Source organism: Ammospiza nelsoni, chromosome 2 (genome assembly GCF_027579445.1).
Source record: "Ammospiza nelsoni isolate bAmmNel1 chromosome 2, bAmmNel1.pri, whole genome shotgun sequence".
NCBI classification, from domain to species: domain Eukaryota; kingdom Metazoa; phylum Chordata; class Aves; order Passeriformes; family Passerellidae; genus Ammospiza; species Ammospiza nelsoni.
Genome location: NC_080634.1, coordinates 38,430,084 through 38,939,119, shown reverse-complemented (window position 1 = coordinate 38,939,119; position 509,036 = coordinate 38,430,084). Strand labels below are relative to the sequence as shown.

Sequence of the window (509,036 nt, the reverse complement as noted above, 5' to 3'; positions counted from 1 at the left end):
TCCAGTGTCTAATCACCCTATCTGTAAAGAAACTTCTTTTAATGTCCTCACTGAACCTCCTCAGACACAGCTTGAGGTTATGTCCTCTTGTTCTGTTCTTGGTAGCCTGGGAGAAGAGGCTGATCCCCACCTAGCTTCAGCCTCCTTTCAGGGAGTTGTAGAGAGTGATAAGGTCACCCCTGTGCCTCCTTTTCTCCAGGCTGAACCCCCAGCTCCCTCAGCTGTTCCTCATAGGACATGCACTCCAGAGTCTTCACTAACTTCATTGCCCTGCTCTGGATACTGGAATGTCCTTCTTGAATTGAGTGGCACAGAAGTGGACAAAGGATTCAAGGTTTGATCTTCCAGGTTTGAGTACAGGGAGATGATCACTTCCCTCTCCTGCTGGCCACGCTATTACTGATACAGGCCAGGGTGCCATTGGCTTTTTTAGCCACCTGGACACACAGTTCTTTTAATTTACTACAAAGGGCAGTGAGAACGCAGAGCGATGGCTTCCACGCTCAGTTTGCCATGGATTTCTCACACTGTGCCGTGCCATGCCATCCTCCACAACCCACACACCAGAGCTGGGAACACCAGCAGGGCAAAGCTGAGGGAGAAGAAATGTAAAAGCCAATGTTTTTAAAGATACATTTTAAGAAACATTTTTCTCCAATACCTAACACACTCTGACAGGCTTCAGAGAGATGTTTGCCCCTGTGAAGGTGGGTTGATTACCATGTATCTCCATGCCCTGTGTTTCCTTCCATTTTACGGAGGCACAGCCCCAAAGAGAGTGGGTGCACCCAGCTGCCACTTTGAGGACAGGGCTGAAACTTTGTCTACTTTTGATTTTGCTGGTGTCTTTTTTTCCACCTCTTAAAATTACCACCGTATGATGTTGGAAAAACCTCTTTCATTCAGTTCAGTCATTGCATTTGGGATCAGACTGTACCTTTAGGGATGTGAACAGAGTGGAACTTTGCCTGCAGAGGTGACTTCACCAGCTCTGCATGGATTTTCATCCTCAACACCCTTACTCGTGTGCCTGCTAGGGACACAATTGATGTTTAACACAAGAAGTCTGAAGTTGTGTTGCACCCATGTCCACATACAGTACAGGCAGTCTGTACTCAGCAGCAGCACAAGGACTGTGCACTCGACAGGACTGCTCCTATTGAGCCATGCTACCTGCTGATGCAGATAAAACCTGAACCTAGGATGAATTCCAGACTTTGGACTTTCTCTTGCCTCATCTGCAGAACCTATCCTGCCAGGAAATCTTGATACAAGAACACTAGAGGGCTACTGTGGAAAGGAGAAGTGTTGCCTTCAAAAAGCAATACACCAATAATACAACTTTGACACTTTCTAAGAGACAAAAAAACCTTGCAAATTACCAGCCAGAAGAAAAAAAAATAAAAAAGCCTATATTTGTGATACTGGTCCTGTCTCCTACTTTTTATTACTGTATGCAGTCTGACCCTGCTGTGCAGAAGCCCTGCTTATGATACTCTCAGCAATGTGACTCCATCACATTGTCAAGTCAAACTCGGATTTATAACAAGTTGCCATCAGCTTATTGACAGTTGTATAAACCATTCTGGAAACCTCAGATTTCCTCTATAGTATATAAGGAACATGAATTTGGAAATGCTCAGGGTGGAAGGTTTTACTTCTGCCCTGCAGTTTACTTCCCTTCTTCATCCTGTACCTGTGCATTGTGCCTGTATTTGTTACTCCTCCACTGGTCACCTGTGGATGATGAAACCAATGCAGTGTTAATTAAGCTGAAGAATGAACATATCTTCTGGTATTCTTAGAAAGATTAATTTGGCCAAGGCACCTTTGGGCATAAGGTATCTTTGGGAGAGCCCTTGGATCAGTTAATTAGTTTTTGAAGCACTTGAAAATTAGGTTAATGAAGCACCATGGGACTAGGCACTGAACAAAAACATACCTTAACTCTTGATTAATATTCTAGAGGGATTTAATCAATCCCAGTGGTTTATGGCCACACTTTTTCAAGTGAAACAAGATGGAAAGAAGCAGTGAGGAAATTTGACATGAGAATATTGTTGAAAGTTTGGTGTTGTTTAGTACTCTAAAAATAACTGACCTACCCACACCACTTAGAAGTTCTGAATTACTGCTTTGACATGTTTTATATATATTTTTTTCAGTGTGCCTGCAGCTTGGGCAGCACATTATGGACTTTGAATAGACAATAGCAGCAGCCAAAGGTCATAGAAAAAAATTATTCAAGAGTAAATGGCAATTGTGATAAATGTTATACTTGTTCTGTAAGATCATATAGGTCACTTTTTAGGCAAAGAGATTTCACTTAACCAAATTTAGGAAAAGTTAATGTTTCTCCTGTTTCTGTGAAAAATCTACTAATGAAAGTACTAGAAATAATTTTTCTTATCTCTGAGATTCAAGGAATGTATGAAAATTTTTGTGTTTCAATATATCTGCCTGAAGAAACAAACTGGGTTTTGTGATGCAAATTTTAGGCAATGTTTTGGTTAGGATTATTAACTTTTTTATATTGACACAGTTTTCTTTAGGACCAGTTGCAACCAATGGTAGAATCTTTACTTGAAAGTGTTAAGGAGCCTGCTTGAATGAGAGGTGTTGTTCAAACACAGATACAGGAAGTTCAATTTGTGTGTTACTTTCCTTTTATATTCCTACCAAATAACTATTCTTTGCTAGCCCTTCAGCACGTGAAAATGTTGTCACAGTAATTTACTGCACATAACACTTGGAAATATTTGTGGGGAGGGTTCTTCATATACCTACTAAATGTACGGTCTGAGTACACTCAGATTTGGGACATAGGAAAGGATGGGGACAAGATGTCCCTGTGATGGTTTTTGCAGTAGCCTTTCATTACTTTGAGTTACAAAGATATTTACAAAGATTATTGAGTTAGGAGGTTCCAAATTCTTTTGTTTAGGGCAGAAAACAAAAAAGGTGGAGGTGGCAGTGTCATTTACAACCCACTGGAGAAAGAGCCAGTTTAGTGTGGTGGTAACACTACCATGGTGTCTGAGGCCAGCCTTTATAACTTGCCAAATAAAGGTGTATTTGCTTGTAGCTGCCAGTCTTTGTTACAGTTTTAACTGTGAGAGAGTGGATGAAAAGAAGATGCTTAAATGCATGGAGTTCTTCTGTGGAATTATGTTGGGGCTCAAGAGGAGGCCAGCAAGGAGACATTGTGGGGATCACCTGCTACTGACTGCTCTATAAAGCTGAGAAATGGGTCAAGACTTTTTTAAACAGCTAGAAGAAGTTTCATGATTGCAGAGCCTTCAGCCTGGGAGCTCTCAAACAGGCTGCCCAAAAATGTGGCATAAAAAATTCTTGGAACTTCTCCAAACACCTGAACAAAGCCCTGTGCCACCTGATCTAACTTGGATCATAGCTCTCTTTTGACCAGGAGTTGGTCTGAATTGACTTTCTGGGGTCCCTTCTAATATTTTCCTATGACTCTGTAATTCTAATACAGAGTTGCTTGTAAATTAATATGTGGTCTGCTTTGTAAATGTTAAATTCTGTGTTCCTCTGTTTGTTTTTCTGTTAAAAATTTGAGGAACAGATAGTAAAACACTTTCCTCTTTCCCAGGGGCTCTATAGGATTAAATAATTTCCTTTAAAAAAAAAAAAAGAAAGAAAAGCAAAAAACCTGAATTTATGAGTTTCAAGTCTCTATAGGAACAATCACTAATTAAATTTCAAGTGGTTTGGATAGAAGTTATTGTTATATACTTCATGAGTGAAATAAATTGCATATATTGTTGTAAAATGTCAATAGAAGAGCATGAAATGAAACCTAGAAGACTTTTCACATAGAAACCTTTTCTTAAACTTTATTCTAGCTTCATATTTTCAAACAATTCAAAATATTAGTTTCACACTTTTTATTCACATAGGGCATGCAAATAATAAGTAGGTTTATAACTCATGTTTTCATTTCCCATACTATATACTCTTCTCATTGTACTTGCATTAGAAAGTACATAGATAAAACTTTGAAGGTGCCTAGAAACCATGCTGCTTTTGATTTTCACAAGTCACTACAGTGCTTCTGAAACATCCCATTCTGCAAGGTGCCACATATGGCTGTGTTCTAGAAGGAAAATGTAAGCTTGTGTAGTATTTTTCTCCTGACAGGTCCTTTTATGAAGAAGTCAGAATGCTGCTTCTGTGCCTACTTAAAGCATGAAGTAATCCTAGAATCATAGGTTCACAGAGTAGTTTGGACTGGAGGAGACCTTTGAAGTGCACCTTATCCAACCCCCCTTGCCATGGGCAGTGACATCTTCAACTAGACCAGGTTGCTCAGAGCACTTTCCAACCTGTCTTTAATCTATTCAGGCATGGGAGATCCACAATGTTTCTTAAGCAACCTCTTCCACTGTTTTACCATCCTCATCATAAGGAAATTCTTCCTTATATCTAGTCTGAATCTACCCTCATTTAGTTTAAAATAATTTCCTTTTGTCCTATCAAAACAGACGCTACTAAAAAGCCTGTCCTTATTTCTCTTACCTCCTTGATTTGAATTCAAGTAGTAGTAGTCACCTTTATTACCTGATGTGTTGGATTTGTACCTTGACCCTATGCCATGAACTTGGAGATCTGTGAAGTATTTGCTGTGATAAGATTACTTCTGCGGTGACTCTGGTGACTGTCATAAAGAGCAGCAGAGCAGGGCTGCTTTTCTACTGTAATGGCTCACTGATTTTGTCCTCCTTTCCTCTTCTGGGTTCCTTTTGTATCCTGTTTTTCTCCTCTCCCAGCTCTTGAAGGTCTCCAAGGGAATAAGTTTTTACAACCTAAGGGAAAGGGTAATTAATTTGCAATAGTAACTACCTGTCCAGGTGCACTCTTTTGTTGGCTCCTTTCTGTCTTGAATGGTGATACTTGTTACTGTGTCTGAAATCATTGTGCTCCATCTTCTGGGGCTTCCTAATGAAATGCTGGAACACTAACTTCTACAGAGGTCATGGAAGTAAATATCCATCTATTTGCAGAAGGGAATGTGGTTTTTTAAATAGTACAACATTTTGAGGTAGTACACTGTGAAAAGAAGATGATGAAGGTATTGTGAGCTAGAGTAAAGGTCCATAAGGATCTGTGCCACACATGGAAAGAGGCGACGAAATTCACAATTGTAACCAGTTGTAAGAGGAACCCCAGTGCTGCAAGATGCAGGAATATAAAGCCAAGGGAAGGTGCTGTGCTGATTTAAAAGCTTTTCATATTGAATGGAGAGCTTTTGCTGTTACTACTGCTCTTGGCTTCACAATTCAGCTCTCTTCCGATTGTTGTACTTACTAGACTGCTTTTGAATGAATTCTTTAGGTTTCATCACTATGGCACAGAAGAGTATTTATTGCTATCAACTTCACTTTACTGCTGGATTTTGGTGTTGTCAGACAAGTTTCATATGTGACCAAATGTGAAGCAGGGAGTATCTGCCCCTTTTCTGGCATCAGAATGTTAAATCAGCTCAAGGAGCCCTGTGTTAATGGCATAATGAGAAGAGAAATGGCCTGTTGTTACTGCAGAGTTAACTCCACCATGGCTGAATTGCCTTGAATCATTTGAAAGCTTCAGAACAAGTTTTTGCAGAAACATACAGAAATTCTTCTGTGTCTGTGTTCAGTTTTTGTCTTCCCAGGACACTGATCTTTCCCATATTGGAAGAATGGCAAACACATTTTCTTGTTGTTCTTGTGCTGAAGACTAGGGTGCTAATGTGGAAAACAAGGAAGATGAAGCAGAATAATGGATATATGGAAATTCTCTCAGATGTTAGAGCATTGCTAATAACAAAATAAGTGCCTCTCTGAGAAATCAATAAACTGCAGTTTAGTCATGTTGCAGCTGCCTTAAGATGAGCATCCTGACCATTTTTGGTTTCCTCAAAACTGCACCGGAATGCTCTGAAGCCTACAAATACTCCAGCTTTTTCATGATACAGGAGCAAAAGAAAAGAGGGCTTTTTCCTGTTTTTTTTTTTTTTTTTTTTTTTTTTTTTTTTTTTTTGTTTTTGTTTTTGTTTTTGTTTTTGTTTTTGTTTTTTTCCTGTTTCTGCTTATTTGCACAGACTTAAATTGTAGTGCCTATTAAATAACCCTCCTTACTTATGGTGAGCCACGGTTAGCCAGCATGAATTCTTGGAATTTTACAGAAGAGTTTTGTTGCTGTGGTTATCACTGTTGTATGCATTTTAGCTATTTGTCTGCTTCTAGCTGCTTATTCTTTAAGATTTTCTATTGCAGCTGGAAGAGATTTACTATATGTAGACAGAAGCAGGAAACCATTTCAGTTCTGTTGATGAACAAGACATAGTGACTTTAACTTTTAAAAACAAGTTAAAAATAGGCACTGCTGTTATGGACATTTGTGTTTGTTGTGTGATTACATCGTAATGCAAAATATGAAGCTTATTTTTTTAACAGTTTCCTGTTGTGAATTTTATTTTCTCAGAAATGAGAGGCTAATAATTCTCAGTGGAATTTTTGTGGCCAGATGTAAGAAATAAGTACTTGCTCAAGAAGTTTACAGAGTCTATTTCGATTTTTGTCCTATTTGGGATAATTCTGTGGTTTAAGGTTTCATGCTCCTTTATTTCTTTTTATTCCTTTTATTATACAGAAAAATTAGAATTCTTGGCCTTAGTACCATTTTTCCTGCATTGTTTGAAAAACTTTATGCACGATACTTCTTTTAATCCTTACAGAGCCTGAAGTGCACAGTCTTTCTGACATATCTGAGGTCATTGTAGTAGATACAAAGTTCTCTGATTTCTTAGCCCTGTGTCCTGGCCACAAGACTGCAATATTCCAAATCCAGACTGAAGTATTCCTAATGTCTACATTCTTCTTTCACATGATGAGTTAACTAATTCTTTGTATGGGCAACTGCTGCTATTGCAAAGGCAAATTGTTTTGACAAAGATAGTCATTCACTGTGTGCATGTAGAAAAATAAAATGCTACCAGAGAAAGTTCCACTTACTGTATCATAATTTCCACTGTCAGTAAAAATTGGGGAGGACTTTCCTCCCCTCCATTTGTCTGCATATTTCAAGCAATGTCTTTCCTTGAGGAATATCCCAGTGGCTTGGGAACTGTACCCCAAACACGCCTAGGTATTTGAATGATTTTCAGTACTGCATACAAATCTGTAGTGTTGGCCTGAACCACAGCAGTTTTACTCGCTGGTATTTTTAAAAAGAAACTGCACTGGCATGAAATTGGAATGATACTCAAGTAAGTCAGACTCCTGAACTTTTGTGATCACCATGCTAAGGACAAATTGAAGTGCACTCAACCTCCTGATAAAAAAAGCAACTGGGAGAGCAATAAAAGGATATGCAGCTGTAGAAAAAAATGTGAGCAAAGGACAGAGTTCAGATTAAAGACAGAAGCTGAAGAAAGGCAAGGCAAGAAATAAACAACGTTTTAAAAAACCTCTTGTGAAAGTCCTGCAGTGTAAGGGGAAAAATGCATTCTCCTGCCCTGACCTCTAAAGAGAAGTCATCAGTTCTCTGAAACTCTATGTGAAAAGGAAGTGCTAACATCTGTTTTTCCATGTTCAGTCAGTGAATTTGATATTGTTTGAAGAAAGAAATTCACTTTAAGAATTCAGTCACATTGGCTGTCCTACACACCAGTGTAAGGAAAACCCTCTTCTGCACAGCCTTTTTATGTTGAAAATGCATCCAGTAGATCTTGAAACAAGCATTAAACTAAATTGACTGAAATGAGATTCTGGCAGCATTCAGGGTGAATGAAATTGGTTCTATGGGGTCCACTCCATCCCTCACTCACTACAAGATTACTTACTTCAGTTGTAAATACATTTTCTTCTTGTCTTGTTAAGAGATAACATAATAATTCCTACACCTTTGTGTTCAGTTAAAATTAGATCTACCTCTAAACCGGCAAGTATGAGGTAAATGAAAACAGTGACTCTGCAGAGACCTGCCATGTCTATCTTTTTGTTTCTTTCTGTGTGAATGGCAGGCACTAGAGATCAGGTCCCATTCATGTCTTAGTCTGTTTTAGGTGCTGAATATCATTATCATGAAAAAAGATCTCTTCACAAATGTGAGAAATGCAAACCAAGAACATTTCCTGCACCTCCATGGAAGACTGAAGTGAAAAGATGTATGGCAGTAGGCACATATGGTGATCAGTTCAGTATGTCCCATCAGAAGCTGATTATGGTCAGTGAAATTGATGGAGACTTTAGGTTTTGCTGCTAAAAAACTACTAAAATATGCAAGTTCATGAGAACTTACTGGGTATTTTTGGATGCTGAGAAGGAGCTGTGAAGGTTCGCTACATTTAGCATCCCATTCTATAAATGTGGTCATTGGAATAAAATTGCATTAGTTGTCCTATGTGGAACATGTGAAACATATGAAACGTGCTGTATTATTCATTTGTGTTATAGAGGCACACCTGCATCCTCAGGTGGGACCAGTGCTATGTGTATGTAGGGATCCCTGTGAAATATGGCATGTAACCATACATATTTCACTGAAGGCTTTACGTAAGTATTTTATCAAAATGTGTAAGCATTTCTCCCTCACCTGAAGAGTTTTAATAAAGACAATCAGACTTACGATATTTCACTGATTTTTTGGAGAAATTGTGTTCTACATTCTGAACCCCAGGGTGAATCCTTCAGACAGTCCTACAGAAGGGGGTTAAGAAGAAATGTTTCCAATAGCAACTTATTCTTCTGTTGGAACAAACCAAAGTTATTGAAAAGACCAGCATAGAAATAGGGAAGCTGGGGAGAATGAATGCTATTTTGAAAACATAAATGGAACAGCCCTAAATTGAAAGAGCTTTGATGGGGAAGTGAAAGCCAGCAATCTATCCTACATAAATTTATAGAATTGCATACTGAGTTTTACAGAATTGCATCCTATATCAAACCTCAGTCATTCCTCACAATGTGCATGTCTTCCCCTCTTCTGGTGCTCTTGGTCTCTTCAGTATGAGCCTCCTGGACATCACAACCAATCAACACCATCTGTTATTGTCTGGCAATACTGTTTAGATTCTATAGTATCTAGGGGTGTGAGCTGGTGTTCTGCTAGACAAAGGATGAGGACCATAGGAGAATCTCTTGCTCTTCTATATGCAACTACTTTTTAGAGCTTTTTATAGCAAGTCTTTTTAGAGCTAGACTTCAGGGCATAAGTTACATGAGGGATAGGGAGGGAAAACTCAATAATTGATGATTTATGGAAGCAAAAGGTATAATAGGATAATAATCCTGGGTATAATAGGTATAATAATACTGACAACTTGCATATGTAAATAATAACTCTTGGAGCACCTCGTACAAACCACTAAATGTTACTAACCCCTAATGTTACTAACCCATAAAAAAAGAAACTGATAATACACACATATTCTTTAAAAATTCTTAAAAAGCATGATTGAGAGATGGAAGTATTCCATTTTCCTTATGTAATTTTTACATTTACCCACCAGATGGCAGCCACAGACTGCCCACTGATTGGCACATACTCACCTCCTATTCATGTAACATCACTGATCTGAGACCATAGTCTGACAAGAGCTGCTTTGCTTTCAAGGAAGTCAGCAAAAAAAATACAACTCTAAATTGAGCAGTTGAATTCTTCTGATTTTCAGTTATGCTTGCTTTATATAATTGCAGCTACAGCATTTACCATTTGGGAAAGTGAGGAATCTGGCCTTACATGTATGCAAAGGTGTGCCTATGTAATGCATTTAAATCAATGGAATAAATTCATTTTTTGAAGGTTACATTCTCCTTACCGCTCTTTTTCTGGCTTGGTCAGGTCAGGTCAGGTCCTCAGCTTGTGGAGAGAGACAATGATACACATTCAATCTATTTACACTGGCCTAAGCTCATGAAATAATAGCCCCAGTTTGACAGCATCTGGTGACATGCAGCCTACTGACTGCACTGACACTTGATAAAACTCATGCATTCAATGTGAGAGGCTCTGATCAGACTTTTTGATACTCATGCATTCTTTCCTGCTTTTTATGCCTTCTTTCATTCCCTGCCATGCCTGCTGTGTGGGAGATATGGCAGTACACTGGAGCTTGCTTGGAGTATTCCTCCTGTGAGGAACCTGCTAGGATCTCATCTCCTTGTTTCAGCCCAGTCTTCCACTCTTTTATACCACTGTTAAAAAATACCTTAGTTCTCCCACTCCCACATCATCAGGAGCAAAAAAGTTGAAGTCTGACTTAGGTGCTTTGAAAGCAGATGTCTAATTTTTTCAGAGATTATTGCCAACATTTTGCAGAGATGTAACTCTGCTGGACTGGACCCTGTGCAAACTTGTCATGGGATGGGACTTTGTTAGAAGGATTGCTGACTAAATAGTGTGGAAGAGCTATCACCAGAATGAGTAGGGACATGTAGACAAGCTCACAGAGCTGATCTAGACAGAGAGATCCCAGGTATTCTGGGTCCCTGGCACTAGAGCACTCACTCTATAAGCAATATCTCTTAAGCCTATTGTTTTCCATAGCTCTTAGAATTGTTTTTAATTTTATGTAGTGGCTACTTAATTAGAAACTACTGTCCAAGGAGGACACAAGAATAGCAACAGGGGAAACTGATTTTTCCTGAGAGCTGACAGATGTGTGCTTTGTACTTGGTTTTTATTTTGCCTGTGTGCAGAGAGGTTTTCTAAGCTGGCAGAGCTTGGGGGACATAGAAAACCCCAGAATTTTAATACTCTTCCTGCTCCACTGGATAAGCTGCTCCACTGGATAATTTAAGTGAGCAGCCAGGAAGGGATCATACAGAACAGAGATGAGCACTAAACAAAATGAGGCCTGGTGACTAAATGACGTGTGTGTCTTTCCAGAGAAAATCTCTCCATATTAGTATAGTTTCTCTGGATTCAAGGAAGGGCAGTAAATGGCTCTCTATCTAATTGGACTTTGGCTAGCCTTGACAGTTGTTTTCTAAGAGGATTTTTGTATTTTTATGTATCTTTCAATGTGTTTTATCCTTAAAATTAAAAAAAGAAGCCAACACTCAAACGAAGCTTAAATCCAAAAGGAAAAATTGCATAGCTGAGTGGATGACAATAAATAATGTTCTTCTAAAGAACTTCCTCAAAACTGCCTTTTAATCTAGAATGGTGCAGGGTAGGAGGAGTATGTCTTTTAACTATGGAAAAGAAAAAAATGAAACTTTTTGCATGGTTGGGATGTGATAATAACTGGGGAATCTTGCACTTGTGTAGGCTGAGGAAGCAAGAAGCCAAGTAAAATAATTTTTCTTTCTTCAGTCCCCAAGTAATGTGGATGAATAAAGGGAAGGTTTCCTCCCTTCTGCAAAACTACTTTTTCACAGAAAAACCTAATCACTCTCCAGCATCACATCCTGGTCCCCAGCAAGCTCCTGGCTCAGCAGGCTCTAGTGCAACTCCAGGCTGATGGAAATCAAGGCATGTACAAGCTCAAACAGAAAAGTGTATTAGAATATTGGGATCAGAATGTCTCATAGTACCAGTGTGCTTTTTTACAGGATCCTGTTGGACTGTAAATCTGTGGGTGAAGTGCAATGCCATAGGCTCTTCTCTTGCTCTGTTGACCTGATAGAGAGGAGCAGCACGGTGGTGGGATGTGGCTCAGGCCAGCCAGCTGCAGCCAACACACTCAGTCCATGAGCAGGAAGGAAGCTGTAATGCCACACCTTGATGTACCTGGGAGGGAGCACAAAGTGAGGGCCACTGGCATGGGTCCCTTGTGCCCTCTCTTTTTCATGGTGACTGAAAGACAAAAGGCTGAGGCAAGGTGCGTCTTGGTTCTGTGAGCAGCTATTCCAGTTTTCTCATCCTTGGTTTTGATCTGAGTGCTGGTCTTCAGAAGGAACATAGCTATGACGTTGATCTCTAACTTGCTGTTGGTCTCAGTTCTACCTTAAACAGCAGCCTACACATTTGAAAGGCTGAACGGATGAGAAATCACAAGCCCCCTTCTTTCCTTCCCACACATTTCATTTCAGCTTTTCTGAAAGGCTTTGCCATTGACTTCTTCCTGACCTACTTTATTTCACATGTGTAGACTGGGAAGGTTTTCAGCAGCTACTGATCATCCACTTCTTGAAAGTAAAACTGGTAATACTATTTTTATTTTCATCTTAGGAAAAAAGAGTGTTACTCATGCCCTAAGGCAAGGTCATCATTTGCCTTCAGTTTAGGTGATGTGAAAGAACATGCCTTTTAGAGCTTTTGCTTTGGATATTAACTGCCGGTTCTTCACAAAACAAAAGATGACACATCCATCTTCAGGGTGTTTTGAGACCAGCAGGGACACCCCAACCTGTTGGTGCCTTTTTGTTTCCAGACTTGGAGGTCAGGTAATGGGTCTTGCATAGCTACGCTACTGTACATCTCTCTTAGAGCTTTTGAGACTTCCTTTAAAAAAAAAAATAAATCAACAAACAAACACAAAATCAATTTTATTCAGCTAAAAGTATAAAACTTATACTTGTTGCTGTGAAACAATATAATTATTCTTAATTAAAAATTGGGTTTATTTAACTTAGTATTGGGCTAGAGTAATGGCAAAATCTGCCATCCTAGAATATATATTGTATAATTTATAGATCTTTAATAGCTGCTATATTACAGATTTCTTCACTTTCAGAACACAGATACACAGAAAAAAACCCAGACACATTACATTCCTATTACTTAAGAACAACACAGACTGTAGAGCACTGCAGAAACTTTAAATTATTTGCCAGTAAGTCCTCTTGCTGCAAAATCAGAGTAATGTTATTTTTTAAAATGCATTTGAAATTATGGAATACTGTGGAATACTTATATTATAAAAATCCTTGAAGTTGCCAACTCCTTTGGCTGGGGGTGGAAGATTTTGTTTTGTTTTGTTTTGTTTTGTTAGATACAAACCTTACAAACCTCTTTATCTGTATTTTACTGGGATGTTGGGATACTTCTTCCATTTGTAAATGGAGTCATCAGTAAAGAATTATGCTGTGGTGCTTTTCCAGCCAGTGACTTTTAACAGCAAAAATGTTTGTGGAGCTCAGTTTGACTGTTGGCCCTTCACCCTGCTGCTTCAGGAACTGGTTGTGCAGGAGACTCAGCTCTTGGACCTTTTTGAGAAGTTCATGCTGCATGGCTACAGAAGAGCTGGGTGATCATTTCTAACAGATGTTACACATGAAGAAATTGCATCTTGCATATTTGTTTTTTTTTTTTAATAGAAACATCTTGAAATTTTATTATTATTACCGAAGTTATCTGTTTATATGGCAGCAAGCAATGTTGGTACTGCTCCTGAGATGGGATGAAAATACCTGTGTCTTTTCAGCCCCATCCACTGTATCTGTTACAATATATGCCCTTGTCCTTGCCTGTTTCTCATATGCCACACTGGAATTCATGTTGGGGAAGAGTGTTATTTAACAACTGCAATAGAAATCTATGTTAAGACTTTTAAAAATGCCCAGTCATTGCAATATTTTAATTTGAGGGAAATCAAATCACTTTACCTTGCTGTTGTTCATTTGATTTTGCAGACAGGCATTGGAGTCTGCTTTTGAAAAATCATTCTTTCTGAGGTGTGTGAAGGTTCACATCTGAGAGCCTGAGATGTCTGGCTCTGACTTGCTATGTCAACTGGAAAATGATCCCTTCTGTTATTTTTATTTTCTATAAAATAAACAGAACACACTCATTCAGATTTCAATTTCATTCACATAAAGAGCAGTCCTTAAAAATATTACAGTGAAACAGGTCTTGTTTTTCCTTCATTTGTACTCCTATTATTATGTAGGAGACTGTAAAGCAAAGAGAGAAAGCGATCAAGCTGGAAAAAACTGCTTGGAACAAAGGGAGGAGGCAGAAAATGAGATGGGCATAGCTGAAAGAATTGAAACTGTTGAACAGCCTAGATCAACATGAGGTTAGGTAGTAAGATTCACTGCCTTGAATTTCTCCCCAAAATAATTTGGAAGGTATTTTTGTTAAAAGACGGCAGTATTTTCTCTGTGTGATTACTCAAAGCATTGCAGTGTTTCAGACCAATGGACTCTGTGCCATTCTGTATGTCCCTGTGGAGTACCTGGCATGGACCTAAATACTCATGATGCTCAGAAACCCTAAACAGACCAGTGCTCTGAAGGGTGTGAATGGGGCTATGAAGATAAAGATCAGTGCTTCAGGGATGTCGTGCTGTTGTGTATGTCTGTCTTCACACTTACTCATGATAAGGTTTTTGGACATACCCTAGGGTACTATGACCCGGAAATTCGTCTGTGTATGAAATAAAAGAGAATTAAGTGGAAGGCAAAGAGTTCTCAAACCAGAATATCATCTGTTATGCTGTGGCATTGCATTTTTTCCTTCTAGTGCACCATGGGCCACCATATCCCATCTCCATCCCTGCCTCAGGCAACAAAGCTCCCCCTACCTATACCCTATTTATTCTTCTTCTAGCCATCATTCAGCAACACACAGCAGCGTGACTTAGTTGTCTCTGCACATTGCTGACAGCTACTCAGACAGCACTTTATTTTATAAATGACATCCCTTTCTATTTTAGGTCAGCAGATCTGCCTAGGTTGTGACAATTGCTTTTGATTGCTCTGTGCTCCTGCAAAAGTCACTGCCATAAAACTGTATCAGGAGATGAGAAATTACTTCCTTCCTGGCCAAAATATGTGTCATAAAACTTATGAAAGCTTTGAAAATTCTTATTAATTTTTCAAATTATTCAGGAAAAATCTCGACAACATTTGGGTTTTAATTCTCTGTATATTCACGTGCCTTCCTTGTCCTGATAGTGTGAACTCCTTTGTGAGTCAACAAAACTCCATTTTCTCTCCATGCAGGAATTTCCAGTTTTGTATCCTACCCACTGAACCATCAGGGCTGCAATACTATTGCTGAATTTAATGATGAATTTAATCTTTCTTTGCACACTGCCTTGTTAATGTGTAGTAATATTGTAGTATCGTTGCAATTTTTTTTTTTTAATTTTGGGGATTTTTGCTAGCATTCTGGTCTGTATTCCTTTATGTTTAATAGACAGCTATTAAATGTTAAGCCTGTCCTTATTTCTGTGGACTTTCAGACATGTATTCTGATGTCATGCTTTCAGAATATTTCATTATGATATCTAGAGTAGTGATATTTGGATAAAACTCCTTCAAATTGCATTATTTTCAAGAAAGGGTGTGAAGACAGATGATGATTACTTTCTAAATCATATACCATTTATTTGAGATGAGTCAGCTGCATGGTTAGATGTCTGCCTTCTCTCATTGTGTTTGACTACTGTTTATAGATTTGAGTCCTGCTTTTATTAAAGTCATTGACAAATCTCAAACTGTATTGAAAGTAAAGCTACTTCGCTTTGTTTAGGACTTATTTTAAGGTAACTGCAAGATCCCTTAGATGATATGAAGAAATTTTAAGATGGTTTATTCAGGTTTTAAATTTTGTTATGTATATGACATGCATACATTTTCTTGGGCAAGTTTTAAGTAATAGTGGCTTATTTCATTTAGAATTTAAACTTCCCACAGCATTTTATGTAACATATTATGGAAATTGCAATTCTGTGTTAGGATGAGGACCAAAAGGTGAAACCACTAAGGAAGAAATAAGCAATTCATTTGTAACAGCAACATTGCTTCAAATGTAAAATTGCATAATAGGAGTGAAATCACTGCTCTTGACAGAGAAACTGGAAATTTTTTGTGGGATTAGAACTCTACGTTAGGAAATTCACATTTTCTTGTAAATCATGGTCTGAGTTATCCTTCCCATTGTTAGGGTTCACTAGGATGCTTTTTTCTAAGATAGATAAGAGTTTGGTCAAATTTGAAAGCTTTTTTGAAAAGCAGGACTAATAGCCTTTATTCTCCAGGATTAATGTGTGTGTCTCATGAGCAGTTAAAGTTTGAAGACTCTGTCACAAAGCCTCCATTATGATTAAAGCTGTCACTAACTGAAAGCCAGGTCAATTTCAAAAAGATTTTCAAATATAATATTTCAGGCTGCCATCCTTTTCTCACAGGACATTTGTACTTGTCATTATAGTAGCTGTCTGAAATTAATAGCAGTAGGGATACCAGTTCTTTGTAAAATTTGCAAAATGTGGTATATCCCTCTCTTTACAAAGGGTAGCAGAAGCAGAAAGAAGTTGTTATTGCCCTGACTTAGTTTTTTAATTAACATGTTTTCTTCTCTGGGCAGTCAGGCACACTAACTGGTAAGAAGTTAGGGACAGTGGAGTGCCAGTGTTGCCCTGCATAATGAGAGAAACGTTTTCTTGCCAAAAGAAGGGTGAAAAATATCCATGAGATTCCCTAAGAGGGCCAGACTTTGGATTTACCTGTTGTCTGTATTTCTGCTTTCTTCTGTAATTTTCCTTTCTTTATATGCCTCTTTGAAGTAATTTCACCATTCAGCAAAATTTCCATAAAAATTAAATAGAAATGAAGTGTTGACTCAGTGTTTTAATCTTAGGAATTTCCACCAGTATCTTCCCTCTGTAGGTTTTCATTCTGAGTGGTCTAATTAAATGTATTGTTTTCTGGTTACAACTTTTTTAAGCCCGCCTTGGTATTAGATGGTTGGGTAACATTTCTCTAACCCTGATGAAGTGCCATAATCTGTCCTTGTGCATCTCTAGCACTCAGCTATGCACATTGATTCAGCTTTGCCAGGGGACTATAAATGATGATGGTTTTGTTCATGAGAGACCAAGCATCTGAAATCTGTTTTCACTCACAGTTTGAAATGGGCGCAGTCCTTTCTGCAGCAATGTCTGTCGCTGAAGGGCATGTTCAGAACTTTACTGCCAGCTTATTTGAAGTAAACTGTATAATTTGAAGCAGAATCCTGAGGCCTGGCCGTCCCTTGCTGGGTTTAAAATGAGTGTAAAGGAAAGACTTGTCTCTGTTGTCCGTTTGATGGATGGCTTCAGACAGAGTGGATAGAAAAACAGTGCCAGTATGAAGTGACGAGCTTATAGAAGTGCAGAGAGCAGAACTGGTGATGAACTTAGATAAACCCAAGATATGCTTATTGGACTTGAGTGATACACTGTGTGCTCTTTCTGTTGCTGGAATGCCAAGGATGCTGTCTCAGTCTCTGTTCTTGGGGGAGAGGTAAGCCCCTTTTTTCTCTCAATGTGGCAAATGTAGCAGATATCATATCCTTAGTGCATATATATGTGGATGAATCTGCCTCTGCAATGACAAACAGGTGATGGGGCCAACAGTGTCAGGGAGGATCATGGTGCTTTTGGAGCCTGGTGCAGAAATCTTGCATGCACAGAAAGTCATCACACTTGCTGCACATCCACTGTCCCCTCAGAAGTATTTTCACAACTGCTGTTAGGGCTATTTCATACTGGTCCCCATCTGCATGATTGGTCTAGGACTGACATGATCCATAACTGAAAACAGCACTGACAAATTTCCTACCTCTTGTACCCCAAAGCCTTCAAACAGCTCCACAGTCTCTGAGGCTTGCAGGTTCTCATCCCAGGTATCTGCTGCAAAATGGCAAACTTGTAAAAAATGCATGAAGTAGATGTTTTTCTATTTACATTTCTCTTAGAAACTCTTAGAAACCTTTCATACTCTTCCAAGCTTTCCTTGGAGGAGGATCCCAGTTTTCCCTTCAGTGTACCCATAAAATGGGCACACCACTGTCATTAGACTGTCTTTTTCTCCTCTAAGGTTTATATGGTGTTTTCACAGTGTTTTAGGCATCTTGTGAATGCACAACTTAAAATGCTTGTTGGTTTAGCTGACAGCGCTTCCACAAACTGTGTGTGTGCAAACTGTGTATTTCCTTATCTGGTTTTCAAAATAAATCTTGGATTTGTCAGCATATCCTTCTGCATTTTTACAGAAAGCCAATTAACCCCTCTGCACCCCTTTAAAAGCAGCCAGAAACCATGTGCCAAAGCTCACTGAGGTGCAACTGCTTTATTTCTGTATCTTAAAATAGAATTTTAAACTCCTGTAGTTAATAGCTTCCTTAGAAAGAAACCTTCCTCTAATCAAAGCAGCTGAAGCTTTGCAAAGACATGTGACTTTTATTTCCTCTCTGGTGCCCTAAAAATGTACATTTTTTTTCCTCTTGACATACCACCTTAAAGTTAAATAAGTTCTTGGGTATTCCAGGACTGCAAAACGAAGAAGATTTGCATTCTAAAGCTGCTCCTTATAGCTCTAGGTAAACATAGTATCTCAGTCCTTTTTAAGCAACTAAAATTATAATTTCCTTATTCTTTGATATTTTATCTTTTTTTCCTGAAAGTCTAAAATCACAGCTTGTTAACTGAAGCCATCCAAGGGAAGCCATGCTAGGAGAGGAAGAAACAGAAGACACAGAATAACTGCTGAAACTGCCTCATAACTTGGCTTGGTTACCAGCTCTCAGCCCAGAGCATTTCAAAATTTGCTCAGGTGCTTCATTCACTTGGATATTTTACAAAATGGGCAACTTTAGTATTTTTTTTTTTTTAATTTGTCTTTTGGCAGTGTAAGTAAACTGGTAATTTATGCAATGACCTCTCTGAACATTGTCTCCATTCAGAGGTCTTCAGACATCCTAAATGCATATCTGAAAATGAATGAATATCTATGATATCTCAACTGCATCTAAAATTTTTTCCATCAAGGAAATACGTCAAATACATTAACAACAGGCCAATTGTACTAGATAGATTATTCCATGTTAATGTCCCCTAAGTTGCTTCAGCTGTCTATCCAGTAGCTAACAAGCAAAACTCTGCGATATCATTTTAATATCTTCAGAGTATGGTGTAGAGATGCTCCAAAATCCTTATATTGAAGGTACAGAAAGTACTGGTCTGCTGCATCATCTAATCCATTGGATATATTCCTACCTTCTTATTCATGGCAGAACTCAGCCATCTAATGTGGTTAATTTTTACACAAGGCAGAGACTAATCAGGCAAATCAAAATAAAGAAGGAAATGGCAAATATGCATCTGCAAAATGAAGTGTTTAAGTCAATGTTAATTAAAAGAATTATTTTTTTAGAAGCAGAAAAGCAGTAATTTAAAAAAGTATATGTTTTTTTCTTACTTTTAACACCTGTTATATTTGTGTATAATTATTTCATTAACATTCTTGTCATCTTACATATGGAAAACAACGTTGGCTTTTTATGTCTGCATATTGTTTGAATTAGAAAGCAATATATGAAAGAAATCTGGACAGGAAGAAGAAAATGTTTTAAAATGCTTTTCTTCCAAGAGATTGAAAAAGAACACGCAATTTTTGCAAGAGTTTGTTTTTTGAAAAAATGATTTTCCAATTTAAATTTTTTTTACAAAATAGTTTTTGTCCAATTGAAAATGAAAAGCAAAGTCACCTAAAGCAAAGTCACCAAGTTTAGACAAGCATTTTGGAAAAGAGAAGAATGCATGCTTTTTTAAGTAGTGGAAGGAAGGAAATCCTACTCTAAAATACTCTTAATTAAATCTTTGATTTACTCCTGGCAGCAATTCCCAAAAGTTACAACTTGAATGTTTTCCTGAGCCCAATTCAGAGTATACTGAAGTTTATTAAGAGCCACAGCAGCAAAGTGATGGTAGTGGAGACAGGTGCAATGGGATACAAAATCTGAACCTTAATTGAACACCTTTGAAGCATTTCAAGTGATAATCATTACAATATAAACTGCAACACTGAATCTTGAATTAGCTCTGAGGCTGTTTCAATAACTTCAGTAGACTTTTGGTTTTCTGCACAGAATCTACACTCATGCAACCGAGTCTTAGGTCGTATATTACCAAAAAAAACCTCCAAACCATTAAGCAGCTCTGGCTCAGTGATTTCCTAAGCCAAAATTCTTTACAGTCAGGGAGTGTAGTCTAAAGTACTTCAGTACTACAATGTGTTTGTCTTGTTATTACACTCTAGTGTTTATAGCTGTTGGAGATAAAATTCTGGACTAAAAGGACCTTTGAGTTGACCTAAAATAGTTGTTCTTAGCCTAATTAGTTCACTCTTGCATGAAAAACAGGAATAGACTCCTCACACTCTAAGCATCATCTCTTTCTTTGGGGGCTTTTAAGGGCAGCCAACCTAACTTTGTGGCTTCTGAGCGGAAAGAAAATTACTAGGTGGAGACATGAGCTTTTCCTTCAGTTCTGCTTCATGATTGCAATGTCAGAAGTCAGGGAAATGTGCAAGAAAAAGGGAAGAAGAGAGTGCTCTTAGTAAAGAGCATATCCTGAAGTATCTTTTCAGTCCCTTGTGACAGTGACATACAGGAATATTCCAGCCACCAAGGAGAATATGATAATGGCATTGCCGCTGTGGATTGTGTTTGGGTCACAAATATCCATTGCTCATGACCCTTCTCTGTGTTAGGAAGCAGGGAAGTTAATGCTCTATGAAGCAGCCAAGGTTCATCACTTACTGAATAAGCAATAATATATTGAACATTCAGGAAACGTGTCCTGTAGAGCTGCTTGCCCTGGAAAATCAATCCTTGGCTAATCTAAGCATTCTTTTAGCAGAAGAATATACAATAACTCTTATATTGCTTGCATATAATGTTATGTACTTGGAGCTGGGTATCGTGTGGGGTTTTTTATAATGTGGGGCTCTTAGATGTCTATTCCAAGTTCATTGTTTAGTGTTAAAAATTGTGCTAATGCCCTTTTCTTATATCTTCTAAGTTTCTCAAATATTCTGAAGAGGTGGGAAAAGAATTGAGGTTAAGTAGGTTAAAATTTCTCTGAGCTTCCACCATACCATGAAGAGCAGAAAATTGTACATGGCTTCCAGTGGTAAAAAAAGAGGCTAAGCATAAGAAAAAATTTTGAAAGGTATATAGACTGAAAGATTTTAAAAAGTTATGTAAGGTACTGCAGAAAAATTTCTCTTCTGAAATGGAGCATTCTTCTGCCCTTAGTGAAGAGAGAGCTGCTGGCTGTGCTGATTTTGGCTGAAATAGGGTTTGATTTTCTTCATAGTAGTTGGTATGAAGCTTGTGTTTTGGATTTGTGCTGCAAACAGCATTGATGACACCGGAGTGTTTTAGTTTTAGTTTGCTGAGCAGCACATTAAAGTCTTTTCTGCTCCTCAGCCCACCCCACATGATGTGGACAAGGAGCCAGCTGGGACAGGTAACTCCAACTAACCCAATGGATGTTCCATACCAGAAGGTGTCATGCTCACAGATAAAGCTGGGGAGAGAAGAAGGAAGAGGGGGGTGCTTGGATTGATGGTGTTTGTCTTCCCAAGTCGCCGTTACTGTGATGGAGCCCTGATGTCCTGGACATGGCTGAACACCTGCCTGCCCATGGGGAGTGGGGAATGAATTCTTGTTTTGCTTGGCTTTTGTGTGATTTTATTTCACCTGTTAAACTGTTTTTATCTCAACCCATGAGTTTTCTCACTTTGTCTCTCTGGATTTTCTCCTCCATCTCACTTGGGGCAGGTGAAGGAGCAGAGTGGCACTTAGCTGCTGACTGGTATTAAACCATGACAGTGGCTGATTGTACTTTGCAGTCATCATTCCAGGGTCTAGAGCAAATTGTTTTGCTAATGAGATAAATCATCAAGTGAACTAGAAAAATATTATATTATTGCAGTCTTGCCCTTTTCCCAGAACTGATTCAAATGAATCTTGGCAGCTTGGGATTTTCATATCAGAAAAGTCCATGAACTGTTATTTAATTTTCTATCAGTATTCTCTCTCATAAGACTTTCAGTAGAGATATATTTGAATCTTGTGCAGCAAAAAATCTGGCAAGGAAGATAAGAAATAAAACAGGCATAATCAAAACTCTGTGGCCTGACACCAAGAAAGAGTGCTAAAATCCACTTATCACATAATCCCTCCTAGATTTTGTATCTATGTAGCAAAATAGAGTCATTAGCTGCAACTCCAAAGCTATCTTTTTCTACACAATCAATGGAAATGTCGAGAGAGAATAAATGGCATATATTGAAGAGGCTGCAATTGCATTTCAGAGCCATAGAAAAATCCATAACTTAAACATCAAACAATGAATCTTCAACTGAAATGCTTTTTTGCATTATCTGAAAATTTTAAAGTTGGAAGTGCATCAAAAGTCATAGACAGATATCTAAGTGCCTTCTGGACTAGATTGGGCTGCCTGAAAAATATTCTCAGAACCTGACTTACAGGGAGTGTTTGATCATAGAAAATATGGTGAAACAGAACGCAGATCAAGGACAGTATACATAAATATGTACATGAAAACATAAAGTAGGTGTACATGAAATGGATTTCATTACTGAAAGGTACCTATCAATAAATGGTTAAAATCTTAGATGAAGGTTCTGACTTTGTTTGACAGCACTTCTGTTCTTCCTTGTTCTTGTCACAAGAAAGCTTTTATTTTCCAATGCTGGACAATGTTCTTAGTAGAGGTAACAAAGCTCTACTGCTATAATTGAAAACACTAATATTGTTGTTACTCATGATAGGCATAGAAGGTGTTTATCTCCTTCATCATCACATGGCTACCTCTTAAATATTTGAAAAGAGCAATAAGCTTCTCACTAGTCATCATTCTCTAAAGAAAACAATTCCATCCTTTTCTTTCTTCTAGTAAATGTTGATTGTCTTTTACTAGCCCTGTTCTCTGACCTTCTCCATCTAATCCACATCCTTTCTAGACTGCCCTGGGAAAAATTCAGTGACTATACATACCAGATATATAAAGAGGTATATTCCAAGAGATACAGAGGATAGATGATAGTTTTTATTCCATGAATCTGGGAATGTTCCCAGATTCATGCATATGAAAAGCTGAAATGCAGGCAGAGGTGAAGCTGAGCTTGCTCAGTCAAACCAACTGTCATTGAACTTCATCAAAATCTGAAGCTCCAGATAAAGCTGACAGACACTCTCAGATGATATATCAATCACACTGTGAATTCAATCTATTCAGAGTCAGGTTCTGCTGCACCACACCCTTGTGAAGCTGAGACTTCCATGCTTTAGAAGGTATGAAGTGTGAAGTAGCTGTCATTTCTTTTGAACACGATGTTAGCATCAATCAACTGGATTACTGCACTTTGGGCTGCTTCATTGAAGTAGTCATTCTAACAGACAAATACCCTAGGTGGAATGACTGATAATGTGCCAATTTTATCACTGGGCTCCTTACAGTCATTGCTTCTCTCATATTTGATATTTTGTGTGAAGTACAACACCTATTTCCTTCAACAGCATAGGCTTCTGCTGAGAAGTGAAAGCTTCGTTTGATACCTCCTGGGAACACCTGGCATTTTGCTTGTAAGTTTATGGGGTAAAAAAGATTTCAGATTATAATTTTGTGCTTGAGAAATATCATTCAATCAATAAACAATGCTTATTTGAAAAGACAAAGGAATTAGGACTGTGTCTGTTAAATTTTCTGCATTAGTGTTTTGCTGTATGAACAATGAAATGCATAAGATAATAAGACTAAGACACACATTACTAAATCATTGCTTTTCATGTAAAATTACTATGGAAGAAAGTTCACCACATACTTTGCCCAAAAGAGTAGAAGGTGTAATGGCATTCAGTAGTTAGCATAATCATTGTGAATGATATTCAGTGTGTGTGATACACACTGTGAAAAGGACAGATTGCAGCTGAGGCTGGAAGATAGAATTAGTCTAAATTTAGAAATATGGAGAATGAGTTAGAAGACTGCTGGAAAGAGGCTTGCTGTAGGCCAGGAAGCCATCTTCTTCTCTAATGTTTAGTGTAATTTGGATGGTCATGAACAATCAGCAGCATCAAACATATACTGTCTCCTAGCTTCTTTGAAATTTGATTCTATGTGATTTTTAAAAGGCAATTTAGCTTTTCTTTCTGGTCAGAATAGTAACCTGAAAAATCAAGAAGATATACTATGAGCCAGTACCCATCTATTATAATGCAGAACAAATAGTGGAAGAGCTTCATACAATCCAAATATTCTTGTATTTTTTATTACCATAAAGAGAAGTAAAAAAAAAATTGGCATATAGTTGAATTATTTTGTTAGAACAATAAATGCAAAATGTCTGGGCAGGCTGAAACACAGTGTTACAAAAATATTTTCTGTAATATTAAGAAAGCTTAGATAGATTTTCATTTGGCCAGATGTCACAACATCCCAATTTACGTAAAAATGCATAAGGACAGCTTATTTTCTTAGTAGCACAAATAAATGACAAGGTGTGAAGTCATATATTAATGACCAAAGAAAGCCATCCAAGCCTAATAAAGCTGAAGACATTGCTCTTAGATTGGTCTAGAAATGGTCTGGAAATTATGCAAGTCCTGGGATGCAGTAGAAAGTGGACTAGCTCAGGTCACCTAGACAGTGAACTATCAGGGTCACATTGACCTGGTTACCCAGGACCAAGACCAAAGAGTTTTTGAATGCCTCCAAGGAGACTCCATAACCTCAGTGGGCAACCTGTTTCAGTGCTGAGTCCCCCTCACAGTAAAAATGTGGCTCCTGATGTTCAGAGGGAACCTCCTATATTTTAGTTTGTATCCAGATCTCTTGGACCAGATGATCTCCAGAGATCCCTTCCAACTTCACCCAGTCTGTGATTCTATGGCACATCATTTACTATGGTGCCAAACATGAGAAGGACCGAAATTAAAAGCTGATCCATGTATGATGCATGAATAGCATTATGTTCAGGGAAGAGTAGATTTTATCCCAGGTCATACCATTATTGAACTATTCAAACATGAAGGAAATTGACAATAATGTCAATAGTTCTGCTAAGAAAAAAGGACAGAAGCACCAGACTCTGCCGACAATTAAATGAAGTAATTTTAAACACATCTTGACAGTAAAAATAGATTATACCCTGGGAGATGTAGCAGATTTTGGTGTCTGACTGTCACTGCTAAAATTGAACATGAGGAAATATGAGAAGTTGTCAAATTCATTGGACAATTGTGTTAACAGCAGACAATCTCAGGATCAGTTTGGAGCTGTACTCCTGCCACAGCTGAGGTTTAGTAGGATCACCCTGCAGTGGGCTGTTGGCCTCTTCCAGATCCACCAACACTGGTTGGTCTGACTTAATCTCCTGTGCATTCACAATTTTATGGCAAGCCCTTGAGAAGACAGAGGAAAACCCTTATGCCCTTTGACTCAACCCAGCAGAGATCCCTGAAGCTGGTACTTCACTAGCAAAAGTGGAAAGGTTAATCCATGTGCCATGTTCTCCGAGACATTTATCCTAGAAGTGTCAGACTTTTGGGAACAGGGAACAACAGGAAAAAAAAAAAAAAAAAAGAAGAAAGAAAGAAGAACTGAGCTGGAACTAGAAGCAAAAAAAAATACAATTGGGTCCAGAGCTAGGAAGAAGAAGGAAGACACTTTTGATAACAAAGAGCTTTAAGGGTGCATGGTGTACAGCTTTCCATAAGCTTACAATATTGGAATTCCACAACTCTCCTTTCAAGGACATTTAGATATTTTCGTGGTTGTTTTTGGGGTTGAGGGTTTTTTGGCAGCTTTATTGTTTTTCCTTCGTCACGTGGACTAGGCAAATCACAGCAGCAACTGACATGATGTTATGTAGCATTTTCAGGTTTGAGGTCTGTGCCCACTGTTTCTGTTCTGGGCACCTGTGTTTTAAAAGCATTTTCTTGTTAGTCAGTGCAAGCGCTGTTAATTCAGGGGGCAAGTCTTGATGAAGGAATATAAATTACTTGCAGCATTGAAAGTCTAAATTCCTTTGAGAGGGAAAATTGAACCAGAGTGATGAATTCCTGGAGAGAATTTACAATTAGAAATTAACTCTTCAGTCCTCAGTTGTACGGGAAGAGCCTTGTGAGTGAGGTCCCCATAGCAAAGCCTTAGAATTTTGCAGACTAATGTCCCAAATGATTGAAGTAACTGTAAAGCTTCTCTTTCAGTGAAAAGCAAGTGTAGGCACAAATGTGGTAACTATTATGCCTTCTTAAAGGATTAAGTAGAAAGGAAAATGATTAATTGTTCAAACACATGATCATAGTCAACTTGAGATTTGTCTCCTGTTTTTTGCCCATACTTTGCAGAGGTGGAAGAGGGCTGGCCTAATTGCAAGGGTGTCAGAATAGACTGCAGGAATAAAGTACATGCATATCCCAAATCTGTGATAATGTAGATGATTCTATAATGCTGTTTGTGGAACTTTATTTGCTAAAATATATATAATATTATATATAATAATAATTTTGCATATTTTCATATCAGTTCACAGTTGATGTTAAAATTCATTAAATGTATTTATGGTTTTACCTGCCTCTTCCTTATTTCCAACAATTGTTTTTCCATTTACTTATTTATGTTCGTTTTATGTTGTTCATGTCCATGCCTTATTTCTCCTCCTTTAAATTCTGCTTACATATTGTGATTTCTCTGTAATCTAAGGAAATATGATCAGCCTTCACAGTCACCCCTAGATCAGTCTGTTAGAAAGCATATTGGTGAGGAATAGCTGCTGAATTCCCAGCACCAGATGTTCTGTCAGACTGCTCACAGTTAAATGAGAGCTGTGCAAAAGTATATTGCTCAGTCATCTTCATGATCTAACAACATCTGGTTCATGTGCAGGTGACCTCTGTCCCAGCAGCATTATATTAAATTCTGTGTACTGCATTGTAAAGGGAACTGATTTATTTTGTATCAGGCTGTGAGGAAAAACAGCTACTTTTGTCAGTAAATCTACTACTAGCTGTTGAAGGAAAAGGACTATAAATAAATGAGTTTATTTGCTACTGTTGGAATTCCTAACTTTCAGATAATCCAGAAATTTCAATAGCTGTTTTCTGTCTAACCAAAGTATTTCCCCTGCATAAATGTTAAAAAAACAAACAAAGGCAACCAAGTAAGCAAAAAAAACCCCACCTCCTACAAAAAGAAAAAAAAAAAAGGCAAAAATTCCCCCAGAAATAAGATGCACGAGTTTGCTTTCCTTAATTTATTACTTCTGGAAATGCAGTTACAAGCTGTTAATCTCTTGATTGTAAAATTTCATAGTGCAGGAATTTAGAAGGTTATGTTTTTGGAAGATCAGATAGCGGAATGCCAAGCTGGGACAAAATTTATCTGCAGTGCAGTACTTTGAGTGATATGATACTGCCTTGTCCTACACAATATTGTTAAAGGCAAAGCAGCATTGCTGCTAAATCCGTGCTTCACTGGGATATGCACAGATGATTTCCACTGCTGGAAATCTGAGGCACCTTAAAATTCCAAACTTTGTGGTGCAGAATGGAGAGTGGAGTGAAGATCCCCAGGTCAGTCCTGTTCTCAGCGTCATGTCTTCTCAGATATGAATTTTGTTCATCAGTTAATTGCTTCGTAGCTCCCTAGGCCCCATAGCTGATGTTCTCTCTCATGTATCATTAAAGAAGGGAGCTTTCTTGCCATTGCTCATGTGGCTGCCACCTCAGACCCAGGCAGTGCAATTTCTTCTTGGTCTGCAAATCGGTGGGTAGAGCAGGGGGAGCTGCAAGGCCCTGGAATTGTCATGAGGAAGCTGTCTGGCTCCAGTGGGATGTGCATTCCTGCATGTGTGGAAAAAAATGGTGCTGTGAAGTCCGATAGAAGATGTTATAACCTCAACATCTGCTGAGAATGGAGTAAACTATAACATCCTGTGGCAGGCAATCTATAATATCATCAAAATCCTATAACCTTACATTGTCCTTTCTTTGACAACAGCTGAAAAAATCTAAAATTTGCATACAAAATTGGTTTTTTTATCAAGGATATGTGGCTCATCCAATTTTTTTTTTCTTTCCTTGCCTTCTCTTGTGTTTATCATGATATAAAGGCTTTATCCAGAGATCTGGAGATACAGATCAAGAGATTTGATGGGAACACAATGAAATTTAATTTTTGCTTGTTCATCTGAAGACTGACTCTGATTTAATTTGATTTGCCTAATCAAAATGTACTAATCTTATAGCTTAGTAGAACACAAAGTAGCTGTATGAAAGGACATGCTGCTGCTTGATGTTGAAACAGAATTTCAGCAGTCTGTTTATTATAGAGCTTACTGTGGTACCCTTCCTATTTCTTTTAATAGGTCTGTTCAAACACGCAGAACTACCAGAGGTACCACAGTCTCATCAACTAAGCACTGCCAAAACAATCCAGTGAAATCTTGCATTGGAAATCATATTCTATAAGTGGTTACATTGGTGCAATTATACAGATGAGGTTTCCATTAACTGCAGTGAGAGCTGCATCCGTGAGACCAGTTCCAACTTGGATATATAAGCCCTATTGAAATACAAGTCCTATGGAAATATAAGCAATAATATCCTCTTTTCCTGGCAGAAATCTGGTGTAAATATAAGCTGCACTTGGCCAGCAGGTTAGTCACTGTTGACACAGGTATCTGTCTCCTTGTTGGTCATCTGGGTTAACAGGGAAAGAAATCCTCAGCTTAGTCCTGCTCCTCATTGTGCATCTGTAAGAACATTTTGTTGATACTGTCTTTCTATTAGCCCAGTCTGTAATGGTGTGGTTGGAACAACTCTGATAGATGTTTTTTCTTCAGTTCAAACACAAAATACAATCAGCTTCTGTGTAATTAAGCCTTTCAACTCTGCAGTGAATATTGACTGCAGAGCAGTGCTTGACATTGTTGCTTCACATACAGAACCTAATATGAGATGCATCGTTTAGGCCTCATTTAAAGCACTCTCAGATCAGTGTTGTTAAAGAAATTCCTCCCAAACAATCAATCTAAAATACTCTCAAAGTCTTTATGGACATCTTCACAGTAACATGATGCACCTACTGCAAATGAATTCACAAACAACACAATGAAAATATTTGTTTTTCTTCTCTGCTTCCTAGAATTGGTATCAATTATATCAAAACCCCTTTTTACATGAAAAGAGAGAGAAGAATTTGGATGTCTGTAGTGCTGAATGCCTGTGGTTAATAACTTTAGAAAAAGCTGAGGTATCTAGATACATATGCCAGCATAGACCTTGGCAAAAGAGTAGGCTTTAATTCTTAGTAATAGACAAAGGGCACACTGAAACAATGTGTTAGAAAAATCTCTGAGATATTATTTGGCATATTTTAGACAAAGAACTTGGTTTAAGTCAAGACCAAGTCTAGAAATGCTCTCCAGTGGACATAATGTATGTATGTCCCCATTTAGGTACATTTTTTTCCTATCATTTCCAGTTGTTTTGGCATGGTTAGGGCCATAGATGGGATTTTTTTTTTTTTTTTTTTTTTTTTTGTTAGTGATAGTGTGTCTGAGTCCTGTAATCTGTTTCCAGGCTTAGTTTCACATTCTGCAATAAAGTAGTTTGTCAATCCCTCAGCCAGGGCTATCACTTATTCCCCATCAGCCACCAACCCCTTAAAATAGGATGTTATGTGCAGGATCCCTGCTATATCCTACTCCCCTGAGAAAGAAGCTTCACAGAAAGCATAGAGATGTATTTGTGTTCAGCACAGTTAAATTCCCATCTAGACACACGTTTTTGGTGAAATTGGGCGGTATTCTTTTCTGCATTCCACCCCATGCACCTCACCTTGTAGCAGAGAGGAGCTGGGCACCTTGTATGTGAGAAGATAAATATGAGCACTATTGACTTTTGCAGCAGATGAATTGCACTGTTGTTGGTAGTGCTTTTTCAGTCTTGAGTAAGACCAGCTGTGGATAAGCATGCCTTTGTTTTGAGGCTGTTCATAACTCTGGTTCCTGTGTGCTTCGATTGCTCTGAAGAAATTTGCTCTACTGGGTTATATATCTAAGCTGGGATACTTGACTTGTGTTTATCTCTTCTCAATGGAATATTAGGAGGAGAGTTATCCTGTGAATTTTACTGAGAGCAATGCATGCGCATAAGTAAAGGCATCCTTGTAAGACTGTTTTCATCTCTTTCCTCTAGGTTCATTTTTATATTTTTAGTTCATTCCCAAGAAGTGTGTTTGTTCAATTTCTGCTTGATTTCTTTTTATCTTTATCCTTTCTGATATTGCTATGTTCTTTGATAAGGATAGGCCGCTCATCTGCCTTTTGCATGAGAGCATTCCTTCTAAGTTTTTTTCCCAACAAAATAGTTTTTATCCCCTAGAAGCTGCTAGTGACTGCAACTAGATTTCTTTTTGACAACATTTTTCTGAATTTTTTTTTCAGTTTTCTTTTAACATTGCCCTATTTTTTGTCTAATGTTAGACTTTATAGTTCATTGGAATATATTGCTATCATTGAATTTCTTTGTTTTCCTGAGGATTTAATAATTCTAGGAACTCATGCTCTTTCACTAGCTCTTCTGGCTATATTCCTTTCTCTTTAAAAATTCTGCTGTTGTGTTCTTTAAGTGGCTCCTCAGTCAAGAATAATCTAGATATATTTCCTCATTACTGACCTATCTGTTTTGAAAAGCAAGAGATTTATTTTAATTACTCCTTTTTCCTAAGTAGTTATTCATAATTTCTTTGCATTTTTTTGGGGCAACCCAATCACTATCTCCTCTACTGTCCTGAAATACTTTTTCCTATGTAGGTTTGTTATTTCAGTGGCAAGGAAGGTTGCAGAACAGAAAACAATACTTTAGAGTTCTCCAGTCTTCTGCTGAGATTTATGTTTCTTTTACACAAAATACTGCTGCAGTCATTAATTCATTTTTACTTTGCTGTTCTGCTTTGCTTTTCTATTTGATAATGTGCTTAGTGATTCAGAGTAAGGATACTCAAGTTTGAAAACAAAACCTAAATACACACACGCAAGCACATTGTTTCTTCAGTCTTAACTCTCTTCTCCAGAGGGCAAAACATCTGATTTGAGATGCTACAGTCTTTCTGAGCTGAAGAAAACACATATTAATAGTTCAGCAAAGCCAGTAGTTCCTAGCATTGTGTAGGTGTTTCTGAGGGGAAAGCACACAGACAATCGTGGAATGCTCTGGTTCAGCAGAAGCTGGGGACACATTCCCTGCACATCTCTTCTGAGCACATGTGTGCTTTGAAATCTGGGCAGCAGTCTGGGGCTATCTCTGCTTTGCTTCTTGTGTGTGTGTCTGAGTTATTGAAGTGGACATGAAAGCATTTCAAGGTGTGTAGGTGTGATTTGGAAGTTCTCTTACTGATAAATTTGATACCTTGCTCTTGAAAAGCAGCTGCTTTCATTGAAACTTTTTTTTTGGCTTTTGCTTTTGAAGCACAGCTCTAAATACTCTACTTAAATATTCTCAGTAAAATGGTTGTTTAAAAACTGCTTCAGAATGGAATCAAACTCTTCCAGGTGTCTTTGACTGCTTTGAGTGTTTTTTTAGTGTTGTTTTACTGAAGGCAATAAGTACTTTACTTATTGGTATCTGCCTGAGTGGCCTTCTCAGAATACCCATTTTCCCTTGTCATTGTTAGAAATTGCTCTCTTGCTCTTGCTATAGAATGGGATAAGGTTTGTTGGGATTTCTTTACTTGTTTTGAGTGTAAAAGTAATGAAAGAGTGAAAAAGGCATAGAGTGAAAAATACTTGTTTTCTGAAACCAGTATCTTTCCTAAAATAATAGTTTCAATGAAACTCACTTTACCAATTTCTAGAATTAAATTTAAATAATAATAATATGAGAAAAGCTGTTCATCTGGAGATTAGACAAGTTGTCTGAGCTGTGTGGAAATCCAGGACTGTATAAGTGCATTGTCTGACTTAAAATATGTATTTCCCATCTACAAAGAGAGTGCATTTATTTCTTGGAAATGCTTCCTAACTGAAAACATTGGTCTTATTTGTATGACATTTTTAACTTTCAGCTTCCAAAGAACTTCAATGCCAGACAAGTTTCACAATTCCTGTTGTTTTGGGAGAGACAATTGAAATACCAAGTAGACAGCATGCCTTGCTACACAGTACAGGACATAGTACTGAAGCCAATGTCTCTTAGATATCCACTCATCTCCCTAAATATCCTCAATTCTCTCAGTTCTTTCTATAGATACTAATATTAAAAGGTTATTCAGCTAGAAATCAACTCATTATTCAGTGATATTATTCATGAGCAGTCATGTTAGTAGGGCATGTCTTGCTTTGGATGGTTTCTGTTACATCTCATGGAAAGCAGGATGCTTGAGCTGAAAATAAAGTGTATGTATGGAAGGCAAGATTCCTGGGATGTGATTCTGACTGTTGTACTGCTTCAGTTTTGTGTGTACCTTGGTGTCTTGGTTTTAACAGTTCTGATGAATAAACTGTAAACAAGGTCTGGCTCAATCGGTGCTGTGGGGCTGAAAGCAAAATAGCTGTCTAATGTGAAAAACTGTTCTTGCAAAAAAATTACTATGACAGAGCAAACAATTCCAGAGTTCTGTTCCTAGACTTGTTGTGAGACATTGGGAAACTCAGATGTAATCACTGCCCTGCCTCAAAGGGATAACTATGTGAGGATAAATATATTAAGGCTTAAACGGTCTGTGATGGTAGAAATAGTTGGCCGTGGAAAGTCCACATGGAATTTGATACTAACCCTTTTGTCAGCTGTTGAATTTGATTAAACAAATATAATTTTGCTCAGGGTAAAAAAATCCCAATTCTAATGTATCTTTCCATAAAAAAAATAGTGACTGTACCTCATGTTTATAGATTAAATCTCAAAAACATGCTCAAAGTAGCTTAGATGTTTAAATGTAAATATATGCGGGTTTTAATCACTTTCCCCGCCCCTGCTGCATTCTTTGGAGCTAACTCACAGGTATACTTTACTGCTTGAGTTTGGCAATCTTCTACTAGCTGTGTTGTCATCCAAAGGTAAAATCAAAATATTTTTATAACCCTTAAACCAGGAAAAGAACATTTTATACAACAAAGCAAGGTTAAAACTGATCTGTTGCTAAATAAGATAGAAATAATTGAATGTCAGTAATTTCTGAAATTTCTTGGCAGAGTTTGAGAACACTTTTGGCATGGTTGTATGTTAACTACTGTGGAATTAGTCCCTGGTGCAAACCTAGACTCTTCCAATATCTGACAAAAGAGAGAGAATTAGTTTTATTTACCTCATTTATCTCAACAGTTCTCCAGTCTGAAAACCATCCCAAGGATAGCTCTTAGATTTAAACATTTTCTTATTAGAAAGCTTGAATTAACAAGAAAAACTGGAGAGCTACTTAATTTCTGGATGCTAAAACTAGCTCTGAAGTTCAGGTTATAGCATATGCTCTTGAAGGCCAGATTTTCTCTTTTGGGGGCTGATTTTACTATTTGGGATATTTAGACTCTTATTCTCCTTGGTTGGGTGATATTCTTGGAAAAATGATACAAGAAGCCATCTGTGTGCAACAAAGGACAAGACATGGCAAAGTTCCCTGCTTCCTCCTCTAGCAGCCACACTTCCATTGCTAGATGTGCTACTGATGTCTGGGGTTTTGCATGAAGCACCTCCTCACCCTCAGGGCTGTCACCTCTTCAGAGAGTAACAGCTGCCAGGGGTGACTGTGCTTAGGACAGAGCCTAAGTGGAAGTAAAGTTAGGTTAAAGAGGAGCTAAAGGGAAGGGTGAAGTTTCTTTTCCTTCTAAGACAGCTAAACTGGAGACTGAGGAATTATTGGTTTGAAATGAATGCTCATTAAAAGAAATGGAGCCATAGCTTCCCTCCAACTTTCTGGTTTCTGAAGATACCTATGGATTACTCTTCTCATAAATTATTGGAATGTGAGGGCAATGAACTACAGGAAAACAAACTAACAACTTTGTACTTGAAAGTGGCTGAGATTGTGGAGCTTGGACTCCTGGAAGGCATTCACTGTATCTCCCTCCCTTGCAGTAAGGGAGTCCAGCAAAAGGAATAAAACACAGAACATCATCTCTTGGTGTTTGCCTTCAATGTAGTTATTTCGACTCTATGTTGTGGACATGCAAACAGTTCCAAGGTGAATTATTAAAATAAAAAGTAATATTTACCAAATTATAATTTTAAGAAGCTAGGCATAATAGAGAAGCTGGATGACTATTCAATTTAAAGACAATAGATGCAGCTACATGAACTTGGCAATGCTGACTGTAGGTGATGTCCCCTGATCTTACAGCTGGGTCTTAGAAGACATCTGTTTTCTATTATGTTGAGTGTATTTTAGCTACCTAACTCTTTCTACTCTTTCCAGTGGTAAAAGTGTTGCTTTTACAAACAAACCAGTTTTGATAGGCATGTCTCTACTGAGCAATGAATGTTGATCTCCAGGGAACTGGAAACGAGCTTTACCAACACTAACAGTGCTTTGTCTGTCTGCTGAGCGCTGAAGATAATTGCCTCCTTTCTCTGGACAAGGACGGCTTTCTTTAGTCCTAGATCACTTTTTTGCTGTCTTCTGCACCTGCTGTGTTTTCCTCTGATTTACTCCTTAAACTATGTCCTTGATTTATGGCAGTGTAACACAGTGATCCTTCTGCAAAGGGCAGGGGAGTGTATAATAGTCTAGTCATTATTATATTTCATAACAAGAAAATTTTGTAAGGAAGTCAAATCAGGACCACATCATATTATTGGATAAATACATAGAGTTCTTGCACATTCAGCCCAATTATTACACACTGATGGTATCTTTTCAGGTTATCCTGTCTCATGTCCTCAGGTGAGTTCTTGATCCGTAGGGAGCAGTGACAATTTTCTTATTTTTATAATTTTTTGACAGGATGTTTTTATGAAGAGATCTTATGGAGCACTTTGAAAATGCCTAACACATCCCATGTGTGGTATTAATTTTTGCACCATGTGTATAAAGCAAACAAGCATGCTTCCCAGTAATTCTAGATATTTCTAACCTGCCTGGGTATGGGTAAACATTGTAGAAATTTTCTGTCTGTATAAATGTATTTGTATATAGGGAGAGAAGAATAAGGCTCTTGAGTAAACTTAGATAAGGTAATAGAAATCCATTTAAATTAGAATGTACCCTCTGTTGCCAGTAGTCTGCTGAACATTCTGGTATCATTCCTCAGTCATTAAGTCATATTTAAGCAAGGTGCTGAATCACTTTGATGTCACTGCTTCTTTTTGGCACTTTAACTCACTGAGAAAACCAAATAAGTTAATTATAAGTTCCTCCGCAGTAGAGATGGAACAAAATTAAACATCACAAACCTCATAACTCTTTCCAGTATCCATTGTGCCTCCACACTGTAATTGCTGAGCTAAGGCTCTGTGTCCCATACCAGAAAGAATCTGCATGAGATCAGTCTAACACATTCCTACATATTTTTAAATTAAAAACCTTAAAGTATGTTTGTTTGGAATCTCTATTTGTACAGTGTGAAGAGGGCTGAACTCTGCACATCCCACACAGTACTCAACATAAATTCTATCAATTTAAAACTCATAATAAAGGAAAGAAGCCTACAACAGCTGACCAAAATGCTTATAGTTGCCTTGAAAATTCCTGGGTTTTCCCCACTCTACCATGTTGGGGTTACAGAGGAGGAAAGGCAGATGTGAACAGTTTATCCGCCACAGATTGCTTTAACACAGTGGGTTCTTTCCAGCAGAGAGATGTTTGCCATGCGAAGGGCTCATACCACAGTGGGAAACCTGCTCTGCTTGAGGACTTTCAGAGCCTTCACAACTCACTCAAATTCTCACATCCCCTCCAGAGCCTTCTAGAGGGGCTGGCCTCCTCTGTTTGAGTCAAGCTGGGCATCACCCTTTTCCCCATGGCATGGAGAGTGAGTTTCTCACTTGCAAGTGTGTGAGGAATTCAAGGATGAAAGAGATACCACTTATGCTGGGTTTGACCCCTGTCTGCTCTCAGTGCTGAGCATCTTCCTCTTTTAAAGCAGCAGAGTGTCAGAGCAGAAACAAGAGAAGCTGGCTGAAAGGAGGTGAGGAGGTGATGTAGCTAAATGTGTGTCCTAATCTATGGGTTCTTTGGCTATAGAATTCACATCTGTGATGGAACATAGTGGAATGCAACTGCTGGACAGGCTTGTTTTCTTTATGTCTCATAACACGTGGCCTGAGGCAGTATTGCTGTCACTTGCTATGCAAGAATCACTGCCATAAATCACTGTCAAAACAAAAATGAATAAGCAGACATGCTTAGAGAGGTTAGCTGTTAACACTTGGGCCCTTCTTAACTTATCTTCTCTGAGTTAATTAAACAGCTACTAGAGGCCTATTCTCTTTGGCCCTAACTTCATTTTCCATGACACTGATTGCCATGATACGCATTGACATTCCCAGAGACTGAACCAAGGATGTTCTATTCAAAAGCATTAAATAATTGCAGCTAGAACTAAGGAACCAGTGTTACCAAGTTTCTCCTAGAAATAATGTCTGTGTTTGCAGATTCTGGTCCCACACATAGTGATCTGCAGTATGCTCAAGAGGTGAAATTAGAATTCTCTGCAAATTTAGGGGAAAGCATGGATCTTTGCAGGCTAAATACTTCCATGAATTAAGCTGAACTACTTAGTTCCTATTTGGTTTTAGATCTTAGATATTTGGTTTGGATCCATCTTATTTAAACTGGAACTGTATCAGCAACTATTCTTTTTTTTTTTTTGCACATTTGAGTAGTTAAAAGAGATTGTTTCACTAGGTTCTGTCCAGCAGAGTTTATGAAAGCCTCATGAATCAAAATTTTTGTTGTGAATCTGTCAAAACTCCATGGTGCTCTGAGTTGCATCAAAGAATGACTTTGATCAATTAAAAAAAAGACAAATAAATAATTGATCATTATTTTTGTATATGATCTTTTTCATTAATTCAAGATTCAGTGCCAATACCATGTCTCCAAGGAAACTGAAATTACTTACATGATTATATGTTGGATTTATTCTTTCTGATATGCTTAGGAAGCTATCCATTAAAAGACATTTCCAAAATAAAAAGTTTAAAAGGCTAAGTGACTGGATATAATGACACCCTGTTATTATATTTAGAAATATTTTTAGTCCATATAAAAACCTTTTTTGACTTATAAATATATATTTATATTTTATATCCCAATTTAAAAGTAATTTATATATTTGACATATATAAATTATATAATAATATATATTTTCTGATATATCATAAGTAATATATCATGTAATCTATATATTTTATAGTGTATATGTGTATATATATATACATATACATATGTGCATATATATATTTATATTTATATTTGACATTTATGTATTTAATTTCTAACATTTACTTTATCCAAAGCTGATACCCTAACAAAAGCAGCAGGATAGTCTCTATGTCTTAAATTCTACTTCTTTGTAATCATTATATCTTTTTTACGAAACAGCCCAGAAAAGACTGGACAAATCTGAAGAGCTCAAGTCATCAGTCACACAGATGGGCTAAGAATATTATGCAGACAAATTACATGCTGTCTGCTTAGGTCGGGCACCAGATTGCACATTAAGGATAGACAATCTGATAATGATTTAGGATGCATTTATGGGCAAACAGGAGCAGAAGTTCTGGCCAAAGTTGTTCACACTGAGTTGAAATAGTACCAGTGGATGGTAATTTATCACCTAAAACACAGAACTGAGCTGCAGCTGGACAAGCTACCCAGCCTACCACACCAGAAGTGGGCAGCTGTATAAAAGCCATATAAAAATGCTGAAATATACTCTGAGGATGCTTTGTGTTGGCTCTTCTCCATAGTGAGAAGAGGCATGTATTTGTGAAGGACATGCAGTAAGTGTGCCACATCACCCCATAGTTTATATTTGTATTTCTTGTCACTTTTCACTTTTATCTCTATTTCTTTTTCTGTAAAGTAAACACTAGCACTGATGCTGATGCTTGCATTCTAAGCCAGGGGGACAATTTTTTGTTGTTTGCTTTTACATCAAAGGAAAATACTGCCTCTTAAACACAGATGGCAAAAAAATGGGGGAGCATACCACTATCAAGCCTTAAATACAGCTCTAGTTCTTATACCAACTCTGGAGCACTCAATATATAGCACTTGAGAAGGTTTGCAATGCAGACTGCAATGAAATAAGTAATTTAGTTAAGCAAGAACTGTTCTTCAGCTCACTTACTTTAAATTAGTAAATACCCTTATTTCTGTTTTCTTTGGTTATTTCATTGTTATCCCAACTGAGAAACAAAGATATGGTATTTTATGATGTGTATTTCTAAAGCTTATAAGACCTTCACACTATATGTCCTGATTTATGCATCACTATTAAATGTGAATAGTTATTAAAGTCCTTTTCTGTGTTGAAACCAAAGTAATTAATTAAGTCATTATCTCAGAATGTTTCACACTGCTAATTTTTCCACCATCATCTATTAGCTTTTGCTGGCAGCATGCATTTAAAAAGACTGCTCAAAATGAATTCTGAAGGTATTTCCCAAGCATGTACTCTGTACTGGGGACAGAAGACAGCTTTGGAACTGCATTTCCTTTTTACAAGATCTCTTCAAAAAGAAACATGAAACTGCTAGAAAAATTTTGATTTATGTACTGTGACATAAATGGGAGGCCTTTTAACAGTTGTGACCTGCAATAGGAATGCTGAGGTACTGAACTCTGCCAGGGTCTGTAATGGATCTATGGTTGTGTTCTTCTATTTACGAATGACACCAAAATAAATGTGTTAGTTTGGTCTTCTAAGACTTTTACTATACAAAATAACTAATAGTCAGCAATTCCAGAATTTCAAAGAGATTCAGACATTATTTATACAGCAACAAGGCATACAAACCTCTGAGTAACTTAGGATCCCTATGGTAATATACTTTCTTCTTCCCTGTTCAGCTGGCAACCTAAATAAGCATAAACATACAATTTCCCCCCCCCTTTCATATTGCCTCATTGGTTTAATTGCAAATATTTTAAAATACTTTATAGGCAAAGACATTTAAAAATCCCTATACATCAAAGGCATTGACATCATAGTCAGGCTGGGAGAATTAAAACAGTAAAATAATGAAAGTAAAAAACCCAAAAACTTGTTGTCCAGGGGGTTGTGACTATCCTATGTAAAGATTCACTTTTCTAGACCTATTGTGTCTGTCTGAATTTTCAAAGCATCCAGTGTTATTTAGATAAGAGATTTGAACTAACACTGCTTCTTTTGTTTCTAAGGCTGTATTCAGGTTCTCCACTGGAGAAGTCACCCCTTGTCACGCTCTGAGTTACTGTGACGAGGCTGCCTCTTTCAGGCAAGTTAGTTGTTTTCTACACAACCGGTGGAATGTAGGTGTGATGCTGAGACCACAGGAATCCTTGCCCCTGTATTTGTGCCAAGATTCTTTCAAGTCTGGTCATACGATTAAAAATGATTAGTCCTGTTGTGGTTTCTACCTGCCTGCTGAAGGATGGTGATAACCAGTGTTAGATGTCTTCAGCTGAGAAGTAAATTGCCTCAGTTTCACGACTATCAAGCACTAAACTGTTACAGTGACAGAAAAAAAAATCTCTTTTGTATATATAGCTTTATCCAAGCTCTTCTTTTTCCACATTTTTTTTTTATCATTTGACACAATATGTTTAAGCAGACCACAAAATAACTACTTATTTTTCAAAGTAGAAGATCCTTCTCAGGTTTTTTTAAAGCACTGATAGATTTATTTTTAAATATTAAAGGTAACAATTGCAGAGTTCCCTCTAATGCATAACATAAACCAGAAAAGCTGTAAAAAAGCCAGGAGACACTCTTGGTAGCTTTGGGACTGGGAATTTAGAACACTAAGTGTCATATGAATTGCTTCTCTAAAAAAATCCTATCTTTATGGATAAGGCAAACAGAAGGCGACATTTAGGCTGACCTTCCAAGAAAACCAATTTTGGTTTTATTAATTTAACAACAGTTATGGATGTTTATCAGAGCATCTGCTAAATTTATCCTGGTTTTGAATTTTGATACAACAAATTAATGCTCAGTCCATGAATATGAATTATTAATATCTTTTTAAAATAAAAAGGAAATTTTGACCTGTCATAGGTGGGCAAAGGTTGTAAATCTCTGACCTATGCTTCATCATACTCTGTATCCAAGAAAGTATTATTGTAAGTCTAATGGCATTAACTCAGTTTAGAGTTGGTGATTTGGTCACTTTATTTCATATGTGTGTAAAATTTGCAGATTATGACAGCTCTCAAAGCTGCATAAAAATTAATCAGTGCTCTGGAGATTCACACAGCTACTTGTACACTTCTGAGTCATAGTAACTAAGCCTGTTAATAAATTAATGATAAACATTTTTTTCCAAAATGTGTCTGTTTAGAAAAGAAGAAGCTTTTCCGATGGCAATAATAACATCCTAGTCACCTTATAAACAAAATCACAGTCTAACACTGTAAAGCTTCCCATATTTTATATAGAGCCATGTGTGAGCTAAATCCACTTAGTTCTGCAACTCTGTGAATTGTTTTATTTACAGCAAATGTATTCATGAGATTCAAGTATCTGAAACATTTCTCTGTGTATGTTCTCTTGGCTGTCTGTGGACCTCCTGAAAATCACGTGGATCCTAAAGGGAGTAAGTATAATAAAATAGTTTGGGCTGGAAGGGACTGTAAAAATCATCTTTTTCTAACTCCCTGCCATGGGCAGGGACACCTTCCACTAGACCAGGTTGCTCAGAGCCCCATCCAACCTGGCCTTGAACTCTTCCAGGGATGGGGCATCCACAGCTTCTCTGACCAACACGTGCCAGTGCCTCACCACCCTCACAGCGTAGAGTTTCTTTCTAATATCAAATATAAACATACCCTCTTTCACATCAAAGCCATTCCCCTTTGTCTTGTTATACAGCCTCTCCAGCTTTCTTGTAGGACCCTTCATGTGCTGGAAGGATCCTAGAATGTCTCCCTGGAGCCTTCCCTTCTCCAGGCTGAACAACCCCAGCGCTCTCAGCCTCTCTTCACAGGAGAGCTACTCCAGACCTCTGAGCATCTTTGTGGCCTCCTCTGGACTTGCTCAAACAGATCCGTGTCCTTCTTATGATGGAGACCCCAGAGCTGAATGCAGTATGGGAAAGCTTGAGACAGCTAAATAAGTTACTGTCTGGAGTTTTCCTGTCCCTTCTGCGCTGAGGATGGAGCTCTTAATAAATTATTTGACACTCCAAGTACATTAGAGTTACATTCCCTTCTTAATGCATGAGGCTAATGAGTCAATGGGCCACCTCACTGATGGAAGGGACAATGCAGCTGGATGCACTGATCTGGTCAGTGCAGTTCTGTTGTTCCTGCTTTCACTTATTAAGCTGGAACACAAAGAGAAATTCACCAGGGTAGTATAGGGTTTATCATTGCAAGAACACACAGTCTCAGTATTTGTCTTGTTTCATCCTTGGGACTGTAACCTTGTTAATCCCACAATCATCATAGCCCAGTGAATCTGATAACCTGAGTGATTAAAATTCAAAAAACAATTCCCATATCCTTTAGAAAATTTCATCATCCTATATTGAAAACTGCATCCTAATAGGCTCAGTTTTGATTTTATGCTTGCTTGTTGGGTTTTTTTAAACTTTATTTTACCACTGTTGGTTTAGACAGTCTAGAAGAAAAAAAAGAGAAAAGGGGTGGAGAGAAGGGGGAAGAAAAAAATACACATATTCCTAAAAATTCTGTAGGTTACACAGAAAGGAACTGAAATTCAAGATTGCAGTCATTATTGCTGCTTGATTTATTCATTAAGAGTAACAGCCTTCTCTTTAATTGTGTCCTGAGTGAATTCTGTCTTGAAAAATGTCAAGATTACAGAAACATCTGCAATAAGGAGAAAAAGACCATGACAAGAGTAGAGAAAATAATGAGGACAGTTGATTAGTTGATTTATTTCTGCTGAGCATCTGCTGCAGAAAATTATCAACACCTACTCCCTTTTCCTATGAGAAAGGCCTCTGCTGATTCCTAAGTGAACAGTAATTCCTACAGTACTTTTCCTGGGTAAGGACTGCTTTATTTGCTTCTGGTTTTCCCCAGTTCAGAGCAGGACTTTACAGCAGCTGAAAAATTGTAGAGAACCATCTTGGCTGGCGTGGGTGCAGAGCATGAAAAGAAAACACACCTGCTGCACCAGAAACACATCCTTGCGCTCCCTGAAGGGCAACTGGTCAGCTTCCAGTGGAGCCAAGCCACTGCACACCTAATGGGATAACACACTGCCTTTGTAACTGAAGAAACACAGTTATTCATATGGGTCAGAAAGCATCTGCCCTGACTCTCTGCTAAAATTCCAAAGCACCTGGTCTGGGATGTGTTTGCTAGCTTCTCCTTTGCAAGAGGTTCATGAAGGATTTAGTGGTATGCTGAATGTTTTTATTTATCCTTTGGGATTAACTAAAATTTATCTCAAACACAAGTTTGAACATAACAGGCCAGATCTCTGAAGGATACTTGCCTTCTGTTACCCCAATAAATGTGAATGCATGCTAATCAATGTTTTGGTAGTATGTCCCAGTTCTCCAATTTTAAGGTGAAGCACAGAGTTATCTTTGCAATGCTGCCTGACAGGCCCTTTCAGCTGATCAACTCAATCTGTCTATTCTGGAGTGAGAGCCTTGTGTTTTTTTATGGCCCTTAGTGGTTGAACCTTAAAAATAAGGACTAAGGGTGGTAAAAATGGAAGATTATGCAATTATTATATAACAAATATGATGAGTTCCAACTTCAGAGGGCTTCAAAAGAGGGTGGGAGCAAGCAGAACAAAAAAAAAATTCAAGGAAATACAGTTTGGTTCTCATCAGTCTTCTAAAAGCAAGGAGGATCATAAGAGCAACTTTGGATTTTAACTGATTTTAACTACCACAGGATAACTAATAATAACTCTTAATTAGAGCCAAACAAAGGGAATCATGTGTTAATATGTCTGTGCACTGTAGGTATATTATTCTGATTCATCTGTAGTTTTAGGATCTAGTTTGAATTTCATGTTACAAGTAAGCACAAGGAAGCTTTTTTTTTCTCCTTTACTGGTAAATTTTTACTTTACAAACATTAAAACAGAGTATGAATATGTATTGGACCAGAACAACTGCTGGCACAATTTTTCTTTTTAGGCCCTTCTACTAGAGGCAATAGTACTGATTTTGCAATATCAACAACATCCAGCTTTAACTGAAATAATTTTAATTAAATAAAAAAAATAAATCCAGCTTTTGAAGTCATGTTCTTCCACTAGGCCAAACAAAGGCTTAATGACCAGGAGATGGATGATTGTTTTAGAGTGAACTGGAAATTTTTTCTTCCCTTTACTTTGTCCTCTCTTGTTTGTTGCAAAAGGATTGAACAGTATTGAAAAAAATGGGAAAATGATCAGTGGAGAAAACTAGCCAGATGAAATACTATCTTAAAAGAGAAAGCAATTCTTTTCTCCACTTTATATTTTCTTTAGCAGTCATGACTGGGAAGAAACACAGAGTTGAAAATGTGAACTTTTTTCCCTCTGAAGCTCTTCACTGCATTCCTCCCTTCCCTTTTGCCCTTCATCTGCTGCAGTTAACATGCAATCTTTCTTGATGCTGTAGTATGATTATGATGAAATAGTCTAAATATTTATTGGAGACTTTAAATTTATTCTTATAGTTTCCTGTGCAACAGCTCCAGGCTCACTTATCAGCTGTCTATCTCTCTGGAAAGAGCTCTGAAAGAAGTAAACAGAGGAAAGCAGGAGGACTGGCTTCCAGGACCATGGGGTGCCAAGCAGGCATAGGTGAGCCTGTTTTTAAAATTGTATTTTATTTATAAGGCCTCTTACCATCTAAAGGTTCCCCCTGGCTTGTTGAGGAGAGTCATATTTACTGGTCTTGGGCTCCTTATCTGAAAAATGAATAAATTTGTGGAGATGTCTGCTTGGACAGAGGGGAAGTTTCATGGATAAGATTTAGGACACGGGAAGCTCACAGCCACAAGGGTGGAGCTGCCATTCCCTGTTCCACCCCACCAAGGTCCCTGGGACTGTGTTCCTGCTGTACCCCTTCTCAGGATCTCAGCTGACCTGACTGAGACAAGTCTGCTTTCTGATTCCATGTTTTTGTGTGGGGAGATGCATTTTTTCCTGCCTTTGGTGAGCACTACCAGCTCATGAAGCACTCAGGAAAGCATGAGCACAAGGCAGCACTGGCCCAGAGAGGAGGTGGGAATCCTGACTGCTTCTTTCAGTAAGCTCCTGGACTTGACTTGATTCGCTGTAGCATAACTCTTACTTTTTAAATTAATGTATTTAAATACCAGCTTTTTTTTCTTTAAATCTGAGGCAATTTTGGAATCTGATCAATAGGAGCAAGAGATGTGTCAACCAGTCCAAATGGGAACGTAATAATGACAAAACTGTGCTTTTCCTACAGTCCCCTTCATGTTTCTCCCATGTTAATTAAGACTTCAACACTCTTGCCAGCTAACTGTGGCATGAGAATATGACGAATCTTGCCCAAGGTCACATAGGAAGTAACTAGCAGCTCCCAGGAGTCTCTGCCTTGCAACAGCAAACTTCCCTGCTGGAGTCAGAGGAAACAGTGCTGCTTAATTGAATTGGCATTCTGTGCCCCATTCTGTTCACTGGAAGCTGCAGAAGTCTTGTATCAGTAAAGAAAAAATATTCCTGCTCTCTGATCCACTATTTGATTTGAACCAGATGCCCTTTTTGTTCCCTAATAAAGGCTCATTCCCTTTGGGAATAAGTCCTTGGCTTATAAAAAAATTCTTCTGGAGGAAATGCTACTGGGCTTGGCAGATCTCAAGAGAAAGCTAAATAAAGATTGAGCGAGTGAGGGGTGACATTTCAGAGCAGGGCAAGATTGTTTTGGAAACCTTTTCTACCCTGCAGCTGAAGCCTCTGCCATCTGAAATTTGGCATCCTTGGATGCTGCTGGTGGTGCTTATTTATTTTTGAGTCAGATTTTATGCTTTAAGTTTCAGAAATGGGCATAACTTTGCAGATCACCTGTGAGAAATTGTCTCTTTTTCCAGGCACTGCCCAAAAAGCAGGACGGTTGTTTTGGTTTCTTTTTCAATGTGGCTGTTGGTTGTCACAGTTTATCTTTCAGTGGCAACCTTTCAGTCCCAGTACTCCCTCCAATCTGCAGTTAGTTAGCTGCAAATATATTTAATTAATGCTGCCTCTTACAGCAGGGGAAGTATTAGCAGTCTGTATGTCATTGGGGGTTTTTTGTTTTTATTACTCTTACAGTGTTTTAGGATCCTCACTATGAAAACATCATGACATCCCCATCTGCTTTCTCTTGACAGAAGCTGTAGCCAGCTACAAAATGTAGACTGTGCCATCTGCAAGAAGAGAGAAAACAGCTCCCTAATCAACCATGTCTTAATTGTAAAGCACTATGACTGCAGTTGTGCTTTAGGTTGTTGTCCCAGGATTTTGTACTTCCTCATGTAAAAAACTCCAGCGATAAAAGTTAATAGCAACACCTGTCATTGACTTGTGTCAATGCAGTCAACAGAAAATGGGAAAGAGGGAATATGAGAGAGAAAAAAACCCACATACAGATTTAGAGGCTCCATCCAAAATCATCCATCCATGAATCCACCATCCACCAATCTTACTGTATAGGGAAATAAGGGGGGGAATATTTGTTTTTTTTTGGAGGTGTAATTATGTCCTGGTTCCAGCCAGGCTAGTGTTAACTTTTGCAGTGGCCAGGAGGGGCCATGTCCTGGACCTGGAGATTGCTCTATACCACCTCACGTCATTGCTGAGGGCAGGGAGAAGAGTCCCTTCCAAGGAGGAGGGGTTCCTCCCCGTCCAGAGGGAGTGGTTGTGTGGCCCTGCTTCTGAGCCGGACAGAGAGGCTGGGCAGCCCCAGCTCTGAGCTGGAGGGACCAGTCAGGGTGACATGGCTGTGAGGGGGCCGGGGCAAGCTTCACAGTGAGCGTTTTGCACATGAATCACTGTGTCTATTGTACACATTTGTTATTAATATTATTACTGTTACTGTTTATCTCATTGCTGTTTCTGGTAAATTGTTCTTATCTCAACCTCATTCCTTTGGTGCCTCCAATTCTCCTCTCCGGCCCAGCGCAGAGGAGTGAGCACAGTGTGGTTTGGAGAATCTCAGCAGGAGCACTAAACTGGAGACTACCATTCCTAAACCATGACAAATTACCTGACAGAAGTTTATTTATTTCCTGTTTCTCTGCCCCACTCTCTCAAAGACGTTGAAGCAGTTGCCATTGGTGTTCCCTGGCTAGGGGTTGAACACCTTCTTGCTGCTTCGGGCCATGCAATTCCACCTGTAAATCCCAGAATCCTTCAAAATCCAAATATGTATTACCTGTCATTACAGCCTCAGTCTATCTTCTGCAACATTGTAGCAATATTTTCACCTTGTACTACCTTTGGTAAGATTCTTTTGACAGTAAAAACCAAATCCAGCCTCTACAATTACTGGGAATCTAAAAATTATATCAAATGTGCCTGCAGCTTTAAAAAGAGAAAGTGGCAGAAGGCTGAGGTGAATGCTACAAATTGTTATTGATTTTGGTGGTTTAAGACTTTAATTTTTTTTTAGATAAATTGTTAAGCACAAGGTCTCTACTAGGAGATCACTATTAATATAATGAGACAAGTAGCCTTCTTTACAGGTTGTATCTAGGCATGATGAAAAGTCAAAATAGTGCACAGATGAAGGAAATCCTGCACAAATCACTGCTTTGCTCTGTTTGGTGGGAGGGGAGCTATATCCGAATGAAAATAATGAACTCTGATTGTAGGTTTGGCATCATAATTTTACAAATTATTGTCATGATATTTCCATAGTGAGAGTCCTAAAATGCTGTAAGATTAAAATAATAGTGAAGGGGGTCTTTTGCCTGTTGGATGCCTGAAGAAGTGGGCGGCAATGAAGGAGTCAAGTATCAAGGACTTATTCACTTGAATATGCTATTTCTAGGTCCTTTCTCAGGTTTATATAGTTTATCCTTTCCCTTTCTAGGTCTGCTTTTTGTCAAATCCGTGCAGTGATTGGGAGTAGGGTAGGGCACAGCAGGCCCTAATGTCCTGACTGACCTTCCACTGGGACCTTCACTCCCTGTCCACTGTCCTTTTCTCCCAGAGCTCTGCTGGGACTGTTGTTGTGCCTTGCCTGGATAAGCTGGGGCTGGTTTTTTGCCTTGCCTAAGCTAGATTGTATGCATTTCTAGTCCTGTCTCTTCTCTTGGTCGCTTGTCTCTGGTCTTGCCTTCAGCCTGTCTTTTGCCTCTCTGGACCCCTTAGATACATGTTTTACTGGATTCATCACCTTCCTTCATCTGGGATTTCCAGCAAAACAGGTGTTATCAATATCCTGGTGTGCTCACATACCTGGGTCTTGCAGCAAGCCTCTGCTGTGATCATCTGCAACTCCCAGCTCAGTGCAACAGCCTTGCTCTTGCTGCTCTCTAACACAAGAAACATTTGTTTTCCTTTTTGCAGAAATTCCAAGTAGGAGCTTAGGTATTATCTTGCAAATGGCCAGATCTGAAGTTCTATTCAATCAATATCTTGATTAAAAATTACCAGAACTGAAGTGGAAACTGATCTCAAGATTCTTACAATCCAAGGGAGAAAGTGTGTATATGGGGAGAGTGAGATAGATTTAATTCCAGAATGCTGATATTCTGATAGCTTTAAACATGAGTGTGTTGGCGAGATTTATAGCCAAATGGTGGGGAATGAAGGGTAGAGAGAACAGAAGTTAAGTGCAACTTGTAGAGAGGATAAAACAGAATTTGATTATGTTACACTGAGTTGATTGTATGAAAGACTTTGCAATGTAATCTGAAGAAGAAAATCCTCTATCCATGAACTGTGTTTGAGAAATGGAGAAAAGGCAACATGCACTTCCCAAGAACAAACAACCAGTAACCCAAACATTTTCTCTGATAAGAGTTCTGGGTTTTGCTAAAAAAAGAGACACAGTAAATTTCCCTTATCTTGGCTTCAGTAAAGAATTTCAAAACAACAAACAAAGTGCTGCGATATATTGAACAACATGTTTCTACCAGAGAGGAGGAACTATCAATGTTATTGACCAAGGCTCTGGAAAGTTCTCTGTGATTGCAGCCTCTTTCCAGGAAAGAGTCATAACTCAGCCTTGGTACACATGTGGAATGCAAGATTTCAGACCACCCCAGGAAATATCCTTGTTCTATATTTGGCTTATCAAAGCAGAGTTTGAGTGGATAGGTCATAGAGTTGAAAAGGAATAACTAGAAAAACAGGAATTCAACTGAAAGAGAATATTGGAAAAAAATCAGGATAGATTTCAGGGAGTGTAATACATTTAAGCTGGACAGCAGAAGAAAGTATCTAGATTCTGAAGAATGAAGCTGTATGATGATCACTCAATAGCAACAAGAAGAGCAGAACTGAAATTAGAATTAATTTTAAGAAATAATCAGTTTATGAGAGGTTCCTCAAATGTCTGAATACACTGATTGAAGAGGCTCCTTCCAGTCAGGTTGTTTATTTCAGTGGACTGAGAATGGATTGATTTTGACAGAGCACAAGACTATTTGGCAACTCTGACAATTGTCATTTCCCCTTCACACTTGTATATGGTCTATTCTTTATTACGGCATTGTTCAATTTTCCACACATTTCAGACTGTTTTACCTTCACATGAATAATGAGAAATATTTAACTTCAGCTGAACGAGCTGGGCCTGTGTTGTTGGTTAATGGATGACTTATGGAGATAATTTTCCATTATTGGGCAGTGGCAAGACTGTGCCCACTGTAATATAAAGTCAATTCAATACAAAATTATATTTTCTGCTCCAAATAGATGATCGTGACTTTTTTCACAGATATATATCTTAAAAATTTTGTCTACCAGCCTTCTAGAAAGTTACAATTTTCCTCCCATAATTGAGAAAGTTCAGCTTGAGCTCCCCTTTTAAGAGCAACTTAGAGTTAATAGTACATTTCAGGAAGAAGAGTTCTATTCGGGTCAGTGTAAAAAGCTCCTTTGGTTTGTGTGTAAGAATGTCTGAGATTTAAAACAAGAGCATTACTGGACACAGGATCTGCCTGGTGGCAGGGGAGCAGTGGGGGGAAGGCAAATTAACATCCTGCCCTGAGCACTGAAATACCTCAATACAGCACTGCAGCCACTATGCTGAGACATGACACCTGCTCCTGTGAGGTGAAGAGAGGTGGAAATGATTCCATGTCCACTCTTAACACCTTTGCAAGATTAAGGGGAGAGGATAGCATCTCTGTGAAGCAACTGAACTGCTTATAGCACAGAAATTCCTGTGACTGTGTATCAAGGTGCCTGGTACTCTACTGCTCAGGAGTGTTTAGGAAGCAACAATCTCCCTCCCTTGTATATAATTAATTATGCTTCTCAATAAAATAATTATCTCTAAAATTATTTCACTCATATTCACAATTCTTGTGTCACTATATGCTAGCTCTGATTTTCCTCTTTTACAGTTTGAATTAGAGTCATCTAAATCTGCTCATTTTTACACTTCTGAATACTTCTCATCCATCCCTTCATGTCTTTGGCACAGGTGCTATTTCTGAAGCAAAGGCAAAAAGAAAATAAAACATTTCCCTTCCTACTAGGATTTCTCAGACCTGTTTGATTGCCCTACTAGGAAAAAACCATTTCAACAAGGCTGCACATTTTGCATAAGTTGTTGTCTGCTTTATTTGGAGGAAGCCATCATGCTTTCTACAGTCTAGTGGGTGATTCATGTGTTATGAACTGTCAGGAAAAAATAATTTGTAGGCCATACAATGTTGTCTTGATTTAAAAAAAAAATCCCACAACACCAAATAAATGCCTCCATGAATAGGAGTAATTTTCATTTGTTTCTTTAACAGAAAAGATGAGTTGCAAAAAGCTATGTAGTTTGGGAAAATAAGTTTCATTGCTCTGTTCTTTCAAAACATTGGAGAGAGGTTAACTCTGTGTCTATGTGCACTCACACCTCTCTGCAATGAGAAAGAAGACATAGACTTGTTGCAGTTTGAAGTCCCAGTGTTTCTAATTTCCTACAGAAAAGAAGAAAATTGACATCCAAGATTGATGGGGAAATAGATTTGTGTTCTGGAGTCAATGTGTGTAAGTGGATGACATAATTTTGGATGTGCCTAACTACAACTAAGAAGTTTGCTTCCTCTAGTGCCACATATCATCTTCTCCCAGTTTGCTAGAAATGTAGTCCTGGTTATTCTGATAAGGTTTTTGTTGGTAAGCCCGTGAGGAACGCAGCTTGTTTCCTGGAGCTTAAGAAAAAACTAAGAGAAAAACAGACTGAGATGCTCAGATTTTGACTAATGTGACAAGCTTTATTTTACTGAGAGAGATAAAATAACTGAATAATGTGTGCAGCTTTGTGGGTTTGGAAAACTCATTGAAGCATGCTGGAGGAGAGAAAACAGAAATATGAACAGCATGAGATGAACTTGCAGAGATAGTCTCACTTGAAAATAGCTTTTAGATTAGATAATTTTCATTTCAGTTTCAGTTTTTATGTGAAAGCAGCTTTTTCCTTAGTTTTTCTTAGAAGAGAGATTAAAAGCCATGGTTAAATGGTGCCATAACAAGAGTACAAGCATTCAGGAGTGTTTATTTGCTCTAATTTGTTCAGCATTTTCCCTAAAGCAAAACAATATCTTGAATAATTTCTCTTACTGCTTACAGTGCATGTTGTGATATATTCTTTTTTGATGTTAATCATAATACCTCCTTAGTATTTCTTTGGGAGAACTAACCTTATAGTTTCCTTTTTTTTTTTTTTTTTATTTTTGCATTTTAAACTTTCAAAATATCCCCTGTATTACTGTGGATGAAGAGGAATGGCATTATGCCTCTTAATGTTGAATTTCAGTTCCCCAAAGAATTGTTGGAACACATTAATGGAGAGCTCACTTCTTAGAGCTAGTCAACTCAGGCAAAATAGGATGAGGTCATCCCTATCCAGTGTCTGAACATTTTATGCTGTGCTACTGTTTTGAGTACATCTTCTGTTCCCTTAGGTTCATGTGCAGAACTCTTCAGACAGGAAAATATAAAAAAAATTTAAAAAATCAACAAGTTGGTCTAACAAATTAAAAACAGAATATCTTGCCAGGAAAAAAAAGTGAACTTCACTGAAGTGAAGTTATTCAGTCTCTGTTTATCTCAGTTGGAATGACTGATGGCTGTTTTTCTTCTGCTCTTTGGCTATTTCCTCTTCTCCAATTTGAGTTTAAAATCTTCATAAAAACATTTAAACTTCAAGTAATTGTAATATCTAAACACCCTAAATCTTGAGGCACAAATACTCAAGATACTTAGTCCTCAAAATTACTCTGTGGGCAAGTTTATTAACTAAGACTGCCTCCAGGAAAGCAATGATACCAGTGTATATTTATAAATTTTAATAGCTTGAAACTACACTCATGCTTGTAAGTGCAGCATATATGTGATTTGTATTTTCCTTAAACAAATCAGCAAGAATCTCACTTTTCTTTGTGTTAGTCTTGGTCAGTGTTTCTGATCTGGCTAATATGGCTCAGAAGAAAACAAAAATCAACACATGTAGTTTTCAAACAACATGAAAATTGAAGGACAGAGAAATTGTATCAACAGGTTTCTACTGCTGCATTTGGAATGTACCTATGAATAATTTGTTTCTTAATAAAGTTAGATGGAAAGTCAAGGAAAATGGCCATATGCATATGATAAAAAAACTATCTCTTGGAAAAATTATTCTGAGATAGGAGCTGGGACATGATCTATAGCAAATCAAGTGCAAACTTATGTGTGGTGTGGTGCTGTAGCTGAAGCTAACCAGAGTACTTGGGTCTACCATCACAGGAACTCCAGCTAGAAAAAGGAAGTGATGTTACAGTCATGTGCAGAACAGAGAGGATTCCACTACTGGAATAATTTTACTAGATCTGTTTAATTTCTTCAAAAAGAAGTATCAAGTAATTCCTAAGCATTCTGAAAAGAAGTGAGAGATTTGGAGTTTGCTTTCAGACATGATAACTAAGCCTAATTTGCTTGCAAATAGAAATATTACAATGCTGTGCCTTTTGAATATACTGACAGAAGACAATAAATCTGTCAGTACCTGCCCTTTGACCTAAGAGTACAGGGTATGTGTGCCAATCTCTAGAAACTGATGAAAAATCAATTCAGATTGAGAATTGAGTAAAACATTTGAACAGTTAATAAACTACTAAGAACTATGGCAGTGGAAGATTTTTAACTTATCATTTGAGTGTTTAAATGAGAGTGGATATATTTAAGAAACACCATCAAGCATAAAGTACTTCTTCTGCACTGTAGGAATTGCTGGATAAAGTCCTTTGACATGTAATACTCCAAAAGTTAGGCAGGATGACCTTAATTGCACATTGCTTCTAAAGCACTGACTGCTTTTTTGAGAAGTAGTGGCTGTTGAAATCCCCAACCTGTCATTCTCAGGTTTGACAGGACTTCTAAATTGGATCTCTGTAAATTATCATTAGGCATCTTTGGAAGCTGTGATTTAAGCACTCTTTCCTTCCAATCAAAGGCAAATAATTCCAATACTTCGCTGCAAGTCATAAAATAATGGAGCTAGCTGTGGAAACAGAGTAGGAAAAGATCACTGAAACTCATTTTTTGAAAAATGTGAAGGTATAAATAATGATAGAAAAAGTGTTTCCTGAGAAGCCTGCTGTTGGGAAAAAAATTAGGCATAATGATTTGTAGGAATCTCTGTTGACACTGAGGGTACTGATATGTAGCCACTATTAATACCTGCCAAGTTTTTCTGCATGTAAAGTGCTTTACAACACCTTAAGGGTAGCATCAGGGGCACAGTAAATTATGATTCTTTTATGAGGAGTGAAGGAGGGAACAACTTGCTCTCTTCTTCCTGCTCGGTCTCTCTTGATACATTCTGTTTTTAAAAAGCTGTCACTTGCCTTCTGCCACATCATGGTACGTTCCTAACACTTGCACCATGATCATTTCCTCTGTCACTGCAATAAAGATTTGGCATGCAGTGGGGATTACATTAAGCTGAAGGACACACCTATAGTAACATTTTACTGCAATTGAATGCCCCCCAAAAAGTAAAATGTCTTTTGCACATAAGCTTCACCTAAGCTCACTTTAAATACAGATCAAAATGCAAACAGTACGTTTGATTTGTAGAAAAGCAAGGAATCCAGTTATTGGTTTTGAAATTAGATATTTTTTTCTTAAAAAAACCCCCACAAACCAGAAGTAAGAAGACATAAGTCACAGAAATATTTTGCTGATGTTATGTCCCAGATGACACTTGGTGCAGACTCAGACTTGCAGGTTTCCATCTCCAAGCCTCTGAAAGCTGCTCTCACTCCTTTTCCCACCTGCGCATACGGATTAGGAGATGACACTGAATGCAAATGAGATTCAGAGAAGTTCCAAGGAACTCTCAGCTCTTCCTTCATAACAATGGAGATCTTTTTATACAATGACTTCTGTTAACTTTATTATTTCTGAGGACAAACCCACTCTTTTTTCTGGATCTGAACTGCATTTTGAAATTCAATGAGACTTCGTGGTGTTGTTTTCTCCCCTAGGATGACCTCCCTGTTATGAAGTTAATTGCATTAGGGTCTGATCTAAATTTTTTCCCAGTGTGATTTGCCCTGTAAAACTTTGTATGGCTTCACAGCAAATGATAGTAGCATAAATATTATTTGTGGACTTTCAAAGTTTTACAAACCTTGACAAATTTCTGGCTTTGCAAGAAGAACCCTCATGCCAAGGGGCTGACAGAGAAGTCCAAGGAATTCCTTAAGCCAGTTTCACTGAAGCTTTTAAAAGTTTTCTCCTCCTGCTTGCAACTTTTGGTCAGTCTTAGGAGTCAGGCCGGATGAATGACTCCCCAAACTTCTGCAGCAGCCTGATCCTTGTTTTTATGCTTTTGGCAGATTGTTTGTTATGTTTGAATGTTTTACAGAATTAAACTCAACAAAATTCTGTTTAATAAGGATAAGGACTGGGAGTTCTTCCTCTCCTTATTCCCATTTCTCATTATTTGAAAAGTTGTTTTACATTTTCCTTTGTTTCTTAGCAGCTTCACATTCTTTCAGATCACCTTTCTGATTTGTGTTCAGATGTGCCTAAGACCAGCTCTGTTGAGGCAATTAAAGCTTATCCATTTTCCTCTCTTTGCCAGTCTGTGGTTAGTTATTTTTCTTTGATTCAACTGTAATTGGAGGCTGTCACACTGCAGCTTCTTCCCAGCTGATAGTAACATTTCTCTCCTCACTATCTTTTCACAAATTCATTTCTCAGCTTCTTACAGGAGATCACCAAGTACCACCCAGATTTAATAATGTCTCTTTGCACAGTTTGTTTCTACTTTCAAATGCCTTAGGACATTAATCATTATTTCTAGGTTTTCCTTTTCTTTGTAATTTCTTTTCTTCTGTTAGGTCACATGAACCATCACTTAGTAAGCAGGATTCTTGATGGGATTTAGCTAAGTGGCTTATTACCATCCAAAAGGCCAACTTAGGTCACTGCATCTTTGAACAATCCCAAACCAACTTTGTTTTGTCACTTGCAGATTTAATATTACTTAAACATTGATGCATATCTTCTTAGTCTACTCAACATTAGAAAACAAATAAAAAAACCTCAGCAAAACACAAAACCCTAAGCTATTCATTTTTTTATTCATATTGTTCATTTTGTTTCATAACTTTGATCTACAGTGTGGTAATTTTTCTCTGCCTTTTCAGTGCAGCCTTTACACACATTACAGTATTTTTTCTTGGGATTATTCATCAAGCTGTTTATTTTTCTGGTTAAGTCTGACTAAAACTGACAATTGTCAGATGATTATAAAAATATGCTTCATTCAGTTCTAAAATTCTCCATTTCTTTTATGCAAAACTTTGTTCCTTACATATATTTGAGTTACAGAGTCTAGAAGCAATGTCAGGGGTCTTTTGAACCAGCGCTCCACAGCATCCATCCTATCCAAAAGGTTATAGTATAGCTGGGAGAGGAACAGAGAAGACAACCAGTTTGAGACAGAGCTAATGGCAGAACTGGGGGTGTCACCCAGGAGGAAATATGTATTAAAATATACATACAGGTCTTCAAAATCTTAAGTACTTTGGTGAAAATTAGTACATAACAATTGTACTTCTAAAACAATAAGTAGGAGACATCAGATGAAACTGGTGAGTGATCTTATGTGGGAGAAGAAACTATTTGTTAATCCATAGTTCAGCTTCTTACCCATGGAGGTAGTACACACTGAAAGCCTACATAGTTCTTACAGTGATGAACAACCCATGGAAGGAAAAACCCCTGAAGTATTAAAAAAAAGCCTGACTGATTCTCAGGGACTCTCTGAACCACAAATAGTGAAATGCTGGAAGATGATTATGCAGAGGCATCCCTAAGACTCTCGCTGTTTTCTTATGTTTTTTGCTGTCTGCCCTACGACACAGGACAATGTACGAGGCCATTTGTGTGATACTGGAATGGATATTGCACACAAAAGCATTTTTTCAGACTTTTATAATATGAACTTGCATGCTTGGAATTCAATAAATAATAATATAAATTGCATGTTGTCTTCTGGCATTTTGGGTCACTTAACATTGCACAGAGACTGGAGCCTCTGGGACAGTCAACTCTGAAAACTGCAAAGGCTCTGCGAGCGCTAGGGAGACATATCTGTTATGTTTAGTCTAGAGAAGTACATGCACTTCTGGGCTGGAGAGAATACATACTCCCTGAAGCAATTCCCTTGTAAGCTGAATAATCTGCCTGTATGTTGCATAGGCTAGAGAACCAATTTGAAAAAGTGGAGGTAAAGAAAATGTACTAGGAGCCCAAATTTTTCTCTTCCACAAACAGTTGTTTAACTAACCAATACTTGACATGTGTCTGGCAAGATGGCCAAAACCGCAAATTCTTTCTTGATCTGTGTGGGAAAAAAAAATCTTCTATCATCCCACATTGTTTATTCAGCACTGACAAGGCAAAAAGATGAGGAGGGCTATTGATCTTGTAAAGCTTGTAATGTAACAAGTGGAAAGGCAACACAATTGGAGAGCAGAAAAAGGAAAAATTGAAGGATTTAGAACTAAAGAACTTCACCCATTCTGAATCAGGAAGCATTTTAGGGACAAATTGCTCTACTTTAGTTTCTTATGTGTAAAATAAGGATATCTCACTAGGCTGCATATAAAACTTGTGGAAGTTGCAGGTGTTTATTTTCTGCAGTAAGGCACACAATAAAAAAGCTCCTAAGGAAACAGAATGTTCTGTGTGCAATGCAATACAAAACAGTGTGAGGCCAAATGCTGGATAAAGAGGAAAAGAAAAAAAGAAACAAAGAAATAATAGATAAATAAAACATAGAAACAAAGACAATTCTGAATAGCAAGATGGTTCACTTGCTGAGCACTCTCCATCAAAGGATCTAATAAAAAAAGGAAAAAAAATCCAAGCCACAAGAGCATACAGAGACAGTCTTCTGAGGAAAAAAGAAAGTCTGAGTAACACTTTTTGTCTCTCAGCAGATCTGGGTTAATATGAAAGGATGGCATGTCATGTTTTTATTTTATTTTTCCTCTGAGAGGTTAGGATTTTTCTCCTTATTTTCCCCTTTTTAAACTTTCCTAACTAGTCAATCTTCTACGTATGCTACCATATTTTTTCTGAATATTTATCTTCTCACAGCCTTGTGAAGTTTCTGAAGTTTTTCTGGACCTTGTCATACAAGCATCTGTTCCTTGGAGCTGTCCCCAGACCCCTCATTTTTTTTGTACCATGTCAGTTTGCTCAGTGTTTGTGATTATGGTTCTGGATGCCAAAGCTATGCTCATGATCCTAATAACCATAGTTCCAACTCTCCTTCCCTGCACAGGGAGATGATATCTCCATTTTATCCAGACCCAAGCACTACTTCATTTTTTTTGAGATGCATCATTTTAACTGTGGCAATTCTCAAGCATCTTAAAGGTTGTGTTTCCTCTCAGGCCCTAGGCATCTCTTCCCAGAAGGTAACAGGCTGCCCATGACTTGCTTTCATGAAAGTCATGTTCTCATCTGAAAATTTTAATGACAGCTCAGCTACATCAAACAGGTCTTCTCAAAACTCTTACCAAACTGGGAACTTTGCTAAGTACTACTGGATTATTTTTCTTCCAGCTAGAGAATAAGATGATAACTGGTCTGATTCAGTACCCTGACAGGGAGAGCATATAGGCAAGATGCTGGAAGATTCATGATGAGGTATTTCTCAAGCTCAGGGACTAAAACTCACCCTAGGCGCTTTGTGGGAGGGTGTCTTTACCACCAGCCTGTCTGACAGGCTGGGCTGGAGCAGTGTCCTCCCTCTGGTGATGGTATGACACTGCTCTTTTTCACAGTGATTGTAGCATTTTGTAGGGCAGAAGACAGCTCTGAGCAGAGGAGGAAAAGCCAGAAATCTCATTTTCAGTCTGATCCAATGTCTTTCATGTCTAAAGCATCTGACTCCAAAAATTGAATTAAAGATTTGGGAACAAAAAAGAAAAAAAATGTCATGTCTTACAGTCAAAATAGTTTTGAACTTTATTTCACTGCCACATTAGTAAGAAAAAGTATTGGAGTATTAATCTTCCAGAAACAAGCAAATAGTCAAAAAAAAAAAAAACAAACCTTGCTTGTTTATCAAGTTTTCTATGGATTTGATTATATTAGAGTTACTAAAACCAGCAATGCTTCTCTGCATTACGTGAATACTCAAAGATTAGAGCTCTATTACTGTTCTTTTACAATGGGATGTGAAGATACTGAAGCTTCTCCCTGCTACCAATACTGAAGTTTTTGACCCTGATTTGTGAACTGCCCTTCTTCATATGGAAAATTTCTTAGTATTTTTATCAATCTCCATGGTCAATTGCTCCTTTTCACTGACATATCAAACATAAAATACTTAGATTATGAAGTACCTTGGTGGTTATTACCTCTCATTTACTATCACAATATCAATCACCAACCTCTGTCAGCCAGTACTGCTGACTTTCTTGGTCCACTTACTAAATCCATCAGTTAACACAAACTGGGCTTTTTCCCATTTTGGCACTCTGGCTAAAAGCAGTTTGCTGTGAAAATATTGAAAACCCTTAAATGGCCTGCTTCAAGTCCTTCAGTATCATTCTTACAAAAACCTTGGCCATGCTGGTGGGCTTGCACTAATTTTTCTATTAGTATCCTTGATATTGATTGCTTTGGCTTTAGTTCATCTTCCTGTGCCCCCTATCTTTGGAAAATATGGAAAGTCACAGTGAAGGATGATGTTAGTCAGTAGTGATGAAGCTCTTAACAAGAGTAGTTACTTTGATATATAAAATGGACTTCTGCCATTCTATGAGAATGTTTCCTATAAGCGTGTCTTTTATAAACTTAAGCACAAGACTCTTGCTGTAAACCAGTGATGCATTTTAGATAGAATATTGCCATACTGTTTCTGTATTAAGTTGGCTTTATTTCTTCTGGAATGAAATCAATGCAAAAGCAAACTTTCCAGCCCCTAGGCTAGGCTACCCCAAGGAACTGACATTTCAAGGAAGTCTGTTGCACTGTTCATTATTACTTCAATTTAGTTCATTGAAATAACAAGCAGACAATGTTCAATGTGATAACAAACTCTTAACGTTATATTACATTTTTTTTTCTTTTTTTCTCATATAGCATGATAAAAGTCCTTGTTATACATCAGTTTATGACTCTCATTTGTTTCTTTCATTTATATAGTTGCATAATCAAAGCATGAGAAAAGTCCAGCTAAATTAGAATTGCACTGATCACACTTCAGTACATGTCTGACACTCCTTTGAAACATCATTGTCTAGGCCAGCTTAAAATACTGGAAGTGACAGAGGGTAACAGCTGAGATTTAGAAAAATGGCACTAATATTTTGTCAATGATTCTTGGTTTCAGAAAGTAAAATGCTCTGTTAGTTGTGTAAACTAATGTGGAGCAGTGCTGAAAATCTCAGAATGTTCTGCTTTTTGTTGTTTTTGTTTTATTTAATTTCTGCAACTCTGCCCAGTTAACTCATTCTTGCTGTCTTTGTTCCTGCTGCAGGAAGGTTATGAGAGCAACCCTTTCCTTAAAATACATGGTTATTTACTTTTTTTGAATAATAGAGATTTTAAATACCAATTCTTAACTTCTACAGAAGTTAAGACAATGACAAAGAATAAGGGTCAATGAGAAACCTAAAGTCAAATTTTATCTTGGCATTCAGCAGAAAAATGCGAATTCTAGAATTAGAAATTACAAACAACAACAGGTAAACCATCAAAGCATTCTTCAGCAAGAACATTGGTTTCTCTGTGGTAGGTTCAGATTCTTTGTTGAATTAGAACAATTTTATGCCAAACAACAGGGAGTTCTTTATTTAAAAAGATGAAGTTTATAAATAAACTGTAACAATGCTACAGCAATCATAGCAAAGGAAATGGATGTAAAAAGTTTTCCTATTGGCATTTACATTTGCAATAATTATACTTAGAAATATTGTGGGATATAAAATAAATGAATAAAACTATAATATGCTATCAGGATCTTTAAAGATGCATTTTCTTATTTAGCATCACAGTGGTTTCTCTGGTTGTGCCTACAACAAACAGATGTTACTCTGAGTAAATATACATGTCTTTGTAGACACATAAACATATGTGTTGTGGATTTTTGCTAAAAGAGATTAAGTTTAGTGTTGTGTCTATAGACAAACAGCACTCATGTGATGCACGGATTTGCCTGGAAGATGTGAAAAACTGTTGCAGCACTTCTCAGGGAATGATGTTTATTTTTGTGTCCTGGGGAATGTGGTGACCAGCCAGGTGCTCAGCATTCCCATCCAGGCATGACTATTGTATCTGACCCCACACCTGTTGATTGGTGCATAGAAGATGATGACTGCAAAATGCTACAGGAATTACTTTCTGCTGAAAGGGTAAATATTTCTATTAGAACAACAGATGATTATGTTCTGACTCCTACAAAATGCCCACCTATTTATGTTTTTACTAATCCTACTAAACCTCTTAGAAACAGTTCAATAGGTTTTAAAGTGACTCCAGCTGCAAGCATCATTTCCCTTCTTCCTTCCCTGCCCAATCTTGCTGAGACACCAAAGTGTTTCTTGAGAACTTTATCTCAAAGCAAGGGCTGCAAAACCTGTTTCTCATACACTCTCTTATGCAAGAGTATCAAGATATGCAAGTCTCTGTCTTCTCCACTCACCTGAGACTGCTAATCCCAAATGGTCAAAAGCATTGTCCTGAGGAATGTTATCCCTCAGGGAGACAGAAGGCATGTGTGGCTTGCTTTTAGTGTCATCTATTTCCAGCATCAGGGTAAGGAACCATATACAGATGACAGAGAGGATTGAGAGGAGACACAGATATAGCAAGAGCAGCTTGGTACAGTAGTAGAACAAGCTGGAAGTCATGGATTCTGCAGTAGACTTGAAAGAGAGCTCTCTTGGTAGAACATCTACTACAGTAGCAGGATGCTCTGCCCAAGTGGAGGTAAAATAGCTTGAGCAATACCCTATTTTAAAAAGTTATCACTGGCGGAAGGAGAATGGGAGTCACTGTGATTTTGGTGCTGGAGGATGCTGAGACTCACCAGCCAAAGTTAAACACTGAGGAAGTGCAATGTTTCCTGACAGAAACTGGCACTGGTGATGATGTGAGAGACAAAGTTCCTGATAAAGCAATCAACAAGTGATAGTACTGATAACTTAGCTAAGGCTGTTGAGCTGACACTGGTGGTGACACTGAGGTGACACTGCTGGCCTGTAGACACATTACTGACAGCCCAGTTCCACTTTTTAATGGGAGGATCTTCTAACATATCCTTTCTCAAAGTGTGTGAGATTTTCTCCCTTGAAGAGGACACTCCTAAAGGTTTCCCCTTGAGTCTGAACAAAATTTGCCCACAACTGGGTATGGGTGAATAAAATCAACCTCTACTCAATAATTATCTTTCTACTTTTAACATCATTGCTTCAACATTGCTTCCATTAAGAGGGCGCTACACTAGTAGTTGTAGCTATCTGTGTAGTAAATAATTTTTATTAAGGTTTTTAGTCTAGTCATCACCACCATCCATTTACACAGATAATTTATTTAGTCATATAAATACATTTTTTTTGCCATCCTTAATCCTGTGGGACAAAATCTTATAAAGGATCAATTACACATGTTGTAATCCTTTAGACATAAGCCTTTGACTAAGTCTGGGGCTAAGATTGGATCCAGCTGCACCTAGGCTTCTTTCTGGCAAGGAGTTTAGAAAGCAAGGGTGTCCCTTCTGCACCTTGTGACACAAGAGAAGGATCTCCCTGATGAACTTTGAAGCTTCCACTCTGCCCATGGCAACTTCCACTTCTACAGTATTCCTTTACTGCCCATCGCTGAGTTTCTTGAGAAGCTAGTAAAGGAAAGGTCTTTTTCACAGAAGACATTGGTATTTTGAATCACAATGAAAACTATCTACCAAAGCCTTGCTTGAGAAAAACATAAAAGTGCCTTTAATTTTTGTAGTTGCATTTTTTAATGCCATGCAAATGTTTATTATATCATCTTGAAATTTATCACAGCATGTCAGAAGATACACTGTGAAATTCTGTATCTCAAATTAAAAGATTCATTGAATACTAATGAAAATACATGATTTTCTGACTCTACTGACTTCTACTGAAATAGTGTGACACAAAGGAAGAAGGTTAAACATCTGATGAACTAATTTAAGAAGCACCTGGTTTTGACAAGTTGTGTTAGCTGGTTAATGTTCTACTCAGCAGCAATGTGAGAAGCTGGGACTGCAGGTGCAAATTCATACTTTTTATTTATGCTTTTCCATTGTAGCAGAGTAAAAACATTACTTGTGATCGTCTTCCTTTTTGCTGCCTGAATTTGACATCATTTAGTGCATTGGATGAGAGTTTCAGTGGCATGTCCACATTCCAGCCTACCCTGGAAGCTGGTGGTAGGGAAAAAAATAAAGGACTAAATCTCCTTGGACTGAGGACTAAAAACATAGGTTCAATACTGGATGCCACTCAATGATAAACTTTAGATCTAATGGTCATCCTCAGTGAGCTGAGATTCCTTCTGTAGTTTTCTTATTTGTTCCACTACCACCATGGACTATGTTTTGGTTTCTCGTAGAGAAATGATCATGTCTCAAAAAAACCTAAAAACAACAATAACCCCACAAAAAACAGCACCAAAACCTCAACCAATCAACCAAAAAATAAACAATTCCCCCTCACAAAAACCCCACAAAAACCCTCCATGCAGGGCATAGTTCCAAAAAAGAGTTTAAAACTCACCATTATAAATTGATCAAATTTCTGTATGTCTGGAAATTTTAGATAGGTAGCTAAGGTCCTCAGGTTACTCAAGAAAGCATGTCTTGGATGTGCTAGGACAATCTTGGTGACATGTAGCTCTACCTGCAGAGAAATATGATGAGAATGTGTCCGTGAATTCCTTCACCAATGTGTAGCAAGGCAAGGAAAGAAGACAAATATGGAGGAAAAAATGAACAGCAACGAGCTCATACAAATAATTTTATGCTGAACTAGCTTTTTCCTATTGAAGCATTCATTTCTGTCAAATAAAATCTTATAGATTTACATACTTAAAAATGCTAGTATCTTAAGTGTTTCAGCACTCTCTTTGTAGATGCTGGGGAATGTTAGTTGATGGAAGACTGTGGCATTGAACTGAAAAATTTATTTCCTCTGGGAAGCAATTTAATTACAGAAAAATGTTTTTCATTTTCACAGAAAATTGACTATATCTTGTTTGTTTATTTCTTTTTGCTTCTGATGTCAGTCCATTACCATAACTGGAAGGAAAATGTAAATGCATTTCATTCCTGGCAAGTGTATTTCACCTTCCCCTTGTGTTTCTTAATCAAATAGCAAAATTAGCTTGGCATTAAAATATTGAAAAATTATGCTGTTTATTGACCTTTGGATTTTAAACATCTCTGTAAATATTTCCACTCTAAATTCTTGAAACATAATTAATATTAACTGTTTATTTGATACCATAATTCACATTTTAGCCTTCCAAAGCAGGCAATAACAGATAAAATTCCACTGAGGGTACAGGGCAATAAAAGAACATTCAAACAATCTGCTCAAGAATACTCAAGCATATAATTCACTATTTAAATGATTTAATGTACTTCAAATTGAATTTGTAAGAGAAAAAACTTTTGCTTTTTAATAACACTTAAAGACTGAATCTGCTTTCAGGCAATAAATGACCAAGTAAGGAGGAGTTGCTGATGTAATTCCAAAAGCCCAGTGTAGCTGAAAGCAAATGTTATTCATCTATTCTAGTTTATAAAGTGTTCATAACACTTCATGCAAAAAATAAATGAATAATGATAAGAAAAATTCTTTTTTGGTGGAATGAGAGCATTTCTTTCAAGTTATATATTTTCCTTAAGATGGAAATTGGAATTACTAAACAATCAATTTTGTATGTAAATGAATTGAAGAAAACATTTCATTAATATCTATACTATTCTTTTATTAATCAGTGGAGCTAGACTTGCAGAAAGCAAAAATGTTAGAAGAAAACATGCATGAAGAAACTAAGTGCTTGCTCCTAGAGTATTTGCAAAAAGTGTTTCTTCATAAAGAATATATATTTTCCTGTCAAGACATCCAGTAACAAACAATATTATCTTCTAATGCATTCCATGTTTTTTTCATCAGCTACAAATCTTGACACTCTTGTTGAAGGTGTCACACCTTTTCTATTTCTTCCTTTTTTTTTTTTTTTTTTTTTTTTTACCCTGGAACACATTCACATGCAAATGTAAATTTTCCTCTGCTTAATATGCAGCAAACTCTGCCCTGCAATAAATTCAGCTTTTTCAGACTTGTCTTTTAGAGAGCAGTAATGTGCCTCATATCTGGTGATATTTATTTTCAACAACTTTTTCATTGCTGGACCTCAGTGACTTCCTATGCTTCTTTCAGTGGAGGGAATGGAAGCTGGTTACAGCCCTTAGTTTCAGTGAGGCTCAACATAATCCACAGTGCCACTGTTCCCAGGGGGAAGCCTTTGGTCAACATTTTTGACCTTCAATACAGCAAGGTGAGTGCAGCAAAGACAACAGTGCTGTCATATAAAGGGTTGGGGTGATACTAAATGGTTATGGAAATAGGCTACTCTCTGCATAGCTGAGGGTGCAACTACCATACAAGAATTTTAATTTCTCAGTTGCGGAATTGGTCTCACACAAACTCCAGACCCACCTTTCATTAGCTTGTGGGTAGGTTCAGTTCAGGTAGCCTCACCAGAAACAATGCTTCATTAATTTGCAAGGGTTTGCATGGTGCTTGTGACTCCAGAGGAATAAGGAACATTAACTCTAATATAAGAAAGACCTGTTATACAGTGAGGAGACTTTCAGCTTCTCCCAGAAGACTGTCCAGTACAAAAGCACAGAAAAGGTAAGTTAAAACTTGTCTCAGTTTCCTACCTAGATACTTTTCAAACAAAAGGCACATTCTGACAAAAAAAAAGTATCAAGAGCAAATCATAAGCCTCTAGATATTCAATAACTCCTAAATGTGTTATTAAACTCGAAATGCATTTAACATTGTCCCAGTTTAAGGCAAATTTGGGACTCACTCCAGGACACTCATAAAGGTTCTCAAGCCAGCAGCATTTTGTGTCAAGGTTTTTCATAATGGCTTTCTCTAATAGAACTGGCTCTATTACTCAGAATACTGAGAACAAGGAGAAATACAAGCCACATTATGTTCCCAGCCTAACTGACTTAATTCCATGCACCTCAGCAATGTTGCTTCCCATTAACTCCTGTGCAAGACTTTGGTTCAACAAAGAGGTTACATATGTGCTGAAAGCCCTCACTGAGCAAAGAAATCCCTTTACTTAACCGTAGGCAAAATTAGACTGGATCTAACTGTGCTTGTTTTGGGGTTTTTTCTGGTTTGCTTTTTTTTTTAAAGGTAAATGTGTGCCTAAGACCTGTATTGGATGAGAGCCTAATTGAATAAAACAGCATATTTGAGTCTATCCCCTATAATCTTCTCCATAATATTCACAATCTTTCTTCTCTAAACTATCTTTCCTGATACTGTTTACCTTGTCTTAGCACTAAATGCAACATGATCCCCTGAAATTTCCATATGGCACTGGGCTTCATAAAACTGAGCAAGGGGTGGAGATCCTCTGACATTATGAGATTGCCTTTGTCGGTCATACTAAGCAAGAAATATGAGTTGAATTTGCAGTGCAATTAATTACCAAGCAGGAAAATTAAGTATTGCTATTACAAAGATAGTCGAATTCTGGTGTAAGGCTATTAGTTCAGAAAATAAGAAGCACATTCTCAAGAAATTTAACGAGAATTTTAATATAAAGAAAGAAGAGAAATGTTGTTTTCAATATTAAATCAAAAGTAAAACATCAGAATTAAATTAGCAATTCCAACCCAAAACCCTGCTACGGAAACTGGAAGGAATAGTGAATCATTGTGATCATTGTGGTGACTTCTGGAAGATGTGTTTGGAGTGGAAGGCCTTTTCTGAAACTGAATCATTTATTAGTCTTCCACTTACTCTGAGGGATATATACAGTCATTTTCATAAAACAATAGAGCTCTAACACCTAACAAGTTCTTTTTTCTTTCTTCACTACTCTCACTGGATAGCTGTTCCAGCACACTGCTGCACCTTGTATAATTTCTGGACTAAATTTAACCATGACCAAAGTATAAATATTTATTCACATATTGGTGTTCCCCTTTATTTAAAGGCTGGTAGAGAGCTTTGCCTCATTAGTGTTTACACTTTTACCTCCAAGCACAGCTGCTTTGTCTGACGGAATCCCGTATTTCTCTCCAAGCCAAGCCGCTCTTGCTCTTTCACTGCAACTGCATTAGTCGCCACCTGCCCAGCAAGTGCAGGTGTATGGCATAGTCAACTGTTATGCCTGAAGTCTGCTCTAATATCATGAAGGTTCCAGTCTTTGCTTACGTGCTTTTGGGTTGGTTTTTTGGTTGGGTCGTTTGCTTTTGGTTTTGTTTTCTTTTTTTCCCTGTTTTGTTTGCTTGGTTTTGTGTTGGTTTTTTTTTTTTTTTTTTTTTTTTGTTTGTTTGTTTGTTTTTTTTTTTTTTTTTTTTGTTTTTCTTTGTTTTTTTTTTTTTTTTTCTGGTGCTGTTTCAGGCCTTCACCTTTATGTGGGCATTTAGAGAATTTTGTATCTCTGGCCATGGCAAGTATTACACTTCAGATTGCCTATCTGTACTGGCAGCAAGACACATCTTGAAGGAAAGCAAAAGGCCTCTTTCAAAATGCAAATTTGAAAGGCAGAGTAATTAGGAGAGATACATCTGAGCAACTATTCCTTGCATCTCCATGTGAACTTCTCTCTCAAATGTGCAGACAGCAGTGAACTTCCACAGAATTAATGTATAGGACTCATTCAAGCAGGTTTTACGAAGACAAATGTAATCCCGAAGTAAATAAGAGTAATAAAGTTGTGCATGGAACCTAATTATAGAGAATTGAGATGTGTGCCAATGTGAATAGACAAATAATGAACTCTCCCTCAGGTAGGAATTTGTAATATCTGGAATATCTCACTAAAATTTGGTCACTCTTTATCTTGTTATGTCAAAACTGCTTTTCTGATTTTACTTTTTATTGTAATCGTAGATAGAAGTCAACTTTATTTCTCAGACATCCTTTGTTAGCTTCATGCCCTCCTTTGCCTTGCCTTTCTGATTTCTTTTTTCCTGCTCCACTAACTTTGTAGTAAAAGTGCAAACATCAGTTTGGCAGAGCTAATGAAGAATAACGTGCTAGCCTCTCAGATCTGCAGTCTTGACACTTTTAAATTTAGACTCTTCCAAGCAAAAATGTTTTTTCTAAGAGTTGAGGAAGTATGAGTGTTTACTCAATGTTGATACTTATGAGGTTTGCATAAGCAAGTTTTTGGATATTGTGTTGTAGACTTTAAGAGTTTCTGTAAACTATGCTCTGTAAACTATGAGAGTTGTAGTTTGTACTATAATTGTTTAATTTTTTTTCCAGTCAACTGAGACTGATGTTTTCTTGACGAGTGCCCTGGGGAACTTGGATACTGCAGATTATTTGGCATTGACTTTAATATCCTGGCACCGAATGATCCCCCTGACATAATGTTAGCATGCACTACGTCACCTTGGGATGTGAGCTATGAGAAATGTTTTATTTCTTGTCTGAAATTACAGCTGCACACTTTTAACCAGTTCTCCCTTTCCACCTGAGTCATGACTGTGCTGATATGAAGCCTTTCTTGACCAGTTTTTTTCTTAGTTTATGGATTGTTCAAAGACTATTAATGATTCCACAAAAACTGTGGTCTCTGTGGGATTATCACCTTTTTATTAAATACTGAAAAGGGATTGATATTCACTATTAGTGTGTTAATGCAACTGCTCAGTGACTTTTTTTTTTCCACACCAGCTCTGTCCAATAACTTTTATTCATGGTCTGGAAGCATTAATAATATTCAGTCCAGTGCTGTAGTTAAAATGGCTAACGCAGTAACTTTGCTGTAGTCTTCACCAACAGGTGCTCCAGACACACCATCCAAATCAAGGAAGACAAAGGCAGGGACTGGGAGGATGCAGACACACCTAACTGTAGGAAAAGATCAAGTTCAAGACCACCTGAGGAACATAAAGATGCACAAGTCCATAGGGCAGGGTGAGATGCATCCAGAGATCCTGAGACAACTGATGAATGAAGTGGCTAAGCCCCTTTCCATTCTATTTGAGAAGTTGTGGCAGGCCAGTGAAGTTCCCACTGGCTGGAAGAGGGGACACATAACACCCATTTTTATAAAGGGAAAAAAGGAAGACACAGGGAATTATAGGCCAGTCAGCAGCATCTCTGTTCCCATCAAGATCATGGAGCAGATCCCCCTGCAAACGATGCTAAGGTACATGGAAAACAAGGAGGTGGTTGCTGACAGCCCTTGACTAAGGGCACATTTTGTCTGACAAATCTGTTTGCCTTCTATGACAGAGTAACAGTGTTGGTGCATAAGGGAAGAGCAACCCATGTCATCTGCCTGGACTTGCACAAAGCATTTGACACTGCCTCACATAACATCCTTGTTTCTAAACTGGGGAGACATGGATGGATGGACCACTTGGTGGATAAGGAATTGGATGGATGGTCCCACTCCAAGAGCTGCAGTTAACAGCTTGGTGAATTTTTTTCAAAGAAATTCCAAATAGAGTTGATTGGCCAAATACAGGAATAATTGGCTGAAAACCTCTGGAATACCATCCTGAGGGACTCTAATGGCCTCTAAAATAAAAGCAATATACATTTGAATCCCTGTAGTATTCTCAGACCTCGTTCCCACCAAAAAAAATAAGGAAAAGGCCCATAAATTCAGTAGAAGGTAGACAGGACCTAAAAGCTTTTAAAAGGAACAAGGTGCAGTGTGTTAATGATCTGTAGATTAGTGGTTCAATTCTGAAATAAGTGCTCAAGAAAATTTTGCAAATAGCTGGAAAAATAAACATAACTGACATTTCTCTCAAATTGTCATGGAATGCACTCCAGCTGTATTTATTATACACATTTTCCCCATGTGCCATGTGCTTGCATTCTTTTGTGATGAATGATGTTGCCGTGTGTTGGAGTCTTCGTGCTATCTTTCTTTGAATCAGGAATGTGGAGGAGGTTATTTGAGAACAAAATACTGAAGGACCTCCTCTAATATTGTTGAATTTGTAGAATGGAGCTGAGCAGTGGCTGAATGGCTTTGTTTAGGAGAGTTCTCTGGAAGCAGAACACAGCCTGCAAATGCTACAGAGGACTCACACCTTGCTGCCCATTTTACCATGTCTACAAGAACTGAGGATCAGAACTCCATCTGTTGTTGTTTGATTTTTCACTGGAAGCCTTTGGACATAAATGTTACCTTTCTGATAAGGCAAACTGTGGGCCTGGGCCATGCCTAATACTCCTATACCCTACAGCAGCAGTAAATAATGCATTACTATGAATCACTTCAGCTTCATGGAAATTAATAAACTTGGCTACTACCCAAACCTGGAGAAGAATTTCACCTTAGGGAGGCCTCCAAATCCATCACAGAGCATACTAGAAAGCAAGCTGATCTTGTGGCATGCAGCAAATGTAAAGATTCAGTTTCAAAAAGGGAAAGAAATGATACAACATGTAATGCCATAAAAGCCATATGCCATTGCACAGGATATTACTCACATGGCACAGATCCTCACAGTGACATGTACTTTGATTGCTATTTTACCCTTATGTTGTGACTGAATGCTAGAATTAAAGGAAAAATTATAAAGGTAAACAGCATGCGGCTTAAGTTAAAAGAGAAAGTTTCCAAGAAACACAAGTTCATTTGTGGGAAAAGCTTTCTACTTCTGGATTTTCTTCTGATTTCAGTTTTCTCATAAACATGTTGAATTTTGAAACTGGTTCTGCATTTTTTTTTCCAATGGAAAAAATAAATGAACTGGCATCCCAAGTCTCTTCTTCCTAGATGATCTTCTCTCTTCCTTAGTGTGCTGTTGCCACTTGGCCAGCATCGCTTTCTGATTTTCTCTCTGACCTCCTTCTCTTGCCTTCCTGGCAGCACAGTGGCTCACTTGGGGATTGTTTCCTTCTCTGACCCCAGTGAAAAGCAGTGGTTGGAAAACTTTCCTAGGATGTGAATGCAATGGCTTCAGCTCTTTGAGAAAGATCCAGCTCTCCCACTACTGGGCAAACACTGTAATCACTCAGCTGTTATGCAGAAGCTGCATTTTTCCTGTTCTCTGTAATAAAGTCAGTGCCAACATTTTCTTCCCCTCCCATGTTCTCAGCGCTAAGGGTAAATATTCTGAGAAGGCGTAGGGGACAAATGCCCTTAGGGATGCATGTAGAATTTAAGGGCCTGTCTGCCTAAATCCAGACTGCAACAGAGCAGAAGATGAGGTGCCTGGATCGCTCCCCAGACTGGAAGGACAGAGTGCTGTGCTCATAACAACACATGCCATCACTGCAGGCACTTGCAGGATGGTCATGACATGCTGACAGATGGAGACACCTAGGAGCTTAGGTGATTTGACTCTCAGTTACACAAGCAGAATTCCAGCACAAGAAAACTTACAAGCCATGTCTGTAACACTGACTACAACATTCAGCGAAGTGTTTGTTATAAAGTACTCAAATACACTTTAGGAGAGTAGATTTGAGTGTAGAGGATGTTGATGGGAAGTAGGCCTGGAAGATGACTTTGCTGATGCAGTAGAAGAAATATTATCAGAGACCCTGTATGTTCAGTCTCTGGGATGGTGCAGTGGGTTGTCCTTGGCTGGATCCCAGGCACCCATCAAAGCCTCTCTATCATTCCTCTCTGTAGCTGGACAGGGCAGAGAAAATAAAACAAAGGTTTATGGGTAGAGATAACAACTGGGAGAGATCACTCACCAAATACTGCCATAGGTAAAACAGGCTGGAATAGGGGTGATTAAATGAATTTATTACTAACAAAATCGGAATAGGATAATGAAAAGCAAAACAAGTTTTAAAAAATATCTTCCCTCATCCCTCCCTCCTTCCCAGTTTTATCTCCAGCGGTGCAGGGAGATGGGGAAAGGAGGTTAAGGTCATTATGTCCCTGTTCAGGGAGAGGAGTCCTTCACCTGCTCCAGCATGGGGTCCCTCCCATGGCAGACAGTTCTCCATGAACTTTTCCAATGAGAAGCAACCATTCCATGAGCAGAACTCCACAAACTGCTACAATGTGGGTCGCTCTTTCTTGCCGTGCACTCCTTCAAAGGACAGGCTGCTCCAGTACGGGCCGTCCATGAAGTCACCAGCCCTACCAGGAAACCTGCTCCAGAACGGGCATCTCTCTCCATGGGTATGCCTCTCTCCCTGCCAGGAGCCTGCTCCATCACAGGTCTTCTATGGGTTCACAGCCTCCTCTCTGGCATTTACCTGCTCCAGCATGGGTCTCCTCCATGGGCTGCAGGGGTACAGATGCCTCACCATGACCTGCACCATGGCCTGCAGGGGAATCCCAGCTCTGGCACCTGGAGCACCTCCTGCCCTCCTTCTGCACTGACCTCGGGGGCTGCAGGGCTGCTCCACTCACACATTCTCACCCTGCTCTTCTCTGGCCCCAGTTACATCTGCACAATAACATTTTTTTTCTTCTTCCTCAATATGTTATCACAGAGTCGTTACATCCATTTCTGACTGGCCTATCCTTGGCCAGTGGCACATCTGTCTTGTAGCCTCTTGGAACATAAAGGAAGCTTCCAGCAGCTTCTCACAGAAGACACCCCTGTAGGCCTCCTCCCTAGCAACACCTGGCCACACAAACCCAGCACAGAGGGCTGTCTACCTTGGCACTGCTCTGTCCAGTTACTTGGACAAAGCACAGAGACCATTATAATCAGAGGATGAATGCCCACAAAACAGAGATGAGCTCAAATGGTTTGAGTCATACTATAACTTTTCTAATTGTTTGGATTATAACTAGTGTCTGTGGTCATTTCTGAGTGCTCTTAAGTTTAAAATACACACTCATATACATCTGGAATGGCTTAAAATTGAAAATTAACTGAGCCTTTTCTGTGGAGGAAGAACGTACATGTATTAGTGTGGCACTGGTCTTTGACAGACTCTTTTTGGGCTAATGATTCAAAGCCCTTGGCTGTTTCCAGGGAGAAGGAAAATAGGGGTGTTTTCTACAAAAACACATTCCTTGCCCTGTACCTAGATATGATGTAGGATCCAATGTGGATGAACATGAGTCATGTGCTCCACATGCCTTATGGCACTTTGTAAGTAGGCAGTGAAGTGCTGCCTCATGAGTCATCAGCTTCAAGTGAGTGGGCAGTCAGATCCTGCATAAGCTGATTTTTCAGAGCCATTTCTAATGTGCAAATATAGCAGGGACAATTATTTTGGTTTTGTTTTTGTCTCCTCGGCTTCTGTTTCAGCCAAAGCCCCATGTTGTTAGGCCTGACATATCCTTCAAGTTTTATTTTGTGCCATCCCATCTTTGACATGCTTGTCCAGAGAAGAGTCATCATCTGCTTCTCTGTAAGCAGTTTCCATTTTCCTTAGCATTACAACAGAAGCAAAAAAGTGAATGGAAATAGCAAAAAAGATAAATAAACTGTACTATTTCTTCTGCTGTTAGGGCTGCTTTGGCATCAAACAATGGTTCTGTTGAGTCTTAAATTCAAAATATGTATTTTTTCCTTTCACTAGTTCTCCTTTTAGTGTCATTAGATGATATAAAATGGATGTAATCCTACTACTTCAGAACTTCACCTAAAACTTCATACAGCCACAGAAATCCTGCCACTTGTTGAGACAGAGCTCCTGCTGCAGCAAAAACACTCTCAACTGAGTTTCAAAGGCGCCTGACTTGTACTCTTTATTCCCAGGACCACACAGGGGTCAGACATGCCCTCCACCTTGATACAAACTGCAGAAAGATGGCACTTTGCCCTCTTCCATTCTTCTGGATCCTCGGTGTGTGGCACATAAGGAACTCAAAAAATGGCAACTTGCCAGATAATAAGACAGCCAGCCAGTCAAACTGGACTGGACAAGACAAGACTATTCAGCACCACTCCTCGGACTTGGCGTCTCCCAGAACACCATCCTTACTCTGCTGTCAGCTGCCACTGCTATCTCAAGGAGCAACCTGTGCACCACAACACCTGGTGGAACTGTTCCGCTGTCTCACAAGGCTGTCCTGTTGGAAAGCTGCTAGCAACAAGCATTGTTTTCAAAAGATTTTTCTTAATATAAAAATCAGTATCCAATGCAACTTTGCTTCAAACCCCACCCTCCCCAAACCCAAACTAAACACGAAGGCCACCAGTAAAAGCAGACTGCCGGCAAAGCACAGCAACCCATACTCTGGACACTGGATGTGGAATTGCCCACAGCCCCTTTTTCTTGGCTGCTGTTTGACTGCACACCGCTGTGCCGGCACACAGGAGGCAGCTTCTTCCAGTGTCCTCCAGGGACACCTGATGGAGCAGGATCAGACTTCAAATCAATAACACATCCTGTCCCTTCCCGGCTTTCCAGGGCCTCACGTGCTGCCCGAACAGTAGTTTCTTGGACAGCCTCTTTGTTTCACGCGAACTGCAGAGCAGTTGCATGCACGGCTGCTCCCCCGCTCCCTCCTGCTTTCTGGATCACATTTCATCCCGGCCGGGGATGGGGGGTCGGGCAAGTGGGATCCCCACGGACGGGATTCTCTGCGGGGAAACGCTCTTCCCAAGGTGGGGGACGCGAGGAAGGGGCCGCACGGCCCCGCAGCGCGGCGGAGCAGGGCAGGGCAGGGCAGGCTGCCCTCCGGAGACCCCGCTCCGTGCCGGGCAGGGCAGGGCAGGCTGCCCTCCGGAGACCCCGCTCCGTGCCGGGCGGCTGCGCTGCGGCTCCCGGGGCGCTGGGCCGCGGACAAAGGGGCAGCGCCGGCGGCACGGAGCCGGGGCCCGGCCGGCGGCGCGGCGGGGCCGGAGCGCTACGCCCCGGCGGCCGGAAGCCAGGGCGGGGGGTGAGGGGTGGGGAGAGGGGAGGGCGGCTCGGCCCGGCTGAAAAGGAGGGCTCGCCCGGCGCCCCCCACCCTCCGTCCTGCCCCGCGGGCGTCCCGCACCATGGCGCTGTCCTGGAGGAGCTGGCTGGCCAACGAGGGGAGCAAGCACCTCTTCCTGGTAGGGGCGGCCCCGGCGGCTCCCCTCAGAGGGGCTGACCCGCGGGGGAGGCTCAGGAGGGGCCGGTGGGTGCTGGCAGGCGGCGGGGGCTGCCCCGAGAGTCGGGAAGCCTGGGCACCGCGTCCTGCCGTGAGGGGCACCGCGTCCCGGCGTGCGGGACAGGGCTCCCAGCGTGCGGGACAGGACGCCGTGCGGGTGCCCCGGCTCGGACGGGTGGGCGGGATGTGCTCCGAGCGCGTCCCGGTGCGCGGCTGGCCGGGATGGGTGCAGGAGGGTGCCATGGCCCGGGACAGTGCCCGCCTCCGTGCCCTGCCCGGCTGGCACACGCTGTGCGTGTGCTTGCTCTTTGTTAGGCTCTGTTTGGGAAAGTTTGGGGGAGAAGGTGCAGCTTCTTGGAGGTCATGTTCTTTACCTTCCTTTGTCTCTTTGTTGTTGTTTTTTTATTCTTTGAGTCTCTTAAATGCAACGTCCAGCTAAAGATTTGGGATAGCGTCTTGTATGGGAGTGCTTTGCCAGCTCTCGGTTGTCGTGAGACAGAAAAAAGTTTTGTGAAGTTCAATGAAAGTGAAAGTTTCCCACATAGGGGCACTTCCTTTTAATGCTTTAAAGCATAATATGTGCATGAAGTTTGCTTTTCCATTCCATTTACGTATGTTTATGAAGCTACAGACCTACCTATGAGTTTTATGAATGAAATGAAATGAACACTGGGAAGTTTGCACTCGTAACTTTCACTTACAATCTCTTGTTTCTGTTTCATTTCAGTTTTTCTGGCTCTCCCTCAATGTATGGCTCTTCGGGAAAACCTTCCTGCTTTATAATCAAGGGCTACAGTATTATTATTTGCATCAGATGTTAGGGGTGAGTGACCTGGACATTACTTTTTGCCCTGGAAATTGGGATGTTCGAGGATGGGATAAGGGGCAGAATGAATTTGCTAATCAAAAATGACACAATCTACCTGTTAACTTTTCAAAGTGGGGAAAGATCAGGTAAGAGTTTACTGGGATACTTCTGACAGTCTTTTAGGAGTAGAAAGCGAACGCTGTTAAGAAGAAAAAGAGCCAGTCAAGTGTGGGACTGCTATTCTTTTCCCTCTTCTCTACCCTCCCGGTGTTCCCAGCAGCAGACAAGCTCACAGGAACACAGACATGCTCAACAAATGACTGGAGCTCCACTTTTCGTCATCAGCGCATTTAGCAAGCTATGGACTCTTGTTGGCAAATTCTTTCCAATCCAGTTATTGTAATATACATGGTTGCTGAGGGACTTCTTTCAATAAGTCTTAGTTCTTTTCAGCCTTTGTCATTCTCATGGATCCTCTGTTCTGTGTGAATTCACTGTAATGCATGTAACTTCACTTTTGTTTTCTAATAGTAAGTGCTTTGATTCTGGGTGGTTTAATGAAGATTCAGATGTTTTGGTTTAGCAAGGGCAGATGAACAGAAAAAAGCAGATGAATACAAAAAGATACTTTGCAGACCAGCCTGCCTTGGGAAATTACCCATTGTAGTAATTTCAAAAAAAACCTTATGTCTAAAAAGGCATAAAGTAAGGGTTAACATCTTTCTGGAAAATGCCCATGGGTTGCTCAGAATTTGACAATCCGGGAAAAAGTGTCTGAATAACATGATGCTTTGTAACACTATGTCATACTCAGGAATGCATTTCAACACAAAGTTGACATGGGATTAAACATAGATGATACACATCCTAATCTGCTGTAGAGCCTCTGGGGTTTATTTTTGGTAAATACAGGGTATATAGTTTCACGTGGCTGATATTGTCATAACTAGTCAGTACCATAAAGTTTTGTGATCTTGCTTGGAAATAAGTTGAGTTTATATGTTTTTCTCCTTTTTTTTTCCTTCTTATGGTTGATTCAGATGTGTTCAAGAGTGAATCTTAGCAAAGATAGTGCAAAAAAGAAGGGAATGACAATAATTAAATCCTTCGTGGTGGTGACCTTCTTGACAGAAAAAGCATGAAAATGTGTTTAATTTTACCTTGATTTCTAGTGGCTTTGCATCCCAGTGTATCCATTTGAAAACTGTGTTTGTTCCTGGTGGAGCAAATGGGTTGTTGTAAAGCAAATGTTTTTGGGTAACGTGTTGGACTGGGTTTTCAGCTGGTATCAATCAGCAAGTTTCTCTCAATTCAGATTATTCATATGCCTCATACCAGCTCATCATCTGGTTGGGATTTTTTTTTGTTTTCTTATACTTTAAAGTGGAAGACACTTGCAAAATAACCTCATGTGTGTTCAGAACCTGTGAGGTGACTCAGGCAACAGATTGGTCAGGAGATGAGGATTAGGAGGTCACCCTTTTAAGTTTGTATAATTGTGTCTGCCACTGTGGGAAAAAGTAGTACAGAATTTAGGGACTTCTAAATTAAGGTTAAAAATGAAGAGCTAAGCCTAAAAGATACTTTTGATCAAAGTTATAAAACTAATTTTAACATTCTGAAAATACTAAAGACTGTAAAATGTACTTGCAATTCACTTTTTACAGCTCATCTAAATATCTTCAAAGTTAGGGTTTCGACTCTAAAATTTGTGTTGGACTTGATGATCTTTAAGGTCTCTTCCAACCGAGTAATTCTTTTAATTAAGCTTTTTCCCTTCTCTTCATTATATCTGTGTATGTGTATTAATCATAGAGATTGTTTTGCAAGGGCTGGGAAAACTGAACCCAATTTGGTTTCTTCAGGAGATGGCACAAGCAATACTACAGCTGCACAGGGATTTTTACCCCTCTTCTTTTTCTCTATTGGTTTATATAGTCACTGACCCATGGCCCATCTGTATAACCAGTATCCTCTCTGTTCTATGCCTGTGTAAGTGGTTTGCAGAGCCTTTGTGCCATTTCTTGGTGTCTGAAGATTTTGAGATTTAAATTAAATTCTTCGTTTTTAATTCAACAGTTGATATTTTTTGTGTGAACAGATTCAACTCTTTAATGGATACTTCCATGACAACTGGTTCCTTTTTCCAGAGAGCTAACAAAGTTGCCCAAAAGGAGTGGCACTTTTTGATTTAAAAAAGTTTCTGTTTTTTTCAGTGAGGTTTCCTAAGGAGTTGGCTTTCTTTCTTTCTTAGTATGCTACAATATGCTATAATCGCCTTAAGAACTTCTGCACTTGCAGCATGGAAAAATTTACTGCAGGTAATTTTGTTGTTTACCAAGTAATGGAGAACAAGAAGAGTTACTGGAGGAAATCAGAGTGTGATATGAAATGAGATCTTGGACTGAATATTCTGAGTATATTCAACTGTGCCATGTTTTTATGCCATCTCTGAGGTGAAGAAAGAGAAAGAATGGTGTTGGTCTTTTGTTCAGTGGTCCCTGAAGTGATTTACTTCCCTTCAGCTGTCTACTGAAGAATAAGGCTCAGGTTTATTCTTTTCCAATTGCCTTTTCTGTGATGTTGAGCAAGATACTTTAGGACAGGATTTCAAATTTTTTAGTACTTTACTCTCACTCAGTCTTTCAATAACAATCTTCCTGATCCTTAATTCTACACCTGTGAAAAGGCACCAAGAGCATGGTGGTGTCCTGCAAGTGCCAAGAGAACAGATAAGTAGAAGGCAGTAACATGGTAGGAGGAAGTTGATCAATCTTTATGTACCAGGAAACTTAGTGTTATTTTGTGTCAAACATCTCTGCTTTGCTCAGTTTGACTTCTGTTGATGAAATCATGAACTCTTCACTGTGCAGTCTCTATCCCTGGGAGTTTTCAAAACCTAATTGGGCAAAAACCCCTGAGGAAATTTAAGCTGAGTTTGGTGTTGAACATGCTTAGAACAGGGGGTTTGAGCAGAGACATCCTGAGGTCCCTTCCAACCAGAATAATTCTGTGGTTACATAATACTTGCAGTGAAAGTTCACCAGAGCCTAGTGGATGTAAATCCCTTTCTAGTACTTTTTGCTTTGATGAAGCATCCCTTTGAATACTGAATTGCTTGTAACCCTGCAGGTCATAGTCTTACTGTATGAATGCATTCATTCACACTGGTTTGAAAACACCGATTTTCAGATAAATTTCAGATAAAGAACCTAATTTTTTAATGATTTCATAGGTGTTGACTTGTGGTCTTACATTGCTTAAGGAAGAGAAGCCCGTGTACAAATCCCCCGCAGACATGAATTTCTTATAAAAGAGTTTGGCGGAGAGGAAGGGAATATTCTATCTTTGTGTTCATGATAGGTGCTATAATGTGTAGTAGGCATGAGTTACAGAAGGGGGAGAGTCTTAAATTACTTGACTCCAAAATCTTTGTTCTTGGAGATTTTGGTCCACTCAGTCAGTGAAATTGTCAAGACCGACTTCTTCACAGACTTCAGGATTTCTCTCTTCAAGCTAGCTGGGCTGTATTTTTGTCTAACAAGTTTGATTGTACCTGGTCAAAAAAAAACAGCCATAAATTTGGTACTGGCCTTATAGAACTTAAGTCTTGCTTTAACAGTATTGAATGAAATGCTTGTTTCCTGTTGCTTGAGTTCCCTGTGAGCAGAAAGAGCTTTGAGCTCGTTTTGTCATGGCATGAAGGGTCTCTCTTTCCCCATTCCCTCTCTTGTCCCTGCTCAATTAGCTGTAATGCAGTCAAATGTTAATGCAAGAGATAAGCTTCTGGGTTTCAGACCAAAGTGAAGAAAATGCATTGTCGGAAGGATCTCTTTGGGAAAAGACTGAATAACTGAAAATGGGGCTGAAAAGTGCTGCCTCGTTTTTTTATCTGTACAGTTGCTGCCTTTTTATTGTGCAGTATTGTGCATAACATTAGTCACCTTTACTCACTGCTTGGAATATGTTCCAGTAACTTTTATGTCTCTCCTTGCTGGTTTATCATAATGACAGAGATTTCACTAATTGAGACCAAATTCCACTTTCATTGGTCATTGTGCAGCCACACTGGAATCTGCTTACCCCCCACATTTTAGCATTGGGGAGAGTTGTGTATCTTGATCCTTTGCTTGGAGATTATCAGAGAAGTTGGAAGCTCTTACTGCACTCAAGATTAAGTTACTTATTTTCTTCAGTTTGAATGACTGATTTAAGCAGAAGAAGGAGTACATCCTACACAAAGGCACTGCTTATAAAAACATGACCTAAACTTGTAGACAAGAAGAGATGGAAAACCTTCAAAGAATGCCTGTGTGATGAGTTACAAGTGAACAGGGAGAAGACTGATTCACAGCAGTGCAGGGAAGGTACCCCATACATATTAAAAATATTCCACCACTTAAAATAATTTTTAAAGAGTTGCAGTACATGAGATTGGGATTTACAGAGTCCTTCTTTGAAATGTTCTTCAGGAGCAAAACTAGGTCAAACTTTCGTAGACGTTTTCACATGTTCTAGTAGGTTTCCCCTACACTCACATTTCCCTTCTTTTCTGCTGTTTCATGTTTTTATTGCTAGATCTCCGGCCAGATTTGACAGGCCTAAGGGGAATAATTGCTGAACATACAGTTCAGTTCTGTCCTTCATGTTAGGTTATCAGTGCTCTGTTACTCAAGAGAAGGAGTAGTCTGTGAAGAAAAGGAAGCTGGGTCGAAAGGAGTCGTGTTGTGCAGCACAGTTTGTTCCACCTAGGAAAATTACCAACTTTATCTGCGCTAGTACTGATCTGGGGAGGTGGTCTGTCACCTGTGTCTACAGAGCAGCATGTGGCTTGTGAGTCTTGCCAGAACCTTTCAGGGTGCCCTGAACCAAAGAAGATTGAAAAATTTCAAAGAAAGGCTCTAAGAGACAGCATCAAGTGTGGTGTCTCTATTGCACCATGACCTGTTCAGGGTGGTTGCTTGTAGGTGGTGAAGTCTTGAGAAACAGAATCGCATCACTCTCAGCTGTGGAAGAGTTTGCATTATTCTAACTTTTTTTTGATAAAAGATTGAGTTAAAAGGTGAGATAGGACAATATTGTTGAAATCTTAATTTTACAACTGTGTATAAAATATCAGATTTCTGTTCATGGCAGTTGCAGGTAACATAAATCTCTGTATTTATAAATTATGAACTTTGGGGAATTCTGGGGTACACAGTAAGGTACTTCAGCCCTCAATCTAATACTGAAATCATTTGCCTAACAGAGAAAGCTCCTTTTCCTAGCAGAGGAAGCTAATTTTCTCATTTTCAGTCTTGCTGGCAGCAAGATACAATGAGAACTGACTCTTCACTTTTCTGTCCTATTTTGTATGTTGTATGAGCACAGCCAGGAGTCTATCTGGATTTCTGTGGACTGTACATCAGACAGGGATAACTAGAGAATTTACATTCTGGAGCTCTTTTATGCTGCTTTGGAGAAGGTGGCAATTCCTTTGTGCTTGTCTGGAGGAAAAATCTAACCTAGTTTTTTGGATTTGAGTTTGTGGATGGTCTGGTTCCCTACTATTTTTGCCACAGATTTAGTCTGTAAATTGGAGTAATCCTTTAGTTTCTTTATGATTCTTTGCCCCTCCATGAAATCAGATATCAGTATACCAGAGATTTTGTGTGTGGTTTTTTTTTTTTTTCTTTTTGGTCCTGCAGAAATTTCACATGCTAGTAACATGCAATAACATTTTTTTTTAAGACAGTTAAAACTTCAGGAAGAAAATAGGATTATATTTTTCTCGTTTCTTAACTACTTAATAAGGGTATATATTCCCTTCTAGACCCAGTGAGTTGCCTTGGAGCAAAAATCATCGTTTATTCTACTATTGTTTAAAAATCCAACAATGTACTGTGTTAATTTGTTACTATGCCTCCCAGGCAATGCAAAGGAAGTTAAGAAAGAGATCTCTTGGAAACCATTTGGAAAGAATTAGTTTCATGGTAATATTTTTAGCTTTTGGCTAGATATCAAGAGCGAACTTAAACTCTTTTTCTTCTTGCCTGAATTTTGATTTTAAGAATTTCTAAATGTATTTCCCATTGTTTGCAAATCAGTCATGGGCTTGTTGCAGGAAATATTGCTGAACTTTTTTTCTTCAGAATAAAACCTTAGATGAACCATTGGTAACAATATTTTAATATTTGAATCATACTTCTTTGAAAATGCTGTAAGTAGTTGCTTGCTGGTCTCTCTTTTCTTATTTTCTTTTTTTTTTTCTTGTATGTACAGGTGTTGATAGCATTGAATTATAATGAATGTAAGGACATTCTTCCATAGTGAATGCATTATGAATGAATATTTGCTCTTTATTAAATACTGGAGAAAAACAAAGGAGGGTTAGTAGGATAGCCTTTTCTGCACATCATTTGTGATTGATACTTGTTAAATTGTTTGGCATTTTACTTATAATCCCAGACTCTGCTGAGAGTGTTGTCCAAATGCTTCTTGAACTCTGACAGGAGTTATTTCATTTATTTAACACTATTCAGTGTAGGATTGATTCTCTTCGAGACCAAACTATTATTTTGTTAAAGCTTTGTTAGAAAAATTGTTGTGCTTGGTAAAGAAAGTCTTGGATAATGGATGTCATGCCTGGTTTATATTTAAACTCAAAGACAACATAAATTCTTGGGAAAGTAGTGATGTATCATGTAGGCCATACAACAGAAGTTATTAAAATTTTCAAACTGCTCATTAATGGTATTGCAACTTTTTCATATTTTGTGTATTAATCAACAGCTACAAAAATGATTCAGTTTGCTTCTGAAGTTTGCATTACATTATTTCTAACATAATTCTTGAGTTTTTCAAGTCATGCCCATTTAATCACTCCACTACTGTAGCACATCAGTAAGCCCCAATAAAAATTCCTATATGTTTTAATGACCATGTTTCTGAAGTTATTGCTTCAATGAGGTGTATAGCTCATTTTTAGCTTCACTTTAGAGGATTTAAATAAAATAGAGACAGTGTTGTATATGCAAACAGTGCATTATGGAGACATTTTTCTTTTCATTGAGTCCAGTCTGTTCAAGGGTTATTTCCAGTTGGGAGTCTAGAGTGGCGAGGAGAGGATGGCCTAAGGTCTGAAGAACATGGCTTATGAGGAAGGAGTAGCAGGAAAAAAAAGTCTCATTGTGCAAGTGATCAGAGAGTGAAGCAACAGATAAAATTGAAGGTTTTACGTAAGTAAAAAGAGGACTAAGTACATTGGAAGAAATAGTGGAGGACATCTGGAGAGTGGGAAAGAACTAAGTGACATGGCTCATTTTAGTCTTATTTCTTATCATTCAGTAGGTTGGAGATGATCTGTTTCTGGGATTTTTTTTTCTGGAAATCCCACATTTACGTGGTAGAGAGCAAGGTAGAGCACATTTTGTGGGGTAATTTCTCCTACTTCTCATGGGCAGCTTTTTTGAGAGAGGGTCCCCTTGTGACTGCTCTGTTCTCTGAGAGCTGGTAGGGTCTGGTGAGGAGGTCCCTAGCACTCAGGTCTAATAATGTAAAGTAGCTGGAAGAGAAAAAGGATTTAGGTGCAGAGCTTTGTTCTTCAGGTAGATTGAACATCTTTACCTTCTGTTTGCTTCCTGGTGCTGTGCCCAGGTGTGCTGCAGAGCAGGTGAGGTACATGGATGTTGCTAACTGGGAGAGCAGGAAGTTGTAATGCTTTATGGTACTGGTGTTTAGAAACCCTTTGATGCTGTTGTGCTTCAGATCTTGCAAGATATTCTGAAATGCAGTTATTCTGGTTTTTTTTGCTAGTATATATATTCATCCATTTCTGTGACACAAACATAAGTCTGTAAATTTTGTTTCTTCTTGATAACAAAGATAAGAATATAATAGATGTTACACAGATTATTTTTTTTTTGTCGGAGAAAGTAAAACATGCTTATTGTTTTACGTAGTTTAATTTTGAAAAAGGTAGTAAACCTTAAGTAATTTTTGTTAGATAATTTTAACCTGTTCACTTCATTCACATGCTCCTGCAGCATTTGAGTTATCTTTAATATTATAATATTTTTTTACTAATTTATTCAGGAGTTGGAATACTTGGGGTTTTGAGAACAGTATAAGAAATATCCTTCCAGAAATCTGTTGACAGTCTAAAAGCATCTTTTATATAAGCTAGTAAAATGGTAATTCAACCTAGTAACTAGGAGAACAATGGCATTTTGCTAACTTTTTAAAATCATAAATGAATGAGATAATATAATAAGATTAAAAATACAGGTTTATGACATGAATGTGTGCTTTGTTCATTTATTTGACAAGTGTTTTTGTTCTAATTATGTAAGTTCCAAATATATCAGTGAAAGCATTAGTGCAATTAGATTTCATTACAGTTCCCAGCTATTGAGCAGTTAAACTGAAGAAAACCTACTTTCTTAATGTGCAAATATGGCATTGCATAATGTGAATGCATGAGGAGTTTTGTGGCAATTCTACAGCAGTCCTTGAAGCATTATGACCATTTCAGTTTGACTGAATCAATATTTTTTTACATCTTTTTTTGTGGCTTAACAGAAAAATCATTACACTCAAGTGGCTGTCTACTGTCATCATAGTATTTATCACTCTTTTTGTTTAGTTGTGTCTGTTGAAGCTTTCAGGTCATTTCTCAGTGGACGCTTACTGTTGTCTCAAATGTTTTGTTCCATGTGACTTTGAGCATTGATGAGAATATTGGATCTTCCAGTAGAAAATTGTAATTTATTGTTGACAAAGTTAATTTTTAATAACTTCTTGATGCAAAGATGAGAGCTGTTTCCTTCCCTGTGAGGACAGGATAGCATGCTGTGTGTGCAGTGGTTTCTCCAGCACATCATGAAACCTCACTATTTTGATGAGTCAGGGAGCATGGGAACCATTTGGTTTCACAGCAGAGTAAAAGAGAGACAAGACTGATGCACATACCATTCCTTTCTGCCCATAATCTAACTCTTACAATGTTTGTTCAGCTAGGATTGTGTATTAGCAGAGCTTCAGCGTCTGTCCTCAATCTCAACTGCTGCCTGGTCCTGCTCCCCATGTGCCGTGTTCTCTTGGCCTTCCTGCGGGGGTCCCAGAAGGTGAGTGCTGTCCTTGGAATGCAGTGCTTGAGAAGAGGGCCTTGGGCTCTGGTATAAAAACAATAGAAAAAGAATCTGTTACATTCCTGTTTGTTCTACGCTATGTGCTTGCTTGGTGCAAGGACCAGACATCATGACTCCTTTGAAGACAGGCTTTGTCTGGTTTGATTTCACCTGTCTAGAGGGTGGTTTCTTCAGTGCATATTTGAAGGATGGGGAGTTACTGTGGAGCTGTAGCCAGATAAATTCTCCTCTGTCTTTCCAAACTCTTATATTAGAGATATATGTGTCCTCTCAAGTGCTTCCTGATAGAATTCAATGGAGTAAACCCAACTTTGTCTCTGCATGACCACAAGTGTCCTACTGGATGTTCTATAAAAATACCCAACCTGATACATTTGTTCATGGGAGAGACAATGTTTAACTTCTTTGTGATTCACCAGTTGCTTTTACAGAAGTACAAATAATGCTTTTGAGGAACATTTGTGTTTGCTAGATGGTTGCAAATTAAACCTGTGACTTCTGTTAATCATGTGACAATATCTATAAGATTTGATGCCTGTAGATACACATATGTATGCAAATAGACCATTCCTTTTGATCTTGCTTATAAAAGAGTCAGTGATGCTTTCACAAGTAATGCTAGAATTCCTAAATATTAAGGCCAGGAGGTACATTATGTACTCTTGATATCTGTATGATTTCCTCATTAAGTCCTCAAAACTGTCTCTTTGGCATAATCCAGTAGTTTTTAAATTTAGGTACTAAGCTTGCAAAGGTGTTAAAACTAATGAAGTTGCTATTATGTCACCACAGTTGCTGTTAGTATTTTTTTATTTTCTTTGTTTTGGAAGAGAGTACTTGAATTCTTCTCCTTCTAGGTTGCCAGCAAGAAAACCAGAAGGCTGCTAGATAAAAGCAAAACTTTCCATGTGACATGTGGTGTTACTATATGCATCTTTTCAGGTGAGATCTCACTGTGCTGAGGATCAGCATCTTTTGGAAGCATGTTGATGCAGCACTTTGTGGTTTTTCTGCTGCAGTACATTTGGGGGTAGTCTTGCTCTGTGCTTGCTCATCTTAAATTGTAAATGCTTTCTCAAATGTGTGTGGGTTTTGGTTCATTTTTTGCTTTAAACACATAGGCGTACATTCTAATGTCAAGCCTTTCCTTAAAATGCCAGTTTCTTAGAAGGTAGGTATGTGAGGCCAGGTCAAAATCTGCCCTTGCAAGTGAACCCTCATTGTACCTAAGGAATTTGAGTGAAAAAATCAGGGTACTACAGACTTACCTGCAGAGGAGGGAGCAGTGGAGGCAGCTACCCTGTTTTCTCTTTGGTGAAGAGGAAATATTCTTGGCTGGACACCTTTGAATGTTGTCTCTCAGCTGAAGCATTGCAGTACAGAAATCATCACTGTAGTATTAAAAAAAAAACCCTAAAATATGTACTGCCTTCTGTCATTAATATTTATAAGCTGATTTACTCTTGAAGAATAATTAAGAATTTCTGAGTCCCTGGTATATCTCATGCAGGTGATGTGATTATATCTTGGCATCTGGGTGGCCACAGGGAGCATCCAGCACTTGTTTACAGATTTACTCAGTTTTTTTGTTTTTTTAGTCTTACATGTTGCTGCTCATCTGGTGAATGCTCTTAACTTCTCTGAGAATTACAATGAAGAATTTGTGACCCTAAATGCGGCAAACTATCGTGGTGAGGTGAGCCAGCTCTCCTTTCATATTTTGGTTTTAAGAATATCATTTAAATATGTGAATATTTGCATATATAATGCCATTGTGTGATCTGTACAGTGCTCCTGTTTCATGCACTGAAAAGTCAACCCTTGTGTAGATTCCTGTGGATTTTATTTCTTTGTCTGGACAAAGCATGTATTAAAGCCAGCAAGGTTCTGTCTTGTTTGATTATTAGATGGAGAATGCAATCATCTAAACTTTTCACCTTGCACCTTGTTCTCTTGCTGCTCTTTTGCTTCTCTCTGTTCCTTGGGTGGGCCTGGTTAAGACATTTCTGCTGCTTTTTGGGCTAATTTGTTCTGTATTTCCATTGTTTAGAATACAGTGAGATTTGAAATTGATTTTGCATTTTTCAGCTGCAGTGAATGCATGTATGAGTATATATGCTAAGCATGGAGTTAGTTATCTACATGAACTGATTTCTGCTTGCGAAATACTTGATTTTGTGTGCCTTGTCTGACTGAGGTGCAGATGTCTTGCAGGAATATCAGATTTGTAGTCCCTTGGTCAGGTATATTGTATATGCTTGTGTATTTGGCAATGGAGAGATATTTGCTGATTTTAGAAGCAAGACCAGAGTCCAGCACCCTTTCTTCTTGGGCTACAGTCAAGTTCTCTCTTGTTTGTGTTCATTCTAGTCCCTGGTCTGCATTTCTTTTTATCCAGTTTCATTAGGAAATACTTAGAATGACCCTATCCCAGCTGCATCATTTCCTGGAAAAACAGAGCTTGACTCAGTCCAGGCTCCTAAGGACCAGCAACCAAGGTCTTCCATTCCCTGGGTGAATGATCTAATCACCCGGCTATTCAATGGCAGATAGACATGCCAACACCAACTATTGTGCTGAGCTTCTGGGTTGACTGTGTGTCTGCTTGTGTTAGGAGTGGTCTGATAGCCTTCCCTTCATCAGAAACATCAGCAGGAGCTTACCTCAGGCAAGAAGATGCCAGGGTTCTAAGCCTCTACTAAGCAGCCCTAGGAATTTTGCAATAGAAAATGGAGATGACAGCAAGTTTTTTAGGAACTCTAGGATCAAAACTCCTGAATTCTAGGTACTTTAGTATCTCTTGCATCTTTGTATTTGAACCCCACTTATATCCCTTTTTAAACCGTGGTGGACAGTCTAGATGCTGCTCTTGTCCTCTCTACCTTGGTATACACATCTGGATGCAGACCAGGTCAGAAAAAGGGTCACTTCATTTTTCCTGTGCTGTATGAAAACTTCTCATCTCCCCTCACTACATCTATCTGCAAGTTTAAATAAAAGTCTTCCAAGCAGTGAAGACAAAACCTCTTGAAGTAGAGGTTTTGTCTTCACTGCTTTTATCAGGGGAAGTGAGGCAGTTTCCCTGATGTTGAAATATTCCCTCTTCCTTTCACATGTGGTGAAGGACACAGGAACATCTGTCAGATCCTTTGTGTTCAGTCTTGCTTCACTAGGGTCCACTGCAAATGTCTTGGTGATGTAGCTGGCAATAAAATGCTTGCCTCTTGTCTTACATTTAAATTCAAAACATTTGCCTCTTCTGCTTCACTCTGTTCTCCCAAAGTTCTAAAAACAATTGTCTGTAAAATTATCTGAATCCAGATTATAGATCTGAATTATCTTTGCTGGGGGAATGCAAAGACTAAAGGTTTAGTTTTTGTTGAATTGCAGTCAATTTAAACTGTTACCAAATCCATTCCTGCTTCCAGATTTAGGGACTGCATATGTCTTAAAATGTGTGAGCTTCATGGGCTACTTATTATTGTAAAATTATTCGTATTATAGATATAAAATACCATATGTTGATATTATTTGGTTTTACTTGTCTGTTTTTCAGGACCCGAGGAAACTACTTTTTGCAACTAGTAAGTCCTGCAAAACTGAGTGAGAAAACTTTGTTGCTCTGCAGACAAAACTTCTTCTGATACTGTATTGGCATGCTCCATTTGTTGTATCTCAGCTGCATGGGGTTGTGTGATTTGTGTTAGTATAACCTGGATTTGCTTCTCCACTAGTCAGGAGGCAGGAGTTACATAAGCCCAGTAGTAGGATGAGCAGCATTTTCAAATCTGTTGTTGTACAGATGAGTCAGCAGAAATCCATTAGTTTCAAACAGAGATTCTCCCTTATATTGAAACCAAATTCCTGAATGATCCAATTTCTAGATAAAGAAACATAATAGAAAACCAGTCTTTTATGCTTCAGCTGGTTTATTTAAGGCCTGGTTGGGTTTCTGAGCAATCTAAACTGTTACATGGGAATCAGGCTTCAGCACTCATACAGAATAAATAGATGAAGACATTTTTGGTGCAGGAATTTAGAAGTGAGCAATGTTTGGGTGTGGAGGGGCAGGCTGAGCTGTAGCGCTTCATAAGCAGATAAAGTTCCTTCCTGATGCCGTTGCACTTTCTCCCTTATTTGGATCAAACACAAAATCCTGACTTGGTAGCATTTAGGGCACAGTCAAATCAAATCTATGATCAGACAGCAGTTTTTCTAGGTTTGTCAATCCCAATAGGTGTGCTGGAATTAGTAGCTGGTGTGCCAGTGTTTCCCAAAAACCCTAGGAAAGGTTTAGATCAGTTGAGAGAAGAAGAAGGGAGAATATGAACTGACAGAAACTGAGATCAGAGTTATCCTAAATTTAAAATTACTCTGTTCACACCCTGTCCTAATGACTGGCAATGAACATGTACTATTTGTGCTGGAGGAGTGCTCAAGAATTTGCTGCACTGGGAGCTGTGCAAATAAGCAAAAAAACCTTGGTTTCTTCCCAGACAGTTCAGAACCGCAAACAGAAGGAATAAGGAATCAGAAGGATTTATAGAGTGATGATGGCTTTTCAGATTAGCCCAGGAAACAACCTCCTTGTATAAGGGTGTGAGGCAGACTGTGGGAGGAACAAGTATTAAAGATTATACTTAGTAGAGGAAAGGAGAGTCAGGGACAGGGCAGAAATGAAACACTAAAAATGAACTGATAAACTGGGGCAAGACTGAGTGATTTCAGACTGATGGAGAAGATAATTGAAAAACTGGACATAAAAGGTGACCTCTGGCTTGTGTGACAGTGTAGGAAGCTAAATCAGGTGGTGTACTGCAATTGCATTGGAGGTATTAGTTCAGAGTTGAGATTTATTGCATGCTACACATCAAATCAGATTGAGAAAAAAGAAATTAGGAAGGAGGCAGTGGACAGAATGCATATTTTTTATTGCAGCTGCTTTTAACTGCAGTCTTTCCATGAAGGAGGGAAATCAAGTCTTTTTTATGCAGTCCATGACAAAGCTTCCATTGAATGTAGGTCTGTAAAAACTGAGGAGTGAGTTGTGGTGTGTCAGATTTTGGGTATCAGACTTTTCAGTGAATGAGTATTGAGAAGTTTATAAAAAGGTAAGATTTGAGATTCTCTCCTTTGACTTAAAAAAGACCTGAGGATAAACTAGTTCTGATAGAAGTCTTCACTTGAGCAGATGAGTCAAATCATTAATATTTTTAACCTTTCTTTCCCAAGTGCTGGCTGCTGATCACTCTCACAGGCCTTGCTCTATGGGCAACAATTTCAAGTGTGATACAATGCCATGGAGAGTAATTTCAGGCTCTTCCCCATTCCAGAATGAAATGGCCTGGCAAAAAATTGTAGTGACAGCTTGCATAGAAATTGATTTGCTTGAAATTCTGTCCCTGAACAGGTTTTTAATTGTCATGATCAACAGAGTGTGGTGTTTGGAATAAAAAAGAGACAGAAGCTTGTACAGTCAGTCTTGCACGTAAACAGTGTTTGTTCTTAGTTACCTGCTTAGACACAGATGTCACCAGCAAAAGATGACAGGAGCAAAGACAAATAGGAAATTTTGATGCATGGTGAAAGGCAAGGAAAAGGGGTATTTTTCTTTGGGAAGGTGTGAAATTAGACAAGAACTCTTCTTTCCTGTCTGGTTTGACAAGAGTTGTGCTCAAGAGGTAAGTTATTCAAGAGTTTAAATGAATCATGATTTGTACGTCTAATTCCACTTTCTTAAAAGGTCATAGTAGACAAGTATTCCTCTTCACAGTTCAAATATAAGTTATGTCCCTTTTAGTTCCAGGTCTGACTGGAGTCATTATGGTGTTAGTATTATTCCTAATGTGTACAGCGTCCACATATGCCATCAGGTAAGATGTAATATGATTGTTATGCTAAAAAATCCCATTTCTGTAATCATATTCTCCTACTGACTAGAGTGTTAAGAATACCAGTTTTCTTGTCCATTTTTTCCCCTAACTTGCAGTAAAATTAGCGCAAGGAACTTTGTGTGAAAACAATTACAAGACCTGATTGAATTGCCTTCTGAAAAAGTACTATTTAATGAGTGTGCAGAGCTAAAAATGTGGACCTTTAAAAATTTAAATAGTTCTTTTATTCCTGGTTGTAGGGGAGGCAGTGAACTCAGCAAATGGGAAGTTCTGTGCAGTGCATAAATTAAGTCCAGTGGAAGAGAAATAAGATGTTATTGTTATCTTCATTATTTTCACCAATTAATTGTAACAACAAATTGTAACAAAAAAATAAAAACAAAAAAGCCAAACCAAAATAAAACCCCAAAATCCCAAACTATCAGCAATGAAATAAACTGACATAAAACTATGCTACTGAAGTTGAGCATTGCTTTTAAGAGCTCTGCTTCTGGTTGTCAGGTATATTCTTTTTAATGTGAATTCTAATATACCAAGCAGCAATGCAGTATTGGCTCGGAGCAGCTGCTGGGTTTTCTAGTGGTCTGGTCCTCTGGTGGGTTGGCGTTCTGTACCAATGTAAATGAGCACATATGATAGTACCTGTGAGTGACTGATACCTGGGGGGCCTAGCCCAATGTTGTAGTCAATTTGAGACTTGGATTCTGCAATTGAACATGTAAAAATAACCCCTTAGTTTTTACAGAGGTTGAATTCCCTATGTAAGTGCATCACCTCAGTTCAGCAAACATGGAAGGATGTATTAATTATGTATCTTCAAACGTTAATGGTGCTCCACTGATGTTAAATATGTGCTTATGAACTTTGTTGAACTAATCTGTCTTTCCTGAGTAGCTGTGTTACCTGGCACTGTTATCCTGTGATTTGAGAAAGTAGTTCAGCAAATACTTGTGCATTTTCAGTAGACAAGGCTTCTTCCAGGGCTGAGACTTTTGTGAGGCACTGCAGGCTACTGAAGTGCAGGATTAGACTGCTGCACATTACATGGTCCACACAGATGGCTGTCCTGCAAAAGAAAGACAGTTTTTGGAACATGGAAAAATAAAACTATTACTTTATTCTGCAACATTGAGCCAGAACAAAGTCCTGGCTGTCTTCTTCAAGCCCAAATTAAATTAGAAAAACATCATGTATTAGTGATTGGGAAACTTAGAAAAATATATGTAGTTGTAAATATTCTTATGATGGCTGAGCACACAGTACCGTTTTAGGAAAGCTAATTGTAAATGTTCACTGTCTATCAGAAACTGAGCTTTTTAAAAAGTATTTCAGAGGCTGTTATAGTCTTGGATTTCAGCCCTAATCTGCTCTTGCACACTGGCCTGCTTAGTGATTTTTTCCTTTGTATGTTCTTCCTGAAATTGTTCTGTGTATGACTATGCCTCTATTTTCCTGCCTTTTCAGTAAACTGTCAAAATAAGTATTAGAAGGACTGAATTAGCTGCTAATATTTTAAGAGGATAAAGTGATTATATTTGAAAGTGATTATTAGTTGAAAAATTTTCTAAATTTTTTGCAACGTTTTACCTGAGAATTAGACCAACATTTTTTGTTCAGTAGTTGTTTTCAGTAGGATTATGAAGTTATCAGAAAACATAATAAATCCTCTCAATAAATGTTTACATTCCTGACAACTTTAAAATTAACGATATTCACTATTTGGAAGTTAGGTATTTAAAATAACATTAAAAAATAAGGTGCTGCAGTGCCATCTGTTTTTGTAACCAAATATTCTAGTCTTCAATTTCATCTTCAAAACTACTGCATATATCTTCCTTTTCAAAACTGTCTCTAACAGGATTAAAAATATTTTTCTAGAACTGTGCTGCTTTTAGTGTGTCCCTTTAAAGCATGATAAATTCCTAGTACATTTCTCAGTAAACTAACTCTTTCTGCTCTTCATCTGCAAAATTCTAAAGTAGGTTAACCAAAATTAAATATTCAATTTACCTCAAATTTTCAGGACTTTGCATTCCTAAGAAATGCATCTATTCTGTGAATGTCTATTTTAAGCCCTAGGAAGGTAAAAAAAGTAAATATTCTGAAGAGCTGTGAAAATTCATGTGTATCAATAGGAAGATTATTGACTATATTAGAATACTAATGTATGTATCTGTAGTTTAAGGATACAAGTAAGAAATACATAATTATTACAGTGTTGGAAAACACGCTTCATGGTAAGAGGTTCAAGGATTTACATACTTGTATAATTTAAGGAGGTGAAGTTCAGAGGGTCTGCTCACATTTAGGGCAACTTGATACATGTGAGGAAGCAGGATTTTATACTAGAGATATCTGTAGGAGTGCTGAAAGAAAAATAAAATGCTGAGCGAGCTGGAAGCTGACATTTAGACACATTCAGGAAAGAAGTGTACAGTAATTTTAATCAATAGCAATAATTAGCTGTTGAAAGCAACATGTCAGAAGCAGTCCAGGGATTGACTTTTCATCACTGAAATTTTGAAAAATTGATACATTCTGAAAAAGGTGCTAAAGAGCCAATAAAACATTCAGTGTGCAGCTTTTGGTATTATAGCATGGAACCAAATTAAACCAAAGCTCCAAGACCTGTCCTTGACCCTTCTTATGGTATGGGGGTTTAACCTAGACCATCTTTAAGGTCCCGTTCTAGGATTCTATGACCTGTTTTGAGATAGAAAGTCTGTTTTACCCTCTTTGTGCTTTCCATTTGTGCTTCCACTCTGCACACCATTCTTCTTTTTTTCCTCTTACTGATGATTACTCCCACAACTCCTCATATATATTGATGAGTGACTGCATGAAAATGCCTCCCAGGATGTAGGGAGTTAGAAAAGGCTTGAGCAGCTTCAAGGAGGAAAAAAGTGTTAACATTGAGCTGACTAGGGGAAGAATGGTAGGGTGGAGGGGGGATTTCAGAGCCCCTTGCTGTATTCCTTCCTTTGCCTCCTTTTTCTCGTCCTTTGCTTCCTTCCTTGTTATTTTGCTGGCTTGGATTTTATTTTGGTAGCTCTTGGACTGTCAAGGTTATTTTTCCTCTCTTGAGAAAGAAAACAAATAAGTCCTGTAACAACAGAACCAAATGCAGTATATGTTTCAGTAGTATTGAAGGAAGAGCAGTTAGCTGGTTGAGTAGAAGACCATAGGAGGGAAAAAGCTCTGGAAAAAAAAAGAAGTTAGCTGTGTCAGAGGAATAGCTTCTTAAACCATGTTCTCAGAGCAAAAGATATTTTTATTTAATAATTGTTTCAGTTTATGAATGGGGGTAGGTTCTTTGGTTTTAGAAGGAACTCTCCTACCATGCTGTGTAGTATGAGAGGTGTGTTTGTGTGCTGTGAAGTAGTGTATTTTCTTAGCCATTTGATTGTTGTTTATTGGTAACTATTTTACTCAAAAAACCACCCGAACAAGCTTAACAGAAAACAGTTCTGGATGGGTATTTGCTTTGGTCTGGGTTCTTTTTATATTGTCTAACAAATTACTGATAAAAGGAAGTCACCTTCACCTCTCCTGATCTCACAATGTTCTTCTTGTTCCTCCCAAGACCATCAGTCCTGGAGCAGTAATGTATGTGGCTTCCTGCCCTGAAAATTCTTTTACTGTGCTCTTGTTGTTTCCTTGCTCTAGGTCCTATTCTTCCTGTACCTTCTTCCTACCACTCCATACCCTCACAAGGTTTTTACCCTTCCCACTGGCCCTTCTGCTGCTGTCCATGCTACCTGTTTGTGTGCTGCAGCCTCAGTGACACGTTAAACTGTATTGTGCTGGGAGAATGTAAGGTGACGCTCACAGTAAGGAGGTTGAGTTTTGAGACTGCAGCTGTAAGGATCTCGTGGGGACTAACTAGGACCTGTGAAAGCAGTCAAGTCTCCCAGTTTCAGAAGAGTTCTCCATCTGGCTCTGTACTTCTACACCCTTACCTCTCCTTCTCAGCTTGTTACTTCTGTGCCCGTCACTTGTTCTTCTCAACACTTAATTGTGTGCAAATACAGTGTGCCTGTGGGAAAACATTCTGGGGTTTGACTATTTTGCATAACTGTGCAGTGTATAATGATGTCCTGTGTGCACAGGTCTGCTTTTAATTAGCAGTGATTCCATCTGAGTTGAAACAGCATTGAACCATGGTTTATTCTTTTCAGGGTTTCAAACTATGACATCTTCTGGTATACACACAACCTTTTCTTTGTCTTCTATATGCTGCTGATGCTGCATGTTTCTGGGTAAGTAAATGGAAAATACCCTTCCTTGTCCTGAAGCACAACCAGAAAGAGCAGTTCTTGATTACTGCCTTTCCTAAGCTTGCTTGAGCACAGTGGGCCAACTCTGGGACAAGACGTTGTCCTCTGGTGTGTGTTTAAATAAAGACCAGGCTGTAGCTTGGAGATTTGTGTGTGCTATAGCCAACTTGAACAAAGTTTTTCACTTTCAAGATTATTCCTTTTCCATTCAGTGTCTAGTGAGAAATCAAGAAAACAGTTTTTTTCTGCCCTCTCTTACCTGTTTGCTGAGACAAGAATATGAAGGAAAGTTGCTCATCCCTTGCATTTTCCTTTCTGCCTTCCTTTTTGACTCCAAAGGAGAGGGAAGGAACGGCGTCTCCCTAATTACCTCTTTCTCTTTGCTTACAAAATTTCCTAGTTTTTCTTCTTTTCACAAACATCAGACCAGTGTTTATGTGCCATGAAGCTGATGGTGAGGTCTGTATCAGGCACAAACAAACTGAGCTCTGTTGCAAGGTAAAGCATCTTCCAGAAGTTACGACATATGTCTGCGTGGGTTGGGGATTGGACCAAGTGACCTTTAAAAGTTCCTTCCAACTCAAGCTATTCTATCATTCTGTGAAAATCTGTTCCATTAACATCTCTGAAGTTTTATTTGTAGATGTAGATGCAGAGTGTAGAGAAGGGAAGGTTTATTTCTTTGAATGTCATCAAATGAATGGGGTTTATTTCTTCATGTCATCAAATATCTACTGAAACACAGGGTGCTTGAGTGTGTGACAGTACGCCCTTCTGCTTAAAGTAAACTTGGAGAGGCAATTGGCCTAGCATGATCATTGTAGGAATAAGTTGTTGAATAAAATGTGCTGTTGAAGAAATCATGAGTTCAAAGCAATTGAAACTTCTAGACACAATTCCAGTTCTCTGAGTTTGTTGGTTTTTTTGAGTTATTGTTTGTTTTGGGGGCTTGTTTGGGTTTTTTGGTTTTGTTGGTTTTTTGTTGTTTTTTTTTTTTTTTTTTTTCAAGGGCATAGAGCTTGTTTATGGCTAGGGAAAATGGATCTAACCTGTTCTCCCCATCCGAGGCCAAGATGAATTTTTTCGAAATTATTCTTGACAGATGTTTGTCAAATTCTTTAAAACATCTGGTGACTGAGATCCTGTAACCTCCCTAGGCAGTCTGTTCCAGTGATTGCCTTAGGGGTATTTTTCATGTCCAGTTTAATTAATCTCCTTCATGGTGTTATCCTTTGCCCATTGTTTTCCTAACCATGTTCCATTTACCAAGTTTGCAAACCAAGGCTGCAGTAGTACAGCAAGTATTGAACAGGCATATTTCTGGCACACAGCCCCCTTAGTATTAAATTACAAAGGTATTCAGTGCAAATCTGAAAGAACTGAGTGTCAGAAGTGGGAGAGGAATGAGTCATGGAGAGTGGGAGTCAGTTCAACTTTAAGATGCCTAAATGTAGGTCTCTACATGTTTTCTCAGTGTCTTTCCCATTATGGTCTAATGAGTTCTGATAAATACAGCCAATGGAGCCTGAAGGATGCTTCATGTAATTTGCTGTTTCAGAGATCTACATTCAGGTGAGCTGGACTGATTCCTGGCTCCATTAGTGATATTAACAAGATAATAGGATGTGGCCAAAAGTTGCATGAGGGGTGATTTTACATTAGGAAAAATTTCTTCACCAAAGGGTTGCCAGGCACTGGAACAAGCTGTCCAGGGAACCAATGAAGTCACCATCCCTGGGAGTATTGAAGAGATGTGTAGATGTGGTGCTTAGAGACATAGTTTAGTGGTGAACATGGTAGTGGGTTAATGGTTGAACTTCATGATCTTACGGGTCTTTTCCAACCTAAACAATTCTGTAATCTCTTTTGAGAATAAAGGAAGCTTAGATATCCATGCTTAGATTCCCAGCTTACTCCTGTGTGGGACGTCTTTGAGATTTGCAAATGCATAGCCATTACTGTACAGAGCAAGGCATTTCCCATGGCTGAACTGCATAGGCAGGTTGATTAAGGTTTTACCTCTTAGGAGTAAAGTATTGCTGGATTCTTGCTTTGTTTCAAACTGTTGCAGGTATGTTCTTACAGTATCTTTCAGGCAGCCAACCACTTCTCAGCATATATAAAGTGATGTGATTCATCTGTCATATGTTTGTTCAGTGCAGAACTCAACCTTTCTGGGCACTGATCTTGGGTATGTAAGACTTACTTTTCCTTGGCAGCTTCAGAATTGGGAGTTATTGAGCTGCTGTTAACAGGCAGCTTTGTGATCCCTGTCTGCCTCTCAGTTAGTGTGTTTATAATAGGTTAAATAAACTAGAGATCACTGGAGGGGATACTCATATTTGCAGCTACTCTCAAGGTAATCCTCTTTGGGGGTGTGCTGACAAGAGAGAAGCTGTGGGAGTTGCTGGCAGGCATGCAAACAAGGTTCACTGGAAAAATACTGCACGGGCTTTGACTTCTAGCTAAATCCATGAAGCACCATAATATTTATGGAGCAGGGAACTAGCATAGTGCTGGGGGTATCTTTCACTTTGCTAATATGCGGTGACCAGCAGTGATACCAGATGCAAGTGATAGGCATGATTGAGCAATAAATGCAAGCAGAAGCATGGGTGTAGGTGCAAGGACACTTCCCAAATGATTCTCCCAGGGTCAGATGGAATTTAAGAGTGAGCAGGCTTAACTTCCAAGCTGACATGATTCACTAGACCATGTAGGAAGCTTGTTACTAGCTGTCAGGACTGCATTTTTGTAGGGAAGATTGCCAGTAGCCTGTCAGAGCCCATTTAGGTTGGGAATATTGCAGATGTCCTGGTTCTCTTTCTTCTGAGTTAAACTCTGCTGCTGCTGCTGCTGTGTGTATATTGAGGAGAGGAGGGGGGAGCACCTGTCCTTATGTTTGATTGTATGCTTGAGCTGAGCCTTCATAACAAGGCTTAGCACTCAGAGAGCATTGTCTCAGTATGCCTCATTTCCCACCCAGCACCATCCTCTACAGGTGTCATTTAGCTTTTATTTTTTTCAATATATTCTTCCTTGTGGTTTTACTATAACCAAATCTAGATTTGGACACAAGTAGTACTTCTGAGGAATTTTATTAGTATTATCTGTTCTTCCCTGTTTTCAGTGATTTGTTCATGTACTGGCAGAGTGTCTGAGGCTCCCAATTCTTTCTTCAAGGTTTTTAACTACAGCTTCAAAGTTCTCACTTCATTTTACTGTAAATATAACTTAGCTTGAGAAAAACTAAAATAAGGATGGATCTCATAAAATAATTTCCAAGGAAGGTTCCTAGGCTACCATGCAGGACTTTCTTTTTTCCTTCATTTGTATGCAAACATGATAAACACCAAGTAGTGGGAACATTCCTGCAGTTTATGATTTGGCAATTAGGCTACTTCTGCTACAAGACTGCCTTAAAAACAGGGCTTGCTGACTGTAGGGAGGATGAGTGAAAACAGCCTGTGTGTGATTGAATTGGAAATGCGATTATTAAATTTTTTTTTCAAGGCCCCCACAATATTTTCTCCATTTCAAGCAGTATTAAATTTGAGGCTGTTCAGTGGGGGAGTGCCAAGTGAGCTGAAAAAGTTAAACCTTGACTCAAGTGACAGAAGGCTCTATTGTTGCAAAGTTTCAATCTCATAGAAAGTCCTGAAGGCAAACAGAATAAAATTTCTAACAGAAGATGAGGCTTGTGACTGCTTTCTGAAGTCCTCTCTGAATGAAGATAAGTTGTTTGTTATTTTCTGTTACTTCAGAGTCTTTATTTTTTTTATTTTCCTGTAGGGGAGTGCTCAAGTACCAGACCAACTTAGAAGAACACCCTCCTGGTTGCTTTAATCCTAACAAAACGCTCCGACAGAATCTGACTGTGCCAAAGGCTTTTGGAGAGCTGTTTCCAGACTATACTACTGAGCCTTTCCCAGAGGACCCACCAGTACCAGAACCCTTTGTACAAAATAGCTTTACGAGAGTTTGTTCCAAGGAACCCAAGTTCCAGTCGCACTTCCCAGAGGTCTGTATGATCCGACATTTCAGGTATTAAAAGCCATGCCAAGCCTTTCAGTCAGCCATAACCACTAATTATTGCTTTTCCAGACCAGATGTTTTAATACTGGAAAATATTATTAAAACCTTTTGAGGCATTCAAAGATTTGGTGGGGAAAAAACAATCTGTATTTAACCCTGAAGTACATTACAATGTGGTGCATGGAACAGGGAGGGTGGAAAAATGTCAAGAGATTGGCTGTAATGTTCTTTTTTGAACAACACCATAAGGGATGTATTGATCCTGCTAAAAATGTGATTTTACAGCATAGCATTTCAGAGCAAACATTTATATAACATTTTGTAAGGTCCTTTTGTAAGCATTGTGTGGCAGTAGTTAATTGAAATAATCAAGCTCCATTTGTTCTCTTTTTTACCATGCGGATGCAAGTCCTAATACGCATTTCTGGGTTGCAGTTGGTTGTGGTTTGGCTTTTATAGTCTGTTATTTGCAGACAGGCTTGTTTTATATGTGGCATGGACAAATAAGTATGATGACAGTGGGGACAGAAAAGCCTATTCTTTTTTCAGTTTTCCGTTTTCCTTTTGTTTCTTTATGTTTTGTGGCAGCAGCTTTTTCTGTAGAGAAATTTTTTCTTTTCTTTTGAGAAAAGATGAGCTGAGTTGTATTGGCAAGTAGCCTGAGGAAGCTTGCAAATATGGAGTTCATGAGTCCAAGGCCCACCATTCAAAATGGTCCCATAACAGACCCCACAAGAGTTTCTCTTTGTTATTATCATTGTTGTTTTCTGTTGAACATGTGTCCCCCTTACTAGCTGCACTGGGAACTCATTTTTCTATGGAGTATGTAATCCTAATGAGAAGCAGTTAATTCTACCTTGAATTCCTCCAACAAAGCTCTTTGGATTGCTATTTTGTTGTGGTAATATTCCTGAAGTATAACCATCGGTGTGTATCTGGCTCCACATGACCCACAGGGCAGCAAGGAGTCTTCTTAGGGGCTTAAGATGCTTGCTTTAGAGCCATTAATGAGAAAGGAGTCATGAAAAGAAATGGCCACTCAGTGTTCTCCTGACAGCTTTGAAACACTATTTAGGACTTTTTTGGATTTAGAATTTCTGTGATATCAAGTTGAAAAAAAAAAACAAAACTGAGCTACTGAAACTTGTAAGGCTTTTTTTTGTTGAAAATAAATGCTCTGCTAGTTGCAAGAGATGCTGATGTGTAATGTCAGAAATTGGGAAGGGAGGGAAGATGGATGAGGGTTGAGGGGCACTTCAGTGCCACAGCTTGAATGACTGAGCAGATGTGGAATTAGTAGATAAGTCTGCCATAAGCTATTGGTAATTGACTCTTAGGATGGGGTTTAGCTGAGCAGCTGCAAATGTCTTTATCTGGAGCATTCACCCAGGACTCCCCATATAATCAGTGTAGAGAAATGGGTATTTCCAGGGCGTTTTCTGTCTAGCGTACACATCTTCCTTGGGAGGAAATGGATTGTGATTGAGAAGTGCACATTCTCTGTTGTCTATGATTTTGCACTAGTTTAATATCAACATAATTTCTATAGCACAAGAATGAAGTTTTCTTAGGTTTTTACTTGAATCTGAGATGGCTATAAGAAGGTAATAGTTAAATAATATTGGAAGTCAGGCAGCGTTTTTCCAGAAATGTTAACCAATTGTATAGTACTCTGGTCTGTGTAGGTACTGTTTCTCTTTTTGCTGAAACCAGCTGCAATCTAACTACATCAAACCAGAATAACATGGTAGCAAATGAGGTCATTAGCATTTTTTTCCTGATGAGTTTTATGATTGAAATTGCTGATGCTTGTGGGTGATGCTGCTGGTTAGACTGATTAAGGCTTTGGAACATTCTTGGGTTTCTGCATGTAGAGAGAGAATGAATGTTAGATGTGAAGTGAGATCTTGAAAGAGCTCATGTTGTTGTGAAAATTGAAGACAGAAAGTTAAAAGTCTATGAGATAAGATATTTTTGTTCTGCCTTAGACCTGGTTCTGGATTTCTGGACCGCTGTGCCTGTACTGTGTGGAGCGGCTGTACCGCTACATCCGCAGCAACAAGCCAGTCACAATCACCTCAGTGATAAGCCACCCCTCCAACGTCCTTGAAGTCAGGATGGTGAAAGATGACTTTGAAGCAAGGCCTGGTCAGGTGAGCTAATGTGGCCCTAAAGAACCACTTTGCTTTCATGTAACATTATCTGTGGGGATAACCATCACTTTGTAAGTGCTACCCCATCGCTGAATGTTTTGAATGTATCCTTTCTACCATTTTATTTCAGTATGTTATTCTCCACTGTCCAAGAGTGTCTGCCCTGGAAAGCCATCCATTCACTCTTACAATGGTAAGAAATAGTGTTCTTTTCTGTACTTTCTCTTTTATTTATATTTGGTAAGCAAATGGTCTTTTTGCTCATGTTTCATTTATGAGGGTACCAGTGAATATGAAATGGCATGATTATTATGTGTGACAGTATTCAGTACATATTTAATTTTCTCCACTGTTGAGAAAAAGATAATGGGAACTTTTTTCAAAGTCTTCTATAAGTGAAAACCAATAATAAATAAATCCATTAAAAAATTCAAAAATAAATCAATAAAATCCATGTGATTTTTGGAAATTCTTTTATAAAAGAAGTTTCAGCCGGATTTCTAGACCTTAATACAGAAGGGGCACAAATTGTAATGAACTTTTGCCACCTCTCTTTTTCAATGAGAACACGTTTCTGTGACTGCCTTTTTCAAAGTTAGAAAAAATCAAGTTAAAAAAAAGTTTCTAAAATTTCTTCTTTTTTTTTTTTTTATATTAAGAGATATATTGATGACTTGATGTGATATACCAGTGAGGTGATACAATTATAGGATTGCTACTTAAGTTGGTCTAGAATGGGAACTGAAACCTGTAGAGACAGACTGGAATAACATACAGTTGGGTTCTCTGGGAGTACATAGTGCAGATTCAGCTAAAAAATCACTGTACTGGCTGGCTGTATTGTTACAAAAGCAGAGTATTAGGTTGAATATTAGTGGCAGCCTTTTTCTTCCAATGGGAGTAAATGCTTTTGGATTGCCTGAATTGGACATTCTTCTTCAAGATGTGGAGATAAATGTTCATGTGTGATTGCTTTCTTTGGACTGATAACTGATACTTTATTCCTTCTGAGTTATAGTGAGTGCTGTGGAGCAATTGAGATGTTTTTATGCTAGCTGACTTTCTGAGGGCACAGTCAGGTCCAGTTCTTTAGGTTTGTGGGGTGTTTTATTTTGGTTTTTTAATTTACTTTATCTATGCTGAGCTAGGATTCACAGGGGAACCGACACTAAATTACTTCCAAAATCAATTTTGTGCTGTAAATCTAGGAATGAATCTCACTTAAAGGAAGCTGCCTCTGTATAGCTTGGTGAAGCATTCATTGCACTTTTGCAAAGTTTTCATGGGTACTCACTTTACCAGTACAAACCAGAGAAATATGTTATGTGTTATTTATAACACATTATTTATATATAATGTGTTAATGGAAGTAGTACTTTTAAGACTGTCCTCTGTATAGTGCACAAAGATAACTTGGTATGGAATGCTGAAAAATTACATGCATATATGAATTTATGCAGAATGGTTTAGTCAGAACTTATTTACGTTTTCTTATGACATTAGTAATCGGACCATAAATTTCAAGAACTATTTTAAGTCTTGGGTAGCTCTTTCCACTCCTTTTGCCCAAGTATAGCTACAGAGCTGGTCTGTACCAATGGGCATATCTTATTTAAACATTAATCTTAAAGCATTACGTTCCTAATTTTTCACTGTCCATCTCAGTCAAAATTAATATGATGGTAATAATTTGATCATTATTAGTAAATGCACAGTTTGGAAACTAGAACTCTTATTGTAAAGATTTATTTTTCTTGTATTAGGACACCACTAAAACAATGGATTTTGTGGTTTTAATTTTTAGAAATAATGTCATCAAAAATATTTGGCCTGGTTCAGATGAGAGTTTTTGTCAGAGAAGAGACTGCTGACACAGACCTACTGGGTGAGGTCATAAGATGAAGTTGAATTGGATGTCAGATTTCTTGCATGAATTGAGAATTTCATCCAGTATTTAAAATGGCATAGTATGACAATACATTTTATGTAAAATTATTTTTGCAGATGAACTTCTAGAGCCAGGAACTATGGAAAATCTCTTGTGAATTTGAGTTTTCTTAGTGAACATAAATAAGTGATAATGTGCAGTATATTTTCGATATGCTGCTGTAGTTGATAAATTACAGTCTGTGCAAGTTTTACAACCACGTATTAAATATCTAACATTAAAATTAGCAATTTCCACTCATGCACAATGCATTGTATTTTAGGTAAGTAATACTAGACCAGGCAATTTCTGTTCATGCTCAATGTTTTCTACTTTTAAGTGTGGTCATATCCTTCAGCATAACAGCATATCCTTCAAGATCACATATATATTCTATTACAAGATATGAAGTTATCACTGAGTTGATGCACAAGTGTATTTTGCTACATTAACTCTGCTGGAGAAAGGCTGTCATTGGGTAAATGACTTTTACAGCATAATGAGGATTCTAAGTGTCTAGATCTATGACAATCTTTTTACCCAGCCTAAGCCAGGGGTACATTTCCACGTGTCCTTCTAGGTCAGAGAATATGGTGTGGGCTGATGTCCTGCCTAGAATGCTTTTTTGTTGTTTAATATGATGCTAGCCATAGGACAATGCTTGTAGAATGTGTATGCAAAAGCTTAACTCAGTCGTTTTAGGCAATTACTCTAAATGTAATTGTTTAACTCCATCATTTTTCCACTCCCATCTAACCTACTTGTAGTTCCCAAGCAAGCTGGAACACTACTGCTGCTTCTTTTGTGGAATGATCATAATCATTCTGGGTTATTTTTCTAGGTTGGTGATGAGGTGAGTGGCTTAGATCCACAGTAAGAAATTCATGAGAGGTCAGTGTGGCTTCAGGTACTGGAAGTGCACTGCTGCAATGACTTCAGCAATGACTGCAACAGAGCTGTGGGGGAAGACTGCATTCTTCTTCCTGGCACTGTTGTCAGGAACAGTGTCATGGAGTCATGACACTGTTTAGAGTCATGGACTACTTTGGTTGGAAGGGACCTCTAAAGGCCACCTAGCTCAACCTCCCTCTGCACTAAGCAGAGACATTTTCAACTAGATCACGTTGCTCAGAACCCCATCCAAATCAGGGAATGTTTTCCAGAATAGGGCATCTGCCAGCTCTCTGGGCAACCTGTTCCAGTGTGTCACCATCCTCATTGCAAAACATTTCTTCCTTATCTCTAGACTAAATCTACTCTCTTTCAGTTTAAAACCACAACCCTATTGCTACAGGTCATACTAAAAAGTCTTGTCTCCAGACCCTGTGTAATATTCTGCTCACAGTGGTGAAATATCTCACTGTGTCTAGAACATGCTTAAAAGACAAGAAATGACCATTGCAGGCATTGTACTCCTAAATGTGGGTAATAACCTTAAGTGGAAAGGAAGAGGTGAGTCAGCGTGAAGGAGTTGTGGACATATTTTACTAGTCCCTTCCCATTTTGAGGTTGTGTAATATTTAAAGTTTAGCTCAGTTTTTTACATAACAGCTGGGTGGGGGAACACACAGGGAGGCTGTGTAAAGGCACTGAACTCCCATTCCACTCTGGCAAATCTCCCATGTGTTTTGCACAGAGCCAGAGGGAGCTCTGAACTGCAACCAAGTGAGCATAAAGAGGCTTTATTCTTCTTGCACCCTGCCTTTGGGTGCTTTGCTTTGATAAGGTCCCCTTGAGCCTTCTCCAGAAGTGAGAGCTGAAATGTCACAGCTCTCTCAAACTTTCTTTGTGGGAGATATGTTCTAGTCCCATCATTATCTTCATGGCCTTTGTCTGGACTCTCTGCAGTATGTTCTTGTCTTTCTTGTAGTGAAGAACCCAGCACTGGACACAGGTCTCGAAGTGTGGCTGAATAAAGGAGGATCACCTACCTCAACCCTCTGGTAGTGTCACTTGTACATTCTGAAATTCAGACACTTAAAAACACCAGTTTTCTCTCATGAGCAGCGTGATTTCCATTTCTGAAGTGTATTTCTACTGCTTCTTGTTCACTAGTGACTTCCTACTCTCTAGTGCAATTCCTTGTCTTTGGGAAATATGGGAAAGGTAATGAAGAGCTGGCCCAACATTTGGGATTCCTGCAAGTGACTTGCTGGACAGTTCTAGGTAGTGCTTAGTAGGCCATTCACTTCATAGTGTCTTCATTGCTCCATTTTTCTGATTTAATTTCCACAAAAAAGCTTTCTTTTTATCATGTTTTATGATGCTTTTTTAACTGATTTTTTACACAACTATACATATCTGTTACTGTGATGTGTAAGACAGTGTGAGTCACATCCTCAGTCCTATACACCCTCATGTCCAATTTAATTATTTTTAGGTAAGTTATTATTGCATCTTAGAATTGAATTTGAGCAGAACAGTCAGTTCCAAGATATGTTCATCTGTAGTGACTAGAATTACGTTCTGTATATGATTACTTTAGTTGAGTGTTTGTAAAATGCACAAATTATTTTTGTGTGTTTTCCCCTGGATGAATTCTTTTAAAGAGATTTGTCTTTCAGATCAAGTGCAAGATATGGTCTGGAGATCAGACCATGCAGAGAAATCATGCTCTGCTTCCTGAGACTGCAATTTCTTTACCCTTTTTGGAGCTAAGTGTGGAACTTGTCTGCTGTGGAATGCAATTTCAATGTAATTGTCTAAATCAGTCTTTAGAGACCTTGAAGTCTTTTTTTTGGTCTTTTTTTATGTTTTGGAGAGTGTTCCTTTCCTTCAATAGCATTCTCGTTGCTCTTTGTTTTACCCTGTAGGAAGAAAGAGACTAAGGCTTGCAGTTTACCTTGGTTTTTTTTTCCATCTGTATCAAACATTTCCCCCTTTCTGCTGAGTTCCCTCAATTTGCAGCACCATGAATCCATGACTGCATACTTCCTTTATCATTATTTTTTTTTTTACTAATGAATGGCTTTGGAAGCAGATTCCTATTTAGACTATATAAGTTAGTGTCCTAAGTCGCTTTTTCTACTGTGTTTCTGGAATTTCTTGCACTAGCAAGCAGTAAGTTTCGTGGAAACAGCCTTGTGTTTTGCAGATTTTAAGTGCTTCAGAAGATGTCCTGAGTTCTGTCATGAGGTCTCTGCTGAATCCACTACAGCACTACAGAGTCAAAGCACAAACTCTCATAAGCTCCAGTTTAGACCACTTGGCTATCAAAAGACCGGTGTCTACTCCCAGCAGCTCAAAAGCTTGGTGACCTTGTTATTTCAGTAGTGTTGATTTTCTTGTGCCAGAGGAAGGTAGGAAACAACTACATCACTTCATTTAGAATTTAGACTGTAACAGACCTTGAAATAAGGACAAGAATAAGACATGAATACTTCTAAACTTGGAGATGGCTCAGATCTGAGGTTTCGTTTGGGAAAATTCTGTTTTGCAACAAACATCCATAATTGCAGCATCAAATAATCTGTTATTCCAAAGTTTTGATATTTTTGGCTGTCACTGGCAGCTGTCATGCCCCTGTTTCTTCCTTGGAGCTAAAGTCTGAATATCCTGAAGCTTCCTTTGTTGCCTTTTCTTTTCTTCAGTTGACATATACATGTATCTAAAGATACTGCTGTTGATATTTAAGTATAGGTAGCTTGCATAAACACTTGCTGAGCTTTCCCTGTGTCTGTATAAGACATTCTCTGCATATCCACTGATTAGTAGCTTTATGAGATAGAGTTAAAAGAGACTGGTGGCTCAGAAATGGCACATAAAAAGCAAAAAATCAAAACAAGCCAACCCAAAGATCCCAGCCTTGAGACTCCAGGGCTTTATGAAATATGTGCCTTAATAATAAGGTAGGAGATTGCTTCTTCAAACCCTCTAAAGAGTTTTGGCTCTTCCTTCAATGTCTAGATCCTAGTTCTGGTAACAGCTAATCAGTGATCAACTACTGGCAACAAGAGGTTTGAAACATTATTTGAAACTAGAAATTTTGTTCCATGTCAGAGCGTGCTCTGACGTCCCCTACTTTCATGCTGCATTTAATCTGCTTTTAGATCCCATTGAAGTAACTGAAAACTGGAAGAGTCTGGTAATAAAAAACTCCAAGAAGTTCTGCCCTTTTTCTGGTTCTCCATACTTTTGAGCAGATGGTTAATTTGAAACAGATCACATCAGGAGGATTTGCAGTGCAACATCTTCATTCCTTTCCTTCCACATACATACAGGTCTGTTTGAGTAAGAAAACTCCAGAGGGAGGATGGTATGTGTGCATTTTTTAACAAGTCAAAACTGAGTTTTTAGGAGAGGATAAGTTTGCATATGCAGATACTCAGATCCACTTAGATCCAAATGTATATTATTAAAGAAGAATACTCACTTAATATCCAAATAGTAGAGTAATATTATCACAGACAGAGAAACTATTAAATCCATTAACCATCTCAGGGTAAACAGAAGAATTACCTGGGAGGTTTCTGAATGTACATGACAAGTTATATACTGTACCTAAAATCTCAGAGCTATTACTTAATCATAGATTCTCCACCTTTAAGGGTTTTGTTTAGGTTTGATTTTTTAAATTTTTTTGGTAGATTGAGTTTTCCTTGTTACCTCTGCATCTCCGTTAAAGTCCATTCGGTATCTGGATTTAGATGTGATGGGATTACAAGGTGGTGGCCCTGATCTGTACATTTTATGTTTTTGGACCTGATTCCTTGTCAGAAAAATCTTAGCAAGTATTACATTCATTATAAACAGCATCAAAAGTAGCACATTTGCTTTTGTAAAATAAAACCAGTGTTTTGTAAACCCAGAGTTGTCTTTATCCTTGGATAATCCAGGGTTCATTTAAAATTAGTGAAGATCTTAAAAATCTAGCAGTGAAGTTTTAGCTCTAAGCTTCTTTAAGCCAGAAATTGTGTACTGCATAAGGAGATGATGGAGAAACATGTGCCCTGCACTGTAAACTTAAGAAATAAAGTATCCACAACAGGAAAAGCCTAGGGGCCAGATTCTGAAATACTTCATTAAAAAAAATGGAAAAATTGTTGGAAGGTTGCCTGAGTAAAAAGTACGTAAGGACATCAAGAGCTAAGTTCATACTGTCAGATAAATACAATAAAAACAAAATCTGACATGATGACATTCTAATAAGATTTGTTAAATATCTTGTGCAAATAGTTATGAAACTTGTCTTTATGAGATGATTTGCAGAGTGTTTAGGGAAATTGTGAAGTATTTTGCTGGCAAGCTAAAGAAATCCCTAGAGCTTGTCTACTCTTCATAGAAGTAGAATATCTAGCAGCTGTTTGATGAAGAATTTAAGTAAAACAAAAATAGAATAGATTAATATTGCAGATGTCTTTAGTGCTTCCTTAGACTTGGTTGTTTGGTTTGGGGATTAATAGTTGTGAGGTCTGTATAAAAACCCTACGTAAACCCTGACTTTTATTTTAACTTTCAAATCTGACTCTTTCAGTGAGAAGGGAACACAGAAATTGTTACGCTCAAGTTCACTAAAGCCCAAGTTCTCCTTCAGCAGATACTTTAAAGAGACAGTGGCAGATCCCTCTAATGAGCAGGGTTTGGGTTTTTTTTGATTCAGTGAAAGTGAACTTACAATACATAATAAGCATGTACTGACTTCAGCAGAGAAATGTGTTTTCTCCCATCAGAGATAGTGCTTTTAGTTTGACTGCTAAATCAGGTGAGAGCCAGGTCTAGGAAGTGCAGGAGAATATCAAAATAAAACAAACAAAAAAGACCAATGACCTTCCCCCCCAAACAAACAAACAACAAAAACAAAACCTGAGCGCAAGCTTGAAGCATGAATACAGTTAACATGTGGACAAAATATTAGAGGAAATTAAGTGCCTTGCCTCTTGCTGTCCTAAAATTAAGACCATCTGGCTGGTGGGGCTCTCTGCTTTAGCCTGGCAAAATACAGTGTGTGCTGGTAGGGGAGTTCAGAGGGACACAGCAGTTCCTCAAGGTGGTGGTGATCTGACTGGAAAACCTGTTGATCCTTTGGTTGTTCTTTCCATGAGTGTCTCACACCCCTGAAAGCGAGTTATCATGTGCCTGGAGGTGGCCCATTGTTTTGCTTGGGGATGATTGGATCTTCTTGTGCTGTTGAGTTTCCTTGTGCTATGTTTGTTAGCTCTGTGCATTGTTACTTGGCAATGTGTCCATGTACCCTTGGAAGACTTGGAGAAGCAGCCATGGGCAGAAGCATTGTTCTTCTGCTTTTTGTTCCTTCAGGGACAAAGGCTTGCATCCTGAGCATCTTGAAATGTTGGGATTTGGTTTCTTTTCCCCCAAGCCAGCAACTTGAGAGGTATAAATTATACAGGCTGAATACTGCTAGGATTGAAACACTTTTAGTTTCTCTCTTATATAGAATTGGACTTGATGATCCCTATGGGTTCCTTCCAGCTTGAGCATTTTATGAGTCTGTGATGTGTAGCGTGTCTGCTGGGGTGAAAGGGTAGTCAGCAAGTTTTTTGCCTTGGTTGAGCTGCAGAGGAAAAGAAATGCTGATTAGTGTCTAAAAGTGTACCTTTGTAGTGAGTGCATCTGTAGCAGCAATAGAGTAGCAGTTGCACTGTTACAGACCTGCTATAAAACAAATGAAGACATTTCATATTATATATTCAAAATTTTATTTTATGCCATATTGTGAGTATTTTACAAGTATTGGTCTATTTGCAATCCTGAGACTACACTACATTAAACATTTGCATTTTCTTGTAGTGCAAGAGTAAAATCCAGGAACAAGTAGATTTTATAGATAGGAATCTCATAGACTGAGACCTAAAGAAAACAAAGATAATTTCTAACACTGAGACTAATTTAACAACTGAGATTGCAGGGAGTGAATTAGCAAATGCTGAGCTACAGACTCACGGGAATTAGTGGGTGTGGGTTTGTGGTTTGTGTTACAGAGGAATTTAGACCCCAGATGACCACAATGATCCTTCTTGGAGCTGCAGCTGCCCAGTGATGCATCCTGCAGTTTGTTATGGTGTGTTTTTTCCACTAGCTTGACTGCAGGTGTCTGAGGTTGTACAGCAAGGAGTATATGGCAATGGAAAGTGAAAAATATTTGGGATATGTTGCTGCAGCTGCTTGCTGGGCTGCTTGCTGGGAGTTGGTTCTGCCATGGCAGGGCTCTGCCTGAAGCCATGGGTATTTGAGGCATGGTGGTCTTGCCTTGGTCATCCTGGCCCTGCTGATACTTAAATCATGCTCCATGGTCAGGAATTCCTCACATTCAAAATGTTATGATGTCTGCCAGTTCAGTTAGGATAGCTGTAAGGCCGTCTTTAAAAGGAAAAGCTTTTAACCAAAATCCAATCTGTGAAATAACATGATGCAGAAACAGAGACATTTTAAAAAATCTCCAAGTGTTTGAGGAAGAGATGTGTTTAAAAGAATACCTCCACATAGTAACTTTTTTTTCCTCTGAAATTTGCTTCTTACAGGATTAATTAGTTAAAGCAGGGATAGCCCAGTGTTACATAGTTCACCTCTTATGAGTCAGACTGAAGTCTAGCTACTATTTCTTGGCTACCTTTATATAGCATGCCTGTGTTTGTCATCACTCCTCTCCATTTTCTAATGTCAGAATGAATCATTTTAGGAATGTTTGTATCAGTTCTGTATGAAACCAGACAAGCTGCAGCTTACTGAGCTTCCAAGGTTCATATTTTCTTGTCAGTTGGCAAAGCTGAAAACTTTTTATTTTTTTTTCTCTTTTTTATTTTTTCCCTTTTACAGAAGGAAAAATACATTGGTTGTGTTTAGTTCTTCTTTTTTTCTCCTCACTTCTGCCTCTTTTCAAAACCTGTCAAGTCTCTAATGTGTTTGTCTTGGTCTGGGTAAGGGTTCATGGAGTCTGCAGCAAGGATGGACTGATGAATCAGGGCTTGCAGTGCAGCTGGCTCACCCTGGCAGGCAGGAGCATGGGAACAGGGTCTCTGCACTGTTTGCAGTCCCTGCCAGGATATCTGCAAATCCATATTAGGATCATATCATGGGTTTTTACTCAAAGTGAAAGACTTCTTTGAAGGAGTTTCCTTTTATGTAAACAAATCCCACAACAAGCTTTTTAATTCCCCCAATCAGACACTTTGTTCTTCCAGCTGTAGCACAGATCTTCTTTGTAATTTTGGTCATGGTTCAGGCCACCTACTGCAGTGCCAAACACAGAGATGGTGTTTACTGTGGTGCAGTTTACTTGAGAGCAGTATCTCCACTGGAACTTGTAAGGAACTTTATTTGCAGAGCCACTGGGGGTTTGTAACTTGGGCGTCCTTTTCATCTCCTTTCTTCTGATAACAGATATTCCTTGGTGTTATCCTGGTGCATGCATTAGCATTTCTGTGATAGTAAGTAATTAGAACTTAGCACCTCTCTAAAGAGACTTCACAGTTCTTATGGTAGAGGTGCAGAGAAGAACTGGAAACATCCATGAATTAACTTTCTATTTGCTTGCTAGTTTGCTGTTGTCTCACCCCATTCCCTGCACCCTAACACCTAAAAAGATTATTTTAAAATACTGAATAGCATTTAATAACATAAAATACCTACAGTAAGGTTTGTCTCATTTCTTGTTCTGGACAGTAGATAAGCAGTGGTGTTAACCATTCAGGGTAGTCTAAGCTAGAAGCACAATGTTCATAGCACAGCTTTCAGTTGCTTTGTGCTGGACTCTCATGCACAGATTTCTCCACTGCTCATTGCCATGAGCAGGTTTTTGTACTGGTGAAGAATCACAGATCCTTAACCCAGCCCTGCCATGTCCACCCCTAACCCATGTCCCTAAGCACCACATCTGCATGTCCTTTGAGCATTTCCAGGGATGGTGACTCCACCACTTCCTCAGACAGCCTGTTCCCATGCTCGACCACGGTTTTGGGAAAGAAATTTTTCCTAATACCCCATCTAAATCTCTCCAGGACAACCTGGAGCTGTTATACAGTGAGTGTAAAGTGAAACTGCTATGATCTAACAGTAATTAGTTTGCTCACATTCATATAAAAGCAAGGTAGAGGACAACAGAGAACTGTGATCACAATATAAAATTGTTAAATAAAATTTATTTCAAATATGTGTTAATCTAGTAGTGTATTATAAATAAGGTAATTTATTCACTTGGCATAGAGATACATAGTAGAGCTTAGGTTACTGGTGAATGTAATTAATTTAGTGGTTTATAAGAATAAAGTTCTCCAGGGATTGTTGTACAATCTCTGTGCGATAACTTGCATTTGTATTCCAAGTTAGCTTGAAGAAAAAAAACGAAAAAAAATATGGAAAGTTGTTTTTTTTTATCGGGATGTAGAACAACCTGTATTCTCTAAATTTTGTCTATATATAAAAACCTGTAGTTTTATTGAATGTGAAAATATATACAAAAATAGGCATTTAAACTGAGGAAAGGATTCCGTCTTAATGCTAAGAACACAGTTTGGTTTCTCTGAGGGTGTAAAATTGTACAGGTGTATTAAATGTAACAGAATTTCTTTGTCTTCCAGTTTTTTCTCAGGAAGGGCCAAATGCTGGAAGATAACCTGATGAATGTAGACATTCATAGCTTTTTTCACTTTTTAAAGGTATAGATCACCTAAGGTTAGAATAAGATGAACATTACTTCATGTTATTACAGTATCTGCAAGAGTTAATTTGTCTATCATAGCATTTTAATCAAATGGGTGCAGCAAGCGAGTTCAAAATGTGAAAAGAATTACTGAAAAGCATTTCTGACCTTTAGTTTAATATTGTGTACTCTCCCTTCTCATTACAGGCTATTCAAGTTAGTGATTTCCCTTTTTGAAAAACAAGGTTGATTTAAGGAAAAAGTCTGTTTGTTTTTTGTTTTTTAAGATTGACTAATCTTTATAATTTTCCACTGGACAGTGTACTGGGTGATAAAGGAAGAGTAGGGAGTTTCAGCATAGTACAGTGGATTGTTTCTTAGAGTTCCTAGGTTAAAAGCAGCAGGGGGAAATTGAAATGTTATTTGCCAAAACACAGTTTCAAAATAATTTTAATTGGTTTTGTTCACAGCTTCAGAGAGGGCATGATGCATTTCTGAGGCTGCTTTGGCACACCTTCATTAAGCCAAGGCAATAACCCCAGGTACTAGTACATGATTGGAATTGTCTGGCTGGAAAGGACTCAGCACAGAGTGGCTATGGGGTCGTGGTAACCACCAAGTTGACCATGAACCCACAATGTGCCCTTGCAGCAGAGAAAGCCAACAGCTTCCTGAGCTGTATTAGGCAGACGGACAGAGGTGACCCTTCTCCCATCAGCGATATATCTGAAGCTCTGTGCCAAATTCCAGACTTCCCAGCACAAGAGAGACATGGATGTATTTAATCACAAAGACTTATGAGGATGAGTAAGGGTCTGGAGGTTCTCTGGATATGAGGAAATACTGAGAAAGCTGTACTGAGTGACAAGAGAAGAAAATAGAATTAGTCCCCTCAGAGGCACCCGGTGACAAGACAACACAAACTGGTATACAGGAGGTTTCATCTGGACAGGTGCATTCCAGTCTCAGCTATCATACAATTCTGTGGTTTTGTGAAGGTTAAATATATAAGAGAATATTTTCATTGCACTTCAGTACTCATTGCCAGTAGTCTGTTAATGAATAACACAGGAAAATCTACCCATTTTCATGATTAAACTTCTGAAAAACTGTCTTTGATTAGTTTTAAGCTGCTGGAATGTATTCTCCAACAGTCGGGAAAAAGACATTGTTTAGAGTCTTAATTGTGTTTACAGAGATAAAAGAGGTAAAATAAGTGTTCTGTGCAGTAAAAATATGTAAATACAAATTTCAGAGTTAAAATTATAGGCATGTAGGAAAGTCTGAAAGTCAGAAGAGGCCTGTGGAGATCATGTGGTTTGACCTTCTGGTGCCAGGGCTGTGGATGGGGTTATTTAGTATTGTGTGAAGGTGAAGTAGCAGGAGAAATTGTACCATTTCTCTGGCTGCCATGATGCAAAACACTTTTCTTATATCCAGATGAAATTTCCCCTGAAACAACTTGTACTCCTGGGTCTGGTGTCTTGTTGCCATGCATAGTTCTGAAGAGAGTGAGCACCTTCATCTTCTCTTTAGCTGTTTTTTAGTTATTGGTAGACAGACATCTCCCCAAGGCTTTTCTTGTATGTGTTACATGGGCACATTCCCTTACTAACCCCTCTTTGAATGTCAAGTTATCCAGTCCTCTCACTGCTTTGGTGGTCCTTTGCTGGATCACCCGCATTCTTTCTCTCTTTTAAACTGGAGGAAATTCACTCCATGTAGCCCAGATAGGCATGTTTCTTCTGGTAAGATTTAGCAGCCCAAGGAGATTTTTCCAGAACTCTATGAGGATGTCTCATAGCTAGTTATAAGTATCAAAATAGGTTTCCTAAAGTCTAAAGAGAAATAAATCTCACTTTTATTGGATAATTTTTCAGGGTAGTGCAGAAAAGAGTTAGTCATAAGAGTGATGACTTAGTATAACAGATTTGAAGCTATTCTGGCAGGAGACAAGGGGTATTCTGCCATTAACTTTGTGGAAGCAGGGAATAACAATTTTGTAGAAGATGTGCTGAACTGGGACTGTGGATAGTTGGACTAAGAAAATCAGTCCACCTCCTGTGAAATACAGAGAGCCCTGGGGCAGCCCACAGTGCAAAACTCTACAGAAGCCTCCAGAACAGACTTTTTTGCTGCCAGTATACACCTTCCCACCTAAGAGACTACTTGCTTGCTTTTATATGGAGAACTAGTCTTGAAATTTTTGTTGAAAGATGCTGCAATGACACATAGCAAACACTGGCCTCGTTGTGTGTTTGTCTGCATCCCTCTCTTGATGCTGTTTTTCTTTGGAGACTAAGACTTGCTAAAATAATTGGGACTCTGGGTTTCTGTACCTCATTTTTGTAGGAAAACTTGGAATATAATAAGGAGTTACATAAAAGTGTATCTAGTAATCAGTTGTTGTAAAAGGAGTGCTCTTCCCCCTCAGGAAAACAGAGTGATGAGCTGGGACTTTGTATTCCCCATTTAGTTTTTCCAAGATGTAGATAATACTAACCTTTTGCCTGTGTCTGCTGCTAAATACAGAACTGACAGGAGCTGATTCTCAGCTCTGGGGTCAGTGGCTTCACAGTACACAGAAAATATTATCTTGGGGGCACTGATGGCAAAGGTCCAGAACAGAGCCAGGAAATATCTTCATAAGCATGGTGCATGAGTATTTGGTGTATGGATTCTCTTCCTGCCCCTTCTTATTTATAATATGGATGCGTTCTTTGCATTTAAGCCCTCCCCTCAAAACTGCTGTTTGTCTTTAGTAGTAGAAAAAAAAATAGGGACAGAACATCATCTGTTGGTGTTGGTTTCATGATAGAGCTTGGATTGATCATTGACAGGTTCTAAGAAAGTCATCAAAACTCAGGAATAATATCTCTTATCAAAAAGAAATCAATGGTTTTGGTTTATAGAAGGAAAGTGAAGTTTTCTTGATGCTGCTTTTCCTGTTTATGTGTGCATCATTTGAATTACCTGCAAAAGCTGTCCAAATAGTGCATTTGAAATGTCCCTCTAGCAAGGAATGAAAGTTGGGGGGGGGGTCCTTAGCCCTTGACTGGAGGTTTTCAAATAACATGGTGTAGATAAGATTTTAAGTGATAACATTCCTGTGTTGATAGTCACAATCAATAGCCTTGAAGTGGGGACACATGTGTGGAGTGAGAGAATGGTGGCTGCAATGTGATTTTTATGACATGCTATGGAATCTGGTGCTTTTCCTTTGCAAACTGAAAGGTCTTGTGAATTGCTTACAGTTTCCATTTAGAAGAAAGCATCAGTTGTATGAGAATGGTCAGCTTGAAAACGTGGGCCTTGACATTCAAGAATCAAAAGTCTCTTAAATGCCTTAAGAATGATGGGGCAGTTCCTAATTTGGAATGGTGTGTCAATAGTAGAGGAATACTTCCATTGTATTGTTGTTATCCTTGGCTGAGTACTGCTTAGTGAGGTGTCTGTTTCAAATCACATCAGCAAGCAAGCATCCAGACTCCTCTGTGACCAGAAGAAAAGGTTAAGTCTGAAGGGATACTTGGCATTCTTGGCTTCCCCAGCTGTGTTGATAATAGACTTGCTTCTTTGAGGGTACAGCTGCTGGTGTGGCTGCTTAGGAACAACCTATTAACACCAGGTTCTGTCTTAACAACTGTACTTTGAATGCATTTTTTTTTTCTGTTTCTCAGAAGTGGTGCTTAATATATTTAATATTTTTAGTGCCCTACAGATACCAAAGCAACGTTTGGGGTCCACCTAAAAGTAGTAGGAGACTGGACAGGTATGTAGAAAACCAATTCCTTTTCAGAGACAAATGCCTTTACTTGAACTGTTCTCCCTTTCTGGCTTCTGCACAATTGTTCCTTGACTGTGGTGCATTCTCACCAGAGATTGTTCATACTTGTTTTCCCAAAGTTGTTTTTATTGCATTCTTGATGCAATCCCTGCTTTATTCAGATGTACTATTTCTTCAAGTAACATGTTTTTTCCGCTACTAACTGATCTTCTGATTGCACTGTAATAATTTTCAGCATTTTCCTCCATTTCTGCCTCTTTCTCTTGTTTTTGGGTAGCCTGCTACCCCTGTGCAGTGCAGTGCCTCTGTACATAGTAGTGTCTGCAGAAATGCTGAAATGTGCAACTCCCAGATAAGCGGATTTTGGTTCCAGCAATTTGGATGGCAGCCAGGTTAATTAACGCCTGTGGTACACTGAGATTACAGGTTTGCTTTCATGTTCTTCCATGCTCTTCCATTGCTCTTTGAATGTCCTCCAGACCAGGGGTGTAAGCCAGGATTCCCTGCAGAGGAGTAGGGCAATTTGGTGCTCTCTGTGACAGTTGTATACTCTAGTGATAGTTGTCCTTATTCCATAGTGTCTGACTTTGTTCTTGCTCAGCATAGCATTTCCTTGTAAGGAAGACAGATACACTGCAGGGTCTGGTTCATTTCTTATGAAGAAATGTTCTCCATGTTAATTTGTATCAGCTTGTGTGTTTGTGGAATTGAGTCAAATGAGCTTGTCACCCTAAAAGGGATTAGACCAATGCAGAGATAATAAGTCTGTGCATATTTGTTGAACTTTCTAGTCTGGCTACATACTTGCCTCTGCAAGACTTCAATAGGCAAAGGCTGGGAGAGCAATGCCATATGCACATGTGTTCCATAGTCCCCCTGATTTTCTCTCCTTGCTTGAAATGTTGGCCAGATAGGGGCAGATTAGCCTCTGGTCTGCCTCAGAATGATGGCTCTTTTGTTGGTAAGTATCATTCTTACATGGGAGGTGACAGTAGGCTATTTGGGAAAGTGGGATGGAGAAGTACTAGCTAAATGATTTTTCCAAAAGAAGTGGCATCTTTACAGTTTTCTGATTACCTTTACAGTTTTCTGATTCACACCTCTGTGGTGTGAATTGCTCTCTTTAGGCATTTATGTATCATTCTCCCAAGTCAGCATCTATAGTCTCCACTGAAAGGAGGATCTGTCTAGGTTGGGCTGTGTGATATTCAGGAACTGTCACATTACAGAGACCATTTCTTGTAGCAGTTTTGCTAAACAGAGATATCTCTCCCAGTGTCAGATGTGCTGTCAAGAAGCAGACAGTTTACCCAGCCCTTGGTGCTGCATCAGTATCATGGAGCCCTGTTCTCACTCATTCCCTTAAGCCTTGTGACAATTAATAGTCTCTAATCTGCTGAATGTTTGAGGAAGGATTATTATATTTGCCACGTTCCTTATTATCTTTCTTAAGCATGCTCTAAAGGCTGCTTCTGCAGACAGGATATTAGACTGGAGGAGTTTTTATGAGACATACTGTCATTTGAGCTCTTTTCATGACCTATTCTCTCAGACTTTATCCTATTTATTAAAATTCTCTTTTGTATCACCATCTCCCATTCCTGACAGTTTATACCTGACACCAAAGAGACTTTACAATTTATTTCAGAGAACTCAATTACAAGCTTAAATTAAAAGAATGCAAGAGAGGTGCAAATATTCCATGAAATGCAGAGAAGATCTGATTAGTTGAGGTATTTCTCCTCTGGATAACTTTAGCTTCTTTAGCTGCCTGCACCTGGGAGATGTGGTGAAGGAACATTTCCTGCCACTAGCTGTAAGGACAGGAGAGGGAGTACAGAATAGTGGCAAACCAATTCTGCAAGTTGTTTCGGGTCAAGTCTCTTAACAGTGTCCCTGACTGATATCTTGAAAATGCAATAGAATACCTTGTGCTGTAGGTTGGGAAGGCAACTCAATGTCAAGAGAAAAGGGGCAATAGTATTTTCAACTCCAAATGAGAAGCTGCTGTTGATAGTAAGTCATTTATTGCCCATATCCCAGTGCGTATAATTTTAGATTTCAAATGAAATAAGCTGAAAGAAGCAGCTTTAGGAAAAGCCAGTCATTCCAGAAACAATGCTTTGCATAAGAGCCAATACTTAGTAGATTTTCAGGCAGTACTGTTATTTGCTTTTTAAAACCAATTATTTAAATAATGGAAAGTGTAGGACAGAAAAAGTAGGTAAGAGAGGAAAAAGCTACAAAACCAGTAGCTCTGAGACCTCTGCAAACCAACTGCCAATCTAGACCCCCTGTTTCATGCTCCATTCAAACAAAGTGGTGCTGTCTGAGCTTAGAACAGCTGAGAATCTGACCCCCCTCAGAAGCTGATTTGGATAAAACCATAAATTTCCTTTCCATTATATAAGCACCCATATCCTTTTCCAGTACAAATCTGAGATATCCTATTTCTCACTCATGTTGTGGTGGTATTAATAACTGTATAGTGATTAACTTTCATGTTCATTCACAGAAAACAGACGCACAATCACTGGTATTGCTGTAATGTGCCCTCAGATGCCTTTGGAGCACATATTTTCCCCTGAAATGATTCCCCTAGCTCCCTTTGTAGACCTCTGACCTGTTTATATGTCTAGTTTAGGATAAGACAAGCCAGGCTCCAAGCATGCCTTTTTCTCTTCTTTCATTGTAAAGAGTATGTCTATATATCTCTATATCTACATCTATCTCACTGCCTCAGAGGTAGGTAGTTTAGTTCATTGGCATTTAGTTCATTGGTTGTGATTTTTCCGATGTAAACATTTCTAATTTGATTTTTCATTCCATATTTTGCCATGGCTATTGTGAACAGGGGAACAGCTATCATAAACCTTCCTAAAAATGGGTTTGTGATTATGCAATTGCTGTCCTTGTGCTGACTTGTGAGCTGCTTAAGTCACCACCTGATGTATTAACAGAACATTCCGTGGCACTTTGAAAACTGTGGCCATGGAACACAGTTGGACAGTCAGGACTTGGCTGCCCAAGTTAGGATGTGTTTACAGTGGCTGATCATGTATGGTGATTGCACACATTCAGGTTGGTTTAGCCCCGTGGTGCAGAGCTGAATCAGCCTGTATTCCTCTGTGGCTTCCTCAAGCTGAGCTGGTTGGGTGTTTATACCCTGCAGTAACATTGAGGGTCCTGCAGTGTCTCATGCATGGGTCATAGCTGTGAGATGAATGGATGAGCTAAAAACCTGATCTTGTTACTGGCTATCCCCTCTACATACCCATTTTGTTCTGCTTCTCTTGGTACCTGTGACCATCTATTTTTTCTTTAGCTTTGAAGTAATTGTTGGCTTAGTATTTACAACACAATTTTTTTCAAGGTTTTTTGTTGTCCCACTTACTGTTTAGTTTGTCCTCAGCATTGTCATCTATCAGCCTTATGTCTCTTCTGTCCTTGCTGCTGCCTCAAGTACTACTGCTTGTTTAGTTTTAAAGTTGACATTTCATCTGGCACCTCTGGAGGGAAAAAGAGAGGCCATGGGCCATGCCTCGCATCCAACAACTTGACAGCAGTGGAAAAAGACATGGCAGTGTATCAAGAAAATGTGTCTCATTCACTAGACAAACTTGAGGGTGTGAGACAGAAAGTGATATTGATGATGCAGGAATAACAGGCTTCAGAAGCCATGCAGCATGTTTTTCTGGAAAACAAATACACCGCACTCAGAGGTATTGAGGTGAGCTGCATGCCTTAAGGCAGTGAAATAGTGCTGTTATGTTGCAGTGTGTTGCTGGAACAAATTGATGTGGCACCATGTTTAGAGCACTGATGCTGTTCTATGCTCCACAGTAATTTGTATAATTTTTACCTAGTAGTGACACCATCCCGCTGTGCAGTTGTGTATGTTCCTGGAGACTTTTTCAAGGCTTGTTCTGAGCACCGTGATATTTATTGTGGGTATGCTATAAGAGCACTTGAGTACCACCCGTTAAATCTGAGAGTTCTGTCCCATAGACATGTTGTGGCACCAGGAGGTGGTGATGTGTACAGGAACTGTCCAGGTAGAGCCAGAACAGACAGATTATGGAGTACTGATGGGCTTCACCCTAATAAACTCCAGATCTCATCTGAAAATATTTATCTTTGCTTCATTTTTTTTGTTACAGATGAGGTTATGCCTGGTAACTGGCTCATTCAGGTATAGGTGACCTTATTTTACAGGGGACATGGCATAATGGGAATTTTTGTCACATATTGTCACAGTCCTTTTTCTGGAAGGTCCAGCTTTGAAGCAGGAACTTTAATGAGGGAAGAACAAACAAACCATTTTTCAGTTGAAAACAACAATTTTTCAGAGCATGGCAAATGTATGAAAGCATCTTGTTTAATTCCCTGTGAATTAAAAAAAGAATCTTGTTTAATTCCCTATGGAGTAAGACCTGAGACAGCAAACAGTACACACCCCAAATTACTTGTTTTTAAGCAGAAAAACAAACAAAAAAGTAGGGCAGTTCTTAGGGATTTTGGAGCCTGATTAAGGATTTTTCTCACATTGACCAGAAGAAGAAGAAAAGACACACCTTTTAACTGCCTCTGAAGGAAGAATGATCTGAACATTCTGGTCTGGGAGAGTTTGTCAGGAGTATCTGCATGACCATGTTAGGCTCTTGCAGCTCCTGATTTATGGGATGTCTGAAGCATCCCAAGGTTATGCATTCCTGTGCTACCTGGAACATCTCATCAAATGTAGGATCTAGCAAAGAGGCAATATTTTAGGTTCAGTAACCCTGAGAACAGTTTGAGATGTATAGAAGCAATGGCTCACTCAGTCAGCATCTCCTGTATTGTTAGTGTACCTTGATTCTGACTGAAGTCATGTGTGGAACAGAAGATGACAAGAAGGAATAATCAGACTATAAAGTCTGTCCACAGGAAATGACAAGGTTGTCCCAGGTTCACTGTAACTGCTACTGAGTTTCTTTAAAAATATCTACTCACTGGGGATGAACATTTGGTCAACTCTTTTGCTATTACCTCAAGCTCTGTTTGATTTGGGCCTTTTCCACTCCATAGTAACATTTTTTTTTGTGTTTAGTTATTCCATCAGATTCCTGGCAGGGTGTAAAGGTGTTAATGACGTGGTGCTGTCAGCTGTTCCAGCAAAATCTGTGTGTGGTTTTGGAAGAACAGGACAGAGATGAGATAGGTGTTATTTTCCACTGATAGATTTTTATGACTAACAAGTTTTAGTTAGGGAATCTTGTCAGGGAATCTTACTTACACTTCTGAGGAGGATAGCAGAATTGAGTGATAAAAAGGTTTAATTGTGTTTCCTTGTAATATAATTTGACATTAGTAATAAAATAATTCAGCTGCATTATTGGGAAGTTAATATGCCTTAACAATATGATTAGCCGTAGTGTACTGTAAGGAATACTAATTTTATTGTTCATTGCCAATGATGTTCATTATTTATTTTATTTATTCCTTTTAAAAGCTCAATAAAAGGCAGGATTAAGAGACTGAAGAAAAAGGATAACAGATTTAGTTTACTGACTAAAAGGGGTTGAAAGCCCTTTTCCTCTGACTAAACAACTAATGCTGAAGGTGAACACATCTGAATTTTTGGCTCCAGAGCTGGATTGTTTTACATTAGTTGAACTCCAGCTGACTTAGTACCAAAAACAGTGTAACTTGAGTCAAATCCAATTTGAACAGTTAATGAGTTTTTTGTCTAGAGGGGGAAAAAGATATTTGGTTAAGAAAGTTGCATTGAAGGAAATTTTCTGCTACACAGAAGTCCTTTCTTGGTGCATCCTGTTATTTGTAAACTTCCACCTTTTTGCATATCCCAGGCACTTTTTAATCATGTAATGATTATAGAAAATGACATGACTTAATGATGTAAATTTCTTTTTATCCTTGGAAACATTATGCACTGGATGTGTGGATGTAGGATTTCTTGTCATGCCTCAGACATTTTCAGCACTGTTAGGAGCTACAGGAGTGAAGCCTGTGGAGTACATTTGCATGTACCAGCTGATAAAATCAGAATGAATGTAGGGGAAAAAAAGCAAAAACTCTCTACTTTGAAAATAGAATTATTCAAGTGAAAAGCTCTAGGATATGTATTTGAGTGGACTGCCAGGCATATTTCTGGTTTTGTAATCACTGTGTGCTGTGTTTGCCTACTTAAGGAGGCAAAGTTGCTGTTCTGAAGTTGCCTTTGTTTCACCATTTTTCTATTAATGTCTGCTTAGGGAAGACTCATTCTTATATAGTTTCTGTGCAGAGGTACACAGCTGCTTCAAGCACTGAATATACAAAGTTTGGCTGGATTTTCAGGGTCCTTTGTGTGAGCATGGTTTCTAGAGAAATACAAGAGTTTACATCAAAATACCAGCTCTTCATGCATATCTGCACTTCCCTGGGGCAATAGATTCTCTTAGATGCCATCCAAATTCTGCTGAAGAACCGCTGCCAAATGTCTAGCTTTGTTCCCAGTTTATTGTTACTTCTCCCTTGGGGACAGAAGAAAAAAATAGACACATTTCAGATTTGGAATTTTGACTTACCACATTTTAACTAAAAATTGTTGGTTAAAATATCTTAAAAGTAGATTTGAAATGGGTCTTTTTGGGATCCTTTTCTAACAGATTGTAAAAATTGCCATAGTTAATGAGGGAAAATCTATTTCAGCTTTAGAACATTAAAAAAATGGAAAAACTTGTGTAGGAACTGTAGATATTTATAAATTTTATAATCAGAAGGAGCATTTATCTTTACATGCTCCCAACTCCTGCATGATGCTTTATCGTTCCTCTGAATAATTTCTATACAGAAGTTATATTACAACCTTGGGGTTTTAATATTCTGCAGAGTTTTCAGCTTCAACCTTTCATGGGCTCTTTTTGTACTCCTTGTGAAAATGAAGCTCAACTTTGTGATGATTACGTAAGTTAGTAGGTTTTGTCCCAAATTTTCCATTTTTTCCTTTTCTCTTTTTGCTGTTTTCCTCATTTCAGCACAATAACCATTACTAGGAAATGTGTCTTCAATTTAGTTGTTGCCCATTTGTGTGCAAATATGTACAGAAAATGAACATGGCACCTTTGAACCTTCAGTTTGGCTACCTGTTGTATTAAATCTGAGTTTTGAGACCTTGTATTTGTCTGGTTCTTTGCTTCCTGCACCCCCTCCACTTCTGGCATTCCCTCGAGATACAGAAGCGGGATTGCTTTTCAATGGCACTCTTGTTGGTTTGGGCTCTGGTGTGATTGAAAGTGTAGCTCTCTTTTGCATGAAGACCACCAGTAATGGTAGTAGTTGAGCTGTCACTGTATTGCACTTCATTCCTTGATCTCTTCTACCTGTCTGTTTATTCCTGCTGGTGCTTGGATTGGAGGGGAGAGACGGGCCATCGCTTGCTCAGAATTTGTGCTGTGTTAGCACTTCATTCTGTGGGAGTTGATTAAAACTCCCACAACCTTGCAAATGTCATTGTGATCAAATAACATAGTCAAATGAGGTTTCCTGTTTTCACAACAAACATTATATAACTGCTTATTGGCATAATATTAGCTTTGAAGTTCTAGTTAGGATATCCCATCTCCTTTATCGCAGTATTTTTTCTTTAAGTATATTTACTCCACTTTTTGCCAGCTGAATGTCCTTACCCTGAGTTTCAGTCATCCTTGAAACAGCAGTTAGCTGTTCCAAAATGCCTTTCCATTCCAAAATGCATTAAAATCAATGTTGCTCTTGTATGTGGGAGGCAAATCCTACACCCCAAATTTTATCAACGGTTCCCTACGGTCCCTTGCAACTCAGCTTTTCATGTGCCACCCCATCCTGTTGCTCAGTCCTGTCCTTTTGTACATGCATAATTTCTCAGATGCATCAAATACAAGCCAAAAATTTGTGTTTCACCATAAGGAAATAGTTTGTGATCCAAGAATTTTTAAGGGCATCTTGAAACCACAGCTCTCATTTGTCCAAGTCCTCCCCTGGAGAGGGATCCCTTTAAATCATAAATATTAATAATAAAAATCTGCCACCAACCACTTGTATCTAGTGCAAAAATAGGTGTATGTGGTAGCCTCAAAAAAGTTGACCTTCTTAAAAGAAAGAAGTCAACCCAAACCTCAGAACTGAAAGCATCATGTCATGAGAACTGGCCAGCAGCAAGTTTCCACAGCTTCTCCAAACAGATATTTTTGTATGTGCTGTGAACAGAAGAGCTTGGTTTAAAATATTTATGGCTACTCATTTTATATAAGCCACACACAAAAATACATGCTAATTCCACCTCTAAACTCAACTTTGAACCTTGTGGTCTTATGCCTCAAAGTTGGGTACTCCAGTGCAGAATACAGAGGTGGAGGCAAGTTCCTGGTGGGAATGGAATCAGACTGCCAGTCCAGTCCATGTTTTAATACAAAGGTATCCCTTTATGAGTGTCAGTTCACTAAATGATTTTTGTAATTAAAACTCTTTTTTTTTTTCTTTCATCAGGTCCTTAAATTGCAAAAGGCAGTGAGGCAGAAATGCTTTAAATATAATATACTATAAAGTTTAAGATACGGCAAAGTAAATTAATTGCTAGTGCATCCCAGTTTGGAGGGAGACTTGAAATGGTGGCTGCTACATGCTGAATGTGGCATTTCTTTGAGACAAAGGACTCAATTATCTCAGTATTAACTAAAGTGCTGTGAGGAGAAACTGTAAGGGGTAATTTGTAGCCTGGAAATCACTCTCCAAAATGCGAAGGAGATTGCATAGTGGTACAGGGAGTAGACTGTGCTGTGACAGCAATAAATAGCCCTTTGGCATGTAGTGCAGCAGCTGATGGGCAGGGTGCACTGTGTATTTTGTTTCACTGATATTATAACCCACATTTCTGCAGCTCTGGCATGTTCCTGTTCTTCCTCTTTCTCTTTCTTTAAAGCTTTTTTTCCTCAAAGTGGGGACAAAGTGTCAAAGCTTCTTTCAAGAAGGATACCGTGACTCTTATTAATATAGCTTGTAACATTTGTAGCAGATAAAACCAAAGTACGTTACAATGACATAATCTTTCATGAGAGGGAGGTATTCTAGGAAGGAGTAATACCTTTCATTAGATCAGCTGAAACAGCTGGAAAAAAACAGGTTGTCTTCCAGGTGTGCAGTGCCTTCAGCAGGTTTGACAAAGAAGCAGGGAAGTCAAAGCAAAGAGAAGAAATAACATTCCTGGCTACTTTTTAAATCAAGCTTTCCCTTTAGAAATGTGAACAATAAAATTGCTTAGTAAATGAATAAAATATAAAATGTAACACCTATTTTTTAAAATATAAATTTTTAAAATAAAAACTTTTTAATAGAAAAATACTAATTGATTTTAAAAGAATTCATATGGTCAAGAATACTGTCCGAACGCCAAAAATATCACTTGTAAATGCTCTCCCAACCTCTTCTTAGGATTTGTATGTCTCCAGCTTTCTTTATCTACTCTTGGCTGTGTTCCCAGCTTAGGGTATATTTGCTGTAACATGCCATGGTCTCACTCTGTCCTGTGTAGACACACACTCACATCTTGGCAGAGTGCAGTTTCTGACAGGGAAACTGGGAAAAGAGATGGACATGTGAGAAAACATAACTATGACTTGCCTGAAGTACTGCATTTGATTTACATATACATGCCCACACATATCCCTAAACTTTCAGCCTTTGGGTGTGGTTTTTAAATTTTAAATTTTGTTCTCTTATAATCTCAATGTCCTTGATAAACCACAGTTTGATTGGAAATATTTGACCATCTACAAAGAGTAAAATTTGGACAATGGTTTACATCACTGTGTTCTTAGTAATTTGAAGGTAAATTCTTCTGTTCTGCATATAGAAGCTGATAATGAGTGGTTGACTGCTTAGTATTGTGACTTACCTGGAATCAGAAATTTTTTAAGAAAAACTATTAATAAAACCTAAAATTCTGTAGGGAACACCATGATCATGAATAAGAGAGAATGCTTCTCTGCTGGGAAGAGAGCCTGGAAAGTCTGTGGATCCAAATAAAAATATTAGTGGTTTTATATGTATTGGAGAAATAGGCACTCAGTGGAGATGACAACAACTTCTTTCAGTGTTGAAGGAGGATTTGGGGGAGAGGAGGAGTTTCAGAGCTTATTCGATATTTTGGGTATTGCTCAAGTGTCTGCTCTGAGGATTTTACTGTACTGTCAGTGTTAACAAGTACACCTACAGCCTCCAAAAAGCCTCCTCATATTATATGAAATTAAAATAAATCAGTAGGCAGTTTGTGCTCTTGACTGCAACAAGCACCTTTAAGGACTATCTCCTGTCATAAATTTAACATATTGCCTTATTCATTAAACGCACTGTAAGTGCCATTTCCTGAAGGAAAATGCCACAGACACCCACGCACATTTCAGAGTCAAAGCTGTGGTGCTTGGCTGTGCTTTACCAAGTGACTGGTGCCAGCCTGACAGCACAGGGCTTTCCCTCAAGGATTTCACTTACACTATGTCAGCTGAGTGTCTCCTCAGCTTAGCTGTGACTGGTTTGAAAAAAGCAAAATATTTAATTAAAGACATTTTTACAATTTCTCTTATTTGATGTTTTCCTTTTTTTAATGGGTTGAGGAGATTATGCTAATTGTGCCCTGTTATTAACGAGCATGGCAAATGAAATTTTCTCAGCACAATTTCCAAAAAAAGCAGTAATTCCTTAATCCAAAAATTTGTTAAGGAAGAGTATTTCTTTAGAAGTGTCCCATACTTCCCAGCATATATGCACCAGCATGTGCCATGTCTGCTTGAAGAGGATTTTATCTTTTCTGTGCTGTTATGTATTGCTGAGTTTGTGATGGTGCATTGATGTGCAGTTATATGCCAGGTCATGACTGGTAACTGATATCTAGTGATAGTTTATACTCACAGGAATTGGCAAAATCACTTTTTCAAATAAGGATGTGCCAAGTCATTTCCTTACAGTGATGTGATGAACTGTTTGATCCAAATCATGTTAAACCACTTGTTTAGTGGTTATTCTCTGTTCTAGGGAATAGTTATCAGTTTTAGTATTGCATTATAAAATTTTTCAACTTTACTCTCCTGTTCAAGGCTGGGTATACTTTTTCTGTTGACTTGAGTAATAACAGACTTTCTGTCATGTAAAAACATTTCTATTTAATATTTCATTACATTCATAACATTAGTTGAAGGATGGAGGTGACACCCTCATAGGAAATCCCACAACATATTTTAACAAAAGTCAACACAAGGGCTAGTGCTAAGTCAATAAATAAAGGTATTCGTAAGTAATTATGAATTAAGAATAAATGAAAACTACCCAGACAAGGTTGTATGTAATAATTTATATTCCGGCAGTTGTCTGGCTTAAGTTCTCAAGAATGACTTGTCTAATTCAAATGTAAGAAGAAATAACAGAATTGCTCACATCAGGGTGAAATGAAACCATGCTTTGGATACATTTTCTGATACACTTGTGTGCATTACATTTTATCACCCATAAAAAAAAAAGGAGATAAACAGTATTTAATGGCTCATTTCATTTGTCAGTCATTCAAATGATTTCCTGCTAAGGTTTTGATATTGCCCTTTGAGAGATGTTATAAGAAATGGAGCCTCAGATGTGATTAGATCTTCGGAAAAAATGTACAGTTTTTCCCAGTGGATCATCCCCAGCTGACTAGCAAAATTTATACAGGAAATAGAATCCAGCTGAGCTCTGCTCACGTTATCCTATGTAATGCTTCAGTGTAGCTGGTGCTTTCAGGGAAGAAGTTGTGTGTGTTCTCTGAAAGAGACAGGCAGCTGACAACACAGGGGAAATGATTTTTAGATATCGATGGAGTCCCTTAGCACCCTGTTTCTGCTTTTGTTTCTTACTTGCAGCCCCACTGTTATTTCTAGCTGTTGAGTTCAGCTAAGTGTTTGGCTGGACAGGCATTTCCCACCCGGGGTGCCTGTCAGCGCTGCTCACTCCCAGGGCTGTATCCAGCACAGTGCAGCTTCCCCTCTGGGAACAACTTAGCACCTTCCATGTGGGTATTCACACAGCCTGGCTGTGAGCAGGGCCAAGTTAGGCCTGATGATCCCCCTCTAAGGTCAGCTAAGCCTTGGTGATTAGCAGCATCACAGGGCTGAAGGCTGCTGTTGGAGGGATGAGGGTTGGGCCATCTCTACTTCATATTCCAAGGATGTGAGTGAAGGTGAATTAGCAAGGAAACTCCCATTCTCTTTCACAAACTCCTTTTTTCTTTGGCATTCTCATTCTCCTCCCATCCCTGCCCCAGGTAAGAGAAGGCAGTATTTCACCTGCCCAGTCTGTCTGAAGCTTATTGCAGGGCAGTGTCTTGCCCCTCATGTCTATCAGCTGTGCAGGCAGTTGGCTCCTAACCAGCTGTGGCCGTCTTGTCAAACTGACATGGGTTTGCAGTTTTGTCCAAAGGCAAAATTGAATGGGAATGGCAATGAATGGGAACAGCACAAAATATTGCTATTTATATTTTTTTCACAAGCAGACCTCCTGATTATGTCCTAGAGTCTTGGAATGGTTTGGGCTGGAAGGGACCTTAAAGATCATCCAGTTCCAGCCTTGGAGATGCATAAAACCCAACTGAATATGGCTATGAGCAGCCTGTTCTTTCTAACCATGCTTAAAGCAGGAGATTTCTTCTGCCCTCAACAATTCTGTGGTCCTCTACAGTTATTACATAGTAATTTATTTTCATATTTGAGAGTAATGATGAAGTTATGTCTGTATAAGTCAGAGGGTTAAATGGTCCCATGCTTAAGTTTAAATTGTCACCAAATAGGAATAGGTAAAAGCCCAAGAATGTGTTCACAGTTACTGGTAGTGGTTTTGTTATGGTACAAAATTTCAGTCTTGGATAGAAATTAATTCCATTATTTTTTGACTGCCATATTAATCTGTCTATTGAAAAGTTCTTGTCACTTGTTCAAATGTGTAAAATATGTGACACTTGCAAACATATTTTTAGACTTGGCTAAAAATACCGGTGGATGTATGCATGTGGGTATGTGCTGGTGTTTAATATATTTGGTGACAAGCTAATACACATGGCTGGCAATGATGAGACCATGGCGGCCCAAGAATAACACTTTGGAGTCACAATAACTATTTCCATGAAGACATCAGCTTAGTGCTCAGCAGCACTAAAGAGAAAAATTATTAGGAGCCGAGTAGAGAATAAAGCCAAGGAGATGACTGTGCAGCTGGTGGGTGTTTCTGTGGTGCTACCAGGACTTCAGTCCTGTGTGCAGATCTGGTCTTCATCACTCAGACATGACACTGGCCAGGGCTCAGGAAGGAATGGCAAAGATGATCAAAAGCGTGGAGAGGCTTCCAAACGTGGGATAACTGACTATGCAGTCACTCTTTAGCCTGAAAAAGATCTAATTCAGGGGAATATAGCCATAGTCTGCAAAATCATGCATAATGCTGAAAGAGTGGGTGGGTGGAGCCTCACTGTTCACAGTTTCTGCCAGTATCAGAGTTTTTGGCCATCATATACAGTCAGTAAGATTTCAGAGCAAACTTAAGGTGATGAATCTTCATGTAATAGGTGAGAAACACATGGAACTCCTTGTCAAAGAGTGTGGAGTGGATTAGGTTTACATGGGGACTGGGCAAGTATACATTAAAAAGGAATCTAAGATTTTCTTATTAGACAAACCACGTTAGACTCAGGAGAAGCACTGGCATAGAAAAGCTCAAAAGCAGAGGGGTCTTACCCTGTGATCATTCTTCCATAGATGTATCCAGAAATGAATCCAGATATTAGAGTAGGGGGGCCTTGGTGTGAATCAGTACAGCCTGATTTATTGCGCCTTTGCTCAGCCTTTTAGAGGCAAACCCTTTGGAGATGTGCAGAGCTGGATAGTATTGCAATAATTGCACATCTGGATAGTAGCTCCATTTCAGTGTTAAAAAGTTCTATGTAGCTTTTGGAAGGTTTGGCTTTCTCCAGTTTCTGTAGCAGATTACAAGTTACAAAGAGAGAACCAGTTAAATCCTCCTGCTTTGCGTAGTTTGAGTGTATTTTTTTCCTTTTTCTATGAAATAAGGACTTTCTAGAACAAGTGTCACTACATTATCTTAAAGCCCAAAAGGCTATACTGGTGCCTAATCATTTCTTCTGTCTTGTTGTGAAAGAGGAAGCTACAGCACTAGTGAAGGAAATAGTAGTGATCCTCCCTACATTTGCTCATGGGGAATTCAAAAAGCAAAGTATCGCCCTTCATGGCTACAGGAAGCAACTGTAGAATGCAGTGCTATAAAAAAAATCTGCATAAATAAGTTTTCCTTCAGAGCATATATTTATAAAGTATTTTTTAAAGTAGAGGTTCTGTGTTGTTTAGAAACTGTTTTACTGTGGTACTTTGTAAGAGCTGAGCTGTGGAATGAGCTTTACTGTCATGACAGAAATAGTCTTCATATATAGTAAGTATCTATCTCTAAGGCAAAAATTCTTCCTTGACTAAAGTTCCTTGATTATTTTGAACTCCAGCAGTCAGCTAAGTACCAGCTCCACTAGGGAATTGCTGTGTAATCTTTACAAGGATTTCTAACTCAGAAGCATTTTCTAACTTAGTAGTGAGCATCAAGACTGCTTGACTTTGGTGTTGTGTTCTCTTCTCTTCCCTGGCTGTCTGGGAAACCCAGGTCGTGCAGTGTAGCTAGCAGGCATTCTGGGTCACTCAGTGATGTCTTGTCAGGTCAGTCGTACAAAATGCAGCCTAAATAAGGTCCTCCACATCTCTCCTCCCTGTTTTGAAACAAAACAAGGGATGCTTTTTCCTTCCCATCATTCATCTCCTTACCTTTTAAGGTTCCTGGGACAAGAACTGCCTTTTTCTCTTTTTCTTCATTGGCTGATACAGGGCCATATATACCTAAATTATGCAAGATGTGTGATTATAGTGTAAGTGAGGGAGATCTAGTTAGAAATAAATCCATCCAAGCTAATTTTGATGTAGCAGTTGTGACAAATTTAAGGACACAAGAAAGCACCTAGAATTCCATCAGGGAAAGGATTTGCCAATTCTGAAATCAGGGAGGGAGAATGCTTTTGAACTGGTAGGCACACAGCTAGAGAAAAGAGAAGGAGCTTTTTAGGGTGCAAAGGCAGGTTAGGAGAGAAAGCAGGGCATACAGAGTCTTTCTTTAAAGAAAGGAGGACTATTCCACAGGTCTAGAGTGACTGGGAGTTCACTGCAGATCTGTGTTATAATTAGTCAAATTCCTATTCCCCCCCCTCACGCTCTGCTTATAAACTAAAGTCCTGTAAAAGAAAATGTTGAAAGGAAGGATGATCATTTTATTCATCTACCTTGGATCCACTTGCCTTTCTGTAAAGGCTTCTCTATTTCCCTTAAATGAATATAAAGAGCAAAGGGTTTATATATAGTTTTCAACTTCTTGAGTTTTCACTAGTTTTCAGGGTTTTTCAGTAACTCTGTAAATAATGACACTAATTAGTCTTTCAGACAACTGATCAGGAGGGAAGGAAATGGTGATGAAAAATAGGAGAATTAAACTCTGTGAGGCTTAATGGACTGAGAATCATGGAAGTTCAGTCTGGTCAAAAAGCCTGTCTCTATCAGCAAAATATGTATGTTTCAGGGAAATTCTGAGGCTGATGATGTAATAATTTTGGAACCTTTTGATCATCAGCATTAACTCATCATCTTTTTTTTCCTCCCCTTTTAATCTGATGGAGGATATTTGTAGCACTGACTCTTCAAGAGGAGAGAAGTGATAACTCCTTAATTTCAGGAACTTCGGCCATTAATAAGCCACAGGTCAAACTGAAATATCAGACATTTCATTTTTATGCCATCTTGTTGCTCATCATTGTTTTATAGCCCTTAACTGGCAAAGACTTCTTCCTAATTGCCTTTTATTTTTACAACGCACTGCAGAACTACTTATGACAGCTTTTCCAAATTTACGGAGCTTGAAAACAAGTCATATTAGTGGATTTCAAATCCTATTAAATTATCATCAACAGTTTTAAGAAAGCTGACTTATTTTTAAATTTATTTTGTTTTAATTACTGCAACTTGGTATTCATGACATGGAAGGTGTACAAGCCACTGTGAATTTTGCATAAAACTGGGTAGTTTTTTTAGTTTGAAATTGCAGGACCTACAAGTGTCCTTGTGGTGAAAGGTGGAACTGATATTTGTTTCTCAGAACGCAGAAGAGGTAATTACAGAAACATGACTACAAAATATCCAAATGTAGAAGAGTGTCACTATGGATAGATCATTTGGTGGTCTGATGAAGCTGTTCTGTTCTCCCACTCTCTGGTTGCTTTCTCATCACCTTTCTTTTTATGCTTATTAACTTCATTTAAAAAAAATCCATAAAACTAGTATTAATGAAATCCTTATCCTGTTAAGCCAATTGCCATTGGTGTTACAGTGTTCTGAACTGAGTTGATTGTATGCAATTTGACCTTTCTTTATTAGTGGTTCAGAAAATGGTCCAAAGGTGTTGGGTAAAGGTAGTTGGGATAAACAAACCAGTAATGGCTCAGACTTCAGGTATATAGTGCAGTGACCTCATAGCTTCATACCCATCAAACTCTGAAGGAGCAGGGATTTGATTTTCCAAGACCCTTGGAATTCAGCAGAGTGAAATTACAGTGAAAGTGATTTTGCTGTTATTTTCCGTAAGATATTTTGTAACAAGAAGGAGTGACAAAAGACTACCGCAAGACCTAACTTTTAAAGTCAAACCTTACACAACTGCAGTGTGTGACTTTTGGTATAATTTTTGAAGTGCTAAAGCAGTAAGACCTTCAGGGACGTGACAGCTTTGAAAAGGAAAGCCAGTGCTCATTGTGCCACAGCGTGTTTCTGTCTACAGAATGTGAATAATAATGTGTTTTAACTCACAGGGACCGTCTATAGAAATTATTTTTCTCCACTGTGAGAAGCCCCAGATATTAAAATACTGCAGAAATTTCCTTTGTGTCTCTTTCCACTTCTGTAATATATATCCTGGCAGAAGGAAACTTGACTGTGTAACCAGTTTGAGTGACCTTCAGACCATATGCCCATCTTGCTCTCATTTTTCTGACATTACTGTCAACTCACCATACTGAGCACAACTCCATTCTGTTTGAGAACAAATATGGCATTAATCTAAATATTTTAAAGGGAAAATTTCTCTTGAAATGCATCCTTCTGTCCTTGTAGATTAACTGGCTTGGCATTAACATGTATTACCATAAAGATGGTAAGGGTATTTATAACTGAGGTTCCAGTAGCTGACTTGTGAATATGTTATGCTGGGAGGGAGAGGAGGAGCAAAAGGTAGAACAGAGAGAAGAAAACTTAGATAAAAGACAGGGAAGAAATAAATATATAGGATAGGTTAAATTCATAAAGATTCCAATGGCAAACTTTCTTTTCTTTAGAGTATGCAGTCTTCCTGATTTAGGAGGACGGGGCATAAGACTGTGTTATTGCAACCAGTCTGCAGTCATCACAGGTAACTAATTATGCTACATATTTAGCTAAACATGTATAGTCTCAATGAGACTGCCTAAATTTAACTGAGGACTTCTCACTGATAAAGAATTTGGAAAGAACTGTACACTCAAAATGAAAGCCAGGAGGAAGTTGAGGCACTCATCATATTGAAAACATAACATAAATTTGAGCAGAAGATGTGACTGTGCAACCCTTCGTGATGTCTCTGAGAACTTTGTCCTGTAGGCAGACTTATGGGAGCATCAGTGAGACAGGCTGCAGTGTCACACACAGCAGAGCAACAAACCAGTCGGTGGTATAGCTGATCTCAGAACAATGTGAACAGTCCTGTTGCTAGTACAGACTTTAACTTATGCAAATTGTATGAATGAAATGAGGAACAGAGGAGGTAATTGCCAGTTTTCAGAAGTAAGCAACCTTGGCTAAGTAAATGTTATTCTTTTTTATTTTAGTGAATCAGACCAACACCTAGACAAAAGCATCACAGGAAAAAGGACTCAATTTTGGAAGATACCTCTCTAAATTTATCCAAGTAATAAAAAGACTGTGACTTGTTTTAGTTCTATTGGTCAACTACTGATTGCAAACCAAAATAATGTAAAAATGTTCTAATTATTGGTTTCATTAGTTCTCAAGTCTTTCATTTGTTGTTGTAGCATGAATTAGAACAATGTCTTAGGTTTCTTAAAAAATTCTTCCCCCTTTGGGAAGATATTGTTTTGACTTTTTTTCTTGTGAATTTAAAAGCCTTCTCTTGTAAAGCATCAGTCTTCTATTTCCTTTTGTAAGAGCACCAAAAGTACCTGTGCTGTAAGTGGCTACCCAGGCTCTTGTCACCTCCTCATCACCTTGTTGGATGGTCTTAAAGGCAATAGTGTCATTTGTCCAGAGTGACTTTGGTACTAGGCACATATTGGTGTAATAGGAGCATGTCATAGAGCTGAAAAATGACATGTGTGCACAATGGTCCCATGGGACAATTCAGTCCTAAAGACTCCTGCATGAACAGGACATAGAGGTTAATGTGCTGGGAGAAGCTGTAGAATAGATTTGAGATGAGGGGCAACACTACCATGTAGTGTAAGTGTTTCTGTGGTGTTCTGGTTTCAGCTTGAACAGAGTAAATTTTCATACTAATAGTTGGTACAGTGCTGTGTTTTGGATTTAGGATGAGAATAATGTTGATCACACATTGGTGTTTTAGTTGTTGCCAAGTAGTCTTTATGCTAAGACAGGGACTTTTCCTCTTTACATGCCCTGCCAGTGAGAAGGTTGGAAGGCATAAGGAGTTGGGAGTGACACAGCCAGATCAGCTGACCCCAACTGATCATGGGGATATTCTGTAAAATATGGCATCGTGTTCAGTGCATAAACTGTGAGGAAAGCTGGCCAGGAGCCACTGCTCAGGAACTAGCTGCACATTGGATGGCAAGTGTGAGCCAATTGCATTGTACATCACTTGTTTTGTATATTCTAATTATTTTTCTTATTATCACCATGATTATAATTTCTTCCCTTGTCTGTCCTAATAAACTGTCTTTGTCTCAACCTATGAGTTTTCTTCCTTTTACTCCTCTAATTCTCTCCCCCATCCCACCATGGGGGGAGTGAGCAAGCAGCTGTGTGGGGCTTGGTTGCTGTCTGAGGTTAAACCACGCCACATGGAAAAATGAGTAAAGTCATATGGTGAAAAGAATATACATCTGCCTGGGAAATTTGCCATAGCGTGGGGGGAATAAAAAAGTTGACTTTAGCTAAAACAAGATCTAGTAGGAAAACTGTTCAGGCCAATTTCAGATGCCATAACTTGGCCGCTTTTGCTCCCGTACTGGCCAGCCCTGTCACATTACTATTCAAAATATTTTCAAGATCACTACTTGCTGAATTGAGTCCTGGAGTGCAGCCAGGTGGCCTTGATCAATGTGAAAGGGCAGCAGCACAAGAATAGGTCACAGAGTAGGAGATAGAGATGGAATATGGCACTCTGCCTGGGTGATATCCATCTGAGACAGAACAATGGGTGCGACATATCTGCACACTCACTGAGATGTGTTTTGTCTCTCCCAGAGCGTCACAGATCCTTACCAAGATCTGACAAATCAGCTTCACTCACCTACCTGTAATGTGGTGTTGCGCAGCATTGAATTGAGTAGGAGCATGTCTCTCTGTGCTTGACATTGCTGTCACACCTGGTTACAGGCCCTCAGAAGTAAATCAGCGGTGCCACCACAAAGAGAGATCCTTAATCGTGGTGTCTCACACCGTGTTCTAGAGATCAAAATCCTCAAGTCATGGAAAGAAGTGCTGTCACTCAGTGTTTGCCATGGTAAACTTCCTCCCATTCCTCCACCAGGCACGCACAAAGGCTGTTGTTTGAATGGAGGCTTTTGTAAAGGACACCTGGAAATGCATCAATAGCTTGGGTTGTGTGGGGAGATTACTGAAGCAGGGGTGGAAGTTAATGTGCTGGCTCTGAAACATGAGGGGATATTTTGCATTGGTGAAAACTTTCTGTAGCCTTTCAGTTCTTGTCCATTGGCTTTTGAAGATGGTTAATGTGTCATCTTTAAGGATGATAGGGCATGTGTGTGTACAGCCTATTGCCATGTACCAGAAGACTGAAAGAAAAGCAAATTTCTCCATCTTCCTAAAATTTCAAGCAGAGGTCAAGAAGTAGTGTAGTGGCAAGCTTTTCCTCAATACAGTGAGCAGTCTGTTTCCTGAAAGTACTCATTGGAGTTAACTTTCATCTTTACAGTATTGCATTTATTGAATTTGTTTTGTTGGCCACATCTGCTCTTTGTCCTAGTTAGGCACAGGAAGACTGATTTACATTTTAAAGATTTGAGAAGAATTTTGGAGGTAGGAGTGCTTGTTTCTTTCAGAATTGAATATGAAGAGGTGTACAAATAAAGGAACAAAGATAAGCCCTTCTTTCTTCACTGGCAGATCCTGGTATCTTATCCAAGATGTTTGCAATATGTCTTAGCCAGCTGAGAAAAGACTCAGGTGTGAGATAGCTGACCTTTAAAACTGAGGCCTTAACAAGAGAGTTTTCCTTCTGAATTAACTGTGCTTTTTTCAAGGTATTACAACTTTATGGAGTATGATTCATATGGGTTTCTTTCCACTTTAGAGGCTACATAGCAGAATTGTATCCAAATTAATGGAGCTTAGTTTTGATACAGAATATTGCATAAATCTAAATGGTTTTTGTCTTGTAATTTTCTTATTCATAAACTTGGTGTTAGAGAATGTTTTAAGATACATAGGAATCTGGGAGGAGGAGGACTACACTTACCCTCAGGTTCAGTTTCCAGAATGAAAACTTTCATGGAAGAGAGCCAGTTTGGAGAAATCCATGGTACAGCTGCCACACACACCAAAGGCTACAAACTACGGTTTAGCAAAGGAAGGATAATACTGTAGCTGAAGACTTTCAGCCACAGTTATAAAGTATTGAAGGAAGGGTAGGAGGTGGAAAGGGCATCAGTTCTGTGCCACCGTAGGACAGATTAAACTTGCAGGTGACAGAAGGAAAGAAGGAAACAGAGCACATCCCATGCTATGGAGAGCTACTAAAGGAATTTGATCTGGGTGGGAAATCCCATTCTATCCCTGAATCTTAATATAATGTGAATTTTAAGGAGGTTTCTGTCTTTCTTGACTGAGAAATCTGGACTGATAGAACGTCCTACAGATCCCACTTGACTTACTGTGTCTAACCACCTCTAGAGAAAAGCATAAGAGAAAGGCAGCTACGCTAATTACAACCACCCTTTCATTTGGTGGTCAGTGAAATTAAGTTACAAAAGCTTTAGCTCCTGCAGAAAACCCAATAATGCAGTTTTTGAAATAGATAATTATGACAAAAAAGAAATCCAGTCTTCCAACCATCCTTTAAAACATTGAGCCCATTACCAACTTTTGTACTGCAGTTTAATTTATATGAATTAATTAATCTGTGTTTGTTTTGACTACTGTGTTCCTTAATGTGAATTCTTAGGGGCTCCTCCTTTCTGTTTAGACTAGGCTCTTCAAGGCAGAGACTTTTTACGGCTGGCTGTGCATGATAGTCAGAAGACCTCTGTGCAGACCTTAGAAACTTATAGGCACTACTAGAATTTAGTACTGAATGAAAAAAAAAGGCATTTTAAAATATTACGTTTTACAGGAAACAGTGATTTTTAGTCCCTCCATGCTTAGTTTTGTCCTCTGCTAAATATTTCTGGAGAAGAGAATTCACTGATATTACTGCTTGCTTGCTCGTGGCCTGAACGTATAATGCAGAGTCACAGTCTGGGTTTGTTTTTTTTTTTTTTTTCCTTCTTTTTTTTTTTCTTTGTCCTGACAGAAAGATTTCGGGATTTACTGCTTCTGCATTCAAATCAAGATACAGAGATTCTGCCCATCTTTCAGCAGAGACGCTATCCCAAGTAAGTAAGATTGTCTTCTTGGGAGAAATAAAATCTTTATCTATTTGCAGCGAGGGAGAGTAAAGCATTTATAGCATTGTACATGCTTTTGGTGCAGAATCCTTAGACAGAGCTGTCAGGGAGCCACACTAGCAGTGATCTCTGCAGTCTTTTGACTGGTGTTGAGGAGAAGCAGACACGCATTGCAAGCACGCTCAGCTGTCACTGGGGGAGGTGGTGGTGGTGGTGGTGGTGGTGATGGTTGTGGTGGAGCACAGATGTTGAGTTGCCTGGATCAGTGTCTGATGGAGCTTTGTTTCTCTATTGACACAGGTAGATGTTTTATCAGGCTAATCCCCATTCTTGTCTTCTGAGATTCCATCATTGATGGTGACAGATTCCCTTGAATTTTAACAGGCTTTCCTCTGAAAGCCTGCAAGTACTAGGAAACATTTTTTTTTCTGCCTTTTTTAGGAGTATATGTTTGCCTATATCCCTAAAGGGATTTAAAGAGTAGTGTTGAGTGTTAAGGAGGTCTTGAATGTATTGTGTATCCTGGACAATAGCTCTTCTTTTTCCAAGTGACATACCTGAGTGAAGCAATAAAAGCTCTTTGCTGTTTTATCAGCTGGAAGAAACAGTCACTTTCAGCTTGAACTGAGGCAGTGAAGGGGAAAGAAGAAGAAATAGTACTCACATTAACCCTGACCAGAATGAGCAATGAAAGAATGCTAGTGCAGGGTGGACAGAGGGGGGAGATGGAAGAAAGAATGTATGTAGACAGTCCTTCAATGATGGTGAAAACAAGCACAGTTATTTATTTTAGTTATTATTGTTAGGAGGTTTCTGAAATAGATTAGAAGTCAGTGAAGCTAGGTTTCAAATCTCTTTAAATCTGATAATACAATTTTTTTTAAGAACAGACAGTTAGAGAGGCTGAGTGCTGAAAGCCAGTCACCTCCTTGCTGTGAATACTTGAAAATAAAACCACTCAAGGATAAAATCCTGATTCTGAAAATGACAAAATTTTGCTTTGACTTCAAGGGAGACACAGTTTTATCACCCTAAATTTCTTGTTTGCATTGTCCATTGTCACTATATTACTGGAATACTGTGGAGGTACAATATATGAAATAGTGGAAGGCGCCTTATGTGTATGGATTGATCTGCTTGTTTCATTAGGACTTCCATGAATTATTACTTTTCTCCGTCCTTTGGAACCCTGGCAGTATTATGCTTTACTTGGCTTAGATTATTTCATTTTTGATATGGACACTGTCAGACTGGTCTGAGAAACCAGTTTGTTGTCCTTCCTCAAAGAACAGACTTATCTTTATATAAATCATTCCTAAGATGTTTGACTTTCCATTTCATTACATTCAATTTATTGCTAGCATTCTTGGCAAAAAGTCTACTAACAATATTACACAATGTCAGATTCATGGGCGAATGAGTTGTCTGTTGTCTCCTGACAGAGGATGTGTTCAACTCTTCAAAGATCACAGAGCAAATATCTTGTATGGAGCTCTGCTGCTCTTTGAAGTTATAGTGGCCTTGCATTCTCAAAAAGGGTACATGTTTTCAGCCATGTTACTTGGGAAGATTGACTGCTTCCTCTAATATACAAAAGTTGGCCAAATTTTGGCACCTAAGCAAAAAGAAGTTTGCATATGTTCTTCAAAGCAATAGATTCTTGTTTATAGCATCATTAATTGGTGCAAATTTGCTCACTTGTTACAGAAATTTATCATATATTACAACCCGTTTAGAAACTGGTTGAACGCTATTGACTTATCCAAATTTCCCCAGGGGTTGACTTTTGAGCAAGGTACTTGAGTTCAGCAAAGTAGAAAACCTGTTTATCTTAATAATATATTTTGTCTTATTCCCATATCATTTTTTCACCTTTCCTATTCTCATTTTCTCCAAAGTGTCAGTTAACAGAAATTAAGGCAGTGAAGAGACAAATCTCCTAAATCAGTGTCCCTTCATGACTTCAGCTGAGCAGTGGCTGGTTGTACTACATTAGGATCTGAGTAGAAAAGCCATTTTAATGAGATGTTGTCACAGGGAACAAACTGGAGCTTGTACTGATTAAAGAAATCCAAAGAATATCGAAGGTTAAAAATAGAAGAGAATTTTTAGTAGTGACTTAGCTGAATAACTTGACTAAGCAGGGCTTAGTAGGTAGAAAGGATAAAAGTTTTCACATATTTAAGAGACAAATGTCCAAAGGAAGGAGATTGGATAGGAGGATGTTCAGCACCACTCAGGATACTCAGAATCATTGCAATAAATATTAAAGGCTAAATGCGCAAACTATAATCCATCAACGTTTGGAAGAAGTAGAAACCTTGGTGTTCTTGCCTGAATTATGTTCTTGTTCCTTTATTACATTAGGACCTGAACTCTTTCCCAGGTAACAGCCGGATAATTTTGGGTGCATCTTGTTCTCAGAGATGTCCATGCACTGGAATGTCTGGAAGAAGTTTTCTGGAATAAGCATGGACATTAAATTTTCTAGAATTTCTGGATTTTCTGGGGTAGATGTGTCAAAGAAACTTGCTTTGCCCTCCTAATTGATGGAAAAATGTGTGATATTTTTATTGTCCTTGTGTTTGCCTGAGTTTATTTGGACAGCTTTGGCTTAGCCAAGGAGCCAATACCTGCTCTGGCAAGCAGCGGATCTTACAAATATCAAGTCTTATAAAGTCACACAGCCCATCAGCTTGACTTCTTGATGTACCACTGTGTGCCCACACGGCATCATGAGCACCAGTTCTCACTGTGGCCTGTGGGCTGGGACACAGCACTCTGCCAGCTGGTGGGACAGCACGGGGTTGCAGAGCAGAAGGAACTTGGCTGTATCCTATGCTTCAGTCCCATGCCTAGAGTTTTTAAGAGTTTTTAATGAAAACACACTGTGCTGCATGTAGTTACATGTTACAGAACTAGCAAGAGCAATCTAATCCAGGCAAGTCATTTTGATACCTCAAGTGAATAATGTGGTTCAGGAATCAGATGTGACCAAATACCCTTATCCACTTAATCTGGAAACTGACCTGTCCACAAAGAGAACTATTTTGAGGGGAAAACCTGTCTCCTTGCTGACACGAAGCCATTACCATGTCCACAAGGATTCACATTCCTGAAACTAAGAATAAACCTGCAGCTGTGGGCAGCCAAATGGATTGGAGCGCAGAGCTGCCTGGGAAAACCCTCTGCATGCAAAACAAATGACAGACATATCTGCAGCTCCGTCCTGCTCTCCCTCACTCCACAAGCCTGCTGAACTCACTGAGGGGAGTTAGGCCGACACAACCAGGTCTGTCAGCAAACCAAACTTTTTCCAACAAATCTTATCCCGACTCCTTACTTTTCAAATGAGCATTACAGCCACTGTATATCATAAAAAACCTTTAAGGGTTTCACATTTAGCACATTTCTGCAGGAGCTTCTTTCATTTTGGTATCCACTTCATGCTTTCCTTTCTTGTCCACTTTGCTGATGTCATTCCTACATGTTTTGTCCACAGTTTCACTCATAAAATACTAGAACTGCTAGAGTGCAGCAAAGACTACACAGGATTGCTCCTGAAGAAGGCACTATGCTCATTAATTTGGCTGCAGGTTCCAGCATGTGATAGGGTGATTGGTGGTAGCAGGGGCTTAGGTTGCTCCATCCCTGCTGACTCCACTCTGCTCCTGACTGCCTGTGCTGTGTGCACAGAGGAAGGATATGCAATTGCCTTGAAGTGCCAGGGAGAAGTGCCACTGGTAGCTGGGCCTGATAGTGTCAAAAGAAAAAAGCAAACCCTAAAGAACAGAATGATAAGAAAAGTGATAAAAGAAGTGCAGGAGTGAGAAATTAGGTTGATGGGTGAATAAGGCAGGAGAGAGGCTGACATGGCACAAAGCAGCACTTAAAGAGAGATGTGCCAGAAATGCTACTGGCATTACAGGTTTTTAGCAGGTTTTTTTCTGTCTAGAAGTAACTTGACAGTTCAGCCATACTTTATATTTTCAAGTTAGTGCTGAAATCCTCATATAAATATGTGAGGTTTTTTAGAGGGATTATTTGCTTCTTTTTTTCCCCCTTCAGAAATATTTGCAGTCTTCACTCTTATCTTCTGTGGGTTTGACAAAAAAGTTTTTGGGTGATTCACAGATTTTCAGAACAGAAGGAGTGGTTATGTTCCAGCTAATTTGAGTCCCTTCTTAACATAAGCCATAGAGAATTACTGATAATCCCTGCAGCAAATTTTTCACTCAGCCAGAGCAGGAATTTAGAATCAAATTGAGATGTTAAAATCTGGAAAACTCACAAGCCTTTAGATCAGCTTCACCTGTGATAAATTTTTTAACTTCAGTTTCCAGTTTCTGCCATCTCACTGTACCATTTTCTTCTGAAGAAGAAAGTCCTGTACCATCTTAAATGTCACCTCCATACGAAAGGGTGGAGATCAGTTTAAAACTTACCCTTATCTTGAACAAAATAAATAATAATTTCTTGCAGGGTAAGGCTTGCTAAAGAGGTCTCTCTCCCAAAATCTTAAAACCTTTCAAAAGTTTTCCCACTTACTTTTAAAATGAAGTGAAATAAACAAAAGCAAAAAGCGCAAAAGGAAAAAAAGGCAGGAATGAAGAAAAACAACATTTTGGTGACTGTTTCCATAATGTGCACCAAGAGAAATAACAGCACTTCTTTATAGAATAGGGAGACAATCTAAACTCATAAATTTGGCTTTATAAGAAATAAATCTTTATTATTTAAATAGAATGACAAAGTCTTGAATTTTGGAGAAACAAATTAACTTAAAACCTATCATATATGATGAAATAATATTCCAAATGCATTTACTTTTCATCAGTCATAAAGTTACAAACCATTCTTTTGCATATGTTCACAGTAAATTAAGGTAGTCTTCTTGTGTATGCACAAAAATGCTGGTAATTTTCACATCATGAAAAATCCCAGAAAATACAGTTTTTTGATATATATTTATATGTATGTATCTTCAAATACATATTTCTGAAGGTCATCTTTGAAAAGCTGTGGTGAAATTTCAGCTCAAACAAAACTAAATGGTGTTATTCAATTCTCATCATGGAGAAGTCTAGACAAATAGACGGCAGAAAGTTAGTGCCCTCCCTAAACCATTGTGTCTTCTGGTTCACAATTGTTTATTTTAATGATAATGGATCTGTGGCAATTTTCTACAGCTTGAGATCTGAGCCAAGAAAGAGATAAAATTTCATAAATAATACCCCAGGAATAAAGCTTATGTCTTATTTGCAGCTGTCTTGAGAACATTTTTCTTTTTAGAGGAAAATAATTTGTGTCTAACACAAGACAGTAGTGAGATATGGCTGCTGGAAGTGATGCTTCTCAGGCAGTGGATCCACTGAGATTCCCTTGAATCACAGATTGAAATGAGCATGAGAGCAGCTAGCAGAGCATGGCCTAGAAACCCAGTTCAGTTTGCATTAGAAACAAAGGCAACATCTTCCCTGGTGTTCTTCAAGAGGAAAAATCGTGACCTATGTGTTCGTCACTGAGTCTTTATTGCAAAGGCAAAGAGATTTTTAATTTTAAAAAGAGGTGGAGAACTTTTAGGGAGTGGTTTTCTATTAAAGGCTTCCTGTGAAGTGCTTTACAAAAGATGTCCTCTTGTTATAGAGGAAAAACTGAGGCATGGCACTCTGATGTGAGGTACCAGCATCATCCAGGAACAATGCTCCTTGGGATGAGACCAGAAATAGAAATCAGGTCTTCCACAGTCCTCTCAGTTGTGTGCAGTTGGCTCTCTCATCTGAAATAACATCTATCCTCTTTTCTGCTGCAAAAACACGTGGCCTGCCCATATTGCTGAAATCAGATGGGAAGGTGCCAAATGAAGGAGCCTTTCAGAAGTACCCACACAAGCACTTTAAATGCTTTGTGTGGCATTGTACATGAAGCATGAAAATTACTGGTTTTGAAATGCTCCAAGATTTATTTCAAAATGCAGGCTAGAAGCAAACTATCTCCTCGTCTGTCTGTGTCCTCAGAAACCTGAGCTTCAGAGAATTTTGATGACTTGATTAAAAAAGAGACTTTGATGACTTGATTAAAAAAGAGACCTGCTTAAGGAGGAATGACCTTTAAAAGAAATTCAAGATGTTTGAGAAGAATATTTTTATGAGATTAGGATTTTGTCTCTTTTTTCTTTTTTTTTTAATTTTTTTTTTAGTGTGGCTTTTTGCAGAGATAACACCTTTTTCTGTAGAGTATACAAACCAGTGCAAGGCTGAGCTCCATGATAATAAAACCTTCATTCTAATTAAAGTCCATTTTCCTGTCATTAGAGGTTTTTACAAAATGGAAAGAACAGTATCAATGGGGTAGCTGGTAGCTGTTCATTAAAAAGAGCAGTCATGTTACAGGAGTAAAAATGCAACTATTGGATCTAAATTTTTTTGGAAGTGAAATGAAAACAGAAAGAAAGAGGACGGTAATTCATAGTGTGCATTACATATTTGAGCTCAGATTCTACAAAGAATTCGTGTGGACCCATCCAGATAATATCAAATGGGACCAAATCAGTATCTTGAAATATTAGGACTACACATTAAACTAAGATATGGCTCATAAATTCCTCGAGACATAGTCTATATTTTTTCAGAGTACCAGTACAGTACTGCAGTAACTTGCAAAACAAAGAGACTTTTGTTCTGTTTCCAGTAGCCTTGAGTTCATGTAAGAGCAGCATAGAGTGAACCAGTCCCCTTAATGTCAAGGGGAATTTTGCTCCTAACTTCAACGGGGCTCAGATATGAAATCTAAGGTGCAAGTATAAATCTTTCTAGGTAGAAAGATGTGAGGGAAAACAAAGAGATTTGTGCAGCAACATGCATGCAAAAGGGAAGCTCCGTGTGCATATATATTCTCTTTTAAGTAGCAAGCATTCTAGATGCTACTTGAACTTACCTGTTAGTTAGTTAGTTAGTTGTGGCTCATTAATAGGCATGAACTGTTCCATGAAAAACATTGTGGTAATCCTAGTTGAAAATGGGAAATGCCTGACTGAGAATAAAAGATGATTAAACCTTTCACAACTTTTGGGAGATGAAATCATTGCTTTGTTCAAAGTGAATGGGGTAAGACAAATCATTAGAGCTGGTTTTCATTTGGCTATCTGGGAGTATGAGCATGGTTTTTGATAAAGCTTGCTGATTAATTGATACATACATATCTACTACTCAACAACATCATGAGATTGTAAGGAGTTATCTGCCACCGGATATCTCGAGGGATGTTTTTTTAAAACAACTCAAACACAAGTTATAGTAGTTTGACACTGAAAGTATTAATGAGGTTCTTTGATTCATTATGTAAGAGAGTTAAAATGATCCCTTCCGCCCTTATATCCAATTTTATCATAGCTTTAAAAATAATGGCTTATATTAGTTTAAAAAAAGTAGTTTCACAATTACCATAGTTACAGAAATCCAAGCACTAGGCTCTGGAAAAGAAGAGAAATAAGTGCTAAGAAGTTTTGGTTGTTGACAGTAGTAATTTCCTCCTGGATGCATCAGTCCTGTGCAACCTACTCCAGGCAGGGGTTGAACTTGATCACCTCCAGAGGTACATTCCAACTCCATCACTCTGTGGTTCTGTGGTTCCATGTGACTGCGGGTAAAAGGGGACAGCATCATTCATTCACTCCTATACGCCTACCTGCACATTAGCATTTTTATTTTTGGCACCATTCTTTCAGTGAGGGACCCCAAGGCTGTTTTCTTTCATATAAACTGTTAAAGGAGGCAGTTAGTAAGTCTTGGTGGAAAAGGGAGAAAAGAAAGATTCCAGCTGTAATAAGGGCCAAAATAGACTATGTTACGCCGCTAAGCATTTGGAGGAAAAAGAAAAAGCTACCTGCCATGTTGTCCTTTTTGTTTCATGTTAGACATAAGACATAAATGTACTTCCTGGTCTTTAACAATGGTAGCGATTTATCAACACTCTTTGCAGTTCTGGCCATTTGCCAAATAGGTTTGAAGGTGCAGGTAAAGTGTGAGATAAGCATTTCATGTGTATCACAAGTGTCTCTATGCTTTAATACTGCAGAGGAGAGGAAAGCACAAACATTCAAGACAAAGGACACTGTTAGTATTCTAGTTTTGCATAAAATGGGCAAAGATGGTTTGTTCTTTTCAGGACACGAGCCTGGTTTTAAGTTTTAGCAGCATTTTGGTGCAAGGCACTGGTGAAGTGGTTTAATTCTGAGTGCCAGGCTCTTTAATGTATACATGAGGGAGACACTTCACATTTCTTTTTCGTGAAAGTTGTTGGCCTGTAAACTCTTGGTGATAATCAGAGGCAGCAGCAGGCCCATGTTGATCCAACAGCCATTCCCTGTCTCTTCAGAGAAATATATAGGAGACCTGGGCTGTGGGATGCCAAGAGGACCACCCTGAATTGAGCATCCCCAAATATACACGTCAGCCCTATTTCATGGAGGGAGCTGTCTCAACTATGAAGTTGTAAAAATTGGCAGTGGTAGAAAAGCTGTCTCAACCTATAGTATGTTATTATAGATGTTAATTATCCTCAGTCATGAGGATAGGAGTTGGCTGCTGGTTGATAGTGCCCAGTGGGCCAAGCCTAGCCCCAAGGAAACTTCTTCTGTGACCTTGTCAAGTGGTTTGAAAGAATCATAAGTGCTTTTGAACGGCCAGACAGCTAGCAGCTGGAAAACATTGCTAGCAGCTGCAGGACTGCAGCAGTCGTGATATTAGCTGCCAAATCCTTTCTGATTGTTGCCTAATCAGCTGGCTGAGGCTGCTCACAAACAGAGTTGGAGATTAAAGCAGATAAGTCCAAACACAAAAGCTGTTTGAGTAAAAAATATGTACTGGTTTGTTGGATGTTGAAGATAAATTTGGTGATATTCAGAGTTTCTGTTTTTTTTCTTTTAATAGAAGAATCTTGTGGGTTACACATTTGCAGAAAATTATTACTCTAAGCATCTGCACCTAACATGAGGCATCAGGTGTGTCAAGTGAGGTGATTAATGATGCATTTCTGTTGTAACAACAATGTGGTGACATTTTTTCTTCCCTTAAAGCAATGAGAGAAGGTGTATTATAGACACCAACCAGAAAGAAAAGATGTGAAAATCATTTGCTTTAGAGCCTAATAACTTTAATATAATACTTTGCTTTATGTCTTAATTATCCATTGCTGTCAAGGTATCTTTATAAAACAAGGTTTAAATTAAATTTGTGTGGGGTTGAAAGTCATGTAGAATCAAACTCTCATTTAAAATCAAACATTTAAAACTTTCTCATTCCCCCAGGAGCTTCTATAAAGCAAAATTGCTGCCTACTCCAAAAACCCCCACAGCATCAGGGTCAGTCCTCTTACCTCAGGTCTGCACACCAGTATGAAAATGATAACCTATATTACAAATGTTCTCTGTATTCTCTCTAGTTTCAACAAATACTCAATAGTGGCTTATGAAAGCAAAATGCCTGAGAGTTTCCAAGGTCTTGTTTTCCCTCTGCATGGTGCATCATGATGTTACATAAGGATATTATAGCTTTGTATTTCCACTCACTGTATACTGTGTCTTCAAGATTAAAATAGGTTTTGTAGGTACATTAGTGTTGGTGATTTGTAATACTCTTCAGGTTTAATTAGTTCCTCTTTTAGACAAATCACCTGAACAGATTGAATATTTTTATTATATTGAACCAGTTCTGAAACTCTTACAATATATTAATTTTTTCTTTTACTTGTATGGATAGCTGAAGTTTCCTAAATAATATTTGAAATGCAGACATGCATTCACAGTGGTTTCTTCAAAATGAAGGTATTTGCATCCCTTCTCAAAAGACTTTTGAAAGCTATTTTTATTTTTTTTTACTTGTGCCTTATTTCCTAATGTTGTTAGGGAAAATACAGCAATGGAAGTGGCTGTTAGCAATTTTCCATCATGTGGTACTCTTCTACCACAACTAGCAAAGAAATAGTGGCAGAACTGAGCCATCCATTTTCTTGTGCTTCAACTTGGACAAGGTAAATCATGTAGGTGTAATGTTATCTTGTGAAGGAGTCACAAACCTGATGTTCTGGCTGTTTGGGCATCATGAAGATGAAACTCTGTGATCTTAATAATACACCAAGAGTATCTCCTGCCACTGCAGTTTTCAAGGAAACCATCTCTAGGATTTTAGCACGTCACTCCATGAGTAAGAGTTCGAAGTGCATTGGAGAGATCCCACTCACTTTCCTCAAATCTAGGAAACTGGCACTTCATTCAAGCTGGTATAAGGTAAACTCTGGAGTTGTGAACTGAACCCGGGCTTTCCATAATTTTTTTAGTATAAGCTGAAAGAAAGATTAGAAAGTACCAAAATCTATTTATTAGGGTGATGTAGTGAGCAATTCAGTGTCAGCAGTTTAGTGCCAGTGTTTCTGAGTGCTGCTGTCCTGAAGGATCACTGCTGGTCTGTAACCAGTGTAATAGTCATTGGTTACATATTTAAGTTATGCCAGAGTGAAATGCTGTGCTGCTTTCTATCCAGAAAGAGCAGACTTTCTGTGAAGGGCAATTGTTACATGCCAGCCCCTTTGTCACCCCTGTTTTGTTCCAAGGAGACAACATGAAATTCTGCATCAAAGCATGTGTCAGACATGGCTGCTGAACTGAAGCAAAAGGAAAAAAACTCTACTATAATTCATTTTCTGAATTATGGGAAGGGAAGGGAAGGGAAGGGAAGGGAAGGGAAGGGAAGGGAAGGGAAGGGAAGGGAAGGGAAGGGAAGGGAAGGGAAGGGAAGGGAAGGGAAGGGAAGGGAAGGGAAGGGAAGGGAAGGGAAGGGAAGGGAAGGGAAGGGAAGGGAAGGGAAGGTCAGATGTAACTTTCTGTTTTGTGCACAGTCCATACATTACATGGAGAAAGATTCCTTAGTTCAAAAGAGCAGGTTTACCCTGTGGGATCAGCAGAGCTAAATGTAATGAGCTTGTTCAGTGACACAGGCTCTAATGGGCACTGCTCTTCTGACTGGCAGGCCATGTTGGTATTGATGGACAACCTCATCTCCCTCTATTTTGTACTAGGAAGGAGAGTTGAGGGGGAATGTCTTGTTCATTTATTTGCGAATTGCTGTGTCCTGATGAGAAAACAGGCTGAGTTCAACAAGTCTTCTTTTACACATGGTTCCATTAGCATTTGAACATCTTAATTCCAAAATCCAAGTGCAGCAGAATGGTTGTCCCTGGAGCTCAGCCCCTGCTTCCCTCTTTTCAGAGTCAGCAGAAGCTGAGATGGGAAACTTTCCTAGCTTTCACTGCTCCATCTGTAGCCATGCCTCGCTGTCTGAGAGCATAGTTAGTGTGCATCTGTATACATTTTGTCTTTCTGTTGTTAGATGGCAGTACCTGGATATGTAATGGTTGATGGTTAACTTTTTTATAGGTGCATATTTGCACAACAGCGAAGGAATCCACTTTAAAGAAGCCATGCAAACAGGAGCTATCAAAATCTGATATATCTCTCTCAGTAATTTTATAGCAAAATAGAGCAGGTTGCCTGCAGGCAGCTCTTAAGAGCATCACTTGAATTTAAGAAATCCATTTATGTCTGCAATGGCTATTTCAGCTGTTTGTGGTCATAGGCATCCCCCCACCAATTTAACTTTGTTTTTAGTTATTTGGCCCTGCACTCAGAGTCTGGCACCAGTGAATAGCATGTGCACCATGTAGAAATGTTTTGGCAATTATGATCCAATTAAGTTTAGCTTGTTCCCTTGTTCTATCCTTCTTGTGATATCCAGCAAGAAGACTCATGGCTGAGATATTTAGCATCTATTTAACAAACCAAAAATATCTCAATTTTGCAGAGTCTGGGGTTTGTTTATCTCTGTACTGAAGGTTCCTTGAAGAATGAAACTTCAAGGGAAATTATCATTAAAACTGCTTCACAGAAAAATATATATTAAAAGTAATTCTAAGTCATATATGGTTTTATTGTCATTGGGCCACTTGTGTTAAAAACCCCCCTGGGCACTCAGGTATTTGAACACTGTCATCTAAGGTTAGCTAAACTGATGAAACAGGATTAACAAGGAGATAACAAGGATGATGGCTTTATCCACAGTCATCTTTGCCCTTTCTTTAATTTGTTTGCCTTGGCAAGGCTTCTCCAGTGAGACATGAAGCTATTGCTTATCCTTTTTTAAACTGTCAGGTCACATCTGAAGATAAAAGCCATCAGTTGGGCAGATGGAAACCATAAAACAAATATCTAGAAACATTCCTTTGTGTAATGTTATACTCCTTTCCTTTTACTTGCTCATTAAAGATTGTGATCCATTTATTGATGAAATTTATGACCACCATTACAGGATATTAATGGACCTCACAAACTTTTAATGAAGTCATTTTTGCAATACTCGTCTCTGTCTGAGAAATACAACTATTTCTGTCTAACAGGTAGATACTGTCACAGTGTCAAGCTGGCTTGCCCAGGTTCTCCTAAGAAAGGTATGACAGAGACTGGGTCAACCCCAGCACAGCACCTATGCTGCTGCATTCCTCCTATCCCTTTTTGCTCTTTGTAAAGTTCCTACACCAAGGGGGAAGTCGATTAGGGATCTTTAGGCATTTTCACAGTAGTTGAAGTGATGTCAAAAACATTCACTGGTGGGCTAGTGAATGGTTGATATATGCAGCCATCAGGAAAAACAGTAATGCAGTTTTCAGAATCTCAGAGAGGATTCAGAACCAGACAACCAGACAGTATATTCTGGACAACCAGAAAGTATTCACTTGTCTGTCCAATTTTACCTTTACAATTTGTTTAAAATACAGGTGTTAAGGGAATCCCTAAACAGAAGCAAACTAAGTGATATGGTGGAACACCAAATCACTGATCACAGCTGATGGATAAAGAGAAGTCTTACAAAGATGAGGTTTAGTAGATAAAAAGAACCTAGAGGGCTGGAATTTCATCCAGTCTGTGCTACCCATGTCCTATGGCAAAAAAGCTCTTCCACTAAAGCTAATTTACTTTTATAGTGTATTTCTGCCTGATAATACACCTTTTACTCCTGCAGAACTAAATTCTGATATCACGAAGTTCAGTGGCATTTTTGCCATTTGTTTTGTACTGGAATCAGATTTTTTTTCTATAGAGAATTCAGCAAACTATTATCTAGATAAGAATATAGCACAGTGTATTAAATGAAGAAAAAGTCAATGTTGACAGGTGGGAAGCAGCAAATAGTTCTTAAGCAGAGAGCTTTAAAATGAGTAAGGTATCAAATAGGGAGCAATTCATCTTGGGATGTGTTCTTTCAATATATCAAATAATGAATGATAAGGAGGGAAATGTAAACACCAAGTTAATTAAATCCTCGGATGATATTGGACCAGGGAGGATAGTGTATATCAGAGCAGATGGAATGAAATTTCTGAATCATCTGGCAAATTTTAGGAGATGGATGGAAGAAAAGGAAGATGAGTTCCAATAGAATGTCAGACAGTTCATCAAAAGAGAAATTGTTGAATAAGAAAGACTGAAAAGGGGAAACTGTTAGGCTCATACTTTATAACAGCCTTTTGTCTGTGTGTATTAAAGTGAAATATTAGAATCATATAATCATTAAGGTTGGAACAAAACCTCCAAGATTTTAGAGTCCAACCTGTGACCAAACATCACTAAGTCAACTAAACTATTCCACTTATTTAGCACCTTGTACATTCATTTTTTGAACACTTCCAGCAATGGTGACTGGATGTCACCAAAGTTTAACCATCCTTTCAGTGAAAAAATTCTTCCTTATGTCCAACCTGAACTTCCCCTGGCACAGCTTGAGTCCATGTCCTTTTGTTCTGTCACTGGTTTCCTGGGAGCAGACTCTGGCTACAGCCTCCTTTCAGGCAGTTGTAGAAAGTGATATGGTCCCTCCTGTGCTTCCTTTTTTCCAGGCTAAACACCCCCAGCTCCCTCAGTCACTCCTCATAGGACTTACTCCAGACCCTTCATCAGCTTCATTGCCCTTGTCAGTCTGGACTCATTCCAGCAGCTCAATGTCTTTCTTGCAATGAGGGAAAAACAAAACTGAACACAGGATTTGAGGTGCAGCGTCAAGTAAAGTTAAGCATTAAGCTAATTAAATTTAAACTAAACCCTATCTCCTGGAGGAGAGTTCTGAGAATGTGTTGCTTTCTGGTTTCACCAAAACAAAGAGCATTAACTGAAGATGTAAGTGACATTCTGGAAATTACAGTGGATAAGCATGAGAGAGATGGGATTAGAAGTGTGAATTTCTCCTCCTCTGTGGCTGGTCATCACTGTCATTTGAGATTAAACCTGAGACACAGTCTTGGGATCTCCATCTCACAATGATGACAAATATGGTGGGGATTAGTGTGGAGGTGCAAGACACTGATTTTGTGGAAGAAGTCTCACGTGTCATTAGTTGTTGTGTATAATGACAAGACCAGTCACACCCAATGGTGTTTCTTTGTATATATGCACATCAGCTTCGGGGGTCCTGGTCAATAGGAGCTGATATTGAACCTGCAGGAGAGACCCCTTTGGCTTAGACCCTGACTCTGTGCCAGAGGTGTTAATTCTGCTGTGATGGCCAGCCTCTGTTGTGTTCAGTCACCTTGTCTTGCAGCAGTGTCTCACACCCAGTGCATTGTAGATCTCAGCATATTTATGATAAGTGAGGGTGGGAAGGGTTAGGAAAAGCATGATGTATTTGCAGTAATTAAACACTAGTCCTGTATCTCTCTGTCTCTTACCAAATCACTCACCTGTTTTGTTTGGGATCACCTGTTCTCTGTAAGCTTCTTAAATGTGACTCAAAGAGAAATGCTAAAAGGTAAGGCTCTGTTAATATGAGCACATAAAAAGGTAAGAGCTTGAAGGAATTTAAAAATTCAAGGGATAAAAATTTCTTTATTTTGAATAACCTACGGCAGCTGCACAGAGGCATCTTTGTATGGCTAGAAAGGTAATAGCAATGACACTGCTACCTGTGAATAATAATGTCATTATACAGGGCCTTGGCAGGACTGAAACTGGAACACTGCAGACAATAATAGTCCATTCACTCTGAAAAACAGAACTGGAAATAAGAAGCTGGAGCATAGTCAGAGAAAAACAAAGAGGAGGTCAAGATAGTCAGGACTGCATTGAGCTCATCTGTGATGTAATGCAGTATATTTTCTGGTAGATGATAAGCTTCTGCCAATGAATCTATGTACAGACTCAGCTGTAGGCTTTTGTTGACTTCAGAAATTCCTGCTCTAAGTTGGGTGATTTCATCCTTACTCTGCCATTTTATTCCAACTGTATATGGTTCAATCTATTGCTGGGCAGGTGTTCTTTCTTTACATTTTGGCCTTGCCAGTTGTCTGTATCCCCTTCCAGATAAGAGACTCTCTGCCTGAGGAAATGAGCATGTCTGACCATCAATGAACATCTGGAAGCCATCTGAAGTTGCATTATCACTATCTTGCAGACCTCTCCAACTGTCAGAGGCATATTTAGAGAATTTCTTTCTAGGCTTTCTGGCAGCTAAATTCAAGCAAAGATACTTTACAGACCCCAAGCCAATAATGACTTGCTTCATGATGCTGCCCCGAAGAAAACCTAGTTCTATAGGCACAATCACTGGTCTGTAGAGGATGTGAAGCTCATGGAGAACATCAACATCTTTCCTTAAAGGAAGTATAGCCAAGAGAGGCATTGTTTTAAAAAGAGAGTTTTCCAGATAAAAGATTGGCTTGTGACTGGACAAAGGCACTTTGTTTACCCAATGTAAAGCCCTAAGACAGGAAAGAGTTTGCAGGAGACATGGCAGATTTTTCTAGGGATTATATTACATTTTAGATAGAATATTTGTGTTTAGGTTTAATATGTATTGAGGATTCCATTTTATTACAGGAGTAACTGCTTCATTCCAACTGCAGAATTTGTTGTGAGATTTGCCTTTCTGTGTTTTTTTTTCTTATATTGTCTTAATTTTGAATTCTTTGTCTCTACTTAATCCAGTCCAGAGAGCCTGAGTGGGCTGACTTTGGAGAGAACTGTGATATGCCCGTCCTTGTCTTCAGATTGATCTGCTGGCAGCTGTATCTGCCAGCACTTCAGTCAGCTGCTGCTCTCCTCCCCTTTTGTTTCTGCAGATACCTAGCTAGGATTTTAAATCCTGTGCTTTGTCATCCTTGTGATTTGCCAGCTTTTCTTTCCCCATCCCTAAGGTGTACGGGAGCTTGACTGGGAAAGCCTATGGCAGTGTGGATGTTAAACTAGAGTGGTCTTTTTTCCCCAGGCCACTCTATCCAAATAAGTATTTTGCCCTTTGGTATAATATGTCCCCTGAGCATATTTGTAAATAGAAAGGAGCTGCCAGGGGTGTGAAACTCACGTATGTACTGTCTGGCTTTCCTGAGTCCTCATCCCATGCAGTTCTCCCGTTCTTACTTCAATGGAAAATACCCAAACCCTGGCTTGAGGAAACTGCATTAGACTTCCAGTGCTGGTTAATATGTAATAATTAGAGATGCAAAAAACTTGAAACAGCATCTGAAATCTGCAATGTGGTTGCATCAATATGCATCAGTATGGAAAGGGGTCTGAGGTCTTTGGTGATCTTGATACCCCTGTACATTCCATTCCTGCTTTTTGACCTCACTCCTGCACTTGTGCTGTACTGTGTTGTGCTCTTCTCCAGGAGGCAGAATGAGGATATTTGTCCCAGGAGAGTGCTGCCCTACATCTGTATGGCCCCTTCTCCAGCCACATCCTGCTCTTTCTCACAGTGTGTTAATGCAAACAATGCTTGGCTGTTGCTACCAACAATCCTTGTTTGGCTCCACAGCTGTCCATCCAGCTGTTGCTGTTTACAACATGAATATTAGCCACCTTGCCTTCCAGGCTTCTACAGAAACTGATGCTGCAGGTATTTACACTGGTGTGGAGACAAGGGATATCCTGTCTCAGTGAGTAGCATTTACCAAGTGAGGAAGAGGACCAATATTTGCACTGCTTCCATGCCATCTGTCACCTCTCTGAGATGACCACCAAAGGCAGCAGTATAAGCAACAGAAAGCTTCCTATAAATATTGAAACAGACCAAAGATAAGTATTGAAGTGTGTTACTCTAAAGCAGAAATACAGTTTGCAGTGAGATAAGCAGATAACTACTCTGTCAGTGAGTGCATGAATGTGGAGAAATATGTCCAGCACACTCTACCTCATCGGGGTTGCTGTTCTGCAGCATTTTATCACTTAATGATGTAACAATAAAATTTCAAAAAGCAGAATGCAATAGGTGGTACAGTCATTACAAATGCTCTACTTTAATTTTTTTTGATTACTTTTTGATTACTTCAGGCAAAATTGGTAGGACATGAGTTTATAGAGAGGAAAGGCACTTTACAAAATAGAAATTGAAATTGGTAAGGAAAAAGGTGTACAACGGGATTTCTTGTTATAATAAAATGAATTGTGTGTTCTTTAATCAAAGGAATACATTTTGAGAACATTTTGTAGAAATGACCTTAAAAAGGTTGTCATGGAGAAGAATTAATGCAACATTAATTAAGAATATTGACCCAAAAATTTGGTACAGAAAGTACATGTACTTTCAGAGAACAAAGTTGCCTCAGTTTATAATTATAGTTGAATGTAGCTCTCATAGTGATTTTATAGACCTTTTTAATGGAGTAAGTGAATGGTGTAAGCTGTTGCTTCTCTCCTGTAATAGTCAGCAATGAGTAGTCAGAAATATGGGTTCTCCATAAATACTTCAGGCAATATTTAGATAATTTTATTCAGTTTGGAGGGAATCTCACTTGGTCTGAGAGGTTGCTTTCAGATTGCTGTGGGAGTCATGAACAAGGAAGAACCGTGTTTATAAGGGTGTCCATCAGAGGTGCAAGTCTGTTCTCTGTTGCCACCAGTGGTATTTCAATCTCCATGTATTTTTGAACTTCTCGTTCATAGTTAGGTTCTTTTCTTCTCTCCTCTTCCTCAGTCCTCTGTTACAAGTCCAGCTCCCAAAAGGTAATTGGACAACTTTTGCTACTTTAGTGTTCCAGCCCACTCCAGTGGAATCTTCCTGAACCTGCACTGTGTGTCATAGAAATGCACAAATCTCGGTTTGTGATTTACAGGAAGAACATTATCCATATGGGTGCCTGTTCAGCTGTCCCACTTTCTTACCCCTATCATCATGCCTTCAACATACTTCCTCTTGTTAAGGATGTTGTAGACCTGGAAATGCTTCTTTAGTCACATCTGGGCCCTTGAGAGTATAAAAAGCTGAAAAAGGGTGATTTCATTTTCTCTTGCCCAGTCAGAGAGAATTAAATGGAACTGAGATATACTAAAACTAATGGTTCTTATAGGATTCTAAAAATAATAATGATTTAGCAGGTTTCTATTTGAAGAAAATTTGGTGCTAATTAATTCCATAGTTTTTTGAGTCATCCATGTTGTTACACTAGCGAATCAAGGACTCAGCTTCTGTAAAAAAGAGAAGGAAACTTTTGCAAGCTCTAGTATATACTGTAAGAATATGTTTGAAGTTGGAAGGAAAAAAATGTGAATAAACAACCAGAAATTAAACTTGATCAGTTTAAAAAAACCAGGAGAGAATGGCTAATGAAATTAGAATCATAACCCTTTGCAGTCCTGCACAAAACAGTATATAAATTTAATTGGACCCACTGGGTTTTGCAAGCTTACTCGTCTAAGGGGCTGATCATTGCTTTAATGGAAACATCATCCTTCACAGTGTCAGGAGAGCACATGGGAATCTCTGATCACACATGCCAGATGTCACATTTTGTGACACTTTTAAACCTTGAAAAGTTGTTGTAGTTTTGGAAATCCATAAAAGCAAAGGATAGCATGCTTTGTTCAGTAGTGGTTCTTTTATAAAAGGCTATTGGTACTGAAATGCTGTCAATAATCAACTCCTCTGGTAAAATGGTGTCAAAGTGTATACATATAAATTAAGGCTTAAATAATGTTGTGAAGTATTGTATGTTGACCTCATAAAATGAAGTGACTATCTTGATTTTTGCTGCAGAAAATATTTTAAAATCTTTGATAGTAGTAAATGCAGCTTCTTTGAACAATCGCACCATTTGTTGTAGCTAGGCTTTTACTGAAAAAATGTGAATTGAGCCTTGGACTCCAAAATGTTCTAGAACAGTGCAGTAGTCCATTTTGCTTTCTGCAGACTATGAAAGATGGTCTCTGATACAAGTTTCAGATTTGGATGGCTTCCAGCAATCCTTCTCTGATCTCTGTTCTGCTGGTGCTCTGAAGAAGGAGTCATGCATCAGGAAGCCATTGTGATAGACAGAGCCACACTGCAGAGAGACAAGCCAACTAAAACTGGAGAAACAGCAGATAACCGATGGATACAATCAGCAAAATTCAGGGAAACAGTGGGACAGTACTGATCCAGAATATGACTGAGATACAGGGAGCACAGCAGGAGCCTGTTTTCTTACATATCAGAGGAAAGAGGAGTCTTAAGAAGGAATTTGAAGGGAGATAATGAGATAGCTCTGCAGATGTTTACTGTGATTCCCTCCTAGGCATGAAGGAAAGTGTGGGAGGAACATGGAGGCGCTTGTTTGAATATTTGTCATGTGGGGGTGGAAGCTGATAGTGTGGGTTATCAGAGAGAGATTATTGCATCTCTGGTGCAGCAGAGTTGGAGCAGCAGAAGAACATAAGGAAACTGCTTCAGCCATCAGACAGTCAGTTCCTTGGAGTTCATCAGTACTGAGATGTGGTTTTGGTAGGACAAGTAAAAGAGAAGAACAAGCATGTGAGAAGAGTTGTTTAGTTGATCTCATTATGATTCTGGAGAATGTCAGTGATGTTTTTCTAAGGAATCAGGAATTCAGCTCCATTAGCTTTATTGACTGTGTCTTATGACTGTATCCAGAACTTAGTGTGCTCACACAAAGATACCTAAATGTGGATCCTAGTAAGAACTGAATATCAAGGACATAACATCTCATGCTGCTGGTTTAAATCCTTCTTCAGCTGACATTGGTAAGAGCTTTGCCTGAAACCTCAGACTAGGATTTCACTTTTTGTGCTCTATGCAGTACTTTGTATCCAAGCATTTTGTTCAGCTTGCTGATGATGATTCTTTAATTAAAATTTCCTATGAGCTCTTGATTTAACTCCCCTATCCATCTGTTATTGTACTAATATCCCAGATAATGTCTTACAGTAGCTCCCAGAGAGCCTAGTAAAAAAAACCGATAACATCATTTACTGTTGGGTTGTGAAATGCAATCAAAGCATTATCTTTTCTAAGGGCTCCTACAACCTGAAGTAAAGCATGGCACTGAGAGCCAGGTCCAAGAGGTGTGAGCGGGTATCTCCACACATCACTATGCAGTTCCTTATGGAAAATAATGAATTGGATCTCAAAAGTAGTACAGCTGCCTGTGTTCTTGAGACAGTTTAAGGGCAGCCCCGTGTTATTGCAGTACCATTGCCCAGCATTGGAACAAGCTGGTTTAGTGCTTGTTGGGCTATTTTGGTACCACTGCACTGTAGAATGGAAGTGTGCTTTAAATAGAAAATGTCTGTAAGATGCTTTTTAATAATGTGCTCTGCTATTTTTTCTGATGTATTCTATTTTGAAGAGCTTTTTTTTCTCTATCTAAGCTGAAAAATTGTGCCACAATAATAACTAAGAGCACTCCTAAGACTGGCAGTAAATATATGTGAAAAGAACAACTTGTTATTTGAATAAGTTTGCCTGAAGGGGCAATTTCTAAACTTCTAGTAAAATTCCATTCCCTTCCTTCATGTTAATTAAATAAAAGCTGGGAGGATATGAGAGCATAGCATGGTAGTGTGATATATCTGGGCCACAGCTCAAGAAGTAAAAAGTCATCTTACCCCCCTTGTCTTTTTATTGAGCGCTGTGATATTTAATTTTCAATAAGGAACTGCATTTATGCAAAAGTTTTCTGTCCTACCAAATGAAAGGAGGAACATGCTGACAGGAAACAAAAATTGCATAATCTCTGCAGAAGTCTATGACTGAATCACTGCTCTGTTCAACCCTGTGCCATTTCATATGGCATCAGAAGGTTTCTTGCTTCCACTGGCCTGAATAAGAAAAGGATAAATGACCACTGCCATTCAGGCATCAGGGCCACATTTGTCTCAGTTATAAATTACCCCCCCGTAGTAAAATGGGATTAAATAGTGCATGTTTATAACCTCCAACGAAATCTTCTAGGGAGATCATGTTATGCTTGGAATCAGTCTTTTCAGGCACTCTGAGTGGTGGAGTGGGTTAACACAGTAGCAATGTTTCTCCAGGTTTTCCCCCATTTCTCTTTTTCACACTTGGAAGCAGTGACTTCTGGCTGCGATGTGCTGGACCACATGCAGACACAGCAGGAGGCCCTTGGCTTCTCTGACTGCATCTGCTGTCCAAGCAACTGCTCCTCACTCCCTCAGAGGAAGACACAGTGGGCAAATAGAAATATTTTGCAGGCCAGATGGGGCTAATGGACCACAAACTGGATCATTCTGACCAAAATGCATATTTAATTGCAGGTTGTTTCTTGAATTTCTGGCAGGCACTGTGCTTGACTGGTTTCTGGTGACCAGATCTAGTTTTGCATTTTTCCACTCCTGATCATGTCAGTATTATTCAGAAGCACTCAGACTTTCCAGGAATTTCTAAATCCCTCTGAGATCAGACACACATACATACATCCAGGTAGTCCTCAAGCAGTGCAGTTATGTTAAGTGGCACTCCTACAATAAATAAATGTTGTCACATCCACTGCGGTAATTTCTGGAAAAACGTGCTCTGATTGTTTTTGTTTCATTAGGTTGTGTTTTTCATTCAAAATGTTGGCTTTAGGTTTGTGTTTCCAAAGGAAAGTTAATGCTGCTTGTCCAGAATGTAAGGAATTTCCCTCAGGCCTGCGCTTTTGCTCTTCATATCTTTAGGAGCAATTCTCTAGATTTCACCAGGTGGGGCTGATTAGGGTAACATGTATATGAAGCTGGCTAGGAATGGCAGGGTTGCTGGTCTTTGTTATCCAGTTATTTTGGGGTTTTTTTTGTTTGTTTGTTCATTTGTTTTTGACATACTCTGAAATCCCCAAATTAAATCTCCGTTACATCTGTTACATATACATCTGAGATCCATAACATTTGTGGACTTCTTTCAGAATATCCCTTGGACCAGGTTATTTCAGTGTTACAACCTGCTTCTCAGCATTTCCCATGTTGCTTATTTAAATAAGAGCTGCTCCTTTACATCCTCTGTCAAACAGTGCAACTTTTAGATCTCTTAAAGCAGCTGCTGCTGCACTCTGCACCAGCAGTGGTATCATGTCATTAGTGGAAAATAAAGCCTGGTTAAAGTGTTATGTAACAGGAAACATTTAATGAGCAGATACTTAAAGTTCTGTTTACTTTGTTTGCACATGACCAGTGAAGTTTTTCTTGGCTGTATTGTGTAAAACAATATGTCCGTCCTAAGTAAGGAGTGAATTTGTTTTTCTAATATTCCCATCATGGTGGAACTAACATATATGACATTGCAAAGCTTTGAGATTCTCCAAGAGAATGTAGAATACTATAGACAGTATAAATGCAGAAATAAGAGTGTTGAAGTGAGGGGGAGAACGACCATCCTATAATGCATCGAACTCCAACTTTATTGATCGATCAGTCACTTTAAATAACAGTGTTAATTAACTTCATGCATATTCCAAAATCCAGGTTTACGATAGGCTAACAGAGAAAACTCTAACCACTCCTTTTGTTTTACAATACCGTTGATTGTTTACATCAAACAAAATCAGTGTTCTCACTGTGATACGAACGGTTCTCAAAACTTCCATAACTGTTCCCAGGGTGCCATCTTTTCCCAGAGAGGATGTTACCTTTGTTATGGGAAGACTGCCTGAGAACTTTGTTGTTTATGCAAGGATGCCTGAGAGAGACTAATTGTTTATAGAAGTCAGGCTGGAAACTGCTTTGAAACTGCTTCACAGCTACCTGTTACTTTTCTCTCAGCTGCATGGCTTCGTGGCCTTTTTCTTTAAGCCATGCTTGAACTAAACTCCCGACATAAGAGTAAGCATATTTAGGTTGAAGATGGTTTAGTTATAAAATGTGGTTGCTTAAAAACATTTCTAATGCCTTCTGATGATGTCTTTGGCTGGGCCAGTGTCTTCTCCCTTTCTTTCCAGATAGGACATCAAGTATGGAGTTGGTAAGACAGGACTTAGTTAAAAATCAGCCTTCAGATCCATCAGAAAGTTTGTAGTTATCTGTATTCAATTAAGGCATCCAGAAGAAGAAGCCTAACATATGAGGCATATCAAGCAACAATAGGAAAGGGCTGGAAAAAATTTCCTAAAAAGGACCATATTGGCCAAAGTCACCCAGACAAGACATTGTCTTGACTGGTAAGATGATGCCAAGGGTCAGACTACAAAACAAAAAGAAATGAGATCAGACTGAGAACTTAAGTTATGGCTAAAGTCCAGCCCTCCAAAGGAATTAATCAGATGAGGTTTGGATGGCTTTGTCTGGGAAAGATGTCTTCTCTGCCTTTAATTCTCTGGCTGTTGTTATAAAGGAGACTCTTAGGCCCTTTCATAAGACATGCAGTATGTGCAGTTTGGTTGTGCAATAAGTACCAGTGTGTGTGCATGAAACTGATGTGTGTTGGAGCTCCTTAGTGGACTCAGGCCAAAGCTTGCTCTTGGTCAGCAGACCTGTGGGCAAGTACTGTTCCCTTAGCTGCTGCACACAGTGCTGGTCCCACCATACTTGGCTGTGTTCAGCAGTTACCTCCATAAAACTGATCCAGTGAGTCAGTCATACACAGAACAGGCCTTGAGTAAATGTCCTGTTCAAGTTCTCTTTGTAGCAGTTTCTAAAGATGAATCTGTTACTGAGGTAAGATATGCAGTTGGTTTTCCATAGAAAATGAACAGAGTGGTAGAGTGTATGAAATCTTACAGCCCATAAATTTTGAGCTGTCTATGGGTGACCTTCCTCAGATTGTCAGCAGTGTAGGAAAGATCTTGTAGGAGGCCAAACTTTTGAAAATACCTAAAGCTGACTTTTAAATTATAATCAATGTACTATCCAGTACTACCTGAAGTGTTAAAAATGGGTTGGGAATGGGACACAATCTCCTAAATAATCTTTAAGATCAAGTGGACAGAATAGTTATAATAATGATAGGTATGAGTCAAAGGGGAAAAAAATCAGCAGTTTTTCTCCCTCTTCAGAAAATGTGTATAAGATGAACCTCCTAGGCAAGCCTAGCCAAACTACTTCATTTCTTAGTATGACCCTCCAAGTCATGGTTTCTAGTGCCATTTCTTTGTCCTCTAACACCAGACAAAATAGGAAGCCATAATTTAGTCACCTCCACTTGTTGAATTAAAAAATAACTTGTCTAATCATGGAACATGCCAAAAGATTTTAGGTAACAGTTTTTCTTACCACCTGTACATTCATTTCTGCCCACATAAAGTTTTCCAGGAAAAGGATTTTTACGTTCTGCATCTGAAAACTAATACAAATTTTAAAACAAATTCCTTGTAGGGTTTTAATTCCAGCTTGTTTTTCTTTACCTTTGTCTGATCTTAACAGCTTCCTCTAAAAGTGTGATTTTTGCTCTTTATGCAGACTGTATGTGGATGGACCTTTTGGAAGTCCCTTTGAGGAATCTCTGAACTACGAGGTCAGCCTCTGCGTGGCTGGAGGAATTGGGGTTACACCATTTGCATCTGTGCTCAACACATTGCTGTAAGTGAGCTTAAGCCTTTAAAGCCATTTTGCCCCAGTTTACAGCAACAATGAATGTCAGAAAGGCTTTGAGTGTCTTAAAAAACTTCCACGGGCATAAGTGAATGATTCCTTGAAAAGAGGTAGAGGACTGAGATGTCCCTAAAGGGTATAAATCCTCTCATACCTCTCTGTAACCCAAAGTGTTGTGGCAGGGATGCACCTGAACTGGGACAGTGTCACCAGCCTCTGTATCCTGCCACCAGTCAAGCCTGTGATTAATCTAGTCACAGCCCTTGGCAGGACTTGTTCCCCCAGTCCCAGCTTAGATGAGACTGCATACTGCAACAGTTTTTGGGAGTCAGACAATTGTGATAATCCTTCTGCTGGAAATGCAGGACCAACTCTCCTGGTTAGACTTTTTAAATGTCTAAGCTTGAGGTTTTAATATAAGGGGATCAGTCTGAATTCAGATAGTATGCAGATGTTTAACTTCATTTGAAAAGTTTAAATTTTAGATATGCATTTTTCTATTTTTCCTTTCTTGTTCCTCTCTCTATTTTAAAATTTCATTTTAATGTAAAGCCTTTGATATTCTATGCAGATTAAACCTTCCACCTCTTGTTTTTCTGTCACATTGACAGCATGGTCCCCACTAAATCTTATGCTATGTGAAATAAACTTCCTTTTATGATTGCTATTGATTTTATTTATATTTGCTAGAGTAATTGATTAAGGGCTCCAGTCACAGGTTAAGTGAGTGTATCACATGGCCAGTATAAACAGTCAGCCAAAGCAGCAAACCTTCCCTGAGATGCCATCTGGCTTTGGGAGGGCTTTACAATGCACAGTTAAAGCATTTCTTGCAAGATGAGCATGCCATGGTCAGCTCTAACTCTAAAGTGAAGTGTGGAATTTAGGTGCTGTACACATTCTTCTGTCCTTAACCTGGGCTGGACCTGACAGTGCCAAGTGCTGCTGAAAGTTATTAGCCTTGTGTATCTCATGGTGCTGCGGCCCCCAAAGACCATTTTGAGCTCCCTCATTTTCTTTCTGTGAGAGCATACAGATCACCTCAAAACCAGGGTGCATTTTTGCTGAAAGCCTGGGGCTCAGGTGGATAAAATGACTGTTTTCCTTGTGATGGATTATCCCTGACAGTGTTTAGCAAAAATGTCATGGAACACAAAGATGGGCCAGCAGCAGGTAATTAGATGTTTCTCTCTAATATGTGTTAGCCAAGGCTGTAGGAATTCTCACAGACATTGCAAGAAAATGGTAGCTTCCAAAGGATTTTGCAATGTCCATTTATCTGCATAAAGCCATAAATTGACTTCCAAGGAGCTAATTCCATAGCCTGGCTTTTTAGCTGCTCTTCCCTTGTGCACTGTACAATGTACAAGGGAATCATTCTGGAGAAAAGTAACAGTCTGCTTCCCTCCTCAGTATTTAAACATCAACAAGACACTAGTTTAGTGGCTGATCTGTGTGTGTCTTTGCCCTGGCTTGGAAGCAGATATTGGCAGGTATGAAGATGCAAACTGCCTGATGGTGCCAGCTCTGCAGAGCAGCCAGGCCAGTCCTGTTGTGTCAAGGACACTCAGGTCTAGGAGAGATCCAAAGTCTGTCCTTGAAATCTTGTTTCCTGCTCCGTTGTTTTTCTGTTGTATGTACATAATTTGATTCATGCCCCTGCCCTTCCCTCCACTTAGCTGTTGAACCCTGTGCCCTGTTTTAAGAAATTATGATGTACTTTAGGGAAAGCTAGAGGCTTTTTAGGGAAAGCTAGAGGCACAAGAGTCTGTAAATAATGGCTGTTATGGGGAGTGTAACACAGAAACACACAAGAAATGGGGGTTGTAATGGGGGATTGCACCTCTCCTGCACAATATATCCTGCTGGAGGTTCACACAGGCATATGTGTCTGGGGTGCTATTTTAAATCTATGCTGGACTTGTTTGATGAAGTCTGGCAGTCCAGCCTCTTTATCCTGATGCAGTGTTTCATCACCCAGAGTGGTGTTTGTTACTGAACTGGGGCATTTCAATACAAAATGCCTTGCATTTTTATCTTTTATTCCTTTTTTAATGAAAAGCACTTATTTTCCTTGCTACTGCTTACAGTTCTCTTGTCATATCTGATCAGATTGTGACTCTTTCTAAGTGCTTGTCTTAGTCAGGCAGTCAGAAAGAGATGGAGGAAATCGTGATTGGAAAGTCTGCAGTTAACAAATAGAAAATTGGAAATCAGGACTTGAAAGACACTGTACTCCCCAGTCTGAAAGCACTTTTTAAACTCTCTCTGGGGAGTTTACACAAAAGGTGAGTTCTAGGTTCTATGTGCTGCTGAGGTGCTGCTGATGTTTCCATCCTTGCTCCTCAGGGCAGAGGTGTGGGGAGGCAGGGCACTGGTTGGAGCCATCACTTATATAGATCTATTAACCCTATATCCTGGCTGGATATGCCAGCAACTCTACAGTTTGGAATAAAGTACAGTGACTATGGAGAGATGTGTCATGAAACTTTTCGACCAGGTCTGGCTCCTAGGACTGGAATTTTAATTTTAATTTTAAGTGAACAGGCTATGGCCTTCTCTATCTGAAAATCATTCTAGGAGGAAAAGGAGGAAACTGTGCACTGACCATTTCAGTGATTAGAACAGCAAAAACCACATCGTTGGCTAACTAAGAAAATGCTTCCTGAATACTTTTGCTTTATTTGAACTCATTATTCATCAGGATATTTTTATTTCTATTTTCTTTACTAGTTAATTCAAGTCCTTCCTTTGTACTTATTTGTGTTTTAATTGAATTAGAAATCTGACACGAGAGTCCTGTTTTTCTAAGTGCAATGCCAGAATTTACCCATGGTTGCACTTTATGCACCAACATTTTCTGAGGTCTGTAATGTGTCACACAGTTCCCTAACACAATGGAGCTCTGATTTCATTTGGTCTTTGTGATTTTGCTACTGTACTAATTATAATCAACCAAAGCCTTTCATACAGAAAGGCAAAATTAAGTCCTGACATGATTACATTTGTCAATATTTTCCACTTACAGGCTTCTTTATAAACCTAATAAAGCATTGACATAATACACTTGAACTTAGAATGTCCCCTTTGCTTTGAAATAAAAGTTTGATGATGATATATGAGTCCATATTTGCTGCCCAAATCGTCTGTATAGCTGACAATTTCCAAGTGTGGAAGCACTGTCTGTGATGGCTGCTAGCTCTGTGCTAGATATTTAATATTCTCAGGATCATCTGAATAGGCTGCTTTGGTCAATTCAGCGTCTGATGTGTCATAGCTTGAAGAACAACTTAGCAGTTAGCTTCTAAAGGAAATTCATGTTTCCATTAATAAATATACAGCATCCTAATTAATGTTTCCATTTAAAATTACAATTTTTAACTACCCACACATTTTATTTTCAAGTGATGGTTGGAAATGCTACAAGCTCAGAAGACTCTACTTCATCTGGGTGTGCAGGGACATTGAGTCTTTCCGCTGGTTTGCAGATCTGCTCTGTATGTTGCATAACAAGGTAATGGGTGTTGCTTGGAGGGATCCTGACAACTTAAATGCAAGGTATGCCCACACCACACACCTGGCATTCTGTACAGGATGGCAGCCTTGCTCAAAATGAGTGAGCTCCAGCAGTAGCTTGGGCTTTCTGATCCAGGCTTCATTTGTTCTTGGTTCAAAACCAGTTTGAGTGTCCATCACCAATGTTTCATTGCAGTGTTGCCATGTTCCAGTAGTCTGGACACTTGCCTGTGTCCAGACTACTTTATGAGAAGGAAGAAGAAGCACATGCAGTCTGGGAAGCCTTGAGTGGCCTTTAGTCATTTAGTCATTTGGCTAGTAGGCAGATTGAAAAGGGAGTGGGATTTATAATTTCAAGTATATTTTAAGAGCCATGTAGCTTCCTAAAATAATATTTTTTACACAGCACGATGTGCTATACAAGCACATCCTCTTCAATGAAAAGCTTACTTCATTGATGCTGAAACCCATGTGCCTCAGCATAGTAGGCACAAGTGACTTCATGCTTGCATTAAGAAAAAGAACATTATTTCACTAGCTGTTTTTATCATCCTCCCAGCTTTGGCAGGAGAATCGGCCAGACTATATAAATATCCAGCTGTACCTCAGTCAAACAGATGGAATACAGGTATGTGGCCAAATGTTGTTTGTAAACTAAACTAGACCTTGGAGTAATAGGCAATGCAAACTGTCAGTCAAAGGCAGAAGGGGATTACTGCAGATGGTAAAAACAGGAGTTGAGGCCATAAACTCGGGTGACTGATTCATTAATAGAGCAAGACAGCCAGTTCATCCCCACAGCATTAAGAGAGTCTCATGCCATACCCTTAACTTGATTAGGTGTAGGCAGAAATCCATATCTCCCTTTTCTAGGAACAAGGTCCTTCCAGGCCAGGCCACAGACCAGACAGTTGGCCGTGTTCGATGGTAAATCTGCATCGTTCCTGGGCTAAGAACCAAACCAGAATAATTCTAGGAACCTGCAAGCTCAAATCTTCTTTTCCATATCTGTTTTCGAAGAATCTAGCTATTTTTAAAAACTTTTTATTTCATTATCTCATATATAGATGAAAGGTAGAAATTTCTTGATGTGAAAGACTGGAAATTATACAGAACTGTCAGTTGACATGTATTGCCAACGCTAACGCCAGGCTAATTCCCCAACTCTTGTCATCTCCTGTAACTATTTATGCTTACAATCCTCATTTTACATGATGTAGCATATAAGCCTAGGTACAAGTCTTTACTGTGCCACATCAGGAAGCTTTCCATTGACTACAGGGGGCCCAGAGCCAAGCCTAACAATTACTGGAAAACATGAAATGCAGTGAAAAACCATTTCACTGCAGGATTTTGATCTGCCTGCCATCAGGTGGAGATAGCATAACATTCACTGCTCTGGTAGGAACACAATCCTGTAGTTAAAATGATGTAGTAGCTACAGTAATGACTATGACAAATGCAATGCCTGGACAGCATATGTTGATGGAAATGGAGTGCTTGAAAATACCTAATTGATGAACCTGCTATGTAATTTTTAGATTAAAATTAAAACCTGAAGCTGGACTGCAATGAAATATGATAGGGAAAGTGAAATAATAATCAATTCAAAGGAAGTTTTCTGATACTATATAGTATACAAATACTGCATAGTGATGCTAATTAAGCAGCTGCTGAATTTATTCAAGTCAGCTTTTTGATTGAAGTCCTACTTTAGAGTCACTTTTTTTGTGGCTGTTGAACAAAACTGCCATGAAGCATAGTGCTGCTCATCATTGCTCAAGGAGGAGTTAAGTCTCCATGGCCATACAGGTGGTGTGTTCACTGATGTTAGTCCAAAGTGCTGAGTGCTGCCAGAATTTGGGCAGTTACATTTCTTGCTCCCTTTGTGAGAAGCCCTTGTGCCTGTGTGGTAAGAGCTCACCCTGCAGCAAGTGCCTCTTGTCTATGAAAGCCCAAAGGAGGCTGAGTTGGCCAGGACTGTGTTTGCATTGGTGTGAGCAGTGTTTTGGGTTGTTCAGCAAGGGAGGGAATGTGGGAGCCTAGATAATGTGTAGCTCTCTGCCTCTTGCTGCTGTGTTAGGACAGCAAACCCAGGGTTGTGCCCTGCAGTGGGAGGGCATTTCACCTTATCAAAATGCTGGTGAGTTAGCATTCTGGAATGGAGTGGGTTCCATCTGGGGAGCAGTTTTGGCTGCTTTCTGCTGTTGCAGCAGCTCAAAACAGCTGGCAAACTACTCTCAGGGAGAAAAGTAAGATTTCCCTGGTTGCTTTTACAGACCTAGTCATCTTAATAGTTACTTGTACAAAGTTTAAAAAAAGACTTCAGACAAAAATATGATTTTTGCATCATCAGCATTTCTTCCAGCTTAGCATTAAAAGCCAGTGTGGGAATGAGTAACAGGAGCATGGTTATTGTTTTATGGATTAAATAAATTGATTTAAAAGTAATGTAGGAATTAATGAGCAGCTGCATGAGGGGACAATGTATATAACTAACACCAAGGAGAGCCATTGAAAAGATACTGAGCAGAGGTATTGGCGCATAAAATGGCTGCAGCTCCCATCACAGCTGTTTGGTACTTGTGCTCAGGTTTTACACCTCAGCACTCCGGCAAGTCAGCCAATAGCAGAAATGGGAGCCCTGGGTGATATGAGGCAATTTGCAAATCAGGCAGAATGGATTTTTTTGTTTCTTGCAGAAAATAATTGGTGAAAAATATCAAGCTTTAAACTCCAGGCTTTTGATTGGACGACCCCAGTGGAAGCTCCTGTTTGATGACATAGCAAAGTGCAATAGGAGGTAAGTGCTCATCCATGTGAAGGGTGCCACAGTTGGATGGCTGGGCATATCTGTTCCTAGCTATGTTTGTATGAAAATATTTCTAGGATTTATCTTGCTGAGAGATAGCCTATACAAACTGAAACACGGTGGTTTTTTTATGTTCAGAGCAGTTCAGCTTCTCATGCAGTTGAGATGTTCAGTGGCTCAGAAAATAAAAGTAGCAGATTTCCATCTCACTGCACAGTGATTACATGTGTTCTTGTCTGTGGCAATGTCAGCTTTCAACATATGCTGGTTCTTTATATAAAGTTACATTTCTTAAAATTGTTGATTCATGATTTGTAATGCTAGTATTCACAGAATTCACAAGGAAGAATTTGAATTACCTGTATTGTTTTTATTCAGAAGATTTATTGTCTTTTGGGTATTTCTGGCTATGTTTTATTCTCTGTTAAAACCTGGCAATGCCTTTTTACTGTGCTGGGAAAGCATATTATGATCTGAAGGACAAGAGAAGACATGCATATAGAATGTCTTTGTCCAGATCCAACTTTGTTGGTTGAGTATTTTTCCTGCTGCTGGCAGTTCATTGCCTCAAAAGCTGATCTGGAAGAAGGGACTGTGTGGATCTTCCCTAATTCACTTCTGGCAAAGTCAGTGGTGTGGGAGCAAACCCCCCTGAGCAGCTATTGACAGTAATCTGGGCACATTGGGTTTGAGAGGTGCTCTGCAGAACTTTCCCTCAAGAAATTTTTGTCCTCTCTTGCACTTGCAAAGTGAAATCTACCCTTGGCTTGTTGACTCGTCTCTTCTAAGGCTAGGTATGACCAGGGGACACAGAGCCCTGGCTCTTGAGAAATACTGAGTGCCAAATGTATCACTGTGGGCAGTGTGAGCTGCTGACAGTACTTGTCTTGGATTCAGGTCATAGAGGATGCTGTGAGCAGGGCACCCCATAGGCTGCTACATCTCTAGTAAAATTTTCATACTTAGAGAAGGGGTTTAGAGCAAAGAACCTTGGGAAAGAAAAGGAAATAGAGAGTTCAGAGGGCCAAGCTGACTGGGCCCAAAGATCTCTGCGTAGTGGGCTGTTGACCTTTTATGCTCCATTCTAGTGTCTTTGTTTAACTGACTGCAGTTTTAAAAGATGAAAATTATGAGGTTCCTGCCACTTCCCTCTGAGGATGTAAGAGCACATAATATAGATGAAGCCATTAGTAGTAGTAATCATACTTGATTTTTCTTTTTTGCTTTCCATTGCATTACTCCTAATTTGACTTCGAGTACCATTTCCTCTGCATTTTCACATCAGGTCTTAAATTGGGCTGCCATTTTCAAGCAAGGTATCTTTAATACAAGAATATAATGTTATCTTTTGATTACCTTGCTAAGATGTAGGCTTTGTCTCTCTTTGTCATCTCTTTATCAAGGTTTATATAGATCTGTACCTATAGATGTAGTTACTGGTAATGGTGCCCAGTAGCGAAGCCTTTGACAACCTCAGCTGTCCTGCAAAAATTTACCTTTTGTAGCTAATTATTCTCTATATTTCCTTGAATGAGATGGGAACTTGAGTTTTTCCCTCTAGTCCACTTTCCAGGTCTGCTACTACCTTTATTTCAATTCTTATTTCTCTGTAACTTTCCACCTAAATGTCCCTGCTGCTATACAGAGACCAAAAAAACCAAACTAAATCAAAACAGGTCAATCAAGTTGTTTGCAACATCTGGTGCCAGTGTTCAGACTTTCACATTTGCAATCATCCCCTTGGGCTTGTTTATGGGCAGCCAAGATATTTTCCAGTTTTTATCTTGTGATTTTAGGAAAAGCTGCATATAAATAAACAGGCAGCTGGCAAAGCTGTCTGTGTCTCTGTGTAGCCGTCTGATTGCTGTGTGCTTTGTGAATTGTTGCTGTTGCTGCTGTATGGGTCCCAAATAAGTAAAGTGCATTTGTAAGTGTCTGAGCTTTGCCAGACCTTCAGAGCGTGACATGGGACAGCCCAGCATCAGGTTCCTGCTCCTTTTGGGTTTTCGGGAAAAGAGGAGCGGATGTATGCCATCTACTGTTCGTATTTCATATGACACTTGCAGGCCCAGCAATCTGAACTGGAACAGTTACGTAATAAATTGCTGGTTTTGTTTTTTCATGCTTTTTGTGGGGGAATGGAGCAACAGCCTTGTTCCTGTTCAGTTGTGTCCTGGATGAAAGGCTTGCACCATGCTCAGTTTGCTTAGGTCAAAAAGGCATGTGCTTTTTTCCAGGTAGAGAATGACCCAGAAAAAGACATGAATACCTGTAGGAGGAAAAAGCATGGAACACCATGATACATTTCTCGTGTGTTCTAAAGGAGAAACCTCTCTCTAGGAACAAATGTGGGACTTAAAAGAGGAACATTTCAAGTCCTGACTCTGTCCTCTCAATGTAGCAAAATATTTAATCTCTCTCTCAACTCCTGCTGTTCATAAAATGGATGTAAGAGTATGTGCTGACCTACTCATCCCATAGGATCCCTGAGGAATTACTTGCTTAGTGCTCTGAAGGAGCAAATTCTATATTGAAGTTTATAGTTATTACAAAGAATGGCCTATAACATAGTTTCCTTAACTGTAAGCATGTTAATGGCATTTATGAAGATATTCAGACATAGGACTGTACAGCTGCCTGTTTTCATCTAATACACAAAGGGAGCCTTTGTCCCAGACAAATGATAGATAAACAGTCAGGGTAGTAATATGCTGTTCCATGTAGTAGCTTTCCTCAGCCACCTTTCTGTTTGTGTTCCAGCAGCCAGGCAGGATCTGGGGGAGGAGGGGCAGAGGCATCTGCAGGCAGGGATGGACACAGGGGAGGAAGGTAGATAGTGCACGAAGGGGTGTCCAGACTGGATGCTGGTGGTGGGTAACCCAGGAAGGCAATCTGAGAGCCTGTGGCTCACTGCACAGAGCAGTGACTCAGTTGGGTTTCAGGGGACATTAGCCATGGGTCTCTTGTGTGACTTCAGGCAAATCATTTAACCCTCCTGTGATTCTAATCACTAGCGAAAAAATCTGTATACCTTGGAAGAATGTTCTGGGATACTGGGATGAGAATACATTGGCACTATGTATTCACTTTGTTGGCCGTTTATACATAATGAAAGAGAGAGGGGCAGCTGAACTCTTTGGGGTTTATTTTATCAGTTCACTGTACTAATTCAACTAAAGAATAAGAAAAACAAACAAAAAACCCCAAACCCAACAACAACATTCATTCTTTCAATTAAATACACAGTAGAAGACAGAGTCTTGCTGGCAGCTCATGAATCCTTTTTCTCCAGTGTGCACAGATTAGAGGGATTTCAGAGTCTGCAAGTGCTGAGGATTCTTATTTGAGAGCAACAAGCAGCAGCTCTCTCATTATTGCAGCAAATTCAGCCACCAGCACAGAACCCATTGCCAATAAAAGGAGTATTGCCAGAACATGAAAGCTTAATAGATAAACATAAGGGTGAGAAAAGTATAAATTATGACTTTGCCTGATTGATATGAGAGATGAAGTCATTGAAGGCAATTGCAATCTGTGTTGTAAGGTGCCTGCACAAGGACACCACTGCAGTTACCTGCATAACTTTTGGGTGATTTTTGATGTTTGAGTGCTCAGTTGTACCATGCCAGTGTTGCTGTGCACTGGTGCAGTGTGCATTTGCCATGCTATTCCAGCAGCTGTCTGACACCTGACATGTACACATAGCAGTATGCACCAAAGATTTATTCTTAAATCAGTTCCCTCCTCTCATCAAACACATGCACAGGGAGCTTTAAACTGAATTTGATTATTTAGCATATGCTAAAATACTATATATTGAATAGTTATTGCGTAAAATATCGAAACAGTCCTGAAGGCAAAACCCAGGATTCAAATCTCCATCCGCTTGTTGAGTGCTGTAGATCACAATAGTGAGCGCCATGTTCCCTCTTGTATGCTTTTTCTTCATCCTAGTAAATCTTTTAGATCTTTTTCTGTAGTGGCACAATTTCAGCAGGAAGAAGATGATTTTTTTTTTCATGATACAGAAAATGCAGCACTGCATTGTATTTCCCTGCTTTCTTTCCCTCTCCTCATCTTTTAAAAAAAGGGCGATAGTGAATATTGTGAATGGCTCAGTCCTGCTGTTTTTTGTTCTGAATTTGGCTAAAGTTCCGAGCCCTGAAATGTTGTATGACTGTAAGTCTGACTTGCAGCCTGATTTTAAGGTGACCAGAGAGCAAAGAGCTGTTGTCAGTAGAACAGTGTGAAAAAGTCAGGTTGACTAAAGGCCCAAGATCTATGGGTGATGAGCAAGGACCATACTCTGTGTTTGACTTCTTGTAAGATTTCCAATATAGATGATAAAGGAAAACCTACATGCTAATGTGAAAGTAAAGCAGTAAAATTATTCTGTTGCTGCCAGAAATAATCATGGGTTAGTAGTTCTCTGTTTTCATTAGTGTAACAAATCACTGTTAGGGATTAGATATGCTTGTGTAATCCATGAGTTACACTAAGGAAGTCTTTACAGTGAGACATATTTTTAACAAATAAAGTGATTTATCATGGGGAAAAAAATAGAGTGAGAAATAGTAATATTTTATCATTTGGTATCTTGAGACTAAGATGAAGCACTTCTTCCTTAGAGTTGTCTTAGTCAGATAAATAATAGGGTTTGTTGTAGAGATACTTAGGAGAGATGTGGTGGCTTCAGTAAAATTAACTGCGTCATCTAGTGAACTGTTCTCACCTTAAAATCTGTATGTAGGTGCCTTATGTATAACACCATGAGGCCAGGATCCACTTTTGTCTCTTATTGGAAATTACTGTTTATTCACAATATCATAACTTCCCCTCCCCTCCCCTCCCCTCTTTTTTTTTTTTTTTTTTTAACAGGAAGACCATTGGAGTTTTCTGCTGTGGACCAAACAAAATCTCTAAGGTACTTCATAAACTGAGCAACAGCAGCAACTCCTATGGGACAAGGTTTGAATACAATAAAGAATCCTTCAGCTGAAAATCTCTTGGAGCAAGACTCTCTAGAAGATAAAAGTGCAATTTTTTGTTTGTACAACATAAATGTTCAGCTGTGGTTTAAACAGAAAGAAACGTACCAAAGAATAGCACAAATGTTTTTATTTATGATTATTTAAGACTGATGGATGCAGCAGTATACCAACAAATAATCAGTGTTTTTACTCAAATAGGCTCACACAATATTTGTGGTGGGAGGGATTCTTTGGATTTGTTTCTGTTAATTAAAAAGTACAGAATCTGGGGAAAGACACAATTGCTTTATAAGCTGATGGAAGAAGAATCTGTGGAGTGTTTGAACTTCTTCCACTTCAGTCCTCTTAAGCTGGATCAGTAAAAGATACCCCAGGTTAATCCAAATGGCAAAACATAGTCTATTACAAAGACTCTTGCACTCTTGCTTTTGTTGGTATACAAATCTTAAGGCTTTGGGGTGAAAATACTCCATGTTAAAGATTTTATTATACATTGCAGAACTGGGATTCTGTATTTAAAATATAGAGTGTTACTCTTGCTAGTCTACTTCTGTAATGAAGTTAACCTAAGAAAAAGTGAGCACAATTGTGTAGCGCCAGTGGGCAGCCTCTGCTGTGATGTTAGTCACAGCCTTTTGGCAAGCACGCATCTGTACGTGGAGAACTCTGTATCTTGCATCAGTTCAGTATTCAGTGAGTTTGCAAAATAATTATGATTTATGCAGTCATAAAGATGGAGCAAGAAAAGCAATGAACAGGAGCAGACAGGACCTGAAGTTTTATTATACCACGCACTCAACATGGAAGTTGCACTCACTCTGCACTCACATGCCCTGAATGTTAAACACTTCAAGCTTTCAGATGCTCTGACTGATTATTTTACAGCACAGCAGGTTGAAATCCATTTTTAGGGGTTCCAGTATGTTTGGTTGACTCTGATCCTCTAAGTGTCTTCCCTGGAGCCCCCTTTGTTTGCCTTGGTGCTGCTGAAAGCGGGATGAGACCAGATCCACAGCAGAGTGAGAATGAACCCTTCAGCTCTGTGGCTCCTTGGCTGATGTGTGCAGATAAAAACCTTGCAGGAGCTGCAGTATGCTTTCAGTTTGTGCCATAGAGGAGGATCTCAAAGCATCCCAATTTTAAGCTCTCCTTCCCTTCTCCTCCCCTCAGCTGTCTTCTGCCCATAATTGCCATGGGAGAGCTAAAGGTTGAAACTGGTACTTCATAAATTTTTGGTTCTGAGGAGCACCTTTTTTTTGTCCATCCAAATAGCCAATCCAATTCCCCTTATTTCTTATTTTCTCCTTTTTCCTTACTTTGCTGAGATGAGGGCATTTAAACAGGGATCAGACACTTAGCTGGCATAAATAGGCACCACTCTAGTGTCTCTTAATAGATCAGCATGACTTTACCATGGTGAAAACCTTCCCCTTTATCTCCAGCAGAAGCTTGGGAGTAGTACAGTGTAGTGTTTACAGCATACACAGGCAGAGGCTTGCTTGAGAACTTGTGCCTGTGGTTCACCTGTATTTAGGGCAGTGCATTTGCTTTCATTTACATCTATCCAATGGATACCTTTTGTATGTTAGTGGGAAAGGCACTAAATTTCTGCTTGGGACACAGACTCTGTACCAGAGTCTGCAAGTATCAGTGTGAGTGTTCAGGGGGAAGCATTTTTCTAGTAGGTGGTGTATGGGCATCCTGCATGTGTAACTGGTGAGAATAAGTTTGCTCTTTGTCTTGGCAGCTTCTGCTCAGGAGTTGCACTCAGTGAGCAACAGGGAGGAGGTGCATCAGTGAAAGCACGTGGGAATGTGTTCCTCAGTGTCTAGACTTGGCACTGAAGTCTTTACCTCTGGCTCTGCCCAATTTGAAATCCAGGCAGGAAGCAAAGAACCAGAGATAGACGAATTCCTACTGATGAAAGTTCTCAAAGTAGCCCCGATGAGAAAAGCCAAAATAGAAATGCAGTGTGAGATGAGAGCCTACATTGCAGCTACTGCTTTTAATTTTTTTCTCTTTGAGGCAGAAAGGACCATTATTTTCCTACTGGATCTCATTCATCCATCACTGTAAAACTGGAGGTGTGCAGCAAAGGATTAGATTCTTTTTAATCAGTAAGATTTATTTCTAATATTGCCTGCATAGATTTTATAATAAACATAAAACTGTTGGCAAGATGCATAGATACTGGATATTGTAGGTCCTGCATACTTTTTTATTTTCTGGATGTCAGTTTAAAGCATGATTGAAATCATGCCTGCATCTGTTACCCACAACTAGAAAGTGAACTTTTCCTCTAGTTTTGGGATCTAGTATCACATGCTTTTAAAATACAGTTTAGAGTAATCTGATCACTATGTTGTTTGTGGTTTTACATCTCCTCTGACAGATATTGGCTCCATTACCATATAATGAGCAGCTAGTTTAGCAGTTAGCACTGTGCTAAAGCAGACTATGTTTTCTGGCTCAGCTTCTGCATAGGTAACACTTTATAATTAAAATCGTTATACTAGTACTGTGCTGTTATTCTGCATTGTTGCAGGAGTTGATGCTGTTTGTAGGCATGTTAAACACATGTTGTTACATTAAGCAGTGCTGTCATAGCAAGATCAAAGCAGATCCAGGCTGTTCTCTTTTCTGTCTTCGTGCTGTATCTGACTCAGCTGACCCACTTGTAAAACAAGCTCTGGACTGTCTGCCTTTCTGGAGTGTTTTGAGCCTTAATTAATGTTTTGGGATCACTTCGGTGCACAAGCAGTAGAAAGAGCTATCTAATTGCTATGCAAATGTGCTTATGTTTTATTTTGGGAAAACCATTCTGTTGCTGATTTGAGTAATTGCTAGGCCAGGTGAGGAAGAGTTTGGGAAAGTCTAAAAGCTTCAGTTGTTTCTTTCCTTTTCCTTTTGCTATTCTTCTGTAAGAGAGGCAGAAAGCTTAAGGGTTGTTGAGTGACTATGCCTTGGCTTCAGGAGTGACAGATATTATGATAAACACAATCTTTCTACAGGCTGTGTTGTCATTGCTCTGAGTGTATCTCCAGCTTGCAAAACAGAGTCAAGCCCTCTTTTAAACTCCATTGCTTTTAAATCTGTAAGCCAAATGTATGTAAAAATATAACTCAGTGCCAGACAAGTAAGTGAAGGCTGACAGCACTCAATTCCACATTTGCAGATCAACTGGATTTATGTAATTGAGCATCACTTTGCACTTTAAACTGTGTCCTGTGAGTCTGTCATAAGTGTCCTGCTGGCAGGGGAAGGATCCTGCCCTGTATTCTCCCAGTTTTCACTCAGTCTTTCACAGAGCTGCAGACTTCTCAGTGTTTGTTCAGCAGGGTCTGTGTGTTTTATTAATCAGAATTTTTTCAGGACTCTTTTTTTAGACCAGGAATGTTTCCATACTGTGATGAAAATCAAGCTCTTTCCCTGCAACAAGAATCCAGCCCTTGTGCAGCAGCGTGGGACTCAGGGCTTTACACAGCTAACAGCAGGATAAATCAGATGTACCCAAGACCTATTCCCATATCACTGAGGTTGCTTGTGTGAGTAAATGTCCACTGCCACAGCAGAGAACAGCAGAGGTGAGCCCTGATGTGTGTGGGAAGGCCTAGTGGGGACTGACCTTCACCACCAAAGTCTGCAGAGCAGTCTGTCCCTCCACAGTGATTATTCCAGCCCATTGTTTGGAGCAACACTTCCCTGTTTCAGTATGTAGTACTACTGCTGGCATGTGAGCTCTTCCTTGTCTTTTTCTCCTCTTCTAGCCTCTAGCACATAGGTGGCAAAGAGATTTGAAGCTGGCTGAGAGAGGGCAGATAATGCATTAAGTGGCAGAACAGCTGTGTTGGGAGCAGTAATTCAGCTGTAACAGCCCAACAGAGCAGAGAAGTAATGATTTAGTAGGACTTAGAGAACAGCAGCCCTAAGAGGAAAACATCTACTCAACGTTTAATACACCAGGTTATAGTTTCAAACCACAAGACATGGCTTAGGGAAAGCAGACATGAGGCTAAAGAGTTCCCTGCCTATAGCAGTTCAAGGCCCTAAGTCAGAGAAGAGGCAAAGTTATTAAAATGCAATGTTTACTCTTTTGAAAAATAAAAGTACTTCTAGGGAGATTAATTTTCACTTCAACCTGGCAATCATTTCATAAACTCACCAGGTTGATCTAATGCAAGGTGGATCTCCTTCTCTGGATTATGCATCCAATTTTTCTGCCTATTTTCCATGCCTCACAATCTCAAACAGTTTTTATTGTTTTAGCCAAGTGGATTTAACAAGAAGGTTTAATCAAATGCCTGTGCTGAGCTGAGATTTTCTGCTATGAATATACATTTTTCAGGGATATATATATGTATGTAATATAGCTGATGACTCAACTGTGAGCAGTGATTTGGGATTTGCATTGTTTCTGATGCTGGTGTGTTTCATTAAGGCCACTATGGTGATGCACTGGCAAAATGTATGGAGCTGAAATGAGACTCTTCATTCCCATAAAGAGCCTTTGTAGGCACAGGAGATTAGTTAACATCTTTTAAGGTTAAAAAACCTGAGTCCTCTGCTGGTCTGACATGCATAATGAATGTTCTGACACAAAGGTTTTGAGCAACAAATGCTTCTCCTTAAAGGGCTGGATGAGGATATCTAAAGGTTATTATCTGAAGGTTATTATCTGAAGGTTTAGTATCCTGCTAATTGTATCACCCATGTTGTAAGAGGCATGAGATCCATTTTGGTACCAAGGAATGCTGGGTACTTCCTCTGATGTTATGAATATCTCTAAACTTGCAGTGTATCCTCACGGTTTACCATGCCTGAAGTGTTATATTCTCTAGAGGGATCCTATTTCTAAGAGACAGGTGCTGGATCTGTACTAAGAGCAGTGGATCTCTCCCATTATTTCATAGGCACAGAGAGAAAGCTGGAAAAAGCCACAGGTCCCAGTTGCAGATTGCTTCCTAACAGAGCCCTTGGATGAGAGGCTGTTCCTGGAGCTCCAGGTAAACTGCTGTCTGTCAACTGAGGAGCAACCCAAGGAGGGCAGGAGAGGATGATGAATGCCAGCAATAAACAGGGTGAAATATTTGGTACCTGGGAGCCACGAGGAGGGAGGAGACATTCTTCTCAGCTTCACAATGTTAGAAATGAAAACCAAACCCCATTTTCTAGATGTGCATACCGAGTCTCCCTGGGGGTTGAGAGTTAATGTATGCAAATGCATTGTGTTTCTGTGCACAACTCAGTGCTAAAGCCCAGAAGAAAGCTAGTATATTATAGCAAACACCCTGGAAATAAAAAATTCCTTTGAAATAAAACCTTTACACTTTCAAGTTAACTTACTTCTGAAAAACATCTATTCTGCAGCTGTGAAATTGGGAAAAAGCTTTACCTGTTAACTCCTTTTCACCAAAATACTGGAGTGTAGAGTTCTCTGTGTCAGCTGTAAGTAGGTTTGACAGTTTGATAAATAAATTTTGTGTTTGTTGCTGCTGACCCTAGGAAAGGACAGCCTTGAGGATCAGAAGCAGTGTTACATAAATGTCTAGTGTACATAGCAACGCTGAGCAGGGAGACGCTGCTGCATCGCTTTTGGTGCACCAGCCACTCATTAAAATTCTGTCATTGCAAGGTCACGTTGCTCATCTCATACTCTGCAACCCTGGGGAAGAAATTTGGATGAGAGATGGGGGAGGAAAAGCGAAAACTTCCTCCTTGTGCTGTAACCAAGAATACATTCATCGACAGCGGGGCACTTGTTTTGAATTCAAAAGAGCATGCTATTTCTTTTTCAGGGCTAACGGGTTCCCTCCTGTGTCGTGGTGTTTGCATGTTAGAAGTGTAACAAAGTGATAACGGGTTCCTTCCGAATGGAATAAATAAAGCCTCGAGCTTTTGCTTCTCCCTTGAATAGTCTGAGAGAAATGCAAAATACCAGAGAGTACATAGAGTGGACTGTGTCCCAAGCTGCACTCAGCACAGCCTGGTTAGGAATGCTGCACAGCAGCTCTGCAAGCTGCTGGGAAGAGGCAAGGCTGAGGTTGTGGGTTTGGTCCCCTGGCAGACCATTCACTTAAATGATGATCCTTGTGGGTCCTTTCCAGCTCACATTATTCTGTGATTCTGTGTAAATGGTTTAAGGAGAACATGTCAGTGATACCTGATCTGTGCTCAGAAGCAGGCCAGGTCACCATGCTACCTGTCACTTCTCTGAGCTATGATGAGCCTGAGCTAGTCCTAGGTGTGCTTTGGCAAAGGTGGAGTCAGGGGCTCTTGGACTGTCTGCAGAGTGAGATGAACAGTGTTTTAGACAGAGCTGGATGAGCCTCCTGTGTGCATTTTCAAGCCTGGAGCTCAGAGCTGTCATACCTGAGGGTGAATTGTGTAAGCAATGAGGTTTTCTGACCTTTGGATACAGTCACATTTCCATGGTTAGCCAAAGGTATGAACGTACCCTGTGTATTTCTCTAGCTTTGTAGAGGCATGTTGTTCAGGGCCAGGGAAGCACGTTATGTTATTGTACCTCATTAGGTGTTAGATGCTTGAAAGCATGTACTGTTTAGAACAGATGAGGATAGTGAATGTCAGCTTCCACCCACAACTGAATACATCCTGCCCATTTTCCAGTAGTGTTCTTGAGGAATAAATGGCAAAATCTCTGCAGAGAAGACACAAGTGCTGCATTTTTCTTATATTGTATCAGAGCAACATAATTAACTATTAAAAAATATTTGCTATGAATATGAAGATTCACTTTGACAATATTCTTTCTGACTGTTTAAGCCCTAGTAACAGTTTGATACACACTTTTTGAACAAAACACAATGCCCCAAAGCTTTAAAATACAGCTTAGATGGAACTTGGCAAGGGATCTCCACCTGACAGTGAAATATCATTGTCTTTTGGAGCTGGATGCATTTGTGCTTCATTCATCTTGGTCTGCTCCATCACCATGAAAGACTGGAGGGAGCTGGGCTTTCAGATCCTTGTCTTCCTCTCTGCATATAATCTCAGCCTTCATCTAGAGGTGTGTTTGAACCTTTAGATACATCATCACCCATGTCCTTCACATAGTCCCGTCACATAGTCCTTCTTTTGTGCTCTTCCTCCCTCCATAGCACAAGTTGTATTAGGAGGCTTTTTCCACTCTTTGTTTCCCATGACTCAGGAAAATGCTATTCTGGGAAATGCAGAGGGCCTCCATTTCATTTGCAGCATGCACCAACCTGTGTAATGCTCCTGCTGTGCACAATCCAATAGGGCTCTTGTAGTCTCTTTGATTAGCTTCAGGAAAATGAGGGGTGCAGCATCCCAGTGCTGGAGATGCTTCTGGCAATCACAGGTGGGGCAACGCTACAAGGACAGACGTGTAAAAATGGGAAAACTCATAAGAGCAAAGATCACATCATCTTCTGAATGAGAACTGGGGATTTGGTTTTGAAAAAGTCAGATCACTCACTTGTGGCTGCCATTGAAATTAAGTCATGCTTCTGCTTTCACATGCAGACATTTCAGGACACTGGACAGTGATGGAAAGGGTTTCTTCTTTCAATTACATTTGGTATTTCCACACAGCCCATACTTTATCAGCTGCATATAATTTCATTCTTTCACTGATTAAATATTTCCTCGCCTGGTTTCTTTGCTTCTGGGAGCTTGAGAGCTCATTGTTTATAAAGGGAAAGAAGAAGTATTGTGCTGTTAAGCAGACAACTCCCAACACATATGTTCAGCTCTGCATCTTTGACAGGGAGGCCCTGATGCTGCTGAGGGTGCAGAAGGGCAGAGCTTTCACTGAGATTCAGGTGTGACCAGGACCCTCTTCCAGGCTTCATATATGGATGAAGCTCAGAGCTTATTAATTAGCTTTTTCTGAAACAATTACCCTTAGTCCAAATGTGCCAGGTTGTGAGACCCTTGCTCACACTGAGTTTTCCTCTCTCTGTGTTCCTTCTGATTATTTGCAGGAGCAAATTTGATGAAACATGTTTGGGCAAGAAATGGTTCTCTTGGTCTGTGGTAGTTGAGAAGAACATTCATAATTGTGGTATCTCCCCTCAAACTCATGTCCAAAAATGTATTTTGAAGGGTCCAGCTATTATATAGTTCCATAATGTGTATATGGGCAGTTTCTTTAAAGATCTGTAATTTTACATTTTTTATCTGAATCTAATTTCATTTTCAGAACCAAACAAAAAAATCCAAAGCGTCTTTTTTACATTGAAAATGCTCATATGTCCAAAACATATATATTTTAACAGAATTCCTCCAAGATGCTTAGAAGAAGAGTGGAAACCAGCTTGTAAAAACCCTTCTTTTCTAATAGCAAAGTATTCTTTGGTTTTGATTTTTTTTTCCTTTCCAACCTTCATTAGTGAAAAAGTACAGTTCAAACTAAGCAATAGTACCACAGTCTGAACTTCAGCAATTCAGTGTCTTCCTTTTGAAGCAAGGCATCTCTCTAGGATCATGTTCATTGTCATCTGAACCTTCCAGGCAATGTCTGTAGCAGGTCTAGACTTGGGTTTCTTGAGCAAGAAGACATGATCAATTTTGTCTTATTTTGGGTGTGTATTTGGGACTCAAAGGCCATGTGAGATTTTGATGTGGTAAACAGGCAGGAACTGGAGTCCTTGCTACAAGTGTGAGTATGCTGAAAAGACCTTAGGCTTTTATCCCACTGGTCAAATTAATTAAAATCCAGTCTCAGGAAGGAAGATGTGGGCCACAAAGGAAATTCTTGCCATCCCTAAAATTTGGAAAAATCATTAACCTAAGGTTGGCTTTCCAATTTTTCTTTTAAGAAATGAGCCATGAAAGTAGTTATTTACAGTTAACATGTATAATGAGACTGAAAAATTAATGTCTTGTCTTTTCTGTAGCTGCGGGTCTTAACTTTCTCATTTTTGACCACATTCTTCTCTCACTCTTTCCTGTCCCAACAGGAAGTGACCAGAAAATTCTTTCTGAATTTCCAGTTCTGTAATTAAATATCTTTGCCACTAGAGGTGAAATAAAAATAATTTATTAAAAAGGAAAACGACATTTACTTTTTATATCTCTTTACAATGTGCAAGATAACTATTGTAGAAAGTATTCACATAAATGTCCACAATTTAGAGTACTCAATGTTCTTTTCTGTGGTGCCTGTTTATATTAATGTAATTTCAATCTGTTCTTATGTTTTTATAGATCAGGTTGTGGTACAGTTCTTTGAAGAGAAATGTCTGCTTAGTTTCCAAGTAGAACAGAAAGCAAAATTTGGCCCTGAGCTTTCATTTGTGTAAGTTTTTCACCCAAGCCTGGCTTTAAGGAAAAGAATACTGGGTTCATGTCTATAACAAGTCATACTCTTGCTGTGTGAAACAGCCCATTTTGTAACTTCAGCTTGCTGCCCTCCAACACAGAGGAGGAACTGTGTTTCACTGACTGGAAAGACTTAAATACGTCACTGTTGTACCTGCATGCCTCATAAACCTTCAAGGAGTAAGCAATAGGCTTTCTGAGTCTGTTAGTTCCACTAAGACGAAGGAAAATTTTTACCAGTTGTCTATATAATGAGGCAGAACTAGAAAACTGATCATTAAAAAAGCCTTGGGTTTTTATTTTCCTATTTTTTGGGGTTTATTTATTCTTCTCTTTTTTATGAGTCAGGATCAGAACTCTTTTCCTCAGTGTGCCTTCCTTAGTTACACAGTGTTGTGAGGGTAGATGAAATCTATTGGCTAAAAGAAGGACTCAGACAGGGCTCCTGATCTTTATCCCATGTTGTTACAGAGTTCCCCTACAAACCAGTCACTCTGTGCAGGATTTCCAGAGTAACAAGAAGAATTCGAATTCACTGAGATTTTTATACCCAACTGCATTAGGTTTCTTTCTAAAATCCTGTCTTCTTTTTGCCTACCAGTAAAATGGGGACAGCCACACCGGAAAAGAGTTTTGATGTGCCTGGCAAATAGTCCTTTATTTAAAATTTGTTTTGTTAAAATACAAAATCCTGGTTGCAGTATGAAAAGCAGGCTTCTTGCCCAAAATACTCATCTGAATTAGCCATTTTATCTTAATGGCAGACCTGACAACTAAACTATTTGGCTGCTGAGTTCTTTTGCTGTTCAGATGTTACTTTTACATTCTGTTATATTAGCAGATCATCTTAATGTGATTTTATGTCTTTTATTGTATTTGACAAAGCACCATATGTTTATACATCATGTAATTATGGCACTGTACTCTAAAAGTATTTACTTTACAGGAAGCTTAATGACTTTGGAATAAACAACCATTCCAAGACTGAGCAAAACATGGTTGAGTTACTGTTTGTGACCTGATTTCAATTAATGACATACTGCCTTAATCATGGAAGCATTGTGTATGTGCATGTGTGCGTGTGTATTACTGCTGGTAGGGAAGGCTGGGATTTCACTCCTTAGCAGAGGCTCTGATACTGTTTGTGGTGCCCTAAATTTGCTGAAACATCCACACAGGGTTCACAGATATGCTGCAGGAGACCCAGGATCCTCTGGCATGATGGAAGTTGGGTAGGATACCCAAAGTACCAGAATTGTACTAGGCACCCTTGTTTTGTCACCCAGAGTAATTTTCTGCCTTGGTACATGAGGCACGTGCTTATTCCATGTATATCTGTGGCTGTGAGACCACCTTAGAAGCAGAATACATTATCTCATCCTCATCATCACACACACTGGAATTCAGCAGAATGTCACTCCACTACACCCTGTCTTTGTTTAGAGCACAGTGGAAGGAGAAAGAAGCATCTGCCTGATTCTGACCCATCAAAATCAGTGATGAGAAAAGTTCCTTCCCATATCAGAATCATGTAGAAATCCTCTCCACCTGTGCCAAACACTTGAGTGCCTGACATTGAAACATGCTCTGGGCATTTTCTTTATTCTGCTTGCTCTGGTAAAGTATTTCACAGTGTTCTCAGACCATGCTGCTTTTGATAGATATTAATCTGAGAGCTGCAATTTTATTATGATCTCCAAGACACTGCAGATGCTACAGCAAATCTGCAACTACTGGTTTAAAACTCATAAATCACTTCCCAGTGATGTGTTTAGGGGTCTGTTGGGTGCACTGCAAGCTAAAGCACCCACTTCCTGCAAGATGTTGAATGTTATGGGAGCTGTCTGCCTAATCATGCCTGCATTTGGCAGGGTTGTGGGTTTTTATAGGAAATCTGCACATCAAACAAAGATTAATACAAGTATGCAGAGTTCTCTGAGATTTTTCAGAATTCTTAAAAGTTCTGGGTAATTTATTTTTTAGTAGTAGGGATATGTAGTTAAACTGCATGTATTGATCTCAGAGTTGTGTTTTCTACTTTCTCATTACAGAGTGGTGGTAATACAATGATGGAAAAATGTACCATCCCTCTAGAATAAGGAGTTTAACAGCAGCAATATTAAAAAAAAATCCCAACGAATCCCTGTATATTCCTTCTCATTTAATTTTAGTCATTAAATTAAAAATTTACAGGGAAAGGTGACAGCTGCAATTTAGAGAAGTTCCTGATCTGTGCAACTACAAAAGGTGTTTACTTATACTAAATGCAGGGTCAGTGGCAGGCAGGGAAGAGTTATCAGAGGAAAAAATTTATATTTTCAAAAATTATGATGGTGTTTTTCATTAAGAGAAATGTCCTTTCCCACTCACCTTCCCTATGCCAAGTAATGAGGTTTGGCAAAATGTGTTTTGGCTCTTGAGCTTTGATCTTCTGTCTGATATTTGGAGAGTTTTTATGGGAAACTATATATTTCACAAATGCATTTGGTCAAAAGAGAAATCTCAATGTTCATGCAAGAAGATTATGGAAAAGGGAACACAATTTATTTTTTTAGCAAAACCTGGCTGAAAATGCTGATGCGAATAATAAACTCTCCTTACAGCGGACAACTAAGTAAGTATTGCAGTCTGCTGTTTTCCGGATGGCAGAGAAAAACTTCTTCCTTCTCCCCACTTCAACACTATATGGGCACCATGGACCATGACAAATTCCTGATATGAAGGCAAGCAGAATAGTAGGCAAAGACTGCTCCCAGTAACCTGTGAGCTTTTCTAGAGAGAAAACAAGCAGCCGTGGGCTCAGCAGCTTCTCTCTGCCTGACCTGAGCACCAAATCACATAAATCTAAGTAATTTAATGGACCAAATCTCCTCAGGTAAATGAACACCTTCTCACATTGTCAGGGGGCAGATATGAAAACCTTTGAAGACCCTCCAGGGCAATCTGATAGACCTGACTTAAGATTTTTTTGCCTTTCAGGTTACAAAGTCATTTCAAAAGTGATTTTTTGTCCTCTGCATTGATGTTACAGGGAACATATTCATTTATTTGGAGAATACAGCAGGGGTGCTGGTTAGATATGAACTGGTGCCCCTGTCCTAAATTATCTCAGCTGAAGAGCCATTTGAAAATACTATTTGAACATTTGAAAAATTGAAACCATCTGAGGAGTACACACAGGTGATTCCTCACCTGTTCCTGAGTCTAATAATAAAATCTAATAAAAAGAATAATACCCACTTGCTGGTCCCACCAGCCTCTGAAAGCTGGGGAGCAGCTCTGCAATCCAGCCACAGCCTTGTTCGCTGCAGGGAACCTGGTGCTTTGCCTTAAATGTGCCCAAAAGCGCATGGCAGGCATGTGGATGTTACAGGAGGGCTGAAGAGTGGCACACAGGAATAATTTATAATCAATGTAACAACTTGGATTGTTTCTCCCGAAAACCAAACAGCATTTTTTGTAAGTAAGATGACTTCAAATAATCTGCATTTCTTATCCATCTTCTGACTCCTCCCAAATTTAATTCCTATTAATTTAATGGCTCCATAATTTATAATTTTCCTTTATGGTTTCTAGTTAGGAAATGCATAAGCATTAGACTGACCTTAATAACACTGTGCTTTCTAATCTGAAATTGTGCATTGTGAATTGGTGACTGATGGTCTGAGTAACCAGCAGCTTGTCTTCCTCCCCAAAACTGTTTTCTGATTTACCTGAAACTTAATTTTGTTAGACCACAGTTTCTGATCTCTCTACAGATTAATTTTGCAAACAAGCTTTCCTGTAACTTTTTACAATAGTATGTCTTTTTGTAGGAGAATGTCACCTTAATTAGGATGACTGCAGAGTTTTCACAATCTGTCTGTGCCCAGACTGCTAAACGCAATTTCTGAAGTGACAGCCTCCCTGCAGACATCCCTGCTTGGTGCTTTAGAGTGCCATGGCTCCTAGGATGAGACAAAAGGCCACCACTTTTAAGACCCAGTGTCTAGACTTTTAGATTTAAGCATATTTGTTTCACTAAAAGGGAAGAGTCTTTCTGATTAGAAGTGAACTGATTTTCTGAAGTAGCTGTGAGGAAGACAGAAAAGCCTGGTTTTCATTTTTGCTCTCAAATGAGAGTTGTTAAGAGTCTGATTCTTCCTGAATATTAATAAGAGGTTGATGCTTTGAAAGTCAGCCCTCTGGGTTAAATAATTGAGATCACAGACTATAGAATTAAAAGACTAAAATTAATTTTAAAGTAGCATCTCAAGTCCATGATGGTGTGAAAGAGGACATGGAACCTAAATTCTCTAGTGATCTGTATCTTCAGTGGTCACTGGTATTAACTGGCAAGATGAAATTTAAAGCAAAATGCCTCTGTTTTGACTTGAGAAATCTTACATTCCCTTGCTTTTGTTATAAATGACTGTAACATCATTCAGATGAAAGGGGAGCTGGAAAAATCTTTAAAGTGCCTGTCCACAAACATGTTGCACTACTCTTACGATTCTAGTAAGTGTACAGTTATTTCAGTATTTGTATTTTTGCTATGAGTATATGTATTTTGCTATCTGCTAATGAATGTGGTAGCTCTGTTACTCTGGGATGTGTGCAGTGCTTCAGTTTTTTAAAAAATCACATTTTCTCATAATTGCACCATTAAGTATTTCTGTGTACAAATACTGTCATTTTGATAATTTGGTATTTTTCAAGCTGTTTAACCATGTGTTTATTTCATACAGATCATCTGACAATGTAGTCAGTCTATGTAAATTTAGCAGAGCATCACCTTGCCAATCTGCCATAAATTTATGAGAAAATGGTCCAGGCCTTCAAGCTTTTAATACACCTTCATAGACAGGGGGTTTTTTGGATTTTTTCTTTTTTTTTTTTTTTTTTTTTTTTTTTTTTATGTTATTGCCTTTGCATGAAGGGGTCATATGCAAAGAACTTAAGCTTTAGCACTTCTTCCAAAAATATGGATTTTTTTTTTTTGTGGTGTGTATAGAATATTTATTTTTAATAGGTTGCACAAAGGAATGAAGGCGAGTGAAGACATTAATGTTGTAGATAATTTCCTATGATTAGTCACTGGTGGGGAAAAACAGAACCTGATTACAAGGAAAGTTGTACTTGCATGCAAGGCAAAGAAAAGCCTTGTTCATGGCCCTGCCCTAAGAGGCTCTGCAGACTCTTTATATTTGTGGCATTGCTGCCAAAAGTGCTTGGGAAGATGTACACCAGTTTGAAAATGTAGCACATTGAAAGGTTTGTGCTTAAGTTTTCCAAGAAACCAGAAGCAAATTCAAGCCAGAAACATTTTAACATTGTTTTGATTATGTGGAAAATGTGTGAAAATTTGTTGACAATATGTAATTGACCTGAAAATTCCTTTTTTCCTTATTATTGCCTGAAAATGTTTATTTTCCTAGAAAACAGTGAAGAAAAGCAGGGGGTCGCTTTTGTATACCCAAGTTCCTTTAAAATCCGTGTATACATTACTGTACATACACCACCATGTCTGTATCATCACCACTACTACACCAACCTCAAAACTGTGGGACAGTCCCGCCACTGAGCCCCCAGGGATCCCTTTTCTGGTCAGCTAAGACAGGGCAGTCTGGGAGGAAAGGAGAGGGAATCAGGTTTCATGAAGGGACATTATTGGAAGTGCTCAGCCACAGCGAGGGTCCAGAATTACTGTTTGCTGCCAAATTCTTGTTTCAAAGAGGATATTTTATCCTGTATATGGGGGAAGTGCTTGTTTTTCTACAAATTTTATTAATCTATCAGATTTCTAGAACTTTTTGGCATCATGTGAATACGGCATAACTGATGCTCTCAAGAGAGGAAGATAATGGACAGAACTCTGGGGAAATGTCCATTTATGAAATGGGATATCAGAAAGCCCTAATGGGTGGAAGATGAATATGCAGAAATAAGTTGATTTTGTAGTTATAAGAGTTATTTCATATCTAATTCAAAGCTTATTACAAAAATTACAGTTAGAGGCCATTTTTAATGGCAAGGTCTCATTGCTGCCAATTTTCAGCTCACTATGGAGACTGATTCAAAATTTACATCCATACACATGCGGGTACACAGATGGTGAATTACAGATTTAACTCAATGGAGGCCAGGTGCTAAAAATACAAATTTGGGTAAAATGTGGAAGGGAGAACTGAATGAAAAAAACTGACAGCTGTTTATTGTCTTGCCTTGACTAAATGTAAACTTTAACAGTCTGAGGAAGTAAGAGACCAGGCTAGGAAATTAAAAACTTGACAGAGGTAACAGTCTCTTGCAAAGGGCAGAGACATGCAAAGCTGAGTGCCTTATAACGAAGCTGTCAGGTATGCTCTAGGTTTCTTAATTTTTTTAGTGTGAAACATGTTGATGGTGCTGCAAATACTTCCCTGGACATTTAAACTGGTGGACTCCTCATTTGACAGGTACTTTTGTACAAGCCTGACCTCAGTGCCCACTGGGTGAAGGTTTATGTGGTTGCCTGGTGTACATACACTGGATCTAGATTTTCAAGCACCAAGTACTGTAATGCCTGGGTTTTGGCATTGATCCTGTCAGGATAAACTCCCCAAGCCTGATCCAGCTGCCTAATGGCAATGGGAAGTATCTTGTTCCAAGATGCCTTGGCCAGACAGAGGAAAAGGTAAAGGCAGGGTTTTGTTTAAACTCTGATCATTCTGATTCAGTGAGATCACATTGCAAGTGCAGCCTTGTGGAATTACCTCATTCCCAATTTAAAAATAAAATGCAGTTCCAGCTTCTCAGGGAAGCATTTATGAAGAAAAGAGGTCCTTTGACATTTAATTCAACGTGTATCTTAGCACAGAAGTAAACACAGCCCTAAGCATGACCCTGAGAAGAAAAAGAGTTTGTCATTGCATTTGTAGCTTGCAGACAAGAAAGTACAGTGTCTCCTGGCACTGCTGGTGGCCAAGAAAACATTTAGTGCCATGGTGATGAATGAGGCCTCTCCTTTCTGACCCATTCAAAAACGTAGGTGGCTGGTCCAAGCTAAGATGCAAGCTCCCCAAAAAGCCAAAGGGAAGGCATGTCCACAGGACAATTTCTCCTGTCCCAGAACAGTTGCCTTAAGGTCGGTGCTGTCAGTCCACAGCTGGCACAGCAGTGTTTGCTTCCCATGCCAAAGGAACCTAAACAGCTTTGCTCAGAGAAGGGAAGCAGCTGGGGTTCCATGTGCTCAGAGTCAGATACCTCTCTGAAGGGGTTTGGCTCCCAGCTGGCATCAGGCCACTGGTCTGAGCAGAAACACCACAATGATGGAGAGAACCCGCAGGTGTTGCTTGTGTAAATTCTGTCCTAGTTACTAAGATGAATATACACTGTGCTGTCTATTCCTGGCCACAGACCACGTTGACTGTTGGAAGCAGGCCTGTGTTCTTTGTTCCCTCTTAAAGCAGGTGTGGTCTCCAGGTCATATGGTGAGTGGGAAAATTGCTTGGGGGTATGCCTGCAAATATGAAAGGGATAAAAATTCTCTTTCAGCAGTTAGAGCTAGTTTGAATTCTCTGTGATGAAACTTCCATGGGAAGAAAACAGACTGTTAGATCCTTCAGTGAAGACAAGGGAAAGGAAGAAGCCTGCCTGGGAATTGGTAAAAAATCTGGGCAGAGCATAAGCAGACTTTCACTAATAGGTCATGAGTTTGGTCACGACTACAAATTATACACTCCATGGCTTTGAGGAAGAAGAGCTGCCAAAAAGTAGGATTTAGAAAACCTGATGAGCCAAAGCTTCACTTTGATCCTTTCACACATGGTGATTTGCCATGGCCAGAGGGGGGAGGCCCAGGGAACACTCATGATCTGTGGAGAAGACATGAGGAGTTGAATCAGAAATGACTTGTTGACCATGTCTTTTGCAAGTGGGTGACATCTGGTAAAAATTAACTTGATCAGTGTGAAAGTGAAATACTATCACCATGGAATACTGAAAAGACCGAAACAAACTTGCTTGATTGCTTAATACAAGTTAGGATTTTTCTATCAGAACAACTTTTCAAAGGATGACATTGCTTTACTGACACTGAAATATTTTGCAAAATGGCACTTTTTTCACCAAGCATCTAATGAAACACAGGAATGGCATTTCTGTTAGGGCAAGCACCGAAGCAGGGGTCACAGCTCTGCCAGTCAGTCCCAGACTGCCACAGCCATTCAGACTGTCTCAAAGCTGGACATTTGGGACTTTTAAGGTACACAATTCCAACATATTCTGGTCATGTTCTAACTCCAGGACTGGGGACCCGAGAAGCATACAAGCTCCAGACTGCAATAGGAGACTCTCCCTGGGAAGCCTCTGATAATTTGCAGGATTTTCATTCTCCCTCCCTTTGAAGACCTGAATGGGTCTTTAGATCTTAGATATAACAGCCCCCAATTCCCCATCCCCCTGTGCTGCTGGCATGGAGAATGTAGAAAAATCTGGATTTGAGCCTGGGAAGAAGGGAGGAGTTGGGGAAGGTGTATTTTTTTACTATTATTATTATTTCTCATTATCCTATTCTGACTTTTAGTTGGCAGGAAATTAAAATTAAACTAATTTTCCCAAATGAAGTCTGTTTTACTCATAACAGTATTTGGTGAATGATTTCTCCCTGTCCTTATCTTGTCATGTGAACTTCTCCATGTATTATCTGTGCCATGCAGAATGAGGAGGGCAGTGATAGAGCAGCTTTGGTGGGCACCTGCTGTCCAGCCAGGATCAACCCGCCACACTTTGTTTTGTTACAAGTGGGTCACATTGTGGAATCGGTGCATACTGAGCAACCAATAGTCAGCCATAACGTGAGCAATCATTAGGTCAAGTGGAACAGAGCTGGGCATGGTGAGACCAGGTTTCCTCTCCTAAAAATCACTCAGCTCTCCAGAAAAATGCAAGGCATTGTAGAAGACAGCAACTAATAAGTATTTAAAGCGAGAAGTGGTTTCTGAGCTTCCTTTCTTCTGCTAATGGCATTCAGTCAAGGACAAACATTATGGGACATTATAGGAGCTGGAGGGAAAACTCCTATACCAGAAGAAAATTTGCCTATGGGACAGTCAGTCTGCTCAATCACTCTATATTTTGCTAACTGAACTAAAGGGTTCTTTTTGCTCTTACATTCAAACACGGAGTGAATGTAGCACCAATTATGCAGTCAGGCACCTGTGACTGTATCCATGTGCCAAACACATGGACTGGACAGCAGAATTAGAACCAATTTACAGTTGTTAAAAAGCAAATAAAATAGAATTATACATTAAATCCACCACACAAGCCAGTCTGGTTTCATAGGAGCATTATTTAATCAAGCATAGGAAATACACAGTGTTCTTTGGGTGGCATCATAGCTTATGTTGAATCTGGGAGATTTTTTTAGGAGTGGATCTGATAAGTTGCTACAACATTGGAGATTAAAAGAGACTTGAGACGGCCCATCCTGCTTCTGCAGCACACCTCAACAAGGTATTTGTAAACATCAATCAAGCACTGCAAGCTTGATTAGCACCTTAGTAACATGACTGAGTTACTGGAGGCCTCTAGAAATTGGACTGATAACTTATATTGTTGTAATCTTCACTTTCTATGAGCAAGGGTTGTATCTCCGAAGAAGTTCCTCCTTTTTTCTTCCGGCAGGCCCTGACAAGCCCTGTGAGCATGGCAGTAACAATGCCTCCAAACACAGCTGCTCCGACCAGCCAGGCCCAGATCTGACGGGCTTCCTGAAGATAGGGTGTCAGAAAGTCTTGGAAAGACTGAAGGGCTTGAAAAATCAAACAGAAAAAGAAAGATCATTTTACTTGATGCAATGCACTGTCAGTTTACGAAAGTTCTATGATAGATAATACTGGAAGGCTGAATATAAAGAGACAAGAGTGGTAGAAATTATCTGAGAGCCACAAATAGTTTTAAACAAATCTCTTCAGCTCTGATAGTCTCAATCTTCATGTCCAAACTGCTCCTCACGGTTTTGTCAAAACTTCAGACTGTAACCCAATAGTTTGATACTGTGTGACCAAAGGTCCTGCTAGCTCAGCATCCTCTGGCAGCAATAACTGAGGCAGAACACTGGGGAGAGTTTAAGGAAAGGTCAAGTTATTACAATGCCTACAAAATACTTACCCAGCCTCCAAAATTTGCAGGTCAGGAATTTCCTGAACCAGATGTTGTGTTGTTGTGTGTAATAGTCACTGGAGGATTTTTTTTTCTCCTTCCATCATCTTTTCAAGCTGCTCTTTGAACTTTTATCACAACTTTTAGCAGCAAAAGCATCCCTGCCTTAACTAATTCATTAACTACATATTGGGTGGGGAAAAATCTTCCTTTTACTGATTGTAAACCTGCATTCCACTTGCTTTGACAGTTCCTGTGTGGGGAGAGGCAGTAGACAACTATTCTGTGGTCATTCTGCACAACAAATCCTCTTTCTTTGGTGAATCCAGGGAAGCTTCTCGCTGGTAGATGTCCAGCTGCCTTCTGGCTTTGTGATATGAACTGTGTGTGTTTGTTTTTTATGCTATGGTTTAATGAGCTATGAAAACCCTGCCATACAGGGCTCTCACTTCTCAGCAGATGCTGGGAAGAAACCTGTTCAAAATGCATCCAACAACGTGCTGGCTTGAATTTGAAAAATAATGATACTTGTCCACTTGGGCCAAGGAAGATTTGGAATCCACATTTCCCAGTTATTAGCTCTAAGACCATTATTAGCAGTAATTACTAGCTAGTAGGGAAAAAAAAGAGCACCTCTATGGGCACCTTCTCTGGGAACTCCTATGGTGGTTTATTTCTGAATGTTCTTTATGCATCTGGACTGATTTAGATGTACTCAACCATATTTAGAATGCTGTACCCCCAAAAAGGCTGTAAATGTCTTCCTGTTATCTTGCATTTTCACTGGTGCCCAGAAAAACAATCCACATATCCTCTTGGGTCATGGTACTTCTAAAAGCATGCTGTTACATGCATTGTGCTCTGAAAAGATGCTGCCCCCCAGGGCCTGGGTAAGGGGTGTAGCCAGGAAGATGCCTGACTTGTGTGGCCCTCTGACTACCCTCTATTAGTGTTCCAGGTGGATAGGGGGGAGACTGAAGGAGGAAGTCCCAGGGTAATCTAAAGGGACTTCAGGGCAGTTAAAGGACTAGGTGTTCAGGTAGTATTCTCCTGATTGATTCCTTCAGTGCTAGGGGAAAATACTGAAAGGAGTAGGAAAACTCAACAGATCAATACATAGCCAAGAGACTGGTGCCGTAGGTGGAATTTTGGGGTTTCTGTCCACAGGGTGGCTTACACAGCACCAGGCCTGCTCATGTTGGATGGGGTATACCTGAGTCAGAGGGAAAAAAGGATCATGGCCCAGGAATTAGCAGGGTTGACAGAGAAGTCTTTAGGCATGAAGGGGGAGTGGGATAATTGGTTTCTGCCATTTCTTGTGTGTTTGTTGTTCACTATATACTTCTGGATGTTCACAAAAAGTACCCGTGAGACTTCCAAAATCAAAACTAAAAGGATGAGCTAGGAGAGATTCCAGTTATGGAGTCCCTCATCTTTAAGGCATGGTTAGTTTTCTTTGCAGTGTTGAAAAGTTCCCAGCTCCTACAGATTTTATCCGTTTCCTCACTATTAGAGCCTGGAAAATCTTTTTTAATGGGAAGATTGCCAAGCACTGGAATAGCTGGCTGAGGGAATTAGTAGAATCATCATCCCTGGAAGTGTTCAAAAATCATTTGGATGTGCTGCTAGGGTATGGTTTGGTGGGCTTGGCAGTACTGATTTTATGCTTGGACTTCATGTTCATAAAAGTCTTTTCCAATCTTAATGATTCTGTGATTCTATATAACTCTTCCCAGTGTGAGAGAGAGATTTTCTGGGCAAAAGACAAGACTGCATCTGTAAATTTATCTGTTTTCATTTCTGAAAGAAGGAAAAAAATACAGAAAAATCTTAATCCAGGTGCTGAAATATAACTCTTGAAACAGCTCTTAACAGACTTCTTTGGACAGCTATTGTTAGGTGGTGCCATTAATCTTCCAAATCTGTTATTGATGCTAACTCTTGTTTGTTTTGCTCAGAGCAGCTCCCCTACACTGTGACATGTGCCCTGGAGTCCTGAGAGATGGATTTCCACACACACTGACACCACTTCTGCTTCAGCACTGTCATACATATAAAAATAAATGCAGCTGCAATTAAAACTATGTACTCTTACACACTGATTTGCTTTGCAGTGGAAAGCAGAGCTACAGGCATCAGTTTTTCCTCAGGGACACAACAGCAATATAATTTAGCATTAAAAAGCCATTTTGTCATTGGATTCTTTCCAAGTTTTATTTCTCATCTTCTTTTTTAACCAGCCTCACCATGCTCAGTTTAGTCCTACTTCCTCTCTTCTAAGTTGCTGGTACTGTAACTCAGAACTGCTGCTCTTCACAGAGTCACAGAATCACCAACATTGGAAGAGACGCCCATGGCCATCTAGTCCACCTGTCAACCCAGAACCACCAAAATCTCCCCCAAGCACCCACTTTGTTTAAGAGCAAACAAGACAGGTTTTGAGAATAGGGTTGGGCCAGATCTTGTGTGTCCCTTCCTCATTCTGTCTTGTTCTCTTCCTCTGCCTTAGCACTTCTTCCTCATCTGGAAGATCTGCAGAAATGCTGCCTTTTCTTGATGACCGAGATCTTTTCTACTGACTTTTTTTTTTCTTTCATAAATGTTTCCTACTTGTCCAGTACTTCCTGTTTGCCAATCACAGACTTTCTCTTCTCCTAAAGAAAAGTCTGTATTCATACACTGGAGTGAGAAAATCTGTGTCTGTAATTTGAGAGTCCAGCCATTTTCCATTTGTAACCAGTTCTTCCCTTCAGATAAGAAAGAGTTTAAGCTTGCTTCTTCTCAGTGAGATTACCAAGGGGTTGAACGACATCTGAGGATTATCTGGGCTTTCTGAACAAGGTTGAATTTCATTCATTGTGTTGATGTTTCAGAATAATTGAGGAACTACTTTCCTTACCCCTGTTAAAAACATAGGCAGAATTTAATAGGATTTCCTTTTTCTGAGGACTATGTGCTCCCCTGGGTAAAGGCAAGAGTCCAAGAGAGAGCAAAAATTAAGTATTGGATGGTAAGTATTTTACCATTTCCTTCCTCTTGCAGTAAAATTTCAGGATTCAGAATTCCTGAAAGTCATGGTATTTGCTACTTTGTCTGAGTTGTACAATTCTAGCAATAAGAGGAGTTTAAGAAACTAATGTCTGATTAAGAAATATGAGAAATATGTATATGTATTTCTGGTCTTGATCTGGCTGTTTCATCAGCTTATATTCCAGCACCTGGACTAAGTATTTTCTGCATCTTATTCCCCAATCTGTCCATACATCCAGGATTGCCCCATCTCAGGTGCAGAATCTTACACTTCCCCTTTCTTGAACCTTATACAATTAGTGATTGCCCAGTCTTTTAATGTTTCTGAAAAAATCTGGAATTAGAGGGATTTTTTATCTTCTCATAAAACAGACATATTCCAGGTTATAGGCAACAAATTTTACATTTCCCCTTTTACCCAAAATTATGACATTACCTGGCTCTTGCAGATATTCATAGTCATACCCCAGCTCTCTTGAGGATTTAAAAAATTCTCCATTTCTGTAAAGAGGGATGAAGGGGACCATGTAATTTTCTCGATTGTGCCCAATTGGTGCATTAGCTGCTGGGTACACTTCTAGCATGGGCCTGTGTCTTCTTAACCATCGTTCAAAAATGCTGTGGAAGAGAAAGTATGTTAATTAATGATAGGAATTATCAGAATTTTTCTTCTTGAAGATCAAAAGAAACTGATGGCTTTTTAAAAAATGCTGGAGACAGAGTTGCATGCAATGTCTTGTGTTTGTGTGTGTAATGCTTTCCAAATTTCCGAATTTGGGGCTATCCACTTCAGTGCTGAGCTCCTATGCAAACCTACAGAAAGCAATGCCTGTGCTGCTGCAAAGAGTCTGAATGTGCTTTGAAATCCCATAAATGTAAATCACTCTCTTTCTGTGCTCAGCAATTTATGTGGTTTTGAGTAATAGAGAGAAATTGATTAAAGGCCTCAGTCCTTCTTCCTCACTCTCTGAAACATTTGTAGCTAGTTTTGAATGGTCTTTTTCTAGCTGCTCTGTCCTGTTCCTGTTCCTCTAATTTCTTAGCAAGGGTTTTCAATGAAGTATGAGTTACATCATGATCCTATGGATATCACCAGAGGAGTGGAAACATGTGAGGAAGAAGTGATAAGCTGACAAAGCAGGTCAGCTGTCAGTAAAGTGTCTTCTCCAGCCAGAGCTTCTTCACTGACCTTGTCTGTTGTTTACCACATTCCTCTCTCCCAGCTGCTGTGCAGCTTTATTTTACCTCCTCTTAAATATGTTATCCAGAGGCACTGCCACTGTCAAGCTCTGGCCAGTGTCAGGTCTATCTTGCAGCCAGCTGGAACAAGCTCCATCTGGCATGGGGACATTTTCTGTCACCTGCGGGCAGAAGCCAACCCTGTAGCCCCCTAATTGCCAGAACCTTGCCATGCAAACCCAATAGAAGCTGTTCCCCATGCCTCCAGCCTCAGCTGCTCCATTCCATACTTCTGCTCCAAAATTTCTTCCATTAGCTGTCTGTCACCACAGGGCTGTGTGTCTTCTCTTCAACTTGGATGCAGAAAGCTTAAAGGCTGCAGTAGGGGAAGCGTATAGTGGCATTTTCAGCTTAACTACTGAATGTGTTTGGAAAGCAAAACTAAGAACCTTCCAAAACATTCTCAGTTCTCCTCCTTTGAGCTTTTGTTTTTGGTCAACTCTTCACTTTCAATCCTCAAACCCTTTCTCTGATCCCTTTGTGTTTATTCACCTGAATGTTCCAGGTTGCAATAGAGAAGGTGGGAAAATGCTACAGGGCAAGCAGATGCAGGTGTCTTCTGCATGAGGAAAGAGGACTCCATACTAAATCCAAAGATACCGGTGAGAGGTAATTATCAACATTAGGCTCAGGGAGGCATTTCTGGATTAATTTATTATAAGGGATAGAAATGGTCTAAAGAGACCTGTAAATTGTGCTTTAATGGAGATCTTAGCTCAACAGTTGCTCCTCCCCAACACTGGCCACTGACCAAAGGACATGGACTTCCCTCCCCTGTTCCACCCCTAGCTGTTGAAGGACTCAGGTTATCTCAGAAATACAGTTCCTAAATGCAAGTGCTCAGGGGTGTGAGGATCTCTGCAAGTTATCAAGGAATTCTTCCAGCAGATTTCTACCTCTTATTTTTGGGCAGAAATATCGATATGCACACTGTGCATAGTCTACCAAATTAAAGCCCTCTCATACTCATCAAAATAGAGGTAGGGCCAAAATCTTTGTTCTCTTTTTAGGATCAAAAACTCTAATAAATGAAAACATGACTGTGATCATATATCTTGTCTACCCTATGCAATGCAGGTATTAATTTTGAATAAAATCTTCATTTGTGTCTCTCTTCTTCAGTTAATTTCATCAATCCTGTCTGGAAAAACTCTTACCTGAATAATAATGTTTAGTTGAAGCTTTCAGATGGATAAGTTTAAGCAATATGAAGGCCTCAGCTGGTGCTATCTCAAGAAAGTTTGAACAGAAACTCTGTAATCTTTGGAGAACAGCATGAAGAAAATCACTAATCAATAAAAAAGATATAGAATATAAGGGAATAATTAAGCTTGAGGAGGGGTGGGATGTGGAAAAGTGTTTCACTCCAGTCTTTTCCCTGCCTGGCTTTTACTCATGCCTTGGATAAAGTACCCTGACTATCAAAGTTTTATTTCCCTAGCAGTTTGGATGGGATCTGAGATAGCTCTTCTCTGCAGTACAAGGTTGTTAGGGGTGCAGAGATACTCTGGTTGTGGGAACATGGTAATATTTTAAGGCAGAGGTGGGTCTTGGATGAAGCTTTTAATGTCTGGTGATGATCCGTACCCTAACTTTGGAATGCTCAATCTGAGGTACTTCCTGGGGCCTGATTTTTAGAAAATGCTGAGCAGTCACAATCTGAAAATTCAGAGGGCTGATGTGCACAACTTTCAGAGCTAAAACTCATCATTTGCCTGAAATAGCTTTGCAAGAAATGCCCTGAAATGCATCATTATTGCTGCATGTGTTAAGTGTTGCTGTTGCATAAGAGCTTTTAATAAGAATCCTTAAGCCAGTAATCCTTCAAGCAGAGTGCAAATGCAAAGCATTTCCATGGAAATGAACATACGTACTTTTGGATTCCTTCTTTTGGGTTCCTCTGCAGTGTGGTTCCCACATGAGGTACCAAACTTTGCTTAGCAGTAGCAGGAGTATTGAATTGCCTGCCCTTGCAGCTGATCTTTAGATTCAGATGTGATCATATGCCTCTAAATCCTGATGTGATGAGTTTTGCTGAGGCACATGATGTGTTGCACAATTCATTGGGTTGTTTGGGAACAGTTCTCTCCATCTGCTGGCACAAGATCTTATCACCCAGGCTGAAATCTCTTTCATTGAACATATCTGTATGTCACCACAGGAATCTCAGAAACATTCCTTAAAGCTTTAAGAGTCACATTTTCTTCTACTCCCTTCAGAATAGCTAGTCATGTGTGTTCATCTCGTAGTAGACTTTGGTTTTTTGCTTTGGGTTTTATATGACACTTTGAAAGATTAGTATCATATTCTGCTTGCTAATAAAATGATTGGGTGAACTTGCATTTATTATTTAATTTAGAGGCTCCTTCCCAGCTTGTTCAGTAAGATGGACTCAAACCACTATTTTTTTCCTGGCCAGATAATTCATGGTGATATGTGTTTTCAAGAGTGTTCATGGGATTTTTTAATTTTGCATGAGAAAATTGACAGATGTAGTATATCAGTAATATTTTTTACATGTACTTCATCTGTTTGTATTCCTCCTTTTAAGGGGGCACTTCCAAGGGCATTGCCGTTTCCCTTCCCTCATATTTTGTGAGTTAGGGAAGAAGAACCTTATTCTTGCTTTTCATTAACAGTTTCCCAGCTTAATGGAAAAAGAAACTCCCAATGGCATCCAGTTGGGGAGAAAAATCCATGGACAGGGTACACCTTCAGCTGTATTTCTATTGGTAAAGCACAAATGGTTCTCCTTGGGCACCATAAGCCATTTCATATCAGAGAGTTACATTTTATGACTCCCCAGCCAAGTCCATTAAGTCCATTAATCCATTTTTAAGGAAAACTGAAATCCTGAAGTAGCCTATGGCTTTTGCTGTCAGCCAGGTAGTGACACTGGCACAGTGTACCTGTCCTTGGGGACTTAATTGAAAAGATTTGGGAAAAAAAAAAGTGTATTTGGAGAAAGTAATCACACTCTCTTTTGTTTCAGAGTACTGTGACCAGTGAATCAAACATTGTAGAATACCCTTTTTCTTCAAATAAGGTGCTTTCTCCAGCCCTGGCTACATTTAAGGCAGTTAGCATCAAAGTTTTTCTCTGTCATGCAGGGCTGTCCTTTCCTGAAGGCAAAGAACACATCTGAACAGCTGTGATGGATCACTGCAATTCTTCCATGTGCCTTGATCTATAGAGAGTTGTTTAATCCAATAACAGGCGTGTGGTTTCCACGACAGAAAGAAATCAGTGTTCCCATCATCAGATGTTGATCTGCTTACAGTAGGCAGAAGTTTTTCTTTTCTTCCCCAATGCAGTCATGTAAGTTATTTCCCTTTAGCATCTTGAACATGTGTGGTTATTTCCTGTTCTTTTCTCAGGAGCTGCAGCCTTGGAGGAGCCTAGGTCTGCAGAATTAATGCTACATGCAGAGAGACAAAATGCTGAGGTAATTAGCTGGTGCCTTCATGGAGTGACAAAGCTCCTGGTAGAATACCCAGGTTTGTGGCAAAGCAGCAGACCGTAACTCCCTCAAATTGTTCATTATCTTGGCAAACCACTGCTTTTATGTTCTCTTCGTATGAACCTCTGCATCCTTCCCTGGACCTGAGAGCCTAACAAAGCAGGACCATGAGGTAAGGGCAACTTCAGGGCCATTTTATTCCATATTGCCTCCCTTTCTTGCCATAATTTAACTAAAGGTAACAAAAAGGACATCTAAAGTTCACATCAAGCTCTGCCATATCCAATCTCCATACTAATTCTGTGCCAAAAAAAAAAAAAAAAAAAAAAAAAAAAAAAGAGCACTGGACTTAAGTTTAGTGGAAAGGAGAGAAATCTCTGGCTCCTGCAGAAGTCTCGTTGGTTACTTTTTCTTCCTCAACATCTAGACAAAGGGAGCAAACAGATCAGTAGCTATTTGTATAGCTGGAAGTGATATTTTCCAGAGGCTTTTTTAGCATTGAAATTCCAGCTAGACTAGCATCACTTGGGAGATGTTGGCAGTGCTATGGGAGCAGATGGGATGTGAGCATGGTGGGAAGACAAGGAGGGATATAGGGAAGTAGAGAAGAGCTAACCAAAAGTTTTTGGGAATTTTATTCAGAGAATGGAAATGGAGAGAATTCAGCCTGGGATAAGCAGCAGTAAACCATAAATCCATGAGGATGATAGGTCTACCTAGAAGGGTCCCAGGCAATCAAAGCTTAAGAAAGAGAAATTTAAAATGTGGGAAATAACTAAATTAAATAGAGGTTAGTCTCCTGATAGCCCCTAATATTCTTTGTATTTCCTCAGCAGCAAGCAAAATTGACTTGGAAAGGGTAGTTTTTATTTAAAGGCATTGGGCAGATAAAAAAAAAAAATTCTGTGTAGATTAGAGAAAAATTTGTTTGCATTTGGAAGACTTCATTCTCTGGAAGAAATCAAAGTGCCCAAACTGAATGTCCTAAATAAGAGGCCCGAAAACTGAAAGAGATTGGAGACCAATTTGAATTTTGGAAGATGCCCTGTCACACATTTAGTGCTCAGAGAGGCTCAGTCTCTCTAAAGTGCATTTCCAAAGTAGAAATAATTTTCTAGTTGGTGTAATATCAAAGTAATTACTAGATTATGATGATCAGCACTCTGTGCAAAGATTATCTTTGTGGTAGGAAACAGAATTTTAATATTGCAGAATGGGTTGGTTTTAGACACCTGAAGATAAGGCTCAGGTTTGTATTTAAACCTTGGAAAAATTGATCATGGGACATGATAAATTCACTGCCACTTAAGCTCTGATTCAGTCATAGGCCATGTTTGATGCAGAAACAGCTAAGGAAAGTAATCGGGTCAGAAGGATTCCCAAAAAGCCATAAAGGCAAAGAATATTTTTTCTGCATATTGGAAAATTCTTTGAGACTCTTGCAGGACTCATTTTACTCTACACAAAACAGGCAGGGAGTAAAAATAACTTCCCTAAATTCACACCAGCCACACTGTAGGGGAATGGGACCTCAGCTCTGCGGCCAGTTTGTATCAAACTGTGGCACCCCTAAGAGTTAGGTTACACCACTGCAAAGCATGGAGTCTCAATTTTACTTAAATTTTTTCTGTATATCTGTATATGGGTCACTGTAACTGCTGATAAGCTTAATACTTGTGTGTACCAGCTTTAATAGGTTCCAAGTATTGGTGTGTGGGAAAAGGTAATAATAACGCCCACCTGGTATGTAGATGCTTTGTCAGTTTAAATTTTTCATTCAGGGAAAATATACTTTGCTTTTGCAAAAAATTTTAGTGTGATATGGTGAAAATTAAAGCCATCTATAAAAGACATGGATATATCACTTCTATTTAATTGTGTATAAATAGACTCAAGTGTTTTCTTTGTTCTGCTCCACACATACCAGGTTATACAAAATGAAATTAAATGAGCCATAGCAGAAAATTAATTAAAAAACCCAAACAAACAAACCCACTTTGGTTTAATGAGTGGTGGGAAAATAGGATTGATTTGAGGATGATTAAAGAAAGGCCACCAATATATATTTTCTTACTGAAAGTATGAATTAATATTATTTTATGAATAATATATGCAATGGGATTATAACTAATGAAAGGATGAGCCAAGAAATAACTGGGTTTATGCTGCCAGTGGGAAATTCCAGGCAGAGTATAAAAGCATTGCTGTGTGTAGGCTGGGTTCCTTCCTACTGTTCCAGATAGTGTTGTGCACTCTGAAATAGATGCTGCTCACAGGAAGGAAATCTTAAAATCTAGAAAAAGCAAGTAAAAAATAAGAGTTGGCATTTTTCTTTATCATTTTGCAAACTGTCCTTATAAGGGCCACACATTCCTAAGTGTGCTACAACAGTCATGGGCAGAGGTACTCTTGAGTGACTGAGTGTAAGAGGGGAAACCAGACTTTAAATATCCATTTCTAACATTGAGGCATTGACTCAAAGTGTAAATTCACTTTCCCTTCAGGAAAATATAACAGAAAAATTAAATCCTGTGTGTTTTACCTCGCAATGAAGGTCAGCTGGAGACAGATGAAGGGGGAAGAAGAGGGTGCAGTTTCTCTGTATGAATTTCTGTCACACAGCAAGGAGCAAGAGTGGCATTGCAGGTATGCCCAGTGGAGGACTGCAGTCACCTCATGATCCCTCTGGGTCCTTTGCACTGGAGGGCACACAGTACAGATTTCCTCCTGCCTCCTTGCCCTCACTTTCCTTGTAAGCATTTGCACAACGATGCCATAAGCAGGATTAAGGAACTGGTTTGCTTTAAAACCAAACTTCCCCTTTATTTTCATTTGTTCTGGGATAGTTTAGCTGAGATAAAGCTGTGGATCTGATTCATTATTCTTTCGTGTGATGTCCAGTACCAGCACAAGGGATAAACTGAGGTGAGCATCTCTGGGCAGCACTAACTGCCGAGTAGGACTTTTCTCCTTCCTAACCTATGTGCTAGGTCAAACTGACTTAGAGCAACATTGAAATTGTGCCCTCTGTTTCTCAATAGCCTGAAAAAACTTTGCCTCAGCTGAGCCTGCACTCTGTATTAATTACTCAGCTGCTAGACATCTGCTTTGCAATCCACTTATAAATTTGTCAGGTTCAAATCCAAAGCCATGTACTTGGTTGTGCCAGGTTTGACACAGAGACTTTCATTCCTCATCTCCAGTTGTGAGACTGAGGCAAGGTCAGACTGACTATGTCAGAAGGAATACAGAACATTGTTGCTTAGAGCTCATTTATACAATTTATTTCAGTATCATGAGATCTGACATGATGTAGAAGAAATCTGGCAAGCAACATGTATTTGCATTTGGAAAGAAAAGAAAAAGGAAATAAATTAAAGAAAGCTGAAATGCCAGCCCAAGGACTGTGATTACACAGTAGTCATCACTTTAAAAGTTGGCACTAGTCAGCTAGGATTGCAAAGTCACCTCAGGTAATTCCCATCCCAAGCATTTGGGAGAAAGATCAGTGCTTCAGTCCTGGAAGAGGTGCTGAGGCTGAGGCTGTACAGTCAAGGCACTGTACTGTTTGCCAATGTGTGCAGTTATATTGCAGTATTCTTTTTTGTTCTTTTTGTTTTAAGTTGGCTAAAGACACTACAGGGACTCTCAGGAAGGTTTTAAACAAGTTACACTGTCTGATTAAAAATTAAGATGCTGCCCTCAATTATTGTGAAAACCCATCCAAAGTGTTTGAGGCTGTGTCTCCCACTGGTGAATCACTGCTGAGGATTGCCCTGGGTTACAGTGCTTATTCTGTCTAGTCCCAGCTCCTGGAGAACATCCAGGGGCTTCCATCATCAATTCCAAGCTGCAGCATGCAGCAAGGAACTTTGGACATCTTTGCCTCTTCCCCAAACCCTCGCAGCACCTCTGTGAAGCTACTCCTGTGCCAGTCCCTGGGCCAGCCACCAGAGACACCTGGGCATGTATGTATCTCTATATGTATGGATATTTTCCCATAACAGGCCTTCATCATGGTCAGCCAAACAGGTGAAGAGGATGAGACTGTTGGTGCCATTGGAATTTTGTGTGAGTGTTGTGTGTGTGAGGTTGGGAATACATGCTCAACCTCAGTACTGGCTGCATCTAAGAACATGAATGGATATTAATTTTCAGGAAAGGTCTAGCCTACTTCATTTTTTTCTCTTTTCCCCATCTTCTGAACAAAAAGTGGAGATTTTTTTGCAGACTTGAGTGGAATATATCACCTGAAACATGGAGGCACAATGTGCAGCTGACATAAAGCCCCTTCCTTTTTCAGCAAGGTTGCAGGCTATCTCAAGTAATCAAGTAATATTCTCTGAGTGAGATATAATAACAAACAGTATGCTGACACCTTCCCACCCACTACAAAGTACCACCAGAGCTGGGCAGCCATGTGACACCTGAGGATCTTGGCACTGCTCTGCTTCGCAGATCTCACCACAACCATTTCATCTTCTTTGTTCTTACTGCACAAACTGGATATTTGTTCTCACTGCACAAACTGGATATTTAGATATTTAGATAGCACAAACAGATAAAGGAAACAAGAGGGAGGGAATTGAGAAGGGGTAGTCTCATACAACCAATCCCACCTAAAAGAAAACCAATCCTCTTTTGCCTATGTCCCAGTTTCTTGAAAACCTCGAGGTTACTGCCGCTGCTGCATTCATAGAATCGTATAATATCCTGAGTTGGAAGGGACCCACAAGAATCACTGAGTCCAAGTCCTGGCCCTGCACAGGACATCCCCACCAGGTGCCTGAGAGCATTGTCCAAAGGCTTCTTGAACTCTGTCAGGCTGGTGCTGTGACCACTGCCCTGGGGAGCCTGCTCAATGCCCAATCACCCTCTGGGGAAAGAACATTTCCCTAAACTAGGGACCCATTTCCTGAGCTTCTCCTTTTTGAACCTAGATCTTGCCTGACACAGTTCCATGCCATTTATGAGATATTTTTTAATATTTGCCCTACCAATGTGTTTTAGAATTTTTTTCCCTAATCTATCAAACACCCTCAACATGTTTGTAAGACTAAGTGAAGAGAAGGGTCTTCATACTTTCCATCTGACACTTTTCCTCCTTATGTCAAACGACTTGAGCTTCCACAGCTATTTGGAGAAAATTCAATTGGATCTCCCATTGCTGCTTTGCATGTTTATTTGGCTGCAGAGGGCAATATAGCTTCCCCTCATTGCTCCAATAATCATGCAGTCCTCCAAATGTTTCTCTCCTAGAATAAAAAATGTCACCAACTCCTTAAGCCTCTCTTGTGAAAAGAAGCTGCTCAAGCACCAGAGTCCTGCAGACAATTCAGATAGAATGATCCTGGGCAGAGATGACTGCTCTCTGTTCCTCTCCCAGAGAGGGCTGCTGAAGTCCTGCAGTTCTATTCCCCATTTGCTATCACAATATCCTTTGGTTACATTGCAAACTGCTTAACCTTCCCAAGAAAGTCATGTAGCTACCTGAGGCTTCAATTCCACTGCATATAAGTCTGGGCTCCCCTGCCACAGAGCCTAACGAGCTGAGCAGTCCTGTAGCCTACTTTCCCAGTAAAGAAACCTTTCTGAAATATTACTGGTTTTGCCTTCTCAGAAAACTGGATAGAATGAAACAAGTGCTGAGCCCAACTTTGCTGCTATATTACCATGTAAAGAGCTTTATTTCAATTAAAGAGGAAGATAATGGATAAACTAAGCTTCACACTAAAGACAAGAGCTGAGTATCTGAGTGAGCTGACTGGAAAAAGTCTGTAGGAATCTGTGCAGAGGAATGTCCATATACTCTAGCATAGGACTAGGTAGTGCCTTAGCCTAACCCAGTTATTGGCAAAATAATCTAATTCCTGTGAGAGCTTGTTCTGTACCTCTGCGGGAAAGAAATGAGATTAAATGAGGATTAGCTACACTGAGATTTTGTCAGATATCTGATCTAAACTCTGTTGCTTTTCTTAAACTCTCTTGGCTTTTCTTAGTCAAGTCAGCCTTTGTTTAGCACAATGTTGTAAATAACTTTTCTGAGGTACAGGAAATAAATTATTTTCCTTAAATGGCTGTCATCATGTGTGTTGTTTCACCCCTTACTGACAAACCAGAGTAATGTTTGGCTAGAGAAATTTGTTTTCCATTCAGATTTAGGTCTCCAGTACTGTCCAACGCTGCAAACCCCAGGTTATAGATGAGACATTATGGGGTGTCCTGTGTGCTTTGTAAATAAGGAAATAGAAATGCAACCCACCATGTGCTGTATTGGAAACAGAAGTTAGCATTTGATTGGATGTATATCCTGTATTAAATTTCTCAGATTCATTTTTGCCATGATTTGATGCTAACACAAAAACATCACTTGAAGTCAGAGAGAGTAAAAAAGCCAGCTGCTCCAAAGTTTAATAACTACTTTTCCCTGAAGACAAAGATAACAAGCAGATTAAAATGGATAGCTGTGGAGGTAGCTGGACTGACACCATGGAACCCACTTTTGTTCTCTGCAATTCAGTTCTTTTGAGACTTAAATATTATCATTATTGAGGTTCACAAGGGCATATAATACATAAATCACATCTATGGAAGTGAAGTGATAATTTCTTTTGATGAATAGGAGGTAGCTACATGTGGGTGAGAAAAGTACCATGTTTTCTTGTGATTTTTTACAATTTGAACAATTACATCAGCTGTTATTGCAGAAGTGCTGCAGGAAGGAAATGCTAGCTGTCTGCATCAGAGTTCATTTTGATTGCTGTGCCGCAGGGAGCTTCCTCCTCCTCCTGCATTAAGAGAATAGGTGAAGACTAACCCTGCAGCTCTAGTGAAGTTTCAGGGTGGTGTAACCTTTCCTTTTAAAAACCAGTAATTGTTTGCAAAATATGTGGTGTATGGGGTGATCCATTCAGTAATTGTGTTGGGTGAACTAAAATCTTGCAGTAAGATTGATATGAAACCTGCACTTTAAATGGGACTCTTTGAACTGAACCTGCTATATAATAGACTTTTATGAACAGAATGGATCATTACAAACATCTAGCCTGAATAATGGCATGGCAGGTGAGATTGCCAACTGCTGTATTTCACATATGATGCAGAAAATGTCTGTTTAAGCTTTCTCTGGTCATTCCCCTAAAGCAAGGTGGAGCAGCAGCACTGTAGGTTATATGTATGCTTAATCAATATACGCTTAATCAATAAAAAGAATATTTATCTCCAGAGCCTGATCCTTGTCATTATTTCTCTGTGTGTCTGCCTCTGTATGGCGTATCTTTGGATATCCAGAGGACTTACTTCATGTTACTTTAAATGCAGGTGCACCCTCAAATGTACTACACATACTCAGTCCCCCTTTGTCCACTGGAGCAGGGATGCTCTAAACCTCTACTCCTTCACTTCAGAATCTAGCCGTGGTCTGTGTTAGATGGCAGGTGATGTGACCCTCCAAGGCTGTTCCTGCATCCCTTTGGGTGCTTTGCAATTGCAACTGCTCAGGCTTGCTCAAGCAGATGCCCAGCTCAGTATCTTGGTGTATGATTTGCCTTTCAGCCCCAGACACCGCGATATCAAAGCAGAGATACTGGGGATCTGTTTCTCAGCAACACCCCATCCTTCCCACTTACACTCTGCTTTCCATGGATAGATTTATGTGGTATTTCACAGGAGATGTGAACTCACTCTGCCCACACACTGAGCCCACTTTGAGTGAGTCAGCTCCATTAAACAAGCTGAGTAGCTCTGGATAACATGCTACAAAGCCTGAGAGGTTAGGAGGGAAAGGTTAGCAGCTCTTCTCGGTCCAGAAGAGGGCTTGTGGTAAAAGAGGGAGCGTGTGTCCTCCTGCACATTTGCAGATATCCCCAAGGGGAAACAAAATCAAAAATGTAGAAATTTTCTTTCTAAAATCTTCCATGCTCGAGTTTACCCCCACCTTCTGTACTTACCTGCTCTGTATCTCATACTTGTTGTAGGAGTTTGTGTGTGCCAATAAAGCTTGTGACCCAGAGTCATTCCTGGCCCACCCTCATCCCAGAGATTCTGCTGGAGAACAGTTTTCTTCCTCAAGGTCCCTTTTGATAGAACAGATCTGCTTTCTGTGTGCAGGGGCTGCTGTAACAAGGTGAATTTTTAAATACCAGGGAAGGATGAGAGCTGGGCTACCTTGCTGCTGTGCCACAGAACCTGCTGGTGGGATCTAGCTGTGCACGCTGATCAGAGCTCTCTTCCCAGGATATTGCTAATGGCAACCTCTTGACCTGCCTTTGTCTAATAGATTTCAAGTGGCTCCAAGCCGTAGCTCATCCAGCTCCACAAAAATGTGACTTCTAGGCTGTGTCATTTGCAAATGTAACCTCAAAAAGCACTAACAGCCTTGCTGTGCCCTTATCAAGGAATAAAATTAATCATATAATTTGTGTTTATAATGTGATTTTTCTATTTTTAGACTGCTGTATTGTTAGCTGATATATTATTGTACTACAATTCCCATATCAGCTGCATCTTAGTCAAAATTTCTGGTGTTTGTAAGTTTTTGAATACCAAAGGGAGAAAATAATTCCTTAGCCCCATGGTTTATCTGTGCTGTCTTCCACTGGAGACATTTCAGAGTAAAGAATCACTCTTATTTCATGTATTAAACAAGTCTGGAAACATAACATTGTCTTACAAGAATTTTGATGATTCTTTTTGAATGCATTTTCTCCAAATGTTCCAAATCCTTGAAGCAAATAGTTTTTTAATTTCTAAAATAAGTTTTGTTTCCTGTCAACATTTCAAAACAAGAGAACAACTTGGTTTTTTCTTGTGCCATTTTTTGGTTTAAAAACCCTGAGATGACATTCAAGAGAAAACGAAAATATTCTCTGTTTTACTCTGCTTCGAAAACAGAATAAAAATAAGTAACTTTTATTTTGACATCTCCTGGGAGTGAAAATCAAATTTTCTCTTGTTAAAGCATTTTTTGTGACAAAATCACTTTTTTCCATTTTTGCCATAGTGATGCTTATTATTATTTTAAGTGGAAGAATTTGCTGGCATTATGGTGTATATATTGGATCCAGGGGATTGAAAACAGGGACTGAAAATGTCCACAAAGTGATTTGGGGTTGAGCAGTGAAGGGCCTTCTCAACAGAAACCAGCTGATCTGATGTGAAGAGAGCAAGGAAGCAGCAGAAGGCTATGAACAGAGAAGAGCTCTTGGAGTGAAGAAGAGCATTGAGTTAATGTGATGGTGGTTGCAGCAGCATTCTGAGCTGTGCAGCTACTTATGTTAGCTGGAGAAAACAGGTCTTGTAATGATGGCATCACTAGAACTGGCAATTTGGACCTAGCTCTAGACTAATATGCATATAGTCTAACAAATACTTGGCTTTAGAGAGGTGAGAGACTGATATCCTACACATCTGCTGTGTGTCTTCAGCAAATTATCTCCAAATTGCTTGTTCTAAAACCAGAGCCTTTGGAAGCCATCCCCATTATTGTAATAAACCCTGACCATTGCTGCAGAACTTAGGAACAAGAGGAGGATTGAGGCCCAATTGCATTAGCTGCTGCATGGGCATAAAGCTGTAAGGAGATATTTAATGACCACTTCTATTCCCTGTTGCTTTTTAGCTTTTCTTAGGGAAATTGTTGGGTTGTGGAGTGGAAATCCAGAGTTATTGAGGTATGAAATAAATGAGAAGAAAGCTGATATATTCAAAGTATAGAAGTGCCGGGCTAACAGATGAAGATACTACATGCCTCTAGAGATGAAATGTCTAAAAGATCCAGCAGAGAGGAAGGAGTTCCTTCTCTGAGCACAGAAAACACCCCAGAGATCTCAAGTGGGAATGTGGGCTCGTGCTTTCATGGCCTGTGCAGCTGCTCCTTACAGCTTGTGTGGGTTGACTCCTCCCTTGTTATTCCCTTGTGCTGACTGTAGAGCATATCTGAATAGTAAAGAGATTTGCAATTAAGAGAAATGCTTCAGTGAGCTAAAAAAGCTCTTGTTTTTGCTGAATGTATATTTTGTTGCATCTTCTTTTCTTTTTATTTTTTAAGCCATTAAATTAATAATTAATAATTTTTAGGGTGGTCACCTTCTTTTACCAAACACTGAGATTTGATCCCTACATCTTCTGGCAAATAAGAAGGGAAGGAGCCTGATTAATCACTGCTAATAAAGCTGTTGCCTGAGTACCTTCATACCTCTGCACTACTGAGAGGGAACGACCTAAAAAAAAGGGAAGTGTTTACAAGCCAATGCTTTTTCCTTTCACCTGCATGATCTCAGCTGCACCTCTGCTTCATCTATCCTTCCCTCCTTTCGTGCATCAGGCCTGAGCAGGGCAGGTGAGGCACAGCAGATGGTAGGCTGCCTGTTGCTCAGTTTAGAAAGCAGCTCCTAACATTTGGCTCACACCTGTCAGCAGGCTCCGTATACACTTGTTTATCCTCCTCCGTACCATATGTTTCCATGCAAAATCAGTTCCAATGATCTATTGCCTTATTGCTATCACTCCTATTATGGATGTAACTGAGCATTTCACAGTCATTAATACATTTAGCCCGACAGCATCCCTGCTGCGTAGGCATCTAATATCTCCCACTGTACAGATGAATTAGCTCAAGCTCAGATCCACAGCTCCTCAAAACCTTCATTGAAATCGATGGGAAGGAAACACATCTCCAGGGGATGAAAGTTTGGGAGAGTTTGCATGTTGGGTTTCACCCAAGGAAATTTGCAGTGGAGTGAGGAAATTCTTCTCTGGGATCCTACTTGGATGCTCAAAGTGTGTGACCATTCTTGATTTCCTGTCACAGAGCTGCTCCTTGCTTCTGCAAACCCAGCAGAACTGTGGTTGCTGTTGTCATTAGAAGATACAGTTGAAAAGTTTTTTAAAAGCCCATTGGCCCAATATAATCTTAGCAGTCAGCTCAAAAATATTCTGCCCTAATGAGAAAAGTTGATAAGGACCAAAAAATGTGCTTCTGCTGCTCGGGAGACTGTCTCCCACTTCCTCTATTCTTTACATTCTTGCTTGCCTCTCAGAAAAGAATTTCTTTGCTGCCCTTCAAGTCTATGTAGGAGAGGAACAGGATTTTCTAAAATGCACTGTATGTACCTATCAGTCACCTACTTCTTAATTATAACTGAAAGCATGATTAATATGTCACAGATAGAGATGCTAAGTAACCCAACTCAGGCTAATGCAATCCTGTCACCTACACAAAAGGCAGCATTATTCTCAGATTTTACATCTGTGTGTACTAAGGGCCATATTCACAGCAGCTGCAGAGCACTGGAGATGCCTTTCTGCCAGATGGGATGAGGTTGCACCATGCATATCTCTATTGCCCCTACAGAGGCTGTGCAGTGGTTTATTTTCTCAATTATAAAATAATTATAAAATAAAAAAATAAACTTGTACAGTTTAATGAGGTAATCTTTTGCAAATAATTTTTCCTTTTAAAATTGATAACAACTACAGTTATGAGAATCATTTCCAGGGACTCATAATGACCATGACTGAAATTCCTCAGAGGAAAGATTCGGCATGAAGACCAAGGTGGTATTTAAGCCTGCAACAAGTAGGAGCTAAGAGGTGCACAGGTCTCCTGCAAGTGTCAATGTCTAAAGAAAACAATTCTTTTGATATGGCACAACATTTTTTTTTTCTCTTCTGTGTTCCTTTTCTCTGAATATTCAATTGATCCTTTTTTTTTAATAGCCTAGATGCTGGAAAGTTAATTTCCAGGCACCAACTTGAGATTAGTAATCACACTTGAAAACCTCATCCACCCATCCTGTGAAGCAGTCAATGTATGGATATGCTAAATCATAGCTAAGCTACGCTGTGTAAGGTTTAAAATGTCCTCAAGAAAAACTTTTCACATAGAAGATTTTCAAAACTGACACCTCCAGAAGGCTAATTATACCCTACAATATGAGGAGCAGAAATCATGTAAGTCAGCCATTGAAGGAACAATTCCACTGATGCCTGGGTGGCCTGCTAAGATGCCTTATTTCTGGATGGGCAATATAACTGTTAGGCTCATTAAACATATAATCTATTTTATATATATATATATATATAATATTTTATTGGATGTAAATGGTATTATTTTTTTCAGTCCTCTTATATTTTAAATATATATAAGAAGCAAAAGACCAACTTCAATTTTTCCTTTTTATACCTACTAGCTTTTTAGTTAAATAGGATAAAGTTTTATATAAGAGTTTTGATGTGCCTGAGACTGCAAGATGATCCTTGCAAGCTGTAATCTGCATCCCTCCTATGCTGCATGCCTCAGTGGCCCAAAGGAAGAAACCAATTTGGTCTTCATCTCAATAGACACCTTACTGCATGCAAGCTGAGTCTCAGATAGTAGGTTTCTGAGCATGCAGATTTATGGAAGTTTGTATATTGTTTGTTTTTTGCACTAAGCAATGCAGTAGTCAAGTAACATTCAGTGGAGAAAAATTATAAGATAGATAAGCAAATATAAACTGCTCCAGAACAAGAGTTGTTTGTGCAGCTTTTACAGTTCTTTGATTAGCTTTTTTTGTTTTTTGTTTTTTTGGGTTTTTTAAATAGCTCTTTAGTCATCACAATTTGGTGTAAATGCAGTCCAGAGAGTAAAGTGTTTGTTGCCATTCACATGTGACACAGAAGTGCACAGAAATGTTCAGTAGTGACACAGAAATGAAATCTTGGAATGTTGCCCTCAATGTAGCAATTTCACCAGTTTCTTGCAAAACTGTGTTCTCCTACCCTTTCTTATTAATAAACATGATATCCTTCAGTTTGCTCTCCTTTCATTATGCACAGCTGTACTCTTCTCTTTCATCAAGAAACAGTCAGAATTTTGTTTGTCACACTTAAATACTAATTTTTCCACTTTATTTATGAATAGCAGGCATAGATTTTCCTTATGGAATAGAAATTGAAACAGCCCTGACATTTAGAATGTAAAGGAATTGCTCCAAATGATTATAGTCATGTTAAAATGAGTCACTCACTTTTGATCCCAACTTCCTGACATGCACATTCATATTTATTAATCATTGTGACATCATTGAAGGACTATTTTTACCTTTTTAATAAAAGCTGAGTGCATTTGTCAACTCATCAAGTTATATCTAATCCAGTGAACATACAGATTGGTTAGGAAAGATGCATGCTTTCAAATAACAGCACAGCTCCTTTCTACATGTCTGAAAATGTTGTGTGTGTAAAAACAAGTGAAATGTTTGCGCTCTTTGAAATGCAGGTGAAAAGCCCACTGGAAAAAAAAATCCAAAAACCCACATAATGAATTAGTTTTACTAAGGAAAATGAAACTTACCTGTCCACGAATGCATGGTGTAACACAAAGATGGGATCATTTGCAGAGCCTTGTACTTGGGACATGGAGCCGTTCATGTAGATGTGAAGCGCGTTGTGCAAACCGCTTTGCGCCGGGTTTGATATCGCAGTCTGTGGATCAGCAAAGCCTGCAGAGAAAATCATATGCTGATACGACAATGTGTATAATTCCTTTTCCAGTAACAGTGAAGATCAAAGTACTTACTTTTCATTCATTTATATTCAGCTTTTTAGACAAGAGCTTAGGAAAACTTGTAAAGGAGCGCTAATATATTTCAAAGGCAGGGAAAAGATGAAATTAAAATAAGCTAAATTAAAACTCCTGCAGTGTAGCTAATGCAACATGTCAGCAAATGTACTGCTTAATTGCTTTATATTTTTAAATTTCTTGGTCTATTTTGTCTGCCTGACAAAAAGCGATATAATCCCTATAGACATTTATGTGGACATTTATTTATGTTGAGAAAACTTTTTCACTTTATTTCAGTTTTTAATCTCTATACTTACAGGCTCCTAAGATAAACCAGGCTATTTTATCTCATCATATACTCAGTCATCTATTAATGTTTGCCTCTATAGAATACATTCTTTTATCAATAGGAGCCAACACAATGCAATCTATAACCTCTACAGAAGGATTTGGTGAGTAATCAATAATTTTTTACAGTCAGACTTGCAGGATGGAAGTCTGTGGACTGCCGTTATTTTGGGGGACACTTAAAAGATTACTTTAGGAAGAGCTTGCACAGACCAACTCCCAAGCAGGAAATACTGGAAGACGAGATTGTGCATTAGTTTTTATCTTGGTAGCCTGTCTATATTTAAGATTGATGTTATAGCCCTACTTATCATCCCATCAGCCATGCTTCCAACTTACTTGCAAGGACTCCTAGTAAAAGGCAACTCAAACATCTGATCCTTCTCTGGGATTTTCCCAGACAATAGAAAGAGAAAGCAAGGTTGTCCCCCCCAGTCTATTTCTGAACCTGATACTAGTTCTGATATTTAATCCATGCCACAAAGAGAGCTGTGAACAATATGATCATCATGTTGATCCTCAGCATTTCCCAAATATGGTTTTAGTTCATCATATCTGGAAGGTGGAGAAAATAAAGATATTATCTTTTATCTATGGGGCATTCCTAATGGATTTTGAACACTTGCTTTATTTACTTATTTGGATGAAGAATTAGCATTTGAATGAGAATCAGTAATATACTGTTGAAGTGAATGACCCAGTCTTGCTATTTGACACTATTACTAACACCACAGGGCAATTGCCCTGGATTCTCTTTGTAGAAAATCTAAAATGCGCCAACTATCAGTGGATGTTTAGTTCAGGGGACTGAACTACAGCCAGTATGAAAAAAACCCTTCCCTGTGAAAACCCTAACTTGTAACATGGAATTTGGGTGCACAGTTTCAGCTGTCTTGCTCTGTATTTGCTCCTCTCAGACAAGGTATTAATTGAGACGTTGCTAGAGTTGCCATATGATCTTGGAAACCTGAGTTTTACACCCAACTGGGACTCTGATCTGTGTGAATTGATTGCATTGCTTTGCCACTCTAAATTCCCTCACTGGGCCTTTTGTTGTCAGTCAACCTCTTCAAACAAAGGTAGAGCATCTGACGTAAACCCACTGGTATTTATAAGAAGAATCAAATCATAACTATAGCACCTAAGTACCAAAACATCAGTAATAACCATCCATCTTTCTGAGTCTATAGTATGACAAAGCTTTTGAAAAATTTAGGGGAAATCGAAGTTGAAAATATAATTTGGACATTTGGAGAAGGTAGAGTTGGCTTGCTTTCAATATTGTAAACTTTAGGGTAAAGAAAATCTGGATTCAGGAAACAAAAAGAAAACATTAACACCTGCAGATTTTAAGTACATCAGATATGGACCAGGATTCCAGAGTCTGCTTGGTTACATAAATGGCAAAGGACAGAAGTTCTCATAGTGAAAATTGGGCCCATAGAAATCTGCAGGATGGTGAATGCTATGTTTCCTAGCTATCAAATAAGGGGGAAAAGCAGAGCAAAATATTACTTATAAAGAACATATGTACATTAACAGTCTGTCCAGAACTCACAGGAAGAAGTGGCAACAATTTTGGCTTCTTGCTGCTGCCCACAGTACATGGTTGTTGGAATCAATCAATTTGGCAATACTAGGACATTTCTGTGAACATTAACTGGATAGCATATATCTGTGCATCATTCTGAAGCAATTCTTCCACTTATGTTCTACTGCATTAAGTATCAAAGTATGTTTAAGGGAAAAATAAAACTTATTGCAGGGTCTGGGTAGACAGCTAGATGTTTGATATCAGACTTTGGATACTTCTTAAATTTCTTAATGCATTTTAAACACTTGATCTAATCATTCATAAAAATACACAGAATACTCATTTTGGCTCTGGACAGCTTTTCATGGAACATCTGCACGTTAGTAATTTGTCTTAATCATCAAAATCTCTGCACTGGAACAGCTTTAGCAACCCCACCCTCCAGCTCCAGATAATTGGGGTGCATCCACTCAGTGTCAAAGCTGACGTCATGTTTAACCCCACACATTATTCTGTTCTAATATCTGATCACTTGTCATAAAAACTGCATATAAGTTTATAAGTTAGCAGGAATAAAGCCATGATGTGATGTCACTGCATCTTATTATCTTGGGTCTTATTCTTTCAGACTTTTAAAAGCACTTCAGTACAATCAGTTATGCAGGATGACATACTAGAGTGGAGTCACCCAAAAAGAACATGTGAAAACTTCAAAGTTTTCTCAGAGTACAGGAAACTTTGCTGAGGTAGCTGCAGTAAAATCACCTCTAAAGCAGATGTGAGACTACAGATACAAGCAGTGAGCTGAAATAAGAGTTCCTCGTCTCTGTAAAGGGGAACTCTTCTTCCTCCAGCTGCCTTGCCCCATGCTGTGCCTTCCTCTCCTCTGCACTAACTTTAACTTGTCAGTCCTTTTGTGAACTGATTTCACAGACTATTCTGGCAGTAAACTACCCTGGAGTGTAGGATGTCAGGTTTTTTTGACAGGCCCCTAAAATGTAGACTCTCAGATAAGGATATGATGAGGACAAGTGATGGTACCAAAAAAGGAGGGAGAGTGACTGACAAATGGATGGAGGAGTCTGCAGTGAGCTATTAAATCATCTTGGCCAGTATAGGAAGCTGTAACTTTGAGATGTTCTTATAAAGCTTTGGTTGATTATGGTGCATCAGAAATAGCTATCAGGACATACATCACTGAAGTGAAGTTTCTCCAGTGATTTGGATAAGAGAAAAATCACAGTTTAGGGATTCATAAACCTTGCTCTGCTCCCGCTTCTAACACTGTTGATCAGCAACAGTGATTCAGTGGATTTGAAGTAGCTTTACTGAGCCAGGCTGAATAAATCAGGTGGGAATTTAGACAAAAGTTTATTATCATAGAAAATAATGATGCCGCTCAAAAATTAAGGCTGCCTGATCATTTTTAGGATGGTATATAGATGGTTCTCATTCAGCATGCAATTAGCTCAAGTGTATATCTTTTAATAGAGTACTTAATTACATTAACTGTGGATTTTTCAATCTGCCAACAGAGACCATAGATGTTTATGCACCATCAGTCAAGTGCAGAACTTCATGTAGAAAGCAGGTAGTGTTTTCCTCAGTTGCTCATTTGCCACTGACCGAAGTGCTGTAACTACACTTAACAGCAGGTATGCAGAGCTTGGAGAGCATTAGCACTGCAGAGTGTTACAGAAATGGAGGATCCATTCCAACAATCCTATCTCCTTTAATTGCCTTGGGGAACTGCTTAGCATCTCTGGCATCCCTAGCATCATTTAGATATCCATAACAGTTTTGCAAGTGGTTTTCTGAACTGCGAAACAGTATTTCTTACAAAATAAATCTTAGTTTTGTGTCACTTTATAGGCCAGTGAAAAGGACAGCTGGTACTTTAAAGGTCAAATTCTGCTTTGTTTTTTGCATGTGGAGGGGATGGATTGCACTCCCAGTCAGTTTGCAGAAAACACTAAGCTGGATGGATGATCTGCTGGAGGCCAGGAATCACAGAATCAATGAGGTTGGAAAAGACCTTTGAGATCATCCAGTCCAACCGAACATCCCATGTCAATTTGACCATGGCATTAAGTGCCATGTGCCATCTTTCATTAAACACTTCCAGGGATGGTGACTCCACCACCTCCCTGGGAACCCAGTCCAGTGTCTAATCATACTTTCTGTAAAGAAATTCCTCCTAATGCCCAACCTAAATCTCTCCTGGAACAGCTTGGCGCTATGTCCTCTTCTTCTGCTTCTAGTTGCTGGGCAGAAGAAACCAACCCCACCTGGCTACAACCTACTTTCAGAGAGTGATAAGGTCCCCCATGAGCCTCCTTTTCCCCAGGCTAAACAACCCCATCTCCCTCAGAAGCTCCTCATCAGACATGTGCTCTAGACCCTTCACTACCCCTGTTGCCCTCCTCTGAGCTGGAAGAAGGCTCTGCAGAGAGATCTAGACAGGCTGGATAGATGCACTGAGGAAAATTGTATGAGATTCAACCAGGGGAACTCGTAGTTCCCAAGATGGATGCTACAGGTTTGGGGAAGAGTGGCTGGAAAGCCACCCATTGGAAAAAGACTTGTTGGCTGTCAGCAGCTGAACATGATCCGGAGTGTGCCCAGGCGGCCAAGAAGGCCAGTGGCACCCTGGCCTGGATCAGCACTGGTGTGGCCAGCAGGAGCAGGGCAGGGATTGTCCCCTGCACTGGGCACTGCTGAGGCCACAGCTCCAATCCTGTGTCCAGTTCTGGGCCCCTCACTGCAGGAAGGACATTGAGGGGCTGGAGAGTGTCCAGAGAAGGGAAATGGAGCTGGGGAAGGGTCCGGAGCATAAAACTGGGGAGGAACAGCTGAGGGAGCTGTGGGTGCTTAGTCTGGAGAAAAGGAGGCTCAGGAGGGACCTGATGGCTGTACAGCTGCCTGAAAGGAGGCTGCAGCAAGATGGGTGTCAGCCTCCTCTCATAGGCAGCAAGCAACACAAGAGGACGTTACCTCCAGTTGCCACAGGGGAAGTTTGGAGGAGATTTTAGCAAAAATTTCTTCTTGAAAAGGGGGGCTGGGCATTGGAACAGGCTATCCAGATAAGTGGTAGAAGCACCATGCCTGGAAGTGTTTGCAAAACATCTGTATACGGCACCTGGAAATATGTTTTAATAGTGAAAATGGCAGGATTTGGAGATCTTAGACACTTTTTCAAATCTTAATGATTCTGTGATTCTATGGTTTAGTGATAGACATGACAGTGTTGGATTTATGGTTGTACTCAATGATCCTAAACATCTTTCCAGTCTAAATGATTCTATGGTTCTCTATCTGAGTTCAACTTTTTCCCATTCTCCCTGAGTATATTTTTTTTCTTTAATAAAGTTTTCACATTTTAGAGAAGTTCAGGCCAGATAGATGCATCTGCTTTAAAACAGGAGGAATATAAGAATTTTAAGACCATATTATTGAAGCTCTTTGAAGTTAGTGATGTTCTTCTGCATTCTATTTCTGCAGTATTTACGCCATTGGCAAATTCACAGGAAATTTTTCAGGGTTAAATCTTACATACTTTCTCAGGTGGTGTTATTACTGTAATCCCTCTAGAGTGTGCTAGCTGCAAGATCCATGGAATTTGGCCTATGTCACTGGAGTAAATCAAAGTTTGTGATTATCTAATTTAGACCATGTCACAATTTCCTTATTTTTTCTTAAAATTTCTCTGGAAGAGTTTCAAAGTGATCTGTACTGAGTAGTCTTTCTAGTTCTCTAGCAATGGCTTTTCACATCTTCACAACATTTTCTCAGTGCACAGCATAAATTTACCTAGGGGTGGAGGTTCAAGCTGGTGAGGAATGTTGGCTGTAGCTTGAAACTTTTTCAATTAGAAGTTTTCTGTTTGCTAACTTCATTTTTAGAAACCATTTTTTCTGTAGCTTAATGGATTGCTGTGAACATACTGAGAAAAGTTTTCCAGATGAAAATTTCTCATTTCAGAAAAAAAAAGAAAATGTCCTTTTGAAATGAAATTACATTTTGAAATGTTTGATGTTTTATTCCATTATTTCATGACAAAATAGCAGTAACAATACATTGTGACAGACAATGGAATGCTATCACATGGTTTGGCTTGATACCATTTGTCATGAGTTAATTCATGAATAATGAGTGATACAGGATTTTAGAATTTTTAAATGTTCTTCTGTGACTTTGTGCAAAACTTTGAAGGCCTGGATTTTCATTTGAAGTTGCTGTGAATAAACTAATTTCAACTATGAAATCTGCTCCTTAAAAAAAGAAAGTCTAAATTTTTCAGCCATCTCTTATTCTTAGGAAGTAGCATTCAAGGTGTCACACTCCAAAACTGAAGTGAACAAAGAAGCCAAATTACTTAATTAGCAGTCAGCTAATCCATTTCTGATCTTTCTGGATGCTTTTCAACTAGGCTGATTTTCTGTTCTCTTGTGTCCATGAAGTTTCCAATGAAGTCAGGAGTGTTCCCCAGTTAGGACCACGAATCAACAAATCCTATTTAAAATAATTGCTTCCAGGGGCAAAGTGTAAGCTTCTCTTAACCTGTTGTTTTTCATTCGTAGCAGAATCTGGTCTGTCACGGAGAGGGCAATCCATGGGCACAGCCTCATGGGAGTGTTTTATTGAACCATATTGACCTTTTCTGTTTATGAACATAGTGATATAAATTTTTCAGTGACATAATTTCTGTCTCTGCAGCAGCACTTTATATTAGTCAAACAGAAACTTCAGCCTGCCTTGTTGTCATCTGCTCATAATGATGCTGATATTTGCCCCTTTGAAGTTTGAAAGTTTTAGCCTTTGTTCCAATGCACTGAAGAATGAAAAAGCATAAAGGTTTGCCCAGAAGGGGATGTTCTATGTGATCACAAGTATTTTTCATTACAGAACTGAAAATGAGCTGTAAACCTCACATTGTTGTAAATCAGGAACCGGTCAATTACAGGCCTAGTTCTGCTCACCTTTCATAAACCTAAAGTAACTCCAATAAGGTCAATGCACTTCCTTTGAATTTCCTTGGAGTCTAAAAGGAATTAGAATTTGACCTTAGGTGTATTGGCACAAGATTGTGCAAATATGTAAAGCAGGGTTGAAAAAAAGTTTTGCTTTGAAAAAGAACAAAATGTTAGGACCTACAAAGGTCCTAACACGTTTGTAAGAACACAATTAAGAGAAGTAGACGCAGAGACAGTAAATGCAAGTTGCCAATCTAAGCTTGGCATTTTTACACAACAAAAAACTAAGCTAGCCATTTTTAAGAAAGGAGTTAATGCAATTATAAAGGATATTTTTCAGTAAAATTTCTTTAAAATGTTTCCATCTTTTTCAACATTAGCCATTAATTCTTGACTTCATATTGCAGTTGAGCGTCTTGTTACCTAAATAAGTTGGTTGCAGAAATGTTTGCGGTCCTGTGGTGTAAAGTTATTTTGAAATAATTCAGGTTAAAAAAACAAAATAGAAAAACTTACAGGCTGTGCTTTTGCTTTTGTTTGCAATACCAGTAACATGATGGTAGGTCCTCAGTAATTCATTACTTGTTTCCTTTTTCTCTACTCCTTTACATCTATTCACACACTTCATGGAGTAAAATGTAGGCAAACCTCTACTCAGTGTTGTCACCTTTTTCTTTCCAATACTTCATGTAGTTTTTGTTTTCAGGGACAGAAAGCGCAGTAATGTTTGGACATACAGACAATTACTGTCTGGATTCTTTCTAGGCTGAAACAGACAAAGTCTGAATTTCTGATTATTTTTAAGAAAGAGAATGGTCCACTTTTCCCAAAAAGGTTTTTGGCATTCCACACTGCATTAAGATTAAAATGGAACATATTACAACTTTTGCCATCTTAGAATAGCAGAATGGTTAAGGTTGGAAGGGACCCTAAAGATCATTTTTCTCCAACCCCTCTGCCATGGGCAGGGATGCCACTCACTAGACCAAGTTGCTCAGGGCCCAAACCAACCTGGCCTCGAGCACTTTAGGGATGGGACAGCTTCTCCAGGCCACATGTGCCTGTGCCTCATCATCCTCTGAGTGAAGAATTTCTTCCTAATATCTGATCTAAACCTTCACTCTTTCAGTTTAAAACCATTGCCCCTTGTCCTCTCACCATCTGCCCATATGAAAAATCGCTCTCCTTCCCTTTTAAGCCCCTTTAATGTATGAAGAGACCCCAGTAATTTTCCCCTGGAGCCTTTTCTTCTGCAAGCTGAACCTCAGCTCTCTCAGCCTGTCTTCATAAAAGAGTTGCTTCATCCCTCTTATCATCCTTATGATCCTTTTCTTATCCTCAATCCTACTCCTATTTTGTATTGTTATGCCCTTATGCAGTTCCTTGAAAACCAAAAGCTCTGAGACATCAAAAGCAGATCACATTTAATTCAGCTGATATATGATACTGTAGAAATATATTTATTGTTAAATGTAAAACGTGTTATCCTTGCTTACTTGGAATTTTAAAAGATTCAAAAGAGTTTAGTAGAGAGATTATTAATAATTTATTTTAGTAAACAACTTTTGCTTACTAGCCAATTAGGAAAATTCAAAACAGGTTAAATAGCTAGATAACTAAACTACTACATTCTTTTGGAAATTATACTAAGTGTCATTTTTGATGGATAACTTAATCCATATTTCTTAGAGTTTGGGAAAAAGTCTGCTGTGGAGTTCACAGTGGAATGATGTAGACATAACATGCCAGCTGGCAACATCCTCTTTCATTCTTGCTATCCAGCCTGGTCCCTGGAAGACAGTGAATTCTAGGGCAAGCATGCACCCTCCATGGTTACAGGGTTACTCATGGCTGTACAGAAGCAGATTATCGGATGTTCTCCTTTTCTGCTGTGCTGTATTTTTTTGCAGTGCATGGTGCTGACTGTAGCAGGAGACAGTATCTCCTTACAGGCTTAGGGTCTGATACAGTCTAGAGTTTCTAGTTTGTTATCAAACACCTTTAATGGGGTTCTTTCTGTCTTCTGCTTTTCCAGGTGAAAGCATAACTTTTTCTTTTATTTGCAGTTATTCTTCATGAAATTAATTCAAACTGCCCAGAGTTTGAAGACTCTAACCCCAGAGAGAATCAATTTACAGCTGGAAATGGAGTAACAGAATAAAGCACGTTACCTTCCAAAGTATTTCGAAAACTGTAATTGGCCATTTTATCCATGGGTCCAGATTCATACTGAGTCAGAGAGAGGCAAAATTCGACATCAGCTGAGGATGGGAGCCTTGGGGTCCTTGATTTATCATTGTTCCCAGGATTTCTCCTTATAGGCCCCTCGCCTGTGGCACTGCATAAAGCTTGTTGGCTGTTGTACTCTTCAGACCGAGTGCAGATTACCTAGATAAAACACTTTCTATTAGAGGAGTTGCAATTACAAAAAAAAAAAAAAAAAAAAAAAAAAGAAAGAAAAGAGGTACTTGAATTTTTTTGAAGAACAAAGAAAATGTACAATACAATAAGTTTGTTTCACGAATACATATTGTTTTATGAATAAACATGAACTGAATTTATATGTTTTATGTGTAAGATTTTATTACAAGATGGTTATTTCATAGAAAATAGCCATCTAATACAGTGCACATTTTGAAGTAATACACTGAAATTGCCCAAGTGGACTAAGGCATCAAATCATTCATGCTCTTGAAAGCTCACTGAGGCTAAATACAGTGTTACCCACCAATGCAGCTGAACACAGAGGTAAATCTGCTGCTGAATTTGCTAAATGGAGGATTTTTGGCTTCAACAGGCTACTGAACAAAGCCATAATCACAGTTGTTTTTTTTTTTTACCCAGTACAGTAAGAGTGGGAAATGTTGCCTTGAAATATGAAAAAAAATTTATGAAAATATCTGTGTGTGCTTTTTCAGGGTAAATGGATGCTTACTTTCTCTATGAAGATGCTACATGTATTAAATGGAAAAATTTGCTGCTGTTCTTCCTAGAAATGTGGCAGAGAGAGATGAACTTATATCACCAATTGAAATACCATAGTGATGGATATTGAGAAAGGATCTTAAAGAGAGAAATGAATAAAGATGTAAAATACTGCCAGAATCCAGCATCATTTATGTAAATGTTCTGGCTTCACAGACAAAATCCAGTTACAATGGCATAAAAAGTAATTTTTTGACAGATGATCTCCGGAAGCTGCCAGTCCAGTTTGAGACTCTTGGAAGAAAAAGGTAGTTCAATGGGGGTCTATGAGAATGAACAACAGCATCTCAGAATTCCCAGAAGTTATTTTGTATACAGCAGGTAGCGTTGAGGCTCTGAATCAAACTGAACTGTCTATTGTTTTGCTTTTCTTCAGGAAAAAACACCAAAACAAGTAAAACTTCAAACCACCAGAGACCCTTTTAAAACACAGGACTCTGCACTTAGCAAGTAATCAATGTGGTTAATGAGAAATTGGGGTAGGGAAAGAATAGTTCTCATTAGTGAGTGAAACATCATAGGGGAGAAAACACATAGCAGTGAAACCTCAACTTCTTTTATCCTGAAAGTATATTTCTATTTCATGGACCAAAACAATGAACAAGAAGATGAGCAAAAGCAATCATCTCTGCTTTGAATGGGATAGATGGAAGAACATGAAATTCTCTGTTGAAGGAAGTGGGTGGGAGATTCATTTCATCTATTAAAGCCATGTAGAAACTGTGAGATTGAAGCAACACTTCAGGATGACCTCTGCAGTCAGTGGAGAGGGAGCCATCTCCTGAGTGTGATACAGCTCTCCCAAACCAGATATCTGGTAGGTGAGATGTAGCTCTCTCCATTGACTAAGTCAATGAAATAAAATGAGTAAAAAAATCAATGCTGAAACTGTCTCTGAACTGCAGTTAGCAAGGGAAGCAAAATTAAGTGTTCAACTTAATGCTCAGTTTCTGCATTAGGGTGGGATGAATCACACCCTGGAGGCTCAGTTGTGCTTCTGAACTAACTAAAGACAGAGCCAAAGGCAAGTTGATAATGCTGCTGAACAAACTTTTGAACAAGTGGAAGGAGATCAGATGAATCTCTTTGTAAGTGATTTGATGACAAATTCATAGATAATGTTTGATGAAGCTGGTGATATAACACAGAGTCCCTAAGAACCTGGAGTTCTTAAATGATAAATTTTCTATGAATATGATGAAAAAACTATTCTCATCTTTTTTGAGAGTACATAAGAAAGCTTATCAGAGCAATTTATCCTTAGACATTGCTCTGTTAGCTGCAATTTATCCATGTCTGTTAAAACTACTGAGGAGCCTTTGGAGGCTGTAGGTAGTTTTCCAGCAGAGAGTTGCATGAGCACATTTCCCCCAGGAGCTCACCAAATAAGTCAGGATTGCACCTCTAAGAGGGACTTGGGTCAGGAGTGTGTCTCTAAAGAGTCTCTTGTAAGAATCCACACCAAGAAAGGAGAGGTAGTGGCAGGGAAAGGCTCACAGTTATAAACACAAACCATATCTTATGCTGGTTTTATGATTAGTTTGTGTTACTGAGTGAGTTGATCCCCACTAGCAGGAAAATAGGTGAATGGTTCAGGAGAAGCTCTAGTAATTTGTTTAAAAAAATGTACCATTCTGTGTCCTTAGAAGTGCATTAGTGATGAAGGCAAATGCATCTTGGCTGGTGAAGCTCAACCTATTTCTCCATTGTTGCTTGGCGCAGAAACTTCCTATGTGTGGATTTTGTATTTATCTCTCCCATGGGCTTTATCTAGGTTCTTATCTCCTGGATTCTCCATCCTGCCATCTCCTATCTTTCAACGTTTTCCCTCTGCCCGAGGGATATATCCCTATTGTGTCTTAAAGAGGAATCACATGCTGTATTCAAGACCCAGTTTTCAGATATTCAGACAGGGAATCTTCAAGCATGAGCTTAAATATATCTCTGAACAAAGAAACTTTTCCCCTTTGTTCTGTTTATCCATTTCAGTGGGATTTAATGTAATTGTTAATGTCATGAGACTTATAAATTTTAAGACGGCTAATGTTTTTTTCCATTTATGTTTTAGTGTAGCCCTCATTAACTGTCTAACTAACCAAATTCATCCTAAACAGAAACCAGATGCCACAAGGCCTTTGGAAAGTCGTGGTCAAGAAATGCCACAGCATAAGTCCCAGGAATGAAAATGCTTATCTGTAACCTTTTGCTATTTCTTTTTATGAACTAAAAATTAAGGCCTGGTCATAAAATTTACCAGAATGCTTCTCCAGAAATGTTTAACTTAGGTGATACTAATTATGGGTCTCTCCTGAAACTATAATTTGCTATTTTAACAGTCATGCAATGTGTAAGTGATACTAGAACATAGATCAGTCAAATAGTTTTTACTGGATGTAATCTGCATAAAGCATACATAAAATGGGTCACACCATTGCCTTATTTTCCTTCAGCAGGAATACTTTCTAGTGTAAACATGTTGGTTTAAAACATGATATTTTATTCCCTTTTAGAACAGTCCTGATAAAATTTCCCAGTTCACCCTGGACACATCTTCAAATCCCGGCTGCACCTGCTTGTGTGAATTTGCCACTTCCAGGGAATTGTTAGGAAGATACTCGGAGGAAAAGCTTATGTAAGTGAGAAGAGCAAAAACCAGTAGATGGCAGTCCAGAATATGCAGCATCTCTTCTGGACCTTGTAGCACCCAGCAAAAAACATCCCTCTGTGCACTGCAGCTGAGATCTTGAACAGAGCTCTGTGGAGTGCTTCTTAGAAAACAGACTGTAGAAGCTACTGTCTCATACCTTTGGGAAATGGGAAAACCTTTTGTCTTTTGGTTTGCAACTGCTTGCACAGACCAGCCTCTGTGCCAAAATACAGGGAACAGCGTTACAGAAGATTTCAGTGATGTTCAGTCTTTTGCCTACTGTCTTTAAATTCAAAGCTTTGGGGAATTTTGTGACAGATTTCTTGGGGTTACTTTTGCTTATTAGATCTGTGCTCACAAAGGCATTAACACTGGTAATATATACCTAAACACTTGGGAAAAGAGAATTCTCTATGGTATCAAAATAGGTGCTCACTCACAAAGTGATCTGAAGTTCCTCAGTCGTTTGGCGCAGTAGAGCCATTCAGAGCTAACCCACAGCTCTGTGCCCTTTAGAACTGATCCCTTACACTGCATCTCCTCTGAGGCCACTGAGCCCCCCTCCAGAAGCTGTACCAGCACATTTTCATAGTGCTGTGCTGCAGATCAGGTTGCCTGAAAGAACCACTTCAGACTACAGTCAGAGCAACCACTTGACTTGCTGATGTGTGTCAGCCACAGAGATGTGATGAAGGCATTTCTGCGCCTTTTTTCACACCTCTCCTGACCTGTTTGTCCTACATGAAGTCTGGACTCCTGAGCTAGAGTCCAGAATGGAGAGCTGTTATGGAACCAAAAGATATTTTGCACTGATTCATTATCTTTCTTTATCTTTCTCCACTTATTCTCACAGCCTTGCTTGAGAATCTCATTAAAGCACAGCTCTCACACTTGGATTTAAAACATTTGGCAGCTATAAGGAGCTTTATTTTTTTCTCTTTTTCGGCTGCATTAGGGTCTGGCATAATTTAATCTTAATTAAGTGGCATCCAGAAGCCATTTACTCACTAAACTGGGGAAATGCAAGGGAATCCCCAGATACAAGCTGTATCTTGGGACCTTGTTTTTACAAGTGAAACTTTGAAAGGTGCTGTATCTGTAGCAGACCAAAAAAGTTTTAAGAGATTGTGTATATTTATATTTGGTTCTTCATATACTGCTGAATATTGGCAGGAATGTAAAAGTTAAACATGCACAGAATTGAAAGAAAAGGAGAAAATATACAAAGCAAAGCCTTGAAGAAATTCTAAGAAACATTTAAAAGGGTGAGTTCCTTGATTGTCTTTCTTCCCCTTATGGCACATACATAAACTGGGGTAGCTGTGAAACTCAAGCTAAAAGGAGGTAAGACAAACAAGAACTGACAGCATTAAAACAAACCTAGGGACTTCAAGGTATTTTCTCAGCCTTCAGTAAAAGCTGGCTGAGTTTCACCTTTTTGCTTGAAGGCAGCCCAGAACTGAAGAGCAACCTAGACCTGATTAAGCACCTCAAAATGGTGCTGGGCTGGAGTAGGAAAGTCTGTTACCAATTACTGATGAAGTATTCACTGGCACCTCCTGGTCTGACAGCTCTGCAGCTGTCTCCAAGCTGTACCGTCACTGCTGCTGTCTCCATGTCTACTGTGAAATCACTCAGATGCATCTCTCTGGAGAGAGATGGTAGACTTCTTCTGCTGGTGAATTATTAACAAACCCCATTTTTTATGAAATCAACCTAGCTATTGATTTATACACCTCTAGAGGTGTATATTCTTTATCTTTTACCTTACATGACTCCTGAGCAAGCAGGCTATAAACTGGTGGACGGCCAAGCATCCAGGGACCCAGCTCCACTGTCACCCACGCCTGATCCCATGGACAGCCAGTCCCAGGGACACTGAGGCTGAGGATGCCCATGTGGCTGCTTCTGCTGTGCACAGATTGTGAAACCCTCCTGCTGCAGTCCTGAGGTGGCATGTGAAGAAGAACCTCTTCCTAACAGGAAATGTTTCAAATGTATAATCCATGTAAGCATATCGTTGAGAACACACTTCATAAATTCTTTCTTTATAGTTGCTCCATTCGGGCTCTTGTTTTTTAACGTAACAGCCTGTAGCTGGCACCACAATCTATTAAGTTGCAATAAAAAATAAAGTTTGTGAGTTCCTTGGTTGTCCATAAACAGGTGGATGTAAGACTTTTACGGATTTAAGAATCAAGAAGTGTTGGCTTCTGGTGTTTGTATTTCTGAAAAATTCCTGCAGTTTTTAAGGGTAGATGTAAAATAATCTTTCAAATAATGCTGTCAGACAATTCAGCTAGGAGTACAGCTCCCTGATAAAATGTACTTAGAATTAAATAACTGTGTCTGAATAGCTGAATTCATATTTCTTATGAAGTCATGTTTTCAGGTAATGGATCTAAAGTACTGTCATTATTAGTTCAGAAGCATTTTATCAATTTTCTATTTGTGTAACTTGTTTCTCTTTTGTAGTAGCTTTCCTTTTGTGTAAGTGGTTCTTCAGGGTGATATGGAATGAAGTACTAAGGGAAATTTTCCATGCCTGCAACAAAGAATTGGCAGCAGGCTTACCCCAGCACATCTGAGAGCAGCCAGCTCTCCATGTTATGCAATTGCTTCTCTCAAGTCTTAGGAAACAGAGTAGAGGGAGCTGAAGTTGGTGGTGTATCCTGCTTACCACAACAGCAAACTGAAATAGCACTTAGATTCTGCAACTCTATTTTCTTCATCCTATGTCTAGCACACTGTGGGGATTCCCAGACTCTAACATTAACTGCTGGAAGAAAGATTCTGCTTTTAATTTGCGGTATGCTTTTATGCATCTGAAACTCCATTGACTTCAGTTGTTTCTTGAAATTAGTTCTGGTGTAGAAGAGAGAAAAATTTACCTCCTACTATTTAGAATCACATAACAGTTTTGGTTGGAAGGGACCTTCAAACCTCAGCTAGTCCAAATGCTCTGCCATGGGCAGGAACATTTTCAACTAGATTTTTTTTTTTTGTAAATCCATTATTTTGAATAATTGTAGAAAAGAGCACTAAAACAAAGAAACCCACTAAAAATGTCATGGAATATCTCCAATTCCCACATATTTTTCTGATAAGTTGACATGGAATCGCGAAAATTGCTAAAGGATTAGTATGTTTTCTGCAGTCCTAATGCTGAGTGTAACACTTGAATCATCACAAACAAGTAACTGAAAACATGAGAAAACCCTTCCCACCCACCATAAAACATGAGCTAAGCATACAAACAAAACCAGTAAAGATTCCTGATAGTCCTGCTGGTAAAAAGGAGGCAGGAATCAGAAGTGTCACTTAGATGACAAATATGAGGAAAAATGTGGATGGATAATTCACTCAGCCAAGTGGTAACAGCAGCATGTTGAAGAAAAAGTAAGGTGAAAGCAAGAATTTCAGTACGTATCCATGGGTATCCACGTTGCTATGGCAACTCTTCAATGGAATAAAGTATTTTCTCCTTTCTTTGGGATTAAAAAAAAGAAAGAGGGATGCTTTTCTGCAAATAGGCACTTTACCTTTTTTAAAATATAACGAAACCATTTCCTAACATAGCAGGCATTGTAAAGACACTTAAAATTCTAAAAAGGACACCATATTATTGATGTGCTATTCCAAGGTTACTCTTGCCCTCTTTTTATTTTGAATGCTTGCTAAAAGCATTCTTGTTAAATGCCTTCAAATTCCTTCACATTTCTGGATCCTCCCCTTTTTTTTTTCTTTTTTTTTTTTTGCCTCATGCTGTTTAGCTACAGAGCTTAGATAATCAGAGCATGCTGCAGCAGATCTGTGGCTGTTTTCAGGTTCAAGCTAAGGCTATTTTTGTTCCCTTTTGATTTTCTGGAGTGATATTTTGATCTCTTACTTTGTGCTACTTGAAGTTAACATATTGACTGTTATTCCCTTTCAAGCGATTGTTTAAATTTGGATTCAATGCTAATAAAGAAATATCTTTACTCCAACTCATGACTGAAAATGCAGATCTGTTCAATCTCTTTCATTCTTTTTCAGGATAAAATGGGAGAGCCATAAATAAATGGAAGATATTAGAGGGAAATGTGAGTATTTGAAGGTAAAGTCATCGCATATTTTGGAAATTTTGAAAAAATTTTAACATTTCCAAAAGTCACTGAAAAATATAAATGAAAAACATTTCCAGAAAATATCTGGAAAATGTCAGCAAATTACTTAGGTGCTCTTACCTATGTACACTGACACTGAATGTGTTTTAAACATAACGTACCTTTTATTCCCGCACCTCTTAAAGTTATACAAAAATATCTCTTTGAACAACTTGTTCCATAAAATAATCTTTATTTTAAGACTGTATTAGTGGGGACTAACTTTAAATGAGAAAATATAAACCTGACTGTTTCTTAAATATATCAATTACTACTAATAAATGTTCTGGGTATTTATTGCCAAGATAAAAATAACTTAAGAATCTGGACACAACAAAGCCTTTGAAAAAAACCCAAAAAACAACTAAACATAACCACCTGAGCACCGCATGTCTTTTAGAAAATCCTGCTGTAAAAAATCAGTAATTTGCTGATTCCTGTGTATTACCTGTCTCCTCCAGCCCTGGCTATCTCATCCAATATACTGTATTGATAGCTCCACTTGACACATATAACCAGTGCAATTCTGGTTTCATTTTATCCACTTCCCCACTAGTACATTTTTCACACAACCATTTATTCAGCTCAGTGCAGAGCAGCATAAAATCCACTTCTTTCTGACAATACAATCTAATTAGGCTAGTAGAGTTGATCCAGATTCAAGCTGATAGAAATAAGAAGAATTTTAGAAAAGGGGATGAAAATGCATAATTGTATCCATATCTGTTTTATGGTTATGTCCACAATAAGTTAAATGTGTTCAGGAAATTTCTCAGGCACTGAGGCCAAATGACATCAAATAATCCATGGTTATGTCAATAAAATAATTTTACAAGGTATTTCTATGCAAACATTTTCCTGGGAATGGTCCCTGAAATGGTTCCTGTCTGAGGGAGAAAAAGGTATGCCACAGAATAGCCTAAATAGTTCTATTACTCTACCTCCAAATGCTTGAATTTAGAGGTCTACACGCCCTCTATTATTCAGAGGGCACAAATCAAGACTAAATACAGCACAACCAGCCCAATAAGCCCAGTTGGGTGCTGATTTGTAATATGCCAGAATATCCCAGAGCTGCTTGAATTTCTCTCTCTGTTAAATCACTAAAACTGCCCAACCTTCATTTGGGCTGCTGCTACAGAAATAAGTGGAAGACAGATTTAGATGAACATAATCACAGACTTCAACACCAGAAGCAACTGTTGCTATTGTCATGATGGAGTGTGTCTATTGAAGCTGATAAACCTTTGTAGCTGTATTTTAGGCAATGTGGCAGTGATGAGCAAGAGACAAAAAAAAGCCCTCAGTGTTAGAGTAGGACGCTATAATTCAGCTATATGAGACCTTATCACTTACATATACATGTAATGTCACTGTGTTTTATGGCCTCACTTGAACTGCTTTTAATTGCCAAGAATCACTTTTGCATTTGCCTCTCAGTTCCTTTGAGCAACAGATATTTCTTCTCTATTACTTTGGACTACTGATGTGAATTACGCAGCTGATTCTTCTCTGCTCTTAAGGTTTGGGTTTCTTGTTTGTCTGTTTGTTTAACATTGAAAGCAGGTTAGTTGAATTTGATAGTTTTTAACTCGTGGAGGGGAGGAATACAGCGGGAGAGGGGTAGAGTGCCTGAAAAGCCTCTGCTTCTCTTTTCATCATTCAGTCACCCACCGTTTTGCAATGGTGCTAGAAATTTATGTGCATAAATCCTGCCTTCTCTGACTTAACTGGCAGACCAGATTCAAGCATGTTTAACCTGCTAAAGGCCATGTTTGGACACAAAGGCATAACTTTCCCCCTTCCACTATACTTTTATGTTCTCAATTAAACAACCTAAATCCTACAGTCAGAAAGAAATGAGACAAAGTTACAAACTTTGAACTGTTCTAAATGAACATTAGGTCCACATAAAATCCGATTTGCTTTCTGGCATTGCCTGCTTTCTCTCCAGGAGTATCTAAGGGAAGGCAGTATAACTAAGCACCTCACCTAAGTGCTTAAAATCAGATGGGATCATTCCCTTCCCCTTTCCTTGGCCCCTTACCTGCCACGAGGAGAAAATTGATGCTGGGCTGAGTAAATTAGGGTTGGTGGGATGTCTGCCACCCATATACTCGTCATTGCAGACCTCACAGTCCTCTGCATCTCGCCAGTCCCAGTAGGGGATGGTGAAGTTCTCGTCGCCCGTTATCCTCTGGATCTGACGTTCCCACATCAGCAGAAAGACCCGATGCCAAGGCAGGAAACCGGGGGCTTCGTGGGCAAAATCAATGTCCCGCCACACATTGGACCCACCTAGGAGTGTGTCTCGAGAGGCATAATAATGCATCCACACAAAGAGATCGTACACATTGATGTCTCTGAACATGGGGTTGGAGCCATTGTTCATCTGAGCATACGTGCCCGTAGCAATAACGTAGTCCTGGCTAGGGATGTTCTTTGCCAAGTTAAGATAGGCAAGAAACTTGTTCTTCTCACTGGCAGTGAGCTGGAAGATGTTTCTTCTTGTTTTCACTTGTCTTTCAGTGCAGTTGAGCCCGGAGAAGCCAAATTTGCACTCCCCACAGTTGAATCCCATGAAGTTGCCTTCACATCTACATGTCCGGTTGTAAAATACAGAGGGCCAGTCCTCTCTGTCATCCACTCCTGAAAAAGGGAACTGTGGTCCCAGTGGAGCCTGGGAGAGAAGGATGTTCTGGCAGGACCCTCTGCTGGAAAGCTCCCCACAGGGGGATCCATCTCCATCCCAGGGGGGACAGCACTCCTTGCTCAGCAAACTCTGCACGTTGGCACAGACTCTGGGGAACTGCCCAGCGGACGGCTGAAGGATGACGAGCAGAAAGCCCAGGGCAAATAGCAGCATACTGACAGAGCAGCAGGAGAGCATCAGTGTTATGCTTCAGTGCGTGGAGTGCTCTCTCTGACCCCTCCAAAGGCCTGTGTATGAAAGAAATTCCTCCCCTCCACCAGGAATGCTTCACTGCTCACTCTGCTGCAGCATACCCTTCAATGTCCTTCCCCATTCCTACACACGGTGCATTTACACACAAAATGCACTTCAGGGTTAATCTCATTGTCACATGTTTTAAGTGAAAGCCAAGTGACTTTCCCCCCACCCTCTACAAGTTTCGAAATACAGGCATTTATTATAAACTTTCATCTTCTGCCTAGCACATGATTGCTCTCTCCTGGCAATTGGAGAGGAAGTAAAATTAAAGTTTGGACACTGAATCAATTGTAAGTTCTTAGAATTCTTGGTTTGATTATACGCTTTAGAGTAAATAGTTGGTTAAATAAAGACGTGGCAGAATCTGGTTGGTTAAATAGGAAGAACAGTGGACATAAAATGAAAAAATAAAGAATTTGTGACTATTTTTTTTAACAGGAAGCAAAAATAAAATGTGGTCAGATTAAGTATGAACATAGGGCAGAACCAGAACAAATTATTTGACTTAGAATTTTTACATTTCAGCGTAAACTGCCTTTCTCGGATTAGTGCATGGCAAAAGGAGATGAGGGAAGTAATATACTTTAAATAAGAAAATAATTTTTGTTCTTCTAGAATTGATAGCATTTTCACAGTTGATGACACACAGAAGTCTGCATGACAGTGCTCTCCACAGTTTTGTGGGAAACACAGACAATCTGCCAATAGATTTTCAGAAATCACTTTGAGCATCTGTCTCTGGATCAAGAAAAAAACCATTGACTCCAGTTTTTCTCCCATCAAGCAGTTTGCAAACACCATATCTGTGTTCCTTACTCAATATGTTACTGGGCAGCCTCCAGACCACCCACCTCTTTCTTCTTGTACATTAGCCTGAGGAGAGCTGACAGAGCTGCATGAGCAGATTTAAAAGTTAGAAATTCTTTGAAGCTGCCCCTTGTGAGAGGACAACTGTTGTTTTATTGCTGGGCAAAATGCACATGAGTTATCCATTATTTTCTTCATCTACTATTGCTTTAATAAGAGTGGTTTTCTTTTTTTTTTTTTCCTTACTAAAAGCCGTGTGAATTATTTCCTTGTGCTTAAGTGGGGCAGGAACAACATATAGGCAAATGAAGTGAGAACTTTGCTGGGAAATGAAGCCTTTGCTGGGATCAGGAGGTCATCACATGACCATGATGAGGAGCACGAGGTGCTTTAATCCTGTTGGCTTCTACGCCTCAGGTATTCCAGGGGATTATCCCTGAGTCCCACTTCCAGGGAGCCTGTGATGGGGGACCGTGGAGCAAAAGGACAAAGGGAAAGTATTTGTTTTTTCTAAAAATATTTCTGACCATAGTCTGATGTTTACTATTTTTTAGCTGATTCCCCTGGTTTCCATGCTAGGCTTGTAAAATATATTCTATCATAGAAAGGCTACTAGTTTGATTTAGTTTATTTTGTTTGTACCTGGCTGTTTGGGAAACCTTGCCATTTCGCTAACTCTTCTTCCCGTGGATGCTACTAAAAAAATACGATACATGAGGAGAGACCCATCTCTGAGGATGGCAATATGTATTTTTTAATTTCCACTGAAAAGCCACAGGGATTGGGGGAAATTTGAGGTAGAGTCTCAGAGGAAACCAGAAAAGCCCTCAAATATATATTTATGGAGACAGTGATACAAACAAATACATTCAATACAGTGTTTTAATATTCAAATGAGATTTTATGTGTCACAAAAGAGGGATCTGAGCCTTGAGAGTAGTCATATGATGAGTTTCCAAAGCAGCTGATTAACCACAGAATTCCCCGTTCAATGGTTAAAATGAGAAGCCTTGAATCAGGAATGTGGCTCAGGAGCAGCACACACTCCTCTTGCTTTATAGAGATGTCAATACTTACTAGAAGGAAAACTCCCAGAGAAGTGAGAAATCTTCCAGAAGCTCACCTGCTGGCATGCTTGCAGCTTTAGGATCAGATTTTCAACATTGTGCTGCAATGCTGAACCAGGCTTCACGGAGGTTAGCCTATGGATTTCTCATGTGGTTATGGAAAAAGACAAGGAACATTCCAAGTAAAAACAACGACATTGAATGGGGGTTCAATTACCTCACAGAATTAATTCCTTGTTTCCTCGGAGCTGAGTGGGCTGATCTTCAAAATATCATGTCTTCCTTTTGTAAAATGCCACGGAAGTTTCCATTCTGGGCTGATAATACTGAAGCAATCAAGTAATATAAGTGGGTTTTAAAAAATTCTGATAACTGGATGGCACCATGAAGGAAGTATCCTTCAGTGTTGCTTGTAAATTCCTTGTTAGGAATTCATGGGGGGTTTAGGTCTAGTTGGCTATGTTGAGTGGGGAAAAACAAAAACTCGGGATGGGAAAATGGAGAATATTTTTAATTGTGGTTACTTTAAAAGTCAAGCATAAAACTGCAGAAACAAGGGCTGGATAGACAAAGTTGATACTGCTCAATTACCAGTGGAGATACAAATTGTCTAGAGAAAAAGAGAAAAAAATGGTTATTTGAGATTGATAAGCACAAGGACCACTTGACAATTAGAGAACGAATGGAAAGACAGTCTATTAACCATCCAGGAAATTCAGTCTGATAAACCAGACTCAGATTGTGTGAACCAGTGAATGTTACCAATTCAATGCTTTTATTATGTAGACACATTATTTTTGATCTGATACTGGGATACCTAGATACAGACTTAATGCATCAGAAAACAGACATTCAGAGTGGTATGAAAACAGGCTAATTATTAGAAGCAACTTCTAGGAGCAAGAAAAATGATTGATCTGTAGTCCAAAGCAAGGGAGAAGAGGTGCTGATGCAATCAGAGCAATGAAAGTATAGAAACATTAGCAAAAAGCAAAAGGCAGTTAGACTGTTATAGACTGCAGTCAGCATATAGCAGAAAAGTAGATAGCCATCTACTTACTAATAGATAGATAGATAGATAGATAGATACCGATCTATTAATCTCCAGTCTGCACAAAACTTACCTTATACCTGTTAGTCATGATGACAGGACAGCATCTAAGGAGGATGCTAAAGCAATATTTCCTACAGTTTTGTTACACTCCACTTACACTTCACCTCTGCTTTCAGGTCTTTGCTGAAAGGCAGCCTGACTTCTGGCTTTTGGAAACATGCTGGGCAAAGTAGAAATTTTGGTATGTGGCTCTGAATGCTTTCCTATCAGCTTTCAGAGGAAAAGTGTCAAACAATTTCTGAGTACTATGTGGCTCATACCAGTGGCCATGATAGCAGGCTATGGCCCAGATTTAACTAGGTGGATGATATTATGCTGTTTCAGGAAATTACTGTGTCCTCTAAGAGCTCACTGAGGTTGAAAGCACAGAAAGTATTTTTGTGACCTACAGGGAAATTATTCATGTTTTTTCTTGGTTAATGTTCTGCTAATTTTCCAGGGGAAACCTGCCTGCTGAGGGGTCAGACAAGCAATCCACCCTGTGCAAAACTAGTGGTGGAAACAACTAAGGGAGAGGCTCTGTTGGGGCTCTCCTGGACTGACTCCCCCATCTTGCAAAGCTGCATCCTCTGCCATTGTGTCAGGTTCCCCACAGTTGTATCTCAACCAGATGAGACACAGGTTAACTCTTGCAGTTAAAAGCCTGTGCTCTTCCTCCTCCTTTCCAGTGTCCTCTGATTCCAGTGACTCCTCTGCAAGTTGACCAGAGGAAGCTTCCTCCTGGGCTGCCCATGGTGCTGGCCTTGTCTTCAAAACCAGCTGCATCTCACAAATGCCTCTGCGTGCTTCTCACAGACTTGTCTTGCTCCATTTATCCAGCTCTGCAGAGAAACAGAAAAAGAATAAAAACTACAGTAGCTGTGTGTTGGTTTTCTCTGTGCACATGCTTTGGAAAATAGGTAATCAAACAGTGCACTAAGAACCATGAGAGTGACATTTAACGCAGGTCACAGCAGCTCCTGGTGGTAAGACAAACATAGCTGTGCAGTGTCAAAAAGCTAAATTTGGAAAAGGAATGAGAGAATCAGTTGGCACAGGTACAGGTATGTAAGTCAGCTGGGACCCTCGGAGGCTGAGGTCATCTCATATAAGCTCTTCTGGACCCTGAGCAACTAGGCTTCCATTAAACCTAGCTTTTGCTTATAAGTAGAAGTACATCAAATAAGCAGTTCAAATGCATATTTTTTTCTCTGAAATTCAACCATATATTATTTTATACTTAAATTGATCCTTTAAATACTCAAAAGTGGTGAGAAAAATACTATAGTTTTTCTAAAGTGTATCTGAGAGATTTGCTGAGGTAAATAAAAACTTTGTGAATGGAAAAAGAGCCTGAATTTTACACACCAACAAAATATCCTTTAAAAGTAAAAAAAAAAAAAAAAAAAAAATCACAAAAAATGTGATTAAATGTGTCCAGTTCTAGTAGAAAGAAAATACGTGCAGAAGAAATTAATATCATATGCTGCTTTCAGATTTTCCTTTGAGTATTATCCTTACCTGCAGTAAGCTTTACCTCATTTCAGTTTGAAAAGAGGTTTAGCTGACTAGACTTACAGAAACCTCAGAAAATCCGTAAAACTTTGTGGTTGTTATTGCTAGTGGGTTCTTAAAGTCTGCATTTTTTTCTTCCCTTGAAACCCCCTTATCTTTGTAACTCTGGTAGAAGGAGCAATCAGTTAAAACTGTGCTGACAGAATACAAACTAAAATGTGCGGACATCTTCCATGAGATACAATGAGAGAAGGAAAGCTGTGGGAAACAAATGTTCCCTAAATCCCAGATTGCTACCTGCATACCTGCTTATTATTGTAAGATTTGCACACAGAGGAATGTGCTGGAATGGGCAAGAAGGAGATGACCTGCAAGCCCAATGGGTCCACAGGAGAATGGTGTGTGTCCTCCTTCTGCTTCCCCTGCTCTGCAGAGGGGAGATCACATGGTCCTACAGACCCAGATCAGTGCAGGGAGAAAATGCAGATAACAAAGAAGATAACTACAATAGCTCCACTCGTGTTTCTATTAATTTAAACCTCTCTACGGCATATGAAAGATAAGGGGAAAAGACATACATTGTTTAGAATTCAAAAAGTCTTATTAACCTTCCATAACTGTCTGATAGTACTCAAAGACCCAGCTGCATCAAAGACTCTATATGTGGTCTCTAATTTCACCCCCCTTGCCTGCCAAATAATGACTGTAATGAAGAATCAAATGATGCTGAATTTTACATTCTCTGTAGAACTTCACTAATTATTCCATGGCTAAATAAATATATAAATAAGACCTTGACATTCAATTTCACTTCAATGCAAACAGTGGATAGGAAACTCTATTACTCAGACTGCAAACTCTCTGAATAAAGAACAAAATGTCTTGGTAAGACATTAGGCATCTGGGAAAATGAAAAACTCCTTCCAGTGTAAAATTATTCTGATAATAGCTGCCAGTTTTGAGCAACAAAGAGAAGAGGAATTATGAGAGATTTTTCTTATTGTCCACCTTAATTTTTTTGCCGTTTAGATGCAGTGTGTTTGAAACAAGCAAAAGGAGATTTTTTTTCCTTCCTACAAGTGATAGTTAAGCTGCTATGCTCATTGTAGCTGAAAATTTTGGTGAGTTCAGAAACTAACCAGACAAAATCAGGAAAGAATAAGCCACAGAATCATAGAACATCAATGCACCATCCATCTCTGGCTCCTCAAGTCTCAGAAGCCTAAATTCCTTGAGGAAGGGAGATCACTCCATGGAAATGACTGCATAGGCTTGTTCTGTTCCCAGATCCACAGTGTATCTGCCAAGGACCATTGAAGGAGCAGGATAGTGGACAACAAGGTTCTTTATTTTGATGATTCCTATGAAAAAAGTGAATTAAATATTGCCTGATTGCAGTGGTATCTTCAGCACAAATGCCACCAGGCATCTGGTCTGTATTGCACAACAGTGCATATAATACAACATATATCTCCTTGATATTTGACAGCAAGATCCTTAAAGCAGTTAGAAAGCAAAAGATACAAAGATTTGGAGTTTATTTTATAAATTTATAAAGGTAGGCCTGCTTTCAATTTTTCAGAAGAAAAAGCAAAGAATTGGAACAAAACAAAGCCTAACAATTTTGTGGGTAACAAAGATATATTGTTGAGGCTCTTCACATGAATACTGTAAACATTATTTGTGCACCAGTTATACATTCTGGGAGGCTTAATGTACCTAGAAAAACATTTGAAAGAAATGAGTGATCAGGTGTGTTCCTGGAATTCCTTTCTTCTCCCCAGGCCAGAGAACAAAGATGTAGAATATTCCAGAAATAAATAGCTTAGAAAGCAAGTGATGCATCAGTTGTGCAGGGTACTAAGGTATTAGATAATAGAAATCAAAAACTTTAAGAAGTAATATGTTTAATACTTCTGACATAAGTGTAAGAGATTCTTGTGACTTAAATGGCTAAATTAATCTTAAATTGTCTCTGGTCATCTGAGAAGGACTTGGCCTAAGCAATTTTACCATTCCAACCTTTTTGTTAGAGTATGGTTTTGACAAAAAACCCCAAATAACATAAAAATTTTGAAGGCCTTGGGTAGCAAGGTTAATTTCAGAAACTGTAAATGATTGATTGGGTTCTGATCACTGTGATTTAGTAGTGAGGATATAAAAATACTAAAAGCCCTCATGCTTATGCCAGGATCTTTTGTCAGCCATTTGCTCATCTTCAGATATACTCAACATAACATCTTTATCTCCCTACAAGGAATATTTAGCTACGTTATAAATTAAGGGATTCTATTTTGTGTCTGTATGCTCACTTGCACTGATGTAAAGTTGGGCTTTTGCACACCACAGGCATGGACCGACACACCAGCAATAAATTGCTACACTTCTCAAATAAGTTCATTGTCAGGCACAGAAAATGTTTTGTTGGAAGCTTTGTGTACACTAGTGAATTTTGGGATGATCTAGCATTGAGTACTGCCAAATTTATTTTGAACTTGATCTTCCACTTACAAATAACAAAGCCTTATTTAGTCTTATGTCAGGTAAAATTCATTTAAGCATACAGGAGCTGCAGGGCAATGTTGTGCATCCTGATAGCACATGCCTGGCCAAAGCATGACCAAAGATCTCTTCACCACTAAGGAGTGATAAATGCAGATTGAAAGAAGGACTGAAAGTGAGTCAGAGTGTGAAAATTACTGCCAACATACATATGGTTACTCTTAATTGCCCCTTACACCAAAAATAAGATACCAGTGAAGAGAAGGGACTTCAATGCCTTTTGTACGAATGCTTTCTTGAGGAATTTGGGGTTTTTCAGTATTTTATTAGTATTTTGCAAGTGATTATTAAGCGCAAACCTGGCACAAATGCCACATCAGATTCCACCATCAAAAGATGCAAAGCTGAGGAATTCCTAAAAACATTTGCCTTTAGCTTTTCTATATGAAGTCATGTCTCAAGTTTTCTAGGTCTGATATTTTGGGATCACCCAGAACTGGAAGTAAGCATCAGTTCTGCTCTACTTTTGGGACTTCCTTCATTTCATGAGAGCAAATATCCTCTTTTCTATTTCAGTGGCTGAAAAATGCTGGACTTCCTACTATTTGTCGGGCCTTACAATTCGGGTGACAGGTGGTTTTTACAACAGTTAATTTCAAAGGTGATTGCAATAGTTTTTGTTTTTTAAACTATCCTTGCATGCATTTGATTTCAGTGTGATCAGTAAGTTTCTCTGTGTAACATCTTGGACTTTAAATACTTTATGTCATCTAGAGAACTGCAAATGGTTAATGTATTCACATTGTATATAAATATGTATTTTGCCCTAATTCTCAGATAAAGAAAATGAAGTGGAGAGAAACAAAGCAGCCCTGTGCTGCCACACAAAAAACTCTTTTTAATGTGTTTGAGAAATGTATCAAAACTTTAAATGATAAATAAATTTAGTTTTCATGAACATAATGCAGAACAGAGCTGATTGCAGTGCCCTTCCACTTGTGTCCTCCATGTCCAGTCATTTCACCCTGAAACAGACGACCGTGATAATTCAGTTTAATCCCTTTCAGAAGGGGACAATATCTCTCCATCACTAGAAGGAAAAGACAAGATAACCAACCCAGATGCAGACATCTGAAACAGGCTGAGACACAAGAAAGGTGATTTAACCTTACATTTAACCATGCATTGTGTCCCCAGGGCAAACCAGAGCAGTCCTTGAGCCCAGCAGAGGTGGAATGTGCTGCCCCCCAGTATGGCACTGGCTTGAATTCATCTTCACTGAAACATTTTCCTACCTCTTGAAAACAGAAATAAAAACATCCCTGAGTGAGTTGCTGATAGAGTTGCCAAAGTCATCTATCAGAAAAATGAACTTGCCTATCCATTTCTGAGCTGTACTGATAAGTTTACATTAATTCTACAAAACCATCCCTACAAAGAAATAGTCTGGATAAATTTTCTAATTTTTAAATGAGAGCTGTGCCACCTATACACTTCAAAATACAGATAAGTCAAAGAACAGAAATTCCTGCAATATCAGTTGTTTTGTAAATTTTTTTATATCTCTAGACAACCTTCTGAAATAGAAATAACATTAGGAGATAAGTAGCTTTTCTAGCAGTGAACAGTATATTTCCTACAAATCAAAGGAAAGTTCACCATTACCAGATATATGAGCAAATACATGACATGCAGTATTTCTCCCTTTCTAGAAAAATAGCATTGAAGATGTAAAGCAGAACTATTTAAAGGAGTCTGTACATATGTTGACTTTGAAATGCAATTTCTATGGAAACAACAAACAAAGAGGATATCACAGAGAGTGCCAAACTCATATTCATGCCTGGACTGATTTCAAGTCTTTTTCTTGCTGAGAATTAACGCTGAAGGTTTTCATGCTGAATTCTATTATAAAAGTCTTCCAGCATGTTATTTTCATTCCTTGACTTCTCCCTGCTCCTTTTTGATTACAAGGCATGAGTAACACTTTTTTTTTTTTATTCTTAAAGGCTAATAACTTTGAATGCCCCAGATTTTAGGGTAACTACTTGTTAAACATTTTTCACTTTCAAATATTACCATGTAAAAATAACACTGCAAAGCTATGCACCTGAGTATGTCAGTCCAGGTTTTTATGATCAAAGTGGAGAAATTGATGATTTTTAATTGTAATCAGTATGGCCTTTTCAGATATCTACATCACAAGGATCTGAAATGCATTCTATAAACACCTATGTATTGTAAAGGGAATCTGCAACACACTATATATATATATGTGTGTGTGTGTGTGTGTGTGTGTGTATTGCTAAACATAAAGATGTTATGGTATATTACACCAAATATTGTAGTTACATAAACAGAATAATCTGTGTTTACAAGGTTATTTTCCTAGAGACAAACACCCAATTTTAAAAGAATATCGAAATATGAAGGTAAAAATCCTTGGAGACTTGGAAACCAATTTGTATTTTGATAAATGGTGAAAATCTAACAATTCAGAGGGTTTGTTTTATTAGTAATCAATTAATTTTGTGTTTCAAGCCCTTAACTAACAAAAAATGCTTTTAGCAGAAATAAAATATTACAGAAATTTCAAATTTTAATACAATAGAAATAATTGTGAAGGACAGTGTTGGGAGAAAAAATCAAAGCTTGCAAGATATAGAATGCTGCTTGTCATTAAAAATAATAAATGAAAATATCTAATATTTCATTTAACAGTGTGTGAAAAAATGTGCCTAGTCAAATTTTTAAAAAATTGTATGTTTTTGCAAAAAACTGAAGAATAATCAGGACCTTTAAGCAAGATTTTGCAGCTGCCATATACTTCTTTGGAATGGAGGAGATAAAATAATAGCTGTATTGCCAGTTTTTTAAACTTTAAACCCACTAAATTTTCAGAGTTTCCTTAATATTGCAGCACATATTTTATAAGGGTACAGAACAATTAAAATGTGGGAAGCAGAAAGACTTTCATCTGAAAATATAGCAATATAGAGAACACTGAGGATCCTCATTTCTGATCTTACTTAAATAGGTGTTAAATTTGGAGTTGGAGTTTGAGTTTGAGTTGAATAATAGTAATTATATAAATTTCTTCAGTTTAGTTTTCTTCTTCCACTTTTCCTAAAAAAAACCCGAAACCACTGTACATCAAGAGAAAAAGAAACTGTGAATCAGTTTCTCACAAAAAAAAAATAAATTGAACCATTACATTTTTGGTTTATAAATTTTTTCTCCAAAGATTTTAATAAGCTTTTTGAAAGGTATCCTGAAGTTACATTTTTAAATGAAAAGTTTGCATATTTTATTAAAATATCTCAGACTAAATCTCCATTTGTACTAATTTCCTCTTATGCATTTAGCCAATTTCAAGCTCAATTTGCTTTTGTTTTAGACTGATCAAACCTATATTTATTAGTGAAAAACTGTCTTTTTTTTCTCTTAAATATCTATTCAAACATCTGAAGAAGCACAATCTGGCTTCAGAAGACACACATGCAAGAGGAAAACTCATAAGATCAAAATATTTCATAAATTGCTAAATTTCAAATGAAAACAGCTTTATTTTGACATTTCCTTTCAAAGTCTGTTTTTGTAATGTAAAGGTTTTGTGTAGCCTTGTCAAAGAAAAGGGTGAAACTAATTAAAAATCAAATTGTATCTGGCAGATGCAGTTTCTTTTGGGAGTAAGATGCATACATTTATTTACCTGCAAGCAGGTGCCTCCATGGATGTGTGACAAGTAGACAGAGACAAGTTCAGGTCTCTGGAGATGGACTTTTGAGCCATTTCAAATGGAGTGGACCAGCAGAGAGACCAGGAGGCAGACTGGTACCTTCTGAACAAGGCAGACAGAAAGCTGATGAAATAGACTGAGGCATCTCAAGGGAGTCCTGTTGTAAAAACAGGACTATTTTTGTAAAAATTTTTAAAAATCTTACTAAATTATGTCATGGTAACTTTTGTCTTATTAGTCACAAAACCATGCTAACAATTAATAAAAAATAATCTTGGTGTTCAGAAGGCATATTGTGGTAACAAACATAGATTGAATGTTACATTCACATCCACCTTGAATTGGAGTTCAGCTGCAGGAAACTGGTTCGAAGTAGAGCTCGAAAACCTTTGAGGAAATTACGCAGGCTGAATGAATTTACCTGTATGGCTTTGAAGCAAAATCTGAGCAATAAGTATCACAGTTTGAGGACTCAAATTTGCCTCTGCTTGGCCATGTCCTCAAGGCTTTTAGCCTTTGCTGCAGAGAGGAATCCCTTGGGTGAGATGAATCTGCACAGTTAGTGCTATGTGTAAAGCATAGCACATTCGGACCTGTGCTGTATCTTCAGAGCCCTAAAAAAGAGAATTAGTACATTGAGAAGTCTAGCTGTTATTCTTATTTTGACAATGGCCTCATTATTTTATCCTGCTAATCTGATTTTCGAAGATTTATACATTAATTTTTTGTACATTAATCCCTGAAACTATGCTTGGAAAGCTCATGCTATTAATACCACACGACTAATGCACATGCCAGGAGTCGACAAAATTTACAAGAAACAGACAAACCTCAGAATAATAATTTCATTGTATCACCCTTATAAATCATCCCAGCTGTTCCGACACTTTAATTACAAAGTGGCACTTCCAGTCTTAAAGTATTGTGTCCTGTGTAATAAATCATTTCACTTTATACACATTATGAGTCTGACTACTATAGAGGAGTCGTTTTACAATCCATCTCCTTTACAAAGGCAGAGAGTATTCAAGAGATTAAATTATATAACTACAAAACTCAATAAAAATATTGTCTCAGTCCTGAATTTATTGCAATGTATATACATGGAAAATACGTAGTTTTCCATATACTCCTTCCCAGTAGCCCAGTAAGCTTCTAGTGGACTGCAGGTATGGGCTGAACAGCCTGGGAGCAGGAAAGAGTTGGCCAGTTCTGGAGCAGTTGTACACAAAAAGTGATATTTTATGAAAACTGCATGCAAAGGACAAAACCTCCAGAATAATTTCACTAAGCAACTTGTAGGCAAGGGAGTAGGAAGAAAATCTGAGTGAGGAAAAAAAAAAGTGTGTGACTTGTTTTCATTCTTACACACTCTCAACATAATTACAATTAAGAAAAAGCAGAAAGAATAGAACAGTTTCCTGTAAACAGTGGCTTCAGGATGTCAAAATGAAAATGAGCAAAACTTAATGATTATAGGAGTAAATACAGTCCTAGCATGGAGCTACTGGGGTCTGCTATTCTGTTAGGTATGTACAAAAATTCACAGTAATGTTAATAAAGGCTGCAGAGACAGTCTGTGATCCATACACCCATTCCTCTTCAAATTTACCTACAGAGTTATTTGTTCTGCAGCCTTAAATCATGAGAAGCCATTGTTGTTCAAGAAAAAATGCCATATTTTATCTTCATTTTGTGGTGTTCTTCATCACAGACCTAGCACTGAAGCAGCAGGGTTGCTGGCAAGCATGTTATACAGCCTCTGTAAAAAGTTGTTTGCAATAGTAGGTGTGTTGGAGAGAGGTCAAGCTGCTCTCCATGGACAAAGTCTTCCAAAGGAGTGACTTTGATGCTACAAATGTTCTCCTTTCTTATCACGTGATCCTTGTCTCGGCTGCATTTTGCTACATTCGCTTTGCTGATTTCAGTTTGTTATCATCAAGCTTTAAAAGCATTTGACTACATCAAAAATATGAATGTTGCAATTAACATTGATTTGTGTGCATTGCCCAATGTGAGGATGAAATAATTTCACAGATGTCTTGGGACATGGAATTTTTACGTGATCATATTAACCTCAGCTTATCAAGCAGTAGTCTATAACCTGTGAAGCATTATCAGGCTGGCATAGAGATACCCATTCTTTTGCTCAAAAAAGAAGCAGCTTCCCCCCACACAATCATTACTTTTAGATATTAATTCTCCCCGCATACATCCTGGTTACAATGTTAGCTTTATGTGATGCAAAGTGGGATACATAATTAATGAACATCTCAAATCTAGGCAGTTATGATTTAAATTCCTCTGTTGTTATTTTTGTCTTTTTTTTTAATTTGTGAAATTTGAAAGGAAAAATAATATTATGGCCTCTGTCCATCAGGTTTACTTTTTATTCTATACTTATTTTCCTTATTGAAAGTTTCATCTTTTTGTCTGTGAACCAGTAAGGTTCTGCACATAAAGAAACCCATTCTGAAATCAGCTCCATATGGACAGACCATATGGGCACACTGAGTCCCACTGAAGTGAACTATGGTTAGCATTTCTTATTTCTGCTATAATAACATGCATGAGTCCCTAACCATGGGCCTCGTTGTGCCAGGCACTGCACAGACACAAGAAAAACTTAATCCTAGTGCTAGCAGATAAACCATCACAGTACAGATAGCATGAGTGCTGCAAGCCATTATGGTGGCAGACTAGATTGTTAAATGGCACATATTGGTATTACCCTGTCAGATTTAATGAAATCACCATTTTCAAATCATTCCCTTCATTGTGCATCCCTCTAGAAGAGGTCATTCTCATTTCCTTTCAGGGTATAAATCACTAGTGTTCTTTCTTGCTGTCGGTGAGGTTGCACATATGTGTGTTAAGGTTACAATGAAACATCATTTTGCACTCCGGATATGTCTGGAGAGGGAGGTAGCTGTGTAATATGGGATAAAGCAAACATTAGTGCATTAATAATCTTGCAGGAGCTCATTTTTTTTAAAGCTGGGTGCAGTAAACTATTCAGTAAACATGTCCATGCAGGAAGGCACTGTAAAATACCAATTTCCATATGAATTTTTGCCTATAGTGCTTTACAGATGTTCCCTTTTTGGGAAAATCCTGTATAATGACAGCAGAATTAAACCAAGGGTTTATTTCCTGACAGCTATGTTTTTCATGGCAAATATTTACATGTAAAAGCTGGAAAGAATGATGCTGATCCACCCCACAAAGGTGAGGATATGCTTATCTATCCTAGGGACATTATAAAGGTGACTCTTCAGAGAAAAGGCAGAAAGGATAGAAAGGAAATTGCACGTACATATTTTGTGTTCATCAGGGCTGCTCAAGATCTCACAATCAAGCTCTTTCCAAGTAGGTCGCAATTATTTTGCAAACTGCTTGCTTGAAAAATAATGGTGGGTAATAATCTGGAAACTGAAGATTAAAAATAAGAGGCAAAACCTTAAGAGTTATGATAATATCCCATTAAACAATTTATCTGGGGCTGCAATGGATTCTCTATTATTAAAATTCTTTAAATCAGGTTTGGAAGGCTTTCAGGAAGAGATGCTCTCACTTAATCCAAAGTTATGGGCTTTACTTACAGAATTTCGGGTGAGAGTGTCTGACCTGTCAGGTTAAATGATCCTAATGGTTCCTTCTGGCCTTAAAATCTATCAATATATTAAGCCTCCTGCTGTAATGCCCTGATGCAGAGGCAATTTACATCAGCTTCTGAAGAGCACTTAAATTAATTGTTTCATTAAAGCCCATTTGAATGCTTCTACATCTTGACGCGCGCCGCTTCTGGGTCCCTCACAGATTTCATTTGGAGATCTTCAGCTCCAAAGAGCCTCTTATGTTTGCCTGGCCTGACTTGTGCCTTCTGCCGGGCAGAACAGCGTGTTCCTGGGGAATTCGCGCGGCGAGGAGCCCTGATGCCATGTCTAGTGCCCGTGGGTGGTTCCCTGGCTGCCACTAGGAGGTGCTTCCAGCGGCTCCGCTCAGCGCTCCCGTTGGCATCATGAGGAATGAGTTCAGCTCTGTGTGGGAGCGAATTTCAGATCTTTCCTACACCTACAGCCTTATGCCAAAAATAAGATGCAATCATTTGTTTCCTAGGTGATAGCGGCACCGAGCATGTGCAGTCCCTGCTGCCTCTAAAATGGTGAAGCGTGTTATCAGCCTTCCTTGCAGCGCTTTTGAGGCAATGTATCAAGCAGCTTTTACTGCAGAACAAATGGCTTCTTGATTATGTACAGAAGGGAGAAAAATGTATTGAGGTTTGCAATTCAGTACTCATTCTTGGCAAAAGTAATTTTATTCTATTTGTTTGCTTTTTCTGTGCTAAGTGAAGGGAAGAGGGAGCAAGAAAAGTCAGTCCTGAGGTTTCTAAAGAGTAGGAGACCTTTTAGATGTTCTTTCTTAATCTGTATCTGCATGAAGCTGCGAAAGTTCTGGTTCCAACCTTGTTTTCTCATGCAGATTTTGAAAGCTTGTCAAAGCAGAATAACATCCAAGTGTGTCTTCTATCTATAGAGCATCTGAATGCCATAAAGACATAAAAATATTTCCATTATGCTACTGTCCTTTGAAGGAAACAGTAAAGGGTAGTATAAAAAGTATAAAAATACTTTTTTGTATCCTACTAGATTTTTTTAGTTCATATTTTTTTTCAATATTTCAAATGTCTGCAAGTTTTGAAAATATGCAAAGAATTTCTGAGTTCATGAAATACTGAACTACACTTATCAACTTCAATTTCATTTTCATTTACAATAGCTACTTATAGGGGATTTTTTTTAATGGAGTATTTTTTTGAAAGGTCTACTAAAATTTCTTTGTTTTCAGAAATCCTTTACTTCTTTGGCATGCTATCCACTGAAGGGCCAATCAGTGATGACTCTTGTTATGCATTCTACTCCAGTCAAAGCAACGATTTAATTAAAATAAATAATATTCTTTTATTTTTTTTTATCTTCTGAGTAGTATTAACCATCATGAGCAAACTGATGGGATTTCACTACATAAAAATTGTTATAGCCCTACTTTGGGAAGCTGAAGTTGCTGATTAAATTTACAGACATATTTGTTCTGATTATAAGCAAGAGTCTAATTATGAAGTTTCACACTCCTTCATCCAGCTGTCCTAAGCTGAAAGTTGGAACAATCTCTGTCTATATCGCTGACTGTTGTAGGGAGGTGAAATTCCCATTTCTACAAACTGAAGATGTGCTTCTTTCTCTTGGTGTCCATGGGTATTGTTATCTGCACCTGCCACATCCAGGGGTGTGAGCATATGGGGAGGAGTTTCTTTCTCTGTAAATTGCTTTTAACACAAAGTGCTCCCCCTCCTCAGGCCTCCCAAATAACCTGCATATGCACAGCCCTCCCCCAAAGCAAACCAAACCAAGGCAAACCAAACCAAAAAACAGACAAAAAGCCCTACAAAGAGGGGAAGATTGACTTCTCAACTTCTCCCCTACAAAAACCAGAGGATGACACAGAATTGATGAGCAGGCAAGCTTTAAAATATTTGCAGCTAAACACTTCTCATCTTGTTTTTCTACTTAAATCGAAATCCTGATTATTTTATCAGGTTCAGGAAAAGGTCACACAGAAAGATGATAATCTGCAGAGCTTTCAAATCATAGTAAACCCATAAAACTTAATTTACATGGACAGTTGTGATATTAAAACCCTGGAGGATTGCAGTTCACAGGACTGCAACAGAGCAAAGTTCTGTGTTTCAGAGGGCATGATTTTTGAAGACAATGTGGTTTTTTAAATTGCATTTTGATATTATATCTTGATATGAGCAAAAAAGTATAGAAAAAAGTAATGAATGTATATCACAAAAACCCAGAGGGAGGTGTGATGAATATTGCTGTCATGCCAGTGGATCTGATAGCTGGCCTAGGTGCTGAATTTTAACAGCAAGCCTTGAATATGGGTAGGTGATTCTTGCCATCTTTCCAACAGTATTTTAAAAATATTTTCTTGTTCCAGAAGCCATCTTTGAATAACTCATTTCTGGCTACAGGAGTAATTTATTTTCCGTCAACACAAGCAACAAACTTGCTATATTTGGAAAGAATTTCTTGAATATGGCCACAAAGAAAATAAGGCACTCTCAGTATCTTCTTTAATGTAGCAAATCATTACCAAATTGTTTGTACTTTCTTCAGTTGTTTCACAGTCTTCCTCCACACTTAGCTCCTTTTCTTTGTATTATTTCCTTTCCTTACTGAAATTATTAAGAATATTTCTGAAGAATTAACAAGTATCCTCTTGCTGCAAAATAGGTCAGTAGTGTCAATATCAAAGAGGCTGCAAATTCTTTGTGTGCAAAACTGAAGAAAAAAAAGAAATCTAGGCTGATACGTCTTGTGAAGTTGGTTCCCTCATTGCATCAGCAAAGCTTTTGCATCCTTGGTTTCAAAGACTTAAACTCCACGTAAGCAAAATTGTGTTGTTTTATTTCTAAACAACAGCGTCAAAAGAACAGAAGTATTATCAGTATTTATAAAAAGCTTAACAAAATAAAGTTCTTCTTCTGCAGAAGTATTAGAATCAACTCAGAAAGGAATTGTCTAGTCAAGCATGATCCTAACAAACTTGACCATATCATGAAAGCTTTGTTTCTCTTTTTCATTGGAGTTAATAGACCTGTGCACAAAGCAGTGTTTTGGGGCCATTTTACATGTGAAATTTGACTCTGTGTGTGAGAGTTGTGGGTTGTTTCTTTTTTCTATACAGCACAACATTTTATCTCTGCTTAAAACAATACCTCTTTGCCTTCCTTCCAGTAACACATGCATAGATATCACTGCTGTTTTGGCATTACACACAACTACCATCCATCTTCTAGGTCAGGTCCTTGAGACACTTGAGAGGTTCAGATATTTCTCTTTCTTAGATCTGACCTATTATTTCAGGTTGTTTTCATTCATGCTGTTTATTCAGTGGGTACTGGTTTGGAACCAGTCAAAAGCCTATTCACCTCTATAAGAATAAGTATTTTTCTCTCTTTGTGCAGGCTTTGCATATTACATGGCTTTATGAGACCCATCTTCATCACACCTCAGTTTCATATCAAGTAAACAGGGAATGGCAGATTTTTTTTACTTCCCTTCCAAATTTTTAAAAATATTTTGTTTTAGCAAGACATGACCACCTTCAAAGAGGAGTGGGAGATGCAGGTAAGGCAAACATTTGGCCTACCCTAGAGCTGTACTAGAAACATGGTACAGTTACTGTAGTTTTCTAATAAAGTGCAGCAGAGCTGTACCTGTGAGGGAAAAAAAAAAAAAAAAGAAGAGACACTGATTTTTTCCTACCAAATCACAAGGAGGTTTTCATTGTTGCCTTACTTATTCTTTATTCTTTTTTACTTCTGCATTCAGTGATCATCCAAGTGCTCATACAATTCTAACAATTATTTTTCATTTATTTTATTTTATTTTCCATCCTATTTAAACCTGAAATGATGTCTCAGAACTTCTTGGGGCCACAGTGGGATTTTTCACGTGGCTTCTTAAGATGAGAATTCATATTGGGAGTCTCAGTGGGGCCGCACTGTGATAAGCATTTCTGTCAGCTCAGTGCTGTGGGTGTAACTGCATTAGAAATATGCACAATAATGTAGGTTTGACGAATGAATAAGCTCAGAGTGTTCTTTAGCACACCATGTGTCTGAGCTGCTTTAATGCACAGACTGATGTTTAAACACAGGAAAAGTGGAGAAGTGATCATTTAAACTTCATATTCAGCTAGTGGCCCATGCTGAGGGAAAAACAGGTGGTTGTTTCAGTCACTCTCCAAAAAGAAGTTTATACCTGAGTCTTGACAATTTCCTAACTAAACAATTTTTTAAATGCTTGTTTTCCTTTTTTATGAAAACTATGTCATGTCCATCTGGTTTAAGTCTAAGAGTTCATAAGGCATGTATCTGCTTCTCAGTTACTCTAGTTTTCATAAATTAGCCAATCTTGAGGAACTTTCACAGAGGACTTCTTAGGGATGACACTATGACACTAATTGTTTCAGCCAGGCACCAATTCCTATCCACTGATCATGAAGGAAGTATAGATGACCAGAGGCAGAATTCACATCACAGCATGTCTGATAAGGAAAGTTTTGTTATGTATCCACTCTGAATATCCAAGCTGCTCATGCTCACACATTACTGTAAATGATTCAGCTCCATCAGCAATCATAATATTGATCCAGTAGTCTGCCATGGCACAACTCTTGATCTTGAAAGAAAAATCCAGAAAAGATATTAGGAGAAGCCCTAAGTATAAATAGAATATGACCAGCCAACTGTGGGTTTGTCTCAATAAAGCATGTTTATATGTCTAGAGTCACATACCATTTGAAAACAAAGCTGCATTTCTCTTAGTTGTGTTTTCTTTTAGTGTGCACTGATAGTCAAAGGGAGAAAGTTTGACAGAGAAAAAATTTGGGGCTGTTTTGTTGATAGATTTAACTAAGGGAAAAACAGAGCAATATGTAAGAGAAGGGAAAGGTATTTGGTATTTAATTATAGGTCGAAATAATTTATATATTAATTTTCTTCATCAGCCTCTTCCTTTGCTGGAATGCAAAAAAAAACCTGAAACAAAAACAAAACCATTTCACAAATTCAAGAGCTTGCTCAGTGTCAATAAAAATTGAGGTGCACCTGCTTCTTCAATGGGCCATAGAGAATTAATTAGTTTGACAGAAACTGTCAATTTGTGAACAGCAGCCACATTACTGGGTCTCAACAAAGTAGTCATCTTCAAAATACAAAGACTTTTTTGTCAACTTGGTGTTACTATGGTAACTACAGTAATTGTTTACCTTGGAAAGCAATATTGGGGATTTATAATTTAAAGACATATACCAAAAAACACCTCAGATTACTGCTTGCCTTATCCTTTTCCCCCCTCTTTTTGGTCCTGCAGGAAGGTGAGGGACTGAAATAATTTTGTGTCTATGTCCCCTGCCACTGTTACCAGTTCTACTTCTGAGCTGACATTTTGCACAGAAATAGCTACAAGCAAGGAGACAGAGCTGGCTCCAAGTCCCCTTCTGTGGCAGGTGAACTGCCAAGCAGGCATGTGCTGATCCAAGCCTGTGTCACTGCTAGGGCAAGGTTGTTCTGTGCTACGTATTTCCCAGTCTTCTGCCAGGCTCCTTTGTTCATAGGGGAAACGGGATGCGTATCACTGTGTCAGCAGGAGGAATCAGCTGGCCAAGAATAGCTGGAAATATAAGTGTTTCAGCTAAAATACACCAGTAAGATGATTAGTGTGAAGCATTGCGGTGACATTTTGCCACTTTCTTCTGGAGGACAGAGTTTTTTTCAGGTGAAATTCACCATCTTTTTACTCAGTTTGGTTTATTTTCATGCAGGGTAGTCCTGAGGGTGGCTCTCCAATCAAAGGGCAGCTCTCCATAATGGTCAGTGATGAGCTGGGGTGCATGAAATTCTACCTGAGAATGAAAGAGCTCATGGGAGAGGCTGAAAGGCAGAACATGGATAGGTCATTTTCTAGTAGGTGTCTGTTTTCAACCAGGAACACTGAACAGATGAGGTTTTCTGTAGACAGGGAGAAGCAGGCACACATTCATATGTGAGAACATATGGCAATCCAGTGAGTGGAAAAGGAAAACTTAACGCCATTTTTAAAAAAGGAAAAAATAAAGACCATAGGTACCACTGGTCAGTCAGTCAGTCTCACCTCTGTGCCCAGTAAAATCATAGAGCAGATCCTCCTGGAAACCATGCTAAGGTACATGGAAAATAAGGAGGCGATTGATGACAGCCAACGTGGCTGTACTAAGGGCAAATGCTTGGTAAATTTGAAGGCTTCCTAACAACACGCTAATGGTGTTGGTGGATGAGGAAAGAGCAACTGCTGTCATCTACCTGGACTTGTGCAAAGCATTTGATGCTGTCCTGCAGAACATCTTTGTCTCTAAACTGGATTGACATGAATTTGACAGGTATATCACTGAGGAGATAAGGATTTGGTCAGATAGCTACAGAGAGCTGCAGTCAGCAGCTCGATATCCAGGTGGAGACCAACGACAAGTGATGTTCCTTAAGGACAGCTGTTGGGACCAGAGCTGTTTAGCACCTCTGCATCCAGCTCTGAGGTCTCCAAGATAAACATGGGTGTGTTGGAGTGTGTCCGGAGGAGGGCCATGAATGGATCAGAGGGTTGAAACAAATTTCCTGTGAAGACAGTTTGAAATAATTGAGGTTGTTTAGCCTGGAGAAGAGAAGGCTCCAGAGAGACCTCCTAGCAACTTTCAGTGACTAAAGAGAAGTGGCAAGTAAGGAGCGGGAGAGGGGGTTTTTAGAGGGGTATGCAGTGACAGGACAAGAGGGAATGCTTTTAAACTGACAGAGGGAAGATTTAGATATGTGAAAGGAATTCTTGGCTGTGAGAGTGGTGAGACACATGCACAGGGTGCCCAGGGAAGCTGAGAATGCTCCGTCCCTGGAGGTGCTCTAGACCAGGCTAGATGGGCCTTAGTGCAGCCTGGTCTCATGGAAGGTGTCTGTGCCCATGACAGGGAGGATGGAGTGAGATGATTTTTATTTTTAAGATCCCTCCCAACACCTGCACCACACATATGATTCTATGAATAAAAAGAATTTGTAAGAATATTTACCTCTGATATCATTCTTTCTCATGGGTGCAAGGTGTGGATCCTGGAATGAGTAGAGTCCTCAGATTAGAATCCATTTCAGAGCCAGGAACTTCTCTGCCTTGTATTCACACGAATCAATAGCACTGACACAAGTTGGATCCTGTTTTGTGTGGGTTTGGGGACTTCACAACACAATGGCCCCATTGCCATTGCCTCCCCAGTGTTCAGCTGAAGATGCCCAACTGGGGTTAACAGGCACGAGTTCAAAACATGAGTTCAAAACTGGTTGAGTTTCACTCATTCAATATTCTACTCTCACTGCAGAGAGAAGATAGTGTATCACACTGCAGCATAATTGGAGGTTTCATTCTGTCAGCCTTCATTAGAAGCACTCCCCCACTCAGATTGGAACTTGCTGAGTAGAAATAGGAGCAGCAGCATCAGATTTTGAATGATGTGAGAACACTAAACCGCTTTTTTCAGCACAGACAAAAACATCTTTGTAGGGTGTGGAGTTTCCTGAGAACCTTAGTGTTACGGAATTTTACTTTTTTATTTTTGTTTTGGAGTCATGTATTTCACTCAATATTAATAGGGAGGCCTGACTATACCCTAAGCTCTCCTTTTAATGTATGCATACTGATTGCATTTAATTAGGATCCTCACACACCAGTTTTTAGTCTCTTGATGACTGAGCTACAATTCTTTGGTGGAATATAGTGATTGGAATAGCATAGGATACACTAGGTAGACATAAAATGCACAGATACTTCAAGAAAGTGAAAATAACAAAGCAAGCAAGAAGAAATTAGGTAAATCTAACACATTTTTATTGATTTTATAAAGTTAAAAATGCTTATAACATTTGAACCAACAGGAAACTTAACTTGAATAATAGGGATAATATCTTTAGTAATAAAGATGAATATAAACCAAATCTTTGCAGTTGAAGTTACTGCCCCTGAATACTCCTACTAATATGAACCAGGTTGTAATTCTGCAAAAGTTTCACTTACCCCTTTTGGCAAGTACAGCTACTTTAGACATGAAATTAATTCCCTAGAAAGTGCCAAGAAGGAGCTACAGGGAGGGCACATAGAACAATTTTCTAGGATAAATTCAATCATTTGGTTTTCATTTTTCACTCAGATGCCCTGAAAACTGGTTTTGTTCTCTTAAAATAATTTTTGTGGGTAAATCTGAGGACATCTGTGTGCTACAATCTCTTAGCAACACCTGATGCACTCTGTTACTCACATAAATCTCCATAGATAAATTCTTGTTCCCCTTTTACACTCTTCTTGCAGCATCCTTCTCAGAGCTCTGTATTCTGCCTTCCTCTCTCATGTCCTGTTTTCCAATGATGAGCATAAGAGTCAGGCCAAACAAGATCTTATAGGCATTTCTTATTTTAGATTCTAAATCTAAATCTAGAATCCTTACTCGGGGCCAGAATGACAGTGAAGGGATTTCAGACCTAGGTTCAGTTTGGAGTTTCTGACTTTTCCCGGCTTTTAAGACCTGGGTTGCTTCCTTGCAGAGAACTAGAACAGTCTTTAAAGTATTTGGTATTTCACTGTCTCTTTTACACTTATGCACAACCAAGAGTGAAAAAATAGTCAGATTCCTTGAAAGAACACTGGTGCTTTCAAGCTATGGTTATGCCTCTGAGGAATAGATTCACTTTGGAATCTCTGATGAGAAGTGGATGCATTTTAATGTCTCCTTCTTTGTCATCCTAAACAAAATGTTTAAGGTAGATTGCATGAACTGCACCCTGAAAAAGAAAATATTCCTGTATTCACTCTGTAGTGGTTTAAGCCCAGCTGGAAATTAAGCACCACACAACTGGTCACTCAACCCCCCTCTTCCCTACTCCCAGTCTGGTGGAATGGGGAGGAGAGTCAAAATAATATTTGTAGATGGAGACAAGAACAGTTTAATAATCAAAAGTCAAGTAAAATATGGTAATTGTTGTAAGTTATGATAATAATGATAACAATTTGGGAAAACTCAAGCGATGCACAATTCTGTTGCTCACCATCTGCTGACCAATGTGAAACCCCTCTTCCTGACCCCAGATTTGTTCCCCTTCTGGGGAACTCCCCCAGTTTACCTACTGGGCATGACGGTTGTATGGTTTGGAATATCCCTTTGGTCAGTTCATGTCACCTGTCCCAACTATGTTCTCTCCCAATTTCTTTTATGCAGTGGAAGAGCAAGAGACAAGAAAAAAACTATCCTTGACTTAGGATAAACATGACTTAGCAAAACCTCAAAATATCTCATTCTGAATCCAAAACACAGCAATGCAACTGCCACTGAGAAGAACTTAACCCTATGGTAGCTGAAACTAGGAGAACTCTCAGGTGAATTTGGAATTTATACATAAATCTCTACAAAGAAGCATATAAAATCAGGCCCTAGCATTCCTCAAGGCTGGAAGAACAACACCAAGTAAGGATAAGGATACTAAAAGTATTATTATGCCCTAGCAGGCTAGATTTTCTTTTAATATGTGTTGCACATCATACTTTGCACCTTTTCTTGTTTCCTACATAACAGACTTACCATTAGTATACTTGCTAGGGAGGCAAGAGTAATTTTCTTGATTTTAAGTATGTCATGAGCTATAAGCATGTTGGATTATTCCATATTATCCAAAAAGGAGCAAACACTGCCATGTATATATATATATATATATATATATATATATATGCATATATAAACATATAATATACATACAAATATATATTATCCATTTTTTCCTTTTTTTCTTTGTTTTAGAGATTACTTTGCAAGAAAGCAGACACTTGGCTTATTTTGTCAATAGAACAGCACCTTCTTGTCCACACTTTGATTGTGTTGCCTGTGTCCCACAAGGTTTATTAATTCTGGAACTGAGGAGAATCTAAATTATTATTCCCTTAGCCTCCTTATTTTCTGTCTTAAAATGTTACTGTGGTTAGGATGCTCTTCAGAGACACTGATTATACCAGGCTTACTCATACCCTTTTTCCCCCAGCAATTTTCTGTATGTACAAGTTCCTCAGAGTGCAGAGATACAGCAAATGTACAGCCTTGCCAATGTGTTAGTATTTATAGGTGCTACTGCCACAAAAGTAATAAGTATTACCAATACTGGGCTTGTAAATTGTAGTCATTATGTCTCCTTATTCAGGTACCAGTTTATTTATCTTTTGTTGGTGATGTTGCAAACAGGAAGGGGAAGCTTTCTTTTTGTTAACTTTAAAAATAGTATCAAAATAGGAGGGAAAATTTGGTAGCAGGGGAAACTGAATCTACCATCAGTAGAGAAGACAGCAGCTAATTTTATGGGTTCTGTGAAACCAAAAAAAAAGAAAGGGAGGAGGGGAGAAAGGGGAGAAAGAGAGCAAAGGAGAAGGACCTTTTATATGTCTGTATTTATTGGCACCCCGTTTAAAGGGTCAACGAGAGGCATTAGGAATGCAAATGCCATGGCCACCCCCATCCATTCTGCTTGCCTCCTTTAATCTTTGATCCAGCTGCTCCAAACATCTGGCACAATGAACTCTGACTCTGGGCTGTGATTCACGGGGATTCCTTGGGGATGTGTGTGTAGGAGCTGCTTTGCATCCCCTATGGCTGCTTCTGCCCAGATCTGTGTGTCCTGCTTGTGTGGGGATGCTCTCCATCTCCTGCCGGGGTCACCCTGCTCCCTGGCAGCCAGCTGGCTGTCTCTGCTGCCAGCGAGATGTGCCTGCTTTCCAACTCCCTCATCACACACACAGTCCCAGGGGAAGGCAGACAACTGCTGTGACAGCCCAGCAAAGCAATGGCACCTCCCCTCTGCCTCAATTCATCCCACATTGATTCTTTCCAGACCCTTGTGCACAGCAATATCACTTTGCTTTTGGTCTCACCACTACTTTCTACAGACACAAGCCTCCCCTCTTACTGTCTGTTTGTGCTTTTCCACAAATATATGTCCCTTCCTCTTCTCTGTCTCCAGGCTCCTGACCTTCTAGCCATTTCACAGCACATGGTTAATGAGAAAGAAGAGAGTCTGAGAGAAGTGTGAAGAATCAGAAAGATGAGTGTCTAAGAGAAGTATGGGTCTAGGGAGGAAGAGGAAAGATGCTCCTTGCCCACCAGGGCAGTGACAGAAATGGCAGCTACTGGGGTGTACCCTGTCATGTAATAACCCACCTTGATTCCTTTATGCACCTGCACAGAAGCTCTTGGAACTGTATAGAGGAAAAAAAAGAGTTAGAGTCACACACATTCACAGTGCCCTCTGCTTAAGACCTGGCCTTTTCCAGGGCTTCCGTGACTGAAGGAGCCAGGAGAGCTGGGTAAGGGTGTGAAGCAGGTGCCAGGTGATAGGCTCCCAGCCAGGCCCTGGCTGGGACTGAAGGATAATGTGAAGGAGAGGCCATATTCCACACCTGGTAAGGACCTGTGGGATATCTATCCTTCAAAATCTGAGATGAAAGAAGCAGTCAAACTGGTAATCTGGTGGGAGAGAGACAGCAATAAAGGGAACACAGGTAATTAGGGGCACAGATGGAGTCATAGTAAGACTTTTCCTCTGTGCTCTAGCCACTTTATCAAAGTTAACTCAGGGGGGCAGGGGTGTGAGGAGGACATAGTGCAGGTTGGACATGGCAATGCAGTAGCACTGGGGGAGCCACATCATGTAGTGGCTGGGATTTGGGTCATTCAGCAGCTGATTTAAAAAAATAAAAAGAGATAACATTTTAAGCAGCAACTCAAAGAGGGGAGAACCAGCAGGGAGTGTCAAGCTGTGGAGCAGTGGCAGAGAAAGGCTGTTAATTCTTGAAAATGGATGCGCGAGCTAATCCTTCCCTGCAACTACAGCCTGGTAAATGGTCAGCAGCCTTTTAAACGCCAGATCAGCTCTGACTTAAATAGCATTTTGCTTTATTATTTATTTATTAATCCATTTTACTTTATTTATTTGTTTATTTGCTAAGAACAGCTTTAAATAAAGACATGATCTCTGCCTGGCACTGTGTTGTGATGTTTCCTTGGTGTTCCTTGTTGTTGCAGTAGGGCTGCAGGAATGTGTTGAGTTTGTCAGGGCTCAGGCTACCTCGGACCTTTCGCACCCACCCACGCCTGGCCACAACCCCACTCCCCGCGCCCTGAGCCGTCGTGCCCACCCCGGCGGAGGAACGGAGCGGAGCGGTGCCGTGCGGGATGGCTGGGGGTGAATGGAAGCAGGAGCCGGGTGTGCGGGGCTGAGCCGTGAAACGGGGGAGAGAGGGAGAGGAGAGGATTTGGGGAAATGCAGAGACACCGGAGGAGAAGGTGAAGCTTCGGCTGGCTTCCGAAGGGAAGGGTTAACCGAGGAAAGGTAAACGCGCTCTGCGGGCAGCAGGTAGTCAGCAGGGAGAGTGTTGCTGTGGGATTTGCGGGAGGGCGGGGAAGCGGAAGGGCTCGGAGGGCACCGAGCTTGTGGGCAGAATGTAGGCAAATGAAATGCCTGTCCGTAGGTCTGCAGATACGGTCCAGGGATGCTGGCTGAGGAAGCAGAGGGCTGGCAGGGAACCGCAGAGCCTCTGGGTCCAGAGAGCCCGGGATGCCCTAGGGCAGAGAGCCGGGCAGGAAGGGGTGGCTGCAGGTAACACCTGCCGTGGGGGGGAGCGGGGGCAGCCCGCGGGGACAGGAGCAGGGGACACATCCCGCCCGAGGGGCTGGCAGCTCGCTTTGCCCTTGGCGGGGGCACCTCTCCTCATCTCGCCGTGCCCAGCGTTGTCACCCTGCAGGCGAGGGAAGAGGCGAGGACTGGAGAGGGCAACCTGTCCTTCCTTCCCTCCTTTTTGCTTGATATTCCCGTCTCTGCGTGTGCATATTTGTGTAGAGGGCTGGTGGCTGCTCTTGCATCCCTTTCTCTCCCTTTGCCAGAGAGCAGCAGGCAGAGCCCAGGCTGGCATGCTGCTTGGTTTCCTGGAGGGATCTGTGCCACTTGGTGGCACTAAAAAGTTACGCTGAAGCTCGGTGCTCGCCCATACAAAAAGCCCCCTCGCCCCCCAGCCCGGTGCGGCAGCGGAGTGCCCGGGACCCCGGCACCTCGACCTGGACAGACAGCAAACTTCGGGGGGGGGCTGCTCGCAAAAGGTCGCCGGTACCGCAGGGGTAAACGCTTCCCTGCCACTCCGCTTTTTTTTTTTTTTTGGTTTTTTTTTTTTTTTTTGGTTTTTTTTTTTTTTTTTGTTTTTGTTTTTTTGTTTTTTTGTTTCCCCTGCCTTTGGATGATGCTGCTCTGAACCGATTACTGCTTTCTTACTTGCCAGAGCCTAGTGCCGGAGAGAGGTGTCGCTTTGTAGGGGGACCTTACAACCTTCAAAGCATCTGGGGAGATTTCCTCACAGGGCAGAACGCAGGGCTAGCTCACTATAAACATAGAGAGATTGCAAATGTGAGGAAGGGCGGAGGTGTTTAAGCAGGTGGGTCAGGCTGCAGCAAGTATTTAGGAAGACCAAGGCTGTGGTGGTAGAGAGCAAAGACCCATCTGTTGTTTCATCGTTTGTTTGTTTATTCCTCCTCCTCATGCCTTCCCCCTCCCTTAAATCCAGGCACCATTCACGCCTCTTGCAAATGAGATTTGGGCGATGCTGAGAGAACAGCGTGTTGCATGGCGTGTATGTGCATGCATTCGCGGGGGTAGGGTACTCGGTCCTCAGCAACTGCCTGTGATCAGAAGAAAATAGGATGTGCCCATAGCTGGAGGAGTGACAATGCTAGCCGAGTGGGGCTCACCTGCTGGTGATCTTTGCAGAGGCATTTGAGGATTATTCAGCTTCAGAAGGTCTGTGAGGAGTGCTATCTCTGCCGTGGCTGAAAATAGGAGGTGCCTACCCCTACCTGTCTTAAGTATTGCCACCAAAAGGACTATTTTGCCACCACTGTGGGAAGAAGCGCTTGCTGCCACTGACAAGGTAATGCTGTGGGTTGGGAGAGGGTATTTATGTGCCCTGGATTGTGGACAGAAGGAGGGACTCTTCCCCCCCTGCTTCCCTTCTTGCTTTTGCTTGGTGCCCTGGTTGATGGAGGACTAGCACAACTCCTGGGGCACCAACAAGCCAGCTGGTGGGGTACCTCTCTAGGGGCTGCAGGGGCATCACGGGGTCAGGGAGCTGGAGGGCAGCTGGCACTGATCCCTCCCGAGGAGCATGATTTGTGTGGGGCTGCAGGGACTGGGGCTACTGTCATACCTGGGCTCGGTGATGTGTGATACAGTCCCTCTGCTCACAAGTAGGGATTTGTCTTGCTAGGAAGGTGTAATGGAAACGGGGATGTATTTGTTTTCCAGAGACAGCCAGGCTTAGCTCAGCCATAGACTTTTCTGTGTGACCTTGGGACAAATCACTTGGCTCTGCTCAGCGAGTCCGGCCGGTACTTATTTAATAATAAAAGCTAATCCCCCCACGTGCAAAAATGATTCATTTTGGGTTGAAGTGATAGCACTAGCCGAGCATGCAGACAGAGACCTAAGCACCAGTGTGGATGCACACATGCATGTCTGTCTGTGTGCAGAGCCGCTTAGTTGTGGCAGTGCAGGTAGCTATGTTGGGAGTTATTCTCCTTCAGCAGTTTTCTCTAAGACCCAGATCTATGCATTTATTAGTAAAAAATGCGATCCTGCGTGCCAAATGTGACCACCGTGCCATTTTCTACCACCGGTTGATTTCTAGGTTGTTTTATGTTTGTCTCCCCCATCCTCAGACCCGCCTGGTGACCAGCGCGGGCGGCGGGCGGTGCTCAGCACCAGGGACAGCGCCCGCTCCTCGCTGCCCGCGGCCCGCCGGCAGCCCCGTCCCGCACCCTGGGGCCCCGCCACCCCCACAGCCCCACTCACATCCCATCTCTGCCCTGAGAAGCCATTCCCGGTGATGGGGAGGAGGTGACTGGGTGCAGGGAGAGCCAAGGCATTTCTTTCTCCTAGTCTTGACGACAAAGTAGGGGATCATCTCAAAAGTGGCAGAGAATCATCTTAAAAATACACAACTCTTAATCCGGAAAGGGAAAGATGTATAGAGGAGTTTACTGCCAGGCTCTTTAAATTCCCTATGACTCGTTTTTTTTGATTACCATATTCCTAAACATTTCTATCGCATGCTAATCTTTTGCGAATTCTCAAATACTTTGACTACATTTTAATATTTATGTAACACAATCACAGCATTAATCATTCTTTAAAATGTTCACAGAGTATTTTGGGGTCCCTATATGGCTTTTGTGTCATTTTATCTTCCTGCATAGTTATGACATTGCTGGCATAGTGGCATCCCACCATAACCACTCTTGTTGCAACTTGCTGGAAAATGTTTTCTGAAACTGCTATTGCCTTCTCCTGATCACCACCTCCATCCCATGCAGTTTTATTGATTGTTAAAATGTCAAGGGTTATAGATGAAAACACACCTGGTCTATTAGTTCCTGCACCACATGGTATAAGTGGGTTTTGGTAACAGCAGCAATACGTAGTACATTTGGCAAAATTACAGAGATCACTGCAAGTTTCCATGGGAAAATAAGAACCTACATATTAAAGCCAAAATTGTTTCAGCAACCTGAAAGTGTGTGTAAATGCAACATGGGGAAGAATTTACAGGCATTCCTAAGGATCTTGTTGATAATTAAAACATTCTCTGGTTATTAGCTATGAAGAAATGAGATCAACACTTCAGTCTGTCATTTCCAGTGGACGTTCTGACCAAATGGTGAAAATTCTCCTTTGTTGCTTAGAATTTTCATATTTCTAAGTGGAATTATGGAAAACTGCTTTGTAGTCTCTCCTTTTGTATAAAGTCCGGTTTTATTTTTTGTTTGTTTTTTTTTTTTTTTTTTTTTTTTTTTGGTTTTTTTTTTTTTTTCCCTCAAAGATCTTGATCTAATGTCCACTGGAATTTGCAGAACTGATAATATAATGAAAAATGTTGGCTTGGTGTTGGGTTTTTTGTTTGGTTTGTTTTGTTTGTGCACAGAAAAAAAGAAACCACAGTAGGAATCTCAGAACAGGGTGCTCATATTTTAATATTTTCAAATAAATTTGAGTGCGTCAGGTTTTGTGTGACCAAAGTGCATTACCTCTGACGAATGGGTAGGGGGGACCTCCTTTTGCAAAATGAGCCTCTCCAGAACATTGGGAGATAGATTCCCAGAATAGTTTGAATGCAATGCTTGGAGTTTGAAATGCCATAGCAAAACTCAGCAAAGCTTTGAGTCCTCGGTGTACTTTCTCCTAATATTGGTCCAAATCAAGATGAGCTGAGAGGTTGCTCTCTTTATGTAACTGTTTCTAAGGCTGTTCCATATTTTGCTACTGTAAGATCTTTACTGTGAGAGAAGTGACATGACTGACTCTGAACAAGAAATTCAGTTGCTGCTTGCTATGGTTTTGTCTTCTCTGATGACAAAACATAGGTTGATTACTTGGGATATACTGATTTGATCCATATCAACATGTATTATCTAATTTGTGATGGATTTAAATTAATTGTGGTAGGTATAGTAAATGAACACCTGGAAAACATTTGATCAGCAAGTACAATGGCTTAAAGTTATACAAACATAACATATAAGTAAATTTTGTCACTACAAGTGAATGGATTTTAAGGATGCTAGTTTTTGTGATTTTTCTGATCCTAAAAATCCTTTAAGGAGAACCTTAAACTTTAGATAAGTCTTTACAGACATTTGACCAATAATATTCTTCTTCTGAGAAGCACAGAACATATTCCTAAGTGCTTTCCTGGACTGGGCCATGAGTTCTATTAGAACACTGTTTTTTTAATTAAGTAATCTGATGTTTTATTTTATTATTTAAATCTGCCTTAAGATTCAGAAACAGTGAACAAGCCTGCTGTAAACTTACGAAAGTGTAACAAACAAGAAACCCAAAGAGAAGCGTTGTTACTTCTCCCTTTTAAATTTTTTTTTTCCCCCCCATGATACAGATGAGAGTAAATAAAACAATTTCCCTGGGCCGGGTGGATGTTTTGCCCGTGCGGGGCCGTGGCGCCAAGATTGCCGAGCGCAGGTGCCTCGCTGCGGGCTCGCTAGTGGGCGCTGCTATAATAATGTAAGCCCCGGAGGAAAGGGGGTCACCCTGCAGCTTTGAGCACACTCACACCTGCGGGAGGAGAAGCCCTTAACAACAGCCAGATGCATCCCTTGTATAAAGTCTCAGCCACAAATATAGTGGAAAATCAGCCCTTTGTGAACCGCTGCTCACAGTCTGTTTTTTTATCAAGTTGTTTAATAATGCCCTTAGATATTAGAGTGCATTTTGTTTCTTTTGGTCTCTACAGACTGCAAGTACTGATGGACATGCATTTGAGATTGGTATAATTTTGAAAGATTTATATATTTTTAATAACAAAAGATTAGTGTGATGTTTCATGGAATATTACAGATGCTCATTTTCTACTCGGTTAAACCTCAACATGAAGTAGCTGGAACTCTGCCCTAAGGGAACAGCTGAGAATTTCTTCTGACAGAGTCTGGCATGAAGTTTGGATTGCCAGGGAGAACAGAGGTCACAGGAACATGTTGAGTGCTTCATCAGATCTGTGTCTTCAGTCATCTGGGTAGTACGTAAACTTTTGTCTGAGGCAAGACTGAACAAAGGACTCATAGGCGGTGTTATTTTTCTGTCCTACTTCTTCTGCAATTGCTCCAAGCCTCAGGTTAGTGGAGCAAAAGACTGAGACCAAAGTGTCCTCTATTGTTAAAGCATGTGACTTCAGGATAAGTTTATAGTTAAATCCATAGCAGAAATAAGCAAGAAACATTGACACGCCAGTAATTAAGTACCTGATTCCATTTCACTTATGGTTCTGTCAATTTGGGATAAGTACATTGATGATGAAGAAATTGAACAGTGTGAAAAATAAATGTGATCATAAGTGCTGTGAATGTTGCCCATCAATGAAAACAAAACAGATAAATTGTTAAATGGGAAGCAATTCCCATTACTTTGTGCATGCACTCAGGAGTTCACTGTCTTTGAAACTGCTGATAAGTCTGTTCTCAACCTGAGGGCTATGGCATGTCAAATTCCCTTTAGGATTATCTCTAACAAATTAAACAAGAGTTATATTTAAGCTTATGAAATTTTACTTAATTTTGTTTTAGTACTCATCCTGGTTGTAATAATAAGCTGCCTGTAGTAAGAGAGAATTGTAATCAAAACATGAAGGGACTTGTATGTGATTCTTTTGGGAGAGAAGCACAGTGAAATTGTATATTTGAATAGTTCCCTTGGCCATCTTCTCTTCAGGAAGACTTTCTCCAGGAAATATTATTAGTGTGCTTAGTCTACCAGCTCTCTGCTCAACCATTTTGCCTGAAATAGGATTTGTTACCTGATTATTCTCAGGATATCTTCTCATGCATGGCCAGCTCATCATCCATCTGTGCCCATCAGAAGGATGACAGGCAATAAACACAAATTGAAACACTGGAAATTCTGTTTAAATATATATAAAAATAATCTTTTTTTACTGTGACTGTGGTCAAACAGGTTGCCCAAAAATGTTTCTGTCTCTCCATACCCTCAGAGATATGGACATGAAGCTAAGAAATGTGTTTTAATTGAACTTACAGTAAGCAGAGGCAATGGACCACATAACTTCCTGAACTGGTTGAGGCTTTCCACTCAACCATTCTGTTCTTAAGTTTATGAGTGCAAGACCAGAGAACAAGATCTCTATTACGCAACACAAATACATTGAAATATTTGTCAATATATATTCCAAGTTGTTTCACTACATTGTGAAAATATTGACTTCAAGTGCTTTGGATGTGAATACTAAGCCCAATATATAAAACAGAAGGAGTGTTCTCAGTGTAATTAGGGAAGTTTTAAGTCCCAAGTAAATTGACCTTAGCTTTAATCTAGTGAAGAAAGTTTATTAATTGTGGAGCAGCCACAGCCTGCATCTGGCCCCTTCTTTCCCCTTGGATGCCATGGAGGGGAAAGGTTTTATTTTTCTCAGAAATAGTAATCCCCCAGCTATGACATATTCTAATATTGTGACATATTCTAATATTGTGGAACCAGAAATATGAAGGAGCCCTTCAGCTTTGTCTCACTCTTTACCCTGTAATTTTGTACTGATAGACAAAGCAGAGAACTATAAGCAGAGAAGAGCAAACAGCTGTTCTTTGGAGGGAAGAAGATAAAAATGGCCTTCCTTCCCTCTCTTTCTCATATATCCTGTATGGAAATTTTTAATCCATAAACACAAGACCAAAAAAATTTGGTGAATATGAGTAGCAGCATTAAAATGGTGCATTAGATTTTTTTGTACCACAAGCTCACCCCAAGCCCCTGAACTCTCTCTGTTTGCACATCTGCAGATTCAAAGGCAGATGGGTTATAAAAAGACATCTAATTGTATATCCAGTTACAGTCTGCAGCAGAGCTGGCACTTGTCTATATGTACTTGTGTTCTGGATACGTAGCCTTAATTTGAGAAGTTCAGAAAAATAACACATTCAATTAATTAAAGGTATAGGAGTTTAAGAGCTCTGATCTTGTACAAGGATATCCCCTGTAGTTCATCCTTTTGACTGTTTCAAATTATATGGTACCAACTTCAGAGTGATGGAATAAATAATTGCAAGACATAAGCAATAGTGAAAGTCTGTAATTAGGGACTAATTAACCTGAACGGAATTGCTGTTATTCCTTAGTGGCAAAGGGTTGCAGTATTGATAAGCCAACTCTTCACAGAATAAAAAAACCCAAACCTTCTTGAAGTGTTTTACAGTTGTCTGAAACTTCTTTTATTATTGTCACTTTATATTTCTAAAAGTAATATTACATGAACTTATTAATATTCCAATTAGCATTTAAATATTGTATTAATTGTTTCCTCTTTCTAAGAATTTGTGTTTTATTTGGGAATACTCACTAAAACTCACTCACTCCTCTGTGAAAATAATCTATAATTTATACATCTTGGTAAAATAATAGAGAAAGCCTAACATCAAGCAGAAGAATATTTTTATATTTGTATGTCTCATCTTCAGAATCAGGAAGAGTTTCACTGTGTCACTATACAGTGAATGAACTAGCTGTGAGGAGTAAATTCAAGATTAAAATCCTGTGAGATTTTCAACTCAAAGAAACAGAGGTAGATTTTCAATTGTGATGGTTTCTCTTACTTTACAATATGTAGGACCTATTAGAGTCGTTAATGGATTAGAAGTGATTGGTGGTGTCTGAAATGTATGAAATTTGAATTTTTTTAATTGCATCTAAATATTTATGTCAATAAAACTGAGACTGGGGTCTTCCCCAGAATTTTGCAGTTGTTTTGTTAAAAATTAAATTGGGCATATTGGTTCCCTATGTAGCTCAGCATCTTAGATATAAAAGTGCACTTACCTTTCTGTACTACCAATGTATTCACTGGCAGGTGAGATGGTATTTATGTGCTCAGGGATCAAGACCTGGCAAACAACTGTTTAAGCACTATATTTAAAACTGGAAACCTTCTGCTGTAAATCCACTGCCAGGTGCAGAGCATTCTCAAATATATTTTCTAGTTCCACAGGTTAACCACAGCCCAAGATGTGAAGTGTTTGCTGATTTATTTATTTATTTATCCTTCAGCAACAGTGAAGATGAGTGCAGATTGCATTTCAGTCTATAGGTAAATGTAGCTGATCAAATATTTTTTAGGATTAGTGCATCTATACAGTGTTTGTGTTGACTTCTTGATACCAGTGGAGTCTGTAGGGTTATGTACAGTATAAGGATTTTTCAAATTGCTTTTTGATGATTTTTGAAGTAAGGATGTAAAAAGGTGAAAATAATTTCATTGCTTTGCTGGTTTAGAATTATTGTTTCTTTGCTTAAAACAAATATAAATGTTAATAATAAAACCAGTTTTCTTAATCTTGCTTAAAAGCCAACTTATTTTGTGTTGTATTTTGAAAACTAAAAACAGATTTATACATTCTGCATTCCTTAGAATAACAGCTTTGTGTGTCAACAGCAATTTCCTAGTGCTGGAATGGATAATAGAGTGCAGTCCAGGGTACATTAGTGTGACATATGTATATTAGAGATATAGAAAATGTCTGAAATTAAAGGGAGTTGTTTTCTAAAACATGTATTAGAAATAGCAGCACAACTTTCTGCTGTAGAACTAAATACTTGCCAGTCTTTTGTGCATTTGAAAACATTTCCCCAAAGAATTTTTAAATGTGATTGTCCAAAAGAAAGAAGTTGATTTAAACCGGCAGAAGTACAAGCCTAAGATTGTAAAACACTCAAGTGAGATAAAGTTTTCCAGCTTGAAAATGATGAAAGGAAGCATATGCAGTAGACAATGTATAACAGGCATTGATCACTGTAGAAATAGGTGCAATTTTAGAAAAGATTGTAAGATTTTGTATCTTAATATATATGATATATTTTGCTGATTTTATAAATAATTTTAAATCTTTCTTTGTTTATTAATTTTTGAAGGGTATGAGGATTATGACCTCATGTGCAGCTCTGCATAGCTGTCCACTTGGAGATGATGGTGACTCCTTAGAGAACAGATGCCAACTCCTGGTTAACAATCAGTATAGTGTTCTTCTCCAGAAGATTTGATAACTGCTTTTCACCAGCTGTCCAACTTTTTTCCATCATGTTGTCTCTACCAGCCTAAAATTTCCTAAAATGGTCCTTTTGCTGTTCCTTGCAATCCTGCTATTGAAGGAAGATGTCTGCGGGAACTTTGGGCTTTTGGTTTCAGCACAGGCAAATGAGAGAAGAGTGGTTGCACACATGCCTGGTGATATTATCATTGGAGCTCTATTCTCTGTCCATCACCAACCAACTGTTGACAAAGTTCATGAGAGGAAATGTGGAGAGGTAAGAGAGCAGTATGGTATTCAGAGAGTGGAGGCAATGCTACATACCCTTGACAGAATTAATTTGGACCCCACACTGTTGCCAAATATAACACTGGGATGTGAAATAAGGGACTCCTGCTGGCATTCTGCTGTGGCTCTGGAGCAGAGCATTGAGTTTATAAGGGACTCTCTCATTTCTTCGGAAGAAGAGGAAGGGATGGTGCGATGTGTGGATGGATCATCATCGTCTTTCCGCTCCAAGAAACCCATTGTTGGTGTCATTGGGCCTGGCTCCAGCTCCGTTGCTATCCAGGTCCAGAACTTGCTGCAGCTTTTCAATATACCTCAGATTGCTTATTCTGCCACAAGCATGGACCTAAGTGACAAAACTCTGTTCAAGTATTTTATGAGAGTGGTGCCCTCTGATGCACAGCAAGCAAAGGCCATGGTGGACATTGTCAAACGCTATAACTGGACCTACGTTTCTGCTGTACACACCGAAGGTAAGAGGTAGCTTTTTACCATATAAAAATGCCTTTGAAATACTCTGATGTGGTCTAATTGATGGGTGATGATAGTTTGATGTTGTTGGATTTTTGCCAGTCAGCTCTCAACAGTATAGACTTTTACTTTACTTAATAATAACTTTATACTCTCTCTGGGTCTGAAATAGCATCATGTTGTTAACGGCTGAAACACACGGGATGGTGTGTGCTCTAGGGCCACTCATTGGTAAAAGCACTTGATCTGAACTCTCCAAATTTAATTCAATTTAGATCACATTTATTTATTTTTCTTTATCTGCTAATATGTAGAATACTAATTATGACTATTTTAGAATCAATGGATAGAGAGAAAGCAACTGGTCTTCTTAGTGCAGATGAGAGCTAAATCATCATTTGAAACTGTAGCTGAGTCAGAATGTGTTCCTGCTTAATGTCTGAGCCAGAGTGGCACAGGTACTTAAAAACATGCAATTCTGACTAATATTTGCATGCAAGTTGTTCCAGCTCCTCAATATATACATATATTTTTTTATCCTTTTAACAGTACTCCATGGAGTATTGCACCACTTCTTCCTCTGTCTATGGGCATTGGTTTTGGGACAGAGCAAGGGAAGTTTCCTTGAACTCCCTCACACATTTATGAGCCATCAGGTGTCCAGAAAATCAGAATTGTCTGTTAAATTGCTTTCCTCTTTTTACTTATGTGAAATAGAGCTTAAGCCTTTTACCCAGCATTCAGAAGAGTATGTGATTAAAGGGAAATGTAATGGAAAAGTGCACTTGATTTCATTATTCCTTGTACTGATAGAATTGAGTTCATCTTGCTAGAAGTGACTAGAATTTGATACTGTTTTAAGAGCAAGTTTCGTCTGGCCTTGCCTAATGACACCACCATTTAAGGGGTTTTATGGAATTAAGTTCTGTGATGAATTTTAAGAGTTCACCACATTGCCTCTGTTCAAATAGACAGATGCTGAATGGCAGGCTCAGAATATAAACTGAGAATGAAAAATGTTAAGAGATTGAGTAGTGGTGGTGACGTTGCTGAACAGTGGCAGATGCTGCTGGCTTTATTATAACCAATAGAGCGCAGATTGTCCTTCCCACACACTGAGTATGTTTCTCTGGCAGGCTTTATACTATTCAGAGCCCCTTCTGAGGAGATGCTGGTCCAATGGTATAATGTCGAGATGTCTTTCCTCCTACAGATATGCAGAGAACTTATTCTGCAGTTTAAAAAAAAAAAAAAAGTTCAAATTTGCATGTGGATTGTTGCAACCGTTTTCATCATGACAGTGAGAGCTGGAAAATAGCTGAACATTTTTTTGTATGGGGATGCATAAATACAGTAACAGTTTAATCTAAAACTTCAGTGTTCAAAACAGTGTATAAGTCACTCTACATGACATCGTGTAGTCAGGGTATTCTGTACCAGCTGATGCCTTTGGCATGGTTAGGTGTGCAGCCTATCCTTCACAAACATGTATGAATAGCATCATGGTCAAAAATAATGCTACTAACAATAGCATAAGATGTTATATTCCGAATACTTTTGATGACTCATCTAGTTTTTATAATGAACAACTTTGACACCTCTCCTTATTGAGATGGGATGGTTTTATATTCAGAGTGGGAATAGTCATGCTTATATCTAAATCTGATTCTTCACAGTGAAAATATGTCCTTTTTCCACTTTCTGAGGACACTCTTTGGAGCAGATGGTAGCATATGGCACGTTAATCTTACAGCAGAGGAACTTTGTACTCCACCCTGGAAAGAAGAGAATAGGGACACCAGGGCTGGAGTGGGACATAGATGCTGTGGGCAAGATGAGAAGTAAATGAGAGAAGACCTGAATGTGAAGAAGGAGAAAAACAAAATTATATATATAGCACAACTTATACCTGCTTCTGCCATTATTAAAGTGGATATGCTAGGTGGAGCATTGTTAAAACCTGACACCTCATTCATAGCGTATTTACGGCAATATAATTTTGGACTTCAGTGAAAGAACATGAAACTTGGGTGAATCTTATGATCCTATCATCTAGTCGCACAATCTGATAAGGATGATGAATAGACTCTCCAGGTAAATGGAGATGAATAGACTCTCCAGGTAAAACATCAAAAGTTTTATTACAATAAAACCGATGGTATTTATGATAGAATAAAAAAAATACTAGCTGATCAAGATACTTCTTTGACATGTGGCAATGTATGATCTTCAGGGCACTTTCTAAGGACTGTGGCACATGTTATCCCTTGTATTATTTTTAAACTACCTTTGAAAACCCCTACACATTAATGATAAAGAAAAGGAAGTGAGTAAATAAGCAAAAGAGAGATTATTTATTTATTTATGTTGTAATTATTTTTCATTTTACTGTGGCATCTTGTAACTTATAACATTCTAAATATGCCACTCAACTCAGTGTCCTACATTCACAGGTATTATTTCAAACAGAAAAAAATTTTGAATCCTTCTCCTTGAGATTTTTACTGATATAGGATCCCAGAAGATCCCATAGAAGGTAGTCCTGCTTTTCACACATAGAAGATAGTTCTGACCAGCTACATTCATTATCTTTAACTAATTTTCATTCATTAATTTGCTTATTAACCAGATTCTTCTGATCTTTATGATCATTCTGATCAATATGATCTTTGGCTTCTGTGAATGATTTCCATGCAGAGGGTGGATCCTCTCCTCCAAAGCTGGATGGAGAACAAGAAAGAGACATGAAAAACCTATTAGTTTCATTCCTTTGCTAGTCTCATCAGCAAATAAATTTATAGGTCTCTTTTGGGTCTATTGTAAGAAAAGCCTGGCATACATCAACAATTACATAGTAAAAAGCTTTTGGTTTGAATCTTTCCTTATGAACTTACTAATTATCTTTGTCTGCAATGGATTAATGTTTTGGAAGGTTGATCTGAAATTGTGTTGTTAAATCCTTACTTAAGACTTACAGATTTAAAATACACAAAAAAAGTTAATTCTTGTAAACTTAACTCCTTTTACATTTAGCATTAAAATTTAAACTAGGTGATGTCTCCAGGTTTACAAGCAACCTCTAAAAGTAAATTTTTTTCCTAAAAATGGGAAGGCAGGAAGGACAGCTGTCAGCGTAGCTCCTGTAATTTTGAGAAGGAAGGTTCTTCAATCCCTTCAACAGAAAATGTGAGCAACAAATGAATGACATTTCTCATTAGAAAAAAGTCATATTTCTGTAGTGTATTTTACAAAGGCCAATCAGAAATCTTTGCAAGTCTTAGTCTTGGGTTGTAACTCTGTCTTTCTTGGCTCTGTCAGGAATCATTATCATCACCTTTCCCCTCTCTCCAACTCTTCCTCACATTATCACTTGTGGCATTCTACTCTGAACCAACCTGGCTTTAAAATAAAATTTTTCATGCACAATGAGGGCTGTTTTCCAAAAAGCCATATAAATTCTGAGGTTCAATCCACACTGTGGCCCCACCAGCAGACAAGTTAGTTGTGCATGGCAGGGAACTAGGAATAAACAGGAATGAGGCAAACTGGGATATGAAACTCCTTCTACTAAGGACCTATCACTCAAAGCCTGAAGCAATTATCTCAAAATTTATGGGTTACTACAACAGGCATGCAAGGGTGTGCTGGAGTTCCTACTGTTCCAACTCTTTCAGCTGATGTTACAGATCTTTTTTTCCACTTCTGTGGTAGGAGCATAGGTCAAACAAATTTTCCTTAAAATTAAACCAACATTCACTTCTTAAACCCACTTCACAGACAGACAGCAAGTCAATAATGCAACCAAGAACTGTGTCTGTGCTTCTGCGTGAGGAAAAGTAGTACAGCAGAGAGAAGACCCCTAATTTAGTCTCGCAATCTTGCAAGAATGTTTGAGATCCTTTTTTGTTGCCCACCTCTGTGGAAAGTAATGCTCACAGGAAAGTGTAGAGAGGAAATTTGCATGTGTGGTTTTGGGTGGTGATGGTTGGCAGGTGGGCTGTGCAGCTCATGGACCATGGGGATTTTTCTCAGCCTTTTCTTGCTTAACTACTTGACACCACAGTTAATCGAAAATGGTGGGAGAAATCTGGAAGAGGCTGGCTGGCTTCCAAAAGAGACAGAGTTGCCTGTTTACCTCATTTCCCGTATGAAAGCATTCCCTGATCTTTTTGAAAGATCAAAGAAAAATATGTGAAATTTTCTCTTCTCCAGTCACTGAAGTCTGAAAGCCAGTTTGAACTCAGTACCCTCCTGTTAAGCAGACTGACATTTGGATCAGGCCTTCCTAGTCAGGGGCAAGATCAATCCCTGAGAATCTCTGCTTAAAATTTGCCTGGAATGAAATGAATTAATAACTAGAAAGGCAATTTTCATTGCCATTGGAAACCATTTATTTTGCTGCACTGAATGGGGTGAAGAGGTGATGTATGCTGGAAAAATAGAACTGTACAGGGGTACAATTGAAACACAATAAGCCAAATATATTGGGGGTGGAAAGGGAGGCATTTATTCTGCTTATGTAAAAGGTGTAATTTGCTTTTGAAGGCAGTCTTAAGAAATAAGACAGTTTGTTGACATTTTCTTCAGGCAGCTCTGCAGGTAAACATTGAATGAAACTCATCGTCAAAGTCCTCTGTGTTGAACTTCACTTTCCTCCATTTAAACTAATCATAAGTGCATATAAAGAGGTGGTTCACATTCATTTTCTTGGGATGTAATCTGGCAAGCGTAACGAAAGCAGACTGCTTTTTCCCTGCACATAAAGGTTATTTCACACAGTTCCTTTCATTTTTGTTCAAATGTATCTGGTTAAAAGACTTTTTTTGCCCCCATCCTTTGCTCCCAAAGAAAAAGCTAAATCAAAATTAGTCATAGTCTGTGAGACTAGGAAGAAGAAATGAATGAAAGAACTGCAACAAGTTGATGTTAAACCAGTTGCCTGGAACAAACTGTATTTGCATGAAGTCTTTACTTTAGACTCTAGATTTGTATCCTTTAGAGACAACAATTGTATCATGGTCAAAAATATTATTTGCTTTTCACAAAGTAATACAATTGAAATTTGGGTTAATTTTAGTTGAAGCAGAGGTGAATTTTTTTCATGCTTTATATGCAGAAAAAACCCCATGTTGAAATAATATACCAAGAATGTCTATGCTAGTCCATGAAAATATTTTTATTTGCAGACAAAATCTATTTCTAAAAATCCATTTCTGAAAATTGAAGAATTTCCTGTCTAAAGACTGGAGAGTATTCTATTCCAGCAACATTTAATTTTTGCTATTGGATAAAAATAATTATGTGTTTGAAGTTTTCTGAAATTATTTTTAAACTGTTTCAAACATAAATTTTTAAGATCAGAATTATCACAATTTGATATTCTCCTAATCATATTAATCTTCTATCAAAACTGAAAAATATCTCTCATCTGAAAGAAAATATGGGGAAAAATACTCAGTTCAAGTTCCAGTCCTATCCTGTTGCTTGCCCATTCTTATTGAATATTGGCATCTGTAAGAGGTAGCTGTTTCCTTGCCTAATTTCAAATATTGATCACAGTATCTCAATTGTGAAAAGTGAGCAAATGCTCTCTGCCAGCTGGGAATACTGAGACAGAAATGTGAAGCAACATTGAGTTAATGTTTGTCTTGCTCTGCAGTGAGTGACTGCCCAGACAACATTTTAACACTGCTCAGGCCAGACACACCTGCTGTGAAGGATCTTGGCTTACAGAAAAATATAAAGTGAGGGGTATACTCAGCATTCTGTGAGTGTAATGGGGATGAAAATTATTAGGGAAAATACCACGAGACTGCAAAAGGAATAGGAGCAAGGAGATGTGCTATTCTAAATCTTAAAAAGAAAATTAATTTTTAAATGAATGGTAGAAGGTGGACTTAGCTAAGAGCAGGTCATTCAGGTTTAGGGACTAAGTGTTTTCCAGCCACTTAGACTCTATAACAACTCAGTGAAAGTTTCAGTGTCATGAAACTTGCCTTCACTGAGAGGAAAACAATGGGAGTCCATCAGCCTCCAGCTTCATCTTCCCTTTTTGCACTGCTCAAGGCCTGGAAATAGCCCAGTTACTGTCCCCATGCCCAGGCTGCACCTCCTCATCAGAGAAGGATCTATAAAATTGATGAGATTCAGAGATCTGTCAGAAAACAAAGTTTCACCACACAGTGCTTACTGGGTCAGAGCAGTTTTATCAAAGATGGTTCTTCTAATCTGTGTTATCAGATGCTTAAAGGTAGTGGCAGTGATTCCTTTTCTGCATCCCTCATTGATATTTTGTCTTTGAGATAAAAAGTACATGCTATAGACCTGTTTGGAAAGCAGATATTCCATGCAATTAAAAAAAATATATTTCCTGAAATGATTTTTGTCCCAAGTCATAATTCAAAGCTAAAATAGCAACATGTTTTTGGTGAATAAAAGCTCTGAAAAAAATAGAATTTGGCTAAAATAACTGTTTGATGGGTTTATATTAAGAGTTGATAAAAGATAACTTGATAAATCAAATGAGATCTTTGTTCTAAACTGTGTTCACTTTTAATTGCTTTTCACAGATATTAGTGTTCCTTAACAGTTTTGGCAAAAAATGTTTTATTCAAGAAAGAGCTGGAAGTTTGCCTTATATCCCATTTTATTTAACATGTCTTGTATTACCAATCTGGTACACAACTTAAATATTTTTGGATATATTGAAATGTATCCAAAATTAATTCAATAGTTAAGGAGAAGATGGTAAAAAAGGTCCCATTATTCACTATTTGAAAACATTTGTGGTACTTCAGAATCTGTATTCCTTATTCTTTTCAACTGTATATTTTTCTTTTTTCATGTATGTTACCTAGTGGCAGGAAATTTAAATCATTACATTGTTAAGTAATTTTTCATAGATTTTAAGGTCAAAACTAAATTTTGATATATAAATAAACCCCAAACCACCAAACCCAAAAACTCCCAAAGCATTAGTTCATATTTGTTGAAATAGATTCTTGAGAACAGAGATTAAATTATTAAGAATTGAGGGGTGATCAGAAATAGATTATTGAGAATTCAGGGGTGATCAGAACACTCTTGAAATGGTACCCAGGAACAAGGGGAGAAAAGAGAAAAATAGTCATCCAGCACCATTAGAAGGACTAGGATTAGAACACACTTTTCAGAGTGCTAGTTTTGGACCACAGGTAGGAAAAGACTTCGCAAGAAACTAGGATTTAATTTCCTACAGAAACAAGGAAAAAAGAGGATGTTCTGCACTTGTCAGTATCTTTATGCATCGAAACCATATTCTAGGGAGCTTAATATTGCAGGAATTAAACCAGTGAAGCTTCAAAATGTGAAAATTTCTGTGCATTTAACAAGCAGAATAGATATTTACATTGTCCATACATGAAGAACATTTCCTGTGCCTATAAAAGCTAATTTGTGATTTTTTCAAAAGCTAATAAAAGGTAAAGGGCTTGTGCTGGATCTTTTAAACTTTTCCGCCTTTCCTAAGGCAGTTCTGACTAGCCGATCCTTGAATCATGCAGTAGACAGTCATCTTGGAGGGGAGCCAAAAATTATAGATTTACTTTAATTTAGTTTGAAAGCCACTGGAGAGAGAATAATGTTGCATCCATCTTACTAAAATCTGATTGCAGGCTCATGATACGAAGGCAGCCCATGCTGTAATGCATGGTGTTTATATTATTATATTGTATGTGTATACATTAAAGGAGTGATTGGGAAGGTTATTAACAGAACAGTTGCCATCTACCTTGGCAACTGAATTTGCAGACAATATTCCTCATAAATCACTGCCTTGTTTCTAAATGAACATAATGTAACTCATAATTCTCAATATACTGACTGGGAAAGAATGTATATAAGATTTCCTTTAGCTGAGGGGTTTGATTTTTCTTTCTGGAAGTCTGACAACATTTATGGCTGGCCAGATACATGGTCCAGGTGATATATGTGAAGCCTCCATATAAAATCAATTACATTGCCAAAGGGCAAGCAAACAATGTATGGGGAATGGTTTTTCTCAAAGTGTAACATAAAATTGAAGAATTGCAAAGATAATATCTGGGGAGGATGGTAAACCATCACACTGAATGAGTCCCATGGCCAAAATCCAACCTAACTGTTGAGAACAGTGGAAGTATGAGGAAAATTCCTCCGCAGACTGTTCCTCAGTCTGTTGTGATCTAGTCAGATGCCTCCTATTTGTCTTTAGCTAGGATTACATGGTTTTTTGTATCTTTTCTTCTTGAGACAGATTTCTTCTTACTTTCTACGGGGGGCAGGAGGAAGAATAAAGGAAGTACTGCCAAAAGAAAGCTGCAAAATAGTAGTGAGGGGACTGTGATAAGGATCTAGGAAATTTCAGTGAAGATAGCTACAGCAGACAATTCAGTTGTCCAAGACTGAGATTCTGGAGTGCATAAGGCGAACATATATAAACTATGGTTGATCACACATGGCTGAATCACAGAACATGTTCACCCCTCCCTGGTTTGAATTTCTAGAAATCTGTTCTCCATATCTTATTTCTGCTGTGTAGGATAGGTAATGAAATGACAGCTAGTTATTAGTAGTTATCACTTAGGCTAAAACATATTGTTTGTGAAACTACACACAGAGCATCTTCACCTCAGACCTCATGTAGAGACAGAGTTGATTTCACTATCAGGTAGTCTGTTCAGACTGTGAATTACTCACCCTTCAAGTGAAATAACCAGCTGTTTTCTCAACCGATAGCCCTTCATTATGATAAGTTCTTCTCAGGCAAAGCTTGTCTTCCCAGGCATTATTCTAATCTTTATTTTGGTGAAACCAAAGTACTCTAGCTCTCCTGTCAGTTCTGTAAATTGGCTTTTCCAGATGCTGAGTTTTTCTTATAGTCCTTGTATAAATCTTTCTAATTTTGTCAAATTCATTTTTAAGAACATATACCCTTTCTCTCAGGGAAATTGGTATTCTATTTCCTTCAACTTGAAGCCAGGCATGACTTCAGCATACAGAGTGATATTTCTTACCTTATTAGCAAACCAATACAGTGATGGCCTGTAAATATATACTATATACTGTTGATTTTTCTCTTTACAGTCATCTTCCTCCCTCTTGTCATAGCTTCTGCTTATCTGACTTACTATCTCACCATTCTCAAGGTTCAGTGGGTTTTTTTAAACCCACTCTTTCTTTTCTGATTGCATTAATTCTTTACTGTTACCCCTGGTTAGATTTGATTTTTTTGCTCTTATCCTTCCCTGGTCAAAATCAGATTACTGATCAACTTTAGGTACATAGTTTCATAAATATGATAGGATGCACTGATTTGGAAATTTTGTGAAACTTTTAGTTCATGTGACCCTGACTATCAATCAATGCATACTGACCCCTGGATAAAATAAAGGCCATCAAAATTACACATTATTTTTAAAGTTATTTCACCTAGAGAATCCAGACTTAGTCCAAATGAATTCTAAAGTCCAGGTTTAAACTCCATATTTTCCTTTTAAAATATATGATTCTAAGTAGATATATTTTTCAACAAGTCTACATTCTTAAAGCTTAATGTATTACAGTGGTTAAATTTGCAGATTTGGCATTTAGTGAAAAACAGGACATTTTTTCACATGCAAGCAAAGCATTGAAGGTGAAAGATAAACTGAAAATCTTCCTCTATTTTACCTTCAACAAGCTTCATACCCAGCTTCAGTCTCAATTACTTAGGATTGGATTCTTGGACACATTATGTGTTGCACTTGAAGAATTCAACACCATCAGGTTGCTTCAAATATGGTTTTTGTAAGCAAGAGGAGTGAGCAGTCAGGGAGGATGTGGACATGCTCTTGGGAGTGTTCATTAACTTGCAGAAAAAATTGTCAGTGTCCATGGTCTGAGAGCACTGCTGAAGAGGCAACAGACATGCATCTTGACAGCAAACCAGTGAAGCTATATTTAAGCATGAAAAAAGAGCAAAACCACTTTCCCATTTCAAACTTTGGAAGTTTGGAATGGGATCTTTTATCTTTGCTGATGGAGAAAAAGCAGGGAGTGTCAGCTCCTTTCCCATTTCCATGATAGTTTTGCATCTCAGAGACAAATTTTATCACAGGTTTTCAAAGAAGTCCAGGGAGGAAAATAAGCAATGTATGCACTGCTCATTTGGTTTTATGAGTAGAACAGAACTTCAGGTTGCATTTGTAAGTAGTTTTTCCTTTTTCTTCCATCTTTGCCACACAAAAGTACAGGACTCAAATACTTTTCACATCAACGGAAGTTTTCAAAAAGATTAGGATATGTTCCCGAAAGAGAACTGTGAGAGAGTTCATATTATCTTTTGAATATAAGCTTTTCATACATCTTCAATGGTGGTTATATATAAAAATGGTTACTTTGGTTCTTTCATTCTGGCAGCATTGTGGGATGTGAAATTACCTTGCTCATTTTCATGCATATGCAAAAAGACAAGCAATTTGTCTGACCTATTTCTTGTCCTAAAGGGAAAGTATGAGAAAACCTCAAATTTAAGGGATCTAAAAAAAGTTAAAGTTGGATCAGATGCTCTCTCTCCCTGGCTTAAATATCTGCCTAGAAAGGCCACTGTACAAGGTATTTCAATGCTCAGCTTCTGATTTTGGCATGTTCATGCCTCCTGAAAAGAAAGTGATATGTAGATGCTCTGTGTCTTGCTAGGTATGTAGCTGAACATTTTGTTCACTCAGACAGAATTTCTATGCAGGTCCTTTTTTTTTTTTTTTCAGTCTAAAGGTATTTATGTAAAGCATGTCCGTCATCATACTTAAGTTGTTCAGAGCAAAACTTTTGGTGCAGCATGCATTCAGAGATCTCAGCCTTATGCACTTTGCATACAGACTGCTGCAATGACTGGGATGGGCTAGGCACGTCGTATGTTCTGGTAAGCTGCCTTAGATTCAACTGAGCTGTGTAAGCTTTATGGTTTTAACAACATCCTGCCATGGAGTTTTTTTGAGAAGTGAGAGTTGCTTGACCTGTAGATTTACTAATTGTCCATTTTCTCCAGCATGTAGAGGAGTGACATGCAAATAGGTCTGGCATAGGAGACAAAGTTCTGAGAAGAGCCTCAGTCATATGTGGTCAGCTATGCCCATGTCAGGCTATGGTGAAGCCTTTGCAATTTCATGTGATGGCATGTTCATCACACTCAGCCACATTGGAGAGGGAAGGTTGTTGTGTCCTCTACTCTGTGGACTTGCCTTTGCTGCCAGATTAACTTGTGTGTCTGTGGATGGAAACACAGTACTCTCTCTTATATCCCCCTTGGAGAGTGGCAGTCGAATCAAATCCCCCAAACCAGAAAAGTCAGCCTGAGAATACAGACCATGGAGAGCAAGACAGTGGAGTGGCTACTGGAGAAGGGAGTTTGGGATGGTTTATGTGGAAGTGACATCCAGTTGCCTCCTTTTCTGGACTATCTCTTTGGCCCTGAAGAAACTGTATATATCATGCCAATGTCTTATGATGGAGAGACTGGTTCAAGTACACATTTGGGCTGTGCTGTTGCAGTATTGTGCTCAGACTCATTAGTCCATTGGGAAGTGTGGCATGGGGCACAGCACTCTGGAGCTGAGCATCTCAACACACCATGTTGGATCAGAGCTGCACTGGGTGTGCCTGCAGTCCCATCTGTAGCCTGGTGGGGACATGCCTCCAGCCATCTGCAAGGGGCGTGCTTAATGATTTTATAATGGTTTGGCATTTTGTAGGCTGAGCATTGGCACACATGGGTGTCGTTGAAGCATTTATTCCAAACACCCACATTTCAAGTGTGTGATGGAAGTGCTATGAGGAGCAATACTTTGGAGAGAAGGGACACAGACGCTGCTTGCAATGTGGGGCATAGAAACTCACGGACATGCAGTTTGAATGCATGTTTCTGTTACCAAACACACAGGGGATTGTGCCCTTAGAGACGGTGCTCTGAAACATTGAGAAAAAGTGTCTTGATTGACATAGCTCCCCTGGAAAAGAGGAAGAGAACGCTAGAACCATGAGAAAATGAAACCTGTAAGGTTGGTTCCTATTTCTCTTCAACACAAAAGCTTTTATCTGATTCTGGTTTTTTTCTCCTCTTGAACAGTTGGTAGAGTGGGTGTTACATTCAACACCTCCGTGTGACAAATCTCAGCCTACAAAGTACTGACATGTTACATTTCATTAACCATATGGGACCTAATTATACTGCCAGTTAAAATACAGGTGCAAGTCCTAAAGGACCTGTTTGCTGTATGGGCCCTGTAGAATTTTAAAGTGTTTTCCTACACAAATCAGAGAGTTCATTTGACATTTGTAATATGGATGGCTTCATCAAGCTCTATAGAGCCTAAGTTTTAATATCTAGCTGAAGTAAAAGGTAATATTTTACCCACATGATTGAAGGGTTTGGAGGAGAAGGGGCGGCGTTTGTGTGCATACTAAAAAATTTAAAAATTGTCAGAGTCTTCCCAGGAAGTAGTATTTCAGCATTTTGCAGTCATGTCCATAAAGAAAACTGGCCAAAGGTGGACAGATTCCTTAAAACAGCGAGCGTTGACATCCTCTGTCAGACAACCTGGAACAAAATGGCCCAGATTTGGCAGTGCTCTCTCTGTCCTGTCTGTCCTGCTGAGACGTTGGCTCAAAAACATGAGCACAACGTAATGCCACTTGCAGCTATTTCATTACAGATTATCTTATCAGGAGGGCTGTGGAAGGGCAGGAGTGAACTCTGTGCAGAGAGGATATGAGTGCTAAGAGGGCTCTTAGCAAGAGGAAGCAGAATACCAAAGGTCTAGGCGAAGGAGAAACAAGAGTTTAGGATTAAGGGAAACAAATTGCAGAAATAGCAAGGGTGTTTAATTGCTTCACTGATAGAACTTCTAGACATGAGTACTTAATATACCCTAGATCCTATTCAGAAAATGCCATCTACAGGCCCTGAAAGGCTTCAAGAATTTAATATAATTTTATTACTAGGAAACCAAAGGCCTGAAAGCTGGCATGCTGTACTGGAGGACAACCATAGCACCTATCTTTTTTCTCAGACCTCTATTCTTCATTGAACTGGTCTTGTCTTTCATGGTTGATGGTCATGACCTGTTACTATACAGGAGATGCCACATTGGCTCCTTCAACTGTTGTATGTGTAACACAAGTCCAGAAGTTGTTCTTCAGACCTGAAGTGAAAGTGCAGTGAGGTGCTCTCAGTATTATTGAAGATACAGTTACATTTCAAGCTAAAGCAAACTATGGAATGCAGCAGTAACTCAGAGCAGTGTTTGCATTTATAAGCAGTTGATTTGTCCTAAATATGTAAAGAAGAAATGACTGATTTTTACTTTATAAAATGACTCTTCAAATCAATCATGTTAATACCTTCTCATTAGCTGATGGCTTCTCTCTGGCAAGACGTGTCATTTTGCTATGAACATGGTAGAGGTGCTACTTGCTTCATTGCAAGCAAGAAATTAGTAATTACCTCACAGTTTTGTAGAGGTGTTTTTAAAAATAATCATATTTAAACTTTGAAAACATTTGAGAGATTTTTGTGTATATTTGTTCTCTACATTAGTGTGAAAACATATCTTCATAATGTTTTCCTCATATTTTTTCTGTGGAAAACAGATAAATATTTTATAGAGAAAGGAGAGGGTTTTTTTAAATGGAAAATTTAAAAAAAACCTGTTTTTCAAAGCAGCAAGAATGGGTGTTTGTGCATTTTCATTTTCTGTTGGTGGAATTTGCTGTTGTCTTACCAGCTACTGCCCACAGTTGCGGGCATCCATAGGTGAGACATAATATGCCCAATGGATATTTTTACTGTCCTCCAAAAATGGTAACAGTGAATTTGAAGTGAAACTATTTTGTTAATCTGCATCAATATGTGAGAAGATGCTCTGACTTAAAAGATCAGAACTTTGCCATGCATGCAAAATTTGCTGCATAAATAATTAGACTGATTGCTTTGGGTTTAAATATAATTTAAAAAGTATTTGGAGCACCATACCAAGTAATTACATATCTCAGAGGCACAGGGAGTTGGTCAGATTGTGAAGATGATCTATTTAAGAACTTTGCTTGAAATGTGCTATGCATAAAATACATTATTCTAAGGTCCACAAAGAAGTTATTGACCCAGTATAATCTTTCCAACTGAAAGGTCTACAAAGAGCTACCAAGCTACACTTTCTGATGGGAAAGATCTTGTAGTAAGAAAGGATATTTACTGCTGCACTCTTTGTAATCACATACTGCCTAAAGTTATGAGCAGTTTACAAACAATCAAGAATTGTTTACCAATTATTTATGAACTGTGTATTAGTTAGATATCTAACATCTCTAGTAGAAAGTCAGCAGCAGCAAAACACCCAGTCCTGCAGTCAAAAAAGTACCAAGGAGAGTTACCAGACCTATCTGTGAATAAAAGAGCAGTGGAAAAAGCATGCCTTGAGTCTTCAGACTAATTTTCAGTCCGAGCCACATTGCCTCACCTCAGTGCTGTGCCTGTATGGTGGTGTCCTGCCTTGCCGATTTGTGAACACACACGTTGCCAGTTTGCTCAACAGGAACATGAAGATTTCTTTCACAGGCAAGAGTTGTTTTGGGTTTTTTTTCCTACAACTCTGCCTTTGCTGTGATTCTGCTGTCTACTTATTTGCACTGAAAGTTTTTCCTCTCTCTTGTTATGCATTTGAATAACATCTACCATCCAGGTATGATCCCCTTAGCTGGTGCGCATATACATCACTATAAGTATTTTGCTAAAAGAATTACCATTCCCAAATAGTAGCACTTGCAGTCATGACTCCCTTTACTGATAGGGCCCAAATCCTTTCCTTTTATCAACATTTTTATTTCTGTAGTCCAGAGAGTGCAATAGAATTGGACTAAAAGTGGTGGCTGTTTCAATCCATCAGGTACTCTGCAGGGCTCTGGTTCAGAAAGTGCTCTGAACCCTTTTGCTATTTTTACTCTGAACAAGTGAGCTGTCTAAGGAGCAGCAAATCAGAAAGGATTCTTTTCTGATAGACAATAGGCTTCTGATTCAATGTTTGACAAATTTTTAATATTGTCTGTTGGAACAAGAACAAGAACTGCTCCGGCTGATGAAGGAATTGCCTGCTTGTCTTAATTACATGTTTCAACAAGGACTCTCATTTTGTGTGGCAATCAGTTTATTCATTTTCCTCCCCACAATACTTTTCTCTGAGCAAAACCACTTGACTCTTTGGTCTTGATTGAAGCAGAAACAGGTATATTATTGTAAATTCTGCAAAACTAGCACCTTGGAATAAAATTGTTGTTGGGGAATACTGGTGGTTACTGAAATGCTTGCTCTGCATATTTGTGTATTGATAAAAAATGGTAGTTGTAACATGATAGTGGCTCAAAATTGTATCTGTAAATTATACCCTCATGGAACTTAGGGCTAACTATTCCAGTTCTGATGCCGACACCTTATGTTTCTCATATTTCTGAGAGTAATTGTAAACTTTTTTAAATAGATTAACCTGCAGTTGTTTGGAACAGGAAATTTAATCTCCTTGAGTATGTGCCTATCAGAGAATAAAAAAGATCCATGGCCATGCTTAGGCACTGCACTTCTAACTTCCTAACTGTTAACTCATCCCCTGCTTCAGTTATGGACTATTGCAATGACCCCTATACAAAGAAAAACTGCTGCAATGAAGGCTGGAGCTAAGCAGAGCATGCAGAATAATTTATGTTACTTGTCCTTGGTCTGTCCATTCTCCCATTGTGAAGAAGCCCCTGTGTAAACATAAAAAGGCATCATTCTTCTTGGGAGCTTTACAGCAGTAAATGTCATGGAGTTATGATTTTTCAGTTGCTGTATGTGAAGAATCCCAATTTACCTTTTCTTGAAAAGCTGGTTAAATCTGATCATACCAGACCTGCATATTTTGAATACTTTGTGATTCATGCTGTCTCCAACTGTGCCTGGAAATTATTTGGGATAGTTCAGGCAAAAATGATTCCAGGGACTACTATAGCAATTTAATATTGTAGAGCATAATGTTTCACTGCTAGTGAATGTTCTCTGATGATGAATATACCAGTATAAATGTTAACTTTTTTTCTTGATAAATACCTTTCCTAACCTGTAGGCATATTTTAAACAAAGCAGTTACCAGTAGAAGTGCAAACACTGGTTTTTTTAATCCCATTTGAATCTTTGCATACTCCTCTTTGTTTTTCAAGGATCTTAATTTCTTTTCAGCTCTCTACAGCTTCTTGAGATATTTAGTAGCTGCGAATGTATTATTATTAAATGTGCTTTGTTTTATTAGAGTGAATAATGAGACACTAAAAAATGCTGTGAGCTTACTCAGTTTTAATTAAATGACTATATTTTGTATAAATTATCTTTTTTTGGAAGAGGACTCATTTCAGAGAATAAAAAATATAATGAATTATATAAATTAGAACACTCAGGATCAAACAGTTGAATACAAAGAAGAGGCACCAGCAAAAATGGTGATTATTCTATGGTTCTGGCTTTCTTATGGCAGTTAATGATATCTGTTGGAATGGGATCTACTTTTAATGGATTTTCCCACTGGGAATGGAGGGAAGAGCTATGAAAACCTTAAGGAATTTTATTTAGGTAATGTATCATGGATATCCAAAATAATAATGAAGTAAAAATTGTAAAAGTCAAGATGAATTAAGTCTCAAAAAGTAAATAAAAGCAGATAGCTAAATTCTAATGTTGCTGTCTGCAAAGTTATGAAGAAGAACAAGAACAGATTGAGTCAACATTAAAAGTAATTCAATCTTGGTCCTAGGCCAGAACAAACATTTCTTGGCATAAAAGTGGTAGAAAAGATGACTCTATTTAATTTTTTTTCAAGCTTCTAACTAAATTGTCCCAAAGACCCTGTTCACACAATGCACAGTCACTTCTGAGGGGTGATTCAACCTTCTATTTAATTTAACTCTTCATTAGTGATTACTGCCTTCCTAACTCAGGTCCTTTAGATAAATATTTAAAATTATGTGTGCTGAATAACAGACTTAACAAAGACGAAGAATTTAGAATATGAAGGCAAAGGTAAATCAATTGGCAGAAGCAATAATATGGAAATGACTGCAACCGAACTGGAAGAACAGCTCCTTGATATAATTAATGACAGAATCAGATAATTGTGGTCCCAAAGGATTAAGACTTGTTATTTGAAATATCATTAATCTAGCAGCAGGATTTTATCAACAGAGACTTTTAGATCATCTTTTGGGTGTTTTTAAAGAAAGCATTATTTCAGGCGTAGCACGGTAATGTTGGAGAATAACATGGACAATAGATACAATATAATACACGTTTGTGGGAGTGAAATGACTTCATTTTCCACAGATCATGTCTCTGTAGTATGTTTGCTTTCAAGAAAAATTTTGAAGATAAGAGTATGGAAGTAAATGTAAGATATGTGTCACCATTTTTACAAGGAATTATTAATTTTAATAGTTTTCTCTGTAAAGGGAGAAAATATAGTTTAGATGTTGTCTCCTAAGGCTTTTTAAGTGGTGATATAGTGCTACAGAGGAAATTAGGGTTAGAGGTTTGGGTTTCATAGTGTCTGGAAACTACAGTGAAACTTAGATGGACAGGAGGACAGGAAAGTGGGTGAAATGGGAAAAAAAGGTGCAAAATTGCATAAGGTTATTGTCAGCAGTCTTCAGTGATCAGCACTGGGCCTAGTTTCATGTAATGCTATTGTAACTGATGTAAGCACGATAAGCTTACTCCGTGGGATTTTCTAATGATGTAAAAAATATTAGCCAGCAGAAGGGAAAAGAAGAGCAATTGAACAGAAGAACTGGGTGATTTTGGAGACTTGGCTAAAAGAAATTGTACCAGGAAATTAATTTTTTTTCTGTCTTTAGGCATGTAACCTTAATAGTCTAACCAAGACCATAGTAAATCTAAGCTCTGTCTGTGTATCAGTAAGAAATTCTGAAACCTGCCAGGGGAGGTTCAAGCAGTTTCCAGATGAGTTCTGAGGTGTGTCATGATCTCTATTGACTAAGTGAGAAGCCTGGTGTGATGGTCTTGCCTTCCACAAATACTCCTTTTTCCTTACTGATTAATGTTCATTTCTGTTGTTTCCCAGGACCTCAGCACTTAGGGAGAGAGAGTGCAGGAGAAAAGAGAAGCCAGTGTGATAGAGATATGAAAAAGGCAAATGGAATCTCGGAGTGTTATTTTCAGAAAAATGGATTATTTGTCCTGATATACACAATTCAGTAAATTATCATCTGATTGTTGAAGTCTGGAAGTCATTAATATCTGGGGAAGAGAGAATCAAAGTGGGGACAGCGGTGGAAAAGAGTTATTAGTGCAATCTGAAGAGCCTGTCATGAAACCAGAGCCTTAAAGATTTGCCTTTATTTAGTGCACAAAAATGAAGCTTTAATGATACAATTAATATTTTTAAATTCAGCACATTGGATAGCTACTCTTTCTAAAAGGAAAATGCTAAATAAATCCAGGTTGAGTATAACAAGGATTTCCAGATCCTGGGTGAATGTGGCCTAGAATGACCCCACAATGGATAAGCTTTTTGTTCAGTCTGCAGCTGGTTTTGAGTTACAGTGCATGCCTGATCTTCAACAGTATGTCTGTATGTAGTTTGAAAGAAAAAACTGCATGGATGTGTATCTGAAATGATACACCCAGAATATTTGAAAGCAACAGATAGGAGAAGAAAATGCATATAAAAATATTGGCATAGTTATTCTTGATGAAGGCAGTAATACAATGAATTTTCAGATTATATTATCTTTAATTCCCTGAGAAAAAACACTGGCATTAATGATGATTGAAATGGCCTGAGTTACATGGCTGTGAGTGGGAGAAGAGCAGATATTTGTAAGCTGGATAAAAACCCTGATAAATGAAACTGAGGTTATAGAGCCTGATGTCAAAACTGTATCATCATTCAAATAAAACAATAGCTATGCCATGTTCTAGATAGATAAGGAGGCCAGAAAAAATGGCCTACTATTCAATAAAGAGATAATTCCTCTTAAACAGAATTTCTATGTCAACAAACAAATTTCTCTGTCTCATTCTTCATTCTCCTGTCCCCTTTTCTTTCTATACTCCAGTGTGCAATAACAAAAGAAAGCAAGATTGAATGGAATGTAGTTTTGTGCATAGGAGGAACCTAAAAATTCTAAAGGAATAATTTAATAGATTAATAGTTAATAGCCTAGTATGCTAATTACAGCTCAAAGGGGAAAAAAAGTAAAAGATCAATAAAATTTTCTCAGTATAGGAAAAGGAAGGAAGGAAGTGTCGGAGGAAGTGGTGGAAGGAAGTGGCGGAAGTGGCGGAAGTGGTGGAAGGAAGGAAGGAAGGAAGGAAGGAAGGAAGGAAGGAAGGAAGGAAGGAAGGAAGGAAGGAAGGAAGGAAGGAAGGAAGTGTCGGAAGGAAGCGTCGGAAGGAAGGAAGTGTCGGAAGGAAGTGTCGGAAGGAAGTGTCGGAAGGAAGTGTCGGAAGGAAGTGTCGGAAGGAAGGAAGGAAGGAAGGAAGGAAGGAAGGAAGGAAGGAAGGAAGGAAGGAAGGAAGGAAGGAAGTGTCGGAAGGAAGGAAGGAAGTGTCGGAAGGAAGTGTCGGAAGGAAGTGTCGGAAGGAAGTGTCGGAAGGAAGGAAGGAAGGAAGGAAGGAAGGAAGGAAGTGTCGGAAGGAAGGAAGGAAGTGTCGGAAGGAAGTGTCGGAAGGAAGTGTCGGAAGGAAGTGTCGGAAGGAAGTGTCGGAAGGAAGTGTCGGAAGGAAGGAAGGAAGGAAGGAAGGAAGGAAGGAAGGAAGGAAGGAAGGAAGGAAGGAAGGAAGGAAGGAAGGAAGGAAGGAAGGAAGGAAGTGTCGGAAGGAAGGAAGGAAGTGTCGGAAGGAAGTGTCGGAAGGAAGTGTCGGAAGGAAGTGTCGGAAGGAAGGAAGTGTCGGAAGGAAGGAAGGAAGGAAGGAAGGAAGGAAGGAAGGAAGGAAGGAAGGAAGGAAGGAAGGAAGGAAGTGTCGGAAGGAAGGAAGGAAGGAAGTGTCGGAAGGAAGGAAGGAAGGAAGGAAGGAAGGAAGGAAGGAAGGAAGGAAGGAAGGAAGGAAGGAAGGAAGGAAGTGTCGGAAGGAAGTGTCGGAAGGAAGTGTCGGAAGGAAGGAAGGAAGTGTCGGAAGGAAGGAAGGAAGGAAGGAAGTGTCGGAAGGAAGTGTCGGAAGGAAGTGTCGGAAGGAAGGAAGGAAGGAAGGAAGGAAGGAAGGAAGGAAGGAAGGAAGGAAGGAAGGAAGTGTCGGAAGGAAGGAAGTGTCGGAAGGAAGTGTCGGAAGGAAGTGTCGGAAGGAAGTGTCGGAAGGAAGGAAGGAAGGAAGGAAGGAAGGAAGGAAGGAAGGAAGGAAGGAAGGAAGGAAGGAAGGAAGGAAGTGTCGGAAGGAAGGAAGGAAGGAAGTGTCGGAAGGAAGGAAGGAAGGAAGGAAGGAAGTGTCGGAAGGAAGTGTCGGAAGGAAGTGTCGGAAGGAAGTGTCGGAAGGAAGTGTCGGAAGGAAGGAAGGAAGTGTCGGAAGGAAGGAAGGAAGGAAGGAAGGAAGGAAGGAAGGAAGGAAGGAAGGAAGGAAGGAAGGAAGGAAGGAAGGAAGTGTCGGAAGGAAGGAAGGAAGTGTCGGAAGGAAGGAAGGAAGGAAGGAAGGAAGGAAGGAAGGAAGGAAGGAAGGAAGGAAGGAAGGAAGGAAGGAAGGAAGGAAGGAAGGAAGGAGACCCACAAACCAAAATTATATCTCAATATGTTCCTAAGGTTAGGAGAGAGACTGGATTTTTTTGCACGCACAGCAGAATGTTTGGATGCTAGTTCTGGTCTGGGGTAATCTCATAGCTGGCTGTTCTCTTATTCAGATGGGATCACAAGTGTTAACAAGAGGAAGTATTGTTATGTTTGCGGATTATAACATAAGTCTCTTGCAACAGCTTTCCCAGTTGGGTTTTAAAATCTCCATCCTTGGAAATGTTCAGATCTTGACTGGAAAAGGTCCTATGCAACCTGATTTAAATTGCTCCTTCCTGGAACAAGGGCTTAGACCAGAGGACCTCCAGATGCTTCTTCCAACTTCATTTATTCTCTGGTTTAAATGTTTTGTGCGGAAAAAGCAAGGAGATACATACTATATTGGATTTTGATTTATCTTAATCTTATACTTATTTTCTCCTAATCTAGTATTTTAGGGATCATAATAGTCTCTCAAAAGTCTTACAAGTCTTTGTTTTGTGGAAGGGAGGGATACAGGATGAGAGTGGTCACAAAGTATTCCTAAACCTTTCTTTTGAAGCAAGACTTCTGAACCCTGAATGAAGGTTGAGTCAGCCTTTGTTTCATGAATGGGATATAACTAAAAGAAACCAGAGGCAGGTTTACTTTGCTGATCGCACTGAAAACTGTGGGATGGGCATTGACATCTTTTACTGATCTGGGCCAAATTGGGGTGGGGCTGTGTGTCCCATACTTCCCACTGAACTGTGTCTGAATTAATTTGGTCAGATATGAACTTTCTGCAGCAGATAGAGAGAACTCTTCTCACAGTGGGCATATTGAAGAAGGTAGGTGGAGGAAAATGAAATCTATGTTTCATATTTCTTGTCAAGAAATACAGCATGTTCCTTTAGATCTGAGCACGTGAATTTAAACAGTGCTGAGATTTGTAGGCCTATGGTATCTCTCCTAGGTATCAAACAATAGTTTTAGAAAGCTGAAAAGAACTTCAAAATGGGAGGTAGGCATATTGGTTGTGGGTTGGTATGTGATGCTGGGTTGGTGTGTGATGCCAATCTGTTGCTAAGTGTTATTTTTAAATTAACCTTTTATTATCTTCTGTAATACTGGGAATTAAAGTCTAAGTAAAATACTTTTTACTTTTAATTTTTAAATCAATTTGTGTTGTGAGAACCGTAGGTTGTGTGTTTACAAGCACTGTAATTAAACTGGAGCAGAGTGGGAGTGTTCCATCTTGACCCTCTCAGGAGAAGAACCTAGAGTTTATATGGACACTGCAGTAGGACTAAAGAGTTTCCTTATCTGGACTGCTTTATATCCATTTGGAAATCTGTGTGTAAGCAGTCACATTTACATGTAATTGATCCTTATAACGGTGTGGATTGACTGTGTGGTCACTCAGGGTCCATATTCCTAGGTGACACAATTATCAGTGCTTGCACTGGGGGCTGTACTCAAGTTTTCTGCTGCCCTTGTTACTGCTGCAATGATTCAATGCAGGTGATTTTTTTTCCCTGACAAATACAGTCAGACAGCAAGCAATATCTCAGTGTGTCAAAAAATCTTAAGTGGATTCTACCTTGAATAACTGACATTCACAGAAAAACAACATTTTTGGATTTATCTATGATGAATGATTTAAAAAATCCAGTAGTTGCAAGCTAAGTGACTTTTATGAATACTGAGTGGGGCAGATCTTTTCCATGGGTTCCGCATATCTATGGGTTTATAAATAAATATACACATATCTCTTACATGAAATGATTAGGGTTTATTCCAAAGCTCATAGGAACTGATTGGGACTATTATAGACAAATGCAAATATGCAAAAGAAGGTAAATGTATGCAAGGAAAAAGAAGTGCAGAGGGAGCAATGATCGGTGTTCTGTTTGTTTTTCCTGTCCCTCATCTGCACTTACTGCCCACTTTTCCAAATGTAAGGGCAGAGTTTCCTCTTTCCTAGGTTACCCACTGCCTGTCAGACAGGAAGCATGTCAAATTTCTACCCATACAAGAGCAGAGCCAAATGAATTATGTAGAGAATATATTAACAGCTGATTTCTGTGTATTGCTGATGATATGGTTCCTTTACTTACCAACCCTAAGATAGGCTTGTGTGTTGTAAGTTTTCACATAGCTCCATAGATTTAAATGCCAGAAGCCCATCTGCTCAGACGCTCAGACCTTATTCATAACACAGGTCATGAGATTTTACCCAGTAAATCAAGCTGTGGAAGAAATCATCCCCTCCTTTATTTTGAGTGTTATCAAGCCCATGAGCTTGTGACTAAACCTATGTATATCTACTGGAAAGACATTTGTTCTAAGTGTAAGGGCTCCAGGAGATGATTAATCAGATACATCCTTTAATTATGTTACAATGGTTAATTACTCTTGCTGTTAAAAGTTGTCTTGTTTCCAATCTGAATGTGTCTGTCTCCATGGAGACATTCTTCTGTGGGAAGAATAGGGTGCCATGACCTCTCTCTTCATAGAGGTTTCAATTTGTTGCCTTTTTTGGTAGATTGTTTGTCTTAATCAGGCTATAATCATCCCAGCTGATGGATGCATCCTGATAGCTTGGTGTAAATCAGATCTTCTTTAATCAAGGCAAAAAATGTGCTTTAGATTTGCATGAGTATGAGGCATACCAAAGTCTGCCTCTCACAGTTCACATGCTGCTCTTAATAGCTAGAAGAAATCATTATTTGTAAAATGTGCCTCAATTTGGCTTCTCCTGAACAAACTTAATCAAAGTTTCCAGTTTTGATTTCCATTCAAGTTGGCTCTCAGCCTCGGGGAGGTGAGGTGTTTTGCCAATATCACAGATTTCACCTTCATAAAGACATATTGAAAAAGAGATTAATCTCTCTCAGGAAGAGGCTTGTCTTTTACTGATACCAGCCTGATTTTATCATGTTGTGGTGTCACTGATCAATTAGTTGTTGGTCATCACTTATGGCTTGAGGTACTTGATGAAAATAGCAATTGGCCTCTTTATTTTAATAATTAATTTTCTGATTTCTTTGTGTAAATTACTTCAGGTTTTGAAATCTGGGTTTCTGAGCCAAAGACTACTCAAGGTAGTCCTTGATATATTTCTGCCTTCTCTTCTGTTGTCAGCATCTCCTAAACACACATTCACATTCTGTTCAGGCTCAAACCAGTTCTGTTATGTAATCCAGCATTTGGGAGCTTTGACTTATCCCTGCCTATGACTAAGCTTGACTGAAACAATCATATTTGGCTCCACATATTTTTCTTCTTGATAAAGCCTGTTTCAAATACCAGAATAAATATAGTGAGTGATTTAAAAAATGTTATTTTATTGACATGGCATACACTAGAGAGAATTGGCTAGTGACAGAGATGCTCAGAACTACTGTACTTTGCATTTACTCTTATCCAAATATCATGCACTGTCCACATGAGAGGGTCTTAAAACCAGCAGCATACTGGTTGTCGGATCCTGTGCTAGAAAGGGTGTGAAGTTATTTTAAATTATTATGCTTTTCAGATTCTGTGCTTTCTCTCCATGGAGATGAGGGCTTTAAAACTACCTCACACAGGCAACATCCAAGGAATTTGTGAATTGGAAAGAGTGGAGAGTCTAGGCTGATTTCCACTGACTATGCATACATAGCATCTAAATTCACTAATGATTTCAAAAGCATTGACTAAGACATTACACCGTGGCAATCACTCACTCTGCAAACTGGTCAGCTTTAGCACAGCAGTTAAAAAATCTGTTTCTAATAAGATGTCTACAGAAACCGAAACAGCCTCACAACTTGTCCATAAAATTCTATTTGCCCCAGATTTTCATGTGTGGTAGTGTCTCACACCTCATGTTCCAAAGGGATCCTGTTGCTGGATAATTTGTACCTTTATTGGTCTTCCTATAGCTTCTAAGGGATAGAAATAACCTGATGCCAAGGCGTATCCAGCCGTGGCCTGCATGCAAAGATAGGGGTGGAGAGGTACAGAAAGTGGTGCTGAAGCATGCCCTGAAAGAACTGGGATGATCCTAAAGTCCTTTCTGGCTGTCAGTTCATCAGATAAATCTATATTTTATTTAATATGTTCACATTTCTGTCATTATGACCATTAGTTCTTGTACAGGCATTCAACCTTTATCTTAAACTTGAAAAATTCTTGGTGCCAGTGTACCAAATAATAAATTTTGGAGGGTTTTTCAAGTTTTCCCTGGTGTTGTGTAAGGCTTCAGGAAAGTATCAACCTTCCCTTAACTCCTCCATCTTTCTAGATCTGTTTTGGAACCCAAAGTAGCATAATCTGGTTCCCCTATACAGGCAGGAGGCTGCGCATAGAGTGTTACCAGCAGGTGCTGCTGAACACAGCAGAAGAAGGTTGAGCTCTGCCTCCCTTTCACTCAGGAGAGTGACACCAATTTTTGTTTTGTGAAATTTATTGCAACGTAGTCTCTTTTTGACCTCCAGTTTGTATTTTGCCTAAGGTGACTGAAATTATTCAAGAGGTAATAAGAATGGGATTAACAAATACTGTGTTCTGAAGAAATCAAGCTACAAGTATTAGCAAGTCTTTGTGGGAATACAATAAAGAGCAAACGTGTTTATTGCTTCCAAAAATCCTCCAAAAATTGAATTTCAAATATATATGCTTAAGATGGGAAAATTAAAATTCTTTCACTATTTCATTTAATTTAATTATAGTGTGGCCTTTAAGTCTTAATTGTATTTGATTTTCTTGGTAACTTTTTATCAGCCTTGGCTACCCATAGGACAAGTCTTTATGTTCATAGTCTCTGCATGAGTCATAAAATTTGTTATCAGATTAAGCATGGTCACAGAAGTAAGATAATAAACAATTATGTGGCTTTTTATATCTTGAAAAATTTCTGTGTCTCCAAAAAAAAAAAAAAAAGAATAATGCCAAAATACTATTTTGCTTCTTACGTAGATCTGGAAAAAGACATTATTGGGTAAATAATCAATACATGATTGTAATTCATTTTAGTACTTGAAAATTAAAAGACACAAAAAATTTCCTCTTTAAAAAACAACATTAAAAAAGGTTATTGATGTTTTTTTTTATTGCAAATAAAAAGGACCTGGCTAAGTCTTGCAGTGAGGGACATTCTACCACCTCTCTGGGTTTATCTATTCCGATCTTTACTTCATCTCATAGTGAAGTTTTCTCTTTTTGTTTTTTCTATGTGTATGGAGAAGCAATTTCCTCTGAAGCAGAAAGTTCCTGTTATCCTTTGTTCCATCCCATGGGTTGCTGTGCCCAGTGCACTGTCTTTTACTGTGTGAAGATGTTTTAGGTGCTGGAAGACAGTGATTTGATCCCTCCCAGATTTCTCTTCTCTAGACTAAATAAACCCAATTCTTTCAACCTTTCTTAATATATCAACTTCTTCAACTTCCAATCACCTTGGCTCTCCATTGGGTGTGTTCTGATTTCTCCCTTTTTCTTGAGCTGCAGGAAACCAACACTGTGTATGGCCAATAAGTTATCTCCAATCTCTGATGTCTTCCATCAAAGCATGGGATTTTTTGGTCATGAAAATGTCACTTGTGTTTGAACCTTGGGAGGGGCAGGATTGATCCACTTTTCTTTCCTTTCTCCCTTTCCTCCATTCCTATCTTTCTCTACTTAAATATTTTGCAGTCTATTTTAACTTTTATTTTATATCGTACTCTATGAGGACTAGAAAGTACTCACAAATCTGAAATTTTACCTTATATCTACTTTGCCTTTAGAACCACTTTCATTTTACTTAATAAAAACAGACACATTTTCCATGCAACTCATTTCAAGGCCTATTGAACTTGTATTTATCACTTTTTTATTATTATTACAGTTAATAATTATACATCTGAGGTATTTTTTAAATTTGTTCAGAGATCAAGTGTATTATTTGCACAGAAAATGGTATAATAATGGTCTGATCTTTTTTTGATTGTATTTAGTGAGAGCTGAAGTATTTTCCACACTTCTGGGGTAGAACATATAAGGACTTTTTGAAAATTTTACCCATTGTAGGCTTGTAAAAATTATTTTCCTGACTTGTCTGTCTGTTCCATAATCCTGTTTATAAATATTGTAGTTGAAAATGGCAGACGGCAATAGAAATTAAGTCAAAGAAAAGTTAAGAAAAAAGCAGCCTACCTGCCATATTACATTTCAGTTGTGGCCAGCCATATGTTTTCTATTTTAAAATCTCAAACGTTATTGAATTATTTCACTGTTTGGTGATATAAGAACCAGTGTTTCTCCCCGGCTATTCTTGCCATTTCCCATGGTAATATTGGCTTCAATGAGATTTTCCAAGCAATTTCCTTGCTGTAGCTCACTTTTCTGTAGGAAATCATACTTACATGTCTTTTGATTTTGTTTAACAATTGCAATGTACTCGTCTTTGCAGAAGCAGAATAGATAGATTGCTTGTTGCTTCTTTCCCCACTTAAATACTGTAGTGACACAGATGTGAAAAACAGATGAATATTTTTGCATGATTTAGGTAGTTGCGTGATCTGGCTGTGTGCTGTTAAATGTGCATTTCTCTAGCTGCCCTCTGGACTCACTGGTTTTGATATGTTTACTCCCTATTTACTGAATCCATGGAGCGATATTTGATGATGTTTGGATGATGGCAAATAGAGAATCCCAAAGATGATATTTTTGAAAGACTTTGTGAGCAAAATGTGCACCCACAGGTTGGTGCTGAAAGGGACTGAGAGCTGCCAACCTCCTGTGCAGGCCCTGGGAATGAAGAATGCAAATCTCTCTTCTGTACAGCAAGTGCTCAGCACTCATCAGGACTTTGACAAGGCAGAGTTTTCCCATCACTTTTTCACACACCTACTGGCTCCTGTCACATAGATAAAACTGACATGTCCAGAAAAATATAATATAAAAAAGAAAACTACATTTTTTCTGAGAATTCAGAAATTTGCGTGAGGTAGAACTTTGAAAAATTTCAGACACACTTAAAACTGCTGTTCTTATTTTTAAAAATGGACTATATGCATCCATCCAGTTCTCAAGGACCAAAAGCCGAATTTCTTCATGATTCTATTAGAAAAGACTCTGTGTATAGAAATCAGCATGGTGATTTGATTCTGACTGCACTGTGATATTTCACACCAGACGTTTTCCTTTAATAAGGTCAGAACCAAAAAAGGTGCCCTCTGCCAGTTCTTGATATGTGAATACAAGACTCTTGTCAGCACAGATGCCAGTCCCAGCCGTTTAGCTGAGCTGTTCTTGCTGATAGCTGCCAAGTGGTGTAGTGGAACAACACATAAATCAAGGTTCTGCATATATGAATTAAGTATCGATGAATTAAACATCCCTCTGAAGCCCACACTTCAAGATGACATATCCATTTACATTTAAGCAGTGCTTAGAGTTTAGCTGAGGCTTAGACAGATTTTCAATTTAAAAAACTGTTCATACTGTCCCAAATTATATGATGTGGACTATTTGGGGTATCCTTGTTAGTGGCCTTATCAACCATGTCCTTACATATCCCAGCCTAGTTTTAGCTCCCACTCCAGGAACTCCTCTGGCTCCCAGCTGGATAATGGAAGAACTGGCACCTGATTTCCACTGCACATGGTGAAAAAATTGCCTGAGTGTTTGCCTACAGGGTAGCATTGCCGGTCTGAATTCACAGTGCTGCAAGCTAAGGGAGTCAATAAGACATTCCCATTACTTGCTGCTGTGAGTAATTGATGCCAAGTATCATCACAATGATGTTAACATAATTCTGCTTTGCTCCAGCTTGCTGCCTGTGTAACATCAGCAGCGACTGGTTGCTGTATCAGTCAGCCTTTGTTTCCTTTATCCTCTAGAGTTTTGTTTAACTCTGCTTCTGCTCATGGATACTCACACTTTTTTCACTGGAGTACTGCTCTGACATTCAGCAGTCACTCAAATGCCTGGCACTGAGCGCTGATGCAGTCCTGGGCACTGCTGGGTATTTCCAGATAGAGGAAAACAGCTTTATTTCATTCTGGAGTTGTTAGGGAAAATGGTACTGAATTCAGGGAGCTTTGGAGAGCTTTCAACATGTCCCTTACCCTGAGGTTGCTATCCATGCATATTACACATCCTTTTTAATGGGTACAGTTCCGTTGCATAATTAGAATTTAAAATAGCAAAACAGAAGCTGAAAGACTGGAGAGGGGAAAGAAAAGAGATCTGAAAAGCCTGGAAAACTTCCACAGACACAGGGCCGATTGAGATGAAATCTCCAGCAGCAGGGACAGGATGGTGAGAGCAACACTGCCATCTCCTGAATACCCTTGGCAAGATCTGGTTCTCCACTGATTTCTTTTACTTTGTGGAACACAGCAAGCCTGCAGATCCATCTAAACTTCCCCTCATGCTGGATGCTCCAATCTCTCTCTCAAAAGGTAAATAATCTAATTGGAGTCCATATATGCTGAGAGAGCAAAACAAACAGCAAAAAGGCAGCCAGGAAACAGGAGGAAGCTACGGGTAGTCTGGTCGCAGTGCAATGGGTAACAAGGTTCATTTCTCAAATCCTTCTTCACAGGTTTGGACTCCTAGAGTGTTTAAGAATAGGAAAATCATTAGATCATCTAGTCTGGAAGCCTACCTATTGAAGTATGTTAAGGTTTTTTTGTTTTACACTGGGCCTCAGAGCTTGTTTTTAACTAAGGATGAGCTTCTAGAAAGGTGTTAGAGGCTGAAGTGAAAAATGAACAGATTGAGAAGCTCTTGGTGGTTTGAGTTACCCTCATTCTTAGAAATGCCTGTTTACACTGCAGTTGGAGTATGTCCAGCTACAATTCACAGCTACTGCCTCTGTTGCTAAAGTCACGAGTTCCTTGTATTTTTGCCTCTCTGAGAGTAACATTAAAGCCATGCTCTCAGTCTATCTTTTACAAACTGAACATCCATTTCAGAGAAAAAGGAAAGCAAACAAAGTAAGACCAAACAGCAGATACAAATCTATCATATTATTGCAGCCAACTCATTGCATAAGTTCTGATGTAATTTTCACCTCATATTTTAATGTTGATGTTCTTCAAGAGACGTTTTCTGTCCTTTGTCATAAATTCTGATCGCAATAAAATAATTACTGTGATGATACATAAAATACTGGCATATGAATTTAGCAGTTCCTGGAAGGAATATCTCAGTTTGAGACTTCAAAAGGTGATTCCTTAGGCTTTGTGAAGATTCAGGAGTACATTTTGAAAATACTGTTTGAGCCTTAAAAAGCTGGAAATAATCTTTTAAAAATTAAAAAACTTTTAAAAACCCAGGACTATGTCAAATGACTGTAAAGCTTCCTGGAACACTTACCCTCAGGTAATCCCTGCCTTTTACAACAAGGGCAGAGCTCTCAATTTGGGAAACGCTGTGTTACCTATTGTCAAAGTAATGCCGCAGTGTTTCTTTTTTACATACAAATGAACCAACTAAATCATCTGTCAGACTTCTCTAGCCCTCATTTGTCCTCATATAAGTAGACGAAGGCTACTTATGCAAAAGGGAAATCTTATAAAAAAGCTGTCAGTTTATTTCATCCCAATTTATATTGTTTAGGAGGCTTGGGGAATAAAAAATCAAAATACATTTCTCAGTTAATTGAATTGTCACTCTTTAATTCTTAAATTCATATGGTTTTTAGCATCCTAACAATTCAATTCACATTGGTTTAACACTAATCTGGTAGAAATTTTTCCTAAAATTTAATAATGAAATGGCAGGCACATTCTCCATTCTACACTTCACAAAGGTGTGCCAAGTGTTGTTTTTTTTACCATCATCCAGTGAAAGAAAACCAAAAATATTGCCAGAAATTCAGATTTTTCTTGAATTTTCCCTCAAAAAACCAACCCACTTGTAGATAGTAAATTTCTAAAGTAGTTATTCAAAACACACTAACAAAAAACCCTGTAAGAAGCACAAAATGCACAGGCGTATGTTAGAGCAATTTAAATTTCCACAGTGGGCTTTCTAGGGAGCAAGAAAGCTAAATGACCTTGTTCTTTGTATTTTCTTTGTCTGAATCCACATCTTCCATTCAAACATTTGCATTTCTTTTTCAATATATGGATTTTCTGTTCTGTCCCTGACTATAAAAGCAAAGCTACTCAAAATCCTGGGCTCCTGGCCAGTTTTCTCCATGGTTTTCATCCTTCCATTCACAGTAACATGTCCACCACACTTGTAAATGTTACAAAAATGATTCCATGTAACAAACTTGTAAACACTTGTTTAATTGGTCTGAGTTAATGACAAATCTTACTATGACTCACAAGTCTTCAGTAATATCATCACTTGTCATTTGTATCCATCCATTGTTTGGGCAAAAAGTGAATAGGTTCAGTAATATATAGGGCTGTTAATAATTTTTTAGGACAGAGAAAACTCAACTAAAAATGTAAGCTGGTTTTTGATAAGCAAAACCAAAATTCTCTGAGGAGTTTGCTCTTTTCCATCATGAAAGGAATTTGGCAAGTGAAATAAGCCAGATAAAATCATATACAGCATTGGAAAAATAAGGTTAGCAAGGGAGAATTGTTACTGACTGATGTTATGCACCAAAATTCTTTTTTTAAGGTAGCTCTTGAACATAAAACTCTGATGTTTGTGCAGACAACTCATGTATTATTCAGTGGTACATCCATACCTCCCTATAGTGCAGCTGAAAAGATGCTGAAAGCACGATGAGCTGCAGCTCAATTTCTTGTCAGGGCAAACAGTTGTTGCTGAGTCAAACTGTTCAGCTGGTGCTATTCGTGAGAATTCCTGGTAGCATTGCTCCAGTGGTTGTATTGATGAAGTAGGGTTACAACATCTGTATTTGTAGAGGAAGACTGCTGGTACTAAGGACTGCAAGTCACCACCATAAATTTTTATTTGTTATTTGCTTTCTTTTTCCTTTTACCTTGTAGCTTGTAGCTCTCCTCTGGTCATCAAGTGTTAGTGCTTGTTTGTGCTGATGTACCAAAGGCGTGCTTTTTGGAGCACATATTCCAAGTTTATTCAATTCATTAGGAATCTACCAGAGCACAATAAAAGGGGAAAAATGTGACAATTACTTCAGAAGCAAAGTTTGAACTAAATTTAGATGCATCCATTGTTTGTTGAGAAATATCTGCTAGAGAAGGAAAGAAAATCCTTTTGTACTCATTAGAGCTTTTATTCAGGCAGTAGAAAGTGAGAGCCCTGGATTTCTTTTGTAAGTTGTGGAGCCAATCTGTCCAGCAATATCTATTCAGATGACTTTAGTACACCAGCTTGACAAGTTGTAGGCAAGGAAGAGCAGTAAAGAATAAATATCAGTGAATTTCTTGGCCTTATCCCCGGACTGATCTCCTTCTTAATTGGCCTTTTTCTTTTTCTCTATGGCTCAGCAGATGTTTAGCACAACAGGACAGATGCAGGTGTGTAGGAGAATTCAGCTAGCAGTAGTTATACTGATCAGTTCAATTTGAGTTTGCTGTGATATACTTATCAAAAGATGCATTAAATTTACGTGGTAGACTACAAAGTCAGCTTTAAGTTGTGTTGTGTATTCCAACTGCTTTCAGTTTTAATAGATAGGTACTATATTAATAAAACCCTCTTGCAATGAAATGCTTAAACGCTTCCATGGATATCTACCACCTCTCTGGGCAACCTGGTGGAGTGTTTTGCCACCTTCATCATGAAAAATTTCCACCTAGTCTAAGTCTACCCTCCTTTAGTTGAAGACTATTACCCCTTTGACCTAGCATTTCAGGCACTATTAAAAATTCTGTCTCCTATATATCTTATAAGCTCCCCCTGCCCCAGTTATTATAAAGCCACAATAAGGTCTCTCCAGAGCCTTCTCTTTTGCATGCTAAGCAATCCCAACTCACCCTTTCCTCATAGGAGTGGGGTTCCATTCTTCTGATCACTTTTTAAAGTCACATAAAGAATGTTAGGATCACAAAACCCCACAGAGACCATGTCTAACAATGAGTATCTGCTTGACTGTTACCATTTTATATTGCATAAAAACTCATGTGCTGCACCAGAAGGAAAGAGCAAGTAGGATACAGCCTCCTCAGCCATTCTTTATTACCCTCATATAAGCATCCTTTTACTGTCCTGTCCAAATATACAGCTGGTTGATATTCATGGAATACTTCAGTGTAGTTTGTCCTCATTAGGCAGAATATTTGCTGGGCATCTGGCATGTCAAAGTGAATGGAAAAAATTGTTCAAAGTTTTATTTCGGTAGTTTTTCTACAGGACATTCAATCAATGAAGGGAATCCCATCTTTTGGCCACAGATCTTATCTTTAGTCCTTTCCTTTTTTTTTTTTCAAATTAAATCCCTGCTTAATTAGGTCCCTGTTGTGCAAATCCTCATTAATGTAAAGAGAGTTTATTGAAGCCAGTTGAAACCCATAGAACAAGCACATGAAATCGTGCATTCAAATATGGTTCTTGTAAGCTGTTTCTGTCCTCCTTACATGTCAAATATCTTAAGTTGCTTCTTCCTAAAGGTGCCCAACACTATCGTGCATTTGCATGCTCTATTATATGAAGGGAGAAATAAAAAGTTAGATAATAATATGATAGGGTAAAGAAAGTAATTTCACTGCTGAAAAACTGGTTTTCTCCTGAACTTAATCTGTGACATTAAAGTTTCCAAAGTAACAAAGGAAAGCTATTAGAGAAATAAATAAATTAGTATGAACATTTCTCTTAATGATCAATTGAATCATTATTTTAATTATGTTAGGAAATTAATTGAGCCAAGTGTATCAGAAGTCATGAGTGATTCTAGGATGGCGGAGAGAGATGAGTAGGACAGGGAACAAGCTGGGAGGAAAGAATGGGAAAAAACGAGTACATTCTTTACCCAAAATTATCAAAAACCTTTTTGTAGGTTCCGTGGTACCAAAATTTTGAAAATATTGACCAGCAGCCATAGCAGCTTAGGGTTTTTTCCTGGAAAGCTCCATTAGAGAATACCCACTTTGGAGTCCTATGTCTTGAAACACTCCTCAGACTGAAACTTGTAAAACAGGAGGGATTTACCAGAAAGTTATATGTCAGTGGCATTACTGTCTTCCTCTGAGCAAGTCTCAACTGGATCTCTACTGCCAAAAGAGAAATATAGTTGCCTTCAGAATGAGATTTATTTCATCCTAAGGCTGATACGTCAATGACATCAATGAATCTTACATAGAAGCATCTATTTCCCCCCACTGACCTTAAAGAAACCCATAGGTAACAATTATGGTTATAGTTATATCCTACTTAGAGAACATCAGGTTGCTGTTTATATCTATGAAAATAACATGGTTGACTTCTTGAGAGAAAAGGTGAGCAACAGCAGAAAAGTTGCCTTTTTCTCCTCATTGAAAAGATTTCTTCAATTCTGGCATTCATTCTGAGTTACAAATTCAACTTTCCTTGCCTATTAATCTTAATTGCCTTGCTTGGCTCCAAAATGAAGCCTCATGTGTGACAAGCAGAAGGGAAAAATCACTTGGTTTGATGGGTATGCTTTTCTTCATCCTCCCAGGATGGCTAGTTTCCATCACTGCAATAGCACACTTGGTGTTTAATTCTTTCCCCCGGACCCTTAACTCTTATCCTGCAGAACTGTCACCTAGGCAGTCAGGCCTCAGCTTGAATTGAATATATGATTCCTGATTACCCATCCTGTTAAGCCATTAGAAAACTCCCTAGTCCATTTTTGCAGAAAGTCCAGGCCAGAGTTGAGTAGCTGGGATGAGCAGCCAGATCGCAGTCACCCTGCTTTAGAAGGTAAAACAGAGGGACGAAGGCTGCTCCATGACAGTTTGCCCAGTGAGAAATAATGGCCCAAGGCATGGCTATTCCTATTTCAACATGAGCCTGGGTTACCTTCCAGCCCTGGGAGTCTTGCACTGGCCTTGATTTCCTCACTTTACTCTCATCATGTTCTCACCTCCTTGTGATAGCTGATCCCTGGGATTTACTGGCTGCTTTACCTTTGAGCCTCTTTACAGAACAAGTTGAGGTTCTTTGCAAGTGCTGACATCAACCTCATTGGTAATAAGTATAAGAAACTCCCTTCAGTTCCACAAGGATTTGCAAGTCTTTTGTTTCCTTTAAAATTTTTTTTTCAGCTAGGCAAATTCAAGCAAAATGTGTGGTATAAGCACTACCATGCAATTTTGATGATAGTTTGCAGAACCTTCTCTGTGAAACTTACCAAGATAGCAGTCTGTTACCAATATTTGTCTAAAATTATAAAAATTTTATTTTAATGAATTGTAGCAAAATGTGAATATCAGTGTTACTCTTTTATTTTGTCTGTGTACATTTTTCAGGTTATACTTTTGATTCCATGTGTTTTACATGAAGAATTTGTATCCAAGACACTAAATTTAGAATTTTACAACCACATTTCATGCAATTCTGCGTACTTTTCCTGTAGTTTCATTGGCATTTTACTCATCAGTTCCTAATTTATCATGAGTAAAATTTTTTTCCCCTAATCTGAAAGACATTCTCTGGTATTCTCTGCTCTGGTGTAGCAGTTAGACTTGCAACATATGGAATGATGACGTTGAGATATATATGTGCAGTGGGGATCACACTAATAATTTGTAGGAAATGATCTTTAAATACTATCTCCTCTCAGACTTGCCACTCCCAGCCTCATCCATCAGCTTGGCTGTCTCCTACAGCAGGAATTGTGCAGCAATTTTGATTCTCTGGCTGGGCTTGAATGCTTGTCATTGTAAGGATGTTGTGTCAGTCTGATCTTTTCAATAACAAGAGAAGTGTACTTGCAGGAAAGGATAAAAATGCTCTTTGTCACCAAGATGTTACACATCATTAACACTGTTTAATCTTTTTCTTTGAAGCTTTGTATGGTACACAATCAATTTAATCCATAATTTTCACATTGTCCTTATGTTCATAGTAGCATTTAATCAAAATTGTGGCATCAAGTAAAAAAACAGCTATGTAAAATGCAAATAATGTGTTACCTAGGGGAAAAACTTAGCTGCAAGAAAAAGAGGCAACTTATTTGTATCCAGTCAAAAAAGGCTTTAATGTCAAAAGCCTTTAATGTTAAAATGTATAGTATGGGCAGCTCATTGTAAACCAGGTTTCTGTTTGATGTAAACAAGTTCAGGGTCTTGAAAGCTGATGGACACTGGTGTGTTTGTTTTACTTTGATGTTGAAATATCAACTTTGATCTAAAAGTTCTGGCAGTATTTTTCCTATAGAGTCAGATAGTTATAAAGGAAAATTCATATTCTGTCCAGCCTGTATAGTATAGCACCTTGACTAGCACTAATTTGCTTTGATAATTATTTTCTTCCAGAATAAAACAAACTGCTATTATCCTGATTTGTGGCCAATATGGGAAAAAACTTATTGAAAGGTTTCAAGTTACAATGGATATAATGTTTCCATTGGATGCTTGTTTAAGTTGCTAAGAACCTTCATTATTAAAAGCATACATCTTCTTTCCAATTTAAATTTTGGAAATAGCACTGAGAGACACTGGAGGTTGCCAGGCAAGGCATAGCTAAATGGACATGACTTTTGACAACATAGTTTCACCTTGGTACATAATTTTGAACTTCTGAAGCCACCTCTTTCTGCTGGTTACTGCACGCCAGTACAAATTTTTCCCTAGCATATCTATAGAGTTTGATGTTTCAATCAAAATTCTTAAAAACACCTACATTTACAAAACCTTTTTGGTTTCCAGACCTTATTAGTCCTATCATCAAATGAGATGAAGCGGGGAATTATCTTTATCTGCAAGGAAATTTCCATTGATGAGTTAAGGGAATAAAGACAGTGCTAATTGGTTACATAATATTAAAATATCTGGAATGTGCAAGAAGACTCAGGCTGTTAATTAAGATAAATTGTGAAAATAGTCACACAGACTATAATTTCCATGTAGTCTTTAAAAGCAAGAAAATTATCTTGGTAAAGGAGAAAAATATTATAATATATTCATCTGAGAATCTGATTGTGCTTGAAGAGTTACAAATCATCTGCTACTGGCACGTGCATTTTGTGTTTTCAGATTTCCTCCTATCTCCAGTGTCACATCTCTGTTTTCTACACAGATAGTGATGCTTGTTTCTAGAGTATAACTCAGGAAAGTTATCATTAACAATGATTATGTTAAAACCTGATAGTTTGTTAAGAATCTACCATTCTCATGGTCTGTATGAGCTCATATTGTGGATATCTGAGCCACTTACATTTTACTCATGAGTGGAAGGTACTCAGTATCCTCAGCCTGATTGTTAGAAAGCATCAATGCTTGGTTACTTTAATGTGTTCAATAAACAAATGCTGAAAAATAGGTAGTATATCACAAAACAGGATCAGAAAAATCCACATGATTAAGTCTAGTCTATTATGTTTTCCTTGGCTCTGTTGTTGGTTTCTCACCATTGATTTTTCTCACCTGTTCCTCAGTTTCTCTGGGAATAAGGCTTCTGCTACCTCCCTTGGAAGTTTATTTCATTGACAAGCTGTTATAACTAGGATACATTTCAATGCCTGCACAATTACCAACCCTTCCCTGAAACTTGCGCATCACCTATATTTTGAAATGACTACTGACAAGACAAAGTTGTACAAATCCCACTGGGATTAGGGCGCTGCAGTACTAGAAAAAACCATTCCATGCATCCCTATTTAAACCTCAACTACTTCATTGCAGATCTCATACTATTCTTAGCACACTTAAAAATTGCCCCCAGCTTTCTTGTATCTACTCTTCTAACTGATAGGCATTTATGCAGCTATTTCATCTGACAGTCTCCAAGTGGTTCAGAAATTAGGCCTGACTGCATGCCTGTAGGACAGATAGAAATTATACTGCTTTTAATGTAGAGATGAGAAACAGAAAGCACTAGATAGGTTTTACACTAGTCAGAGAATGATTTCACTAAGCTAAGGGAGATTTCAGCTAAGAGTGTTGTCATTAGTCTACGAGGTTCCAGAGCTCACTGTCTCCCCTTGTTTTCCCCAGGAAGAGAATGAGGGTGTAGATGCACTGTCCATCTCCTTCTATCCAAGGAGACAAGTTGAGGAATTCACTAGTTATTATGAGGGGAAAATGAATTTCCTGGACCACAGTTTACCTCTGCTAAAAATGAATGATTGTACATCTGTGAATTTTTTTTAATAGGTAGAACAATGATTTGTGCCCAGCTAAAAGCTGAGGGAGGATCTTTACCATCATGATATCTTTGCCACTTTTTAAGTGTGTTCTTTCTCAGCACCATCTTTTGTCACCTAAAGGTGCAAAGCTAGAGCATGGATAGATGGGTGCTTGATCTTATCCAGTATATCTTGATGACTATATATATCCAAATGTTCAAAAATATTTCAGATTGGATAGTCAGTGCACACCATCCTGAAATTTGAAGGTATACCTATCAGATATTTAGATCAGTAAATACGCAGAATTGAATTATAAGTTAAATTGTTACTGTCTGTCCATCCACTTGGAAGAAAGGACAAAGGTTTGGGAAGCTGAATATTACATTTTATCAGTATTTTATTTCTCCAAGCAAACTTCAAGGAAAAACAGACTTTATGAACTAAATTGCTAGGCACTGATTGCAAGAAGTGCTTGGCTAAAGAATGAACTGAATTTAGATGAGGGGGTTTTGGTCCATAATTGAGAAGCTGTACAGTGAACTTGTCTCTTATATTGAAAGTGCTTTGTGTGACAGCCTGTGGGTGGTCCAGGATGTACTGATTAAATTTATGCAGAAATCTTCATGTGGAACAGGAAGAAGAAGCTGTCATTGTGTTTCTCCATAAAGGATTCTATTAGTGGAAGGAATAGCCCTCTCATACTTTGGCAATATAGGAAAATTCTTCAGCCAAAGTCCCAGTGAACTCAGTGGCAACTTTGCTAAGTGACAGCTGAGAAGTGCAGTTGCATGCTGTCTCTCTGACAAAGATGTGCTTACAAAATAAAAAAGAAATCAATCACTGTAGCAAATTCTGTTTTATCCCCTGAGGGTTCACTAGTGTACAAGGATAAAACCACCATAGAAATCACGCTCCTCTTGACGTATCTGTGCATTCCCATTTGCCCCACCCCTAATCATATGAGGAGAATGAGCTGAATGATTGCTGTGCCAAAAACATTTTTTGGGGGACATCAAAATGAACTATTCACAGGCAATGAGTCCTGTGATATGCTTTGAAGTCTTCTTCCTGATTTTGGTTGAAATTATTGGCAAGCCTGCTTTTGATGCTGGTGATGCAATGAAAGCCCCAAGCACTGTATATGAGCCATGTCATATGAAAAGCAGGAAACCTCAGGAACAACAGGGAGCAAAAGAACAAAGGAGATATTTTGAGTTCAAAACCTAATGTCTTTCATTAGCATTGATTAAACTCATTTGTACTACAGTATCATTACATAGCTGAAAGATTGAAATTGTTTTCTTTGATGCCTGCTTTTGAATCACTGGAGTTGCTAATCTGAGTCTGCTATGATAACCATTACCCTTCACTACCTACTGCCCAGAATTTCTCCTACTTGGTATTTTCCATACCTAGAAGTACCCACCAACTAGCTAACTTCCACCTGTCTGACTTCCTGCTTGTAAATTCACCTACTGTCCTTCATTTTTAGCCTGCTCATCATTTCCTTCTGGGTCCACAGTAAAAGAGGAGGAGAACTAAGGCACAACATTTTGTAGTGAGATTTTGTGTACTCTCTGTCACCAGTGTTAGGGTGATTGCCAGATGTAGCTGGCAGCAGTCCTGCGCAGACAGAGCTTGTGTGACTGGAAGGCACATCCATGGTGATTTTCCTCTATGACTGAAAGGGTAGTTTGGAAGGGAGGATTAAATCTCCCAGATATTGACTATGGGATTCATCTGCATAAATAGAGTTTTGGTTGCTACTGAGACACTCTAGTATATAAAATGCACATCCATGAGACACACAGATGTATTGAAAGACTACAGCAAACTCACATCACTCTGATGCACTCATGATCAAGCTGGATACTGTCTTCAGTTTAATATTGTGTTCTGGGCAAGAAGAGAAGCAGAGCCTTGAGTTCAAAATTTGGGCTAAATTATTGTCTAGTCTTCTCTCTCTGAAAGGAGAGAAGCAGCAGTGTTCTTAAAACACAAAACAATTTACTTTTTCTTTAGGACGACACAACACAGAGATAGATGTCTCAGGAGAAGCGAAATGCTGAACCTCCACAATTCCATTATTCCCTACCCTTTTCAGAGCCAATAGATCACAAATGCTTTTAAACTAGTAAGATGAATAAGTATGAATACCTAAAATTCTTATTTTTAATCTTCTGGAGATTTTGCATAATCACCCTGAAAGCAGAAGATAGTTTAGGGTAAAATTTCTTTCCTTAGACTTTTCCATCATTGTGCAAATTAGGTTATTTTATCACTGGATATCCTTCAGATCTTGTCTACTCATTGTACTGCTCCATCAGTCTTCAAAAGTTCATGTTCTGACAGCCAAAAAATTGTCACATCTAATTCTCTTGACCTCTGAAAGACATTTTGCTGCCTTCCATCAATCATGGATAAGTTCAGAGCCTACCAGGATCCATGATAGTTAAAACAAATGAGTGCCCTTAGCAGCCCTAGGTGCAGTCCTACTGCACGGCTTGGAATTGTAATAGGGCAAGGGACCTCTCCACAAAGGAGCTATATGCTAATAGTTTGTGTCCCCTTTTCTTTCCCCACAGACAATCCAAAACTTTCAGCCAGGCAATTCCAAACCTGCAAGGTTCTGCCAAATGATTTGTCACTGATTTAATCAATATTCATTTATTTGTTTGCTGGTTTATGATTCTTTCAGGCTTCTTTCTTTGGCTGTGATTTCTGATTTTCATCTGCATTGACTTTTATGTTCCAAAAGACATTTATTTCTCCCGATGAATCACATGAATTTAGGACATGGTACTTAAAAAACAAAACAGTTGTGATTTGCACTAAATTATTAGAGTTGCTAGTACTGTGATCCAGACAGATTATTATTTGTACATTGTAATCTCCAGGTCTGTGACAGTGGTAAGCAGGGGTACATATGCTAATGTGCTGTTGGAATTAGACTGAAAGAAAGCATACTGCTGATATTAGCCTCAAGGCTGCAGAAAGGAATAGGTTTATGCAAGACATTCTGTCAAGACATAGCTTATTAGAAGTGTGATTAGTATCAGCTGGCAACAGGAGAGAGGTAGTGTGAAAAAACATTATTTATGCCATGAAATCTATTTACACCTATTTAGAAGTGTTACCCCAGTAAGTGTCTTACAAACAGGCACAGAATTTATTACTGAGCTGTCAGCTTTCCTGGGAAGTAAATAAAAATATGTTTAAAATGGAAAAACAAATTCCAAACACGAATTGAAGAGGAAAAATTAATGAGTGGCAATCACCTATTTTTCCCCTGTAAAGAAGCATTTGACTAAAATATAGAGAGAGTTTCTCTCTTAGTATAGGAAGACAAAGGCCTCTAAATAAAATTTAGCATCCAAATATTGTTTGTGCATTTTTGTCTTCTTATGTTTTAACGTATTAAGAAAGAGTGAATATGATTAAATGTTTTTGATTAGGTTAATTTTATTATCAAAATTCGCAGCAGTAATTTATTAAAAATGAGTATGCCTTTTCTTTGTAGGCAGCACGTACTAATTAACTTTTTTTTTAATCTCTGTCGTTGTAAAAAATAAAGTTATCTAGAAGATTCAAAACCTCAGATAAAAGGATGTAAAATTGTGTTCAGGATATTCAAGATCTTTTAGAGATAAGAACTCCTAAAATTGGTCACTGTCAACAGATTCTATTGCTATGGAAATCAGTCGCAGTTTTGCAAGAGGTTCTCACATAATTTATTGACGGAATATCACAGTCTTAAGGAGATTTCTGTTGAAGTGTAACTAAAATAGTCAGATATTTTGGGATTTGTTGGGGTTGCTCTTTTTTTTTTTTTAAATTTATTTTTCAAGCTGTGGACTTCTTGCCTTTTTTGGACTGGGATCTTAACTATGCTTTTGAGATGGAAAACAAGTAAACAAGTTCTCAACCTGATTCCAAAATCCTACACCCTGCTTGGTGAAAGATCAGACCCAGATACCTTCTTAGGTTTTAAACAGCCTTTAAGCTCTTTTGCCATCCCTGTCTGTGTAACTCATACGTCTGCCCTGTCATTCCATACAGAAGGAAGATGTTGAAACTTTCAGCAATTTCTTTGTGATATTTGTCTTTGAGGAACATGCAATGTTCTGTGCAATAAACAACATACTGTGCAACAACAACATATGTTATCTATAGAAGCTTGGTGCAATATTCTTGGAATCTCAGACTATGTATACTAATAAAAGTAAATCCTGTATTGTATCTAGAAGTTCTAAGCAGAGGGAGACTCCATCATGTCAGATGTATCACAAAAAGTCCATGTTCATCTTGTAAGACCTTGCTATGATGCAGCACTCCCTAGCCCATGCTATCTTGTGAATCATGTCTGAAATGCTGCTGCCTAACCTGAGCAAAGCCATTGAGGGAAAGGGGTTACAGTTAAATGCTGTACTCAGCAGCAGGCCTGTGTCTGAGTGCATGGCTTAACCCTATTTCATATATAAAATATATGAAAGATGCTGAGGGAGAAAAAACATTGCTGAGATGCAGGAGTTAAATTTCTAGAAATGAGTGTAAAGGGAGAATTCAAAAAATAAGAAGTGTACTCACTCCAGAGACTTCCAGACATGAAGCCACATGCAGCACAAACAAAAAAGCAGGAAATAAAAAATTCTGATTTCACAATAATGATGAACAAAAGCCAGAACAAGCTGCACAGAAATTTTGTGGAACTTTTTTCCCTGATGGTGTTTCAAAGTTGACCAAACAAGGTCAATCCATGTCTGGGAGAGGCATTCATCCACAAGTTTTACCTTCCAGCCTCAACGATTCTCCATTTCTAGAAAACAAGGACTGTTATTACTGATAGAACAAAACTGAGTTTTACCTCTTTCTGCTCTTTTACTGGCTACAAAGATCTAAAGGCATGGGTTGAGACACTTGTAGATATAAATACTCCAACTCCTGCCTCCACAAGATCACAGGTACAGCGCGGAGGGAGAAGACCTGGACAGCCTTGTGGTAAATGAAGCAAAGAGCTTGGCCTTACCTAATAATTCGTAAAACAAGGCAGTTTGTGCAGTAGCAGCAGTAAATCAGTGTGGAAATATGCATGTGCAGAGTTCCTCTTTGAAAAGCTGAGTCACACCATGAAGGTGGCTTTTGTGACTCTGCAGGATGTGAATTTTCTCATCTTAATCAACTGCCTGGGCTCTCTGCATTCTGCTAATGTATCTGCTCTGATCTACCCTCCAATGTTTCTGCTTCTGCTGTACTTACACAATGTTGAGTCCTTTAGTGACATTTCCTTCACTGAATTTATACACTGTGGGGCGTGTACAGAGCTGCTTTTGAAATTCTGTGTTTACTTCTTACACCAAATGCCACATCTCATTTGATATGTTAATTTTAGAATCTAATGAAGTTTTAATCAAAATAATTTGAGTTAATAATCACAGTTCATGATCCCAAAAAGGAAGGAGATTAATGATAATTTAAAACAGTATGTTTTTACTAAGTGTATGAACTTTTTTTAATATAACTTAATAACTTAAACACTACCAGTTATATTCTGGTAAATTAAAAGCAATGAATATTAGAAACTGTGGTAAAGGAGCTGGAAAAAGAACACTCATAATTTTATTTCAAAGAGCATGAAAGGCCAATTTACCACTCTTCTGGAGCTCTTGAAGACTAACTGAGAGTGAAGTCTGGTGTCTCTATTACTGAGGGTTTAAATAAGCTTGTGTCATGGTGACATAAAATGGATATTGATGAATGTCTCTGTGACCTTGATTCAGGAAAGTGGACTTCTCAGGTCCATTATAGATAAAGAGAAGGGTGCAATAATTAAAACTGTTTTGATGAATTGGGATTTAATAACATAATTGCTTTATTATATAAAATAGTGACTCAGCTGATTCAGCCAAGTTTTTAAATGAAGGCTTGTTTGTGGTTTTTTTAAGCAAGCTTTTAGAAAAAAAAAAAAACAAACTCATTTTTTTCTGTCTTTCCTGCTAAAAAGAAAAGAGCTGAAAATATGATCAGAGAACACTTTCAGTTAGAAAATGTCTTTTCTTTCAAATGAAGTTATGTCTGCTGGATCTAAAGATCTGAGACCTTGATAAATATTTTAGGATTAAAGAAGAAAATTTACCATGCAGACTATGATCTGTATTATTAGCATCCTGCTGTCTGACCTAAATAGAGACACGAGGAGAATGCTGATTGCTGGCAGACCTTGGATCTTCCCAGCTTAAATGTGCCATGACATGTGGAATGCATTGTGTGTAACTGGTATGCACACCTGTAACTCAAATTCCCCTCAGAAGGTGTTGTGATAAACAGGTTTATTGCATTTTAGAACTGAAAGCAGGAGCTAACAGGCTGGACTTCTTCTATTGCTTTTTTTTGATTTTGGATTCTAAGACTCTTCCTTCCAACGTTCCTCGTTATGTAGAGCAGAAGGTTATGATGAAAAATACATAATATATTCCATACTGAAGCTATTGATCCCCCACAGAATGAATATTAAGGTAAAAATACCTTATGTCTTTGTCTCAATTGTCAGTGGAAATGTGGATCCTGAACAGTACTGGAACTAAAAGTAATTATTAAAGTCACCATGTAAAGAAAAAGGACATATTATTTTTATATGTTCTGCTTTAATAAGATCAGTTCAATGAACAAGGACTTCTAGACTACATTACCTACTAATAGAAACCTGCTGAAAACAACCTAGAAACTCAGATGTAAGAAGAAGCTGATTTCACCTTTAAGTAATAGCACTGAATTATTTAAACATAATTGCCTATCAGATGATTTGCAGAGTAGGTCTGATTTTTCTCCACAAGGCTGAATATTTTAAGACATTAATCATATCCCACTCAGCATCCCTAGCAGCTGACTGCAATTTTCAGATATGTGGGGATTTTTGGGATTTATAGACTTGTGCCCTCTTGAATCATGCATGCTTATTTCTGCTGTGATTCATATAGGATGGCATACTTTGATAAGGATAGAAGATAGCTATGTCTGAAACCTCTAAGCCCTATTTGATGCTGGCTTGATGATTTGGGAATATAATATCCCCCCACAAATTGTCTGTTCCCTGCCTTTGTAACAACAGACTTTGTTTCCATTGCATTTACACCATTTGAGATTTCAGCCTGAGTTTCTCTTTTTTAGATTGTCAGATTCTATTCTTTACTCTTCCAAGATGTTAAATTATGCCCCTTGTTATTGGTGGTACATAAGCAGAGTAATTTTGTGTGCAGTGATCTCCACTGCTCTGCGCTGTTGAACTCAGACTGTGCACATAGGTCAGACAGACCCTCGGGGATCTGTGAGGATCATATTCAGTGGCTTATGTTGTGCTGACAGTGACATCAGAGGACAACTGTAATTTCTGTCCTCAGAGACCTCAGAGTTCTCCTTGCTCTGTGCCTGAGAGGCTCAAGGGATGCCGGGGAAGATGCTCACTTAGCCTTCTCTTTTGCACATTATCTGCTGCAAAGGTTGCATGAGAGATTTAGAGTCACCAGAATATTTCCTTCTCTGTTAATTTAGAATTTTGTAAAAACTTATTTGTTGAACTACCAAAGTTTTTGTGACCAGGAGACTGAATAGTACTTGCAAGTTATCAGTGTGCAGCTATCAGGTTTCTGAAACCATCCAACAGAGAGAAACTGAATTTTAGTGTGTGCACAGAAACCCCCGTGGAAGTGTTACAATTTTGCTTCTCTGCTCAGTAACCCAGAATGCAGCTAAAGAAAATTTTATTTGAGTGAAATTCAGATGTTGCAATGTTATAGGAGCCCTGTGATAATCCACATAAAACTTTTGTCTGCCTGTTAGAGGATTTTTTATTCAATTAGATTAATGAACATTATTTTGAAATTAAAATATATTAAAAAAAAGAACTTAGGGAAATGAAATTTTTCAGGAAAACTGTGCAAATGTAGAGAAGAATGAGGGATCTCTATCACCATAAAGCAGTGAATAAAAAAAAAATTTCACCTTTAATTTTCACTCTTTTATGAATAAGGTGTGGTAGAGTTATTTATACTCATTCCTACAATCTTGAGTTCTGTAGACACATATGTTGCTGCAGGAAACTTAACAGCAAGAGACACTATTGAAATCTGTTCTTGATTCTGCCCATAATAAATGTAGAAAAAATTATTTAATGATCATAAAATAACTGCATTGAAGGAGTCCTTTGCATGATTTGGTGTCCTGGTTTCAACTGGGCTAAAGCAATGACACCAGACCACAGCAGATTTTGCTTTTCAAGATCTCTTCCTCACGATTTGCAGGTAAAACATGACTGGAGTACTCATTTATTCTCCAGGAACACTTCTTTAATAACAGATGCTTTAATTCTTGGAAGAAAAAATACAGATGTAAAATATGCTACAAGAAACCACACGGAAAGTGTGACAGGTAGAGAGAGAGATATTCAGTTAGCTCTTTACTGTGCTATATTCATTGTTTTGAAAGAATTCCATGTTTCCTCATGAGCAGAACAAGAAAAAAGGGACAGTTCACAGGTAAAACTACAGTGAATTTGGAGAATTTGAAGAATAATTTTGTTATCTTCAAATTAGAGAAATCCTCAAAATATTCAAAGCTTCAAATAGTTTCTGTAGCTGATAATATTAACAACAACAACAACAACAGTAACAACAGTGATTCAAACAGTATTTTTACTAGCAGCATTAGGGATCATAGTTGCCAGTGGAAGGGATAGCACCACAAGTATATCCTGACCACATGAATCAGCTGGACACTCATACTGTCAGAGAAGCAGCATGTTTGCTATTATGCTCCAAGCTATGCTTATCAAGATCTAGGCTGCCTGACTGTGAAAGGCCTTTGCCAAGTGAGTCACTGTGTCTTACCTTTGCTTTTTTCCCCTCCAAATTTCTTCCTATTCACTATTCTCCTTCCTTCTGTAATCAACAGCTCATCCCCATTTACTCTTTCCACACTTGCCCTGATTTCGTTGGCTTGATACCTTTATTTTATCATCATAGCACATCTGTCTTGGTCATTTCTAGCTTGGTCAGCAATTCCATTAAGCTAGTACCTCATTTCCCACCCATAATATCTCTCATTTCTACCACTGTCCATGTTGCTATCTCCCTAATGTAATCATACCTGTCAGAGTTGACAACTTGCATACATAATATTACTTTCCCTATCTGCAACATCATGAAATATCTCATTAATGCAGCATCTGATCACAGGTGAACCTCTGCATCCATGCCCTAACAATCACAGATGATCAAAACTGTTCATATAAAAAGCAAAATTCTGTTTCCAGCTTGTGTCTGGCCTGTTGATCTCTTTGCAACTTCAAGTCCGTATAAAGGCAGTGATGCAGTGGTCTGTCTACCATTACACAGTCCCAGTCCTCAGGAAATGCAGGAATGTTATAATGGAATAAGGATATCCTAATTTCAGAAAGTTTCTCATGTCTTTGTAGTGTGGAAACAGCTGTCAAGGACACTTCATCCTAAGCATACACAAAGGTAGGCTTTATTTTTCTCCAGCCACTCCCATTCCTTGAAAAAAGTTTTGTCTTTTTGTTTCCCCTTATTCTGGAATAAACCTGGAGAATGTGTGTGATTTATTGGCTGCTGCAGTTCCTTTCTAAGTACACAAATGTGGGGAATGGGAAAGGACATAGATTTATTCATAAAGAATTTAGAGAGGTAGGTAGCCAGACATAGACTTCAGAGACTTCTCTCATATGTGGAGAATCATAAATTAGACTTAAAGTTCTACCTTTCTACAAAAGAAAAACTATCTCTTCTTGGATCTGCATCAGGTTGAAAGGTCCCATCTGGTGAGGTTCTTCAACAATAATATGGACAAGCTATGTGCAGTAAAAGACACGAAATATTCCATAAAAAAATGGATTGCCACAGAACATGGGAAAGGATTTAGGAGGCTTCTGGGTTTTCTCTGGAAGAGGTAGTGAAGGTACTGCACAAAATACTGACTCAATCAAGCTACTGAGACCAATCCAGCACTCTGAGCAAGAAGAAAGTCACCTTTTAGTGAGCTTTTGGCAGCTAACAGGAATGGGGAGATGCCAGCCTATATATGGTAAATCTGACTAACTGCAAAAAAAAAATAAAAATAGAACTTTCCAGAAGACAACAAGGAGAAATGTCTAGTGTCAGGCAAAATAAGAGAAGAAAGTGGGGAAAATAGTTTTGTTGCTTCCACAAAACTGATGGGTGTAATAATCTACCTGCAAAGAGATGAATTTGCAAGCACTGCTAGACAAGAAAAAATTCTGAATTTGATGGACAAAACTATTTTAAATCCCAATCCACTTCAAAAGTTTGGAGTACTTGTTTGATTTGGTTTTGTTGTTTCTTTGTGAGGGTTTTGGGTTTTTTTCTTTCATGGTATCTTGGGATGTTTTTTGTTGTGTTTTCTTTTCCTCTAGTGTTGTGGAGTTTTTGTGGGGTTTTGTGTTTGCTTTTTTTTCTGATACAAGCTTTTAGGTAATGCCTGGTTTTTTTTCTGTGGCATTTTACAATTGAATAAATGCTTCAAAGGGTAAGGGCAGAAAAATAAAGAGAGACACATGCTTAGCCACAGAATAGAATAGAATACAATAAATTGTTCCTTGTTAATCACAGTACTAATTTTTAACACTGTGCACCATTAACAAGGGAGAAAGGGTAAGAGAAAGAAGATTCTTAGGTATTCAAGAAACCTAGTTGTAATCTCTCAAAAGTTATATAAATAGTGGCATCTTGGAAGGGAGACTTGTATTTATTAAGTAATCACTGATTGAAGACCGATAAATTATCATTACCATTTGTGTGAAGAATAGCAAAAGAGGACAATGATTTATTCAGCCGGGCTTAGAAATGCTGATTAAAAACAGAACCTATCAAAACAGGTGCCAATAGGGGATGCAAAGACTTAGGAAGGTGTTCACAAGCTGGCTATATTTGTAAAACATTTTGGTTAGTTCAGAGTAGCTTGAAACAACTCCACTAAATCCTTACAAATGTTGGGATGTTGATAGGGAATGCTGTACTCTAGCACCTAATTGATATACTGCAGAATACAGCACTAACTCAGTGGGGGTTAAAGTGCCTGATAATTTACAGTTATCTTTTGCTCTTAGAACAAAAGACTATCATTCTGGGGTTTTTTTCCATTTTTTCCCCCAGGTATTGATTGTCCGGAAACAACTAAAATTCAGTTTATATTCTTGTGTTATAACATTTTTTTCACTGGTGAACCCGATCCAAACTGTGTCCCAAAGGAGATAACCTGAATTAGTAATGATTTCCAATCAATGTGTGTATGGATGTTAAAAATGAAGCATGAGAATAAAGAATCATCAGATTATCAACTATGATTTGCAGTGTCTGCACAACCTTTACCCTTTCTGTAAGAAAACAATAAAACAGAACAGTAAAAATCAGATTAACTAAAGTTCACTTTTAAACAGATCTTTTTGTCCCGTTTGGTCCTTTTAAAGCTTTGCTATCCCCTTTTATGGGACAGTAAGCAGTCCACTTCTAGACAGAGAAAAGTTCTTAGTATGTCCACATACTGATAACATTCACAGTTTACTATTCCATGAAGAATAGCAAAAAGGACTGGGAAAATAAAAGCTCAGAAATTTTCTACCTTTTTATACTAATTCAATACAGTCAATAATTGTGAGGAATTGTGAGAGATTTAATGATGCTTGTCTTTTAGACTTTCTTTTAATGAGCAATGTGAAATTCAGTGTATGGGGTCTCCATCCTTGGAGATGTTCAAACAACAAAAAGTCCAGTTGGTCCTGGCCAACTGGTTCTTGGTGGGCCTGCTTGAGCAGCAGTGTTGGATGAGATGATCTCCAGCAGTGTCTTTCCACCCTCAGTGCATCTGTGATTCTGTGCCACAGCATTCTTGCCAGTGTGACTGGTACCAGTCTATTTCAACTGTGAATGAAGTCTGGACAGCCACAGTGTCCCCTTCATTGCCACCTGTTCTTCCTACATTGCCAAGTTATTAAGCCATACCTTGCCCTCAAAGGTGCACCATGAGAGGGAGAAGGAACAATACATTGCCTGCTACACAAGGTGTTTGTTCACATCTAAGGATAAACAAAGTGCAAGTTTATATAGAGTTTTTGAGCAGTCCTGGAAAGACCAGAGGGTTTTGGCAATCACCATGCCCATGGATTTTCAGATAAATGAACAGCTGCCTGTACATCCCTGAGGAACCTGTTACTCTACAATCTGACAGAATGAATAATAGGTAATAATAATTTTTTTTTGGCTGAAACAAGCAAGAATGACTGCCCTCACTAGAATCCTTTGCTAAACAATTCTGTCTCAATTGATCTGCAGTACAGATGGAGAAAACATGAATTTTTCAGACTGAACAAAGTAGAGAATGTGACATGCTTTTCAAATAGTTGTAGCCTTCCCTCAAATTATTTCCATTGCTGCTTCTCAGACTTGGAGTACGTTTAGTGAAATGGAAGGGAAGAGAAAAGAGAGAGGAGGAAAAGAAAGAAAAGGAGAAAAAGAAAGCAATGGCAAGAAAATGGAAAGGGAAAAGGAAAAGGGAAAAAGGAAAGACAAGACAAGGGAAGATTTGTAGCTGTCAGTACAATAATATATATAATTCATAACACAATCTCTGTCTTTGCATCCATTTACATTCTGTCACGTTTTCTGCTGATTATTATGGGCATGTGTGGAAAGGCAGATAGCAGTTTGAACAAGGGATTTAAAAATAAGTGCTCTGTTACTTAATCTTTATTGGCAGAACTTGCTATTTAATGTAATGGAAATAAACAGGTAGATGACGAAAATCAGCATGTATTCTCCTCATTATTACAAAAATATTTTGAAGAAACTCATATTTCATTACATTCTCAGTTCACATAATGGAGTTTCCTTCAAAAGCTGTCACAGCCTCCTCTGCTCTTTGAGATGGAGGTCATCTATTATTTGTCCAGATGCTTCTGCGTGACTGTTACAGGGAAATTGGATCACAGGTCTTAAAGGTTAAATGTAAGTAGAAAGCCCCTGTAAAAACAAGTTGCCAAACATGGTTCAATTATTGCTTTCACAGATAAATTTGTGCGCTAATTGAATTATTTTTAATTATTTTAAGTGAACTTTTCAGTAAGCTAATAACACCATAACTTAAAAAGCTGATGAAGAACAAAAAATTGCCTTGGAAGCAGAATATGTTTCTGGGGAGGTCTAGAAATGTGTGTTCATGTGACTCTGTTGGATACTGGCTTGCTTACTTCTAACAGTCTCAGTTTCAGTGATGATGTCTCCCATTCTAGGTTGCTACATTTCTTTGTACAAGGTTCAGAGAAACAGCAGGTTTTCCAAATGGGGTTTGCAGCTCCCAGAAAAGGGGATGCTGTCTTGGTTTCAGCTAGGGCACAGTTAATTATCTCAGTAGCTCTTACAGTGATGTGTTTTGGATTTGGAAGAAGAATGTTGTAAGAGCTGTACTTTAACCAACAGGAAGAATTTCTTGCCTTTTCTCCATCCAGTTTAAGGACATTGCATTACTGGCTGCAAGGTAACATTATTTAATCAGGAACAAGGTTCCCCCCATCAGCTTCAAGCTGTGGGGAACATTTATCACATTTCGGTTTCTTATGTGCACTATATAGTGAACCTTTTACAAACGAGTGAGATTTGTAAATTATATCCAATGGTCCAACTCTTGTGGCATGGGCTGGAACACTTCCCTCCCAAGAATCCCCAAAAGATCTCCTCACTGTTAAAGTCTGTCAGAATCCATTAATGTTCCACACATCCTTAGCAAGAAAAGAGTAAACATGTGTTGTAGGGTATTCAGAAGGCAAAAACACTGGAAACAATGAGCTTCCTATCCACAATATTTTCCCACCCATTATTGACCATTTTGGTCTTTTCCAGGGATGTGAGGGTTTGTCCTTTGAGGTCTCAAGGCCTTCATTCAGCCCAGAAGCTGAGAAGGGATCATGAATGGCGCCCATGATCTTAGGGACAGGGTGTTCTCTGATGTTATCATTTATGAAACATGAAAGGGAGGGAGTGTTTGTAAGAGTGTTTATTCACAAAGTTGCTTTGTTGATACGTAGAACATTTTTGTGAGCACTTTATTGACACTTATTTGTAAAGGGGAAAAGATTTCTTCAGGTTGAAATCTTTAGGAATAAATATCATGAGACTTGATCTAGGAAACTGTGCACCAGGATAAACATGTAGTTAGATGAAAAGAGAAAGAAATAATACTTACACTGAGAGGACACATTTATGTGGAATTTGCTTGTTTTTCTAAGAATCATACAGTTGACTTATTTACAAAATTCTAACAAAATCCCTTGTGCCCACCAAACATTTATTAAAAAAACATTTTGAGTGACCCTAAAAAGGGCCAATATGTTGTTGCATAATCAACACTAAAAATAAAATTATTTACAAGAATAAATAGTTTTTAAATTGCTGTCTTCAAACGGCTATCAAAGACCAGGTTTTTGCTGTTAATTGAAATACTGGTGCATCCCCTTTACTCAAACCACCATATCTAGCTTCTGTTTCCAAAATAAGGAACAATTCAGTGTTGACTTGAACCTTCAAGCTCTTGGACTTTTTCAGTTGTTACTAATGCATTTATAGACAGATGAATTAACACATGCTTCAGGCTATGGACATGATTACCATAAACAGAAGTCAACTGATTTTTTAATCTTGGCATTTAAAATCCCATGCCACTGTGCTCTAGATTTATTTTCACCGAATATTTAAACTGCAAAGGAGATTGTTTATAGTTGGGCAGTTTTGAATTGTCTGTATGGTGAAAGGACAACTCTGAATAGTCTTTGAGGTTTTAGTAATTCACATAGCAATTCTCCAAATGTGTTATTTCTAAGAACCTACAGTCAGTCATGTCATTCTTCCCTCAGATTTTGTCTCAAAAAGTTAATCTCAAAAACTTCATCCCTGGAGTAACGACTAGTGGACACTTTGAGCATAAGAGGACATCAAATCAAACCCTTTTATTTTCCAGGTCTATCACTTGGTATTGCAACTGCCCCATTTTGACATTGTTGACTCTTATGAAAGACCATCAAGTCCCTTCTCCAGCCAAAGGATAAAAGGATTGGTTGTAGACATTGAGAAGACAATAACAACTACTTAATACTATTTCCTTATACTCTTGCCTTCCCGTGAGAGATGACTCCTCAATTTTAAATAATTTTTAAATACTTATGTCCTTTTTCGCCAATACATCACATGAACATTTTCTTTACATTTGCTACTTTCTTTCCCTTGAGACCTGTATTACAGTATATTTTTCTCAGATATTATAGACATTACACACATTGATGTTTAAATTTTTTCAAATACTTCATGTCATCCCCACACACTTGTATTTATTCTTTATATTGGAAAGCTCACAAATGAATGACTTTAGAACTGTGTTAAGCTGACATTAATCTGAAAGGCAGAACAAGAGAAGTGTTAACTAAAACAAAAGTTAACAAGCTTACTTCAACACTGAAATATTTGTTTCATTCAAATGTCTTTAAAGAAGCAGATAAGAAAGCTGTCCAGGCTCTTACATTAATTGTTTATCTCCTATTTTAGCTGTCCTATCTGAAAAGGACACATAGGAAAGTTCTGACCAAACTTTTTCCGTATCTGTCTTTTTCTCAATTTATATTCTTGGATTTGGCATTTGCTTAACTAGCTTGTTAAAATTACCCTTTATTTTGCAATAGTGTATATTAGAAAGTGTAAGGCAAAAGTACTGATGTTTACATGGTTTTCAGCTGTACAGCTCTCCTTTGTATTGAATTAACTGCCTTTGCAGCTGCTGGTTTGCAGGGCCTAGAACCCACTGTTGATGGTGGATAGTGGCTGTAACCTTGCAGCTGAGAACAGCAGATGATTGTGGGGAAATCATGAAGGTTGTTTCACATCAGGCTCCAAGCCCTATCCCACTGTCAGCAGCATGGATACTCCAAGGAAAAAAACTCCATGCTGGTGAAATAGAGTATTATGAGTTTTGTGACTGGTACCACATCTGCTATATTTGATAGCTTCATGCTTTTTATCCAAGCATTTTAAACAGATTGGTTGCATATTTAACTAGCAGATAATGCTAATATTTTTAGATTTATTATAGTAAAATCAGTGTCTTGGGAGCCATGTGAGAAATGTATTGATAAGGATAAAACCAGGGCTATTTTCCTGACACACACGTTCCTGCCAGTGTGTATCAACTCTTCCTGGGACCCAGGCGGCAAGAGACCCTCTGTGTGTAAACAGCTGGTCTGAGAGGTTTCACAGAATGTCATCAGGGAGAGCCCATGGCTCACATCTCTGGTTCCATTTCTGTCTCTCCCTTATCCTCCGTGTCCTCTAGGATGAGCAAGTTAAATCTGTTTCGATATTTTTAATGTTTAAATAATTTTATTTTTTCAGTGTTGTCTTTACTATCAGAAAGGTTTTCAAGAGCAGAGTCTGAGCTCAGGAATACTTACATTCTGCACATCCAACTGCACTATAAGCTTGGTGTATTTCCAAGAACCCATCTATGCAGTGATTCCTTTCTTCTTCCCCTGGCACACGATCCCAATGTCCCTGACTGTCCCATCAGATGTTGCGGTTTTAGGTCACATAAATGAAGATTCTTGCACAAAACAACATTATGCTCACAAACACAGACCCCCCCATACACGTTCTGAGTGGAATAATACCTGTTTCAGGTTTATTTTACATCAAACCTTTCTAACTTCCATGCTAATTGTAAAAATACAGCTTCACAGATGTTCCTGATGTTTTAAGCATCACCACACTACTGTTTAAACTGGAAAAATGTGTGGTCCTCTGAACAAAGTTTAAAAAAATTGTCAACAGAAACCATCTGTTATTTTTGTATTTGTACTGCATTTAATTACAGAAATGATCACTTAACTGGCAACTGTCTGACACAAAGTTGTCCAAAATTTATTTGTTTTATTTAAAAGCTGCCTGTTGCACTTTCTGATGTCCTGAAACCCAGAATGAGTGACAATGTTAGTGTGTGCAATACCATTCTTTATTACCCACGTTATAATTTCCCAAGTAAGAATCTTAAAATTGGTAGTTAAAATACAATGAATCAAATTAGTTGGGTTTGGAAAACAAGATAATTAGATGTACTCCAAGTGAATGTCCCACAAACCAGATTACTTTTTATAAGCAGAGACTTTATTTTCATCGAGTCATTTGTAATAAGTTTTATGAGATAAACAATTTGTCAGATGTGAAGGAAAATGAAAGCTTTACTGAACTCCTAAATAACTTGGCTTTCACTACTCAAGTTCTTTTGTTTATATATAAATAGTACCTTTTTTTATTTAATTGTTAATTTGATTCAAATATAACCAAGAAACAAAAAATGTTTTCATTTAAATTAACTGTTATATTAATTTCTATTGTTAGACTGCTAGAATATTTCCATATAAATTTCTATACAAACTGAGGAAAAGACATAGAACTTTAAACTATTCCATTCTGATTGAGTAAACAAAATATTAGTGTCTTACACAGAGATTATCATGGTTTATAGTGGGCATATCACATTCCTATGAGGAGCATCTCAGTCAGAGCTGTAAACGTCACTGCATAAAACTATTCTTAATGCAAATGTGATTTTAATAACTTTGATGTCCTTCATCTATTCTAATTATCCAAACTATTTCTGGGACTGTCAACAACAAAGTACTTGGAAATAAGCATTAAAAACATGGTTTTATCTTACAGTATTACTGAACTGGTTCACACCAGCAGACAGGATCTGAGAGAACAATGCAAACAGGATAATTCACTTTTCTTGTTCTTATTGGGCATTATAGAATGAATTTCTTCAAGGAGTTTTGCTATTCTTTTTCACTCAATATTTTTGCCATGATTCTTCTATTTGTTTCACTGTGCATATTTATTGCAAACCATTTGCTGTGAGTGCTCTCCACTGAAAATCACTGAGGGATCAGTTAGTTGGGGTTTACTGGGGAGGATGAGCAAAGGCTTTGCTGCTCTCCAATCCCTCATCCAGAGCTGTGGTGTCTGCTCCCAAAGCACACAAGGCTACCAGGGGTGCACAGGTTTTACTCCTGCCCTCATTCAGGCTGTCTGTGTGTCCCACAAGAACTGTTCTGAGAGGAGCTAGTACAGTTTGTAATCAGGGCACAGAGACACAGAAATCATTGCATTTCTTCCCAGAAGAGGAGCTTGAAGGATATAGGAGAGCTCCCTTTCTTAGAGTGGCAGAAAAACATATTCCTAGAAAGAGCAGTAGTAGAAATAGGCTACTGCTGGATTGATCAGCAAGATTTTGTTGTAGTTAGGTAATGTAATGCCATCACAGGTGCAATTCACTCAAGTTAGATAAAAAGGGTTTCACAGAGTTAGTATGACATTTAGATTTTATGGCCTTTCCACTTAATTATTGGCTGGAACATAATTAATTTCCAGACAGAAGGCTGTCTTTTTTTTTTTTTTTTTTTTGTCTTGATTGGGTTTTTTTTTGATGGACCTGCATATCCTTCTTCAGAGCACCGGGGCAGTCTGAAAGAGTGGAGAAAATGAATGCTATCATACTGAGTTAAATGAAATGACCCTTGAAAATTGTGGGTCATTGTTTCTTTCCATGGAAAAAATCTTTTGAAAAAAGTAAAATACAATACACACAAGATACATAATGATTTTTTGTCATGTTGCTATTTGTACCTATTTTACAGAATTTCAATGATACAGCCAATGTGTTTCCAAATCACTTCACCAAGACCCTTACTTTTCTAATTCCTCTTTACCCGTCAGTGACTTTTTTTCCAAGTACCAACACTGCGCAGTTTAGCACAAATAGTCTTCAGAAGAGCTCATCTAACTTTTTCTTTTTAATACAGCTTACAAATTTCACTGAATTATCTCATAGAACCCTTAGATTGTACCTGATTTTCTGTGTTGAAAACATCTGTAGTTCATTGATACAGCTATTCTCTTGTTCTGTAGGTTATTCAGTAAATCATAAACTCTTACTTCTAGTTCCAAGTTTCCAGAATAAGTACACTTAAGACCGGATGGTTTCCCTCCTTCAACATGGCCCATCTGCCAGCACATAGGCCAGATTGAGACAGAAATCCACTCCCTTGTGTTCTACTGGTACACTAACCTACCCTACAGATAAAGTTTTTACTTCTGTGATCATCTTCCTAACATACCAACATCATACTAACATCAGCAAGTCTCATGCATCATAATCAAGTCACCTTATTTCTCACAAACTAAAGAGGTTAAGCTTCATTATTCTGGAACATAAAGAATTTTCTCAAGATTTTGCAAATGCTTTGTGTTTTTTTACCTACCCATTTGTCAAAAACAAGAGCACCGGGGTATTTCACCATGTAGGGCTGAATTGTTTGTCTCTCCTAGTGAAGATATTGTGACATTGTTGTGGCTATAACAAGGCAGTTTTATCTTAGTGGAAAATTTTCTTCCTGATGGTGATCACACACTAGATTATTCTAACCTTGTCCAGTTTCTCCCATAATACCACTTACAAAGTTTCACTTTGCACCTAATCTCTATCAACCTGCATCTTGTGATTTTTATTGACCCAATAAAATACACCTTTTGGTGATTATGGTAGCTGTGGATCCTCATTCCCGTGGATTAAACCGTGAATTTTTGTGAAGATTAGGCTAAAAATTCAAGTAATTCATTGGACCTGACTGATAACCATCAGAATCATAACAGTCATATCCCAAAACTTTCAAATAACCCTGAGCACTAGATGACATTGTTCTTTATATCTCTAGCTAACGAGGTTCTCTGTCAAGTCCGCTGCAAGTCACCTTTAAACCTACCAAGTAAAGAAATTTCCAAATTAAAACTTAAACTCCATCTTTATATCACTCATGTAATGTCCACATAATTATTTTTATGATGGTTATCCAGCTAATTTGGAGTATTAATGTATAATGAGATCAGGTAAGGACTGTATGTTGGCCATAAATCCTGATTTCCTTGATTCACTCTGCATGAGTCAGGCCACAGTATGGACATTTATTTCAGTTAAAATCCCTCATTATCTGCCACAAGTACACAGTGTCACAGTAGATGAGGGGGGCACAAAAACTACTTTAAACAGAACAAGACCATGTTGAAAAATGTTGTTCATTCAATAGCTAGAGAGTCATTCAGCCTCTTCTAAGATTCGGATTCCTTTCTCTCTTGAACCAGAACACATTCCTATCAAAAGTCATGCCTGGCTGAATGTCTCTCTGACATAAGCCTAATTTGAAACCTACTAGTCAGTGTTCTCTGGGAACCTTCTTCCATCTATCTCACATAGGAGAAAATTGGTCCTCAACTAGAACAAGTGAGGTCAGGTAAAACCTGCTGCTGTCTTTCATAAAGTGATCTGCTGCAAAAATTTATTTTCTCTGCAAGGCAAACATGAAGGTTTCTCAGTTTTATTAAACTTATTGTTTGCACACTGTCAGCCTGTGTAAGTCCAAGTTTTGATTTTTTTTTTTAATAGAAAACATGTTCTTATTGAATAGTGATTGATTGAAAATTCTGAACAAAAGAAATGCTAAATAAGAACAGGATAGATGCAATAAATGAAAGCCAGTATGATCATTTGTGTCAAAACATGTCATCTTTCAGTGTGGACAACATCAAACATGATGGCTATTTGATTTTTCAGTATTTTCTTGAAGCTACCAGCATATATGTATCGAAGTGGCAGGCCACATGTAGTGGGGACATCTCCCCACTGAGAATGACTTACGCTCAACAAAACTTTCTCTTTTATAAGTCAGCCCAACAAACTTACAAGATAATATTGTCTGTGAGTTGCTACACCTAAAACTGATTCCTGTATGTCCAGGAGAAATAAAAGACTTTGATTTCCCATACCTTCAACAGAATTAGAATATAAAAGAAAAACCAAAGAAGCCCAATGCAAAGCCTGTACAATAACTTAGAGGATAGAAATTCAATCTTATGGTAATTTTATTGCCTGAAATTGAGTACCTTCTCCAGACATACCTTTTACAATGTCAATAGATCTTTATGTAGGTACAATATTGTCTAAGAATAGCTGTTGAGTGATTAATTTAATTTGGGGTTCATTGTGTTTGAATAATTATTGATGACAATCACTCCAGTGAGAACAAGGACTGAGAAAACAAGAAAAAAAAAGGTTTTCTCCTTTTTTTGGGCCATATTCTAGTCTTACATGTGTCAGCATAGCACCAATACAGTGCCAACAACTTTTCAATGGAAAGAAACATCTATGTATGTACAAGTGTTGTGCATGCACATAAATGTACAATGTTCAAGTTCTGATTTCCTGTAAACCCCTGTGATGATTAACATTGTCATTATTTTGTTGCCAAATAACAAAAGGAAAAAACCATGCAACAGAGTTAAAGAGGTAAGATAAAAAATCAAATCTTTAATGGACCTTTCAGGTCCACAAAATACAGCCTTGCACAAAGGTGATAGAAGATTTCTATAACTTTTATAAGGTTAATGAATTAGTATACCTAGCCTGTATATACAATAGGAAATCAGTTACCTCAGTAACCCAAACCTTTTTCACCCTCTTGAGGAGGGTCCAGGGGCTTCTTTGCCCTATTTACTTTTTTATATCTATTAAACTTTGATAGAAAATAAGATGTCTTTGTCAGGAATTCTCTTCTGATGAATATTACTAAACAGAATTTCAAGAATGTATTAGTAAGGATTTGTTAAACTGTGAGAGGAGACAGGAAAAATAATAGAAGCTACACAAATATATATTAAAATCTATAAGGCTACAAAAATATGAAAATATATATAAAAAGCTAAAAAATCTTTTGACATCAAATTTATGGTTCAGTTTCCTATAATTGAAACAAATAAATTCTGTGCAAGATGAGTTTAATTCTGTGCATAAATTCACAGTTAGCAGGAGAGTTTGCCTCTTTGCTAACCTGTCAAGCAGAAGATATTACAGATGCTCACCTAGCTGGTTCTAGACAGGGACTGCTGTGAAAATCTTCTAATGCAGGTTGCAGAGATTCCCTATGTTCAATCATTTTTAAGCTACAGAGATCCCTTTACAGCAATATCAGATAAAGTTATCTACGTGGTAGACGCGTTAAGTTAAATGTAATAATCTCCCCTTGTGCATCCATTTGTATCTCTTACTCTCTGTTAAGTAATCAGAAAGTGAATGTCACACAAGTTGCTCTTCTTTTGGATGAGTTGAGCACATTGATCTCTCACACTCGTGATGGTTTTTGTCTGAATGATCAACAATTTATCATTTTACTGTTATTTTATACAGAACTAAGTGAACAGCAGCAGCTGTACCAAAGCCAAGCACACAGATAAGGTGACTGTTCACTGAGCTTCAATCTGCCTCATTTTCTGTAGAGCCTCATTGCCCAGAAAGTTATGTTCAGATAATGAATTATTGTAAGTCCTTTTCAGGAGCCATTGATTGTCTGAATAGCCATTTCCACTCTTTAGATACAGACATCCTCTTCTGTTTCTAAACTTATAATTTCATATTTGGCTATATTCAAATGCTTCTGTAGTTTATGTCCAACTTGCTGCATCACCCAGGATGTTCCAATACTTTGGTCTATTTTTGTTTATATTTTTCAGTTCATCTGCCTTCATATGTTTTGGAATTGATTAACACTTCTTAATTTTTCTCCAGGCCTGTAATAGAAATTTTAGATGCCAGAAGGTCCAGGATTGCTCCCTGCAGGATCTGGCTACAGTATATTAATTAATTCCCCTTTTACATTAGTAAACTATTGGTCAATTCTTAATGTGATGATTAGACTGTGTTAGACACTTGCTTTTAAGGTCCATGAATTAAAATATTGGGAATTACTAGGGTGAAATTAATATTTTTAATTATTAATTTTATTTCAAAAATTCTAATTTATTTCTTAAAGTTATGTTGCTTTGCTCTCAGCATTTTTTAGTACAGCATTAATGATTGTAGTCAACTTCTGTTTAGTTGGTTAAACTTCATATTTCCTTTGTTTAGGATTTGTATCAAACAGTTATGCCTATTCTGCCATTTTAGCTTTGACTCAGCCAAATGTTACTGGTTTGAATTCAGACTGTACAGGAAACTGAAAGGAGAAAAAATTGAAAGCCTGAAGAAATGCTGTTCAGCTGCAATAGGCAGAATGAAACATCCCTTCCATTTCTTAAAAAACCGGGATGTGTTACTGAACAGAAAGTTATTATCAAGAAATGATTTTTTACTGCTATTGTTATAAATCCCAGGAGCAGTTGTAACTGTTTCTATGTAATAAATAGAATTTGAAAGAGGGATTTAAATAAGAACTTTTAACTGAAGTTTGCAAGGTTTTCACATTACTTGATCCATCCATTGTGTACTTGTGCTTATTTTGGGACCAAGACACATTAAATTTATTAAAGTATATTTTATGTGTCACTTGGCAGCCTAGTTTCAAAGCAAGCTGCATCCTTTTGAAGGACATTAAGATCTTGGCTTTTGAAATTCTTTCTCATTATTTGTTATTAAAAAGGATTATTTCATGCTAACTTAAATCGCCCTACTTTTTATTATTTTGCATGTCATGGATGTAATATTTATCAAAAGGTGGCCTACTTTAAATACATATCCTAATTGCTTATTTTCTGTAAGTGACTGACTCACAGAACAGAGACATCCCATCCAAATTCAGTGAATCACTGTGTACTTCTTGCAGCTCTAAATCTTCTACTTCCATCTGGGGAAATTCCAGCAATCCAAATAATTCTATTCTGGACATCTGGATACCCCAGAAAAGATGATCACAATGCCCATTTTGTATCTAAGTAAGGGATGAATTCCAACATATCATTGTGGTTCTAAGCTCAAAGAAATACAAATTATTCACATTTCAAAACAAATATATACATGTCAAAAACTAAACCAAATAAGAATCAGAAAAAGACCAAACTGTTATTCATTGATAATTGATATTATTTTTATACTTTCTAATTTGAGTTTTTGCTAAATTTTTGGAAAAAGTTTTTTTTTTTTTGTTCAATGTCTCGATGCTCAACTCCTGCTCAGGATAAGAGGAAATGATGAGCGAAATAATCCTGGCTATGACAGAAATTCTTACTTTTGCTTAGCTGTTTCTTTTTGCTCCTAGGGATGTAACTTCATTGCCTTTTTCAATTTATACACATTTGCAAGTTATTAATAATTCTCTAAGTAATTAATTTCCCATTTAATGAAACTTTTAAAAAGTTTGTTAAAGTACAATTTGCTGGTGGATATTAATTTAAAAAATAAAGTCCTCTAGAGGAGTTTAACTTCAGATTAAGATGTTAAAATGTACCTATGTGCATGTGAACTGTGATATAAATTCCCATGATATTCACGAGATATGTGTTCTGTGGAGCCTAGAGACTGTGCATCACATCAGGAAATAGGCACCAAGTTTCCTACATTTTTTCTACAGATTGTTATCCAGCTGCCAGTCCCAAAAGATAAATACATCCTCTATGTCCTGAATCACATTTGTATAACCCTGCTTTTAAGTCTGAGCAGCATTGGTGCCTTAGATCCCACCAGGCACCTCCAGAACGGAGGCCCTATGTGCTGGAACACCCAAGCACTCATTGTTGTGACACAACGTAGATACCCAAACTGGGGTGCCTTACTGAGTGCCCCTGAGCTGGCCCTCTCCCTTGCTGTCATCCAGGTTTTATTTCCACTGTCACGTAACTCTGATCCAGCTGATCCAGGGTCTGCCCCTGAAGCCCAGCCCCAAACCATGTGCAGTGCAGTGTGTGCCATGCCATGTGTGCTCCTCCCCAAGCCAGCTGTGGTGCTGGAGACAGTTTGCTCCAGGGAATGGGATGCATTCCCTCCATCCTATGCAGTCTTCCTCCAGCACTTTCCCAATGGACCACGTGTTGCACAGCACTGAATTATGCTTCATCATGCTACAGATAAACACCCTCAGTGTCATGCTGCAATAACACAACTGGGACGTGGGCATGTGAAGCTTAGGGAAAACACTGCAGTGTGCTGTGGACACACAGACTGGGATTCAGCTGCCTAATTCTAAATATTCAGTGTTAATTTATGTGTTGATAGATACCTCACCTTTCTTTCAACTGCAGCTCGAGAAGGAGATGGGTTTTCTGTAAACCTGTCCTTCATGCCAACTCTGTGCAGATGGTTTGGATACATTAAGGCATATAAATGGCACTGGGAGCCAGTAATCAATTTGGTAGTGGTTGTTTTTAATGATGCAGATATATTTCTTATAATCTAGTTCATAATGATAATTATAATATTGGCATGTTTTCTTTTAAATATTCCAAGTCCTTCCATTGTATAAATTGAGGAAAAAAATAATATTTCACTAGTAAAATTAAAATTCTGCCCTTATGTTTTCAGGGAACAAGCTGGAAATGTCAGCCAAGTACATCCCAGATTCTGAGCACCATAAGGCAAATGAGTAGAGCCCCAAAATCACTTATGATACATCATATCATTTTTTATCAATTTCATTCTTGTTTTAATTTTAGCAGACAGTACACACAGCATTCCTGCTATTTTTGTATACTAATAGTTGATGATATTACATTTATTCAAAGAAAGCTTGGGGGCAACCTCCTTCCTTAGAGAAAAGAGCCAACCACCAGTGCACTCTGGGAAAAATTCATTAATTAACAAGTTATGGAAAGGTTGCAGAGAGAGAAAATATCTTAGGACATGGAAGCATTGGAAAAGGTTTTATTGGCAAGGCACCATCAGTGTTCCTCTATGTGAGACAAAAAGTAATTTGTAAACAAACTTTGAGACATTAATGATGACATTTGAGAGCTGAAATCTGAAAACCTGCCCTGGTGAAACCAAAACAGAATAAATGATTCCCAGTGAGTCAGAAAATAGTTCAGAGCTCTAAAGAAATGAGTCAGAAACTAAATATACTGAGTAGGCTAAAGGCATGAAAAAAAAAAACTTAAGCTGTATGAAGAAGCTGCAGGAAACTCAACCTAATTCAGTCAGGCTAATATGATCAAAATCTGTATACGAATTAATTTGTATTAAACATGGTGTGAGGTATTTTGATCACTTTGAGAAAAGTAGAATTACATAATCTGTTTGCAAGCAGTAGGAATTAAGTGTTTAATGAGAAAGGTAAGAATTCCAAGGAAGGGAAGAAAAGAGAAAACAAGTAAGGAAACAGAGGGCCAGAAAAGGAATAATCACCAAGAAGTGACAGAAGTTTCATTGCTCCAGGCTGGACAGAGCTTGCCAGTGCAGCCTGGAGTCAATGGGCAGCTGCAGCCTGGAGGACTCAGAGACCAATGCTGCTGCTTGGACAGAGGGATCATTTCCAGCTGCCCTGCTTACTGTGGTGTGCATCCATACAATTACATCTCCTGCTCATGGAAATGTGACCACAGCAATAAATGTCCTTTCCCAAAACTGAATACTTGGACTGGAATTTTGCAGTTCTTATAGACGTTTGAAAGTTGCACATAAGCATTGAAGGCACAAGACATCACTATTTGCCTGTGGTTTAGTCATTAACTGTTAATAAATCTGCACATAAAATGTAAGCCAACTGTAAAAAGCATTTTAATCACTCTTTTCTCTATTCTAAATTATATTATCAGTCTGGGGAGATTTATACCCTCAAAATGGAGTTGCAAATGAGATCACACTGGACATCTTACAACAAATTTCCCCATGTCTTCATTCTTTGTCTCTTACTCTGCTAACATGAGGGCCTATGTAGAAATACTCCTACAAGTGGAAAAATATTTCCTCATGCTGAAAGTGTGGGTGTTGAAGAGGAGGGAGATGTACTTTATTCTATTTTTTAGAACTACAGTATGCTTCAAAAAGAAGATGTACAAGAAATCACAAAGGTTAAAGGCAAGAAGCAGATGGTGGTGCCTGGGCTCACTATGAGTACTTTGATTTGCATGGACAGTCTAAGAATAAAAGAACAGCATGGAAATTTGGAGGGCATGAAAGAGATAAGAAAGCATCAACTGAAGTGTTTAATAAGCAGAATAATAGAAAAGAAGCTATATTTGGGAGATACTCAGACGAACACCTTTGCAACTATTATCCAGGAGCAGATTCCTGTGGCATGCAAACAAGAGGTTCTAAATAATTCAGTGTTTTTGTTTCCATTCTTACCATAGACAGTATCAAGGAATGCAAAAGAGGAAAAAAAATATTAGCTTTCTTACCAGTTTTGTGGCTAAAAATAGTAGTTGAATTTCTCAAATTTACATACAGGATTATTTTTCTTTTGAAGGCAGTATAAGCCACTTCCTCTACCTTCTTGCACTGAAAAATATTTAAAAAGGCAAATCAGATCTTTCTCAGTAGTAAAAAATTCCAAAACAGGTACAACAAAATGTTTAAATGGCTTTGAGAAGCTTGGAAAACTTTTCAAACACTAATGGGATAATGGAGAGGTGGTCACATCATTTACTTTGAGTAATAAATTAGACATTATAAAGTCTAATCTTGCAGGTACCTAATCTTGTGGAATTATTCTAAGGTCTTAGACTAAGACTGAGTAAAGATGGTATGCCTTTTAGATAGACAGGTAATGGTAGTTCTTAAGGTTTTTCAGAGTTATTCAGAGATACTGCACACTTATAAAGAAAATACCTGAGTCTGGCTATATGAAATATTAAGTCCAGGGTTGTCGGAATATGCTGTGGAGAAGGCATCTGCCTTTTTACATTCTTTGTGGTAAAAAATTGCCAAATGGAAAATAAAGGGGAAAGGAAGGCGACAGGTTGGTCCAAGGATAGTCACTGTTTCCTGTATCTCCTAAAACTACACCTCTAGAGAAAGGAAGACAAATTTAGAATAACATTTATTTATTTGGTCCTTTGCATGCCCACTGACATGTCTCACCAAGAAGGATGTTTCCAACATCCCTCCATAATGTCTGACCTGGAAAACTTCTGTAATCTCTCTCCAACAGCAGTAGCTGCAGGTTCGTGTCCTTCTGTTGGAGGGGGCATCAAATCTGTCACCCACTTCTGAAACAAGTGTCTTAGGTGAGGCACAAATATAGAAAGAGTGAACATTGCTGCCCAACAACACGGAATAAACTTTTCCTCACTGTCCTTGAACACTCCAATTTGTATTTCATATAGAGACAGTAATTTTCAAAATCAATGTGCATATACATACATTGTGTATTTTAAGATAATCCGACTTTTTAAGTAATCCAACTTCATGTGCAGTTTATCTTCTTCAGGTTTGCAAGTTGGGCAGAGCCACTAATAATTGTTGTCTACATCTCATCTCATATCTCTAGCTCTTTCCTACTTGATAGGTTCTTGGAACACAGACTATATATTTGTAACCAAAGTAAAATTCATTCAAATACTACAGAGCCTTTTATGTCACATTTTCTTCAAAAATGTGTGTTAAATATCTCCTTTCAATAAGACAGATTTTACCTTTAGAGTGCCTTTATAATTCCACATTGAATAGTCCAGATGACAGTCTGTATTGGATCAGCTGAGTTCCATCATGTGTAATGTGGAATTTCATTTTCAGCACCATATTTCTAAGTCTAAAGGTGACTGACATAGCAAAAAGCATGGCACCAAACATAGGCATAGGCACTTCAGCAACAAATTTTGAAGGTAGGTGCAAAGCAAGTGTGTGAACATTCTGTTTAAATAACTTCGCAGCTCAAAAGTTATTCTTTTTTAAGAGGTAGTTCATGTGTTAAAATATTAAGATACCTCCTGGGTTTATCATGCTGTCCTTCATTGATGCTTAGAGCTAACATTAGTGATAATAATAGATAATGGCTATAACACTTACCAATTAATGGTGACCTCCTTTCTGAAGATCAAATACAAATTAAGCTTCCTAGTCTTCTTGTGAAGTCATATATCTATTTACATCAATGCCAAATATATAGTATGCTCCTATTGTCATTTACCTCTTTTTTACTTTCCCTACTTTTCAATTGCGATCTCTTTTCATATCTTAATTTCAGTTACATTGTACGCCTTTGAGAGCATAATTACCTCTTCCTTTAGATTTTTCATTGGCAAGAACTTCATTTCAGGACACTAGTATAATGTTAATAATCCCAGGGATTTAAAATTTATCCTGAGACTGTCAACAGTAGAGTATGAGTGGGGACCAAGCAAGAATTCAGCCAACCTACACAGATATTAAAGGATATTTCAATGATGAACCACATAAGCTGCATGTAGATCATCCTGAGTGCAGGTGGCTTCACTATTAGAGAGCATTCTACGCTTTCTATTCTATCCTCTTTCTGATGTGCCATCAGCATATGCGATGGATTAATGTAGAGATATGTTAGGTACCAAAATATTTTACTGAAATGATCTCATAATAAGTACCTTACAATACTGTAGGAATCATAATTGTTATGCAGTTTGAAACCCAGAGCTGAATGAATATGCAGCAGATTTTGCTTTATTAAAATAATTTATAATTTTAAATATTAAATTTATTCCTTTTTAGTTTTAAGACATTTACTTTCTTGTAGACACACACTATTCTTCTTCTTTCTTCTTCCTCTCAATTGACTTGAATGTACTGCCAAAGATCAAGACTTTTGGCAAGAATAATGGAAAAGAAACTTGCATTTGATATCATAAGATCACTGAGAATCTAAATTGTCCTCATTTGATGCAAAAAATCTATGGAATGATTTTGTCCTAATTGGGAAGTGTGCATTCTGTAAAGAGTTCCATTTCAATAACATATTTCACATTGAAATCTGAATATAAAGGTTGGACTTGAAATCTTTTATCTTGAGGGATGTCTCACATTCAAGTCCAGCTATAGAGGGCAACATTTTGTCTTTACTGCTGTAATATGTCAAGCTAAACTTAATTATCACTGAGTGTTCTGCTTTTCTCTTCTCCAATATGATATTTAAGGGTAGGTGTTGTCTTCTGGGCTGTCACATCCACTGTGACATAAAAACGCTGTACATAGTGATGAAACTGAAACTGCTAAATATGTAGTGGTGACCTTTCTTTTCTGTTCCTCCTGAAAGCTCATCAAAGAGGTTGAAAACTTAAGGCTCACAACACAAAGGTCACCCATCACTAATTTATGTTTGGAGGGACTTTGGTCAGGAATTGATTCATTAACAGGTCTGTGTTTTGAGAAGCTGCTTCTTCACTAAGGTAACAGTCCAAAAGGTACACTACTTATAAACAAAATGTAATCTGAGTAGAAGAAGTCATTTTATCACAAACAAAACAACATCAATAAGGCTGAGTACTTCGTGAACAGCCTAATATAGGTGTAATGTAATCAGCAGATAGTTGACACTTCCATTCCTCCAGGGCTCATTAGCAGTTGTCTTGCATCACTAATTTTTCAGACTTGGCAGTACAATCATTACTGGTGTTGTCATGCCAAATGTTGGAATAATGATAGGAGTGGTGTATTTATGAGGAAAACTTTAGAAAACCAAACTTTCCTATAAACTATTCCACACCTTCATTCTGTTCATCATTATTCATCTTTGTTTTGAGTAAGAATTCGTGAACATTAGGTGCTAATTTAATTTATTTTCCTAACAATTATGATAAAAAATGTATTTTTTGCCTCTGGTATGTTGCCTCTGATATACTCTTTGAAAGTAGCTATATTACAAGAATATCAGGTCCAATTCACAAACTGCATGTCGGTGTTCCCCTTACTGTTGGATATAAACCACGATCAGTCTGTTGAATCAATAATATACTGACTCAATGTTTTCATTCAGGAAAATAAATGTCTCTAATTATTTCCAACAGTTCAGTTTCATCAGATGAACTTTTCTTGTAAATTGTGTATTTTGGATGGCAGCTACTGATATTTTCATATCTTGGAAAAGACTAACTACAAATACATTTAGTGGATGGCTGAATAACGATATGATTCAACTGATACTTTGGAGGTGGGTGTTTGTGACATGGGACAACCTTGAATATTTGTTTCTTGTAACCAAGCTTACCTGATGATTACAATTTGCTGGCTATAACACAGTGCTACTCAGCTCTGGCATAGAGATCTGGGTTTGATGTGCTCTGTTACCACATGAAGAAATGTACTCTGAGCTAGTTCAGAACAAATATCTATCAAACTTTAAAAGAAGAATATGGGACTGTAACATTATGTAGATAGAAGGCTATTTCAGGGGTCACAGAGATTTTTCTTTTTTAATAAATTGTCAATAGTTGGCTGATTCACTGATTTTGTAGAATTTACTGATTTTGAAGTTATTGTAACAGAAGAACTCCAACTGGTTAGTTCAGTCACATTGATGAAAACAGTAATTCACATGAAGAACTGAACTTGAATTTTCATAGTGAAGGAATTTTTTGTCAGTTTTGGTACTTATTTTTTGTCTAAGAGAATGAAGTTTTGGCTTTTATTTTGTTTTAAATGATGCAATCTGAAAAATCATTTATTTTGAGTCAGTCAAAATTCTTCATACCGAGGACATTCTATGTATTTTTTTACAACTTTGGATTTCAAACTGGACTTGAAATTCCCCTTTAAAAATGTCAGAAATTTTTAAAAATGTGATTTAAAAGATTATAATTTTCTAAAGTGATATTTTCTGTCAAGTCTAATAATAACAACTATGTGTCAGGCATTGTGAATGTGTGAGAGTTTTGGAAATTTGATTCCAGACAAGGAAGTCATAGCCAATGTCTTCACCTTCAGGATATGGATCAACAGACAAGCACGTTTAACTTGTCTAAAAATCCCTAATGGAGCCAGCAGAACCACTCACAAAGATCTTGATTCTGCAGCTTCTTTCTTGTGTGATTAACATTACTGCCATGGGTAGTAGTGGGTTAAATAAAACCAGATGGGCTAGCACAGTTCTGGCCATAAATAGCATCAATACCTTAATCAGAGTATAAAAGTATAGTTAAATAGACCAGAAGAATACCTGGTTTGACTGGTACTGTCACTCTGTGTGGTCAGCTCTTCACAGAAATATATGAGATACTCTTCCATGACAACAAAAACTTTTTTTTACTTATTTTCTCATCTTTTGTCAAAGTTCAGCTCAGGACCTCCTGGTCCTCCAGTTACACCTACACCTTTGTCATTGTCCAGTCCTTTTCTTCCATTAGAATATGTAATTTGTTTTTCCACAATTGAATGAGATCATATCTTGGGTCAACCTTCATTAGCCACCAGTTGGCTACCAAGGGAACACAGACTGCTCCAGGATGGGTCCTCTGTGAGGCTACAAGTCCTGTCAGCAAATCTGCTCCAATGTGGGCTCCTCTCTCCGTAGAGCCAAAGGTCCTGCCAGGATCCTGCTCCAGCTCAAGTTTCTAACAGGTTAGCAAACTCCTTCAGCATCCCTCTGCCATGGAATGAGGCACTCTGCGGGCTAGAGGTGGATCTCTGCTTCTCTGTGGATCGTTATGCAGAGGGGCATCCTTGCTGACCAAGGTATTCACAAGCTTCGGGAGAATCTCACCTTCTTCCTCGCCTTCTGCACTGATCTTGGAGTCTAAAGGGAAGTTCTTCTCACATATTCTCACTTGTCTCTTTCTGTAATTGTGTAGGATTCTTTTTCCTTCTTAAATATGTTATTACAAAAGCACTACCAATGCCACTGATGGGCTCATCTTCAGCCAGTGGAGAGTCTACCTTGGAGACAGCTGGAAATGATTCAGTCCAACAACTTGGGAAAATGCTTCCCACAGAAACCACTGCTGTGGATTTTCTGTTACCACAACCTTGGTACATAAACCAAATGGACACTTTTGGACTCTACAACAGTCTTTACTGAAGTTCTGCTGTCTCCCACATTTCTGCTCATAGTAAAAACCAGATGTACTTCATTAGTACAAGTGATATTCAGATACTTCCACATTTCTCTTTCTCCATTTTCTACAATAGGAAGATGTTTACTGTATTTTCATGCTTTAAAAAACTTCTTCTTTTCTTAGCTTTGCAACTGATCTTCTTAGGAAGTGTAATGGTAAAAAGCATGTCCAATAAACTCTGTCAAACCGAGAATTGATGTTAACCAAATGCAAAGAACAGCTAATACTAAACTGTAGAAGAATTTTATTTCCATTTAGAGAAGGATATTAAACATTTTGGAGTGAGTAGATTCTGAGATTAAATCAATCTGTGATACAAATAAAGTTAATATTTATTCATTCCACTTTTATATCATGATGTGTTTGATTGATCTACTTTACATTCCTTAATGGGGAAATTTGAACAATAAGTAATGTCTTCAAAGTATTTTTGTGTCAAAATCCCTCATTGACTTTATTAAACATAGTTGCCCATGAGAAAAACAAGATAGAAAATCTCTAAGAAAAGAGTATTATGAGAAATTGTTTTGTAGCAGATGTAAGAAGTCAGCTTCATATGTGTAATTTTACATATTATTACAATAATTGAGTTTCAGTAATAACAAAAGAATGAGAGCAGTTCAGACATATAGTCGTTGATAGATATTGAATATTGCAATCCCTGTCCAAGCCTGTTGAGTCTCAGTTCATGCCATGACTTCTTGCCAAGAATTAAATTTTCTATGGAGGACATAAAATGTATTATGTGAAGGTTGGTTGCAAAGCATTTTTAGTCAGTAAAGTTGACATAAATTTTAAAATAGACTGTTTTCTGGGATGACATTAAGGTGCTTTTAGCAGATGCTGTGAGGGTCCAGTTGACACCTGGTCACAATTTTTATGGAACATAGAGTTGGGAAGAAATGCAAGGTCCCTGTGCCAACTGTGGAGAAGGTGATGGATGCAGTGGGGGTTTCAGATCTACAGCACGAGAGAGGAAATATCACTAGAATGCAGCATCAGCACTCAGTGTAGGAGGGATGCTCCAATGTTTCAATTTCAGGGAGTATCAGCCCTCAGACTTCTCCACTTTGCTAAGCTCTGGAGTTATGCCTGTGGCAGATAACTAAATTTTGGGAACTAAATTATGGGCCATTTAGTGCATTGAGTGAAGTAGAAAGTAAAGGGTCAAAGGATTGCTGTGACATCCTTTGATCTCATTTGTTTTAAGGTTTCACCTGAACGGTGTTGTCTCCTCAGCATAATTGGAAATTACGCTGATTTTGTTTTCTAAAACTGCATAATAAAAAACTGAAGGGTATGGTATAAAGGAAAACAAAGTTATTTGAGAACTCAAGTTGAAGCTCACAAATAAAAGGGAAAATAAAAGTGGAAACAGGTTGGTTCATTTTGGTGAGAAAAATAAAAACTTTTTGTTTAGGAACAAGCCCAACATGAACCTTTCTGTCACTGCGTCTAAATAAACCCGTGGTGCTCCATGGATCTCTCTATTCATCTTTCTGTCTGTGTTTCCACCTGTGTGGCATGTACAATCTTTCCTTTAAGGGTATTTTTTGGCAGACAATTACAGAAGAGGTCATCTCCAACTCCTTAGAAGTCAAGATTACAGAAGAAAAAGATAGGATACTGACTGAAGTGCTTGGCCAGAAATAGAGATTTAAGTTACACTCACACACTTGCACACACAGACACATATCTCATTGGTGTAATAATTAGATAATCTTCATGTTCAGCCTATACTGCTAAAGAATTTGTTCCACTCTCCTTTTTCCCCTCCTGTGTTGTCTCATTGCTGCCTTGCACTGGCTCGATAAAGAGCTGGGGAGAGGAAAAAAAAATTTGATTTTTCTTGTTGCAATGTCGTGAGCACTGCAGTGCTGGGAAAGGATGGTGAGAAGGTGTGACTAGGAGGGGTGAGAGAGAGTTTGACTGATAATGTTGGGAGCAGCATTTCTGTAGATTGGCATTGCTCATCAAACTCACTAATTAGTATTTTTACATGAAGAGGCAAAGTCAGCCACCATTAGTAACCCATGGTGGAGGTTAAGGAGACTGACAATTTTTTTTCCTGCTAGTGGCTGTCACTGCAGCATTCTTTGATCTTTAAGTTTTGCATTAAATAAAAGATACCTCGAGAGAAAGCAGGATACCAGCTGTTCTGTGCCTGTGGAACAGAGCTTGCTACAGCTAAATTTTACCTGAATAAGCTGGGAAATTTTTAGAACTTAGACATTCTTTCAAATATATTTTGAGTACTAAGAAGTTAGCAATATTTTCTAGAACTTACTTTTTCATGTGTTGGAAAGCTAAGAATTAGCCATTTCAAACATAATTTCAACAAACAACTTTTTCAGCTCATTTATTCTCTCTACATGATGATCAGCTATGCCAGATTTTCTTTGCTCAGAAAATATTCAAGACTAGAGACCATGTTCAACCTAAAGCAATTAGAGGACCTGATTTTCAGTCCCATAATAAAATTTGGAGTTAATATGGAACAAAGTACTAAGCAAAAAATCCTGCAAAATAATCTCTAGAAGAAAAATGGGGGGGGGGGTGGGGGGAAGGAAAAAACCTTTCAAGATATCTTTTTCACAAAAAATAATTTAAAGAAATTATTAACACACATAAATTTTGCCTTTCCATTCACCATCATAGCAGAATCATGCCCAAACCATTTACTTTGGTGCACACTGCTAAACAATGATAGAATATATGAGAAAAAATGAAATTTTTTATTAGTGGAATACTTCTCCCAGAGCGTCTCTCTGAGAGACAATTATACTTTGAAATCCATATTTTGTGCCTTATCAAGACTGGATCTGTGTTACAGCCTGAGAGATAAAGTCTTTTGACTTAGGCAGTTTGTTGATTCCCAAAAAAGAAAAGAAAATTAAGGTCAGAGAAAGAAAAATCAGCTTTTTTTGTTTTTTAATTGTTTTAAAATTGTCTAATTGTATGAAATGTCATAAATTAAATCAGATGACCTCTTGTTTTGTTCAGTCTGTGACACAGGTATAAGAATAATTGAGATGTGATGAGTTCTCCCCAGTGTTTGACTTTGGCGACTGTACAAACCTTCCTACAGAAATCACTGTAGATTTGATTTGATTCTTTACCTTCAGAATAAAATTAATGAAATTTGAAGAAGTTTAAAATCAGTACAAGCAAAAACAATGGTCCATTTTTGGGAAGAAAGTGATCATATTGAGGTCAGTTGATATAACGTATGCGAGGCCATCATGTATTACAATATGTCACTAATTTGTTTTGGGAGCTGCAGGGACAAAATCATGCTTTTGGGATGACCATGGAGGCAATTTCATGCTGGACGTATTCCCCAGCTTTTTTCCGGCCCACAGGGGAGAGCAGAAATGCTCCATAGTCTTGCCATGTAGATGCAGTGCCAGCCTGCATTCAAAGTCCTATATGTAGGAGCAGGAAAAATTTGTTGCTCTCAAGTCAGATGTTGTTGATCCTGACATTAAGCTGTTTCTTCAATTTAATGTTGTCTTTTTGGCTTTTTGATGTTGGTATGCTGATTTATATTTGTATCTATGCTCTTCTATTTAGGTTTTGCTTAATTCCTTTAGGTTCCAGTCTTCTGAAAATCTCTTGAGTCCCCTTAGATATCATCCAGCCCATCTCACATATACTTGCTCAGCTCAGTAAATTTTATCCTGTTATAGGGGCTCATATTTCCAGTCAATCTCAAGTCCATCTGTATCTCCTTCTGACCACTGCCACCTGGTTTAGTTTCTGCCTTCATCATTCTGATGAGTCTATAAATTGCACAGAAACCTAGACATGTGGTCTTATTTGTGCTTACAGATAGGAGAACACCCAAAGGAGATCTCAGCATTTCTTGTATGGCAAATAATTTCCTTACATGGAGGTTTGAAGAACTCTGAACTTCTCGATAAACTGGTTTGGAAGCAAATATTGGAATATAACAAGGAAAATTTATAAAATTGGAAAGGGATGCAAAATACTTCAGGCTTTTCTGTGATTGAATATGCATCTGAGAGTTCACTTTGAGAGCAATCAGGAGATTTAATTAGCTTGATAGGTGTATCATTTAAAAAATTTACTATGACTTCTAATAGAATGAAACTATATTTAGTTGTGCTCTTTTCCAAGCATGGTAGAAATCCATCTTAGATTCTGAACTCTGAATAACCTACTTGTCTGTTTGAAAAATGGTTATGTTGCTGTAGAGAATATTAAAGGGTATTCCTACAGAACTCATAGGAATATGCTTTTAAAATACTTTTGTAAATTCTTGATCAATTCAGGTCAGTTATTTATGGAATCATATCAGTCTTTGCTTAAATGTATCTAGATATCTCTCAATTAATGCAAATTGTCACAAAACCTGAGAGGTTTCACCAATGATATCACAAAGTTCTTCTTATCCCCATGTAAAAATGTTTAGGAATAATCTTTTTGTACTATTTCTATTTTAATTGTGTGGTTTGGTGAGGACATAAGCTGATGGGATTTGTGTTGATATCATAAGCAGAAAAATGGTTAAGGATCTTGAAAGTTGATGTTACTTTCACTAATTCTTTAGAAAATTTCGAACTCTTGTTTTCTAAATTTAGTTTATGTTCACAAGAGACATAAGACTGGAAAGTGGGCTACTTTTTCAACTAAATTTGGTGGCTCCTATAGATGTTCAGTAACTTTGTATTTACATGGTCTAATCCTTTTTCCAATAAAAGAGGAAGTTTCACTGAATTATTCACAATCAGACTCACACTCTGCCTAAAGAATATATTTTTTAGTTGTATAGTGAAAGGTAAAGATGATATTTTGTTTGCTTACTGTATTTATGTCTCATTTACATTACATCCTTCAGCACACCAGGCTGCTAAAAGAATTTTTTGCTCTAAAGACTGAAAAATTTGATTGTAAAGTCTGGTCTGCATCACTTATGCAATGGCACAATAGCCCTAATTTTTTTTTTTTTTTGGCTTGATATGTCCTTAATTGAAAGAAAAAACAACCCATTCTACACACTATGCTTCTATACACACAAGAAAAGAGGCAGGATCCTATGAAGTACAGAAGTAAGCTATCTATTCCATATGTTTCACTGATCCTATTTTTTGCTATTGACTGAGTAGGGAAAGTGGATATCTCTGGAGGTAATGCTGGAGTTCCCTGTTCCACCAAAAGTACAATGCAACATAGCCCATAGTATACACCCTCATACATTTGGCTTTTTTTGCTTAGCATCCTACTGGCAATTTCAGGATCTATTTAAATTTCACCAAACATGTCCTTGACACTCAGCTAGTCAACAGTTTCATAAGGACCTTTATCCTATTTTCAGGTGTCAGGTAGGTGAGAGTCAAAAGATACCATAAAGAGCAGAGTGGACTTCTTTCAAAGGCAGGGAGCTTTCCAGGCGAGGGGAAGGGAGGTTTTCCTCCCTGAATAAATTATATTTATATTCCATTGAAGTACATAATGTGCACACTCAAGGAAACTAGAACTTGACAACATGACAGGAAGCACCATATTCTCAGGGCTCCAGCAATGAAATAATTATTGAGCTTTGGGCACATCATGGAATTGAAGAGGTTTACAGAGTGCAGAAGGGTAAGATTGAAGATTTCTATGAAGCATTTCCCTCAGGTGTGACAGAGCCCAAAAATACCTATTTCAAAATGTAGCCAGCAGATGGAAGAGGCTGACATTGCAACCCGATGAAAAATCAAATTGACATTTCAGGACAGTGAGTGGTGATAGAGTGAGGGAGGAGAAGCTGCCTTGGGAGGGAAAGCAACTAGAAGTGAAAATAAGTACTTTGGCAGAGAGACAATAGAAAGATGTAAAAAACCCTAAGCAACCCAGATCATAGCAGTTCGTTTTAAATTTGTTAGAATTACTGATAATCTGTTAGTGTTGGGAATATAAATTTATATATTCTGCTGCAGAATGTATTTTTTTGCACTTCTAAAAGGCAAGCTGTCCTTCCAGAATCCCTCTGCATGTGATAAGCAGAAAAACACTCCCACTGGAACGTGTCAGTTTTTCTAAATCTTTATGATACAAGAGAGAAAGAGATACATTTAGATACGATAGATGGATGTCTGCATTAATAAGCAGCATCTTTGCTGAGAAGACTCCCTTGAGGATGCTATGTCCACATCAATGAAATACCATCAGACTGGGATGCATTATCTTGGCAGCTGTTCTGAAGTGAAACTCACAAAAATCTGAGATGATGATGCCTGCCAATACGTATTAAAAAATAGCTGAATGAAAGGATATGCAACCACAGAATCTGAGCTGAAATAGCACAGAGATTGGAGAGACCCAATTACACAAGACATCTCATTCAGTTTGAAGGCTGAAAATCTGTCCTGAATTTACTAGGTGGTCTATTTTTCTAGAGCCTTTGCTGGTAAAATGGTTAGCAATTACTGAAGTTCATAGGGACCAGGTAACCTAGACTTTCCTATTCCAGAAGTGACTGTCTCTTTCGCAAAGCAGTTTAATATGACCTTGAACAAATTTATATAGGATGTTTGAAAAAGTTTTCAACCTTATGTACTTTTCAGGGTTTTAAAGGCATAGATAATAGTTAAAAAACTTTCACAGTTTTAAATGCAAGAGTCATATCTGTTCTCATATGCATATGCAATGATTTTCAAAAAATAATCACCTAAGTTTAGATTGAATTAACTTGTGGATGTAACATATTTTGTGATTCCTTCTCTCTGTTTACTTATATGAAGAACAATCATAAAACAGTGGAGATTGACATGACATCATCACATCCTTGGGAAAGGACATACCTCTATCACGGTACAGAAGAGGCCTGACAGCATAATCCATGAGCTAGTCAACAATGATGTACTGTGGTTTAAAAAATTACCAGTAGTCCCCATATAACAGTGTACCAGTGTAGTTTCAAAAGATTTCCAATATGAGATAAATGTAAACGTGATAAACCCAGAATTATAGTTATCTACTTTTCGATACATTTGGGTACTTATTTCTTTATAATTCTAGAATAATCTTTACCAAAGCAGTTCAGACATTCTAAATTTTGCCTTGTATTTTCATATTAAACACAATGTTGATGCTTGAAAGCAATTCATCATTTTCTCTTGGTTATGCACAATATCTGGACTCAGTATTCTGCTCTAAAGAGAAACATGGTACAAGTTTGATCACAGCATGCAAGACATAAAGTTTGAAAAAAAAAAAAAAAGAGAGACTTTATGGAAAGAAAAGACCTCATATTGTTGAGAATTTAGTCTGAAATATCTAATGGTGGAATACTCCTCAATGATAAAATCATTTGAAGGGTCCAGAAACCCTCTGCTGCCCCATGAACTGAAACTTTTTTTTAATATTAGAGATCTAGAAAAGTTTTCCTGCTTTTAAAATAATAAAATTAATAAATTTGAAAATAATAAAATTATTTTGATTTCCAGGTATATTAAATTGGTTTTAAATGTAGGAATTGCTCAGAGAGCATATTATTAAAGAGTCTAAGGAGTGTAGCCCTGTTTCTGTACACCTATGATTCAATGCCCCAAACATTTTAATTAAGATTTTCACAATTAACATGATACAACAGAAGCTCAACTATTTCAAAACCACCTTTTACTTTCTTCACTATTTAAAGCGGGAAAGAGGGTATTTCACTCGGATTAGCTTTGTGTGTAAATGAGACCAAATCTCAGGGTAAAAAAGTTCTATGTCAAGAGCTCTGCCTACAGGGCTATTTTCAAATATTATACTCTCTCTCAAATTATTATACTCTCTCTGCCCAGACAATGGTTGACTAGTAAAGCAAGTAGAGAGCTAGAGGGTGCATAATGGAGTGTGGGTTTTCAGCAATTTTGTTAGATTAGTCCTTAGGCTCCTGAGGCATTCCTTTTTCTCCTCTGTTTTATTGCTTAACAGTTTAGCTTCATACATGTTATAGGGCTGATCAATTGATTAATTATTGATTGTTGTAATTGATATTTTGGAATGGCCCTTGCAGGCCAGCAATGTCCCACCTTAATTATGAGCAGAAATTAAGCAATGATGATATTCATTTTCTTGAAACCCTAATGCTGCCCTTGGCTTTCCATGGTGACAAGTGGTTTGAATAATCGCATGGCTCTCCCTGTTTGCCTAATTCCATCTTCTCAGATGAATATTAGTGACTGGACATTCAATTCATACAAAGACATAGGGCATAAATTCAGGTAGGAAAAGGTGTACTGCTCAAATCAGAACTTCACACAACACTTCATACCAGATAAAAATACAAAATACAATGCTGCATTGGCCTTGATGCAACATGCATGTGTCTTGTGAGCAGGATCATTCTCAAAGATTTCTCTGCTTTTAAGTATAGCACTGAGAGACTGATTAGATTTATAATCTGGGAAGAGATGGATTGCAACAGTTTTTTGTAGGTTGTCAATTGCAAAAAGAAGAAATTTGGAGCATTTACTAGATCATACTGTGTCTCAGGTACCATAACAGAGAGCATGAGAAAACATAAACATTCATTTTTTAACTAGCACTTAGAGATCCATTGATGACTTAATCAATAAAAAGGAAAGTTATTACTACTAATTATTATCAGTTTGAGGAAATAGGCTTGATATTTTTTCTTCATGGTTTAATTTATCTTGCATGTTCCTTGGTGTTTTTTTTTTTTAATCTATTTTGTCTCTAGTTTGAGTAAGTCTTGTTTCATTTCAAGAATATTCTAATTTTATTCTGATAATTTTACTCAGCTTTGTCACATTTTCTCTTAGAGTCCTATTGATGCTTACAAGAGCATCATGAAGGGCCAAAGGTTCCTGAGGAACAGTAAATAAATGAAGTTGGACCAAAACCCCATTAGCTTTTCAACCGAAATAAACATTCATGTCCTCATGGGATTGATTGGTTTTTGACCTACTCAAAATTAAAATTAACATTTTTTTATGGCCCACAGAATTGATAATTTGGTGTGTGTCATCTCTATTCCTCTGTGTGCACTAGACTCTGGAAGCTGCATTATTTGGATGGAAAATTGCTAACCAGAGCTAAGGTGAAGTAAAATAAAAGTGAACATAGTGGTACACTGTGGCCTTATCTGTTTTCAGGGAGAATATGTCTGGTAGAAATTCTGACTTCTATGCAAAATGTATTTTGTTTCTCTCATCTCCCACTCCTTTTCATGTTTTTAAACCATTGTATCTTTCTCTTCTATCATATTTTGAACATTTTGAGACTGAAAATATCTTTGATTTTTATTTACAGCAATTAGTACAATTGACTGATCTCCTTTGATCCTGGCTTCTGTTCACTAGAGTGAAGCAGATAATGGCAAAGCAGTTGTAAATGGCAGCAGTGGGGGAATGGTGTCCCTGGATTCCCTGGACACTAATGAAGATGTAGTTGCAACAGATTATACTGACCACACTTTCCCCAGACACAAACTAAAATCTTCTAGGCACTCAAATCCTCATTTCTCCTCTTGATATCACCTTGGTACTTAGCTGCTGAGTGCTACATGACTGTTTTCTGCCATATCTCAGAATGCTGGAGGCACTTTGCTATCTCCCTTATATCACAGGTCCAGGTTCTGTGCTTTAGAGAAAGATGAGAACACATGCTGCCTTGTTCAAGTGACAGCACATTGTAGCTTTGCAAGGACAAGACATCATTGCAGAAATCCTCCTGGTCATTACCTGAACATCAGGTTAAAGGCATGATTTTAACTTTAGACCTTACCAGTAAATTGCTTTTATTAAACCTTAGACAATTTTGTTGTCTTGAAGAGAGCTCTGAAGAATTTGCTGTAACCAAAAGCAAATAACTAATTTCATGAAAACATAAAAGATGTGTTTCTTTTGTTGTGAAAGATAACACTGAGATGTTCACAGCAGGTCCTTCTCTGTTTGAAACCTTCACATGCTGAAAATCATCTTGGAAATTTCATAGGAAATTTTCAATATCTAATCTTTCTGATAGGAGACAGATAGTGAAATTAAACAGACTTTGTTGTTAAGCAGGGTATTGTCACATAATTATATATTACAAGTAAAATGAGGATAATGAAGATATTGGCATATAAATAAATAAATCATATAAAGCACACAATATTTTAGAGGAAAATATGAAAAACAGAATGTAAAAAATAATACTAAAAAAATAGAAGTTTGCAGAACTTCAATCAGAATTTTCTGCCTTACACTGCTATACTGAGAGAAAATCAACATAACATCATTAACTTTTATGCAGGAGCAACACACGGAAGCAAGAACCTGTCTTTAATGTTGTAATATATAATAATGAAAAGCTGAAAAACATTCAGGAATCCACTAACACAGGGACACATATAGGGAGGAATGTGATCATTTGGAGACCAGCAGGTATCACTGCAGATTTCCACCTGCCAACCTTGTTAATGTTATTTTTGAGTAAATTTTACAGCTTATTGCAGACACTGGTTAAAATTGCCTCCATTATTCATGTGCCTTCCAGAATTACAAATCTTACACATGCTGTGGGGATATGGATCTTTGCAAACCAGTTTTTTGTGTACATACCAACAAAGCCCAGTGCAAATCTTCTCAAATGTATTTATTGGAGAATTAAAGCTGTTTGCTAATAACAAATTGGAAATCTGTGATGCAGAAATATTATGCATAACCTTGTAAATCAGATTAACTGGTGTTCCTTCTTTCATACAATAAATTCCATAAGGAGCATCTGTTCAAGCCAGTGCCTGATGACCTGGCAGCAGATCAGAGATCTTGCTGCTTTCTGCACTAATTTTGGAATCTGGTCCAAGCAGGAACATCATTACTTAGAGTCAAATCTATTTTACACCGAGATTAACATACTGTGATACCTGCTCATTGTGGCCCATTACTCTTTGTGCCATTTGAGCCCTGAGCTGTGGTGTACTCAGTGGATCCTCTGCTCACTCTGAAGTGCTGCTACATTTCATAACATCAGCATTCCATGTTGCTGTGGCCTTTTTTAAGCAAACACACCGTTACAGCTGATGAGGTAATAGAAATGCAAAGAGGTCTGAAAAATCAGAGAAGTTTGCCACAAGAACGGATCTGCTTTTTAACTGGTATGTCACTGAATTTGACAAGAAAACTGTAGTTTATATATATTGCTCATGACTATGCTATGAAGACAATGTAAAAGTTATTGGAGACCTATCTAAGACTGAGGATGAATAACAGTGAGGGCAAACTGCAAAGGAAGGTGGTGGGTTCATCATGTCCTCAAAAAAGAAGGGAAAATGAGTTTTAGATGTAACTGACTTTTGGGGAGGATCCAAGGTGAAATTCAGCTATGTGTTTCGGGTATGGAGATTCTGACTTTGTGGTAAATGTTTGTTTGCACTCTCTAACATAGTCTAGAACTGGGCTTGTTATAATGGAGTCACTTGAATGGAGGAATGGTTAACTGAAGCTTAGGTCTCAACACATTGATGTAAAGGACTAGGAAGTCAACAGGCATCTAAACCATACTGAAATAAGAGGCAACTTTTTGCCCTAGCTGCTTAAAATGAAAAGTAGCTAGTTCTGTAGAGTCATCAGGTTCAAATAATGGAGGATTACATACTATTCCAATGGTCCAGCTAGTCAATAGTTAACAGTTTTGACTCTAATGCCAAAAATGAAAGGCATACCAGCCACTATATTATAAACCTGTTAAATTTTCACAGCTGGTGCTGAGCCATCTAATAGAAGATAAAGTTCTCTATCACCTACAGTTTACAAAATATTATTTGGGAGGACTTAATATTTTTATTTCATTTCCCCTGATGTAAAAGCAGCCAGTGGAACCAAAAAAGCTCACAAAAACATGGAATGAGAGGTTTTCCAATATATGTAAATATTTTCTAAAAAAGCCAGTTCTCTCACTGGAACCTAATAGTATAATATTTCCTAAATTGGGTATTTGGTTCCTTCTCCAGCTCAGTTTCCCACCCTTATGTGATGGACTAAATGATTTCCATTATGACATTCTTAGTAGAGCTGGCAATTTATTTTTAAGGATGAGAAACATTCTTATTCAGGTCCAAAATTGCATTGAACATTTGGTAAAAAAAAATACCCTGCAAATCAGGAAGGTTTTTCCTGTGAGGAGAGGGAGGAAATATTTTCTTGGAATTAGGTTAGTGAATGAGAATGGCCAGAGTCAATGCCAGATTGGAAGGAGCTTTGAGCAATACACCAAGTGGAAGGTATCCCTGTCCATGTCAAGAAGGTAGGACTAGATGAGCTTTGAAGGTCCCTTCCAACTCAAACAATTCCATGATTTATGATTATATGATTTAGCATGTTTTGGGCAGATTCTTTGGATATCTGAAAATAAGGCAAATAAGCAAATCAAATTATGCACTCTGCAATTCTAGTCACCTCATCTATCAAAAAAAAAAGAGGAAAGATGTGTAAGATAGCTAGGTGTATCATTTCCCGCAGTTGCTGGTTCCACTCTCTTTGCTATAAATGGAACAATTCAGTGCCCAGAAGGATGGCTCAAGATGCCAACTGACAGGGTTAAGATCAAAATTAGCAAGTGTCAGAGTGGAGAATTTATTTAGCCTTCCTTTAAAAATAATCAGAGGCCTGACATTTTGAAAGTACTTTTTTTTTCTTTATCTTAATGTGACTTTATCTCTATTCTTATTCTTTGCTTTTCTTGTATAAATATAATTATGTGTTTTAGAAAAGGTGCTCTCTTACCCTGACTTGTCATGATTAACATAGTGAAGCCAAGATCTTAGCAGGGGCCTGCAAACAATATTTAGAACTAGTTGATCTTATAATCATAATAATTATTAATAAACCATTTAAAGATATAAATACATACCAGTTTATCTATCTGTCTACTCAATACTTTGCTTTATCAAGAAACTAATATATAAAAAATATTGCCCTCATCTCCTTTTTGTCACCTGTGCTTCTGACTGGTACATATGGTTATGTGTCTGTGCCACCTTTGCAAGGGAAAATTTCTTTAGTTGCCATTTGTGTGGACACTGCCTTTTACAGTACGCTGTGGTCAGACATTTCTGAAAATCAACTGCTCCTGTGGTGTGGGTTGATTTTTATGATCTCCATTGATACCTGAAGGCAATACAATGTGCCAAGAGTATGCACAATGAAAAGGACTTTTACTTCCCAGTCAGCCTTGATCTTTGCAGTTGATAGGGAACTCAGATGAATTTTAACCTGAGGCTAAAATCATGAAGAATGTTGTCACCTTTTTGTACATAGTGCTTAAAAAAAAATTAAAAATTAAATGGACAGTCTAAGGTTGGTTTTTTTTTTGTTCTTTCATAATTTTAATTTTTTTCTCTCCCTTCTCCTGGTGTTTTTTGTTAAATCACATTTTATAATGAAGTGCTTCACTGTTGGTGAAAACTGCCACTTAGTGTAATATCACAGGTTCATGGAGTTTGTTAGAGCCTTGTAAGTTGGTGTTTTTGAAAACATAAAAATAAAAATGAAGTTCTGAGGAAGCTATAAATATGGACAGGAAAAAAAAGCCCATTTGACATCTCAGTCTATTTCCTGCTTCTTCTTTCTGTGTGCTCTTTAGTTTTAATTAAACTAAGTCCTCGCAGGTTTAGATTTACAATTAATTCATAAAATCACATAGGGAAGGTCTCCTGCCTTAGCCTTTCAGACCTAGTTGTGCCTTGTGGGTATATATCTGAAAGGATGGTAATATTAATTATCTTTCTACCTCTTTGAAAAGTATATATCTCTTCTGGAATGAGATAAAAATTAGCTTCAGAGATTGTTGGGAATGCAGTTTCTAATATCCTGATTTTTTTTTTTTTTTCAAATGGCAGTTCTGAAGGAAAACTAATTATTTTTTTATTCTTAGCAAATGGAAATTCTCTAAAGAAAAAGACCAGAAACAATTCAAATAATTCAAATATTTTAAATATTTAGCTTTAGCATTACAGAAAGGAATGTTTTATTTTACAGAATAATTTTGAATCTTTTGGCTGTTTTTCCTAGAACTTTTGGTTTAACTATGACAAAGAACCTTTTCCTTTTGCGCGATTTCTAGTCAAGTCAACAATATCTTCAGAAAACTTTACAATGTTTCTGCATCCTGTCTGGCATCCTCAACACTGTCCAGTTAAAAGCCATCTGCAGATTTAATTAACATTGTTTACTGCCTTTTCAGATCATTAAGGAACAAGCTAATATGATAGATGACAGTGTTTAACACATCATATGAGACCATCTTACTGAAACTTGAGCATGTTGCAGTCAAAAAGAGCTTCAGGTTCTCTGATCACTTTGGCCAAAAGGATTTTTACTCTGTTTCCTTCTAGGGGACCTCAGCACTCTGGAATAACTGCATATATTTTTAATGCTCTCTTAGATAAAACCTATCTGAGGTGCATAACCTTCCAAAAAACTGAAATGCGATAACACTGCTGCTTCTTGAAAGAGAAACTGAGGAAAGAGCTTAGCCAATTGTATTTCACTTATGCAAAAATAAACAATTTTTTTGTAAGGAATGAATACTTCCCTTCTGGTGTCATAAAAAACGGACAATGTATTCTTAAAAATAAATCATATCAAGTCAGCCTAGTATCCAGTTCAGATCCTTTGTGTGGAATAAGTGACTTTATCTTAAAACCATATGCTAAGAGGATATGAATCCAACCTACCTGTGTTAGGTGCAAAACAGAACTTAAATCAATGTTCAAACTGTACTTCTCACTTTCTCACAAGAGACATATGCTCAATAGCCTTCTCAGAGATCTGCCTTGATTCCATTTTTAAGTATATTTCCAGTGATTTGAATTAGGATAAACAGAGTATGGTTATAAAACCTGTAAAGAGTACCATGTTGGATGACACTGCTCCTAGAACAGAATATGCTAATGCTTAAATACTGGATGAAGAATGACTGACTAAAAGCCATTCTGCAGAAAACAAGACCTAGATAATTAAAATGGATCACAAGTTATACTTGAGTCAACAGTGTCATTCCATTTTAAAATAAGCTAAATGTCCTACCAAAAATACACAAAGAGGTAATGAGTTTTTTAGGCATGAAATTGTCTTTCAATTCTACTCTGTCCTGGCAAAGTATAAGATAGGAAAGTACCATATCTTGAAAAAAACGGCATGCTATCCTGTCCATGCTATCCAACAAAAACTAATTGGAAATCAGCCACAAGAAAACCAGAATATTGGATTTGTTTAATCTTTAAAAAATTAAGTTGATACATGGTGGCTATTCTAAAAACTGTTGAAGGCTTCTGAAAATATCAATTTGAGAAGCTATTCCAATATTTGATAGAAAATATTTAATAGGTTCAAATTCAAAGAGAATACAAAAAATCAGATTAAAAACCAAGGAAGACAAAGACTAATTTGGCATTGGACAGATTCTTCAAGGTAGCCATGCACTACTGTTGAGAGCTCGTAATTATGCAGTTTTTAGTAACTAATTATCCTTTTGTTATAGGGCAGCTTAGTCTGAAAGTCAGCAAATCACAGGATGGGTAAGGTTGAAAGGGACCACAGTGGGTCATCTGCTCCAACCTCCCTGCTCAAGCAGGGCCATCTCAGAGGACACTGCACAGGATTGTGTCCAGATGGTTCTTGAATATCTGCAGTGAGGGAGACTCCACACCCTCTCTGGGCAATCTGTTCCAGTGCACAGTCACCCACACAGTGAAGAAGATCATATTCTTGCCTTCAACCCCGTTCTATTTTCTCCATCTTCAGTTTCTGCATCCCAAAGCTGAGGATCACAGTGTCCTAGTGAGATCACGTGAAGGTACATTTCAAAAACCACCTTTACCCTAACATTCTCAAATACATTTTTCAAATATTCTTGTAAGAATTCAATCTTTGTTATAGATCAAGGAGCAACAATTATGCAACATCTTCCTGAAATGAGGACATCTGCAAGCAAGTAGCTGGTCCTACAGTTTTGGTCTTCTCGTTGTTCTTCACAGTATACTCTAAGAATTAGAAATATTCCCCAAGAAACTTCATATTGCCCCCTTCAAACCCTTTTGACAAGCACTCCCAGGAAATAAATTCAATAAAACTGCCTTCCAGTTACCATACTAAACTTTCATGGATTCCTCCCTCTTCTCCAAGTTTATAGTGAGAAAGTCAAAAAATTCACTCTTCTCCCAAATGAAGGTTCTGAACATGAATGTGCATAATCATTTAGAGTGAAAATAAGGTGTACTCTTAACAGTAGCCTTGCCATCACCTTCAGCTACTGTTGGGATATTTTAGGCTTTTATTTTTTAAATGAATGTTAGACAAACAGTGATTGTTACTACAATAAGTGTGATGTGCTTGTTATTTCAACAAAGCAAAAGTGGTTTTTTGTGAGGAAAAACTGTCATGTTTCATTCAGTCTAACCAATGTAGATGGTGCTCTTTTGCTACAGTTGTCTGGGTTTTTCATAATATGCTTATTCTTGCGCCGTGACCATCAGGAAAACATTTTTACCTTCATTTCACATATGAGGACAGAGGGCAGAGAGAAAGGCACTTAGCAGAAAACTCAAGATTAATTGAAGGTGTTCAGAATCTAATAATCTCTGAAATATGCTTCCTTTTGCTGGATGACTTCTGGTATTGCTCACCTACTGCATCAGCAAAACAAGACATCATGTATTTCAAAAAAAGACCAGATGCAAGCCATAGTAGAGTAAAGAATTAATATTACATGATGTTATGTTCCAGTTTGTGAATTTACAGAAGTGTAATGTTGTAGATTTGTAGAATGGACCAAGTTTTTTGAGAAATATCATAATTGATAGCCTAATTAGAATGGGGACTAGGTCCAAATGCCAGCTAATAAACCCCAAACAGTTGAATTCCTTGGGAAATCACTACACCCACAATGAAGGATACAGAATCATAGACCGAAGATTTCCCACTGCAAAGCCCTCTCCTTTCTCTCTTAGCTTTTGTATCCTGGAAGAAACAGCCTCCAGTCCAATACTGTCTGTCTCAGGTATTCTCAAACTGTTTTTTATTAATGGAAATGGCTTAGAACCAGGTATATAGAAAGAGCTATTTCCCAAACACAAAGTACAGAAGAATCTTAATCACTCCAGTCTGAAAACGAGGAGAGCAGTCAGAGACGTCAGCATGTTTCTGCAGGAGCTGTCAGACTTTAAATCCTCTAGCAGACATTAGCATCATGTAGGACTTCAAAGGTTGCTCAGTGGACAAGAGCCACAAAGCTGCAGACATCCCAGTCAGCTGGAGGGATCAAAGGAAGCATACAGAAAAGGCTGATTCCACACTGTTCCCTTTGCTCACATAACAGCAATGTTTAAATGAGTTTCTCTTTTAAAGTCATGAGGTGATAATTTAAAAATACATAAAAGTGGGGTGCATTAAACTGTGAAACTAGGTCATCATTATCTTGAGAAATTAATTTATTATTTCAAAATAGCTCAGAGAAGATGAGAGAGAAGACACTTTGATATCAAACTGATATTTATGAGATCTCAGATGAGATAAACAGATTGCTTAAATTAATTAAGTACAGTTATGTTTGCAGTGTATTATATGTTACTTTTCTAAAATAATTTAAAATTTGGTTAGTTAAACAAATACCTTATGAATAGAGCTGGTCCAAAAGAGTTTGGATGAGAATTTCTAGTCAGAAAATTCCTAGCTGAAACTTAACCTCATGGAAAATAGTTAATTATTTTCCCAATTAAACACAATAAATTTGTTTTTAAATGCTTGGATATTTTAGCTAATTACTTTAGAAATAAAAATAGTTTCCTGATTCAAAATACATGTTTGATTTTATTTTACATTACAGAAAGAAATATAAGTCTTACATTACATGATAAATTGGTCAATATCTAAATTAAATACTATAATTTCCACACATTATTTCACTGGACTGAATTTTAAGAAGATTAGAAATGGGGGGGAGGGCTTTGTTTAGCTAACATTTTTGTGATTATGAAAACATTTAATGTCTTCAAATGTAGAAAACTAAAAACCTCAAAACTCTTCATAGAAATGGAAATTGGGCTTATAGCAAGCATGATATCATGGTAACTAATGTTCCTTTGTATTGACACATCTTGAATCGTAGTAGGCAACATACAGGGACGTAGGCAACCCTTTTGGGTCTGAGTTTTATAAGTACTTGGTAAATGTTGTTTGAAGAGCTTTTAGTTTGAACAGATAAGATTAACACCCAAGAAAATATGTAAATGATTTTCCACTATCATACAGACAGCCAAGGACAGAGTCCCAACTGCAGCCATCAGTTGTGATGGCCCCTATGAGGCCTCAGATGTTAGATTTTGTCCTTTGAATCACTTTGAGATTGTCTGTGCTTACAGAAGGCAATTATAGCAATTTCAAGGATGGAGTAAGTAGCGCTCCTAATTTAATCCCTTATGGAAATTTTTGCCCTGTGACATTCCTTTGCTGAGCAGGGCAGAAAGAAGATTTCTCCCAGCCCAGGCAACATTCCCTGTCTGCTTCAATAGAGAGTCATTTCTTGGGAGAAACCTATCCATACCAAGGTGTGTACATATTTATCCCTTTTTTTCCATTAAATTCAGATTGTTATGTTTAATATATCATGAGAAAAGAGCCCTAAGTTCTTGAAGTTGCTATCTAACACCCAAGGTGATTGAAGTGGAACAGCCCAGTCTCCAAGTGATTATTAAGGAAAAAGAAAATATTATAAATATTTAAGTGGAATATATTTGGAGGAACTATTCTCATTTGTTTTTAATGGCTTGCTTTCAAAATGAACTTTTAATTTTATTTTTTACTGTTTTACACATATATATTTAATATAGAAACCTAAATACCATCCAAAAATCATTTAAGTATTTGGATCAGATGAAAAGAATTTGTTTGTTTGTTTTTTTTTTTAAACACATAGAGAAAACTCCAGACTTTCAGGCATATGTGTTTTGATTTCATTTGGTTTGTACTCTTTAGAATAAAGTAACACTCTATTGTCATGTTCTATTTGCAGACATAACTACACAGAAGGCTGTGATTTTGATCATGTTGTATCAGTGGCATGTGGTTGCTCCAGCTGCTCAAAAGACTTGGTTTATGCCCCTATTCTTGATAGTGAGGTATTTTAAAAGACCCATAGTCAAAAGAGCAAAATATAGAAAATATCTAGCAGGTAGTAGCTGGTACTATTGGTGTTTTTCCATTATTAATTTGAATTGTAACAATCAAGCACATGTCTAACATTTCCATTTGGGAAACACGCCCGTATCTTCAACTTTCGGGAAGAGCGTCATGCTAATCAACCAACATGTTGCCTTTCATAAATATATGGTATTACTCCCACATGCATTTTCAAAATTATACCAAAGCTATACCTTCTTTTTATATATTTCTTGCAAAGTTCATCCTTTTGGTGCAAATGGAAACTAGAGGAAAATGAAGATCTGTATTCCCTTTATTTCTTTTAAAACACATACTGCAGATTTTAACCTTTCTTGACTTCTTTTTGTGGCTCAGACACAACATAGAATATTATTCTGGTTTGTTCTTCCTTGTCTAGAAAAATAATGAGTATTTCTGCTTAAATAAATATGCTTTGTGACAGGTAGGGTTATTACCAGCCTAATGAATGACATTATGCATTTCTTCTGTTCCACTCAAGGCTCCTCTTCTTTTGCTTTGTGAATTTTCACTGTGACCTGCCAGAAACAATCCTACATCTTAAAACTCTCCTAAAGGTTGATGCTCATCTATGGTCAATGAAAATATCTTAAACAAAAGAACTTGCTGATAGCAATTTGCGGGTACAGCTATGAATAAAAAAAGCTCTTTTATGCAAGAAGGCATGCATGACATCCCAAAAATTCCTGGGCAGGAGAAAACACAGTTTGTTCTTCCATTTGGCAGTAGGGACTTTTCACCTCTTATTGATAACCTTTAATCTGATAGGGCAGATGTCAATACATTTTGCTAAATATTTTAAGAATTAAAACATTGTTGTTTTGCTTTGTAATGCACATAAGATCTTAATGGGTTATGGTTAGGTAGTTTAATTGGCTCAGCTGGGAGCAGGAGGGGAAGCAAGAGCTGCCTGCAGTTTGCCTGACCCTTTTCTATCAGATTGAAATATTATTATGTGCTGTACTATATTAAGCATCATCTGGAAAAAAAGCACAATCTGTTCTTTTTAAGCTTCTTAATAGTTTCTAGTACTGATTCATGGGAAGTGGAACCAACAGATTGTTATAGTTAGACTGTAGGTGGGGACACATATGCTTGAGTTTTGAACAAAATTCCAACTCTGCAGCAGGGACAAGTCTTTCGCACGATGATGTAATTGCTTTTTTAAAAAAACATGAAGTGACATATGGGAGTAGCTTTTGACTGGGCTTAGGGCCAGGTGTTCAGGTAGGCAACATGCAGGATCCAGGCCAGTATTCTAAAAGAACCCAGCTACCACTTGTTGCAAAGAGCACACATTTACAAAAACCATCTACTGCTAATAGTTCTGATTACAGCACTGCAGAAAAAATTTCAAGAGGACAGGAACATCAACTGAAAAACTGTGATACACCCTCCAGCAGAACCAGTAGCAGCATAAAGGTGCCAGTTTCCAAATACTGAAATGGAGATGGAGTTTGGTGGGGCAAGAGGAGCTGAATTTAAATTGACTGTACTTGACCTCCAGCTTGTGTTGTTTGGGGAGTCTTTTCTGATGAACCGGAATTAAGCAAGCAAGAGTAAATCAATCCCCTCTTCTGCTGAACATTTCCTTCAGAATTTTCTTTAAATTTAGAAGAGGAAACAAAATAGATACATGGATAAATTCCCAGGATGTAGGCAACTTTCATCATATGGGACTCACCAAAAAATGCTAGTTTGTTTCCAGCTAAGGAGTTCTGAATTAATTTGCACTTGGAAGTGAAACTACAAGCTGCATAAGACATCACCATTGTCCATCCATTTGTGTAAATCCTGAAGCCTCTATATCCTTTTTCTTGTGTCGTAGACTTGGCTGAACAGGGGGAACTGCCCCATTGATGGAAACTTGCTCTAGCTGAGGCAGTTTTGGTAGTACTGCTATAGTTATACTGAAGAATCATGTCCTTGAGGAGGCCAGTTCCATACAGAAAGCATGGAGATTCTCTTCCACTAAGAACTTTACATCCTCAAGGAAACGACAGAATATATCTTACCTTCTTTCCCACTCTCATTTCTTCAATGCTAAATGTATATGTTTATGCACATACATGTTTTATTCAGAAAGAGAACCCAGACAAAATTTTTGCTAATATATGGTGCAAAAAAATTTAACAGAAAAGATTTTCTTTTTCCGTCATGGTGTGTTCATTGTCCCCACAGTATAGCTCACACAAGATATACATACCTCATCAAAACACTTGCACAACAGGAGAATTCACTATGAATAATTAATTGCATAGAGTTTAATCAGCAAGGCAAGAGCACCACTGGTGTATTTGTATGAGTTTCTTGAAGCAAAGCTGCTTTCTGTTTTTATCAAATCTCTCTTGAACCCATGTCATTGACCTGTAGTTTTCCCAGTTGGAGACCTCAGCGACTCTCAGATTTGGACTGCCAGGATGTATTTTCTTCCAAACGTTAAGAACATAACATTTTCCTAAGTACTACTGGTAGTTTAACATGTTTCATATGATTTTGGATGACACATAACTTTTTGTATGGTTTCATAAAATCTCCCTGTCTTGATGCTTGATGAAACCAGGGTGCTTGTGCTCGAGCACATTTTATTGTATTGGAAAGGAGTTAATGCACTTTGTGCTGTCTAAAAGACCTGCTATTTTTCAGTACTGTAATTAAACCTATTGTCAACTTTATACCAAGCCTGAGGATAACAGAATTCAAACAGAAAAGTTTGAATGCTTATAACACTTTCAAGCAAATACTGCAGTATTTACAACATAAAAGATATGCAGTTCTGTAAGTAAACTGGACCTGGCTGGGAATTTTCCACTCAGTTTTTTGACAGAAAATGAGATCTTCAGAATTTCAGTGTCTTTGGTGTCATAATTTAACCCCAGCCAGCAATGAAGCACTAGGCAGCCTCTTGCTCACTCCCCTACCAGCAGAATAGGGGCGAGAATCAGAAAAGTAAAAGCTAAGGAACACGTGGTTTAAGATAAAGACAGTTAAATAGGTAAAGAAAAGCTGTGCACACAAGCAAAGTAAATAGGGAATTAAATCACTAATTCCCATGAGACATTCAGCTGTCTCCAGGAAATCTGGGCCACATCACGTGTAATGGTGATTTGAGAAGAAAAACACCATCATTCCAAACATCTTCCCTTTCTCCTTCTTCCCTGAACTTTATGTACTGAGCATGATGCCATGGTCTGGAATATCCCTTTGATCAGCTGGGGTCACCTGTCCCAGCTGTGTCTCCTCCCAGCCTCCCATGTAGCCCCAACTTCCTCACCAGCATGAGAGCATGAAAAGTAGAAAAGGCCTTGTCTCTGTGTAATCCCTGCTCAGAAACACAACATTTCTATATTATCAACCCTGTGTTCAGCACAAATCCAAAACATAGCACTATACTAACTACTGTGAAGAAAATTAACTCTATCACAGCCAAAACCAGGATATTGAGATATATAGTTTTTCCTCAAACTTACATCTTCTATGGCAAAGATTGACAATGTTTCCTTGTTCTTTTCATCTTCTGTTAGAAAAAGTGAAATAGAATATTTAATGTAGATCCAGAATGACCTAAATGAAAATAATTTTAGACAAAGTAGTTTATTTCCTGTCAGATGGCTTAATTTTATTTTTGAAGACCTATGGGTCCGCTGGGAGTTAAATCTGACTGACCCCAATTTTTCCTTCAGGCTGGCTTTGGCAGCTATAATACATATTTCATGAGACACCATGGTTTTGACCTCTAGATGAACTATTTCAGTGTCCCATGGGAATCACTTGATGCTCATGTACCACAGGAAACACAGTTTGCCCTAAGGGCATGACACAGGGTTAAGCACTGGACTCCTGATTTACTACTCTCAAGAAGCACTGGAACAACTGGGTTTAAATGACATTTTGTCCAGGCAAAATTTGCATGATAATGTGGTTTCCATTAGACCTAATCACAGCAAGGAAGAAAATGAAAGACCTTTCAGGTAGGGGTCTACCTTCAGGTAGAAAGACCTGCATTCCGGTTGCCATTTTGGTTGGGTGCAGTTTGGAAATTTAGTGATCTCAGGGTCTCAGGGATTCATTGCTGGTGTGAAAGAAAAATAATGTTACTTCCTGTCTTCTTGTTCTTTTCCTCTTTTGACTATTTGGATGATAAGATCCTGAAACTGAGCACTGTTTTTAAATTCATATTCAGCTCTGAGTGTAACAAAACCCCTGAGCTGTAGCCCCAGAGTGATAGGGATGACTCCTCAGGTGGGCAAGATGAATTCTTGATAGCTTCAACGTCCAAAGTCAAAAAAACCAAACAAACAGACGACAGTCTAAATCCATGTCTGATCCTCACTGCTTCACATGCATTTTCACTGTCAGTGCTCCTGTGCACTTGTAATTCTGCTGGTAAGAGAGTATTTTTCTTACAGATTCTTCCATTTGCAAGCTAACAAATTTGTGAAGGATCGGTGGTTTCTTGCAACTTGATCACTTGACACTCGCAGTTTTATTAATTAATTAACTGATTGTATTTCTGTGGAATATTACTGAGGGTTTAAGACATTATTTTTGAGAAAGATTTCCTGCCTCAAAGACATTATTTTGAGACAGATTTCCTGCCTCAGAGACCTCCTTGTTTAAATGAGACATGAAACAGATTTCAACAGCCAGATGGAGGAGCACAGGGAAGCAGACACACAACCCTGGTCGGGGTGACTGTCAGTGGTATCAGTACATCCACTGTTTAAGCACTGTGACTTTTGTGTAGGCCTGGCAGTGAAGAAAGTGTCTGTGCTAAAACAGAATAAAGGAAAAAAACTATCTGTCTGTTAATATCTATTACCAGTTTATCTCCATAGAGGAAGAAGGATATGGAAAGAAAATATGAAGTATTTCCCACTGGTTGAAATTTTATTCAGAACAAACAAACAGGAAGAAAACCCAGAAAAGATTAAAGCACATTGAGTTCATCTGTGCTCTAGTGATCCCTGCAATGCTAATCCTCAATTTTATTATTAATTCTCCAGTAGAAGTTTTTGCTTCAACAGAACAAATTTTACTTTTCACTCTACCTAAAAAAAAAATATTGCTTTTCAGATTGCATTATGAATTAGGCAATATTGTGAGCTTTTTTTTTTGCATATATTTAAAATATTACACCTAAAAATTAATTCTCAATGTATTTTTTTTTAATTTACTGAAGTAAATCACAGAGAATTTGGCCACATCAGTCAGTTTACGAGAATCAGAAGAGACGGCCATTTGTATATACACTATTGTACACATTATGGACCAGATCCTCACAGGTAGTGAAGTACTCAACAGCCTTTGGTTTAAGCAGAGATGCAGTCTCTTGAAGAGCAGTGAATTTTCCAGGAAAAATTATTGACCTTGTCTTGAAGAAAAATTGACTAATTAAAAGATTAAAGTGATAGTGTTAAGATTGGTACAGTGATCTCTCCGCAGATATGTAACACATTTAAAATATCTGATGTTTCCCAAGGAAGTAAAGCTGCCACAGATTTTAATATATGCATTTGTGTTTCTGTTTGCATTTAGGAAACTATGGTGAAAGTGGAATGGAAGCTTTCAAAGACATGGCAGCCAAGGAAGGGATCTGCATTGCACACTCCTACAAGATCTACAGCAATGCTGGCGAGCAGAGCTTTGACAAGCTGCTGCGAAAGCTCCGAAGCCACCTGCCCAAGGCGAGAGTGGTGGCCTGCTTCTGTGAGGGCATGACTGTCAGAGGCCTCCTGATGGCCATGAGGCGCCTGGGACTCGCTGGGGAGTTCTTGCTGCTGGGCAGGTGAGTAATAACATGCAGTTATAGCCTGCTGTTCTAGTCAGCAGGGCAAAAAAAGGAAAACTATCACATTTTCTGGATATGATGTACATGCAGCACAGACTCATGGCCTCTCCTATACCTGTGCATGTCTAACAGATAGGGATTAATGTCAGCTCTGTCATAGCAGTACAAACTCTACAAAGACATGCATCATTCTCATGACATGCCAGGCAAACACAAGTCTGCTTGGCCACACCAAGCAGCGATGAGTAAGGGAAAGCTGGCACAAAAAGCTTTGATCTATATCACTGTTTTGTTCACTGCAGTTTAAAATGCATTGTGTACTTACACAGCCTGAAGCTGTGTCTCACTCCAGTAACTCCGTGTTAAAGATTGCTGATATGGCTTCTGGGTGTACCTGAAACAGGATTTCCCAAAACAGAGTTTGTCAACTGTCACCTTTTCTTCCTGATTCAGTGTGTTGATGTGCATACCGTCCTAAGGGCAATATATAGGTAATCCTTTCTCTTAGCTCTATGATATCAGTGTTTCCTTTCCTAACTGTCACAGGAAGAAAAGTCTCTTACTGTCTGTTCATCTAGAAGGAAAAATCCTGGACTCATAAGCAAAGAAGTGATTGATGTGAACCTAAAGGGATCTTTACATTTTCCCCTTATTCAGCAAGTGGATCCTAAACAAGACAGGAAAAATGATGTATTGAAAACAAAAGGGAGTATACTGGCAGTCAACTAGTCAACTAATGTACTCGGTGCCTCTTCAGTGCATTATTAGAAGGATGACCTGTTGCTGTCCCAAGCATGAACCCTATGGGAATGCAAGTAAAATGGTGTTAGTGAAACCAGAAGTCATGGTAAGACCTCCAGGGAAATTTTCAAAGACTGTCTTGGCAGCTGGGAAACTGAGTCTGTCCAACTGGTAGGACACCAGCCTCTGTTCCCAGTCTGCCCCGTTGCAGACAGCTGCCCTTCCCCCTCGGGCAAAGGAGAAAGCAAACAACTGTGGCTCTTGTCTCTGCCCCTAGGCTTTGACTTCAGCCTACATATTGGCATTTTCAGATGGGAATTTCTTAATTCTTTCTCCGATACATGGCAACTGTCTCCATCCTTCTTTTCTAATACATTTTATCTTTAGGGACTTCCATGGACTGTCTTGGTCCTTTTCTGGACAGACACCCAAAGGGACCACGATCCTCAAGGTGAAATTCACATGAACATTAATAGATGTCTATAATTTAGACACTTCCATGTAGCCATCAGTATTTGCTCTACAGTTAATTGGGCAAAATAAGACCTTCTTAGGTCCCTTGTTTGTAATGTGAATATTTCAAGTAGCTCAGAGTAATCATATTCTGGCAAAGGGCTTGTACAAAGATTCTCTTGATAACTACCTTTGCTGGAAAAGGCTACTTGTCAGTTGTTTAGAGTAGATTGGAGCAAATGCCACCTCCACTATCTCTAGCTGAATCTGGTGCCATAGGATGTTTGCTATCTTCTGCCCTAAATACAAGAAATTGTCAACTATCTGCAGCAGTACCCAAATTTAGAAGCGCATAAGCATTGTTTCAAAAAAAAAAAAAATGTTGGCCTTTAACTACTCCAGACTCCAAACTGTACATAATTTTTTATGGGATTTATGTACAACAGTGCTAAGTTTAGCCCCCTGAGATGCTTTTATGAATAAGGACTTCAGAAATTGCTGACAATGAATAAGAGTAGAGCAATTCAGATTATCTCTTCAAAAAAAGGCAAGGCCTAAAGAGAACAGGCTTTAAGGCTTTGCTTCAAGTTTTTGTTTGTTTTGTCTGTTTTGTTTAGTCTTTTTGTGAAAAATACCTGTTTCTAGCTGCAGTGGAAATTGTCATGAGTAATTATAAGACAGCTGTTATTCGGTATATGACTTCCATTGAGTAAATTGAAAGTGATAGCTTCTGTTAGAAACCAAAACTGTAAAGTCTTTCCAATTGAAACAAAAATCCTTAATTGTAACTGACCATTTAGGGTGTATCCATGCCTGTGGCACTACTACACAATTTAATTGTGAAAAATGCAGCAAGAACTGGAAGTGTTTACAAAGAAAGAAAAAGGAAAGTGTAGGGATTTTTTCTATCCTTTTATTTATTACCAGAGATTCCAAGGTAATGGCTGAGAAGTGTCTACTCAGGCATAGGTTAATATGCCCCAGCCAGTAATTGCTGCATCAGACAAGGATGGCTGGAGAGATATAGTCTCTCTACTTTGGCTCTGCACTTCAGAGTTCCCAAGGATTTTGGAGCATGTGGTATTTTTCAACAACTTTGTGTCCAATTTGATATCAAAATCAGCTATAAGCCAGGGAAAAATAAACCAAAAGCATAAACAAATAAAAACTAACTAATTTTGCCACCTGAGGACTTTTGTTAGGCTTTGAGTAACCCTGAGTCTCTAGAGCAGTTTTGTGTTTCTGCCATGCAGCAAGAATCATGTGTAGGGTGTAGGAAGTTGTGGAGTAACAATGTTTCACAAAAATGTTCATTCTTACGAAAATGTTCTCCTTCTGCTATGGGCTAATCTCTAGGTTTTGAGGCAGAGGCAAAAGAAAAAAGTAACAGAAAAAACAGAGAACTTTAAAGCACTTCTTGACATAGATGGGGCATAAAACAATTATATAATTTACAGTGATAACCTGAGTTCCTTTAGGGATTTAAAGATCTGTTTTCCATGACTTTCCTATGTGCTCTCTTGGTTTTTGACTCTTGGGCTCTGTGGTCTGTGAATATTTACCTGTTGGTCAGAAGCTAGGGTCCTTGGTTGGTTCTGTAGAGAATGACCTAAGGCACTGACCTGGGATGGATGTGACACCAGTATAAACCCAGATCATACAAGCAGATTGTATTGGGGACCTTTTTGTGCATCATTTGTCAGGGGAAAAGACAGGAGGCAAGATTTTGTGAAGAACAGATGGTTCTGAGTGCTCTAAGGAGAAAGTGCTACATCCGAAATTAAAGAAGGGTCATGAAATTAACTTTTCTTGCAATTCTATGCAGGAAAATGGACTAGGATAAGATTTATACTTTCACTCCTCGTCTGATCCTGGAGTTGCTCTGGGCTACCCATTCCACTGAGAAGGTTATAAAAGGGCATTCCGAGTGTAGTGAGAGTGCCGTTCACTAGAATGCCATGGGCTTACAAGAAAAACTACCTCTACTAATGAATACTCTTTTTCTGCCCCAAATATTCTTCCCTGTTGTTTTGTTAAGTGGAGAATTATTTTGTTTCTTTTCCCAATGCACAGAAAGAACTAAAGTCACAAAGCCACAGACTAGATTTATGGGAAATCATAAATTAATCAATATTTCCACTTCCTCTTCGCTTTCCTTTATGTTCCATTTTAAATTTGGATTCATCCCTAATATTTGCAATCCAAAGCCTTGCAAAAATATTGGGATTTTTTTGAAGCTATGGATTTCTCACAGCATCTGTTTCATGCTCAGATAAAGAGAAAATGGATTGGCCAAGAGGAATGCATATCACATAAATTCCCTTTACAGCCCCAAGGAGAGATACCTTTCTATAAACTCTCCACTCTTGACCTACTATGCAGTTTCTGAAATTGCATTGCCTGCTTGTGACAGATATGCAAGGTGGCATGCCATTAGTGACTGTAACATTCCAGAGCTTTTTGATTCATGGAAAACATTTTAAGTGCTTGACAAATATTTACCTCATGCATCTTGAAGAATGAGACTTAACCTCAAATGCAAAGGCGAGTGTGCTGACTTTCAAATGTGAAAAAAAAATGTTATTTTAAATTAACCGTTACTCAGCTTAATTGAGATGTGGACACCAGAGCTTCACCTGTTTTTCTTTACCGCTTCTGTCATCCAGAGGTCATATGCCAGGAGATATCCTTACAGATAAATTGATTTGAGAATAAATAATACATTCACATAGCAGAATAACTTTGAAACAGATTTCAGAAGGAACCATGGAATATTAATTGTGTAGATGAAACCACCTTGGTTGTACATGGTTTCCATTTTATTTAATATTGAGACCCAACAGGTGAAATTGTCTTTTGTGTTGTACACCCACCTTCATCCTGCTCCTCTTAACATCTAGTTTCTGATCTTTGGACAAAGTATCTGTGATATTTCTCTACAATAATCATTTTATTTGATGCCTTTCATCTGCAGGAATTCCAAAACTTGTCTCAGAATGACTAAGTACCTTAATGCTAAGTCACATGATTTTTCATAATAAATTAGAAATCATTAGTTGCAACAGAAATTATAAATATTGACAATTACTGTCCTAAAGGAAATGGATTCAGAAAACACTACCAGAGCACTAAATAATTATATTCTTTTTTTTTTGCTAGCTGGAATTATTTTATCCTATATCAATTAACACTTTCCAGATGGGACTCCCCATGGTGTTGGTGGCAGCATTTACCAAGGGATTATTACCAAGAAGCAGCTGGGACATAGATACTCTGTTTTGGGGTAAAAGAACATCAAGATTCACAGATGCAGTCACTATGTGTCTTTTACCTCTAGACAAGAGAACTTTCCCTGGTTGATTTGTTTATTATTAGAAAATAGTTATTGTAAAAACCTAAAAATCAAAAGACATAAATTTTGCAAAGAATTTTTGAATCCAAGTGCAAGACAGTCAGACTATTCCTTCCTAAAGGAGAAGAGAAGGGAAAGGACAAGGGTATTGGAATGGTCAGGCATTGAAACAATTCCCTGCCCAAGGAAGCGGTGAAATTACGATCCTTGGAAGTGTGCAAAGGGCATGTGGCACTTGGGGACATGGTTTAGTGGTGAACAGTTGGACTTGATAATCCTTAAGGTCTTTTTCAACCTTAATAATTCTATGATTCTAAATGGAAGGTAGATGTATATAAAGATAAAAATGACTTGCTCAATGTCTCCAGCTTCCAAATGACATTCCGCAAGCAGTACTCATCTTCCAGAAATTACTGGGACTTCCATTTGCTTCACATGTTCACATATGCATATGGAGATGCAGATTTACTACTGTATTCACTATCATATCTGATTAAAAAAAAAGTTAATTAAAATTATCCAGTTTTTCTGTGGTATTAAAAGACAAAATTACACAAAATGAATAAAAACATTTAGCAGAGATAGAAATATGTCCTTAGGCTCTAGGACTGATTCTGATTTTCAGCTGTCCAGCTGAAGAAACATGGCCAAAATTTATCAGTCTGATTTAATCTCTACATGACTCTTAGATACCTAACTTAGCCAGGATTTACAGAAATAACATAAAACTGTGACTTGGCTGCAATATCTACAGCAAAGGCACGGGAAATCTAGAGCTGCAGGGCATCCCTCAGAGTTTCCATCTTCTTTGAAGTACTCAGGACTTGATTTCTACGCACTGTAATGTCCTTGGAAAGATGAAGAACCAGCTCCTGCATTTTCAGGATTCACCCTGTTCTGTGATAAGTGAGGTCTGTGCCTTGGGATGCCTTGGGCCGTGCCTCTGAAGCATGCCATGGCTGCAGAGCATGTCCAGATGAAGATGGGTGAGGGCAGGACACCACTTCCAGCAGTGTGATGATCAAAGCAATTCAAGGGAGGCTCTGCAAGAGGGCAGAAGGACACTGAAACAGTGCCCATTCTTCTCAGAACAACAAAGGAATTCTCTAACACAATTCACCTCTCCTAATAAGATATCTGCTTAGCTCCTGAGGAGATGGAGGAAATTGTTATTGATTTTAAGAGATATTGCAGCAAATGAGCTAAGCAGAAGGTAAGTAGTCAAAATGAGGTGAAGAAGGAAGAATAAAATGTGGAGAAACATTAGTTCCAGGAAGTCCCCAGAGTAATTCAGCTGATAGGAAACTCAGAAATATATATGAAAAAAGCTGATTAGCAACTAAAAAGGGCATCTATAGCTGAAGGAAAATTAAAGCAAGATAGATGATCTGAGGGAAATGAGCTCTTTTTAACAGTTTAAAAGAAATCTTTTGTGAAATTTTAAAAAAAGTGTTTGTTGGATGAAGAAAGATCTCACTGTAAAGGATGTAGTGATTTCCTTCCAGAAAGTATGCTATGTTGTGTGGGTTAACATGCCTTTTTCTATCTTTGTACAAGTCCAACTGGTGAAGAAGTTCTTGTAAAATAAATTAGGATATGAAATTTTGTAGACCTGAAATGTGCTCTAGATTAATTTTTGGTTGTTTCTGCTACTTCAGGGAAGTATTAATCAGACAAAATACTTCTATCTAGAATACTTCTTGCTGCCTAACCTGTGACAAAATTGTGGAAGATAAATACAGTGTAAATGTGCAGATATTTCCTCCAAAATAAGCAGGTGAAAAGGTACTTTTAGAGTAAAAATTGTGCAACCCCAGCCTGTATGAACAGTCTAATCCTTTTTCTGTAATCCAGAGTAGGCAGGAGTCCAGTACAGCTTCACCTGAAAGATGTTTTCTCTAAGACAAAACAGCTATCTGCTGCCCACTCATTATTTATCTCTGTTCTTTTGTTCAGGCATGAACGTGTAGCCCAAGGTATCATTGTATATCCAGTAATCAAATGTACTGTAAATAACAACATTAAGTCAGAATCTTCATTGCTACCCAAAAAACCCAGGAACTTAACAGCAAAACAAAGGTTTGCTTTCTAGAGATGAAAAAGAAATTAGGGAAGTGAAAAGTTGTCTTCCCTCCTGTATGCAAACAGAGCCTTTAGAAATAAAGCAGACTAGAGGGCAAAGAATAACTTGGTTTTGAGCTTTGTGGTCTCCATTTGAGGTAGCCTCATGGCTCAGAGACCCTCAGGGTAAGCAATAGCAGCAGGGTCCTGCTACAGATGGAAGCAGTGAAGTGGTTGGTCAAAGCTGTGCAATGATGCAAAAAAGCATAATTTCCTTTCTGTGGTTCAGACTCCACAACCTGAAAGCAAATCAATCCACCTGACTTTTAAAATCTTTTTGTATGCTTTTATTTTTTTTTTCTCGGCACCTATCTGACCTGATTCTAATAAATATTGCACCTTGCTGTTCCATTTTGCTATGTAATGTAGATCAGGTAGTGGGCATGGGAGTAAGCTCTACACCTATTTGGAAGAATGTCTTCATTTTGGTGTTTCAGGAATTATATGTATTTCTTAGGGTGGGTGGTGTTGGTGGTATTGGGGTGGATGTCTACCATGGCATCAAGCAAACAATAAAGAATTTCCAAATGTGCACGTTGGCAAGTAAGCACACCTTCTACACATCTGAAAATGTAGCATTAGAAAATACTCTACCAGGTCAGATCAAAAGTCCATCAAACCAATTTGTTATTTCTGGGAGTGGTCAGAAGCAAATGAATGGCAAAAAGTAACACAAGGCTAGGATGGAGCAAAGTTCTCCTGGAGAATTCTTGGCACCTTTGTCAGGGAAGCCCTTGTGGTTATCTTTCTGGCCCTCCTCAGGATTCCCTCTAGCAGGTCCACAGCCTTCCTATGTTAGGACCCCAGAGCTGGAAGCAACAGCCCAGGGTCTCATGAGAGCAGAGGGGGAGAATCACTTGCCTCAACATCTTTCTTCATGCATACTTTTGCTGCAGCCCATGATGAGTTTGACTTTCTGGGCTGGGAGTCCACATTGCTGGATCATGTTGAGCTGCTCATCCAGCAACAACCCGAAGTCCTTCTCCTCAGGGCTGCTCTCAATCCATTCTTTGCGCAGCCTGTACTTGCGTTTGGGATTGCCCCTTGCACTTGGCCTTGTTTACCTTCATGAGGTCCACATGGGTCTAGCTCTCAAATCTGTCAGATTCCCTCGGATGGCATCCCTTCCCTCTAACCTTGTCATGACAAATCATGTGTGTCCAATTGAATGATTTACTTCCTGTAAGTAAAGGTCTACTCTTTTTCACCTACAACTAGCATTAACAGCCAAAGGAAGGTAGCTTTGTTAGTCAGTATGTTTGAATAGAATTGTGCCTCAGCACTGTAGAAAAAGACAGTGGCTCCTTCAAGTCTTTTACTTCTGCACTGATTCATCTCTACCAATTCATGCTTGCTCCATCTCAGATAGATCTGCTTAAAGTATTTCAAAGACAAAAATTTACACCCCTCTCAGTCTGCTTCTTCCCAAGTGTAACTACTCCTTATACTCTTCCTAACATCATACCTACAATTCTTTTAAGCCCATTACTCCTTGTCCTACCCAGGGGAACAAAGGAAGCACTTTCTAAGACTGCAAGTTCTATATTTGAAGACTTATACTTACCCTTGTTCTGCTTTGACAACTTTCAGTATGAACAGAAAACAGGTTTTACACTTTGGAACAGCACGAGATCTCTATTATCCCAGCGGAAATGAGACATGAGGCAAAGTACAGAAAAAGAGATGTCAAACAATCCTGAAGAATTATATAAGGTTTATTTTCATTGCAAAATGACAAATTCATGAGATGACCTACACGGTTGAAAAAGAGACAGTGAGGCAACCTCAAAAATAACTCCATATTGCCAACAGACCTGTGCTTGCAGTTCTGCATGAAAAGTCAGAGGCAATGCTGAGAAATTGTGTGTATCTGTGGGTGCCTCTCTGTTCTCACCCAAGAGATGTATGCTTCTGATTTTATATTTGACTAAGAAGTTCTGGTTTATCTCACAGCTTATTAAAATTCAGAATGGAAGACATCTATGGGTGGCTGACTTAAGACCGTTCTCTACAAATATGTCTTCTGAGAGTGACAGGCTGCAATCAGAGAATTTTCTGACGTAAGACTATTTTGAGAATGAGAGGCTCTTCCAATTCTAAGAAAAGGAATCAAAAATTCCCTTGGAACAATGAAAATATTTTTTATTCAAGCTTGAGAAGAGATTGGATGCTTTCTTCTCAAAAGCATAAATTCAAGAGGTAAAAATAAATGTGGATCTTAAACCCCAGCATTGTTATTTCAATTTGCTGCAGTCTACACGCTAAAATATTACTTTTAAAACATTAAAGCTGTACTTTTAAAACATTAAAAATGAAAAATGTGATCCAGTATATATTGCTAGAAAAATTTAAAGGCACTTGGAATAGAATGAAAATTAGAATTATGCTTGAAATTTTCTGACCTTTAGAAAAGCTACAGAATTTTGATTAATAAAGTTAAGAGAGCCTAAAATTTTCTCTATTTAAAAAAGTAATTTTGTTTCTTCTTCTCTAAAATGAACACTTTGACAAATAGAGATTTGCAGTAAGGTACGGATTAGCACTTAAGATCTGTTTCCTTTCTGTTGTCTTTCTCTGCAGAAAGTGGGTATGATATTTTCCATTACTTCTTTTTAACTCTTTATTTTTCTGAGTTATCTGCATCATCCCAGAGTCAACACCCAGGACTAGTGACTCACTGCAGACACACAGATTTTTTCTCCAACTTCCCATTTCAGTTGATTTAGTTACACCTTGAACAACTGGAAGATCTGAACATAAAAACATTACCTACACAGCAGAGATTTACACAGGTGGACCCATCTCATTAACAGTGATGAGTAATTATGGAAGAGTATTACTTGGAGTAATGAAAACTTCTGATTCGCAAACTTGGGGTGTAATTCATTTTTCTATCACTCTATTAAAGTGACAAAGCACACACAGCAGCACATTTCCCCCTCCCTATGGCTGAATTGATAGTTTTTACTGAAGCCATTGTCTCTCCAGAGGTTAAGTCTGAAGGCAACTGACAAGGTGAACCAAGTACCAGATCTCACTAAACCCCATTCTGGTGGAATTACGTCCACTCCTTCCTTGAAAAGACATTATAAATCGTGGCAAGAATTCACTACTTTCAAGAAGACCAGATAAAAAAGCCATGTACTATTTCAAGGAATAAGACCCAAGCTGAACTTTGTTGATAATTTTTATATTAGAAATGTGTAATAGCAGAATTGATTAAATGAACAGTATTTTAATTAGAGAGCTAAAGTTAATAAAACTTATATTTGCTAAGGAGTCATACTGTCCAACCTTTATTCATGTTGGTTAGTGACGGTGAAGGAGGTAAAGACAGACTGAATTATAATGAATAAATCATCTCTGTCCTGGGAAATTGCATAGTTATAAAACATAGTGATTTAATACATTTTAGCTGGTATGTTTTTAAGAATTTCATGTCTTGAAATGCTGATATGCACAAATCAATGTTAATCTTGGATGCTGACTATTTTGAAATATGATTGGCTGATATGATTTTTAATATAATTATGCCAATGCATACTAAAAGGAACATTATTACTCATTTCCTAAAGTAAACTAAATATATTTCTGAAACTCTTCATGTGTCAAATGTTTCAAGCCTTAGCTAAATAAGTTTGCTTATCATAGCCAAATGTGTATCATGTGGATGCTACCTGAGTAAAAAAATTTCATGTTAGCCACTCGAGATCTGATTTTATCTGAGCATTTCAGACATGAGGAAAACTATACTATAATGTAATGTCAAATCAGCAATATGTTGAGGAGGAAGACTGTCACAAAATAAATGGGTTGATGGTACTTTTACACTTAATAGAGATTTTATGGGGCTTTAAGCAAAATTATTATACAAAAATGTGTTATTTAACTGCTTGACCTGACACCAGTATTTATACAAAGAGCTAAAAACTCTTGCATAAAAGGGAATGTCAAGAAGCTGCAACGACAAGTGCAGGTTGTTTGTTCATAGCTCATTACTTGAAATTGCCTTCAGAGAAAGGCATTAATGAATGCAAAATTGGTGCACAATTGGTTTTGGTCTTTAAAAAGAAAAATCAAAGAACGGCTTCTGAACTTGTCATTTCTTAGCTGTGTTTTTGAGAAACTTGATATGGATTTTTTTTATTATTATAAGATATATAACTGATATTATCTAGCAATAAGAAAATAGCTTAATTACTTGTGCAGCAATTTCTCTGTCAGAAATCTAATTACTTCTTGCTGCTCCATAAGTCCTTGTCACATGGAACCTCCCAGTACAAGGATTGGGTAAAGGTAATTAGTAATTAGTATTTTCTAATCATGTCCCCCTTATTTTGCACTACATTGAACTTAATATGCCAGTTTCACCTGCTGTCAGCCAGGAGCTCCATGGCATGTTATTTCATTCTAGCTGTGCTCTTGTAACCAGAAGAGTAAGTGATTTGTACTCCAACAAAGCATTAACTCCTCTCTCCCAGCTGAAAACAACAGGGCCAAAGGAGCACCCTGAGAACTACAACAAAGAAATAGTGCAGGGACCAGAGAGCCTGCATTTTGTTCAGCTGCAATAATTTGGTTGGGAGGTGCAGAAATTCCTAACCACAGGAAAGCAGCAAGGTAATTCCAACACACCAGATGAAAATTAATACCTTCCTTCTGAAGTGCTCAGGGTTAGAGCATACATCCCAGGTAAGGAAACAGTTCTTGGGTTTCATCTGAGGCTCTCCTGTAGCAGGTGGTGACTGTTTCATTTCTCTAAGGGCGATGCTAATCCTGAACTCAGGTTATATCCTCTTTGAATCTCTGACATGAGTGTTGTCTGAGCCTCAAGTCATACATATTAGAGAAAAGGGGATGACTGCTCTTCAAAATAAGCACTAGTGGTTTTATATCATAATTTCATTCCTAATTTAGATTGTCTACATGACCATTATATAGCACAAAACTCATCTTAAATAAGGGCGGTGTTAAATTGGCCTGAGCTTACTCCAATAACCAGTAAGCAAGGTGTAGGCATTGTACACAGTGATTCACACAAGGATAAGGAAAATTGTCCTCTGCTGGGGATTTGGGGAGAATACCTCCAAACATCCACTGTGTGCTGAGAATCAGGGAAGATAAAATTTTCTCTAATGTATCCCTCTCTCAGATGGGAATATTGCCTTTGTGGGAAAACAGAGGTGCCATTTGCCTTCAGAAGGGTGGACAGATGTGAAGTCAAGGACAGGTTTATCAGACATCTGTTCTTCAAAAGAGGAGTATGTCTATGGTGAGAGTCTACTCAAGGGTATGAACTTACACATGTTCAGGAAAGAAAATTCTTCACCTTGAATCCTTTTTCCCCATAAATGGCATAGTAAATTCACATTCCTGCATACCTTTGCACCTTCTCTCTGTGCTCAGAGGCAGGTTCTGACATCTTCTGCTGCCTTTTACCTATAAAAGGAGCTATCAGTTGGATGTGCCAAGGAGCTGCTTAGCCTACCAAACAGACTGAGTGCTTCCCCCTGACTCTGAGGAAGCAAGTGCCTGGAAATTCTTCCAGGTTTAGGAATTCCCAGCCACAACTATCCTGGAGGCTGCAATTTCAAAAGTTCAAAGCAGTTGTTAAGAAGAAATTTCAAGTAAGAAATTTGTTTCCTGGTCTTGATTTCAGCTCCACCGGTTCTGTCTGAGGATGCTGCATCCTGACATTTCTAGTGATTTAGTGTCTGGGAGCTATCAGAGACAGACCAAGGTGGATCCAGATGCATAGATGAATTACAAAATCGTTTCTAACGTTGCTTTCTCTTCCATATATGTAGCAGCTTTAATGGTGACCTTCTCCCTCAGGGCTCTTAAAACAGAATCCAGAGCCTCATGGAGTGGTACTAAAATCTTATATTCTTGTAACAACTGAGAATTTACTATCAGAAGAAGGTAAATGACTTCTAAAATTAATTATATACTCCTGCAGATTATCTGCAAGGGTATTTTTGAGTTGCTGTCTTTTGAAAATTAATTTTCTAAAAAATGACTAAGGTTGTACAGGTTTGCTTTGTTATTATAATCTGTATCAGTGGTCAAGAACCAGAAACTTCATCTGATTCAAAAGAAATCAATTATTATTTTTTAAAAATTACTGATCAATATTCATTAATGACATTGTTGCATATGTATTGAAACTTTATCAAAAATTATTTTTCTTTAAAATATTCACTTTAGAAAAATCAACTTTTTCTTGCTAGATTAGGAATTGAAAAATCCTCAGCTGTAATAATACATGTTCTTTCAAATTTCTGGGAAGACAAAAACCCTCAAGAATTAAAAAAATCTTTCTAGAGTACTACAAATTACATGGTTTTCAATCCAAAATTACAAAGCTTTGCAACTAAAAAATTTTCCCTTTATATTAATTTAAATTTTTTTTTGGTAGTCATTCCCCTCACTATCATTCAATTCATTATAGTTGTATTACACTGGGAAGGTAGTTCTCACAAGTATTTTAAGAAAACTAACTTAACTTGGGCATTTTAAGGGACTTTCAATCAGACACAGTAGCTGTAAGGAATACCAAAAACCACTTGTTTTCTTTGTTTTGGAGGTGGTTTTTTTTTTGTTTTGTTTTTTTTTGGATATTTTTCATCCCAGAAAAATATTGATTTTGAAATGAAATGCTAACCTTATTCTGTATCAAGCCATAAGAAGCAGTCAAAAAGTAATGTGAACTATGAACTATGTTTCTGACCATAAGTATTTCAGGAAGTGCTGATTTCTTCAAAGCACTCTTTGCCCTGGCAGCCTTTTTTAGCTGGGACATGCTTCCTCTCAAGATTCACTAATGTCTCATCCTCCTTTAAAATCTCAGTTTAGATATTGTCTTCTATGTTCCTTCTAAAAACATGACAATAGTGAGCAGAAAATCAAAATCATATTACCACATGATACTGCTGGTTTTATTCTCCTGTCCTTATGTATTTTTGTATGGTTTTTACTCTTCTATCTGATTTTATTTCTAAGTATTTTATGTAGCCTAGTCCTGCAGAGGTCTTAACACCCCAGACTCCTGGACTGTGTCTATGAATCTTCGATTCTAAAATAATATTGATGATAGATTCTACTCACTGCTCCTAGTTAGGTAGCTTTCCAGCTATTGGTTTCAGGCCTTAAAATATTTTAGTCCATTTTCTCCCTGTCTGAGCCTTTTACAGGCAAATCCTCTCTCACATGCTTAAAAAAAACAGTAAGATTTTGAGCATTCAGGAGAAAAAAGGTAAATCAGTCATTTAAATCAGACATTGTTCTCATTTGTTTATATAAACAACTCCTAAACTCAGAGACATTGTGTAAATCACAGGGTACAATTTGCCTTTTATTTCAGAATTAGCATCTCAATTGGCTATCTTGTTATTAGATCTTAGAAAAAAAATGTTTCAAAGTCTGTGATATTTAATTAAGATACACTAAATTGTTTTCTAAATTGAATTTTGTATTCCAGTAGATGTGGTTATTGGAAAAATCAGTTGAATGGAAATAAGTATCTCAATAAATGCTTCTCTTCTTCATTTGAAGCAAGTTCTGTTCTTGAATTAATGCTGATTAAGGAAAATTCTCTAGAGCCTTGAATTATCTTTACCTTGAACAAAATGATTTGCACACATATAAACCTGATTTTGCTGTATTTGCCTTGCTCTTTACCCAAACATGTATTTATGAAATGAAAAACTTGTTTATGAGATACTCACAGATTTTTCACCATCCCTTCAGCTTGTCTTTGTCATATTATGTTCTCTTGAAGGGTTTGGTTAGGAAGACTAACTAATTACTGTTCTTTCAAGTCCCACACCAGATTAATACTGAGTGTGTTAGAGGAATTTGTCATTAATTAATTTCCAGTTCAAATTCAATGATCAAAAAATGTGTTGAGAGTAGATAACTCTGTCAGTCCTGAACATTACTTAAGTTACTATTTTGAACAAACTAATTTAATTGACACTGTTATTTACTGGGCTTTTTGCTAACAGCTGGTCTGTGATTTTTTACTGTTATTCCTCCTTCCAGCTTTATGTTCAGCAACACTAATCCAGAGATATTAATTATCCACTGTAAAAGGATGTGGATAAAAAAATCATTCTCCATCTGTATATTGAGAAAATTTAACCTGAAACATTGTTTTAAAATATTGCTACTCGGCAAAAACGAAAACATCAGGATGTTTCAACATTATTCTCATATAAAATCTGAACCACAACTCTGTCCCAGCTACTGAGAAGGAAATTAACTGTATCCAGATAAAATGAGGACAGTTTTATAAACCATCATATTCATGATCTACTTCAAGAAGATCATTACATTCAGTAAGCTCACATTTAGCATGCGTGCTTCTATCAACCAAGTTGCACCAGGGAAGTTTTAGATTAGATATTAGGAAATATTTCTTCACAGAAAGGGTTGTCAAGGACTGGAACAGCTTGCCCTGGGAAATGCTGGAAGGATTTAAAGGATATGTAGATGTAGTGGTAGAGTGGACACATTTTAGTGATGGAGTTGGCAGTGCTGTGTTGATGGTTGAATTCTTTTCCAACCCAAATATTTCTATGATTCTATTATTCTGCTTGGATAATAGGGACATTTTCAAGTCTTAATGAGACAAGAACTTCCACATTTAAAAGGATTGTGGACTGTAGATCCTAAGACACAGATTTTATTGGAACAATCAGATTATTTGCTCTATTATAAAAGTGATTTTCTTTTTCTATTCTGTAATCCTGGTAACAGTGCTATTCTTGGACAGTAGAGATATGTATTCTATGCTTTTCCCCTCTTTTGATGTATTTCCCTTTGATTTTGTGTTTATCTGCATCATCTCTCTTATTACTTCATCCTCCTGTAGGAAAAATAAGTAATTAGAAATTATCATGGAAATCTATGTGAGATGTTTAATAAGCACTTTACAAATGAATATCTCATGATGACACTAATTTAAAAACAAGCTGGTTAAAATTGTGCATTTTGTTATGGCAGCTGAACTACTGGCATGCCAGAGAACTCACAACACAGAGGAGCTTCAAGTAGGCTGACAAGCCCAATAAAGGAGAGTCACTAGGTTAAAAATACCCAAGTGCTTTATGCAGGCATGAAATATCATTGTAAGGGAGATGAAGTGTGTTTGTTCTGAACCAAAACTCTTGGCTGGCTGGTGATTGTCAGCGTCATTGAGATGTTAACAGGAAGGGAAAAGTTCCTCGATTTTATGTACATCAGAGGGGTTTTTTGTGCCATGGTCTTTCAGTCCTTGAACCTTCAAGCATTATTCAGATGTTACCTTTTCATGTGGGAGACAATGTCTGATGTGTTGGGTCCTGGAACATCTGAGAGACAGGAGTTTTGGGTTTCAGGCGGGGCAGAGTCTTTCATCCTCTGGGTTGGACACATGGGTTCAGTCACTCTGAAATCACTACTGTGATGGGTATGCTCTTCCCCATGACTAATAGGCAATTTCTGTTCAGTTGTATTCATAGGACTCTTTTTTGGAAAAATAAAGAAGGTGATGAGCCCTAAACAGATCTTTTAAGATCACTATGAGCCAGTAAGTTTGGAAGATACAGTACATAGCATTCATGATGTTTCTTTAATATTTCAGTTGGAAATCTGCTGTTCCTGCTATAAATCATGCCCTCTGTTCTGTATGGAGGGAAATCCAATCAATGTAATCAGCTAATGTTAGACTCTGAGACTAGATGTTTTGAACAACCTAATAATGAGGTTTCTCATCATTTTGATGAGGAAAAATGTATTTCATGCATTAACTCAAATGAATTGTTTGACTTTACTTTCCTTAATAGCTGAAAATTATATTTCCTAATAAGCAATTGCACTCTTGTAAATGAACTTGTGGGCTGTATGTGCAGAATAAGTAAATTCTTCAGTCCCAATTTGCATGAAGGTGGTCTCTCGGGAAGAGTGCATTCACACAAGTTCAGTGACATTCCAATGGTCTGAACCTGGAGTGTGTTTAAACACCTTCAAATGCAGAAACAGGAGACCACATCCATCTGCATAACTATCACCGAAGTCACTTGTTCATGTTCATGGAGAAACCCTGTGGTAGCCCTCAAAATCAAGACTTGACTTTGCATAACCAAAAAATAAACCTCTCAATTTTCATTAATATTAAATATCTTTTCAGTGTCCAAATTTTATAAGTAAAAGAGCTGTTCTTCATGCCTATGATTAATCAGAAGACTCTGAGATGTTTAAAATCAATAATAAATAACACTTAAGATTGGTTATGTACATGACATTTTCTCTTTCTGCAAAAGAACCCAAAGGCATTTTCTTTTTCTTCCCCCTTGAAAATGTCCAATCAAACCAGTCTGGCCTTATTTTGATTTGAAAGAAATGTCAGGCTGGGGGTTTATCCTTCATTCTACAATTAATTATGACAATGGATTTATAGCCACTTTAAAAACATTGCCCGTATTAGTTAGTAAGAGAACATTATTTCTATTACTTATATAGATGAATTGCAAACTTTAAAATGTGAATTCAGCCAGTGCAAATAAAACTAATAAGACATGTATAAATGTCATTAAATAGTGGTTCAATTTTAATTTTTGTTCCTAAAGTCCTTAGAGAAAAATTGAAAAAAAATATAATGAGAAGATGAGATGCCATGTGTCAGTATACAGGAAAATTAAGGAAAATTAGGTTGCTAGTACTTATTCTCTGAATATTTAGGTATAATGACTCCTGATGTTTAAGGATAAATGCAATAAAATAAAAAAAATTTAATGAGTAAGGGCTAGAATAAATATTATCTAAAAATGGAGAAAGACTTGCTATAATAATATATTGGAAGACAGAAGAAATAACTTATATACTGAGAACAATGTAAATCCTAAACTGAATGAAATGGAAAAATGAAGCAGAGATGTTAATGAGCAAGAAAACTGCTGGGATAATGAATCTGATCATTAGCTGTTTACATACTCTGAAAAAAAAATTATTTAGGAGGAATTGAAATCTTCCCTAATTCCTCTGGGCCATTTCCACCATCACAGTTCCATCAAAGAAATACACTGAAGATTGACAAATAGGGGAGCTTTTTTTTGTCATCTGTATGTCAACTCTAAACAGCCAAATTGTACTAGTGGCTGGAAATGCATTGTTTTACTTAAAAATAAATCTGACGATCTCATTCCATTTATAATCTCAATATGTGCTGATTCATCTCAACACTACCAGATTTTCAAAAACACCATTAAAGGCTATCTAAAAAAAACATATCTTCAAACATCTCTTCAATTTTCATCAGTCATTTTTCTTTTGTAACTTCTAGAAAATAAATAATTATGAATGCTCCCAAAAATCTTAACGGTGGTGGGCAGTAAGCCCTATGCCAAGACAAACATCTTAACTCAAAGAGAAAAAGAGTTGTGTCTTGAAATACATTTCCCACTTGTGCATGCTTGAGGGTGTGAATTAGGTACTGCTGAAACTAGCAATTCCCAGAGACTCTCATCACATGAATTTTGTAGAAATGTGAGTTTAAAACCATCCTCAGGACCTGAAACATGTCCAGGCAAAGCTATTACTTTTAAGATATAACATTTTTATTCATGGTAAGCCAATAACACATGTCTTTTGATGACAATGGAGTGCTGTAGCTGAACCTGTGATTATTTAAGAACCAATATAGAAGAGCTGCAACACCAGTTGGTTTTCAAACTGCTGTTATTTTATGATATTTCCACAGGAAGCAGAGGGAGCTGGAGATGACTTACCAAGATCACTTCCACAGTATTTCATTATCAGCTAGTGGCACACAAGCAAAAAATCGCTTGCTGGACTTGGTGGGAATTTTACAGAAAGGAATTTGGCTATATATGCATGCTTATATGATTTCAAGTTTTTCAAAAGCTTCAGAGGTTACCATACATTAACTATGGAGATATTTTGTGGTCACTTAGCACATGCTCAGGTATAAAATCTGGCATTACCAACCTTTATCTCTGTAGGTGCTGACAATCTGCAGTTTGGGACAGGATTTCCAAGAAACTTATCCATACACACTGGCTGGTTCAGTTCTTTGACTAAATCTGTAGTATAAATCGAGACAAACAAACTTACAGGCTAGGAGGAAAGGTCTAGTCAACATATTACCATGATAATATGTGTATGGTCTGTAGACTAGAACTTTTTGACTTCCATCAAAACATTTCTGATCCTTAGAAAAAGTGTGTAGCACTGGGAATGTTTGAAACACAACCCATTTTACTTAATTTCAGCCAGATAAAATTTGAATACATGACCCAATCTGGTAAATCAGTTTTGCTCTATGATAAATAGAAAGAGATAAATATTTCTGGGGGACAATACATCCTTCCCTAAAATAGACTCCTTTGTCATTTCATCACTTCCAGAAGGAATCCAAAAGGTCAGTTTTAGCAGTTGCATCTGTTGTGATTTAAGCCAAAACCAGGGTACATCTTACTCTGTCAAGCCTCTAGAAGCCACTGGAAGAGTGGATATCCTTACGTCCTGATTTGTATCTTCTAGCCTTTTTCAGATGTCTCATCTGCTACATGCTGAAGTAGATATTTGCATAAATGCAACTGCATCAAATTCCAGTTGATGAGATTTAGGTAGATAAAAGATATACCATTTATTTAAATTTTAAAATTTTATCTTACTCTTATGGTCTTGAAAATATTTCTTTTCTTCTCTGGAAAGACCTATCAATTTACAATAATCAGCAAAGTAAATTTAGTTCAGTATAGCATTATTTGGTAGAAGCATAGCGTCAACATCATTGTCAAGAGCAGAAATTCAGAGATTTCTTTCTCCTGAAGGTTATGTAAACATACATTAAAATAAAAACTTCACAAACCCAAGCATGTAGGAATGCTCAAAGCATAGTCTAAAGTAGAAAAATACAGGAGGAGGAGATTCATGTAACAGAATTATCACCCATCCTAGTAAAAAGGGGTTTTTTAATACATTTCCATAATTTTCTATGGTGGATCTTTTTACCATGTATCTTGGGACGGAATCCCAGGTTAGTTATTTGATTATATATGTGTGAGTATGAAGAACATGTGTATTTATTTGCCTAAAAACTTGCCTTTGTCTCAGAAATAGAGTAGGCAAGCACATAAAAACAAAATATACTGAATAAATACATTTTCACATGGTTGCATAATTATCAGTAGTTTTAATCCAAAAAATGTTTTGTTTTCCATGAAAAAAATAATGAAAATGAACATATACTTTCTTCTTTTTTGTTGAAATCATCTGTGCCCAGCTCTAGAATTTATTTCCCAAAAACCCTTGATATATGTGGCTATTTGCATTTGACATTTACTTTGGGTTTTTATTCCTCATAGTTTGAGAAGATATTTTGAAAGTGTTTCATATATGTGACAATTCATTTTTGCTACAGTTTATGTGTATGTGTGGGCTTGGGAAGCCACATGTAATATTTTGAATATATTCAGTTACTTATTTCTAAACATTTACATGATTTCAACCAAATTTTTGACACTCATCTCCTTTCTGAAATTCAAATACAGACCTTGAAAAATTTTATGCATATGCCTACTTTTATTTGGCATTAGATTCTTCCATGCAGTTAGAATATTTTTTGGTAATCAATACAGAACTCTTTAGCTTGTGACAAACTACTCTTCACCCAGCTTGTATTCATGGCTGGGCTTGCCCCTACCTTGCCTTGGAGTAAATCATCTTTTGAGAGTGGTGGAGAGCTCCTGTATTAGGTTATGGCTCAGAATTAATTTCCATGTGCAGTTTCTGTAGCCCCAGGCACCTCAATGATTTTCAGTTGTATCACAACTGTAGTTCTGTTGAACATATTTGTTTCAGTTTTTGATTTTAATATTCAAAATTCACTGTAAGTATAATGTGAAGATTGGGGCCTTGATGTGCTAAATAATAAAATGTGTCTAATCCCTAAATATTTATATATGCTATGAATAATTTTGCAAAGGATCAAAACTTTCAGCGTATCATTTCACTCTCAGTTCATCCTGATTATAATGGATTCTAATCAACTGAAAGTAGCATGTAAATTAGCCTGAAGTGTTACTTCTCCTGAGATTTTTTTCATAAATGGAAAGGTCATTTTGTATTGGTTTCTAAAAGATTCGATTATTAAGAGTCGGGTTGTTTTTAGAAAGTGCCTCATCAAAAAGGATTTTCTCAAATTCTACTACTTATTACAATATGGAAAACCAGTTTTGACCCAGCAGCATTTTCTGATAGAAAAGAGCACAAAAACTATAGAATTGACTAAATTGACTATAAGAAGTATCACTGAGACCCTGCTAACTTGCATCAGTCTCTCAGTAATTGTTTATGCTTATCCATGCCAATATTGTATATTAATCTCTAAATCTAGGCTGTGAAGTAAAAACACTTAAGAAAATGTCTGAAGAAATGTCACTAGCAGATCAAAAACGGGAAGTATGGTGGCCGAAGTGGTGTAAGAGTGGCCCATGCTGAGCAAATATTCCATAACTCTTCAGCATTCATTGGCAGCTCTGCATTCAGGTGTTGCTGCAAGAGTCAGATGCCACAGACTGGGGTGGCACATGCACAAAGGGAAGAGGATAAAAAAAATGTATCAAAACCTATACATCAGGGCAAAGAATGCTAATTCTGTTCCTGCTTATACCTTCCCTCAGGACGCAATATCCAGCTCTTTCATCTGCAGGGATACAAATTTCCTCATTCACATGTCATTTCAGGTCTTGTCTCCTTTTCATGCACCATTTTGTAGCACAGTGCAAAAGTCATCTATGCAATGGGTTTGGGTGTGTGATGGACTTTGTGCATCACTCACCTGAGCCTCGCATACCCAGTATCATCATTCTCGTCAGCTGCAGCAGAGAAGAAATAAATTATGTGTGACTTTACTTGATGTGCTTCAAAACCTCTAGCGGTGTTACCCATCCTCAGCTTCAGGCCTAGCAAAGGAGTGCTTTATTAAAGAAGCTTGGAACCCGACCTAATATCTTATTTATTTAACAGTGTTTCCTGTTTATTCCACCTTTGCTCAAATTCCTAGCATTACATTACTTCAGGGTCCCCTCTAGATTACCTAGTCCCTTTATTTCAGATGACTGCATTTCTCTATCTGTTAATTTCTACATGCCTTGAATGTCATATGGATTACTTTTGTTTCACCATCTTCTTGTTACCTACCTATTTGTCCCTCTAACTCTCTGCTTACAAAGCTAAACCTTTCAGGCAGTCCTGAATGACTGGCAAGGATTGCAGCCTTGCAGGCTTCAAGGCGCAGACATCTCCTGAATCCAGATGGAATGTGCTGTGCCTCAGCAGTTCAAGCGGTACCAGCTCTCTCCCAGGCACATCAGCCCCAGCAGAAGCACTTTAGGGCAAAAATGCCCCCAAGGCCATTTGTGAGCGTAATTTGCACTGCCACAGATTCTGTGTAGGATGTGGGTGGCTGTAAGTGTAATGAGCTATGTAATTTGCTCAAAAAAGCTTAGAAAAACAGCTACCTACCTCAGAATATATTTGTGTTACTAAGTAACAGATGTTGCCCTTATATCATTTAAGTTTAAATAGTTATTACCCTCTGCCTACACCAGATGAAATACAATAAGTCATAAATTTACCTAAAGGAATTAAATGGTAGAAGCAGCAATTAGATGTTTAAAACACACAGGAAAATATTCCCTCAAAGCTGAAAAGAAAGACATTCATGTCACAATCAGGGAGGATTCAGTCTTCATTGGAAGTATTTTGGTTTAAATACCTTCTCAGGAAGTAAATGGTGGATTTATTTAGTAGAAGTTTTCAGAAGGTCAAGATCTAGTTTTTCTACAGTTTTGGTAAACTTCATATGTAAAATCTTTAACCTGAGGGTCTTTAAATTTTGCTAAGAACAGCAAACCATTTTTTGTATATATAACTTTATAGCTATATAATATTGCAAATGAAAACAGCTGACATTTTGTCACAGGGTACATTAAAAGCACTGAATGTCACCCCAAATCTTCTACAACTGATCCTGGCATGAAATCAACATCAATTTTTCCATTAGTCACAGTCAACCAGTCCTGCTTGAAAGAGATAGAGCTTAAGTCAGTAGCAGTACCACACCATTCCACCTAGCAGATTTGGGAGACAAATACTTTCCTCTCTCTTTCTATCAGAATAGTTTTTCCAAATATGAGAAAATGGGGCTATTAATTGGTTTATTGGATATCGAACTGAAATTCAACTATTTGAGTTGGGAGTAAAACTGAGGGCATACCTTAACCCTCTGCCAAATGTTGTCTTTAGCACTATGTCAGGACTCGAACCTGCTGTTAAGACTAAACTGGTTGTTAATGTGGAAGTTCATAAGGAGTCAGAAAGTAATTTTCAGAGCACGTGAAAGCATATCTGAATACGTCAAATGAATCAACAAACAGCTGGACATGACAGAAAAGGCCTCTTTATGTTTACCCAAAGCAGTTGTATAAACCAACAAAAGGTAGAGGGTAGGGAGTTCAGTGTTTACACCACTTCTGGAAAAGGCGCTCGTTCAGATTGGATGAGATGCAGCTGATGCACCCAATGATTCAAAAGAGCAGTTTTTCATTCAAGAATGTGACTGAAATTGGTAAATGAATTTGTGAGGGTCATTGGAAGGCTTCTTGATAAAAAAATTGCTATATTTAAAAATGGTGTTGGAGACATTAATATCTTGCAAGTATCGTTCCAAGCTGTACAGAGATAAGCAGAAAACGGAATAAAATTTAATAAAAGCCAAGATACAAAAGGTAGATTGTACAGGAATTACCTGCTAACTTTCTCTAAGATAAATAATCCTATGGAAAAAGCGAACTTATTCCATCTATCATTTGAGTTTCTGCAAGGCAGATGATATGGTGGCACTGAAAAAAAAAAAAAAAAAAAAGCTGTTGTAGGATTAGTGCTTCAGGGTGACCCCCTGCTACACCACAGGGGTTGGACCAGATGATCTACTGTGGTCCCTTACAACCTGACACATTCTGTAGTTCTGTGAAATGAAATGAAATGAAGTAATCACAAAAAGACTTCATGAATATTAGTTTGGTTGAGAGAGAAAATATTGCAAGTAGAGAAAGGGTCTTGGGTTCATGTTAATTTTTTTCACAAAGGCAGGTGGCACAAAAAAACAAAAGAGTGTGAATGAATAAAAATTCATTTTGATACATCAAAATTGAGACATGTTGCCAAAACAAAGAATCATGAAATTGAAGAAGACAAAAGCAGTTTTAGTAATTCAAAAGGGAAAACAAAATATTACAATGTTCAAAATTGTGCATCACCACACCAATTCACTTTTAGATGGTTTGGCTGAGGTGACATCTTCCAGTATTGGCCATCTATGAAGAGACTTCCACTGTAAGCATGCAGTTAAATAGAAATATCCCAAAGCAAACACATTCACATAGTAATTTGCTAATGTTTATGTTCTATGACTATGCTCTTCTTGTCTCAAAATGAGCTGATAATATATCTAACAGGAATTGGGTAATAATGCTATTCTTATAGAACCACTGTCTAAGCTACAGCTGAGACAAGATAGACAGTAAATCAAAACTTTTGGTTTGATCTTTCTTACAGTCTCATCTGGAAGACTCCATAGCATCTTTCATGTTTGTAAAAGTACAGTATTACTGGAACAGGCATGAAAAAACACTGTGGTATGGTTTGAAACATTAAAGTCCACTTGAGGAGCTGTAAGATAGAAAGGTTGTTTGGTGTGGCACAGTGGAGGAAGAAAGATGTCATGCTTCCTTTCAGTAAATGCAGTAGATCAGCTTAAATCCAATGTAAAAGTTGAAGAGGGAGAAATGTATCTTAAAAATAACCCCCAGCAACAAGTCCTGGGGCAAAGGTGATGACCAGCTTCCTGGATGGCATTAGGAAAAGCACTGCTGGCATGTTGAGAAGAGATCATTCTCTCCTGCTCAGAACTGCTGACACACTCTGCTGTGTCCACTGAAGGATTCTTCTGTCTGAAAACTTTCTTACACATCTGTTGAACTCTTTAATAGTAGCAATGAAAACCAAGCTTCCAAAATCCATTTAGATTTAGAGAAAAGCTGAGCAGTTGAAGAAAGGAATTACATCACATTTATATATGCCATCAAGAAACTGGTTTTAGTAATCCAGGAACTCTTTCCCAATCATATGTTTCTCTCAGATTTTTAGCAAGACTGCTAAGCAGTGAATGAGTCACAGACTTGCCATGATCACTTGTATTTCTAGGTCTTCTAAATTCTTTTTTGCAACTCAGCGGGAGCAAGCCACAGTAAAAGCAAACTCAAGTGCATTTCCAGCACAGTTTAAAAGGCTTTGATTTCATCAGAACTGAGAGATGGTCATAGATTTATGTTCATCTTAGGTATTCCACAAGAAGCAGCTATGTGCACCTGTGTCTTCTATCAGGCAATATCAGGACAAGAACAGCTATTTAGACTGCTCAAGACTTCTAATAAAGACTTTAAAATGTTTGAAGGGGAAATAATCTTAGAGCTGAGGACCCCAGGCAGAAGTGGTCAGGTTTCACAGTGTATGAGAATAGCATTGATGCTGGATGTGATTACCTTTCCCATTAAAAGATATTTTGTCATGTATCCAGAACCACTACACTCAAGTTTATCTTAAAATTGATGCATCATACTTAAATTCATTTGTCCATTTTTCCTGCATTGACACTTTGTCCATCTATGACCATGTGAACAGTCTCTGCAGTCTCAGATATTATCCTAGTATAGAGTAAGACAAGTGCAATGTCTTAGCATTTATGAGGATTACAATTAGTTAAATGAAACAGGAGAAAAATAAAAGTAGGGAAAAACAAGTTATGGCTAAAGAACAAATTAGATGATCTCTAAATACATCAGCAAAAATACAAAACAAGTTTAATGCTATAATAAGTTTTGTAGGAGATATTTAGTGACACTTTTCACTGTCATTAAGCTTTTTAGGTATTTAAATGCTTTGCTGAACTGAGGGATAATAGATCAATGTGAATGGATGAAAAAGATTTGAAAATAACTAAATAGAACATATTGGCTTTTAAATTTTGAAAGAATGCAAGGAACTACTAATTCAGTCATGTAGAAACTTCGAAAGTAAAGCTTAACCAGGTAGGTATCTGTGTAATTGTTTGGAAATTAATCATTGGTATTGTTTTCTTCTATGAAGATTGTCTCTACAATTTCACATCAGCAAACAAAAAAAAATTAGGCATAATGAAGACATGAAACAAAGCCTTATATTGAATCCATTAAAGATAGTTTTTTAACTATTTTTGGACATCAATCTATACAATATATAAGACTACAAATTTAAAGCAAATATAAAGTGTTGATCATTCAAACAGTAACTAGAGATAGGAAAGACATAATGTCAAATTTACAACGTCTTGTATTTTTCAAATTTCTTCAGGGCCAAGAGCTTCACTTGGAATCATTAAGTTAAATCAAATCATCCAAATTGTTAAATTATCCATAAGGGAGTTAAAAAAGAAGGCTAAATAAATGGATTTGTTTTACATTTAACAAATTATAATTAGAATGAATCCATAATCCCTTTCACTGACAAATTTTGCGAAGATTAAAAATTAATGAGGTTCATTCTTGTCTTCTCTTTCACCCTGAAACTTTCCCTTATAATGTTCAAAAATATAACTGCAAACTTAACTGGAACTTTTTTATACTTATTTCAATTGCTTTATGAAAAAAATTTCTGGTTTTCATAAATCTTGTCCTGTCTGCTGCTTTGCTTTCAAATAATGAATTTCTTTCTTCCATTGTCCTCTCTTGTGTACTATACTGTCTACACTGTCTTGACTCTTTGTTGTGCTTCATTCATATATTTTCGTATAGATGGATTTCATTATCAGAATAGTCAGTATTAGAATATACTAAAACAGATAAAATTAGTATCCCTGGAACAAAATCTATCAGTTATGAATGTCCCTTTTACTCAAAATTTTTAGTTTGAAAAAGTCAAACTATAAAGCACTTGTCTACTCTTCATGTCCCTGTTCTTTAATCTAAGTGGCATCTCTGTGTGATTTCTGGAGATTAGATTAGAGACTCAGGGTTATATTTGCCCCCCTTTATCTGCTTACTGAATGTTTTATATAATACTGTTATTTAGTCTCTCTGTTAGGTCTGTTTAGGTAGTTAAATTACCTCTCTAATAGTATTTCATTTAACTTTTAAGCCCTTGAAATTAAGTAAGACAATTTCACCCTAAATGATTAGAAACTTTTAGAAGATGTGTTATTACAAACATTTACTTAATATTCACATTTTTAAGGGATTCAAATATCTAGAGAAAGTATTCAACAATGTTCAGAATCAAGGCTAGCTATTTCCTGGCAGTTTTTTAGTGAAGCATCTCATTAGATCTTCACTAGATGGCTATCTGCACTGAAGTCGCACACTTTTCTAGTCTTAAAAGTCTTCACAATCCAGTCTATTTTTCATAGAAAAGTTTTCAGATGTATTGCCTGTTATCCAGTGTACACAGAGCCTTCCTTTTCATCTGGTTGCTGCAGTTTTCTAGATAAGCAAAACACTATGTAACAAGGACATTGAGTCACCAGGTCATCAAACAGCAAAGAGGAAGCCAAAAAAGACATTTTACAATCCTTTTTGGAAAAGGGGGAGCGAGGAGGGAGGTTTTCTAAACTACTTCCCTACTTCCAACAGTAATACAGGTTTGGTTTCTTTTTCATTGTAGATGAATCTCATGTATCCATATCATATTTTCCAAGCAGTAAATACTAGGTAATTACTGAGGTTTGAATTTAATTCAGCTGAATTTGAGCAATCTGAAACTTCTCATCCTTTCAGTGCTGTTTTTCTTCTATTTGAAAGCCTTGGAGGGAAATAAGTGTCTTTCCTGACATCAAGTTGTACTTCTTCAGTGTACCTTTGATTCTCTACTTTTCATTCATTCTTCTATCAGGATGAACTGAAGATAAAACCTTTATGGACATTCGGCCCAGCGATGCAGGGTCTTTGATATCTTTTTCTCATGATGCTTTATCAATCTGCAGCTATTCCCTTCCTCCCTTTCATTCATGACTGTGTAATAGAGCAGTATCTCCTTATAGGGTATAAGACCCTGCTCCAGAATTAATTTCTGCCTTAGGCACGAGTGATAGAAAGTCTCCATAAAGAATCTCTCCCCCAAGCAAAGGTGGGTTCTGTATTTGTTATCACTTTACTTCTGAAGTGAGGAAGAGCAGCAGATGCACACAGGGATATCTGATTTATCTCACTAAAATATGAAAAAATATGGATTTTCTCACTCTCCTCCCCTAGAGGGATAAACCCGGAATTATGCATCTTTGTAGTAAACAGAAGAAAACTCACTGCAAAGGAGGTACAGACACTTTCATACTCATGTCTTAATGTTCTGCAAGAGCTTGTGGAAAAAAATGATTTAATTCCATTCAAAATTAATTGCACTCCTTCAGTGCAGGAAAGATCACTGCTGGTCAAAAGAGTATATTAAAGAGAGGATAGTCTGTGACTTACATTCTGATGGTTTAATAAGGAGTTTCTCTACAGTCAGCCTAACTCATAGTCTGTTGAGTCAGGAACAAGCCATGTCTTTCCTAGCACAAAGGTTCTCCATCAGGGCTGGATTTCAGAGCATGAAATGGATGTCAGAGTTTGGGTCTGACCAAAATCCTCCTGGCAAACCTTTAGGCAGAATTATAGTTATATTTTTTAAAAGTAGCTTTTCAAGATCTTTAGTTTTTTTTAAAACTTTCACTGTTTTTTAGCTTCTAGCCAAGTAAAATCATCACCTCTTTTTATATATAATAAAACCTCTTTAAAACCTCTTTTTATATATAGTGATGCCATCTTGGGCTTTTTTGTAGTGCCTTGTGGGTTACTCATCAGTTGCTTTAATATTGAAAAGCTGTGAGCTGACTGTTAACAGATACAATAATATGTCACTAAGGATCACTGAAGCAGAGTGAAGCATATTTCAAGTTTTTCCTGCTCAGTTTTGTCCTTCCATAAGTCTTTTATTGGAAGGGAAGGGAAGGGAAGGGAAGGGAAGGGAAGGGAAGGGAAGGGAAGGGAAGGGAAGGGAAGGGAAGGGAAGGGAAGGGAAGGGAAGGGAAGGGAAGGGAAGGGAAGGGAAGGGAAGGGAAGGGAAGGGAAGGGAAGGGAAGGGAAGGGAAGGGAAGGGAAGGGAAGGGAAGGGAAGGGAAGGGAAGGGAAGGGTACTTAACCTTTTGAAACACCGTAAACCACTGCCCTACAGTAGCAACTGTATTTGGTTTTGAATAAAAAAATATAGCACCATTTCTTCTGTTTTTTTGCTTGACATAATTGTAGCCTTGGTTCCAGATCATCATATTAAAACAATTAGTATGAGAATGGGCATGCATGTAAGACTTCTCATTTGATACTTCATTAAAAAACCATGCAAAGTTGTAGATGCAAGAGAATTGACCACAAGCTGGAACAGAAAGAGCTGTATGCCAGCAGAAAACAGGTTGGATACACAGACTACTTAATTGTTTCTTCTTGTTGCCGTACTAGTACTGCCAGTGACAATAACAATAACAACCATTTCCATTTGTATAATTGCTCTTATTCCAAAACACATGGCAAATCATAAGCCAAATTATGCTTTTGGTTATATTGCTTAATAAAGGCACAGATGCTTCCATTCCAGACTTGCACTAGTGCCACAAAGAGCAATTTTATCTTTATTTTTCACAAAGAATGAAGAAGGTTAATATGAAGCCCTATTTGGAATGGGAAGCAAAAGTAACATGGACATACAACATGGAAAACATGTTTTTTTTTCCCAGGGCTTAAAGGAATAATTTGAAAAATCTTAGAGGTAGTACCTCAAGAAAAGTGTTTTATCTATGAAAATTTATAGCAGAAGGCTAACATTTGTTACTTGCAACAGCTCCTTCCTTGATGATTTACATCACAAAAGTAACAATGCAGCCTTCTCTAAAGACCAAAAGTTACAGGCAAACCAAGAGCAAAGATAAGTAAAACACAGCAATATGCTAACAACATAAGCATTATTTGAGCCAACCACCTGCTAAAAGGTTATTGAATCAGCATAATGTCAGAACATCCCATCCTATTCAAGCACCAAGAACTTTAAGTCTTCACTGGCTGACCTTTTGTAGAGTACAATGTCATTTTGCCTTCTCCACAACTGAGAAAATTTCCATATCTGTTGTCTCAGTCTGGATTTTGCCAGCCCATGCAGTAAATCTTGCAATTGCTTTTTGGGTAGATAGAAAAAAAAAAATTCAAATAAATATAAACAAATTTCAAATATCACTACACTTTACTTTTTTTTCCCTGTATTCATTTTCCTGTCAGAGAAAGAAGCTGAACAAAAGGTTCTTCTTCTTATAAGAATTTTCCTGGTTTCAGTTTATTTTTAAAATTTCACACTATGATAATCCTCATGCCAAACACATCTTCCTGTGAAAATGTAGTGTGTGTCTAGCTGAGCGATTCCAGAACTAGATTCTCTACTGTGTGAAAACCTCCAATTCTGGAAGAGTGGTGTTCTCAAATGCTGATTGAAGGCACACATTTTCTAGTCTACATATTTCTGCAACTGGAAGACTTGGTTCCTCTATATCTTAGGATAACACTTTAAACATCACTATATAATCACTGAATATTGCTTTATGCACCACACCACCATAAAAATCTTGCCAAAATAATTTTTTTTTCCTGAATGATTGAGACCTTTCTAAAATTAGGATAGAAACCAGGAAAAAAAAGTTTCAAATTTCAATTCATTTGAATTTATGGTTCTTCATGTTATCACACCAATTTGGTTCTGCATTACTTGAAATCAACAAATAGAAACGTGAAACTCAAATTTCAGATAAGAAAATATAGTAGAATGTTATAGCTTTAGTTTAGCTTTAATAATAAATAGGGTAAAAATTAGGAAAGGAGAAACCATTAGAAATCCCAATAATGACACACAAGAAAACCCTACAGAGTTAACTGTCTCCCTTTCAAATAAGTAGTTTTTAAGGCGAGAAATAAGACTAGAATAAAAAGCAAGAAATAAGGCTAAATATTAAGGCTCGAAATGTCATACAGTGCCACGACTTGTCTGCGCATTTTTGCTTGCCTCTAACTGGCTTGTGAGAACATGGTTTTATTGACTTGCTTTCTGTCATTTAATAGTAGTCATGTAGTTGTTATTGATCTGCACCTGAAGCAAAACAACATCTTCATTTTCTCTCGGAAAGTAGATATCTGTGACCTTGATTTATCTTTCTTAAATGGAGCATTAAATGATGTGCCTAAGTTGGAACTGTTATTATTTACATATCTTGGATAAAGAATTCTTCTTGATGGCAAAAATAATAATTATATATTAGAATCCTTGCACGGACCTCAGAGAGAACCCACGAACAAGGGCTGTCTATCCTGAATATGATCAGTGTCCTGGTCTGGGACAAATTTAGAAAGGAATCTCCGACGTATTCTCCTGTAGAAAGTGAATTCAAGAAGCCTGTCCCGCAGCCTGTTTAGGAGATAAACTTCCTTTGGTAAAAGTGGAAAAAACTGTTTATTTAACAATTAAAGCAATCAAAAACATGAAAAAATGAATAATATTGAACAATGGAACCGCTCATTATTCTGAAGAGGTGGCAAATTCAGAAAGCCCTTTTCATGGGGTGTAGCTTGGCTCACTCAGTCTCCTTTCCTCCTGTGATGGAAAATGCCATGTCCCAGGCCCTGGTGGGCCACAGGTGTGAGCTCCTGGTGCTTTTCTGGGTTTTCAGTCCAAAGCAGGGTTGATCAGTTCCAAGAAAAAGAAAATATACACTCTGGGGACCTTCTCTGCCTCAGCTAGCTAAAAAACAAACTAAGAGCAAAGGAGAGCTCTCTCCCACTGTCTGTCAGTGCTGCAGACAGCACAATCCAGGAGAGGATGCGGGGGAGCAAGTGCAGCTTCTGAAAACAAACCACGTGCTTCTTCTCTTCCTCCTCACTCTTGGATCCAGTCTTAAAGGTTCAGAGCTTAATATCCAGCACAAACAGAGCTAACAACTTGGGATACAAACATCATAAAGTCAACCTAGGACAACTGGTTTACACTCTAGCCTTCAAAGCCAGGCAAGTGTCTAATGTTGTTTTATTTGCCATTATAGATATAGCCGTGTAACATGCAGTGATGCCAAGGTGCTAGAGAGCCTTGCAACCCTCCAGCTTCTCTACTGTGCTGTTGGCGAAGCTACCCATGTCATTGTTGCAAAATCTCTAGCTGGCCACACCTAAGTCTCACTGCAAACTACAAGCACACTGAAAAGCCAGGATGAAAAAAGAGTATCCGCTACAGAGGTGAATAAAACATAATATGGAATAAACCAGTATGATGCCAAACATCTCTTGTATTTGTTTCTTCTCCTGCATTTCTGTGATCTACCACCTGCTCACATAGAGCTGCCTTCATATGTGTCTGGACTAGCATTCAAAATTATATCAGGTCAAACTGAACAATAACATTTTCAGACTGTGCGACAGGAGTGAACTGAAAGACAGGCAATAAAGCTGAATTCAGGTTAAGGTTCAAATGAATCACCAGTGAAATTTGCAGATTATTGCACTTTTAAATGAAAACTAGCGCCAGCAATATTTTTTTTTTTTTTAGCAGAGCAAAATTGCAATCTTTTCTAGCTTTGCTTGACATCGGTGCTGTAAAGTTAAATTTATAAAGCATGCATGATAGATATGTTTGGATTTATACCAGTAATTGCTCAGTAACTAGAATGTCTCTCTATGTTTTATATTGGTTGCATAGAAAGAGATATTTTCTTCAGCTGAGTTATGAACTTGTTAAGGATTCCAGCGCCAGCTCCAGAAAATGCAGAGGTAGTCAGCATGGGCAGCCCTACAGGACACAGTCTGCATTAATTCTTGCCATAGTCCATGAAACCACAGGGCAGGAATACATTAACAGAGGGCAAATATTTTGTCCTATTTCAGTGCTTTCACTGGCACTTCAAGTACCACGGAGCTACCAATTATTTTAATTACCTTCTCTCCGCTAACAATAGTGCTTGACTTCTTAGTTTTTTGAAGACAGATAATTTGTAAATGTAGATAGCAATCCAGGACAGATTCTGATGCTTTTACTCACACCAAGCAGTAAACTGCTCTAGAAGTAGTTCTGCTATGTAACACAGAGAAAGTCTATTACTGGCAGCAGGAGACATTTCAGGCTTTTGCTCTGAATTGCCAAGAAAGATGGTAGAACCTCCTTGAATGTAGAGAAGCGTGAACAAAAATTTTGTGTTTAAAATATATATTTAAATGAAGGACATATTTTAAGTTTGTCACCCATTTGAAAAGGACTTTTAGGCAAGATATTTCTGCAAGGAACAAGAATGAGGCTTGTAAGAACTGCTCAGGTGTGAGGAAATAGAAGTAATCTGTGGGCTTCAATCTGTGTTGCTACTGACAGAGTGGTACTTAAGTATCTTTAGGTAAATAAAAAATCAAATACTAGATTCCTCTTTAATTCCTTTGTTTATTGGGTGTATATATTAGAAAAACAAGCTTCTGGAGTGCACTGCCTGATGCATGAATGCTGTGGGTCTTGTGAGGGACTAGATTTTTTGTTCTGATGTTTCCCTATGGAATTTGAACGAAGCACTTGTTGTTATCACTATTAGACTCTTTGTTTTTCTATGTCCATAGATACACACATGAAATAATATCATAAATTATAAAAGTTAAAACTACAGGCTTTGGCCTCTGTATCTTTATGTAAAAACCAAAGCATTGCAGTCCATGTGCAGCAAAATTATCTTCAAGCAGTATCAGCCTTGGGAAATGATAGCTAATATCTTCCATATTGTTGTCATCCACTACATACTGTTAAACCAAGATATTTCTCTAAGGTGACCATGATTAATATGTTCGTTGTCATCAATGAAACTACAAGGAGGTCCAAACTTGGTTCTCCTTAGGAGGAAAAGACATGCAGAATATTAGTGAAAGGCAAGAAGTTGAGAGCCCATAATAGAGAATGCTGAAAGCTAGAAGAAGTTCAGGATGAAGAGAAGATAGGGACATAAGTCTGTTATTTTGGTTGCTAAAGAATTCATGATAAAAAAGGAATATCACATGCTCGTATGCATGCTGGAGAGACAAAATAATTGCATTTTACAAAGATGAGCAAAATAATAAATGGCCATCTAAGTCTCCAGCACAGAAGAATCACATTTAGTCCATGTATGCACAGTGACTTATGTATAATGTTTGCAATGATGATGACTTATGAGCCATATGCAAAAACTGTAGACTTGCACTACTACAGAAGTTCCGTGGGACAGCAGCAACCTTTAGAACAAACAGCCGTGTTTCAAACTAAGGCAAATAAACCATGTTTAGTGATACCAGGAGATGTGACAGATATCACATTTATCTGAGGTTTCTAAGCAAAGCTGAGCTGGGTGAGAGGTACTCTTATAAATTCAATTTCTTGGCATCTGTTCCTAAGGTGAATGAGCAACACATCATTATGGCCACTGTGCTTTTCCCTTTGGCCCATACTGACTCCATCCATCACCGTACTCTTACCTGGGGCCCTACTTTAGACACAGAGCCACCATCTGTACAGCCAGTGGCAAACAGATGAGACATGCAAGTAACATCTAGGCTAATGAATAAAAGAGCTTAGGGACCATCCCTTGGCTTTGAGACTTACAAGACTGGCACAATTTGTGTAAACACAGACCAATTATCCCTCTCCCAAAAAAGGGTGACAACAACCACATTGCTTTCCAGAATGGGCTGTTGCAGACCATGTTTGTGGATTGACTTTCCATAACAGTGCTGGTTGGCATGGTCTGAACACATACCAGCCTACACTCATATTAATATTTAAGCAGAAAAATGGAGTGATCTTACCTGTCTTATTCTGCAGTAATGAAACAGCTGCAGGGGATACCTTAACACTTTGTCTTTCAAGGTACTATGCTTCACATCTTGAGTTACAGCTCTGTAGCTTGGATGTATTTCCTAGATATTTTAGATTTGTTGTGTATGTCTCCAAACACTTGGAATTCATATAATTGTAGAAATCCTAGTAAGATATAAAATACGAGGAGAGGAAAGCAAAGATAAAGAAAGTCTTAACACTGTATAAACCAGACTGAAGAACCATTCTTTAATAAGCCTCTTATTTTTAAGTCAGCCTCAAGCCCAGTGGTATTCAAAAAGGGTTTGAACAACACTCTTAGATATATGGTTTAACTTTTAGGCTGTTTTGCACAGCCAGGAGTTCAACTCAATGGTCCTTATGGGTCCCTTCCAACTCAGAATATTCTATAACAGCCTGATTTTAGTATAAATGGCTAAGTTCAGGGTATTGTAGTCTATCAATTTAAAATAATGTCATTTTCATTTACATAAAGCTAAATGGTAAGGTTACATATAAGTATATGTACTTGAATATATGAACTTGAATCAATATTTTAAAGTCAAAGTAATTGATAAATATTTTTTCAACAAAATATGCTAAATTGACCCATCATCATTTATTACTTCAGTGGCTAACAATAACAATTCTTTCTCCAACTCAAAGAAAAATCGTTGTGATTTTCATGTGCCTTGAATAGTTATGGTTCAGGTGGACTTTCCTTTTTTAGATCTAAATTATTTTTTTCCCATTTTCAAAGAAAACTAGCACATTTTCTCATTTAGGCTGCACTGCATGAGAGCTGAGGAAAGATTAGAGGTGATTGCTCTGCTTTTCTGAAGACTTTTATTGGCATGCTGTTGAACAGTGACATACAAAGCACAGTTTCCCTGGGCAACCTCATAGAAAATTTTAATGCACAGACCCTATACTTGCAATCCAAACTTTCCAGGAATGCAGTCCAGAGATAGAAACAAAGGAATAATTTCAAAATTACATTTGGGAAAAAATAGAAGCAGAAATGTCTTTCTCATCTGTAGAACTTGGTGAGAAATATTTATTCGTGTGGTTTGGCATTTTTCAAGTGTCTGTTGTTGGGCAGGAACCAGAAGTAACTTTTAATTGTTTCTTTGGAGGCTTTATACTCATGATGTATCATGCTTTAGTGGATCTGGTTCTGCTTGTTTTACACTGTTAATGTGTAAAAACTCAAACTGTCCCTCTGCCAGCATGTCAGTCTCATACTTGGATCCCATTCGCTGTGTTGATCCTGCTGGTACATTTCCCTTTGCTGTCCCTCTAAGTATGTTGTTCCACATCCAAATGCTGCTGCATGCTCCTTTATTCCCATCAGTCCCATCCCTTTGTTTGGCATAGCCTATGTCTCTTTCTATGTCTCTTATGTTCTTCCTTTCTTTTTGGTTATGTTTGCTCTTCTTCCTTATATTGGGGTCATCCTTACACTTGCCATCTCTCTCTTCTCAAACAACTTTTAGAAAGGAAAGTAGTTATTACATATCTGTCTTTAGATAAGGAGAGATTGAGAGGTGATCTGTCCTCCAAGGTCATTCTCTCAGAAGGCCAGTGCTGGACATGGATCTGGTCAGAAAAACCTCACATGGAGGCTACTCATTACTTCTTGACTGTCACACTCCCTGCTGGTTTTTTGGTGTGGCCCCCTCTTAGCAGTAATCAGCTCAACAGGCTTGACAGGCTACAGAAGTAAACCCATGCAAAACCTATAATGTTCAACAAAGAAAAGTGCAAGGTTCTGCCCTTGAGCTGGGGCAACCCCAGATATCGATACAGTCTAGAGGATGAAGGGATTAAGAGCAGTTCAGCCAAGAAGAACGTGGGAATACCAGTGGATTAAAACTGGACATGACTCAGCAATGTGCATTCACAGCCCAGAAAGCCAGCCATGTCCTGGGCTGCATCCAAAGCATTGTGGGCAGCAGGGCAAGGAAGGGGATTCTGTCCCTCTAATCTGTCCTCATAAGACCCCACCTGCAGTGCTGCATCCAGCTCTGGGGTACTCAGTACAAGAATGACATGGACCTGTTAGACCGAGCATGGGGAGAACAACAAAAATTGTCAGAGGATGGAACACCTCTCATATTAAAAAAAGACTCTGGGGAGATCTTATTGCAGCCTTTCAGAACTTAAAGGGATCAGAACTTAAGAAGGATGTTAGTTAACTTTTTTAGTAAAACCTGCAGTGACTATGCTGATGCATGGTTTTTTAGATTTAGACACTAGATTTATTTCAGGATGTCCTTGTGCTGCTGTGACACATCTGGGGCTTGGGCAGGAGTCCTTTAAGAATGAAGAAGACAGAAACAAATAAACTGTTTTATCACATAGAAAATGAGTATTATGCAGCAGATTCATTAATGTAACCTTATTAAGTATTTCTTTGTTATATCTACCAGCCTTTACAAATACCTTACTTTATATGTGTAAATCTACAGAGTGTTAGCAGAATAAAACAGAAGCATCTCATGTGCTTCTGAAACACAGTAGCAGCTTTGCTTTCTCTTTGGATAAAACAAACCAAAAACATTATCAGTCATTTTTACCATTTTTCTACCTTTACTTCTTTCACAAGATGATGGCCAAAGAAATTAGTTCAGATTTGGAGCCCTGGAAGAACAGAATATGGTTGTAGTTTATATAAGCAATTCTCTAAATGAGCAATTTCTTAATCTTAGAATACAATGACATCAAATCAGAACCTTCTATTTGAAAAATGAGAGTTCGGTACAAAGTTCTTTGCTTTTCATTTATTTTGGACAAGAGCATCTGGAACTGAGTGACATTTTAGGAGAAAAAAATTAATAAGAAACTGTTTTTGAAATATTTTTGAATACAGTAATCTGTAGACCTTCAGAAAACATCAAAATCACTGCTGTACAGCAATTTGTAGTTGTTAAAATGATTTTTGGATAAGTTAAAGTGAAGTGTTAAGTCAAAGGCTAGATGACACATCATTAAAAAATTTGCACTATGGATTGTTTGTAACAGAAAAAGGCTTCCGGTTTTTTACATCTGTGAACTTGGGGCAGAAAGGACTGGACAGATTTCCAGGAATGAGCAGGCAAACAATTTTCTCTCTTAAAAGTAGTATTTATTTGAGGGAATGCATTCAAACTCTGCTTATATCGACGCACATTTGTACATAGTTTAGTATGGAGAAAACTCTCGTCTCTCTTTTTCGGCTGTTATGGTGCAGGGTACATGGTAATTGTAGGATACATTAAATCTTGCAGTTGCACAAAAGTTTACCTCATGCGAGCACTGCAGCACAAATAATGAAACACTGCACATATCTCTGTTGCCCTCATTCCTGCACTAGTGATGATGGCCTTTGACCAGTCTCACCGAGGAAATGCTTGTGAGCAAAGGAGTAAGGGGATGTCACATGGCATCCACCATCCTTCCTCTGTTCACCATTGGCACACATCTTCTCCAAGCAACTGAGGCACAGGGAGAGACAAAAATGGGGAGTGGGAAAGATACACATTTGGCCGCATTTGGCAAAGTCATGAATTTGTCACGAGTGCATGGTGAGGGCTGTTAAGACGGAATATTTCTTATATGATCTATGTGATTGACTGTCCTCATAGCTAATGCAATGGTAGCACTTTTAAGCAAGACATTTTCATCATTTTGAAAGATTATTACTGTGATTGACAGAATTTCCAAGATGAATCAAGGTCTTAAAATTCTGCAAGTGGATGACACGGACAGACTCATCTACCTTAGAAATGAGATGGTTTCAACTAGTCCCCTTGGGCCAGATATTGGATATCATTTTGTATTTTAGTGTAATTGTTCTCAGCAGGTTTTTTAAGGTTGTTATGGCTAATGTTTTTCCCTCTTTTCAAATTACTAGTACGGGAGTCATTAACCGGATATTGACATCTCCTTTGTAGACGTTTACATGTCTTGTTAATCCTGTCACCTTATTTTTGATGTTGCTATAAGTGATGTCCTTGGGATCACTACTCACATGAACAACACCTAACAGAGTCAAACAGAATTAGACTCTAAAAGCAATATTCTCCAAAGGTATAAATCAGCACCATTTTGATGACACTGATGGGACAATATCACAGCTCCAAACTGCAGTATCAATACTTTGGGTAATGCAGCAAGTATTAAACAAATCATGAAAAAGATTAATAAAAAAATGTTTATCTCTCCCTTGAACCTACTAAAATAGATTTCAAATTATGTCAATAATTTTACAGCATACATATTTGCCTACTAGAAGACAAAATTAGAGCCAAAATGCATATTATGTAATGCAAGCTCACAAATATCTGTCACATAATACCTTTGATTGCATCAGTCATTAAGAGTTTTGCAATTCATGGGTGGCTTGTGACTTCAGCAATAAGTCATCCATACATAAGTTTTGTGTGCAAGTATATACGTGTTAATTGTAGATAATCAGGACATCTTCCCAGAACTGCAATATGTGACACAGGATTTAGTGATTCCTACTAAACTAGTAGTTGGAAGTTGGGTGGGATACCCTTGGGCATCTCAAATAGAACTAAATACTTATAATTAGGCAAATTAAACTTCCCCTCTGTGTGTTTATTTTGAAAAATATGAAATTTTAAGAGTTTTGCAGTGCTGCTTTACTCCTTATCCCTCCCAGACAATCAGTATAATCCTCTACCCTTTCCAGTCATTAAAGGATGACCTAGATGCGAGTTGTCTACTTCTGCTTCAGATGTCTCTTTTTTTCCTGCCTGGCCCTCAGCAGTCATTCTTCACTGGTAAAAGTTTCCCCCACTCCTGTATTGTATTCTTCAGTCCTGTGCAAGTGTAGAGCATTTGAAATGGCTCTAGACATTTACAGAAAATGTCTCCATTATTACCCTTTTCTTGCAAATAAGTCCTGCAAGCCTTAGACAAGACACTAAAATTCTCAAACCTTGCATAACACTTGTCAGAGATAAAATAATTGCATTGTGAAAGGTGTTGAGATTGCACAGATCTTTCCATTTGTTTTCTAAGACATAAAGGAGAAGCACATTTTCCTTGAAGTGACTTGTACTACACCAACACCCCAGACAAGTGTCTGCATCCTAACTCTTCAGACTACCAGGGAAGAGGTTTCTGTGGCATTAGCTATTTAAAGTATTAAATATCAGTTGTACTAAAAAATAAACCTCGATTTGCCTTTCTCATGCAACAACTATGTGCAGGTTTTTCCTATGAAACCATCCCAGGAGTAGAGACTTTTAGGCAGACTGCAATGCAGATGCCAGAGCATTCAGATCTGATCAGCAATAAAAGCAGCTTGAGTTCCTAGTTTAAGTCAAGAATAAGACTTGAACCCCAGTATCTCTTAGCTGGAGAGGATGCCCTCAACATTGGTTACTTTAAGCCGAAAGAAAAAATTCTGTCTGACATAAGCACTGGAAGCTGATCAACACTTCATATTGAAAATGAAACAGAAAAATACTTCCTGAAATGCCTGATTCCATTCAATCAACTACATGTTTTTTTCTGGAAAAAGACCAAGCACTTTATCCTTTTGTATCAAATGAGATGATTAACCTGGAAATTAACCTTGTTTCCTGTACTGATGTTTTCTTCTCCCTCTAGGAGCTATGATAGACATAACCAGCCACAAGAGTCTAACAGCAGTGAAAGAAGGGATTCTGAAACCTTAAATATTCAGACTAGTCAGATTGTCACTAGGAAGTCTTACCTGCAAAGTGTGTTTGCATTTTTCAGAGAAGTATGTCACCAGACCAGCCAACACTTTGCCTGTTTGCATTTTTAAGGTTCTTTCATAGTGAAATCAATGCACTGACACAGCTTTATATTCTAGTCATATAACAGCTGTTCACTGATCAACAAACAGTCATAAAACTGCTTTATCTTTATTCTTATGCATTTACCTCTCCCCTACTACCATGCAAAACCTTTTCCATCAGCAATCTTAAATTATCAAACATCTGTTACTGAAAACAGCTGTTATTGAAAGCAGGTAGTACATAGCTAGAAAAAAACATGAAATCGGAAAAGAAAAAAGTGTGTAAAATCTAGACAAATGTTGCATGTAGAAATCTCCTTTAGCTGAACACTTGTGACCAGTTACCCCAAGATAATTATTTCACAGTCTTATTTTCATATCTTACATAACTGTTATTTGCTTTCTTTTTGCTTTGGAAGCAGCATGTCAGAACAATACTGGCAAATTGACAGCAATGGCGATAGCACATTTTATTACGTTTGTAGATCTCAGATGTAAGACCAAAGGAAATGCACAAGTAAAATAATTTGCTCTCAGTGGCAGCCTGATTTTACAAGAGAAATAGCACAGACTAGACACAAAGTGACATCAAAAGCACAAACTAATGCAAATACACAAATTCCTGAGAAATAATGGTTTGCAGTTCTGATAAGCACAAGTGTTTTCATAATAGCAGCCAGTAAAACAATCTGAGACAGAAATATAATTTAAAATTGATAGTCTCCTTTGAACATTACAGCTCAAAACATAAAAACTGTGTATCTCTGTGCCTGCTCTGTTTTGATATGACATCCAGCTGGGCTAAGCTTTCTCTCTGAGTGAGCTGTCCTTATAATCCACTCAAATCAGTACAGTCATAAAACAAATGAGGATTATCAGCATCTGCAGCAAAATGATGCAGCTTCTGTGGTTTCTAGATTATCTTTCTATTTGAAATACAAATCCCGTTGGTTAAGTAGTAACTGCAGGACTTCCAGCATTTGAAATTTAAGTATTTACAATGCTATGATGTTTTGATGATCTAGCACCAAGCAACTCCTGTGTGGCTTCTAACCTTTGTGGGGGAAAAGAGATGCATTGTGTATGGGGATGGAGAGAAAAAGGAAGAAATATTACCAAAGTAACATCCATGGTATGGACAAGAGTCTCACACATCCCAATAAATTCATGAAGGCTATTTCCAGCAGCTTTTGTTCAAAGTACCAAATTGAAACTGGTAGGTAGAAGTGGTAGGTAGAACATTTCCCCCATGAATGAAAACCCTTCTCATATTATGACAGCTGGAATTATGGAAGCACAGGTGGAATGCCAGATGCAAGCTCTTTGACTTTCTTGGCACTCCAGCAGTCTCTCCCTCCTTAGTGGAGGGATGAGGAGTGTCAGTAGCTCACATAGCAGCAGGCAGCCCTGTACTTGTGCTGTATCCCTGTATCCCTGTATCCTCTGATCTGGGCTCTCTCTCACACCCCGTGGCACAGGTACATCAGTTCTGACACGATGAACACTTCTAGCTCAGGAGGGTCAAAGTTGTAACTCCTGGAGGTTACTGTAATAGGGAGTGAATTTATACTTGGTTAACTAAAAAATATAATTTATTCTGAGAAATGGAGGTCTCAAATAGATGTATTCGATTCCAGCCATTACTGCAAAGGAGTAACTCTCTTCAGCTGCCTTGGCAACATTGTGTACTTGGAGAACTTAAGACAATAGGTATCGTTATTTCCAGTGGTATTTTCACAGTTTAGCTCCAGATAAACTGTGATCCTTGCATATTTAATGTAACTTTGTTCTACTTTAAACTCATTCTCTCTCTGTGTATTTTTTGTACACATTATATCTGTATGAAAACACACATGAAAAAGAAAAATAACTTTTTACAATAAAAATCAAATAGAAATATTAAGCCCTCCTCTCTGATTGGCTGGTAATTTACTTTTGCAGGTGATAAATACCAGTAAGAGATATAATTTTAACTCGCAAAACAACCTGTGTGTGGCAGAACACTTGTTTTTACTAAAAAATTAAACTCTGAAAAAATAATTTTAAAAAAAGAGTTTTAAAATATACTTCCCCAAATATAAATATGCATTTAATTCCCTTAACTATGTGTGTGTGTGTATGGGTGGGTGGGTGGGTGTGCGTGTGTGTGGATATGTGGGTGTGGATGTGTGCGTGTTAGCTTCATCTGTCAAGTTAAACAAATTTTACAGAGCTGTTGGACATTTCTTTTTCTTGTTTTTTTCCTGACTGCTAGGATTTGTACTAAAATGAGCATGATATTCCTGGCAGCTCAGATTTAATCTGAGCAGTTCAGTAGATGATGTCTCTCAGGCATTCAGCTTTTTACCATTTAGGTCAGTAATACATTTTCATTATAGGGGACAGGAATATAATTGTGGTTAGGTAAGCAATAAAAGGATTCCAACACTTTGCAGATATTGTTCTTTCCCTCGTTTCCATTCAGAAGGGCAGCTGAGCGTACTTACAGACATTTATACTTCCATCACATCACATTACAGGTATTTCATTTCCATTTTCTTCAGACTATTTCTATTTTTGGAAACGCCCATCGACCAGCCACTCTCTTTAGCCAGTAAGTTCTGTCTGTGATAACTAGGCATCAGTTGTTGGCAAGATATACAGTACAACCCCAATGTGTTTTTCTCAAAAGGAATGAGAAAGTAATGAAGTGTGTCAATATAAAAGTGAATTGTATTTCATTGTCCCACAGCTTTGTGTGTGTCAGGCCCTGATCTTCCTTATCTTCCTTTTGCCTATTCATTTGCCAGCCTGTTCTTTGAGTCCAATTTGATAATAATGGAACAAGGGAACAAATGGGAAGCAGTGGATTGCACTCACTTTTAGGAGATTTTGTGAACTGCTCACAGCAAGAAGGAACATTATTCCAATAAAAAAGGAAATAGTACACTTCTGATTTCATACCTCTTGATTGACCTCTGCTTTCTATTATTGTGAGAAGATAAGAAATGAGTGTTAGAGAAGTAGGTGTCCTGTGATAAAGATAACTTCTTTTCATGCAGAATAAGCAACAGCATCTATTCTCAAAGGTCTTTTATTGTCTTTTGTTTCAACTGATTAGAAAAACTTCTACAGCTTTTGATAGCATTAACAGAGCTTGCTGTCATGGCCCACAGGTCTCCCATTCAGCATACACGGGCACAGTAAATCTTCAGTTATGTTTTGACTTAAAGATAAGCGCATTTTTTCTCCTCTTCATTTTGTGATATCAGAATATTCTCCACAGTTGTTACATGTTGATTCAATCTGAGGTTAAACTCTGATTTGGGGTAAAAAATGATAGTACAGGTAAGAAGCTGGTGCCCATCTGAGGCCACCAGCAGAGTCAGCAGCTTTGGCCAGGTAGGTCACCCATGCAAAGGTAGAAATGCCAGGTGTACCTCTGTGTCCAAGCACACAGGGCTTCCTATAATTGTTTCTACTTCATTTTAGAGCAGCATTCTGGTGTGACACTGTAGTGGGTATAAAATCCAGGATGGAAAGGTCTGTGCTAATAGCCTGTTTTCCCAGATAAACTGGTCTGGCTTGCTGAGAATTAGAACCTCCTAAAACAAGTCTGACAACCACACCAAGCTGAAGGCCGCCTCTCCGCAACTGAGGGCTGAGAGCTGCAGCTAGTCAGAGGGAAAAGCAGTTAGTGACAAACTATGTTAGACTGTACAGAAAAGGGGTGCAGGCAACTGTGCTATAAGGAGAAACAGAATGAGCATTAATAAGGAAATTTTCTTCAGAAAGCGCTTGACGAAAAATCCATTTTAGTTCCTTAACACTGCTTCTGGACAAAGGACTGACGAACTCCAAAGAGTAAAGGGAGTTTACTTCCAGTCAGAGTTGTAGTCACAGTAAGGGGTTTAAATTAACAGCTGCAAAATTGAGGTAAACCCCTCCCAGAGCCCTTAGAAGTGCAGGGAAGATGATTTTCAGTTTGCATGTGTCTCTCAGATCTACACCACAGGGGTTAAGGGGTGATCATGCTGTTGAGAGTGGTCCAACCTTCAAGGGTGATCCCAGGAAATCTGTTCTTTTTTTGGTTAGTTTACTGCATTCTCCCCCCCATTATTTTGAAAAAATCTGTTATTCCATTTAATTACAACTCAATCTCTGGTATCATTATTTTATATCTGCTTAAGGAATGAAACACAAGATTGATTCTTTTACACCTCTGGACATAAAAAAGTTCCTTTAGAGTTAAATATCATGCATAATTGTGCACTGCAAAGTCTCCTTAACCTCCGCATGTTGCACAGAAAAGTTATTTTTATTCCTTCCAATTTAGCATCTGTTTCTGCAGTGCAGCAGTCTCATGCAGAGCTTCATTTAAGTCTGGAGGTCTGTGTCAGTATTAAGGTCTCTGATAACAGATTGCAGAGAAAAATTGAGAAATGATTATACACCACATTAGTTTATGCAATATAGAAAAATAGAAAAGATTTGAAGAATGTCTCTGTTGGAAATGAAAGATCAAAAATGTGCCACTGAGTTTATTTTTTTTAAATTGGGTAGTGGATATTTGGCACATGAAACAACCTTATAACAAAGCTTCTATAAAACATTTTAGACCTCTGAAGCTAAAAAACATGCTCTTTTTAATGCTGTTAAGAAGAAGTAAAATTCAAAGGGTAACAAGTTGTAATTGCTTTTTGAAAAGAAGGCTACCTAAAGTGATAGTTATTTTTGTCCATTTACACAGTGTACTGCATTTCCTAGCTAAATTATAGAAAATTATATGCCATAGTTTTATTTCTGCCTTTAGCCAGCGTTATATGAATCTTATAGTTCATGTCTCAAATTTTGTTTCATTGTACCAGTCATATTAGGTTTACAAAAATATTCTACCCAAACACTCCAGATTCCTGATGATTGGCTTTCTGCAGGGACTAATGATGAGCATATTATTCTCTTTGGTGCAAAGCTCTTGAGGGGACTATCCTTCTGTATTTACTTTGTCTCTACTACCCACAATACTGAATCAAGTTTATGTTTTTGGAGGTCCATCTTGGGGAACCAGAGATGGATTTATTATAACCAGCACCATGGAACAAAGAAGTAATGATATGAGTGTTCTGCTACTTTATAACCAAAAGTAAAATAGAAAGTAGGACAAGTTCTCCTCATTTAATTCAAATAATTCAAATGATTTCTCAGTTCCTGGGCAGTATATAGAAAACAAAATAAATGTTGAGATCAGTTCAAGTTTTTTCTCATTCTTGAGTAAAAGCACATAACTCATAACATGCTTTAAAAATATATACTTAAAATTGTCTTTGATTAATCTAAACTTAATTATAATGTCAGTGTTTTTTAATGTATCTTATATATTTAGAAACAGCTGGAGACAAATACGATCATTAGAAACTCTTTTCATTATGGGAAAGAATATGAAATGTCTTTTGTTTTGGCCTTTTTCCTCTGAACCTGAGGCTTTAAACTTTGATATTTGAGCCCAAAATGCACAATAAAAAAGCATGAGACAAATTCAGGAAAGGTAAATTTGGTGAATATTGAATACCATAGGTCCAAACACAGGCTCTCGTTCAGGGAGCTACCAAGTGAGAAGTAGCAGGAAATGAGCATAAATCAGCAGTGGAAAGATAAATGTGTACTGATAGCCAATTCTGGCAAATACTGGAGACAGAGTACTGATCTCTATGTCACTTTGGTCTGACCCACTGTGTTAGCACTTATGTTTTTAGATATTTATGTTCTTTTCTTTTTAAAACATAGCTTGAGTTTTCTTGGGAGTTGAAACAGCTCTCTACCAATTGGTATGTGGACAGGCACTCTGAAATGGGAACTTTATTGCCAGAGTAAGATATTTTCTCTGTCATTGCTTGCCAACAGCCATAATGCTTTCCAATTCAAGTTGAGCAATTTTATTGCTGTACCAGCACCTATATGCTTGGAATAAACACGAAGCACAGGGTGCATTTCTGTGTCCTTGGACTTGTTTGTTACTGTGTACCAAGACAAAATTGTAGGAGATAAGACAGCCTTTGTGGCTTTGTTGGATGGACATGTGAGGCTCAGGTTAGTGTCCTGTTGTGGGTATTAGATCAACACACATTCCCACACACACAGATGCTGGAATACTGTCCACAATGAGAATGAATGGTGTTAATGCTCAGGGCATATTTTAGGATCACCTGAAATCTTCTCCAGAGAGGCTGGGAGATGCTCTGCAGCCCCTAGGTTTCTATCACATCTTGTCAAACTGATATGCATTGCGTAGGTTGTTCAGTATTTTTAAGATTCGTAAGGAAAATGATGGAAGAAGGTTTAGCTGGTTCACATCTTCCCGTTTTTTATTGCTGTCTTAACTGATAGGGAGATATTGTCTGGGAGGCCTTCCCAGTATTGTGACAGGGTTAGTATGAGGGCAGCAGTCAGCCAGAAAAGTCCAAAGCTGAGAAGACAGAAGCAGCTCAAGAGGCTTAAGGGTAATTGCTGAAGGGCACAGCTGACTTACATTTCAGTTCTTTGCTGAGGCTCTTTTCATCAGCATTCACAGCTTGAGTGTCAGGCTGACAGCTTCCACACTAATAAATAATATAAGTGAATGCATTGGCTTTTTATATACTACAGTCTGGCCAATGCTCTTGTGCCTATTTGCATCCAACTTAGCCCTAATTTTAATGAGCTTTTTTTACCTCTATACCAAATTATTTTAATTCATATTACACTGCATACAGCTAAGACTCAAAATCATTCAAAAGCCCTCAGACTTCCACAGCACATTTGATATAGCTTCAGCCTCACATGAGCAGCCTAAAGTTTCTAATCTGCTTCTAACTCTATTTTCAGCACTAAAAGTCAAGAGGTTAAGATGAGAGTCTATTGGCTTGCAAGCCAATTTGTTGTGCTCTGAAGGCTCCTGAACTTTTCATCCTTGCTTCAGACTCTGGCTTTACTCCTGAGTAATATCAGAAGAATAGCATACTTTTTAATAGGCCTGTCTACATTAACAACAGAATCACATCATCACAAAATGGTTGAGGTTGGAAAGAACATCTGGAGAGCATCTTGTCCAGACCCCCTACTCAAGCAGGACCTCCTCGAGCCAGTAGCCCAGGATCATGTATCAGATAGCTTTTAAATATCTATCAGAAAGGATGGAAACTCCACAACATCCCTGGAAAACCTTTTTCAATGCTTGGCCACTGTAGCTTTAAAGAAATGAAATTGTTTCCTGATATTCAAAAGGAAGCTCCCGTGTTTCTGTTTGTGCCCATGGCCTCTGCTTGTGGCACAGCACTACTGAAGAGAGCCTGTTTCCAGCTTCTTTGCATGGTCCTTTCCAGTGTTTATATACATCAATAAGATCCACTCTGAGCCTCCTCTTCCGAAGGATAAGCAGTCCCAGCTCTCAGAGCCTTTCCTCAGAGAAGAGATACTCCAGTCTCTCATTCACCTCTGTGGCCCCTTGTTGGATTTTCCCCAGTATGTCTATGTCTCTCTTGTACTGGGTTGCCCAGAATTTGGCAATAGAAAGATAACATTTAACATATTTAACATGAACATCAACAACCATCATGGTATGAAATTAATATTTTTAACAAACAAATCCCAATCAAAAAATAACTGCATAATTTTTTATCATTTTTCTATATCTTACTTTCCTGATGAGTAAATTTTCAAGCACTTACAGCTACAGAGAAATCTGGTTTAGTCAGAGTGACAAAACAATCTAGAGGTCCAGAATTTGCCCCTTTGCTAGGAAAGTATGTTTGAGCCTTCAGAAGTCAGGAAGGAAGAAAAATATCAGGGGTTATCTGCTGATTAGAAAGGGAGAATTAGTGATTCTTAAACTCAGTTCCCACTGAGAAAATAGAGCTTTGGTATTGATTCTGTATTCAACTCCTGACAAATTTAATTTTTCAAGGAATTAAGATAATTATGGGATACTTTAAAAAACGAAATCTCATTTTTAGAAGAATTAATTTCACTAATAAATGAAACATTTTTTTTTCCCACAAAGTTGTGTTTACAGTGCAAGGAGAGTTCTAGTCAAATCTTTCAGTCTAAGTTCTGTTTCCAATAACTGCCACAGAGCAGCAAACATAAACTTGCTATTTTAAGGACATAGATCATGTTTAATTTACATTGATCTTGCTGGCTTAATAGGGGAAGAAAGTGATATATGAAACCTAGGTGTGCAAGTAAGCTGACTCTAATCTGGGGAGAGCAGGAAGCCATCAGAGAGCAATTCCTACTTGGAATCCATTCAAAATGAACTGCTGAATCCTTTCATCCAATCTAGAAGAAACTCAATTACAAGAAGTGGCATTATGCAACATAATAAAAGTAGTGTCAGCTCCAAATCTGTGAAAGCGTGTTGACACAGGGAATGACTCAAACTGATGGGACCATATGGTGAGAAGGAGTGTGTGAACAAGCCTCCTTGTCTTCCAACCAGAGAAGTTTGCGGCAGCATTCTTTGACTGCAAATAAATCTCACACCCTTTAAATCCATCCATTGAAATGCCATGCAGAAAATATGAATGGTGGTGAGCTTATCAAGGTGTTCTTATGAAGAGAGGTTGTGAATGTAGCTCTGACACAGCTGGGTACAGCCCAAGCTTGCTTACACTGACCAGGATGTGCTGGTTTACTGCCACAAGGAGCCCTCACACAAATTGTCATAAACAAAATGAACCATTACACAGGAATTCATTGTCCCACAATGGAATTTTAAAGCAATTTATTTAGTGATGAAATGTGAAATAAAGGACTTAAGATTGTCACCAGCTTTAAAGCACCCACACTGAAAAGGCCACTTTTTCACAGAAGACTAGACAGTTGTTAACTTCAAATCCAATTACAGTCTTTCAATTGACTTTAACTGGACTCAAATAAGGTTAAGAGAAGAGGCAGATCACCTAAAACACATTGTTTTTCTCCAGTCAGATAAATGCTGATGGAAAAAACTCTGGTATAATTAGTTCATACTCTGCTCTGCTCTGCTCTTAGCCCCACGGAGTTCTCTTCAAATGGGAATGAGAGACATTTGCTAAGTAAGCAGTGAATCCTATATTATAGACAAGTTAGACAAAATGATTTTGCTGAGTTAATGGAGAGGTTTGAATTGTTCCCTCTGTAAGAGAGAGCCTCAGGGTTGTGTGGGAAAGAGGAAGGAACATCATAAGGAAAGGAAGCAGCAATTTATTAAAAAACACACAACAAATAACAAAACAAAACAAAAAAATAGAAAAGCAAATCACATCAATTATCTATGAGTAAGGAAGAACTGGAAATGTCATTTTTTTCCATAATAGTGGGAAATAAACACTAATGTTCCTGAGCAGCCTTCCAAAGAATAAGAAAAAAAAACAAGATAACTTAAGGATGGAATCTCTGTCCAACTTTACAGGAATCTGTTGCCTATGAAAAAAAAGATGGTTGAGTACTGTAACTTGCATTGTGCTATTTTGTATGCTTACACTACTTAAGAAGCTGGTTAAGGACACGGAGTGCAACATTAATCCATCATTGTTTTGACTGCTATATGATAAGCACACTCCCAGGCACGATTTTAACCTGAAGCCAGCAGCACTTTCCTGGACAGGAGAGTGGTTTGGGAAATAACACATGCCATAAATTGCTCTCAGCAGGCAGTATGAGACCATATTGCCAAGGGAAGTGAGAGAAAGAAAACATTTAGTCATGGGCAAATTTAACAGTGCCATTTCTCAACAGTGCCAGGGAATGGCCCCAGAATGTTTTAGAAGTAAAAATATATACTTTAAGTTATTTTTTTCCGTTCAACTTAACTAATCATTGTGCCTAAAGTGGAGATTTAAGAGCAGAGAATGCTTTTGGAGGCTGGGTACAGCCAACTGCTATGGTGCTATTGCAGCGAGATTTCAAACCTACCAGAAGCAGAGACCAGTTTATGGTGCTAAACTGATCTGCAAAGCGATGTGTTTAGGATTATTTGTGAAAGTGAGGGGTTTTTTCCCTTATTTACTTACAAAATCCACAAACCAGTCATTTTATTTCTCCTAAGGCTCTTGCCAGAAAGACTAGAGGTCAAGTGCTACTTTCTTCATCCTCTCACTCCTAGCTGCAGGTTATCTAAAGTTAGAAGCATTTTGGCCCTTTTTCAGGCCGCATTTAAATAAATTTGTAAATCTCTCATTCAGGAAAATTCTTGTTAGCCACTAAATTTACACAAACTATCCAATGCACATAGTAATGGACCAAAGATTTTCTGGCCGCGTAATCTCAATTAACTGTTTTACAAGTATGGTTCTAACTTTTATGAACAGATAAATATCTTTATGCAATTAGTCTTAGATTGGAGGTTTGTTTTGTTCAATTGTTTTTTTGCTTTTGTTTATGTTTGTGGGTTTTTTTTTTCCCTTTTACAGAACAAAACTTTCAGTTGCTGCAGTTTAATTCTGGGAGGTAAAAACTAAGTTCATTAAGATGACATCATTTGCAGAGACTGCAGTGTTCTTTATTTTGCAGTTTGGGTTCAAAATGTTCAAAATATTTTTTCTCATAGATTAGAGTAATTTTAAACCATTTCATCAAAGAACAGGTAACTATAAGAGGAATCCAGTTCAATAGAATGCAGATGAAATTCAGAGCCTAACTTACTTGGTACTTCATCAAACTCTCCTGCAAAGGCTTTAAATGGGGATATCTTTTATAAGGCTATGACTTGAAAAATGGTTTATCAGGATTTTATTTTCAAAGTGTTTGGTTTCAACATTTTTTACTGTAAGTTGATACATTGCCTCAGAATACTGACAGGAACCCAAAGTGAGTCTCTTTTGTTGGTCTCCCTAATCTCTCCTTAGCTTTTCTGATGTTGAAACATAGAATGTTAGGCTATGTAATACCTTCTAATTTATTTATTTAATTTACAACTACCTGAAGTACTACTTGCTTCCTTATTCTCCTAGGTAATTCAATATGGCCTAAATGGATATATATCTTAAATAAATCAGGTTTGATGCCTGAATCAGAAAAAAAGAGCCTAGCTTACTGATGCAGCGAACCTAAAATGAAAATTACAGCTCCCAAGTAGGTGATTCTGCAAAAATAGTGGGGCCTGCTCTTGGGTTTTTTAATGATCTGCAATGCACCAGAATGGCCCCTGGCATGTAGTTAAGCTACAGAAGGAACATTTTCCAAACTCAGCTGCATTCATCCATCTTCATAATTTCTATTTCTTTGCACAGACTTTCTGTTCTTGAGGCCACTTGGCTGACTGTTTAAAAGTGCCACTAAGCTGGGTGCCTGAAACACCTATATCTGAGAACATGATTTCATATGCAGAGGTAATCCTGCATCACTACCCTTTCCAACCCAGTGTTCCAAAGCATCTCTCTAGCTGTCGTCTCATCTTTTCAAAAATCTTCTCTTCTGTCATAGCTGGTTTGAGACAAGAACTGCAGTTTTATTTGCTAGTGTATAGTACTTAGTATGTCAGAGCCCCTGCTTGCTGCTGAGATCCTTGTGTGCTGCCACCAAGCAAGCTGCAGGAATTTGGGAACTGAGCTCTGATTGCAATGTCTCTTCAAATCATTCACAGATTTACTTGTTTAACCCAGTCACTGTTGTGTGCCTTTGGAGGTGCTGCTTGCCAACCTGCTAAGCAAGACAATGAAATGTTTCCATTATTTTGTTTAAGCTGGGATATTTCCTTTTCTTTTTCCAAATACTGAGTAGTAATCCTCTTTATCTTCCTTGCATTTTGTCCGAAGCATAACTAGCATGTCTCTGTCCCGATGTATTCCATGTCATACTCACTACATGATGAGTTTTCATTGAGAAGGATGTTTTATGTACAACTTGCAGGTTTTGCTCTACATTTTTAGCTTCAATTGCTTCATTTGCAGGAGCTTAAGTAGTGCTATTTTGGAATTTGGCTATTCTGAGAGTGTGTGACAGTGATTGGAATCAGTGCTCTTTTCTCATCCTGATGCTTTTTTTGAAACAATCAACTTGTGATACCATTATTACTCTAGTGTTTCCAGCAACGTATGCATTAACCACTGACTTTTAAGTGTATGTCCAGACATTGTAGTCTGTGCTGAGGGAATAGGACATTCCTTAAAACCTCTTTTCAGGTTACAGCCCTAAGACCTTTCTTCCAGGCTGAGACTGCATGTCCAGGAATTGAATCAAGGTGGGATCCTAAATTGCTGCATCACGTCAAGGTACAGAGAAGAAAATCTGAGCAGAAATCATGGATTTTATGTAAGCTATTTTGTTTGGCTTACAGCAGGTAACTGCTACTGTATTTTACAGGTGTGGTGAATGCCTCAGGCTCATTCATATCTGAAGTGAAATCTTCAACAGTAAAATCAATGTGATATTGCACAGGATGTAAACCCATGTGTCCCTGTGTTTGAGAATTATCTGAGTTAAATCATAGTAATGATGAATATGCTTCATACTGAAATTTTCAGAAATGCCTCATGAGATGAGGCTGAGCCGACTACAAGGACTTCAGATCATACTGGCTGCTTGAATTCCCAGGCTGGAGCACAGGTCAAATTTGAGCAGTAGCTTTAGCTCTATTCTTGCTCCAAGGCATAACTGCCTGCTTAATGATGTAAAAGTAGTTGACCTTTTTCTTTCTCTTTTATTACTCAGTATGTCCCTTCATACGGCCAGAACAAGGTTAGTATAGTGGTTTTATGTTAATTAGAGACTGCTTTTCAAGGGAGGAATCCTACCAGGTTTGATTAAGTCTGTGCATGAAAGGCCCCTAGATACCAGCAGAGCAGCATGAAGAAGCCCAGAATAAGAGTGAATCAGAGTCCTAAGATGTAATTATTATTAGCTATATACAGACAACAAGCAGTGCTTTCTTCATCAGCTGCCTTCTGGTCTTATCCTACTGCACTATGGTTCTCATCCCTTCCATCTGAGCAAAGTCCTTGAGGCCTCAGAGGGTATTGCTCAGCTTGCTGTCTCACTTTTCTGCCTGACCACTGCTCTGAGACATGGGAGAGGCCCCAAGTCCATGTCACTGGGGTGTGTGGCTCTGCTTCCACAGACCTGAACAAAGTCATGATATGCCGTCATGTCCCATGACCAAAAGGAGGTTTGCAAGTTAGATTGAGATGATTGCAAGCATGATTGCAATAACATGTATATATTATGAGATTCATGTATCCTAATGCTCCTACAGATTTGATTAGGGAATGTGCAACAGAAAGCTTAACATCTACTGAATGGATTCCCCCATGAAGAGTTACCATTACCATTACTTTTGTGGAGACAGGTTGTTAGAGATAATACATACCTTGCATGTAACAGCTTAACATTTACAGCACTTGGCCAGGAGATAGGAAGCTTGTCTTCTGGATCCTCCATGGTCTAAGGGAGACTGAGCTTATGTGTCTCAAGCAAACACCCTAAACCCAAGATAGATTTGAAAAAAAAATATTAAGAAGATTTCATAACTCCTTATTCATCCAGGCTGGTGTACATCCTGTGAAGTAGGCTATACTGGGATGGAGAGTGAATGTGGCAAGGCTGTCTGAATGGCATGCAAAGAGATGTTGGCCTTATTTTTGGTTCTACTCAGGACTGAAGTTGCAGTTCGTATGAAATAGTCATTATGCAGAAGATGAAAGTAAGCCATCTTAACTTTATATCATAAAGTTCCTTTTCTGGATATAATTTTGGTCATATAAAATAAGAAAGGAGAAAAACCAGCTTAGAAAGAAATGAAGAAATTAAAGATATTTCTGGATTTGTATTATGGAAGGTTGGAGTCCCACTGTTCAGTACTGTAGGCAGCCATTAATTATTTCATGCCTTAGAGGACACAACCATGAACTGACACTTCAATGTACCCTACCACAAAACAGAAACCATTAGGACTGTCTATCTTTTAAGAGATGGGAGAGAAAATCATGTCTGTCACAAAATTCACAGAATCTCAAACCTTTTGATAAAATGAGACAGAGATTTACTGCCTTACATCTATTTCAATGGAAGTGAGGTTTATATACTTCAACCCAGATACTTTTTTCCTTTTTTTCTTTATTAAAAGGAAAAAATAAATGTACTTCTGTTAAATTTTTCATGTAAGTTCTCACAAAAAAGAGATATTATTCAGTTTCACCTAAGAGTTTGCACTGTCCATCACTCTAAGCAGTTAGAGCAAAAGTTTCAGGGAATAAGACAAAATTAACATCCTATTCTTTATAAATTCCTAGAAAAAGAAATTTAGTTTGCATACTCTGAATTAAGTTATAATACAGTAGGCAATTCTAATTACACTTCAATTTAGAGCAGATGACAACTGGAATTACAATTGCTTTCCAGAAGACATCTAAATCAAATCCATGGTACTTTTATAGCTGGTGCTAATGAATCAGCATCTTACACAGCACACATGTACATCAGTAGAAATCTTTGTCTTTCAAGAATGAATATTTCAAAATAAAAACAGAAAGAACAGATGCTCCACTGTAAATTCTCAGGTTGAAGGAGTTCTCAAATCTGATGAATGCCCATCTGATGAATGAAAGCTTTGTTTCAATAACTTGGGTTTCTTAACGTGCTGCTAGGTCAAGAAGACCTCAAGGAGCAGTTTAAACAGAGTGCACCAGACAAATCCCAGCATGTTCTGCTGGAAAAGGACACCAGATCAAAGAGACAGCACCATATCAAAGAGATGGCATTCTGGCACCATGGTTTGTCATGGAATGATTGATGGCTATTGCAAAATAAATAAATATTATTAAAAGTCATGTTATAGGAAGATGAAACTAAAGAAAGTCACTTGAAGGCTGCTCAATGACCATGGTTAGCTAACCAAACCTCTATTTCTTTACTCTCCTGCATTTCACCACCCCATATTTTCTCATAAAAATAGCACTTCTGTAATGTTCCCTTTTAGATTTGGAGTTGGCACCACTATCTCTTTTCTGGAAGGTTTTACTGTTGTCCTTTGGCAGTTACAATCATCCTAGAAAATAAAGTAAAGGAAAATTTATCCCTCCCACATAGAACTAACAAACTGCAGTAATTTTCTTATACTTTCACTGTAAATAACCTTTACCTTTTTTCCCTTCTTTTGTGGTTGCAGTCTTTAGTTATGGCTTTCTTCCTTTTTAAATTTATGCTACATATGCCATGAAATTCCAGACTGAATAATTCCTGAGTTACTTTTTTTTTCAGTTTGGCAATGTGGCTGCACTTTTGTTCTATTATTAAATTTACTTTTGCGTATGTGTTTTACTGTCAAGACCTCCTTCAATGCAGAAAAATTTCAAGATCAGGGAATGCTAAAGTAAAATAAACCCAGAATTCTCTGCTATCCTCCTACTGGAAGTGTTGCTCTATGGGCTGAGCAGATACATAGGAGCATAAAATGTTGTTGGTTTTATTGATTTGATTGGACGAGTAAAAACTATAAAAGATTAATTTTTTCAGGAAATGATCCAAGTATTTTCTGCCAAACACAGTCCCATGAAAATGTCCCAAGACATTTGACAGCAATCTGCTGGAAAACACCAAGAAAGCCATGAACAACAGAGAAACAAAATAAAACACCTCTATTATGTTCCCCATGCCCTCGGTCTTTGCCCTGTCACACAAGCTGTAATCAAAGTCTCGTATTTTCCTTTGCTATCACAAGCCTCTTGGTAGCTTGACTTCTAATTATTTTAGCCAAAGAACACTGATGCTATAGCCAAACTAAGTATAGCTTCCTGGGTAACATGGGGATGTTGTGCAAGCAATGTTCTGGATCAATTATTCCCGGTTTTTATAAGCCAAATTTCACACCAGCCAGAGCAGATCCCATTGAGAGACTGAGCATCAGAAGAACTTATTAGCTTCTCCTGTGTCCATATACTTTGCTCATACTTCATGGTTTGGGAACCCCTGCCTCAGATTAGGAAAATAACTCCTATTCAGGTATTTTCATGTTTCTCTTTCCATTCCTCTTTTTAACAACAGTACTTATTAGCATTAGCTTCATTTTTGTCTTTGAAAAACAATAAAAAACTTCTGGGACTTTTAATTGCATGGAAATTATGTATGGAAATCCTAAATTCTTTTTTTTTTTTCCTGAAGAATTTCCGGGGATTAGTCTAGGATTTTTTCTGTGAATTAAAGTTATGTGTTTCTTTTTAGAAACTATGTTTATTTGTCTCATAATTTTTTTCCTTCAATTCTTATTGCCTAATTCTTTCTCATCACATAAGCACTTTGATTTCAGAACACCAAGCAGTTTCAAAAACTCTTTTATTATTCTAAACTTTCTGTGACTAATATAGGTACCTCAGATAAAGTCATGCTTTTATTTTAGCAACCTCTCTGGGATGAAAAATCCTCACAAAATACTTAAATTTCCTTTATAATACTTTTGGCAGACCTTAAGAAGGCAGTCTTGGCTATAAAAGATCAAGATATGAGAACTCTTTACCTGTATCAGACCTGGCTGCTGAGTCTATTTTGAAACAAGTTCTTACAAGAAAAGTACTTCTGATTTATCTTTTTATTTTTTTTCTGAAGGTGTTGGTTAAGGCAGTTTCATCTCTTAATGTCCCCACAGCTCTTTTTCATCTGTCTCCTTTATGAGCAATTCAAGTGGTTAAAACAATTATAAAAATATAGATGGATATAAATAGGTGTGTGACAAATACAGAGAAACATGAGTCTTGGATTCTTAACCCCCAAAGAGTTCAGAAACAAATCCCCAAATTCCAAATGTACTCTGATCATTGCTATCACTATTTAACTTTCTCAATTAAGAAATCAAATGCATCATCCCACTGAAACTAATTTGCGTCTCATTCTTCCAAACTGTATAGAATTGGATAGTTCACAGCACTGCAGAAAATTTAAGTTAAAAATAAAACCCTCAGAAAAATAAAACCCTCAAATGTCACAAAATACAATTATGACAAAATACAATAAATGACATAATCTTGTTTTGGAATCAAGCATAAGAGTATTTAGATGTTTCTAAACTTTTCAGAACCATGGTATTATCAGCACAAGTTACTTTATTTCATTAAAAGTATAGTCCACACCTCTTGTCACACTAATACTTGTGTGGATAGACACTCAGTGATAACACCCTACACTATTCCAGCCTCATGGAATTAGTGGAATTCCTGATTTGCTGTCAGAAAGAGAGAAAAAATATCCAAATAATTGTGAAAGCTGTCAGAGGAGAGTGGTTTCTTCATGACATCACTGGCCTGAACATTAGGTGGAGCCATCTGCTCGATGCCTCTTCAGACCTCAGTTATGATGGCACCTTATCATAAACAGCATTTTGCATTTAGATATTTCCTCCCAAATTAAAGTATCTTTCCCAGTCAACTTAATCTCTGCAAACAATAAGAAGGAATTAAACTGGTTTTTGTATATTGCTAGGTTCTTTCCTGAAAAATTCTACATCGGCAATGACTTGGTTTTTGTTTGTCACTGTATTAATTGCACCTTTATTTTACATTTTCCCATGCCATATTATGTATTACAATTCCATTTCTAGTGCAAGGTTAAGAAAAAAAAAAAATAGAAGTAATGCAGTATGTGACATTTATTTAAAGAAAATGCTGTTTTGTTGGTATGCTCAGGCCCAAAATTATTGCTGTTTTCTTACACCAAGGTACATAGAATCATAAAATCATTGGATGATTGGAGTTGGAAGGGACTTTAAAGATCATATAGCTCCAACCCCCTGCCATGTGCAGAGACACATGATTTGTCTTTTTCTCCACCTTTGCTATGTAGACCTAATTTTGCCTCATGTGCCATGACTAGAGGGACTAAATTACAGTTTAGTCTGCCTCTGATATTTCTGTCTCAGATTATGATGTAGATGTGTTTCCAAAAAGCAGTGACCGCTCAAGTCTGGGTACCATGCAGTCCACACACCAAGGGCGATACCAGCCATCTGCAGCACATGAACTGCCATTCTACCCCTACTAGACACTGATATAATTTCAAACACAGGTTTTTTTCACTATGAGCTTTTCTTCTATATATTCACCCAATAGTATTTCCTTCTTGCCCTTTTTGTCCCTACAAGAGCCTCAAGGAAACCAAAACTATGGCAACACAACAAACACAATGAATTTTTGTCCCACCGTGCTAGAGAAGCTGTTACTCCTATGAATATGAATTCTTGGCTGCCAGCAAATGCTGTTGTAATCTTTGTGTCACTGCCCACTCACAGACCACAGGAGCACCTCAGTGTCAGTGGTGTTTCTTTGCATAGCATGTTCAGAAGGAATTACTGCTTTGGTCTCTCCAATAGCTGGTTTTCACAGTGTTTGTTCATGTCTTTGAGAGCACCACAGGCCTGTTTTATTTGCTTCATGTAGGCTATTCATAAGTTTCCCAGGATATTGCAGAGGGAGTAGGCACAAATGTACTGGATGTCATGATGGTGAGAGACTTACTCATATCTCAGGAGAAACATGCTAAACAATAATTTGTGGTAGAATGTCGCAGTTATTTCACCTGTGACAAGCCAGCAGTCATGAGAGTGCGGTTGCACAAACTTCCATCATGTTCACCTTCCTGGGAAGAGTGTTCAGCTCCCCTCTCCCTCCAGTCAGGACAGAAATTGATCTAACAGAAAGTTCCTTAGAAGTTATTCTGAGCAATTTCTCTTTCAGTCTCATCAGTATTTCTGTTCTACTACATAGAAGTCATCAAAATGTTCTCGTGGCACTTGGGGATGTGTTTTAGTGGTGGACTTGGCTGGGTTAATGGTTGGACTCAATGACCTTAGAGGTTTTTTCCAGCCTAAGGATTCTATTTCCAAGCTTAAGGGTCTAACCACCAAATTGTTTAGTCATGTTCATTCACACTTTCAATTAATAAATTGATGTAGACAGGATTTTATAAAAGAATAATATCAGCTTGTTATCTACAGGAAAAGGAATGACAAAAAGAGGTCTAATGACAAATATTTGGTTCATTTTATTAAGTACCATAAACAAATATTCATGCCAGGATGTTGAATACAACAGGAACTAAGAATCATCATCCAATAAAACTTTGGCATTATTTGGTGAGGTACTCAGAGTTCTGGCTGATACTGACAAATGAAAATAAGCAAATATATTTTTAAGATATATTTATTAAACTATTAAGAATAAAAAGGACAGTCTTTAATGACGTATTTTAAAAAAAGGAAATAAGTAAAAGTACTGAAACTATACATATTTTAAGCAACATAGATTTAAAAATTATGAAATAAAATACTCAGTGTAAATAGGCAATTTTTATTTAATTATCATAAATTTACAGCCAAATAAAACAATTTTAAATATATATGTTTCATACTGCCAGCCAGTTTTGCTGAAAGGGTTATCTGGTTAAAAAAAATCCCAAGAGCTTTGTTTCAAATTTGTTGGTATTCAATAGACTAGAAAAAGTATTTCAATAGATTTTGAAATGAAAATTAATTGAAATTGGCAAGCAGGTTCTTTCTCCTAAACTTTTAATTGTCCCTCAATGTGGAGAATTGAGAAGAATTTTTTCTATTTTTTTTTCATATTGCTTCCTTTCCTTTGCTCCTTTTAAAGCCTCTGAGACTGCTAATATTAGACTATATGGTGCATTTTCAAAAAGTTCTTGTAAGCTTTCTTTGAAAAGGTCAGGTATGTCCATTGATTTACTATTGCTAGGTACTTCTGAAGTCTTTTAGTGATTTAGCAATAGTTTATGGCGCAAAAGATTTATAAGCAAAATAAGTAAAATAAATCCTTTTAAAATATTCTCTTTTTTTCTTCTTGGAACAATTCAATTTAAAACAGAGCTTCTACCAGTCTATTATCACAAACTTTAAATAACATCATTCTGCTATTGAGATGCGCTGTTACAACCAAAATCTCTCCTGGCACTTATATGATTTTGTACTTCAAGCTCAATTAGGCACTATAACCCTACTAATATTAACTCTTTTCAGAGTCACTTCTCACTTTACTTTTTATCATGCTTCTCCTAGTTAGGAGAGCAAGTTTATACTTTTAATCAATATTTCTTTTCAGCCAGGGAAACAGAAGATTATCTACTGACACTTTGATTCAAGAAAGTGCGTTCAAACATTTAACATGGCTTAGTGATCTGCTTTGGCATAGATCCCACGTTGACTCTAATATTTCCTTCTATATTTTTATATTTTTTTAGTTGAAAAGTGTTGCTTGGCAACATGGATATGGATTCAGCACTTTGCATTTTTTCTACCTTTGAAAGATTGATAAAGAGATCTGTTTCTTCAGTATTTGTAATGTTATGAAGATGTTCCCATAAAATTGTATTAAATATCTAGAGTATTGTAAGCACTGAAATAAATTATGGAACCAAAAAGTTCAAGATATGTAAAACAAAGCTGTGATCTAGAGGCTTTGTTTTTCTCTCTTCATGCTGACCAATGCCAACCAAATCTCTGCAAAATGTTCTCTCAATATATAAAATTTGGAATCAATTTTCCAGTTGAATATTCATGTTAGGATTTGGCTTAAATACAGTCTAACATGAAAACTCATTAAGCTACTCCCAGCAATAAATAATGTTTGTGTTGCCCATGAAGCTAGTGGTAAACAGTTGCAAACATCAAGAGACTTGCCCTTGAGTAAGAACCCTGAACGAAAGTGTTTTAAATGTGAATGTGTAAATTAGATTTTAAACTAGGGATATAGCCCTACAATTAATGTACCATTTACAGAGGAATAGGTACAAAATGTATTATCATATGTGAGCCATTTTAGTTGGAGACATACTTTGCTATTTTATTTGGAGGTTTTCACTTACAGTCCTGTCACAAGGAAAGGTCTTGCTATGTATGAACTGATAAATCATGATAGATGAGTTCCTATTATCATAATTTATCACTGGTTTAGGACATGGATACACTAAGGAAAGTAATAAAAAATTGCTGATGAAATCATTGCACCTTGTCCTATGTCTTTCATGTCACTTGGAAATATTAACAAGGTACATCTCAAATGTCAATTTTCAAACAATGAATTTTTCTAATTTTAAGATTTTTTTTAAATCTGTGACATATAATTGCAAGACAGACAGACATGCAGTTCATGAAGTTAAAATTTATTTTACAAAAAAGAATCAGGTATTGATTTTTGTATCACTATTTCCTGAATTTATGTCACCTATGTGATCTGTATATAAGTTAATTCTGGAATGTATTTTCAATACAGTTTTTGAAAGAACTTGTCAAATAACAACCTCTTGTGTTACTGTACTGCAGAACAGATATTTAAGCTTTTTAGATAACCCCAAATACTATTTTTTTTCTGTAGGCTATTAACAGTCCTTTATTTTCAAAGCTTTGTTTCAATAGATTTTAAGCCAAAACCCCTCAGACCAGATCCAAATATTTGCAGATGAGTGAGCAGTTCTAGTGATAGACTGTGCTGTCAGAGAGAGACGTGGAGATGTTGCCAAACTTCACCTGCAGGAATCACTGGTGGTAACCACAGCCACATGTCTGAAACCTAAAGCCTGATCGTGATGTCTCAAGGGCTTTGCATGAGTATAAGCATTGCTTTCAGTAATTTCAACAAAAATAGGTTAAAAGTACATACTAATACTTTCTTGGCAGACTTACAGTTAAATACAGATAATGTGTTAAGTGATACATTTTTACTTGAAGTATGATCATCTCATCACATTTTTGCCCTTTTTCCCTCAATATATTCTGGATGGCATTTGTTTTCAACTTTAGACTTTGACTACTTGTATTTTTAAGCAAATTTCTAACGCAGAAGGCAATTTCACAGGGTACAGATCACCCATGGGTCTCATTCTATTTTTGTTAAGGCAAATCTCTGTCAACTCAATACAACAAAGGAGCCATAAATGTGTTGTTCAATGAAAATCAGGACTACTTGAACAGAGAAACTAGTCAAAATTTAATGGTCCTGATCTAATGGGCTTCATATCTGTGAGTTCTCTCACCTTATTTTAAAAATATTCCTCCTCCACATGGGTTAGCACAGTGTAAAGAAATGTCAGCAATATTTATGCTGAGAGAAATTAATTTTTTTAATGACACATTAAAACACGAAGATGTGGTAAAGAAGCCACTGGCTGTGAATTTTTAAGGTACTTGTTTGGAAAGTGGTATCGTAAACAGGTGTTATGAGTTACCTTCACCCAAACTGAAATGATCCTAAAGACTACTTCAAATCAGACTTATTTTGTTTCATGTTGCTGACATAAATCCTCACCCATTAAAATGGTAGAACATGTGAGCTGCTGTTTGCTAAACTTATTAAAATTCTTCTTCTGGGCCTTGACTACATACAAAATTTTTTACTGAACTCCATTAGGGGGAGATTGTTGGGTTTCATGAGCTTTGGTTTGAGCACAGTAAAGCAAGTTCTATCTTGTCTGTGTGGATGGCAACACAGAAATCAATCCCTCATTGTGGGAGTTATGGTCACTTATTTAAAATTTCAAACTCCGAGCTCTGGGCACCTCAAGTAATTGGTATAAAATTAGTTGAGTGCATAGATGTGCATTTACTTTTGAAAATGATTGTTCTAAACCTGTAGAAATGAGAAATAAAAAATGCTTCAACAAAAGAAACCATAAAATCATAGAATGGCTTGGGTTTGAAGAACCACCTTCCACTAGATCAGGTTTTTCAAGGAGACCCAATTACTTAAAGAAATAAAACAGTGGACGTCACTGTGGTTTCAGATTAATTTGTGCCACTAAGATGTAAATATATTCCTGAGCTCTGATTCTTGTAAAAGATTTGTGATTTGCTGCAGTGACGAATCCCTTGAACAGACTTCTCAAACCTTGTGATGTATATATTGCATCGTAGCTCTGAGGTGTCAGCACATTCAATATGAACCACTCTTTTCAAGAAGAAGGTGGCTTTGGGGGCTGTAGAGCAGAGGCAGTCAGACTGCAAGGTCTTTGACACATTTTCTTCCTCTGAAGGCAATTTTGTCTAGTGATGTTCTTTTCCTGACAGTCATGATTCCTCCTCAAATAGTTGACTAGAAGAACGTCATGTTTGTAGCCTGTGACGCCTGAATTATTCTGAATTCAGCTTTAGAAGATGAAGGGCTTATAAAGCTGCTCTATAATTCAATTCTCTCTATATCCATGGATAATACCAATATGATTGGATGGGATGAGCCAGTCACCGTGCATTATATTGTCTGAGGGCAGGCACTGAATTAGAGGGATATGTCTTGATCTGAGCAAGAGGCAGTCCTGGATGATGTCAGTGGCAAAACTTCAGCTGATTTAAGCAGGAGGAGAATTTCAGTATATTTTCACTAGCTTGGTTTCCTTTGCCGTATTTGCCTCCATTTGCTGGACAGGATGTTAAAAAAATTATTGAAATTACTAACTCCCTGGGAGACTGTGGATATTATTTTATTTGTATTTTTGATTAACTGTGTGCTAATTAGTGCATTTATGGGCTTGAAATGATCTCCTCTTTTTTTGAAAAAGCCTACAGAATATTTGTCATTTTAAAATCTTTGCACATGGAGAATTTGCTATGCATTGTTCAGCTAGAAATCTTATATTAGCCCCTATAGATCTACTAGAGTATACACAAAAGTCTGAAGATTTAAGACTTTTTAGAATGCAATATTCTGCTTACCTCTGTACTATTAGACCAGTGCAACCTTTCTAGGTAGGCATGGTTTTAAAAAAGGTCCTAAATAATATTGTTAACATACCATCCTTACCTTTCTATTCCATGTTCAAAATTTCATCCTAAAGTTTCTGATGATTCATAAACAAATTCTCTCCAAAATAGTAATGTATAGTGTTCACATATGCATTGCTATTAAGAGTAGCTACTGAAATATGAAATATATTTATGCTTCTTTAAATCTTATTTTGTGTTGGCTAACTTTTAAGCTCATTTTTGTTTAATGTTTACTTCTCTATAAAATACCTAGATATATTGGTTTATACTGATTTAATCATACTGTACCTTGTTTATACATTAAGTATATTATTTATTACTAAAGGTGTTATTCTGCAACAACAAGAGGCAACACCTCAAGTGTTGTTTTGAATTATATTTCATAGCATATTTTAGTAACTGTTAAATGAACTGTTAAATGCTAAAAAAAAAGCTTAATAGCTGGCACACAGACATGAGAGATTATTGCATGCTGATTATTGCGTGCATCTTTTCAGGGTGAAAATCCTGTAAATATATACTCATAGAAAAAATATGTTAGCATATATATTATATATATACATATGATTATATACATAATCATATATACGTATGATTATATGTATTACATTTTCTGTCAAATAAGTAAATGGCTTCCCTTAAACCATTTTTTTCCCATTCCTGGTATATTTTTAAAGTAGTAAGGCTATCACAGTTATCTGTTCATTCATATGCCTATGTTTGAATTTATCTTAAAGATTGTTGTTGCATGTCCCTAAAAGTAGTGGTTGGATGTCTAATGGGGAATCATTCCATCACTGGCAGCCTCAGTAAATTACTATCATAAGATAACTCTGATACAGAATAGGCTTTATAGGACTATAGAATAGTCCAGGTAGACTTGATGTTATGAAAAATCCTCTGAATCAATGGGACCAATCATGAGTGGAAATGCAACACTGGTTGTCTGCAGCAGAACAAACTGAGGATCTTGCAGCATTTAGGGTCATCCCAGAGATGTTTCCATTCCAGGGGCATGGGATGTGTAGAAAATAGCTTTGTGACAGCATTTGAGGACAGTAGGTATTTCCTTATCATTTCTGCCAAGCTCTGATTTCTATTCATGACTATTTTGGTAATTGTATATATACCCTTTTTATATTATGTAATACAGCAACAGATACTACTTTCCAGTGCCCTGAAGTTATTCTGAAGTTTGAGATTCTGGAGGAGATAAAAATCAGTATTTTCACAGTAAATATACATATGAAATTGAAGTGCTTTAGACATGAACCATTCTTTTTCCTTTCCTTTTATTCTGCTGTTGCTGACATTATGTAAGTGGTGGCTTTTAGGCTGTCACTAGGAGAGGTTTACGGTTTGAGGAGCTTAGAGTGAATTTTAGATATAACTCAACAGCATTAACATTGTTGAAAAGAAAAGCTGCTGCAATATTTGGAAAAACACTTCAAGGATATGAAGTAATCTTTTTACCCTATGAAACAACAGTGAAGAAGCAGTCCTGATGTCTGATGGCCAGTTCCCAAAGAAAGTTTAGGTTTTCCTACAGGGCACATCCCTTTGTTAGGTTTTACTCTCTTTTAACCATTCTTATCTAATGCAAAATCTGAAGAAAAGTGCTCCCCACTACTTTTTTTACAACATATCATGAAAAGTTTGGTTTCTCCTCCCTCCCTGCCCCTTATTAAAGGCTTATCAGTTTCTCCTGGGTAACTATAGCCAGGAGACTGGACACAGCGTGGGATCTGCCTGCTTGGAATGTGAACAAGCATTAGCTTGGAATAGGACATCCCTATGTCGATTCAGATCACAAGAAGACACTCCTTCCCTGCCCTCTCGTCTTTAGCCCACAGAGCTCTGATTTTGATTCTCACTGACAGCAGCACCCAAGTCACGTCCATGACACTGTCAGCATTATCAGAGCATCCCAAGGTAGCACTGAGTCTGTAGAGACAAGGACCAGCTGGGCACTTCAGGAAGAATGACACCCTGAGTGACAGCAAATTTAGAAATCAGCTTGTCAGAGGAAAGTTGGATTAAACTGGGTCTAATTAGTCTAGACAAACATCAAATCCTTTACAAATAATTGACTTAGTGTGAACGTAGCAAAAAAAGTAAGGGACTTCCATTGTAGCACAACTTTGCATTTGATCCCAAGAAAAGCAAATTTTCTAGCCATCCAAAATGCCTTTCTTCTCGGAAATGTATCAAATATTTTCCTTCCCCTCATGAAAGAACTATATGAGAATAAAGAGAGCATACTGCACAGTTTGAGTGTTCTTGGTGTTTTCAGGAATTCCAGGCAAATTTCCCCTCAATTTAGGGGGCATCTCATGTGACTTATATGTACAGATATAACTTCAGTTAAAATGGTCAGCTTTGACACCTCGCAAGTATAAAGAAATAGGAATCACACATTGGAAAGTGTATTTTTTTGTGCACCCGAATACAGTCAGGCTGAATTACTTTGCAGCTCTGAACTAGAGAAGAACACAGCTGCAAAACTCTCCGTTTTCATGCAAATTAGATGTTGCTATAGGCTACCATCCCTCAAGTTGCCATCACAACCTTTCTCAGCTTGGAGAAGTTTGGATACTCAGCAAGTAATTAGTACCAGTAATCCCCTGTGTAAGATATCAGCCAAATTCACTGCATAGCTACTTCTAGCTATCACATTGTAGAAAACTGTGGGCCAAACTGCCTAAAAATAATCAAGTAATTTCTTTCCTTTGAATTACCCTTAAATTTATTTATTTTTATAATATGCATGAAAAGGAAGGAAAAAAAAGAGTAACTGCAATCTAAAAAAAGCCAGGCAGCAAAACAAGAATTCATTGCATGCACAGTTATTATAAAATGAGCTCATCTAAATGCATCAGTTTACAGCTGCTCAGCAAAAGCAATGCCACCCTTCTCTTAGTATTAACCAAACAAATTTACCTTTGCAAGACACATAGTGCTTTGAGAAGAGTGTGAGGACTCTTTAATACTTTTAGAGCTTTTGAAATATATGGAAAAAAACCTTGGAAGAGCAAAGAAATACAGTGAAATTAATTTTAAAGCCACTCAGACAAAAACTCCTACACAGGTGGAGAAATATATTTTCAAGTGCTATTGGTCAGATTTTTGGCAGGAGAGTGATAATAGATGTGGGCAGAACAGCAGTTTCCATCATTATCATGTGGCCTGCCTATAAACAGATTTTTGCATAACAAAAAAGACACCAGTCTACAGCCTAATGAATGCACTCATTAACTGTAATAATGTTAGCTATAGCTTGAAAGGGACTTCAGAGAAAAAGAAATCAGCTCAACTGATTCCAAGACCCTGCTTCATTTTCAACATAGAAAAATAAGTGGAAGAGTTCGCAAAAGGGAATCTATTTTTTTTTTGTACACCTGTGTCTCTTAGTATTTTGTCTAGTCTTAGAAATAGAGGTTTAGAATGTGTGCTGAATTTTCCAGGTGATTTTCACAGGAATCCTAAAGCTATGCTTGCCAGCTCACTGGTACTAACTCACAACATTTTACTGATCATAATTTGTCCAGAGCCAAGAGCCAAAAACTTTCTTTCAGTCTAGTGAATCACTTAATGGACCAAACCATGAGACATCTCTGCAGCTTTATATGCTCCAAAGAACTGCAGTGAAAAGACAAGGCACAAGGTATCATGGCGAGGATCTTCTGCTGGAACATCACCTCCAGCTGGTGTCCTGGATGTCCACCAGATTGCAGATGTAGCTGGCTTAGCATCAGATCTCTCCCTGCTGCCTTCTCCCACCCTGGACTGGCAGCAGCCGAGAGCAGACAACTGCACCATCCTAGTTAGTTAGTTAGTTCCCAAAAAGTCTTTATATCTTGATAATATATTCCTAATAATACCTGATAGATCTTGATAGTATATACCTGATACCTTGATAGCTTATCAATGACAACTTTTTTTTTTAAAGTGAGCGGCTTTAAAGAAAAGAAAGAAAAATATCTCCAATAGTCAAAAAAATCATATTTGCAGCTCACTGTTGCTTAATTTATTAGTACAATGAAACTAAAAGGAGTTGATTGTCAAATAGTCACAAAATAGTGACTGAAAAGGGTTGCAATAGTTTGATGGACTGTCAATTTGCACAGTGTACCTCTTTGTTCTGCCCCTCTTGTATTATCCAGCATATGCTCTTGCTAAATTTTGAAGCAGACTATAGTTAATGGTCTTCAAATCAAAGGTTGTATATTGTTTTCCATAATTCTATTCCCAGAACAGCAAAGTTCCAACTCTGCCAAGCTGCTGCATGGAATGAAACAAAACCACAACAGGCATTGGCATTGCTCATGATTACTTAAATCTGAAGTTGTCCTTGAAGAATATTGTGGTACTGAATGGAAAAATAGTCAATTTTAATATTTATTTAATCTCTTTATCAGCATTGGATATTCCAGTTTGAAACTTTTTTAGTCCAGCTGTCCCTAAAAAGCGGCAGAATTTCCCCACTTCCTTGAAAGGCTTCTCAAGAATCTGAAAACTTTCACTGAAATCAATATTTTAAACCCTATAACTGTCATTTAAGAAATGGCTTAAACAAGTATAAAAGACTTGTAATATGTAAAAATTGAATCTGTGTCTATTTAGTGGGTAGGCATGTCAGTTTGGGCAAATCATTTTGTAGTTGTTTAAATATCATTAACTCATTGGTTTTGGAGTTTCATTTCCCATGACAAAGGTCATTTGGGCTATGGAAGTCACAGGTCTTACATATAGGGCCAGTATTACAGAATTGGTGCTATGGATATTCAAAACTGAGAAAGTGGCCTTAAACTGCCAGACCTGTGTTTACTTCAGAATGTAAAACAAAATGTCTAAATTAGGGAATGTAGAATTTCTTTTCTGTTTTTAAACCTCAAAGGATTATCTTAATTATACTGAGACAGTTTATTTGGGGATTAGATGTAAAACCTTCCTTTCACTCAACAAAAGAGAGATAAAACAGTTTCATTTTCATTAAGAGTTATTTTAACCCAGTGTACACTCCTGCCTCCCCTGACTGCATCATTGGAATTAGCTGTGTGTATAGCTTAACACATCATTCAGCCGAAATAAATTTCTCTTCCTTGTTGCTTCCCATAGCAACTACAGAGAGAGAAAAAATACAATAATGAAAAAAATAACTAAGGCAAAACACTACAAGAAGCTGGGGGAGCTGTGATGGAGAGTTATTGTTTTAAATCTCTCTGAATATTTGGTCTAACCTGCTGGGTTTTACAGAATCATCATTCCCAGACATATGTCAAATCTCAACAACTACTAATGCATAGTGGATGTCAAGAAGTCAGATAGCCTACTGCCATCCCTTCACCAAGGCAGGGACATTTATATCAGATGGATGCTTGCCTGTCTTGCTCTCTGACACCCCTAAGAGTCTTCACTTCAAGCTATTCTAGTTCCTCATTCTCTTTGCTGTGAGGAAAATTTCCTGGTGTCTGAGTCATTCTCTTTTCAGTTTAAGTCCTGGATGCTTATCTCGATGTGATAAACAACTTGTGATCTTTTAGCTGATGCTTTTGATGTACCTGAAGACAAATAGCACATGTCTTCCCTAGTATTGTGTTTGGTTCTTTAGGCTATAAATTTTCAGCTAATTCACTCAAGCCTGTTTTCTAGATCATCTCGCTTTTTGGTTTATCCTTCACCTCTGAAACAAGCAACTAGATTTTTGAATAGTCATTCTACCCTGTAGAATACTCCACTTTCACCAGTTTTGGAATAGTAGTTTAACATTTGCTTTTCCACATTGTCCATCTGAGGCTTTGTTATCTTTACATTGTTCTCTGTACAATATGTACTTTGAGTAGCTTTTATAGAATATTCCTAAACATCTTTTGTTCAATAAACTAAGCTGAAATACTTATTTGAATGAGAAGCAGCTCTGTTGAATTAAGAAGCTCTCCTGCAGAAAAGTTGAGGAGGGTTATGTAATTGTCATTAAAAAGTTGCCATTTCCATCTTTTTTAATAATTTAAAGGTATAAAATGGTATCTCTGTTGCAAATCTTCTTAGAGGGATAGCTAATCATAAAGTAATTCTGTAAATTTTATAGCACCCTCCTGGATTAGATCTACAAACCTACTCCTTTGAAAATGATAAAGAAATTAATTACAAGAAAACAGACTTTTTTCTGGGTTATTTTGGGTTTTGTTTTGTTTGTATGAGACAACTCATAAGGCTGCGATACTGACAGCATGGCTTTAATTCTTTCAAATTCTAACCAGTTTAAGAAAAAAAATCCCTACTACAAAGCCTATTACCTCCTGCATTAAAAACTTATCAGGTTTCATGAGGGTGGATAAAACTGCTTTAAAAACTTGCCAAAGAACAAGATGAATCTTTTAAAGGAAAGGTTAAATCAGTCATAAATTTAAAACACTTTCTGTGGCTTTTATCACAAAACAACCCCTAGTGGGTTTTAACTCTGTCCAGTAAACATTCCTGGTGGGAGTGGGGGCTGTTTGTCTTACTGAGTCTCTTGAGTGCAGTTGGGAACATTAACACCTGTGTTAATCCCTAAGCTGGAAGGTAAATTTTCCAAGTGTAATACTCAAGTTAAACAGCAATGCTCATCTTTCTCCTTTTGTGAATGTATATTTTACTCTTCTGTGCTGAGTAAATCAGTGCATTTGAAATCCGAAGCATGTTTAATGGTTCTTTCATTTTGATTCCAGACACTGGGTATTTTTTCCCCCTGGTGAAGCTGCTACTTGCTGACATTGCAGCTGTGCTAGGAAGACCTAGTCAAGGGTCCAGGCTCTGCTGACAGAGTGTCTTGTGCAGGAGTCACTGTCTGAGGATGTGTTTGCTCTGTGTGGACAGCTGAATGCACAGCTTAAGGAATGCACTGGGGACCAGGTGTCTGCAGCACGATTCCTGCCTGCTCTGCAGTACAGAAGAAAAGTTTAAGACAGGCAGCGAATGATCAAAAGAGAACAGATCCACACACATAAAGGTCACCTACATCACTTAAAGTATGACTAACTTACAGAAGGGCTAGCTTTAAACAAATCATGAAGATTTAAAATAAGACAAGTTGAGCTTATTTTTCATCCTTCAATTACATAACTTTTAGGATTTAAAGGTACTCTCTATAGTGAACATCAGTGACTTCTTAGAGGAGGGACAAATGCTAATCTTAGATTCTTCTCCAAGTCTCTGAGCTTTGAAAAACTGAAATATCGTGTTCATGATAAAAGAGAAGAAATCCGAAATTGTTCTAATGAGAAATGTACATTTTTAGGGTTGAGTGAAACTTCATAAATGGCAGTACTTCCAGAAGAATCCATTGTGAAATGGGGAGATGGCAATTACCCTGAATGTTTGTGACATTTTTTTTGAGTGGGGTTCTCAGTTGCTTCTGTCTCCTTATGGTTTGCGTGTTGCAAGATGAAAGGTTAACAGAAGGGGATTAAAATTCTGTGTGCAGTACAGTATCACACAACTCCATAAAGCTCCAGCCACAAGCAACACAGAAATAGGAGCAACACCTGGATCTGCATAATGCTCTGCCCAGCTTCATTAGCCATGTCTGCAGAGAGAATTAATTGTTTCAGATGCAATGCATGTTGTCTCTGTGCTGGTGTTTCTGCTGGAGCAGTGCCAGCCCATTCAAGGCTTGCTTCTGGCTCCTTGTGCTGTGCTCCATCGAGAAGTAGGGGCATGGTCTGCAGTACAGTCCTGCCCTTTGCACAGTGAGAGGTCCTGTCCTCAAAGTCACATCCTCCCAGGTAAGAGTAGTATCAACCCAATGTCAGGGAAATGCTGAATCCAAGGTTTTCTCCCCTCAGTGAGGTTAATTGATGCAGAGATACATTTGTACACAGCAAATTCCAGGATCTGTGACTTTTAACATTGCTTCAATTACCCTACCTGGAGGATTTGGAATAGATAATTTAAGTAGAAGGTGCTGATGTCAAACAAATGTAAGTAAAACACTGAATTCCTTCTCTGGAAGAATTACAGGTGCTTTACAAGACTCCACTCAGAACCACAACTGCTAGTGTGGGTGCTCTTAGGCTCTGATTTTCAATGCTAAGGAAGCTCTTTCCTTATTCCTTTGGATGGCCAAAGTGGTGTCCCTCTCCTTCACCCCTGCAGTGACGGCTGGGCAGACAGGTACGACGTGACAGAAGGGTACCAGAACGAAGCTGTCGGTGGGATAACGATCAAGCTGCAGTCCCCAGACGTGAAATGGTTTGATGATTACTACCTACAGCTCCGGCCAGAAACCAACCATCGGAACCCGTGGTTTCAGGAGTTTTGGCAGCACAGGTTCCAGTGCCGGTTGGAAGGGTTTCCCCAAGAGAACCCTAAATACAACAAGACCTGCACAAGTAAGTGAATTTACTAATTCTGCTGAGTGAAACAATGTGAGTGAAGGTCTGGTCTGATGCAGCATGGTCTGGTGAAACAGTGAGTTGGATTGGAAGGAAAAGAAGCTGTAATTGCAATGCTTGTGGTTTTCAATGTTACACAAAGCACAATTTTAAATATTCTGATTTCTAAAGAAACAGATAGAGCTTCAGTACCTAACTGGTCTCTTTATTTGAAAAACTTGATGCTACTCCACCTCCATAGGCACTTAAACACTTTCAAAAATGCTGCAACAAAGCAGCACCTTTTCAGAGGTGCAAATGTACAGAGGTGCAAAAGGTACAAAATGTACTTTTCAGAAAAAGAAGCTGATCATATTGCTTTGGCTCACAAAAGCAATGAGAGAGCTAACATACTAAAAGTTGTCTGAAGCCCTTATGGCAGTGATGACTATTTATGAACTTCAGAAAATAGGTGATTTTAAAAGTGTCATTAGGTTTTCTTTCAGCCATGGGTCATTTCAGGATATACCATTTTGAACTGATTATTTTCATTCAATTTACTAATTTTAGCAAAAACTCCCTCATATTGTCATTTCTGCACTATAGAGAGATGTGGTACATTTTTCTGGGATTTTGTAGGGTTTTTTTGTGCTTTTTTTTTTATTACTTCTGTTAATTGCTCTTTATTTCATGAGATGCCAAGCAGTACTAATGTTGTCTAGGCTGTGAACTGGCACTCATGTCTTGCATTCCAAAGAGCATGGGGAGTATGGGGACCTGTGGCACCAGTCAAATGGCAAGAGACATGGCAGGAACCAACTCAGTGCCTCAGCAAGAAGACTCCAGACTACCTGGAAATGATCCTTTGTTTGGGCTCAGAGTCCTTCCTTTGAGGCCAGGAGGACTGTTTCACAAGCCCCTTCTCCTTATCTGTAACTTTCTAGGCAAATTTTTTAACTCTTTTTGACACTTGAGAAGTCACTAATACTATTGTGTTAGTATTCTGGTATTGTGGCAGTGTTGGGGATAATGTGGTGCTGTGCTGGGCATTAGCCCAACCACTGCTCTAAACCCCAAGGGTTCTTCCCTTGTAAAAATGTGAATATCTTCCACACACCCATGAGACAAAGAAATATCTTAAAGGATCAGAGTCTTGAATTTACACAACACAAACTCCTACCCAAATCCTACTTAATGATCTTAAAGTCTTTCTTTTGATTTGGACAAGGTCTCAGAGGAAGTTTGTGAGAGAGATGTAAATTGAATGTAGGAATCCCAAAATCTCAGTGTACACCTTATGCACTCTACTCACCTTTCCTCATTATTTTTATTCTGTTACCCTTCCAACACAGGTTGAGACAGTTTTTATTTGCACTATTGACAGCTACTGCATATTGAGCAGCAAACTTCATTGATTTCCCCATGATAATATAGACCTGTTTCCTGAGATGTCAATGCAGCGGGCATAGCTGGATGCAGGGTAATAAATACCTGGTTTCCATCAGTGTGCCATGTAAAAAAACATTTCAATTTGACTTTTTTTGACTTCTATTTAAACTTTTTTAACCTTTTACCAACAATGTGAGGATCTAATTTATGTTTTATGTGAAAAATTGGGAACTATGAAATGTAAGTGCCTAAAGAGTCTTTTATAGCACCTAAAATAAAATTCACCACCACAGAAAAATTATCATGGGGGTGCAGGGAGATATTATTTTATACATGAATTCACCAGTCCTGGATAAAAGACAATCATTAAGCATGAATTGTTTGGTGTGAATAGCACTCATGGCTGGAAGCTTTCCCACAAAGAACCGCAGCTCAAATAGGCTCCTAAAACCTAGGAATGTCATAGACACAAAAAAAAGATGCAAAAATCCAAATCTTCTGATTTGCAAATCATTAATAGAAAAGAAGGTTTGTTTCCAAATAGATAGCTCTAATTTCCTTTTCTTCAGTTTTATTTTAATAAAACATGGCATGGGCTGGACCATGATGCATACAGTAAAATAATTAAAACCAGATTATAAAAGCTTTAATTCTCTCTTGTTGCTGTAGGGCAAAAACGTTAATTGTAGTTGCAGAATTTCCTGTGGATTAACCAGAAAGAAAGACATAAATGTATTCACTGAGAATTGCAAGAGTGACACATTTGATGCTGCGACTTTAAGGTCAAAATTACCATGAATATTTGAAATTGGCATGGTAGTTGTTGTTTCTACTTCATTTCCTATCACCCATACAAATTTGAAAATTATGTCTTTTCAATTCCTATATTACTATTTATTTATTTTGAACAGTCAAAGTTGTGAGTCCTAAATTCCCTCAGACCAGACTTCATAATTATAAAGATGATACTTGCCCTCAGTGGTCATAAATGTTTCACATTTATTTCACTGTCCTAAGAGTTTCTACATGATGAGGAATTAGTTTTGGTTCTGACTTCACCAGGTAAGAAAACAGGAATATGTCCTTTATTTTATTTAATTAAATATATGGTATTCTCCAGAAGCTGCATTTAAAAAAAATATTGAAAAACCCAAACACACTAAAAAATTAAGCTACAGGTGTTTCTTACGATTACAAATAATGAGATTAAGTTCATTGAGAAATGCTGGAGAGAAATTAAAACCTATTTTCAACATCAAAAGTCAAGCAATTCTTTACTTCTTGGAATAAAGATAAAAAGATAAGCTTAGAGCTGATGTTAATAGACAAAGTCATTATTAAATGAATATGTCTATATAAAAGGTAGTAACCATTATATTAGTGGGAAACAAAGCTAATTGCTTTCTGTAATCCAGTTGTGTTGGCACAAAAACATAAAGAATGTTTAACAGTATAGTCAAGTTTATTCAATAAGAAAATAAACACTGGAAGATATGGCTGAAATCTAAGTAATAACTCACTTCACCTATGTACCAGCTATGAATTTAGCTGTTAAAATCTCTTCATTTGCTTTGATGAATCCTGTCTAGTAGAATATTAGGCTACATTTAACCCTGTGACAGAAAATACATGAAGCCATGAACAATTGTAACCATCTCCAGTTACTTGTATTTTTCTCACTTTTTAGCATAAACCATTCATAGACATTTTCAAGGAAGGTATTGTTATTAATTAATACATTATTCCGTATGATATGCATAATCAAATTATGAAATCATCCAAACAAAGAGAATCCAAAAAACAATAAAGGATTTTTTTCCATTCATTTCTATTAAGGACTAAAAAGTTTCCATTCCTACACGTAGACTTAGTTCATACCGAGATGAAAATGTCAGGATCCAGCTCATTTTTCATTTGCAGATTAGAACATACTTGCCTAATCCAAATGTGTGTCACTGCTGTTGCTGCTAAGAACATTGATTTTCTGCCCAGCTGGAGCGTTACAGAAAGTGAGAAGTTCACAGACTTATCTGACTTGATTTTCAGTGTAATCAGTTCAATTACACAGCAAAGTTGCTACAAGCCACTCTGAAGAACAAGAGGCAGAACAAAGAATTTAAAATGCATGTGTAAAAGGAGACATTTAATGGCCTCCAAACACTAGGGATTTTACAAGATTTGGGGTTGGTTTCACCTCTGGCACCAGTCAGAGATTTTTTTAATATCTAAGACCATAATTCAAAGAAGTTAATAAATAGTTGTGATCCAGATGAGTAACTCACTCCACTCAGTGGCCAGGTTCAGGTCTCAAAAGGCTAATCTAATCGCTTGGTATTGATTGCCTTTAGACCTTTGAAGATGAGACGTTTATGCGATTGCTTTCTTTTAGACAGAATTCCTAGTACCTTTTCATCCCGGTGAGGGTGTTTTAAAAAATGCATCTTAACACCAAGCAGAAGCAAAACCCAACATAATTATGTGGTGAAACTCTGGCTCAATAGACAGTACTGGAAAAAGGCAAGTCCTCAAAGACACAGGAGCAGAAGCATATTTATTACATTTACCAATCTTTTAAATTATTTATTTTGCCTGCACTGTTAAGTGATATTATTTTTCCCATGCTGTGCAAAAGCCGGAGGCATGGATGGAACAGCATAATTTATGGTGATACTCAAACACAGAGCAATACCAGAATACACATCCCAAGTATCTGTGATCTAAGTCATAGACGATAAAGAGTAAATAAATAGAGGCTGATGCTGTTGAATTATCTTACTTTGATTGGCAGAGACTACAGACTTAAGAAAAAAATAGCAGTTTCATGTAAATGAACAGTGAGAAAAGAATCTGGAGGAAGGTGATAGGTCACTCATGCAGGTACTTACAGCAGGATCCTGACATTAAATACTTCTGTTCAAAGCAGTGAAGTTGAAAACAAAGGGAAACTATGGAGGCTGGGTCATCACAGAAAAAGGTCAGCCACAAACAAGACATAGAGGGCACTGAAAGTGAGGAAAGCAGCTTATGTCTGCCATGGCTGGGAGCAAGGACGCAGAGACAGGGTTTATAGGGAAGAAGAACACACAGTTATGTACAGGTGTCCTGGTTACAGCTCCCAGGAAAAGGAGATTGGCAGTGATTTGCAGAGCTTTCTGAGTGCATCATAGAAAGGTGTAAAAATCCCAAAATCCATTCATGAATTAACCATGTGTCTTCTCTGAGATAAAAGTGTTTTTTCCGAGGGTGTAAAATTTCTTATAAAAGAAGGATGACCAATGTATCTCCAAGCAATTTAGAAGAGGATTAAGAAGAAATGAGTTTATTTGCAGAAAGGGAGATTAGGGAAATTTGGGATAAATATGAGAAAAGTTTTTCTGCTACAGGTACAAATGTGCACATAAAATGAAAGTGCAAAAAATATCTACCTGTTTGCTGAATCTCATTCACTTACAGCCATTTTTAATGAGTACAAAGGAACACACAGAAAGTCCATGGTTTCAGATGAACAGAAATTTGGTTTAACAAATGTCCCTTTTGGGTTTCCAGATAGAATGAAGGAATAAAACATGACTGTCTAGTCTTTTGCACTGCAACATGCAAATCTATTGATTAAATGTAGGCTCTAATGCCAAAATTGGTTTAATCAAAACTCAGCCAACAAAACATAAGTGCTGTCAGAATGGAAAGGTATTTTCCATATTTTAAGGAATGTGTCACATTTAAACATCACATTCCTCAGGCTCAGCATTCCTATACTTTTATTTTTAGACAGCAAATAAAAGTAGAGCAAAGGTAAAATTAATTTCTGTTTTTTAAACAGTGAATTGGAAAGCATTTTAATTCTCCTGAATAAATCCTGTGTGTCATTGAGTTTGATATTCATGCTTGGGCACTGGCAAGACTAATTATGTTCCAGCCCTCATTTTTATGCCCCACATTTCAGACCTGGAACTCAAACACGGTTATTACTACTTTTACAGTGATGCTGGGTCAGATCCAGAAATTTCCAAAGGCAAATCAACTGTAAGGCATAAGTCCAGATCTGAATTTTCTAGCAGCCTGATATAATCTGAGCCAGGAGCCCACACAGACGTGTTGCTATTTTTTTTTTGATTCAGAGAAAGAAGCAGTGTGACACTAAAAACTGTTATATGCTCTGGTTTATATTTTTAAAGCCTTTTTGATATTAATTAATCCTGAATTTAACACAACAATAACTCGAACACTTTAATATCTTGAATCTTCTCATTGTTGTTAAAGAATTCATCAAGCTCCTCCAAAGTCTGACTACAAAACTACATTTGTTTTTCCTTCCCTTTATGTTCCCTGATTTCTTCCTTCAATATATTAGATGTATGTGATGATACTCTTGACATGACCTCCTTATATTGCAATTCCTTTTCCAACTGCCTTTCTGAGCCTTTCTGGATCATGTCTCTCTAGCCTTAAAAATTAATTTATAACTACATTTATTCAGATTATATACATTTTATATTGGATGTTTCAATTTGCCATTCTTTTCTCTCAGCAGCTCCACTTTCTATATAGATTAAAATAATTCATATAGGCATGTTTGCAAGTACAGAGAGTTTTATGCCACTATTTAATGTACTTTTGTACCTGTAGCAGTTGAGCTTTGTCGCAATTTGTGACCAAAGAAACTGAATTGTGTAGAGAAATAATAGCACTGTTAAGAAAATTATATGGAGAAATAGGTATCTACTTACCTTCTCCTAGGACTACCTGTGGCTGATACTCTTTTTTGCTGATCATACTGCACTTGACAAGAGAAGCCAGACTGCCACTGTCTTGTGGGCACCCAGGGCTGAAGGTCCAGCTCTCAGCAGATTTGTGAGTGCTCTGAGATAGCAGCTGCTGTGCAGGTTTAAATAGATGTAAAACACCAAAGTCAGATAAGTACTCTGAAAAAAGCTTTTTAAAGTCACCTCTGGATTTCAATACATTGACTTTGGTCTCTCAGTCATTCTGAACATTTTGGTGCTACCCAGCATGTAAAATGTAACTGCGCTGATACTGGCTTTCATTTAGGAAGAGTGAGTTAGAATTGGTCAAAAGCATTGGGTGAGGGAATTACACTGGAAAGTACTTCCTTGTCAAATTTCAAAAATGTTCCCGAACAGCATTAAAATGGGTCATTTCTTTGTTTTCTTATCTCAGTAACACTGAAAAGCTTTGATTCAAGCTTTTAATTTACCTTCACATTGTTTCACTTTTATGCTATGTATTTTGCCTCAGCATCAAAATTACATTTCCCAGGGAAAAAGGATATTTGAACTGCATGAAATTTCCCACAGAGCAAAAAAATGCCTCTTTTCTTCACTCCAAGAGCCTGTAATAAATTAAAATAGGAAAAAAAATAAACTACTGCAATTGATTTTTTAGTAGAAAAATACACCCAGAACCTTACAAATTATACAGAACTGAAAGTTATTTTATCATTTCACATCGCTTTGCTAGAAAGCTCTGATAATAGACTCTGGAAAAAGGTTCCAAAATCAGGTATTTTCCTATATCTTTAAACAAAGGACAATTTAACTAGATATGAACAATATGGTTCTTGTGTACAACCTTTCCTCTGTTTTACAAGACACAACACATTTCTTCAGCGCAAGTTTCTGGGATGACTGACTTGGTGGCATGTCATCCAGAGCATACAGATCCAGGGAAAGTTACGCGTGCTCCCAAGGAGCACAACAGGCATAACATGGACTGCTGACAGAGATAAGAAGCCACACACTAGATTCTGCAGAAGACAGACACTACCATGTTTTTTTTTGAAAGATTACTGTTGTCCTGATTTTTCTTAAGGAATTCACTAAAGCAAAGGAAAGAAAATAAAGGAAAACACATTGGTTGATGGACTTCAAGTACAGTGAGCAGAATGTGAAATTGGGACACATTTGCCAGCAAAACTAAAACTCATCTCTGTCAGCCTCTTGTCCCTCAAAACAAAACTTATCACAAAGAATCACTTAATATTTTAATGGCATATTTATGGAAATTGTGTAGAAACTAAATTGTGATATAATCATGGAGAAATGTTATGAAATATTTGGAGGCTGTAAGATATGCCTGCGGTTTTCACCGTAATGCCTCTTATGACTTTGTAATAAACAACATTTTGATCACTGAGAATTTTTAAATTATTATTATTATTAATAATAATAATAGTAATAATAACTAACAATTTCCCTTCATTTCAGTGCTAAACTCATGGCAAAGCAAGCAAATTGCTCTGCACTTTGAAAAAAAATATTCTCCCATATTGTGTCTTATATTTTTTTCTCCTCTTTCTCCTCAGGGAATTAAATAAGGGGTTGAGGGATTGCCTGGAATGTAAACTATTTTCACTCTTTTACCCTTTATTAATTCTTTAAAATGCAAAGTATTGTCATCTTTGGAAAAGTTAAAAAGCACAAATAACATATTAACCACAGTAATTTTGCATTCTTCAACATCCTTGCTTGATGAGGCTTTGTGGTATAACAAGCTGGCAAGCAAAAAAAAATAGTATTTCATCTTTCTTGAGAGTAAAAAACTGGGAAAAAAAAGAGGAATGAAGTTTTACATCAAAAATATGTAAAATGATGAAATCTATTAAAGAATGCTTATTTCATGCTCAGTACTAGAAGCAGTAGCCACATTTCAGAATTTGCTTCAAAGATGTAGGTTTGGTTTGTTTTGTTTTTCGATATTTGAAAGAAGGGGATCATTCCTAGAAGAACTATTTTATTAGTCTCTGGTAGCCAGGACCACCAGTTCTGGGAGCTGCTGGAGTAGCTCTGGAGCGTGGGAAGCAGTCCAGAGCTGGCTCACCATGCACAGGGACTAACAGCATCCATAAGTGCTTTCTTGGATCATTGCCCATAAGTACACTAATTGTTTCTAAATAGATCCAAGAAATGAACCGTTGCTAGTTGGAATCACTTTCTCAGTGAAAGAACATGTTTCTTTTTCATCATCTACATATTTGTGTGCTTTGGAGACTTGACAACAGAAAAGAACAAATTTGGATGAGGAGTTTAGTGCTGGGCCCTCTCCATATAGTTAATCATACAATAGAATCATGGAATATAACGGCTTGGACTGGAAAGGAAAGACCATAAAGATCAAGTAGTTTTAGTTCCCCTGCCATGGGCAGGGACATTTTCCACTAGACCAAAGCCCTATCCAGCCTGGCTTGAACACTTCCAAGGATGGAGCATTCACAGCTAAACTGGGCAACTTTCTCCCATGACCTTCAATTTCTTCCTCTAAACCTGACCTCTTTCCATTTAAAGCCATTCCCCTTTGTCCTATCAACTATGTGACCTTTTAAAAACTTCAGCATAGATTCATAAATAGGTTGATATATTCCAAACACTGTCATTCCCATTAAATTCATCCGTGCCACCTTTCCTTGTCATGACCTTGTGTCAGGAAAGGTTCTTGACTGAAGACAGCACTCATGGATGAGTGATAAGGGCAAGAACATGTGCTAGAGCTCCAGCAGTAGCAATATGCAAGAACTCTTGAGTGAACAATGTGTTTAAGGCTACCTAAAGTATAATTGTTGCAGAGACAGATTTAAAATATTTTTACTTTTTTTTTGTTTTTATTGTTAAGAGGCTACCTTTTAGCTTGTGTGTTTGACCTTCCCTTAAAACCACTGCTAGGGTTACTGGGGTAAGGGTTACTTATATGCTTCAAGTCTGGCATGTCAAAATACTTTGTAAAATGGATGGAAAGTAACTTTTAGATTTGGTTTTGATTGGGTTTTGTTAATGCTGGCATTTTTAAAGGCTTTATTATAATATACTAAAAAAGTGAAAAAAATTATTTTGTCTTAGTTTTTGTGATATTCCCTTAAATACAGAATCTTGTGGTACTATAAACTGACCTTGGCAGGTGGAATTTGTCCCTATATGGCCAAGTGAAGCAATAAACTTCTCAGGTGAATGTGTTCTGCAGCTGCAAGAAGTATATTAAAATTCTCACAGCAGCTAAACCCCTCACAACTCCATTGACAATTGCCAGCAGCTTCTAGGAAGAGCTAAGCAGCCTCATTATAAATCATCAGGTGAACGGAATGAGGTTCAGTGTTTAAAGAAAATCAGAATAATAATTTCATAAAATTGAAGCACAAAGCCCAGTGGAGAGCAAGAATTAAGAAGCAAGTTATTAGATTTTTAAGCAATCATATGCAATAAAGCAGCTGAAATATTGTTTTATGATAAATAATATTGCCAATGCAAATTTGATTCATTCTAATGGCTACTGTAATTAACTGCATGGTGTGTAAGGTGCTAATTTTGTGGATGAATAATTGGTTAAAACAAGTTTTATGTATTGCAGTGTAATATGCTTGTCCAATTTTCCACTTAATTTCAATTAATATGGGTTTTACATGTACTCCACTGTTGCAGTTTTTATGCCTATTATTTTTAATTAGGGAAAAGAAATACCTTGGTAGAACAGAACAAATGAGCAGCACTGTGTGTTTTTCCAAGTTTATTTTTTTCATTAACATACTTCAAGTTGGTATTGTTTAGCCTTCCAAAATGTTAATAATCACTGCTCCTGAGGTTGACTGGAAATGGTGGTGCCAGCTTCCACATAAAACAGAGGGGGAAAAGGAATCTTTCAGTTCTTTCATTTACTTTCTGACCTCTACACAATGTTTTTCAGTTCTAACTATGTGTTTTATTACCCTTCCTGGTGTTTCCAGTGCTGCAATAGATTTTAGTGATTAGAACTATGGGATGATGTCATTGTTCACCACTGAAAAGGTGTGCTTGTATGCAGTCACAGCTGCTTTACGGCAGAATTGATCACCAGCTGGAGATTCTTACCCTTTTCCAATAAAGGTGCCTACCCATCAGAATGGGTTCTTGTCTTCTGGATGGATGTTGTTAAACTAGATGAAGGCCACCCTGAGAGTCATAGATTAGCCTTCATTTCTTTGAAGAAAAATATTGTCTGTGCCTCAATCTTCTCATGGCATAAAATACGTCTCAGACTGTGCTGCCTCTGCAGCTCAGATGGGCAGGTGTGAGCACCACCCCTGCCCCTCACTAATGCCTCTGTGGCAGGCATACTCTCATGGAGTGGACAGGTTATTTACACTCCTTTTACTCTGGGCTGCCCACACAAGGGACCCCCTAGCTCCTAGGGTCACCACTTGGTTGATAAAAGCAGAGCAAATGTTCTAATAGAGCTTTTTGTTTGTTCTGTCTCCAGAGACAAATGTTTCTAGGTGTCAGATAAATATCCAGCACCATTGATGCAGTTGTTTTATCTCTGACTCTTCTCACTTCCCCAGTATTAAAGATCTTGTGGCCAGAGTGCAGCTGGAAAGAAAATCTCCAACCCACCCTTCCTTAGTTTGCCTGGTGCTGTCAACAGAGGAAATCTGTGTTAGTAATAACAGTGTGATATAAAAAATAAAGATATTCAAGGTGCTGTTGAATTTCTTTTTTCTGTGCATTTTACAGAAGCATATATAGAGAATAGAAATGCAAACGTCATGTTTTGAAAGCCAAAAAAAAAGTAATTTTCACCAATTCTGGCTAAACAGAGTCATTGCCTAACCCACACTGTCAAACCCTTCACAGATATTTTAATGTGTTCATCTGTATTGCATTGTTATCCTCACTGGGTAAAGAGAGAAGAGCAAGAAACGTAGAAGAAATATTGGGGGGAACTTTTGGTACAGAAAAGGGATGGTGCCTAGGTCATTCTGTTTGCACAGGATTAGCTCCATGTCTCTGAAACAAAAGTGTTTTCATGGAATTATAGAATGGCTTGGAAGAGACCTTAAAGATAATGTAGTTCCAATTCCTCTGCCATGAGCAAGAACACCTTCCACCAAACCAGGCTGCTGAGAGCCCCCACCCAACCTGGCCTTGAACTCTGCCACAGATGGGGCATTGGCAACTTCTCTGGGCAACAGAGTTCACTGATTTTCCACAAGTGGAACTTTTTTATAAGGTTTCTAGGGAATAAACCTCTTACTAGCATTCACACTTCAACTAATATTTCTGAAGGTTTGAAGAAATTTCTGCAGGTGGAGAGAAGTTCCTGGGTTCCCTAATATATTATGTTATAGTGTCCAAGGTGCATGCTTTAAAAATACACATGAAAGAGCAGCACTTTAAAATCAACACAGGTGAGGTTGTTAGCGTTCAGAAACACATAATCACGGGGGATTATATGCAATGCTTTTTATTAAGAGCTCTGGGAATCAGGGTATATTCAACCCAAATCTGACTCCGACCATACATCCGAAATGATCATGTTTTATACTCTATTGTTACATAACTTTCATGTTAATTATTAAACTTATATTGTTCTATTGTATACATAAATTTAGCCCCTCTCTGAATTTCCAACATAGTTTCTCACTATTCTTCTTATGGTTATATAATAATTAAATTTAATTATTAAACAATCATCGCATCTAACAATTATATTATTTATCATACTGCTTACGCAGGTGCAGTTGATCTGGGAAAGCACAAAGCCTAACATTTTAGATTCTATCTTTAACTTTTTCCAGGGTTCCACTATCAAGGTGAGCTGATGAGCTGTAGAGAGAAATATATCTGAATAATACAATATTTAAAGAAAACCTCTACTTTCCTTTCTTCATTTTTATTCTAACATGGTCAGCATGTGTACCAATAAAAACATCTTTTATGAGCTATTTAAGACATTTAAAATACCTTTCCCACTGTTAACAATTAAGCCACCAGCAGACGTCTGAAGATCTGGCTGTATCCCATCACTAAACCCTCTGCTTGCTCTCTGACAGGCCAGATGACTCTGAGGACCCAGCATGTTCAGGACTCCAAGATGGGCTTTGTAATCAATGCAATATACTCCATGGCCTATGGGCTCCACAACATGCAGCTGTCCTTGTGCCCAGGCTACGTGGGCCTCTGTGATGCCATGAAGCCCATAGATGGTCGGAAACTCCTGGAATCCCTCATGAAGACTAACTTTACCGGGGTCTCTGGGGACATGATCTTGTTTGATGAGAATGGCGACTCACCAGGAAGGTAACAGCATTTGTAAAACTGTTTAATAGCAGAGATGATAACAGCACATAGTAGGTATGTGCAGAATTTGCAACAGAGCTAAAGTCTTATACTCCTAGTTCTACATTTCCTGATTACTGTGCTTATTTTGCAAAAATAGAGAGGGTTTTTTTAATGTGCATTTTTTATGGCATTTCAAGTTAGAGATGTGGACTTTCAGGTGCAAAAGCTTCCTGCATTAATTTGCATTTTTGTCTGTACCATTTAAAAGTATTATTACTGAAAACAAATTATCAGACCTTTATGTTTGTAGACTATGATGTCCACCACACCCTGTTTCTCTCTTTATGTGGGACTTTAAGTGTATGTGTTTGGTTGACCTATAAACAATCATAGCAAACTTAGTTCTTCCATTAAGAAAGCTAAAACAATATCAGTAATATTATACTGACACATCTGGGATTTTTTTTAAATCAGAATTGTTAAAAAACCCGCTTACATATATTCCAAATGAAATCTTTCCACTTGCATAACACACTAAGCTATCAATCCATACTGTGCTGCTCTAAGACAAATTGAATTTAAACAAAGCTTATTTTGTTGGCAGCATGCATAAATATGTATACATACATCTACGAAATATAAGACAAATTTCTCTACGACACATGCATCCATAGAAATGCACATTGGAAACAGTCTTGAAGTGAGGATTTTTCTGTATTTCTGCCTACTGAATTTTCAGAGGAAGAACAGCAATTATGATATTATCCAAAGTATATGTATTTCCTATATTTTGATGTATTTTCTGTCTTGTTCACTGCTTTTGCTCTGGTATTGTTTGAGATAACCCATTATGTCCACATTATTGGAAGGTTTTAAACATCATTGTTATGGTTCCATATAAACATATTATTAGAGGGAAAATTTTTATACTATATACTCATTTAAATTTTGTCCCCTCCCACTAATGTGAACAAAAAGAAAATCAATAACTTCCTAGTAGAAATGGGTTGGAAAATTTAAACTCATTGGTCAAAATATTTTGACATTTCCAAAAATTTCTGCAATTTCAAACCTGATTTTTTTCTTCATTCTATTTGCAAACCTGTAAATTCAGCATTCTCTCCAAAAGCAGGCAGGACATCCACCTACACAGCAGTCTGTGTCTGTTTCTGGAGACACAAATTTTCAAATTCTTCCGAATCAAACTTTAAGGAAGGGCACTGTGAGCTAGTAGAACTCAAGCACAAACTGGCAGAAACCTAGGAAAATTTCAGATGGAAATTTATTTTCAGAGCATTTTTAGCATGAGCAAGGCTGTCTTCTGCTAAATGTTTCTATTTTTACAAATAGCTGAATTTTGAAGAAAGGTGTTAAGTCTGAATTTTTCTGGCCAAATTATTTTTAAAAGACATCTCAGACTTCTTTAAAAGGATTTCTTTTTCGTTTAAAGGTGGTCAGATGCAGTGGACTGTATCCTACCCCATTCCAATCAGTTTCTTGTATAAAAATGACTGTGATTAGTGAGTGATGTGTGACCTGCCAAAAATAAATATGTGACTTGACAACATCAATAACAATATCTAAATATTGCAAAGAGATCTTTTGCTTTTCTTTTCCTCATGTTTTCAGTCTTAACAAGAATAATTTAGCACCATTTGTTGCAATGAATTTAATTGAATACGTTGGATATTTTTAAATTCTAAGAAAGATGATGAGGAAATTATATCACGTGAAGTCATTTGCTCAGTCACAATTCAACATAAGTATTTCCCTGAAGAGCATGGGGACACCATATGGAATGTGTACCTCATAATAACCCAACTTTAAGAAGGTCCAGCTTCCCTGGATTTGTGTGATATTTGTGTCTACCCAAACTAATGAAGTGTGAGTGGTTACAAAGTGGTACCAGAATTTGTTTTCTTTTGAATCAGTTATTTGTCAACAATAGTCACATCATTAAATCCAGTCTATGTGCTTAAGTCAGACAACATTGAGTCAAAATGTACTCTTTCATGATTAAGATTTTATAGGAAGCTCCATTTCTAATTTCCAAGTTTTGAGTAGTATATAGTCTTTTAGGCATTGTCAAACACTATTTGCAAGAGCTTGGAGATGGTGCAGTCGTACTGGAACAACTCATCTGCCCTGTTCCCTTGCACTGATAACTCCGTCTTCACTTTGTAAAACAGGAATTTAAATCCTCGCAGCTGTACTGTGGTGGTGGTGTTAAGCAGGAAATCAGAACATAAAAAGCCTTTCTGACCTAGATAACTCAGGATTTTAATGTATAGAAAAAAGGTTTTGATATTATATAACAGATGATTAATCCTACAAGATGCTTTGAATCCTGACCCTATTTCAAAGTCCTTTATGTGTATGCTGAGTTTTAAGGAGTCTAGTGTAGGGCCTGTTTTATGTGAGTCAGGAGACATGGAAATAAAAACAAAGAGTATGGAAGCCATGATTCCTCAGGAAGATAACAATTATCTTTAAATACTATCAAAACTCTAAAGAAGAAATTGAGGAGGGAAGAACAGGCATGAAGAAAACAAGATGTTGCTGTTTTGACTGTGCTACCAGCAGAACGTGTATTCCTAGCAACATCATGGCACTTCTGTTTTGAAACAAGTATTTTGCACAGTGATTAGAGCACTGCTGGAAATGTGCTATTGTACCATCTGGTCTCTCCTATGCTAAAGTGACAAACTGTCCCTGTATTTTCTCAAGGAACCTCCAGGGAACCAGTGACTCATGAGCCTTCACTGTAGCAATGGGCTTACTGAATCTGGCTATTTCTACCCATCCATCAATACTGCTCTCCACAGAGAAGAGAGACAAGACTTATTAAGGCAATACTATATTAAATTTGTTAGGTTCCTTTCCAGTATTCCCCTTGTGATGGAACTACTACTGGAGAGGATCATTGGCTTAGTTTCTGTGGCCTGTCAAACACTGGCAGCACTTTTGTTAGCGTGTCCATGAAACCCTAAACCGACAGCTTTAACAAAGTTACACTCATGGGAGTGTTGAGTGTCTGACATTGTTGAATAATGGCTCTACTGCGGCTTCTGTGCTAACTTTTTGATTAGTCTGTTTAATCCTTGACAAACTGTTACTATGGCTGTGAACCTCCGACAAGATTTAGTTTATAACCATGTGCACAAGTCTGTTTCTTTGGGTTTGTGCTTGTGTTATCTGGATTCAATTATTGTGTGTCAGTCTGGCATTCATATCTCCAACTTTGAGATCATTGTTGAAGCTGTGGACATTTCCTTCTATATGCAATATGGAAAGTGAAATATTTCAAAATGTGGAAGTATAACAAATTTTTCATTCCACATGTGCTTATTTCTTCTTCTTTGTAAAGATTCAAGAACTATATAATGTGTGACATATCACATTGTCCATTCAGTCAGACTCCACTTTCATTTCCTTTTAGAGGCTGCTTACAGTCCTGATCCTGCCCTGCATGTGATTTTGGCACTGAGTCCCTGCTGTACCATAGTTTCCCCACTGTGACAGAATTTTTTATGATGCAAAGCATCTTGAGATCAATAGATGGACAATATTATAAAACAGTTTTCCTGGGGTTTTTTTTTGGTTTTTTTTTTACATCAAGACAGGAAAAATACTGATGTTAGATACAGTATGGCTACTGCTTGTCCATCTTAAAAGTGTTTCCTCAAAATTTCCTTAAAAGAGAGATATCAATGTATCTGTCATGGTTTAATCCCAGCCAGAAACCAAGTACCTTGTAGAGGCTTCCTCAGTCCTGCAGCAATAGAATCAGGGAGAGAACTGAAAGAGCAAGAGCTAGAAAACTCATGGGTTGAGATAAAGACAGTTTAACAAGAAAATCAAAAGCCATCAACACAAGCAAAGCAAACCAAACCAAGAAATTCTTTCATTTCTTCCTAGGTAGGCAGGTGTTCATCCATCTCTAAGAGAACAGGCCCAATAATGCATAATGGTGACTTGGGAAGACAAATGCCATAGCTTCAAACATCCCCTCCTTCCTCCTTCTTCCCCCTACTTTATATATTGATATACTGAATACTCCTTGAGTCACTTGGGGTCAGCTGAGTCTCCTCTCAACTTCCCATTAATTCCCAACCTCCTTGCCAACTTGACAGTGCAAAAAGGCCTCGGCTCTGTATAAATCCTGCTCAGCAATAACAAAAACATCTCTATATTATAAAATGTTTTCAGCATAAATCCAAAACACAAACCTATACCAGACACTGTTAAGAAGAAAATTACTCCATCTAAACCCAGCAGGGTATCTTACTAGAGAGATTGTTTGATTTAATGAGAAGGTTATTTTCCTAGTTTGTACACTGAACTTCATAAATTATACTCTTACAATACCACTCTTAATGCAACCCTGTCTATATGCTTTGCCTTCAGCACTAATTTGGTGCTGACTGACAGGAAAAAGATGTCTTCTTGTTTATGAGACAGCTTTTTAAAGTCAAGAGTGTCATAACCTTCTTGGTCTACATTGTTTTCTTGTTTGCCTTCAGTAAATTTCATATTGCTTAGACATATTAATTCTAACTCCATTAAACAAGAGGCAAAGAAAAACATGGAACAATTTCTTCAGGAGCTGCCCAACTTTTCAAACACGCCTTATAAAATAGTGCTAAAAGAACAGGAGGCCTGTATGGCAGAAAGGTGGGCTGGTGTTCAGCTGTAGGAGAAAGTGAGTCCTACATGGCTCCACAGACTTTCTGCAGGAGTGTGGGAACTGAAGAGAAAGTAGGAGGAAGAGGAACATGAAACTGAAAACTCTGGTGAGCTCTATCTTTGACCCAAAAGCAGCCTAGGACTGAGTCATGAGTACTTTTTCTCTTCCGCACCATATTTTACAAGGAATGGAATGTCTTTCAATCACCAAGGAATTACATAAAAATCATTATATAGATTGGAAAGATCAGCATTTAATGATGCAATGTTGGAGAAGAGAAAGGGGAAAGATAAAAAAAAAAAAGGAAGGGTTCCTGGACTCTGCGCCTCGAGAGTGATGTCTGATTCCTTTCTGGGTGCCACACCAAATTTCATCTTGCAGTCTTAGAGCACAGGAACTTTCCTTTGATCACCCAGAGGTTGCTTCTACCTCACTTTGAGAGTTTATCTATCATCTTCCTCCCTCAGGAGATGAAGAAGCACATGCAGACAGTGAGAAGGACATAGTGTTAAGAATTAGCTTTATAGGTTTAGATTACTCAACATCTTCTATAGAGGGAACTGGGGCTCCATATGCTATTGGCTTCCAGGGCTGAAAAGTAACTTTTAGATTAGCAGATTTAATTCTCTTTGACTCATTTCATTGTTTCCTTCAAATAAATAGTCATTCTCAGAAACACAGTCAATCCCAGAGTGTTCAGGGAACATTTTATTGTGATGGAAAAAAACCCCAAAAACTCCCAGAAATAAACCCAAAACAAAACTTAATAAAAAGCAAACAAAGAAAACATTCCAGCCCCACAACTTAACACACAAAGGAAAAGCAAGATTATGATATCACAGAAACTATTGTGAGATACTCAAGGGTATTGTACTCATAATTCTTTAAATTTTTTCTTCTTCATTTCAACATGCTTGATTTTTGACTGTATGGTATTCCTTTAATTTGAAATATTTCATGATGTTCTCCTCAACTCAGCTATGTCTCTCCTTTCTGTTTCCAAAGATATGAAATCATGAATTTTAAACAAATGGGGAAGGACTACTTTGATTATATCAATGTTGGCAGCTGGGACAATGGTGAGCTGAAAATGGACGATGATGAAATATGGTCAGAGAAAAGTAATATCATCAGATCTGTGTGCAGTGAACCCTGTGAAAAAGGCCAGATAAAGGTAAATATTTTCTTCATTTTCTTCAGTGTTGCAGTACGCACAGCCTTGAAATTTGAAAGCAAATTTTTTCTTGACTTCTACATGGAGATAATATCCCACACTTAAATTAAAATGTACAGACATGTATTTAATTATTATTCTTATCATAATCATATAACTATTTTATTAAGCTGCCATTTTCTTGACTCCACTGTCTGTGGACTGTTGCCCATGATGCTTCCTGCAGAATAGTCAAAATACTGCAAGTCCGTAGCTTACCTTGAAGTCATTTATATTAGAGCCAGTGGAATGAGGAGATGGGCATGTTCAACCATAAAAAATATCAGGTGTGATTTCTGACAAGTCTCACTAGAGGCTCAATTTTCTCATGTGTTAAAACAGCATGACTGAAAATTGGGAAGCAGCTGCAGAGAAGGGCTGGTGGGAGCATGACCAGTCTCTGCAATACAAAATTAATCTCTTTAGCCTGAGTTTTACAGAATTTTAGGGCACGGTCACTCTGTTTAAGTCACTAATTAGTCTTTGGCAGATTAATTTAAGTGGGTTTCAACAGACTGATTATATTTGTCTCCAGTGTAAACATAAGGAATTACGTCAGACTTATGAATAATATGCTATTCCAGATAAGGAGTCATGAAAACAGTTAAGATCAAGCTTGGTGTAGAACGACTTCTATCTCTTCATTGACAGTAAAAGACACCCAGACAGGACAGTTGGTTCTGATGAAAACACACCTTCTGCAGACACATAAATGCAGGTGTGAGTTACCCCCACGGTCGCTGAACTCAGGTTTGTTAGCCTGCTCCAGGCAGTCACACACGGGGAGGACAGAGATGGACAAACAGCTAACATCTTCAGAACTCTGTGTCTCTGAGCTCCTTTATGATCTGTTGTCACAACACAGCTGAAGGGAAGTATCTTGTGATCTTCATTAACAGTCACCTTCCACCTTCTGCCCGTGCTCCCAGGGATTCTCTCAAGACGATCCTTCGCTACGAAGCCAAGTCATCACACACTTAGATATACGCTTGAAATCTGGCATTGGAAATGTTCTGTTTACTCCTCATTTCGTTATTGATCATAAATCTCAGAGTTTACCTGACAGTCTTTGTCTTCATGGTCTTCACAGATGATGGTGGGACCTTGACCCTACCGGGCTCTGTTGTGGTTTTCCTGCAAACTTCTCTGTGACTGAGTTATTATGCAGGGATTTAAAACATTGAGTATAATGCTATTCAACATTCAGCTGGAGTTGGGGAATCCATCCACAGGATCTGATAAAACCCAAATACAACCCAACTCTGTATATTTGAAAGAGTGTGGACATATGATTATTTAAATAAATACAGGTTCAAAGGACTGTACAGATGACAAGGGGAAAGGAAAATAATATTTGTTTTAAAGATTATTATTTCTCTTAAAAGGGACAGAAAAAATAACTTAAAGTTAAATGATACAACAAAGAATTATGCAGGAAATGAAAGATAAAAGGATGAATAAATTGCTGGCTAAGAAATTTAACTCAAAAAAGTCTGACTTTACTCTGAGTCTTGAGGAACAATTATCTTGATTTCTAGAGGAGGATACATAATCCTTCTCTGGCAGTTCTAGGTAAGAAATTATCAGTGTACCAGTGTACTGATAGATTTGTCAAATTCCAGGTATTTTACCGAAGATCTTCATTGACCAGAAAGTTACACAGAAAAGGGTAAATTAATTGTTCTTATCAAATTTTAGGTGTTTAATAATAACATCAGGTTTTTATTTTACCATTTGATTTTCTTGACTATTTTATAAAAACAAAATGATGGATTTTATAATATGCCAAGGTAATCAAAATATGTGACTTAAATTAGTACAAGCTTTCTAAAAATTGATTTTCCCAAATTAAAAAAAAAATCCCAACTTTTCAACTTTTCATTCTATTTAAAAATTAAAAAAATCCCAACATTTGATTTATTCTGGAGGAAAGATATTCTGTTTTGGAAGTAGTTCTAGTCTCAATTCTTGCAGAATAAATCACTTAAGGTCTTCTAGCCTTTCCATCATTTAACTGTTTTGGAGTTTTGCTGTTTTTCTTTTCACACTCTACAATTAAAAACAAAGTAAAACAAAACCAACCACACCACAAAAAATTTGAAGTTTTTCAAGTCCCCATATTGGCGACGAAAATTAGTTAATAGAATATATTTTTCAATGCAGCATTGCAAAGTACAATCCTATTCTTTTTTATTATGCTCCTTTACATGTTTGTTTTCTTAATTGAAATTGCAATGAAGTAATTTGCCTTTAAATACACTTTCTGAATTCATCATTGCAAAAGATTAAAAAAAGTCAACCTATTTCTTATGCTATAATTGGGAGTATTTGTTTGTAAACTGTCTGGGAAGAGGAGAGAAACTGGGAATACTTTATTTCAAAAGAAAAACATATTGACAAGAAGCACAGATGTTCCCAGAGATGATAAATAAGGGTCCTTAAAAATCTGCATTTCAATCATAAGCATGCAATAACATTTGATAGTAAATTATGAAATGAGTAATCAGGTCAGATGTTAGAATGGAGAAAGATAAGATTCTCACCTTTAAATGGTAATTAGAAATGCAGTAATTAAATAATTCTGGAGAAAGCATGTTCAGTTTGCTGTCTGGAAAAATAACTTTTTAATAAATCACTCACTATTGGATGAAAAATAAGCACCCAAAAGTCTTTGAGTAACCAGCACTTAGGAACATAGTACTGCTGACATGTTTCTCTGTATGGACCACCTTGGAGTGAATTATGTGTCTTCATTATCATGCACTGACTTCTGTAGGCACATTAACATCTATGGAGCTTTGTAAATTCTAAGAGGGAAAAAACCTCATCTTTTTTGTCACCCTGTACCTTCACTTATACTTCTCTGGGGTTGGTGGATTCTTTCTTTTGGTACCTACACACGATGGGAGAACTAAGAACTTTTGTCACATTTTATCTTTGAAAACATATAATGAAAAGGAATAATTAAATTTCAAAATCTCTTCTATTCGAAAAAAATACATTAAAAATTAAATTAGCAACTGGGTGAGCACAGATGTGTGTTTATGCTGCTAAAATAAATGTCAATTTTTGTCCCAGGTGATCCGTAAAGGAGAAGTGAGTTGCTGTTGGACCTGCACTCCTTGTAAAGAAAATGAATATGTCTCTGATGAATACACATGCAAAGCCTGCCAGCTTGGCTCCTGGCCCAATGAGGAACTCACAGGTAAATGAGTTAAGGTTGTGCTTGTGTTGTCAATGAAAATGCTCATCTAAATGAGCTGAAGAAACAACTGGCAGACACAGGTGAGTATGAGGATGATTTTGATCAGAGGGAACATGGGGATAAAGCTAGGGTTTGAACTGAAGCTGATATTTATCTCCTGAACCTAATCCAGGAGCTATTCACATAGCTCAACTCCTTTCTAAAGACCTGAACTACTAGATCCTGAAACAAAAAAATAGGTCCTGGTTTTGTATTCAGTCCTGTCCTAACCTCTAGCTGGTAATACAGATCTTAGCCTTCCTCTACAGAAAATAAATGCTTATCTTATCAAAGATATTATTAAGAAATATTGAATTTAGAAGTTTTATTATCCCTCTAAGCAGGGGAATAGTGCACTACCTTCTTTTTTAATCTGACAAAGTTCTGATTTAGTTTCTTTATTTACTGCTGCTAAAAGCTCGAGTTCTCCAAACAGACTTTGGTTTGCATTAGTCCTTTGTTCATCAGAGTCTTCTGGAACACAGTGTTCATCCTTGGCTTAGACCTCTGTGCTCTTGCAGAATACCAGTTAGGCTTCTCTGGAGATAAATTACTCCAACATTGTATCCCACAGCCCCTCTTCTTTATGACTAAGAAACAGAATTCAAGTATTCAAACGCTCGGAGCACAAACCACTTCAAAACACTGTTCGGGGATCATGTTCTCACTGTGCCAGGCTTTATACAGACAAGGGGAGAAAAGACAGGTCTGTGACTAGAAGTCACAGACCTGATTTGCATATAGCTTCTACAGATGAGGGGAAGCACTTTGAGATGTGAGGGAAGACAAAGGAAAATGCAGTTTGCTGCATGAATTTATGTAAGTGGGAGAGCGTAAGGCAAGGCTTGGCCTCTAGGCAGATTTTTATTTAGAAAGTTAATCCTTTCCTGTTTAAGGACTGTTACATTGCTGTGATAAATGAGCTTGGCTACCAAATTATTGCAAGAATATTATTTAACCATTGAACTGATGTGGTACTTTTCAGAAAATGTGAAACATTTTCCCTAAGAAAAATTATCTTTCAACTGAGAAAACTGGACTAGCAGCAAAATGGACTTTCCAGTTCTGCTGCATCTATGCTCCCGTAGCCCTGTCCCCCCAGTTCTGCCTCCCTGGGCAACCAACAACCAGCCAGCAAAGCCTTCTTCTCTTAGGAAAAGATTTCTTGTGTCAGGAGAATGGAGGAGGGGAGAAAAGGAGAATAGGCTGCGTGTTTCCCCAAAAATAGAGTATTGAGGGTGCAGTTACATTGTGGGGTACGCTTCTCAGAAGCTTCCAAAGGCCACGTTGCAGGTACCAGATATTACTGCACCAGGCTGGTCAGTTCATGAAGGTCAACTAATGCAATTGGTCAGCTCTTAAGCCTCCAGGGATTTTGTCTGAGATATTATATATCCCAGGCCAGACCCTTGTTCAGATGAGCACCTGAGGTTTTACCCAGCATAGATCAGCTAAAAAAGGAACTGCTGCAAGTCAATTAGGAGGGCATTTGTGCAAGTGCCAACAGAGAAGCCAGAGAACCAGTGGTGGGAAGGAAGTGTCCACTGACTTGGTGAAGTTTGTGTAATTAGACACTAAGCACCATATATAAGGCGAAGTGGACTGACCAGGCCTCAGGCTGACCCTCAGGCTCTGTGCTTTGAGCTGGCTCCCCAGGACATACAAATTTCCATTATTCAAGCATGGTTCACCATGTCACTGAACATTGTTCCATGTTCAATGACATGGTGTTATGGTCTCCTGGGAGGATTCACCCTCTGAAAGTCTCACTTTGCCCTCACAATGGAAAAGTAAGATGGATTGGCCTCTCAAAAGCTTCATAGGTTGAGTTTTCCACCTATAAATGACTGTTTTTAAGGAAATCAGTTGTATTTTTATTCAAGCTGATAGATTTTTGTATTACATAAGCAAACATTTTGTTATTTGCAAAACTACATATTGCAAACCATTTCTCTGGCTTCAGACATGCATTTTATGCCTTTATGGGGACCAAAACCAATCTGTACACAAAGGAACCCTTGGCATCAGTGCCAAGCAATATTCCTCAGGAGATCTAACACTTGTTCCTCAGCCAGGCACAAATTTGGCAGACCCTATTTGGAAACCAAGCCCTCTTTGGCCTCCATGAGCACAGCTGGTGGAATGTGCCCTCCTGGTAATAGGACACTCATCTCACAACTCCAGAGCTGCCTAGTCCCCACCCAGCTCCTTATCAGCATGATGGTTGTATCTTGCCTTATTTCACTTTATATCACAAAGGGATTTTAAGAAATCTATTGCCAGCCCATCTATACAAAACAATGAGTTCTATTTTTAATGATCACATTCCTAGCGCCAACTTTTGAGCTTATAAAAAACCTACCTCTCAATCTTGTTTAAAACATAGGATTTAGTAATAAATGTGCATCAAAAGTAAGGAGAAGTTGGTGTATTTTTTATTCTGGCAAGGAAATTCCCTTTGTGTTTATTAAAGTATACAGCAATCTCCTTGAAGTGTCCCTACATCTGATACTGCAGCATACTAAGTCTCTTTGCTGGTTGATAAAGCCATTTCCTAGGAAATGTCAGCTCCACAAGGCTACACATACAAAACCTCATTAGAATAAGTCTTCCCTGCGTGATCACCTTCAGATGAGAGTCCTGTAAATTTATCAGCCACATACCTGAAATGGCTTTCAACATGGAGCTGCACCTCACTGTTTGCCAGAGATCTGACCTTGGATAAAAACTTATTTGGAATCCTTTCTTGGCTCACATAACAAAACACAGCTTACATCTTTCTTATGCTCAATGATCAGCATCAGTTTTGTGCCACTAAGTTTAATAAATAAAACACATAGTGGCAGGCATGTTACTGACAGAAAGGAAGACAGATTAATGCACTTTTTCAGCCACCTATGGAATATCAGAATTCAGATACAGCAGGGAAAAGACAGAAGGGTTGCAATATCTGTAGGAAAACAAATTTATTCTCAGAACAGAAAATGACATTGAAGAGCTGAAGTACAGAAAGGCACAGAGATTGAAGAGCTGAAGTACAGAAAGGCACGGAAAATCCAAAGGTAGTGGAAAAGGTAAGTGGGAACAAGAGTTTCTCCTGATTAAACCAGTTACTGGAAAATATCTCCACCTAGAAGTGAAGGTGAGGCAAGAAAGAGGATGTTAACTGCCCATGTTTTATTTTGTCACAAATTTTAGATAGCTTTTGCATGCAAAATTCCCCAGGGATCACTCTCCTTCTTGGACAGAAACTTAGTAAGTTGCTTCCTTTTCTTAAGATTTATATGTACTATCCCAACATGTACCAGAAGTAATCTTCTTCCTCCTGGCCTATTATCAAGTCATGCTTCCCAGTGAGCTGTAGCCCCTCTAAGTCCCCGTGTTTTGTGTTGGCAGTGTCCATCCAATACAGCACCAATTTACACACTAATGTGCCCAGCATGGCTGAGCCACAGACTCAGCTACAGCAAGAGGAACTCAGTGGTTTAAGTCCAGAAGTATATGCCAGTCACTCCTCTCTTCCTCAAAACTCTTATTTGCATTCTATTCACAGCAGGTGTAAGAGAAATAGATGCCACCCAAGCTTAGATCCACGTGGAGGAATTTTCTTAGTGCTGATGACCAACAGTAATGCTGATTTTTCAGAAGATTTAGGAGAATCTGAGGATGTGACCTTCTGCATTCAAAAATGATGCTCTAAGTAGATCAAAAAAATTTTGTTCAATGTCCCAGAGCTTTTCCAGTGTAGTAGGAGCATCTTGGTTCAGTTACCAGTAACATTTAAGGACCTTTTGAGGTGAGAAAGAAGTAATTATTCTGTCTTTCTGACATTCATGGACAGCATACAACAATACAAAAACCAGTTTTGTCTAGTGACTTCAGGAATGGCAAGAAAATCAGATTATATTAATTTCAGTGACAATTGGATTATTTTCAGGTTGTATTGACATTTTTCTCAGTCTCTGTGTATTCCAAATATGCTGACTATTTGATTTTCTTAATTGTATTCCCATGAAAATAGGAGCTTAACTATTTACACCTCTTGAGATGTTTTCTTTGCTATTCAAGGGTGAGAGTATATATCAGAAATATTTATTTTTTCTATAGCTACAAAAATGCTTTCACCAAATAAAGTTCAGTAAAGCCAGGATAACGGGGTGATTTTACTGCCCATCTGGAAGTGACAGATAAGAGATGGATTATCCAAAAAACCCTCGGATGAAAAGGACTGAAAAATGTGTGTGGTAGGGTCTGAGCCTCAGTTGTCTCATAAGACTGGATTCTGCCCCTCACTCAAGCAGAAGGTGATTCATCTCTTGCCTGAAATATTTTCAAAAGGTAACTGCTTGCTCCCATCAGGCTGCTTTCTTGTATTCCGTCTTGCAAAAATGTTGCAGCCATGGGTGATTTCAGCAATTGTCTGACGCAGGTCAGAACACAATCTAGTCTGTGCTGACATTGATTTTTCTGCTGAAACATTACTAGGACCTTGCTTTTTGATCATAATTGTTAAGGCTATAATTGAGGCTGAGGGTAGGAGAACACAATTTTCATGTGGTTATTTCTAGTGTTATAAATGCACATCAGCAGAGATGTCCTGTTTTCTGTGCCCTTTATTTCTCTTCCCTTTTTATTTCTTACTCCAAAGGAAATGTAACTATTGCCATAAGTCACTTTCTCTCTATTCCTCTTGGAAAAGGTGTATGTGGATGAGTTAAGGGTTAAGGTGGCAATATTATGACCAGGATCTCATTTTCTGCTCCCCTGGTTCTGGGTTTGCACACTTTGCTTTCCCCAATTGCTTGTTCCAGATAGAGTGTTAACTTCAGCTTCCAGTCCAGCATGAGCCACACAGCACTTCTGGCTCAAGCGAGCTCATGCAATATTGCTGAGCTCAACAAGCAGCACTTGGAGTCTCCCAGGCTGGATGAAGAGGAACTCGCCAACAAAGCCAGAAGGATCCACTTGTAATTGTGCCTTATGTTATGGAAAGTTTGCATTTGGAACAAAACATTTACAACACACAGAGCCGGCACTTTCTAGTGAAGCTTAAATCAAACCAGTAGAGCTAGCATAAGGACAGACCTGATTGTTGTAATTCATCAGTTGTTCCCATCATTCTGCATACTTGTGTAATTAAGGAATAATTTCCCATATGGTCGCAAAGTAACTTTAATGTACTATTCTAAGATTCATGGCTTTACCTCTTACTGCTAAATCCACATATTCCAGTTACTGGGGACTCAAGCCCCTGAGCTGCAGGTGCTCCAGCTTTCATGGTTTAAGATATGACCAGCCCCAAATCCTGTCCTGCAGAGGTGGCAGGATACACACATGCCCAGTCAGCAGCTGCCTCTGTTCCCCATGCAAAGCCACCTTTGCTGATAGTTTCAGGAATGGGTGCCAGTCTGGGTGCTGCAGCTGCTTTTGTAACAAGTTCAAAAGGTCCCACCAGAGTAGGGCAAATGATTGGTGACTACAGTAATTTACCACAGCACCAGAGCAAAGTTCTGACATGTTAATGTCCTCTCTCCATTCAGATGGTCCCGATTCCATGTGAAGGTCAGGGACCTTATATGACCCCCAGGACTCTGGAGAGTGTAATCCTCTGTTTGGATAATGTTGGGGTTGAAAAAAAAAACCAAATTATAAAAGCTACCCCATCAGCTTTATGCAAATTTTTATTCTGATGCTGACGTTTTTGCATCTCAGCTTACCATATATGTGGAAGCCTAAATAACTAATCAAGAGATCCCTCTCCCATCTTTTGGGATTATAACAAGAGAAAAATTTAGGAGAATTGATATAAAATATTTAATTTCATAACATAAATAGACTTTGAATAATAAGTGCTAAATACCATATGAAGACACATTCATTATTAAAATGTGGTTACATTGTTGTTTGCATTTCAGCCTTAAAATTTGGACTTCTGTTAATCTTGGAAGGATGTTTGAAAAATCACCAAGGAAACTAAATCTATTTTAACAGGTCAAACTTGCTGACCAGGATGCCAAATCCAACTAAAAATATTTAGAACTTACTAAACTAGCAGCAATTTTCTGCCAGTTTTATTCTCCATGCGCAGGTTCAGTGAGCTTTAGCTCATGATGTTAACTCAAGAGAAGTTATTGAATTAACTTCACTTTTCAGTCTCAATCCTATTCACAATCCCTATCCTGTCAACTTTACCTTTGAAAATAGTTTAGTTCTGTATTTTATATTGGTTACCAAGGAGGGGATTTCTCAGTGCTAAGCTAATACAGTTTTATAGATGCTGAAGGCATCTTCTAGGTGTCAAGGTTGTAATAACAAATTAAAACCATGCTAAGAATAAAATCCACAGAAAATATCATCTATAATATAATGCTTTATATCTGCAAACTCTTCTCCCAGATGAACTAATTTTAATGTAATATGAAAGATCAGAAATAAGGGACAAATTTGCCTCTACAGAAAGAGGACAGTATACTAATAGACCTACCAATTGACTTACGGCAGCGGTCAGGCCTTCAAGAGCATTTCCTCTGCTTGTTCGTGGCAAAATTTGGTCTATGCATGAAGTAGCTAGTGGCTTTTCCAAAATATCAGAAACTATTTTTTTCTCAGAAGATCCTTAGACATCCTTATAGATATTTTCTTGGTGATTTTTGGGGGTCCTTCAAGAAAACCTTTCCCTAGGATGGTAAATGGAATTCTGATTTTTTTCTATCTGCTCATCTTGTTGTTCACATGTGTATCTAGTGTCTTGCTTCACACTGCCTATCTTTCTGTCCAGTAGAGCACAATTACAGTTTTATGCCAATTTTACTGGACCTCCAGGCACCCTTGAGCACAGAACAACTCGACACCTGCTCCAAAGTGGACTGGGTCCAAACAGCCTTTCCACAAGCCACAGACCACCTTAGTGCCTCAGCATGCTAAGGTACACAGGACAAGACTGGGCACCATAGGACAAGACTACTGGCTTTGTTCTACTTGTTTCTGAGCCAGCTAAGAGAGAAAAATTTCCAGGTGCTTGGAGATGTTGACAAAGTGTAAGAGATAGGCTGTGGGGCATTGTCATGGCCATTGACAAGAATGAGTTCTTTTTGTGGTACCATTTTTCAGCTTTTGTCTTGGTATAGTCCAGGTCATCAATCTAACATGAACACTCACAGTGCTGTTTTCCCATCTTTCTTTTACTTGATCTAGTTGTCCTTCTCTGAAAAGTGCCATTGTCAGAAACCATTACCTGCAAAATTATTATATGAAAACTTCACCAATCATTGTTTCATGAAGATGATCCAGTCTTTAAATCTTAATTGAGGAATAAATCATTGCCAAGTTTAGCAATTTCCTTGTAAAGTATACTCATTGATGGGAAAAATATGACAAGTTTTACACTCTTTTCTCAGGTATTTCATCAAGAGAATGTAAAAAGGAGTAATAAAACAAGGAAGGCATGAAATAGTCGGAAACTAATGAGAAACATTTGGTTATGATTCACCTCTGCAACAAAGTTAGAAATGAGGCAAAAATTTAGCCCCTATATCATTGTCTGCATGCAAAGGCCAGCTGCCAGCTAAAGACCTTTTCTCTTCAAATCTCCTGTCAAGAATATGCAGCAGTGTTAGAAGCTGGAAACTATTTGTTTCCATGAAATATTAGTTAAATCTTGCTAAATCAAAAATAGATTTAGAGGTCACTGATTTATAAAACTTCCTGGGGAAAAACCCACAGTGGGATATCTGCACACAAGAGAGGATTCCTTCTTGTTTTCACCCTTTTCCCCTACTCTCACTTGTGTAAAATGCTGATTTTATGATGTGATTACTGTGCTACTTTAAACTTGAAAAAGTCAGAAAGTAATACGTCTCCCTCACACAATACTAAATAAGAAAACTCTTTAAAACCAGCAGGAGTTAAAAAGGTATTATCAACCAGTGCAGTGAAATTGTTTCATGAAAATTTGATGTCTTTCAAATGTTTAGATGTGGTAATAATTTTATTAATGCAAGAGAAAGCTTTTCACATCAAAGCAGGCAAGTATGGGTAGGAAATCAATCTGTATTCAGTAAGGAGCCCAACTGTCTTACACTAAAGTGACTGCAAATTTGTATACTTTAATGCACTAATGTCAAGACTCATTGACCCCACTCCTTCTGAGTTTTCCACTCTCTTCAAGAACACAGAAGTATCTGCCTTGTACTTTTGCCACCTGATTGAAGGTATTATATCTTCAAAAATATTATTTCTGTAGACACAGAGAATGCGAAGATACTTGGAGAAGAAAGGAGTTAGGCCTAATATCTAACTATACTGTTTCATGACTTTTGCCACTAAGAATGTTAGTCGCAGGTTTGGAAAACTCTAGACCCAACATAAAACACGGGAAAAGGCATACAATAGATTTCCCATGTAGAAATTCCCAAATTATAGTCATGATATCTACATTTACTCCTGCTCATCAACTCATTGAGATGCCAGGTTGCCTAATTAATTGAAATTTCTTGGCATCCAAATATCCAGCAGACACTAACTACCCTCACTGCAGAAAATACATATGTGAGCACCTGGCACTCCATCTTCACAGGGTGAAGTGCCTTGTCACAAGTCACAAGTCAAAATGACACTTCCCTACATGACCTAACCAGAAGACAGCAACATGATTACAAAAACCACAATATTTTGAATTAATTTAGATTTTGCAACCAAGCTTAACACATGTATAGGAGAAATAAGAGCTTTTAGTTGCATTTTCTCCATTCCATCATCCCCTCCCTGCTGTCCTGCCCTGGCTGGCAATGCCACTGTTTTCAGGAAGTTACACTCCAGAACATCAAGATCCTCCCCTTTGTTATTACTGGGTCCAGCTGAGAGGGAGCTCATTTTCCCCATAGAAACCCTCACAGTTCTGTGCTTTGCAGTGGTAGCTAGAGACATGTTGATAACACAGCAGTCATTTTTCCAGGCTGTCTCTCCAACATTCCTCCCTCACCAGTATGCTGGGTATGAGCAAGGTCTTGTGAGGGGGCACAGCCAGAACAGCTGACCCAAACTGACCAAAAGGATATCCCATACCATACGATGTCTGCTCAGCAATAAAACCTTAGAGAAAGGTGTGGGTTTGTGCATTTTTCGTTATGACATTTTTGTTCTGGAGAAACTGCTACATTTCCTGAAGCCCTGCTTCGCAGGAATTGCCTGTATATCACCTGCTGATGTGAAGTAAAGAAAAATCTTTTGCTGATAGTCACTGGTATAATATACTCTGGTGCCACAGGACACAGAACCCATCTGCATCTTGCATGAAAGTCATGAAAACAAGCAAGGTCAAAGGACCTGAACAGGAGATTCAGTTTTTTGGAAATAAAATGCAAGGATGGATGCTTATAGCTGTAGTCAGCAACAAAACAACTATGTCTGCCCAGAAATCCAGGAAGACATGGTAGATTGGCCAGAATGCAAAAATATCTATCCAGCCTTGACAGTGCATACACAAAGGAGGGAAGAAGAAGGGATGCCAGCAACAAGTCTTCTGTCAGTTTTTTACTCCTGTCTATTGATCTGTTCACTGTAGAATAAAAGCCTTTTTGACTTGCTGTGACCAAGATGCATAGAATGATTTACTAAAACCAATGCAAAATTGAAAAATAAGTGTCCTTAAATGGGTTGCACTGCTAATTCAGCTTTGTTGCTAATTTATTAACTTCAATTTTATTTCACAAGTTAGATTAGGTTTTAATTTTTCAGAAATTTCAGAAGAATAATTGTCAGAAAAAGAATTGAGTACAATGTGCCATTCCAAATTACCTATTACTTACGAGTCCAATTCTAGAAAATTTTTGTTAGAAAAAAGGTAGCAAATCTGAGAAACTTTCTCTTTTTTTTTGACAGTCAGAATTTGCAAGATTCTCTCCACAATCACTAAGCAAATACCAATATCCTTCATGGTGTACAGTACCATTAGTAGGATTGACATCTAGTCCTTTATGTGCAAATAGCATGCAGAAAACTCTGAAGCACTTTATACTGAGGTAGTGCAACTTGCTGCAGAAATTTGTTCACAAATTCCTATATTTCATAGAATTTAAAGGGCAAATTTGCACTGTAAGAGATGACTTATCTTAATCAGCCTGGTCATGTTCTATTCCAGATAAAGTGTACTACTGAAAAAAGCTGTCATTGAAATGTACTTATTGTGCCATTATATTGACATTTTTTTAACACAATCTGAGCCTACACTCCACACAATGGCAGCTTCCTGAAAAACAAGAAAGAAGAGAAATACCAGGAAAACCTCTAACTATCATTAAAGAATCACACATCTACATACTTCAGTTTACCTTTCTCTTTTTCTTTTTCTGCAGGTTGTGACCTCATCCCAGTCCAGTATCTCAGATGGGGCGATCCCGAACCAATTGCAGCCGTTGTTTTTGCATGCCTGGGTCTGTTGGCCACGCTGTTTGTTACAATCGTGTTCATAATGTACCGGGATACTCCAGTGGTCAAATCATCCAGCCGAGAACTTTGCTACATCATTCTGGCTGGCATCTGCCTGGGTTACTTGTGTACTTTCTGTCTAATTGCAAAACCTCAGCAAATTTACTGTTATCTTCAGCGAATCGGCATCGGCCTCTCACCGGCTATGAGCTATTCTGCTCTAGTAACTAAAACCAACCGCATCGCAAGAATCCTGGCTGGAAGCAAGAAGAAAATCTGTACAAAGAAACCTAGGTTCATGAGTGCCTGCGCCCAGCTGGTTATTGCATTCATCTTGATATGTATACAGTTAGGCATCATAGTTGCCCTCTTTATAATGGAGCCACCAGACATAATGCATGATTACCCAAGCATCCGAGAGGTCTACCTGATTTGTAACACCACCAACTTGGGTGTTGTGACTCCCCTTGGATATAATGGGTTATTAATTTTGAGCTGCACCTTTTATGCATTTAAGACAAGAAACGTCCCAGCTAATTTCAACGAAGCAAAATATATTGCCTTTACCATGTATACCACCTGCATCATTTGGCTGGCTTTTGTGCCAATATATTTTGGAAGCAACTACAAGATAATCACCATGTGTTTCTCAGTGAGTCTGAGTGCCACGGTGGCCCTTGGCTGCATGTTTGTGCCCAAGGTGTACATCATCCTCGCCAAGCCCGAGAGGAACGTGCGCAGCGCGTTCACCACGTCGACGGTGGTCCGCATGCACGTAGGGGATGGAAAGTCCTCTTCAGCTGCCAGCCGCTCCAGCAGCCTGGTGAACCTGTGGAAAAGAAGGGGATCATCTGGGGAAACGCTTAGGTAAAGTTTTCTAATGTGGGAGTGTGGGGAAGCAATTGTTGTCTTCTGAGAGTTGCTAATAGTGGAAGGACAAAGGGAGGTGTGCTAATTTCCTTTGCCTCTGCACTGGGAGTGGAGTGAGTCCTCTGTCCCACATCTGCAAGTTTTGGGTTTGACTTAGTTAAAATGCTGTGCAAAAACTGTTGACAAAGCAATTGGAAAACAAAGTTGGAAATGCTGGGTGTGACAATTGTGTATGAATCTAGGGAGAAAAAAAAGATTGTGGGAGTAAAAAAACCCAAGAGAAGAAATACAACTCATTGCCTTGTCCTGAATGGACCCATTTATTATCTCTTTCCCTTAAATGGACATCATAGCATCTGTATTTTGCCTCTAGTGACAGCAGTAAGACAACCGGGCTGCTGCTAGAGCTCCATAATCGAGGTGGAGTGTTAAACACCAGAATCATCATGAGCAGCCACTCTAAGGGATCTGAGGATTTGTTCTGTATGGCTCTTCTGTTACACCTTTTATCTCCTTTTCCCTTAATTTTCCTTTCTTATGCTATCTCTTCCTAATTTATTTCTATAAGTCCTCACCTATCTTCTCTTCCTTACCTTTCTCTGTAAATATCTTCCTGATGCTGACGAATTCAGTTGCTCACAGGCCCCGCTCTGTCTACCTTCCCTGCCATTGAACAGATACTCCCTTATATTTCTTTGTTTCTTCCTAATATATTATTTGAATTCAGCTATCATGAAGACAACTTTATGTTCAATGTATAAACATTAAGTGAACACTAAAAAGAAAGGAGAGCTCTGGAGTGGAAACTGCCCTGCTCCATAAACAGAACCTGTACTGTGCACCTTGCCCAGTAGTTGGTTTTCATCCTTTGATCCTTTCACTTTTGGTATGGATGCTATGAGAATGATTTAGGTTATTTAACTGCTGGCATTAACAAAAAAATTTGTTGACTGCAAAGAAGCAATTTTGTCATTTCTCAGCTATGTATGTCTAGCCTGGAAGTGACATGTAGCTAGATTTTTCTCCTCACTGAAACACACATGGATTTCAGGATAATATGAATATTTCCAGACATGTCATTGTTCATAATTGCAGTTGGCATGGAACAAGGACAATTTGTCCTTCCATTTATATGTGAATCATAATTTAAGCCTGAGGAAGGACTTTATTAGAAATACCTGCAGGATATATTATACTAAAGTGATTATTTTTTCTGTCAGAATATTACTAATGATTCTCTTTCAGAGACTTTGAAGTGATACAAAAATGACCAGTCTATTACAAGATATTTTATAATTATGATCAGCTAATGATGGTTTTTTTTCCAGTTCCTTTCCAGGTGCAGAGTAGGATGATATTTTCAAATGATAAATCATTTTTTAGATTAGGTGATGGCTACCTGAAATATCCTTTTCTGCAACTTTTGTGTCAATGTATAAATGACATGAGGTATTTGAATTAGAAGTCCTGTAGCAACTTTTTGGACTGTTAAAAGAGCCATTCTTCAAAATATGTCTTGACTAGAAGGCATTCTTCATTGAGATCATCATTATTTTCCCTCCCTTTTGCTGCAGAACTCATTTGCCACCTTGCAACCTTTTTACACAACAAGATGAAGTTATAGGTGATAGAAAGATCTTGTGTTTGGGAAGAAGTTTTTTGTCATCTGTTCAGGCCTGGTTTGGAAAGATGTTCCTTTAAAATTTTTGTTTTGTTCTGAAAAGCAAAGAGCATACCCAATTATTAAATGTCCTAAATGACAAGTGGTATTTTCTTGTTTTTGAGGATTCTCTTTTCATTTCTTTACATCCCTCAGTGCGTAGATAATATCTGCAGTAGGGAGATATTAGCAGAATATAATAGATCATCATCAACAAAGACTTCTTTTTCAATAGCATTGTCTTGGGAATTACTTCAATCCAAAAGAGCTTTGAGAGTGCCCAGTATGTGTGTGTAGGGATGAGAAGGGCAGCAGAAAGCTGATACATTGACATATTTCTCTGGATACAAAGAACTTGTACTTTGCATTTAAAACTTGGAGAAAAACTTATATGTCATCAGCAGCGTTCATCAATGCACAAAACTGGAGCAAAGAAGATCCTCCTGATTCATGTGTCTGAATCCCCAGCCAATTAAGCTGTGATGGTGCCACTGAGTTTAGTAGAGCTCAGTCAGTGTGTGCCCTTATATTTTACAAGAGCAAAATGATTCCATCTGTCCTGGGAAATTCTCTCTAGTCAATACCAATTCGATTACATGAGAGAGAGTCCTAAAAGGTGATAAGCACATTTAAAATGGTGCTCAGGATTTCACCTAGGTCTGGTATAATCTCCAAGAAAGTACAGAAAACCACTGTCAGCTTCAATTCCATTTAGTGCAGAAAATGAGCAAACAGAGTTCCACCATTTTACTTGATAATCAAATAATTTTTTGAAAAAAACATCTGGTCACACAAAGCAATAGGCTTCAAGGTATTACTCAGTACAATGCTCAAAAGATTATTTTGAAAGTTATTCAAGTAATCACCAAAGTATTCAGAATCAAAGGAAATATGCACTAGAACTTCATGGCATCATTTAAATAGCTCAGAGGGGTTTTATTTAAAAGAGAGTGAGTCACTGTTGAATTTAAAAGAAACATGCTATTTAAGTCACCAGTGCACAGAGGGCCTCTATCATTAGCATTTTGCTTCTTGACACTAATTTATAGCACAGTGTAGCATTGCATCAAATCATTGTCAAACAGATAATGCCAACGCTCCATTCAGAGCCTTCACATCAGCCACAAAATGACAGATAACAAGACTGCTTTTGCCTAAACAAAGCAATGCATCTGTTACAGTCCTAAATGACTTTTTGCATGGGGTGTTCTTCAATTAAGAAAACCCAGGCAAGCTGTGGTTGTGTGTTGAAATGAATCTTCACATACTGAAATATGTAGAAGGAGAGAGTAAAACTATTCATTACCCAGTGGAATGAAAACCATTTCATGTAGGCTATTGTGATTCAGCAGTACTCACCTAAAGATATTCTGCCCTCATTTAAGGTGAGGTTAACGAACCTGACATTATCAGAAGTGGAGAGTGCTACAGAGCTGGAGTCAAAGCCATATAGCTGGTGTAGAGAGGCATCTGGAATTTCTAATTGCCATCTTGCCATCTTGGTTTCTAGTGACTAGGAAGGCCAAAAATACATTGAGTAAATCTTGCCTTGAGGTACCAGGAATTATTGCCACATATGCTACACAGCCTTTTTGCAAGGGCCAAAAATACAGGGCTAATTTAGCCTCTCCTCACTCTCAGATAACTCACTATTCCATGCAAGATAAAGGCTGTATATTTCTGCTTCAAGAGCTGCTATTATGATATTTCTAGTCAGGACTGCACATCAAAGGGTCTCAGTCATATTACCCTGACCTGGAGAATAGTACAGATGTTCAAAAGCTCCTCTTGGCTTTTTATTATTATTACCCTGGATTTCACACAAAAAATTACCCACTAGTTGTTTATGTCTTCTGGAAGGTGTCTTTAAATGGCACACATGCTCCATTTTCCAAGCTTCACACTTGTCTCCCCACAACTACCTGAAAACAGCAAGATTTCTTGCCTTTAAAGCAAGTAATAAACTGTTCTGAGTAACCAGACAAGTATTGAAAACCTCCCTAAATACTGTCTTTCACAAATATATGTGCTATTTAACTCTTTAAAATCCTACCAGTATTTTTCTCAAAAGAGAGAAGCCTATAGATGTCCAGTACAAGCCAAGAGTACCCTCCTGAAACAAAACAAGACTGATTATCATCTTCTTAGTCTGTAACTAAGCCAGAAGGTTGAACAGCACTTTCAAGCTACAACCTAGGCAGGTAGCTATGAACACTCTAAAGGAAAGAACCATCACCAGCTCAGCCAGATAATGTTAGGTATACTCAAGATACATTGACTGTGCTTTGTGCCTAATTGCTCCACACAGCTGTGAAAAGCACAATGCTAGACAACAGAGTAACTGCACATAAATTTCTGCACCTTATCATAGACACTTCTCTCACAAATCTTTTTTAGACTAAAGCTTAATAACTCAGTGTGGCAGTGATACTTTATTCTACTCAGATTAACTATGTGATGGAGTATTTCCCAAATATTTAAAAATAAGCTATGGCTGTGAAACTAAACAGAAAACTCACCTGTTTTTTAATGTATTATCTTGCCCACTTAAGAAGTTTGTCCTGCACTGTATGATTACAGAAATGAGCATTGCTCTGTGTGCATCTGCAGAAGTGATAGTACTGAAAGCTTTCATCAGGACTGGGGATCCCTTGTCCTAGTAAGCCAAACCCACCTGTGCTTCATTAGGGGAACCACAATTTTTTTCTTATACAAATTCTTTTCTTCTTATGGTGACATCACTGTGTTTTATCTTACTACACTTAAACAAAAATGCTTATACATCCACCCTGGAATCAAGTTTCTTCCCCTCAAGCACTACAATGCCACATCAGAAAAAGCCATCAGGTGCCTGAGCTCACATGCTGTTATTGCCATTCCATTTCTCCTATGAAGAAAACATGATAAGCAAAGTAGATTTTTTCCCACTGAATTGGATTCAGTCCTGGACCACCAGTGTCTATGGTTAGTGTATAATTAAACATCAGGCAGTCCCAAACTGTGCCATAATGAATTATTTTGGAAACAGGTGTCTACCAGCACACTGCATGCTCTGTTTCTGAAAGGAAACTGCTGGTTTTCTCCCTTCCCTATCCTATTTTCCTGCTTATGATTGACTATATATATTTTGTTACAATTCTAATAGGAGCTATTTTGGACCAAAAAAATAAGAAAATATGCTTGTATTAGTCTAGAAGCTGCCATTCATAGTTAGAAATATTCCAGTCTAAGTATTATATAATGCATCTGCATGCCATATTTCAGCACCAGAATCTTGGGGTGAGCTTTTTCAGAAGTCTGAATTTAAGTTTCTCAAAAAGTCCACTCTTTTTTTCCATAAGAATTTCTTAAAGCAATACTTCTAATGTTGAATATGAATGAAATCCATATGAAGTACTGAAAAAGACCAAGAGAATTAAACATGTCAAAACTTCAAAGTTTCACTACTGCTATGGCGCATTATGAAAAAAGTCCTGGGAAGACACTGATTTTCCAGACAAATGGGAAATCCCATCAGAATAAAATTCTGCCACTGTTGCACACATCATGCCAAGGTCCCTAAGATGCAACCCATGCAATTCCCACTATCCAGATATCAATTTTTCCCTGGCTGAAAGCTACATATATGAATAAGCAGATAGATTTGAAGTCATGGCCATCGAGCCATGATCAAATCTTTTAGAGTATGTGTGTGTATTATCAGCATGAGGATTTCAAACGTAAATGGGAAAGATTCAAATTTCCTATGCCTCAACAACTTGCCTGAGATGTGAAACATGCCTGCTGTTTGACACAGAGCTTTTAATCGTGTAAAGAACATGGAGTACAAGAAAAATGGTGAGATTTTTGTGGTGAGCTGAAGCTGGTTCTTATTCCTCATGCGCAGACCCATTGAGAAAGACACTGATCCTGAGTTTCTGCCACAGCACATTCTATTGAGACACATTTTTATAGTGCAAGTGCCAATTTTTTCTTCACATACATGAGCATGAACAATTTTTCTGGCACATTTTGAACCATGATAAAAGAACACCACACCTCACTTCCAAACTGATTTTTAAAAACTTGTTATTTGCCAGACTTCTCCAGGACACAGCCTATAGGTTCATACTCAAAATTTTCATAATCAAAGGTCCTGGTGATCTGATTGGTCATACAGTACGCTAAGACTAACATTTCATTAGGTCCATTGCCTGGCAAATCACAACTTTCCTAAACTCTAGCTTAACAGTCACATTTTTCATAAAAGTTCTGCAGTTTCTGCGGGCAGTTGAACTGACTGAAACAGGGAAAACATGAAACTAAATATAGAAAAAGTTGTAAACCCACAAGACTGACCTCAAAACTAGTGCATAACTAGTGCATAACTGCTGTATGGAGTAATATCAGCAGCTTGTAATATAAGACATCATGGGTTGCTTTCCTACTGGAACTTGGTGGAGCCATTCTGGCTTGTATAAAATAAACCCTCTTTGGAAAAGAAAAAAGAAAAAAGCATTGGGAAGAAAAAGAGTTACTTTCTACCCTGGTAAAAAGTAAAATTATTTTTAATGTCAGTCAGTGTCAGAGGAGAGATCCCGGCCCACCTGTCTTATACCCATCAGACTGTTATAATAGCTTTACAGTAAAAGCTGTTATAACATCTGACTGTTATAATAATTTTACAGTAAAAGCTGTTATAACATCAGACTGTTATAATAGTTTTACAGTAAAAGAGCTTTCTAATTCCAGTTTTATTTCACCATGGAAAAAAATGATGTGGGGGACATTATTTGAAATCCTGAAGTTTTATAGACTAAAGAAGTAATTTAGAGGTGATTTTTAGTGTTGCTAAACAGCTTTTGTGTATACAGAGAATTAATTGGGAGATTATCCAAGAATGTGAACTGGGAGAACTAATGCTTAAGTTACATTCTAGAAATGATTGGCAACCTATTTCAACTACTAACAGTCGTAACAGTGACCACCTTTTAGCCATTGCCCACCTCAATGCAATAAATCCTTTTGGAAACTGAGAAGTAGAAAAGCTGTTCAAAACAGGACCTCATATTACTGTAGGGCAAAATATGTCACAGAAAAATCATTGTGCACCACAAAACAAGTTAATTTCTCCAGATGCTCTTTAATGGGACCCTTGACTACAAATTGCCCAAAAGTGGTCAGATGTCTCTGTATCATGAGTTTATGGTCAAAAAGTGAGGGCTAAGCTTCTTACATGACTTAGTGTAATTAGAGCAGATAACAATTTACATGAGGTGAAGGTTTGGCCCATCAGGTATTGTTCTTATCTAAAAAAAGAAAATCCAGGCATAGTGATACAAGATACTATTTGTTTGCTTCATAGCCTTGCTAAAATTTAATTTTGATGCATGCAGGGTAAAAAAAATTGACTCTTCAGAGAAATTCATTATCCTTTTGATGGATTAGTCTGCATTTATTAATGAATCAGTTCCCAAATGGATCATTTGGAGCTATTTTAATCTAATATGCTACAAAAATTCAGATTGAGAGATTACTGAATGATTTGAGTCCTTCACTTTTCCCTAAATAATTTAGTCTTAGTATCTTTTTGGACAAGCTTGATACTGTGATTAATTAAACTTCAAATACTCTGAAATGGTTGAAGAATATTTTATAAAACTCAGTGAAAGGTATTACTGAAAGCTTTTGATAAATTGCTTCTAAAACATTACATCTGTGTAATAAATTTATACTCTTGAATAACCTGATTACAATGATTTTTGTGTACAGTGCTAGTGCTGTTGTTTTGAATTTTCCCCTCAAATTTAATTAAAATATTGATTGATTGATTGATTGATTGATTGATTGATGTCATTTTTTTAGCTGCATTAACTGAGCATATGTCTTCAAGCCTAATATTTGGCATTATTTATATTATTAAGACACTGTTACCATCATTTTGAAGCAAATATCATAGCTGAAGTCTGCAAATTAAATGACATTGTGAACAGTTCCTTGTCTACTGTTACCCACATAGGCTTTAGGTTGCAAAATAAAATCCTACTACCGCACTACAAAAAAGAAAAGGAAGGAACAGTGAAGACAGGACCCAAAAGTTCATATTTATCTGGGAAAAGGAAGAATTTCTATTTTTTAATAGCAGCGTTTATCCTTTTTACATTTTTTTTTAATCTTCAAGCCTGCCTCCCAAAATTCTGGTGACAAATAAAGGCCACCATAGGCTATATCACCACTGTCCTTGTCACACATGCTGCAGAGCACCCAGAGAAGCCACGCAGGTGGTCTCATGTTCATTAGCATGCACAATGTAGGTTCTGTCTACCAGGTTTGCCTATCCAAGGAACTTCTGCTTCTTTCTACAGCAAACTTTGATAAAAACTGGCATTGCAATTGATTTGATGCACTGTAATTAATCTGATAAACAACAGGCTGGGACATGCACCCTCCTCCTTCCAAGGTCCCCCAAGTCACGAAGCAGTCTGCTCTGTGGGAGCACCTGTATGAATTACAATGAATGGTATTTCTACTTGTATCCTGAATGTTGATGTGGACTAATGGAAGGGATGGTGTTTCATCTGGCTGAGAGCTGTATTTGGTGACAAACAACTTTTCATGACTGTGACTGAAAATTAAGGCAGATGTCTGCTAAAATATATAATCATTATATATGTTTATAATATATAGCAATTTTAATCTGCTGTAGTTTTGACTATAGCATTATATATTGAACATTTATATAGGTAAGACTCTACTGTATGAAAATCCTGTACAATGGTTTGTCCAACACTTCAGAAAAAAACTTTCTGGAACAAGGGAGTTTAGCAGACTGGTAATATTTTGCTATCAGTCTAATCTTCCCTTGAGCCAGTGTAATGCTTTGTATTTCATTCCAACAAAAATGTCATTTTAATTCCCCAGCTGCAATTACATATGATTGCTTAATCAGAATAAGATTTTAAAACAATATTATGCTGCACTTGAAAAAAAAATTGTAAGTTTGGATCTAAAGCACTTTTACTTGCTGATTTTGCTAATAAGTAAGTAATGTTTATATGTTGGTTTTTTTTAAATGAAAAAAGTGTCATGCTTAAGATGCATTTTATTTTAGCCATTACATAAATGGAGAAATTTCACACTTTAAACAGACTCTTTCAAAATATCCAGTGCAATATGCTGCAATTTCAAGATAGCATGACCAATCTCACAGAATCAATTCTCTAGAACACAGTATGTTTGTAGATCAAAGCAACCCCTAAAGTAAAAACACTGAATATTTTTTAAATTCCATTCTTTAGCATTTATGCAGAAATCTTTAAACATATTATCTAATCTAAAGACTGGCTTTAACTCTGCTGTTATGAAACTTAAGTACTTTATCATTTCTTAATTTGAAGACCAAGGAATATTGCAAGTGAAATATACTGCTTGTATATAAGTTAACAGTGTCAAGCACTTATTGGATGCTCAATAACCAATGGCACTTCTGCATGGCAGTATGAGATTGCATTTGAAATAGGGGTTTATGACTCATCTCCATCTCCAACACAATAAATTACATTTGATTTGCATTTTAAAAACCTAGAGATATCCTGAGATATCTTCAGTTAGTTAAACTTTTTACTGAAAAAGAGGAAAAAAATACCCTTATGTCAAAGAGCAAAAACCAGTTTATAATTGGTCATATTCTTTTTTCAGAAAACAGATTGCTAGAAAAAAACAATTTTTGGTATTACAAACTCTTGTCTTTTGATAAATCTCTCACTGTGTAGTGTGGACATTTTAACAGAACCTGTGCATTACAATCCACATTCTATCCATAGGTTATTTTTAAATTATGTCTTTGACCAAGCTGCTGACAAGTGTAGGCTATGGCAAAACTTCTAGGTCTCCCCTGCCAGCATCCTGCAGACAGAGGATGTGCAGCCATGTGAAATGTGCTGCTGATCAAGGTATCCAACACCTTCTGCACGGAAACTGGGAAAGAGCAGAAGTACGAGGGACAATGAACAAAGATGGGTCTCACCCTAACATGAAGTCAAGACCACCAGGATACCAACACCTGTGCAGGCATAATCTAAAAAAAGCCTATATCTAGAAAGCCTATATTTGTCAGCACTTGTCAACTTTTCCTGTCAGCACAGGAAAAAAAGAAAAACTAAAAAGAAAAATTGCAGGACTCTACACATACATAAAAGCTGATTTATACAGATTTTAGTGAATCACTATTGGTCTCATTCAGGATTCAGGATGATGATACCCACATTCCCCTTTTGTTTCCCATAGTATCCCTTAATATTGGTCCACAAGAGGAGTTTTATTGGAAGGTGAAGAAGGCCAGAGAAACGCCTTCAAACCTGAGCAGTCTCATTGGTGCTTCCTACCATGTATCAAATGTACACTGACTTCCCTAAAAACCAAGGCAGTGTAGTCATGGTTTCTCAGCCCAGGAGTTTCCTTCTCTCTAGTGAGGCTCTCTGGAGAGAGCAGAGCACTGTTGTGTAAGATAGAGTGATGTGACCAAGCATTTGGCAAATGGATAAGTTCTGCAGTGACTGAGTTATTGAGAATTGCTTCCCAAATTTCCTGTCACTGATCAACACTTATAAAACATATTAGTATTTATCATTAAATATTTTCCTTAAGAAAACTTGCTCCTGCATCAAAAAAAAAGGCACAGATCACCATTTCCACCAAAAGATGTGACAAAAACACTTAAAGATGACTCAAAACATTTTAAATCCTATAACAGAATTTAGTTGCTGCCCTTCTGCACAGAATCAAAGTCTTCTATCTTTTTTCTAGCCAATATATAGTACTGGAATTGGAGAAAATGAAAAAGTAAATTGGTTCTTGTGAATACTGCTCACACTGTACTGTTTTATGACTCTTCCAAAATACCCAATTACTTTTCACATTAGTAGTTCTTATGTCAACTGCAAAGAAATGCCTGAGGGTTTTCCCTCTCAACAGATTTGCTCTTTTAAAGCAATCCTTGGTTTTAACAACCTGGAAGGGGACATTTTTCTAATGCAAGATGTTCTGAGCCAAAGTAATTTCCTGTGTCTGCTCTGAGAGCTGAAAACATTTAATGCAGAATCTTTGGTGTACCTTTTCAGAATCATCACTCAAAGAATTTTGGAACTTCATTTCAAGTTAGAAGCACTTTCCACACCCGCAGGACTGATGAGAGTTTGGTCACTGTTTTCATAATTCCATGGACATTTAGCACTGACTGAATGGCAGCGTAGCAGTTACTATGGCTCAAGGCTCTGAGGTTTTATGAGGCAACATGTTATTTCTGGTGGTGGAATTTGCTTTGGAGTGGATGGATAAACTCAAGAGATTCATAACAGTGTCTCTGCTGATTTTCAAGGTAGTGAAATTTATGCTAATGTGAAATGGACAGTTGTGGAGGTTTATTTATATGATTCACATCCATCCTAAACTGGGGCTCTTCAGAATGGGATTATCAAGGACATTTATTTACCTCTTGTTCCTTTTTGTTGGATAGTTTCTAGAATCCTGCTTCTCGTGAGTATATAATCTCCCAGTTTTTCCTAGTTTCAATTTTTTCCCGATGCTATGCTAGACAAAATATCTTTTTTGGTTATTTACTCTAAACATAACTGCATTTCCATCCTGTTCTTCTTAAATTCTACTTTCTTTGATGTCTAACACCTTCACTTCAAGTTTATTTCCTTTTTTTTCCCTGTGAAGTTTCTGCGCATTCTTTTCTTCCTTTTTCTCTGGCTATCCCAATTAATTTTGTATAATCCAGTTTGACTTCATTTGTATTTTTCAGTAAATTTATCTACTCTCTAAACCCATCCAATTTTTCTCCGCTCTAGGAATCGGTTTCCATTTAGCACGTGTGTCCTGTGCGAGCTTCATGCCTAACTGGGAGCACTACATATACCACACTCCAGATGGTCTTAAAACCTTGGTAGCCAGTCTGCAAAATTGCTGTTGTTCTCCTTTCAGTAAGGTTATAATTCGTAAACCAAAGGACTTTGCACCTATACACCTCATTTTGCTGTCTTCGGTTCACTCTCAGATTCACTAAGCCTCTTCATTAGTTATTTATTCAATATACTCTGCATCTGAGGGTCTACTACATCTGCATCCAATATTTAGTTCACTTTCTCTGTACTCAGGTTATTTATCCTTTACAGGGTAATTCTCTTCAAGGTATTTTGTTATCTAGATCAGATTAATGAATGAGCAACAGAAAAGTTCATTATTCTGTGATTTTAACAGTGTTAAATGCACAAGATTCCCCACAGATGTATGTTAAAACCCCACAGTGCAGCTCATAGGATTTGGGGGTGGGATATCACTATCTCTTTGTGAGAATATATGGAGGTACTTTGCCCAAATTTTTCTTAAAGGACCTAAATAGGTATTTCAACACCTAGGACAAGAATTTGTACAATTAGGGTGAAGTTCACTGCTGGGAGGAGAGACCATATGAAACCTCTACATTACTCACACCCCAACTGAGTGTTCAGAGAGTAAACAATGACCAGGTCTTATCTTGTATCTCATCCATAAATTAATTAGATGATCAAGTATTAAACTGTTTATCCAAGTGATTTTTTTCATCAAAGTGTAAGGTCTTGTACATAAAATACACATAATACTGCACTGGGCTCTAGGTTTGGGATTGATCTCACTTGACTTTCTATCTAGATCTCAGCATCATCTAACATCAATTTGTTGCCAGTGGACAGAGGTAGTCCCATTCACAACATGAACTGTGAGCCCACACCAATTTTACCAAACCAGCCCACTACACTGGTGTTTGCTTTGAAAAGTGAAATGCGTCACGTATTACAGAGATGTAGGAGCAGGGAAATAAGTTAAGGTTGAGAACATGGACACCAGCTGATTTCCCACTGATTGCTAAATTTGCTTCCTTTAAACTGTTTCTCTCTAAGGAGATTTTTTCTCTTTCTGGTCTATTTTCTCTGTTTTGGTCTAACTCCAAAAAATATTAAAGTGTTAGCATGCTATTTATTCTGTAAAACTATTTGTCTCCTCCTATATAGATATATACATATATATAGAGAGATATATATAAAGAAAACTGTGAGCACCCATCCTGCATAACCCTGTTAGTTTTAACACTGGTCTGGGATTTTATGCAGTTATTCCGCCACGCCCCAGCTGCTTTGCACTCTTCTCTACCACTGCCACAGTAACATTCATGTGCATGGCCCTTTGCACAGCAGCTGACAAAGAAAGCTGGGCACACAATCACTTCTCTCTGTTTGCTCCTGTTGTTGTCGTGATTTATTAGGTACAAAGGCAGGAGACTGGCCCCTCCACACAAGTCGGAAATAGAGTGTTTCACCCCAAAAGGGAGTATGGGGAATGGTGGGCGAGCTACAATGACCAGGTAAGCAAAGAGCAAGTGGCCTTAGGTCAGTGTGATATGTCTGTGAACAGAAGAAGCAGCCTTGGATAGTTCCAGGCTATATCTTCTGTCTGTAATTCCTGTGTATCCCATAAAGTATGTTTAGAAAAGAAAAAAAAGAAAAAAAAAAAAGAAAACATGTTGCCACTGCTGATTTATGTGTTCCATCTGACTACAAAAAAACCCTGCACTGTGTTCATTCCAGTGATCTGAACCACATGTCCTGTGTGATGTTGTTGAAATATAGTGCTTTGTGGAGGAGAAATCTTACACCTCACTCATTAAGCCACTTGGGCAGATGAAAAGAAGCAGAATTTAAACCTGAAGTAAGGGTAGGTCCACTTCATTTTAGGGGTTACATTAAGTCTAACCAAAAGAACTTTTTAAAAGGGCAGAGACAAACTGATTGATAAAAAACATATTCAATATGAAAATGTTGGTTCTTCTCAATCAAAATATCTTATGGAAAAGTGCTGAGTTTTACAGTTATTTTAAGGAAAGGTTTCAAAGTAATTTTAAGTACAGTCAAAAGCATCTTTTTAATAACTCTTTCAATTTAATTAATATACTTATTTCTGCTTTGTTGTCAATATATTTTGCATGACATTAAGTAATGCTACAATTTAATGAATATCAAATACTGGATTTTCCTCAATGTTACTAGGATTAACTGCTTTAGTATGGCCATTTTGATGTTTTTCCTCTTGAATTACTTCAAACTACATAATTCTGTGCAATCCTTTGAAATTTAAGCAATTCTTCTCATTTTGAGTCCAGCCAGATTTCCAAAAGTTGAGCTCTCCCATGGGACAGAATTTTCATTTTTCCATATATGTCCTTTCATAAATATATAAGCACATACATGCCAAAGATGTTTACACATCTTTCATGAAACAATGTTTTTAAGAAGCATTGTGTCATTGTGTTACATCCTACTAAGCATAAGAACCATTTTACCATTAATTAAAAGACCTGCTCATTCCTTGTCAAGCCCTGTAGGATATTTACAAATGTAACGGTAGAACACAGGGTGACCAGATTATACCGTCACTTTTCCCAAGTGTTACATCCCTTGGGAAATTTTATCATTGCATCAGGGAGACACTTGCACAGTGCTATGTCTCCCGTGGGTACAGCATTCACACACATACATAGGGCCATCAATACCCACACCACACAGCACACACCTGAGGGCTCCTGCAGTTAAAATACCATCAGAAATCTTGATTGCTGAGTGTTGCACATAAAGTATATTTTTTGTCAACTGGAGTGGTTTCTTGTCTATGTGTCATCTGGATTTCTTTTTTCATACATTGCATTGCCTTCAGAAATATTTATTCTTCATTTAAAAGCTATCTGAAATCACTATATGATGGAACCTTGAAGAGTGGAAAAGTACCTGCAATTGTCAGACAACTTGTCAGTATATTGTTGTACAGTATTCAGCTCTGTTTTACCTGGCCATATATACACATTTGAAAAACTTTTTTTTTATATCTTCACAATGAAGAATCTGTTTGCATTCAAGACTGTAATCGATCTGAGTTAAGTAGAGAGGAGAAAAATGTTCCCGTTAAAGAGGATGCCCTAACAGTCAAAAAAACTAGAAACTGTCAGTCTAATAGTTCCACAGCAAGACTGTCAGCTGCAAGACCTACTCAAACAGTTTAAGAGCACCTGCTGCTTAGTAGGGAGTGCAATCGCATTTGATGGCTGTGTCTCCAGCCACAATGTCCTGGCCAATTGTCCTTTTCCAATTTTGTGAGCTCAGCAGAGTTGCCCTTGAACAGCCTGGGAATCTCCCAGACAGAACTCAGACATTTCAGAAAGTAGGTATATTCTCACATCCCAATAGGTATAAGACCAGTGCTAGAAGCCACTGAGATGAAGAGCAGATGGAAAAAGACATACAGGGGCCTGACAATTTGTGAATGATGAAAAAAACTCATAATCTCATAGGACAAAGAGGTCTCACGATACTGACCACTTACAGTCTTCCAGTCTAAATGATGTCATGCAATTCATACTGGGCAGCGTTGTTCAGCTCAAGTCCTCAAACACCTCGTGCAATGTTATATTTGTATTCCAGCCCTAGTGCGGACATTTTCCACATCTGGGCCTAACTATCCCTTTATATTAGTATTACAAGTAGATTTGGATCTTACAAGATGAAAAATGACACACAAATAGAAGTAGTGGGTACTTTAGGTGTTGCCTTGAAAGGCTATTTCTAATTAGGGAAGTTACAACCTCCTGCATCACCTGTGAGAATCATTCACACATATATGATAAAATCAACTATAGGAATGAGTTCTTTTATGAAGCTTTCACAAAGTAGCCATCACATCAGTTCTTTTGCATTTCCTGCATAATATATACTTTTTTGTTTGATTGAATGCAATGAATAAGAAACTGTTTAATAACTCACAGGAGTAATTTTCCTGCTGATAAGTCCCATGCACAAAAATACTTCTGTAATTATTTATTAGACATGCCAAACATGTAAAATTCCTCCAATTGTATGCTCTTTGCAGAAGATAGAAGTCAAATCAACTCTTGACTTTGGAGATACAACTGGGAGAGTTATTTTTTTTTCATTGGTCTATTGGTTGGTTTATTGGTTGTTTTTTTGTTTGTGTTGCGTGTGGGTCTTGTGTTTCTTTTTTTTTTTTTTTTTGTGCACTGCTTTTACACTTGATTTCAGGTAATGTGATGGTTTCTATTTTTCCCAATTCCCACTTCATACCTTTAACAATGAAAACAATGAAAAATCAGATTGACCAATAAATGCTGAAAACACCTTAAAGCATGTTCTGCTTTAAGTGGAACTCAGGAAGAGGAGCTCAGAGTTCAAGACGTGTCATTGTCCTCTCTCCATCCTGTGAATAGAATGCTCAAGTGTAGCAGAAGTGCTCAGAGATGCTTGAAAAGGCATTTTTCAGACGAAAAGCATAACACAACTCTAGTTACCTTAATTAACAATAGCAATGAGGTCATGGTAGTAGAGAAAAGATACATCTCATAGCAGGATAATTTTTGTATTTTGGGTAATGATCACTGATGTACTAGAAATGTTTCATTCAGATACCAGACCCTCCATTTCCCAATCTAACCAGGCAGGCTGCTGAAGCAGTTACCAGAATCAGCATCACTGGTGGCTGCACTGGGAGGTCTCTGACAAAGGTTTTGTACATCAACTCTCTCTCACTTTGTAGTTTCTTTCATACTTACATATTAAAGTCACTCATAGAAATGTCAGCTGGGATTTTCATGAGGAAAGGAGGTATCAATATATTATGATTTTTAGACTAATATAAATAATTGTTCTTGCTGTTCAAAACAGAAAACTACTCTGAACAATAATTGCAAATCGTTGTTTATTTCTAGAGCTCAGGACATGACAAAACTATTTTTTACCCTGTATTGTTCCTCTTTTCTCTTTTGTTGTCATTTATTTCCACAGAAAAAGCAGTATGAGATTAATTTAAACTAAATAACTTGAGTGATATATCACTAGCAGGTTATTTATTTGTGGCAGAATTGTCTTTTACCCAGGGAAACAATTACATAGGCATGTCGAGGTTTTCTTAAAAGCTTTTTAAAATTAGAATAATAGCAACAAAATAAAACATTACAGTGGTAGAATTTACCTAATTTAGACATCTTTGGTCCTGCATCAAGTTATCCAGGTTGTTCTATATTTCTGGGAGAAACTATTACTTGCTTCTTCATAGTTGTATACTGACGTTCACCACTTCATTTCAGTGTTTTTAGCATGTTGCAAGGCATTTGCATTCTCCCAGGGATGAAGAACTTGGGTCACTACAAGCAAAAGAAATAAAGATCTGAGATTGCAGGAGACAAGATGAAAGAAAATGCATATTTGCCCCTACTTGAATTCATCATGGGCACACACACATAAGCATACCATCCCTTATGAAGAATAAAGTTTTAATTAAGTCTGCTGATAGCACACAAATCCTTTTCAGGCAGAATGATTATATCATTGAGTCCTTAATAGGGTTTCAGCAGAGGAGTCTAAAAGGAGAACAGGTTCTAACTATTTACTTTGAATAATAAGGGTTCTCTATGGCAGAAAGTTATATGGGCTGAGCCAAGTATAGAAGTTTATCCTGCTTATCACTACCAGTTGCTTCTGGGGATAACACGGGAAGAGTTCACCCTTAAAGATGCAAGAAGTCTGCAGAGTGTCAGAACTACACCTTAATTGCAACACTTCAGCCATTGAAACATCGGGGCAAAAATTTGCTACCAATTTTAGCTCCATAAAATTTAGACCAGTGTTCTAAAATATAAAATTCCATTCATGGACTTAAAAAACTTAAGAATTTGGAATCTTTCCTTACTGTAGTCACATGAGGACGGGTTGCAAACACATCATACGTGTCTCCATCAAGTTATTGTCCAGTGTGTGTTTGCAGTTCTACCATTTCAAATTTGGAGTTAGATACCCATATAAGTATGACACAGAGACTAAAAATTCCCTTACATTTTTATGGTTCTACTTATATCTTGGTCTCCACTATGCAGCTACGCATTCTGGGCTTTCTTAAAAAATAATTAATTCCACCACTTTAAACTGATTTTCCTAGTTCAGTGAAAGATATTGAGAGAAGAAGTCACTTATTTTCAAATTGCATAGTTTTCAGTAACTGTCCACAGCACTGGTCCCTAGGCATTCAGCACCAGAATTAATTTTAGCAGCTCTGGTTAATTAACAAGAATGGCACCCTTGTTAAAATATGAGAGTTTTCAGCTGCTGTGTCTGTAAATTCCTCTTCCTGTTTTTAATTTCTTCTGCATTTTGAAGTGCCTTACAAAACAAATTTGCTTCACTAGCACCTGGCTAAAGAGACACTTGTGGCAGACCTATGCACTATCTCATAAGTAATCATACAACAGAGGAAGAAAATACTGCAACAAAAGTTCTATTACCTCAACAAAAGCAAAAGACCAAGTGACCCATTCTAGACAGTTTAAAAAATATTAGTAAAGGGAAGGGATTTTGTTTTTTGTATCTAAGTGTATAAAAAGCAGTTAATAACTCTCATGAACAGAAAAAATCCTTAAAGACAAAACTCAAGTGTCTCTAAAGAGATTCAGTAGGAGAAAAAAAATTAGAAACAAAACTAATTGCTATTCTGTCATCAAGTGGACAACGGTAGAAGAAATATTTGAAAAATCAGCTACTTCAAATTTTCTCATTTATTCTAATTTAGTTTCTTGTACATATTATGTAAGTCTAGAAGGCAGAGAAAAAGCCAGTCTATCAAAATCAAAGCAGCTTTTAGTAAAGACAATGGAGAAACAATTACTGTCTAGTTCTCAGGAAATCTCTCTTGTGCATAAATCTGAACCTAATTAACCTATAGAAAAAGAAATTAAAAGCAAAAATAAAAGTTCTGCAAAAGGCATTGTTAAATAAAAAATCTGAACATTTTGATATCACTGGTTGAAGCTTGCTCCATTCTCCTCTGCTCCATTCAGTGCAATGTGCCAGCAGAAGAACTGGCAGAGCAGAAGAATGGGATAGAAAAATTTGTATTCAGCCAAACTTTGTAGTGAAATTCCTTTGGGAGTTCAAAAGTTTAATTCTTCTGTTTTCAACTGATAGAGCCAATATCTGTTTAAAAGAAAAATCTAAAATTTCACTATCCTAAAGCTTCCCATCATTGAAGAGTCAAGGCAGAGCTGTGCATAGTAAATGTAAACAATTCCATTCCTAGATATCCTATTCTATGTCTGTGATCTATCTTTATTTCTCTGGTTTTAAGTTGTGAGCATTGCGTGGTTTCCAGTTAACTTGACAGAGTACCAATCAATATGCAGTTAGAGCAGGATCTTAAAGTATTATCACAGCAATTTATCCTCAATCCACTTTCATGGCAATATAAGAAAACGAGAGGTGATCCTTTCACAGAGGCAAAAAAATGGTGCACAATTCAGTCCAGCGTTGACTTCCTAGTAAGAAGGTGCAGCATGATAAAACATAGGATACATTTCTAACACAAAAATTCTTTAGCAATAGGGTACACTCCTTACTGAAAAATTATAGAATCAAAAAGGTTGGAAAAGACCTCCAAGATCATCAAGTGCAACTATAAACCCAGCATCACTGTGTTCACCACCAAACCATTTTCCCAAATGCAAACATGTTTTGAACAGTTCCACGGATGCTGATTCTGTCACTTCCTTGCGCAGCCCATTCCAATGCCCCACCACCTGTTCAGTGGATGGCATTTGTGTCCTATTCATTTTGTAATATCAAGGGATTTGCAGTGAATAATGGTCAAGTGTTTCAGACTTTTGCACAAAATTTGCGTTAAACAGCCATCGGGTATCCTTCACAGCCCTAGGATCAACATGAGAGCCACATGCAGAAATAACTCTAGGGCAGAGTACAAAAGTCTGAGTGTATCAGCCAAGACTGACCCAAACCCAAACTGAGATTCAGAGAGGCTGGTGACTTGCACCACGGAAGATTTAACTGTTCCCTATCTTTCCCAATGGTTCAGTGCAATCTCAGATTTCATTCTTTCCCTTTCTCCAGGTTCTTCAGCCTCATATCCCTCCTTAATTATTGTCTCTTTAACTGTGAGGAGGGAGGAAGTAGCATGTTGCTTTCCTAAATCCTTACAATCTGGTCTTCAGGCCATGAAAATATTTATATGCATTTAGTACACTTTTAAAAGAGTTTGAAAGTCCTGTACTAAGTCAGTGCTTGAAGTCAGGAGGGGTGCTAGAATACACCACTTTCTTTGGGCAAGCATTTCTATTTGCATTGACTAATCCTTCATGTTAATGGCATTTATTTCACCCCTGTGGCAGGCAGGCCTGTCACAGGTCCTTCTAAGACCTCACCAGGAGGACATCCAGGACTGGATCTGCATCCTCTCTTTCTTCCTGATCAAAGTTACAAGTGCCAGATCATTCTCCCTCCTGGTCCAGGTCAAAGACAGCAGCAGATGGGACAAGGTTTCATGGTCACATAGTGGAACTAGTGGCAAGATCTCATCTGCCAAACAATCCAAATTCTGCTCCTGCTGCTGTCACAGAGATCCCACTGAGCTCAAGACTCAGCATGACCAGTGAGCCAGGGCTCTCAAAGAGTTCTCAGCACCCACAGAGTATGTGCTGCAAGGAAACAAGTGCATGGTCCTCAGAAGGAACAATTTCATTCTGCAAGACATTGGTGCCATCTCCTGCCCAGTCCAGAACTGGACTCCCAGAGATTCAAAGAGTCAAAGTGAGCAGTGCTACAGAACGGAGTTTGCTTTTCCTTCTTGCTCTGACTGGAGTACAGCAGAAGGAAGGGATTGTCTGAACAGCAAGTTACAAACCACCAGCTGTTTTGCCTGGCATTTTGGGGGTAGGGCCTAACAGACAGCTTCCAAGACACAAATATCATCCTGGTGACCATTGCAGCAAAAGGGGGAACCCATATGTACTTATACAGCTCCTTTCCTAGTCCTCCCTCTCCTAAAGTACCCATTGTTTTACATTGTGTTTGTCTGGATTGTGTTCTGGATTCTGTCATGCTTCTTTTGAAGGGGAAATCTGTTGATATATGTTGTGTTACATGATCCATCGTAATTCCATGTAATGTAATCACAAATGTGAACCCACCAGGAGGTTTTGTTTTACACTCAGCATGCAACTTTTTTTTAGATGGCCAGAAGAGCTATTAAATGGATAGTTTGAGGGAAGCCTCCACATGAAGGCCAGTACAGTCATCTGTATTTAGTAAAGTATGTGCTTTGCAAACTATTATGCCGCAGGCTAACTTGTGAGGATATCTTTTGCAGACTTAAAAAAGCAAACAAAAACCAAATTTGCAATAGTCTGCCAGGGTCTCCAGTGTTGTCTTTTCATAAATCCTAAATGGCTATAGCAAATGTTTTGGAAACCAAAGTGAATTGTCTGAAGTTTTGATGCATTTTATATATAAATCATGTTTATTTGTATGTGTGGACTGTTTTTCCTGTTGACATCATTTCAGAGTCATTGTCTGTTTCAGCTAAGAAATATTTCTAATATCTTCCTTATTTCCAAGAACTATATGTTAATGTATGTGCAAACACCAGTTCATCAGACTGAGGAAGATGTAGAAGGAAATACTGTGTGTTTATAAGGGTCACAGCTGGCTTTTCTTAGGTATCAAGAGGAGACAAATAAGCAATTTTGAAAAAGAGTATGATGGGACTTGAAGAGAATTTACCCTAAGAGTACTCATTTTGCAGAAAAGTGGAGCAAAATGTTTGTTGCTGTCTCCAAACTCATGTTACCACGAGGAGCTTGTATAGCTTGTCTGGTATTTCTTTCCTACTAGGAACATAGTTTAATTCTCTGAGCTGGCCTGCAATTTGAAAAAAATAATTTCTTTAATTTGGTGTCAGGTAGCTTGCCAAGTACCTTGATGAAGAAGTTGTTGTCCATTACTTACAACCAGTATAGTCCCTTTCTGTGTGTTGCTCCAATGCTTTCCAATAGTGGGACAAAACCAGATTTTTTTCCCCAGTTTAACTTCTTCATCACCCAGTCTACAATCCCTGCCCCATACCATGAATCCATGTTTAGAACACTATACCAAGCTCCTTACCACTGAAAGCTCCCAGGCCAGCCCACACACCTGTCCCTGCACTCTAGCCAGTCTGAGTCTCTCACTCTCTTCAAGTGTTTAATTCTTCCTTACTCCTCTATGCATCCCTCAGTCCCACAGGCCCTCTTCCTGACACCAGACCAACAGAAGGGAAGCCATCAAGTTGCTCTCTCCCCCAGCATGGACACTGCCTATGTCCCAAGGGCCTCAACAGAGGGGTCAGCAGTGGCCATGCACTAGCACAGGACAGGTGGTGGCTGGGGGCACAAATGGCCTGTGAAATGAGCTGACATGCTGCTTGTTTTCCTCGAACATACAGGTATAAATGATAGATATATTACAATAAATAGATATAGATGAAGTTACAGTCAGCTTTATAGTGAATATAAACTCTAAAATACCATATACCCTTGATATAGGTATAGCAATTAAATTTTTAACTTTGTAGCAAGTTACCATCTTATCTCATTTGTGTTTACAGCTCTAATGGGAAATCAGTTTCCTGGGCCCAGAACGAGAAAAGCAGCCGAGGAGCACACCTTTGGCAGCGGTTGTCAGTCCACATCAACAAAAAAGAGAACCCCAACCAAACTGCAGTGATCAAGCCTTTTTCTAAAAGTACAGATAGTAGCCGGCACAGTAGCAGCGCTACATTTCCCGAGGCTAGTGCCAAAACGCTTTACGACGTTTCGGAAGCCGAAGAGCAATACCCAGCTCAGTACCGACCACAGACTCCCTCACCAATCAGCACTTTGAGCCACAGAACTGCCTCTGTCAGCCGAACAGAAGACGAAGCGCCCACCTTCCAGTCAGAACCTCCTCAGCGAAGCAGCTCCTCTCAAGGCTCCATCATGGAGCAGATCAGCAGTGTTGTTACTCGCTTCACAGCCAATATCAGTGAGCTGAACTCTATGATGCTTTCAACATCTACTCCAGGGACAGCGGGGGCTGCTCCTCTCTGCTCTTCCTACCTGATTCCAAGGGAAATCCAGCTCCCTACAACAATGACCACACTTGCAGAGATCCAACCACTTCCTGCCATTGAAGTCAATGGCTCTTCACAGGCTGCTAGGAAACCTTCAAATGACAGCATCAAAGAAGGCACTTCAGAGACCCCAACGGCCAAGCAAGACCTGGAGGAGCTGGTGGCTTTAACTCCTCCTTCTCCTTTTAGAGACTCCATTGATTCTGGAAGTGCATCTCCCAGCTCTCCAGCTTCTGAATCAGCTCTCTGCATCCCGTCCTCCCCCAAATATGACACACTCCTCATCAGAGATTATACTCAAAGTTCTTCTTCGCTGTGAATGTAGTTCAAGAAGATGTTGGAGCTCAACAACTACAAGCAAGTAGTCAGGGGACAGCCAAGTCTTCAAGATCTCCAGTGTTTACGCAGACAGAGTGAGAGGCATTGGGTCATCTTGTGAGGAATGGAAGGGAAGAAGAGGAATCACCTGAGAGGCAGAAACATCAGATTAATTATGCTGATTTAAAGACAAAATGACTCTTGGCAGATTATCGTGGCCTTAAAAAAACATGGGCTTTTCAGAAACACTGAATCTATTTTTGAGGGCTTATAAGGAGTCTGTTAATCCAGTTACATACCAAGTGCTTTGCTTTAGTATTACAATGAACTGTGTGTACAATATAGGGGACAGGGGGGAACTAGATTGTAAACAACTGTACAATGGTTTGTTTGTTTACTCTGATCCCTTGCCCAGAAGTGAACCTTGATCTTTTATCAAGAATAGAAGACCAAACATTGAATGTACATTTTCTAACAGACTCAAATCTGGGACCAACATGTCAAGCTTTCTCTCCTTTTTTTTCTATGAAGATCACAAAAAGCAGTAATGTATGTTACTACAAAACCTTTTGCTGAAGAATATTGTGTCTGTGATACGTTACACGTGGATAACACTAAGCTGAGGCTTTGCAGTGAGTGACTGCAATATGGAGGGCTTTACAAGTGACTTCTCAACCTACGCATTTGTTTATGAAATTCTCTTCTATCAGTATCTAATTTCAATTTGTTATCATTGGATTCACCTTCACAACAACAAAACCCAAGGAAGATCTCCTGACTATTTCACCATGTTGCCAACTAATATTGAAGTAGCAAAAAATATTTTCTGGAGTACTGTTTTGTAATTCCCCTACCAGGGCAAGTTGTTGAGATGAATATTCTCTTCCTAGCAGCACTACCAAGCTACATTATAGCTGCACTCCCTAGAAAAATTAGCACATTTTTATGGACATCCTCATGATAATGTTACCAGTTAAAATACTTATTCAGACTCCCATCTTTGCTTGTAACAAACAGGTAAATACCATAAGGATTTTCTCCATCCTTTGAATGACAGAATTCTAGGATACCAATTTGGATTATCACAAATACTAACTATCAGTGGGAAAGGTTGTCATAATCTTAATTAATATACACATATATATGGAAAAAACCCTGTGTCAAAGTCTGCTTAGAGGTGATTAAGCTACTCTTTAATAAGCAACAATTTTAAAATTTGTTTTGCTGTTGATCCCTTGCAGTTATGAACAGTGACAAAAAAATACATTCAAAGCAATACAGAGTAATGGTTAAAACAAAGAAGACCTAATGAGATATGAACCAACAGAATCTTTGTTTCTTAGCAACTCACAGAAGAAACAAGGGGATTCCTCAATTTTTTTTTCCTATATCAAAGTAGTACAGTTTAGTGCACTTCATACTGTCACAGCACTTTTTTAATACAGGCAGGGAAGAGTTTTAAAGTTTGAATAGTAGCTAAATAATTTTTGATAGGTGTAGTTACATAGAACTTGTAAGTCAGACCCTAAACGCACACTGTATTTGCTCTCTTCTTCATGACATAGCTGTCCTCAGGTGCCAAACTTTTATGGGTTTGTTTTATTTTATTGAAGGATAGCATGAAGTGATGAGTAATGTACTTCAATTCAAAGTTGAGTTGATGTAGCCTTACATAGAAGACAGCCTCAAGGAAGGGAGCCTTGAAATAAGGCTGCTATATTTTATTTTCAAAACCTTTAGATCTTGTTTCTTCAAAAATAACAAATATTTTGTAATCAAAATTCATACCTCCTTTTTCTCCCCCATGTTCAAAATAGCTATTTGATCAAACAAGTAAAAGATGAAAGCACATTCACATATTTTAGCAAAGAGCATTTTCTATTCCTTTGGGATGCTTGTTTCACTATTATGCATTGCGCCCCAATTTGCTGCTCAACAACATTTAAAAATGAAAAGTAATAGATGGTTGAATCCAGACCAGCACCTCACAGAGGTACTCTGGTGACTCTAGAGTCAGGCAATGTTATCCAATTGCAGTCTGGGCATGCTTGTCTTGTCAGGTACAGTCATTTATCAGCTTTGCCTATAGCATGAACAGGCAGGTCACAAAACAGCTCTACTCCAGAAGGCAGATCCCTACACTAAGGCATGACTGAAGGTCCTTGTTGCCCATATGCAGTTCTTGCATCCTCGCATGACTGATCAGCACAGACTCAGCTCTGTGCAGCTGCACGGTTCCCAGACTAGAGCTCAGTTTTGCCCTCTTGGTTCACAGTACTAGCATGTCTCATCATTCCTTAGCTGTTCATGTCATCAGGAGAAAACATCTTCTGTCACAGGTTACAACCCACATTTAAGAGAAAAGCATGTCCAATCAGTCTGTGATACAAACATTCTTATTAGGGGAGTTTAGACCACTTAAATGTTGTTCATGGAAGACTTATATGATAATATTTGTCTCCCATCAGTGCAATATTGTTCTAATATAGAGTGTACTGAGGTAACCAATGTGAATTTCGAAAGGATTCTAATACTACCTGTTCTCTTATACTTCAAACTATTGACCAATATTCTTACAAGAACATCCTCCACCTCGAACCTTCCCTAGAATTTTAGATCCCCTTTAGTCTTTTCTTATGGTGGTGGACAATTAATAGAATGGTATTACTGCTAAAATCTGTGGGTTTCACTGCACTGTGAAATAATCAACAGTGGAAATAAGGATTATATGACAAATATAAAATATTTCCTTAAATAAAAAACTAGTAAAAAGGAGTGAAAAATTGAAACTGTCAAGCCCAGCATAAATATACCTCTTCTGCTCTCAAACTGCGCCACAGCTATTGCTCAGAACTTCCTGACAATGGTCATGTGTACTGTCATGACAATTTGGGTGGAGATGCCCCATGTGCCCTGAATGCATGTTTTAAGAGCCTAAAACCTAATGCTGTGCAACCGAAATTTTAAACACTTTTGTTCACTCTCACTTTTGGAGGAGTCATGTATCTTTTGCATATCTATCAGCCACAGCAGACATTTTAGTGACACAAGAAACTATGGATGGACCCTGCTGAGGTAGTATCTTCTAGGAGTCAGTCTATTTTTATTAAAAGATGGACAACCTTAGAGGCATTTAAGGAAGGCAGAATCTGCTTTAATTGTGCAGACTGGAGCGCATCAATGTAATTTTTTATTACATGTTTGAATTCCAACAAAGGGAGGAAAGGTTTTGTGGAGAAGAAGGCAAAAACGGTGTAATGTCTGTAGTAATAATCCAAATGAGCCCAGTGGGAGATTTGCAAGACTGGAAAATTCTTTGGGAGAAGCCAGTGGGTTTGACATAAGAGAAAAAAAATTATGTAGACAGACATCATGACTTCATTATGCTGTTTTTATGCTAGTCTTAATTTAGGACATTAAGATAGAGTGGCAAGGGTTTTCAGACATAAATGCAAAAGTTACAATAATGAACACTTTTCAATCTAACTAAAGAATGTGCAAGTACCAACTGAATGGCTTGAAATTTGCCTTCCAATATAGTGCTGCTGACACAAAGGAAATTAAAGGATTTGAAACTACTGTCATTCTTGACCACATGGACCTCAAAAAAAAATCTCTTATTTCTTTTGTGCTTGAGGCCAACCCTAAAGAGTGATGGTGTAATCACCTTTGGATCTATGCTTTTGAATAAAGTGAGCCATTCTCAGGCCATTTGGAAAGAAGCTTTTGCAATGCTGAAGAACTGTGTTTTTAAATTGTCTCTGAAGAATGATTGCATGACTTTGAAGATGTGCTTCCTTGTACTTCTATCTGAACATTTGGTGCCTAGACTCATGCAGATACCTTAGACCAGAGATTTTTAGACCACAGTCCACAAATCACTTGTTGATATTTCATGAAACCTGGTCAATCACAAGGTGCTGGCTTCTTCCTTTGATTTCCAGCTACAAAAGTGAGATAGAAACTAAATGTTAATTCAAAAACCATTATAAGCTCCAAAAGCAAAAAAAAAAAAAAAAAAAAAAAGTTATGTTAGTTTTCTTGGATGTTTATTCAGTTGCTGTGTCTGTAAAAGGAAAATTTGGGTTGAAAACTGAGAGAATAAGCTATCAAAAGAGAGTAAATGGGAAGCCCAATCCATTACTCTCACTCTGGATGACTGTGGAGTTTCCCCTCAAATGTTTTCTTTAGTGTGCAAGACCAAACTGAAAGACTGCATAGCTGTGGGTGTAATTTCTGTAAAGGAAAGTGTGCAACCTTGTTGTTCTTCTTAATACATCATTTATGAGGTGAGAGGATAAAAGATGACAGCAACAGACAGCATAAAAAAGAGTTGGTTCCTTAGGGAAATCAGAGCACTATGCTCAGGACTAACAATGTGACCACAAATTTTGTATTGTATTGGAGACCAGTGTCAGGTCTGGTTTGGCTGACCCCAAAGAAGAGACTTTGGAACCTAAAGTTAGGATTTCAGTAGAATTTAATACCTACATTTTAAACTCAATTTTAAAACAACTATTCAAATGCCAGCTTCCTCCAGCATCTAGCATAGTATGTCTGTGTATGCTCAGAACTAACCTGATCATCACACATCTAAGGATCTTTGTACCTGCCTCATGTTAAAACCCATCAAGGATGCAGAAAAATACATGAGAGTACACAGAATGCACCGTACAGTCTCCTGGCTGGAAAGTGCTCCAATGACTCATTGCTGAGTTTTTATTCATTTCCCCAAGGTATTTTCACAGGGCAGGAACAAATTCAAGAGTATTGCAGTGGAAAAGGAACAGTGCAACCTGATAAGACACACACTGAATAAAATTAGATATCATATATTACCATTTAATATAAAATACTTTTAAAATTCCTGGAGCAGAGATAAGGTATTTTAACTCTGAAGAAGTAGAGGCAACTTTTTGTCTGTGCTACATACTGGCTAAAGAAAAAGTTAAATGCTTCCTTGAAAAATGTTTTTGTGACAGGGGGGAAGGATGTGCCCTTAGATAACTTCTTATCAGCAGAAATGTTGTCTTCCATCTGGAGATCTCAGACCCCAACACAGAAAGGAGAGATTGAATCTTATTGGATAGGCAAAGGAATTAAACTCGAATTGCTTATTCTCTGAGCCTGAAGAAAAAGGGACTTATTTCATTTTCCTCCAGTCACCTTTTACAAAGGTAACCTGGCCCATCTTTGAAACAAAATGTATAGATGTCTCTATAAATTGATCTGAGAGGAAAATTAGCATTTTTTGCACATTGCATTTGCATACTGGCTCAAATAGAGTATTCCTAGACATCTTTTGCCTTGTTTTGTTGCTTTCTTGGGCACTAACTCTTCTCACAAACTCCACAGGAAGGCTAGATATTTAACAAAAGGTCCTGATCTCCACACTAGAGCAAAAAGCTATGTATTACACAGAATAATTTTAAATACTGAAGTCCTTAATCTATTTGGGTTAATGGAATCATTCCAGATTAATATCCATATAAAGATAATCAAAGTTGTATAGTGGCCGCTGAAGTCCAGATTTGACTATTTGTTCTGCAAGGAATTATAATGACAGGATATTCTTCCCACTCTCTTTTGAATCAAACAGCAGATGGATTTTACTAGATTCATTCCTGAAGCTAGGCTTGGTGAATAAGTCCTTCCAACCATTCATACTCTATCTGGTATCCAGTGGGAAAGTCATCCTCTAACTAAACATGTTAAGGGATGTGAGTGACCATGTCCAAAAAAACCCAGGTGGTCACAATTTTCTGGTTTAATGAAACTCCAAAAATGAAGTCAATACTCTCCATGAACAAGAAAATCATTAATCTACTACCCATTTCACTTAATCTAGTAAAGACTTATGTTGAATTACCTGAATTTTTTTTTTCTGTGATGGTTTATTATTTTATCCTTAGTTCAAATATCTCCAATTGCCACCAACAATTTTTTACTGTGAAAAGGAAAAGAGATACAGGCCAGTGAAGCATAAAGGTAAGTAAAAAATTCATCTGGGTGATGAACTGGTGTATATGGCTGGTTTTGTCTAACCTGAGCAATGACAGTATTAACAAACAATAAATACTAAGTCACTCCAATCTGCCAAATGGGAACAAATATACTATGTATATTACATGTACTAATAGGATTATATGGCAGCTGCTGGTGGTATTTGTAATTAGAAATCTATATAGAATATAGATGTTTTAGAGAGATGGTGCCAATTCCAAAAGATTTATGTGGGCTACAAGTGCTTGTAATTATTTTTTTTTAATTTGCTAATAACTTATGAAGAACTGGTTTCAAACATTCTGTGACCGTTTGTTCTTTTTTATGTTGTTGCTGCTTATACTATTAAAACATAGAGAATGTAAAGTTATTATTTTGATGTGAACTGAAAAAGATTTTTCATAAAATTTAACATTTTTATCAGCTTTGGTTTGCTTTCTACCTGTACAAATGTAATTTATTTTAGCATTGAAGAATACACTTGCTTGTTTCTCAATTGTCTACATCATGTTATAGTTGGTGTTTATGTAGAGTCAGGTACTTTTTGAACAGTATTAAAAAGAATCTGTGATATGACTGAAAACTGGATTTTTTTTTTCTCCAGAACACTTACAGCTATTTTTTCAGTGCATTTTTCTACAAACCAGGTATGCCTATACACAAACTCTTGAATTACAATCTCTCTCTTTTAGTCCTCCCTCTCTTGCTTTAAAGGGTTAAGTTAACATTAATGGTATCATAGTTACATAACATTCTAGTATAGTTTGTCTTTTGATGCATGCACAATCTCATTGATGAGACATATATAGATTTGAGAGAAAAGAGTAAAATAATCTAGATTTGAGCGACAGAAAACAAAGCTCTTCCACTTGGAATCATATACCAAAACTTTATTTTTATAGATGTCTTAAGAAACTACTTTACTCCTGCAATTGTAGATTCACATCTAATCTTGAACTGCAGAAAAATATCAGAGGAAATTTTTTATGTCCTTTAACATTTGGTTTCTAGAGTTCTGCCTTTTTGACCACTAGGAATAAATGTTCTTATCTCACATCTGGCTACATTCTGTTTCCAGCCAATAGATTTTGCTATCTTCCCTGCTACATGCTAAAAAAAAAAACAACCCCCCAAAAATAAACAAACAAAAAACCACAACTCAATAAATCCCGACCCATACAGAAAAGCAACTTAAAAACCCTCCACAAAACCAAATCAAACCAAACCAAAAACACAACCAAACAGAAAAACAACAAATAAACCCCACAGAACAAAACCAACATTCTAGTTTGGAAATCCTCTCCTTTCCATTCCAAAATCTGGGGTTTGTAATAGTCTTTATATTCTTACATAGAATGGCATGAATTTGGAATAATTGTACTGCATGCAGTGAAATGCAGAGTATGAACTGCAGCTCTCAGATAAAAGCCAATTGTACACATTATTTTCTAAACACATCTCTAGAGATACTGCTGAATCAGCTTATTTGCTGTTGACAAATTAAGGTGACTAATTCATAACACAGTGGTAGGTAAAATGCCCAACTCCAGCTAAAAACCAATGTGAATTCATATCATGTCTTTGAACCACCTAAAACTCTACATCCCAAAGTTAATTCCTTCAGTGTAGAAATCCACAGCAATTAATTCAGCAAAATCTACAGTTTTGTACCAAAAGAAATATTGTAACTATTGCAATTTGAAGAGAAAGACTTTGAAAATCATATGCAACATCTTGTTCCATTGCAAAATATTTTTAAAGCAGTGCCTGGAACACTAGATCAAATTTGCTTTGTTTGCAAGAACAGTTAATTTATGCCATGCTCTGTGATCACCTCTCAGCCATGTTTCTTCTGGGTTTCTGTTATCACTGCAGAATGATGACATTTAGAAACTAATAAACTAATAAATCCTATTCCAAATTAAATCACAAATCAATGTTTACATTGATTAAAAAGAGAGGGGCACTATTCTATAATACACCTTCAGAAATATCAGGGCAATTAGTAATGAGAAAAGAAAAATTTCAATTTCTTAAAAAGTTTGGAGTCTAATTTCTCTGTCTGTCTGGAGCTTTATTTTTTATTCACATTTGGTCCATAATTGTTATTTGATACCAGAGAAGCCTTACTGCCAGTACTGTCCTCCTCAGCTAAACTAATACATGGACTGGGTGCTCCTCTTCTTCTTACAGGAGTACCTTTTCTGTCCGCTCACAGAACATTGGGAAAAAGGCTGGAATTTTAAGAACTGCAATCACCCTTTGTGTCCATTCAGGGTCTATTTATTAAATTTGGTTTCCTATTGTAGGAGTTTAAGACCAAATCACAGTGGAGAGCGTGAGGTGTTTGTTACTACAAAGGAAATGGATGAGCTTTCTTTTACATATACAGAGACATTTGTGCTGTATTAACATTTTTTTCAGGGCAGTAGTTTCAAATCACCATCTGCTTTTATCTGTTTGCTTGTAAACCAAGTGTTACAATTAAGTCAAATTTTTGGACTAAAACAAAGCAATCAGCATGCTCACTATAATTCTGTTTAACAGGGATTCAAAACTTACCTCCACATAACTTATCTAACTTATGTAACTTCTTTCCAAAGATTAGCAAATGAAAACCTTCTCTGTTAAGGGTTTCCTGGGCTTTCTTACATATGTTGTGAATATATGTGTCATAGAATCACATAAGTTTCTGTTTTGAAAAAGACCTCTAGGATCACCAAGTCCACATGTTAAGCCAGCATTGTCAAATCCATCAGTAAATCATGTCCCCTTGCCTCCCATCCATGTGTATTTTATAACATTTCCAGGTATGATGACTCCACCACATCCTGAGCAGCCTGTTTCAATGCTTGAAATACGTCCTCCATCAGTATGAGGAGAGAGACATCAGATTTGTGCTTGTTGGGTGAGGTGTAGAGTAGGCTCAAGTGCTTGTCACAAGATTGGTGTGGTGTGCTACACACACACTGTGGGCTGGCCCTTGGTCCTCACGAGAGTAATTCCAGAACATTGTTCTCTTTTACTGATCACCTTCTGCCTAAACCACTCCTGAGGTGCTCCAGAGCTTCCATTATAAATACTCTTAAACGTGTGTAAGCGCCAAGGATGTCAATTAATCTCAGCTTAAAAATCACTTTAGACTGATATTTAACTAGCCCTGTTGACCCATCACTGATGAGCCCAGAAAGGAAAATGCCCAGAGGGTATGGAATCCTAAAAATCTCAGTCTAAGACTGGGAGGATAAGATTTACTTCCAAGAAGAATATGAACACAAATGGGGGCCCCGAATTTTAAGTGTCAGTGTCAAGCTTACAAAAGAAATTCCAGTGAGGTAAAATATGAAAAGGAGATGGCCTGTAGTCTATATAGAAAGAATAAAAGCAGCATAAAGAATATTGAGGTAAATTAAGGAAGAAAAATAAGGAAAAGTACACCAAAATTAAAAATACAGGACTGTATTAGAAGTGAGATTTTACTGGGGGAATAATCATGAAACAGTAAATTTAGGAAACAATTAAAAGGCCAGCACAACTCTGAAGCTCCACCTGGAAGTAGACCAATCAAAAGTGCTAAGTATCACACTGGCATAAAGCAGACTTTATGGATGGAAGAGCAGTAAAGAGCAGGAAAGAAATAATGTAAAGATTTTATTGAGGTAAGGATTTTCATGCTGGCATCATACCAAAATCCTATCATGGTTATAAACTGTGTGAAATGACATTATTTCCTGATAAATTATTTTGTCCCATTTCCTCTTCTAAGTCATTGTTATTTGATGACCAGCAAGATGCTGAACAGTTAGATATTTGGTAAAGGAAAATCTGGCACCAAGTTAGTGCAGCAGAATTGGGAAAAAACCAAAGACTTGCCATGCTCTTTGGTAAGACAAGGCTGGCCAGCACTGCCCATATGTGACTACCAAATATCAGAGAGTGTTCATCCAAACAGGCTTTACCAAGTTTCATCTTAAAGCAATTTAACAGGGTGCCTTGGCTTGTGCCACTTACAGTTTATCCCTGCTGCCTCACAAATAGTTCTGGGAAGCTTGGTCCATTAGGCCACAGAATATCAGGCTTCTTGACTGCACTGCTGCTCCAAAGCCAACTGCATCTGCTCAGGCCAGGGAAAAGCACAACCATAGTTCAGTTATAACACAACATTCCTGTCTCCTGGGAATTAAAGCTCCCAACCACAAACGAAAACCCACAGCTGAGCACATATACAGAGAACTCACATCTGATGCAAATACCCACAGAAATAAAGGGGAGTTCACTGGGCAATGACATCTTGAATTCAGACCAAAAGGTGCACATATCTTGCACCATGCAGCAAAACTCTGCCTGTAGATTTGTTAGAACAATCTGAATGCCAAAGGAAAGGAAGAAAATACAAAATTGCATAGAAAAGTCCAGCAGTGCTGGACTTACATGAAAATATAGGAATTACCTTTACGTCTATTATACCTCAGTTATGTGATGACAGACCATGGAATAGTGGGTTTTTAATTTCTTCATCATCCTTTTAGTACCCCAATCATACAACAAATACACAACACAGTAACTGACAGGGATTGTTCAATCATCTCACACTGCATCAATAGCAGCTGTCTTCCAAATAGATTGGGAGATACAAGCAATGCATCAACACTGGCTCAGAGGGAGCACAAAGCCATATGAAGGAAGGAAAACATGTTCTACCAAACAAGGTAAAAAAGAGATTCAGATGACAGCAATATCAATCCTGAATAATTTCACTGAAAATAGTGGTGATGAATGTGAATGAGATTTATGAGTGTGCAGCAGATCAGGGTCTGAGGCTGTGTTCAGGATGGCTGGGAGTGTCCTACTTCACAAACTTGCTTTTTCTTAGTATATTTCCATAGCACAATTTTTCCAAAGAATGTGCATCTCTTGTTTACTAGAATTCTTTTTCCCAGCTTCTACATTTGATTATTTTTACTATTTTCTCGGCTTTGAATTTCCTCATAAAATTAACTACAAAAATCAGGGTACCTGAATTTCACTGAAAATCCCATTAAACCTTATACTTGCATTATTTTAATCAATCCTTGGTAATTTTCTATTAGTATTGCCAATACTGGTTATTTTTTACTTAAGCAAAACCACAGAAAAACCATTCCCAGTTCTAATTAAGCGAATGGGAATTCGGCCATAGAACTACTTAACCAGTGAGTAAGCCTGGAGTTCATTGTTAAGCCCTCTCTGTGCTGGAGCTGGTAACAGCCCATGTGCATCAGCGGGGGCACTGTTCCTGGCCAACAACTGCTGAAGGGGGTAATTTTCTGCAGATTGCATGCTCACAAAAATACGTCTCTTGACTAGAGCTGGACTTCCTCCTGACTAATACACTGTTTTATTCTTCACGAATTACCTTTAATACTGTTTTCTGGGAGAATAAGTTCACTAGGATAGTCAAAGATTCATCATGCCAGTCAATCTCAGTGTCAGGAAATGTTCCCATTAATTAGAATAGAATAGAATAGAATAGAATAGAATAGAATAGAATAGAATAGAATAGAATAGAATAGAATAGAATAGATATAAAGCCATGCTCTCTGTTTCACGACTGACTTACATTTGAAACATGAAAATAATCAGGATAGAACACTAAGTGTTCCACACAACTGGATCAAAGATGAATGATCACTGTCTTTTCAAAATCTTTCTGAATTAAACAAATTTCATGCCTCATTTCTTCTGTTCTGTGGGAAGAGGAGAAGAGCTCCAATGCAGTATTCAAACTCAGCCCCAAGGATTTTTTGCTGCAGCTGCTGGGACATAAATCTGCAGTCACCAGTACAACAGTTAAATTCCATTCTCATCAGTGATGATAGTGTTTTCATTGCAGCTTCAGATTGTGGGAGGATTAAAAACAGGTTAGTAATTCCTAAAATCCCTGGCTCACTCATAAACACATACTTCCCTATATTTTATATGCTTTTTTCACTGGCGGTTTTGGTGCATAACTGGTTAAGATTGCATTTTATTCTGCAAATAACCAGGGCTGGGCTTCCTTATAGCACTTCATGTTTTCTAAAGCTGCCATTTATGCAAACACTAGAATTGACTTTTTTTAATTTATGATTTTTTTTTTTTTTACAATAGACAGCACTGAAAATATTCTATTTGTTCGGTGCCTTTTGTTTTCCTGTCTGCCTTGACAGCTTCCTACCAGAGCAGGCTGGTACCTCTGATGCTGTATTTCTGCAGCCAGTATTCTGTATTCTGCATCTCACGCTGCACAGCACCTGACAAGCAAAGGATGTGACCTGCACTCAGAACCCTGGGTTTTTTCCTCCTCCCACACATCAAACCAAAAGGCACAGCATAGGTCAAATGCAATTACGGTTTTTGTGACAAGGTTTCATTCTTAAAACATTTCAGTTTGTTAGTTGTCGATTCAGACTTGACAAATAATAAAATTTCTGGTATTCAAAGACACTGTGATATTATCTATGACAACAGAGTTTGGTATTTTCAGTGGCTGATTGTATTCTCTGAATCATTCTTTGTAATAAATATATTTGCATGAGAAGATAGATACAAAAAGGGGATTCCTTAAGAGGTAGAGTTTTTAAAAGGACTGTTTACTTGGTTTTGGTAGTATTTTAATATTTTGTCTTCTAAAAGTTCCCTCAGTCATAAAGATGGAAAAGATAATGGGGTTTAGCTCATTTCTCTGCAAGATTACTTCACCACTAACATCAATACACAGAGTTCCCAAGTAGTAAAATGTACTCTTTCAAACATTCTTCCCTGAACTTAAAGTTATACTACCACTTTAAATCAGATACATGATCTGCTATGCATCACCCAAAATACAGTAATTCAGCAAGCTGACTGGTGCATGACAATCCCCCCCACCAAAAAGCAGAACAATCAAATTTATTTCTTTCTAGAATTCCTTTTAACAAGAAAAAAATCATTCTCTCTTTAAATATTCAACATTATGAAGGCAAAATATTAAGCTGACAAGGAGGAAACAAGTTCCAAATTATTGTCTGTTAAAAAGAAGAGGCTTCTGTTCCACTGTAAAAGGGACCAAAACATGGGGGAAAAGTATGACTAAAATGTGATATGTAACTTCTGCCTTTCTAATTCCATTAGCTGTGTTTCCACTTCTAAAAATGGTTATAACATTTTGATCTGCACTGATATAGCCAGCACTGCAAAATCTGAGTGAATACAAGGCAGTGATAGTGCTTTATGCGGTGCAGCAAACTGAGGTCAGCCCAGGGTGGATAATTGAAGGCTGACCCCGAGCACATGCTGTGAGCCACCCCTCATACCTCTCACTCGCTGGGATTTAGCTAATTATTTCTATGACTTGTAAAAAGACAGTCTTGTTCAGTAATGGGTGAGGATTTAATGGTCAGCCTAAAAGGTCTGAAGCCATCTCATCCATCCTACTTCCTCAGCACAGCTCCATTCAGTTTCAGCTCTACTGGTGAAGTTTCTGACCCAGTGCAATAAATCTTACAGCTAAAACCTTAGCTTTGTCATTTCCACACTTCCTTTCTCAACTGCCACCTGGTGAAGTATTTGGAAAAAAAAAAAAAAAAAAAAAAAGGCCTCTAAAGAAAAACATCTTTGCAAAGCTCTTCCTGAGGGTTTTTTTCCGAATAGGGTTATTTAAGTACTATTTTTATTCCATCTAGCACAATCCTACTTCCAAATGTCAAAAATCCCTTTGGTGGAACAAGAATGGTGCTGGCTATCAGCTCTGTGGATTTTAGTGTCTTGTCACATCAGAGATAATCCTATTATTTCTTCCTTGAACTTGCTTCATAAGGATTGAGAAAATGAAAAGCTATAAATCAAGAGATATAAAACTGAAATAAAACACACAACACATTATGGAGTGGAGAAACTTGCAAATATCAGCAAATTTTCAGGTGATACATTTCCTTCTAACCTGCTCAAGTCTTTTTTATGCCTTATTACTTATTGGATGATCATTAGCTTCAGCACCTCCTCTGTGTTTCCATCAAACCTCTAATGAGATACAAGAGAATAAGTTATTTCCCCCAAATCCTTTACAAAGCCAATGCAGAATAAAGAATTTAATTCATCCCAAATTTTAGGCAGCACACTTAACATCCCTTCTCTAACCCAAATAAATCAATAACACTTTGGCTCTTTTTGGTTGCTTGGAGCCAGCTAAAAATTATCACTGAACACCCTACTAAAGGAGCAAATTTTTTCCCATTACACACTTCTAGAGCTGCCAATTTAAACTTTACAAAGGAATACAGCAAAATCCTGTCAAAAAGACTATATCCTGATCAGCAGTTATTATGTCTCCTTTTCATCTCCTTTTAGCTACTGTGATTGGTTTTGTGTACTAGAAATA

At 38.1% G+C, this 509,036-nt stretch overlaps 3 protein-coding genes across 6 annotated transcripts; 2 read left to right on the top strand and 1 right to left on the bottom strand.

Moving 5' to 3' along the window:
• The first annotated feature begins 73,677 nt into the window (after window positions 1–73,677).
• Window positions 73,678–183,812, top strand: NOX4 (NADPH oxidase 4). Of its 2 annotated transcripts, XM_059467151.1 has the most exons (18): window positions 73,678–73,734; window positions 74,500–74,595; window positions 83,574–83,684; window positions 84,566–84,650; window positions 85,307–85,404; window positions 87,265–87,292; window positions 89,509–89,581; window positions 93,781–93,861; window positions 97,672–97,900; window positions 99,903–100,067; window positions 100,198–100,260; window positions 115,301–115,361; window positions 137,271–137,352; window positions 162,062–162,181; window positions 165,599–165,707; window positions 166,269–166,337; window positions 168,412–168,512; window positions 173,400–183,812. In XM_059467151.1, exons 1-18 carry the CDS (start codon window positions 73,678–73,680, stop codon window positions 173,518–173,520), a joined length of 1,749 nt encoding a protein of 582 aa, XP_059323134.1. In that variant the 3' UTR covers window positions 173,521–183,812. The 2 variants fall into 2 exon arrangements, with proteins under 2 accessions (XP_059323134.1, XP_059323135.1); XM_059467152.1 differs by lacking the exon at window positions 73,678–73,734 and having other exon boundaries at window positions 74,499–74,595; window positions 83,578–83,684.
• An 8,557-nt stretch (window positions 183,813–192,369) lies between these two features.
• TYR (tyrosinase) lies at window positions 192,370–233,740 on the bottom strand. Its single transcript, XM_059466563.1, has 5 exons — window positions 232,898–233,740; window positions 223,245–223,461; window positions 214,009–214,156; window positions 196,410–196,591; window positions 192,370–192,593 (listed from the first exon to the last, which is right to left on the bottom strand). The coding sequence occupies exons 1-5, from the start codon at window positions 233,738–233,740 to the stop codon at window positions 192,370–192,372; spliced, it is 1,614 nt and encodes a 537-aa protein (XP_059322546.1).
• A 26,732-nt stretch (window positions 233,741–260,472) lies between these two features.
• Window positions 260,473–501,242, top strand: GRM5 (glutamate metabotropic receptor 5). Of its 3 annotated transcripts, XM_059493280.1 has the most exons (11): window positions 260,473–260,532; window positions 261,958–262,117; window positions 269,668–270,544; window positions 366,092–366,341; window positions 438,588–438,823; window positions 451,008–451,254; window positions 456,929–457,097; window positions 460,215–460,341; window positions 470,733–471,672; window positions 484,617–484,715; window positions 493,835–501,242. In XM_059493280.1, exons 3-11 carry the CDS (start codon window positions 269,866–269,868, stop codon window positions 494,655–494,657), a joined length of 3,570 nt encoding a protein of 1,189 aa, XP_059349263.1. In that variant the 5' UTR covers window positions 260,473–260,532; window positions 261,958–262,117; window positions 269,668–269,865; the 3' UTR covers window positions 494,658–501,242. The 3 variants fall into 3 exon arrangements, with proteins under 3 accessions (XP_059349263.1, XP_059349265.1, XP_059349264.1); XM_059493282.1 differs by lacking the exon at window positions 484,617–484,715; XM_059493281.1 differs by lacking the exon at window positions 261,958–262,117 and having other exon boundaries at window positions 260,482–260,532.
• The last annotated feature ends 7,794 nt before the right edge of the window (window positions 501,243–509,036 follow it).

Excerpts from the sequence above, each read along its gene's own strand:
- NOX4 (XM_059467151.1), top strand. The coding sequence starts at position 73,678 with ATGGCGCTGTCCTGGAGGAGCTGGCTGGCCAACGAGGGGAGCAAGCAC. Across the intron at positions 85,405-87,264 it reads CGGCAAACTATCGTGGTGAG|GACCCGAGGAAACTACTTTT; the intron begins GTGAGCCAGCTC and ends TCTGTTTTTCAG. Across the intron at positions 93,862-97,671 it reads CTGATGCTGCATGTTTCTGG|GGGAGTGCTCAAGTACCAGA; the intron begins GTAAGTAAATGG and ends ATTTTCCTGTAG.
- TYR (XM_059466563.1), bottom strand. The coding sequence starts at position 233,740 with ATGCTCTCCTGCTGCTCTGTCAGTATGCTGCTATTTGCCCTGGGCTTT. Across the intron at positions 223,462-232,897 it reads CAATTTTCTCCTCGTGGCAG|GTAATCTGCACTCGGTCTGA; the intron begins GTAAGGGGCCAA and ends TGTTTTATCTAG. Across the intron at positions 214,157-223,244 it reads TTTTCGAAATACTTTGGAAG|GCTTTGCTGATCCACAGACT; the intron begins GTAACGTGCTTT and ends TTTTCTCTGCAG.
- GRM5 (XM_059493280.1), top strand. The coding sequence starts at position 269,866 with ATGGTCCTTTTGCTGTTCCTTGCAATCCTGCTATTGAAGGAAGATGTC. Across the intron at positions 366,342-438,587 it reads GAGTTCTTGCTGCTGGGCAG|TGACGGCTGGGCAGACAGGT; the intron begins GTGAGTAATAAC and ends TCACCCCTGCAG. Across the intron at positions 471,673-484,616 it reads TCATCTGGGGAAACGCTTAG|GTACAAAGGCAGGAGACTGG; the intron begins GTAAAGTTTTCT and ends GTGATTTATTAG.